At 46.4% G+C, this 529612-nt stretch overlaps 4 protein-coding genes, 1 long non-coding RNA gene and 1 other non-coding gene across 30 annotated transcripts; 3 read left to right on the top strand and 3 right to left on the bottom strand.

Annotated features, from left to right (window-relative positions):
• The first annotated feature begins 4730 nt into the window (after nt 1–4730).
• On the top strand, nt 4731–122758 carry ATXN2 (ataxin 2). 23 transcript variants are annotated; one of them, XR_008957022.1, is made up of 26 exons: nt 5327–5637; nt 35214–35247; nt 36384–36443; nt 36935–37006; nt 37807–37957; nt 64308–64432; nt 65880–65971; nt 66679–66876; nt 68331–68509; nt 70386–70595; nt 73131–73313; nt 75206–75403; nt 75767–75874; nt 76126–76196; nt 84391–84695; nt 86048–86111; nt 86677–86829; nt 87210–87276; nt 94067–94251; nt 94581–94713; nt 98326–98379; nt 103782–103927; nt 104600–104827; nt 108937–109059; nt 109805–109873; nt 114262–122758. XR_008957022.1 is itself a non-coding variant. In XM_044389869.3 (26 exons), the coding sequence occupies exons 1-26, from the start codon at nt 5423–5425 to the stop codon at nt 108184–108186; spliced, it is 3498 nt and encodes a 1165-aa protein (XP_044245804.1). In that variant the 5' UTR covers nt 5327–5422; the 3' UTR covers nt 108187–108797. The 23 variants fall into 23 exon arrangements, 15 of the variants coding, with proteins under 15 accessions (XP_057161956.1, XP_057161955.1, XP_026370664.2 ...); XM_044389869.3 differs by lacking the exons at nt 108937–109059; nt 109805–109873; nt 114262–122758 and adding exons at nt 105837–105911; nt 107132–107300; nt 108158–108797 and having other exon boundaries at nt 87210–87270; XR_008957023.1 differs by lacking the exon at nt 5327–5637 and adding an exon at nt 4742–4868 and having other exon boundaries at nt 107132–109059; nt 109805–117655.
• SH2B3 (SH2B adaptor protein 3) lies at nt 109351–147565 on the bottom strand. 2 transcript variants are annotated; one of them, XM_026514887.4, is made up of 8 exons: nt 147479–147565; nt 136565–137368; nt 113884–113985; nt 113713–113804; nt 113526–113620; nt 113209–113423; nt 112945–113116; nt 109351–112775 (listed from the first exon to the last, which is right to left on the bottom strand). In XM_026514887.4, the coding sequence occupies exons 2-8, from the start codon at nt 137339–137341 to the stop codon at nt 112480–112482; spliced, it is 1749 nt and encodes a 582-aa protein (XP_026370672.2). In that variant the 5' UTR covers nt 137342–137368; nt 147479–147565; the 3' UTR covers nt 109351–112479. The 2 variants fall into 2 exon arrangements, with proteins under 2 accessions (XP_026370672.2, XP_026370670.2); XM_026514885.4 differs by having other exon boundaries at nt 113526–113623.
• A 16364-nt stretch (nt 147566–163929) lies between these two features.
• On the top strand, nt 163930–167075 carry LOC130542455 (uncharacterized). Its single transcript, XR_008957025.1, has 4 exons — nt 163930–164073; nt 164724–164857; nt 165702–165851; nt 166891–167075. It is a non-coding gene; the product is annotated as an uncharacterized LOC130542455 (long non-coding RNA).
• Nucleotides 167076–167544: 469 nt separating this feature from the next.
• On the top strand, nt 167545–174995 carry PHETA1 (PH domain containing endocytic trafficking adaptor 1). Its single transcript, XM_057305728.1, has 5 exons — nt 167545–167711; nt 169187–169269; nt 170075–170211; nt 172037–172542; nt 172586–174995. The coding sequence occupies exons 4-5, from the start codon at nt 172054–172056 to the stop codon at nt 172766–172768; spliced, it is 672 nt and encodes a 223-aa protein (XP_057161711.1). The 5' UTR covers nt 167545–167711; nt 169187–169269; nt 170075–170211; nt 172037–172053; the 3' UTR covers nt 172769–174995.
• Nucleotides 174996–181036: 6041 nt separating this feature from the next.
• Nucleotides 181037–438697, bottom strand: CUX2 (cut like homeobox 2). Of its 2 annotated transcripts, none has more exons than XM_057305974.1 (22): nt 438539–438697; nt 280437–280547; nt 276702–276749; nt 239328–239406; nt 220875–221009; nt 217788–217911; nt 215939–216015; nt 215010–215076; nt 213431–213479; nt 209424–209528; nt 205904–206095; nt 205744–205802; nt 205199–205247; nt 205006–205105; nt 203203–203877; nt 202289–202390; nt 197578–198365; nt 196682–196841; nt 190241–190510; nt 188892–189080; nt 187537–187810; nt 181037–184066 (listed from the first exon to the last, which is right to left on the bottom strand). In XM_057305974.1, the coding sequence occupies exons 1-22, from the start codon at nt 438599–438601 to the stop codon at nt 183265–183267; spliced, it is 4518 nt and encodes a 1505-aa protein (XP_057161957.1). In that variant the 5' UTR covers nt 438602–438697; the 3' UTR covers nt 181037–183264. The 2 variants fall into 2 exon arrangements, with proteins under 2 accessions (XP_057161957.1, XP_048077243.2); XM_048221286.2 differs by lacking the exon at nt 438539–438697 and adding an exon at nt 405128–405305.
• On the bottom strand, nt 328904–329006 carry LOC113267130 (small nucleolar RNA U13). Its single transcript, XR_003320605.1, has one exon. It is a non-coding gene; the product is annotated as a small nucleolar RNA U13 (small nucleolar RNA).
• Nucleotides 438698–529612: the final 90915 nt, after the last annotated feature.

A 529612-nucleotide genomic window follows, 5' to 3' on the forward strand; every position in this document is an offset into this window, starting at 1 on the left:
CCTCCTGGAGGGGCTCCACACCATACACGTTTTCTTTTTTATTGCTTTTAGTCTTTTGGGATTCCTGGAGTGTCTACAAATAGATTAGCCTCTAAGAATTCTGAGTAACCATGGTTAGAAAAAAAACACTTGTTTAATTAGCCATGGTCCTATTTTTGAAATTACATCTGCTCTTTTTTTTTTTTTTTAAATGAGGATTGATCTATGCGAAAACTTGAAGAGGATGGATTTGGGGGGGTGCATGTTAGTTTTGATTTGAATTAATTTTCATGCTTTTGAAAGTGAAATCAAGAGTATTGAGTGAATAATGTATCGTCATACATTAAACATGATCAAATGAAGAGAGTTGAAAAGAAATGATTGGAGAAAAGTGAATTGGAAATACTGGATCATCTGATGTGTGCTCCGTAGCAGATCACCCTTTGCACTTCGGCTTTGCACGGCTACATCCGGTTTCCAGCCCCAAATCCTCAGGCTTGATTAATCATTGAAGTAATAAAAATTAAAGGGCCATGTGGCTTGCGGAAGGGTCATTGAAAATCAGAAAGCAAGTGTGGAATTCACAGGACTAGGTTCCCGAGTTTGAAAGTCTTTCTCTAGATGCTTCCTCATTTGACACTTTCCTCATTTCTGAAATCGTGTTTGAAATGGCCACAATGATTTTTGAAATTTAAATTTTAGCAATATTTCTCAATGTCAGAACTCTTTCAGAACAATGTTCATCATTGCCTTTGATGACAACTCGCCAGTGACACTGGTCGATTTGGTTTAAATGGCTGCCTGAAAATCATGTAGGAAGCATTCGAAAATTTGAATTCTTTTGGATATAATATTTCTGATTTCCGCATTTGTTGTTAAAGAATTCTTTTTTTATCTTAAAGATTTTATCTTTTTTAAAAGGAAGATTTTATTTATTTATTTGAGAGAGAGAGAGAACACATGTGGGGGGAGGGGCAGAGAAGTGGGAGAAGCAGACTCTGCACTGAGCAGGGAGCCAGCCGCAGGCCCCCCAGGATCATGACCTGAGCCGAAGTCAGACGCTTGATCCAACGAACCACCCAAGAGCCCCTTTAAGATTTTATCTTTAGGTAATCTCTACACCCAACTCGGGGGCTCGAACTCACAACCCCAAGATCAATAGTCACATGCTCCACCAATTGAGCCAGCCAGGAGCCCCTTTAAAGAATTCTGAATGCACATGGAAATCATAGGAAATGCACTTTTTGGTTCATCTGTATTGGTTGTCTTTTGCTGCATGACAGATTATTCCAGAATTTACTGACTGAAACAACAAAAGGGCTGGGAATCTGGTGTGGCTAAGCCGAGCATCTCTAGCTCAGGGTCTCTAACAAAGGCTATTAAGGTGCTTTGATCAGGGCTGTAGCCACTTCAAGCCTTACCTGGGGGATGTTTCCAAGCTCAAGCACGTGGCTTTGACAGCCATCAGGTCCTCACTGCTGTGCAGGTGGACAACAATTCCTTGTCATGGAGGCCTCTCCATAAGGTCACTGACCACATGGGGGCTAGCTTCCTTCAAACAAGTGAGAAAAGGCCGTCTAAAATAAAAGCCACAGTCTTTTTATAACCTAATTTTGGAAGTGGAAATCCATAATTTTTTCAAACTTTTTGTTGGAAGGAAGCCCCCTAGGTCCAGCTCATATTCAATTGGTGGGAATTTCACTGGGTTTGACCACCAGGAGAACAGGATCACATGGGTGGTCTTTTTTTTTTTTTAGATTTTATTTATTTTTTTGAGAGAGAGAGAGCATGAGAGCACAAGCAGGGGCGGGGAGGGGAAGGCAGAAGGAGAGGGAGAATCAGACTTCCCGCTGAGCAGGGAGTCTGACTCGGGCCTGGATCCCAGGACCCTGAGATCATGACCTGAGCCGAAACCGAGAGCCAGACACTCCACCTAACTGAGCCACCCAGGTGCCTGCACATGTGTGGTCTTACAGGCTGCCTACCACACCATTTAAAAAAAAAAAGATTATTTATTTTAAAGAGAGAGAGAGCTCGAAAACACGTGTGTGTGAGTGGGAGAGAGGGGCAGAGAGAATCGCAGGCTGACTTCCCTGATGCAGGGCTCGATCCCAGGATTCTCAGATCATGACTCGAGCTGAAATCAAGAGCTGGACGCTTAACCAACTGAGCCACCCAGGCGCCCCACACACCATTTTGTCTTAAGGTGCATTATCCTGACATTTACATTTAAAGCTAGAGCACTCTGATGTCACAGTTGCTATTAAATAGCCACATCTTTAGATGTCTAGAATGGCGGTGAAGGGTTTGCAATAAAACGTATTTCTAGGTTTTGGGTGGTGATCTTCCTTGGACAAAGAAAAAAGGGTGTGTGTACAGAACAGACTCCATCATAGAGGTTCTCTTTGTTTCCATTTTAATCTAAAAGCAGAAATTTTAATGATAAACCCTCAAACATTCCAGGTGTGGATGTAAAATGGCAGTCACTTTAGAAAAGAGTTTGATAGTATCTTTCTTTAAAGATTTTATTTATTAATTTGAGAGAGAGAGAGAGAGTGCACAAGCTGGGAGAGAGGCAGAGGGTGAGGGAGAGGAGAAGCAGACTCCCCGCTGAGCTGGGAGCCTGACATGGGGGACATGGGGCTCGATCCTGTGACCTGGAGATCATGACCTGGGCCGAAGGCAGACACTTAACCATCTGAGCCACCAAGGCGCCCTGATAGTATCTTTAAAAAGTTAAATATAAATTTACCACACCAGCCCAACATTCCATTACTAGGCATCTGCTCAAGAGAAATGAAAACATATATCCACATGAAGACATGTTTACAAAAATGTTCATAACAGCATTATTCATAATAGCTCCAAACTTGAAACAATCTAAAGGCCCACCAACTGGTGAGTAGATACACAAAATGTGATATAACCATACAATGGAATACTACTCAGTGATAGTAAGTAATGAAACATCGATACATGCTTTGCCATAGATAAACCTCCAAAACATTAACATATGCTAAGTGAAAGAAGGCAAACACCACATATTGTTAGATTCCATTTATATGAAATGTCTACAATAGATAAATCCATTGAAAGTAGATTAGTGGTTGCTGGGGCTGAGAATGGGAACCAGGAGTAACTACAGATGGGTATAAGGATCCTTTTGGGGTGATGGAAATGTTCTGAAATTAATGGTGATGGTTGCATAACTCTGTGAATTTACTGAGAATCATTGAATTGTATACAAAATGGGCAAATTTTATAATACATAAATTATATCTCAATAAATTATTAAATACATTTTAAATGATAGTGGGTAAAAGCTTTCTCAGCCTAAACAAAATCAAGTTCAGCTGTCAGCTTCAGGTTTTCTTATTCCACATCTCTTTTATCTCCCACCTGTCTGTAGTTTGTCCTAGGATTGAATTCTGGGATCACGGGTATGCTTAACTATCAAATCATTAAACCAGAGAAAGCTGACTGTATTTCTATTATGGTCCTTCTTTTTTTAAGATTTTATTTATTTATTTGAGAGAAAGGGAGAGAACAAGAAGGGGGAGGGATGGAGGGAGAGGGAAACGGTTCTCACTCCTGGCTGAACAGGAAGCCCCATGCAGAGCTGGATTCCCACCCTGAGATCATGACCTGAGCTAAAGGCAGAGGCTTAATTGAGCCACTCAGGCACCCCTCTCATCTGGTTTTTTAATTTCAATTTCCCTTGGGTTAATTTTTAAAGGATTTTGCAACTGTTGGTTTAAAATAATACTTTTCTTTTTCTTCTCAACCTTCTTTTTACCTCAGCTGGGAGATAAAGCTGACTTCCTACTTTTCACGTATTTGCAGAATATAATGATAATTTTTGCCTGGACTGTCTAGGAGATTAATTTCAATTTGGCTACTGGAGACTTGTGGTTTAATCATTCTCCAATTTTTTTAAATGTCTTTACCTTTTTCTGACAATTTTGGTTAGATTCCTTAAGTAATTTTACTTAATAAAAGAAAAAACAAAACCAAAAGAACAAAACTCGATTCTTCACTCAAAAAAAAAAAAATCTACTAGCTTCCAGTTTAATTGCAACACTTAAAAAACGAACTACTGTGCTGGCTAGCAATCTAAGTTAAAGTAAAACTTCTAAAGGGGCCAAGGTCTAAAGTTCACACATTCTTGTGAGGTCTGTTCTGTCTCCAGCAAGGGAGACCCCATTATCCATAGCTCTACCAATCACGTACATTTCCTTTTGAGTCTCATGAATGAGGAAAAAAGAAGTTCAAGTGAGGGAAAATGGGTTCAAATGAAGGTCAGATACCCAAAAGAGTTTTCTGGCTGTGTGTTGCTGGGGTGGAAAAAAGTGGGGAAAAGGTAACCAGATGTAGGTGGCCCCGGGAGGTTGCTCGACTCCAACCTTGTTAGTCTTGGCAGGGAAAAGACTGCCTTTATTTCAGACATCCACTGACGCGGTGAGAGCCTACTGTGTGCCAGGTGCTGGGGATACAAAGACAACTACGGGATGCTTGTGTTCTAGATGCTTCTTACGTAGCAAGACAGAGTCTCCGCCCTGAAGGGACTCGCAGTCCACGTTCGAGGTTGCATCAGGTGGGGGTAAACACGGACTCTCCCAGTAGTCTGAGGACGCCGAAGGATTTTTGGGGGGCGGGGAAGAAACGCTTCCCTCCCGTCCTCTAGACTAGGCCGGCCCTGAGGGCGAAGACAGACACGCCCTCCCGAAGGGCAGACCCGCCTCGAGGAGGGCGGATCCGGGCAGGGCCGCCGGCCGGGCCCTCAGCCGACCCCCGCGAACGCAGCCCAGCGCGGCGCCCGCTCCTCACGTGTCCCTCCCGGCCCCGGGGTCGTCTCACGTTCTGCTTCCGTCCGACCCTTCCGACTTCCGGTAAAGAGTCCCCGTTTCGCACCACCGCGCCCACCCGGCATCGCCACGCGGCGCCTCTGTGTGCCCGACCCCCGATGCGCTCGGCGGCCGCAGCTCCTCGGGGCCCCGCAGCAGCCATCGAGCCACGCCGCTTCGCGGCGGCCAGGTGGCCCGGGAGGCGCTCGCTCCCGCGGCCGGCGCGGCGGGGCGGGCGGGGCGGCGGCGGCGCGGCTCCGGGCCCGTATCCCTCCGCCGCCCCTCCCCCGCCCGGCCCCGGCCCCCCTCCCTCCGGGCAGCGCTCGCCTCCCTCCGCCTCAGACTGTTTTGGTAGCAACGGCAACGGCGGCGGCGCGTCCCTGCCCGGCTCCCGGCGGCTCCTCGGTTTCGGCGGGCCTCCCCGCCCCTTCGTCGTTCTCTTTCTCCCCCTCGCCGGTCCGGGCGCCCCCCCTGCCGCGCCATCCCGCGCTTCCCCTCTCGGCGCCCGTGCGTCCCCGCCGCGCTCCGGTGTCTCCTCGGCGCGCCCGGCTCCCGGCTGTCCCCGCCCGGCGTGCGGGCCGGTGTATGGGCCCTTCACCATGTCGCTGAAGCCCCAGCAACAACAACAGCAGCAGCAGCAGCAGCAGCAGCAGCCGCCCGCGGCCGCCAATGCCCGTAAGCCCGGCGGCAGCGGCGGCCTTCTCACGTCGCCCGCCGCTGCGCCGTCCTCAGTCTCGTCGTCCTCGGCCGTGGCTTCCTCCTCCTCCGCGGTGGCGGCGGCGAGCGCAGGAGGCGGGCGGCCCGGCCTGGGCAGGTGGGTGTCGCGCCCCAGCCCCCTCCGCTCCGGGCCTGGACGAGCTCAGGCCTCGCGTCCCCTCCCCCGCGGCCCACACCGTCGTCCCCGCCCCGTGACCGGCCTGGCTTGGTGGGGTGGGCTGGGGGCCCGCAGTGGGGGTGGGGCTCCCGCTCCCCTCTAGAGCCCGGGGGTTTGGGTGGGGGGCGCTGCGGGATCCCTCGGGGAATGTCAGATTGTGTCCAGCCTTCTGCAACATCCCTCCCCCCTCCCCCAAACGGTCAAGATGGAAGGACTGGGCAGCCTCCCCCTCTCCATTTAAGTGTTCGGGAGGGATTCATAGGTCTCACCATTTGTCAGCCCCTGTTCCTCTTTTAACCCCAACATGGAGGGGATGCTTGGGCAGCGTCCCCTCCCCCCCCCTTTTAAATGTGAACGTGGAATGGTCTTTAGGTTTTGGTTCAATCTCCCGAAACTTGCCAACTCCCCCTTTGGGGAATAACGAGGGAGGGGGAAAGTTAGGGCAGCGTACCCCCCTCCGTTAAAGGGGCAGCCACGGGGCTCATCTGGAATCCTTAGGGTTTGTCTAGTGTGCGTGACGACCCCATTCCCCTGCCTTGGGAAAGGTTGAAGAACCGGATTGGGGTAGGTGGGTAGTGGCCCCCCGCTTTCCTCCCCATTTTAATCTGAGGCGGCGGCGGGGGCTCCAGAACTCCTGGAATCGTCGGGCTCTGTGCAGAGTCTCCCGCAGCGTTCCGCCCTCCCCCACCTGAGGAAGGGGTGGGGAGTGCCCGGCCCCCTCCCGGCCTCCCTCCTTCCCCCGCAAGGCCTCTCTGCCGCGGGTGGTGGCCGATCCGCAATGCTGTTCTGAGGCCGCCGAGGAGAAGGCGCCTTTGAATAGTGGTGGGCGAGGGCCGGACCCAGGCGTGCGTCAGAAGTCCAGGCCAGATTGGGGATATAGGGGGATGGTGGTGGCAAGGAGCGGGCAGCTGCGCATTTTCCCCAACCCCCGCCCCAATTTTTAAAATTTCGAGGGGGGAGGGATTGCAGCAGGGGATATGGTGGGGTTCCTGAAGGCAGAAATGCGGGTGTTTACTTGCGTCGTCTCCTCCTCTTCCCCCATAAGCCTAGGTTTGTGCTAGGGACTGGGGGCCCTGTGTTGTGTCAGCTACCCGGGTCTGACTTTGGAGGGTGTGTTTGTGCGGGAAGGCCTGTTGGGGGTGTGTGTGTGTGGGGGGGGGTTGTCAGTTCGTATTTCACGAACTAAGAAAATGCTTAGTGTTCAAACGGGGCAGCAAATGTCAATAGACTCCATTCCATTGTGGCCAGTGTCCTTAACTTGGGGAGTGCCGCCAGAGCTCACCAAGGGCACGCAAGTCCCTTTCCCCTGTGCCCCGAGCCCATCCGTGTTCAGCACTGCCTTGCCTCCCTTAGGCCTAGGCGGGGTTGGCAGAGTCCATGACGAGGGTCCTCCTGAAATAGACATCCTGGGCTTTGGAAGGTGGGATACGGGGATTTTTCTTTTTTTTCATGCACTGAGTTTTCTTTTTGAAAACAGGTTTTCAGCAGTCCATTTCCAAAGAATTTTCATTTATGGCAGGAGAAGTTACCCGTCAAGACGAATCAGAGCTGATTTTTAAGGAATTCTGCTGCTTTCAAGGGGGGAAGGGCGAACATTGTTTTTTTTTTACTTCTACCCTACCTCTCCTCCACAGTTGCCCCTTCTCTGAGCCACCCACAAACGTTAACCTTACCCCAGCTAGTTCAGATAAAAGTGCTTATTTTCCCAGCTTTTTCCACTTAGGATTCTGTAACTTCATTTTCCCTTTTTCAGTGGCACCCACAGTGAAAAATGGAAAAATTTTGTACATGATTTTTATAGAAAAGGATCTTCGGTTTTTTTTTTCCCTTAAGTATCATAGGAATTTTGCAGATATATTCAACTTGTTCAAATAATTAGAAATTAAAACTCAGGCTTTTAAGTTGCCTCGGCTCTCCTTAGGCTTAAAAATTATAATAAAGAATTTGTTCCAGAGTGGCTTGAGTGATCAGAAATATTTGGAATGTTTTAGTACCAAACATCTTTTTCTGTTCTTTGAGGCTTTACAAACATTTAAGGTTAATTTAAATTCTTCCTTGCTTTAGGTTATTTCTTTTGAGACATAAATTCTGGCCTTTGTTCTTTTTGATACATGCGAAGTTCTGTTTATTGAATTCATATAATGTGTACCTTCTATTCTTATATAGATCTTTAATGTACTTGTAGAGTTCTTTGGATTTTGAACCACTGCTACTGGATTCTTTGTAAACTGGTTACAATTTCTAGAGTCTCCTCACATATGTTTGTGTGTATCAGCAGTTAAAATAAGTCTCTGAGGCCAAGGGTGAAGAAAGAAAATGCAGCATTGGGTTTGATGTGTTTAGTGATAGTAAAATATTCTTGAAAGTCTAGAAATTCACATGTCTTCTTTAAATAACATTTCATCATGTTTGACTTTTTTTAAAATAGTGGTTATTCATGGCTTTCAGAAATTTATCCTGCCTTAAATTATCATATATGTTTTAGAAGATGACTGTTTTCTCTTAGAACAACATACCCATAATATTAAAGTCTGTTAATCAAAATCTTTTTTTTGCCTTTTACCTTTTCATTTTATGTAACTTTAATGATTGTGTGTGTTATTTTGTGATTTTTTTTTTCCTCTTTAGCATTGTATTTTACATTTTTTTTTGGGTTTTTGGTTAACCATTCAACTATTGTTGGGATTTGGGTTTCCACATTTTTACTATTATAGATAGTGGTGCAGTAAACATCTTTATACTAATAGCTTTTGGCTTTAGTCTAATTATTGCCTTAGAGAAAGTTCCCAGGAGTGGTTTTACCGGGTCAAAGGGCTTTAAGATTTTTATGGCTCTTACTAGCTGTGCCATATTACTCTTCAGAAGACTTGTTTTAGTTTCCATTGCCAAGAAGGTGGCTCTTCTATAGAATGGTTTCTTTGTCAAACACTGTGGGGGATTTTCAAGGGAAAAGTTGCACTTACTGTCAAGTGAATGCATTATTAAGTGCTTTTGTTAGCTACCTGATTATTTATACTTGAGTTTGAATTTGGTTTCTCTGAGGACTTAATGAAATAATGTAAGGGAAGATGCTTTGAAAACAGTAACTGTTAACACTAATGAGGATACATGGTTTAACTATTGTGCTCATACTTCTACAAAGTAGAGGAATGAAAGTCCTGAGAAACTTGTTCTGAAGCTTTTGTTGTTGTTGTTAATCTCCCTCATTCATCTAAAAGTATTTTTTTATTAGCCGTTAGCTTGTGACCAAGTCATTTTTGTTAACTTTTATATAATTTCATGGCACTGTTGGGAATTATCACTAGCTCTTCCCCTCCCACATTCCCTTTTCTATCTAAAAAAATAATGGGTTTACCCATTCTGTTACCTATTCCTAATCCTAAATAATACAGCATTAGAATTTCTTTGGATACAGGATTAAATGTGAGTAAAAACTTCTTATTTTAGTCATTTTCAGCTTAGTACTTTTACTGCTTCTTAAGGAATTGCAACTTGGAAATTATGCTGCGGTTTAGTGTAAGTTTTCACTTAAATATCTGCGAGACATTTATCTCTCTAAATTAAATATCTTCTGGAAGAGCCTGAAACATCGACACCATTGAACATATAAATTTATTGAAAATCTATGTATAGGCAGTTACAAGGGCTTGGATGTACCAATGAATAAAACGAAGATAGCTGCTCTCCTGGTGTTTCCATTCTAAAATGATTAACCAGACAATAAATGAGACATTAAATTAGCAAACTATATATAATATTAAGTAAAAGCTATGGGATTAGAGGAGAGCAGATTAAGGGTATAATACGGGAATGTGGGGGAAGGGAGTGGGTTGCAGTTTTAAATGGATTGGGGAGGCTTCTTTGAGGTAACATTTGAGCAAAGTTTTGATGGTGAGGTAGTTAGCCATTTGCTTTTCTCTAGATTAATTAGTCATATGGCCTCATTTGTAATTTATAAGGTTTAAACTCTGTCATCCTTTGTTAATTTATTCTTTTATGTGGGTATTGATAATAACCACATTTGCAGTTGGACCAAAAAAGTTAATTGACATTGAGGTCATCAGAGGTAAGCTGTAGATGGCTATTAAAAGCTGTACATTTTTTTCTGTTGGACTTATATATTGTAACCTAATTGCCTTAATTTTCATTCTAAGTACCTAGAGAAAATAGGTTTTTTTGAATTGGGCAAAAACCTACATCAAATCTTTGTCAAAAAAGTAATCCTGTAGTTGCTTAAAGATTTTGCATTTTGAAAAGTCAAAACATTAATGGTGTCAGTCATGGAATTCCTTTTTTGGTTAAATGTAAGTTTGTATTTTCCATGTCTAATTAGATGGTTAAAATTTTACAAATTTAACACAGGGAATGTTAACTCATAGCTATTTAATAGCCATATGTTTCAACTTGAAGGAGAATCTTTTTTTTTTTTTTTTTTTTGGTCCTGTGTAGCTACAGCTGTGTTAGAATTTACTTTCACGTGGCAAAGTGTGTTTTTATACCTTGAAACAGATTCTGAGTTCTTAGAAGATTTTTTTCCTGGAATTGTAATTTTCTGTTTTGGATTGATAGTGATAGTGTTTTGATATATAAGGAGTTGAGCCTGAACAACACTCTGTTTTTGTAGCTATTTCAAATGATTGTGCTAACTTCAGCTGCAGTATAGTTCATTAACAGGCCTACCTGCTACTGTATCAAGTGAAAGTACTTGTTTTGTTTTTGAAGCACATCTGGGTCATTTATGACTGTTACCATACCGGGATTTTACGAGGTTAATACAGTGGTCTTTTTCATATTTTAGCAAGAGTGTTACTAAAATAAAAGGTGCTCTTTCCTCTTGAGGTCTTTTTGCCTGCTTAGATGTTAGACTTCAAAAACAGGGATGTTTTTATCAGAAAATTTACTCATCAGTGAATGTGAAGCTGGTATCATCTTTGAAAGGTTGTAGCATCTAATCCAGAATCTGTAACGTAGGCACTTTTGAACGTGTAACCTTTACTAGCGTTACTTATGATGCGTTGAGCTGTATCTTGATGTGTTTTTTGCTATCCTTAAAGTATGTTTTTCTACTGAAAAAGAATTTCTTCTGCTTTTGAAGATAAATGTTCTACATAGAATAGTAGTAGTCTCCCTTGAGGTGCTTGCCAAACAAAGCAGATTTGCAATTTTGTAGGCAGTGGTGTCATAAACCACTTTCCTGTTATTTAAAACACCAATTAATTCAAGAGATTTTTTTGTCTATTTTATATATAATATATGTAATATATATATAAGTTTTCAGGCTTTGTGACACGAAGATATGTATAGAACGTGGTTGTGGATTTTCACGGATCTTAAGCTGCTTGTGGTACAGTGGAGGTAAAAGATGTACTTGAGGGGCGCCTGGGTGGCTCAGTCGTTAAGCGTCTGCCTTCGGCTCAGGGCGTGATCCCGGCGTTATGGGATTGAGCCCCACATCAGGCTCCACCACTGGGAGCCTGCTTCTTCCTCTCCCACTCCCCCTGCTTGTGTTCCCTCTCTCGCTGGCTCTCTCTGTCGAATAAATAAATAAAATCTTAAAAAAAAAATGTACTTGAACCAGTGTCCAGAACAGATTTCTTCTTTTTTTTTTTTTTTTACCTTTGTTATTTTTTTGAGTATAGTTGACACATAATATTACATTAGTTTGAGGTGTACAACTTAGTGATTGGACAAGTTTATGCATTATGCTATGTTTACCACAAGTATAGCTATCATCTGTCCCAATACATCACTATTAAAATATCATTGATTATATTCCTTCTGCTCTACTTTTTATTCTCGTGACTGACTTTATCTCCCTCTCCCCTTAACCCAGTTTGCTCCCCCACCCTCCACAACCATCAGTTTGTTCTCTGTATTTATAGTTCTGATTCTGCTTTTTGTTTATTCTTTTTTTTTTTTTTAAGATTTCATGTAAGAGTAGAATCATGGTATTTGTCTTTCTCAGTCTGACTTACTTTCACTTAGCATAATACCCTGTAAGTCCATCCATGTTGACTCAACAGAACAGATTTATTCTTCAAATTAATAGAGGGGGTTCCTGGGTGGCTCAGTTGGTTAAATGTGTGCCTTCGTCTCAGGTCATGATTCCAGGGTCCTGGGATCGAGCCCTGAGTAGGGCTCCCTGCTCGGCGGGGAGTCTGCTTCTCGTTCTGCTCCTCCCCCTCGCTTGAGCGCATGCTCTCTCTTGTGCTCACTCGCTCTCGTACGCACGCAAAAATGAATAAATCTTTTTAAAAAATAAAATTTAATAGAGAAACTGTCTTTGTACAGGTACTGTGAAAGTTCTGTCTCATAATTTGAAAAACAGTTTTAAATACTCATTTAGAAAAGAGTACAGAGGACCAAAAAACAAAGCCAAAGCTCCTTTAAAATCATCCATAATCTTTCCTTTGATATAACGACTGTTGGAAGTTTGGAGCTTGTCTTTTCAGACTCTTTGTGAACATATATAGAATAAACAAAAAGGAATCATATGGTACATACTCTTTCGGCTTCAAGAGTATATATTTTAAAATATTTTCCTCCTTAAACTGTAGACTTTCAGAGCAGGAAGAAATAACAAAATCTTATCTTAAAATAGAAGGGAAAATACCCTAAGCTTTGAGAAGTTAGGGGACTTGCCCAAAGCAACTTATTTGTAGAATTTTATAATATTTCTCTCTTTATTTTTATTTATTTATTTTTTAAGATTTTATTTATTTGACAGCCAGTGAGAGAGGGAACACAAGCAGGGGGAATGGGAGAGGAAGAAGCGGGTTCCCAGCAGAGCAGGGAGCCTGATGCAGGGCTCGATCCCAGGACTCCAGGATCACACCCCAAGCCGAAGGCAGATGCTTAACGACTGAGCCACCCAGGCGCCCCAATATTTCTCTCTTTAAATAAATGCAAACGTAGACATAAAAAAGGTTATGCTGTGTATTTTAAAGAATATAACAACCACAGACAGTCCTTGACCTTCAGGGTATCTTTTTGTAACCTTGAGTTTGACTCAGTAAAATAGGTCTAGTTCTTTATCTTTTTGAAGATACAAGTAATTTTGTACATATGTGGCATGAAATATACTTAAATGTTAAGTCCTTGATTTTATTATTTTTAATAGTTTAGTATTGTTATGAATTTGGAGTTTCTTATGAAAATTTGCCACAACTATTAACCTTAGATTTTATTTGCTGAAAATTATTTGCAGTTGTTGTCATGTGAAAATCAGAAATTACTTTTAATTTAAAAATATTCTAATGTAGATTGCTTATATTATGAGCCTTGAAGTGGCCATAAAATAGCAATTTCATGCCATGATTAATAGCTAACTGCATTTTGGGAACTGGATAAAATGGCATTTTATAATGGCTTCTTTGTAAATCCCATCAGTTTGTGGTATGAAACTTGTCTGCAATGTACTTATAAATGAATGTGGCTGATTTTTATTAAGCGTATAAGAACTTCAGAATGTTGTACTTGAAAGTATCACTTCGAGCGGCTTTATCTAACAGTTATTTGGTCAGATATTTTTGCTTGCCACTTTATGTTCTTACTGTGTTTTATGAATCATTAAACATCTTAGTAATCTTGTGAATAGTCAGAATTAATCTTGATTATAGTTTTGTTTAAAAAGAAGGAAAAGGCTTGTTTTGAACCAAATTGTGCATTTTTCCTTTGGGGCTCAAAAATCATTTTTGTGGACATTGTGTAGTTAACCTATTTTCATTCCTGAAACACACTTGAAAATACCTGGTTTTACATTGAAGTTTGTGTAGATTACAGAAAGGGGGAGCTCTTCAGGGCCGCTTTCAGAGTTTATTGCTTTTACTTTACACGTGATTTTACATAATGCATTTTTGATTCACAGATTGCCAGCAGTAGGAAAGTAAAACTTTTACTTAATTGTTAAGGAGTTTATTTATTTATTTGAGAGAAAGAGACAGAGCATGAGAGAGAGGGAGGGAGAGGGACAAGCAGACTCTGAGTGCACCCTGAGATCGTGACCTGAGCTGAAATCAAGAGTCAGACCGCTTGGGGTGCCTGGGTGGCACAGCGGTTGGGCGTTTGCCTTTGGCTCAGGGCGTGATCCCGGCGTTGTGGGATCGAGCCCCACATCGGGCTCCTCTGCTATGAGCCTGCTTCTTCCTCTCCCACTCCCCCTGCTTGTGTTCCCTCTCTCGCTGGCTGTCTCTATCTCTGTCGAATAAATAAAATCTTTAAAAAAAAAAAAAAAAGACCGCTTATCAGACTGAGCCACCCAGGTGCCCCAGAAAGGTAAAACTTTTAGAGACAAACATATTGACGGCAATGAGAAATACTAATAGCATGACAGAAAGTTAAGAGATTGGAGAATTATAAAAAAACAGACTCAAGAACTCAAAGTATACCATTTGACTCTAAGGTGAGAGCTGCGTGCCTTGGTAGACCTGAGGCATTACTATTTTATAGCACAATATAGTTAGTTGATGTGCTCATGATAGTTACTCAACACAAAGGTAAATTGTTTTTCATATTTTTCAAAGAAGTATTTTTCAAACTGTAGGTCATGACCCCTTCATAAATTGTAAAAGTCATTTTAGTGGGTCATGACAAGCATTTTTAGAAAAATGAAAAAGAATAGAAGATACTAGAATGCATTGCATTGAGGTAAGAATTGTTTTAAAGACCTGTTTGAGTTAACATATATATACTGTGTTGTGATGTAAACTGTAATATTTTGTTGATGTAGTGAAGTCACTAATTTAGAGGCACTGAGATGCACTAAAAGGATTGAGGAAGGGTTTTACAGTTAAGTCTCTGATAGGGTTGCCAGAGTTAGCAAATAAAAATACAGGATGCCCAGCTGAACTTGAATTTCTGATCAATGGTGACTAATATTAAAGTATAAATATGTCCCAAATTGCATGGAACAAAATTATTCATGTATTTGAAATTCAAATTTAATGGGGCATCCTTTATTTTATCTGGTAACCCCAGTATAGGCTAGAATCAGGGTTCACTCTTCGTAACTAAAATTTAAGCTCCGTGAAGGCAGAAACTTGATTTTGTTCACTGCTGTGTCCCAATCTGTTGAAACAGTCGTTGGCACTTGGGAAGAGGTAAGCTGTTTGAATAATTGTGGCAGGTCACTCACTCTTAGGCTCAGTTTCTTTGTTAAAAGGAGAAGGGGCGCCTGGGTGCCTCAGTCAGTTGAGTGTGCAACTCTTGGTTTCAGCTCAGGTCATGATCTCAGGGTTCTGGGATTGAGTTGTCGTTGTTGTCGTCTACATAGGGTGCCTAGGTGGCTCAGTCAGTTAAGCATCTGCCTTTAGCTCAGGTCGTGATCCCAGGGTCCTGGGATTGAGTCCTGCATGGGGCTCTGTGCTCAGTGGGGAGCCTGCTTGAGATTCTCTTTCCCTCTGCCCCTCCCCAACTCAGGTTCACGTGTGCCCATGCACATGTTCTCTCTCACTTTCTCAAAAAATTAAATCTATTTAAATAAATTTTTTAAAAAGATTTTATTTATTTGACAGAAAGAGAAAGAAAACAAGTGGGGGGAGCAGCACACAGAGTTCGGAGAATCGGGCTCCCTGCTGAGTAGAGAGCCTGATGGAGGGCCTGGGATCATGACCTGTGGTGGAGGCAGCCGCTTAACCGACTGAGCCACCCAGGTGCCCCAGTTAAATCTTATTTAAAAAGGAGAATCTTTTTTTACCATCCTTAAAAAGTGAGATACTGAATTTTTTATTACATTCCATTCTTGGTACATAGTAAGCACTCAGTATTTTAGAGTCATACAGATTTGGAGTTGGAAAGTGGCCCTGGTGGATATTTAGTTCTCATTTTTCTTTACAGGTAAGGAAACCAAGGCCACAGCTTATTTACCAGAGTTCTCTCATCACTGGCTGGATAGCTGGCTTTAGAATCTTGTTCCCTTTTCTTTCTAGGATAACATCTTTAAAAATTTATTTAAAGTCCAGTTAGTTAATCTACAGTGTAATATTAGTTTCAGGTGTACAATATAGTGATACAAATAACATTTAAAAAAAAATTTTATTAGAGCACATGTGCATGGAGTGGTAGAGCAGAGGAAGAGGGAGAAACGGACTTCCTGATCTGTGGAGCCCTGGGATCACAGCCCAAACTGAAGACAGACACTTAACCGACTGGGCCACCCAGGCGCCCCTAATATAACATATTTCTTGAGACTTGTTTTCAAAATCTGGTGTTTTTTCAGTAGTCTAAGATTCACCTATCCAGAGAAAAAAATCACTTCTGCAGAGTTCCCAGATAGCAAAGGCTCTACTCTACTTTTGCTCTTTTTTGTTCTGTCACGTTTGAAGTGAAAGTGTGTCTTCAGTCCTCTTTTTTTTTTTTTTTAAAGATTTATTTATTTGAGAAAGAGAGAGCACATGAGGGGGAAGGAGCAGAGGGAGAGAGAGAATCTCAAGCATACTCTGTGCAGAGCCTGACCTGACTCGGGGCTTAATCCCACGACCCCAAAAGCATGACCTGAGCTGAAACCAGGAGTCGGACGCTTAACCGACTGAGCCACCCAGGTGCCCTCTTTAGTTTTAAAGTTCCTCTACTGTTTCTGCCAGAGATTCTTTTCCTTCTGTGACTATCCATTTCTGATGCTCATCCTACATGGCAAGTAAGTTTTACCTTATGTGCCAATTCTGATTGATTGAAGTGTTACGTAGAGGATTCTTTTTTTTAATGATTTATTTATTTGAGAGAACAAGTGGGAGAAGGGTGGAGGGAGAAGCAGACTCCCGGCTGAGCAGGGAGCCCGATGGGGGACTTGATCCCAGGACCCTGGGATCATGACCTGAGCTGAAGGCAGACACTTAACTGACTGAGCCACCCAGGCGCCCTATGTAGAGGATTCTGAGATTTCATTTGGCCTTAGGGAAGAAATGTGGATAGAGGAGGTGAGGTGAGTCTTTGTACCACGGGTACCAGAGGTAATCTGCTGACTGGAGCTTAGCAAGCTTCCCAGTTGGTCTCTCCATGTCCAGATACTTCTTCCATACTCCATGGCCATAAGAATCTCCCCCAAACATCTTTCATTTGCTCCCTTTCTACTGAGAAACTTTTAGCGGCTCTCATTACTAGCTGAATCAAATCCAGACTGTTTGGCCTGATAGCCAGGTCCCTCTGCAGACTGTGTACACTGTATTTATTCTCCAGCATAAATCAAATTACGCCAATGTAGTCCTCTCATCCTCTTAAACAGAGGTCTTTAATGGCTTAGCCCTGATCTTCTCTTGTAGTATCTTACCATATTTACCTTGGGAAAATGTGGTTTCTCCTGTGTTGCTGTAGCTTTTGGCAGGTACCCTTCCTGTGGTATTGAGTACGTAGTGCCTTGTGTTTAAGTGCGGCAGCTTCTTCTCTTACAAATTTTCTCTTTAGAATGATCTCAGATAGGAGCATAGCTACTCCCCAGAAGAAAAGTGGGTTAACTCTACCAACAGATGGGTGGGTGGGTTTTTTTTGTTGGTTGGTTGGTTGGTTGTTTATGGTCATTTCATAGTCAGCCATCCCTGTTGTTTTTAAATTCTGTGTGTTTAAGCTTAGTTTATTGTTCTTAAAGCTGTCATTTTCAACAAGTGCAGCAGCAGTATTGACAGTGCCAATCAGAAGAAAACCTTTAATTATGGGAGAAATAAGAGATTGAGGCACCTGGCTGGCTCAGTCAACAGAGCATGTGACTCTTGATGTCAGGGTCGTGAGTTCAAGCCCCACATTGGGTGTAGAGATTACTTAAATAAACTTAAGGAAACGAGAGATTTATTTATTTTTTAAAGATTTTATTTATTTATTTGACAGAGAACAAGAGAGGGAACACAAGCAGGGGGAGTGGGAGAGGGAGAAGCAGGCTTCCTGCTGAGCAGGGAGCCCTATGCGGGACTCGATCCCAGGACCCTGGGATCATGACCTGAGCTGAAGGCAGACGCTTAACAACTGAGCCACCCAGGAGCCCCGAAATGAGATTTAAAAAAGAGTAGTTGGAAAATGATGGCTGGGGACAGGACGAATTATTCTGAAGGACAGAGAACCAAAAATACCTGTTTAATCAGTGATAATCAGCTAAAGATAAAGATAATGAATGAAATGGAAAAACTTGAAAGTTTGCAGCTAACTGTGCTGATATGGGAGAAGGCTAAAGCAGTTAAAGTGCTGCTGCTGAAACTTGTGTCAGGACTTGCAGATAGTGCTTCAGGTTCACAGTCAGTGAGTACAGGGTCTCAGGGGTCTCCCATGACACTAGAGGTTTCTTAGAGAAGGTTGTCTTTTGGGAAAAGATGCCCAGTAGAATGTTGATATATTGGGTCTGTAAGCTTCAGAACCTCCTCATGGAGGTTACACATGGATGGATGATACACCAGAGACTTTAAAAAACGTATTGCTCAGTGTACTGTGATTTAGCTGAGATTGCTAGACTGTTATTCCTTATAGTGGTAGATTGCATTTTAATTAGATATTTTAGAATATGGTTTACATGAAGTTCACCCGTTTTAGTGTATAGCTCTTGAGTTTTCACATAGAGCCTTGAAGCCACCACCATAATTATAGTGTCACTCGAAAGTTTCCTTTGTGCCTCTTATCAGTCAGTCGGCTTCCTCTAACCCTGGCAATTACTGATCTTTTTCCTGTCATCGTAATTTTGTCTTTTCTGGAATGTCATATAAATGGACTCATACAGTTTACAACCTTTTGTGATTGGCCTCTCTCATGTAGAATAATGTTGAGATTCATTTGTGTTACTGCGTGTAATGGTAGTTTTTTTCCCCACGGTTTGCTCATCAAGTGTTGGACAGTTGTTTGCAGTTTTGGCTATTATGAATAAAGCTGCTGTGAATATTTGTGTACAGGTTTTGTGTGGTCATGACGATTTCATTTCTCTTGGCTAAGTATGTAGAAATACGATTGCTGAGTTGTATGACAAGTGTTTACTTAGTTTTAAAAGTAATTGCCAAACTATTTGTTAAAGTCCTGTCCTATTTTGTATTCCCCTCAGCAGTGTATGAGATTTTTTAATTGCTCTAATTCCTTGGCAACACTTGGTATGTTAATCTTTAATTTCAGCCAGTCTAGTGGTATTTCATTGTGGTTTGGATTCACATTTCCTTAATGCCTAATAATACTGAACTTCTTTTGACATGCTTGTTTGCCATTCATATATCATCTTTGGTGAAAAGGAACTATTTGGGCTTTAACTTGTTTGGAAGTAAAAGAGCTTCTGCATTTGCACTGCCTTCTAGGTTTAGAGCATCTTGAGGACAGGGACAAGTGCCTTGTACAACTGTAAATTCCTTATTGACTGTATGAGCCTGCGTTTCATTGTTAAGCAGACGAGTTTACTCTGTCAAGGAAAAGCTGTCGTTTCAAAAAGGAACATGGCATTTATTTTATAGGCATACCTTAGTTAAACTATTCTTTTGAATATCTCATTTGCCAGGCCCTGGGGATACCGTAGTAATCAAGCCAGATGAGGTCTTTTCTTCCTGGAGCTTACTTCCTAGTGGGGGAGACAAGGCAGAAAGTTCAAACCCCCTCCTCATGATATGTTTGAGTTGCTAATGCTTACCTCTTGTAAAATATTGGAAAGAAGTCTTAGATAAGGGGAAGAAAACATGCTGTTTTCATCAGAAGATAGGCCCTCTTATGAGTAGTCTAGTATTTTTTTTTAGTAGTCTAATATTTTTAAATTTAAATTTTCTTTTTTTAAAGATTTCATTTATTTGAGAGAGAGTGAGAGCACCAGTTGGGTGAGTGGCAGAGGCAGAAGGATAGGGAGAGAGAAGCAGACTGCCCCAGAGCAGGGAGCTTGATGAGGGGCTTGATCCCAGGACCCCGGGATCATGACCTGAGCCGAAGGCAGATGCTTAATGGACTGAGCCACCCAGGCGCCCCTAGTATTTTTTAAAATTAAGTAAGCTTTGTGTCCAATGTGGGGCTTGAACTCATAACCCTGAGATCAAGAGTCCAGGGTCTATGGACTGAGCCAGCCAGGGGCCCTGAGTAGTCTAGTATGTTGCTAATGGTTTACTCCTTCTCATGCTTTAGAGGCAGCCATTGGCTAGTCACAGAAATCAGTAGGTTTGAGAATCCTTGTGGTCTAAGTTTGTGAAAGCTGAGTAGGATTATAATTGAAAGGGAGGGGGAAAAGTTACTGAGTGGAACCCACCTTGAGCTTCCTTTTCTGCTTGGGTATATACATTTAATATAAATGTATACATGTATACATAAACATATATATATATATATTTTTTTTTTAATTTGGTTATCACGCAATGCTATTAGATAATCTGTTGCCCTGTCCCATTTTTACCTGTGAGGAGGCTAAGACCCAGAGAAGCTAAGTAGCTGTTTAAATTTACTCAGCTAGAAAGTGGCAAAAATGGGAGGACTTAATATTGTTGTATTAGGATCTCTGAAAAAGTATGCAAGTGAGAACAGAAGAAAACTGGTGATGGATTTTTTTTTTTAAGATTTTATTTATTTATTTGACAGAGAGAGACAGCCATCAAGAGAGGGAACACAAGCAAGGGGAGTGGAAGAGGGAGAAGCAGGCTCCCAGCAGAGGAGTCTGATGCGGGGCTGGATCCCAGAACGCCGGGATCACGCCTTGAGCCGGAGGCAGATGCTTAATGACTGAGCCACCCAGGTGCCCCGATGGATTTTTTTTTTTTTTAAGATTTTATTTATTTGACAGAGAACGAGCACAAGCAGGGGGAGCAGCAGGCGAGGCAGAGGGAGAAGCAGGCTCCCACTGAGCAGGGAGCCCGATGTGGGGCTCCATCCCAGGACCCTGGGATCATGGCCTGAAGTGGAGGGAGATGCTTAACCAACTGAGCCACCCAGGAGCCCCTGGTGATGGATTTAAGGAAAATTACAATTAGTTTCTTATTTCAGTTGACCAGTAATTTGAGTCACTAGCTTCACTGGATGAAGGAATGTACTTCGGAGGCTCCTTAGGATGAACAGGTGGAGAAGAAAATGAGGAATTTGCATTTGTGACAGATACAGAATTTAGTTATTTATAGTCTGTAAATGTTATAGGAAGTCTGCATATTTTTAACCCAATCTAAAAGGTTAGTGAATAAGAACCCCTATTGATAAACTGTTTTTGCTATATGAAACGTGTTAGGAAAAAACTAGCATTTCTGAGTAAGTGGTAGTAGTAACCATTTTTTTCTGAAAATAGTTTAGGTATCTGTGATGTAGGAAAACAGTTTATGGAGAACTTTCTGTGTATATAATGATAGCATTTATCGTGTGTTTCAGGAACTGTGCCAAGTGCCTTACTTATATATCCTTTAATCCTTACAACAGCCCAGCCTGTCAGGTTGGTAGTGGCATGTCCATTTTACAGATGAGGAAGTGGTGGTTCAGGGAAATTAAGGAGCTTGCCCAAGGTCAAAGAGCTAGGAAGTGATGAAGCTGAGATTCTAACCCTGTGAGACTTCAGAGCTTTCGCTTTTAATAACTGTGCTCCACGGCTTCTAGTATAGCTCTGTGACAAAACTGATAAAAATCAGTGAAGACAATTCAGTCATTATTGTAGCCATAAAATGGCTTCAGTTATCCATGCCTTAGTCGTGGCAGTTCTATTTATTTATAAATGAGTCTGCATCTAAAAGTTCATGATTTTTATTTTAAAACTTGGAAACAGTGTTATAAATGGTGGTTAGTTTTCGGCACCTGCCTATTTTACCAGATGTCAGTTGTAACCCTTAATTAGTTTGAACTAAGTATTATATATATATCATGGGTTGAGAAGGCATTTGTGGTTTGAATTAAGAACCCAAACACCACTTACGATGTTTCTGTAGGAAAATTAGTGCAGAACCCACTTTTCCACTCTCCCTGTCTTAGTCATGTTAGAGGCTGCATAGCCCTGGGGCTGGGACACACTGAATAAGACTTACCACACATTAGTCTAGCAGAGAGAAAGGATTAATAGTTGAGGAAATGATTGCTGCCCCATGTGACTTTAGGGAAATGAGTGCTGCAGTTATGTGTATGGACCAGTCATTTTAGGCAGTCATACATTTTATTCTTAATTACTGCAACACATTAATTTTGTCCACCAGGTTAACCTAGCCTACCTTTTGCTATTAGACTGAAACTCTATTTTTGTTCGGAAATCACCCTGTTCCCAAGTCCAAGGTTCTCTTCACCTTTAAGGCTTTCCATGATCTAACCTAGTGGTTGGCAAATTTTTTAGTAAAGAGGCACATGAGTTAGGCTTTGCATGCCACATACAGTCTTTTTTGCATATATATACACATGTGTGTGTGTATATATATTTTTTAACCCTGGGACATATAAAAACAGGACATTTGTTGACCTTTTATAAAACCCCATTTTATCTCTTTGGTCCTGTTTTCCATCAACTCTTCAAAACACGACCCATTTAAATCAGCATGGTCTCCTTTCTTACCAGCTCTGCAGGTACGGAGCTCAGCCTTCATTCCTTGCCTGCTCTTCCATCATTTTTCTGCTTTTCCACATCCTCGTATTTATCCTCATCCTTATCCTTAGATCCTTTAGATCTAGCCTAAGTCTTCCATTGAAACAAATTCTCATTTATTTTTCTTTTTATTAATACCGGTAGAACTTAGCTTGTCTCATATGTTAGTTTTCTTAATTGAGAACATTTTCCATGTTTTTCTGTAGTAGCTTGCTATGAAATACCAGAATAAAGATTGACATTTCCCCTCAAACTATTTTATGGAGAATGCCTAAAATTACTTTTTCTTTTCACAGATTAGTGTTCCTTCTATTTGGCATCCTATTCCCTTCCCACAAATCTGAATTTTAAAATTGGAAGCTTGTGTTTCAGATCATCATGACTCATCCTCTTTATTTTACACAGGAGGCACTTTAAGTGACTTGTCCAAAGTCATACAACAATTTATTTAGCACCCCAGCTCCTTTCTTATTTTGTAACGTAAGGCCGGCTATTTCATTTGTGCTTGAGTTTCTTCCTTTGTGAAATGGGGATGACGAGTATTAAATGAGTTGTGCGTGTAAAGTGCTTAAATCAATGCCTGGCATGTAGTAAGTGCTCAGTAACTTTTAGCTGTTATTAGCATTTTTGGAAATTGGTAGAAACTACACGAGCGAGTTAAGGCTGAAAAGTGCTTGTTGGCAGGTCTCGGGTAGTGCTGGATGAGTATGCAGTTCAGCATTTTGTTGAGCTTGTATGTATACTGTTCATTAATTCGGTACAAGTTTGAATCTGTGAGACTGGGACAGTTGAAAAGTGAAAGATTCTTGAATCACTATTTTGTACACCTGAAACTAACCGTATGTTAACTAACTGGAATCAAAATAAAAGATGAATGAAACATCTCTGCTTCCAGGTTACTCAGTGTAGTAGGGAAGGCAGGCATGCAGCTAGTGTAAACTGGTAGCACTGAGGAGGGAGTGAATGACTGCTGTGGGTGGGCGGTGAGGAAAAAAACTTTGAAAAAAAGCAGGAGGGTTGTAATGGATCTTGAGGAATGTTGAGGAATGATGAGCAGTTTTCAGTGAGGCCATGGAAGACAAGAGGAAGTTCCAGGCAAGGAAGTTTGTGCTAAAGCAGAAGATGCTATCAACGTGGTACGTGTAGAAAGATGTGGTTCACAGTGTGGCAGAAGAAATGGAGGGGAGGCACTTAATGAAAGCAGGGAGACAGATTTGAAAGCCCTTAGAGAAGGAATAAAGTGAGTTTGAAATAAATACTAAGAATTTTTTTTTAAAGATTTTATTTATTTATTCAACAGAGATAGAGACAGCCAGCGAGAGAGGGAACACAAGCAGGGGGAGTGGGAGAGGAAGAAGCAGGCTCATAGCGGAGGAGCCTGATGTGGGGCTCGATCCCAGAACGCCGGGATCACGCCCTGAGCCGAAGGCAGACGCTCAACCGCTGTGTCACCCAGGTGCCCCTAGAATTTTTTAAATAGAAAATTTCAATATATAAAAATAGAACAGTTTAAGTGAGCCCTATGTAGCTGTCACTCTGCTTTCACCTGTACTCCCCTCTTACTCATCATCACTTGTTGTCTTTTGAAGGGGATTAAAGTTGTTTTGAGGCCCCAGGAAAGATTAATGACCAGTGGGTAAAACCACTGGTACAGAGACTTGAGTTTACTATATGGAAGCACTTTTGGTGCATTAGTCAGAGGGGATCATGAATGCTTGGAAGGTTGACAGGGCCTATTGCTGAAGAAGCTCAAGGAGAAGACTGGAACTGTACTATTCAGTATGGTGGCTACTGTCCGCATATGGCTATTTAAATTTACAATTAAGTTAATTAAAATTAAAATTCAGTTCTCAGTCACAGTAGCCATATTGTGTGTTCAGCTATCACGTGTACCCCCCGGCTACCGTATGGGGCAACACAGATATAGAACTTTTTTCTTTTTTTAATCATTATAAAAAGTTCTGTTGGGTAGCACTGGAGTTGGACCCTGAAATTCCTTTTTATCTGAGTCCTCTGGAGCTTCTGGTGTGTCTAGGTTGTATCTAATTGTGCATGGCTTCATGTTATGGTCAAGCCCCTTATCCCTTCCTCTAAGTAAAACTTCATTTGAAGAGATTTTTTTTTTTAAAGATTTTATTTATTTGAGAGAGAGAGAATGGGCAACACAAGTGGCAGAGTGAGAGGGAGAAGCAGGCTCCCTGCTGAGCAGGGAGCCTGATGTGGGGCTCAGTCCCAGGACCCTGGGATCATGACCTGAGCTGAAGGCCCATGCTTAACCGGCTGAGCCACCCAGGTGCCCTAAAGAGATATGTTTTTACAGCTGTAGTTTGTGCTGTAGTATGAGGGAAATAATTGTATTAAGCCAACAATTATTAAGCATTTATTTAATGTGTCAGGCGTTGTTCTTAAGCCGGGCTGTCTATATGAATATAATTTAATTTTTTATAACCTTACGTGAAAATACTGGTTTTTGTTTTTGTTTCTTTTCTTTTTGAGAAGGTACTATTTTTATCACCATTTTATAAATTTGAGATTGAGACACAAAGAGCTGAAGTTACGAGGTTAAGGTCACAGAGCTAGAAGTGATAGGGTCAGAATTTGAATCCTAGCAGTTTGCGGAGAAGTTAAATTAGTTCTTATGGGGGTGGTAGTTGTTTTGAAACATTGATTCTAGATGATTCTATGACTGGATTAATCTGACAGTTGTTTTGTGTGAATTTAGAGTTGCCAGTCCACCTTAGTTTGCTAAAAAGAAAAAAAAAAACCTAGCTTTACTCGTCTTTTCAGTGAGGAAATAGTTATTCAGTAAGTACTAGTTATAGAATTTCCCTTTCTAATAAAAAAACTGAAATGGGAAGAACAAAATGACTCACCTAAGTGAGTTAACTGTAAGAACTGGAATTAGATTTCTAGGTTTTAGTTGTCCTTTCTCTTGACAACTGTAATTTTTCTGTACCATAAAAAGAAATTAAACTAGTCGATACTTGTCCTAATTCACATAAACTGTACTGTATACTTAATTTATTCAACAATTTAGAATATTTGCTGTGTGCCAGTCTCTGTTAAGCCATGGGCACACAGTGGTGAAGGAGGCTTCTAGAAGTGTTTGCCCTTATGGAATTTATATTCTGGGAGTGGGAAGTGGACAGAGACAGAAAGTAAATAGATGAACACATAATAGAATTTCAGATATTAAGGTCTATTATGCACTAAATATTAGTTACTAATAAGTACTAAAACAGGGTGTTATAATGTTGGGGAACTACTTTTTTTTTTTTTTTTTAAAGATTTTATTTATTTATTTGACAGAGATAGACAGCCAGCGAGAGAGGGAACACAAGCAGGGGGAGTGGGAGAGGAAGAAGCAGGCTCATAGCGGAGGAGCCTGATGTGGGGTTGATCCCATAACGCCGGGATCACGCCCTGAGCCGAAGGCAGACGCTTAACCGCTGTGCCACCCAGGCGCCCCGGGGAACTACTTTTGATAATACGGTCAGGCAGGCCTTTCTGAGGAGGGGACATTTAAATTGAGATCTAAATAACAAGCAGTGGCCATATGAATACCTGAGGAGAAGAGCATTATTACAACTTTGCTGGAAAGGGGTTGGAGGTATGTAGTATTCTTTCTTGCTGTGCCAAAGAATATTAGTTATATCTAGACAATAATTTCTGGTTCTGGAAATCTGGGTCAATGAAATATTATTTTGTTTTTTTTTTTTTTTTGTTTTGTTTTTTTAAGATTTTATTTATTTATTTGACAGAGATAGAGGCAGCCAGCGAGAGAGGGAACACAAGCAGGGGGAGTGGGAGAGGAAGAAGCAGGCTCATAGTGGAGGAGCCCGATGTGGGGCTCGATCCCACAACGCCAGGATCACGCCCTGAGCCAAAGGCAGACGCTTAACCGCTGTGCCACCCAGGCGCCCCACAATGAAATATTATTTTGATTGTATAAGTGTTATTCAGGCCTGTTGAAATAGTTGTAGAAACTAGTGAATGACATGTATAGATAACAGTGTTGAAAGATGGTAATGAATGAGCAGAATGGTAAAAGAAATGAAATAAAAAGTTCTATAATTATATTGTGGATGGCAATACCAAGAGAAATTGCATACTTTCCCCCTAGAATTTTGAACTGATAAAGGAAGGAGTTTTATTCTTAGCTAGATTTTTAAATGTGTTTCAGTTATCAGGAGTGTTCTGGGGGTTGCCTGGCTGGCTCAGTCAGTAGAGTGTACAACTCTTGATCTCAGGGTCGTGAGTTCAAGCCCACACTGGGCCTAGAGCTTACTTATTGGGGGAAAAAAAATCAGAAATTTTTTGTTGCAAAGGACATCAATAAACCAATAGCAAAAAACCCCCAAAAACAAAAACATGAAAAAAAACCCAGAAATATGAAGGGACTATGGATAAATTATAGAAGAGATCTCAGCTATTCCCTAACCCAGGAAACCAAAAGCACTATGAAAACAGAGTGCAGTGCTTAAAAACAGAGGGCATACCATACCAAAACCCAGAGGTCTACTCTACTGCCTTTTGACAGCTCAGTTTCAAATCCCAGGCCAGCCACTTACAGTGACCTCAGAATGGTTATTTAACCACTCCAGTCCCCAATTTTCTTATCTGTAAAGTGTTAATAAGAAAAGTCATAGGGTTAGGGGTGCTTGGGTGACTCAGTTGGTTGAGCTCAGCTTAAGACATGATCTCAGGGTGGGGAGATGGAGCCCTGCATCAGGTTCCATGCTCGGTGGGGAGCCTGCTTCTTCCTCTCCCTCTGCTGCTCCCCCTGCTTATGCTTGCTCTCTTTCTCTGTCAAATAAATAAATAAAATCGTTGAAAAAAATTCTCTATCCCTTTCCCTCTGCCCCTCCCCTCACTTACATGCTCTCGCTCTCACTCTCCAGATCTTTAAAAAAAAAGTCACAGGGTTGTGAGGATCACAGGGTAATGTACATATACATACATATACGCGCGCACACACACACACACACACACACACTCTAATTTAGACAAAAGTTACAGTGTACACTTACAAAGTGGGGCTTATTTTATGTCAAACTTCATTAAAGGTGTAAAAGTCTGGCACAGAGGAAGCAAACACTAGGTTTTTTTTTTTTTTAACTTTTTATTTCACAAATATTTATTGAATCAGCAAGATGAATACAGCCTTGCCTTCAGGCAGCTTACACTTGAGAGGTTATGTCTAGGACAGAAAGTTTAGAATGTATATTTTCATATGTACGTTTTATCTGTTCCCTTCATCACTTGAATAAGGAAAAACATATACAAACAACCCAAGAGCACTCCTTTTTTTTTTTTTTTTTTTTAAGTAGGCTCCGTGCCCAACGTGGGGCTCAATCATTTCCTGATTTTGATGAAGTTCCATTTATATTTTCATTCATTGTTTGTGGTTTTAGAGTCCTATCTAAGAATCCATTGCCAGGATGCCTGGGTGGCTCAGTTGGTTAAGCTACTGCCTTCCACTTAGGTCATGATGGAATCCAGCTCCATGTCACTCCCTGTTCAGCGGAGGAGTCTGCTTTTTCCCCTCCTCCTGTTCATGCACGTGCTCTCTCTCTCTGTCTGGGGCTCTCTCTTTCAAATTAATAAAATCTTTTTTAAAAAAAGCAAGCAAAAACAAAGAATCCCTTGTCAAATCCAAGGTCTTGAAGATTTACCCCTATTTTTTTTTCTTCTGAGAGTTTTTGTAGTTTAGCCTTTACATTTAGGTATTTGATCCATTTTGAATTTTTATATATGGTATAAGCTAGAGGTCCGACTACATTCTTTTGCATATGGATATCTAGTTGTGCCAGCGCTATTTGTTGAAAAGACTATTATTTCCCCAGTAAGTTGTCTTGGCTCTTCTTAAAAATCATTTGACCATAACTAAGAATTTATTTCTGGACTGTGAATGCTGTTTCTTTGTTCTTTTATCTGTCCTTATGTCGGCAGCATACTTTCTTGGTTACTGTAGGTTCCCATATTATTTTAAAGCAATTCCTGACATGTCATTTCTTCTGTAAATATTTCAGTATATCTCTAAGAGAATGGAAGTTTTAAGAACATTATCACGTGTAGCGACACCTTGGCTGGCTTAGTCAGTAGAGTGTGTGACTCTTAATCTCAGGGCCAGGAGTTCAAGCTCCACTTTGGGGGAAGAGATGACTTAAAAGAAAACATACATACATACATACATACATACATAAAAACATTATTACATGTAAAAAATTAAAATTCTCAAGGATTAATGTCCAGCCAATTCAAGTTTTCCCAGTTGTGTGTCTCTTAAATAATCAGCTTTACTCTGAAGTATAACTTACATACAGTAGAATTCACCTATTTTAAGTGTGCAATATAATGAATTTTTTAAAAAAAGATTTTATTCGTTTGAGGGAGGGAGGGAGAGAGACGTAGCACAAGCAGGGGGAGCCGCAGAGGGAGAGGGAGAAGCAGACACCCCGATGAGCAGGGAGCCCGACTGGGGGCTCCATCCCAGGACCCTGGCGTCATGACCGGAGCCAAAGGCAGACACTTAACCGTCTGAGCCATGCAGGTGCCCCAATATAAGAATTTTTAACATCAGATTACTTTTGTTAAAAAATTCAACCCTTTTTAGGTATATATGTTAGGGGTTTCTTTTTTCTTTGGATCTGCCTTTAGTTTGGAGAGTGGCAGGTTTTTGGAGGTATAGTTCATATGCAGTAAACTCATCCTATTCAGTGTAAAGTTGTTTGAGTTTTAACAAATGTGTATAGTCACTCAGTCACTATCACAATTAAGATACCACCCCGTAAAGTTCCCTCTGTACTTTTACAATAGCCTTTCTTCTCCCTTAGCCCATGGTAGACATTGATCTGATTCTTTATAGATTTGTCTTTCCAGAATGTCATATAAACGGGATCATTTGTATCTGGCTTCTTTCTTTTAGCACAGTGCTTTTGACATTCATCCATGTTGTGTGTAGCACGTATCAGTAATTCGTTACTTTATTACTGCGTAGTAGCCCTCTGTTAAGGGTGTACTACCAGTGTGTTTATTCATTATCGTAATAGACATTTGAACTATTTTCAGTATTTGGCTATGTGGATAAACCAGTTTTGAATGTTCACATTCATTGGTCTTGAATAATTACCTAGGAGTGGGATTGCTAGGTTTTATTAATATGTTTAACTTTGTTTATTTTTAAAATATTTTAATTTATTTTTGCAAGAGAACAAGAACGAAGAGGGGGGAGGGGCGGGGGGGGAGGGGCAGAGAGAGAAGCAGATGACTCGGCAGGGAGCCCAATGCGGAACTCAGTCCGGGGACCCTGGGATCATGACCTGGGCCAAAGGCAGACGCTTCACCAGCTGAGCCACCCAGGCACCCTAGTATGTTTATAAGAAAATGCCAAACTCTTCTTCGGGAAAAGAAATCTAGATTTTGTTTTCCACCATTGGTGTGTGTGAGTTTCAGTTGCTTAGCATCCTTCCTAGTGATTAGTATTATCAGGCTTTAATTTTACCCACTAAGTCTTAATTTGGTTAAATGACTGTGTAAGTCTTCTGCCCACTTATTGGGCTATTTATCTTCTTCTTAAGTTGTAGGAGTTCTTGTATATTCTGAGTATAAGTCTATTATCAGACATATATTTTGCAAATATTTCCTTGTCTGTGGGTTGACTTAATTTTCTTAAGTCTTTCAAAGGACAGAATACTTAAAACTTTGATGAAGCCTAATTTGTCAGTTTTTTGCTTTTATGATTTGCATTTTTGTCCTATTTGAAATCTTCTAACCAAAGGTTATAAAGATTTTCTCTCCTATTTTCTTTTAAAGGTTTCATTTAATCCGTTTGTCATTAGGTCATTGATCCATTTTGAGTTGGCTTTGCTAATTTAAGCTCTTATTTCTAGTAGCTTTTTTGCAGATTCTCTTAGGATTTTTTGCATAAATGATCATGTTGTCTTTATTATGAAAGATGGTTTTCCTTTTTTCTGTCTAATCATGGTGCCTTTTATTTTTTTCTTGCCTTGATATGGCCCAAGTAAGAACCTCCAACTCAAGTGTCTCATCGTTTTATTTTTTTATAATTCTAATCAAGATTCTTAAAAGAGTCACAAGGTGGTATGTCAAGTCTGTTTTATAATCTACCATTTACCCCTTCATTATTTTATGCTAGGTGCTTTTGTTTTTTTGTTTTTTTGTTTTTTTAAAGATTTATTTATTTATTTGACAGAGAGACAGCCAGCGAGAGAGGGAACACAAGCAGGGGGAGTGGGAGAGGAAGAAGCAGGCTCCCAGCCGAGGAGCCCGATGTGGGGCTCGATCCCGGAACGCCGGGATCACGCCCTGAGCCGAAGGCAGACGCTTAACGACTGCGCTACCCAGGCGCCCCTATGCTAGGTGCTTTTGATTCAACAATCAATACAAAGTTCCTGACTTTGTGAAACTTGCTTATATTGTCATCAGATTTACATTAGTAAAATCAGATTTACATTAGTCATCAGATTTACATTAGTAAAATACCTTGATTTTTCAAAATTTGGATCCATCTCAGTTCCATTGTAAAGCTTAAAAATAATTAAGAATGAGGACACTTTGATGACATTTTTCAATTTTGTGTACATTAAACTGCCATGAAAAAAGTAATAAGCTATCAAATTTGTTTTAGAAGTAATGGTTCATGGGGGCTATGGTTTCTCTGTGAGCTATGGTTTCTCTGTGCTGATTTTGGTAGATGGTGCAAAGTTGTATAAGATTCTGTCTACCAGTCTTTGTAGTCCAGGAGCTTTGGGCCAAGGACATGAATGGATGTTGAAATCCACGAGTTTCTTTGGCCACACCGTGGGCCTTTGGAGCTACCTCCATTTCTGGTACCTCTTCTGATTTTCACAAAAGCACTGGCTGCTGATCACACTGTTTTCTCTAGTGTGGGGTTTTTACTCTCTGGAGGAGGCATCATTTTCTGATTTGCACCATTTGGTCAGGTGATGGCCCTGAGTAGTGGGCATATGATAGGTCACCAATAACTATAATACAAATCTGGTTATGTCAAATTCCAGTCTGGAGAGTTGAAGAGAGCACTGTGTATTTGATTGGGATGGTGTAATCCAAGGAAGGCTTCTTGAAAAGGTGGCATTTGAATTTGAAGGCTGTGTAGGATTGAATTTTTTTATTTTAAGAAATTAAAGACATTTTGGACAACAAAGTAGAAGTTAATAAATCACAGTTTTTTTTTTTTTTTAAGATTTTATTTGAGAGAGCGAGTGAAGAAGAAAGCACAAACGGGGGGAGGGGCAGAGGGAGAAGGAGAAGCAGACTCCCCGCTGAGCAGAGCCCAATGCAGGACTTGATCCCAGGACTCCGGGATCATGACCTGAGCCGAAGTCAGACACTAAGCGGTCCAGTCGTCCCCAGATCCCTGCTTTCAGTGATAATTGCTGGATCATATGGTAATTCTGTTTAATTTTTTGAGGAACTGCCATACTATCTTCCACGGTAGCTACACCATTTTACATTCCCACAGGTAGTGCACAAGGGTTCCAGTTTTTCTAATTGGAAAAAAAGTTTCCAATTTTTTTTGCCAACACTTGTTATTTTTTTGTCTTTTTGGTAATAGCTGTTGTAGTGGGGGTGAAGTGGTAGCTCATTGTGGTTTTGATATTTTTCCTGATGGCTGGTGATGTTGACCATCTTTTCATGTGCTTATTGGCTAATTGTATGACTTCCTTGGAGGAATATTCTTCAAGTCTTTTGTCCATTTTGAATTGGGTTGTGTGTTCTTTGTTACTGAGTTATAGGTGTTTATTCTGAAATGAACCCCTTATCAGATATATGAAGTGCACATATCTTCTTTCATTCTAGAAGTGTTGTCTTTTCTCTGATAACTCTGATAATCTTTTATACAGAAGTTTTTAATTTTGATGAAGTCCTTTTTACTGTTTTTTTTTTAATGTTATCTATGCACTTTGGTGTCACAGTTAAGAAATCATTGCCAGATTCAAAGTCATGAAGACTTGTCCCCTATGTTTTAAGAGTTTCGTAGTTTTAGCTCCTAAATTTGCATTTTGACCCATTTTGAGTTAGTTTTTGTATATAAGGTGTAAGGGTTCAGCATATATGTGAGGGGTTAATTCTGGACTCTCTATTCCATTTGATTTTATGGCCTTATGCCAGTACCACACTATTTTGATTACTGTAACTTTGTAGTAAGTTTTGAAATTGAGAAGCCACACTTTGCTTTTGATTTATGTGTGTCTTTAAATTTATAATTTTCCCTCCCTCTGCACTTTTTTTCTTCTGCCATTTATTTGTTGAAGAAGCTGTCATTTGTTATGTCAAATTTACCACATTCTGGGTTTAACTGATTCGTAACCTCATGGTATCAGTTCTTCCACACAGTGTTTCCTGTAAACTAGTAGATCTTGATTAAATCTGGGCTCCAATTGCATCGTATCAGAAACTACTTTTTTTTTTTTTAACTTAAGGAAATTGTAAAAAGCAGGCAGAATGATATATTGAACCCCTACACACCTGTCATCTAATTTCAGGGGTTAGCAACTCATGCCAGTCTTATTCATACTCCAACTGTTTCCTCCCTCCTGTGTTACTCTGAAGCAATATAAGCTATTATTTTAAAATTTTCTTTATATTAATTTGGCATTTTGAATCACACCTTAACTTCCTATTCAGTAACAATTGAAAGCATAGAATCCTGGATATGGTTGTTTTGTTAAATCTGATCGATCTAATCAAGTATATTTAGGACTAGAGTATGATCTTGGCTTTTTTTTTTTTTTTTAGATTTTATTTATTTGACAGAGAGCCAGCACAAATGGGGAGTGGGAGAGGGAGAAACAGGCTGTCTGCTCAGCAGGGAGCCCAATGCAGGGCCTGATCCCAGGATCCTGGGATCATGACCTTAGGCGAAGGCAGACACTTAATTGACTGTGCCACCCAGGTGCCCCTGATCTTAGCTTCTTTGAAATTCAGTTGTTACTATAAGAAACATCAAGATGCTTTGTTCTGAAAAAATTAAAAGTAAAGCATAATCTAAGTGGAATCCAGAATTAAAAAAGAAATGGACTTGTAGCATAAGCTTCAGAAAACGCTACTATGATATGCTAACGTTCTCCTTGGTTATTCAACTCCCTGGTTTGGTCAGTGAAGTCTGTTGTTTCTACGCTCTGTACCACTTTATATCGCTGTGAGTCTTTTATTATTTTCTTTGTTGAATGATTTGTTCTAAGTAAACTGGATTGTCAAAACAATTGTTCTTTATTAGTCAATGATGTAATTGTATAATCAATAAAAAAAATAGTGTGACTTCTATAAAGGGTCTGTAAATTCTTTTAAATAGCTTTGTGGGGATGCCACATGAATTTAAAGGTACTTAATTGGTAGCAATGGTTTAAGTCTTAACTGTGGCATCTCAGCAACCACTAAGATAATTCTAAGCATGATTTTTAGCCATCTGGTAGCCTTTGGTTACGGACTACAAATAATTAGAAAAACCCAATAAATTCAAATGATGTTTGAAAAAAATGTTAAATTTTGGTTAGGTTTAATTGTGAAGTTAGTTTATTCCTTGTGATGCAATTTCAGAGAGGCAGAATATAACCTAGAAATGAAAAGCCTAGACTTTGGATCACCTGGTTAAAATACCAACTCTGCTGCTCATTAGCCAGATGATTTTGGTCAAGATATTTAAGGTTCAGTTTCTTCACCTGTAAAGTTAGGGATGAGAGATTTGACATAGTGCTTACCATGGTATCTGGTGTGTAGTATTATAAATGGTATTATTAGTCCTCTTCCGTGGACTTCAGGAATTTCTCTGTGCTGTGTGTGAGGCAAACAGTTACAGAATCAGAATGTTAGAAATGGAAGGACTTTTCAGAGGTGCTTTGGTCTAAGATGTTATTTTCTAGGTGAGAGTGAGTGACTTGAGTTGGAGGGCAAACCAGCCCTGTCCTTGAGGTTCTAAGATCAGTGCTATTTTACTGGGAATTGGCACCATTCATACTAGGAGACGTTTTGGACCTGAATTGTGCTTCTCTTTGAATTTGTGACTTGAGTATTTTGATTATTTTATTAAAATGAGATTTCAGGGGCGCCTGAGTGGCTCAGTCGATTAAGCGTTGACTCTTGATTTCTGCTCAGGTCATGATCCTCAGGGTCATGAGATCCAGCTCTGTGTCCGGCTCCATGCTGAGTGTGGAGCCCACTTAAGATTCTCTCCCTCTCCCTCTGCCCCTCCCCTGCTCACACTTTCTCTCTCTCTAAAAAAGAGAGAGATTCCAGTCCTGTTATTCTGGAGTAATTAATGTTTATGAGGAATATAGCATTTTATGTTATTAATGTTTCATCATTTCATAAGGGGCCTAATCTATTCCAGTGGAATAAGCCTTAGGTTGTATTATGCTCTATAACTAAATTCACTTGAGTCCGCCTTTCTGGAAATAACTTGATGGCTGACTTTGGTGTACTGCATTGTTTCAGAGGTAAGGGATTGGCAGGGAAAGGTACTTGCTATATAGATCCTGACAGAGGTACTTAGAAATGAAAGTGCTTTGAATGATTTAACTTATTTTCAAATGTTTTTCTGCAGTTGTAAACATAGTGCCTATTTTTAGAGGCAAGGGAAAAACATGGGAGGTGACTTTGATGTCAGTCAATAATATGACAGTTAAATCAGGAGTAGAATTTATGTTTTATTCCTAAGTAGCTTTCTGTAACAGAGCGATAGGTTACTTTAGGAGTAAAGATTATTATGTTTAGTATTGGTTATTTTTTCCAGTAAGCTATTTTTATTTTTACTTTGTTTATTTTACTTTGATCATGTTCACATTCTTTCCTCCTTCCTCCCTCCCATGATCCATACCTATTCTGGGCCTCCGAGCCAACAAAGCACAGAGAGAACCAATTCTTAGGTAGCCTTTATACTTCATATTAGATGAGCCCTCCCCACAGATTGCCTATGCTTTATTTGAATGGAATTATAAGATACTTCAAATTTGAAATTTTTTTTAGCTCATTTAGCCTGTTGAACTTAATAGACGTTTAATTTTTTCAGAGGTCGAAACAGCAAAGGACTGCCTCAATCCACGGTGAGTAATTTTAATGTCACTTGTTTGGAAGAATTGGTAACTAAAATGTTATTTCTGAACCATAGACCAAAACCAAGGTGAAAAGAAATCCTTTTTCTTGGGTTTTATATCTTATATAATTTTTATACCTCAGTACTGTTTGGTTTAAAATTATTAGCTATATGTGATGTTTTTTGAGATGATTCTACATATAAAATGTAAAATCATCTGTAAATAGTATTTTTCATGCAAAGTAATAAGTCTTTTGTTGTTTTGTAAATGGCTAAAGGCAAATCTAAATGAACAACACCCAAAAAAGAAAGTGGAACACCAGCACTGGAGCTTGCAGAGTTCTTTGGGGTTTTGATTTTGAATTAATGCCCTCTTTTAAGTCCTTCCATTTTTCTCCCTTGGAAAGGGCCTTCTTGTTTTAAATTTTAGAACTTTATCAATAAAATTAAACTGGGCATGAAGGACAGTTCCATGTGATGGAAAAAATAAATGAGAAAGTGTCATTGATCTTTCAGACTTTGCAATCACTGGACAGATATTCTTATTTCGAATCTGGAGGAGACATGCTTATGTAGTATGTAATAAGGAGTGGTATGGTTGATGAGACCTAAGAGCACTGTCATTGATTCGTATATGCTAAGAGAAGATAGTCAAGGGTCTTTGACAAAGGTGCACACTCCTCCACCCCATTTATTTATTTGTGTACTTAACCCTATTTAGTATACAGGTCTTTGAGTTCTGATGCATACAGTTGTGTAACCACCGCCACAGTCAAGATAATGGGACTGTTCTCTCACCTTGAAAAATCACTCATGCTACTTTGTAGTGATCCCTCCTCTTTCTGCTCCCCGACCTTTGGTCTGTTCTCTGTTTCTGTGGTTTTGTCATTCCTCATGTGTGGAAGTTCACTTTTGCTTTTTGTATCACATGTAGTCAAAACATTGTTAGATGGTCTGTTTTCACTGTTGAAAACTTAAGCTTCTATTCTCTAAGGAAACAAAAAATCGAAGTAAACCAAGTCTTTCTTTAATGCATGTAAGGTATTATAAACTTAACTAAACGTTTTGTAACAAAATAAATCTTAACCTAAATATGTAAGAGGATAAATACTGATTGCTAATAATGTTTTTTTCTTACTATTTCAGATTTCTTTTGATGGAATCTATGCAAATATGAGGATGGTTCATATACTTACATCAGTTGTTGTAAGTTACCGGATTATTGGGGAGAAACTGCCTTGGGAGTGCCGTAAAGTAATTTCACGATGTTAAAATGTAGATGAAAGATTCTCAAAGTAACAATTCTTAGGTCACATTTAATCAGGTTATTTAGAAAAAAATAGATTAGAACTCCATCCAAACTATTGCGACTCACTATAAAAGAATTCTTGTCAACCCTGCTATGTATAAGATAGTAGTAGTAGTTTATTGTCTTTAGTGCATTATTTTGTCACGTAATAAAACCAGAGTCAGAAATATTTAACTTCAGTATTTAAATTCATACTGCAAACTCTGAGCAGGGCTTCCTGAGAAATTTTGAGAATTCATTGTATTGTTAATGTTTTAGAATTTTTTATTGTTCTGTCAGTGAATGCTGAATGAAGCCTGGTGAGCTATGTAAAAAGTAAAATGAAAACAATTATCCCTCCTGACTGGGTAGCACACTGTTTCTTTGATAATTAATTGTATGTTTTTAGGGATCCAAATGTGAAGTACAAGTGAAAAACGGAGGTATATATGAAGGAGTTTTTAAAACATACAGTCCTAAGGTAATTTTTACTCTTTTCCTTTTTGTTAAATGTAAAACCCCATGAATCATCAACTACTATATATTTGTGTGGCTTCCTGACACTAATAGTGTCTGATTTAGCAATTTATAGTTGTGAGGTGGGCATGTTTGTCACATTTTTCATGTTCGTTAAAGCACTTTTTAAAACCACTTTGACTGATTTTGCTCTTCAGTTTCAAATACTGATTATTTTATAGACTGGTTTGTATCATTAAACTTGCTCTGTGTGCTTATTAAAATATCTTGATCTTTTCTTTTTTTTTTTTCTTTTTTTTTTTTTTTAAAAGATTTTATTTATTTATTTGACAGAGATAGAGACAGCCAGCGAGAGAGGGAACACAAGCAGGGGGAGTGGGAGAGGAAGAAGCAGGCTCATAGCGGAGGAGCCTGATGTGGGGCTCGATCCCAGAACGCCGGGATCACGCCCTGAGCCGAAGGCAGACGCTTAACCGCTGTGCCACCCAGGCGCCCCGAAATATCTTGATCTTTTCAAGCATTGGGGGATAGAAGAGGGATTGAGTGGTTTCATTATTTTCTTCTTTATCACCATTAATGTACTTAAAACAGACTATGGTAGCAAGGACCAGTTTAGATAAGAGGATTTTTGAATGATGAAATAGATAATAGGCTATATTTCTGAGAAAAAGGTATGATTATAAGGTTCTTTTGAGATAGGTTATTTTTGTCAAAGACATGTAAGAAATAGTACCTTGATGTGCTAAAGAGTCCCTGTCTTATTTTATAAATATTTTGAATATTTACTCATGCTTCTCGTTTTAGTGTGATTTGGTACTTGATGCGGCACATGAGAAAAGTATGGAATCCAGTTCGGGGCCAAAACGTGAAGAAATAATGGAGAGTATTTTGTTCAAGTGTTCAGATTTTGTTGTGGTACAGTTTAAAGATATGGACTCCAGTTACGCAAGAAGAGGTGAATTTTGATTTCCTAAATATGCTTCATGTTTTATAAGATTTATTTAAACAAAGACTCTCTACACCGATTATACACTTTTTTTTTTTTTTAAAGAAATGGGGTTTTTTTTTAGAACAACCTGATTAAGACAGATGGGCATTTTAATGCAGTTTTGTTGGAAAATATTTAAAACTTCAGAGGAGGAGTCCTTGGTACTTCTAGTAGGATAAATAATGAGAGTTTGTGTTCTATTAAAAAAGTTTATAAAGGATTTTCTACAGTTTCGTGGTCAAGAATGCTATAGATTATACTCAACTGAAATTTCTTGTCCTATTTGGCTTACAGTCCTTTAGTTTATAAATTTTTAGTTTTAAAATGCTTATAAATGATGCTTATCTGGTTTTATTATGCTTATAGTTCTATAAATGTTTTAGTTTTGTGACCTGAAAATAAAGCACAGGTCTAAGGGAGAAAGGCAGAGAGCTGTGGCTGGAAAAACGGTTGTCTAATGAAGATGAAAAAGGTAAAGAAGTAGAACATGCATATTTTTTTAAAAATTCAGAATATGGGCCTATGTTTTGAAAATATAAAAGGCGTGATATATTAAAATTTAGTCTGTTTCAGATGTCTACTGAGGAGGGAAATATGGGAATTGCTGTTACTTGTTTGGAGAGCATACTCTGCAGTGTTGAGTGTTCATAACATGTTGAAAGGCTCTTCTGGGCAATTTCGAACTTAAATTCTTAAATTGATTTTTTTCTGGTCAAATTCTACAGTCAAGTCTCTTGCGAATTTTAACTCACCAGTTTTTTATTTTCATTAGTCTATACCAACAGCTGTTTCTGTTGCTGTGTTCCTTTTTCTACATCATTATTTAGAAATACAAGTCACCGGAAAGTTAAAGCCTTTCTCTTGGACCCTTAACAAGGTTCTCACCTATAGTTAGCTTGTTTTCTTCAGAAGCTAGCTAGCAGTGTTAGGTACGTTTAACCGCTTTGCTGTAAAGAAGGCACTGTGTTCTGTTTTTGTACCATCTCAAATGTCTGTGTCTCTGATTCACAACTCTTTGTCTAAGAGTCCTTCAATGGCCCATACAAGGAAACAAGTCTTTTTTTAGGTGCTGCCTTTGGAGTTGATATTGTTTATGCTTAGGACCACAAAATTTATGCTTATACTGTTGAAGTATTTTACTGTTTTAAATTTTAAAATTGACCTCGGATAATAAGCTGAAAGGGAAAATACAATTTCAGTTGAATTTAGTACGTAGCACTCTAGAAAAAGTATTGGTTACAACACAACAGCAAAATGTTCCTTACTCTGTTGGATACCAGGCCGTTTAGCTAACAGCCATTCATAATAGACTTTGTTTTTCATTCTTAAAGTGAGTTGACATTTCCCAGATTTGTAAAGGTAAATATTACTTGGAAATATCTGTGGTATCCCATTCTTTGTAATCCTCTTCAGAAATATTGTCTTTAAATTTTTTATTCTGTTTATTATTTTACTATGTCTTTATTTCTCAGGTAATCTGTGTTCATTGTAGAAAGCCAAGAACATACAGATCAGAGTGACAGCTTTGACAGTGTTCAGTACACTCATAATGGGCTGGATGTATTTTGCTATATACATAAAAATATAGTTTTCTTGCTGAGGACATCCCATAGTGGAGTAATTTCAGGTATTTTATTTAAAGACTGTAGTGGTTTAGTGAATTATCCAATTGTGTCCAGTGCATAGTATTCTGAAAATAGTATTAAGTCATGTGTTTAGGATTTCAGGTCTCTCTTTTTTTATTTTTTTATTTTTAAATTTTTTTTAAAGATTTTATTTTTTTATTTGACAGAGACAGCCAGCGAGAGAGGGAGCACAAGCAGGGGGAGTGGGAGAGGGAGAAGCAGGCTCCCAGCGGAGAAGCCTGATGTGGGGCTGGATCCCAGAATGCTGGGATCACGCCCTGAGCTGAAGGCAGACGCTTAACAACTGCGCCACCCAGGTGCCCCTAGGATTTCAGGTCTCTTAAGCCAGGTTTTTAATACTGTCCTGGCAGAAGTTGCCCTCTATAAGTATTATTTTGGAGATAATATAGAGAGAACTTTTTTAGAGTAATTATAATTGTTATGGTTCATTAATTACAAAAATTAATACACAATTCAGTAGCTTGGTAAAGTGAGGACACAGCCCAGGGCCCTCTAACCCCCAAATCATGTTTGTTTGTTTGTTTGTTTTAGTTTTTATTTATTTTTTTGACAGAGACAGCAAGAGAGGGAACACTAGCAGGGGGAGTGGGAGAGGCAGGCTTCCAGATGAGCAGGGAGCCCGATGCAGGACTCCATCCCAAAACCGTGGGATCATGCATGACCTGAGTGAGCAAAAGGCAGAGTCTTAACAACTGAGCCACCCAGACACCCCCCCCCCAAATCATGTTCTTAAACATTGTACTATTGTGACATAAATTATGTGGTCTTATTTGTTTTTGCTGTGTCAGAATAAGTCTGCATTTACCTTAAAGGATTTCCCCACAAGTAAAGCCAAAAGTAAACAAAATTCCTGTACAATATAGATATGCAAATTATTATATTATTCAAGATTCTTTTTAATTATGTTCAGTTAGCCACTGTATAATACATCATTAGTTTTTGATGTAGTGTTCAAGGGATTCATTAGTTACGTATAACACCCAGTGCTCATCACAGCATGTGCCCTACCTGTACCCACTCCATGCTGAAACCCTCAGTTTGTTTCCCGGGGTCCATAGTCTCTCATCGTTCATCTCCCCCTATGATTTCTCCCCCTTCAGATTTCCCTCCCTTCGCGTATGGTCCTAACCATGCTATTGCTTATGTTCCACATAGGAACAAAACCATATAATTGTCTTTCGCTGCCTGACTTACTTCACTTAGCATAATCCCCTCTAGTTCCATCCATGTCGATGCATATGGTGGGCGTTCATCGTTCTGATGGCTGAATAATATTCCATTGTATATATGTATCACATCTTTATCCATTCATCTGTTGAAGAGCATCTCGGCTCCTTTCACAGTTTGGCTATTGTGGACATTGCTGCTATGAACTTTGGGGTGCATGTGCCCTTTCTTATCACTACATGTGTATCTTTAAGGTAAATACCTAGTAGTGCAATTGCTGGGTCATAGGATAGCTCTATTCCTAATATCTTGAAGAACCTCCATACTGTTTTCCAGAGTGGCTGTACCAGCTTGCATTCCCACCAACAGTGTAAGAGGGTTCCCCTTTCTCCACATCCTCGCTAACATTTGTTGTTTCCTGTTTTGTTAATTTTTCCCATACTAACTGGTGTAAGGTGGTATTTTGTGGTTTTGATTTGTATTTCCCTGATGGCTGGTGATGTGGAGCATTTTTTCATGTGTCTTTTAGCCATTTATATGTTTTCTTTGGAGAAATGCCTGTTCATGTCTTCTGCCCATTTTTTGATTGGGTTATTTGTTTTTTGAGTGTTGAGTTTGAGAACTTCTTTATAGATCTTGGATATCAGCTCTTTATCTATAATGTCATTTGCGAGTATCTTCTCCTACTCCGTGGATTGCCTCTTAGTTTTGTTGACTGTTTCCTTTGCTGTGCAGAAGCTTTTTATCTTGATGAAGTCCCAGAAGTTCATTTTTGCTCTTGTTTCCCTTGCCTTTGGAGACGTGTCTTGAAAGAAATTATGTGGCCGATGTTGAAGAGGTTACTGCCTATGTTCTCTTCTAGGATTTTGGTAGATTCCTGTTACACATTGAGGTCTTTCATCCATTTTGAGCTTATCTTTGTGTATGGTGTAGGGAAATGGTCCAGTTTCATTCTATATGTAGCTGCCCAGTTTTCCCAGCACCACTTACTGAAGAGATTATCTTTTTTCTATTGGATATTTTTTCCTGATTTGTCAAAGATTAGTTTACCATAGAGTTGAGGATCCATTTCTGGAGTCTCTTTTCTGTTCCATTGGTCTGTGTGTCTGTTTTTGTGCCAATACCATGCTGTCTTGGTGATCACAGCTTTGTAATATAGCTTGAAATCAGGCAACGGGATGCCTCCAGCTTTGTTTTTCTTTTTCGTCATTCCTCAAGATTCTTTTCTTTTTTAAATCTTTGGCTTTATTTTTGGGGAGACTTTTAAAAGTTAGGTTAGTGTGGCTTTTAACTTCTTATTGCTGACTTTATTGATTTAATAAGTTTTCCTTTTTTGTTTTAATATGTTTTAAAAGTTGTGATATTTATACGCACATGCAAGTGAATAAGAGGCCTAGAAATAATTGATCTCTTTTTATGATATGGTGAATAAGTTTCATTTGATCTCTTGAATGCTATATATGTTACCAGACTGATAATGTGGGCAAAATGGAAAGTAATTACATTTTGTAAGCTGTGGGTTCCTTTTGCACACCCATAATTAAACCATCAGATCATCACGGGAAAATTAGTGTGTGTTTTGTCCTTTATCTGAATTCCATTGCAGAAAGAGCTGGGATGCTCTCATTTTCCCAGCTTCATTTTGACACCTATTTTTTAGGGCATTCAGCTGCTTTTGTCTCTGCGTATATTATCTCTACTTACTTTTTACTTGGTTTCCTTTCTCTTTCCAGTGTTTGTCATCTGCTTTTCTCCTTCACTCTCTTTCTGCTTTTTCTGTTGCTCCTTTATTCATATTTTGCTCTTTGATTTAATACCCCAGCTCAACTACATTTTAGTTCTGTGGCTTTTCTTTCATTCCTTTTTCTTTTCCCTTTCCTCTTTTTCTTTTCTTTTCCCTTTCCTTATTCCTTTCTTTTCTCCTCCCTCCCCCTCTCTTTCTTTTTTCTCTTTTTTCTTTCTTTCTAGATTTTATTCATTTATTTGAGAGAGAGAGAGAGAGAGCACAAGCAGGGAGAGGGAGAAACTGGCTCCTAGCTGAGCAGGGGCTCTCTCCCAGGACCCCGGGATCATGACCCGAGCCGGGATCCTGACCCCAGCCAAAGGCAGACGCTTAACTGACCGAACCACCCAGGCACCCCCTGTGTCTGCTTTCTTATTTCATTCTCTCCTAATTTACTCTTCTTTCTACCACCTCATTTCCTTTCCAATGTTCTCAGTCTAGAGAACAGGGGTCAGCAAACTTAAGGCCTGTGGGCAGATCCACTCATTGGTAAGTAAAGTTTTATTGTAACACAATATGCCCGTTTATGTACTGTCTATGGCCACTTTGAAGCTACGGTGATAGAATTGAGTAGTTGTAATAGAGACTATATGGTTTGCAAAGCCAAACAATATTTTCTGGTTCTTTACAGAAAAACATTGCCAACTCTCGTCCTAGATCTTTTTTCCTACTGTGTTTGGGTTGTTAGGGCTGATCAGAAATACAAACTATACTGTCTTTGGTGAAATAACATAGAACGTACTTTGTCTCTAACCCATGTTTTGACTCTAATACTGTGTAATTTCATTTATTTCTTATTTGTAACCATTGAAATTGGATTTAGTTTGAAGAGTCACTTTGCTTTCCAGCTCTTTGCCATAATAACTGAAAAATCACAAATGAGAAAATTAGTTATTGGGAATGATCTCCATCATCAACTGTCTGCCCCCTCCCCTACCTACAACTTTATTTTCCCCTTGCCATCATTACGGTCTTTACTTCGGTTTTAGTAAATGGGATGTTTCACTTCCTGTTGAATCCCAACTTCTCCGGTCATGCCCTTGACTCTATTTTACCATTCCTGGGTTTTTGCTCTTTTATGTCACCTCTGTTTCCAGAGTCTTCAACCTCTTCCTCTCCAGTTACTCTTTCCCTTTAGCCAGAAAACCTGTTCAGGTCCCTCCCCTCTTGAAAAGGATTCCTTTTTATCCTGAACTCCTTCTACTTACTATCCTGTCTTCCTTTCTTATCCAAACATCTTTTTTTTTTTTTTTTAAGATTTTATTTATTTAAGAGAGAGAGCGGGGGGGGGGGGGCAGAGGGAGAAGCAGACCCGTAACTGACTGAGCCATCCAGGCGCCCCATTATCCAAACAACTTATTTTCTATTGACTCCTCATTGCAACATAATCTGACTTGTATGTTCGCTACTGGGGAGTTTCCAGGGCTACCAGTAACCTCTCATTGCTAGGTCCTTTGTAGTCTTTTTCAGACTTTACTGTTGCTTTTGACCCTGTTGGTTTCATCCTCCCTCAGAAGTTGCTCTTCTGTTTTTCATGTGTTTTATTCATCATTCCTTCCTTGTCCATTCTTGGGCTTCATTTCTGTTAAAGTGCTCTTAAATGTGTGTGTGTGTTCCCAGTGTTTGTTGCTTTGCCCACTGATCTTACTGCCTATCAATCATTTTATACTCTCCTAATTTCAGCAACCACATATGAGCCCACTCCCAGCATCTTTTGTATTGCCTTTTTACCATGTTGTATTATATAATTAGATGTTTCTGTCTCCCCTATTATACTTTGAGCTCCTTGTGTGTGGATACTATATATATATATATATAATTTTTATTATATATATTTTATTATATATAATTACATGATCTTTTATATATAAATGTATATTATATATGTAATATATGTGTGTAATTTTTTTAAATCCTTGGAGCCTAGTGTAGTGTTTTCCACATAGGACAGGCACAATGTAAATGTCTTTTGGATGAATGAAGTTAGGACCTTCACATATTTTTTAAAAACTAGTATTTCATGTAAAAAGAGTGAGAAAACTAAAAGTGGTCTTCTGTATACAGCCAGCCAACAAATACTTAACTGAACCCTGGAATGTGTTCATTGCTGTGCTTGTTGCTATAGACAGTACAGAGAAATTCAAGACTTAATCTATTTTAGGTCCCTTTTGAGAACTTAGTGAAACTGTATACCCTGACCCTAGAAAAAACATGCACACTGACTTACACTGAATTCTGTAGTGTTCACAGTTCCCTAGGGAGTTCACGTACACTTGGAAATACCAAAGCACATGAAGGAATTCAAGAAAAATGGAATGTTAAAATTCCAAATAGAGTTCAGAGACATGAAGACTTGTTGTAGTAGTTGGAGGAATTTGGGGTGTGAATGTGATTAGAGGGTAGAGAGAAAATCACACAGATTATTTTATTCTGGTATGATACTCTTTTGTTCTCATGTGGTTGTCCTGTAGCTCTGATAGGGCACAGTCCTGTGAGTAACAGAGAATGATCTCTTCTTCTTCTTTTTTTTTCTTAAGACTTTATTTATTTGAGAGAGTGAGTGAGAGAGCATGAGCAGGAAGAAGGGCAGAGTGAGAGGTAACAAGGGACCGATCTTAGGACCCCAAGGTGACAACCTGAGCCGAAGGCAGATGCTTAGCTGACTGAGCCAGCCAGGTTCTCTGAGAATGATCTCTTCTGAAGGGCATATCCAAGGAAGAGACAAATCTTCACAGGCTATGACTTGGAAAACCTTGAATTCTGAGGAGTGTAAATGTGTTCTAAACTCATTCATGGGTGGTCTCGTAGTAGGGTGATCAGGCCGCAAGCCTTGCAGCTGAAGAGGCACATTCTTGGAGCTAGGAGTGCAGGCTGCAGGCTCTATAGATGGGCAGGCAGTGCTAATGTTGGACAGGCAAGCAGCTGTAAAGCTGGACAAGTGCTCATGATTAACAGTCTCCTCTTTGGAGGAGGGAGGATAAGCCCTGTGGTGGGTAGGCAGATGGGGTGATGCTTAAGCAGGTGGTCTTGGCTGGGGGATATCTAGGGGGGTGGGGTGGTGCAGAAAGCCCTGTAAAGAGGTTGGCTTGGGCCAGTGGGCTTTGGACTAGTTTTTCTAGTGAGCCAGCTGAGTAATTCTGTGTTCTAACACTCTTCTGTTAAAACTTGAGCCATCAGAAAGTTGACTGCCCAAGCTTTGCTGTGGGCTAGTAAGAGAAGGTTGTGTGTCCATGGCCAAGTAGTTAAATGGAAACTAGCATTTACAGGGCCAGTGTGGAGGTGGCACAGAGATTATTGAGATTTAAAAAAATAAACAGGTATAGTAGAACAGGTGATGAAACATTAACAGAGTAGTTGGAGGTATGCAATAGGGAAGTATTGCATGTTTATTAAAATATCTCTGATTTGTTAATTTCGTTTCTTTATATGTTTTTAGAGCATATAAAAATTCTCTGCTGTATTCTTCATGTGTATGCCAAGCTCAAAACAATAATTCATTTATTAAAAACAAAATAAAAAACAAGCAAGTGAGGGGCGCCTGGGTGGCACAGCGGTTAAGCGTCTGCCTTCAGCTCAGGGTGTGATCCCGGCGTTATGGGATCAAGCCCCACATCAGGCTCCTCTGCTATGAGCCTACTTCTTTCTCTCCCACTCCCCCTGCTTGTGTTCCCTCTCTCACTGCTGTCTCTATCTCTGTCAAATAAATAAATAAAATCTTTAAAAAAAAAAAAAAAGCAAGTGAAAACCTCTAGAATAAAGTAGAATTTTATTTAGATAAACAAAATAAAAATATATAGTACTAATAGGAGTAAGGTGGTCTGACTTAAGATATATATGAAAACTGATAACTGTTGGACAGCATTAATCAGCTAGATGGTTTAAAAGGAAAACATCTTCACAAAGGAACGACTTAGAAGAGCATAGAAATAAGCATAGTTTATGTGAATAGGCTGAAGACTTTATAAAAACACTACTGAAGGGAATAAAAGTAGATTTGACTAAATGGAGAAACGTGCCATGCTTTGAATGGAACTACATAACACTAAAATTGTCCTTTTTCCTCAGAATAATCACTGAAGATAGTATCTCTATTTTTGTAGAAAATGACAAAGTGATTCTAAAATTTATAAGATAATACTTATTAACAGAAGAATTTTGGAAATTTTTTCTCCAAGAGTCATGAAGGAGGACTTGCCCTATGAAACATTAAAACGGATCAGAATTAAACCATAGTTCTCATAGTGGCAAAGAATAGAGAATCCAAAACAGATGAAATTCATATGGGTATTTTGTTAATAATATGATAAAGATAACACTTTAAATCTGCAGTAAAGGTGGATTATTTATTAAATGTTGTTGGTACAGCATTTGGGGGGAATTAGATGCCTACTTCATACCCATCACCAAAATAAACCCTAAATGGCTAAAAAGAGAAGTATTTAAAAAAAAAAACTTACATAGAAATTCCAGAGGAAATCTATGAATTTATATCATTTTGACATGGGGAGGGAGTTTATAAGCATGACCACCAAAGCCAAAATTCATAATGTAAAAGACTGAAATACTTGAGTATAAAAAATTAGACTTAGATGTGTCCAAAAGTACCATAAATTTTAGAAGACATGCCAGAAACTGGGAAAAATTGTATAAAAGTTTTTCAAATGGCCAGTGAACATATGGAAAGGTAGTCCACCTCACTAGTAATCAAAGAAATGTAGTTTCAAAGTAATGGAATAGGATTTTTACTCTGTCAGCTTGCTGAATGATAAAAGTGAGCAAGATTAATACTAGCTCATGATAAGGAATCAGAAAACAGCTTACACTTTGCTAGTCAGGACGGTTTAAGCAAAAACAAGTAGCATTTTTGAGCTCTTCTGGTAGGTAATTCAGATGCGTCCAGGAAGACAGTTTACTTGGCCCTAGTGTATAATGCTAGTTATACCCAGTTACTGTCTGGTTTTAGTTTTATTTTTTCTCTTGCTCTGCACAGACTCAGTGAAGTCTTATGAATAGCACATATATTAAAAGTAGTAATAAAGCAGGGCAGTGAAGGTATGTGGATAAAAATTGTCTGCATTTTAATTTCTTTTCCATTTGACTGCTTTTTTACCCAGATCAGTCCTGGCAGGAGTTTTAAGGGAGCATGTGCACTTGAACAGTTGTTCTTCTAATTTACATAAGAAAAGAACAGTCTGATTTGTAAAGTGTTTTATATATTTGCCAACGAAACAGAAAGGTGTTTGCACAGCTGTAAGAATTGGAATTAATTTTATTTACTAGCTTTTTCTTAACCTAGGTCTCAACACTTTGCTATAGAATTGAGAGTAAGTTGCAAAAAGAATACTGTAAAGCAAGCCTCACAAAGTGGGTTTCCATTTTTCTCTTGTTCTGTGTTACAGTCATCTGACTTTGCTGTAAGATTCGGTGTGCGTTTGATTTTGTGGAGTCTTGGCAGTGATCTTCATTTAGATCTTTTCACAGAAATCTAGTTTGTGGGTTTAAGGTGTTTTTGTTTTTTAAGATTTTATTTATTTGAGAGAGAAAGTGAGTTGGGGAAGAGCAGGTGAGAAGGACAAGTAGACTCCATGCTGAGCGCAGAGCCCAACGTGGGTCTTAATCCCATGACCCTGAGATCATGACCTGAGCTGCAATCAGGAGTCAGATGTTCAACTGACTGAGCCACCCAGGCGCTCCTGTCGGTTTAAGTTTTTACTCCCGATACTTAGTTGATTTTTAAGTCTTATACAGCGGTATATTAAATGGTAAAATTTCTTAAAAAAAAAAAAAGTAAAGTTTCTGAAAATTTTAGTTCAACTTTTAATTTTGCTAATTTAGATTTTAAGAAAATTGCTTCTCACATGTTATATTACTTCCAGTGTTTTCATGTTATATAGTGGGTTAGTAAAAATAAGATGAAATAGTTTATCTTAAAAATATTTTGCCTGAAGTTTAAATTAGAGAATCCAATATGTACATTTTTCAGAGTTTATTAGTAAGGAAAAATAAGAACTGCTTTTTCATATTTAAGTTGGATATATTTTTCTCTGAGGGATTTTAATAATACTCTATCATAGTACTGTAAAATATAATCATTTTATATAAGAAGAATATGAGGTTTATTCATCATTTAATGCATTTTGACACAATTCGGCGCTGTCTGAATAGAGCTACTGACTCCAAGCACTTCATTTAAACTTCTGGTCAAATATTGTAGCATAACAAGCATTTATAGGGCCACTTTTTGTGGAAGGCCTATATCCCGTGTACTTTATAAATGGTGCATTGATTCAGATTATCCTGTTTCCTACTTACATACTTGGTTTACCTATTGGGCTCCATAAGAGGGACAGAGACACAAATCGAATTGCAAGCTGTAATTTTAACAAGAACAGTATTTGGGGTTTGCTTTTCCACATCTGTTGATTCTTTCCAGACTTTGGTCAAAAGGGTACCTAGGCAAGAGGTCAGAAAAGAACAAAAAAAAAAATAATTTGGGTGGTTTGGTTTGATTCTAACTAGAAAACCACAGAGTCTGTTTTTTAATATTTCGTTAATTTATGTTTAACACAGCAGGTGATGTGTGGACTGAAACTGAAGACTCCAGACATGATATGCTGTCCTTTTCCTTGGAACAGCATTTTGCTCAGGAAAGAATTTTTTCACATAGCTTGCCCTGTTTCAGAAAGTGCCTTATTGCTGTTTTCCCTCCACTGTATTTGCTCTTTCGAAGCTGACGTCCTTTAGATCCTTGTCTACTGTAGCTGTTCTGATAGCCTCCATCTCCGTTTTCTTGCTAAGGTTCTGTCATTTCTTCCTTGAGTGGTGAATTTACTTTGAGTTCTAGGACTCCAAATTTTTTATGGAAATCACAGTTAAAACGTAAGCACTGTTCTAGGCTGTATTATTTTGTTGTCAGAGAACAGGGAATAATGACATTTTTTTCATGGTTGCATATAGCTATCAAGAGGAAAAAATCCCCGCCCATCTTTTTTTTTTTTTCTTTCTTAAAGGCTGCATTTTGAAATTGTGTAGGCTTCATAAAAAGTATGTTGCTGTGCTTTTAAATGGATGGCATCCCTTTTGAGTCTTTCCAAGGTAGCTCATAAGCAATATAGTCTTTATTTCCAAATGACTAAATGATGTCAGATCCCAAAAGTTACTTACATCCACAATAAAATGATTAAATATAATTTTTCTTTTAAAGGGATTTAGGAATTTGAGGCTTTGTAGTCTCAAAGTTTTTATGATTTTGCCATTTGGTTGTCATTTCAAAAGAGACTACAGCCTTAGGTTATCAGTGTGATTCAGTTTCTGAGATTGATAGCACTGTGTCTAAGAAAGTCCGTATTTTATTACTAGCTTAAACAAGGCAATGTACAAAGATATTATTTAGCTTTATTTCAGGTTAATATAAAGCAGATGATTTGGGTTATATGATCACTGGTTTGTAAATTATCAATCAAATATGCATTTATAGATTTGAATGCAGAGCAATATGCCTGACAGAAGAAGCAGTCGCCAGTATTGTGAACATTGTTACTTGAAAGTTGTCAAAATGAGTGCCAGTTCAACTAAGATTAGACAAAAAAGAATTTGTGTTTCCAACTTTAAACTTTCTTCCTCTTTTTTTTAAGATTTTATTTATTTATTTATTTATTTATTTATTTATTTATTTATTTGACAGAACACAAGCAGAGGGAACGACAGGGAGAGGGAAAAGCAGGCCCCCTGCAGAGTAGGGAGCCCGCTGCGGGGCTCAATCCCAGGACCCTAAGATCATGACCTGAGCCAAAGGCAGATGCTTAACTGACTCAGCCACCCAGGTGCCCCTAAACTTTCTTCCTGTTGATAGTTGTATTATTTTGAACTATCAGTATAATAGGCATCAAGCTCCAAATCCTGAAAAGTAGAATGCTGCTGCTTATATATGCCAATATCTTGAATTGCATGCCTCCAATAAGTTCAAGGCTAAGACAGTGTAGGGATTCTAGCTAGTCTGAAGTTTCCCAGAAAATATATCTTCTGCCCCCTTAGGCCATATAGTTTGCAAAGAAGTAAAGATTTTGTCTATTGTAATACTGGCATTTTTCTTCATTGGTGATTCATAAGACAGCATTGTAGAAATAAAAGATTTCAAGTCCTGAAATCCCTCCAGCTTTTGAATTGCCTTTCAGTAAGGTAATTTGGGGGGGATGGGGGGCAAGGGGATCACTGTCACATAGTCCTCATCTTTGGGACTGTTGAGAGCAACATTGGATTTTTCTTAAAAACAGTTTTATTGATATGTAATTCACATACATATAGAGTTCATTCATTTATATTATGCAATTCAGTTTTTAGTATATTCGTAGAATCTTTCACTACAGTTAATTTTAGAATATCTTCACCCTAAAAAGAAGCCCTGCAGTCATTCACTGCTTGCTTTCAACCTCCCCAGCCTTGGACAACTACTAATCTGTCTCTGTAGGTTTGCCTGTTGTGGATATCGTATATTGATAGAATCACACAATATGTGGCCTTTTGTGACAGGCTTGTTTCACTTAGCATATATATAATGTGTTCAAGGTTCATCCATCCATCCATCAGTGCTTCTTTCCTTTTCACTGCCAAGTAATATTCTGTTGTATGGATATACTACATTTTTGGAGACTAGCATATAGTGTTATATTGCAAGTGTACATGATATTGATTCAACAATTCTATGCATTACACAGTGTTCACCATGATAGGTATAGTGTAGTCACCGTCTGTCCCCCCATACATTATTACAATATTATTGACTATATGCCCTGTGCTGTACTTCTCATCTCTGTGACTTATTTATTTTATAACTTGAAGTTTGTGTCTCTTAATCCCCTTTATCTCTTATGCGCCCCCTTCACCTCCCCTCAGGCAACCACCAGTTTGTTGTGTGTGTAGCATTATTTTTTGTTTTGTTTGTTCATTTGTTTTTTTGTATTCCACGTATAAGTGAAATCATATATTTGTTTTTTTTCTGACTGACTTCACGTAGCTTAATGTCCTTTACATCCATTCTGGATATACTACATTTTATTTATCCATTTATCAGTTGATGGATATTTCAGTTGTTTGTACTTTTTAATTGTTAAGAGTAATGCTGCTAGGATCATTCATGTGCTGGTTTTTCTTTTCAAGTAGGCTCATGCCCAGCGTGGAGCCCAGTGTAGGGCTCAAACTCATAACCCTGAGATCAAGACCTGAGCTGAGATCAAGAGTCAGATGCTTAACCGACTGAGCTGCCCAGGCGCCCCCGTGTGCTCATTTTTGTGTGGACATTATGTTTTCATTTCTGTTGGGCATATATCTAGGAGTGCAATTGTTGGGTCATATATGGTGAATCAGAGTTTAACCTTTGAGAGAACTGCTGAAATGGTTTTTTGGAGTGGCTATATCATTTTACCATCCCATCAGCAGTGTGTGAGGCCTCCAGTTTTTATGTATCTTCATCAGCAGTTGTCGTCATTTTGATGATAGCTGTGCTAGTGGGTGGTTGTGAAATAGCATCTCGGGTGGTTTGGATTTGCATTTCTGTAGTGATTAATGATGTGAATCTTTTCATGTGCTTATGTCCTTTGCCCACATTTTAAATTAGTATGTCTTATTATTGAGTTGTAAGAATTCTTTAAATATTCTGGATATCAGTCGTCCCCTTATCAGACACGATTTGCAGATATTTTTTCCGCATTGTGTGGGTTATCTTTTCACTTTTTTGCTGGTGTTCTTTAAAGCACAAAAGATTTCAATTCAGATGAATTCCAGTTTATCTATGTTTTCTTTTTTGTTGTTTTTTTCTTTTTGTGTTGTATCTTAAAATGTTGCTTACTCTGAGATTATGAAGATTTGTTCCTCTGCTTTCTTTTAAGATTTTTATAGTTTCAGCTCTCATATTTAGGTGTGTGGTCCATTTTCAGTTAAATTTTGTATAAAGTGTGAGGAAGAGCTTCAACTTAATGCTGTTACATGGGGATATCTACTTGTCCAAGTATAGTCTGTTGAAAAGACTGTTCTTTTCCCATTGAAATGTCTTAGCACCTTTGTTGACGTTCAGTTGACCATAAATGTAAAGATATATTTTTGTACTCTTAACTCTGTCCTATAGTTTATATGTCCATCCTTATGTCGGTATTATTCTATTTTGATTGTGGTACCTTTTTTGTTTTTGTTTTAAAGATTTTATTTATTTTAGAGAGAGCGTGTGGGAGGAAGCGGCGGGGCGGGGGGGGGGGTGCGGGGAAGAAAAGGGAGAGGATCTCAAGCAGACTCTGGTGAGTGCAGAGCCTGATGCAGGGCTCCATCTCATGACCCATCATGACCTCAGCTGAAACCAAGAGTTGGATGCCTAACAGACTGAGCCTCCCAGGTGCCTCTTGATTATTGTACCTTTGTAGTAAGTTTTTAATTCAAGTGTTAGTGCTCCAAGTGTTCCCCACCCCCCAAGATTGTCTATTCTGGGTCCTTTGCATTTCCATGTGAATTTTAGGATCATCATGTCAGTTTCTGCAAAATGATAGCTGGGGTTTTGATAGGGATTGCATTGAATCTGGAGATCATTTTGGGGAGTGTTACCATCTTAATGATGTTAAATCTTCTAGTTCAAGCACATGGTATGTCTTTCCATTTATTTAGGTCATCTTTAATTTTCTTCAAAAATGTTTTGTAGTTATCCAGGGTATAAGTTTTACACTTCTGTTGGTAACTTTATTCCTCAGTATTCTTTTTTATTTTTTTGGTTAAAAATGTTACCCAAAATGGAATGTACTATTGTAAATGTATTTTATTTTATTTATTTTTTTAAGAGATTTCATTTATTTGAGAGAGAGAGTGAGAGAGCACGAGAGGGAGGAGGGTCAGAGGGAGAAGTAGACTCCCTGCTCAGTGGAGAGCCTGATGCGGGGCTCGATCCCAGGATCGTGACCAGAGCCGAAGGCAGACGCTTAACCAGCTGAGCCACCCAGGCACCCCTATTGTAAATGTATTTAAATTTTTTTTTTTCATTTTCAGATTAGAGCAGTATTGTTTTATATTCTTTGTATCTAATATAAATCTTTCTTTTGACTCTTACTAGTAGGATAGGCACTAAACTTTGAGCTTGAAGTGAGAATATGCTTTCAGCTTGTCTGCTCTGCTACCTGTTGCTGATTTATTAATTTTCCACTGATAATACCATTTATGCATGTCTGCTTTGTAAAATTCATTTTCTGTAATAATTAGAACAACTTTGTAATTAATATATTGGCAGGGTCAGATTTTTATCATGTTTCAAAGTGAAAGTATTGTATGAAACAACTTCTGGAGATGCAAGCAAAAACTTTCTTTCCTTTGAAGCGAAAGATAAATTAGAATGGTAATTCATTCTACTATAAGAGTGGACACATAAAATAGCTATTATATAGATTGAGTCTTAGAGGCTATGTAACCCGAGCTGGATTTATTTTTTTAGTTCATAATACACTTCCAAACAAGATTCACATCTTTTTCATCCATCCTTTTTCTTTAGCTGTTTGTAGGGAAATAACATAGACACAAGGATTATTGTGGCTTCTGTTTGGGAAGAAAGATGTTGTTTTCGTTGTTTTCTTCCCTTTACCTTGCTTTGTAAAGTTTTCCTTGGTGATGTCACATCCTCGTTCTTTTCTTCCTATTTCTGTTCCTGTGGATAGTTTGTCTCCAAACATTACTGTGATCTCCTAGTTAAGTTCCCTCCAGATCCCATCGCTTCTAGTCAGTCGTGGACATTAGCACAAAGAAAATCTTTTTTTAGAGAGAGGTGAGAGGGCAGAGGAGAGGGAGAGAGAGAATTTCAAGCAGACTCCCTGCCCAGGGCAGAGCCTGATGGGGGCTCAATCTTAAGCACCCTGAAATCATGACCTGAGCCAAAATCAAGGGTAGCACGCTTCACTGACTGAGCCACCCAGACACCCCAGCACAAAGAAATTCTTAAGCATTGCTTTTATTATATCATCTCATTTCTCATTCAAAAATCCACAGTAGCCTCTCTTGCTTACCAAATAAAGTTGGGATGCCATACCTTGGCATTCAGGGCCCTTCCCAGGGTATCTTCTCTTTTTCATCCTAATCCACTTCTTGACCCAGGGTGGTGTTTTCTGTATGCTAGACATTCCTGTTTCTACCTTTGAGCTTACTAATCTTACTGCTGGATTTACTCTCTACCTTAAATACCTTCCTTCCTTCCTAGAATTTTAAATACTTTTCTAAAACCAAGTCAAACCTCCTTTCCTCCTTAGAGTCTTCCTTGACCTTCCCTGCTCACTGTGGTCTGTCTTTATTGCCTACACCAATGGCTACTAAAATTTACTACATTTTATTTTTAGCCTAGAATGGTTTGTTTTCCCCTCCCCCCAGTGAAATCTCATGCTGAATTCCAGTTACAACAAGGTAGTGGTGAGGGAGGAAAGTTGGGAGGCAGGGTGTCCTAGAACCTTAACTTACTCAGCTTTCCATTTGTCTGCTGAGGTACCCCTAAGAAGTCATATTGTTACGTGGAATGTAGTCAGAGAGCCAGTTATCTACCTCATGTCCTGAATACTCAGCATTACAAAGCAGTGTGTGACATTTTTTTTCTCCTAATGCATTATTTTCTGCAGTGTAGAAACATGTTTATAGAACTAGGGATGTGTACTCCCTGTGGTGTCTAGCAATATGTCTCACAGATAGTAGGTACCCAACACATATTTATTTTTCAATTAATATTTAAAAAATTTTATGTTTTTACATTCACTACAGTCAAATCAGGAGAGACCTGTTTTTTTTTTCTTACATACATACTGCCATAGATGATTAGAAACTGTAATTACCACTCATTTTCAGGAAACTCAAGAAAGCAGTTATTCCTAGCCAAATCTAAAAACGGCTTTCCTACAACATGCCATATCCAGAGTTTATTTTTCTTATGGAAGATTGCTTCTAGTAGGCATTTTAATATCCTTCTAAAGTATAAAAAAACAAAATCCCAAGTGTTAACTTTAAAAATAAGGCCCCAATGATGTTTATACAGTGAGAGAAGTCAGAAGCACAAGTAAGGGAGTTAAGTATAAAAGCACACCTACATATAGGCTATTTGAAATTCTTTTAAAATAATTAATTTGCCTTAGGTATTGTGTATGTTGGTAATACATGCATTTTTGGATTTATATCTAGGTATACAATGTGTTCGTTTGTGAAGAGTAGTATCAAATCAGCTTTGCCTGAATTCAGTTTGAAACCGCAAGATTTAAAGATACCATACCTTTGAGATTAATTTATTTAATTTTTGTGCTAACCAGGGTAAAAACACCCCCCTTTTTGCTTGTGGGTCACAAAACTCATTTTCTTTGTTCAGAGCCCGAGGCAAAGATAGGATTAATTGGTTCTTCTGTGAAAAAATGACATCCTTTTCTATTAAGGTAGGAAATTTTTTTTAAAGATTTTTCATCATTTTCATTATTATTATTATTATTATTATTATTATTATTATATATATATTTTTTTGAGAAAGAGAACAGAAGTGGGAGAGGGAGAGAGAATCCCAAGCAGACTCCAGTGTGGAGCCCAAGGCATGCTCAGTGTGGGGCTTGATCCCATGACCCTGAGATCATAACCCGAGCTGAAACCAAGAGTTGGTCACCCAACCAACTTTGCCACTCCGGCGCCCCCAGGAAATTACTTTTAAATTACTTAAAATTCTGAATGAAATTTAGGAATGCAGGTGATTGACTTTTTGTTGTGTTGGTCTGTCCTATCTTATGGAATGTCGTTAGGTGTCACATGACCGCCACTCACCAGGGTGTTCGCCTTCGCGTTAACCTCTCCAAATGCTGGAAAGTCACAGTTCAGCCACTGTTGGCTTTTATTCTATTTACACAAAAGACTCTTTTCTTTTTTCTTTTCTTGTCTTTTTTTCTTTTCAGAGAGAGAACGGGAGATGGGTGAGGGTCAGAGGGAAAGGGAGAGAGAGAATCTCCAGTAGTCTGCGCTGACTGCAGAGCCCATTGTGGGACTCAGTCTTATGACCCTGAGATCATGACTTGAACTGAAACCAAGAGTTAGAGGCTTAACCAACTGAACCACCCAGGCACTCCCCTACACAAAAGTCTTTTAAAGGCAGGTGTTTGGTTGAGAATTTTAGCTTCTGGGACAAGAAGAGATTATAAGCAGGGATGATTCTGTCGCTTGTTTTGAGGGGTATAGGCACTGTAGAGATAGATCTGGTTTCTGATCCTACCTTACCATGTTTGAAGTCAGGAGGGGCTTTTTTTGTTGTTAATAATTTATGCTAGCTCTTCCCAGTTAATTCTCTCCCCAAAATTTTCCAGGTAAGGGAAAAACTTTGGGAGTGACTTTTATGGATCTAACCTCAAAAACTTGAATTTTGTGGTTATATAATGTCATCTCCATGGTGTATCAAATAACTGCTTGCAGCATTTTAAATATTAAATAGTTCTGCTTGATACGCCCAGAATTAAAATTAGAAAATAGTTATGGTCAGGGTGCCTGGGTGGCTCAGTCGGTTGAGCGTCTACCTTAGGCTTGGGTCATGCTTCTCCTTCTCCCTCTGCCCCTCCACCCTGCTTGTGTGCTCTCTCTCTCTCTTGCTCTATTTCAAAGAAATAATCTTAAAAAAAAAAAAAGAAAATAGGTCCAGTTATTCAAAATGGACAGAATCTGCTGCTGCATTGTTTTGTAGGCAATGCTGTTGTGTGGTGTATTTTATAACTGTGACTTCTTGGTATTTAGAACAGAAGGGTATTAACCTTTGGAATGCATTCGAGTTTCTGTAGCCAACTTAACCTTCACTCTTCTACTCACTTTCCTCTTGTCTCTTACAGGACTCCCTGACCTTTCCCTGGCCTTCTGTTTTTTAAAATGGAAAAATGGGGTCATTTATTTGATCCTCCTCTCGCCTTCCATTTTTAAACTGTCTACTGGATGTGGCTGGGGAAAATCCCATTGTGGTGCTGGTTAGTTAGGAATATAGGGTGGTCTCGTCTCTAGCTTTTGCTGGAGCTTCAGGAGAGTTCAGCAGACTTTCTTTACCTGTTGCTACAACCTTTGTGACCACCCTCTCTGGTCCCTTGCTCCCTCACCTGATTTCCTTCATCTACCATGGAATGCTCTTTTCTCCCTGCTTTTTAGAACATAAGGCAGAGTCCTTAACCTGGATCCATCAATTCCCAAATAGTTCATGGAGAGGACTCAGGGCATTGATAAACTTGGATGGGAAATAATTTTACATCTTCCATTAACCTTTGACTGAAATTTAGCATTTTGGGGCCCTTGACTAACTCAATCAGTGGAACATGTGACTCTGATCCTGGGTCCTAAGTTCAAGCCTCACTTTGGATGTAGAGATTACTTAAAAAAAAAAAAAAAAAAAAGAAATTTAGCATTTCTTCCCATTAACAAACCATTAGTATTAGTATCTGTGACTTTAGCACCCCTAGAACTTAGTTAATTTCATATCGCTTATATAGATACAGATATCTTAAGATACTACTTAAGAGGGGCGGTTGGACACTCATCTCTATGGGGCCGGTCACTGCTGCCGTTCTTACCATTTTGTTTTACAAATTAACTATGAACTAATGGAGTCATAGCTCTCCTACCATGCTCCTTTTCTTACCTATGATACAGGATACAGATCTGAATTGTTACCCTTATGTGAATGAAAAAGGATGATTTAAAATCTTATTTCCAAGAGAGATCATTGATTAAAAATTGACTTCGGACATTGAGGAGAACCCAGTACTTAAGAACCATAATCTATGTTAAGGGGTTTAGCCCAGGTGGGGTTGCAAGTTACACTATAGCTTTTATTTTTTCTAGTGGATCAATAAAATTGTTATTTAAAAAAAAAAACCTTTTTTAAAATTACAGTCATTATCAGGGACCTAGGTGGCTTAGTCAGTTAAGTGTCTGCCTTCGGCTCAGGTCATGATCCCAGGGTGCTGGGATCGAGCCCTGCATGGGACTCCCTGCTCTCAGGGAGCCTGCTTCTCTCTCTCCTCCCTCTCCTCCCTGCTTGTGCTCTCTTGCTATCTCTCTCTCTCTCTCTCAAATAAATAAAATCTTAAAAAAATAAAATAAAAATTAGTCATTAAATTTGCAGTTAGATCCTACAGAGTAATGTGTTTATAAAGAAGTACGTGTGTTACTGTTGCACTGATTTGGTTTTTGAGATTTTGATAAGTGCATTTCCTTATAATTGGTTTCCTTTGATTTCCTGTGTATTTTGTGCATTGAAATCCATAGGCTCCCCCTATGCTTAGGGGGTCCATGGATAAAAGAAGAAAGGTTAAGAATCCTTAATCTTGATAGAGGTTCCCTGTGCCCCATCTCCCTACATTTCTCTCTTTATTATTTTTATTCTTTTTTAAGTAAGCTCTGCACCCACTGTGGGGCTTGAACGAACTCACGACCCCGAGATCAAGAACTGCCTACACCACTGACTGAGCCAGCCAGGCGCCCCCCCACCCCCAGCATTTCTCTTTTACTCCTTTTTCTCCCTCTTGCCTGAGAATAACACCTCCACTTGTCCCCTTGTTTTTATTGTTCCTGTCCACGCACCTTGGCCCTTACAGTGTTCATTATCCCCATCTTATTTCTATTTTTTTCTTTACTAGCCTATTTTAATAGTTTGCAGAAATATATGTAGATAAAAACTTTATAAAAAACCTTTAAAAACCTTATCTTATAAAACATAACACCTTAACCTGTAGTATGTGTAATCTTTGTATATTATTATTTGAAGATTTAGCATTTTCAGGGAACACTTTGATTGATTGATTGATTGATTGATTGTTTTGTGTGTGTGTGTTTTTAATTTGAATTCCAGTATGGCTAACATACAGTGTTGTATTAGATTCAGATGTACAATATAGTGATTCAGTAGTTCCATACATTACTCAGTGCTCATCATGATAGGTGTACTCAGTCCCCTTCAACTTTTACTTATTCCCTCACCCGCCTCTGCTCTGGTAACCATCTGTTTGTTGTCTACAGGTAAGGGGTCTGTTTCTTGGTTTGTATGTGTCTGTCTTCCCCCCCCTTTGTTCATTTGTTTTTGTTTCTTAAATTCCATATTTGAGTGAAACTGTATGGTATTCGTCTTTCTCTGACTTGTTTCACTCAGCATTGTACTCTCTAGATCCATCCACATCATTGCAAATGGTAAGATTTCATTTTTTTATGGCTGAATAATATTCTGTTGTACATATATATCACATCTTTGTCCATTCATGAATCGATAGACATTTGGGCTGCTTCCGTAATATGGCTATTGTAAATAATGCTGCAATAAATATGAAAGTGCATATGTCTTTTTGAATTAGTGTTTTCATATTCTTTGGGTAAATACCCAGTAGTGGAATTACTGGATTGTATGGTAATTCTATCTTTAATTTTTTGGGGAGCCTCCATACTGTTTTCTGTGGCTGCACCAGTTTATGTTCCCACCAACAGTGCACGAGGGTAAACAAAGAAAAGAAAAGAAAAAATTTAAAAAATGCAGTGGGGTCCCTGATTGGCTCAGACAGAACATACGACTTTTGATTTTGGGTTGTGAGTTCGAGCCCCACGTTGGGTGTAGAGATTACTTAAAAAAAACAACAACAGAAAACAAAAACCGATGCACAAGTGTTTTTCTTTCTCCACATCCTTGCCAACACTTGTTGTTTCTTTTGGTTTTAGCCATTCTGACAGGTGTGAAATGGTATCTCATTATGATTCTGATTTGCATTTCCCTGATGATGAGTGACGTTGAGCATCTTTTCATGTGTCTGTTGGTCATCTGTATGTCTTCTTTGGAGAAATGTCAGTTCATGTGTTCTGCCCATTTTATAATTGGGTTTTTTTGGTATTGTGTATGTTCTTTATTATTTTGGATACTAACCCTTTGTCATATATGTCTTTTGCAAATATCTTCTCCCATTCAGTAGGTTGTCTTTTAGTTTTGTCAGTTGTTTCCTTTGCTGTACAGAAGCTTTATTTTGAGGTAGTCCCAATAGCTTATTTTTGCTTTTGTTTCTCTTGCTTCAGGAGACATATCTAGAAGAATGTTCCTGCAGCCAGTGTCAGAGGAATTACTGCTTGTGCTCTCTTCTAGGATTTTTAGGGTTTCGGGTCTCATATTTAGGTCTTTACTCCATTTTGTATTTTTGTGTATGGTGTAAGAAAGAAGTCCAGTTTGATTTCCCATTTTGTTTCTTTATGCTGTTCTTTAATATTTTAATAATAATGCTGTTCTTTTATTTATTTTTTTAAGATTTACTTATTTATTTTAGTGAAAGGCAGCATGAACAGGAGGGGCAGAGGGAGAGGGAGAGAGAATCTCAAGCAGACACCGTGCTGCTTGCAGAGCCCCACACGGGGCTTGATCTCACAACCCTGAGATCACGACCTGAGCCAAAACCAAGAGTCAGACACTCAAAAACTGCACCACCCAGGCACCTTGAGAAAATATTTTTAAAGTTTTTGAAAAAAAGTCAGTATTCTTAATTCATCAAAACAGAACAATAACAAGTAAGTTTTTAAAAATTGATCTAGAATTTCAGTGTTTGAGAAAAAGGAGATTTATGGGCACCTAGGTGGCTCAGTCAGTTAAACATCTGCCTTGGCTCAGGTCATGATCCCAGGGTTCTGGGATTGAGTCCTGCGTCAGGCTCCCTGCTGAGCAGGGAGTCTGCTTCTCCCTCTCCATTTGCCCCTTGTGCTTGCTCTCTCTCTCACTCTTCCTCAGATAAATAAATAAAATCTTTTTAAAAAGAAAGGAGATTTAATTGAGAGAGGAAATGGACAGCTGAGGATTCTGGTGAAGACTTGTGGAAGCACATTTGAGGGTTTCTGAAGTTAAGTCTGATAATTGATTTTTTTATTTTTTATTTTTTTTATTTTTATTTTTTTTTTAAAGATTTTATTTATTTATTCGACAGAGATAGAGACAGCCAGCGAGAGAGGGAACACAAGCAGGGGGAGTGGGAGAGGAAGAAGCAGGCTCATAGCAGAGGAGCCTGATGTGGGGCTCGATCCCATAACGCCGGGATCACGCCCTGAGCCGAAGGCAGACGCTTAACCGCTGTGCCACCCAGGCGCCCCTGATTTTTTTTATTTTTAAAAATAATTTTTTTGATGATTTTTAAATTTCATGTAGTTTTATGTCATTTTGTGGGTTTAATAAATTTAAATTTATATTTAATTTATAGTATGTCACTAGCATTTTATTTCACCACTATTCTGATCCTTTAAAAAGTTCTCAGACAACTTTGAGTGATTTTTCAGAGTCATAGATGAGCATAATTGGGAGGTAAAAGAGGAAAAGCTGAGGAGCAGAACATATATCCTGTTTCCTGGGTGTGGGGCATTGGGATATGAGAGAGGGAGGGAGAGAGGGAGGGAGCTAAACACTTCTTTTGTTTACCACCAGGTGGCGCCACTGACCCAGGGTGACTAGACCTCTGCCTAGAATCAGAAGGGAAGGTTTTGAGAGCCCATCTGCTGTAGGGGTAGCATAGAGGGGTTTGCAGATCTGTGGACAGGGGGATACTTGTGTATTCTTTTCCCCTCTAGTCTAGAGATTTTGGTAAACTGAATGTTTATAAGGCAGGGAATGAAGTATATGAAGAATTAAAATTTTTATTATTTGATAATTTTTATTGTTTTTTCTTTCTCTACCTGTTATTCCTTCAGAAACAGGTAGCATTTTTCTAACAGCCTTTTTATATTCTTGCAACTTGCTTTTATTATGCTTTTGTTTCTTGCCATAGAGGATAATGGAAAATTAATATACTCTCACATGGCATTAGAAAAATCCACATGCAAAATTCCCACAATTGCAATTAGATTACAGCCAGTTGATTTTCTGAACTTTGCAGAAATCCTGGCTACAAATTGTACTATTTAATACCAGCATTGTTTTTCAAAAATTGCAAACATGAAATTTTCAGAACTTATAGTATTAGATATTGGTAACAGTGTAGAATGAAATATCCAGGTTTTGCTTCCTTCTAGCTAATAGCAATAGTACAGTGTTGCCCTGAAATACAGTATTTACCGGTATTTATAACCAGGGTTTTCCCCAGCATCCTGACTATATAGCCTCATTTTTGTGCTCACTCTCTACTTCTGCTCTTTTTTTTTTTTTTTAACTTTCTCTAAACTCTTTACTCATCTTTAAAAAGAGACTTTCTTTGGAGGAGGTTTTAAAATCAAGGAATATCATTCTTGATTAAGAGAAACACACCTTTTGTGTCCCCCCCCCATTACTGACTCAGAAGAAAGCTTTCATGCTAGGTAACAGCATGTGAGTAGTTAATTCCTTTTACAATATTGGTATTGTAAACAGAAATTTATCATAAAAATGTAGTAATGAAAAAAATAGGTTACTTAATAATGTCCTGTTAGTATAGCCTAAATCGTGATCAGGAGGGTAAAACATGGTTCGGTGAAATGTTAGAAGCTTGCTTTTCCACATTGGCTTCCAGTCAGGGATCCTTTTTGATTTTATTTAGAATAATGCTGATAAAAATATATCAATTTGAGAATAGCTTGGTTCAGTCCCTGTCTTCCCTAAATACTTTGGCACACACATACACATGTACACACACACACATGCTATAGTGAGAAAAGTCCATTTATGTGGTTGTGTAAAAATATCTCTTGCTGCTTTGAGCTTTAATTTCTTGGATAAAGAGTATCGTCCTTAGTGCTGGGTTTCCATTTAAGTAAATACTTTATTCACTGAAGTAGTGCTTTTAAAAAAACTAATGTGATTACAACATGAATAGGATCAGCAGTATAAATTAATAATCATATTGCTTTTTGTAGAAGATGACATGACTGGTTTGGAGATTTCCTCTAGTCTAGTTTTCTGAGAAAATAGGGAATTTCAGCATCCTAATGTAAGTTATTATTGATGTTTTCTTGAAGGATTTCACATTCTTGAAAATAAAATGGCAAAACTAATTTTTACCAAGAATTTGTACAACTATAAGGTGATAGTATTGCTTGACTTAGGTGAATGTCACATAAAGCCAAAATTTAGGGCCATTAGTGGCTTCCAGCCGAATGTAGCATTATGAAGACAACAACGGTCTATTAGAACCTCTTAGGGAGCTTTTCTGAAGTGCAGTAAGCTTCCAATAGATGCTCCGTCCTACCTCCAGCTGAGCCTGCTGTTCTTGGGGATCCCCCTTGGTACACTCTTAGCTCTTAAAATTGGTAGCAATGTGAGCCGTGCTGCTCAGGTGCAGGTATGCTTTTATTTCGTGGTTTGCACGTACACATACCCATCCACCCCTAGTTTAGGATGAGAGGAGGTAAGAGCTAGTTAGTTTTGTAGGACCAAGCTGGCTTAAATTAAATTTGCTGGCTTGAATTTCTTATTTTGGTTATCACTTTGCCCACTAGGTGTTATAACACCTATCACTTCTGAAATACAAAATTATTTTTAATACAATTTAATGACCTGTGTGAATACATTAAAACAGTTCATGTGGCTTAAAATTATATGGGAAGAGCATACCTTACTGAAAGTTTTTTGAAGATTATTGTATTAGAAGCATTATATATCTGAAAGCATACCATTAGTGAATGTTATATTTTCTATATCATAATTATTTTTAGCATATCTCTGTTGATAATTTATGTGTGTATTAGTGTCGCCCATTGTCTGGCTATATGATCTTTCAGCTAAGTCCATCCTTTGCAGATGCTTTCACTGACTCTGCTATCAGTGCTAAAGTGAATGGTGAACACAAAGAGAAGGACCTGGAGCCCTGGGATGCAGGTGAACTCACTACCAATGAGGAACTAGAAGCTTTGGAAAATGACGTAGTAAGTAAAGTCTTTTTGCTTAGTATCAGACTGTGGTCATGTGATGTGGTGTGACATCTTACCATCTGGTTTTAATTTAAGTATGTTGTCATCATTGTAGTGGATATATTTAAAGCAGCAGTTTTATTGTCTAAATAGAGAGCCCCCCCCCCCGGGCAAAAAATACAGACAAATGTTTCTTTGGGATGCTTATGAATGATTTCCACATTTTAAAATAAATCAGAATAAGCAACTTAGAAATTTAAGTTGCAAAGCATGGTAAACTGGAAATACTGGCCTGTTTTGCTTCGAATGCTTTATAGAAAAAGGCAGCCTAAGGAAATTAGCATCTTATTTATCTCTTGACCTTATCTAGAGGTACGACTCTTGGGCTCCTTGTCTGAGGAAGAGGTACTCAATATTATTAACATGCATAGTTAAGTTACATTAGAAATAAAGCAGTAAGTAGATTTCTTGGTCTTAAAATTAGGATCATTCTCCACAAAAATCTGCTATTTCTAAAAGCTTTTTAGTGTATATTATTTTTACTTTTCCCTTAACACATCATCTATAAATCAAACACTTAGTAGTAAAGACTATCATTAGGATTCTATAAATTATGTTTCTAAGGTAGAGAGATAGAAAGCAAAGTCTCTTGCCAAAAATGAGTGTTTAGGTAGCAAAATTTGAATTGGATGAAGAATCTTTCATTGAATATTGTGAAGTCTTTATAACAAATTGTCTTTAATGTTTAAGTCCAGCTATAAAACTGAAAATACATAGGCAACACATCATTATTCATTTTCAGACTTTAAAGAATCCGATATAACCTAATGTGGAGGTTCTCAGGTCTCTGCACCACATCACCTATGTAGGATACGAAGCAGGTACTCCTTTTTTACTGATAGTGAGGTGGATAAACCCATAAGTTGCCAGAGAGCATTCTGGCAATATTAATAAAAGTTTAAAACACACCTACAGTTGGTCTCACCTCTGAGAATTTGTTTTTGTCCTGGTGTATCCATAAGACATGCAAATAATGATGTGTAAGGATGTTTTTTGCAGCATTATCTCTGATAGTAAAAAATTGGAAACATCCTGTCAATCAGTAGGGTATGGGTTAAATAGATTTATTGTACCTCCTTTCAGTTGAAACACTGTATTTCCACTAAAAAGAATGGTATTCTGATATGGAAAGTTATTCAAGACTTATTAAAAGACCAATCAAGTTACAGAACAAGAAGATCCTATTTGAATTAAAAAGGAGCTTGATCTTACTGATCATGTTCTTAATGAATCCATAGAGCGCATCTGGAATTATGCCAGAGAAGTTAATAGTGGTTAACTATTGTGGCTGGATTTTGCTATTACAGATGATAGATACTGTTAATGTAAGATATTGATTGTACTTGAATTAAAGAACACAAATACTTTGTCATTTTGAAAAATAAACTTTATTTTCTTCTAGTCTAATGGATGGGATCCCAATGATATGTTTCGATATAATGAAGAAAATTACGGTGTAGTGTCTACATATGATAGCAGTTTATCTTCATATACGTAAGTTTAAAAAATTCGCTTGTATTTAGTTCATTTGTCTTTGATTTTCATCGACTTACATTAGGATGTTGAATAAATTTTTCTGTTGGATTTTTTTTTTTTTTTTTTTACTTTAAGAGGGGGAGGGGGCGGGGCCAGAGTGACAGGGAGAGAGGGAATCCTAAGCGGGCTCCATGCCCAGTGTGGAGCACAACACGGTGCTTGATCTCACAACCCTGCGATCATGACCTGAACTGAAATCAAGAGTTGGATGCTTAACCACCTGAGCCATTCAGGTGCCCCTCTGTCAGATTTTAAGTCAAACAATTGTGTGAAAGAATTAATCCTGTTACTACTTAAGCTGATAAATTCTCATTAAAATGGGGGTAAATGTAGTTTAGTTTACCTATATTCTAATTTTATGCTCTAGATAAATTTTGTTTTTGGTTTTTTTTTTTTTTTTTTTACGTTGTAAAAACTTTCAGTTTGCAAGTGTAGGTGTTATGGGAGAATAGTCAATTTAACCAGTTTTGGAAATGTTGCATTCCTCTAGGGAAAAGTGAAACAAAAAAAATTTCTAATTTGGTTTATACATGAGTAGATCACTGTAATTCTTTTATATTTTTATCAGTCCTTCAAACTCTCTAAACTCTCTTAATAGTTGATTGGAACAGATATATAAACTGTGACTTTAAATTTCCTTTTTTTTTTTTCCCCTCGTGTTTCAGGGTACCCTTAGAAAGGGATAACTCAGAAGAATTCTTAAAACGAGAAGCAAGGGCAAACCAGTTAGCAGAAGAAATTGAATCAAGTGCCCAGTACAAAGCCCGGGTGGCCCTGGAAAATGATGATAGGAGTGAAGAAGAAAAATACACAGCCGTTCAGAGAAATTCCAGTGAACGTGAGGGCCACAGCATAAACACTAGGTATTTAAAGGAAATCATGATGCAGTATTTTGGATACACAACTCAAGGTCTGTGTGAGAAGGTGTATTATTATTATTATATTTCATCTTCCTTTAATGTAGCTTAGATAGAGAATGCAAGTGGAATTGGTTTTATTAGAGAAAAGATTATAGTAATTTTGGAAAGTATTTTTTGAGCATCAGCTCTATGAAGCCAAGCGTTGGAAGTACAGTGATGAGTAAGCCCAGGTTTGGAAGAGCTACTTAAAGAAGAGCGATCAGATGGGGGTATGGTGCACAGAACATAACAGCAGTTCACTAGGACTTGCTAGATTAGAAGTGTGCCCAGAGTGAGAAAGAACTAGCATGTAACCGGTGAGGTCAGAGAACACTTCACAGAGGAGGTGACATTTTGTGATAGGATAGTAGCCCTGTCTGCTGCCCAAAAGAGAAGTAAGAGGCATTCCTTGCATGATGAAAAGACATGTGAAAGAACCTGGCCAACCGAGAATAAGGCTGGTTGTTTCATACATCTGGAATACAGGGTGATGTTGAGGGTGCAGTGGTGGCAGCTGGTGATGGAAACTGAGGTAGTGAAGGGTTTGTGTCCTGTTAAAGAGCACCCTGTAGGCAGAGGATGGTGTGAACGAACTCTGGGACATTTGAGAATTGGCTGAAACAAGGAGACCAGTTAGTGTATTGAAATTGTTCAAGTATGAGAACTTGGTAACCATCTAGGCCAGGGCTGGTGAGAGAAAGGTTAGAAAAACCATGGGTGAGCCTGAGGTTTATTCGATAACTAAGTTGATTGATATTTGTATTGATAATGGAGTTAGAAAACATAGAGCAAATTTGAGGGGAGATAGAGTGAGCCCTTTGTTAAATTTATCGCATTTGAGGGGCTTGCAGGTCTTTGATTCATTTATTCGTAAATGTGTTGAGAAACATCTACTACATACCTGGTAGAGTAAGATATAAATTCTTTCTTGAAGACACAGCTTAGAGTCTGATGGTTTGAATTAAAGTGTTGTTCAGTGGGAGATGTTGAGTCTGTGGGACTGGCAGTGTGGATTTAGGATTTGTCAGCATTGCTGATATTGAATGAAAAAACCAACGAATAGCCACAAAGAGAAGAGATCCAAGAGAAAACAAAGTAGAGAAAGCCAAGGACAAAGAAAGTTTCAAGAAAACAGACCATATTTGATAGACTCAGCCATTTAGAGGCAAAGTAGGATGAGAATGAACACAAATCTGTTAAACTTTTGCTTAGGAGGAGAATCTGAGAGAAAGAAAAGGCAAGAGGCTAGACCTTAGGGTAACATGGAAGAATTATGGGTGTTTGGGAGTGAGGCATTTTGGTTTAGTGTTTAACCTTTTTATAACAAGCATTCACTTCTGCCTAAATTACTTTTAGATTTGTTTCATTGGCCTGGTATCTCTTAGGATAAAATGATTTAGAGGATCTCTTATTTTCAGGGAAAATAAATATATTCCTCCTGGACAAAGAAATAGAGAAGTCATATCCTGGGGAAGTGGGAGACAGAATTCACCGCGTATGGGCCAGCCTGGATCGGGCTCCATGCCACCAAGATCCACCTCTCACACTTCAGATTTCAACCCGAATTCTGGTTCAGACCAAAGAGTAGTTAATGGAGGCAAGTATTTTGACCAAATTTGTGAATGTCCTCGATCAAATAAATAGTTTTTTTGAATATTTAAGTTTAACATAATTGGTAAGAGCATGCACACCTTCAGTGATTTCTGTGGAGTAGTTTTTACTTCAAATCTATTTAAAATTTGCCTTTGTGGATATCAAATTAGTAAAATTAGTGTAAGTCATTGGCATATATGGTATTTAGTGTGGTGAAATACTCACGTATTAAGATAAAGTGCTACATTTAACCAAAGACAGTTCACTTGGCCAAAAAAACATTCCACATATAACGAAATTGGAAACTTTGGGTAGGTTCTCAATTTTAAAAATTCTGGATGATAAAATTACTTAAACATAGTTTATATGGAAAATCCTAGTCTGTGTGAAACACTCAATGGTTAATATAGATTAATTTTCATTAACCGTTTGCACATTTATATTCTTACTTCAAGAAAGGATTTTGAGGTAACTTGCTATACAAGACATGACCAAGAGTCATGTGAAGATGAGGAAAGAAATGTGCTTAAAAAACAATAAAAACAACTCTTAGTTGAAGGGTGGATATTGCAGTTTACCATAAGTACAGTGAAAGAGACTTGCATCTTTAATAGGAAGATACTTTTCTGCTCTACCTCTAAATCCAAGATCGAATATAGCTCATTGGTCATGGATCTTTCGTATGAGTCAGGGATACTGGACTGCAGTACTATAGACAATATGGAAATATCATAGCGATACTATGTTCCTAACCTATGGAACAAAGTAGACATTCGGTTCAAGATATTTAGGTTCAGAAAGTTAGAAAAGTAGAGAACACTAAGTTTCCAATTTCAGTTGTTTCTGTTGAGTCTTTCTCCAGAATTCCTCTCCAAATAAACACTCTTGAGTATTTTCTGTACTTAGTATTGGGGGTGAAATGTCTTTGCTCACTGAGTAAAGAATTTTAGTCATGAACAGAATTTTTCAAGTAAAAAACCTGAAGGGGGCTAGGAAATGTATGATACTCAAGTGTGTGGAACCCTATGGAGAGGAGACCTGGACTGTTTCTTTCCTAAGATTAAGGTAAGTGATATGTAATGTTACACATTAGCTGTATCTTGACCTGTGCATATCCATCAATGTCAGGTTATTTGGTGATGACTGCTCTATAGTTGCACTGTTTATTAAGCAGTCACTTAAATTAAGTGTTTAACTGCATAAATTATTTAGCAGGTCCCCCCTCTTTTTCTAATTTGATAAGATTAAACTGTTCTTTGCAAAGGCAGTGGATCTTAACCTTTGTCACTCCTGTGACTCTATAAAGAATAGAAGTAATGTTTTATTTCTACTGAGTGGACTTGCTTAATGAGATTTCAAACTAAATTTTACCTTCAAGTGCAAACTAGATGAAAATCACAGATGATTATATAAAAACCAGCATTTTTAATGGGATATAATAGCTGCTGCTTATTCTCATATTTCAAAAGCTAGAACTAGTATAGCAAGTAATCTTATTCCTGAGTTTCGTGATTTATTGTGTGAAATTATCTAGTTTATATTATACTCCTTTTAATAATTGGTTATTGAGAAACAGTTACAGAAGCAGGATTAATAGGAAAGTCTTAACTGTCTTCTTCAATAGTATGTGTAGATCCTAATTAACCCTTTGGGAACGTGTGTTCATTTAAACAGACTTAATTTTAAGGAGGTTAAAGTACAATGTGAATTTATGTCAGTTAAGTTATGCTAAAACTTAATCACAAATCAAATGACTGTCCTCAAAGGGTTAAAATGTACAAGAAATCATTTTTGTCATTTTACTTTTTTTTCTGTTTACTTTTTTCCCTCATTTTTTTCTTTAGTTTTTATACTTTCCTTCATATCATTTGTTCTGTCAGGTGTTCCCTGGCCATCGCCTTGCCCATCTCCTTCCTCTCGCCCACCTTCTCGCTACCAGTCAGGTCCCAACTCTCTTCCACCTCGGGCAGCCACCCCTACACGGCCGCCCTCCAGGCCCCCCTCGCGGCCATCCAGACCCCCGTCTCACCCCTCTGCTCATGGTTCTCCAGCTCCTGTCTCTACTATGCCTAAACGCATGTCTTCAGAAGGTACAATACCACAATTTGTTCATGTTTTTGTTTGTCTTTGTTTAACTCCTATGTGAGTTTATAATTACAAAATAGTTTCCTCTTCATTATTTAATAACCTATAATTTCCGTGTTTTAACTTTAGTTTATTAAAACTACTTCTATTAACCTTTTGTTCATTAGAAATTTGATAAATGCCGTGTAAAGCTATGAACTATCCTGGATTATAAGAATGGGGGTTTATCTCTGTCTGGTAATGATGATGCTCCTTTACACAGCCCCAGAAGGTCTGCCCCAGGTTTTCGTCCCTCTCAATATACAGTATAAACAGTAGTTAATGAAAAACAATGAACTTTATTCACCCAGTCTTGGACTTACTGTAGAACCTATCATTTTATAGCTCCTTGGCCAAGGTACTAGTGAACCTACCTGTTGGCCATAGGCAGTAATGGTGATTTAGGGGTCCTTTTTGTGAGGGACATTCCATATAGCTAACTTTGTGTGTCTACTCTTAGATTTTAATACAGAGATTGGTTTTAGGTTTGGGGTATTTAAGAAAATTAGCTTTGTAATATTTTCTAGTGAAAGTCTAATCTGGAAGAAATCCTTGATCTAAGCTAAAACGTTAGTAAAAACCATTTGCCCTTGTCAAAAAAAAAAAAAAAAAATCCTGTCATTCTCATGCAATGTTTGGTGCTAAGTCCACCATTGCTACATACCAAATACATGGAGGTATTGTAGAAAGGTCGCAGTTTAATATAAATGCAGTGCATATGTTAAAAACCTATTTTCTGAATGATAAGTACTTTCGATATTCTTTCAGGGTATTTGTGTTAACATTTTAATCTGATTTGTTCATTAAAACTGTAGTTGATAGAACTTATGCTGAGACTAATACAGTTTTCTGGCATAAAGTGCTTCCCTGGAGAAAACTATGTCGGCTGCTTTTTAGTAAATTATTGCCATACAGGCAGGAGGGAGGTCACGTGATCCTGACTAACATGGCTAACATTGAACAGCATGTTGCACTGATTTTCAAGGTGACTTCCTTGCTAGAAAGTGCTTGTAATGGTGGCCACTAAGTGAAAAGTTAAAATCTGTTGTGGTATTTATTATGGTACATTGTTTGAGTAAAACAGGACTCATTAGTGAGTATGAGCATCTTCACTACAGTTACATTGTAGACTGCTTACGGAGGGGCTGTTCACGTAGAAGTAGACCTTCCACATATTCAGAGCTGCTGCCTTTTTTTTTTTTTTAAACTAATCTGAATTAAAATGTTTTCCAGTCATGTAGTTAGGTGACACTGAAGCATTTTTCAAGTGTGAACTTCAAACATAGAACTATTGAATATAGTGGTTTTCTGTGTTTAATATGGGAGAGTACTTTGTATTTTATGTATTACCAAAAAGAATAAATTTTTTTTTCAAGTTAGAGTTTGATTTCATTGAGCTATACCAACCAGCTTTCTTGGTCTTTTTCTCTAAATGGATGTAAAAAGTTTATGTGTTGTGCATATACCTAATTCTTAAGTTATTTTTTTATATAAATCACCTACCTCTCCAGTTGAAAACTATAACACATAACGTTAGCATTTCTTTTTAAGATTATGTCCATGATTAAATTCCTACTGAGGGTACAAATTTATTTGACATTCTTAAGATTTTGACAGGAAGGTGAGGGTGAGGACCCTTGGCTTTGACATTAAGGATGAGTTTTGCTGAGTATTAGCACTGTCTGGCTTTTCTACTGAGAGCCATTCTGTCCACTAATTTCACCTGATTGTTTTGTTCAAATGCAGAGTAGAGTTCTTTAGAAATAGAAGTCACTAGTGGGGTGACAATTAATGATTGGGAATTTTTGACAGTTGATATAGTACAAATTTCTTCTACAAATGCCAGTTATTTTAGTCTTTCAGGTCATGCCTTAACAGTAGAATTTTCAGCTCATAGCCTGTTCAGTCTGAGAAACTGCTTACAGATGAAGACTGTTTTAAGGCATGGGTTGTAAAATTTATCGCCATGTGTCAATAGTATAAAAGTATATAGGGATTAATAGTCTTTTTTTTTTTTTCAAAATCTTTTTTTCTAATTTTGGAAATAATATAGGAAGTGTGAGGGGAAAAAGCTAAAAGTATATGGTAAAATAAGACTCATCCTATCATGTAACCGTAAGTTCTATTAACATTTTATTGTGTTTATTTTTATATTCCCACAAGTAATGGATATAGAGTAAACAAATGAATAAAAATCTTTGAAGAGTTACACATCTGTTTAATTTCTTAACACCAACTTCATCCCTCCCTTTCTTTAAAACACAGGGAAATAATATAAAATTTATTTACAGAACCTTGTGGCATTCCACAAAATAATTCTGAAAGAATATGCCCCAAAATACCGTTTTTTGTTTTTGTTCTTTTTTTATAACCAAGGAGAAATGCAAGAGAGAGAGCGCGAGCGAGCATGTGTATGTGTGAATAGGGTATATGTATTTAGCAGAAAAGTTGTACTGATGGACGTTGTAGCATTTATGTGATGTTCACTGTTCCTTTCTTAGGGCCTCCAAGGATGTCCCCAAAGGCCCAGCGACACCCTCGAAATCACAGAGTTTCTGCTGGGAGGGGTTCCATTTCCAGTGGCCTAGAATTTGTATCCCATACCCCACCAAGTGAAGCAGCTGCTCCTCCAGCAGCAAGAACTAGTCCTGCGGGGGGCACATGGTCATCAGTGGTCAGCGGGGGTAGGTAACACTTGGCTTGGAGCATAATGACAGTGTTCATTTTGTAACTCTGCTGCATGAAAAAGGGCTGAGCTCGAGCTCTGTGTGAGGAATTGTAAGTGTATATATTAAAATTAGTGGAGTAACCAGGGATTGGGAAACCTATATTTTTATTCTGGCTTCCACCACATATTCACCATATGTTAGAGCAAACCATGTGATTGTTCTGAATTTCAGTTTTCTCAATGGATTAGAGTAATTTTTGCCTGTTCTACTTTATGGACTTGTGATAAGATTCATATGAGATTTGTAAGTTAGGAATATACTTCATAGTTTTATAAAGTACCACTCAAATATAAAACAAATACAGTGTGTAACATCGTTTGAACAGACCATATTTCCTGTCTTCTTAGCAATTTTGTCCGTGGATTCATTCCACAAACATTTATTTTGGGCTTACAGTGCTGTGTATTTCTATAGCATCTGTATATGGCAATAATTCCTGATTGTATTTCCCTTAAAAGGAATATCAAACATACATGACGGGCCCAAGTTTTGTCTGTGATTAGCCTGAGGAATGTGCTGACAGCAGCTATAAAAGTATAAAGGATATATAAAAAGAGTAACTGTAAGCTTAGTCCAAACTGCTTTTGCTACTTAATGTTTTGCTTCCATGATAACTGTGGAGAGTTAGAACATACAGTGATTGTGGTTTTTTAGTCATAATCTGTCTTAATCAGCACATAGAATTTTTAAAAGAAAAAAGATCTTTAAGCTTAAACAAAAATATACCCAACTCTGTTAAATTTAGTCGATACACATTGCTCAGCATCACATATGTATAATTTTATGGTAAATTCCTTTGTATGTTCTGTTTTCTTCTTTGGTTTTCAAGGAAGACCAAAAGAAATTAGATATTAGATATTTTATTAACATAATCTAATTAGAAATTAGATATTATTGAAGGAAATAATTCACTTAACAAGAAAATAGAATTTCTAAAAATCTTTATTTCTTCAGTTGTACCATTCATCATTTGACATTACTCAGAGAATCTGGTAGTGAATTTTGAGAGTAACAACATAATTACAGAAGTGAAACAATAAAAACTGTTATTTGAAATACATGCAGGATAGTGTTATAGGTTTGTTTTTTATACTAATTAGAAAAATGACTGTTGTCAGATAGTTTCCTTCTGTGATCCTGTGACTTAAAGTAAAAAATGACTAAATTGAAGCAAATGGAACCATTTTCTCTAAACCTTTGAATCTGAGTTCTACAAATAGGTTTATAATGGAACAGGAGACCTATTAGTTTACTTGAGGTCAGGTGGAACAGGAACCCTAGTGGATTACCTTCTGCTTTTGGCTAAATTGGTTCCCCGATTTTCTTAGTTATTGTAAAGTGCCTGTTGAGGTGGCTAGAAAGAACATACAGGATTGGCTGCAACCTGCCAAAAGGTGTTTGAGTTTATTATTTGAGGGAGGAACAAATAAGCCTTTTTCTTTGGGATCTGCCACCCCACTATTAAAGAAACATCTCACTTCTTAGTGGAGAATGTTTCTGCATCTTAAAAAGTGGGGTTTATCCTCTCTTAAAATCCGGTTTCTAATTTCATTTAAAGTACTGCCTTTTAGAATTAATCTAATCAGTTTTTTTCCTAATGTTTAGTTACAAGGAAAAACTACAGTTGTACTTAGATATTAGTAATTGCTGTCGTTCTTCAGGTATTTGTGTTTACAGTCACCACCACTATTCCCTAAGACTTTTGAAAAGAAAACAGGATGATGTGATAAAGAGTAATTGGGATGGTGGTTGACTAGGACCATTTTATCTAGATTTTCTAAGAAGCCTCTCTGAGAAAGTGACATTTGGGCTGAGAATGTAATGGATAACTTTTCTCTTTCTTGTAGTTCCAAGATTATCCCCTAAAACTCACAGACCCAGGTCTCCCAGACAGAACAGTATTGGAAATACTGCTGGTGGGCCAGTTCTTGCTTCTCCGCAAGCTGGTGTTATTCCAGCCGAAGCGGTTGCTATGCCTGTTCCAGCCGCATCTCCTACGCCTGCCAGTCCTGCATCCAACAGAGCTGTTACCCCGTCTATTGAGGGTATGTAAGAAAGGGCTTCCAGCTCCATGTCATTCGTGAAGTCAAAGTTTAACACTAATTATATGAAAAATGCTATGTTTATTCATAGGTATGTTTTTGAGTATATATTTAAAATTTTATGTAAATTTAGTTAGTTGTTTAATACTACTAATTTCATCTGTGTTGTTATTGAATGTCTGTTTTTACAAGGGTTAACATTCCTAGGTAGTAAATATCAATATAAATAAAGTTGCTGTTTCATTTGTCTGTGAAGGAGAAAAGCTCTGATTAAATAGAAATTTTTTCCCCAAAAACTATACGAAATAAAAATTGTTGAATGTTTTCCCATCTTATTATTATTATTTTAAATATGGATTTTTTTAGCTAAGGATTCCAGGCTTCAAGATCAGCGGCAGAACTCTCCTGCAGGGAATAAAGAAAATATGAAGCCCAGTGAGACATCACCTAGCTTCTCAAAGACTGAAAATAAAGGTTAGAGCTTTAAAAGGTCTTTCAGTGTAATTGTGGAAATAGGAAAGAGATGTCTAAACTCATGCCCAGTATAGATTGTTTTGGGTCAACGCTTTTTCTTAGTATTGTGTATATTTAAATGCATAATTTGACAGAGGTCAAAATCTGTAATTAATATATTGAATTATTTTCATTTCCAGTATCTCATCCTAAAAGAATTTTAAGTTAAAGATTTACAATAGATTTATATTTAACAGTTCAAAATTTTACAGGTATATCACCAATTGTTTCTGAACATAGAAAACAGATTGATGACTTAAAGAAGTTTAAGAATGATTTTAGGGTAAGTGTTGTTATTGATTAATTAATTAGAATTTCCTTCATTTACAAAAATGGACTGTATGCATACCCAGAAACATTGAACCATGTATTTAGAAAGCTAAACATTAAGTTGTCTTTGCCTATGCTTTTAAATTATTTATTTATTTTATTTACTTATTTTTAGAGGGAGAGTGAACTTGGGGGTGGAGTGGAGGGATAAAGGGAGAGGGAAAGAGAGAATCTTGAGCAGACTCTGGGCTGAATGCAGAGCCTGACACAGGGCTCGATCTCATAACCCTGAGATCATGACGTGAGCTGAATCAAGAGTCAGTCGCTTAACCGACCGAGCCACCCAGGTTCCCCTGCCTGTGCTTTCAAGTAGGCAACGAAAGTCAGGAGCTTTGAGAACTATACAGATATCAAATGAAAGAGGATAAAATTTTGACATTTGAAGCCAGTCGTAACGTAAGTTATTATTTGATGCCATTTGATCATTCAGTGAAAAGTAGAGCAAAGCCAAGGCATTAGCCCCTGATGGGGCTAGTGGAAGATGTAATGGACCCTGGTGTTCCGAGGTAGTTGCAGATTTACACTTTGTACACAAATGTATCATGATAGAAATTGGTCTCTAATACCATTTCTCTGTCTTAAGACTTGCTGAACATACTCTAATCTCTTCTGGATGAACGTTGCATTCTTTTGCACAATGTTTACTATAATACACTTTGTATATCAAGTCATTTTGGGACCAACTCAGGAAGTCATCCTGAAACTTAGCTTCTTAAAGGAAAAGATCTGATTATCATCAGCCTTTGGAAAAAACATCTGACTTAACAGATCAATCAGTCGAAGGCAAAGACAGCCTTTTCCTAGTCTGTGTTAGCTTCCTAAAAATAATTTTTTGATGATAGCTTCATATTTATTGGCACCATTCAAAATATTACATATCATTTTAACACAGTTTATTCAGCTTTAATGCGGTTATTGGTTGTGAATTTAAATTTTAATTTTTTAAGCCATAGCTAATCCATGGACATGATACGGAGAATTATGGCTGAATGCCTAGATATCCAGCTTAATATGTCATGCACACCAACACAGTTAAAGCCCTCCTGTGTACTTACTTGGTCTCCTCAGCTGCACCCTCCTGCCAGAGGGAAGGGTTTCTTTCCTGTGCATTTCTTTACGCTGCATCTGAATAGATTCCTAAAGAATAGGTGATATTATTTTGCTTAATCTTCCATTTGATGTGAATGAGCTCATGCTATATTACGTATTTCCTTTTATTTTCTCAGCATTACTTTTTACAGTCAAGCGTTCAGTCCCTTCTTACTTACATTGAATTTATTATGTTATGAAGGAAAGAAAAATTTTTACTTTGAAGCATAGGAGTTAGTATCTTTCTTGTAACAGTCTTATTGAGATATAATTTACATGTCATACAATTTAGCTATACAAAGTGTACAGTTCAGTGGCTTTTAGTATATTCACAGAATTGTACAACCATTACCACAGTCAATTTTAGAACATTTTCTCCCCCCCCAAAAAAACCCCATACACCTTAGCACTTTTCTTTTGCTTTCCAACACCTCCCCCGCCCCCTTTCCCTAGGTCCTAAACAGTCTACTTTCCTTCTCTATACAGTTACCTGTTCCGGACATTTCACATAAATGGAATCCTATGATATGAGACCTTTTGTGTCTGGCTTCTTTCACTTAGCGTAATATTTTCAAAGTTCATCCATGTTGGAGCATCTATCATTGCTTTTTTTAAGATTTATTTGAGAGCGAGTGAGTGTGTATGAGCAGGGGGAGGGGCAGGGGGAGAGGGAGAGAACCTCAAGCAGACTACCTGCTGAGCAGGGAGCCCAATGGTGGGGCTTGATTCCACAACTCTGAGATCAGGACCTGAGTTGAAACCAAGAGTTGGTCACCTGACCAACTGCATCACCCAGGGGCCCCAGTACTTCATTGATTTTTGATAATACTCCATTTTATGAATAGACCACATTTTATTTATCCATCAGTTGATGTCTCTTTGAGTTATTCCCACTTTTTGACTATTATGAATAATGCCGCTGTGAACATTAGCGTAGTTTTTGTTGTGGACATATATGTTCATTTCTCTTGGGCGTATATACATAAGAGTAGAATTTCTGGGTCCTCTGGTAACTCTGTCTTTATCCTTTTGAGGAAAACTTCCAGACTGTTTGCCAAAGGAACTACAGTATTGTGTATTTCCACCACTAGCATATAAGGATTTCTGTTTCTCCACATTCATCCTCGCCAACATGGGTTATTGTCTTTTTTATTAGAGTCATCCTTGTGGTATCTCATTGTGGTTTTGATTTGCATTTCTCTATTGGCTAATGATGTTGAGCATCTTTTTCTGTCTTCATTGGCCATTTGTAAATCTTTTAGAGAAAGGTCTGTTCAGATCCTTTGCCCATTTTAAAATCTGAGTTGTCTTACTGAGTTCTTTATGTATGCTGTGTACAAGTCTCATATGAGATTCATGGTTTGCAATTTTTTTCTACCATTCAGTTGGTTGTCTCTTTACTTTCTGGATGTTGACCCTTAAAGGACAAAATTTTTTTATTTTATTGAAGTCACTTTTATCTCTTTTTTTCTTTTGTTGCTTGTGCTTTTGGTGTCATATCTCAGAAACCATTGCTTAATCCATAGTCATAAAGATTTAGTCTTATTTTCTTCTAAGAGTTTCATTTAGAGCTGTGATATTTTGAGTAATTGTTTTATATAGTGTGAGGTAGGCTTCCAGATTTATTCTTTTGTTTGTTGCTCTTACTTGTCCCAGCACCTTCTCTTTAAAAGATGCTGAATTGGGGGTGCCTGGGTGGCTCAGTTGGTGGTTGTCAGGTTCTTGGTTTCGGTTCGGGTGGTGATCTCAGGGCCATAGGATCAAGCCCTGTGTCGGGCTCCTCAGCGTGGAGTCTGCTTGGGATTCTCTCTCTGCCTTTTCCCAACCTGCTTGTGCTTGCTTGCTCTCTCTCTCTCTAAAATAAATAAATAAAATCTTTAAAAAAAAGATACTGAATTGAATAATCTTTGCACTCATGTGGAAATTCCATTACTGGACTCTAAATTTTCCTCCATACATCTGTATGTCTCTTCTTACGTCAGTAACACACTGTCTCAATTAGAATTAGTCTTTTTGTTTTGTTTTGCTTTGTTTTTTAAGGTGGGGAGAGAAGGAGCAGAGTCTGTAGAGGGGGAGAGAGTCTTAAAGCAGGTTCCATGCATAGTGCAGAGCCCAGCACAGGGCTCAATCTTAAAACCCTGAAATCATGACCTGAGCTGAAATTAAGAGTCAAGTGCTTAACCGACTGAGCCACCCAGGCGCCAATAGAGTTAGTGTATTTTTAACAAGCTTATAACTTAATTTGGTAGAAAACATTTTGGTTCTCATATTATCAGTTCACAACTTTCTATAAAACTTCTTTAACACTTGACTCTTAAAGTCCGGGTAGTTGTAGGATTAGAACTCTACCTCTTCAGGCATTCTAATCTTATTGGGAGCCTGAATAATTGATTGTATTATTAAGTCTCTTACAAGTAACTTTCTGGTCCATAAATGAGTACTGGAAAACAAGGAAATGGTATTAAAAAATGTTTGAGGGCGAGCTTTATACTTCTCTTAAGGTAAAATAGTGTTAGTAGTTTACACATATTGAATATTGCCTACATGACCTATACTGTCCTCAGTGCTTACGTGATAAGTCTTTTATTGTCTAACATCCCTTTGAAGCAGGCTCTATTATTATTTCTAGTGTGTATATTAGGAGACTGAGGTAAAGACAAATAATTTGCTCAGAATCACATGGCTAGTAAAAGATAGGCCTGGCCATCTGTGTGTTTAAGTTTCTAGTAGTGCTTTGGATGGTACCTAATGCATAGGCTGTACTGCCACTGTTCAGTGAATGAATCATCAGAGCATCTTCATGATATGCATATGGCCTTAAACTATGGTGATTCACAGAAATCTCTAGTCTTTCATTGAGACAGAGATAGGAGTACTCTGTGGTTTTGTTTTTTCTTTTCATTTTCCTTGACAGCCATCTGCAGGATCTAATACAGCTATGTGCACATTGCTGATAGCTTTATTTGTATAAGAATTCCTAGTAATTTTATCTGTTACAGATTAATGGTATGAGGTTTAGAGGTAAGTAGACTGTCTGATTTGACTCTTACCTTTACAAATACCATATGTGTAACAATGAAGCATGTTATCTACTTCTCCCAAGCTGAAATGGGATTATTGTAGAACCGATTTCAGGGTTCTTAGGAGAATTAAATAAGATATTACTGTAAAGTGTTTAATATAGTGCATAACACATATAGTATGTATTCAATAAATATTAATTCTTATTTAAAAAAAACCCATAACTCAGTGTTTTACTGGCAACCAATATTTTCTTGTTCTTTAAGTCTCATAAGAATTTTAGTTTTCCCATTAAATGTTCATACTACCGAAAGCAACCTAGAGCTTCAGTGTAGTCCCTATCAAAATTGCAATGGCATTTTTCACAGAAATAGAACCAGTCTGGCCATACCACCCTGAACGCGCCCGATCTCGTCTGATCTTAGAAGCTAAGCAGGGTCGGGCCTGGTTAGTACTTGGATGGGAGACAGAAATAGAACCAACAATTCTAAAAATTGTGTGCTACTACAGTAGATTTCAAATAGCCAAAGCAATCTTTAGAAAGAAGAGCAAAGCTGGAGTCATCATGCTCCCTGATTTCAAACTATGTATAAAGCTGCAGTAATAAATAAAAGTATGTTCTTGACATAAAAACAGACAAATAGGTCAGTTATACAAAAGAGAGAGCCCAGAAATAAACCCACGAATATATGGTCAATTAATTTCTGACAAAGGAGCCAAGAATGGGGAGCGGAGGGGCGCCTGGATGGCTCAGTTGATTAAGCATCCGACTCTTGATTTCAACTCAGGTCATGATCTCGGGGTCCTAGGATCGAGCCCCACGTTGGGCTCCATGCTCAGTGGGGAGTCTGCTTCTCCCTCTGCTCCTCTCCCGTTCGTGCACTTTCTGTCTCTCTCAAATAAAATCTTAAAAAAAAAAAAGGAATGGGGAAGGGACAGTCTCATCATTAAATGGTGTTGGGAAAACTGAACAACCACATTTAAAAGAATAAAACTGGGGCATCTGGGTGGCTCAGTTGGTTAAGCATCTGACTCTTGATTCCAGCTCAGGTCATGATCTCAGGGTCAGGAGATTGAGCCCTGCGTCAGCTCCAAGCTCAGTGCAGAGTCTGCTTGGGATTCTCTCTCTCCCTCTGCCCCTTCCCCCGCTCACGTGTGCGTGCTCTCTCCTCCTCTCTCTAAAATAACTAACTGACTGGGGAAAAAAAGAAATGAAACTGGACCATCTTACACTCTACATAGAAATTAACTCAAAATGGATTAAAGAACAAAAACTCCTAGAAGGAAACATAGGCATTAAGCTCCTTAACATTGGCAATGATTGGCAGTGATTTTTTTTTTTATTTGCCATCAAAAGCAAAAGTAAAAAGGCAAAAATAATGCACAGCAAAAGAAACCAACGGAATGAAAGGGAACCTACTGCATGGAGGAAATACTTGCAAATCACATAACTGGTAAGGAGTTAAATCCAACATACATAAAGAACTCCTACAGCTCAGTAGCAAAAAAAAAAAAGAAGAAGAAACTGATTTAAAAATGGCCAAAGATGTAAATAAACACTTTTCCAAGAAGATATACAGATGGCCAATAGGTGCATGAACAGGTGCTCACCACTGATCACCAGCGAAGTGTAAATCAAAACCACATTGAGATATCACCCACACCTTTAGAATGGCTATTAACAAAAAATTAAAATAACAAGTGCTGGCCAAGATATGTTCACTTTTGGTAGAAACATAAATTGGTGTAGCTGCTAAGGAAGACAGTATAGAGGTTCCTCAAAAATAAAAAAATTAAAAATAGAACTACCATATGATCTAACAGTTCCATTTCTGGGTACTTATACAAAGAAAAAAAAAATACTAACTCAGAAAGATAGCTGTACTCCCATGTTCATTGCAGCATTATTTACGGTAGCCAAGACATGGAAGCAACCCAGGTGTCCATTGATGGGTGAATGGATAAAGAAAATTTTGTGTGTATGTGTAAATGTATATACAAATGCACACACATATGTGTATATGTAATATAGATACAGATGTGCTTGTGCACATGCGTGCACACACACACACACATAAGGGGATATAGAGGCATAAAGAGGAAGGAGATCCTGTCATTTATGACAACATGGATGGGCTCTGTGGGCATCATGCTAAGTGGAATAAGTCAGACAGACAAATAATTGCATAATCTTGCTTATGTGTGAAATCTTAAAAAAAGAGAGAAAACCCTCAGATACAGATCGATGGTTACCACGGGCAGGGAGCAATGAAATGTGTGAATGGGGTCAAAAGATACAAACTTCTATTTATGAAATAGGTTATGGGGGTGAATGTTCAGCAATGTGACTATAATCAGTAATACTGTAATATTTGAAAGTTGCTAATAGAATTGATCTTAAAAGTTCTTGTCATAAGAAAATGTTAACGGTGCAGTTAATGGCTGTTAACTAGACATTGATTATTTTGCAGTGTATACATATATTGAATGATTGTGGTGTATACCTGAAACTAATACGCTTATACATTAATTATGTTTCAATAAAAAGTGGTTCAATTTTGGGGGGAAGAAATCTCCGTTTTCACTTAGGTTTACTTAGTATACTGCAGATCGCTGAATGGCATGAATTGTGCCTTAGTTTATCCGTTTGCAAGGTGGTGATAATAGCGTCTACATCACATAGGTCTGTTGTAGCAACTAAATGAATGAATTTGTAAATCATTTAGAACAGTGGCCAAACCATAGTGAGTACTTTAGGTATGTTTTCCATTATATGAATAACATTAAAAAAGTCTCATTTTTGCCTCAAAGACTTTTGTAAATACTCAAGAAGTCTTACGCAGTATACAGTTGGTCTGTTATGTAGGTAGCTTCTACTAAAGATTTATCTGAACAAATGCTGGCTTAAACATTAAATTCCTATATTGTGACTTAAGTTGCCACTGGGTCCAAATAAATGATCCTATCACCTTTTGCCATGAGCTACTTGTGGATTCTATAACTATATTGGTGATGCAGTGAAGCTTGAGATGCCCCCAAGATGCCAGCATGCCAAGGGCCTGAGTAGTGAGACTTTAACATTTGTCCTGAGGCTGGGGAGAGAGTTTGTTTTTGTCCAGCCCTTACAGTCCCTTCTTGCTGCCTGGGGCTGCTGCTGTATTCTCATTGCCACTTTGGCTGCTTCTACTTGGTGCCTCTTTCCTTCTCTTTTTCTTGTCATTTCCTTCAGCTGCTTCTCTTTTCTTTCTTTGGAGTGTGGCATCTTAAATCATCTTTGGATAGTAGTAACATTGATTTCTTCTAGCCTGTAAACTTAAAAACCCCAGCACCTACTTCACTAACATCTCTGTCTTCTACTCTTCTTCGTGGTACTTGCGTTTTGCACTTTCCTTCTTTAGTAAGGTTAGAAGGTCTAATTGACCAGCCTGTCTAGTCCAGCGTCCCTCTGAATCCACCTACTTCCGACTTGCCAGCCCACCACTTCTTGAGTCCAGGCCCAGGTCTTAGTCCACTAGTGCTTTTCTGTATCTCCCTTTCCCTTGGGTTTTTAAACATGTTTCTTTAGCTTAGACAATTCCGTTTTCCAAATTATCCCCACCCCCAATCTTTTATACCTTAGACTAGATGACACTTCCATTGAGAAACCTTCTTTTTCTATAAATTGCTTTTCCTTTAGCATCCCGTAGCATTTACCACATTTTGTTAGGTACCTGATCTCACCAGGTGGTAAGCTTTGTGAGGATACCTTTTCCCTATTTTCCATACCCAGCAGGTACAATTTCTAACACATGGTTAAGCAGTTCATAAATATTTAAGTTTTGAGGTTAGGACATTTGAGTGCCTAGATGACTATGGGTGTGTTGTATATATGTTCTGTTATTATTGCTTTATAATAAGTACATTACCCTGAAAGTATGTAAAAAGCCTTATTTGGTATATCTTATGCTTACAAATAATATTAGTTTGCTTATACTCATGGAGGAAATTGATTATAGAGTTATTTAAAATATTTAAGTATAATTATTTCCTTTATTTAGTTACAGCCAAGTTCTACTTCTGAATCTATGGATCAACTGCTAAACAAAAATAGAGAGGGAGAAAAATCAAGAGATTTGATCAAAGACAAAATTGAACCAAATGCTAAGGATTCTTTCATTGAAAATAGCAGCAGCAATTGCACCAGTGGCAGCAGCAAACCGAACAGTCCCAGCATTTCCCCTTCAATCCTCAGTAACACGGAGCACAAGAGGGGACCTGAGGTCACATCCCAAGGGGTTCAGACTTCCAGTCCAGGATGTAAACAAGAGAAAGATGATAAAGAGGAGAAGAAAGATGCAGCTGAGTGAGTAAACTTTGAATTGAGCACATCCTGTTATTTACTTTTTCCTAAGTGTACAGGGGCTTTCAGCTCAAGACACTATCTGGACTTTTGGATTGCTTTATAAGTAGCCCTCATGTTACAAACAACTAGTCTAAACAGATGACATCTTAAGTAAATTCGGTCTTTGCACTCTGTACTCCTTTTCCTTCCTTCCCCATTTTTGTTCCCCATGGCCAAAATCTAGACTAAATTAAGAAAGATTTTTTTCTGTAAATGTACAGGGAGTTTTGGGAAGTATATCCTCTGGATGCTAGTCATTGCCCACCTCCCAGCCTTGCTGCCAGAACCAAGAACTGCTACTGCCAAGAAAAGAAAGAAGTATCTGGTGCCCCTACTTGGAATTCAGCATGTTTTCCGTCAGAAACAATGTTAATTGTTAGATTTAAGCTAAACTTAATTCTCCACATTTGATAATATTATCAATTGAGTGGATCTTTGTGGGCTAGCCTCAGAACCTAACCACTGTTAATTGTTCTGTTCTGGGTTCCACACAGTCCATTTACAGCTGAACTTTTGGAATGCAGCTTGTTGATCTGTCAGAGTGCTTATTCTTAATATGAGGCAAAAATTTTTATTAGAGTCATGATTCTTCCCAAGGTGTGTCATGTAGGAAAACATTTTGTCATGTTAGAAAATACTGCATGCTAGGGGGGTCCCTGGCTGGTTCCGTCTGCAGAGTGTGTGACTCGATCTCAGCATTGTGGGTTCTACCCCATGTTGGGTGTAGAGAGTACTTTAAAATATTAGAAAAGAGGAAAGAGAGAGAAAGAACAAACGAATGAACTGCATTCTAGAGAATTGGTATGTTAGGGATTGCTTTGGGATATTTCGTCTTCTCAGTTTAAGTTGATTTGTTGATTGCCTGAGAGAAGAATTATATAGTAACACTTTTTTAGGATTATTTATTTGAGAGAGCATGCGCGCATGTGTGTGCATGGTTTGGGGAGGGGTAGGGGGAGAGGGAGAGAGAGAATCCTTAAGCAGATGCCGCACTGAGTGCGGAGTTCGAGGCAGGGCTTGATCCCAGGACCCCAAGATCATAACCTGAGCTGAAATCAAAGAGTCAGATGCTTAACCAGCTGAGCCACCCAGGTGCCCCCACTTTTTTAAAAAATTGCCCCTTTTGGCCTGTCTTTATCAGATTAAGGAGTGGGAAATACATGTATGCATTTTAATGAATAGGATTGATTAGTAATCTAGTAAGAATTGTTTAATGTACAATTAGCAGTTTTAAAAACAGGTATAGAATAATTGAGAGAAACACAAGTTCCATGCAGATTTTACTGGCCCTTTTTAATTTTCCCCTGGTTTAGACAAGTGAGAAAATCCACTTTGAATCCTAATGCAAAGGAGTTCAACCCTCGTTCCTTTTCTCAGGTAAGTTTGTTTCTGTCTTTGGTATAATCATAGTCTCTAAAAAAATAAAGTTATTATTGGTAGTAGTAGTATTTTCCCCATACCTGCCATCTGAACTCACAGGATGCTGAAACAACTTGTAATTTAAGTTCCTTTTCTTATATGGTCATTCGTGAATATTTTTGAGTCATTGAAAAGATTCTTGTTTTATTTTGTCATCAATTAGATGTGATCTGGGATAACTCTTTGGATCTTTCTGGCTGGCTGGCTAGGCTCTCAGATTTATACTAAACTATTTTTATTCTACTGGATTTGTAAGATATTTATTTTTTAATTTTTAAAAACACTTTCTTCAGTTCTTTAAAAATCACAACTATTTTTAAAGTGTTATTGATAAGTTGGCAAATTGACTTTCTACCTAAGTGTTTTTCCTTTTATTTGAAACATGGAAGTTTATTTTCTAAAACTGTTTTTCATTAAAGGGCACTAAGAGCAAGTAAAACTTTGAAAGATGGGAAAGATCAGTTCTCAGATTGCAATAATAGTTAGCTTTTCACCTTAAGGTAGTTGATTTTTATTTTTGTAGCCAAAGCCTTCTACCACCCCAACTTCACCTCGTCCTCAAGCACAACCTAGCCCGTCTATGGTGGGCCATCAGCAGCCAGCTCCAGTTTATACTCAGCCTGTTTGTTTTGCACCAAATATGATGTATCCAGTCCCAGTGAGCCCAGGCGTGCAAGTAAGTCCTAGATTTTGATGTTCATTTACCATCCTTAGTTATTTGTATTTGACACCAAGCACTCTGTCAGTGTGTGTTGACTTAAGGCAGCAATGACAAAACAAAAATATTTGAAAGGGGGAGGCATGCGACGGCGTGGTGTGTTGTAGTATAAAAACCCAAATCTGAGATTGTTTTCTGGTGAGAAAGACAGTTTAGATTTACTGCAGTTTGGGGTTTGTCCTTTTAGGTGTGGTTGTGATTTTATTTTTTAACGACTCCTGGAGAATCAGGAAACCTCAGAGCTAGCTCTCTAGCTATAAACAACTAAGAGAAAATAGTAAAATATGTTCTTATTATCTGAAAAGCCTAATCTTCATTTTTTTTTTAATTCCCTCAAGCCTTTATACCCTATACCTATGACGCCCATGCCAGTGAATCAAGCCAAGACATATAGAGCAGGTAAAGGTGAGAATAATCCTGCCTGTGTTTGCTTGTAGTCTGCATGCTGCATGAATTAAGTAACTAATTTATAAAGAATGAATATTTGTAGTTCAGCTTTCACTTTTGATGAGCCTATGCATCGACTTGTGATACCCAACATTACATAAGGCATTTGGATGCACTCCCCCCCCCCCCGGATTTATTTATTTGAGAGAGAAAGAGAGAGAGAAGAGGGAGGGAGCAGAGGGAGAGAAAAACTCAAGCAGACCCCTCACTGGGGCAGAACCGATCTCACAACCCTGAGATCATAACCTGAGCCAAAAACAAAAGTCAGACACTCAACAGACTGCGCCACCCAGGCGCCCCTCAGATGCATTTTTTGAACAAAACTAGGGGAGGAGAAGTGTTCATCAGTTGTGATTGTTCAAGATCCTCTTCAAAAAGAGTAATTGAATTTTGTAGTTCTCATTGTTAAATTTGAAAGGAGTGTTTGCTAAATTAATTTACCATGTTATTGACCTTTTTATTTCATACTGACATACACTCCCCCCTCCTCCAGTCCAGAATTGCTTTTTTTTTTTTTTAAGATTTTATTTATTCATTTGACAGAGACAGAGACAGCCAGTGAGAGAGGGAGCACAAGCAGGGGGAGTGGGAGAGGAAGAAGCAGGCTTCCAGTGGAGGAGCCTGATGTGGGGCTCGATCCCAGAACTCCAGGATCACGCCCTGAGCCGAAGGCAGACGCTTAACAACTGAGCCACCCAGGCGCCCCCAGAATTTCTTTTTGAGCTGAGGGCAGCTCATTTCAGAAACCATCAAAATCTTCATAGTAATGTTTCCTCATCTTTCAAAATGAAAATGCTGCGGGGCATCTGGGTGGCACAGTTGGTTAAGCATCCAACTCTCCGTCTTGGCTCAGGTCCTGATCTCAGGGTCGTGAGATCGAGCCCTGCGTCGGGCTCCGTGTAGAGTCTACTTGGGATTCTCTCTCCTTCTCCCTCTGCCGCTCCCCACCCTCAAATAAATAAATAAATCTTTAAAAAAATAATGAAAATGTTGTGTAATCTAATATTCTAGACTTGTGATTAAACAGCCTTCATGGAAAAAAACACATACTGATCTTAAAAGGAAATCTTTCAATGTGGGCAAATGCTAAAGGGTGTCCTTTTTCGCCATCCAGGTAGTTGAGAGCTCTTAATTGCTGTCATTTTATTAAGAAACTATAGAAAGCAGAATGATTTATTTTATTATCATTATTTTTTAAGATTTTATTTATTTATTTGAGAGAGCCAGAGAGAAAGCATGACCGGAGGGGAGGAGCAAAGGCAGGATAAAAGCAGACTCCGCACTAAACAGGGAGCCTGATGTGGGGCTTGATCCCAGAACCCCGGGAGCATGACCTAAGCTGAAGGCAGACGCTTAACCGACTGAGCCACCCAGGCACTAGAATGATTTATATTAAAAAGATACTTCTCAATGCCCAGTAATACTCTCTTGACCTAAAACTTCCACTTCTCAAATTAATGAGCTTTCCTCAATATTTGAGGTAATCATCATTTTGTGGATGTTAATTGAATTTAGTTTTTTGTTTTTGTTTTTTTTTTAAACAAGTATGGTATCCTTTTGCCTTTGAATACTGGAACATGCTGAAAGAACTGTAGCTTAGATAATTTAAAGTTATCTAGTTTTAGGATTAATTTTATTCTGTGGATCTAAAAAAATTTAGGTGGAGGAAAGGTTCGTTTAGTGCCATTTTGAATGAGGTTAATACTAAGGTGTTCCTTCCTCTTACACTGTTGGTGGGAATGCAAGCTGGTGCAGCCACTCTGGAAAACAGTATGGACCCTTCTCAAAAAGTTGAAAATAGAGCTGCCCTATGACCCAGCAATTGCATTACTGTGTATATACCGCAAAGATACAAATATAGTGATCTGAAGGGGCACCTCCACCCCAGTGTTTATAGCAGCAATGTCCACAATAGCCAAACTGTGGAAAGAGCCCAGATGTCCATCGACAGATGAATGGATAAAGAAGATGTGGTATATCAGTACAATGGAATACTGCTCAGCCATCAAAAGAAAAATGAAGGGGTGCCTGGATGGCTCAGTCAGTTGGGCATCTGCCTTTGGCTCAGGTCATGGTCCCGGGGTCCTGGAATCAAGCCCTGCATTGGGCTCCCCTCCGCCTGCTCGTGTTCTCCCCCTCTCCCTCTCTCAAATAAATAAAATCTTAAAAAAAAAAAAAATAAAAGGAAAAATGAAATCTTGCCGTTTGCAATTATGTGGATGGAACTAGAGGGTATTATGCTAAGCGAGATAATCAGAGAACAACAAATATAATGTCTCACTCGTATGTGGAATTTAAGAAACAAAACAGAAGATCATGGGGAAGAGAGGAAAAACAAGACAAATCAGAGAGGGAGACAAACCATAAGAGACTGTCAATCATAGGAAGCAAACTGGGGGTTGCTGGAGGGGCGGGGGGTAGGGGGATGGGATAACTGGGTGATGGATGAGTACTGGGTGTCATATAAGACTGATGAGTCACTCACCTCTACCTCTGAAACCAATAATATATTCTATGTTAATTAATTGAATTTAAATTAAAAACAAAAAAAGAAATGTTAAGGTGTTCCTGTATTACTATCTGGTTTCGGGATATTTTAACAATTGCTTAAAACACTACAATGGGAATGTTTTCATGTTAAAAAAGATAATTGCAATGAAAGCAAGCACTATAGTATGGCTCTGATGTGAGAGAGGCGCTTTAACTTTAGGCGGCAGTGTCATTTCCCATAGAGAAGTTCATGCGCTCTGAGGGACCCTCAGCCAGTGTTGTAGAGCCATTTCTGAGGAGGTGGAGCAGGCATACTGCAAACAGCAGCTGTAAACATGTGCTGTGCTAAGAAGGTGGAAAGTGACAAGGTAATTGCTTTGTCCGTAATTCAGATTTGGTGATTTTCAAGATTTTGCCATATTTATTTGAGGCGTGCTTTGTTTCTTTGCCGCAGTATTTATAATAAATCCCAGACATCATGCCATTTTATTTCTACATACTTAGTGTGTATCCTTTTGAATATGGACATTTTTCTTACATAGCCAGAGTGCTATTATCACACTTTATAAAATAGTAATTCCTTTTTATCTAATAATCACCATAATTACATTACCTTGGTTGAGTTAAGAATATATTTTTACAGTTGGCTTGTTTTGAATATGGATCAAAGTAATAAGATCCATACGTTGTTCCATTTATTACATGTCTTTGTAATTTCCCTGCTGTTTTTTCCCCCCTGCTCTTGCTTTGTGGCAGAAACCAGTTGTTATATAGGAATATCCCATATTCTAGATTGTTCACTTCTTGTGATGTCATTGATTACATTCAGGTTAATTTTTTTTTTGTGGGAGAGAGATAAGAATATTTAATTGATCATTATGAGTTCTTTATATTGAATCATTCAGGAGGTGCACAATAGATGGTCCTACTTTGATAATTGGTAAAATTAGGGGCTCAGTCCTAATTTGTTAGGGCTCTGGTTCTCAAATTTTAGTGTGTATCAGAATCACTTGGTGGATTTGTTAAAAACACAGATTGCTTGGCCCAGGCCCCAGAGTTTCCAGTTTAGTAGGTTTGGGGTATAGCCTGAGAATTTAAATTTCCAGTGCAGCTTATAAATAAAACTAGTTCCCTAGTCATGCTGATGGTCTGCGATCATACTTTGAAAATCATTGCAGTTAGGCATTTGGAAACAGTAATTTCTGAATTCCTAGCATTTCTTTTCTATTTATTAGCTAGAATCATCCTGTAAGGGACTGTTTAACTAGGGCTATATATGGTTATTGTCAAATAGTTGGTACAGGAAAGTTAGAATAAATGCTTAAATTTAAGGGCTTAAAATTGCCGTAAGTGACAGTTTTCAGTGAGGAGTTGGTGCCTTTGACACTTTTTAGTAGTGTCTAGTGAAATTGCTTTGTTTTGAAAGATATGACTTGCGGAAAGAATATTTATAAACCGTTTTCTGGTTTTTGGGTGTGCTGTTGAGTTATTGCGTCTTGGCCTTTTCAATGGACAAAATTAGGAAATTCATACTGATATATCTAATTCAAGTTAACATTCCAAGATTTTTACAGTGACTTTTTGCTTGCATCTCTTTCTTTTCCATTGAAAACCTTGTAAAAAGAGTAACTGTATTATCCTTTTTAAAAAAATGTATTTATTAGAAGGGGGAGGGGCAGAGGGAGAGAATATCAATATTCCCTGCTGAGTGTGGGGCCCCGTGCAGGGTTCAATCTGACAACCCTGAGATCATGACCTGAGCTGTTTGAAACCAGGAGTTGGACGCTTAACCGACTAAGCCACCCAGGCACCCCTGTATTGTCTATCTTTTAACAAATTACCACAGAGTTTAGCTGCCTAAAACGACAAATATAAATTATTTCACAGTGTCTCAGGATCAGAAATTCAGGAGTAGCTTAACTGGGTGGTTCTGCCTCAGTCTCTTATGAAGTTGCAGCCAAGATGTTGGTTAGAACTGTAGTATCTGAAGGGTTAAATGGGACTGGAGGATCTGCTTCCAGCTATTGACAGGATAGTGCTGGTTATAACATGGCAGCTGGCTTCTCCCAAAATGAGTATTCATAGAGAAATTGATCTAAATGGAATCTACAGCGTGTTTTACAACCTAACTTTGGAAATGACGTAACTTCTGCAATATGCTACATAGATCACACAAAGCAGACCTGGTACAGTGGGAGAGGACTGTACAAGGGTGTGAATACTGGGAGGCAGGATCATAGGGGCCCATCTTAGAGGCGGGCTTGTTTACATTTTGCTTTTAAAATATTTGTTGTCTAATTGTTATACTACAGAATAAAATTTGTATTCAAGCATTTTCTGTATGTATAACTAGAATTTTAATTTTTTTTTTAAGATTTTATTTATTTGACAGAGATTACATGCGCACAAGCAGGGGAAGCTGCACAGGGAGAGGGAGAAGCAGACTCCCCACTGAGCAGGGAGCCTAGTGTGGGGCTTAATCCCAGGATCCTGGGATCATGACCCAAGCTGAAGGCAGATGCTTAACTGACTGAGCACCCAGGCGTCCCTAGAATTTTAATTTTAAAAATGATTGTACACTTAACTGGCTTTTTTACTTAAATTAATTTTTTTCTAATGTATGAGGGTTATAATTAAGTATCAGAAGAAATAGTGAAAAGGGTTATAATTATCAAGAAATAGTGAGCTTTCATTTATTAAAAATGTTATATAGGAGTTTGGGGTGGCTTTTTTTTGCTAAAAGGAATTGTTTTTTCAATATATGGACTCTCAAGATCAAATTCAGAAAAATATTACCATATACACATTTCTTCCATTTTCAGATTAGCTTTTCTAAGTAGATAAAACACTATATAACCAGCTCTCCTAAATTTCAGCAAGTCATTAAACTTTTAGCAAGAAAATTCAAATATTTAAAATAAATTCTCTCTAAATTAGTAATTACTTGTATAATTAGTTCTGATGATTTTATTTTATTTATTTTTTTTAAGATTTTATTTTATTTATTCGACAGAGATAGAGACAGCCAGCGAGAGAGGGAACACAAGCAGGGGGAGTGGGAGAGGAAGAAGCAGGCTCATAGCGGAAGAGCCTGATGTGGGGCTCGATCCCATAACGCCAGGATCACGCCCTGAGCCGAAGGCAGATGCTTAACTGCTGTGCCACCCAGGCGCCCCTAGTTCTGATGATTTTATGAACATGCCAAGTTATACAGTCTTTGTGCCTCGTACCTTGCTGTAAGCAGTGGTTCATGATTCCTTCCCTCAAGTGGCTTTGTTAACATCACACCACAAACACATCACAGACAACAGTGCTCTAATAGACATGTGAGGAGAAGGTACACAGAGCATGCAGCTAGCTCTTTTGGGGGAATTGGGAAAGATATTACAGAGGAGATAACAGCTGAGCTGAATTTTTTTTTTTAAGATCTTATTTGAGAGAGGGAGAGACAGTGAGAGAGAGCACGAGCAGGAAGGAGAGGGAGAAGCAGATTCCCCACTGAGCAGGGAGCCCGATGCGGCTCAGGTCATGATCTCAGGGTCTTGGGATCAAGCCCCATGTGGGGCTCTCTGCTCAGCTGGGAGTCTGCTTCTCCCTCTCCCTCTTCCCCTCCTCCCTGCTCGTGAGCTCACTCACTCTCTCTCAAATAAAATCTTAAATAATAAAAGACATAAAGTAATTTTTAAAAAGAACTATTAGAAACCTGCTACATGGTAGTGTGTAACGCTGTGTTTTGGGAAAGAGCAAGAAATCGTGTAAGAATTCAGTGATGGGAAATTAAGATAGAGTTAAGCTTAGTGCTGGGTCTCTTTTAGCTTTTGTACTGTGGGTTTTCTTTGAATAACTCTAATAGCCTTTTTCAGCAAGTGGCATAATTTGGTGTATCAAACAGGGATTATCTGAGAAAGTAGTATGAAGGAGACTTTTCATAGTGCTGTAAGAGTCTGTTTACAGGGACTCGATCAAATCTGGGGGTCATTAGAGAGGGCCTCTGAGGAAGTTGCTTTCAGGGTGACACCAGAAGGATGAGTCAGAGTTGTCCAAGCTGGGGGTTGGGGATTGATGTTTGAGCCTGAGGACTAATAGCACGTGTAATAAGAAAATCTGCGAGAGTGGCTGAAGCGGTGGTGGGAGTGGTATAGCATGGCATTGGAGAGGCAGGCAGGAGGGTCACATCTTGCAGAGCCTCGTGGACCGTGTTCATGTGTTCGATGCTGAGGAGATGGTATTTTCTAATACTAAGTCATCTTTTCTGCAGTACCAAATATGCCCCAGCAGCGGCAAGACCAGCATCATCAGAGCACCATGATGCACCCAGCCTCAGCAGCAGGCCCACCGATTGTGGCCACCCCACCAGCTTATTCCACACAATACGTTGCCTATAGTCCTCAGCAGTTTCCAAATCAGCCTCTTGTTCAGCATGTGCCACATTATCAGTCTCAGGTAAGGCTGATATAACCTAACTCTTAATTTTTGTTCCATTTAAATAACTCAGTTTTAACCTTTAATATGGTAAAGGGGTTTTCCTTTATATTTTGTGCTCTGTGTTATGGTGAGGTAGGTAGCTAAGGATTTGGGGGCCTTTTTAGTATAAGAAGTTTGCTGATCAGATCAATGTAAATATTTCAAAGGAAATAGCCAAAAACAGTTTTAGGATTTTCAGAGTTGTTTCTGTAAACCTGGAAGGCGTGGAATTAAGACATCTAACTAAAATTTGCTTGACTTGTCTTCGATACTTTAATGTATTTTCTTTATATTTTGTTTGAACACAGCATCCTCATGTCTATAGTCCTGTGATACAGGGTAATGCTAGGATGATGGCACCGCCAGCACATGCCCAGCCTGGTTTAGTGTCTTCTTCAGCAACTCAGTACGGGGCTCATGAGCAGACGCATGCGATGTATGGTAGGAAGCATTTTGTTTGTCTCTTTCAGTGTGTGTGACTATTAATTTGTTTTAAAGCTCTGAAAAGAAATTTTAAAAATGATTTAGCCTTTTATACCATTGAGGGTCAATAATCTGAAGAAAAGATGAACCCATTTCTATAAGTCTTGGCAAATCACTTCAACTTCTTTTCCTGAAATTTATCTGTCTTTAAATGTCTCCCCTTATTTTAAGTGAAATAGAATGATTTGTATAAGAGAAAGTATCATTTGTGGAGAAAGGCATCTTCCTCCTCTTCCTCGTCAGTATTACAACCATTTGGTACGGCCTGCCTAAGGCATGCGAGAAAGTCTTGCCACAGTGAAAGCACTCTCTAGCAAGAAAACATTCTGCTTCACTCCTTCCTCTGGAAGTCATTGGCATTACATATTTTTATTGCGGTTTGTTAAAATGAATGCTACTGTGTTTCTGCCTCATGCTGATTTTAAGTGCTCGAAATAGTATAATGTTGTATCTGCTTTAGACATGAGTCACACTTTAATCATTATAAGCAATGGTAAAATGAAAATGAGAAGTATCCTTTGTAAAATAATTAAACAATATTTAAAAGAATAATAGGCAAAAATCTCCATCTTAGTTTTGTGGCTGGAGAACTTTGTGTAGGTCAATTTAATGTCTGTCTAAAGTACTAAAATAATATGGTTTTCAGTGTTGAGAATTTAAAATGGCATTTCCACTTGTATCTTGTAGTAATAGGAACAGTGAGTTGACCCATATTATATTTTTCAAAAAACTTGAATTAGTGCTAGTTTCATTAAGATGTAAGTTTTGTTTTGAACTTTCCTGAACACTGCTGTACTGTCATTTAGGTTTTCCCATTGGCATTTCAGTTTTTTGGAGTGGGAGGAGAGAAATTTTCAGTTTATTCATACAAATGAATAGTATACCACTATGAGTAAGAAATTATCATTACAAGTAATTATGTGGACATTTCATTTTTTAAACCTTTTAAAACTTTTTTAATGACTACAGTTATGATATTTTGTAGGTTCATAGGAATAGGACTCAGGCAGCACAGTAAAGTTTCTTGTCGCCCATAACCCACTGCTCGTGCTTTCTTCCCAGAGGCGTGCTCCCACTGCACAGGTTCACAGTGATAGGAATGTTAAAAGATTAAAGGCATTGTTGTAAAATACTTAAATCCGATCTTTATTTTACACATTATCACTTAAAACTTTCTATTGTGGATTGTGCCCTTTAAAATGATATAATTGCCATGTTTGGGGAAACTTTCTTACAGAAAACCCATTCATAATTTAATTTAAAAAAATACCAACGGACTGATTTGGCTTATGATTTTGGTTATGATTGCTTGTCACTGGCTTGTCTTGACCAGGACTAAGTATGTATGAAATTGCATAAAAGCGTATTCATCACATATGCTTCTATGTAATTTGTATACATTTCAACAATTTTCTGGTTTGCTAAAGGCTTAAGTGAAAAAGTTCGTTATGATTTTTTTTATATATTTCTGGTAAATACATTATGATTTAACAAATGGAAAAAGTATTTCTCCTCTCCCATTTTCTAGCATACTCCCCTTGGAATAAGATCTAAAACTTTTGAGCTAAAATTTCCATTACTTTTTAGAGAGTAGCTATTTGTGTACCCACGCTTATGAGACATTGTAGTAATACTGTGGTGTTGAGAAGAATCTTTCTCTTCAGTGTGTTCATTCACTGCCAGCATCTGGTTTTGTCTTTCGGATGGATGTTCATTGGTTTGAAATAGCCTGTATAGTAAATACTGTATGTGAGATGCTAATGGTTTTATAACTTTTATAACTTTCCCAAAACATTTCCATTTGAGAAGTAGTTGTCCTCAGACCCTGAAGTCAATTCAAATGTGGGTAAATCAGAAATACTGCAAACAAGACACTAGATCTAATGTCCAGTGAAATCTGGAATGATTTGTCATTAAGACTAGTTCTTTATTGCCAAGAGAAAATTGCTCAGCCAGATCTGAAACTACTCTCCTGCAATTTACACAGGTTGTATTTAATTGACATCTGTTGGTGAGGGCAGACTGGGATGAGGCTACGGACTTGATATGGTTGTTGCTGGTTACTCACGTTCTCGTTTGGATACTTCATACTCTAAAAAGAACACTAGAAATGAAGTGTTTTATTCTTTGCCATCATAAGCCATAATTTAATCAAGTAAAAGCAAGTTCATTAATTCTTCAGTAATTTATTTCAGTTATTTTAGATCTTCTAAGACTTAATTATGCCAGATAATACACTTTTAAAAGTAATTATTTTAAACTAAGACAAATCTGTTGCATAGAAATATGCTAATTTCACATTTTTCCCTTGAACAGTTTATATTTCATATTCCCAAAGGAACGAAGTATTTTGAGTATGAATTATGTCTATTTTTAAGCTTCATTCTATCTAAATATTTTTAACTTTTTATGCAAACAAAAGAATATGCACCCAGATGTTGGTGACAGTTCCATGTCACCCTTTTGTCGTCAGTTTGTTGTTAACAGCCATAGCAAAAGGCTTTGAGAATAGAAAGGACACTAATGACTACAAAATGAAAGACTGATTATTGTCTTTAAATGGTTGGTACATTTAATATAAATATGCTGACAGATTATTGAACAGCTAAATTAGATATTAGACATTCTAAGTAGTTGTTGACCTTGTTCTCTTTCTAGCTATCTTAGAAAGGAGTTTGATCACAAACTTCATCTTTTTGACCTTAATCTAACTTAAATCATTGCTTTTGCCCCTTCCCTCCTAAGAAATTACTTTTTGTTCCCTGGTCTTCTAATTCATCTAATTTTGTTTTATGGCAGCGGTATTTTTCTCTTTCAGAAGTAGTAGTAATAAAACTTTCTCTACTAACTAAAGCCATCAGGGAGAGTTAGATCCAGAATCCTCTTTGAGTTTGTTTTTGGAAGCTTAATGCAGATAAATGAGAAAATACAGGAGGTAAAAAGATTTAAAATGCACCTGTTATCCCTCCACCTGACAACTACCTGTTAACATTTTGGTGCATATCCTTCCAAATGTGCTTACACACACACACACACACACACACACACACACACACACACCCATTTTTCTAGACATTTTAATAAGAAATGATATTATACCCATGTTTAATATTCCTATTATGTTTCTAAATTTTGGGGTTCACTTCCAAATGCCTAATAAATATCTTACAGAATAATGATGTCTCTATTAATAATGATTTACAAAATTGTGTGAGTCTTTTGAATTAAACTTGGTAAATATTCTCTTATTTTGGTACATTATCTATATTCAGGTTGTTAATGGAATGCCATGTTGGTCTTTTGATTAGATAATGATTTTATTCCTTTCATTTAAGCAAGTCGGCATGTGGAACTCGACACATCAGTACAGAAGAAAAAGTGTCTTTTGGTTCAGTCCTATCTTGCTTAATTTTGTAGCAATGTTTAAAGTGCTTGTCATCTCTTGTAAAATAAGAAAAATGATTTATGCATGAATACAGAAAGAAATTAATAAATATGTCAACCTTTCCAGAAAATTAGGAAAATGCACACCTCAAAAGGCTAATTTACCTTTCTATTTCCCAAATTCAGCATGTCCCAAATTACCATACAACAAGGAGACAAGCCCTTCTTTCTACTTTGCCAGTGAGTTGGGTTTTTTATACTAATTTTAATTGAACAGTAAAACACTTTTTAAAGAATACATGTTAAGGGAATAGACTTGTTGAGCAATATTTTCCTCGTGCCAGACAAAATCGTTGAATATATGTATATTGTAAATAATTTAGAGTTTTAAAAAAGGAAATACAACCCAGCTTAAGAAAGCTGGAGTTAATTAAAAAATTGAGTTGCTTCAGAAATTAATTTTTGCATACCAAGCAAACATGTGACAACTGTTTTGGAAATGCCTAATATTTTCCTTATTCAGAGAAACTTCTGCTGAACTGCTTTTTTTTTTTTTTTTTAATCCAAGCCACAAATTTAGTACAAAAAACTTAAGATATTAGGCTTTTTCAGTATCCTGGTAAGAAGAAACTTATCCTTACAAGGATTTTTTAATTGAATAGGGTTGAAATTCTAGGGAAGAAACATTTCTGTCTTTTCAGTCTTCATATGACTGAAGAAGGTTTAAAATATTCAGGTGGTACGTGCCCCAGGATGTTTTGAGCTTCACCAGGAAAGCACAGCCTAGCTGCTTGATATGTTTGGCAGCACTGGCCTCTCTCACCACTGATGAAAAGGTAAATAAGCAATGGCTCCTAAATGGAGAAAGTCTGGGTGGGGCGCTCTTTTGGAAATGAACGTGTAAGGTGTGTCTTCTTTATTTTGTAGAGCAGTTTTTAAATAAGGCTAGTCATAGACTTTCGGTATTTGGATAGGAAAGGTACTAACTTGCAGAAGTCCTTCAGAAATGTATGCCAGTAATGAGCCACTTCATGTGCAATACTATATTCTAAGGGATATTAGGGATTAACATTTTAGATACTAAATTTTGGATTATCTTAGAAAGACTTAATGTCTGAATCTACTAAATGCCAGATTTTAAAAAGTTGAGAAAACATTTTGACTTAAGTTTTCATTAACTGTCATGACTTGGTATCCAAAAATAAGTGTATACATGTTATTCATTTGGTGCTAGGAATTGTTAACAAATTTAATCCTTTAATAGATGCTCTTTAAAAAGGAGTCTTGCTGTATATACTATTAAAGGGAAACTTTGTATGTGATATATATAGTATGTAAAAGACAGTGTCAGTCATTTCATTATGTACTCAATTTGAGGTCTCAAATGTAGTTATCCTCACCATCTTACTGTCTCTGATAGTAATTTTGGAGTCAGTTTCCTGGTAAGTAGCTAAAAGGCCCTTAATCATCAAATCTAAGTGTTAACTGCCTTAGTACAACTTTCCCTAAAAGGAATTATTAGTTTTTAAAAGAAACTAACAGTGGGGCTGCTATGTGTAATTTAATTTGCTGCTTTGTACCACCCCTTCCCACAAGCCGTTTTGTCATGGTTTGGTCTAGTTGCCTTTTACTCCGTTAAGAGTTCATTTTTCCTTCACTTCCTTTTTTCTGAATTTAGCATCAAATTGGAAGATTTTGTTTTCATTTTTAGTTTTGCAGTGCTGGTGATCTCTCATGACTTGTGCATCCAAGGTCAAAATGATAAAACCTAGTTAAAAATTAAACGCACAGCCTTATGGACTGAGTTGGCTTCAGTAAGATCATGGCTTAGGAAACAATTTTTATAATGTGGCTAATGTTATGGGGATTTGACAGGTCACACATTTAGAGTTTTAAACATTTGTATCAAGGAATGCAGTGAGTGGGGAAACTTCTGGACCAGGTAAAACCCAAAAAAGCAATGCTTCTTTCATTAGCCTGAATTCATCCAGGTTTCATGAAGGCAACTTAATTTTTATAAATAGAAGTTTAACCAATGAATAGCTGAAACAGAATTTTGAAGAAAATGTAGTTTATTTTTAACCTTTGGAATCTTTAGCTAAATTAATGAACTAATTATAATAATTATAATAAAAGCAGTTAATTTATAGACTCAGTAAAGCCCAGCATTTACTGTCTTTCACTCCCCCCTTTTCCCTTTCCCTGATTCTGGTAGATTTTTCCTCATTTATTCTCTCTTGGTTCCTTTCTGTTGGCTCTCTGTGCTCCCTTCCAACCTTTCTGCCCTTCAGCCCTTTGATGTCTCTCCTGTCCCACCTTTCTTTGTCTCATTCTTAACTGGCGTTTCAAGGAACCAGACTAGATTTTTGTTGTTCTATAAGTATTGAATTAAAGTGTCAGTTTCACATTTTTCCCAATTTAGCTACCCAGTTTTCATGTTTGGGGGGAAGAGTTCCTGGATGAGGTACTTGCTTAGCAGAAATCTTTTAAGCAAGAAGATAAACAAAGGAAATTATTTCTAACTAAACCTTTTAAAGTTTTATTTGCAGTTAATGATGCATATTTACATGTGCTTGATTTTTCTTGTAATGCATTGTAGTTCGCTGTTGTTTAGGTAGTTCCCTAGGATGGGTGGGGTTTTTTTTTTGTTTTTTGTTTTTTTTTTAAACAAAAGCCTGTGTAACTGCACACAGTTTGGGGTACTTGAAGTATTTGTGCTATGAATGCAAATGAGATATAAATTAGAATACTCTATTTTAAAGCCTTTCAGTGTTGGTAAACTACTGTCACAGAGATGCCTTTTAAAAATGCACAGTAAAACATGTTTCATCTTAAAAATTTTTCATCTTTAATTTTTTTCCAAATAATTGCAAGATTTAAACCTTTTTTAATCGATGAATTACTTCATTATGAGACTTTATGGGCATAATTATTCTTGTGAGAGGTAATGTTTTTATGTTGGAAAATTAATAACATAGCACCCAGCTAGAGTTTTAATTTATTTTTATTTCCTTAAAACTTTGCTTAGAAGGTTATTAAAAGTACAAACATTTCTTGAATAAATAAAGTTTAAAAAATAGAAACTCTGAGATTCTGTACTCTGTCTTTATGAAACCTCGTAAATTGAGTTTGGGATTCAGGAATTGCTTTCCCCTAGAGAGATTTAGTATTGTTACAAATGAAAACATTTAAGAAGCTTAGGGCTAGGGAGGATTTTAATGCTAACAGTGTGAAAATAAGGAGCATGAGGGGTGCCTGGCTGCCTTAGTAGGTGGAGCACGCACTCTTGATCTCAGGGTCGGGGTGGGGGGTCAGGGTCATAACTCCACATTGGGGGCGGAGTTGTCTTTTTTTTTTTTTATTCACTTGAGAGAAGGGGGGTGTAGGGAGCACAGCAGAGAGGAAGAGATAGAGGGAGAAGCAGACGACCAAACCAAGCAGGGAGCCCAAAGCAGGACTCGATCCCAGGACCCCAGGATCATGACTTGAGCCGAAGGCAGACGCCCAACCCACTGAGCCACTCAGGCTCCCTGGGGTTGTCTTACAAAAAAAAAAGCCCGTGGATGACTCTAGACAACATTTTCCAGAACTTTCTGTGATAATGAAAGTGTGTTGTAAATTGTGCTTTGTAATCAATAGTCACTAACTACATGTCGCTATTTTAGTTATTTAAAAATAAATTTGAAAAATGAGTATAACATTTTTATAAGAGCAGAGTCAGGTTCAAAATTTACATCAAGTCTTTTAGACTAAGTCAGTGCCTAGACAGTTTGGTGGGGGGGGGGTCGGGGGGTGGCATCTGAAAGTTAACCTAATGAATATGATGGTGAAGAATGGCCTCTTAATAAGCAAATGAATTAGAAGAAAGACACGGACTTTATAGACTCCGAGGACCATGGAGTTCAAGGGAAGCAATTAGCACATTCTTCCCAGCTCCCAGAGGGCAGACGTGGACTCTTCCTAAAAACACCCAGAGAATATCTTGCTGCAGTTTTCCTTGTTAATATGTTTCAGTGTGTAGTAACTCCTACAGTTAGGGAAACCTTTTTGATGTATAAACGAACGTGTTCTGTTCAATCTGGGTGTTAACCAATATTCATGCCTGCTGCGGCATTGGCAGTGGATGCACAGGTGGTCCTAGCACTGGCTCTTTGCCTCACCCTTGCCTCTTTTAGAAGATACACATATGGGGTGCCTGGCTAGCTCAGTTGGTAGAGTGTGCAGTTCTTGAAATCAGGGTTGTGAGTTGAAGCCCCATGCTGAACATAGAGTCTACTTTAAAAAAATACATACATACGTATACAGTTCGGGAGATAACCAGTTAGGCTGCACTATCGGTGGCCTTTGGCCCTACAATGTCAGGCATTACAGAATTGCTTCATGTGCCTAACCCTCTGCATAACATTTCTTTGGGACATGCCGGGTGTCACCAATGCTGGTGACTCTTGGCAGTCTTGCCTGTTAGACTGCCAGAGTTGGAGTGCCTGATCTCAAAGCAGTGCTTGTTTCTTCCTGTCAGTCCCCTGTATGTCTGTATTCGCTCACATGTCATAGGAGGAACATGAGGAGCTATTTTGGAATTGTTTCTGTGTATGGACTTAGCTTCTCTGGGATTTGAGGACAATTCTGAGAGCAGGCTGGAAGCCCTGTGTTGCTCGGGATGTGTCTTGAGAACACTGCTTAGCTCATTGCCACATCGTGGTTAGATTTGTATCCGTGTGCTGTCAGTAGTCACTGGAAGCAGTGAACTTATCTTACTGAATTTGATTCTCCAATTGCTGTTTTGGGAATACATGAGCAAATGAATTTATACCTAATCTCTTGTTTGGTATCAAGGTATGGTCCTTGCTGAGATCCATAAAGAATTGGCTTTAGGTTCTTATTTTAATGAACACATTTTTACTGAGAGTGGCCCATCATATTTCCTTTAAAGTTATTCTAGCTAGTAAAAATCTTTCTAAAGGCTGGGATGCTTTGAAGGGAGTTCATTTTTCTACATAGTGTAGGTAATTCCATTTACTGGATTTTTTAAAGCAAAGGTGAAAGAGATCCTTGAGTAGGGAGGGTTCAGGGAGTGAACTGAGTGGCAGAGTGACTTCTGTGATCAGCTGAGATCAATTATGGTCATTTGGCCGTGAAGATAGAGCCCTGACCTTGCCACGTACCTTACCTGGCCCTTTCCCCCAGCCCCATGCAGTCAGTGCCCGTGGGACACTGCATCTGCTCCAGGCAGTAGCATGGTGAGGTTAGCCAGATGATGGCCTTGAGCTGAAGTGTGTGTGTGCGTGTGTGTGTGTGTGTGTGTGTACGCGCACGAGTGAGAGCGAGCAAGCGAGAGCGAATTTTTTTGTTTATGCTTAAGTTGTTTTTTCAGGAAAATCTAGTGACTATTTTAAGAGTAAATTTAATTAGATTTTAATATAATGTATATAGCTGTGTTACATAAAATGCTAGTCTGATTGGTAAGTGATAACTTCACACTTAGATTTTCAAGAAAATGGATGGTTTAAATGGAGTCAACACAGATTGGTAAAAGCATGTTAGGCACTGAGTATCACGAAAGCTCAGCTCAGGAGGCATAGAGGAGCAATTGAGACTGTCCTACGTGTCGATTGTACACACGCCTTTTTCTTTCACTTCAGTTTCTACTGGCTCCCTTGCTCAGCAGTATGCGCACCCGAATGCTGCCCTGCACCCGCATACTCCACATCCGCAGCCTTCAGCTACCCCCACGGGACAGCAGCAGAGCCAGCACGGTGGAAGTCATCCTGCACCCAGTCCTGTTCAGGTAAAGAGAAACTCAGGTCTTGTAGAATTGCATCCTCTTTCTGTTTAATGAGCGTTTTCTTCAGTGCTAAGTATCGTGCTAGGTACCACGTGATCAAAACACCTCACACCCCTGCCTCGTGGAGCCAGCACACAGCTAACTCTGCCCGATGTGCCCCTGGGACTTGTTGTTGTTACTGTTTTTAAGTCCTATTAAGATACATATTGAGAATGAGGTGATATGGGTAAGTTCTAGAAATAATTGAAAAATCTGATTTAACATCATATAGGGGATTTGCTTGGGACTTTTCTTGTTTTCATTCCTGACAATTATACAATGAGGTTTTTTTCCTATTAGCTTCTGCAGTTATGTTTGTTAACAGGGCAGTTAAGGATCTCTTGGACATCTTTCAGTTCCCTGGGGCAGTGGTCTTGTTTTACCTCTGCTTGATGGAGGGCTTGCAATGGCCAGGCTGAGAATTGGGCTTGTGCCCAGAAAGGAGTGTCTCTGAACGAGAGGTGCCCCCCAGCCCTGCCCTTACCACCCTGTACATTCTCTGGTACTTGCCACTGGCCCTCGTCTTAGATGGGCCCAGTGGAGCCACTTTCATATGTGGAGTTCAGCTTTATGTATGACCTTAACTGCTTTTCATTCATGAAATGGTTTTCTCAGTTCTTCCTTGTCGCTTTGCAGCACCATCAGCACCAGGCCGCTCAGGCTCTCCATCTGGCCAGTCCACAGCAGCAGTCAGCCATTTACCACGCGGGGCTTGCACCAACCCCACCTTCCATGACCCCTGCCTCCAATACGCAGTCGCCACAGAATAGTTTCCCAACAGCACAACAGACCGTCTTTACAATCCATCCTTCTCATGTTCAGCCGGCATACACCAATCCTCCCCACATGGCCCACGTACCTCAGGTAAACCAGCTTTAGCCAACTTTCTGTGAAGACCAAGTAGAATATGAAAGTTATCAGATAAGCCGCAAAGAGCCAGACGCTCTGCAAGCTAGGAAACCGTGTGTGTGATGCCGTTTGCCTGTCTCCCTCTTCCCACTCAAATACATGTGATCTGGCCCTAAATGAATGTTGGTGTGGTTTTGTAATGGGGTCGGTGAAGTTGCTGATTGGTCAGTCCTTTAATGTTTCCCATCTGAGACCTTAAAAATACCTCTGATTTTGGAATGCAACCCAGTCCTTTCCTTCCTGTGTCTGCTTTGCTGTTTATATAGCTTCACTGCTGTATGTTGTACATAATCTATATATTCTGTCTCTTCCTCCCCTCCCTTCTTCCCTCTTTTTCTCTGTCTCTCCCTCCCTCTCCCCCCCCATCCCTCTCTCACACACACATACACACACCCACACCCACCCACAGAAGAAGTCTGGCAGGGAGGTTGGACCTTCACAAATTCTCAGCTCTCTGAGGTGACTGCCCTGAGGCTGTCAGCTTGAATGTTAGTCACAGGAGTTCCAGAGAAATCTCTCCCCTTGTTTTCCTTGCCTATCAGTACACCCACTTTGACCATATGTTGTACTTCTTGAAAGGGCTTGGCCTTGTACATTGGTGCAGTGTCACTAGAAGCTGGAAGCACTCAGGTGTTCCCATTTTTCTTAAAGAGCAGCCTGGGAGGCTCTTTGGAGCTCACCTCCAGCGTAAGCCTCTCATGCTTGAAAGGTGTGGTTGCCATTTCAGTGGTTGCTGGCTGCATCAGCTGCTGACAAAAGTCCAGTGCAATCCAGGGCCGAGTTAGATTATCTTCATAAGGAGCTGCACTGAAGTTGGGCTCTAACACTGTCCTCGAGGCCCTCGCTGGAGCTGTTAAGGGTGAATCGGCTGTATTTGATGGCTCTTTTCGCTGCTTTCATAACAGAACTCTCTTAGGCAGGTCTAAGCTAGACTGCTCACTGAACTCCATTTCATGTCGAATAGTGCGCCACTGAGGCTCTGGCATGCTGGGGGCTGGAGATGCGACTCAGTTGGAGCTCACTCTCAGAAGGCGACCTTGTAACTAGAGTTCCACAGCTCTGGGAAGTCTGGGCGTCCTCCTCTGCCCAAGTGAGGGTTCTGTAGTACGGCGCACTGCAGTGGATGATTTGCTTTGATAGTGGGGAGGGGAGCCGGTTTTCGTCAGGTGTGGGCCAGCGTGGTTTGGCTGAATCAGGAGCTTCATGAGAGCTGGGGTCCTGTAGGTGGTCAGCAGAGGCTGGTGGCTAAGTAGATACGTGAATTTACATGTAAGCTGGGGTTCCTAAAACCTCACTTTTGTGTTTTTGTGCTGAAAGAGAAAAAGGTTAACACTTCTAGGGAAGTCCAGATATGTATGCCATGGGCCCATTTGAATATGTAAGAGAGTAAAAACAGCATTTCATTCAAGGCTTATGGTGGTCTAGAACAGGGCACAGTATGGGAGGCAGGGAAGGAGGGCTGGGCTCTTCCTGGCCCTGCCATATCCCCTCAGAGCTGGGATCCAGTGGTTCGGGCTGGCTCAACCTTTTCCAACTTGACAGTGAGACCAGGTGGCACTCATGATCACTTGTTTTAGGGACACGGGGCTGGCCCAGATAATGTCCCATCACTCCTTCCCATTTCACTGGAGCCGTTTACTGCAGCTCCTCTTCCACTCAGCACATCTCTTAGAGTAAAGGGGCCCGACTGTCTTCTCTCGCTGCCCCGACTCATTCTTACAGAGATGTGCTGGTGAGCAGACAAGAAACAGAGGGGAGGGGCAAACGAGAGGGCTAAGGAATCCATAGATTACTGTCATCACCTGCTTTCCTAATTAAAAGGGAGGTTATCTTTAGAACTGTTTCAGGCCCCACTCAGAAGCCAGATTCTGAAGCATCATTGCATCTCACCTCCTATTACGTTGAGAAAGCTGCCCTCGGATCAGATATCTGAGCTTTGTGACGATCTTGCCCGACGTACATAGAATCCAGCAATCAGAAGTGTGGCAGGCCAGGATGTCGCAGCCCTTATTTCTCAGCCCTTATTTTTATCCAGGCTTGCTGGGCACCTGTTCCCTCAGCCTGGCAGGACCTGCTAAAGGGTGAAGCATGTCTGTAGGTCAATTGATGATCCACTAGGGAGTGTCCCCAGAGAAAAGAAAGGGCCCTAAGGGCCCCCCTTTGGCCTTTCCTGCCCCAGCCCAGTGAAAGGGAACACAGTTGACATGTTGTTTAAGCTGGAGATGTTGCCTGTATGCGTAAAAGAGCTCTCTGTTTCAGGCTCATGTACAGTCAGGAATGGTTCCTTCTCATCCAACTGCCCATGCGCCAATGATGCTAATGACGACACAGCCACCCGGCGGTCCCCAGGCCGCCCTCGCTCAAAGTGCACTACAGCCCATTCCAGTCTCGACAACAGCGCATTTCCCTTATATGACGCACCCTTCAGGTGAGGCGTGTGTGTGCAGGGGCCGCCGGGCACCCCAAAGCATTCTGCTCGCACAGGTCGAATGGCAGGCAGGGCCAGCGCTTCAAGCCCCGCATTTGAGAACTAGCAAGACCCGTCAGAGTGTGCACAGTAGGGCCTGTGATGATCAGTTCAGTGTCAGGGCCTGAGGCTTCCGGGAGCCGAGTCTGTGTGTGTTCCGATGGTGTAAGGGTTTGGCTTGATGAGAAGCAGCAGCAGCATTCTGTGTGGCTGGTGCATGCTTAGGACTCTGTTGGCCTTCCTTGTTACAATAGGCTGGACAGGGCAGCGTTTTCCTTCCTTAGTCCCCACCTCCCCCCCGCCCCCAGTCTGACGGGGGTAGTTACCACCATGGCCGAGTTTGCTCGTAGCTCTGGAGAAGACTACCGATGAGAAAGTGTGCTGCGTGTGGATTGGTTTTGAGTGTAGCCTTAGCTCCAGCCTATGCCCTGACAGGGAGAGAAGGCCCCGTGATCGTGCTCTAACACTCGATGGCTGCCATGGCAATATTTCACAGTCTAACCTGTTACTCTGAAAGCAATACTGGTGCTTGGCTAGTATTTGGGGAGGGGGTATGTTAAGGCCTTTTTTTCCTACCCCATGAGCAACAAATCTTCTAGGAGTTTTATCTGAAGTGGTTTTACATCTGACTGGTTTGTTTCTACCCACCCACCTACCCCTCCCCCTTTTGGTGCAGATGGGAGGGAGAAGAGTGAATTAAATTTTGAGTCTTGTTCAGCTAGCACAAGGATAGTTTACAGTCATGTGCTGCAGAGACACTAGGCTAATGTGTGGTGTTGCCAGTTTTCTGTTTAAATATCCACTTTTCTTTTTTACAGTACAAGCCCACCACCAACAGCAGTTGTAAGGCTGCCCTGGAGGAACCGAAAGGCCAAATTCCCTCCTCCCTTCTACTGCTTCTACCAACTGGAAGCACAGAAAACTAGAATTTCATTTATTTTGTTTTTAAAAAAAATATATGTTGATTTCTTGTAACATCCAATAGGAATGCTAACAGTTCACTTGCAGTGGAAGATAATTTGGACCGAGTAGAGGCATTTAGGAACTTGTGGGCTGTTCCATAATTCCATATGCTGTTTCAGAGTCCCGCAAGTACCCCAGCTCTGCTTGCTGAAACTGGAAGTTATTTATTTTTTAATGACCCTCGAAAGTCATGAACACATCAGCTAGCAAAAGAAGTAACAAGAGTGATTCTTGCTGCTATTACTGCTAAAAAAAAAAAAAAAAAAAAAAAAAAAAAAAATCAAGACTTGGAACGCCCTTTTACTAAACTTGACAAAGGTTCAGTAAATTCTTACCGTCAAAATGACGGGTTATTATTTATAAATCAAGTTTGATGGAGTGATCACTGTCTACAGTGGTTCAACTTTTAAGTTAAGGGAAAAACTTTTACTTTGTAGATAATATAAAATAAAAACTTAAAAAAAATTAAAAAATAAAAAAAGTTTTAAAAACTGATACCAAGTTAGTGTGTGTTTGTGTAAGCTTAAGATATTTCTATTTTAGGATACTTCGTATCAAGGCAGGAGGGCTGAGTGTGCTTTCTTAAATATCCTGGAAGGTTAGTTGTCAAATGACTTTTCTTCTTCACCTTCAGTTCTGGTTCAAGGTATCTCTAGACAAGACTGAGACATTCTCTTTGGTGGAAAGGTCCGCTCCAGAAGGAGGAAGGCTGGCCAGAGCTGGGCAGCACTGAGATCCCACATCCTCAGCTGGTTCTGTAAGCTTCCTTTTTAATATCTCCTGAACCCAGATGAGTGTTAGTCAGAAGTCGTCCTGAGTCACACACCTGTTTTACCAGTAGGGGGCAGGAGACACTTTTTAAAAAGAAACTCAGAGGGCTGAAAACAAGGCAGCGATGTACAAAGTAGCTTATTGCCGTAGACTCACAGCATTGCTCATGTTCCCCATTTGTGGGAGGACAGAGGGAAAAGCAGGTAATTGAGCAGAGCAAGGATTTTGCAGAGACCATAATGATAGAGCCTTTAAATATTGTGGCAACAAGTCAAGGTTCTGAAAACTTTTTTTTTAATTCATGTGTAGCAATTTGTACATTATAGCAAAATTTGCATTATTCAAGAATAAGTTACTTGTACAGTACATAAACAATACATAAAAATTTGCCAAATACCTTCTGCCTATAATGATGTAGAATGGATCCATTTACTCTGTTGTCATTACAGTGTGCTGCTTATTCCAGCCAAACACTGGGTATCAGATGTGTCCTTGTTAAGAGGCAGTGGATAATATACTATCAAGTTCCTCAAGCCTGTGGGAGATGTTAGAGCTCACATGACATTTGCGATAAGAGTTGTAGCCCTGAATTAAAAGCATGAAGGAATCTCAGGCAACACTTAGGGAAGAGTTCAAGGCCTTGATTTTAGGTTAAGAAACTGTTATGTAAAAATAGTGTTCTCTGGCCTAAGATTTTAATGATTGCTATTCCTTTTTCCTACACGGTCCAGAAATGATCAAAGGCAGAAGATTTATACCAGATAAAGCCATATGGATTGCTGGTCTAAAATTCAAGGCAGGTTAGTTGACTTAATTCTTTGGTGCTGGTGACTGTTAGTTTGTAAAAGTTCATTCAAGACAGAAGAAGGAAGTGATGGTGCTGGGAGCAGTCAAGCTATCCTTGTTGTCTGTCATTAGAGATAACTGGAGGGATCGTGGTGCTTACTATCCATCTGGCACTCAGAGCCCGGGCTCTCAGTGGAGGTTGTTGGCTTGGCTTCTTGCTGCCAGCAGCAGTCACACTGGGGCCAGGAGGGTGGTGGGGTATGCTGTGACTGTGCTGGGCTGGCTGTAGCCGGCAGGGCCATTGCCTCATTGCCTGTGAAGGCATGAAGCCCAGGGACCCACTGCTCCTTTTCCTCTATCTCAACCTGCTCTAGCAGAAAGAAAAGGCATTGGCTCAGTGTCACTTCTTCTCAGGCCATGAGGGGGCTTTTTTCCGGAATGTATTTGAGCTGTCCTGGGAACTTGGACATGTTTTAAAAAGTGTTTTTCTTGAGCATTTTACACTGAAGCAGTCTGGAGGTGGGTAACTTCCAATTTTCTGTCACAGAGTCTGAACTTGTCCTTGTAGCCAATGGGTCAGAGCTGCTAGTTCGCTGTGCCTGGCTTGCCTCTTGCTATTACCTGAGAATTGTATGGTGAGCAGCTATGAAGTGAGTGCCCCTGGCTTAAAGATGTCAAATCCCAGATGTTTAGGTCCCATCCCTTCTGGCTAGAGGGAGGGGACTCACTTGGGTTGTTGCCTACTTGGCCCCTTTCCTGTGCGGACAAGGGGACAATCTGTACCAGTGACTTCTCAGCACTGACTTTCTGTGCTGAGCTTTCTCTAAGAGAAATCCAGAACAGTGCTTACTTCTCTGGTTTACACTTCACTGAGCATTCATTACATAGAGAAACCTGCTTGGTGTGTAGAAAAATGAAGGAAAGAAGTGTCCTTAGAAAAGACCACAAATCTGGGTCGGATCTGCTTTACAATCTATGAAAACACCCAGGAGCGTTGGTTTTTAAAGTGGTGAAGAGGTGACTGCTTGCCCCCTCCACCACCACCCCAAAAACCCCAGAAAATTCTAGAAGCAAAAGTGACCTCTGGGAATACAAAGAATGGCTGGAGGGAGCAGACCAAACCCTCACCCCAGATGAGGCAGGCAGTAGTTAGTTTTAGACCAAGGGTTAAATTTAGCCTCTGATTGATAGATCTATAAATGTTAAGCTGTGCTAAACTCCCGGTTTCCTAGAGGCCACTTTGGTGAGCTTGATGGCTCTACTGAATGGCTCCACTCTTCACTGCCCCCCCCTTGTTTCTGAGCCTCTGCATGAAAGTTCTGGGAGGAGCCGGCTCCCCTGTGAATTGTATTACTGGTGAAAGGCAGGTACAGATAGAGCTCCGACTGCAGGACCCCCTGGCTGCTGGAGACGATGTGTCCCATGTGTACGTGCACACATATTCCTCGTCAAGTGAAGCCGTGAGCGGCTGGAACAGAACACTGATCCTGGGCTGTTACAGGAGTTTCTCATTAGCTGTGGCACCAGATTCCCAGCTCCTATTTTGGCTCAAGAATGAACCTAAAACCTTGTGGGATAGTTTATAAGCCATCAGATTCCTGGGGGGCTCTGAGCCGGCCCTGTTGGTGAAGGATTTACCAGAAGAAGGGGCCCAGCCTTTTTGTTTGTCCCTCCCTCACCCCTTAGTTAAACTAGTTTAACTCTCACCATAATTCTGCTATAAACCACAATCCAGTTTATTCATAAGGCACCAGGGTAGAATTACTCCTTGCCACCCTCCTATTTCAGTAATTGCCTGAATTTCCCTGAAAGGGTGACACACTTCAGTTCTCTACATTTAGGAAGGACAGTGGCTACTCAGCAGCAGGTGACTGTCCTGGGGATGAAAAAGACGGGGAAGCCAGGCGTGCTGGCTCAGACCAGGAACTAGTCAAGTAGGGTTTGCATAGCTGTGTCTGACTACAAAATCGCGTGGGTATTAAAGAGTGCAATGAAATAAGCAATAATTGAGTTTTGAAACCTGAATCCTTTGAAAAATTAATCTGAGGTAAAACGTTTAAAATAATTAACCTTGAACTTTGTCCTAAAGCTGCGAGTCAGAGCAGGAGTGGTGTTTTCGCCTATGGCACAGGTACCAGCAGACCTGCCCCGTGGACTGAGGCTACACCAGGCAAACCACATGAGAATCCAGGGCTTGTTAGTGTTTTGGGCTTCCTGACAACCCCCCACCCCCACCCCGAAAGTCTGCCATCAGCTGTGACAGTGTCAGTGAAAAAGAGAACCCAGGTTCCACCACCAGCTCTGGCCCTCACCCCACCACCTCCTGTAAGAGGGATGGGGACAGGTCCTGGGGACTCCAGGCGGGAGCCAGTGGCATCTGTGAACAGAACTACATCTGTAAACAATAAGGAGAAAGCCCAGTGACGGATGGATGAAACTTACAGATGGCCCTTTAACAGGCCTAATAGAAGGGTCACATCCAAACCGGAAGGAGCAGTTCACAGTGTCCCTTAAATCTCTCTCTGGAAGGAAGGAAAGAAAGTTACATTCACAAGTTCACATCTCTGCTTGCTTGTGCTCCTCGGGGGCATGCGTGAGGCCTGGGGTTCCTCACCGCCCGTCAGAGAGGTGTGTACTGATTGTCTATGGCCCGTAGATGGCTCCGGGAGGTGGAGTCCATTTCGTAGTCTGAGTCCCGGGCTCGACTGGCAGGTTCAGGCTCCAGGTGCCGCAGGCTGTTGGCCAGTTCCTCAGGCGAAGGCACCAGGTGGAATATCTGCTCTGGGGGAGAGGAGCGGCCTGGGAGACCCTCTGGGCCGAGTCCCCGCGGACAGCCAGAAGAGCTAAGGTGGGGAAGGCCCAGCTCCGAATCCCAGTGAGCGAGGGAGAAGGGGAACAGGACAGTGTTGGAGGAACCTGGGGGACAAGTGATCGAGAGAGAGACAAACACGGTCAGTCTTCATGTGACATGGGGCAGATGTCGGAAGAACAAAAAAAACCGATCTCTATGCCCCTGGGTGTGCAGCCAGCTTTTACCCACCACCTGGTTCCCTGTGCCACCCACCCCCTTTATCAAGGCTCACACCTGGTGGCTGGGAGACGACTACCACGTAGCTGGACAGGCGGACGTCACAGGCAGCTCCGCACTCGAGGGGGATGGGGGAGCGCTGGAAGTGGTGCAGCATGTCCACGACGGAGGGGAAGTGCAGGTGCTGCACTCGGCACTGGCCCCGCTCGGTCAGCGACAGGCGCAGGTGCTACGGGAGGAGCGGAGCATGGGCTCAGCCACTGGCCACGGAGGGTCTGGAACCTGGGGGTGGGGGTACAGCCCCCCCACCGTGCCCCATACCTTGGCTATGCCTTGGAAGTTGAATGTGAGCACATACTCTCCACGCCGTGTCTCACTCTGCCGTACCAGGAACACTCCGTGAGCGTCAGGACCCTGCAGCTGAACCAACTGAGCTGCCTTCACCCGGGAGATGGGGCCGTGGAACCATGGGTAGCAGGACAGGAAGTGATCGGTTTTCTGACAGGCTGGGTCCAGCAACCCCCCAGGAGAAGCACCTGGTAGACAAGATGGGTGATGGTAACGCCCTGTGGTATCTTACATCCGGGGCTCAAGCTGGTTCTGACTTACATGAAGGACCGAGGCCTAGACCCACTCACCTTGGTTCAGGGAATCAGTGCTTCCCCCCGGAGAGTTGGACGTGCCAGGCTCTAGGGCTGAGGGAATATGCATCTCCGGGTCTGTGCTCTCCAGCCTGCTGAAGAGGCTGAGGTTAGGATCTGGGGAGACCAGGGGAGTAGGAAAAGCTGTGCCAAAGGAGTGGGGCCCTACGGTCTGGGGCCTCACCCATGGCCTGTGCACTCCCGGAGCTCAGCCATCCAGGAATTCAGCTGCTGCTCGTCCCCCACCTCAAAGATGATATCTGTCCGGTCCTTCACCTGGCAAGGAAGAAGGGAGTGCTGTATGGGTGCCTCGGGTGTGCAGGTGTGACCCCGGGTGGGAAAAGCTGTCACTCACCTTCAGGACAAAGGTATAGAGGTTGTCTGGCATCTCGAGGCGTGTGCATCGCCGGACCTCCTGGATATTGGAGCAGGCTGCTTGTAGCTTGGGCTTTGAACTCTAGAAGACCAAGGTGGGGCATGAGGCTTGTTCCTGATGGCCCTTCACCCACCCAGGCCTCTGTTTTTCTGCAGTCTCCCCAAGGGCTTAGCTGGGTGAGTGTTCAGGGTTCTGCCAAGGGGGCACCCAGGCCTGGAACAAGGTCTACCACTCTAGCTTGCCAAGGTCCCTGCTGTAGCCTCTGAGCACTGTTCCCACACCCCACACACTGAGATCCTCCGAAATCTAGGTTAGCTGAGTGCCAACCCCCTCTTTACCCGAACCTCTCTCTCTCAGGTGTTTGCCTGCTGACATCCGTTTCTGCTTCCACTGGTACAGCAAAGAGCCCCACCGCCCCCAACCCAGCCAGGTCACAATGGCTGCTGACCCCCTCATCAAAAGAAGCCCAGAGAGTGGATGTGAGAGTACCCAACCGAAGTCACCTTTCCCTCTGTGGGGCTGTGCCAGGGGGCCCAGGCCTTTGTCCTGGCTTTAGCCCCCCCCCCCCCCCATCAGTTCCTCATGAGTGCAGGCCTCTCCTGACCTAACATCAGCTGTGGGAAACAAACAGACACTCTCACCACAGCTTAAAGAAACTCAAAATCTTGGAGGTGAAGTCCTGTGCCTGAGGGAGGGCAGATGAGGCTTTTACCTCTGTCCACAGCGTGCAGCCTGGAGCCTCACACTGCCGCACCTAACCAGCCTGCCTGTCTCCAAGTCTGAGGACGCGGAGCAGTGGGTGGGCTTCAGGGTGAGCGCCTGCAGACTAGCTCAGCCACAGGCTCTTGGGGCTTCTGCCAACATCCCTAAAGGGACAGAGCCTGGTATGGCTGGCCCCAGTTAGAACCAGCTGGAAACCTACACAAAACCTTGGACCCAGGAGTCTGCTGTGACATCCAACATACACAGGGTTCAGAGTACATGGGAAGTGGTCCCTTACCCCTTGGCCAGCAGGAGTTCCTCTCCTGGGTCCTGACTGCACCTGGCTAAAGCAGGGGCTGATCTTGCATAGGGTGCCCCTAAAACACAGGTGCTAGCATCTCTAGGGCAGCAGTTTCTCAGAAAGGAGGTCTCCCCGCTACTGCCCACCCCCATCTCCTCGTCCTCCTCTTGTGATAAAGGTGATAAGACTGTTTCTCCCGGGGTCATGAGATGATCAATGGCTGCTTCCAGCGGGGGCCAAAAGCAGATAAGAACGGTCAAAGGAGCCAGAGATGGTGGGGGGGATGGACAGAGAGGCTGAATGAACTCGGCCCCGTCTCTCCAGTACCTCTCTCTCCCCAAGGACCAGGAGACAGCCAGGCTCACCTGGGAAGGGCCAGCCCGGCCAAGCCAACACAGGGCAGGGGCAGAGGGATGGAAACAAGGCAGGCCCGAAGGCTAGTTCCTGGCGCTGTGGCTTTGGGGGAAATCTGACCTCCACATCTCGGGCAGCAGCTGCCTTTTCAAGAAGTGGTACAAGAGCCCATCCCCAAGGCCACGTGTGTAACTGCTCGGGACACGCAGGCACTAGGCATCCATGGTGACCCTAGAGCCAGGCCACCTGCTTCAGCTATACTCCACCTGCAGGAGGGCTGTTGAACAATGAGGGAAGGAGCAGCCTGGCGGGAGAGGGTTGGCCAAACTGGGGCTCTTCCCAGTCCAGACACCCCCCTGTCCCCACCAGTCTGGAGGGAATAACAGCTCTAGGAACCCCTGACATCTGCGGTGGTGGACTGCCTCGTCTCACTAGCGTGATAAAGGAGGGAGCAAGCTCAGAGAGGTGGCCAGTCAGTCCCAGCCCTAAGTGACCACCAGCCAGGCGGTTTTATCTTTCAAGTTTCTCTTATGTGTCCCCCATACCCCAGTTTTTCAGCCTGGGAGCCCGTGAGATGTGGGGAGCACAGGAGTCTCATGCAGAACTGACACGGGCCCTGGGCAGGCCGGAGTGCATATGGCTCAGCCTCTCAGAGCCTCTGTTTCCTTTCTGCAAAATGGGTAAAGTACAAGGGCTGTTTCCTTTCTTCTGCTTTTGCAGTTGGCTCTGCCTGCCTCCCAAGCCTCCCCACTCGCTCCAGGCCCTCAGGATCACTGGGAGGAAGTAGGCCAGGCCAAGAGGGAACAGAACTAGTCTCCCTTTCAGTTCCGCTCTGGGCCCTGGCCCCAGGGTGAATGCTGAGATTAACCAGCAAAGCCACTGGGGGTTTCACTCTGAAGGGGGGGCCTCCATGCCAGCTCTGTCCCCAGCGGCTGAGGAACTGCTGACGTGGCAGGCGGCAGCAAAGAGGATTTCCCCCTCTCCCCCCACAGCCACCCCTGGCTGCACAGATGCTGGCTTCCATCTGCCCACTGTCTAAGATGACACAGGTTCTTCCTGACTCCTCTCAGGCAGCCTGGGGGACCACTGCCCCAGCCAGCCCAGTCGTCTCACCCGGTGCCGTACAGCTAGGGGCACAGCCAGGATCTGAACCCCAGAGCTGGTGTGTGCAACTACTGTGCTGTCTCTGATGGTGGAGAGAGGCCAGAGGCTCTGCCCAGACTAGAGTGGTGAGTGAGTGCATGGGGCAGGATAAACCCTGCCTGTGGCCACAGCCCTAGCTGGATGGTCCAAAGCAGGACTCGAGAGCACTGGTCCCGTGTGGAAGGACCAATGGATGCCTTCCTGGTTTGAGCATTGCAGTGGGACAGAGCTGGGATGGAGAGCTGAGCCCAAACCCTGGGGCTGGATCAGCAGCTACAGGAACATTGCGGGGAGGGGGGTGCTCCAGGTTCCCCTCTCTAGCATGCCCTCTATCCCACCTGCTCTCTAGACCCACCTCAGAGTCACACTTGGGTGACTGAAATGGCCAAACCACTCCAGATAATGTAGTGTAAGCAGCAGCATGTCGCTCACTACATCCTCTCCTGGGAAGTAAGTTTCAGCTCCCAGCATCCACAAAGCTAGCTGCTTTCCTGTGGCTGCTGTGATTCCTGGGGGAATAACCATTTCTCTCTTTGCCCTGGCAGCTAGGAAGCTCAAAGGCAAAGATGCGGATTAGCTTTGACACTGTCCCCACAGCAGGGCTTGCATTTCTATACCTGACTTTAGGCTCTATACTTCTCTCATCCCTCTAGATGTTAGTGTTCAGTCTTGTCTCTGCTGCTACTTCTATAACCCTGGCCAAGTGGCTCAGCTCTCCATCAGTGTTGTCGTCTGTAAAGCAGAGCTATTTAATAGTCGCTGTCTCCTTGCACGGTTGCTATAGTGACTGGGTAAACTACTGCAAGTGGGGGGAAAAAATGGCCTGACAAACAGCTGTTGTTAAATTTCTAGGCTGGGGTGTGGGGCCAGCCAAGGTGGGTGAAGCCCGGGGTCCACTGTATCAGAGCTTCCCCTCCAGGTGGCCTGGGGACTGGACATACACGTGACACGCACATGCCCTCGTTGAGCCCATCTTGCAGTGAAATCCGCATGTCATCTAACCTACCTGCGTACGGGCCCTAGTGAAGGTGGGCGAAAACAACAGAATGTAGTTTATATTAAGATGTATTTCAGGGGCGCCTGGGGGGCTCAGTCAGTTAAGCATCTGCCTTTGGCTCAGGCCATGATCCTGGGGTCCTGGGATCGAGCCCTGTGTCAGGCTCCCCACTCAGTGGGGAGTCTGCTTCTCCCTCTCCTCCTCCCTGCCCTGCTTGTGCTCACTCTCTCAAATAAAAAATTTTTTTTTAAAAATGCATTTCAGCGTGACTATGCAGACAACACAATGACCCACTCAGGTTTGTTTCTGAGTTTGTTTTAAATGATTGAGAACATAAAGGAGCCAGGGAGCAGGGTAAGCCCTAAGAGAACAAGGAGTGTTCAGTGGACATTAAAACTGGGCAGAAAGTTGAGGTGCTTCTCTAAGACTATACTGTTCTGGCTCTAGGTTTGTCATCTCTTGTACTTCTAGATGGTGGCAGGGACATCTCTGCCTCAGCCTATGGGTTTACCTGACCCTCACTGACCCATGGGTCCCCTTGCCCCCACTGGTGGGGCTTTGGGCTTCAAATCAGCTTAGGGGGGTTGAGAGCAACAGATGGAACCAGACCTTTCCTATGTCTCTCCGCCTTGTTTTCCCTCATGCCGTCACCTGGAAACTGTCCCATGACCTGCTGCTGTTCCCCATGTGCTAAGTTAGGGCAGGGCCACAAGCATAGGCTGAGGGCAGGGATGGCCCTTCCAGAGTCTTCCAAGGTAACAGGCTATATCCCACTCCGCCATGCCCTCACAAGCACTTTGAATGGGGCCTGTCACCATTCATTCCTTCAAGACCCCAGCAGAGGGACTGGCCAAGCACTCACTGAACCCCAGAGGAAACAAAATACACAGTCCCTGCCTCACACAGTTTCCATGATAACAGGGGAGACAGATGCCCGACATGAAGGAGACAGGAAGGACCCAGGAAGGTGGGGGAAGCAGTGAAGGGCCACAGAAACAATGTGGGCTCACCTCCATTACGAGGAGAGCATAGCTGAGCTTCCCAGGCACCAGGATGGCCCTTGCAAAGGCCCTGAGGTGGGAAAGCACATGAGCACCTCGGGAGGCTGTAACCACAACGAGGTGGTTACAGTAGGGCCTCAGAAGTCCCCGTGCGGTCTCGAGGCTGTGGGGGTCAGTCAGGGCTTGTTCGAAGGCAGGGATGTGGAAATGGCAGCTGCATGTACAGTTCAGAAGCTCCAGGGAGCTCACACTAAATACCTCGACAGCAGCCTACCAGCTAGTTGGGCCAGAGCAGCTCTTACCTCCCTCTCCATGGGAAGCCGGAAGGGGAGACAGCACTAATTCACACCCAAGTAGCAAAGGGCCTGGCACAGAGGGCACCGTGGTGTGGGCAAGGCAAGCCCTCACAATGGCCTTATTCCGTCCACTGCACCCCACTGGCCACTGGAGGAGCCCTTATCCAATGAAAGGCTCGAGGAGAGGCGTCTCACCATCTGGAATTACCCAGACCACAGCAGCCCCCTGGCAGTCTTGTCTCTCCCAGGGCTTTGGGCCCTCACTCCTCTCCTACAAAGAGCAGCAGTGGAACAGGAAGTAGGATACAGTGTACAGCTGGAGGTCTAGGTTCCCTAGACCCCTGAGCCACATGCTTCTGCAGCAGCACCTGTGTCCTCTGGGCAGCATCCCAGAGGCCTGGAGCCCAGCTCGAGATGGTTAGACGAGTCCTAGCTCCACCACTTAGTACCTCTGGGATCCTGGGCATGGCACTAACCGCAGCCTCAGTTTCCTCTTTGGTGACATGGGGACAGGAAATAGATCCTGCTGACCTCCCAGGAATAGAGGGAGGATGGGAGATGGTCTTGGATGATGGCTGGAAAACTTAAAAGACTCAGAGGAAATTCCAGATCCCAGTCATAGATGGCTGAGTCCCCCCATTCCTGCCCAGAGCCTGGAATGGGTGCTGCCTGGAGGAAAATGAACGAAGGATGAAACATCACTGTGGAAAATGCCCAGTCAAGTCTTACGATGGGTATCAAAACACCAGCCTACGTACAAGAAAAAGAAAATACCCTGACTTGTTTCCCACACACCTCCAAAAACGATTTTAGTCAGGGATCTCTGAGTGGGAGGGAGACAGCTGCTAAAATATAGAGCAAAGTTCTACTTGCTACAAATCTGTCTCCGAGCTACCTGGCAGCCAGTGCAAAAAGGGACTCTCCCGGGGCGCCTGGGTGGCTCAGTCCTTAAGCATCTGCCTTTGGCTCAGGGCGTGATCCCGGAGTCCTGGGATCGAGCCCCGCATCAGGCTCCTCCGCTGGGAGCCTGCTTCTTCCTCTCCCACTCCCCCTGCTTGTGTTCCCTCTCTCGCTGGCTGTCTCTATCTCTGTCGGATAAATAAATAAAATCTTTTAAAAAAAAAAAGACTCTCCCAAGAGAGGGCAGCCCCTTGTGCATGGAGAATCCTACGCCCAGTCCACGGAAGGCTCTGGGAAAGTGCCAGAGCAGAGAAACCTGTTGAACGCACGTGTTCCCATGACTTCAGCCACCCAGCGTCCGTCTCAGAAACCTCTCTGGGGCCTGCATCATTGCCCCACAGCAACCTTCCCATTCTGGGGCTTGGGAGTTAGTCCTCACCGTGAGTCTTCACTCTGCCTCGTCCTCTATGGACAGATGACACCCGTCTGGCTTGTCTTCACTTTTATAAGATCTAACAATGCCACTAACCTCCCACGAGAATCTGGTGACAGTGTGTGCAGAGTGCTTCCAGTGGGTATGGAAAGGTCCTGGAGGATGAACGCAGGCCTTAGGAAGATCCAATCTGCTCAGAAGCAAAAGTCCCCCCCCCCCCCCCCCCGCCGCCGGTCCCACTGCAGTCGGCCCACACAGCCGTCTCCCCACTTTACACTGTAAGCTCAGGAAGGCCTCCCTTCTTCCTTTCACCTTTGCCTTCAGCAGGGCACAGAGTAAGTGGCTCTAAGTGTTTGCTGAACACCCCAAAGTGGAAAGGTGGGAGGAAAGGTGCTGGAACTTAAGAGCACGGCAAGAACCACTGCGCGGAGGCCAGAAATACGGCCAAATCCAGAAGATGGCGGGGGAGTTGGCTGGGGCTCGAAATGCTGGCAGACGCCCCTTCATGAGCACCTGCACGTGCCAGGCACTGGGGCCTGGGCTATCAGTGGCTTCTGGACTGTTGACTCCATAAGCTGTCACCATTTAAAAATTTTTTCCAATTTCACAGAAAAGAGCATCCTTTTGAAGAATAGAGGTACCAGGACCAAGAAAGCAGGAAGGTCACTGTCCCAGTGTAAGGGACAATCGTTAACGTTAAGTATGGTGATACTCTGGTGGGAAGACCCTCACCAGCCTGCTCTGGGCCACCTGTCTGCCGAAGGAACAGTGGTGGGGGCCTTCCATGCCCCTCCAACCAGCCGGGGCTGGTGCTTTCCCACTTCACAACGGCAGTGCCAAGACTAAGAAAAGCCCCAGGGGTACTGATCGCAACACAAGGAGTACATCACAGCCGTCTGGTTGGCCTGTGACCTCTGCAAGTGAGCCTCAGGTCCGTATTCCAGCCCAAGCCCCAGGCGGATCTGAACCCCACTGGTACCTGAGGGGAGTGCTGGGCAGGAAGGACACCCCCCTTCCCCAGGCACCGGGCTCTGTCCACCCCACAGAGGCAGAATGGTAGATGCTGGGGGAGTGGAATCCGGAGCCAGGCAGCTGCTGGGGGTAGACAGGGTGCTCCCAGGGAACCCCCACTACAGAGTGAGGGCCCAGAAAACAGGGTGACATCCTGAACCCCCAAGAGATGGGCAGCATTGAAACAGAGCTGCCATCCACCTGTCCTTCCTGGGCTACACCCAGATGGGTCCAGACTCCAGCTATTCCCCACCCTGTCCTCTGCTCAGCACTCTTTCTGTAGGCCTCATCTCGCTGCCAAGAGTAGCCCAAATCCTCACCGTGGCCCGCAGGACCCTGCAGCCCCTCATCCTCTCCTCGACCTCGTCCCCTCCCGCTCAGTGCAGCCCTGGCCTCCGCCCTCCCTTACGTGTACCAAGCACACTCCCACCTCGGGCCTCTGCACCTGCCATTCCCTCTGAAAGGCAGCCCCCCAAGTCTTCACAAATCTAGCTCTTCGCAGATTTGGGTCTCGACCCCCGTGCCACCTCATGAAGGCCCTCCCCGACCACAGTGTCTAAATACACAGTCACCATCACATAAACCCCCTTCCTTCCTTCCTTCCTTCCTTCCTTCCTTCCTTCCTTCCTTCCTTCCTTCCTTCCTTCCTTCCTTCCCTGCGCCTGCCAACCTGTGAAACAGGCTCCGCGGAGACTTGGTTTGTTCACGCGGCAGCCCCGGCACCGAGCACGGTGTATTCCGGCGAGCTGTGTGCTGGGTCTCCCCGAGTGCTGGGGACCGGTGGGGCACAGGGCATGGCCCCCAGTGCACAGCCCCACCCAAGTGAGGGCTCTGGAGGAGGGACAGGGTACTTCGAGGCACTGGCTGGTCGGGGGAGGAATGGAGGCCAGGCAGTCAGGGTGGGCTGGGCCTCGCAGGGCTCCAGCGGGCTGGGGGAGAGCACTGGCTGCAGGCGAGACTTCGGACCGGGTTCGGACAAGGGTTCACACAAGCTCCTCTCTGCAGCTGGGAGCAAGCTGGTTCTGCCTCTCGGGCCCTCCAGCTCTCCATCTGTCACCGGGGGTTCAGACCCTTGTCTGCCTAGCCCTGGAGCCCTCAACCCCAGGCCTCCATCCCTCCATCCAGATGGTTCTTCCCTGCCTGCCTCGTGCTCTCCCATGCCAGGCCTCTGTGTGCGGGACGCGGTGCCTGATCCAGACTGTGGCCTCAGCAGAGGAAGCCTTCCCCTCCTCCAGGGAGCCTTCTCTGGTCACTCATTCGTGGTTAGTGCGATTCCTGTGCCTCTCCCTCAGCATGGGTCTTATCAGGCCTGGCCATAATTTCCTGATGAGGCAGCTGCCCCCACCGTCCGACTGGGAGTTCCTCTGGGGGTGGGGACAGGGCACCAAACCTTGTTCTGAGGTGGGGCCCAGCAGTGGGTCCGGCCCAGAGGACATGCTTGGGGTGGGTGCCAGGGGCCCCAGCCCTCAGATGTGGGGGAGCAGAGGCAGATGTGAGGTGTGGTGAGTTTTCTCACCCCCTCCCTTGTTCCCCAGCTCCTTTGGGGGTAAACTGAAGGCAATGAGCCTGTTGTAGGGACTGAACAAATGTTGGAACTATAGACCACAGGTCACTTCCTTCCTTGGGCCCAAACCCCCGCTCCACAGGCCCTTCAGATGCCTGCTTCAGCCACTTCTCTCTGGGGTGACCCGGAATAAATCACTTCGCTTTCCTGTGCTTTTGTTTCCTCCTCTGTAAAAAGGGGATGATAGTGGAACCCACCCCCTAGGGCTTCTGAGGCAGACCTGCCTGTCGCCTGAGCACACAGGAGTCCCCCAGGCTCACCCAGTTCACTGTGAGCCAGATCTCTTCCTTGGTTTGGCCCCTTTGCCTTATGTCCCCTCTCAGGGGACCAGGAAAGGGATGGGAGATGCTTCTGGAAAAGCCACATGAATCCAGTCAGCTTCCCCCCTTCCCTGGCAAGCAAGAGTCCCCGAGAGCCCCAGAAAGGCAAGCACAGACACGGTGATACAGACCCCCAAACAAAACAGTCCTGCTTAGAGACGGAGTCCCCATCGTCTGCCTTCCCCTTCTACTCTTGGACCCTCAGAGGCCCCAAGGAGGCCCAGTGTAGGTGATTAGCCAGAGAGGCTGAGTCAGGGCCTGCGGGCCTGTCCAAAGCCCCACCTGTATGAGCTCCCCTTCATGCCCATAAGGGTCCCCCCACGTGTCAGACTCACAGTGACACCGTCACAAAGCCCCCTCTCAGAGAGATGGAGGTGACCACACACACACAGAATCACAACAACAGGGACACAGAGCTCCTCTCAGATGCTGGAACACCTCCCCCTGACAAACACCCAGAGGGAGCCAGTCCCCCAACAAACAGCACCGGCCTGGGATCTCCCCAACACTCACTCAACCCTGTCCTGAGATGCGGGTGCCCTGGTTCACGCAGAGTGAGGACAGGTGTGAACTTCCACTCCAAGGCCAGCCCATGGGGGGTCACACTCAAGTTTGGGGAGGGGGCGCATGGCTCAAGAGGGACCACCTTGGAAGTGCCACATGCTCCGCACCCGCTCGTGGGCATAACTGAACAAATGAACCAAAGAGCCAGTCAATCCATCGGCACCGTTACCGGCTGATCTTGACCCCCCAACAGGGTGACAGAGGTCCCCACATCTGGCACTGCCCAGGACAGAGCCTTATAGGGGCAGCAATAAGGGGCGCCAGTGCCCCCCACCCTTACTGGCCAGGCCACACGCTAACACCTCCCAGGCTTTCTCCCCTCCACACCTGTACTCGAGCTGTGCCCTCCATGCAGGGCACCGTTCCCGGCCAAAACCTTTGGCCCTCAGGGTGGCAGACTGGGCTCAACAACTGGACCCTGGAGCTCGGCCGCTGTGAAGAGTCAGCGGACATCACAGGCTGCTCAGCAACCACCTTCAATCCATTTAACCCATGTCCGCCTGGCTGGTCTGGAACATTCTTGTGGATGGAAATGGCACTCAGCAAGCCCAGAGATGGTCCTGAGCAGGGTCGGACCCAGCCAGAAACACCCCCCACCCCCGCCCTCCCCATTGCCCGCTGCAAGCCAGCTGCCACCAGCCCACCACCTTGAGCGACCACATCCTGTTCCCAGAGCCCCCGCCAGGAATCCTCCCTGCCCCCACATGGCCACAGAGCCCCAAGGTCAATGCACCCTGTCCCCATCCACACCTTGCCCCCAGCTCTGCTCTCCTTCCCAGTGCCACTGCTCCCGGCCACCTCCGTCCTGGGGACTCCCCCAAACCATGCGTGCCGGGCCGTGGTCAAGACCGAAGCCGTGGCTCCCAGAGGCCACACCAGTGTCCAGGTGCGCCCAAGCATCAAAGCTGCCACTGCCCTCCTGGGCCTTCCTGCCACGCTGGAGGGTGTGCTCTGCAAACTTGGGCACCCCCCCTCAACACTGATGGGCCCACCGGAGTCTGCAGGTGATTGCCATGGGTACCACTGGGCCAGGGGTCCCGGGCTTCAAGGGCTTGGATGAGGTGCCCACCGTGGGCCCGGCTGTGAAGCCAGAGCAGTTGGGGGAAGCCCCTCACCCAGCAATATGGGCTTCAGCTGTGGCCCCAGGGCCCAGCGGCTGCCGAGGCGGCTGAGGGTGGAAAAAGCTGTGGTTGAGAACTAACAGCTTCTGTCAGCGGCCTCGGGTGGGGGAGCGCAGCGGAGGAGAGGGGGCTCGTCACCACCCAGACCCACTGCCTGCCTTCGAAGAATGATGATTCAGAAGAGGTGGAAGCGACGGCCTCTGGGGTGCAGGGCGCTGCGGGGGCGCCAGGAAGGCTCCCACCCCAGAGCGGAGGGAACACGGGCGGCAGCAAGCTGGCCAGGTCGCCCCTGCAGCCACCACACGGCACCGGGGTCTCCCACCCTCCCGAGCTCAGTCAGGAGGACTTGCCATCCCTACCGTGAGCCCGCGTTCGGAGTGCTCACCGTGTGATGGGCCTTCGCACACAGCATCTCATGGACATCAAAAAACAACAGGAAATCACACCAGCCATAAAGAATAAAAACCGGATGGATTAAATAATTAGAAGTGAAAAATAAAACCAAGACAAAACTGGAATAGAACCTAAGTAATTATCTGATCCAGGGTGGGAGAGGCCTGAAGCAGAAAAAGCAAAGAATAAAACCACAAGGGAAAAGATCACTGTATTTTATTGCCCAGACTTAAAAACCTCCAGAAATGAAGAACCTCAGGATAGAAACTGAAAAAAATGGCGAGCTAGGGAAATACTAGCAACATGTGACAGAGAGCTAATAGGCATGTAAAGAGCTCTTGCAAATCAACAAGAAAAAAGGCAGACAGTGCTGTAAATGGCCTGTAGGTCACAAAATGTATATGCCCAAGAAATGGAAGAGAAACAGTCCAAATCCACAGGGACAGAAAGTAGACTAGTGGTTGCCAGGGGCCGGGGAAGGTGGGGCCTGGAATTGGGACTGACCGCTAGGGGGATGGAAATGTTCTGGAATTACTAGTGATGGTTGCACACACAGTGACTATACTAAAAACCAATGAACTGCACTTTCCCATGGTGAAGTGTTACGTCATGTGAATTATATGTACTCAATGGTGTTTAAAAAGAGAAACGGCCAGTCCCACTGCAGTCATAAAGGGCAAGATGGCCGCTTCATCTAGAAGTTGGCAGAGGTTTTCAAACAATTTTTTTAAGATTTTATTTATTTATTTGACAGGGAGAGAGACATTCAGCACGAGAGAGAACACAAGCAGGGGGAGTGGGAGAGGAAGAAGCAGGCTCCCAGCGGAGGAGCCTGATGTGGGGCTCGATCCCATAACGCCGGGATCACGCCCTGAGCCGAAGGCAGACGCTTAACGACTGAGCCACCCAGGCGCCCCATGGCAGAGGTTTTTAAAATAATACCCAGTGCTGGCACTTCTGGTGATGAGAAGATACGTGGGTCTAACCTTTCTGGAAGGCTGTTTGTAAAGGATCTATCAGAAGCATTAGAAATGGCCAGTAAGCACATGAAAAAAAATGCTCACCATCATTAGCCATCAGGGAAATGCAAATCAAAACCAGACGAGATAGCTCTTCACACCCACGAGGATGATTACAATCAAGAAGACAGAGAACAAGAGCTGGCGAGGATGTGGAGAAGTTGAGCCCTCGCATGCTGCCGGGGGGAACGTGAGACGGTGCAGCCGCTGCGGAACAGCCTGGCCGCGTAATGTTAAATCTAGAATTTCCATATAACCCAGCGGCTCCACTCCCAGATATACACCCGCGAGAAATGAAAACACGGTGTCCACACAGAAAGCTCTACACGAATGTTCACAGCAGCCCTGTATGCACGCTAGCCCGGCCGCGTGCCAGAAAGTGGGAGCGACGTCACGTCCGTTCCCTGATGAATGGATAGACAGAATGTCGTCTGTCCACACGATGGAACAGGACTCAGCCATGAAAAGGAGGGAGGCGCTGACACCTGCTACAACATGGATGAACCTTGAAGACATGATGCCAAGTGCAAGGTGCCGGTCACGAAAGCCTGGCAAAGTCTCTGATTCTCCTTCTGTGAAAAGAACCAACAGGCAAATGCACAGAGACCGAAAGCAAACCCGTGGCTGCCCAGGGCTGAGGGAGGAGAGAGGGGGGCATGACTGCTAACGGGTGCAAGGTGTCTTTCTGAGATGATGAAAGTGTCCTAAAGTCAGATCGTAGTGATCACTGCACAACTGCGTAAATACACCAAAAGCCGCTGCCGTGCGCTTTAAGTAACTTCATTTTACATACTTGTAAACTGTACCTCAGTAAAGCGCAGAGAGGGCGCCTGGGTGGCTCAGTCGGTTCAGGGTCTCCCTTTGGTTCAGGTCATGATCCCAGAGTTCTGGGATCGAGTCCCCCTTCGGGCTCCCTGCTCACCGGGGAGCCTGCTTCTCCCTCTGCCCCTCCCCTGCTTGCGCTCTCTCCCTCACTTGCTCTCAAATAAAGAAATAAATAAATCTTTAAAAAAACAAAGCTCAGAGAGCGGGAAAGCTGTAGAAGCATTCATAAAGCCTTCGACTCAGCACTTCCCTTTCTAGGAAGTTAGCCTAAGGCAATAACGAGAGTTGGGCACCAAGATTTATGTACGAGATGTTTGTCACGCAGTTATCTATTCGAGCAGGAAAGTGAGAAATGGCTGAATTAGGAGTCTGGGTAATATTAAATACATCACAGCCTCTGTGTAAATGAAATATTGCATGGCCAGTATAAAAAAGACATTCTTGGAAGATATTTCAGAAAAACATCGAAGCCCTGTGTAAGTGAAAAAAAGCAGGTCACAAAGCAGAATGAAGAATGTGCGTGTCACTAGGGCTGGGGTTTTTGTCCTAAGGTGTCTGCCTGTATTTCCCACGCACCAGGCACGCAGAAGGGGCTCCAGAAGTAAGTGCAGAATAAAGAATGAGTGAATGCTGAAGAAACTGCAACTTGGGGGAAAAGTTAGAGAGGAAATGCAAGAAGAAAGGGCAGAAAGCCGTCTACCAAAATGGAAATGCTTGTTCTCTCTGGGCAAGGGGCTCCGGGGTAGTTTTCAGTTACTGCTCCACAGTTTTTGCCACGGGCTTTATTAACGGAAAATGCAAAGCCAAAAACATGAGCTCAAACGTGGAGGCTCTCGGTACATTAGAGAGTTTCCTAGATTACGTGAAGAGTTCAGATGAGACAAAGCAGGGCCCCCTCGGAGCCACACAGTTCCTTGGAGACAGGTTTCTCTCTCTGCCGCTGCTACTGTGGACCCCGCAGCACCCCCGTCTCGGCCCGCGTCAGGGACTCAAGTCAGGCAGGTCGTGGGGGGACCCCCAGGCATCAGCCAGAGTGAGGGAGGCTCCAGAGGCCAAGTGGCAGGAGCTGCTTCAGTCGTCCCCACGGACGCTATCAACAGGGGCTGAGATGTCAGCGGAGTCCATGGCCTGAGGAAGACGGCGGCCTCCTCCCCAGCTCAGAGGGGAGATAGGAAAAAGGGGTGTGGGGCCCCAAAAAGGAAGCTGAGGCGGCCCCTCCTGCCTTGGGGGAGGAAGCTACCCCCCCCCCCAATCACCACTGAGGGCCAGCCGCTCAGAGAGCAGAGATCTCTTGTGCATTTTGGTTTCCTTTCCATCCACAGAGAAGTGGGCGGGGGATTTCCAGCAGCGGCCTGCCCAGCTTGCTGGGCTGTGAGCGCGTGCCCGGTACAGGCCGCCGGGCGGGCCAGCCCCGGGAGGGCACCCAGGGACCCACCTCCGGGCCGTGGCAGCTTCCTACCCAGGGAGCCCCTTCTTCCACCCTCTCGGGTGGGAACACATTGTGCCCTTGCCGAGCCTGCTTTTGACTCAAGCCCCCAAAAATGCCACCTACCGACATTCTGCTTTCAGAATGGGAAACTGAGGCTCAGAAAGGCCAAGCTCTCAGCCCAGAGTCACACAGCAAGGACATGAGAGCCAAGATCTGAACCTAAACCTGTCCACCTGCCCTTCTCCTCGGCTGCCAAGGTCACAGCCCAGACTGCGGTGATGGTCTGGTCCCAAAACCCCATCCCCCAAAACAAATGAAAACAGAAGGCGCACTTCCAAGAAGCTGGCAAAAGGCCCCGTGGGGCAGGAGGGGCAGGTGAAGCACCCCCAGAGGCGCGGGGGCCAGAGGGTGAGAATAAATGAACATGGTTCGCCACCCCCCCTGCTGGGTTCAGGAGCACTTTCTAGTGTGCAGAGTCATAGAATTTGAGCTGAAAGGAAACACGCTGATATGATCTGCCCACGGCGTCGGCATGGTCAGGGGTTCCTTCTGAGCGGCAAACTACTTTTCAAAAACCATCTTACACGGAACCCCAGTAAGGGGCAGATGGAGCAGCTGTGTGTGTGTCTTTGGGGCCCCCATGGGAGCCCTGCCCACCACCACCCCTTCCTTCCTTCCCCCACCAGTCCCGGAAGACCCAGATCAAGCCCCTTTGTTGCCCATTTCACAGCTCAGAGAGGGGTGGAGACCCGCCCAGGGCACAAAGCAGCCCAGGGCAGAGCAAGGACAGGAACCCCGTTCCCCCCTGCCTCTGGTTATCCTGGGAGAGGGTGGGACTGGGGCGCCACTGGCCTCTAGCGCACCCATCTGTCTCCCCACAGGGACACTGGGGTTCCGCCTGGCCCATGCAGATCTACGGGGCTGTCAGTGAAGGGCAGGTGGCTTCTCCACCTGTCTGGGGGTCGAGACGCAAACCCCGGGCCTTTGCAGGCCCGTAGCCAATGCTGTTCCTGGCTCGTCAGCCTCCCAGCTGTGTGGCCTCGGGCAAGTCTTTCTCCCTCTCTGTGCCTGGTTCCTCCTGCGTGAGACGGCTTCATCACCCCCCCAGGGTGTGTCAGGTCGACAACAACGAACAAAGTAACGAGGACAACCACAGCCACGGTGTGCGGGGTGCGCTCCCGTGCTTCAGCGACGGCAGCTCCCCACAGGTGGGCACCATGACGCGGCCGTTTCTAGGAAATATTTGAGGAAACTGAGGCACAGTGCGAGAGGGCCAAGTGCCTTTCCCAAGGTCACACCGCTGAGAGGAGGCAGAGGCAGGACTCAAATCCAGGTCTGTCCGAGTCAAAGGAGGCTGCCCCCTCCCGCCTGGCCGCTTCCTGCCCAGCCCTCCTCCTCTTCCTCCTCTTCCTCCTGCCTCCGAGAGGAAACCGCCAGGCCTCCGGCGGACATCCCTTTCTCTCTGCTTCCTCTTTCCCACACTCGGGGCACGAGCTCCAGGCTCAGGCCCCCGGGGTCCACCCTGTGGCTCCTTCTGCCTCTCCCGGCCTCAGTTTCCTCATCTGTCAAACAGGTGCAGTGCCAGCGCCGACCTGAAGACGGACAGTGCGCCAACCACAGCTCGGATGGGGGTGCTGTTGGGCATGGCAGCCACCAGGCTCCGAGAACCACCCAGCCTGCAGTTCTGCCTCCTCCTGGGCAGACGACGGGCGCAGCTTGGGGGCCGAGGGGGCCCGAGGCCTACTGGCCTCTTGTCACAAACTGGGTCCCCCACACTGTCTCCTGGCTGGACGAGGGGCTCTGTGACGGGGCCGGGGGCTTCCGGGCACCCCAGGAAGGTCTGCTGCCTGGACGCAGGGGCCTGAGGCTGTCCCTCGGCCACCCAGTCAGCACATACTGTATCCGTGGCCTCTGCCACATGACCAACCCCAGGGGCAGGCACTGTGACCATCCCCATGTTACAGATGAGGAAACTGAGGCCCAGAAGCCCTGAGTCGCTTGCCCCAGGCCACCCAGCTGAGAGGGAGCAGAGTGGGAAAGGCTCTGAACCACACTGTCCAACTGGCCCACCCCCCCAGCCACCCTGATGACCAGCAGCCCAGCTACTCCCAACCAGACCACTTCCTCCTGGGGCTAGCAGAGGCCTGTGGTGCATATGGGGGTGCTCAGGGCTATGGGCTGAGGTGTCCCCCACCTCCTTCCTCTACCTCTTCTCCAGGCCAGGCAGCAATTGGCAAGGGCAGAGCATGCTGGGTGAAGGAGACACTAGCGGGCCCCCTCTGGGCCTCAGTGTCCCCACCTGCAAAAAGGTGGCACTGGACAAGGTGGCCACAGGGAGACTTTCCTAGTCTGAGAACTCCAAACAGAGGCCCCCCACCCAGGCGGGGCCACTAGTGATACTACGTCCTTATGAAGGCTTACTAATTCCACTCCCAACCCAGCCACTCAAGAGCTGTGTGACCTCAGAGAAGCCATCGTTCTTCACCTCGTTTCCTCAACTGTGAAATGGGGGCAATCTCCGGAGCTCTCTCATAGGGCCAGGGTTCAGTGAAGCCAGGTCAGTAAAGTTCCTTGTATATAACAAGCGCCAAATAAATGTTGGCTAAAAGGTGACTCTTCGACCATAGCTACAACTCCACTATCACCTCCACTGTACAGATGAGGCTCCGCCCCCAGACCAGGCAGGACTGACAGGGCTTTGAGACCATTTCAGCCAACCGAGGCCTGGACACATGGGGAAACTGAGGCCCAAAAGAGCAAAGAGCTGGCCCAAACGCCATGGCCAGCCTGGCTGTGCTCCATTTGAAAATGGACCGCAAGCTCCAGGGGAAGGCCCTGCCCCAAGGCCAGCCACCCCAGCCCGGCCCAATGGCTGCTTCTGTTATCTCTCCCCTCCCTGGGACCCATACTGCCTCCTGCCAGGCTCTCCCTCGGTGCACACTGGCTGGGTCTACTCCCTGTGATGCCGCCCCAGCTCTGCCAGAGCCACTGACTGTTGTGTGTGTGTGTTTGTTTTTCTTTTAAGATTATTTATTTGGTGGGGGGCGGAGAGGGGCAGAGGGAGAGAGAGAACCTGAAGCAGACACCCTGCCAAGGAGGGAGCCCAATACGGGGCTTGATGACAACTGAGGCCAAAATCAAGAGTCAGACACTTAACCGACTGAGCCACCCAGGCACCCCCTTATCCACTGACTTTATAAGAGAAACCAGAAATCTGGATTCTTCTGTGAAATCTCTATATTTTATGTTTTTAAATACCAGTAACCAATCCAACTTTGTTTTTCTTTTAACTGCTGGGTATGATGGCATGTCTCAGGCCTGGCCTGGCTGGGGGGCTTGGGCTGGAGGGAGCCAGTTGAAGAGTGTGGCCGGGGGCTTGGAGGTGGGAACCCCTTGTGATCGGGGTTCCAATCTCCTCAGGTGTGTGACCCTGATTGAGTCCCTTTGCCTCTCCCAGCCTCAGTTTCTTCCCTGTCAAATGAGCCAGTGGCCTCGACCTCATGGGGAAGGACTTTAGGTCAAGTGTTTAGGGCAATGGCTGGCGCATAGTAGGTGTCCACCCAAGGTAGTAAATATGCTGCCCCCCATTCTAGCCCAACCCTGGGGCTCAGACATGTCTGAGGAGGAGGAGCGGCCACAGGACATGTGGAGATGGAGACCAGAGGGTCTTGTAGGAGAAGAATCATGCCACTGCTCATAGTGTGAGACCCCCAAGTCCTCCCTGTGGCCACATGGCCCCCACCCAGTCCAGCCCCAGCACCTTTCCAACCTTCTCTCTGCTTGTTGCCTCCATTCCAGCCCCTGGGCACTTGTTTATTCCTCAAAGTCTCCTGGTTCATGGCCACCCCAGGGCCTTTGCACTTGCCATTTCATTGACCTGGGACTCCTTCATCCAGATCTTTCAGGATTGACACCTTCTCTCATCTCAGACATCACCTCCTGCCAAGGGGCCTTCAAGGACCCCCAATCCCCAGCCTCCTCCTGAAGGCCAGTGCACAGAAGGGAGGCCCATCTCCTGCCCACCTGCAGGGATGCCACTGAAACCAGAGAAGGCTGTGACCACCCATCTCTGGACACTGGAAATAGCCACAGATGTCTCCTCAGACCACCAGGCCCCCAGCCAGCAGCCCGACTCTGGCCTCCACTTACACCCCCATTAGCAAGGAGCTCCCTCCCCTTGCAGCCCCCATCATGACCCCTGAGTGGCTGCTTTCACCCCTGCTTACAGATGAACAGAATGAGGCTGAGTGAGGAAGAGGCCAGCCAGGGTCACACAGCTGGTCAGAGGCAGAGGTGAGTCGTGGGGACCTGTGAGCCCCAGGCTACCTGGCTGCAGATTCTGGATGGCATTTGCTTGGCTAAGGCTGAAGGAACATGTCTCTGGGCAGCTGCCTGTCTCCGTTCTTGTCCTCCAAACCTGGCTGCTCTGGGCAGCAGGGCCTTCTCCAGGCTGGCACTGGGCACACTTCAGGTGCCACAGCATGGCTGTGAGCCCGGAGCTCAGGCCCCTAACCACCACCCACTGGTGTCAAACCCGCAACCTTCCTTCACCTTCTGTTTAAAGCTGCTCCTCTAAACAACCCCAGGGTCAGAGGTCAAGACTGCCCGCCTGGCAGGCACACTCAGTCAAGACTTACAGGCTGAGTATCCTCAGCCCAGAGACTGGACGCTCCAGGTCATTCCAGGAAACTCAGGAACGGCCCCTAGACTACTCCAAACACGATGGGGAGCTGTTGGAAGCTGGTGGAGCTGGGCTGCTCCGTCAAGCCAGATACTTGGTAGAGGGGCTGGGAGAGGCCCTACCAGGGCTGCTTACTTTGTGGGGGACACCCCAGGTCTTGGAGCAACCACCAAGCCTATGACAGAGGCCCCCAGGGCCCCAAGCTGCCCACCCCCAGGCCTCGACTTCACCAGGGCCAGAACACCACTTCTGAGTCTTCAGGGCCCCTGAAGAACAGGAGCCCTGACGGTGCTCCCCAGTTGGGCACTGAAGACCCAGACCAGCACTGGGAATAAATCTGTGTTCTCAGTCCCAAAGTCATTACCATGACCACCACCCTGACAACAAGGAGCAGTGACACGGAGGGCTCCCCTGGGCCAGGGGCGATCCCTGTTAACGCGACAGCACCGCAAGGTGGGAACCGTGAGTAGCCCCATTGTACCGAGGAGGACGCTGAGGCTCAGAGAGCTGATGTCACTTGCCTACGGCCCCAGAACTGGGGAAAAAAGCTAATTCATTATTTAAACTCAGGTCCACTTGACTCCTGACGCCTGCTTTTCCAAGATGGTTTATTTTAAAAGCAGCAGAAGTGTTTTTTTTTTTTAATTTATTTTTTATTTATATTTTTTAAGTATTTATTTAATAATCTCTACCCCCAACATGGGGCTCAAACTCACAACCCCGAGGATCAAGCATCACACACTCCTCCAACTGAGCCAGCCAGGCCCCAGAAGTTGTTTTTAAGGTGAAGTTTTATAGGGACCCCATGCTGTCACACAGATAAGACCATGTGTTTGGGATGTTATTTGCCTTTCATGGTGTCATAACCTCAAGACTTTAAAAATGATGAGAAAACAGTTTTTATCAGCACTTGCGTTTTCCAACAGCTTCCCGTTGTGTCTGGAATAAAACGCTAACTCTCCCCAGGATCCTCTAACCACACAAACTCCCCGTGCTCTGTCTTCCCTCTCTGTGCTCCACCACCCCAGCCTCTTCTGTTACAGTCTTCAAAACACACAGAATGCCGTCCCGTCTCAGGGCCTTTGCCTGTGCTGTTCCCTCCGCCTGAAACACTGAGAGATTCTTGTTTTGTTTTAAAGATTTAATTTTTAAGTCATCTGTGCACCCAAAGTGGGGTTCGAACTCACAACCCTGAGATCAAGAGACATGCTCTACCGACTGAGCCAGCCAGGTGCCCTGACACTGAGAGATTCTTCACTCAGGATTAAGACTGTGCTCCAAAAGTCACCAGCTCAAGGCTCACTGGGAAGCTTTGGCAATTAGGACAGTGTGGTGTTGGCCCAAAGGCAGACACATGGGCCAGTGGAACAGAACGGAGAGTCTTCCAGAAGCACACCGATGGACACTGGATTTGGGGTAAAAGCAGCACTGCAATCCAATAGAGAAAAGATGATCACATCAGCAAATCATGCTGGAACAACTGGAAGAATTATGACCTCTACCTCACACCATACATAAAAACTAACTCAAGATATATCTTGGTCCAAAATGTGAAGGCCCAAACAATAAAGTTTCCAGAAGAAAAGAAAGATCTTCATGACCCTGGGTAGGCAAAGTTTTCTTAAACAGGACACAAAAGTAATAACTATAAAGGAAAGCAACTGATAAACCAGACTTAAAATTAAGAACTTCTGTTCATGAAAAGATTCCATTAAAGAAGAAAAAAGGCAACCCACAGAGTCGGAGATAATATTTACAATATAAGGAAGTATACCCAGCATATATAAAAACTCCTATAAGAACAGACAACTCAATAAAAATAATAAGCACATCACAAAAGAGTTAATTCCAGTGACCAATAAACATTTGAAAAGGTGCTTAACCTCATGAGTCATCAGGGAAATGCAAATTCAAGCCGCAATGAGAAACCAGTACACATTCACCAGGAGGGGTGAAATGGAAAAAGACTCTCATAACTGCTGGCGGGGACATAAGATTGTGCAGCCACTTTGGAAAAAATATAGAAGTTTCTTATAAACATGCACTTACCATATGACCTAGCAAGGCCTCTAGGAATCTCCCTGAGAGAAACGGACGCACATGTCCACACAAAGAACTATACCCGAATTTCATAACAGCATTATTCATAAAAGTCCCAAAGTAGAAACCGTCTGAATACCCATCACCAGGCGGATGGATAAGCTACTTATCCATGGATAAGCGGTACACCCATACAAACGAGCTCCTGATGGACACGACAGCGTGAGCAAGTCTCTACAACATTCTGCTGAGCAGAAGACGTGAAAGGCAACATGCTGTGTGATTCCATTTGTATGAAGTTCAAGAACAGAGACATATAATCTGTGGAGTAGGAGTCAGTGGGAGGAGGGGGTGGTGGGGGTTACGGACACGGAGGTGGGAGGGAGCCCCCTGGGTGCTGGGTCACTTGGGTGTGTGCAAACACGGCAACACTCGTGGATCTTCCGATTCACTCACCTGCTGCAGTTTTATGCACGCGACACGGCACCCAAGTTTAAAGGTTACTTCACACGAGAGGATTCTTTGGCAACACCCTATCCCAACCACCCAGCTGGGGCCCCTCAGTGATACTGCCAGAGGCGCCATGCCTCTTCCTTTAGGGCAGCGTGTAGAATTTATAATTCCATGTTCAGCTGTAGGTTTATTCCTCAGTAGCTCCTACTAAGATGCCAGGTCCCCAGCATCAGCATCTGTCTGGTACATGGTAGGTGCTCAGTATCTGTTAAATGAATGAATGACTAAGCCTCCCGCATTCAGACCGTCACCCCCACCCCCACCCCCCTCGGGCTAGGATCACATGGGCTTTGCTCGCTCTCTAGCAGCATAACAGAAAGAGAAAGGAATTAAAGGAAAGCCACGTGGTCCCATCAACTTGATACACCTGAGTCAAAGAGCTTGTCAGGTGTTTGGAACATCCTGACCCTCCTACCTCATCTGCAGAACTGCATTAAGTCGTCGAAAAAGAAAACACACAGAATTTTTAACACTTGAAATAAGACATCCACAAATCATGAGACATGCAAAGGAATCAAACCGAAAGTTTTGAACCCCTTAGAAAAACCCTCCTATTTGTCATGGTCCGTCTGGGTCAGGGTTGTCAAGGACCCGTTCCAACCTATCACAGCCCACATGACGCCCATATACGGTGTCTCTGGACTTTCTACAAAATCCCTGACCCAGACTCCTCAAAACTGTCATCAGAAACAAGGAAAGCCTGAGAATCTATCAAAGCCATTAGGCCCCTAAAGAGACATGACAACCGAATCTAACATAGTATATGCTGGACCAGAAAAAGCTAGATTAGGGAAAACTAGCAAAATCCAAAGAAACCTCGGAGTGTCGTTAATAGTAGTGACCAACGCTGGTGCCTCAGTTACGCAAATGTACCCAGTAACGTAAGATGCTAACATTAGGCAAGGGGGCGTGTGGCGTATGAGGGAACCCTGGGCCATCTCTGCAACATCTCTGCAAATCTAAAATAGTCTAAAAGAAACTTCACTTTTGAAAAGGCACGCTCTCCCCTGGGTGCTGTGCGCCGCCTGCAGGGCTGGTGCGCGGGGAGCTTACCTTGGGCGGGTCGAAGAGCTCCAGCACGCGGTCCGCGCCACCGTCGGGGCCCCGGGCGCGCCGCAGCGCCAGCCGCCCCCGCTGCCAGCGCGCCCCGCTGTCCATGGACGCCTCGTCGGCCAGGCTGTAGCGCAGCGCCGTCTCCTTGAGGGCCTCGGGCGGCGGCTCGCGGGCCAGGCTCCAGGGCAGGAGCTTCCTGGCCAGGCCGGACCGGGCCGGGCCCTCGCCCGCCTCCCCCGCGGCCCCGGAGGCGGCGGGCAGCTCCCCGGCCGAGCCGCGGCGCAGGATGTGGCGGAGGCTGTGGCGCAGGTGCTGGAAGGTGCAGGCGGCGGACGGTCGCGGCGGGGCCAGCTCCTCCGAGCTGCGGGCCTTGGGCAGCGCGGGGGCGGCGGGACCCGGGCCGGACTCGGGCGGGGCCGCCTCGGCCTTGGCCGGGGGGCCACGGCCCGTGTCCCGGTAGTCGCGCGCGGGCGGCGCCGCCCGGGACCCCGGCGGCCCGGGCGCCCAGCCCTCGCGCACCTCGCGGCAGAAGTAGCGCTGGAAGAGGTCGGTGAACTGCAGCGACACGAGCTCGGCGCGCAGCGGCGCGTGGTGCGGGTGCTCGCGCGCGAAGAGCCAGTACTGCCGGGCCAGCTCCCGGGCCGCGGCCACCGCGTGCAGCTCGCAGAACTCGCTCCAGCCCCGTGACGACGACGACGACGACGACGACGCCGCAGCCGACGAGGAGGGGGAGGACGCGGAGGAGGTCGAGGGGGGCTGCAGGGTGGGCCCGTTCATGGCGGAGACCGGGGTGGGGCGGCCAGGCTGAAAGACACGGTGGGGTGGGTGACAGAGGAGTGAGCAGGCAGGTGAGCAAACGACTACTTTTTCTACTATTCTCGCCACCGCGAGACAGGTTATTGTCCAGGCACAACGTCAGAAATCGGAAATGACCGATAATACCCGGTGCGGGTGAAGGTGCCACAAAATGGTCACTCCCCTACAATGCTGCCGGTACTCTTAACCGATACAGCCTTTTTGGAGGGCAATTTGGCAGGGTACATTTCAGATCCAGGAATTCCACGTTCAAGTATTCAAGAGAATGCTTGCTTACATGTGCAGACAGGCAGGTACAACACAACCCCCTGCTAGATGTTTCTGGCTTCGATGTTTATACAACTTAAATGCCCATCAGAAACTGGTAAAGCAAACCGAGATACATCTGCAGGCTGGAATATTCTGCAGCAGGGGAAAAGGTGGAGGAAGGTCTGCACTACCACCCCAGGCGGATCCCCAAGGCAAACCATGGAACAATGCAGACTCTGTGATCCCATTTACGTGAACACACACGAAACCAATTTTTATGTGCACGTAAATGTGTTTAAGTGGTGGGCAAGAAAGGTGTGGCTGGAGCAAAGCCGCTAGAAACAGTGGTGACCCTCGGGAAGAACCAGAATTGGGATACAAGTAAAGTAACTAAGGAATACTGCTGCTACTTGTCCCTAGAAAATATGGTTGAGAACACGGGGACTGTGTTCAAATGCTAGCACTGCCACTTACTCATGGGCGAATTATTTGGGCGAATTATTGCCCTCTCTCTCCCTTAGTTTCCCCATCTGTAAAATGGGGAACACGATTGTACCTGCCTTATGGGAACTGACTTAATAAATGTAAAGGCGTTAGAACTTTGGAAAAGCCTACCAAAGGTTGGCTGTTACTATTTAATATTACAACGAGAGTGTATCATTGGTGTCAAAAATAAATAGAAAACAATGAATGAAAAGGAATCAATTAACAAGACTCACAAAGGAGTGCAAAGATATTTCCTGCTTCAACGTGGGGGGGATGTCAGGACAGGCAGGCCCTTGCCTACTCATCCCAACTGGGGCTCCCTTCTCCTCCCACCCCCATGGCTCCTTCTTTGGCACCACACAATCGAAATGGCAGTAGCCCCCCACCCTCTGCTGTCCGAGGTGCTGAACCCTGAACCTCTCTAGTTACAATTAATACAATCCTTCCTTCCAACTAAACCTGGCTGGGCCTGGGACCCTTTGGGGACCACATAATTGTGGCTGCTCATTCCACCACCACACACATACACCCCAAAAAAAACTATTACTGAGGGCCTACTCTGTGCCAGGCACCGTGCTAGGCCCTGGGGGATACAGCAGTGAACCAGACAGAAATCCCTGCTCTCCCGGGGCTACACTACACACCTATGCAGAGGCTGTGTGATCTCTGACACCTGGCTGGACCTCCCCAAAACCCAGTTTCCTCATCTGTCAAATGCGGAGCACCATGGTATCCACCTCATTAAACGGTCATAAGAAGTCCTGGAGAGGCGCCCAAGGTGGAGATCTGAACCTGCAAATTGAGGTTCTTTCTACCACACACCCCTGCACAGGCACCTTCTATTTGTGTGACCCTGTGCAGGGTCAGGGTGGGGCAGACCGGCGGGGCAGCTGCAAGGACAGTGCCCTCTCCAGGCCATGGTAGTGACCGTGCAGCTGACGGCCCCAGACAGTGCAGAGTAAGTATCTGCATCAGTGAGGAAGGGGATCTGCAGAGTCAACATTTTTGCACATCAGAGTCCTTGAAACCTATTCACAGTAAGCACTTTGCACACAGTTGTCAATGAAAGCCACCAGGCAGAGGGGAAGGGAGAGGAGCCACATGTGCCCTTGATCACCACACTCCGCCAAGAAAACCACCCTGCACCCGCGAAGGGGTGTGTGTGTGTGTGTGTGTGTGTGTGTGTGGCCACCCCACACCCCTGCCTCCACACAGGTGAGGCAAGCACTATTCTCACAGGTTAGGGGGCCCAGGAAGCTCTCGTATCCCAGACCCCAGCTCCTGCTCTTCTGTGAGACCCTGTGTGATCTGCCACCACTCGTGCTGGCTGCAGCCTCTGGCCTTGCCTTCCGTGTTCCCTCTGCCCTGTCTGCTCTCAGTAGGCTTAAGACTTCACACACGAGAAGCCTTCTAGGAGCCCACCACCCGAGTCAAGTCCTGAACTTGTCCTTCAGCACACCGGTCACATGTTAGCATTCAATAGCTATGATTACTTAGGGGCGCCTGGGTGGCTCCGTCAGTTAAGTGTCCGACTCTTGATTTTAACTCAGGTCATGGTGTCGGGGTTGTGAGATCTTTCCCCTCATTGGGCTCCGTGCTGGACAGGAAGTCTGCTTGAGATTCTCTCCCTCTGCCCCTTCCCCCAAGTGCACTTGCTCCCTCTCTCTAAAATAAATAAATCTTTTTTTAAAAATAGCTGTGATTTTTTAATTAGTGGGCTGTGAGCTTTACAATCTGCTCCTTGCTCCAGCCCCAGTTCCTAGCATGCAGCAGGAGCTCAATAAATGCCCAATGAATGAATGTATGAATCCAAGAGGTCAGCTGCATTTGCAACATCTGGCTCCTCTGGCAGACACATGGTGGCCAACACCCACTGACGGCCACCTCTCACTGGGCCAACCCACCTCCTGGGCACCCCGGAGTCCTGATGCCCAACTGCAAGGCCCAACCTCGGCAGGTGGCTTCTTGGAACAGTGCTTCCTCACCGCCCAGGTGATGGCTGGCAGCCATCCTGAGCACGCCTCCTACAGCAGTTTCCCCATCACAGGAGCAGCGCACAGCAAGCACTTGCTAGACATCAGGCATTCTTCTAACTGCTTTTGCAAAGCATTAACTCCCCTAGGCTTCATGACAACTCTACGAAGTTGGGCCCATAATTGCTCCCATTTTACAGACAGAGAAACTGAAGCGTGGGGAGTTCCCATTGTTGGCAATAGAAGCCCCCACAGAAGCCACCCCCAAAATGCCTGATCAGTGCCTGAATGCGCACCGTGAGGAAGACTCACTTTCCCAGTGAATATACACTGAACGAAGGAGATCCCGAGGAGGGACATAAACTTCTCATTCAGCTCCTGAGTCAGGAGGCAAAGCTCCTCTGTCCAGGTCCCAAACCCACCAGGTGGTCAGGAAAACAGCCACAGGGTACAAGTTTAAAAACAATGATTTGACATTTTTATGCATTGTGAAATGATCACAGGAAGTCTAGTTATTATGTTATATACCTGAAACTAATGTATGTCGGTCATATCTCAATTTTATTAAGATTTATTTGACAGAGAGAGAGAGAGAGCGAGCGTGCATGTGAGAGAGCACAAGCAGGAGGAGCAGCAGAGAGAGGAAGAGGGAGAAGCAAGCTTCCCGCTGAGCAGGAAGCCTGATGCAGGGCTCTATCCCAGGATCACAGCTTGTGACCTGAGCTAAAGGCAGGCGCTTAACCAACTGAGCCACCCAGGCACCCCAATCATATCTCAATTTTAGAAATACAAATTTAAGAACAAAAATAACAATAAATGACACTATTTCTTGCTTTCTATATGCCCAGCTCTGTGCTAAACAGTTTGCATATATATTCAGTAGTTTAATCTCCACTGGAGGGTAGAGGGGAGTCCTATAAATATGTCCATTTTATAGATAAAAAAGCCAGGGCATGGGAAGAATAGCTTGCCCAGAGCCCCACAGCCAGTGAGGCGTAGAGCTGGGATTAGAACTGCTCACTGTCCTGTGCCCTCAACCAGGGCTCTTAGCCCCTGGAAAGTGGAGAGGCCATCTCACTCCTGCTCACCCCCAAGGCCTGGTCGGTGTAGATGCTCCAAAAATATTACTTGTATGACTTAATGAACTCCTGGGATTGAGGGGGGCTTCGGTTTGATAGTCACGCTCTTGGAGTTATGCTCCTGACCAGCATGGACAAACAGAAGGGCTGTGGGGCTCTGAGAAACCCACCGAGATCCCCACCACCACCCACATGAGCTCTTGTGGTGGAGCCACCAACCAGACCTGGGTTCGCATCCTGCCTCTGCCACTTCTTCTCTGAGCCTGTGTCCCCATCTGTAAAATGGGCCAGTGTCCAGCTCTTGGCATTCACTAGGGGCATTCTGAGAACGGAGGTCAGTGGGGTGCTGGGCACTGGGCTCAACAAGTGGCTGTTGCTATTTTATTACTATTATTGTTAGCAGAGAGGAGCACAAGCTCCAGAGAATTCTAGGCCTTCAGTCACAGAAGCCACAGAGGGAGCCCGGCCTTGCGGGCTGGGCCGGCAGGGAGCATCAGGGGAGCCTGAACAAAAGGCCTTCTCAGGGGAGAGGCGGCTCCAGGCAGGAGCTCGGGGCAGGAAATCACCAGTCAGAGCACTGAACACTCAGCTGCGGCCCACGTCTGGGAGGGGGCGTGCCTCGGAGGTTTCCTGGCAGGGCAGGCAGCCAGGTGGCAGGAAGGTGGTCCCCTCTTGGGCCTCAGCCCAGGTGGTAGTCATTTATCGAACACTTACTATATGCTAAGCAATTGATCAGATCACACCAGCTGTGGGATTAGTACCTGAAAAGCTCTTAGCAGAAAGCATTTATTAATCACCTGAGGGTTCCCAGGAACCCCCAGGCTTAGGCTGGGGCATACAAGTAGGGGAGTCTTTGGGGCACTTCTATCGGCCCCCTCCTCCCCCCTCCCCACCTACCAGAGCACTGGAAGACTGGGAGGCCAAAGGGACAAACGAATCCACACAGAGGGGCCTGCAAACCCACAGAGTCCCTCCCACCTGATCAGCTTGGGCTTCTGGGGCAGGGAGTTCCCAGCTATGTGTGTGGAGGTGGGGCTCCAGCATTTCCCAAATCCCATTGTGGGGTGAGGGACAAGGATGATGTTATGTGGAGCAGGAAGGTCACATCCTGGCACCCTCTTCCCCCCAAGTCCCCACAGCAAACACAAGGAGATCCTGTCTCCGTACCCATTCTAAGGCCCCAGGGCAAGGAGGGGGTGGATCTGCCTCTCAGGTCCCCAAGTTCAAGACAACTGTGTCCACCAGAGTGCCCGCTGAGGGCAACCTGGTGAGTCCCTTAAAGCCTTAGCCTGAGCCTGGTGTCCCCCGTTCGAGCATATCCATCCTAAGAGACCCTCGAGCCTCTACCAAGTCGGGGAGAAATGAAGCACTGAACAGCTGGGAATCCTGGCTCTAAGTAGGGAATCTGAGCTGTGGGGCCCACTCTAACCCATGACCCCAGAGACTGGGCGTCCTCGGCCCCTCCTCTATCCTATCACCCTGGGTAACAGTGTAATCTGGGCAAGCTAACACTTCCCAGTTAATTATCAGGCCCAGGTGCAGAGAAGGCCTTTACCCACCTGTGGGAATTCCACCTGCCAAGGCTTGGGGAGGACAGTTTAAATTGAATAATGGTAATGGTAAACAAAGTTAAAATAAGCCAGTCCAGAGCTTCCATCCTCCCCCAGGTCCACAGCTTCCCCTGCTCCCAGCTCACAGATGTTTGGGCAGGAAGTCCCATGCCTTCAAACGGAGACACCTCCTCCAGGGAGGCTTCCAGGTTGACTATGGGCCACAGCAAGCTTTTCGACCTTTCCCACCTACAGCACCAACTTCTCCAGCAGCCCAGACCCTCTGCCCAAGGAAGCCCAGAGAGTTGGGGGGATTCCAACACACACAGCCTGGCAGTCAGCCCACTGTCCTTTCACACCATTCAGGCTGTCCAGACTGGGGAGAAGCCCCTGGGAAGTAGGGAATAAAGGTTCTGAGGTCCTAGGGAGGCTGAGATAGGTTCTGCCCTAGATCACTGGGCAGTCAGTGGAGCCCTGATATGCCCTCTCTGGGGTCACCTAGTGTCCAGGGACATTTATCAGGCTGGCACAGTCTGCCAGAACAGGAAATGTCCTCTGGCTTCCTCTGTCCCCAGGCCCAGCCTGACACCCCGACCATCTATCCAGGTAGGCTTCAGGAGAAAGCCAGGGACTATCCCCCCAAGAATGGGCAGTACTTGCCAGCCCCAGCCCCACCCCCTCCCATGCTAGTATATGACTTCTTTTCACTGTTCCTGAGTTGAAGAGAAGGGTGAGACTCCATGGAGGGGGAAAGCCCTCAGTGAGCCCTGCACCCTGCAATGTGCTGCTTCGCGGTATCAGGAGGGGTGAACCTCTCCCCACACTCCTCACCTTCTCTGACCTGTCCTCCTGTGAGAGGACACAGAGTGCCAGCTCTCATATTCATGCCAAAGGCCCTGTTTTGTGACCACCTCCCCCAATCACATTTCTAGTCCTCCAGCTCCCCAAGGCCGCACCTCCATCAGGCACCCTGTGAGTCAGCTCCCGGTGAGCAGGGCATAGACTTCCTCCCTCCCAGGCCTCCCTGGGGACACATGGGGCAGTGGCAGCCTCCCCCCCCTCCCCACCAACCGGGGTGGGGGCCCACATCCGGGCAGGCCCCCAGGGGCTCCTGGCCTGGCTCACGAGGAAGCCTGCAGCCTGGCCCCCCTCGCCGACCCCTGACAGGGTGGCGTGGGAGGAAAAATCTTCCAGCCATCTGCTCAGCTGCTGGGTTTCCGGTCGGGGCGGGGTTGGGGGGGACATCAGGAGGACTTGCTCTCCTGGGGAAGTGCCCCTTGCCCCTGCTGGGAAGAATACCAGGTTGAGAAGCCCAGTGGTGGTCACTGGGACTTCAGAGCCCTGGCTGAGGAATGGTGGTTGCCGAGGGGTCAGGGCCCAAGTGAGCGGGTGTCCAGCTGTGGCCTTTGGATCTGCCCAGTTTCCAAGGGACTGCAGGCCCCCGGAAGCCAGGGAGCTGGGGCGCAGGGCTCCTGGGTCCAATTAGGCCTGACTCAGCGAGTGACCCCAGCTGAGTCACTTCCCCTGGGCAGACTGCCCGCCTCAGTTTCCTCAGGGAGGGCGGGTAGCTGGGAACAGGGTCTGGCTGGGAATAAGAAACTTGTATTACACCTCTGGACTCCAAGGCAGGCTTCTCCCATCTGCCAGATGGAAGCAGCTTCCTGCCCCGCCCAGCCAAAGATGCTGAACACCCGGGGCGGGTGGGGGTGGGGGGTGGCTCTTGGGACCATTTTCCCAGGAAACCTGGCAATTAAGTGGTAGCCCCCTCTGGGGCACTAACAGCAGTAGCTCACACTTATTGAGCACTGACTGCATGCCAGGCATTACGCATGTCTTGTTTCAACACAATCCTATCGTGCAGTCATTAGTACTCCCATGTCATAGAGGAGGATATGGGAGCTCAGAGAGGTTAAGCGGCACAGAGCCATAGCAATTGCAGCCAACACAGTTCAAGTCCCTACACTGTGCCAGGCTCATACACTCCATATAGTAGCTTACACACAGGCTTATATACCCCGGTGAGGCTGGGACTCTTGGTCCCCGTTGGGCAGATGAGGTCCAGAGAAGTCAGATAATTTGCCCTGGGCCTCACATCTAGAACCTGGCAGATTCTGGATTTGGCTCCCAAACCCATGTTGCTACCAGGGAGAAGTGGGAACTTAACAGGAGAGGCAACTCATTTAATAATATTAATAATAATATCATCTATTATTGTCAGGTGAGGCCCAGCACTGAGTGCTTTATGCGCATCTCCACGCCATCCCCCCAAAAGTGGGCTGTGCAGGGACTGGGAGGTCTCTCCAAGTGCCTCCAGCCCTGCCCCCTCTGCCCTTGGGGAGGCTCCATCCAGGAGGTGGAGGGTGTCCTGGGTAACCCGGCTGGACCAAGATATCCAAGGGCCCCCAAAGGCTGAACTGCTGCAGGGCTACCCTGTGCCTGCTGGGCTCAGGCTACCTCCATATCTGGAGTCGTTCTACAGAATCTGATTTGTACTAGAAAGTTCTATCCATCAGGATCAAGCCCAGGGTTCACAGGAACGGCGGCTGGAAGAATCAGGGAGGAGAACAATCAGAGCTAACATCCACAACAAACAGTAACAGTCTCATCATTACTGCTACTACCACTCCTGATCAAAGGGTTCTAAATACTTTGCAGATTTGCTCATATGGTTCCAATGACCCTAAGAATTAGGTACTCTTATCATACCCATTTGACAGACGAGGAAACTGAGGCTGGGACAGTTAAACAAGGCCTCATAGCCAGGAAGCACCATCACCTCATCCTGCCTGCATCTTCACAATTCTTCTCCCAAAGACTCAAGACCCCCAGAGCTGCACACATGCTGGAGGTGCTCGAGGGATGCTGATGAACAAACATTCCACAGCCAGGAAAATCACGCTAATGGTGGTAATGAGAAGAAATCACCGCCACCTGTAACTGAACCCTTTCTCTGCCAGGCAGCAGGTGCTTTTCACACACTGGCTCATTAAATCCCTACCACAAACCTGTTATTATCCCATTTCACATGGGGGGAAACTGAGGTTCACAGGTGTCACTTGCCCATGCCCTCAGCTGGACAGAAGCAGTGGGAGAATGGAACCTATGCCTCCAAGACCCTCCTCTCTCACTGCTGAGCCCCTGAAGGGCCTCAGACCCCAGCAGCTGGTACTTCAGTCCAGCCCCTTCCCAGCTGGCTGTCTCTGTGGTCCACAGGGACTCGCACAAGTTCTAGGAATGTTCACCCTTTGGCTCAGAAGGATTTTCCCTCCCAGAGGAGGGTTGTGGGAAAAGGCTCAGAAAAAGTGTGTTAAAAACCCTTCCAACTTCCCAAGCAGGCCCTGGCCTCTCATCTGCTGACCCCAGCCCGCCCAGGCAGGCAGCCTCTGCCTGCTCTCCCCCCACTAGGGCTGGGTCTCCAGCCCCCGCAGCCCCAGGGAGCCTCCAGAGCCGTTTCCGCTCTGGCAGCCAGGTCAGTGATGGGAAAGCCAGACATGACTTGAGCCCACAGCCCTTGAGACCCATGTGCCCATCGCCTGGCAGGGGCCCTGCAGCTGGACTGTAAATGGGGAGGCAGGATGGGCTGGCTGCCCTAGCTGCGTCTGGCAGCTGGTGGGTGTCAAGGGATGCTCATCTCCCAAGCGAGGGGCATGTGGGTCAGATCTCAGCCCCTCCTGCCCCCAAAGCTGGACCTTGGCCCTGCAGACATCGCCTTGCCAGGCTTTCTGCTCCGAAGCCCCCACCCGCAGCCCAATTTCACTTCCTCCCACTCAGTCAGGCCTGGCCATGCCCCTCCCTGGAGGCCTCCAGCTGCAGGCAGTGACCTCCTCACCTACATCATCGTGTCAGGGAATGGGGAAGAGAAACAGGAGAATGAGGAAATTAAAGAAAAAAAAAAAAAAAGAAGCAGGACAGGCAGGCAGGCCCCCCTCCCCAGTTCCTCAAATGCAGTCCCCATCATCCCAAAAGCCCCCATGGTCAGAGGGAGGGAAGGGAGGGGATTTCTGCATCAAGCATTAAAGGCCTCTGAAATTACCCTCCCAGCCATGCTGACCTATAAGGCAATACCAGCCCCATCCCTTTTTTTTTTTTTTTTTTTTTTTTTTTTGATGGGAGGATTCACCTGAGCTCCAGGTCTGGGGTGAGAGGGCACCAGCTCAAAGAGAACTGAGCTCCGGGACCCTTGAACCCTTGTGAAACCCCAAACTCAGTGGCTTGGGGGCACCTGGCCTGGCCCACCTCTGAGGTGTGGGGACTGGAGAGGGGCTTCTAGAATCCAGAGATACCCTCATAGCCACATGGCCTGGACTGGGACAGTGGGGAGGGACAGGTGGCTCCACTCCCAGAGGGCTCGTCCATCCTCACAGCCTCCGTTTGATTACTTTCACTTTCAAGGTGCCAAGCGCTTGACCCTGGACCCCTCCCCTCACCACGCACAAGTTGTGGGGGACTGCCGCCCCTGACTGACTGGGCTACTTTAAGGGGCAGACTGGGGGTATTAACCATACCCTCTCAGCGCCTTCCCCACCGCCTCCCCTATTACATCCCCAACACGTGTGTGGGTGGGGGTGTCGGCTGGGAGGGTGTCGCAGGAGATGGAGAAGGGCCGCCCCTGAACACCCCATGCGGGTCAGGGGCAGGACAGTATTTCAGGCTGTTAGGGGAGTGCGCAGACACCGGGCAGAACCGGACAGGGGGCCTCCTCTTCCCCCATTAGAACCCTCCCAGCCCCGGAGGAGGCAGCGCCGGGTAAGGAGGGCTTACCTGAGAGAGAGGGGGTCCGGGCCCGGCCGGCCCATGGCGTCCCGCGCCCCCGGCCCCCCGAAATCCCGAGGGGGCGGGCGGGCCCCCGCCCCGGGCGCGTTCTCTCCCGCGCGCCGGCTCTTGGCTCGCGGCTCGCTCGAGCGGGGCTCAGGCAGGAAACCCGGGCTCGGAAAATGGCCAGCGCCTCATCATTTCCGCCGCCAGCGCTTGACAGTTGCGGGAGGATGCGCCCCCGGGCCGCCGCCGGGGAAAATTTGCTGCTGCCGCCGCCGTCGCCACCACGGGCCGCGACAGTCCGGGCGGGCGGCCGGGCGGAGGCGGTGGCCCGAGCCCATGCCGCCTCGCGCCGTTATGTAAAGAGGAACCGGCTGTGCTAGCGGAGCCCGGCGGGGGAGGGCGGCCACGACAGGGGCGGGGTCAGGGAGGGGCGGGGCTGCGAGAGACCACGCCCCGGCCCGCCCGCGAACCAGACTCGGCCGGAGGAGGGCAGCCCCTAGGGGCGGGGCTGGACCTGGCCCCACCTATCAATCCTGCTCCGCCGCGGCTGAGCGGGTCCTGGGGTCTCAAACGCGAGCCCGGAGAAAGGCGGGCCCTGCCAAGCCACGCCCACGCCTCGCCCACCCGCCGTCTCACCGCGCAGGCTAAAGAAGGGAATGAACGACCGAGGGGAGGGGCAACACTGGCCCCACCCACCTAGCGCCTGCAGACCCCCAGGTGCCTCAGCGCTGCGGGGGCGGGGCCAGATGGAGGAGAGGCGGGGCCTGGGGGCGGGGCTGGGCCGAGCCTCTTCGCCTCGAGGGGGCGCGCCCCTGCGACTCCCTCCTGCAAGGCCTTATCTGCACGCTCCGGGTGGGTCCGTGCAATAGCGACCACAGCTTTCATCACCCCCCGGGGAAGGATCCCAACCCCGCCCGGCCCCGACTATCCGCGATTCTGCTGAGCCGACCCGCCATGGCCTTAGCCCCGCCCCATTCGGGTTCTGGCCCACCCTCGGTTCTGCTCTTGACATTGCTGGTGCCTGGGTAGACGGACCTCTATTGAGCCACAACTATCGGGGCCCCACTCCAGGAGTGCATCTTTCTCCGGGAAGCCCTCCCGGACCGCTGGCACCCATGCCTTCTGGGCCTCCCTCTCTGCTCTCCCCTGTGCTTTCATTTTCTCTACAGGACTTATGTGGGGTGAGGTTGACAGTGAGGGGGCCCCCTAGTTTGAGGTGGAGCATACAGTCAGCCAGCACTTCCCCCCCCAACACAGGGGAGGGAGGGGAGAGAAGAATGTCTACTCTTCTCTCCCTCCCACAACAGGAAACTAGTCGATTAGGCCCCCACCTTGCAGGAACCTCATCACCCCTTCCCAGACAACATACTCCTCCAGTCTGCTGCCTCCCCCTCTTACTAACCTTGGGCGAATGACTTGACTTCTCCATACCTCAATTTCCTCATCTGTGAAATGGAAATAGTAAGAGTACCCACTCCACTGAGTTACTGTGAGGATTAAATGAGTCAATGCATTAAAGCACTTAGCACTAGGCTTTGCCCAAGGGAAAGCACTGCTACCTGCGTGTTTGTTAATCAGGCTTGAGTTCTGCCCTTGGAGATGCAGAAAGGGGTTCCCCAGAAGATGGGGATTTCCAGACTCCACCCAGATGGGGATCAGGGCTGGTCTGCTGAAGGATCCTTGAAATCCCATAACCTTGAAGGACCTCTAGCAATGAACATGTGCTTTCCACAAATACTTGTTAAATGCCTTCAGTGTGCCAGGCACTGTTCTAGGTGCTGGACACACAGCAGTGAACAAGACAGACAAATATGCCTGCTCTTGTGGAGCTGACAGTCTGGCGAGGGGATGCAGAGCATAAGTACATGAATAAATGGGATAATGGATTGGGAGGAAGATAAAACAGACAGTGGGAAGGGGCTGTCTTAGACTGGAGGCTTGGGGAGATCTCTCTGAGGGACTAACATTTGAGCCGAGACCACCCTTTTCCCCCATCCTGCAGCAAGAAGCATCTGGGCACGATATAAAGTCTGAGGGAAGGGCATTCCTGGCCAAAGGAACAGTGAGTGCAAAGGTCCTGAGGTGGGAATAAGCTTGGTGCATTTGAGGAAAGTCAAGAAGGCAGTGTGATACCCAGGCTTACAGATGGGAAGAGATGAAGTTGGGCAGGCAGGCTCTTCACATGGAGACTTGAAGGTCCTGGTGGCAAGTTTGGGAATTATCTTGAGAGCAATAGGGAGCCATGGAGGGTTTTTGAAGGACCTGCTGAGCTTTGGATTTGAGCTGCAAAGTCTAGAGTTGGCAACCCATCAGAAGCTGTGCCAATAACATTCACACAGCGTCTGAGGATGTGGGACAAGGGGGGGTGAGGTATCAGGGAAGCCTAAACAGACCACTCCATATTATTATATCTATATGGCATCTGGGGACACTGAGGCCTAGAGAGAGCAGTTACTTGCCTGCAGTCACATAGCTGCCATGTGGCGCCAACAGAGCAGCAGGTACACAGCAGTTGTTAAATGGTTGCTGAAATCTGCCAGCCACAAGCACTTTCCCTCTCACTGCCCAGACAGCAGTTCTGCTGACTTAAATGGAGACTTGTGGTTCTTCCCCTTTTTAATCACAGTGCAAGCCTTCTCTCGTGCCAGATTTCTCTGAGGCCCTAAGTGGTTTCCCTTCTCGCTTAATTTCTTCTTGCCAGGCGTCCCCTCCAGTCCAGTTGGTTGTTTCAATGCTCTTCGCGATCGAGACTTCTCACTCTGTTTCTGTTTTTCCTTAGAAAGGCGCAGGGTTTACAATGAACACCCCATCTGTCGCCTTGCCCTAGTTTTGAGAGCACCACCCCCCCAACTGCAATTTTCCTCTTCTTGGCGGGGAGGCTGGCGGGCTGCGGCTCCTCCCACTTCACAGGTCCCTGGGGCCCACAGTGAGAAGGCTCTTTATCCGAATTCCCCGAAATCCCCTGAAGAGAGCGAGATGGTCTCAGCCAGCAAGTCCCACCGCCCTTGCTGCCACACCGACCCGACCCACACCGACCCAAGCGGGAGAACGCCTACTGCCTGCCAAGTGGGGGCTGGAGAATCTCAGGATTAATAACAGTAACGAAACAGCTGCCAATGACAACATTAGTAAATGCTTATTAATACCATTAACATGATATTAACAATCGGTACTGATAACAACACAGAAGTTAACCAGTACGGAATTAATAATAAAAGTATCAACAATAGAATAACAATGTAACAATAGTAGAGCTAGTTAAAAATAATAGTTACTGGGGCGCCTGGGTGGCACAGCGGTTAAGCGTCTGCCTTCGGCTCAGGGCGTGATCCCAGCATTATGGGATCGAGCCCCGCATCAGGCTCCTCCGCTATGAGCCTGCTTCTTCCTCTCCCACTCCCCCTGCTTGTGTTCCCTCTCTCGCTGGCTGTCTCTATCTGTGTTAAATAAATAAATAAAATCTTAAAAAAAAATAATAGTTACTGTTAGCTATTACAGAATTAATAGTAAATATAAAATAACAATAGGATATTAGTAGCAACAATAAATATAATAACGGGTCTAGGATGCATAGTCACAACAGTAGCAAATGGTATCAGGATTAATAACAATAAATAACAACTAACAGTAGGATAGTAATACGATTAGCAATAAATGTAACATGGGGCATCTGGCTGGCTCAGTGGGAATAGTGTGTGACTCCTGAGCCCAGGGTTTTGAGTTCAAGCCCCACCCCATATGGGGTGTAGAGACGACTAAAAAAATAAACTTAAAAAATAATAATAACAAATGTAATATAATAATATAATCATAGTTAACAGTCCCAGGACTAATAATAGCACTTGGTTACAGGATTAAAAATAATAAATAGGGGCACCTGGGTGGCTCAGTCAGTTAAGCAGCTGCCTTCAGCTCAGGTCATGATCCTGGGGGCCGGGATCAAGCTCCATGTGGGGCTCCCTGCTCAGCAGGGGGGTCTGCTTCTCCTTCTCCCTCTGCCCCTCTCCCCTGCTCATGCTCTCGCACTCTCTCTCAAATGAATAAAAACTTTTTAAAAATAATAAAATAACAATAGGCTAGAAGAGGAGTAACAGTAATAGAATAATAGTATAATCATAGTAGCTAACGATCGAGGATTAGTCATAATATGATTACCAGTTGTGGAGGCTTGCTTCATGTTGGACACTGCTCTGTACCAGCACTGACAGGTGAAACTTTCTGTGATGATGGAGACGTGCTGTGTGCACTTGTCCAAAATGGTCACCACTCGCCACATGAGGCTATCGAGCAGTTGAAATCTGGCAAGTGTCCCTGAGGAACTAAATTTTAACTTCCTGTTATGTTAATGAATTAAAATTTAATAGCCTCAGGTGGCCAGTGACCTCTGTCCTGGACGGTGCAGCTCTGGACATTTTCTATCTGTTAACTCGTTGCTTTCTCGTGACAGCCCTGGGCTAGGTACTCTTATTGCTGTTATTATCCCCATTTTATTATGAGGAAACTGAGTCATTGAAACGTGAAGTCATTAGCCCTGATCAGAATCTCCCCACTTCGAAGACAGAACACCACTGTCTGAAGGGATCCCTAATTAAGAATGAAGGCTCTGGGGTCACCCCGACAGGTTTAGAATTCTGTGTTCTGCAACCTCTTAGCTGGGTGATCACTTGGAGTCTCTGGGCCTCAATGTCTTCATCTGTAAAATGGGGACAGCCACAGGGCTGGCTTAGTTGGGTTGTGGGGGAGAATTGGTTGAGGAAACTTGCAGTGAGGGCTTGGCAGTTTGGATAGCATTTCCGTATATACAGCACATGCCCAACAGAGTGTTGATTATAATGTAGAATTGGATGTGAGTTGTGTGTCCCTCAGGGAGTGGTTGTGAAGAATGGTGGCCACAGAGATCAGCTCTGTGGCCGCTAGATTTTTTTTTTTTTTTAAAGATTTTACGCCAGGATCATGCCCTGAGCCGAAGGCAGACACTTAACCGCTGTGCCACCCAGGCGCCCCTGTGGCCGCTAGATTCTTACACCCGTTTCTCAGATGAGGACACTGAGGCTGAGAGTAAAGACTGTTGCCTAAGCTTACCCAGCTAGTGAGTGGAGACCTTGGTGTCCACATCTGTAAAATGTGCTTCTGCAGACCCGTCCTCTCCCTAATGGAAACAAAGTCTGGGCCACAGGTGAGAATGAGGTCTGGGTCTCTGGTCTGCCTCCTGTGGACTGAATGTTTTTATCTTCCGAAAACTCATGTTGAAATCTTCACCTCCAAGGTGATGGTGTTAAGAGGTGGGGTCTTTGGGAGGCGATTCGGTCATGGGAGCAGAGCCTTCATGCATGGGATTATCAAAGAGACCCCAAAGAGATCCCTCTCTGCTTCTGCCAGGAGAGGTTACAGCCAGAAGCCACAATGTCTGAGCTAGAAAGGGGGCTTTCACCAGATGCTGACTCTGCCAGGGCCTCGATCTTGGGCTTCAAGAACTGTAAGGAATATATTTCTGTTGTTTAGAAGACACCCAGTCTATGCTATTATGTTATAGCGATCTGAATGGCCTAAGACAGGCAATTGGTACTGAGGAGTGGAAGTTGCTATAACAAATACCTAAAAATGTAGGCGCGGCTTTGGCACTGGGTGATGTGGGTAGAGGCTGGAAAGTTTCAGGGTGCCGTGAATAGACCATTAAGTGTGATTCTGGTGGAGACCCAGAAGAGGAGAGCTGCAGAGGGTACCTGTCCAAGACGTTAGAAGAATGACCCCAGAGGCCTTTTGGAGGTCATCAAGGGCCTGGGTGGCAGGAGGATTTCAAGGGAGGGGCCGCCACTCTGGGCTCCACCCCCCCATCTGCGGCCACAGCTGTGTCTCCAGCTGGTCTCCAGCGGTGGGTGCTGTGCCCTGCAAAGCTGTGGGGGTATGGCTGCCTCCACCCAGATTTCAGAGGAACAGCCCAGGCACGACCCAGGAAGAGGGCCACCCTGAGCATGGGGCCACCGCAAAGAGCCCCCCCACCAAGTCAATGCCCGGCAGGATGCTCCTATGACTCCAGGTGGTAGAGCCACCTGTGTCTGATTCCAGCACTTCCAGCCTTGGAGTGCCGTGGCAGCAAAGCCACGAGAACAGCGCAGAGCCTTGGGGGCCCAACGACAGCCCAGCAAATCTTTGAGGGCAGGAGCACCACCTCAGTGTGTCCAGAAGGCAGGACTATCCCCCCCCCCCACTGGTCCTGAAGGAAGGACCACAGCCCCAGTGTGCCTGGATGGCAGAGCATCTAGCCAAAGAGGATTATTCTGGAGCCTTAAGGTTTTAGACTTGCTCGGGACTCGTCTCTCTTTTCCTTCCTGTTTCTCCCTTTTGGAATGGGAATGTCGGTCCCACCATGGTATTTGGAAACACGTTTGCCTTCACAGCTAGAGAGGAATTTGAGTCTTACAGCTGATTTGGGTGAGACTTTGGATTTTAGAATTTTGAATTGATATTGGAATGAATTAAGACTTTGGGGGCTATGGGGATGGAATGAATGCATTTTGCATGTGTGAAGGACATGAATTTGGGGCGACCAGGAGCAAAATGCAATGGACTGAAGGTTTAAGTTCACCCGCCTCCCCCCGGCCCCCAACAAATGGACTAAGACAGCTGGTGCTGGAGTTTCCCAGGCCTGGGCTTTCATCCCAGCACTACTGTGTGAAGTAAGAGACTTCCATTTTCTGAGCCTCGGTGCCCCCAGTCTGTAAAATGGGCATAATAATAGTTGGGCAAATGAAAGTGAAATTGTCTAGGACATTGAATCCCTAGTAGGTGTGGTCAGGGCGTGTTCTTCATTACATGAGAACGGGAGCACACAGGGCTCCTCACTATTCCTCAAACTCACCTTCAAGCTCCTGCTTCAGAGCCTTTGCACTGGCTCTGATACCCTTCCGCCCAGAATACCCTTCCACCAGATGTTTCCATCCCTCCCTTCATTCGCTCCCTGGAGATCCCCGACCACCAAACTGAAAACAGACCCTCCCTCCTGCTGTCACTCTCCATTTCTGACTCTGCTTCTTTTTTTCCCCACTATGTTGTGAGGACGCTCAAGTAGCTCTATGAGAGGCCCACATGGCAAGGAACTGAGTGAGGCCTCCCGTCAGCACCCAGGCGAGTACGCCATCTTGGAAGGGGCTCCTCCAAGTCCCATTCAAGCCTTCCGATGAGGGGAACCCCAGCCCATGTTTTGACTACAACCTCCTTAAAGACCCTCAGCCAGAAACACCTAGCTCCTAAATTTCTGAAACTATGAAAGAATACATGTTTACCATTTCGAGCCACTAGGCTGCGGAGTAATTTATTACAGAACTCAAGGTGGCTTTGTGGGGCGTCCAACCAACCCTTTCCCCACCCATCAGGATCCAGCTGAAGCTAGGAGGTTCGGGAAAGGGTGTCCTTGGCCGGAAAAGGATTACGTAACTGGGCCCTTCTTCTTCCTGCGTGGGCAGTCAGAACTCTCCAGTGGGATTCCTGGGCTGAGGGCAGGTGCCTGATGCCACCAAGCCCCTGCTTCCTTCCAGCAGCTTGGGTTCCCTTTTCTGTCCTCCCAGTACCTTTGCCTCTCAAATTGCCCCAAGTCCTTGCCTAAGTAAAGGATGAACAGTTTTTATAATCTGGACTCCATTTCGGGAAGTGTGCACCAAGCTGACCATCACAGGCAATCCTCTCCACTGCGAGGGGTTTGCTGGGAATTTCCCCATTTTTCAGACGAGGAATCGGAGGCACAAGGTGGTGAAGGGCTTGCCCCACGTCACACAACCGGTTAGTGACTGAAGCAGCTCTGGTCTGCACTCAAGGCCCAGGCGATCGCGGAACCCCGGCTCATCCCGAGTAATGATAATAACGATAGTCCTAAGCAGAATTAGTCATTATTAGGGCATTACGTGCCAGCCACTATTTTGAAGACTTTCCATGGGTTCGCGGTATAATCTTCCCAACAACTATATAAAGGAAATAATGTTTTCCTCTATTTGACAGAGGAGGAAACTGAGGCACGACAGCAGTGAAGTGGCCTGTGCAAGTCAGGCGTTTGCACTCAGGCTCCAGAATTCTGACCTGGGCTAAAGTCCTCAGCGGCGGCCCCGCGCCCTGCGCCCACCCCAAGGGCCGCTAGCCGGGCCTGGGGAGCTACCGGCTGCCCCCTCTTACGCCCAGGGAATCTGGTCTCGGAGGGGAAGTGACTCAGTGGCCTGAGGCCCCGCAGATATTCACTTCCAATCCCGGTAATTAAAGGCCCTAATGGATCCGCAGAGGACGCACAACCTGTCACTTCCGCGGTCCCCACCGCTGCCCTGGTATCAGCGTGCGGCGCGCGAGCTTCCCGGGAGCGAGCCTGGCCGCGGTCCCAGGCTGCGGGTCAGCGGCGGCAGCCGAATTGCGCGCGGCTCTCGCCCTCTGGTGGCAGCCTTGGGGGTGGCGGGCTGGGGAGCGTCGTCCTGAGCAGCCCCACGTGCCCATCTAAGCCCGCCCAGCCCTGGGCCCCTCCTCCTGGGGTTGGGCCAAGCCTTCCTGGAAGCCTCCCAGGCTCCGGGTTTGATGCCTCCTATCAGCCGTTAAATGGACACAAGGGTCAAGAACACGGATTGGGGGCATGATTTAATGCCAGGCTTCTTCTTATAGTGCTGGGTTACCCTGGGCAAGCGACTGGGCCTCTCTGAGCCTCAGTTTCCTCATTTGTAAAATGAGGATGGGGGATGGACCTCCCTCATAAGATTGTAGTAGAAAATTAACTTAAAATAATTCCTGTAAAAGTCCCTGCTACACGCGGTAAGAGCTCAATAAATCTTGTTAATTTCCAAGGCACAAATTTGGTTACGTGCCATGTCTCTCCCCTGCTTTAAACCCTCCAAGGCTCCTATTTCCTTTTGAATAAAATGCAAAAGCCTCGGCCTGACATACCAGGGCCTTTCACAGTATCATCCTCAGCGACCTCCTCTCACGACAATATCCACAAAACGCCCAGCGCTCTGGGCATACCAGACTTCTTTCTGTCCCCTGCTTCCTGTTTCCAGACCTTTGCCCACACTATTCTTACTGCCTGACATTGTCTTTCCCTTTCTTCTGCTTGGCAAACTCCTACACATCCTTCAAAACCACCTGAAACATGATCTGTGCTTCAAGTCTACCCCAGTTCCCTGGGGACGTTGCCTCCTCTGGCCTCCTTTGGCTCCCTCTGCATCAAGCCTCTGAGGGACAGGGGGCTTGTCCCTTACAGTGCAATCACTCATTCCTCTGTCTGTCTACCCCTTCCCCCCCAGACTCTGAACTCTTGGAGGGTGAGGCTGATGCTTTGCTCACCTTTGAATCACTGGCAGGCAGCACAAATTGGGCACATACCAGGTGCTTCAATATCTGGTGTTGAGACCAAACGAAAAATAGGTGCTAAGTGATTACTGGTGGATGGTGATTCCAGAACCCACAGTTGTTGTGCAGGCCTTGATTCTGTCACCTTCGTGCTGGCTTGTTGTCTCTCAGTCTCAGTTTCCTCATCTGCAAAATGGGGATGAGAATACTACCTACCTCACAGAGTATTCATGAAGATTCAATGAAATTATCTGTATAGCACAGGACACTTGATTGATGGTGCTGATTCGGATAAGCTCACCTGTTCTCGGGTACTCCCTCTACACTAAGGGGTGGGGGACTGCGAACACCTTGATATGACCCTCCCCCATCTACACTACAAGAAGAATCAGAATGTTAGCTGAAGTACAGACCCGAAGGAATTGATGACAGGTACTCAAACGGACACTTGTATACGAATGTTCATCGTTGCAGCATTCACAGAGGCAAAAGGTAGGAACAACCCAAATGTCCATCAGTGGATGAATGGACAAACGGAATGTGATCTTAAAAAGGAAATACTGACATAGGATACAACGTGGATGACCCTCAAAATAACATGCTGAGGAAGGGGCACCTGGCTCGCTCGGTTGGAGGGGCATGAGACTTTTGATCTCAGGGTCGTGAGCTCGAACCCCAGGTTGGGTGTACAGATTACTTAAATAAATACACTTAAAAAAAAAGACAAATTCACATAGAATTAAAAAACAAAACCAAAACACACACACACACACACACACACACACACACACACACACACACACCACCAATGTGCTGAGTGAAGGGAGCCAGACACGGAGGGTCACATAGTGTATAATTCCATTTCCATGAAACACGCAGAAGGGGTAAACCCACGGAGACAGAACACAGACTGGTGTTTGTTCCGGTCAGAGGAGGCAGGATGGGGAGCGCCTGATTCTAAGTATGGGGTTTCCTCTGGTGGGGATGAAAATGTTTTGGAACTAGGTAGCTGTGGGGGTTGTACAACATTGTGAATGTGGTCAATGCCACGGAATTGTTTACTTTAAAAGGACTGGTTTTATGTTATGTGAATTTCACCTCAATTAAAAAAAAAAGTAACAAAAAAAGGGTTAGGTACAGGAATGAGGTTTGGAGGGGTTTGGAGATGTGTCTCCTCTATTCCTCCAGTCCCCCACAGGCTGGTCTTAACCCCAAAATGGGCTGCTGGAGCCTGGTCTCCTACCCCCGGCCTGGCAGAAGCTGGGGATGGTCCAACAGAGGATGTGACATGAGTGTGGGCCACTCCCCACCTGCAGACCAGCCAGGGTGGCTCTGAGACCCCAGCGACCATGCTCGTGGCCAAACGTGAGCCCCTGGCCAGCATCAGGTGACTGAGCCTGGCTTCCAGGTGAGCCAAAGGAGCCGTGGGAAGGTTGTCCAGCAGGGGCTCTATGCTCAAGGGTGCCATAAGGCAATCAGGTCCTTTCTGGGGAGTAAAACCTTGAGATGCACAGAGAGGGATAGAAATTGGCTCCTGGGGAGGGAAAATGGAGCCCCAGGGCAGGCGCATATTTGAGTGCAGAGGCAACCGGTGTAAGGAGGCTGCAGTGTCCTCTGTGGGCATCTGAGGCTGGGCTAGGGAAGCACCTTGACCTTGGCTTACTCCTGAGCCCAGGGCAGGACTCTGTGGTCAGCTGCCTGCAGACGCCTCTGGACTCACACAAATGCTGGCTGTGTGACCTTGGGCAAGTTATTTCACCTCTCTGAGGCCGCAGGAGCCACAGGACCAAGGAGAGCAGGAACAGAGAGGAGGAAAGGAGAGAGCGAAGTATTCAGCAATACTCTTGGAAACAGAAATAGGAAGCTGAGGGCGGAGGGGTGTGCAGAGAGCAGCTGAGCCCCACATTTCCATTTTCCCCAAGCTGGGCTCTCTTCAGTTTTGAGATGGTTGCCCATGACTGGTGGCCATCAGGGTGGCTGCCTGACTTCCCCTTGCTACAGCAGCAGCACCTGATTTTCCATGTAGTCTCAGTTCAAGATGTTCCCTGGGGCGGACCTTCCCATCCCTGCTCCAATGATTGGTTCAAGGATGGGCAGGTGAACCCAGGAGACCAGTGAGGATCAATTCCAGGCTCAGGCAGAACAGCAAGAAAATGCCTTATTCCACTCAAAAAATTTAGAGCTGGGAGGACATAAGCTTGGAGCTTCTGGAGAGCCAGCCTGTCTCAGAATGAATATACTCAGAGCAAAGCAAAACTCAGAGACGGAGGAACCGAGTCCTACTGATGTCTGCATCTAGATCCAGCCATACCTGAAAAGCGTTACTCTGAGACTTCTCAACCATGCGAATTAGTCCGTTCTCTCTTTGGCCGAAGCCTGTTTGTGTGCAGCTCTTAGTCACTCAGCAACTGAGACACTCTGGCCAAAGAACAACAGTGGCGCCTCCCAGGAACCATGTCCCACAAAACGTCCCTCATGGGTCCCTCATGCCTGAAGCAGGAGACAAAGACATGGTCCTGGGGCTGGAAGTGTGGAGTAGCAGGTGCTGGGCAGGCTGAGAGAAGCTGGGGTGCCATGGGGGCAGGAAAACACTCTGCTCATCAGGCTGAGGTCTGCTGAGCCCTACTGTGCGCCAGACACTGGGGAGCCAATGGTGGACACCGCGGACACCGGGGTCTGTTCTCATGCTGGAAAACAGATCATCAGTAAGTGACCTCTTAAATCAATGGACAGCGACAAGTTAGCAAGGGCCTCAAAGTTCACCGAATTCTTTCAACAATCCTTATCTCTGTTTTCCAGATGAGGAAACTGAGGCCCAGAAAGGTGAAGGTGACTTGTTTCAGGTCACAGAGCTACTCAGGTTCCAAGTCAGGATTCGAACCCAGGTCTGGCAGCACAACTTTTTAGTTTTTGTTAATTTTTTAATTTTAAAAAGATTTTATTTATTTCTTTGGGAGAGAGAGAGCACAAATGGAGGGAGCTGCAGGCAGAGGCAGAGGGAGAAGCAGGCTCCTTGCTGAGCAGGGAGCCTGATGTGAGACTCGATCCCAGGACCCTGGGATCATGACCTGAGCTGAAGGTCACACAGCTTCACCGACCGAGCCACCCAGGTTTCCCTGTTTTTAAATTTTTCTATTACTCGAAGATGTTGAACTGCCAACCAAAATTTGTGAGCAGGAGAAGGTAGTAACACCTCATAGTCATTGAGGAGCATTGTTCTGAGGGCTTTTTATTCTTAACCAGATGGGGCAGCAAGATTTAGACTCAAGCAGGACTGCCTGGATTGGAATTTACTTTGCTCCCTGCATGAGTCCAGGCAAGACATTTCATCTTGGTTTATTTACCTGGGGATGGTAAAGTCGTTCCTACTTCTTAGCATTGTCATGGGAAGCAAAGCACACAGCAAGGGCTCGGCAAACTCGAGCTATTACACCTGAAACCTCTCATAACATCTTATGCGATACTGGGGGAGGGGGGACAGGATGACATGACACTGTTATTTCTTCTGTTTTACAGATGAGGAAACCAAGGCACAGAGAGATTAAGTGACTTGCTGAAGGTCACACAGCTTGAAAATGGATGATTGGGGACTGGAACCCACTTATGCACCCAATGCCATTAATTTCATAGGCAAATGTAGTCTCTCCTGTCCCTTCTGCCATCTTGGGTGCGGCTCAGGGACCAGGCCTGCCAGCCCCATCTACTTTTGGGGCCCAATCCCTTCTAGCAAGAAGAAAAACAAATCCCACTTAATATACATACCATAAGGCAGGGGCGCCTGGGTGGCACAGCGGTTAAGCGTCTGCCTTCGGCTCAGGGCGTGATCCCGGCGTTATGGGATCGAGCCCCACATCAGGCTCCTCTGCTGTGAGCCTGCTTCTTCCTCTCCCACTCCCCCTGCTTGTGTTCCCTCTCTCGCTGGCTATCTCTGTTAAATAAATAAATAAAATCTTAAAAAAAAAATACATACCATAAGGCAGCCATTCTGCCCTTCTGGGAAGGGGCGTGGCTTCTGTCAAGGGACGGGATTATTCGTTTGCAGGTTTTGCGACGGCAGTACAGGAATGACGTTTCTTTGGACTTGGGGTGGAGCCAGCTACATGGTTAGGCTTTGATATCCAACAGGCTTGTGGGGGTAGTATGAGCTCTGCTCCTTACTATGCGACCATGGGCACATAACTCACCTTCTCCGAGCCTTGGTTTGAGGATTCCATGCGAGGGTCGGGGTAAAAAGATCTTGGCCCCGGGGCGATAAGCAATACATCTTGCAGGGGGCGCCTGGCTGGCTCAGTCGGTAGACCTCGAGACTTGATCTCCAGATCATGAGTTCCAGCCCACGCTGGGTGTGGCACCTATTTTAACTAACTAAGGAGCAGGTGAAACTGGGAGGAGGTTTAAATCCTTGGGAGAAAGGATTCAGGAATTCAGGGGTCAGTGGCAAGGAGAGGGTTTGAGGAGGGGGGAAGGAGGGGCCCCATAAGAGATGGAGGGAACAAGGAGAGGAGTTGGCAGTGCTACGGAATGAGCTGGCAAGACCTTCCAGCTTCCAGGTCTCTATGCTTTCAGCAAAATTTGCTCACCTCAGGCTGCTGGGTTGCACGGATACCAGAGGAGGGGCCCCTGAAGTCAGGGACTCTAGCCCTTCCGGTCACTCCCCTTCCCCCATGTGCCTCCCAGCTCTGTGTGCCAGACCAGCGTGTTGTGGTGGTGGACAATTTCAGTTCCTCCTTGGGGCTGGCGGGTCCTGCCCACTGTTGGGGTGGGGCGGCCGCTGTGGAAGGAAACTCTGCCTCAGACCCCAGCTTGGAACAGTGTCTTCCCCTGTTGGTGGCTGAGCCAAGGGGGGGTAGGCGAGATCTGGAAGCAAGATGGCAGGTCCTGTGGGCACCTTCCCAGGAAGAGACTGGCTCAGGCCCTGAATCACGTTCCAGTCACCCAGCATCGACTAGGTGCCCAGTGCTGTGCCAGGTGGGGGGATGCAGCTGCAAGAAAAGCAGACAAAACTCCCTGCCCTCATGGACCTACCATCTAACGGGGGTCAGGGTAGTGTCACAGGTTAGGCACAGAGTCGTCACACCCAAGCACGCTGCCTACAGTTGGTTTCTCCTGTGGTGTTTCTCCCCTGCCACCTCATGTGCCCTCTGGCTTCCTCGCGAGACCCTCCTCATCCAGCCTTCTGAAAAAAGCCCATGGGCCTCCTGATCTCATCTCTCCTCTCTTCTTGCTCTTTTCTCCAGCCACACTGGCCTCCTTCATAGGTTTCTAGCCTCTGAGGCTTTGCATTTGTTGTTCCCTCTGGGAATGCTTTTCCCTCTGGATATCTGCATGGTTTATGCCCTTACTTCCTTCAAGTCTTTCCTGAAAAGCACCTTCGAACTTACGACCCCAAGATCAAGGGTCATGTGCTCTACTGACGGAGCCAGCCAAGCACCCCAGAACTCCATTCCTTAATTATGGCTGAGTAATATTCCATTTTATGGATGTGCCATATTTTATGTATTCATTCATCCATTGATGGACACTTGGGCTGCTTCTACCTTTTGGTTATTGGGAATAGTGCTGCCATGAACATGCATATGTACTTATCTGTCTTTTTAACTTGAATCCCTCGTGCCTAGGACACAGTCATGCTCAATAAACGTTGGTGGAAGGAATGACTGGTTGGAGGAAACAAAGGCATTGGACTCAGCCTGGTGGGGTTGGGGGTCACATGCCTGGAAGAGGTGATGGCTGAGTGAGGACTTTAAGGAGGAGCCTGGAAGTGGGCCACACGTGCAAAGGCCCCAAACACGGTGCATTGTGGGAGCGGAGAGAAGCCAGGTGGCTGAAGCTGAGGGAGTGGGGATAGGGCACCATGCGTGAGGAGCTGGGGGGTGGGCAGAGTCCAGGACAAGTAGGACCTTGTCATTCACAGGGAGGAGGTGGACTTGCTTCTGAGGCAGTGGGGAGCCACGGAAAGGCTTTGAGCAAGAGAGTGCCATGACTTGGTTTGCCTTAAGTTTTACTAGGATTGCCCGAAGATGGATTTGCTGGGTGCAGGGGCTGGAGGGGCAGACAGGAGACCAGAGAGAAGGCCACTACAGCTGTCCTGTTGAGAGCTGAGAGCTGATAGTGGCCTGGCATGGGGAAGTGGTGGCAAAGATGGAGAAGTGACAGACTCAGACATGGTTTGGAGGTAAAATCGTCGAGATTGGTAACGGCAGCCACAACTCCGTTCTGGTTCTCAAATTCCCCTTTCCAGCACTTCTAAATCACGGCCCCTTCTCTGGCCCTCCCCAGTTCCCAGCCACAAAGATGCTCAGCTATTCACAGCGGCCAAAGGTGGTAACGACAGAATATCCATCAATGGATGAAAGGATAAACCAAATGTGTTGTGTCTGTACAGTGAAATATGAATCAGCCGTAAAGAAGGGAACTACTGATAAATGCGGTAAGGTGGATGGACATTGAAAACACTATGCCGAGTGCAAGAAGCCGGGCACAAAAGGCCCCATATTGTGATTCCACTTACATGAAATATCCAGAATGGATAAATCCATAGCAACAGAAAGTAGAGGCAACCTACTGATTGCAAGAAAATATTCCCAAATGATATATCAACAAGAGGTTAATATCCAAAATATATAAAGAACTCATGCAACCTAACACCCACAAAACCAAATAATCCAATTAAAATAGGCAGAAGACTTAAATAGACATTTTCCCAAAGAAGACCTACAGATGGCCAACAGACACATGAAAAGATGCTCAACATCACTCATCATCAGGGCAATGAAAATTAAAACCACAATGAGATATTACCTTACACCCATCGGAATAGCTAGAATTAAAAAAACAAAAAACAAAACCCAAAAAGCGCACACACACACACACACACACACACACACATACACAAACCAAGAAAGAACACGTGTTGGTGAGGATACGGAGAAAAAGGGACTCTCCTGATAATGGAAATGTAAATTGGTGCAACCACTGTGGAAAATAGTGTGGAGATGCCTCAAAAAATTAAAAATAGAAATACAGTATGATCCAGTAATCCCACTACTGGTTATTTACCCAAAGGAAAAAAAAATTGAAAAGATATATGCGATCCTGTGTTTACTGCAGCATTACTTACCAGAGCCACGGTATGGAAGCAATCCAAGTGTCCATCCATAGATGAATGGATAAAGATGGGATGTCTATATGTAATGGAATATTACTTGGCCATAAAAAAGACCAAAATCTTGCCATTTGCAACAACATGGATGGACCTAGAGGGCATAGTGCTAAGTGAGGTAAGTCAGACAGAGAAAGACGAACATCATACAATTTCACTTATATGTGGAATCTAAAAAACAAAACAAATGAACAAACAAATAAACAACAACAAAACCCAGAAACAGACCCATAAATAGAACAAACTGGTGGTTGCCCGTGGGGAGGGGGTGGAGATGGGCAGAACGGGTAAAGGGGAGTGGAAGGCACAGGCTTCTAGTTGTGGAAGAGTCGTCACAGGGATGAAAGGACAGCAGAGGGGGGTATAGTCGATAATGTGGTAATAGTGTTGCCTGGCGACAGACGGTGGCTACATTTGTGGTGAACGGAGCATAAGTATAGAGTTGTTGAATCACTATGTTGTGCAGCTGAAACTAACGTAGCATTGTGTGTCAACTATACTTCCATGAAAAAAGAAAAAAGACAGAAAATAGATGGGTGGTTGCTGGGGGCTGAGGGGAGGGGAGAAAGGGGAGTGACTGCTAATGGATGTGGGGTTTTACTTTGGAGTGACAGGAATGTTCTGAAACTAGATAGTGTTGGCGATTAAACATCATGAATGTACTAAATGTCACTGCATTGTTTCTTTTATTTTGTGCTGGTGACATTTTTTTTAAGATTTTATTTATTTATTTATTTATTTATTTATTTATTTATTTATTTATTTTAGAGAGAGAGATTGAGAGCGTGCACGTCAGGAGCAGAGGGAGGAAGGAATCTGAAGCCGACGCCGCGCTCAGCACAGAGCCTGATGTGGGGCTCGATCCCACGACCCTGAGATCATGACCTGAGCCAAAACTGAGAGTAGGACGCTTAACTGACTGAGCCAACCAGGTGCCCCTGTGTTGGTGACTTTTTAAAGTTGGGAGCTGTATCTTTTTCTTTTCTTTTTTCTTTTCTTGTCTTTTCTTTTCTTTTCTTTTCTTTCTTTTCTTCCTCCCTCCCTTCCTTCCTTCCTTTCCAGCTTTATTGAGGTATAGTTGACAAAATGTAGGACATTTAAAGCATACATCATGATGATTTGATATATATAAACATTGTGAGAAGATTCCTCTCCCCTAGTTAGCACATTCATCAATGTGTTTTAGTGTTTCTTTTTTTGTTTTTTTTCTTTTGGTGAGAATATTTAAGTTCTACTCTCTTAGCAAATTTAAATTATACAAACTGTGTTATCAACTAGTCACCATGCTGTATATGTATATATATATGCATATATATATATGCATATATATATTTTATTTATTTACTTGTCAGAGAGAGAGAGAGAGAGAGAAAGAGCACAAGCAGGGGGAGTGGCAGGCAGGGGGAGTGGCAGGCGGAGTAGCAGGCTCCCCACTGAGCAGGGAGCACAGTGTGGGACCTGAGCCCAAGGCAGACGGCTTAGCCGACTGAGCCACCAGGCATCCCTCACCATGCTATATAATACGTTTACTTTAAAATGGTTAATTTGGGCGGCGCCTGGCTGGCTGGCTCAGTTGGTGGAGCATGCAACTCTGGATCTTGGGGTTGTAAGTTCGAGCCCCATGTTGGGTGTAGAGATTACTCAAAAAATAAACATTTTTAAAAATAAATAAAATGATTAATTTTTTGTTATGTGAATTTCACCTCAATTAAAATTAAAATAAATAATAAGGAATTTTAAAAACAGGATGCCAGGGGGCTGCTTTCTGCTTCTTTCACCCATGCCAAACCACAACTGCCGCATGAGGGGCTCTGAGAACCAAGGGTCACAGACTTCTGGGAAATCTTCTCCACATCAAGATCCAGAAGCCTTTGTGCCTGGTGTTTTGCTTATCTGGTGAGTGTCTACATTTGCGGAAATTCCAGCTAGCCTTTCCTGGCTGAAGAATTATGGCAGTATCAGGTATGGGTGGATTCAGGGGCTCAGCCACTATCAGATACCATTAGGTACTTTCTCTCTCCATGTTGTGGGTCTTGGTCCTACTTTCCTCTGTGCTGGCTTCACTATCAGGTAAGCTCTAGAGTTCAACCACTCCTCTCCACCCCCACTGCTTCTGCTTTCTAGGTGACCACCGTTGCTTGCTTAGACTACTATAATAGCGTCCTCCCTGGTCTCCTGCCTCTACCCTTCTCCCAATAGTCCATCCACCTCATAGCGGCCAGGGACCATGTTGAACCTGAGATAGACCACGTTCCTCTCATGTTCTCAAAACCCTCCCATGGCTCCCCATTCTTCTCAGAGTAAAAGTAAAATCTTTCTTATGATCCACAAGGCTTTTAGCAACCTGGCTTTACCAATACTCATTTCCTACTATCCTTCCACTTGCCCACTTGACTGCAGCCTCACTGGGCCTGCTCCCTGTTCTTCAACATGCTTGGGATGGTCCCATCTCAGGGCCTTTGCACATGCTGTTTCCTCTGCCTGGGACAATCTTCTCCCAGACATCTACATGGCTCTCTCCCTCACTTCATTCAGGTCTCTGCTCCTCAGAGAGACTTTCTCTGACCACCTTGTCTAAAATCTCACTCCCATTCTTTCTGCCCCACTGCCACAGCTGATGGTCTTCCTGGCACACATCACTTCCAGAACTCAGTTGTTGACCCATTCAGAAACAGTGCCTGGCACACAGCAGGTGCTTAGTAAGAGGCTGTAGGATGAATACATGATCCTGGTCTGTGCTGTTCCTCTCTTGTCCTCAGGCCAGGACGGGACAAGGACTGAGTCCTGGAGGTTGGCAGCAAGAGCAGGAAGTAATATACCAGGAGGTAGAACTGTGTTATTTTGGGTGGAATAAAAAGAACAGCAGTGTCTGTTTGCTGAAAGCACCTACTGTGTGCCACGAACTTTACATTTGATGACTGTCTTTATTTCACAGATGAGGAAACAGACCTAGAGAAGTGAAGTGACTTCTCAAAGGCCCACAGCGATCAAAGGGCTCAGTGGGACTGGAACCCCACCCCACGCCCGCCCAGCTCCAGGACTTTCTCTCTTCACTGGGACAAGGGGGAGGGTTGCCAGGCACCCCGTGCATATAATTCAGTCCTCGACTGACTTTGTCAAAACGCCTGAAATGTACTGTATTCAGTTTTCTTTTTCAATAAGTTCCAAATTTTCAGCAGTGTTGTTTTTCAGATTTAGCGAGGAGCTAAATTTGGTAAATCTGGCAACGCTAGCCAGGGAGGAACTCCTACTCAAGGCCTAGGGCTGCAGCGATTGGTCCCGCCCACGATCCCAGAAGGTTTTTCCAGGCCGCTCTGCCGCCGGTTCTTACCCCTGGAAGTGCATTCGGTCTCAGGGCCGGCCCTAGGCCTCTTTCCTGGGATAGGGCACTGGGGATTGGGGTAATCAGGGGCGGCCCCTTTAAGAGGTTTCTGGAGGCGGACCAACGGGGGCTTGGCGAATCCAGGGGGCGTGTCGAGTCGGGGCTGGCCAATCCGAGGGCGGGATGAACGAGGGGGCGGGCCCGGCGCGGGTGGGTTGGGAAGGGTTAAAGGGGCGCGCCCGCGGGTCGTGGACCGTCCGGCTGCCCCCGCCTCCTTCCGTCCGAGTGGCCCTCTCCCGCGGCTGCGCCAGCCGGGCCGCCCCGGAGACAAAGCGCCGCCGCCACCGAGCGGATCCCGTGCCATGGCCGGGCCGGCCCCGGCCCCGCGCCTCCCGTCCCGCCGCCGCCGCCGCCTCCCTAGGCTGCACTGCGAGGTAAGGCCGGCCTGGCAAGGGGGGACCTGCGGGTGGCCCTGCGAGGGGACGCGAGACCGGGCTCGGGCCGTCGTGGGCCTTGGGGTCCCCGGCTGTCTGGGGAGACCTCTGATGGAGGGAGCTGCCCATCTGCGATAACACGCCACTGGTAATTTACCCATTAGGGACCCCAGCTGCCGGGGCCGAGCTTGGCCGACGACCCCCGCCCCATAAGGGGCCTCCGCTAGGTGGAACTCTGGCTCCCACGTTCTGCGGTAAACCACCTCTTCTGGGGCTCTGGCTGTCCTTTAAGGAACACACCAGACACAAAGAGAGGGGCCGAGGGCAGCCAGGAGCAGTGCCAGACCTGGAGAACCAGCCAAAGTAATTGGCAGCGGGGCTGCCTCGAGCCTGGGGCGGAGGTCCTGGCGTCCCTGTGGCCCGTGCTGGAGAGGCGCTCTTCTTCGGGGTTCTCAGCACGTTTTTCTGCCTGTACCTGTCACACCCTCTCCCCCATGCTCACTGTTGGGGACACTTGTGGCAGCTGGATTCAATCTCAGCACCTGCGGTCTGGCTTCTTGAATTGAATGGCAAAATGTCGTGCCTCAGTTTCTCCAGAGTTCTGGGTTCTGGGCCAGCTGTGTCCCTGGAGACCTTGAGCTAATTATTTGCCTTCCGGACAGCTTCTTGCCTGAGCGCTCAGTACCTGGTAAACATTTTGCAGAATGGCTCCTCAGGATTTATTCAATCCTTCCCAGAGGGATGGATATTAATATTCTCATTTTATAGATGAGGCTCACCCCGACTCTGAGCGGCTGTGCTTTTGGTGCCTTTCCCACAGTTTGTTAGTGGGTTTTCCTCATTCTAGCCCATCGAACCCACGCCACAGCCCGTTTGACAGATGAGGAAACAGGCTGGGAAAGGTGAAGTGACATTCTTTAGGTGGAGGGGAGAACTTGGCCCTGGGGCCAGAGAGAGGCCAGGCTCCCTCCAGCTTCCTGCCCCGCCAAAGGCTGTTGAATCAACAGCAGTACCCGTAGTGGACTCTGAACTTCTTGGAAAACAGCATGAGTGTGAGGAGATAAGTGGGTGACCAGGCCCTCCCAGAGGCTGGAGCCCGCACCCCTGCTGCTTCCTGCCCTCTCCTTTTTTTTGCTGGGCTGGAGGAGGCAAGGGCCATGGGCAGAGTGGGGTTCTGTGCTGGCCGGTGACCCTGGGCCAGGCTGGCCCCATTTGGGCAGTAGCGGGAGGATGGCTGAGCCATGAGGGAAATTGCTCTTCCTTGGGCCTTAATGGGGTGGGGACATCCCAGGATCAGCCCCTTTGTGCTGATGGCCTGGAGCGTGTGACTCTGGGCACAGCATTGTGCCTTTGGGCAAGTTACTTAACCTCTCTGTCTCCGTTTTCCACATCTATGAATGCGGGTGGATGAACACATCCCTTCTTACAGGGCCGTTGAGAGATTTCAGAAGATAACTGTCTGATTCATTCTACAGGTATTTGAGCACCAACTACATGCCGGGCACTGGAATTCAGGCAAAAAACCCCTGCCCTCCTAGAGTAGGCAAAGATGACCCAGGTAATTTCACATTGGGGCGTAGGAGAGTGACTGGGTGAAGGGTGTCTTGCATACAGGGTGGTCAGGACTGCTTCCCTAATGGTCAAGCTGAAACGGAAGGATGAGAAGTCAGCCATGTGAAGAAGAAAGGAGAAGGGCATTCCAGGTAGAGGAACAGCCAGGGCAAAGGCTGTGGTGTGTTTGAGGAATAGCAAGGAGGCCAGGCTGGCTGGAGCTGGATGAGCAAGGGGGAAAGAAGTAGGAGATGGGCACTTGGAAGCCATAGGGAGGACTGAATTTAATACTGGGATGAGTAGGGAGTCATGGGAGTGTTTAGACTAGAGGAGGGGTGTGGTTGGACTTATCTTAACAGGATCCCTCTATGGGGAATGGATTGTAGTGGGGCCAGGGGAGGGGCCAAAGAGGGAGTTTGGCTTTTACCCTGAAGAACTGGGACAGGGAAGGGGCAAGGGTGGAGGCAGACAATGAAGAGGCTACTGCAGTTGTCTAAGCGAGTGACAACAGGGACTGAGGATGGGGAGGTACTAGAGGGCAGAGATATTAGGCCCCTGATTTGGAAGAGGTTGGGATGGGGGGCGGGAATCAGCTGGGCTTGATGAGTGCAGAGTGGGGGTGGGGGGAGAAGGCGAAGCCATTTGCTGCGACAGAGAGTGCTGAGGGGAGCATTTGGCGAGGCCGAGAAGAATGTCAACACTAGCACTGCTGAGTGTGTACTGTGTGTCCAGTACCATGCTCAGCACCTCCTGCAGAGTCACTGTCACATCGCAACATCCTGATGTAGGGCTGTCATGATCCCATTTTACAGATGTGGAAACAGAGGCCCAGAGAAGCTTAAAGCTTGCCTGAGGTCCCACGACCTGGACACTACGGAGCTGACATTTGAGCCCAGAGAAGAGCAAGCCGACACCAGACTGGGCAGGGAGGCAAGCGGAGGCCTGCGAGGTAGGAGAGCGATGGGGCAAGTAGGGTAGGTGGTTCCTGTGCGAAATGGAGCCAGGATCCACATGGAGTTGTTGGGGTGTGAGGGAGAACGCATGAGTCCTGTTTTGCAGAGAGAGGAACTGAGGCTCAGAGCAGGGCAGCCTGTGTCTGAAGTCACTCAGCTCAGGTAGGCAGAGCAGGGATTAAACACCCTGAGGCTTCAGGGCCTCTCTCTGACCTTGGCCCCACTGCTAGGTCAAGACAGGCTGATCTCAGCTACTAAATCATAGCTCATGTTGCCTCTTCCAGGAAGCCTTCCTTGACTGCTCAGTCAGGCAAGTTAGATGAGGTGGATTCTGTTGGGAGCCGTTGTTTCCCTCTGCTCTGGGTCAGGTTGCCTGGCTTGGCAGATGCTCCCAGGAGAGTCACCAGCCATACCTCATTCCTCCAGGCCCTGAGTAAGGCACCACCCAGGCTGGGGAATGAACATTAATTGAGTACCTTCAGCAATCCAGGGACTTTACATGCTTTGCCCATTGAAAAATAGAGCTACTGTCCTGTGCAGAGTGGGGCTGTGAAACCCGAACAAAGTGACCACAAAAAACTCTAAGGGAGGGTACAGCTATGTTGGGGGCCCAGGTTCCACCTCCCAATTAGTCCTGTCTGGCCAGTGTTGCCCCCATCATGTACTCCTTGGGGGAAGGTGGATAAATATCACTGGGCCAAGTGTATAGAGTTAGAGTCCTCTGCTTTAGGTGGGTACCTGATGCTCTCCTCATCCCCTTCCTTTAAGTGTGGGCTAAGCCCTGGGCCTTTTTTCTGGGTCACTTCACTACAGTCTTTTCTGCCTCTCTACTTCCCCCTCTGCTTCGGCCTCACCAGCCTCCTGGCTATTCCTCAAACACAGCAGCAGGTTCCTACCTCAGGACCCTTGCACTTGCTGTTCCCTCTGCTTGGTATGTCCCTGGAGCTCCCTTGCTTACCTTCAGGTCTCTGCTCAGATGTTACCTTCTCAGTACAGCCTTTCCTGACTCCCATTAAAGTCAAACACTCCTTTTGTACCTAACACCCCTGACCCCTTCCCTGTATTATATTTTCTACAGCACTGAAGACGACCTGGCAGACGTATTTCACCTGTTTGTTAATGGTCTGCCCCCTTCCCCTGCCACTAGCATGTCAGTACCAGGAGGGCAGCGACCCTCTCTGTCTTGTTTATTGCTGGACTCCTAGTACCTGGAACAGTACTTGGCACATGGTGGGTGCTTAACAAATGTTTGATGAGTGAAGGCCCTACAGCCTTCCAAAGTAAGTTCTGTTCATATCCCCATTTCATGGATAGGCAAGTCACAGCTGGGGGACCTGGAAGGGACCACAAAAAGGCAGCCCGTCTGGTTTCTGGGGATGATGAAAACATCGGCGCCTAAAATGAGGCCTGGCTTTGAATTTCAGGTCCGCCCAACTTGCTTTGTGACTGTCTGCGAGTTACTAGCCTCTCTGTCCTTTGTTACCCCATCTGTCAAATAGCGGTGGAATGGGGCCCTGCCAACTGGGGTTTGCCGTGAGATGAAAGGAGTTAATACTATAAAATTCTTGGTCCGCCTTACTTTGGGGAGGCTTCTGGGGCCGGTCAGCCCTGAGTTTGGGCCCTGGCTCTGCTCCGGAAGAGCTGCGTGAGCTTGGGCAGGCCACTTCTCCAGGAGCCTCAGTTTACTCACCTCCGCGAGAGAAGGCATGGAGGGCCGTCGGTGGCCGAGAGTGGCGGCGAGGTCACGGGGAGGCGCGGTGGGGCGGCGGACCCGGTGGCGGGGGCCATATGAGTAACCGCTGTCCTGTTGGGGGGGATCAGGCCCCGGCGCGGCCGCCATGAAGCTGAACGAGCGCAGCCTGGCCTTCTACGCCACGTGCGACGCCCCGGTGGACAACGCGGGCTTCCTGTACAAGAAGGGCGGCCGGCACGCGGCCTACCACCGCCGCTGGTTCGTGCTGCGCGGCAACATGCTCTTCTACTTCGAGGACCCGGCCAGCCGCGAGCCGGTGGGCGTCATCATCCTGGAGGGCTGCACCGTGGAGCTGGTGGAGGCCGCCGAGGAGTTCGCCTTCGCCGTGCGCTTCGCGGGGGCCCGGGCGCGCACCTACGTGCTGGCCGCCGAGAGCCAGGCCGCCATGGAGGGCTGGGTGAAGGCGCTGTCGCGGGCCAGCTTCGACTACCTGCGGCTCGTGGTGCGCGAGCTGGAGCAGCAGCTGGCCGCCATGCGGGTCGGAGACTGCCCGGCGCCGCCACGCCGGCCGCGCGCGCTCCCACCCAAGGAGAACGGCTGCGCAGTGTGGAGCGCCGAGCCCCCCGCCGCCCCCGCCGCTCCCGCCCCCGCCCCCGCCCCCGCCCCCCGCCCGCGGCCCCGCCGGCGCCAACGCCGCAGCCTCGCAGCCCGGCCCCGCGCCGCCCCTGCCTCCCCGGCGGCGGGTTCCGCCGCCCAACGGGCCTGTCTGCGCCGGCTCCTTTGCCCGGCTGCACGAGTGGTATGGGCAGGAGGTGAGGGCGCTGAGGAGCCAGTGGCTCAGGAGCCGGGCCCAGCCCTGAAGAGATGAGCGGGACGGGCCAGCCCTGAGGTCGCCCGATACGCCGTGCCCTGGGAGACCAGGGGGGATCTGGGCCTGAGGGAAGTCGGGCTGGCCTGGTTCCCGGGGCCCGGCTCTGAGAAGATGCTGGGTTCTGAGGGGTGCTTTAGGACTTGTGGGACTCAGAGGGGGCCATGGGCCCGATTCTAAGGAGCATCCAGGGCCTCGGAGAGCCTCAAGAAGCCAGAGGCCTGGTATCCGGGGAACTCTGGCCCCCCGCCCTGCTGGAGTCACCCAGCTAAGGCCTGTTGCTGGTAACAGGCCCCGGGTGGGATGACTGGGCCACGTGAGGATCTGAGGCCTGGAAGGCGATCCTGGGTCAGCCCTGGCCCTGGCGGCTCGGACTGGACCTGGACATGGACAGAGACAGAGAGAAGCCTTGGCCGAGCTGCGCCACACCTGGGTTTGACCTCCTTTTGCTCCAGGGCCTGGCTCCAGGCCACCTGCCTGTCCCCAGAAGCGGGTGCAGAAGGCAGCGCAGGTGCGGGTTTCAAAGCGTGACCCGTGTTGTGAGGCTGCCTGGTCCCAAGGGCTCTTCTTGGCTTGGAGTGGGGCCGAGGCACGACTTTGCCCCGGGCCTCAGCCAGGCCTTGAGAAGGTACTCCTGGCACAGTAGCGGACCTCTGATCTGGGCCAGTCTGTGTCCCTGTGGTGGTTCTCACGTGCCCTCCCAACACTCCTTAACCACATACTTCAGTCTCCTTCTGGAGCGGGTCTTCTGCCGCAGCCTGGGCTGGGGCCTCTTAGGAGCTTGGCTGACCTTGTCCGGTCCTGAGCTGGGCAGCTGTGGCCTGAGCTGACTTTCTAGCTGGGTTCCCCAGGGATGGGTGGCCGTGAGCTGACTCACCACCCAGAAAGGCCCTGGGTGCTGATCTGGTACTGCAAAGAAACAGCTGTCAAGCTGCGTTTGGCTTCTGGAAGCCCTTCACTCCATCACAGTCCCAGCCCACCTCCACCCCCAGTATTCTGATGGGGAGACCAGGTCTTGCTTTGCTTCGAGGCCGACTGCTGTTTTACTGTACTCACTCACCACAGTGGCCATTCTTCATCCAGGGAGAATCTCAGGGGGCTGGGACACCCCCGGCCCTCGAGCTGGGTTATGTTTACAGTTCTCAGTGCCCCACACTGGGGACCACCTGAGGACACATATGCCCCAACCTCTGTTTCCCCAGAGGGTTGCTCTTGGTGACAGTGGGACTTGGTGTTAAGGCCCCTGCCTGCTGCCTTTGGAGACCCTGGGGCTCGGGGAAGAATGGGGGGTGTCTGTGTGTCTGCAATCACCACCAGCTCACTGCTGGCTCAGTTGACTGGGGCTTCAGTTTTAATTTAATTTTTAATACTTAGGGTGTTTTCCCCCCTAGCAACAGAGCTTGGTGTTTTCACTGCTTTTGTTTCTTGTTAGCTGGTGGGAGGGGATGAGGTGCCCCAGCTTTGGGCTTGGCTGAATGGGGGGGGGGGCAGTCAGGAGCCTTGGCTGGACACAAAGGCACCTCAAAAATCTCACCTGGTTCTCTACCTTCTTCCCAGCAAGTCCTGTTCTCCTGACAGGTGCCTCTGGGGTCTTCGAACACTTCCCATCCCCCTCCTTTCCAAGTCCTGATTGGAGGGGGAGGGAATAGCTGCTCTTGTCCATAGGCCCTGGGTCTCCAGGGATATTAGGATCTGCCCAGAGCCCATGTCCTGGCCAGACCCAGCTGGCGGGGCGAGGTGTCGGTCCCCATCCTGGTGCAGGTTTACAAGCTCTATAAAGGTACAGTGCCTACCACTGCCCCCCTTCTTCACCCCTGAAAAAGCACAAGATGGGGTCAGGCTGCCTCCAGAGTTGGGTGGGACAGAGATATCTGGCAGCCTGGGAGGGGGATGTAAAGGCTAAAATAAAAAATTTGTCAAGTGATGGCTGATTGTGTCAATTTTCCCCATCAGAATCCTTCATTGCAGAGCAGGCCCTACAGGAGAAGTGACTCATGTATGCTGAGTGCCCATGGCTGATGCTCTGCCAGGCACATTCTCAACCTCTTATGGCAGATAACTGCTCCATTTTACAGATGAGGGAACTGAGACTCAGATTAAGAAAGCTGCTAAATTTACACAGCTGAAAGTGTCAGAGCAGGGATGTAAACACCTAGAATCCTGTGGAAGAAGGGCAGAGTCTTCCAGAGGAGTATGAGGGGGATGGAGTTGCAAAGTTCCTTTTCAGAGGGGAGAGGAGGCAGGGGGGAAGATGAGGATTTAAAAGTTCTGTGGGCTGAAGGCCTCACAGTTGGGAGGGACGTTGGGGATGGCAGATGGAAGAGTCAAAACCTGCCTCGTCTCACAGATGGCTTCATAGTGGTTGCCTGGGGGCCTGGAGTGAGGAGAATTCTGGCATCAATGCTGGTTCAGAGGAAAAGATCCTGTGATTGATTAGTGATGTCTGCTATGAGCGCAGGGTGGATGGTGGTGGTGCTCATGCTGTGTGTCGTGGACTCATTGAGCCTGTTGGCTAGGCTCATGGGGGATTCACGGATGGGAAGGGGCTGGCCCAAGGTCACCCAACATGAGGGACTAGGCCCTAGGTCCTCCTAACGTGGATTCAGAACTTGAGTCACATGTCTCCCTTGCCAGCCTGGAAAAATCATGCACACTCAGGAAAATGTGGCTTAGGAGGAGCAACCTACTGTCCTCAGTTCACAGAACAAGTTCAAGAACAAGAAATGAAATCTATCAAGGTCAGGGAATCATGCCACTGTGAGCATCCAGTGTGTGCTGAGTAATTCCTCCCACCTCTCCTGGGACCACAGCTGACACAGGAGCTGGGGAAGTGGTTCCCCACACAGGCTGAGTCAAGGTGCTGCCTGTGGTATTTGTGACCACAACCTCTGCAGGGCCTGGGGAATAGGATGGGGGAAGTAGCAGGAGAGAGACAGCCCCAAGAGGGAAGGTCGCAACGGTCCCCTCCCCTGCCAGGTTTTCTAGGGCTGGAACATTTCCCTGCAACCCACTGAAAGGGGGAGGGGAGACAAGTCGGTCAATACCGGAGTGTTGTGCATCCACCTGCTAATATGTCATTGTTTCCGCCTGACTGAGGGGGGATGTTTGGGGCACATGTCTAAGGATGACTAAAACATCCCAAAAGCATGACAAAGTAGAGGAAATTGTCCTTACCCAAATAGTCTTGGGGGGATATTGTATATATTCAGAGGGATATTCTGAGAAACCACTTGGGGTAGGGGTGAGAACCTCAAGGAGGGCAACCAGGCTAGAAGCTATGGGCTGGTTGCCCACATCCGCCTACCCTAAATGGTTAGTTGTGCTGCTCCCACTTGACTTTCAGGGATCGGCTAAACTTTAGCTGATAAAGAATGGCTGTGTGACTGAATTTCAGCCAATGAGATGTGAGTAGAAGGGTCTTCTTGCTTTTAAAAAGAGACACAATGAAGAGCTCTTCATTGCTCTCTGAGGGTAAGTTATGTCTGATGCCTGGAGCTGTGGCAGCCATCTTGTGATCATGAAGCAGGCCACGCTAAGGAAAACATGCCCTGCTGGGCTCCGTACACACTTGAAGATATCCTTGAACTGACAAATCAATGGACCAGGAACCTGCCCTACCCTCTGGACATCTTGTTATTTGAGGTCATAAATGTCCTTGTTTAAAGCTTTGAGAGGGACTTTTTTGTTTTTTTTTTGTTTTTTTGCAGCCAGAGGCTTCCTAACAGGTAAGTTCGAGTGACTGTAGCTGTTCCCTCTAAGGAGCATGGCTGTAGGTGACCAAGTGTAGAGCTGTTGTCAGCTTAGTGGGGTGAAGGTTAGTGCTGGATGGTATTCCCCGGGACATCTTTCCTTGGAAGACTTCCATCTCCTCTTCTGAGCAAACAAATATTGAAAGAATAGCACGGCGCCTTCTATGTTCTAAGTGGGGCTTTTTTGTCCCAACTGTCCACTCCCCTCAACCCCTCCCCAGATACCTTACCTCACGTTACACAAACTTGGTTATGGAAGAGTTCCTACTACTTGTCCCAATTTCTAAAATCGTGGAATCTAAAATGAAACTCTTCAAGAACAGGAAAATGACAAACTGCTTAATTAAGCCCAACTCCAAATCTGCATTTTCTGATGAAGACCTTTTAAAAGGTGGGCCCATGAACCGTTTCTTCACTTAGGGTCTCAAAACGGCTGCCTGCTCCTGACAGAGGGGTCAGAGCTGCCTCGGCTTGGTCCGACTGCCCTTGGGGCTGCTGCTGTTCTTACGAGGAGCAGCTCTGGAAGCACTTGGGGGCTGGGGCCGCCACCGCACTGCCTTCATTGTCCAGGGGGATGTTCTCGTTGTTTCTCTGGTTGTGGGCCGAGAACCCAAGGCAGAGCAGCCAGGCCTTCCAGACTGCAACTCCTTGACAGCGGAGACCAGCTCTGTCATCGGTGCGCACCCCCCCAGGGCTTGGCACTGACGATTCCAATCACCGCCTCCCCGGGCCCCTGAGCTCACGTGATTCTTCCCTCCCTGACCATGGTTGCCGGGCAGGAGTTGGTCTCAGACGCAAGCTGAGCCAGGCAGGGTCCTAGGAACTTTGAATTGGGAGGAAGAGACTCAGGTGTGAGGCAGCCTGAGAGAGAGACTGGCAGGTGCCCCACAGCCCAGCTGAACCGCCTGCCTTTGGATTTCACAGGGTCTCCATTGGATCTTCCCAAAAAACTGTTTACACATCTCTAAGTGGATCAAAATTCCTCTCAACCCAGTCGTTCCAGACTACACCAAGACACCCAGGGACTGTTACACACGCCTGTGCTCTTTTGTTTCACCAGCGTCCTTCCAGGTGCCTGACACACTCAGTGGGGCCAACAAAATGAAATTAGAACTGCCTCACATGTACCGACAGCTGTGATGTCCTAGTCACCTCGGGGGTAGGGTGGGGTGGGTATGGTTTAAAAATGCAGATTCCTGGGCCCCAGCTCCTGGAAATCTGGGTGAGTAGGTTGGGGCAGAGCCCAGGAAGCTGCATTTTGAGTAGAAAACAGGGATTTTAGGGCCACAGTTTAGGGAATGCTCATTTAATCTTTGAAGAAACTTCTAAGGCGGTGTGGTAGCCAGCCCCCATGATGGGCCCCAACGAGCCTCGCCTCCTGGTGTCTGTGCCTTTGTGTTGTCTCCTCCCACACTGCATCCTGGCAGGCCTGTGTGGCCAAGGGAATACTGTGGGGGTGACAGTAGGGCTTGTAAATCTGTGTCCCAGAAGACACCATGGCCTCTGCCTTGCTCCCTCTTGGCTGCCATGTTGTGGGGACACTCAAGCAGTCCTGACAGAGGAACAGAAGCCCTTAGCCAATATGCCAGCACCAGCCTGCTAGTCATGGGAGGGCGCCATCTTGGAAGCAGATTTTCCAGCCCCAGAAGAGCCTTCAGGAGATTGCAGCCCCGGTGGTTGGCACCTTCATGGTACCCCCATGAGGGATCCAAGAGCCAGAACCAGCCAGTTACACCACTCCCAAATTCCTGACGCAAGAGATTGAGAGGTAAACATTCACTGTTTTAAGCCACTAAGTTTGGGCATTGTTACGTGGTGAGAGACAGCAAACACAGGTAGATACTATTAGGATCTGGTCCATTTTACAGATAAGGAAACTGAGTCTCACTGAAGGACCCTAGATTACCTGATAGTGGAAAGTCAAACCGAGGCCAGGCTAAGTCCAAAGCTAGTGCTTTTAACAACAGCACCCTGGGGGGCTGGAGAAAGTCACGAAACCAACGGTCTTATCCCTTCATTGTGGCAGATGGGGAAACTGACCTGGGGTGAGGAATCACCTTGGCTAAGGTCACTCAAGGTGCTGTTCCCTGCCCCATCCCTACTCTCTTGGGTTTATGGGGTGACTTCAGCCTCCAGAGTGCCTGCAAAGGCAGCCCAGATTCTAGAGCAACATATACCCCGTGCCTTTACCTATGGAGAGCCTGGCCTTTAGAATGATCTCTAGAATAGCCACCCTGGCAGTCATGGGCCCATCAGCCAGCTGAGGTCTGGTTTTTTCACTCACCAGTAGGTGATGGGAGGTGTGGCTGTTGGCCCAGTGCAGGAGCTTAACTAGGAGCCAAAGGAGGGCAGGGGTAGGAAGCAAGGAGCACAGAGGCCTGAGGGCTCGGGGTCTATGGTGGGGGTGGGCCCTGCTGCTCTTCTCTGGCTTGCCACCTCCCCAGGCAGATGGAGCCTCCTAACTTCCTAAGAGTGCAAGTCTGACCCCCTGTCCCCCGCCTCAGACCCTCCACGGGTCCCGGTACCCTCAGGAGAAAGGCATATTTCCCACCATGGCCCAAGGGGCTTCAGGATCTGACCCTCATCCTTCTTCCTCCCTCCATTTGCCGCCACCCCCCAAATTCCAACTCCTTTGGATCTGTTTCCCCATGTTCTTGTCCCTGTTTCTCCTCTAACTCCTATAGTATTTCAGGTGTTAGCTGAGATGGTCTCTCCTCCAGGAAGCCTTCCTGGACCCCACTACTCATACTCTCATGGTTCCCCACGTTTACGCCATTGGATCACTGAGCACATGTGGGCACTCAATAAATACTTATTAACCGGACAGTCACCAAATCTCCCCCAACTCAGCTCTCTGCTCTCCCCTGTCCCCTGATCAAAACCTACCACCACCCTCCTCCAAGGCCTTCCCTGCCTTCTCGTACCTTTCTCGTCTCTCCACTCCCCACTCGCCTGTGCTTCCTAGTTCAGCATTCCACGTTTCTGTGTTTTTTCCTGCATTTTCCACTCCAGATGGGCAGCGACTGCAGACAATGTCAACACCAAAGATGACGAGCCAGGATGGAGCTTTAGTTCCCAGAGGCTGGGACACCTGCTTCCTTAGGTGGCTTGTGAGTGTCAGATGTGGCCTCTTCTCTACTCCGGCCCCCACCTACACCATGGGGCCACATTCTGGGCATGTCTGCCTTCTGGTTTTCCAGAGCTGTGAACCGAGGGTCCAAAGGGTCAGTCCATGGCTTTGCTTCATTTGAATCCTTACAACTACCTTACAGGGAAGGTGCCATTACCCTCACTTCCACTGTACAGCTTGGGAAACTGAGGCACAGAGCAGGTTAGGAATTTACCAAGGTCCTATGTGGAGCCAGGGTTGAAACCAGGTGGTCTGGCCTCTCTCCCCGAGCTCTTGACTCTCATCCTTCTCTCCAACTCTGAGCGAAGGCCAGCCCCGCCTGAGATGTCACCCTTAAGGGCTAGCTCGGGACCTCCATGGATGCGGGCCTTGGCCTTACCTGATGCTGCCCTCCCTGCCTTGATGGGGTGCTCAGGCATCCCAGGGGGCCATCCTGCTGGGTTTGGAGTAATTAGTTATCCTAATGAAGTAATTGATCATTTAATTCCCACTTTACGGACGTGCGGAAGGTTTCTGGACAGAGAGGAAAGGTCTGTCTTGGGACACCATGTGGCCTTGGCTCATGGATGAGTAATGCCACCCCAGCACTGACATTACTGGTCAAGAAAGAAAAAAAACCCTGTAGCTTGAAGCAGAGACTCACCATCACGGGTTGAAAGAACCCGACCCCTGCTCCTTATAACAACAGGTAATGTTGAGCCCTGATGTGCCACACTCTGTCTAACCTGTTTTACCTCCATGATTATTCCTCACAATCACCTCCTGAGCTGGCTGCTGGGATACCCCTATTTCTCAGACACGAAAACCAAGGCCTGAGTTATACAGCATGGAAAGGGGCGATGCTCTGTTGGTTACTAGGAAACCCGTCTTGGCCTTTTCCTATTGGGAGGCTGGGGACACCTGCTCCTCATTCCACTGAGGTGGGCACAGCTTGTCAACTGGGCGGTCCTGGGGCTATGACCTGTGGCCCCTGGTCTGGGGGCAGGGCATGATCTCAGCCCCAGAGTCTAACTTGCTTCCACCCTCCTGCCCTGAGGAGAAAAATGGAATCCGATCCTTTCATTTTCCTTTGATGGAGCCCACAGCACAATTGCCAATAGAGATGTCCACAGGACTCAGGCAGGTGGCACAGGTGAGGACTGGGGCGAATCGCAAGCAAGTGTCCTGTCTAAAAGGGGCAGCTGCTGTCACATTGGAACTTGGGTCCAGTGTGGCCAGATCTTAATGGTGTCGAACTAATTTAAAAGCCAGGTTTTTTCTTTGTTTTTTTTTTTTTTGTTTTTTTTACAAAATGTCTTGTAAAACACCTCTGAGGGCCAGCCTGGACCCCCAATTTGCATCCCCAGCTCCAGAACAAAGCAAGCAGGACACCCAGACGTTATTATACAATTCTGTATTGAGCGACGCGTTTACAGAACGTGTTCTTTTTAAAATTTTAAACAAAGTTCATCAATCTCTCATAGAAACGGTTTTGTGGGTTTTTGTTTTGTTTTTACCGTTATAGGACGCGAACCTGACAAAGTTGTTCATGGGTCTGCTAGCTTTAAGTACAACAGGATTTCTGTGTTCAAAAGACTATATGCTAAGTGCTTAATCAAATCCCGTCACACAAAAGCCAGATTTAGTCCTCTAAGATCTGTAGTCTGCGGGTGAGCCTGGATTTCAATGTTGTGTGGGTTTCAATAGTAGAAAGTGGTGTGTTCCCTCACGGTTGTCTTAATTGCAACAGGGCGGTGGTGGCTAAAGGAGATGTTTCGTTTGTTCCAGATTTGATTACTCTGAAAATTGGTCACTGTTTCCTATTGTCAAAATATAAAAATACCTTCATCTGGATAAAAATGTATACAGTGGAAAACTCTTCAATGCATAGCCTGGGTGTATGGAAAAGGATGTTTTCCTGCAGGGTTTATGTTGTTCTTCTTTGATTGTGGAGACTGCAGCCTGGCCTGGGTGCATGAGAGTTGAGATTTCTGGAACAGCCCTCAACTGTCCCCTTCTGGTCACTGGATCTTGCTGGCCTGGTTTCAAAATGCTTGCTGCATCCGTGAAACCCCTCAGCCATCTTCCCTGGCACTGGACTGGCACCGATTATGGCCACCTTTTCATCGTCATTCTGGATTCAGCTGGGGAGTCACCAATTCAGCCTTCCCACAGAGAGTTTGAGAAAGGAAAAGAAATAAAAACGGGATAGAGAGAGTGTCAAAAACCAATACAGTGGCTGTTCCATCCATACTGAGAACTCTCCCGCCAGAAACCCTGACGGCAAAGATGCTAGACGAAGGGCTTCTCTGTTTTTTGGGGGGATTGAGTCTTTGCTCCCCAAAGGGTTGTGCGTTGGAAGGCAGGAGGGGAGACGTAGAGACTGGGATACGGTGGTCATGCTGTGGTGAACTCAACCTTCTCGTTTTGTTCTGCATGGACTTGGGAGTTGCAGATGCCTTCCAGAAACAGCACCTGCGTCACTTTGAGAGGGAAGATGGCAAGAAGGGGAAGTGGGGTCTCTGGTTGGAGGAATCTACTTTTTGGTGCTGGGTGCTCATGGGATGACCAACGCTGTTATTTTCTTGAAACACAGGGAGGGGAAGATGGCGGCCGCAGTCCTGCTCTGGAAAGCCATGGGGAAACTTCCTGGGCTGTGGCCACGATTCAGAATGGGGAATGGGGTCGTTCTGGCTCAGGTGCTGCCCTCCAATCATCTGACCCCTCGCCTGGCTTCCCAATGGATCCAAAAACACATCTTGTCTACAGATGGACAGGCTGGGTGTCCAACCTCGGCGGCCCACAGGTTTCTGACGAGAGAGAGTGGAAGCAGTTCTGTACCATGTCACGTCTTGGGGCCGATGGCTGGCCACAGCCCACACCTCTATAACATTTACGACGGCACGGGACGTTCTGTGTTATCAAGGTTGCAAAACAGACCACCAGAATGAAACACATCCTCAACGGCATGGAGGTTTTCATTTAGAGTCTTTTGGACTTTCTCTTTTCAGCACGGTTTCTGGAAGGGCAGTAGCAATGTGCTGTGTCTCACAGACAGATATGGAAAAAAAAATTGCAGTTCAAGGGTTATCTAAATTTTGGTCAGTCTTATAGTGTTTTGTGATGGCTTTGAACAATTGTCTTCCTTTAATCTCATCTAGTGGCAAAAACGACACAACTTCAGTTATACTTCGCAACAGTTGTGACAGCATCCTGATTTTATAACTCTCTGTAATATCAAAACAGCATTGGCTGGGAATAAATTCCAAAGGATCCTTTATTAAAATATCTAAAAGAGGTCTATAAATATTTATTTTTCTAAAAGAGTTTGGAGTTTCCAGGTGAAAACGTGGTGCCACATCGCTTCTGCCTCCCGCAGAGAGGCCAGGGTGGAGAAGAGGGTGCTCCATGGGGCAGGGGGTGCCAAAAAGAGGCGGCAGTGGCACTTGCCCCACCTGCTCCCTCACAACGTCATAGAACTAGGATTACAACAAAAAACGTAAACTGCATAACATTGCTGTCCACATTTGGATGGTTGAGTTCCTTCCTTCCTTCCCCCACCCCGTCTGAGAGTGAGTGAGAGGGGAGAGCTGGCCACCTGGTATGCCCCTCGCCCTCGTGCCCCTGCCTTCAGAACTCCCACTCCAGGGCCTCCTCTCGGTTGGCAGCCCTCTCTAGCCGGTAGATGATGCTGTTCAGGTTGGCCATCTTCTCGTGTCGCCGCTGCAGGTTGGGGTTCACCTTGGCGCTGGGGTGCAAAGCCCCAGCTGCGTCGGCGGTAGGGCTGGCACTCGGCACTTTGGCAGGAGGGGCGCCGGGTGGGGACGGGGAGATGGGGGCTGAGGAGGAGGGGACGGGTGACACAGACATCATGAGGCCCGGCGAGGAGGCAGCCGAGGGTGAGTTCAGTGACACCTCCAGGCTACAGCGCGAGGACTCTGAGACCGACTTAAAACTTAGAGGGTCCGGGTGGAGCCGCTCCCCGCCCTCGCTCTCCTGGGGGGGCTGTAGTGAAGGGCAGTCTGGAGTGGTCCCGCCTGGAAGGAGGAGCCCTGGGGCCACTTTAGGGAGTCTGTCGTTATCCGGATGGTCAGGATGCGCCTCTTTGGGGGAACCTTGGCCTTTGTCTTGCTCCCCTGAGTCCTGGAGCTGGTTGCCCGCCTCTTCCTCTGCATCCTCCTCAGTCTGTTCCTGCTTAATCCTCACCTGGGCCTTGTCCTGGGTGGTCGGGGGTGTGATGCTCTCCTCGGAGCCTTCCCGAAGCTCCAGTTCCTTCACGGTAGGCTTCTGGTCCTCAGCCTCAGAGTCAGGGCTCTGTAGGGTAGGGTCTGGGTGGGAGTGGCCTGGTGGTGGGACTCCAGAACCCCCACTGGGGTCGAGGTCTGGTTCGTCTTGGGTCCCCTCCACCAACATCTCCCGGCGCATCCGGGACCTGGGGCAGAGATGGTGGTGAGCAAGGGGCTGGATGGGGGATCTGGCTAACCTCAGACTCAATCCAGACAAGTGGCATTTTGACCCCCCCACTTCCCCAGGGGCCTCTTCACATGCAACATCAACAACCTTACTAGTGGGTGCTATTATCATTCTTACTTCACACAGGAGGAAACAAGCCTCACACAGCCAGTAAGTAGCGGAGTCAGGGCGTGAACTCAGGATTGCTGGATTCCAAAGTTCATGATCTAGACCTGAGCTGTCAAATAGAGTAGCCACTGGCCACACGTGGCTCTTGAGCACTTGAAATGTGGCTAGTCTGAACTGAGATGTGCTGTATGGGTTAAAATACACACTGCATTTTGAAGGCTTAGTACAAAAAAAAGTAAAAGGTCTCACTAAAGTTTTTATATTGATTACACACTGAAATGGTTACATTAGACTAAATACACTATTACAATTAATTTCATGTATTTCTGTTTTTGTTTTTTTTATGTGGCTACTAGAAAATTTTAAGTCCCACGTGGCTTGCCTTATGTTTCTTTGGGCAGCACCAGTCTAGAGCATTTCCTGAAGTCAGTCCCAGACGTAGTCTGTGGCAACAACTCTCTGCTTCTTTCCTGTGGGGACTCTCAGACATCAGCCCAGAAGGGGAAACTGAGGTGCGAAGAGTGACTTGTTCAGGTCACCACAGCACACATGGGCAGAGCTGGGACCAGAACCTGGGGAACCCGGATTCTAGTCCAGAACCCATTCACTCTCTCTTCACTTCAACTGCTTCCTTGCTGTCGGAGGGCAACTCAGTCCCACATACGCAGAGCAGGACAAGCCAGGATGGGGACGAACCCCAGTCATTATTTTCCTAACAGCAAATGAAGTCCAGAGAAGTCAGATGACTCGTCCAAGGTCATAGAACAAAAGGGCTTCCTCGGGTACCCGCTGTAGCCCTCTGCCCACTGATGTTAATAACAAAGTACACGCTGTTGACCTGTAACACTAACAATTATACGTTATAAACATCGCACTAACGGGGGCTTACTATGTATCGGGCACCGGGCCAAGCGCTTTTTGCAGATTATTTCATTTATTTTTCATCGTAACCTTAGGAAAAGGATTTTAGTCTCATTCCTACAGGTAACAGGAGACAAGGCTCAGAGAGGCACAAGGATTGCTATGATCACAGAGCAAGCAATTGGGCTGGGAACACAGTTATCTGGCTACACTTTCTTGCCTCCCCAGCTCCCTGTCCAGGTTGGGGATGGGATCCCATCCCCGTAGCCTAAGCCTAGAAGGACTCTGAGGGGTCATCGGGTTCAGTCCCCAGTCCCGCTACAAAGGTGGCCTCAGCCCACCTTCCACGGGACTCCACCTTCACCCTCAGTCTCCTCTAGAAGAGGGAAGAGCTGCTGGGACCAGGGAGACCTAGGGGTTCCACTGAGGTAGGATTGGAGGGGGGTTTAGGATGGCTCAATGTCTGAAGTTCCATCATCAGACTGTCCAAACTGTAGAACAGAAACATGAGGCTAATAGTTATTCACACCACTGTATAAATAAACAAACAGTAGTCGACTACTACTACTAGTAATTTTCAATTCCTGATTCCTGAATCTACAGCACAGTCTCCCTGGTAATCTATTTTTTTTTATTTTTTAGGATTTCATTTAGTTGTTTGAGAGAGAGAGAGCGAGCGAGCACGTACGAGCAGGGGGAGGAGCAGAGGGAGAGGGAGATAATCTCCAGCAGACTCCACTCTGTGTGCAGAGCCTGACTCAGGGCTCGATCCCACAACCCTGAGATCATGACCTGAGCTGAAACGAAGAGTTGGATGCTTAACTGACTGAGCCACCCAGGTGCCCCGTGATGATGGCTTTGAACCCCTGTATCTCCAGATCCTGGATCACTGTGCATACATTGTAACTATTGTTGAATGAATATGTCGGATAAAAATGGAGGGCTCAGTTCCTGTGGAGAACAAGAGGGGACAGGACATCCCCATATCCCCCAGGAAGGGAAGGAGGATGTGAGGATATAGGGACCTATGTCATTTACTGTTTGGAAGGCCCTGGGTCTGAGCCAGATCATAAGCAGCAATATTTAACAATATATTTATGCCTGAAGTGTTTTCATTTGGTCCTTGATTCAGCATTGTGGGGTAAGTATTAGATCCCTTATCCGCCTTATCTGTTTTGTTTGTTTGTTTAAAGATTATTTATTTATTTGAGACAGAGAGAGAGAGAGAGACAGGGAGAGAGCAGAGCGTGTAAGAACATGAGTGGGGGGGGTGGGCAGAGGGAGAGGGAGAAGCAGACTCCCCGCTGAGCAAGGAGCCCGATGAGGGACTCGATCCCAGAGCCATGGGATCATGACCTGAGCCAAAGGCAGAGGCTCAACCAACTGAAAAACCCAGCTGCCCCTTATCTGCCTTATCTGTAAGATAAGGATGAGACTCAGAGAAGTACAGTGACTTGCCCAAAAACACACAGCCAAGGTGCTGAACTCAGGTCTTTGGGGGTGCCCATGCCTGAGCTGTGGAGAGAGGAGATTTCAAATGTTACACCTTTCCAGGCTCCTCCTTCCTCTTCTCCCTTGGGGAGCAAGAGACCTTCTCTCTGCCCCTGGAACATGTGGAGGGACTCTCTCTCTGGCACCACAAGGACACCAGAGACCTTTCCTGCTCGGGAAGCTTGGCTGGGGGAAAGGGGGCTCAGAGATGGTCCCTGGAATCCCATCAAGCCTTCTCCACGGGGCTCTCAGCTGAACTCAGGGAGCCCCTCTGCAGTCTCCTCGGGCACTGCTGAACCCAGTCATCGCCCCCAGCCAGGCCCGGGACTGAACTCCTAGGAAGCCCAGCCACTATAGGCCAGTGACCCCCATGACTAGGGACTGGTGAGTGGGAGATAGCCACAGAGACAGGAATCACCTACTCCCCCAGGCAGGTGGAGACCAAGGGGCTGCCAGAGGGGTTTCCTTTGGCCTCGGGAGTGGGAGAGGTCAAGAACCCCAAATCAGGGCTCCCACATGAGGCTCAGTGGGTAGTTAGGGCCCCTCAAGCCTGTGCCCCAAATACCATTCCCTGTCCCTTCACAGAGGCAGACGCAAACTGGGTGGTAAGTAATAATTAAGACAGTGACAACAATATCATCATCTACCCCATACCATGTGGCCAGTATGTTATGTAAATATGGTAGCCCACTGAATCAATCCTCAGGACAACTCCAGGAAGCAGATCCCACTACGGTTCCCATTTTATAGGTCAGGAGACTACGACTCAGGGAGGTGAAGCGACTCACAGCTGGAAATGGTGGAACTGGGATTTATACCCAGGTTTGCCTAGACTCTGGATCTAAACACTTGGCAATGTGGTCTCCCCACCTCCCAGAGGCCAAGCTGGGCTCCCCCTGGCCCTGGGATGGGGCAGGGGACCGGCCACGACTCCACCACCCTCCCAGGGGGCACGCCCCCACACCGCACCTGTAGTTGTGGAACCAGTTGATGACGGTGTTGGTCTTGAGGTTGAGCTGGAAGGAGAGGAGCTCGATGGTCTGCTGGGAGGGGTAGGGTTCCAGCTGGTAGGCCTTCTTCAGCGCCTCCTTCTCCTCGGGCGCCAGCACTACTCGCGGCTTCTTGATTTGCAGGAGGCTCAAGTCCTGGGGCTGCAGGCAGGGGCTGGGGCACTCTGAGCGGGTGGCCGGGGACTCGCTGTCGGAGCCGGTGCTGATGAGGCCATACCTGCGCTTGAGGTAGGCTGGGGTGGGCAGGGGAGGAAGCACTGAGGGGGTGCCGACCACAGGCCCATCCCCTAGTGGTGGCTGGAGCTGGGGGTGGGGGCAGCTCCGGGCTGGTGCTCCAAACTCAGGGGCCCACTGCCAGTCTCATCCCATTCTCCCCCCTGGGCCCTCACACATAGGAAGTGCTCAACACCGGGTGCATTCTCTTGGTTAACAGAAGTGTCCCTGAATTTCATTACAGTCTTGGGGGCGAGGGCAGGACATTCATTTTTTAAATGAGCCCCATAATTGCATGATGCGTCTCAACCCCGGATCACCGAAATGTGGGGAAAAGAAACCTGCTTCAGAATGGAGGATGTAACTTTATCCTCACAGCAATGCCCTGAGACTTTTATCTTCAGAGGAAGGAGAATGAGACACAGAGAGAGGGAGTAACGTGCCCAAGGTTACAGAGCCAGGAAGTGGCGGGCCAAGTTCTCAATTGCAGTTTTCTGATGCCAACAGCTTGTGTGCCCTTCACAGGCTGGCTTGGCCCTCGGCCCTCACCGGGAACGGCCTTGGTGCCCAGGGCGACAGCTTTTCAGTTCCTTGTATCTCATCTCCCGACCTTGAGCTTTTTTAGACCGCCTTCAGCACAGCACAGGATTGGGTGGGCACACAGCAGGTGCTCAATGGCGGCTGTTTTTCAGGGATATAATAATGGATGATGGAAGAATCTGCAATCTCCTCGCCCACCCCCAGGAGGGGAAATTCCTGTCTGCTGGGCCACTTTTGTGCTTTGCTGTGTGGAGTCTGGGTATTAGGCAAAGGGGGTCAGAGAGAGAGAGCATTCTGGGGAATGTACAGTTGGGTTGACAAAAGACCATGAAGCAGCTATGGGTGTATGGAAGGATGCTGAAAGAGGTGGGGTATTCGGGTTTTATTGGGAAAAACAATAAATGGTTTAGTTGCTTTCAAATATACGCTGGGGGATTGCTCTGTTTTGCAGCCCCACACCAGGCTGAGATGATCCACGGGGCCCTTGCTTTCTTTGGGTTACAACTAGATACCGTTCCAATGGAAAAAACTGAAGTCACGCCCAGAATACCCAGTGCTCACCTTTCTTCTCCAGCTTCTTCATGTCCCTCAGCTTCTCCACATTCTGGGGGTCATTGAGCCACAGCTGCATGCGCACAAAGGGCTCCCGTCCCTTCAGGCTCAGCTTGTGCCAGGGTTTGGGGCGGGACAGCAAGTCAGACACGGAGCCCTGTGTCAGCCCCAGGATGCTCTCCCCGAACAGCCGCTGCCCTAGGGACAGGGGAGGGCAACCTGTTACCCCAGGCTGGGCTGAGTGCGCCCAGGAGAGACAAGAAAAGGAGGAGAACCGGGATGTCTCCACTAACTCAGAGGGAAGAACCCACACCCACTGGGAATCTGTTCTGCAAAATAGGAGGTTGGGGGTAGGGGACCCGACAGCTACCAACAATGGTTTCATAATTTAGATTTCCTTCACTCCTAGGAGATCCCCGACCAGGTCTGAAAAACTTCATGTGCACAAGTTAGTGTCATCTCGTTAAAAAGTAATTTGACAGATTGTATCAAAATTTCAATGGCATATTCTCTGATCCTGCAAGTCCCTCCAGTTACACTTGCTCAAAGGCACAAAGACGCATACTGATGTGGTTTCAGAGGCAGAAGGAAACTGGAAATAAGCAAAATGCCCTTCAAGTGGGTCATAAATGTGGGGCATCCCTGGCCTGCAACACTTGGCAACAGGGAAGAAGACCGCAGGTGTTTTGATCATTATAATGTGGAAGGGTGTCCATAAAGCAGGGTTCACTTTTAAAAAGCAAGTTATAGGACCGTATGTATGTAAATTCACCTACGTAGAAAACAATTAAAAAATCAGGTATACATATATTCTTGCATGTTTTCAGGAAGTATCAAAGATATATACAAAATCGTGGAGTATGACTGGGGGCTTGGGGAATTTTACTTTTTAGCTTTTCCCCCTGTACTGTTTGGTATTTTAAAATAAGGAACATGTCTTATTTTTATAACAGAAATTGCAGTGAAGAATTCGGGGTCTGTGTGCGTCCCTCTGGGAGAGGCGCATGACCTGCAGTGGAGAGGAGTTTGTGATCCATAGGGCCAACGAGTTCTAGAACAGGTTTCTCCTGTGTGTCCCCTGAGGCCAAGGGGCTCGGCACTGGGTCAGGATTGTGCTAGAGTCTCACTGTCACTGTGGGCTGAGGATTCACGTCACATCAGACCTGCACTCACCCCCCGTCTGTACTACTCTAGGGACCCAGGTCAGAGTCAGATGCCTTCTAGAGGGTCCTGGACGCCCCTGGGCTGGCCGGCCCCTGTAGGCTGGACCCCGGGATCTCACTCTGGGCACTCTGCTCAAGGCAAGTAAGAGCCAACCAGGGTCGGAGGCAGCATCCCTGATTCCCGCCACCCTGTACCTAGGTTGTTGTCCGTGAGGACCTCTTTGACTCTCTTGGTGATGGAGTATGTGTCCAGCTCGGGGGACATGGCCACAATCTCCTGGATGCCCCCTGTGGTCTGGCTGCCCGAGTACATCTTCCCCCCGAGCGAGGAGCTGGAGCGTCCCTCCGGCTGCTGGTTCTCCTTGCTGCCCTCCAGGGCCAGGATCAAGGGCTCCTGGGAGCTCCTCTCTGGCTCCGTGGGGCTAGGGGGTGGGGACGGCGAGGACCTCGGTTCCGTGGGACTGGCTGTGGGCCAGAGAGAGACAGAGAAGGCAGTTACTGCCATCTGGAACAGACACACACGGTTTGGGTGCTTGTTTGTTAGAGCCAAGTATGGGCAACAGCCCACTTTGCAACCGTCATAGTAGTATCTTAGGCAGGGACCATCCTGGATGCAAGAACTAGCAGATGAAAGTCTGATGAAGAGTAGGGTATTTACATGGTCTCAAAGTATCTCCCTGTAAGATACTTACTAATCACAAAGGGAAAAATAGTAACTCTACGATACGGCTACTTGGGCAGACAGCACTTAACCAAAGGACCAAAGGTAACACCACCAATCAAAGGACAAATCAACAACTGGTGCCTCCTGAGGCAATGGGCCGAGAAGGACACAGCATCGCATCTGAATGTGGTCTGTACCTAATCACATGGAGGCATCAGACAAAGCCGGATCGAGACAGTCTATGGAATAACTGGCTTCTGGGCTTTAAAAACGTCAAAATTGGAAAACAAAGAGAGACAGAAGACTGTTCAAAATGGGAGACTAAGGAGACGTGACCACAAAATACAAGGGTTCCTGAATCTGATCCTGGACAGGGATAAAGACACTTTTATAAAGGATGGTGGGGCACCTGACTGGCTCCGTCTGTGGAGCATGCGACTCTTGATCTCGGGGTCGTGAGTTCAAGCCCCATGTTGGGCACAGAGTTCACTTAAAAAAATTATATAAAGGACATTATTGGGACAAACAAACAAACTTGAAAATAGATAGTGGGTGGGGCGCCTGCATGGCTCAGTCATTAAGCGTCTGCCTTCGGCCCAGGGTGTGATCCCAGGGTCCTGGGATCGAGCCCCACATCAGGATCTTCCGCTGGGAGCCTGCTTCTTCCTTTCCCACTACCCCTGCTTGTGTTCCCTCTCTCGCTGGCTGTCTCTCTCTCTGTCAAATAAATAAATAAAATCTTAAAAAAAATAGATAGTGGGCTACATCAATGGTATTGTATCATCGTCAGGTTTCTCTTTCTTGAGAAACACTTGTTGAAGCACTTAGGGGTAAAAGGACATGATGTGAACTAATATCTCAAATGGTCAGGAGAGAAAGCACAAACATGGCGAAATCAGCAATTGGTGAGACCAAGTGTGGGGTACAGGGAGTCTGTTGTTCTGTTGTTTCAACTCTTCAATTAATCAGAAATTACTTCAAAAATGAAAAATTCCAAAAAGTAAGTTGGCAACCCTCTATAAACCCAACCACCAGAGATTAACTAAATAAAATATGGTGATTCCTTGAAGCAATTAAAAATAACATAATGAAAAGATGTCCACATGAGATGAGTCTGTTCTGGGGATCTAATGTACAGTGTGGTGACCACGGTGAACAATTTGGCATTACATACTTGACATTTGCCTATGAGAGTAGAACTTCACTATTCCCAACGGAACAACAAAATGGTAATTATGTGAGGTGAAGGATGTGTTAACTAGTCTTACTGTGGTAAACATTTTGCAATATATATGCATATCAAATCATCATGTTGTATACTTTAAACTTACACAATGTTACTATGTCAAATGTATCTCAATAAAGCTGAAAAAAGAAAAAGAAAAGATGTGCACGGTACACTGGCATATTTAAAAAGTGAGTTTATAAGCCACAGTTTTTAGTTGTCAAAAGCCATTTGGTTAACCGACTGAACCACCCAGGCGCCCCTCAAAAGCCGTTTGGAAGACATGTTGGGTGGGATCACCTTGTCAACCCCCAGTCCCTGAATCTGTCAAATACGTCACAGAGCACATAGCACTACGCCTACACCAGCCCTCCTCGGTGCCATCAAGAGGACTCCATGACTGACTCCTGAGGAGTCAGTCCCCCACTGGGTTTTCGGGCATGAGCTGAGCCTCCCGACTATCCCAGGAGGTGGGGGAGGTGCCCTTAAAGGGGTGGGGACCATGGTGGAGGATGGGGAATTCCAGTGCTGGTCCACATGGTATCTTCCAGCGAATTAGAAACAGGTACCTCTTTTTCAAGACATTTGGCTGCCGCCTGCCAGAAATTCGTTAAGTATAAAAATGTATGATGGCTAGGCAGTGAAAAGACCATCCTGTAGTGGCTTTGCTTCCACAAAGAACATCCTGAGCCTCTGCTCTGGAGGGGTTCTTCCTTCCCTGTAGAAAGCAAGCAGATTACTATGCTCCAGAACCTTAAATAGCTCCCTATTGACCCTTGCACAAGAAATGTGTCCTCCTTGTCCTAATGTTTAAGGCTCTGGACTCTCTTGTAGGAACCCACCACACAGACCTGGAGCTACTCTCACAGCCCCAATCACCCCCTCAAACCTCCTAGGCTCTTCTAAGTCACTATGCCTTTGCCATCCTGAAGGCCCTCTCCCTAGCCTCGAACTCCTATGCATCCTTCAAGACCCAGCCCAAAATGTCCCTTCCCTGAGGTGCACAGCTTTAAGGTTTAATAGCACCTTGACTACATTGTTACGCTTCACTATAATTTCCTTCTTGTGCCAGATCTCACCCTTACCAGACGACAACAATGATGATGGTAATAAAAATAAGCTTCCTTTTATTGGGTACTTATTACATGCCCAGCATAATGCTATGTGATCTCAAGTGACCTTCATAACATCTCTAGGAGGCAGTTACCATGTCATTCCATTTTATAGAGGAGGAAACTGAGGCTCAGAGCTGTTAGGCAATGTGTCCAAGATCACACAGGGACTAGTAGTGGCAAGCTGAGGTCTGCTTATATCTGACACTGTCCTCTCATTCACTATAAGCCCCTGGCAGGCTGGGACCACACGTTAGTCATGGGTGAGTTCTAGAGCTTGGGGAGGAAGGAGGTGCTGGGCAGAAGTCTGTTGAGTGAATAAATTTTGGCCAGGACCCTTGTGTACCCTTGCAAGGTGCAAAGTGAAGCCTCAAAGTTCTGAGCAGTGGCATCACAGCTCTGTGGAGGTGGCAGCTGGCATCACGAAGAGAGTATCATTCCCTGCCACCCCCAAATCGGGCTGATCCTGGTCATCCAGGTGGCATCTGTGTGATGCTGGAGCTCACACATCCCCGTCACTCTCACCAGCACAGACACAGAGCTGGTGGGAAAGGGCCAGCCTGGGAAAGAGGCTGTTTCGATAGTCCATCTATCACTGGCATGGGAGAGGAGCTGGGCTCAGCTGGAGGAGAATTGAGGGTCTTCAAAGGCATCTGCCTCTTGGAGCACCTGCATCCCCTCCTAGAGGGCCAGATTTCCAACTAGAGAGGGAGCGGGATGAGGAGATGGAGGGAGACCCAGATGATGAGCCTGAAATCAGCCAGCCTCCAGGCAGAACACAGTTCTTTTCCAACTACTCAGACTTCAAGGACCACTTCTGACAAAATTATTGAAAGATTGAGAAATCAGCTCTATCAGGAGGAACACATTAATTATAAAGGGCCGGGACGTTGGACACAAATAGTCAGGTTGGCTGGGGCTTGAGCAAGGGCGTTGGACAGGGATGTTGGCGGGGCAGAGGGGGGAGAGCAGGGTGACAAACTGGTCTGTTTGCCCAGGACTTTGCTGGTTGTAGTACAGAATGTCCCGTGTCCTGGGCAAACAGGGCAGCTAATTATGATGGAGAGAGACAGTGAGGGAGAGATGGAAGGAGAGAGATGGAGTGACAGGGGGACACAGGGTAGGGATAGGCACAGAGTAGGAAAGAGGGACAGGGAAAAGAAGGGGATGGGGGAGAGAGACTGGGACACAGACACAGTGAGAAAGGCAGCAAGAAAGACAAGGGAGGGAGAGAGAAAGGATGGTGGGAAAGATTCGGGTAGGCGGGGAGTGGGGTGGGGGTGGGAGGGGTCAGAGACCACTTTGGGGGAGCTAGAGAATTCTGAGAAGCAAGCCTCAGACACAAGTGGTTGCTGACCACTGTGGGCAGTGCTGAAGGGTCGGTTATTTGAACCACACTGTGTTGGCAGGTAGCTGGTGTGGGGGAGGCCATGCTTTGGAAGCCTCCCCTGGCATCCGGCTCACCCCCAACTCCCTGGGCAAAGTGTCCACGCTTGCCGGACCTCACTCCCTTCCTAATCTGTGAAGGATCCTTCCTCCTAGCCTTTGCTTCTGTGGCTTCTTCCACCAGGAACACCATTCTTGACCGTCTTTGCCTAACCCTATCCTTACACAACAAAGACATTTTAAAAAATCAAAACAGTTTGACACTGGGGAAATGCATATCAGAACTGCAACGAGATGTCAATTCACACACACGGGGATGGCTTCAAACATGGAGAATCGGAAAATCGCAGGCGTTGGTGAGGATGTAAAGAAATAGGGCCCCCTCCCCCCACATTGCTGCCCGGGGTGTAAGATGGTGCGGTCACTATGGAAAACAGTTTGGAAGCTCCTCAGTAAGTTACAGAATTATCACCTGACCCAGCAATTCCATCCTGAGGTATATATCCAAAGGAATCCAAAACACGTACATGAATATTCACAGCAGCACTACTCAAAATAGCCCAAAGTGGTCTATCCACACATGGAAATATTATTCGGCCATAAAAAGAATGAAGTACTGAGACAGGCTACAACACGGATGAGCCTTGAAAACAAGATGCTCAGTGAAAGAAACCAGACATGAAAGGGCACATTCTGTACGATTCCGTTTGGATGTCCAGAAGCGGGGAATCCATACAGACAGGAAGCAGACTGGTGATTACAGGGCCTGGGGGAGGCGTGAGTGGGCACGACTGATTAATGTGCCCGGCGTTCCTTTTGTGGTGATGAGAATGCCCTGGGGTGAGAGAGAGTTGGGGGTGGCACAAAGTTTTGAATGTACTAAATGCCACTGAATTGTACACTTTAAAAGTGCTTCAAATGGTAAATTTTACGTGATGTGAGTTTTACCACAATAAAAAGATTAATTACAACACAACACAACACGATACGATGAGAACTCTTTCACAGGTACGGGCTCTGGGGTAGGCACTCGTAGGGACCTTAATTGCTAAAAGCTCTGCGTTCTAATCCTGACTCCGCCACTGACTGGCCAGTGACCTTGGGCACATCACTGCACTACTCAGACCCTCCATTTCTTCTTCGGTAAAGTGGGAATGACAAACAGTCCTCTGGTCAAGACCAACATGAGGATTAAGGATGAAGGCACGGCAAGGGCTCAGCCTTGTGTGACAAGCGGCAGCTGTCATTAGAACGGTTGCATTAGTCCTTACAACTGCCTGAAGCAGCAGAGCTTTTCAATGAAAATTTTTAATTATAAAATATTTCAAAGTATAGAAATAACCTGAAAAGAAAACGTAAATCTTCTTTCCCTTCCCTGGATCCATGCCCTGAATAGATGTTAACACTCTCTTATCTGCTTCAAATCTCCCTGTTTGTTTTAAAGACAAAAAGCAACAGAGACAGCCAGAGCCCTCCTCTCCCCGCCCCGCAGAACCCCTCTTCCCAGGCTGGTGAGTGGTGGCTCTTTTTGACTTTTTTTTTTTTTTAAAGTAAGCTCTATGCCCAACATGGGGCTTGAACTCACGAGTCACATGCTCTACCGACTGAGCCAGCCAGGCACTCCTCTTTTTGACATTTTAATGCACAGGCGTGTAGCCAATGCTGCAACAATGTGCTGTCTTGTTTTGTGGGCATGAACTTCTAAAATAAACACCATCACCTGGGATGCCTTTGTGGCCTGACATTATGTTTCTGGCAGTATTCTTGTTATGCCTGCACTTCACCGGGACTCCGACTCACTTGCCCACTGGTCGTCATGGGGAAGGGAGCGTGGGCTTGCTAGAGTCCCTCCCCGGACTCCATCCTTCCTTCTCTGCTCTGTGACTTTGGGCAACTCTCTGAGCCTCAGTTTCCTCACCCTGCCTGTACATCACTAATGGATGGATAACAGCCCAAATCTCTGTGCTAAGGCTTCTGAGGCTGTGTGTTCATAGCTGGGGAAAGAGCTCAATCAGCGATTCTGGTCAGGGGATGGGAGGGTGCCGCTCCGCTCCGCACGCAAAGTATTTTCTCCACTTGCTCTAGGCACCCTGGCGCCACCTAGAGTCTAAAACCACCAACAGAGGGCATCCCTCTGGCTGAAGGAAGGATAACACTGCAGTCAGTCTTCCAGAGAGAAGTAATGGCAGCTGGGAATGGCAGTTCTGGGCGTTGGCAGCATCCTACCAGAGGGCCCCGACCACACTCACCCTGGGAGGCGCTGGGCTGCTGGCTGATGGCCTGGCCGAGCTGGTCTGAGAGCCACAGCTGCATGCGGATGAAGGGCTCTCGCCCCTTCTGCGTCAGCTTGCTCCATGGCTTCGGCCGGGACAGCATGTCGCTCACACTGCCCTGGGACAGGCCCAGCACCTGGGGATGGGTGGAGCAGGAAGGGTAGGGAGGCAGGCTCCTGGGACACTGGCCATCCCTTCCCTCCCTCTCTGCGAGACCCTTAGGGACCACTGTTCACTCTGATTCCCTGGGACACCAGGGCTGCCTTGATTTGTTCTTCATTTCCTAGGTGCCGCTGTGTGTTTAGACCATGCCCCCCATCGGCAGTGCCATTCCAGATATCCCAACATGTAAGAATCCTTCCTGACTTTAAGACCCCTCAAATGCCCCCTCCTGCAGGAAGTCTTCCTATGCCTTCCACTTAGGTCACTTCTCTCAGCTCACCTGACCCTTTGCCTGCTCCCCCGCTATGGGCAGAGGTGCTGTCAAAAACTACTTAACCACTGCAGGGTACCCCTGGCTGGGCTGAGACTTAACCCTTTAGTGGCTGGACCATTGGGAGGGATGGAGGGTTCTGGAGGATGGGAGGTAAATAGCTATTCCTAACCAGACAGAAGCATTTCACTGCTTGAACAACCATAGGACTCAACGTCAGCCCTGCCCATGGCCCCCTTCCCACAGGACCCAGGGATAGATGGATGCAGGAGAAAGGGTTTGGGGTCATCCTGCTTTTGCCTTGTTCCTGCCATACGCACAACCTCTCTTTCCAGACCATACACACTGGGGGCTGGGTCCTTAGGTGGTTCTCCCTCCCCAGGTCCCATGGGCCCTATGGCCCCCTAAGCTTCTTGGGGGTGGGCCCCACTATCTTCACCTTCTCCCCAAAGATCCTCTGGCAGATTCCATTCTTGGCTAGTTTCTCCTTGACCTGGCGTGTCAGCTCCAGGGTGTCCACCTCCCGGTACATGTAAAGCTCATACTGCTCGGGTGTCAGGGGCGGCACGGTGGGCTTCAGCGTGCGGGGCACGTAAGCTGGGTAGTAGGCCAGCCGCCCACCGCTGCCTGCCTCGGGGACGCCCCCTTCAGACTTCAGCTCGCCCACCCTGGGGGGCTCCTCCTCGCCCCCCGCCGCCTCGTCCTCAGGGGCTGCGGGGGCCTCATCCCCACGGGGCCAGGCCCTCCCATTGGGCTGTCCAGAGTAGCTGGAGGAGGAGGAGGAGAGGGAGGGCGAGACGGAGGCATAGGGGCGGCTGAGCAGGCCACGATCCGAGGCCCAGTGGTGGTCAAAGTAGCCAGCGTCTCCGATCTCTGACTTGACCTTCCGGATGATGCTCTGCACGAAGGCTGCCGGGGACAGGACCGTGAGGGACGTCTGTGTGGCGCTGCTGCTGGTTCCCCCGCCACCGCCGCCACTGCTGTCCTCCTGCTTGACATAGGTCGGGGCCCCATTCTGGCTCACGGCAGCCAGCGAGGGCCGCTCTGGGGGCGAGGGAGGCACCGAGCGGCCCCGGGGGCCTGCCTCCATCTCCAGCAGCGCCTGCTGTTGCGCCTGCATCTCGCGGCGTGCTTGTTCCAGAATGTTCTTGATGGCGTCTTCTGAGGTGCTGGCTGGGGCTGTGCCATTAGTGATGCTGAGTGGGGCTGTCGTGTTCTTGGACTCGCCTGTTGGGAGGATGACAGGGTGGCCAGAGGCCCACGGTCAGGGCATGGTTTGAAGGGCAAAGATGTTCCCAGCAGCAGTATAAGCATGCTTTGGAGATACTGTGAAGATACCGCAATAAAGCCGTTAAATGAATTTAATCTCTCTGCCAAAGGCAACCACATGAAATACCCTCATGTATTTCCTTCTGGTCTGCTTTCTAACCTTTGTCACTGTTGTGAACAATGATAAAGACTTATATACAGGCTCTTCCTTTATCTGCTTTCTAACCTCAGGCGCGGGGCAATCATACTTGATGTGGGAGTGTAGCCTGGTTTGTCCCCACTTACTATCAACATGATCACTTTTTCTCATGATTAAAAGTTCTATCTTTCATGGCTGCTTATGCCACTTGAAGTGATATTCGCTGCTTTATCTCCCTGATCCCCCGCTAGAGGACACTTAGGTTGTTTCTAGTTTGGCACTGTTGTGAACAATGATAAAGGAACCGCTTGTATATAAATATTTCCTTCAATTCCGAGAGTAGAACTCTCAAGCTAGCAGTCAGCCATATTCATCTCCTCCCTGGGGGACTACTAGTTGCTCTCTGCGTAGCATTCACTCTTGTCAGGGGCATGGGACAATAACCCAGGCATTTTTTTCTCTTGCTACCTCTTCACAGACCCTGAACGGAAACCCCCCTGGCTGGCCTACTCTGCTGTGATGTTGCCTTTTTATTTTTATTATTAGTATGTTTTTAGAGACAGAGAGTGTGCATGCGGGGAGAGAGGCAGAGAGAGAGGGAGAGAGAATCTTAAGCAGGCTCCAGGCGCAGCTCACAGCTGACTCGGGGCTGGATCTCACTACCCTGAGATCATGACTGAGCCCAAAATTAAGTCAGATGCTTAACCAACGGAGCCACCCAGGCACCCCGATGCTGCTTTTTAAATTTCTCTGCTATCTTGTTTCTGAACCGCCCCCCCCCCCCCCCGCCCCGCCTGTGGGAGCGCACTGTATAGGGAGTCAGGAGACTCCCGGGTTCTCCCTCGGTCTCTGTGTAACTGTGAGCAGGTCTCCCCGTCTCTGCTCTCAGCTGTCCTGTTTATTTAGTGGGAGAGTTTGATTAGTCTGTTTCTCATGGTTCTTTACACTCCAATATTGTGTCTCGTTCACAGCCGTACCTTGTGTCCAGCACACAGTAGATGCTTAACCAATGTTTACTGAATGATTGCCTCTCTTGCCACAGGAGCTCAAGAAGAAAGAAATTAAACTGTGTGCAGCAGGTCCTCAGTGGATTATTTGGGTGGGACAGCGTAGGCACCTAGCAGGGTGAGCCTCCTCTGCCCCTCCCAGGGACCGGGCAGGAGGAAGCGTCCTTGGGAAACACTTGGTCCCCAGCAGCAGACTCTTGGGAATTGGGACACTTGTTCTGAGTTGCCACCGGGGGGCAGCAGACACCACAAAGTGGGAGTGCGCAAGCCAGCATCACGTTCAAAGTCAGCTACAGTGCAGGTGTCGTGATGCACTGTGCTGGGTGCGGGGATGCAACTCCGTTCCTGACTGCAAAAAGCCCTCAGACTTGTAGGAGGGACAGACATATCAGCAGAGATATTTGTAACGTGAACAAATGTAACGACAGAGACAAAAATAATGACGATGTTAACTGTAATGATAGCTACATTTTCAGGGGCACCCTCTACATGCCAGGCCCCCAGGCTGAGTGCTCATCAGGACTGATTTCATTTGATCTTCACACAACCTTAAGAAAGGAGTACTAATATTGTGCCTATTTTAAATATGAGAAAATGGAGGCACAGAGAAGCTGAGTAACTTGCCCAAGGTCACACAGCTAATAAAGAGCAGAGCCAAAATTTGCATCCAGGCCACTCCGGCTCCATTGCATCAAGCAGTGCAGGTGATTACAAGGAGGGTCAGTATCCAATCCATCTGGATGGGGGTGGGGCGTTTCCTAGACAAGGTGACTTCTGAGTTGAATTGTTGAGAATGAGCAGGAGTTGGCCAGGGGTGAGGATGGCTTTAGGGGCACAGGGAACAGCATGAGAATGGACATGGCTATAAGCAGTTCATTCGAGAGGCATAGGGGGTCAGGAGGAGTCAAGACCACAGGGCCTGGGGCCTTGCTGAAGAGTTGGCATTTTTATCTCGAGGGCAATGGGGAGCTGTGGGAGGATTCTGAGTAGTGACATGACCATATATGTGTTCTAGAAAGATCACTTTGGCCTCTGGGTGGAGATGGGCTGCAGTGGGGCCTAGAATATCATTGGCAAGGCCAGTGAAGAGGCTAATGCAAGAGTCCCAGCAAGTGATGATGGTGGCAGTCAAGGATAACCTCTCACCCACCTGGGTGTCTGGCACCATCTGTGACAGGTTCCCAGCCTTGAGCTGGTGGGTTTGTGGGGTGAGTGAGGGGTAGGGGAAGACAGTGAGTTCCATCTCAGAGTCTGAGATGCCAGTGGGGAACCCTGGTGGACATGTCCAGCCAGCAGTTGGCTTAGGGCTCTGGAACTCTCGAGAGAGGTGTGGCCTGGAGAGGGGGTGTTTTGGGTATTGATGGAACTTTCAGGAATGGACTAACTCATCTAAGAAGGGTAGGAAAGTCAGAGGGCCTGGGGGGGGGGTCCCCTGGGGAGCCCTGTGTTTGAGGGGCTGATGGAGACAGTACACTCTGGTCGGCTAAATAATGGTCTCCCAATGGTATCCACGTCTCTGGGCCCAGACTGTGTTACTTCACATGGCAAAGGGGACTCTGCAGATGTGACTAAGTTAAGGATCTTGAGATGGAAGACGATCCTGGGTTATGTGGGTGGGCCCCACATCCTCACAAGGGTGCTTGTGAGAGGGAAGCAGGAGGATCGGAGGCAGAGAGGAAGCGGCTATGATGCTGGCCCTGAGGACGCAGGAGGGGCCACGAGGCAAGGAATGTGGGAGCCTCTAGAAGCTGGCAAAGGTGAGGAAATGGATTCTCCTCTGGAGCCTCCAGAAAGAGCGCGGCCCCGCTGACACCTTGCCTCTAGTCCGGTGAGACGGACTGCGGGCCTGCGACTTTCGGAACTCCAAGACGATCAATTTGTGTTGTTTTTAGCCAGAGTTTGTGGCTGAACAGCAGCACTACGAGGCTAACGCAGGGCTCCTGGGAAAGTGTAGAAGGTATAGTCTGGGAGGCAGGAGGAAGCCAGGAGAACAGGGTCTCCTCGAGAACTAGAAAGTAGAGGTGCAGGAAGGAGGGTGAGGCTTTGGCCTCCACGCTTCACAGAGTTCTGGTGTCATTACAGATCACTGTGTCTCTTCAAAGTCGAAGACACTGGATAATCCAGACCAGGTAGCGGCAGTAGCTGGGCCGTCCCATACGGCTGCCACTTGTCACCATGCAAAAAACTGAAGCTGTAATTTTATTTAATTTCAAGGAATTTGAGTAGAGTCACGCAGGGCTAGTGGCTCCCACATTAACAGGGATCTGGCTGTCCAGGCCTCCCTTGGCTGTAGGTTGCTTGGCAAAGAGGTTCTAACCTGCCTGGAGTCCCCGCTATAGTAGACGAAGCCGGCCAAGGGCTCACCTCCTGCTCAGGGCAGGCCCTGGAGGCTCAGGCCTCACCTGCGGCAGTGACACTCACCCCCCTTCTGGGACTCGATCTCCTTGACGAAGGCGGCCAAGGGCTCACCTCCTGCTCAGGGCAGGCCCTGGAGGCTCAGGCCTCGCCTGCGGCAGTGACACTCACCCCCCTTCTGGGACTCGATCTCCTTGACGAAGGCGGCCAAGGGCTCACCTCCTGCTCAGGGCAGGCCCTGGAGGCTCAGGCCTCACCTGCGGCAGTGACACTCACCCCCCTTCTGGGACTCGATCTCCTTGACGAAGCGGCCAAGGGCTCACCTCCTGCTCAGGGCAGGCCCTGGAGGCTCAGGCCTCACCTGCGGCAGTGACACTCACCCCCCTTCTGGGACTCGATCTCCTTCTTGGCCTGTTCCAGGATGCTCTTGATGGCATCATCCGAGCCTGTCTCTGGTGTGCGGATTCTTGGGGTGATACTGCCTGGGGGAGACAAGGGGGCATCTGTCATGGGGACCTGCATGCTGAGGGTCAGTCCCTAGAGCTGGGCAGCATGAAGGGCAGGTCCCCTTCTTTCTCAGGGGCTCCAGGGCCAGGGTTGGGATAGGGAGGGCCAGACCTCGAGTGTGTGTGGCAAGACCACACTTAGCCAGTCTGTGTGACAAACTGGGTCTACAAATGATTCTGGCTTGAACTAATAATAATACAATGGTAACAACAACGATGGCCGCCACCACAGCTAGCAGTTCTCAAGCAGTTACTATGTTCCAGGCACGCCGCTGAATGATTTATACTCACTGAACCCTCAGGGGAGGCTGACAGATGGGGAGGGATGGGGAAACTGAGACACAGAAACTAGTCAGTTGCCCCAGGTCACTTCGTGCCCCAGGTCACCTAGTGCTGGAACTCACACTCAGGTATGTTTGTGAGGTCAAAGCTTGGGCCATTCACATGGGATACCCTAAAAATCAAGTCTGGCAAGGCTGGCAGGAACCCAGGCCATTTCACGGATGGGTGAACTGAAGTTTGGAGGTCCTCAGGAAGTACCTACCTGCCCGGGCAGCCCCTGGGCCCAGCCTTTTCCCACAGTGATCAGCCTGAGCTGTCCCATTAAGGCCAGGTGGGGGAGCAAGGGGTAGCCACAGGCCCCAGAAATCCTTGTGTTACAGAAGGGGAAACCGAGGCACAGAGAGGTAAAGTCACTTGCCCCAGGTGGCACAGCTGGGAGGTGGCAGAGTTTGGGTCAGAGACCAGAGCCTGCGCCTGCAGCCCCTGCACTTGGGACGGGCCCTCACCTCGCTGCCGCACCTGGATGGTCCTCAGAGCCAGCACGTTCTGCTCATCCGACAGGAACTGCTTCATCTTGATGAAGGGCTCCTTGCCCTTCACCGTGAGCTTGCGCCAGGGCTTGGGCCGGGCCAGGATCTCGCTGACCGAGCCCTGTGACAGCCCCAGCACATAGTGGCCGAACACCCGCTGCCCGATGTTGTGTTTGAGCAGCTGCTCCTTCACCTGGAATGCAATCTCCGCCGTGTCCAGCTGCTCCTCCTCGGTTCCGGCCCCTGCCCCGGCTGTGCTGCCCCCAGCCCCGTCCACCGGCTCAGGGGCCCCAGGCGGCTCAGGGCCAGGAGCTGGGGTGGCAGGGGCTGTGGGGGGCTTGGCGCCATAGAAGGCCGGGGGGAACACCAGCAGGCCGCCTGCCTCCCCCTTGAAGGTGGCTGGGGGCATGATGTGCTTGGACAGCAGTGCATCCCCTGCCAGTCTGTCCCCAGAAGCCAAGCTGGGGAAGGGGGACAATGAGAAAGTCCTTGGGCCATCGGGGCCCAGGCCAGGGCCCAGCAGGGGCTGCCCAGGGCTGGGGGACAGGGGGTCTTCGGGCCCTGGTGGTGGTGGGAGCTGAGGAGGGGATGGGTAGGACTGCTCCGTGCCCAGAGAGTCCTTGATGGAATCGTCCTCCGAAGGGTCCTCCTCTATAATGTCAGAGAGACAGACAGATGGAGGAAGAGAGGAGAGACAGAGAGAAAGACAGAAGCAGACAGTGATGGGGGGAGAGAGAGAGGGAGAGAGAGAGAGGGAGAGAAATATTGAGAGCGACAGAGAGAGTAAGAGAGACACCAGAGAAACAGAGATAGGGAAATAGAGAGGCAGAGAGAAACAAGAAAGTAACCAGGCATACACAGGGGAGACACGGACAGAATGAAAGAGACAGAGACAGAACGAAAGGCAGAAAGAGACAGAGAGACAAAGAAACAGAAAGTGGGAGGCAGAGAGACACATCCATGAGAGAGCAATTCATGGAGAGAAGGGGGAAGGGGGGAGGAGAGGGCAGGTGGGGAGGGGGAGAGAAGTGCTATGGGCATCCAGCAGTACTAAGAGCTCCCCTTCTGATTCTCAAATCCCCATCTGTGCAGGCCTGGCCCACATGCCAGCTCTGGGGCCCTCCCTCCTACATTAAGAACATGCACTGAGCACCTGGCCCCAGGGTGGGGCGTTTGGACCAATGCCCACTGCAGCAGGATGTCCACTCCTGGCCCCCGTCCACCTTACAGCCCTCCTCTTCCTACGCGTCCTATGTATTTGCATTCTCCATGTGAATAGCACCCATGGAACAGATCTGTTATTGTCCCCATTTTACAGATGAGGAAACAAAGGCAGCATAGAGAGTCTTGGCCGGGGCCACACAGCTATAAGGTCATGGAGCCACTGTGTGCAGAGAAGGGCTGAGCAGCTGAGAAGGTGATTTGGGAAGAGAGCAATGTCTGCGGGTCATTATCAGGAGTCCTGCTGCAGGGGGTATAATGTGAACGCCCTCCTTGTGCCCTGTGACCTCTTCCTGCTGCTTGGGGCTTGGGGATGAGTGGAGCCTTTTGTCGGGGGAGAGCCCGAGTGAGCTGTGGACAGAGCCAGCTGGCTTCGCCACGGAGAGCCCCCAGCTCAGCACCACCACACAGCAGCTGCTCATTCAATGTGTATCCCTTTTCTCCATCCCTCTCCTGCTCACATGGGAGGCAGTGGTCTGTGGGCATGGAGAAGGCCAGAGGCCCACGGGCAGTCCCTATCACAGCCCCTTGGCCCCAAGAGCATCCCGTCTCCCCTACCAGGACTGGCCAGAAGACCGGGCTTTTCCAGAAGGAATTTCTGCGTGGGGAAGAAGGCCTCCTTTGCCATGAGCAATGAGTCTTCGGGCTTGGCCATGCCCTGAGGAGACAAGAAGCCGGGCTGAGAGGGCACGATGGGCAGAAGGCTCTCAAGGGCAGCCTGCACTGTGGGGACAGTGGCGGGAACACTCACCTGGGGGAGGCTGCAGGTGCTGGAGGCCAGCTTCATGGCTTTCAGGATGCTGCCAGAGAAAGTGGAGAGAGTCCGAGGCCAGCCAAGTTCCTGGGGCTCAGGCAGAGGTCTTGAGAGGTACTTCCTCTAGCTCACCTTCCCTGATTGAGAACAACTGCCCCACCCTGTGGACCCTACATAACACTGGACTCAGGACAACAACAGGCCTTAAGTAGCAGGCTATGAACTGGTTCCAATGATACCTGGAGGGGTGTTGCGTTAACCCACTCCCACACTGGCCGGCCTGAGCTAGTCTGATGCAAGCACCATCCCCCGCCAGTTCCCGCACGGACCACAAGCCACCTTGCATGTTCTCCTTAAAGGTGGCTCTGGAGGGCAAAGAACCAAGCATGGTTAAGTTCTGAGACTAAGGCTGCCATGGAGGAGAGACAAGGGTATCACCAAGCGGGGTGCGGTGGGAGGGAGGAAAATCATGAACTTTGTCCAGGGCCCCTCCTCACTAAGGAAGAGGGCTGGGGGTGGTGGAGCCCCAGTCCCCTCAGTACCTCAGCTCTGTTTTAATTTCTTCATAGTCAGATTGCGCCTGGAGCTTCTCTTCCAGCTTCTAGAGGAGAAAACAAAGACGGTTTCAGGCTGGCCCACGTCCTTCTGCTTGAGGACGCCCCGCCTGTCCCCCGTCTGCACACCTCCTCTCCCAAGACCTACTTCTATGGCCTCAGACTTAGCCGCGAGCTGCCGCTCCAGGTCCGCGATCTGGTTGGCAGAGGTCTCCTCCAGCTCCTGCAGAGAGTTCTGGAGGTGCTGTACATCCTTCAGCAGCCGCAGGATCTCCCGATCCTTGGAGGCCAGCGCGGCTTCGAGCCGGGGGCCCGAGCACAGCGCGAAGTTCACCTTATCCTGAGGACAAAGTGGGGCTTTGAGGGGCTAAGCGGTGCAGGGCAGGGGGCTGGAGGGCTGGAGGGCTGGCTCCTTCACCCCTGAATCCCAGACAAAATGGGAAATCCATCTGTGGCACGCACCCCTACCTCCCTACCCTGTGCTGTGCTCCCCAGAGTGACTCAGCCCCTCCTTACAGGCTCTGGCTTTCCTCCTTCTACCTCTGAGCCTTTGCTCAGGCCAGTCCTACCAGCCTGCATGCCTTCCCTCTAGTATTCAAACTGGCAGGGAGTGGGCAGGGAAGGTTTTCTGGAGGAAGATGTGTCTAAACCGTGAGGAAGTTCAAGAACAAGTACGTGATTTGGAAAACTGCTTGGCAGCGTCCACTAAGGGTGCACACATGCACTTCTGCTTGGTACACAGGTGGGGGAAGCAGGCACCTGCGCACAGACACACATGCATGGGAACACCAAGACGAACGTTCTATGCAGCCCTCTCTGTAACAGCCCCAAGCTGGAAACCCTCCACTGGTCTCCAAATGCCCTCCAAAGAGAGAATGGATGAGCAGGTCGTGGCACATCCACACAATGGAACACACTACGGCACTGAAAATGGATAATCCCCAACTACTAACACAGCATGGACCACACTCTCGGATAGAACATGAAGTGAAGGGCGCCACACAGCAAAGTGTGTGCGTGCCATCGAGTTAAGATCAGACACAAGAGCAGGCAAAACCCAGCTGTGCCGTTACAAGTCAGGAGAGTGGCTCCCCTTGGGGAGTAGCACCTGGATGGGGACACAGGGGGACATTCTGGGGGCTGGGAACATTCTACCTATTGATCCGGATGCTGGTTATGGCATCTCTGAAAAATTCAACATGCTGTACACTTATGATATGCACATTTGTCCTTATATGTATTGTACTTCAATAAAACATTTGTTATAAAAGGACAAAAAGGAGATATAGTCTGGTGAGGAAGGGGTGGGGACTGGGTGTTCCCAGCAGAGGGAACATCATAGATAAAGGTTTAGGTTTCTAAATTGGGCACAGGTCCTACCCCCGCGAGATGTTTTCACTCCATTCCAGGCAGACCCTCAGGATTAGACCCGAGACCCCACAGCCACAGGCCACATGAACGGTGGGTCCTTTCTCTTCCCAATTTGCCCCCAGCCCCAAGCCCCACGGCTTCTCCAGGTTTTAGGAAATGGTCCCTTTGTTCTGGATGAAGAAGAAATTGATGTCTGAGAGGGCTTGAAGTCGTGCTGGTCCTGAGCAGTTACAAATGAATCTAAGAAGCGTTACAAAAAACAAAACAGAGCAGAAAACACAGCCTACCACTACCAATACCGGCTATTCTTCCAGGGAGATAAATGCCAATTAAAACAGGAAGCGGATGGCATTAACACATTAAATTAATTAGCATCGAGCGCCACTGTGGTGCTCTAAAAAACTCGCCCCCCAAACCAGCGAAACTCCCCATGGCTGATTAGCACGGGCATTTGCCGGGTTCCATGGGGGTTAATTAAGAACCATGGGCAAATTCCTTCTGAGGCGAACCCATGAGCTCTCTTGCTCTCAGTCTCTCATGCTCACTCTCCATGTTGTGCAGATATCCAGGCGCACTGACATACACACACTGCCTCCTGGGACACAGACAGAGCTCACGCTGATACATGGACTTGCGGGGCACTCATGCTGACACACAGACACACAGAAATACCCAGGCATCAAAGAGATATACGCATTTGGACATGTCACCGTGACACAAGAGTCACGTATGTGCTCAGAGATCACAAGCGACAAGGGCAAAAACACCTCGGACACGCCCCAAACACACCACTACTACTAAGGTGGCATCAAACATTCACTGAGCATGGACTATAAGCCAAGCACCGTTTTAGGTACTTTACATGTAATCCTCTCAACAGCCCTGTAAGGTAGGTCTTACTTGTACAGGTGAGGAAACTGAGGCACAGTTAGATTAAGGATACAGTTATTTGCCCAAAGGCCACAGACAGACATACACATTCACAGTAATACACGTTCGCAGAGACACAGTCCAACACTGAAACAGAAAGCAGATACAGGCACAGTGGCCAGTCTTCAGGGTGGCAGGTGAAGGGAAAGCTATGCTGGCCACTTCCGGTGCATGGATGGAGGCTGCAAATCACCCTGGAGCAGACCTGTCGTCATGTAAGGAATCGGGAACCTAATCCCTTCGTATGCAGAGATCTGGAAAGAAGGTGGACCAGCTTATACAAGGAACCCAAGGCTTTCCGGGAGAGGAGCAATGGAGACTTTTTTTTTTTTTTTTTAAAGTAGGGCTTGAACTCATGACCATGAGATGGAGTTGCATGCTCTACTGACTGAGCCAGTCAGGTGCCCCGCAATGAAGACTCTTAACATATGACAGAAGGGTCAGTTGGGGTGGCTCTGAGAGAAATCCCTCTGACCCCAGGACCCCAGAGGGACACCAACCAGGAGGAAAGAGAAAGATGCACTAAGCAGGCTTAACACAGGAACCTCAGGATTGAAGACTAAAGGCTGGTGCTTTGTAGCATGTGGCTGTTTGAGAAAACCCACTGGAATCAGGTTGGCATGTTTTGGGAACCAATGGCTGATAGCAGTGTCAATCTTGGATCTTGGTTAAGTGGTCCTACTGCGGTTTGGTAGGAATTGAGAACGAGTGGTCAATGGCGACACCTGGTGGCAGCCGCCAAAACTGCACTGCTGCTCTAGAGCTCAAACTTACCCTCCCACCCAGTCTTGCCAGGCATCTGGCCATGGAAATGGTCCTCTCTGGCCTGAGTAAGTTGCTGGCATTCTTGGACAATTTGGGGTAAAGGAGGACCTCCAAAGGAAGATGCTGGACTTCCTATTTTTTTTTTAAAGATTTTATTTATTTATGTGACAGAGAGACAGCCAGCGAGAGAGGGAACACAATCAGGGGGAGTGGGAGAGGAAGAAGCAGGCTCCCAGTGGAGGAGCCCGATGCGGGACTCCATCTCAGAACGCCGGGATCACGCCCTGAGCCGAAGGCAGATGCTTAACGACTGCGCTACCCAGGCACCCCTGGACTTCCTATCAATCACATATGGAAGCTTGAGCTCGCAAAGAGCTGTGGCTGTATTTTGACCTTCAGCCGGAGAAGCAAGTGATAGTAATTATAGTTAACTATACACTGACCTTGGCAGTTAAGATGCTATGCCCACTGTATCCATACACATTCATGTGCCTAATTTCACACAGGGGCACATGACTGATCCACAAAATGTCATCTGCATATTCATACTCACCACCATGGCTTTTCCCAACCTTTCCCTCTGGCTTCCCCACCATCCTTACCCCACTGGGTCCCTGGGGGGAGCAGCAGGCCAAGCGGATAGAGCTGTTGACCGAGGCAAGTTGTTCCCGAAGACTTTCTACTTCCCGCTGGGCAGCCTCCGCTCGCTGGGGAGGAGAGTGGAGGCAAGTGAGGTTAAGAGGTGAGCAGGGCCACGCTGGATCCCACCCTGGCCTTCTGCCATCGCCCTGCACGCCTCAGGCAGGGCTGGGTGTCTGTCCCCAGCTCCCGTGCCACCCAGTGCTACCCGGATGGAGTGCCTGCAGAGGAGCTTTCCCAGTCCATGAGGTGCTGAAGCCCCCTGGGCAAGTCACTTCCTCTCCCTGGGTCTCAGTTTTCCTCTTGTGAAATGGGGCCAATGAAATAACATTTCTAAATCAGAATGCCAGTTTTCTGAACTGGGTCTATGGTGGATCTTAACTCCTCAAAAATTTCTAAGAAAAAAGCTTGGAAGGAAGCCTCCAAATGTTAACAGCGTAGCCTTGTGGCTTTTGAGAGAAATCTGTACTTTGTTACTCCCTGGTTGTGTGACCCTGGGAAAGAGAAATCATCTGCCAATCCTCGGTTCCCCAATTTATAAAATGGGGAGGATAAAAGTAACTACCTGATAGAGTTGTTTTGCCAAGTAAGTGATCTGGTAAACCACAGCTCATTAGGTATCTTAGCTCAGGTATCAAAAATTGGGTAACTTTATTAAAAGAGCTGGGACTGTATTTTTACCCTCAGCTGGTGACACAGGTCATAATAATTACAGTTAACTTCCACGCTGACCCTGGCAATCAAGAAGCTATACCTATTATATGCACATGGAGACCCACACACATCCATGTTCCATTGTGTTAATTTGCTTTTTTAACTGATGTTTACTTACTAGTATCCTGCCTTGTTCCAGAAATGGCTCAAGTCAGTTTTGATTTGGGAAAGGTTTTGGGTGTGCGGGTGTAGAGAAATACTTTTATGTCTCTGCACAGTTGGGGCTTCCCGAGCAAATCTGACTGAATCAGGACTGGGCTAAATGACAAGCCCAGAAGTCCATTTCTGACATCAGCTGGTGAGAACGGCAGATGTTCCTCTCTGAAGGTATGTGTCTACATTTCAATGTGGGCTGAGACCCCAACCACGGACACATACCCTGGGTTGGAAAGCAGGGTTTAAAGCTACTAGAAAGTTACTAGTCTTGTCTTCCCCATGGAGAGAAGTATTGCATTCCACATGCTAAAACCCAGGATCCTCACCCTTCTGCTCATCATGGCACTAGCGAGCTAGTTTCCTCCCTCTCTCAGAAAGTCCCTCTACTATATAGCCACCCAGATTCACATGGGGGGCTCCTTGCCCACAGTAAGAAATCTGGTGCACGCAGCATGATGTCTGATTGTCACCCCCGGGGGAAGAACTGGGGCAAATTGGCAGGGTTATTACTATGTAAGTAATCTGCTCTGCTCCAGAATCCTGTTCACATTCTGGATAATCTTTTTTTTTTTTTTTTTTTAAAGATTTTATTTATTTATGTGACAGAGAGACAGCCAGCGAGAGAGGGAACACAGCAGGGGGAGTGGGAGAGGAAGAAGCAGGCTCACAGCGGAGGAGCCTGATGTGGGACTCGATCCTGGAACTCCAGGATCACGCCCTGAGCCGAAGGCAGACGCTTTAACGACTGCGCTACCCAGGCGCCCCAACATTCTGGATAATCTTAATACAGATTAAAAAAACCCTAATATGATGACATTTATTTTCTTCTCCATATTTTTTCTTTTTTTTTTTTTTTAAAGATTTTTTATTTATTTATTTGACAGAGATAGAGACAGCCAGTGAGAGAGGGAACACAAGCAGGGGGAGTGGGAGAGGAAGAAGCAGGCTCATAGCGGAGGAGCCTGATGTGGGGCTCGAACCCGGAACGCCGGGATCACGCCCTGAGCCGAAGGCAGACGCTTTAACCGCTGTGCCACCCAGGCGCCCCTCTTCTCCATATTTTCTAAAATGAGGTTTTACTTTTATGCTCAGAAAAGATAAACATTAAAAAAATAGTTTCCTATTCAAACTGCTCTAAGATCTCTTTTCTCAAGCCTATTTGACTGGCAAAGATCCAGAAGTTTGGGGACACGCGGTACTAGCGAGGCTGTAGGGAAACAGGCCCTCTCTTAACGGTCTGCAGGGAGTGTAAACTGGGCAGCGTGGCCACATGTGTCAAATAAAGATGCACAGATCCTCAGCCCAGTAATTGCACTTCTCAGAATTTACCCTATTTATTGGCTCATGCATGTCTGAAATAGTATCTGTGCATGGGTGTCCCCCGCGGGATTGACGACGATGGTAAACGATTGGAAATATCATCGTCTTCGTCAGTCGAGGACTGGTTATACCAAGGGCGGGCAAACTACAGCCGGATCTCTGTTTTGTGTATCAAGTTTTTCTGGAACACAGCCACACCCTTTCGCTCGCATTATACTGTCTATACTTTCACATACGGCAAAGTGGAATAGCTGTGACAGAGACCCACAAAGCTGGGCATATTTACTCTTTGCCCCTTCACAGAAAGCTTGCCACCCTCGGCTTAGATGATGGTGCGACCATGTAGGGCCATAAATAAATGGACCACTTTCATACAGACAGAGAATGAGTTCTAAGATACACACGTGGAACAAATAAGATTAAAATAACAAATATTATAATGTTTGTTTTTAAAGGGGGTAAAAATAGATATATTCCTGAGCTTGTGAATGGATCTCTAGAAGGAGACCCTAGAAACAGGTAAGAGGAGGGGAACTAGGAACTCCCCAAAGGGAGAGGAACTAGGAAGCTGAGTTGGGGCAGGAGATCGGAGTTTCCCAAGTATGAACCTTTTTGAGTTTTGAACTATGTAAATGGATTACGTATTCAAAAAATCACCCTAAAAATGCTACTCTTTTCCACTTTTCCTCTGCAGGTGGGAGGGCCCTGTCCTTATGCCGGCACAGCCATGCCTCCAGGCCTTTGCTCCTGTGGTGCCTTCTGCCTGGAATGCCCTTCCTCCAGAGAAGGCCTCCTGCCTGGGCTTTAGAACCCAGCCGCAAAGCATGCTTCTCCAGGGAAATGACCACTCGCTGTCACACTGCTGGCCCCTCTTGGCCATGTCTCTGGCCACTGGCATTGCAGGGAGCCGGGGGTGGGTGGAGATGTGTTGGGCCTTGAGACTCCAGACCAGACCCCATGGCCACACTTCACCTCCTTTCAGACTCTTGCCAGCTTTGCCCACCAGATGGCAACATGTCTGAAGCCAGAAGAAGACACGGTGCGGGACCCCATCTACATGTGTAAAACAGACTCGCAGAGGCTCATGGACTTTCGAGGACCTGGGCTGGAACTAGAAGATGGGGGCCCCAAGGAAGTTTGGGGTCCATCCAGTGCTTGGCTGGTGTGGCTGGGATCAAGGGAGGAAGCTGCAGGAGACCTGGTGATGTGAGGAGGGAGGGAAAGAAGCAGCTGGGGCTTATCCCTTGTCACCACCTCAGGCTCTGTGGAACACGGTTCCTTACTCAGTCTGCTTGGGAGAGACCCACGTCCCAGCTTGGCCTGTGGGCTGGGCTCACCAGGCACTGCTCTGCCACCTTCCTCCTGGTGGAGAGGCCTCCTGCACGGGAGCCATCAGGGAAGGGCACCGCTGTTCTCTGTAGGAGGTCTCCTGGCCTTCACCCAGGCCGTTTCCTGGCCTGGAATGCCAACCTGCTACATTTTCAATTTATTCGTCAGATCTCAGCAACATGGCCCTTCCTCTATGATGTCTTCCCTGATCCTCGACTCTGGGTCAGGTGTCCCCTCCCCGACTGTTGCTGCCTGGGTCAACCTATTTCTGAGTGTTCTGTCAGCATCACTTCCTCCTTCCTCTGGGAGCTCAGGGTCCCAGACATCTCCCGGCCCTAGCACTCAGCATGGCACATGGCAATGATATCAGTAAATATCAATTGGGTTCAGTCCCTCCCCCAGCCTGAACCCCCAACCTGGGCAGAATGAGTGTTAGCATACATCTTCTCACCTGATTAGCTTTCTCCAAGTTGGTCATGATCAGGCCGACTTCATCTGCCCTGAGACAGAAAGATAAGACCCTGAGAAGGGCTTCTGGCAGCCACCAGGCCCCTGACTATCCTGATAACCCCAGCCCCTGACTGAACCTAAGGGTCCCACAATGGGAGGCTAAGGAGGCTGCCCTCTATCCTTCCTACCGGAGAGAAACCAGGCTGGGTACAAAAGAACCCAGGCTGTGGGGAAATGGGAGGGGGGACCTTGCACGACGCCTTCCAGGCAGCCTGGCCTGCTGCCCCTGCCAGTGGTCTATTCTCTTTAGCTGCCCACAGACTACACCTCCCAGCCTTTGCCCCCACTGTGCCTTCTACCCGAATGCCCTTCCTCAAGAGGACAGGACCCTGAGCTTTAAAACCCAGCTGGAAAGTGTCCTCCTAGGAGGCCTGCCTCAGCTACCCCCGTGGTAGTCATTTGTTTACTTTGCTGCCCCCCAACCCCCAGGCTGCCAGCACCGGGGGGGCCAGGACAGGCTGTATCCACCTCGGTCGCCTCTCTGCTGAGTGTGGGGTGGGGGACACAGGAGCCCTGCAGGGAGCATTTGGTGACTATAAGCTGTGCATGTGCTTTAGGCACGTTCAGGGCCTTCTTTCATGCAAGCTGTTCCCCAAGAGCCTCTCTCCCAGCATTCTCCACATGGCCATCTCTTTCTCATTCTGAAGATCATCTCCTCAGGGAAATCCTCCGTGACTACCCTGGATAACAGGACCCACCCTCCCTGTTATTCTCTCTTGCTGCTCCTGGTTCTTCCTTTCTTAGCATTCACCAGGCGCCCAGAACAGTGCCAAGCATACAGTAAGTGCTCAAAAGTATCTGTGAAGGAATGAATTTATCACTTTACATAATCAGTTATTTCTGTCTCTTCTCCTCGGCTGAGGACAGGGCCATGTTCTAACGTTTCTTCCAGGGACCCAACACAGCACTGGGTAAACAGTAGGTGCTAAATAAGTGTTTGTGGCATAAATGATGTCTTAAAGGCATGTTGAGTCCAGAGTAATTTAAGTGAATGACTTCAGCCCCTGAGGGTTGGCCTGTGGAGTTGTGGTGGAGACAGTTCTAGGAAGTTGGGGTAAGGTGGAGGCCCCAGCCCAGCAGACCCTACTCAGCCACGACCCAGAATGTCATTTATAGTTTGTGGCGCATGAATGGCACAGCAAATGACCAGTGAACAGCTGTGTGCCTACGGGGGGTGGGGAGCACTGGGTGCTTAATGAAATAGGTGCTTCAGGCAGTGAGTTGGAGGGAGAAGAGTCAGAAGGCGTATCTGAGAGGGTCAGAGGGTGGAGGCATGTCTGGGAGGGTCAGAGGGAGGAGGCATATTTGGGAAGATCAGAGGGAAGAGACATATCTGGTAGGATCAGAGGGAGGACATGTCTGGGAGGGTCAGAGGGAGGAGGCATATTTGGGAAGATCAGAGGGAAGAGACATATCTGGTAGGATAAGAGGGAGGAGGCATGTCTGGGAGGGTCAGAGGGAGGAGGCATGTCTGGGAGGGTCAGAGTGAGAAAGCATACCCCAGCAGGGTTTTCACTTACTTGGATGCCGCCTCCTCATCATATTTCCGCCGCAGTTCCAGCAGCTCTGTCTGTGTGGCCTTTAACGCTGAGAAAAAGTAAAGAGCCAGGGTGAAGCGCCCCCCATGTCCCCCAGGAACCCACTCCTTCTGCAGGGCTCAGAAGGCAGGATGAGGTTCAAGGTAGTAAGGGAAGACCTTTCTTTTGTTAGAACCAGTGACAGGTAGAGTTTCCTGCCCATGCAGGGGCTTCAAGCTGGCTGGAGGGAAGACAGGATGACCCTTGAGAAGTCTACGAAGCTCAGAGGACCGAGGAAAGTGGTAGGGGTCTGTCTGTCCCATGGCCTTGGGTATGAGCTGCCGCACACCCTTAGGTCACTCCAGGACTGGGGTGGGGTCATCCATCCATGAGCTCATCCACCCCAAGGTGGTGGCAAGTGAGGGTGACAGGGAGGAGCAATGAAGTCAATAGATATATTACAATAAATGAGAAATTTCTTATAAAACTCCAGATTTGTGATTTCTCCAAGAAAACTGAAGGCCTGGTGTCACTGGGTCATATGGCAGTGACTGGCTGATGCTCAACAGTGGCCATCTCTTTAGTCAAGGCCCAGGTCGTCCAGTTTGCCCCAGACCCCACCCTACCCTACTGCCTTCCCTAACCTGGCCGGCTTGGACGTGTCTGGCCCCTGCAGGCACTGTGTTTGCCACTCCTGCTTTAATTCTATTTCTCAAACCCTCTCTCCACAGCAATATGGCCTCTGGGGATGGGGCGCAGACCACCACTGGGTAATGTTGATCTATCCTCTTCCTCCTCAAACTCTCTCCTTGCCTTCCTGATTCTAGAATACCTGAGCCTGTGTTCAGAGTGTTACTGTCCCCTCCCACTCCTCCTGGTCTGACAGGGCTGGGGAGCTACACGGGGCTGGGAAACGTGTGCCACATACATACCTGAATGTAGGACTTTGATCTTTTCCTCTGCCTCCCCCAGTCTGGCTGCCAAAGTGATTTGTACTTCTTGAAGGCCCCTGCGGAGAGACCGGACCTGCTCACACTGGCTCTGTGCACGCCCGTGTGCATGGGCCTTGCCTGGGTCCCCAGGTTGGCCCTCCTGGCTTCCTACTCTTCTCACCTGCTCCCTGTAATCTGTACGTCTGCTTTTTTAACTGGTCCTTAAACATGACATTCAGGCATTTGGCTACCTTGCTCTTTTGCTGACTGTGTGCACCTATAACAGCCAGTGACCTTGCCTCTCTGGAAGTCAGTTTCCTCACCTGTAAAATAAGGTTCCTCCTGGGGTTTGCCTCCGTGGGTGTTGTGAAACATCTTCAGCATGATGCCTGGTACCCAGTGCTCCCAGGGTACCAGTACTTACTATTCCTGTCCCCGGGGAGGCATTTTTTCCCGTCTCTTTGTCAGTTGTTTGGGATGGTCATCCAGCCCACTGCAGCCTAGAGCTTCGGTGTGATGCAAGTGTCTCAGCAGAGAAAGAGGGGCTCTGGCTGGACTGGGGGAGGGTTTACACAAAGCCTGGGCCTTATGTCGTCTGGCTCAGAGACTCTAGGGAAGGAGCCCTTTACCTTTGGTCCTACACCCTGTCCCTTCTCCTCTCTCACACCGCTCTAGCCACACTCACCTCCTTGCTGGTCAAATGCACCAGGCATGTTTCTACCTCAGGGCCTTTGCACTGGCTGTCTCCCCCCTGCTTATAATACCCTCCCCCTATATATCTGCAAGTTTCATTCTCCCACCTCCTTAGGGCTTTGCTCACCTCCTCAGTGAGGCCTCCCCTTATACCCTATTTAAAACTTCAGCTTCAATCTCATCCGCCCCTCCCCTGCTTTATTTTCCTTCACAACCCTTATCATCACGTAGCAGACCATTTACTTTATCTATCTTGTTTATTTGTGTCTTCCTCATGAGAAAGTCAACTCCAGGAGGGCAGGGACGTTTGTCCATTTGTGCACTGCTGTGTCCCTAGAACAGTGCTTGGCACACAGCAGGTGGCTCCATAAATACATGGAACAAACGAATAAAGAAATAAGTGAATGAAAAGGATAAATGTAATGACCACCATGAAGCTGTCCTAGAAATGCCCCAAGGATTCAGATTTATAGTAATCCAGGTATTATTACTCCCACATCAACTGTAAGGGCAACCATTTACTGACGTACACCCCTCCAAGTGAGTACAGAGCTAAGCACGTACATTCATTTTCATGGTGGGCTACGAGCTGATATCACCTGTCCACTTGATCAGGCTACAGTAGCCAGTTATTCAACTACACACTAATATTGGGGTAGCTGTGAAGGTATTCTGTAGATAGGGTTAACATCCAAGGTCAATTGACATTAAATAAAGGAGAATAATCTCAATAATGTGGGTGAGCCTTATCTAATCAGTTGCAGATCTTAAGACTAAAACCCAGGAAGAAGAAATCCTGCCTCAAGACTGCAGCACTGACTCCTGCCTGACAGTTTCCAGCCTGCTGGCTGGCTCTACCGATTCAGACTTGTCAGCCCCAACTGCGTGAACTAAGTCCTTGAAATACATGTCTCAATTAAAATAGAAAATCCTTCTGGTTTTATTTCTCTGGGGAACCCTGACTAATACACCACCATTAACCCCATTTTCCAGCTGGGACAGGTGATGTGAGCTGCTGGGGCTGGCCACTGAGCTGCTGAGGTGGGGCTGGAAAACCAGGCCTGCATCTCTGTCTCCAATCTGCATCAGGATTCCCTGAAGGTCCACCTCCCAGCCAGGTGGGGCAGCAGGGGCCCACCTGTTCCTCCCCACTCACTTTTGTTTCTCTGCCTCATTTCTCTGCAGCAAAGTTTCTGTCAGGAGGGCTTTGCTGGGAATGCCTGGGAGGCGGCTCCCCTCGGTCAGCGTGGGTCCTGCTGGAGACGTCCCCTCTCTCTGCTCTGGAGGGAAAAAAAAGGGTGAAAACCACCCGTCGCTGGAAGTGGCATGGCAGCCAGAGCTGTCTTCTGCAAACCAGAGGGATTGGGAGTGTTGGATTAAGACTTAATTTCCCAAACTCGGGTGTTGGAGAGAGTGCAGCTGGAGAGACCTGCCATCACCATGGCCAGCTGGGTTGTTGGCGTGGGGGGCATGTGTGCAGAATGTCAAGTTCTCATGGTGCCAGCCTCAGCCGGCACGCCCAGAGGCTTCCTTTACCCTCTTGGACCTGTTTCTGCCTCCTCGGCCTTCTTACTTTTTTAAGAGGTAAAATATACATAAAAGTATACAATTCAGTGACATTTAGTACACTAAATGTGTTGGCACTAATTCCAGAACGCTGTCACCACCCGAAAAGGAAGCCTGCCCCACTAAGCAGTCACTCCTTTTTCCCCTCCCCCAGCCTTTGGCAACCACCAATCTGCTTTCGGTCTCTGGGGGTTTGCATATCTTGGCTATTTCCTATCACTGGAATCATACATAACATATGTCCTTTTGTGTCTGGCTTCTTACACTCAGCAAAATGTTTTCAAGGTTCATCCAGCTTGAAGCATGGATCAGACCGTCACTCGTTTTTATGGTTAAATAATATTCCATTTCATGGAAAGGCCACATTTTGTTTTTCCATTCATCTGCTGATAGACATCTGGTTTGTTTCCACCTTTGGCCGCTGTGAACAGTGCTACTGTGAACATCTGCGTACATGTGTTTGTTTGAGCACCTGTTCTCAGTTCTTTGGTGTAGATACCTAGGAGTGAGATTGCTGGGTCATGGGGTAACTGTAGGTTTAACTTCCCCTCCCCACAGGTGATGGCACACACTCGGATGCTCAGTCATAGCCCACCGCACCTGCGGGTGCCCCTGGGCAGGGCCCACATCGGGTCCAGCTTTGCAGGCCTGTGGTGGCTCCTTCAGGGGATCAATGTTTGTGCCTTTGGCACTCAATTTGTCATGGGAAGAGAGGGTGCTCGGGGCTGGCCATTGTGGGTGAATGTCTCAAGAATTCCAAAATCTGGGCTCCTGACCTTGGGTCCGACTGACTCTGTTAAGTTCTGTCCTGGCTGCTAGGCTCTTACGGTGAATGCAGAGGTGGGCAGTTTGCAGTGTGGTCCCTTGAGGGCCTGACAGAGTGTTCAGAGCCTGGCTTATTCATACACACACACGCACGCACACACATGCACACGGAATGTTCCAGGGGCTGAGGTCACGGCAGTGAACAAACAAACAAGGTTTGACCATCATCATGCACAGCAACAAGTGTCCTCACGGAGAGACACAGCCAAGGTCAAGAGCCTTGGTTTGAATCCCCACTTGGCAGCCTGCTGCCTCTGAGATTCAGTTTCCCCGTTTGTCAAATGGGGCCAGTGACACCTCGGAAGGTTGATATGAGGAGACAGTGGGAAACTTTGTGAAAGGCACATGGCACAGAGCAAACGCTCTGAAGAGGTGGTTCCCACAGCTACTATTATTCTGATGGAGGGAAGTTCAAACCCTAGAGGGACCTCGGAGGCTGCGCACAGCCGTCTATATATGAGCTGGCTTGTCAGGGAGCTGGAAGGGCATTCTGGGTATAGGAACATAGCTGGCAAAGTACTGTATTTTAGTCCCCATAAATCTTCCCCAGAGGACTCTGCCAAGGACCAGGCATACAGTAGGTGCTCACTAGGCACTGGGAGGAAGGGAGGAAGCTGTGAAATGGGGAGTGTGACAGAGCAGTCAAACTTTGATTTGGCAGGCCTCAGCTCATCATCTCCACGACCACCTCCCATTATCTCTAGGAGATAGATCAGGGGTCTGCAATGGCAGCCCTTGGGCCAAATCTGGCCCACCACCTGTTTTGTCTATAAAGTTTTATTGGAACACGGCCACACCCACTCATTTACCTATGTTCTATGGCTTTTTTTCCACACAGGGTTGAGTACTTGTGACAGAAAATGTGTGGCCTGCAAAGTCTGAAGTATTTACTCTCTGGCCCTTTACAAAAAAAAAAGAAGGTAATCTTCCTGACCTTTGAGGTAAATTCTCCTCATTTATTCCTTAGCCGAGTATCCCTACACCTGACTCTTCCCCTCTTCTCTGCTTCATTTTTCCCCCAAAGCCTTCCTCACCATCTGAAATACTGTATATTTTACATTTATCAGTTGACAGTCAGCCTTACACTCTAGAAGGTCAGCCCCACGAGGGCAGGGATTTTTGTCTGTTTTGTTCCCGGCTATGTCACTGGTGCCTATGACAGTGCCTGGCTTGAAGCTCAATGAACACCAAGACTCAGATGGTTACCAACGGCTTTCACGTGTGCATTTGCTCCTCCCCCCGTAGACCTCCTACCTCACCTGCCAGACATAACCATCATGCTGAATTTTGTTCATCATTCTCTTGCTTTTAAACATTTATAATATATGTATATCTGAACTCCATTTTTAGCTCTCCCAGTTTCTTGTCTCATTTGATGCTGAGACAGTGCTGTGTTTACCACATCCTGTTTCCCTCCCCTGTTGGGCACATCGTCAGACTACACTTCCCAGGCTCCTTTGCAGTTGGTTTAGGTCAATGGAATGTGGTTGGAAGTGTTGTGCGCCACTTCTGAGCCTGGACCCATAAACCTCGGTATGATCCTCCACATTTTTTCTCTGCCTGTCACTGGTTGTAACAGTCACTGTGACTTTGGATGTCACGTGTTGAAGATGGCAGGATCACAGCAGGGGACATGGAGCATCCCCTCCAACTTCCCACCCTTCAAATACATTAAGCTTCTGGCATTTGGGGGGTTTGTTTCAGCAGTGGTATACCATCCTACATCTAAAATGATAAAGTCCAACTCCTTGCCGCCCTGATCCCCATCCCTCCAAAGATGGCCAAGATTGGCTGCTGAAGATCCACAGCCCATTTGTTTATTATGGATGTCCCATGAAGACCTTATCAGTACCTTTGGGGCCTAGGAGATCGGGGTGCCTCTTCCACGAAGTGTGGAGTTCTCGCCGCGGCTGCCCACTGGGGTCGAAGCTGGGGGGCTGCAGTCTGTCCTCTAGGCTGCGCGTCGCTTCAAACACCGGCACGGGGTCTGCACACACAGAGAGAGGAGCCCAGGAGTGGTGGGGGCCCTGAGGGCTGAGGGCTGCTGGGCCTGGTGGGTCCCTCTACAGGGGGTGGAGGGACCATTCACAAGAGCCTTCTGGAGTTGCTCTGATGGCTTAGGAGAGCAATGTGGAATTTCTGCTTTATGAGGGAGCAGCCTTCTCCAGGTGCCTGCTCAGGGGAGCGTGTGCCATCCCTTTGGGTATGGGTGTCTTGCCCACCTGGGAATAATAATAACAATAATAACTGTCACAATAACTGCATTTTCTAGATTCTATGGTGCCGTCTGAGGTGGCCGTGAGACTGTATTGTATGCCTCCAAACAAGGACCCCACTCTGAAAACCATCAGTCTGAGGCCAGCCCTCCCCCTGGCCTTCCCACACAGGTCTGCAGGCAGCTGGGGATGGGGCAGACTCCTGAGGGACACAGGACTGCTCTGAGGACCAAGGACTCCTGCAAGGCCTGCCCAGCACTGTACAGACGGCCCAGACTAAACCGTCTGGATGTTTCCACCCAGTTCCCTGCCTCTCCTTCCTCTGACACTTCTCCCACCTCCCTCCCTATTTTCCTTCCCCTGCGTGTCTGTCTTTCTTTCTTTCTTTCTTTCTTTCTTTCTTTCTTTCTTTCTTTCTTCTACCTACCTACCTACCTACCTACCTACCTACCTAATCCTTGGGGTGCTTCTCAATGGATCTGGATCAACACACCATCATTTGTTACATGCATGGTTGATTTAAAAAATATTTTATTTATTTATTTGAGAGATAGAGTGCCTTATAAGGGGGGGGGAAGGGCCATTGGGGGAAGGAGAGGGAGAAGCAGACTTCCCACTGAGCAGGGGCTCGCTCCCAGGACTCTGGGATCATGACCTGAGCTGAAGGCAGACACCCAATAGACTGAGCCACCCAGGTGCCCCCATGCGTGGTCGATTAAATAATGGCTTTTCTGGGGGTAAAATATATACCTGGATGTAAGATAACCTCCCAATATCTCAATAGCTAAAAGATGAGGAATCTGTAGGTTCTTCTGCCTGGAATTCTGTCCCCCCCCCGCCCCCCCCCCCATCTAGTAAGCACTTCCTCTTTCTTCAGATCTAGATTCCAGCAGATCTTCCAGGTGACTTTCCCCAACCCCCCACTCTGGGCAGGTACTAAGAACACCTGGATAACGCCAGAGGTTGGTGTGACCTCTTCTAGGTTACAAAGTTGTTCATGGGAATGGGTTCCCATGATACTCCCAGCATCCCCTGGAGGCTGGCTTGGATTCAACTCATTTTCACAGATGAGGAAACCAGCTCAGAGAAGCCAGGTGACTTGCTGAAGGGTGGAGGTTAGGTTCAAGTCTGGATTTCTTTCTCAGATGCCACAAAGCCTTCCTGTCCCAGAGGTGTGGACATTTTCACCCGAGCAGCCCAGGTAAGTGTTCGTGGGGGGCCCAGGAAAGCCAGAGCCTCCTTGCTCCAGACCACGGGGCCTGGGTCTGGCCCACAGTCCTTTCAAATGAACTGGAGCCCTCTGTCTTGCTGGTCCCTCTCCTGGAGTCTCCTGCCACCATCCACTTGGCAACTGCTCTCTGCTGGGGGGCAGAGGGATTAGTGCATGGATCCTGGGTCCTGGCCTAATCTATACTTGCTTTTCAGGACTGTTGTGTGACTCTGGCGAACAATTCTAACTCTCTGTGCCTCACCATAAAAGTACCGACCTCAGAGGGCTGAGATGAGGATCCACACACATAAAGTGCTCAACACAGTGCCTGGCATTTGGTCACCTTGGAACAAATGGAAGCCCTGGCTATTCCTTTCTGAGCTCCAGTCACACTGGCTTTCTCTTGATTCCTCAAATGCACCTTCCTACCCTGGAACCTTTGTCTGGGCAAGAGCCACTGCCAGGAACACCCTGTTCTCTCCTTTAACCTCTTTAAGCTAGTTAATGCTTAATCACCTTTCACATTGCAACTCAAATGCCACTTCTTCCAGGAAGCCTGCCTTGACTAGTCCGTCATTCCTCCCATACGAGCTCTCCTAGCTGCCCGCACCTTTCCTTTACAGCACTCACTGTACTTACAATTTTCACTGATTGGCAAGTCTACCTAATTAACACCCACTGGACTGCAAACTCCACAAGGCAGGGCTGGGACTGCATCTGTTTTCGCTCCCCACTGGACCCCTTGTGGGTGAAGGAAGTCCAACACACAATCTTACCCAATAAACATCTGCTGATGGAAGAAACAGGACAGCGCCTACATGCAGGGGCCTTCAGGTCCGGCTGGAACAAGGTCGCCTCTGCGTTTTTTTGCCTCTCCTCCTGTCTGTTTGTTTAGGTGGCGGGAGGCTCTGACAATGGGCGTTTGTGCCGAGGTAAGCAGGTGCGCGGGAACGCTGCCGTCTTTCCTCTGTCAGCACTCCCCCCACGCCCCGTCATTAGGCAGGGCCTGCTCAGCGGGGTATGCCATTATGTCTCCCCGGGCTGATGTAATTATACATTGACATAATTAACCCAGCAAGCGCATTAGGCAGGCCAGCTAAAAATTCATCTATAATTATTTGTTGTGTGCATGCTAATGAGTCCATCTGCACTGCCTTTGTACAACACGGACAAATTAATTTACAAGTCTGGATTTTTTAATAAGTTCAAGGAAATGCTTCCTATTGTGTCCTGGTTTACAGAAAGGAAGAGAAAGGCCACGAGCACTTGCCGGGGTCAGAGAAGTTAGATAAACACGGGAGGGTGCAGCTCTGCGCGGGCCATGGAGGGCTCACTCTGGTTCCAAGGAGGTGGACAAGATCCAGCTCGTGGCTTGGAAGCTGGATGGCCACAAGACCATCTAAGCCAAATGATTACATTTGGGTGATAAAGGGTATCACCCACCCCATTTCCAGGGATCAGGGATTGACGGTTCATTCCTTCACTCTGCTTGGAGGCCCTGTGGGCCACTCCTTGCTGCCTTGTGCAGTCTGCCCAGGGGGAGCTGCCCTCAGGTGGGCCCCTGGAAAGGCTGGAGGAGCAGGATTGGCTGGATCCCTGCTTAACAGAGGTTCAGTGATTCCAAGGCTCCCGTTTTTTGTTTTCGTTTGCTGGTACAGGGTAGAACATAGTGGTTAAGCTCACAGAAGCTGAAGCCCAGCTCTGGATCCAAATCCCAAGGAGCCATGAGCCTTGTTTCCCCCCTAATACAGTGGGAGAACTACAACAGTTCCTAGTTCCCAGGAATTTTTATTGGGAAGATTAAAAAAGATACCGACAGAGGCAACATGATTCAAGGGCTGCTAGTGCCAGCTCTGGCTCCAAATTGGCCAATAACTTTGGACAGTTAGTTAACTTCTCAGAGCCTTCATTTTCTCATCTGTAAAATGGGGCCATGTGTGCAGGGTGTGGTTATGACATCTGGCTGAGAACATAGAGATCTGCACGGTGCAAGGTACACAGCTGGGCTTGGTAAGTGTGATAACGCTGCTATTACGTGAGGGGAGGCAGCATGCCTGGTCTTGCGGTGATCTGGAGGCAAGCTGTCTGCTTGGTGATGCTCTGAGTCTCGGGACCGGGTATGGCCTCGTATATTCTCATCGGTCCCCAGGAGATCCAGAATCCAATAATCCTGCTTTGAACTCCACTCTGGGGCCCAAAAATTCCAGCGTGGAAAGTCATACTGGGGAGGGAACTGAAGGGTCCCCAGTGCACAGAGCGGGTTAAGTGGGGTCCCTATGACTTCCCTGAAGTCTGCCAGCGAGTTGGTGGAAGGACAGGCTCTTGGGGCTCTTCTACCCACACTTCCTTCCTGGTTCCCCTATTTGAGGGAGGAAGGGGCAGGGGTATTCAGATGATTCAGCCAAAGTCAGACTGTGACTGAATCTAACAACCAAAGCATTTTACACGAATTAGAATTCCTACAATCTTCACCACAGCACTATGAGGTAGGTACAGTTGTGTTCCCATTTTACAGATGGGGAAACTGAAGTCATTTCCCCAAGGTGAGGCCCAGTAAGGTAGCTGTTGATATTCTCCATTTTCCAGACAAGAAAATGAAGGCCCAGACAAGAGATGCCATGTACCCAAGGTCACCTAGCTCAGAAGTGGCAGAGGTGGGATTTGAACTCGGGGTGCCAGGTGATTATTTGCAGTAGGCCAAGCTGCCTTGAGTCAGGGCATGGGGATTTTTTACTATTAGGCTAGGAGCATGAGACTAACGGCTCTGTTCTTAGCCTTGCTGTCAGCTTACTGTGTGGTCTTGGACAGAGCTCCAGACTTCTCTGGGCTCTCTGCTCAAATTCCTATTACAAGTATATCAACACTGGATGTCAATCAGATAGGGGTGGGGTCCTGTCAAGGTGAGTGCTTTTGGCCCTGGGCCTATCCCTTAGAGCTGGGATGCTTGGCAGAAAGATTGCATTAGACACATTCACAGGTTAGCTCGACACAAGAGGTGTGAATGTTGTGAATTCTCAAACCACCCTCAGACAAAGGGGGAGGGGGCCAGGCTGGGAGACTGAGGGTCAATTCCCTGCTGTGACATCTCCAGAGAAAGTCGCTTAGGCTCTGTGTGTCTCAGTTTCCCCATTGGTAAAATGGGGACAGCAGACCTACTGCATATGGGCTGTGCAGGGATCCCATGAGACGCCGAGCCCTGTAATGGGGCCTGGCACCTGGCAGACTCTGCGTGAGTGTTGACCTTACACTATATTTATGACTTGTGGCAGCCGTGGAAACCTCCTGCAAGGAGTCGGTGACACAGCGGGTACTGTACTTCCGATCCTCTGTAGTGTTAGCTCGGAGGCCACACCCGGTGATGCTGGAACTGGCAACCCTTGTATCATGGACTGAACTGTGTCTCTCCAAATCTATGTATTAAAGCCCTAACCCCCTGATGCGGCCGTATTTGGAGACGGCCTCTGAGGAGGTAATTCAGGTTAAGTGAGGACATAAGGTTGGGGTTCTAATTCCATAGGACCAGTGTCCTTAACATGAAGAGGAAGATACCAGAACTCTCTCTCTGCAGAGAAAGGCCCTGTGAAGACAGCAAAGGCAGCCATCTGCAAGCCGGGAGGAGAGCTCTCACCAGAAACCAGCTCTGCTGGCACCTTGATCTTGGACTTCCAACCTCCAGAAGTGTGAGAAATGAATTTCTGTTGTTTAGGCCACCTGGTCTGCACCGTCAGAGCAGCCTGAGCAGACTAGTACACCTCGTGTTGGGGCGGCCTGTCAGCCTGGCTCAGACTTTCTCGGAGCTGCACTGCCATCTGAGGGTCTTCCCACCAAGCTTCCTTCCTCCCCTCACCCCCAGGTCAGACCAGCATTGCCATCTGAAGGCTCTCCCTGCCTCCTCCTCTCCCTCTCCTTCATTCTTCACAGGCATCTCCCCCAATAAACCTCTTGCCTATCTAATGCTGTCTTGGCATCTGTCTGCTTCCACAGGACCAAAACCAACATGTGACTATTTTTTCTCCTCTTGGACCCTCAGTTTTCCCATCTGTAAAATGGGGACCGCCATGCTGGCTCCCTTGTGGAGCTGCTGCTAGAATCCAGAGTCTAGGGAGGTGAAACTCATGGTGTGGTGCTGGCACTTTCCACTGATGAGTCTGGAGGGGGCAGAGCTCACAGGGGGACCTAGGAGTCCATGTATAGGCTTCGCTCAGCACGACTTTGTCGAGCATCTGTGGGGGGAACGGTGGTGCCGTCTGTGTAGCTGACATCCCAGTCAGGTGATATGGGGGGAGGATGGGATTTATCCTAAGCGCACTGGGAAGTGACTGTGACATGTTCTGTTTCGCTTTTTTCAAAGGCTCATCCAAGCTGCTGCGTGAAAAATGAGCTGTAGAGGGAGCCAGAGGGGAGGCTACTGGGACTGTCCTAGCAGTGATGTTGGCAGCAAGGAGGTGGCAGAAGGGGAGAGTGCCCAGATTCAAGAGGTAGACAGGAAGAACTGATGGGGTGTGGTGTCCTAGGTTGACTAGTGTTCCCCAAGATTCATGTCCATCCAGAACTTCAGAACTGGACCTTATTTAGAAACAGGGTCTTTGCAGAAGGAATCAAGTTAAGATGAGGTCAACTGGATTGGGGTTGACTAATCTAAGGACTGGTGTCCTTTTTAAAAAAAATTTTTTTTAAAGATTTTATTTATTTATTTGACAGAGAGAGAGAGAGGGAGAGAGAGAGCACAAGCAGGGGGAGCAACAGAAGGAGAGCGAGAAGCAAGCTCCTTGCTGAGCAGGGAGCCTGATGCGGGACTCGATCCCAGGACCCTGAAATCATGATCTGAGCCGAAGGTAGACGCTTAACCAACTGAGCCACCCCAGTGCCCCTGACTGGTGTCTTTTTAAGAAGAGGAGATGGCACAGAGAGACACAGAGAGAAGTCCCTCCAAAGACGGAGGCAGAGATTCAGGTGATGCGTCTGTGAGCACAGATGGCCGGCCTCCACCAGAGGTAGGACAGGGGACTGGAACAGGTTCTCCCTTGGAGTCTCCAGAAGGAACCGACCCTGCCAACACTTTGATTTTGAACTTCTGGCCTCCAGAACGGAGAGAATAAATTTCCATGGCTTCAAACTACCTCGTTTGCAGTAATTTGGTACGGCAGCCCCAGAAAATGGATACACCATGCTCTGGAGCACGGAAGGCCAGAGTCTGCTGACAGAGCTGTGCTCTCCCCATCTGCTCCACGCCTTCCTCTCCACTTCTGGTGTTACTGGCAATCCTTGGCAGTCCTTGGCTATCACATGACCTTCTCCTCTGTGTGTCTCTCTCCTCTTCTTATGAGGTCACCAGCATACTAAATTAGGGTCCACCTGATGACCTCTTCCTAACTTGCATCTGCAAAGACTCTCCTTCTAAATAAGGGTACCAGAGGTTAGGACATTCATGGGTACGGACCCCCACATATCTTTCTGGGGCACACAATTCCAACCATAACACATGCTAACTGACTGCATAGCAACTGTGAGAGAGGCAGGACTGAGGAGCTGCCAAGACTCCAAGTTCCATAGGAGAGAAGTCCTCGCTCAAGTCTAACCAACTTCTCTCCTGCTGCACCCATCTCACCTGGCATCCAGGGAACAAGCCCGTTGTGTAAGAGAAAGTAGCAGGTCCTTGCATTTTTATCCTCTGCAACTACTGAGGCATTGGGCTGTGGGTCGAGTAGGGTCCTTGCTCTGAAAAGTACACAGCAATGATGGTCTCTTACTTCCCCGGGTATTTTCTACCCTTTATTTCCTCTCTGCTGGTGCTCAGTGGGAATTTAGATTTTACAGTGTGTGGGAAACTCATTTCTTCCCACCTCCCCTATCTGGGAGAAATCCACGGAGCCCTGAGCTATATTGCTGGGGGCTGAGTTAGGGAGGAAAAAAATGACTAGCATCCAGACGACTGGAAGATTTGCCAAATCACACATAGGTAGAGTGCTCAGCCGTAGTGGCTGGCAAACCCAAGGGTTTCCCGCTTACTTTGTCCAACAGCATTATTCGATCCATCAGCTAAATGTCACTGGCTGCTCTTACAAACACAAATTGAAAGAGAGAGAAGTGACAACAGATCTTTAAAATGTTTGGAAGAGGTTTCTCAGAGAACCTGACAGTCACGGGGAACTGGGGGGGCTCTTGCTTTCATTCGTCAGTCTTCCCTTTCCCCTTGGGGCCCTGCTCTGGCCTTTCACATAGTAGGTGCTCAGTAAATGTGCTGAGCTTCTAAGTCTGTGGTCATTGGTTACAGCAGCAATAAGAAGCGAATACAGTCCCTGATGCAGTCATTTATTCACCAGTACATTTTTACTGAGCACCTACTATGTGCCACACACCACTACTTCAGTTGCGAATATTTTTTGAGCACCTGCTGTGTGCCAGGGAGGTTTTTGGGCCCTGGAGATAGAGCAGTGACTAAGAGGGAATTTCTGTCTTCCTGGGGTTGACACGCTAGGGAGAGAGATGAATAAAGGACAAATAAACCAATGACAGTAAGGGGATAGAGAAGAAAAAGAAGGCAGGGTCAGGGCAGAGAGTGGCCTGACATGCGTGGTGAGGGAAATGATGCTAATGGAGGCAGGCTGGTCAGGGAAGGCTTCCTGAAGGAGGTGACATCTGAACAGAGCCTTGAAGGAGATGAGGGACCCAGAAGGGGGAGAGAGAGAATAATCTAGACACAGAAAGCACCAGGACAAACAGCCCCCACCAGACCAAGAAAGGGTGGTGGATCCTTGTGACCAGCCATGCACCCCCTGTCCCAGTTACTGTCTCAGAAATACAACTTAGCTCAACCTTCACAACAACTGACCCATTTTACAGATGGGAATGGGGGCTGAGAGAGGCTGGCCATGTCCGGGCACTTCTGGTGCCAGCTTCACCTCCCTTCCGTGCAGGCTGGTCTGCGTGCTGCTGCCAAGGGTGGAAGTTGGGTTCAGAGCCGGCTCTGGCCCTTAACCACTAGTTTCTGGTCTTCATTCCCAAAACTCCAGCTACCATCAATCCTGGAGCAGGTGGGGCACCCACATCTGGGAAGCTGAAGTATGGGGTTAGATAAGACCTCCATCCAATGTCTTGAGCCAAAAGCTCAGGGAACTGACATTTCTTCATATTCCCCCCACTCACATATGCCAAATACTTTGCATATATTTACATCTCATGTAATCATCAAAACAATCAAATCTTGTGAAAGATGGTTATATCCCCATCTTCCAGATGAGAAAACTGAGGCCTAGCAAAGGGAAGCCATTTGTTCAAGGTCACCAACCTAGAACAAGGCAGAGCTGAATTTGAACCCAGTACAGCCCATATGCCAGACACTGACATACTCACTTTACAACTTATGCTGTATCCACCTGCCTCTAAAAGATTACAAAAGTGACATTTGTCCTTATGTGACTCAGTATTTTTTAACCTAAAAATATATTTTAAAGGAATATTTTGTTACATGATTGTAAATAGATAATTGGGATCCTGTATCATAAATAGAAGGTGCTTTAAACCATAAAAATAAACACAAAGGGGGGGCACCTGGCTGGCTCAGCTGGGAGAGCGTGCAGCTCTGGATCTCAGGGTGGTGAGTTCAAGCTGCATGTTGGGTGAAAACTGATGCTATTAAATTCTAGTTAGACTCTCTTGCTACCTGAGACTGGGAGCCTGGCTAAAAGGGGAGACTCACAGGTATTCACAGGTGTTTAAGATGCTCTAGCACCAGCCTGAATCTTTATCTAGAAGAAGAAAGGACGCCCAGCACCTAATGTGTTCCAAGTTTCACTGCTGTGCCAGGTACAGTGAGACTGTTCCCTGTATCAGGTGACCCCATCGGGGGAAGTGCTGGGTCCCACAAGCCCCCAACCTCCAAAGTGACCCGTGCCCCCACTCTGGTGTCTGGCAAGCCTCCTCTCCTGGTGTCAGGAGAAGTGACAAAACATCTCCTCATCTGGAGCCAGGGAGCCCAGAGTTCTGCCGGGCTCAGCACTTCCAGCGGAAGCCTTTCAGCCAAGACACGCGGCTGCCCAGAGCCGTGAGCGGGCCTCCCCCACTTCACCCCTGCGACAGACGCACAGTCGATGTATAGGTGAGGGCAGTGGCAGTGGGAATCAAAGGGTCTTGGATCCAGCCCGAATGAAAAAGCCCCGAACAGGGGCCCCAAATCAGAAATGTTTGACTACAACAAATCTTTTGGATTAATTGAGCACGCTGGCAGACACGGACGATCAAACATGAACCATCCGAGGTGGCAGGTCCTGATGGGAGTGCAGGGAGGGGGGACATTGTCAGGAAGCGGAGTGCCTTTGTCTTACAGCCATCAACCTGCTCTTTATGCATAAACTGCTTAATAAAATGACTAATTCATTTTGGTTACATTGGATCTAACCCCTTAGAGAATACTGCCAACGGATTTGTAATATTTTAATACCACACCAGGCTTTACAAAGGCCCGGTCGGAGATGGGTAAAACATCGTCTATCCCATCTTCCACCACTAGCTGATGCTGTTGGTGTTTTTTCTTCAGAAAGTGTCTGTGGGGTTGGGGTAGAGGGAGCCGGGGAGCTAGGAAAAGCTGTCTCATTCCTCCCACTGTGTCCATCTGAAGGAAAGTGGCATTCAGAGCTTTTTTAGGAAAGCTGGAGCCGCGAAGGCTGTCCGAGAGGCTGTTTAGAAACACATATATGCAGAAGTATGCGTGCGCCCCTCCAAAATATCTTCGAGACAGAAGCCTTCTCCCATCTGGGCCCAGGCTCCGGGCGCCTGCATGGGTGGGAGGCTTAGGCTATTGACGGCGGCAGTGAGACTAACTCTGATCCTTTAATCTTAACTTTTTGAGAGCAGATGGGGTGTGGGGCCCTTACACACAGCCGTGAGCCATGTGTCCGCCCACCCGCTCTTCCCTCCACTGCCAGGACCGGCTGCTCCGGGCGGTCTTCTGGCTGAAGCACGGACAGAGGGGCTGGGGAAGGTCTTCCTTCTTGGCACGGGTGGTGTTGGTAATGCAACAACACCAACATAGCTGCAGGGACTGTTTACTGAGCACTTACTAGGTGCCAGACACTCAGAAGGACGTCTATACTCTGCACCATGATGACTCCTCTCCGAGGTACCAGGAGATCAGTGTGCTTTTCCAGACCGGGAAACAGGCTGAGAGGCAGAACCAGTTACTCAGGGTCACCCAGCCAGGGAGCAGCAGAAACTGGATTCAAAGCCATGTCCATTATAATACAAATCGAGTTCCCATATGTGGAGTTTCACAGAAAGTTCCAGGCAGGCAGCGACAGTGTGCTTTGCTTCACATTGTGCTCCTAGTGGTGAGGGGAGTGTCCGGTGAACAGCAGGCGCTCAATATTTAATGAATTGCATGAAGCTGCCACTCTATAGCAGGCGCCCTGCTCCATGTTCTCCACTCTCACCGAATCCACCCAAATGGCCCATAATTAGGTAAGATTATGATCCATATTTTATAAATGGGGAAACTGAGGAGCAGAAAAGTGAAGTATGATACGGGAAGCACAAGGGCAGGATGGGGACTGGCTCTGCTCTGTCGGAGGGCCCTCTAGCCTGGGGTCCTGCCAGTGCTCCTCCGTCACCACTCTGCTCCCTGAATTTGGAGCTCTGTAACTGTTTCCCGTCAACAGAAGTGCCAGGCTGTGGAGCCCTGAGCCGGGAGAACGAGGAGTTCTTGGCTGGGGGGGGGGGGCGGGGTTCACTTGTTCCTCTTCTGGGTAACACACCTGCATTTCAGCAAAGGGCTCATCCTCTAAGCCTAGAACCTCTCAACCTACTGGCAACAAAGACCCTTAGCTGTTTGTCACTCTTTTTGGAGGCCAAACGCCCAATGGTTTTGTTCCAGTCCTTTCAATTTTTAAATTGAACTTGCACGTAGGTTAGGAGCCAGGCATCAAGATTCAGGCTCTACTGCCTCTCTGCTGTGTGACCTCAGGCAAGTGACTTGATCTCTCTGAGCCTATATTTTCTCAGCTGCACAGTAGGACAGCTTATTTATCATCAAGGGGGCTGCGGGGATCATGAACTCATTTCTATAAGGGGCTGTATACATTGCCCCACACATAGGAAGCACCCCTCAAACAACCCTGCGAGGACGGCAGCTTATGCTTTAGAACCACATTCAGAACTTGCCTTCTCTGAGGCACCTCCTCTGGCTGTCTAGCCTCGGAGCCCTTTTCCTGCTGGGTGTTCTGACCGTCTGACTTTGGGTCATGTTGTCCCTGCCAGACTTCGAGTCTCTGAGGGCAGAGGAAGGCTCAGGCTTGAGTTCCCACAGGGCTCAACTCCAGCAGGTGCTCAGAATGAACTGACGAAAAGCCACAGTTGACGTGCCTGGCTTTTCTTCTGGAAGGGAACAGCCGTGCATTGAGCACCTACTGGGTACTAGCATCATGCCAGATGCTTTCATTTAATCTTCCTCCAGCCCTTGGTTACCAGGAGTAGTGAAAGATAGGCAGGTGGCCACGGCGAGGGAGTACTTCTGGCAGGGGAGAGGTGGTGTAATGCCTTCTAAAGTTAACTACCGTCTTCAGGAAAATCTGGCCTTGTTCCCTACAGGATCAAGTGAGCGAGGAATATTTGGGGAGAAAGGGAAGGAAGTGAGAGCAAACAGAAACAAGAGTTTCTCTTATACTAAAATCCTTATTTCCTGTTATTTGTGAAGGTGGCTTATCCGCTAGATGGCAGTAGAATTAGTCATTTGGGACAAAAGCAAAGCTAAATTCTTAACCTCCCTACTTCCATCAACATATTATTTCAGATGGTTCAAAGATTCATATTTTTAAAAACTAAGATCACAAAAGTACTAAAAAAAAACCCTATAACTTTCAAGCAAGAAGGGGTTTTAAAAAATATGACATGAAATCCAGAAGCCGTAAGAGCAAAGGTTTGGTAAGAATTCTTACTTTCTGCAAATATCTTTTGAATGCCTGCTATGTACGATAAACAAGAGACATTATAAACAAAAAGCAAACTAGGGGAGAAGATATGTGACATGTTTATCAGGACAAAGTTTATTATCTTTAATATACAAAGAGTGTCTACAAATCAATAAGAAAGTGATCTCTTTGATAGAAAAATGGGCTAAGATACATGAGCCAGTGATTCACAAAAGAATATGAGTGGTTCATAACATATGAAAAGATATTCAGTGTAACAAATGAATGAGTACAAAATAAATCAACAAGGAGAAAAAAAATTCTTATTCTTTCTGACCACTGATCCTGGGTTTGGGGCCAATGTGTGGCTATAGTCTATTTTCCTTCCCAAGTTTTCTTCCTTGTCCTCAGAACTACAGCATAGTACCAATAAGCTGCTCATTCCTGAGCACCCTAAATGCCCAATGCTGGAGAGGGTGTCCAGCAAATTATAGCACAGCCACACAAGAGACCATTGTGCACGATGAACCAAAGTTACTCAGGATTTTTAATTACACAGGGAAATATATATACTCATGTTGGGTAAAAGGAAGGATGATTCAAAATGGTACAAGCAGAATGAACCACTGTTTTGAAGCACATAAGGAAAAGATCAGAAAGAAAAACAGTGTTCCCACTGCTTCTCTAGTAGGGAGTTCCCTCTCCTTCTTTCTACTTTTCTGTATTTTCTGAAGTTGACGGCATGCATATGTGACTTTTACAATTGGGGAGAAAAAAAAATTAAAACACGAAACACCGTAAAGCATTTTCCTATTCCAGACTCAATAACTCTGTTGCCTAAACTGCTCACCCCATGTCCTTGAGAATTGACAGAACCTTGTGAGATCAGCAGCAAATGCTTGTGTTCCATGTAACTTACACTCTAATGTCAGCTTTGCAATGGGCTGCTGGTTATTAGACCCTGCCAAATGCTTTCACGCCTAGGAGAGTGGATCTTCATGTCAAATAGTGAGTAGCTTCTATTATTATCCCTCTGCTAAAGACAGAGAAATCAGAGCTCAGAGAAGTTCGGGCCCCTGCCTAAGGTCACACAGCTCAAACCACCAAACTCAGAGTCCTACCCCGCTGTGTCTGACTCTGCAGCTCAAGCACCTAAGCTGACCAGCCTTGCCTCCTGAAAAAAGAAGCAGGGAGAGAAATGCCTGTCAGGAGTCGCCGTCTCCTGCACTGGATTTTTAAAAACCAAAGTAAAGCAGAAAAAAACATTTTGGGGGCACTTACCTCTCTCTTCTTATCTCTTCAGCAGTCCTCCTCTGCCTGCTCTCTTACTTGCTCTCTCCTTGTTTCCTTTTTTTTCATTTTTTCTTTCCTTTCTTTCTTTCTTTCTTTCTTTCTTTCTTTCTTTCTTTCTTTCTTTCTTTCTTTCTTTCTTTCTTTCTCCCCCCCTTTTACTTTTAACTAATCACTCAGTTAACAAGTTAGCTTTGTGAAGCGCGGGTCGGTACCTAGTGACTGCGAGCGCGATAAAGAAATCAGCCTCCACCGATACAGAAGTCAGAAAGGTTTAAATCAAATCATCCTCCACAACAATGACATTAATTATGCTTTTAACACGTTTTACTGCTTTTTTTCTCACTTCACGCCACATCTGTGTGAACAATATCCAAAAGATTTACGGTTTTCTTTCGTAATTACAGACATACAGGCTGCACACTTATCAAAATACTTGCTGAGCAATCACGCCATATCGCATTCTCTGCCAAAGATTTGTGTTGGCAGCAGTCATTCAAAACAAAAATGTTGAATCAGGACTTGTGTGGCTTTGGAGGGGGGTGGAAAGTATTTCGACAAATAATTTGCCTGTCAAGAAATATAAAAACAGGAGAGTGTGCATCCTGGCAAATTTTCCAGGAGTGTTATTTTTCTGGAGGGGGTTGGAGCAGTGTGTGGGGGGGGACAGTGCGCAGGGAAGCTCCGAGCACCAAAAACACATCTGACATTTGGTTCTTGTGTCTGAGGATAAAATTTAATGAGAACAAAAATATGTCTTCCTAATTCCCCTAAGAAATCATTAAAACATTTTGTTATTCTTAAATGTCTCGAAAATGAATTAGAGCCCCTAAAGGGGCCGTTCGAACGGTATGTCTCCATCAGTTAAGGCTCCTTGTTCTCCAACTCAGTGACAGCTAGGGACGTACGTCTCCCCCGCCTCTCCATTTCTGGGGAGCAGAGCTGGGAAATCAGACTCGTGGAGTCAGCACCAGACTTGGAACGATCCCTTTGGGGGGAGGGGCAGGAGGGCATGAGGACCTTCTGGAAAGCTCTGCACCAGTCTTGGGAACTCTCACAGTCCCTGGCTGGCACTCTGGCCCTGTGATTGTGTTAACGGCCCTATCTCCAGAAAGATGAGGTTTCACAGTGAACCCCAGAATTAATGACTCTTCTCCAAGCAGGGGCTGTTGCCTCTCCTTACCCTCAAGCACTAGACTTGCTGGTGCTCCCCTAGGTTTGCCACAAGCAATGATTATTCGAGTGATGATCTGGTCACCTCTGCCGCCAGAATGCAAGGTCCCTGAGGGCTGGGCCCAAGTCTGCATTTGCAGGCTCATGGCTAGGTTCTCAGTGTCTAGCACGTGCCAGACACACGGCAGGCACTTAATACATACTATCTGAGGAAATAAACACGTGACAGGCAGAGGACTCTAGTTGTAAGAGCACCTTTTCATTCAAATAACACTTCCCTCCATTTCTGCATCTGAGTCTTATTTCTCACTCATTTAACAGTTATTAGGTGCTCACTGTGTACCAGGTTCTGGGTCTATAAATCCAGTATGACTCAGTCCTAGGTTTAGAGAATTTCACTTCTGGGGAAGCCAGACACATACATGATGACGAGAGTAGCTTAGTCTCCAACTTATACAAGAGGAGGTTAGGGCTCAGAAAGTCAATTAATTCATCTGCAGTCACCCGGCGAGTAAGTGGTCCAGGTAGGAGTCCAACCTGAGCCTGGAATCACAAGCCTGTCTCAGTGCTGCCCCCTGGTGCTAGAGGGGAGATATATGGGGTCCACAGGAGGAGCCTTGTGTGGGGACTCCTAGGAGACATTTTTGGGGTCTACTGTGGGTCACTCTCCAATGTCATTTGTCGCTGAGCCTGTGGGACCTTAAGGATTGAAAAATGATGGTAAATAACAGGGTTTATTTTCCCAATTATTTTTTTCCAGATACCTCTGATGAGAGTAGAGACATAAGCAAAGCACCTGCCAGGAATGGGGCTTCTCAGCCACGTGCCTGGTGTGGTCCTCAGTGAGGGTGACAATGGCCGGGGCTGTAGTCATGGCTGTCTCAGCCTCATGCCCCAGGCCCATGTCCTCGTGGTGGGCATAGAGCCCCAAGGGCTGTACTGTCCAACCCCAGCCATTCTCACTGCCCAAACACCCTCCTTGAGAAGACCCACACAGCATACTGCCCTCCTGGGAGTGGGGGACCACAGGGTAGGACAAGGGCAAAGAGGATGGAGTCTGCACACGCCTCCGCAGTGGGCTGATTGGTGGCCCCCAAAGACACATCCATGTCCTAAAGCCTGGAGCCAATGAATGTGACCTTATTTGGGAAAAGGGTCTTTGGCAGATGTAATTCAGTTAAGGATCTCTGGAGAAGATCACTCTCGATTATCTGGGTGGGCCCTAAATTCAATGACTTCTCTCTATAAGAGAAAAGAGCTGGAGATCTGGGACCCAGACATAGGGAGGAGGGGGCCCTGTGAAGACAGAGGCAAAGACTGGAGTGATGTGGCCACAAGCCAAGGGACACCTGCAACCACAAGAAGCTGGAAGAGGTAAGGAAGAACCCTCCCCTAGAGTCTTCAGAGGGAGCACGGCCCTGCAGACACCTTAATTTCGGATTTCTGGCCTCCGGAACTACGAGACAATAAATATCTGTTGCTCGCAGTCCCCACTCTGTGGTAACTTGTTCCAGGAGCCCCAGGAAGTGAACACAGCCTCCCCTGTGTAGCTAAGTTGTGACACGGAGCAGCCACTCTGGACGTATTTGTTGAGGGTGCAGAGACCTGAGCCCCAAGGCTCCTGACTGTGAGACCTCAGGCATCAGACTCAACCTCTGGGCACCCCGTGAAGGGGGCTGGTCTGCCTGTTCCCTCGGGGCTGTAACATGCAGCGGGTAGAACAACGTCTATACCAGGAGAGAGCTTTTTAAACTTTGACGCACTCCCGGAGCTGGGGCAGCTTGCCTCTTCCCGTTCCTGGCCACCTCAGGTGTTCCTTGGCTTGTGGCCGCATCACTCCAGCCTGTGCCTGTCTTCACATGGCCTTCTTCCTTGTGTCTCCTGTGTCCTCTCCTCCTCTTCCAAGGACACTAGTCATTGGATTTAGGGTCCACTCTATATCCAGATGGTCTCATCTCGAGATCCTTAACTAATTACATCTGCAAAGACCCTGCTTCCAAAGAAGATCATATGCCAAGTTTCAGGGTGGACATGAATTTCGGGAGGACACTATTCAAGCCACTCTAGTTGCCCAAGACAGATGGGATGAGGGACTTTCTCACCACAAACACAAAGATCCCACAAATGACCTTGACATTGAGTAGAAATCATTTTGCCTTCTCCATGACTTGGCTTAGTTGGGATTTCATTTTCTTCTTCATAACCCCCCAGCCCCAGTTACCTGATAGCATTGATTCCTGCAGCTGTGTGGAAGGGCCTGGAAAGGATTGGGAGGCTGTCTGGGTTGTGGGAGTTGGCACAGAGGGTCCCCTCCCAGCCTCACCATTGTTAAGCAAATCACTTACACCTCTCTGGGCTCCCTTTTCTGAGTCAAGAAATGAGAAGGTGGCAGAGGATGGGCCACTTTGGAAAAGGGAAACATTTTTACAGAAGTGCATCTACATATCTTAGGCATACAGCTGAATATTCTCATACTGCTCACAGCTCTGTAATCCACACCAAAATTAAGAAACAGCATCTCTGGACCCCAGAGGCCCCTCCTGGGAACTATCGCCCCTCTAACAGAAACCACTCTCTTCACTTCTAACAGCACAGGTCAATTTTTTTTAGTTGAGGTGAAATTCTCAGAACATATAATTTACCATTTTAAAGCGAGCAGTTTGGTGGCATCTGGCACATTCATGAAGCTGCGCAATCACCACCCCCATCTAGTTCCAGAGCATTTTTATTCCCCCCCAACAGGAGACCCCACACCCATTAGAAGTCACCGCCCCCAGCACCAATCTGATATCTGTCTCTTTAGATAAGCCTATTTTGGACATTCCATGTAAGTGGAATCTTAGATTACGTGACCTTCATGTCTGGCTTCTTTCACTCAGCATCATGCTTGTGAAGGTCATCCATGCTGTAGCACGTGTCAGCACGTCACTCCTTTTTACGGCTGAATCATAATTCCATTTATCTATTCATCCATTGATGGACATTTGGGTTGTTTCCCCTTTTGGGCATTGTGAATACTGCCAACAGATTAATTTTTGCCTGTCTTCATATTTTATGTAAAGGGAGTCATATAAGTATGTGTTCTTTTGGGTTGAGGTTGGTGGTGCCATGTCAGGGAAACATCTGAGGTCTTTCCTCCAGTGCCCTCAGCTGGCAGAGAACACTGGGCACCATCTGTCCTTCGAAGCAATGGGATGGGTGTTCTGACAGGAAAGACACTTGGCTCCCCAAGAAGGTCCAGGTGGGAGATCTTGCCAGGAGCCCCCTAAAGCTCCCTGGCTAACACTGGAAGGTGATGGGGGAGGATGGAGGAACTATGTGGGGACATGCCACACGAGACTGGCTGTGGACCCTCTCACCCCTCACCAACAAACCCCACCTGTGGAGGGCTAGCCTTGACCAGGAGCCTTGGCTTGTCCCTAGATCCCACTGTGGGGAGGCCCCTGTGTAACGACCTAACGGCTGGCTCTTCCTTGTCATTAATTATTCAATTATGGAACCCAAATGTATCTTACCTGGTGCTTCAATTAATTGCTTGTAAACACTCAGGAAAGCTGCCTCGGCCTCCTGACTTCTCTTACTAAGGGCCACCACCTTTGGAAACAAGAGAGAGAGTCATGTGTAACCATGGCATCTGAGTCTCCAGGAAATATGATCACTTTCTACATGTGCAAACATGGGATGGGGGAGGAGGAGGGGACATGAAGGTCAAAAGTATGGAGCTAGAAAAGTCCAGGTTCAAATCCTGGCTCCACCTCATTCCAGCTGTGAGACTTTGCGCACATCATTGGCCCTCTCTGATCTAACTAAGGTTTCATCATCTGGAAAATGGGGGAAAAAGAGAACCCACCCCTGGGCCTCTTCTGGGGACTGAATGAAGCTGCACCTAAGTGCTTAGCACAGGGCCCGGCAGCACGCACTCAGCTATTATTACTGTTGTGGTTATGAAAGGGTCATGCTGGAGATCCAGATATGACACATGTTCTGGGGGAAAGTGGGACACATTTGGGGACTATTTCTTGCCACTGAAAATCACAGAGAAATTGTGAAAGCTCTCGTGAGACGTCAAATGGCTCAACAAATGGTTCCTGACTGATGAAAACACAAATGGCTGGATAATCCCACGGTGAAGCGCTACCTTCATGCATTTGTTCTCTCGCTCACAGACTTTTTCATTCTGCCAGTGACGTAAGATGACTTTGGGCAAGACATTTCTGGGGCTCAGCACCATCTTATTCCTCTCTGCTCCTAGGTATGAATTCTGAGCTCTGGCTTCACAGCTGCCTTGGTGCTGGCTCTTGGTAGTCAGTTCCCCTGGCATCGTCCTGGGCCTCCACAGCACATGGCTGGTGCGAGCTCCTGGTACCCGTGGGCCACCATCCCTCCATCCTCAAGAACACTCTGGGCAGAATATCTCCCTTTGCACTGGAACATCTTTATTTTCCCGGACACTGATATACCTCCCCTCTGGTGCCAACTTCTTCAATGATGAATCTACGGGGAGTATCTACTTGTCAGTCGCCCTCTTTCAGAGTTGGGCTTGTCTTACCAATCCCGGTGATGCCACTTGGGGGAGTGTCTGTTATCGAATTCCTTCTCTTGATGTGAACTCTGTGAGTGTATTGTCTGGTGCACAGAAGGTGCTCAACAAAATCTGTTGAATGAACAAATCTAAGAGGGTTGCCCCAACTCTAGGTCCTGTTTGTGACACCATTTTGGAGAAATGACAGGGGCCAATTCTGAGACGGTCCATTCATAGAAGTGGCCAACTAAGGTACAAGCCTTGGAGCCAGGCCACCTGGGTTCAAATCCCAGTTCCACAACTTACTATCTTTTGTGTCCTTGAGCAGACAGGTCACGTAAATCCCTGTGCCTCTACTTCCCCCTGTGCAAAATGGGAATAATAACATCACACCCTCCCTTGCTGGAGGATCAGATGATTTAACGCATGTAAAGCTCTTTGCAAAACTCACGGGATACATTAAGCCCCATATATGTCACCTCTTGGTCACCTCTTGGTATGACTGACCCCTTCCTTCTCACCTGTTATGGGGACAGGTTCTGTCCGGTGCTGGGTGATAAACCCCAGCTGTGCTTATCTGGTGTCCTACAAAGACCACCCGAGAAAGGCCCTGCCTCCACACATAGTAGCGGACACTGGGAAGAAGAATTTGAAAACCACAGTGGTTGCTGTAAGTCCTCCAATATGGCAGCCGCAAATCACAGGTGGCTACTGAGCACTTGAAACATGGCAAGCACAAATTGAGATGGGCTGTGAGTGCAAAATACACACAAGGTTTCAAAGACTTAGTACAAGAAAAAGAATGGACAATAGCTCATCAGCATTTTTTATATTGATTACATGTTGAAGTGATAACATCTTGAATATGCTGGGTCAAATAAAATCTTCTATTAAAATTCACTTCACCTGTTTCCTTTTACTTGTTTTTCAATGTAGGTACTACAGCCTCTAAAAGTACATCCATGGATCACATTATATTTCCGTTGGACAGCACAGCCTGAAGGTTTTACAAGGTCCACAGAGAATCTGTTTTAAATGGAGGTGGAGGGAAATGTATGGTGGACATTGAGCAAATCGTTTTAAAAAGGTCAGTTACAAAAATTCCTTAAGCTCTCTTGTTATTCTGAGAACAGTCTCTGGTCTTTTAAATTCCAGAGGGAGTGATAGTCTCTCATTCATTCAACAAACATTTCCTGAGCACCTGCTATGTGCTACGGACTTGAGCCCTGGCCTCATGGGACTCACAGTCCAGTGGGGAGACCAACATCAAAGCATATTCTCCAGGTTACTCATTAATTACAAGTGCTAAATGCTTCGAAGGAAAAATACAAGGGGGCCCTGAGAGCGTGTAAGTGGGGAGAGGCTGACCCAGTTTGGTGGGTAAAACATTAGGAATTGTCTCCTGGAGAAGGCAAAGGCAATAGCAAATATAAAGAATGTTCCAGAATCTAGGAAAGGGAAAAATCATCAAGTGCAGGTAGATTTTCGATCTTGCTGAGATGGACAAGACACAGTTCCTGTTCTGGGGACTCAGAGCTGAGTGGGAGACATAGCTACGTCCAAGAGGAACCACAACATGGGAAGAGGTGATGCAAACACTACAGTCTTTAGAGTAATGTGAGGAGGGAGCAATTAATTCAGAGTTTGGAGGGCATCCCTGATGGGCTAATAATAATAATAAATTATAATTATATATTATAATATAATAAATACTATTATTATTCAGCATTTACCACGTCCCAGATGCTCTACTATCCTTGATCATCTCTCTCCACGGACACACCAATCACTAAAGGTAGCCGTTGTAATTATCCCCATTACATAGATGAGGAAACCAAGGCTCAATGACACTGAACAACTTGCCGAAGGTCACCCAGTAAGTAAATGGCAGAGTGGGATTCATACTAGGTCTGGGGGTTCAAATTCCTGCTCTGATCCAGATGCTGGCCCCTTTCTCCTGGATTGAAATACCATCCCGGTCAGTGGGGATAGTCGCTTGGACCCCCTGTGCTGCCATCATCTATGGCTATACCGGGTCATAGGCTGCTGTGTTGCTGATCTGGAGCCCGAGAAAAGCCATGAGAAATGAAAGCAATTCATCTCCTGAGCCCTAGATGGAAAATTATCAAAGATTAGCCAGCAAAGTCTGAATGTTTCATTTTACGGTTGACTATGCTGAGCACGTGTGGTGGGTGGAATTTGGGAAAAGGCATAAGAATGTTCCATTGACTTGGGGCACCTCGGTGATTCAGTTGGTTAAGTGGCCGACTCTTGGTTTCAGTTCAGGTCATGATCTTAATGTCATGGGACTGAGCCCGTGTCCAGCTCTGCGCTCTGTGCGGAGTCTGCTTCGGATTCCCTCTCCCTCCCCCTCTCCCTCCAGCTCATGCACGCGCTCTCACTCTCTCTCTCAAATAAAGAAATAAAATCTTAAAAAAAAAAAAAAGAATGTTCCATTGACTTCTAAAAAGGAACTCTGGGCAGAGGTGCAAATACCAGAAGATTCCTTTAATGTTTCCCTGTCCCTGCCTATAGAACCTTCTGCTTTCTACTCATGGGGCTTATCAATTTGTAAGGGCGTGTTGTTTACCTGTGTGACTGTCTCCTTATGATATTGGTCTGCCCATTAGAGCTACACTGTCCAATACAGTAGCCATTATCGCATGTGGCCACTGAACACTTGAAATGTGACTACTCCAAATTCAGATGGGCTGTAAGTGTAAAATATGGGATTTTTAAGTCTCAGGATGAAAAAGGGTGGTAAAATATCTCAGTAATTTTTTAAAAAAGATTTTATTTCTTTGAGAGAGAGAGAGCACAAGAGGGGGCGGGGGGAGGAGGGACAGGGCGGGGGGAGGAGGGACGGGGTAGGGGAAGCAGACTCCCCGCTGAGCAGGGAGCCCTGACACAGTGCTCGATCCTAGGACCCTGAGATCATGACCTGAGCCTAAGGCAGACGCTTAATGACTGAGCCACCCAGGCACCCCATCTCAGTAACTTTTTATATTGATTTTATGTTAAAATGATAACACTATGGACATACTGGGTTCGGTAAAATATATTATTAAAATTAAGTTCACCTGTTTCTTTTTACTTTTTTTTTATAATTTTTATTTTGTTATATTAGTCACCATACAGTACATCCCCAGTTTTTGATGCGATGTTCCATGATTCATTATTTGCGTATAACACCCAGTGCACCATGCAATATGTGCCCTCCTTACTACCCATCACCAGCCTATCCCAATCCCCCACCCCCCTCCCCTCTGAAGCCCTCAGTTTGTTTCCCAGAGTCCACGTCTCTCATGGTTCATTCCCCCTTCTGTTTACCCTCCCCTTCATTCTTCCTTTTTAATGTAGCTATTAGAAAAGATAAAATTACATATGTGGCTTGCATTGTATTTCTACTGGATAATGTTGGTCTAAATCAAGGGTTGGCTAACTATGGTCCTTAGGCCAAATCTGGACCTTCATCTGTATAAATAAACTTTTACTGGAATACAGTTGCAGCCATTCCTTTATTTATTGTCTATGGCTGCTTTCATGCTATAATGGCCTAGATGCATAGTTGTGACAAAGACTCTGGCTATAAAATAAAAAATATCTGGGGTGCCTGACTGGCTCAGTCAGTAAAGTGTGCGACTCTTGGTCTCAGGGTCACTGAGTTTGGGCTCCATGTTGGGGGTAGTGATTACTTAAAATAAAATAAAATAAGGGCGCCTGGGTGGCTCAGTCAGTTAAGCATCTGATCCTTGGTTTTGGCTTGGTCACGATCTCAGGGTCATGGGATGGGGCTCCCTGTTGGGCTCTATGCTCAGCGGGGAGTCTGCTTGGGGGTTCTTCCCCTCTGCCCCTCCCCCCTGCTCACATGCTCTCTCTCTCTCACTCTCTGAAATAAATACGTAAATAAATATTTTAAAAAATAAAATAAATATTTACTATCTGGCCCTTCACAGAAAAAGTTTGCTGATCCCTGCTTGAGAGACTCATCTAATGGCTGAACAATATTTTCAAAAGCAGAGATCAAAAAACAGCCTGGAATGGCTCTCAGTTTTAATCAGTTTAAGTTTAGGGCTTCCCATAGTAAAGACAGGGAGCTATGTGGATGCCCTGCCTTGTTCAATCTTGTTTTAGAGCAATGACCCTCTCTGTTTCTAGAAGGCCAGGTCAAAATTCCTAATGGCATTAGAGCCCGACCTGGTGCTGGGCCTAATGTCATTAAGCATCTCTTGGTCTTAGTTTGTTCAACCATCAAGTGGGAAGAATACCGTCCATCTGCCTAAGAAGCTTCTGGGGAGGAATGGGCTAACATGTGGCAAAGAGTCCCATGGAAGTTGGCAAAAAGCTTTCTAATAAAGCAGTTAATTAATTTTTCTTCCAACCACACAGGATGTCTTTTCCAAAGTCCGCAACTTTAGTGCATTTCACCCACGTGCCCAGACAGGTGAGCTTGGCACAAATAAAAGGCCATGTGTCTCTGCCTCATGGCTGGGCCCGACCACACAGAAGGGCGGGAGAAAGTGTCCAGAATGACAGATTTGGCTTGTGACAGGCAGATCTTTGAAGGCCATCTGGGGAAGGAGGAGGAGGAGGAGGTGGCGGCCAGCTACAGACACCAAGAAGGTCACCATCAGAAATAGCTCAGCGTCTGATGGAACACGTGGCATTTACACCACCCGCTATAATACAAGGGGTGAAAATGTGTTTGGTCCCCCAAGTATGAAAATAACAGGTGCAGAACCAGTTAAGTCAGGGGAGAGGCAAAAGCCTGTTCTAGTCACTTAGCTCTCATCTTTCAAGTGGTTAAAAGTGACAAATTTGGGGGCCTCCTGAGGCTGAGCTTCCATGAACTGTCCAAGCTAGTGGTGACAATATCCACTGGCTATCGAGAACTTCTCTGTCCAAGCTCTTTACAAAGAATGGTCAGAGCTTCTGGAAACTGAACCTTATTCTGTGCTCAGTGCCTTATCTTTGGATTCTCCCCCAGTTCTCAGATGTGAGCACCATTACAGCCCCCATTCTACAGAGGAAGAAGCTGAGAGAACCAGTCGGTGGCAGAGGTGGCCCAGAGTGTTCTCACTCCAGGGGCTCAGGTTACAACCAGACACTAGTGCTTCCCAAGCATGCTGCATGGTCCTCTGGGCATGGAAAGGCTGACCTGTGATCAAGTCTGCACACACTTTCTGCGTGGATATGTACAGAATATATCAACATAATGGACGCTTGGACAAGAGCTGCAGGAGAAAGTCCCCTTCAACTCAGTTTAGCCCAATGTTTTCCCAAATGCATTTAGGCCACAGAACTTTTTGCTTCAGAGAATAAATCTGGGAACTAGGGTTCTGTGGAATACACTCTGAGAACAGCTTTCCTTTACCACTGGGTCCCGGGCTCTGGGAAGGGTGGGTGTGGTGGTTCTGAGAGACAAGGCTGGGTGTGTCTGATGTGGCAGGATTCTGGAAAGACTGAAGACTTAAGGGCAATAGAGAGGAGGCGGGTGCTCTGAAGATCTCAGGATCAGGACCTCTGAGGAAGATGCAGAAGAAATAAGATCTGGGGAGAGAAGGAATCAGCTCAGGATGGCAAGGGGTGTGTGGGGCATGCCCTTTTGAGGCCTGGTTCTCCCTCTGGAGGCCTGGGGTGCAGATCTAAAGGGGTGCTGGGGAGCAAGGGGGTGTGGAGAGCTGCACTGTTTGTGGTCACTGAGGGGAGCACAGAGAAGGGGATGATGGAGAGTCAGGGAGGCACCGACATGGGAGGCAGCATGGAATAAGGGGGTCAGAATGAAGGGGGAGCATGGAGTGGGGGCACAGACCCCAACGGGAGCGGTAACAGTTGGGGGGTACATGGAGAATGAGGGGGACAGGGGCATGTGGAGAATGAAGGGCAGGAAGAAACCCAGACACTGTGAATGGGGGAGCAAGTTGCTCACTGTGGGGGCTGCTCGGGGGCTGGGGAGGTTTGGTGCCCAGGTCCAGGGGGGCGCTGGAGAGGGGGACTAAATATGATTAGGAGATTAGAAATATGATTAGGAGATAAATTCCTGATTCAGGACAAGGTGGAGGCTAAAGGTGGGGAGGGCTGTGGAGTACATTTAGCCAAGAGAGGAGAAGACTCAGGGACACACCCAAGGATAGTCTGTAATCAGCTAAAGATCTTTCTGGCCATTGTGTTGAGAGCTATATAGAGAGGTAGGGGTGGACCGGGGGTGAGAATGTTGGGAATTTCAAGGAGGCTCAGTCATAGAAAGCTCTAAGGTCTCAAAATGAGCTACCTTATGAAATACTGAGCTCCCTGTCAGGAGAGGCATCAAAGTACGTGAGTATCTATGTGTGAGGCTGTAAAGTTACTCAGGGAGACCTGCATATGGTGGTTTGACTAGACCAGCCAGAAGACTTACATGTGATTCTAAGATGAGTCTGTGATAGGTCCCTTTTCTTTATAGTAATATTCAGATTTTCTACCAGCTGTAAAATGAATTGACATTTATCCTGTTGGGCTGGTATAAGAACTGTTATCATTAATAATAATAGTGACTACAGAGCAAGAACTCTGTGTCAGGCACTGTGTTAAGTGTTGGACATGTATTATCTCATTTAATCCTCATAACTCTGAGGAGGTGGTGTTACTGCCCATTTAATGGACGAAGATATCGAGGCATGGATTGGAGAAGGCCAAACCATGTGGGAGTTGGGACACAGATTCAGCTTAGCTGGACTCCAAAGCCCATGCTTCTAATCTCTGCTTGGGATTGACTCCGGTGGGAGTTTTGTGGAAGCAGCTGGAATGTCTGAAAGAGGGGGAGGAGCTAGGTGGTCAGGGGACTGGGAGGCCAGGAGGAGCCAAGCACCCTGGTCTTCCATAGAACCTGACTCCTCCTGCCTTACACAGTGTGTTTGCTGGGAGCTCCATTCCTGGGTTGAGTGCTAACACTCTCTCTGCTATAAATCACTGATGTGGCTGAGCAAATGAAAATTACAATTTCATGTTGAGGCTTAAATAAGAAATAAGAGCTGGACTCTTATTTTTATTGGCTATTGTTGATCTGGACTCTCTCCGCTCCTACAAGGATGGGGCAGAAGGCTGAGACCCTCTCTGGCCTGAGGTCTTGGGGGCATTCCCTGGAGGGCCATGGGGGTCCCAGAAAGACCTCATCTTAGCAGCTCAGAAGCCAGCACTAGACACTTCTAGATCCCAATAGGATGGAACAGAATTAATGCATCTGGTCACTTGTTGCTATTTTGAATCCTCAGGTGTAAATTGCTAATTCAAAGTCCATGCTTGAGCTCTGAGACCTTCCCCCCCCCCCCTTCTAGGGCTGCAGGTCCAGCTTCTAGATTCTCCCCATAATGCCTCAACTTGCAATGGTGATGGGACATGGGCAGGGGCTCCGTAACTACAACAATAACAGGTAGTGTTTACTGAGCACCTACTATGTGCATGCCCAAGGAGAATCATCCTGCCCCCTCCCCAAGTCCCTCAAACACATACTGAGTGCTTAAATGCATTAACTCACTTGACCCTTGCAAAACTCCCATGAGGTGGTGTTATAGATCGAACTGTGTTCCCCTGAATCCATATGTTGAAGCCCCAACCTCTAATGTGACTGTATTTAGTGACAGGGCCTTTAAAGAGGTATTTAAAATTAAATGATGTCAAAATGGCAGGTCCCTAATCCTATAGGACTGATGTCCTTTTTTTTTTTTTTTTTAAGATTTTGTTTTTTTAATGTAATTTCTACTCCCAATGTGGGGCTGGAACTCACGACCCCAAGGTCAACAGTCACATGCTCTATCAACTAAGCCAACCGGATGCCCCAGGACTAAGGCCCTTATAAGAGGAAGAGACCCCAGGGATGTAGGAGCACAGAGGAAAATAGTGAGAAGGCAGCTGTCTATACGCCAAGGAGAGAGCTCTTACCAGAAACCAACTGTGCCAGCACCATGATCTTGGACTTTCTGCCTTCAGAACTGTGAGGAAATAAAATTCTATTGTTTCAGACACCCAGTCTATGGTATTCCGTTAGCCTGAACTAAGACAGGTGGGCTCTATGGTTATTACCATTTTAAAGATGAGAAAACTGGGACACAAAGAGTTTAAAAAGCAACCAAAGATGCAGCAGCTATTCAGGGAGGCATAGGGTTTGGGCAATTTGCCTTCCTGGGGACTAAAATATTACTTTGATAGGAGGCAGAAAGAAGCCAGCAGGCTGGGGCCCTTTTACCAAGAGGATGGACAAATGGTTGTTAATGGGGACCATGTGACAGATATCAAAAGGGGAAAGCACCTGTTTGATAGCAGAGGTTTGAGATTTTAGAAACCAGTCCTCTTCCAGCAGGGTACACTTTTAGCCCTAGCTGGTTTCCATTGAATACACTGGTGGGGTGAGTCCTGCAGGCATCCCTTCCCTGGGGAGTCATTCCCAGACTTGTCCAGCTCCAGAAGCCACCTTCTCAACCCAGGGTTTGTCAGTTCTTAGGTCTGAGCCCCACCATGGGATACTGGTTCTGTCTGTTCATTGCTGTGTCCCTTTCATGCAACCCTACACACAGTAGGTACTCAACAAATGACTGCTGAATAATGAGCCTCAGTGTTTATGTGTCATCCTTGGGGGTGATTCTAAGGCTGGAAAGAAACTGGTAGAAGTGGGGGTCCTTCCTTATTAAGCATCTCTTAAAGATGGGGGCTGTTCTAGGCACTGGGCATTCAGCACCAAATAGGACAAAATCAAACCTGTACCCTTGTGGATCTGACACTCTAAAGGCAGAGATAGACAATAAAATAAATCATAGTATAGAATGTGTGAATGTGACCAAGTACAGGGGAGGAAAATAAAGCGGGGAGAGGGACAGGAATCTGGAGCAGGTGTGTGCTGCCTAGCAGGGCCAGGGAAGGCCTTGGGACTAAGTTGTGCAGCGATCTGGGGGAAGAGTATTCCAGTCAGCGAGAACAACAGGTGCAAAGGTCCTGGGGCAAAAGTGTGTTTGGCTTGTCTGAGTAACAATGAAGAGGCCAGTGTAGTGGGAGAAGGTGAGTGAAGGGGAAGAGAAGGAGAAGGGCAGGGGTGGAACCTTGCAGGCCATTGTGAAGACTTGGGACTTTTTCCTCTAAGGGGAATGAGAAGTCATGCAGGGGTCTTGAGTAGAGAAAGAGACATGATCTGACATTCATTTTAACAGGATCCCTCTGGTTGTTGTGTGGAAAATGGACTGAGGCTGGCTGGGGTAGAAGTAGGGAGACCAGCGAGGTGGCTACTCTAACAGTCTGGGTAAGCAAGGACGGCAGCTCAGAGCAGGGTAGTGGCCGCAGTGGAAGTGGGAGAAATGTTCAGGTCTGGATGGATTTGAATTCAAGCCAGAGGCTTTGTTCCTCAGGAACACAGAGGCAATGGGGGGTGGGTGGTGAGAGGTAGAGGGGAATCAGGGAGACCCCGCAGCTGGGGGTATGAACAACTGGATGATCTTAAATGGTCACTGCTATGATTTTTCTCCCTCCTTCGCAGCACAGCACCGGACAGGTCAGGAGTGGGCACTAAACCAACACTGACTGAACGAACAAACGAATGAATGAGATAAGGAGGGAATTTAAGAGGTTCTCTGAGCTAATCTTTACAAACTACAAACTTAAATAAAACCCCTCATCAAGAAGGATGATGGAGAATGATGCCCTCCGAGTAGCCCAAACTAAGCTGTGGTCTTGGAGGCTCTGCAGAGGTCTCTTGCAGGCTCTCTGATGGAGTAACCAAGGAGCCCCAGGTGGGGGGGGGGGGGTCAGAGGCCCAGGATGTGCCCCAGAGGACCCCAGCGCTTGTCTTAGGGAAGCCAACAGCAGGGTAGGAAACAGGAGAAGCTAGACCCGGGAGTGAGCAGATGTGGGTTCTGGTTTTGGCTGGGGCCTTGAATCCCTGCTCATCTTTGAGCAAGGCACACCCCCTTTCTGAGCCTCAGTTTCCCCATCTGTAAAGCGAAGGTGCTGGCCATAAGTTCCCTTCCTACTTTCTTGTGCAATGGTCTAACTCACCTAGGCAGACAGAAAGACAGATACTCTCCTCCCCACACACTGATCCCCACCCCACTGGTATTTTAATCAAAGGCAGTGCAAGGCCTAGGAGCCCACCCAGGCTCTGACTGAGGGGTGGGTCTGCTGGGAGAGGATGAGGCAGGGGAGAAAAACACTGTGGAATTTTATTCTACTATTTGTAATTATTCCCAGGCTAAAAATAAGGCACAGAGAAAAGTGTTTTCAAATGTCGGCATTAATGAACACTTTTTATCCAACATAATACAGGCCCCCAAATGCATTTGATGTCAGGCTCCCTGAGATCTCGTGAGCGGCGCCCCACGGCAGGCTGGCTTTCATGGCTTGGAAGCGGTGCAAAAATGAAATGTCCCACAAGTGCAGGCTGGCAGGCTTGCTATTAGCAAGAGTATAATCATCAATTACGGCCAATCACAAACTACTGATTTTATAATTATCAAATGAAGTTCTAACTTCTCACCTCTGCTCAGTGGCAACTAATATAATCTCTCAGTTCAAAAAGGAAGTGTTTTTCTTTTTCCTTTTCCTCTCGTGCTCTCTCTCTCTCTTCTGGGGAAAAGAATTTCCAGGCCTCCACGTAAGACTGCATTTAAATTGCTTGTCACTCAAAACAAAGGCGAACCACTCATTTGTAATTCACCAGCCACCTGAACAGACTGCCTGTTTTCCTTTAAGCATCCATGCACTGAAGCACAAAGATCATTTTTCTATTGTTAAAATTGTATAAGCCAGGGCTTTTTTTAGCTGCAAATACACAATTTCACTTCTCTTCCGAGGGCTCCTGGCATAAAAGGGACAGGAGGCTTTCTTTAGTGCCTTACAAATAAATTTCGCTTTGGGGTATTAAAAAAATCAACTATCTGCTCATATAATAAGCCACAAAGCTTATTATCAAGGCCGTGTATATATATGAGGGCAGGACAGAAATTACGTTTCTTGTCCTGCCTGGGGTGTGGCCAGTGGATGAAGCTGGATGATTGAGATTCATTCTCATGGGTGCTGGAAGCATCTGTGTCCAATTTCCTCTTTTTGGGAGCTGCCGATCCCGCAAACGTGGCTCTGTGCTGATTGGCATTTGGCCGGCAGGCTATGAAAGCAGACCCAGGGGTGGGTGCCCCCAGCTCAGCCTTGCTGTTCTAGCCAAAGGCAGGCTCCAGCTGTGTGTCTGACTTCCTGGCTACCTCACCCCAGAGAGACAAGCCATGGACGACTGTCACGCAGCCACTGCATGCAACTGACTTCTTGTGGCTCAGCCTTTGAGGGCCAGACTTGCTTTGCTAACAGCTCAGTTTTTCTGCCTAACTGATTATAATCATAATACTTCCAATTTTAATCTAGAGCTTTTTATAATGTACAGAGACCTTTCCACACAAATTAGTGCATCTGAGCCTCCACACACTCCAGGGGTGGCCCTGGACAGGGAGGATGATTGTTTGAGAGGCCCAGAGAGGCTGATACAGTGGCTCCAAATCACACCGGAAGGGCTGAACTAGGGTGCGAATGGGGTCTTTGGACTCAGAGCCAGCTGTGTGGCAGGGAATTTGGGGCTGGAATCTGTGTGATTCCCAACCTTAAGTGGGAAAGTAGCTTCCATTTTGGGTAAATTAGAACAGACTCAGGTTCACCTCTAAAATGTCCCCTTCTTGTGCCTGAATGTGCTACACTTGCTGAGTGGGAGAGCAAAAAATGGGGTTCCTGCCAGCCCACCAGAAGTTACTCATAAGCTACAGCCGGTCTTTCTCTGCAGTAGCCCTGGGGACGAACAAAGATTCTTGATTTAAAATAACTGAAACTATTCTGTATGATGGTGGATACACGTTATGCCATTTGTCAAAACCCACAGAATGTACAACACAAAGAGTGACCCCTAATGTAAATGATAGACTTCAGTTAATAACAATGTATCAATATTGGTTCGGCAATTGTAACAAATGTACCTCACTAATGGAAGATGTTAGGGGAAACAGGGTGGGGAGGGAGTGAAGGGGGACCATATGAGAGCTCTATACTTTCTGCTCAAATTCTCTCTAAACCTAACTAAAACTGCTCTAAAAAAGTCTATTAACTTAAAAAAAAAAAAACAGTAGTGAATGTGTATAAAGCAGTCACTGTGCCAGGCACTGCTGAGTGTTTCCCACATTAACTCATTTAATCTATACAATAGCTCTATGAGGTCAGTATTATTATCTTTCTGATTTTATTGGTGGGGAAAACAAGACATCAGAGAGGTGAAGTAACTTGTCCAAAGTCACACAGCAAGTGGCAAAACTAGGATTCACACCTTGGACTCCAGAGCCGACGCCTTAGCTGTGAGAGTAATGGGGTTATCACTGGGTCCTCACCCAAAGCCTGTCTCCTTCCCCAGGGGATACGGCTGTGTGTGAGCATCCCACCATGCTCATGGGGGTCATAAAGTGCATTAGACTAGAGGTGGGGTCCAGGGCCAGATGCACCCCAAGGACATATTTTCTTGGACCCTCCAGTGTTTTAAAAATATTTGAGGCATCAAAATTCATCAAGTTACACACTTCAGATTTGTGCATTTTACCGTATGTAAATTACACCTCCATAAAGTACTGTGAGCATGAAAATATGTGCATATATATGGAGCCAGCATTTAAAAACCAGAAGAGATCCAAATTGCTGGCTTCTCTCGGAAAATCAGAGGATCTGGCTACCCTAGGCCCACGTTTCCACTGACAACCATCGCCTAGAGCCAACTAGCTGTCTCCTGTTGAGACAGGCTGGGGGTCTGCAATTCACCCCAGCTTCCTGTGGTCCTGCAGTACAGGTGTGGGCCTATCCGGACCCCCCAAAAGCATCAGCATTTTCTCTCTGTCCTAGAGAGACACCCACTTCCCCCTTGCTTTGTCTTCATCACATTCTTCTTGAGTTCTGTCACCTTCCTACCTCCTCCCTGCCCCCTTCAAATAGTGATTTTGTAGTCCCAATGAAAACCAGGAGCGATGAGTGGAGTGTCCCATACTGGTCCTACTTCTCGCTTCCAGGCAGCCCCATGTGGCTGACGAACTGCCTTTCTAAACTGCAACAAGATCTTTGTGTGAGCCCTCACACAATGGTTAGGTCCTCCCACTCAAGTCCACCCGGGCTCAGAGAAAAGGGGCCATTTAGAGCATCGGGATGATTCTACTTTCCTGGTGATGAGTAACTCCTAGGCAAAGCTGAGAAAGACCTAGCAGGGCTTGGCATTCTGTGTGTTCTTGTGGGAGTGGTGAAGCCAAGAGGGGCCTGGAGAGAAAGGGGTGAGTTCACGAGTGAGGGGGAGAGAACAAGGGGGCGCATGTGGCAGAGGCTTAATAAAGGCCTGTGGCTTCAAGGAAGGGCCGGAGAGCAAGAGGGCTTTGGAGGCGAGGCTGAGTGACCTGGGTCTGAAGCCTGCATCCCTGGCTGTGTGACTCTGAGCAAGTCCCTGAGCTCTCAGAGTCTCAGCCTTCCTAACTGTAAAATGGGTACACTGATATGAAAAACTGCTGGGGCATTCAATCAATCACAGCAGTAAAGCAGCTGGCACGGCGCTTGCCTAGCTAGCACTTAATGAATGTGCATGGGATGGATAAATGAACATGGCACAGGATGACCTCGCTGTGCCTCCTTTCTTCACCTAGAGACCAGCTTGGGTGTGGAGGCACCAGCAGCCAAAAGATACGCTTTGTCTGCTCTTGATACAGAACGAGTGGCCAAGTCATAGATGGTTCTGGGGATTTCTGGGCCAAGGGTTCCAACGGTGTTAGAAGTTAGTGCTTTCCACAGCGAATGTGGGAGGTGGAAGCTGCTGGAACATGAAGGCTGGAGCCAAATCGCTAGTGTGGGCAGAGGGTCAGGGATGCCAAGAACCACCCCAGCCTGCCCCTCTGAAACAACCACCAGTGCCCCCAGAAATGCAGAGTAGTCCAGGGTCAGTCCACTGAACTCAAATGACAGCTGCTGCCTTCCGAGCTGGCTTGATGACCCTGACCTGGCCCCTGAGTTCCTGCTGCCCCGTGCTCAGTCATCCGTGTGCCGTGGCATCCTTGCCCCTGGAGGAAGAACTGCAGGGGTCCCAGGTGGCCGCGAGAGGGGAGACTGTGGAAGTTCTCCAAAATGCCAGCTCAGAAGAGCAGAGTTAAAAGAGCATGCATGCCCTTTATGGAGAGGCGGCCACCCAAATGTCACGAAGCGCCACCCTGCCCAGGCTTTTAAATATAGCAGTGTCCTTTCTGGATGTCTCTGAGGAGTGTGACTCGAGACAGGCCCATGAGAGCCTCAGCTGGACACTCAGGGCACCACTCAGCCGGAGCCACACTGCCTGTAACTTCTGGCCGTGGTTCTCAGATGCCGCTCAGCTTCCTGAAGGAGGCTGATTCCATTCCCAGTCCCTCTCACTTCTTTGTGGCCCTCGGCAGCTGCTGGCCTTTTCTGAGCCTTTGTTTCCATATCTCAGGGTTACGGTAAGGATTAAAGGTGATACGCATGAAAATTGCTTAGCTCACAGACTGGCAAATAGACAATGCTTAATAGATGTTGATTCTACTGTTATTTACTATGATCTTCAGTGTGCCAAGCACTATGTGGGGATGATGAGCCCCAGACCCACCCAAAGAGTCCTACAGTAAGAGAGATAGACCATGGAGAAAAGGGCAGAAAGCAAGCAGCACTTTGAAGAGAGAGTCAAGGAGTGAGTGGTTTATCCTGCAGGGGCACTGCCTAGAAGAGGGCTTCAAGGAGGCACTGGCTCACAAAGGACAAGCAGATCTTTAAGGTGTGGAGGAGGGAGAAGGTGGTGTGTGCCAAGGTGGGAGGTGAGAAAGAGCCTGGTGTAATCAGACGATACTCATTGCCCATTCCTCCAAGTCTGAACTTGCAAACAGGGGGTCCCTGGTCCAAATCCCCTCACTGCACTTGGTTTTGTTCAGGTTTAAAAAATGTTCATTTTTAGCCAACATTTAAAAATCAGGAGATCTTTACATAAAAATTGAGATTTCCAGCTTGTCTGGAAAAATTAGAAAACGCGGCCACAGCAGGCTCACATTCCTGCATAACAAGACCATCAAAAAAAAACCCCAGAAAGAATAGCGAATACTTACAGAGTACTTAAAGTGTGCAGGGCACTGTTCTTAGTGCTTTACACACACACACACACACACACACACACACACACACACACAGTCTAAAAATCCTCATAAAAGCCCTATGGGCAGGTGCAGTGATGAGCGGTGCTAGTAAAGGTTTAACAACTGGTTATCTGGTGGGGGGCGGGAGGGGGGAGGCCCTGCTTTGTAGTGTTTGCCAATTTCTGTGGCATAAATATTCCCACTATGGCAGATTTCAAGCTACCTCACTGACCAAAGGAGTGCACTGTATGAGCCTCTCCAGCACATCAGTGGTAGGTGAAGTTATCATTTCTAGTCCCCAGGTGAGGAAACAAAGTCATAGATGGTTCTGAGAGAGGTCAAGAGACTTGCTCAAGGTCACACAGCTAGGAGAATGGGCAGAGCAGGGATTTGGAGACAAGCAGCCTGGCGTCCGAATCTGTGCTCTCAGCCTCCATTATGTGCTAGCTAGGCAGAGGCCACTCCTTAGGTGGCACACAGAGCCCAGGCTTGCCTCAGTCTCCACTCCTGTCATCTTACCTGTGCCTGCATTGCTCATTCAGCTTACGTGCAGGGCCCCTGGATCCCTGCTTATATCCCTGCTTCGAGGTATAAAATGGCACCCTGCCCCCAACTTTCCCCCCTACTCTACTGGGAACCTCAGCAGGTACCTGGACGCAAAGAGAAGGCACCCAGGGTGGGGGACGACCAGCTTCTTTTCCTCTATCCCAACCCCATTCCCTAGCACCTGGCACAAAATGCCAGTGCAAACCTTCTACTTCAAATGCTCTCCCCACTGTTTCTCTCATTCTCTCTTTGCCAGGAGCACTAACAGCATCAATTTAACGGAAGCAATTTTTCTGTTCCCCTCTTCGCCTCCCACCACCCCATATGACAAAACTTGGAAACAACATGATTTATAGGGGGAAAAATATAAAAATGCAGGTTAGAAATGGAAAAGTTGCTGCATCCCCTGTACTCTGTTGGGAGAAAGCACTTCCATTTATCAGGGGAAGGGGGCTCAGATGGGGAACCCCATCTTCTTTGCTGTTTTCTCCAAGACAGGCAGCCCTTGCAAAGCCCCCAACTCTCATCCTCCCAGCTGAGAGCCCAGGATGGCAGCAAACGAGGGAAAGGCATCTGTTTTGTGGGAAACGTGGAAATAATCAAGTGAGAGTAGATTCATGTAAATAATTTAATTACCTCGCACAGCTATGAAATCTCTTGGTTTCCGCTTCCATTATTAATGATGAATGTTAACTATCAGAGGACATTGGTTGAGGTTTCCTGACATACTGGGGGAGGGGGTTTAGGTGTCCCCAGGCAGCCATACCCGGCTCGTCACTGATCAAACTGGTCCCTGCCTCCAGCTGACCCCCACCCCTATCCTGGGATTGACTGGGAGGTGCATTATGTATTCGTGATGGAAGCACCTAGCACCACCTATGAGTAGACTTATCAAAAACATAGAACCTGCATGTGATCAAGTCTCTAGTCCAGCTGCCCTTGCACAGCAAACGCAGGGGACAGAAGAGCAAATTAGACCACACCATGGGGACACAATCAGAAAAATCGGAGCTAGAGCTGAGAGGACTTGCCCAAGGTCCCACAGCTAGTGGTGGAGCTGGGGTTTGAAAACAAGCCCAGGAACACAGCATTCTCCTGAGATCACATGAAAGGCAAGAAAAAGCATAGCTGGGCTTCCCAGAGGGTGGAACATGGAACCAGAAGGGCCCAAAAGTGAGGCGGGTGCTTCTGCTACAAGGGGCAAGGTCTGTCATCCTGTTCTGTCTCTAGGCCAGTCTCAAATTCAAACTCTCAGATAATGAGTATCGTTGGCCTTGCTTGAGACCAGAGTTGGACACTGGTGCAATCAGCTGTGATCAGGGGGAAGTCTCCAGGAAAAATGGTCCAGTTACTTCCACATGTAAATTGCCAAAAAAAAAAAAAAAAAAAAAAAAGCTGGGGATGGAAAGGGAGTTTACAGATGAGCGGAAGTAGTGGCCAACCTGTCCCAGTGTGCCTGGGGCCTCCCCGGTTTTAGCCCAAAGAGTTTTGTACCTCAAGATCTTCCCAGCTTTACAACCGGAAGTTCTGCATCCCAGTCCAACCAGGACAGCTGGATTGCCATACTAAGGAGGCACATCAACCAATCCCAATGTGTGGGCCCTGTACCAGTCCTGATATGGACCAAGAAAAGATTTAAAACACAGAGGAGCCAATCAGAGGCACTGAAGCATCTCCTGGATGTTAGGGGATAGAGAGAAGCTACTGTTAGGAAACAAGCAAGTAACCATGTGTGGCAGGCATGTTAACTAGACCTAATTGTGGTGCTCACTTAGCAAGAGAGAGAGACACATAGCACACCTGAAACTAATATAATACTATATGTCAATTACATCTCAATTAAAAAAAAAGAAAGAAAGCTGTTAACAAATTTTAAGTAAGTTTCTGCAGGAACCGAGTAGTGACTCCAGTACGGTGAAGGGGTAAGATGAGACGGAAAGGTGGGCAGTGGGGAGCATAAATGGACCAAACCGGTAAGAGGCTGGAAGAGGCCCGACAGCCAGCTTGCTAGTCTATGATCTTTCTTCTTCCCCTGAGATGAGCCACGGCGGCTCAAGTTTGTACTGAGGCATCTTCCCGTCCACAGCTGACTGCATCTCGGGCTGACACTGGTCTCAAGCTAGGCTAATGATCTTCATTATCCCAGGAGTTTGAACTTGAGACGGGTTGATTTTGATTTGTCTGGGCTGTTAGCGTCAGTGACTGTGGGGTAAACCCAGAGACTAAGATGGCCGTTATGGGGGCCGCCTTCTATCTATCATGTGTGAGAAAGCCAGCCCAGGGAGGCAGGATGAGGGACCTTGCCCTTGGAGCAGAAGTGCCCTCCTCGTTTCTGGGCCCTTCTGGTTCCCTGTTCCACTCTCTGGGAAGTGCAGCTGCGCTTCCTCTGGCCCTTCCTGTGGTCTCAGGACAGTGCTGTGTTCATGAGCTTGGGTTCAAACCCCAGCTCCACCACTAGGCAAGTCACCTCAACTTCATAAGCTTCAGTTTCCTCTGTAAAATGGGGAGAATACCAATCCTTCCCCCACGGGACTGCTATGAGGATTAAATGGCACAAATGTGTGTCTGGCGTATAACAGATGCCCCATAAATATCATGACAGCTAACACAGTAATAAATTCTCTTTGTGAAGGCTAGCTTCAGTGGATGTTTGCTTTTTGCAATCCAAGGTTTTCTCTTAAAATGGGCCTCGCAGCTGCCCTCGACATGGACACCTCCCACTCCAAGGCTTGGGGTCTTCTCCCCACCATCCCCCCAGGCCTGGGACAGAACCCAGACTGAGACAGAACACAGACGGGATTGCTCCTGATGGCCCAGGAAGCCCCGATGTGCTGTTCTCCCACCCTACTCATTACAAAAAGCAACAGGCAAGGCAAACAGATGGCTGAGAGATGGCTTTTTTCCTCTCCTCCTAAATAACAAGGTGAAAAAAAAGGGAAAGGAGATGAACAGATTTCTACCGTCTAGGAGATCAAAGAGAAATGGCCATTTTCACTGATAAACTTCACTTAGACGCTGTCCCTGAGCCCAGGCATGTGATCTCCTGGGGTGGGACTGGGAAGGGTCTGGCTTGCTATTGCCTATCGATGTATCATTAATTTCTTTTTGTTTCCTGCTATGGCGTACACCCGACTCAAGGTGAGAGAACGCAACTGGGCTGCGACTTCTCAGATTGATAGATTGCGTTTCTGTGCTGGGTCCGTTTCATGCTTGGTGACTTTGCAGCAAAGCAATTATCACTGTGGAATGCATAATGGCCTAATTAATAACTAATGTCAGGTTGGCCTCTGAGCCATGATTATACCTTGGCAAGCCAACTTTTTTTTTGTTTAAACATTCCAAGAGAAAAATATTATTATAATTGACTGGTTAAATTGTCAAAGTGTCCCTGCCCCATGGACGTGGGGTGTAGTAGGAAGCACATAAAGCCTGGAATAAAGATAGGTGTTCTGCTGCCAACTGGCTGTGTGACCTTGCTCAGCATCTCAGCATCTCTGCGCTTGAGTGTCTGCACCTATAAACAGAGCCATCTTTCTGGAATTGAGTGGGATACCTGTGTGTATATATATTTTCTCTCTCTCTCTCTCTCCTGGGCTATGTATCTCTTATTTATGGCTGTATCCTCACGGCATGGCACATAGTAGATGCTTAATAAATAATGGTTAAAGTAAAGGACTCTGGAGCCAGACTGCCTGGGTGCAAATCTTGTTTCTGCTCCTCATGAGCTGTGTGACTTTGGGGAACTTACCTAACCTCTCTGTGCATCATTCATCTAATTTGTAGAATTTTGTTAATAACATCTGCCATAGGGTAGTCATAAGGAATAATGAATTGGTATCTGTAAAGTGCTTAGAATGCTGCCTGGAACATGGAAACCACCATAGTCACGTTTGCCAATCTTACTATATGTCAACATTCATGTAATAAACATTCATGCGGCACCCATTATGTGTCAGGCTCAGTGTGGGACCTGGGAATGTAATAGTCTACAAAGTGCTCCCTCTTTCCTTTGGTTAAGTGGGAGGGACAAGCATTATTTGAATAATTAGACAAAACAAATATATAATTATAAACCATGCTAAATACCGTGAAGGATGCCATGAGTGGAAGTCACAGGGAAGTGTGATCAAATTTGGGAGGTCGCAGAGCCCCTCCTGAGAAGTGACATTTGAACAGCAATCTGAAGGACATGTAGGCATTAGGTTGGTGGCTCTCAGCAACTGTGCCCTTCCAGGGATACTGTCTGGAGACATTTTTGGCTGTCCAGCTGAGGACAGAGGCTCTCCTGGCATCTAGTGAGTGCAGGCCAGGGATGCTACTCAGCATCCTGCAAGGCACAGGCTGGCCCTCACGACACCTGGTCCCAAATGTCCAATGTGCTGAGGCTGAGAGCCCCTGCATTAAGTGGACAAAATGGGTGGAGAGAGAGCATCAAACAGAAGGAAGAACAGGTGCAAAGGTTCTGAGGCGGGGAGAGCATGTGTTCAAGAAAATGCATCAAGGATGCGAAGAGGGAAGGGGAACAGGGTGAGAGATAAGGCAGAGAGAGGCTGGGGGCGCTGAGGGCCACATTGGTCAGAGGTCTGGATTTCATTCCAGGCTCCGGTGGAAGTTACCGGAGGGTTATAAGCAGAGAGGCATGCTATGTGTTGTCCGCCTTCTTAAGAGTTCACCTGGGCTGCTGGCAGAGAGCACTGTTTAAATTAATTTGGAAAACAATGGGGCTGGATTCTGTGATACCTAATTTTCAGAAAAGGCAGAGATGTCAAAACCCTATCCCTGCCCATTCAAAGAGCCTCGTCCAGAGGGGATGGCAGAAAGGCCCAGGGGACACAGGTGAAGACAAGGACCTGGAGGACCAGGACGTCTCACAGTCAAGGTCACATTTGGGTGGAGCCTTGAAGGACAAGCAGGGATTTGCTGGGAGCTTATGGAGGAAAAGCATTCTGGGAGAAGGGAACAGAATGTGCAAAGGCTCAGAAGCCCTGCACAACAGCTCTCTGTCCAGGATAACTTGGGAATCAAGCTGTCTGGAGATGGGAATGAACACAATGACCTTCCTTTGTCTTGGATGCTGGAAAGTTTTTGCTGCTTTTAGAAGGCAATGTGTTTTTGGCAATTATTTGTTATTTATCTTCGTAATTATTATAGTAAAGAAAGTTAAAGTAGAGAGAGTTAAAAAATCTTTTTATGACTCAAAGATGCTAGGCAAGTGGCAGATCAGAATTAGAACCCAGGTCTCACACAAGTACATAGAACGCAAAATAAATAAAATCTTCTGGGCATTTCTCTTGAACCAATGTCAATCAGGCTGTAGCCTCTAATCCTTTGGCTTCTTTGAGACTCTCTCTCTCCCTGTCTCACCTCAGGGCATGGGGTTAAGAGCTGGGCCTGGCACCCCCCGGGGCCCAGAGTAGACTTATTGACCTCCCAGACAGATCTGATCTCCAAAATGGAAGCTCCTGAGCGGTTCACCCAATCTCCTAGCTTTGGCCTTCATCCCTCAGTTTGCTCATCTCTACAACAGGCACAACACCAACCCCTATCCCAGACGGTTGCAGAATGTTAAAGGCCAGTACTTGTGGAGGGTCTGGAAGAATGCCTCGCATATATGGAGCATACAGGAGGGTTTGGCTGCTGCTCTGGTTACTGATGTTGTTATTAGTAATAGTATCCTCACAGCCTACAGAGTGTCTGAGGAACCTGCTGGTTCAGCATCTGCCCTTTCTTCACCTAGTTTTTGGTCTGACTCAATAGGAAAAGTGATGGTGATAACAAGGACCGTTTCTTGAGCACCTACTATGTGCTAGGCATAATCTTATGGAATCCTCCAACAATAACCCTATTAGGGAGGGACAATGTTATCCTTGTTTTCCAGATGAAGGAGATGAGGCTCAGGGAAGACAGGTGACTTGTTCAAGGTCACACAGCTGGTGAGAGGCAGGGCCAGGTTGAGTCCAGGAGTCCCTAGCTCCTAGAGGCTGGGTGTCCAAACCAATCGGGTTTGTTTTCCTGAAGCCAGCTCTGCCTCTGCCTCTTCTGCTACTGGTGTCATGCCCTGTTGCCCTCTAGAGCCTGAGACCCAGGCCCTGTATCTCCATCTGCCATGTCAAGTCTGGGCCCCAGTTCCAAGCTCTCTGTCTTTGCCACCAGCGTTGTCTTTGCCACTCTTCTGCCCCTGCCTCAGGCCAGGAAACCACTATTGCTGTACGTCTCAAATGCTCCAGATTTTGACTCTTGAGTCAACCCTCTCCACCCCACATACATCCAGAGGGGTCTTTCTGGAGAAAGCTTCTGGTGCTGTTGTCCTCATACACCAAAAGAGACTCTGTGGCACCTCCTCTGCCCATGAGACAAAGCAGACTGAGCCTGGCGCTCAGGGCCCCTCTGTCACACCTGAATGTTTCTCCTAGTCTTGCTCTCTCCGCCAATTCCCACAGATCATAGCTCCAGAGAGGTTTAGTGGTACTGCCCACTGAACAGCCAGAAGAATAGTCTTCATTTTAAGCTTTCTGTGTGCTATGCACTTAGCTGAGCACTCCACGCCCATGACTATCTCATTTCATCCTCATGACAAACCTGTACAGCAGGCACCAATTTACTGATGAGGAAACTAAAGCTTGAAACGAGGGGAAGTGACTTGCCTGAGATCACCTCTCCAGTGATCCAACTGGGGCTCGAACCCAGGTCTGCCTGATGCCAAGGCCTATGCTCTTTACCGCCACACCGCATTCTCCTCTCCATGTTCCATCCTATCCGTCTTCCTCACCTAAGCGCAACTTTACCTCCTCCGGAAAGTCTTCCCTATTGCCTACCAATGAACTAATCGTTCTCCATGGTACACACAGGGCGTTTTCCTCCTGCTTCGCTTCTGCTTCTTTTCCTAGTGGACTGTGAATGTGGGCTCCTCAGGGGTGGCTTGGCCTTGTTGGACAGAGCTCATTTCTTCCCTTAGCCAGTCTAGCACAGAGCAGCGCACACAGTAGGGGCTTTATAACATCTGCCAAATTGTTAAAATCCTTCCTTGTTCTTGCTTTGCCACCCCCTGGAAATGGCAGACCCTTGAATTCCATTTCCTATTCATCTTTCCAAAATGTACTGATCCTACTGTGTACAAAGCTCTGCATTCTGGGCTCCGTCCTGCTCCCCAACAGCTAGTGAGGGAGGTGCTTCATCAAGCAGGGAGTCCACAGGGCAGCAGGCAGGGTTATGCACTCACATAACCCTGAGTTTTTCTCGCCTTCTTGGGCATACAATGTTAGACTATCTTCTTAGCCTCCCTTGAAACTGAACATGGCTTTGTAATTGAGATCTGGCCAAGGGAACGTGGGCAAAAATGATGTGGCCACTTCCAGGTCTGGACCTTGAGAACCTCCCAAGACATCCACCACGTTTTCCTTTTTCCCCCTGTATCAACTGAGTGAAGGGGACTTTGGGACACAGTGGAAGGCAGAGCCAGAAGATAAGACACGCCTGGGTCCCTGAATGACGGAGGTGAATGGTCCCCTTCCCCCAGTCAACCAGCACTAGATTGTGATGTGAGAAATACACTCCAACTGTGTTTGACGTTGCTACAGGAATGAGCCTACTAGAACTCATGCTGACACACATGGGTTCAGATCCCAGCTCTTCTCCTCAGTGGCTAGGTGATCTGATCTCTCAACCTCTCTGAGTCTCAGTTTCCTCCTTATAAAAGAAACACAATCATCTCTATTTTAGAATTTCCTAGAATATTCCATAACATCCCAGATGTCAGGCAACGAGGCTTGAACGTGGCACCCAGGAGGAGCTCAAGAAATGGAAATACCCCCGTGCTCCTTGACCCCACCTCCATGTCTCAGGGCAAGGTCTCTGCTTGGTTCTGGGACATAGCATTTGGCTAATCTTAATCTTTGCTGGTTCCCACTAATATTTGGTTTTATGTATTTTAATTAAGTGTTATTATTTTGTGCTTGTGCTGGGAATAATTTTATTACAGGGCAGGAGTTTATAAACCTCAGGGAGGAAATAAATATGAGACCTTTGTCTGCTGCAGTGTGGGCTCCAGGACCAGGAGGGAGGAGAGTGGAAAGACTTTAGGAAATGGCCTTTGAGGGTGGAGAGGCAATGGGTACCAACATGCCAGGGTGAGCCTGGTTTAAGGTGATGCTGTGCTTGGCAGGGTGGATCTGGGGGTGGACAGAGGCCAGGGCATAGGTGAGGGCGTGGGGACTCAGGATACCTCTCCCTGGCTTTTAGCCCCTGCAAGTCTCACTTCCCTCCTACCTCAGGGCATTTGTACATACTGTTCCTCTTACCTGGAATGCCATTCTGCCCTTCCTTGGGTTTTAGCCACATTCTAGTGTTCCTACTCTTGCTTTAGATCATAGGTCATTTTCTCCTGGAAGCCCTCCCTGACATTCCAGGATGCTCTCATAGCCCCATGAAGCTCCCTGTCACAGCCCCTGCTGCAGGTGGTAATTATACTATATTTACTTGCTATGTGAATGTCTGAATTATGTCTGTCTTCCCCCAGAAGGTCACCTCTGGGAGGGAATGGACTTTGTCTTATTTGCGCCTGTGCCTAGAACAGTGCCTGGCACACAGAAGTGTTCTGCAAATATTTGCTGAGTTAACAAATGAATGAATAAGTCGATTCAATCTCTTCCACTCCCTATACACCTAAAAGCAGGGGTAAGCAAACTTCTCCAGTAAAGGGTCAGATAATAAATATCTTTGGCTTTGCAGGCCATACAGATTCTGTTGCAACTACTGAACTCTGCTGTTGTGATACGAAAGCAGCTATAGACAACACGTAAATGAATGTGAATGGTTGTGTTCCTATAAGACTTTATTTATATAAACAGGCTTTGGCCCAAGGGCCATCATTTGCTGACCTCTGTCCTAAAGACTGCCCTGTTCTTACTTAGTACAGGAGTACTTCTGGTAGTGTGCTGGGGGCTGGCCTGTAGCAGCTTGCAAGCCGATTGTTAAATTTTTAGGAATTTTGCAAGCTGGTTGTTAAACACAGCCATTATTAAAAATTAAATCAAATGAACCTATAATTATAATAAATAATGTATATTAAAAATAACGATACTACAAATGGATGAATCTTGAGGACATTATGCTGAACGAAATTAGCCAGACTCATAAAGACAACAACTGTATGATTCCACTCATGTGAATTACTAGAGTAGGCTAAGTGAGACTCAGAAACGAGAATGGTGGTTGCCAGGGGTGGGGAATGGGATATTCTTATTTAATGGGTACAGAGTTTTAGTTTGGGAAGATGAAAAAAGTTCTGGAGACGGATGGTGATGATGGTTGCACAACAGTGTGAATGTGGTTAATGTCACTAAACTGCACACTTAAAGCGGTTAAGATGGTAAATATTAATTTATGTGTATTTTACCATAAAAATTTGGGAAAAAAAGGAAATACATATTCACTACTCATTACCTCCTAATTATTTGATTGCATTTCACTCCTCTCTGTGCTTTGAGGTTACTCACATCTATTATGTCTGCATGGTGAACTGTGCATCTCTTCCTAAGCCCATGCTGGCAGCTTGAAATCGGCCATGCCGGGAGGATTTACACTGTGGGAAGTGGCAGATGACACAAATCAGGCCCCACATCCCCGTTGTTTAGCGCTGACCAGCACGCTGCTGATTGCTTCCCTGTGTCTGCGTCCTCCACTGGATGGTGGCTTCTAAGGCAGAGCTCCTCATACATTATAATCACCAGCAGAAGCTTTTAAAATCCCGATGCCCAAGCCTTGTACCAGACCAAGAATGCCAGCCACTCTGGGGTGAGACCCAGATCGCGGTGTTTTTTATGTTTGTCTGTTTGTTTTTTAAGTCCTCAGGAGAGTCCTCTGGGCATCCAGGGTTGAAAGCCAGTGGGATGGTCTATGGTTGAACATCTCAAACTCCAATGTGCCTACGAATCATCAGAGGACTTTGTTCAACTGTAGATTCTGATTCAGGAGATCTGGGGGAGGGTGGGAGGCTGAGACTGCTTTTCTACTGAACTCCAGGTGATGTGGATGCTGCTGGCCCATGGACCACACTAAAAGCCTTAGAAGGAAAGATGCTGCTGGTCAGTTAGAGGGAAAGGTTTCCTTTCTGCTTGGTGACCACGTGGCAATCTGTCTGTCCTCCCTCCCACCCCTAATAAACACAGTGGGAGTTGTAAAAACCCATTTTACAGAGCAGGAGACTGAAGCCAGTGAAGTGACCTGCCCAAGGCCACACAGCCAAGAAGCAGTAGTGGGACTTGGACCTGGTTTTTTGAGACCCCAAATCCAGTGCCTCTGCCTTCATCAGCTGCCTGACTGAGGCCACTGTGGGTATGGGGATTAAGTGGACTTGAAGCTGCATCCAGGCCTTTCCTTGCCCTGGCTGTGTGACTCTAGGTGGGTTTCTTAACCTCTCTGGGCTTCATTCATGATACAGAGGGCACAGGGAGGGGCTGATCGTGATACTGGATGCTTGAGGGCCTCTTGCAGGGCTTGCCTCATGGAGGATACCCACATCCAGGAAGGTTCCTTCTCCAGTACCTAAACTTGGGGATGACACTTCAGGGGCCCCACCCTCACAACAACCCTAGGGGTCATGCAGTCCGGCCCTCAGCTAGATCAAAGGGAAGGCAGGAGTGGGGCCAATCTGGGTGCAACTGCATTTTGCCTTGACAGCATTCAGCTTGTCTGTCATTAGTCAATACACTGCTGGAGGATTTCAGAATCAGAATCATTGTCATAGTCACAGTCAGTGCTTAGCCTCTGACACAGCTCTCAGCTTTCTTTGCACCAGTCATTGCTTTAAGCCTTTCCATCTACAACCTCATTTGATCCTCACACTTAAGTTATAAGGTAGGGGCTATTACGTGTCCCATTTACAGATGAAGAAATGAAGGCACACAGAAAAATAACTTGCCCCAGGTCACCCAATGAGCAAGTAGCACAGCAGGAATTTGAACCCAGGCTGTCTGGCTCCAGAACTGCTCCTAACCACTGCACTATACTGCCTTTCAAATAATTTATGTGCGAGATGCAAATATGCCATGTCTCCCGATGTCCTCTGAGCTCCCCAGGGACAGAGGCCCTGTCTCTCTTGTTCCCTGCTGTGTCCCTAGGTCCCTGAACAAGGTCTGCACACAGCAGAGGCTCAAGAAATTGTTCTGGAATGAGGGAATGAGTGGGCTGGCTTAATCTCTCCCATTCCACATCCTGGCCACGTGAAACTCAATCAGCCATGACTGTCAGTGGCACTGAGGGGTGTGTGTCCATCTGTCTCTCCCACTAGGCTGTGAGTGCCATGAAGACAGGAATAGAATCTGGGGTTCTCAATGCCATATCCCTAGAGCCCGGCACTCACCCTGGTAAACAGCAGGTGCCAAATAAATGTCTGTCATAGAGTGAAGGTCTCAGTGGAACTGAAAAGGGAAGCAGGGGTGTGCATACGTGTTCTAGGGGAGCTGGCTGGAGAGCACGGTACTAAATAATCATGATTCTACGGTTCCGCCTCTGGGAGGTTTAACCACATCAAGCTCTTTATCAGCATGGATCCCTGGGAGGATCCCTATATTGTATTTGTATTTATTACCACCCCTATTTTATAGCCAGGGAAACTGAGGTTCACTGAAAACCCTGCCAAAGGACAGAGATGGGATTTGAACCCAGGTCTATACAATTCTCGGCTTATGTCATTTCTACTCCACCAAGGGCGCCTGATGACTAAGTAATTTGTGTTCACCCTCTCACTGTCAGCATTTGGCCCAGTTCCTGGCACACAGCAGGTGGTCAACTATTTTTGGAACATGAGTGAATACTAATGCTCACCACCTCGTGCTGGGGCACATAGTAGGTGCCTGGCACATAGTAGGTGCTCAGCAAACATCTACTGGATGGACCCATGAGTGACTGTGTGAATGGCCACATGTCCCATGCGGGCGTTGTGGACTGGCTGTTGCAGTAGCTTCTGCTTTTCTCCCTGCCACCCACCGGCAGACCTGAGCGCTAAGAGACACTTGGCTGACAGTGCCACAAGATGGATGCACGCCCGGCGGCCTCATCTCCCCACCGACTGGCCCCGCATGGCCTTCCATAATGCAGTCCATTAAAAGGCTTGTAAATTTTCATACACGAAAGCCTACCATGGCGTCAGCATAGACTAATTGTTGTTAAATGTGTGGGAATGTTACCGCCACGCCGCTGGAGTGATCACTCTTCCCAGCCCGGCCCAGACGCCGACCCATTCCTCTGCAGGCGGAAAGCTTACAACGTTCGCACAAGGCCAAAAAGCAATTCGTGTCAAAAAGATCAATAATATAAAAATAAAGCATGAGAATTCTAGTTAAAGGGAATGTCATATAAATATGTGGTTCACGTCCATGATTCCAAGATTAAAAAAAATCAATCAATATCGTTCTTTAGATGATGTTATTTCTAATGAGAAATACCCGGAACAACTGCAAATAACTGCTTAACTGGGGGAAAAAAGCATTAATAATTTACTTTATAAGGCATATGATACCGAATGAAAGAGGATCACTGCTGGTTCTTAATTTGGTTGTAATGCAGCGTGACACGTTCAATGACGCTTTGGTGGGTTCTTAATATTAAATTCAGAAAGATGTTCAGCTCATTCTAAGTTTTACCCCAAGCTGGGCAGGGTAAAGCCAAAGGGGCAAGACTCGTTATGAGAGCCAAGGAGACTTGCATCATCAAGGTTATTAAGTCATCAAAGAGGAGATGGTAGGGAGTGTGTGTGCACGTGTGCAAGCTAGGAGCAGTGGGAGGGACAAAAGTCCTCACTGCATCTTGCAAATGACACCTTGTTTACTGAGCAATTACTATACGTCAAGTTCTGGGCTGGGTGTGCAGACCTGGGTTTGAATCCCAGTTCCCATTATGGGTCGGGCTTCCCTGGTAGATTCTATCTGAAAAAGCTCAGTGAAGTCACATCTGAAAGGCATGCGTCTGGCTGAGCGATGAGGTCCTCCCCAGCCCTAACCAACTGCAAGTGTCCAATTTTAGCCCTCAATCTAGAATCTATATCCTCAGTGCTTCCTGCACCCCAGGCCTCTCTTCAGCCCTTCAAACTGAGGTTTGCATCTTCCACCCTCTGCCCTGTTGGTAAAGAGCTGTGTGAGCTTAGGCAAGCAGTCAATCTCTCTGAGTCCCAATTTCTCACCTGTAAGAGGGGACGATACCAGAAGCACCTCTCTCACCATGTTGCTAAGAGGTAGTGATGTGGGAGAGGCTTTGCTAAAGGCTCAATAAACTTTGCTGGCTGCTGAGCCTCAGTGACCTCACCTGAGAAATGGGAGAGACCAGAAGCCTACTCATGTTCAAGGAGTGCATATGCTATGTGCTGGGCTTTGTTCCTGGAGCTTTTCAAGTATCAACTCAACCCTCACATCAATCCTGTGAGGTGGGTACTATTATTATCTCCATTTAAAAACAAGAAAACTGAGGCCCAGAGAGGTTAAGTGACTTGCCCAGGGTCACACAGCCAGGAAGTAGAGAGCCAAGATGCAAGTCAGTGCCAACCTGTCTCCAGAGCCCTTGCTTGCCCCCAGTGCTTGTCTTTCCCAGTGGGTTCTGCTGGTCAGTGAGGCCATTTCCTCCTGTCTTGCTGGCTGGTCAGGACTACATGCATCTAATGTCAGTTGTGGCCCTAACAAGCCTCACTTACAAAGGATGGTCATGCCAGTGCTAGGAGCCTCTAAAAAAGGGTAGTTTGGGGAGCAAGGGAATTATGACATCAAAGATAGCTGGAAGAGCAAATAATGTAAAAAGGCAGAAAAAGCGGGGGGGGGGGCTGTAATTAAATTTCAGCTCAAAGGGAAGGGCAGGAATCTTGCAGGTACATGCAGAACAAGAGGGGAGCACAGGGACCAAATTACAACATGGCATGCAGGGCTGGCTGGGGGACTGTGGCCCGGGCAGGCAGAGACATGTCTGCCTCAGGTGATCTGAGCCGTGAGAAACCCCTCCATGCCCTTCTCAGGCAGCTCGGCGGCAGGAACACGGATTGACCTCAGAATCCTGTACTGGGTTAGGACCTCCTTCCCTGCCCATGACTGCCTGGGAGGGAAAAAGGGATACTCAGCGTTTGGGGCTGGAACAGATGGCATAGAAGCCACTGATGACTTCAGGCTTTGGGCATTGGATGGAGGTGGTGGGCAGGGGCTCAGGTAGAGGGTACAAGGGGTACAGTCTCCTCCTCTCAGTCATCTCTGAAAGGCCAGGCACACCCTCCCCCATGTCATCTGGTAAGCAGTTGGAGGGATCCTATTGAAACCTGAGTCTGGTCAGCTCTAAAGTCTCCTATGGCTCCCACCTAATTCTGAGTCACAACCAAAGCCCTGGAAGTAGCCCCAAGGCCTGAATGATCTGGCGCCTGTAAAGATGACTTATGCTAAGTGTCACTCTGGGTAAGTGTAATGGCTGTGCTGTGAAAGGTGGAGGGGGTGGGGAAGTTGGTTAGGGAGGGTTTCCTTATTCCCTGAGGATCTGACACTTGAAAGGAGTGAATCAGGCAAAGAGAACAGCAAATACAAACACTCTGAGGCAGGAACAAGTTAGGCTGTCTGCTGGCTGAGGGGAGAGGCAGGCAGGGGCCAGATAGTAGTAGGGCCCGCTGGCCTTGGATTTCTGCCCTAAGGACTTTCATCATCCACACCACCCTCCTGGGCCTGAATCCATGCCCCCTCACTTCCTTTCCGCCGCAGGTACAGACCTGGGCACTGGATGGGTGCTGGCCACTTCCTCTGTGAACCCTGGTTTCCTCACATGTAAAAGGGGGTACTCACAGAACCTCTCCCTGATAGATATTATGGAAAACACATGACATAACCATTAGAAAGTATGCAACATATAGTAGATGTGCAAGAAAAGTCACTTGGGGAGACTTCTCTAACAAAGGCAAGGCCCGCCTTTAGTGCCAAGGCTGGCTGCTTACTGACTGAGAACGGTGGGCAATGAGGCTTTAGTGTCACCCAGATCAGGAGGCAGCGCTGTGGGCAAAAGAAGGATGTTCCAGCTGTTTGCCCATCTGAAAGTGAGAGGGACTCAGGGTAGGCAGTGTTGGGTACCTTTGGCTGGGTGAGGCCTGCAGGGAAGGCTCTGGAAGGCTTTGAACTATAGCAGATCATAATACCTTACATCTCTGACCACCGTGGCATCCCTAAACCCATGTGAATCAGGGGGGACAAGTGTCCCCATCCCACTTTACAGATGGCACAGTAGAGGATATCTGACTGGATATCTGATTGGCTGAATCATCAACTCACCCAACATTCACGGCAGAGCTGTCAAGTTGGAGGGCACAGTGCTCTGCTTTGCCACCTAGATGACCTGCAGGGGTAGCAGGGAGACTCCCATCTCTTGCTTTCTTGCAAATCTCTATTTCAGCGCTACCTCTCTGCTCCTCCATAAACAGACCTTCCACGGGGTCTGCTCTAGACAACCTTGAGCCATTGGGGTTTTTCTCAGAGTTGTGCCTCAATCCCATCAGAAAAAACACAAAGGAGAAGAGACAAAATCTTCTGAACTGTTGACACTCCCCACCTGGGCATCTGCAGGGCAACACCAGGCACTTTGCTCCAGAGCACCCGGCACTCTCCCTCTGGAACTGGGGGCGGCTGGCGGGGGGGGGGGGGGGGGAGGGCTGCACTCTCCAGAGATGGATGCCTAAGAACTTGGTGCTGGGGGGAAATGTTTTGGGAAGGCTGAAATCTGCTAAAAGGCTGACGGATGGGAGAAGAAAAGGGAGGAGAAGGTGGAAGAGAGGAGGGGAGAGGAGAGAGGCAGAAGAGAGCTGAGAATCAGGGGAAAGAGGGGAAAGAATTGGCACTCTGCAAATCTTGGCTATTCTGGTGATCTGCTGCTGTGTAACCAGCAGCCCCAAAATGGAGTGGCCCAAAACAATTACTTCTTATTATCTCTCATGCTTTTGTGGGTTGATGGGGCTCAGCTGGGCAGTTCTCTTGTCATTTCTCAGGCGGCCACAGCCAGGTGGCAGCTACAGCAGCAGTTGCCTGATGGCTCGACTGGGCTGGATGGCCAACATGGCTCCTTGACTTGTGCCTGGGGCCTTGGTGCTCCCAGCCCCTCTCCTCCAAATGAAGTCTCATCCCACAGGGCCTGTCCATACAGGTTGGGCTGGAAGAGGCAGGAGGCAGAACTGCCAATCCACTGAAGGCCTCCACCTGGTACTGGCAGAGGGTCACTTCCATTACATTCTATTGGTTGAAGTGGACACAGGCCCAGATTCAAAGAATGGAGACACAAGCTCCATTTCTTATGGGGGAATGCCAGACACAATGGAGTTATGCAGGGGATGGGAGGTATTGTGTGAAGCTCGACAAAGAAGCAGAAGCTCTGGGAGGAAATCAAGAGGCCTCCCATGAGCTCTTGACATGACTGGCCTTTTTTTGATCACAGGGACTGAACCCCTAGTGACATTCCTTAAGGGCAGCGATAGTATCACACCATCTTTGGACCGTCCGCAGCTTTCACCTGGAGCCTGGCACATAGTAGGTGCTCCATGAGTATTTGCTAAGTGGACCTGTGAGGCACCCAGTAGAAAGGAGGTCCTTCTGGGGCTGACACAAATACTTGCCCTCCCCCACATCAAGAGGCATCTAGTTGACTGGCAGGTCATGACCTTCACTATGTCCAGCATTTAGAACAACACTTGATATGCAGTAGGGCTTCCGTAAAGGTTTGTTGAGTGAATAAATGATTGCAGGGATTCAATAGATGATGCATATGTCTCTTAGAAGTGGCACCTCAGTCTCATCTCTAAGCTCCTAGAGGGTGGTCATGCTGCACAAACTCCCTTGGACCCTGAGAGGACAGAGAGAGAATATCTTGGCCCCATGCCACCAAACACACCCACCATGATGAGAACAAATGACTTGCCAGCCACTTGACAGAGGATCTCACTGAACCTCACGCAATCCTACGAACCGTCATGAGGAAACAGTGGCTCAGAGACATGAAGTCACCTGCCAAAGTCACATAAGTTTGTCAGTATTCGGGTGGGACTCAGACTCTGGGTGTCAGACCCTGGGTGGTTAGAGGAGGCATCAGCCCCCTTGGTTCCCAGACTGCAGTGTTTCCATCAGGCCCAGGTTAATGTGTCTGTGGGGGTTTTCAGCCAAAGGGTTTTCTATCATGCAGGCCACATGCCCTTCCTGGTGGAAGAAGAAGGAAGCAGAGAGAAAAAAATCTTGCAGTGGCCCTGCCGTCTTCCTGGCTGGGCCAGTACACACCCTCCTTAGAAAAGTTTCACCTCTGGTTTAGCATAACAAAACTTTTAATTTAGATGTTTTCATCTCTCTCTCCAAGTAAAAATAAGTTTAAAATAATGACTGTAATAAATGAAGGTAATTAATTGTAGTTTGTTCCTTTACTGTCTAGTCAGCTTAATTTTACCTTTTCAACTAATAATGAGAAAATAATTTTTGTGCTCGGAGGGTTAATGATATGTAACTGCGAGAGCTGCTAATTGCATGTTGCAATCCATCCATCAACAACCCCATCTGTGCGACTTGATTATGTTTGCTAAATTATTGCTTTGAATTATCTTTCATAAAGCAACTTTTGTAATTAGCGGGGCTTTCGTCTTGCTCTTTTCTCTGTGCGCAAGGATATTCAAACTTTGGCCATTTCAAGCTGTCTCCATTAAGCCACCTTCTCTGGCTGTCTTTGTTTGCCTGAGCAGGGGGAATCAAGACTGTCCTTTAAGCAATCAAGGCGGAGAGAAAAACCTTCCTTGATTCACAGCAGGGCAAATTCACTTCCTCTCCCTACCCCTCCCACCAGCGCGCGCGCGCGCGCGCACACACACACACACACACACACACACACGAAAGAAAAAGAAAAAAAAGGCCCACACCTATATGGAATGAAAAGATAAAAAGGATGCCCAGATTCTTTATATACCAGGGCTGGTGGAGCGAAATTAAGGAATGAACTTGAACACGTTATATTTCAACAAGAGGCCCACACTGGGGAAGAAGGAATGACGGGTACGATATTCAGCCCTGGCGTTTTATGGGCTACTTTATGTGACTCGAGACGGTGTTTGCCTCAGGGAATATTCCTGGGAGGTGATTAATGCCCACTTGGGAATCCTCAGCTCTGAGCCCGGAGCCTGGTGGATCGCGAGAGGGAAGCGGCATAAAGGATGAACCCTCATTAAAAAAATTAAAATGAAAATCAAATTTGGATTATAAACGGCTTGTGCGTGAGCAGTTTGTTCTGGACGAAGAAGATGCTTTTTATTAACACCTTTCTTTGGCGGCGTTTCTCCCCGGAGGCGCGGGGAGGGACATGGCGGCAGCGATGGATTAGTCAATAGATCATGAGGAAAGCAGGGGTTTCAGGAATAAAACTCCAGACAAATGTAGTCTTTTTGGTACATTAAAGGGACGATGGAAAGCCCTCTTCAGAAAATTAACGAAGTTCTTTGGAGATCCTCAACTATTAAAACAGTGTGAATTCAACATGCCACATAGATTTGGAAATGAGAATTCAGCTTCGTCTTCCCTTCTAGACCCACTAAAACTTTCTGTCCCTCAGTGAGTTACTGAATACCAACTGTGTGCCAGATACTGTGTCAACTGCCTCCAGCCTTAGTTCTTTGAATCCCTACTATTTACTGCATTTGCCAGAGGAGGAAAGCTGCAGCTCAGAGAGGTTAAGGAACCTCTTCCCAGCCACACAGCTGGGTAAGCAGCACGGCTGAGATTCAGGCCAGGCCTGTCTCAGTCTGATTTGCACGTGCTTTCTGCCACGCTGCACCGGCGTTTTCTCTGGATCATCACCTAAACATAACATTGAACTCTTTCTTCTACTGAAAAGATGACGTAAGTCACACCTGTTTCCTTCAGGGATAGAAAGCCCCCTTCTTTTGGAGAAAAGCCTTGAACAGAAGCGGTGGATTCCCGCCCAAGCAGAGCAGAGGCACTGGAGGTGACTGATCACTGGAATAATAAAATAACCAGGACTACTAATATAAAGCAGTGTTCTAAGCAGTCCACGGTTATAAACTTTGTTCTTCCCCAGTCATGACCCTATGAAGGAGGTATAATTATTACCCAGTTTTACAGATAAGGAGACAAAGGCACAGAGAGGCTAAGGCACAGACTTGCCTAAGTCAAACAGTGAGGACCTGGCAGAGGCAGGGTTCAAACCCAGGCTGGCTCCGGAGTCTGCTCTTTATTGCCCGGCAGCTCTCTATGTGCCGGGCATTACATTACACCCTTTCCCTGCATAATTTCTCAGTCCTTAAAACAACACAAAAAGATTGGGAATGTCTTTATTACCATGAACAGATAGGGAAACTGAGGCTCTAAGTGGCTTAGAGAAGCTCCGTCCGTACCAGCCCAAGCAAGGGAACAGCTGAGAAAGGGACGCTCAGTGCCTGTCTCTAGGCTGGGCAGAGAGATCAGCTGCCTGAGAGGGCTTGTGTACTGAGAAGCCCTCATGGGACCAGGGCCTGGCAGATGGGAACCTCTTTTTTAAAAACACAAAGCCATGACAACAAATTCCCAACATTATCGGTCTTTCTGGTTTGTTCCCCCCACCACCCACCCTGCCCTGCTGCCGGCCCCTTTCAGCTCAGGCACCTCACAACCAAATGAATCAATACCGGATGGCCCTATAAATAAATAAGCACATCAGTCAACTCAGTAATAAAATGAAGGGATGAAAAATATGGAAATCAGCGACATTTGTGTAAACCCAGTTATTGTTTACTTTAATATTGCCTTATGTGCTTACGCGGTTCCAAAGAGACAGATTTAAAGTAATGTGGTGCTTGGCGGACAACAGACTTAAAATGCATCTCCACTGGAGAGCTCGGAGAAGGGCCTATCCTTCCAAGGTCCTGCCTGAATCCAGGGGAGACTGAGAAGAGCCCCCCCCGAAGATGGAACATTTGACAAACGGTTTCCCCTTCCACTACCCTGCTTCAGTACAACTCCATTCTCTTCCTAGCCTGTCTCCCTTGCCAGCTGGACAAGTGGACAGTCTCAGAATCCTGGTCACAAAGTCAAGCCAAGAGGAGAAATGGGGGAGGTTCAGCCCCATGACAGGGCTCCAGGAAGGCAAGAGAAACAACTAGCTGAAGACAGCTCAGCTGCCGCCAAAGGAAATAGGGCCCAGTGGGTTGTCAGGAGAGAAGGTCAACAGTATTGTTTCTATACTCAGATAGTGGGTCAGTAGAGGGGATTTCAGGGTGGAATGGTAACTATTTGGACTTATTTGCAAGACTGCCTTAGAGAATCAAAGCTGAGCAGAATGCCAGGGGACAGCAAGTCACTGAGTTCAAACCTCTTGATTTTAAAAATGGGAAACCAAGCCTGGAAGGTGAGGCGGTTTGTTCAAGGTCACAGATACTGTATATAGCAGAGCTGGTGTAAGGCTGGACAAAGTCTAGGGAGAGGGAGATTTCTTGGGATCAGACACTGAAATCCCATCAAACAGAACAGAGAACCCATTCTCATCATGTCACCACTGGCTGATCTGGAAAGAATGGGGTGGAGTTTGCGATGGGGATGGGCAGGTTTCTCCCAAGCTTCCAGAGGCAGCTGGCCTCCTTTGGCAACTCCAGGTGGGATAGGAGAGGGAAGCAGGGAATGTTTTTGTGACATGCCATGGGCCTTGGGTCTTACCTCAGCTTGGAAGCTTTTTAATACAGGAGCCACCATCTCTCTGATTTCCTGAAAAAGAGATCAGCGAAGAGTTCACCACAGTGCCAGGTGGGACACCCCCATGTCCCTTGCTTGCAGTGCACTGCTGTCCCCCAGGCCAGCATTTCCCAAATGTGTCCCGTGGAATGTGCACTCCATGGGATTTCATCAGGGTTTCTCATATATACACCTACACACAGACACACACACATGTATACACACATAGGGTGCCAAGCCAAATCAGCCTAGGAAATAAAGTCCAACATCAAGTTTCTTCCCTGCAGGACTTTTTGGAGACTTTAGTGTAATGCACATTGGGAATTTCTGGAAGAGGGAGGGAGGAAGGAAGGAATGTTTCCCAAATAGATCTGATTATGGAATTTTTTAAATATGAAGTGCTCATGGGACTTGTGGTGTATCATGCAACTGACTCTTGCTGAACGGGTGGCCTCGAGTCTCCACACCCAGCACCATGTCACCAAAGTCCCTTCATAAAAACCTTCTGTCCTTCAAGCATTTGCTTAGGGCTGTCTCCTTCAGGTGGCCATCTCTCTCTGCTTCCCCACCCAACTGCCCTTCTCTGGCAAACACTCCATTTTGCATTTTAGCAACATTACTTCTATACTTGTCTCTCTGTCCTCTCCAGAATGTACAGTTTCTGGCACCCCCATGGTGCCCAGCTCAGAGGAGAGGCTCTGTAAATGTCTGATAAACTCTATGGTAGTGGGGTGTCTTCAGAAGGGGGCCTCCTATTTCTGGACTCTGATTTTCTGCCTTTCACAAGTGATCTTGAGGTTCTCAGCTCCAAGGGCTCCCCTGGTTGGCTCCTGTGAGTTCTTCCCTGTGTGCAAGAGGGAGGCCTTTTAGAACCTAGTGTTCTAACCCTAAATGCTTCAGTTTCCTCTGAGACCCACTGGTGACTCCATGACTGCTGTCAGTCAGGTCCCACAAGAAAGCCCTGTGAAAGGAGGAGTTGAGGGGGGCTCGAGACTAGGGGGAGAGAGGGGACAGTAGAGAGAAGCAGGAAAGGAAGATGTGCACACAAGAATACATACATTCAGGTAAAGAATAAATCCCTTAATTAAGAAATAAGGTTGTGCTTCTGTCTCTGAAAATGATCCCTCTTCTGGGTCCTGGGTACCCCTCCTCACTGCCTCACTGATTGGTGTCCTCCAGGTCTCCTTGGAGCTGGTGACATACTGATGGTATGTTTGGCATCTTCAGGAGGGACATAGGGAGTGCATGCGAATCTAGTGGATTTGATCGTAAGGAACTCAGGTGCATGGGCTGAGCCATGGAAAAGGAAATGCATAAAAACCCAGGTCCCAGGTTGTGAACTCAAATGCCCACAGAGGCCAGGGCAGAGGGAGTGGACATGAGGGAGGCAGGCTGGGAGGCAAATATCGGGAGAACCCAAGCACCATGTAATGGAGGTAGCAGCTGCTCAGCTCTAGCTGGTGACTGCCACGTGGGCATGGAGCCTCCATGTGACCAGATCCACCAAAGAGTCTCAAAAGATACTGGAAATCTGGGGTTTTGGGTGAAATCTTCTGTGATGGCAAATGTTGGTAACTTAGTGTAAAACTTGAATGACTTTACAGACCAAATACAACATATCAGCAGGTTAAACCTCTGGTCCATGTTCAGGAAATGTTAGTGATGGAAGGGGCCTCAGAAATCATCTCTCCAGTCCCCTGATTTTTCAGAAGGGGAGACCAAGGTCCTGAGAGAGGCTGGCTTGCTCAAGTCCGGCAATGAGTGAGTGGCTCAGCTGGAATTTGAATACAGGTCAACAGACAACCCAAATAAGCTGTCTGCACAATGCCACACTCAAGGGGATTCAAATCTGAGGGCCAAGGTGGGGGTTGGTGGGCTTTGGGCTAATTCCTACCATTTCTAGAAGCCCCCTGTCCTGTACGCTTCACCCCTGGGGGAGAGGCTGAGCATAGGAACCAGCGGGAGGTGAGTTGGGCACCAGCCAGATGATGTTCTTAAATAAAGCCTTGGCATGACTCTCCCAATCAGGAGAGACTAGTTCCAAAAATGAGAATTTTCAGAGGCGCGACTATAATAGGAATGGAAACTTATTCCTCCTAATTACATAATTGCATAATTATGCAGTATTAAAATTATGTAAGCCGAACTCAGAGGCTTAAAACCTGGCCTGGATTTCCCTCATCACCTGAGGGCTCCCATGAGGCCTGGGGGAGGAGGACGAGATGGAGGGTCTGTGCTGACCAGGGAGAGGGCACGTAGGGCTGGGAAGATCTAGGGCCACTTCATTTCTGCTTCCCACAGAATGGAGAGTCAGAGGCAAAGCTTCTGGTACCCTCTTCCTGGGCAGAAAATCAGTTTAAATACCAAGCTGTTCTCTGTTCTAAGAAGGAAGCAAAGAATGCTCAGCATCACCCATGCCTTCTTAGCTCCGGGAGTCAAGTCCAGGACTTGACTTGGCCTTTTTGAAGCCGCAACACGGGAGACACTTGATTCTGAGATTCTCACTCCTTCTCCAGGCACACCCTCCCTCAGCTCTCAAACCTGAGATTCCTTCCAAACTTGCTCCATGGGCAAGTTCTAGCTATAGTCCACTTCCCCCTCTTGCCTGGAAGAACTGAAGATACTTATGACTTGTGATGAGGATTTCACAGCTCGAAGACTTGACCCCTCTGTGCTCATGTAGCCCAATTCCTGGGTAGGTCTACCTCTTCTCCATCTTTCCATGGCCTCCTCCTCCATCAGCAAGATGGCAATAGGACCCCTGGGTGATTCTAACAGGCACAGTGGAATTAACATCTCCAGAGTAGAATCAACATCTGATACTTCCAGAATGCCAGATCCTGCCTCACCCTCCTCCAAGATCCAAGCCACCTGAGCAGGTTAGGACAGAGAGGTCAACTATTAACCTCTGCTGACCACAGAGAAGCACAGTTGGCTTTGGGGGCAGTCAGGGTCTCTGTTTCCCAGTGGCTCTGATGTGTCACATCCTTGATAACATTATGTGGAATCAGAAGGCTTTATTTTTCCTATTTATATTTATTCCATCTTTTTTTTTTTTTTAATCTGAGCAGCAACAGGGGGCCTAATAGAGAAAGTAAAGGAATTAACACATTCGACCCTGTAAAGAACAAAAACATGTCCATTCTAGTCTTTTCCCCTGGTGGGCCCTTCTGTTGTGGGGGTGGGGGGACAGGACTGGTCATTATCTGGACCAGGCTCATGGCATCTGGGAAAGACAGAGCTGGTGTCTGGAGCTGCGAGGCAAAAGGTAAAGGGGAAGAATGGGGCCTGTTTATGGCAGGGGGAGGCAGTTTCAGAGGAGACTGAGGGAAATCCCAGGGAGGGTGGGGGAGCCTATAGCTGCCCTCTCCCAGATACCAATGGAAAAGCAAAATAAAATCAAGAACCCTAGACAAACTGTCTTTGCTGTCAAGGCCAAGTGTTTGACTAGAGATGAATATGGGGGGAAATGGATGTTTTAGGGAGCCCCTCAGAAACAATGATTTCAATGGAGAAGCATCCTGCCCTCACTTTAGATAGCACCGCTGAGCACCACTATACCAAGAAACACCCAAAGGTTGGGGGCTGTAATTTCGCTTTGTGGCTAATTAGCTTCTTTTCTTGTTAGTCACTTATGTCTACAGTTTCCAAAATATAGTTTGAACAGAGAAAAATCTGCATTCCTACTGAGTTAATTCTATAACAGCAAATATACTGTACCTCAGGTACATTTTTCTTAAATTCCCGGCGGAGTTCAATTAAATGTTTATGAGAATGTTCACTCTCCTCCTGCCGTGCAGACAGCTCGGAAGCGACGGAATTAAGCTCCTTCTGAAACAATAATAAAAAAAAAAAAAAAAGAGAGAGAGAGAGAGAGAGAAAAGAAAAAGATTTTTTTCCCCTCCTTTTCCTTTTTAATCATTGTACAAAACAGCATTCTGAACAAGTTTTCTTAACTTACAAAGCTGAGAAAAGACAGGATATTGACTCCTGGCACAAATGAATAATTTACAAAACGGGATGCAACCGAAAAAAAATCCAGGACAGCTTTTTTTGCTCATCGGAAGATCAATAATCTCCCATAAAGTTGGGTGGAGTTTTTTTTTTTTTAATCTCTCCCCCACCCCCCTGCCCCACCTCTTAAATTTCCAAAGGAGTGATGGCATAAGCTTGTCAGTAACTGTAGAAAACATCTCCAAACCGTGTCAAAATAGTAAAGTGCGGCATATTGTATGGGCATATTATAGTGTAAGAAAGTGCTGTCGACAGCTTTCATATATCAGAGGTGGGAACTGTTCCAACTATGACTTACTTACACTTAAGGGTTCATAAATACGCCTTTTAAGATATAGATGGCTTTTTAATTTCAGTAGATTTTGGAAAAATGAAGGTGCCAATAAGAAGCAAGCTGACCTTTTGTGTATCCTGCAGTAAATCATTTAAGGTTCACTTCAAGTATAAGAAATATTTCACTGAAGACTCCTGGATTCAGAAGAAATGGATTGGAAGGCGCCTTGCCTGCTTATGTGCAATGACGGCGCCAGACCAGGTTTTTACAGGATGTACCGTCGAAGGGGAAAAAAGAGAGTGAGGGATGGAAGGGGGGCACTGCTCCAGCTTACACACATCACAGTGTCTGGTGGTCGTACATGTATATTTGATCACTCCACTCTTGGCTTTCTTCGCTTTAATGGTGGCAGTCTCGCAAGGGGAGTACAATTCACCATGAGTTGTCATGGGTTTCATTTGCATAATTCAAGAAATGCTCTGTTTATGTGGTCTGCTGCTTTCTTGCACCATCCTGAGATGGGCTTTTTTTCTGGACCATAACTCGAGGAGCATTTCTGTATATATCACCCGATTATATTTGCAGCAATCAAGCCCCATAATTTCCTAAATCCGGTGATGCAATAAATTTCTGCAATCAGATTTATTAAAAACACACACGCAGATGCAAGAGTGTATTTCTAGGGTGAACTCTTTAATCTAACATATGTATGATGAGGCCCGGCACCGTGTTGAAAGACCCCATTTGTCATCGCTAATATGCATTCATCTTGCACACACAATGAAACACTTTTACCATTAGATAATGAAATAAAAGTACTATTAACCCGCTGCAAATCCTTTTCCCTGTAAGAGACGAAATGCATGGTAATTGTCTTATATCATGTCTGAGTCGGTAAATCTGCTCTATAGCAGTTCACCATAGCACCATAAACCTTATACCCATCAGAGGCTGGAGAGCCTACCCCAAGCCCAGCATAAGTGTCTCTGCCTATGGTGCCTTAGGGAAAAATTGGCAGGGGAATTCTATTTCTGGAAAATGTCTAACCTCTTTGGAGAACCATGGAACTAGAAGACAGAAGGTCAAGGCATAAAAGTAGCAATTAAAATAGAAGGGCAAGGGAATCAGAAATGTGGTGCTCTCCAAGGTGCTGAAGTCAATTCTATGCCAGAGCAGTAGATACACCAACTTGAAGGTGCAGGCTTTTCTGGAACAAATGCTCCATGGAATTTTATGCCAGGTGAAGAAGAAGGTATCATTAGAGAGGAGAGCCAGAAACAGTTTCTGACAGTCCACCAAAGTGACAAAAGAAAAAAGGGAGACTTCTGATTTATCATCATTTAAAAATAATTATAGTTTCCAATAAAGAAACTACAATCAACCACAACCAAAATATTGAGTGATGAGGGAGAGATCTGCAGCAAAAGGACTGATCAAAGGTAGATAAAATTCAACCAGGTGGTGCAGCCAGGTGGACAGAACCTCACTTGGCAGCAGAGAAGGAACTGGAGTGCCATGGTCAATGTGAGTTGTGATAAAATGCTCACAGTTTTCCTTAGTTTTTCTCATCTCTCTTGGAGACAAAGATGTGATTGGTCTGCAGACCAAGCAGAACTGGGACTTGGGTTGACATCGCTTGGTTTTGGATTAGCATGTATCTGACATGTTCTAATCTCTGGGACACTGCCCCTCCCCACACCACAGCAACCAATATACCTGGTTGGTGTTAGACTTGGACCCCTCAGTTAAAACATCAAACCCAGGCTCTGAGAGGAAATTTCAGAGCAGGATAAGACCAATGATTTGATGTTTGTACCAGACAATTATGCTGTGTGACTACACTGAGTCCCTTCACCAGAACCTCCCAGGCTGCTGGTGGGTATAAATCTGTCTGCTGCATCCACACTGCAGACACGGCAGAGGTAACATCAGGCCAGGAATGTTGGCAGACCCCCAGCCCCAAGCCTACTGTAAGCCCAGCCTATGGTGTCTTACCCGTTGAGCCGCTGAAGAGCAAACAATGTCCGTGTTCTTCTCAACTTTGCCTACTTCTAATGCTCATCCTTCAACCCTGAATTCTTGCCACATTTCTATGGTCAGCTCACTAACAACAACATCATCAATAACAATAATAGTAAATAATAGTCATAATTACCATTCATTGGGTGCTTACATGTATCAGGCACCATTCTAAGCTCCTTACATACCTCATCTCATGTAATAAGTACATGAATGTGTCTGTTAGGTGATTCACAAAGGGACTAAGAAATAAATTACAGTCAATTCTAATAATTCAGGTGTGGATTATCCCCTTGGTGGATAATAAAGGCAAAATTTAATGCCCGGCTCTTCATAGGACTTCTGCTCCACTTTCCCACTAGCGGGGGGATGTTCAGGGAGCTTATTTTAAATGCTATAATTGTATAAACCATCAAGCACAGTACCAAGGGCTCAATAAATGTTGGCTGATATTATTCTGTTATTTAGATAAACTGAGAGCTCAGAAAACATCTCAGGTCTCACCAGTAGATCAGTGATTCTAAGAGTTCTGGGTTTCACAGGTCCATAAAAATATCACCAAAGAAAGAAAAAGGAAGACCAACAGAGTATGGCCAAGTTTTACTGCATCAAAGAAAAACATTAAAAACAACTCCCTCTCACCCTAAAAGATAGGATATTTGAACGTTAACAAAGCAGGAGGGCCAATAACAGAATCAACAAGAGTCTTTTAAAATAAATATACTTGGGGCGCCTGGGTGGCTCAGTTAGTTGGGCGTCTGACTCTTGACCTCAGCTCAGGTCTTGATCTCAGGGTTGTGAGTTCAGGCTTAGCGCTGGGCTCCATGCTGGGCATGGAGCCTACTTAAGAAAATAAAAAATAAAAAAATAAATACTTACAATAAAAAAGCTCACAGCTTTATACTTATTTTGAAGGAATGGAAAAAAACTCTCATAAACATAAACCAGTACTGGTCTGAAGCTGAGTTTTAGAAGCGGAGTTTTAGAAATGAGTGTCTGAGCCACTACTCACATACACAGCTAGCAGGGCCCTCCTTTGATGATCAAGCAGAACTCGGTTCCTCTCCCACCCTGGCCCTCAGCCCCCAGCCCTAGGGGAGCCATGATTAACACAGCCCCAGACTTTGGACCAGGCCCAGGCCGGGAGGAGACTCATCTGATTAACCTGCCATCAGCAGCAGACAGACAGCCCGGAGCCCGGCGCAGACCATTCAAATAATGATCATCATAAACAGCCCATTTGCAACTAAAAAGAAATAATTTTAATGAGCTTGAAGCAGATGATGGATGCAGCTGAGGCTCGGGCCAATGCACAGAGAAAAAGGAAGCTGGGATTGAGCTGCACCCTGGACCAGGAGCAGCAGGAAGAAACTGGGGTGGGATGGAAAGGCTCTTCTTGGGAAGATGGGATCTACAGCTCTGCTGCTTCCCCACCATAAGTGCCCACTGCCCAGCAAGTACCCCTAGCTTTGAGAGGTTCTGCCACCAGTGTGCTGGGCAACCTTGAGACTTAGACCTCCAAAGCACTGAAGATCTTGGAATGTATGAACCAGAAGGAAACTTTGGGGTTGTCCAGTCCATCATTGCCCAAACTTCAACCATACACACCCCTCTGGCAAGCATTTTGCCTACTGATATTCCACATGAATTACTATTTAATATTTATCTTCAAGTTGACTCCTATTTCTCTCTTTTTGATTGAGACATGTATAGCTTTAAGTTCAATCTTAAGACTGAATTTTAACACCCTGGCAACCATGGCCCAGATCAATAATAGAATGTTCATGTTCCTAGAACCTTAAAAGGCTACCTTGTGTCTCCTTGTGAGTACATCCCAAAGGTAGCCATTATTCTGACCCTAGCATCATACATTAAGTTTGCCTGTTCTCGACCTTCATAATAACCGCCCCCCCCTTTTAAGCTAAATAAGTACATTTGAAAAGGACACTTTTTTTTCCCCACTAGAGAATCCTAGGTCATAAACAGATGGCAGCCATTGAAATAAACTACAATGAAAACAAAGCACTGCTATTTGTCTTTGTTATAAAAGGAGGTTAGTTACCAAATGCTAGAGAGACGTTAAAGGTAGTGTAGCACCAGACATACTTTCTTCTTGTTAGGAGAAGGAATGGAAGAGCACTGAGAAGGAATAAGTAATCCTGTTGACATGAGTCGATCCCTCTAAAGCCAGGTTTACTAACTGCTTACAGTATTCTCATGTCCAGGAGTCAGTGTATGTCCCACACTTCAAAATTAACTGAATCTGATTCTGCTGTCTTAAAGATGAGGAAACTGAAAACACAGACAGCCTAGACTAGACTTAAGTCACACAGCTGCTTAAGAGGTTGGATTTTCTCAGGGAGAAAGGTGGGTCTTAGGTGGGGAAGGAAAACTGTTGGTTATCTCCAGGGAGGCAGGTTGAACATTCTCAGTTAAACTCTGTCTCCCAAGCAGGAGGGAAGAGGAATCTTACAAGAACACTTGCTTTTTTGGGGGCCCCTGGGTGGCTCAGTCGTTAAGCATCTGCCTTCGGCTCAGGGCGTGATCCCAGGGTCCTGGGATCAAGCCCTGCATCAGGCTCCCTGCTCCGCTGGGAGCCTGCTTCTTCCTCTCCTACTCCCCCTGCTTGTGTTCCCTCTCTCGCTGGCTGTCTGTCTCTGTCAAATAAATAAATAAAATCTTAAAAAAAAAAAAAAAAAAGAACACTTGCTTTTGAAATTTAACACCTGATCCTAAAGTGTCAACCACGTACAAAACTTCGGGCTAGATGTTATGTTCTCACAGGAGAAACACATAAGACATGATCTGAGTTGTGTATATGTATGTCAGTTCCCCCATCATATGCACACACAGTTCCCAGCTCCAAAGACAACCCCACTTTTGGGGGACTTAGACATGTCTCCCAAAAACCAACTCCAAGAAGACATCTTCTAAAAATAATGCAGTTACTGTTGGGGATCAGGGCTTAAGGAAGTGAGGACCTCAGGTGTCACTGGGTCCCTGTCAGCCCCTCCCATCTTATCCTCTCCTCCTTTCCTTCCCAGCCAGACTGAATTTCTTGCAGGAATCCAAATGCACCAGGGTCTCCCAACCTTATGGCTCCACAGACTTAATTCCCTTAGCCGGGATGATTTCATTCTTTCCTTGTGACTGATCTTATTCATCCTTTTGTCTCAGCTTAAATGTCCCCTATTCCAGGAAGGCTTCGGAGACCCTCCCTTCCAAGTCCACGCATCTCTTTTGTGCTTCTGCTAATCCTTTCAGATATTTGTTTGCCCTTTCAGGAAATATATGATAAAACATTACTGGAGTTTATTTTTTAAAGCCCTAGAACCTTGTTTTCGAATGAAATCTTACACAGAAAGAAGTTCCCTATAGAAAACAAGAGCTCATAGCTAACATTTCTGAGTTCCTATTAGTATATTTATGGTAATATTTATGGAGTGTACTGAGTACTGTATATACATTACCTCCTATAAGAATATGTGGCTGAAGTGATGGTTGAGACTCTAGTCCAGGCCTGGAAAACCAGGATGAGCAGTCACCAACTCCCCCAAACACACATATGGAACTCTGTTTTCTCTTTACTGTAGGGAGATCCAACCAGAGATGTTGGACCCTCATCCATCCATTCACCTGTCTGTCCATCCATCCGTGATCTCCAGTGTGCTAGGCATTAGATAAGGGGGAGGGCAACAATGAACCAGATATAGCCTGTATCCTCCAAGGGCTCAGAAACCAAGGTAGACAAGCTAGGGCATAAATAATTCTGGTAAAAGGGGACAAAGGCCAACATGTTGAGACATTATCTCCAGTGTATGCTTAGAGGAGTGAAACCTTAATAAATCTCCTGTCTTGCCTCTGAGGGGTTATGGAAACTGATGGGGCAAGGGAGAGGTAGAGTTTTACCTACCTCTTCTAATGAAATCACTGTGTGGTTCCCAACTTGGGCAAGGGCTGCCGGTACCCAGTAAGGTGTTACCTAGGATGGAAGCCCTTTATCCCACATCGATCCAATCACCCATCCATTTATCCACTCATCCATCCACTATCCATCTAATTAAACATCCATCCATCTATCCACCCCCATCCAATCATCCCTCCAACTAATTACTGAGCCACAATTCTGTGCCGGGTACAGGTATACAGAAACGAGCCAACACAGTGCCTGTCCTTGAAGAGTTCACAGTGCAGTGGAGAAGACAGGTCGATTCCAACACTGTGTGCCTAAATACAGTATGAGAAGTATGAAGAAAGTACATTTGGAACACAGAGAGCAAGGTGACTTCCTGTGACTGGGGGAAAGGGTCACCAAGATGGGAATATTTGACCTGGGTCCAGAAGGATGTGTGTGTCAGGCAGAAGCTAAGAATCCCAGGCAGAGGGAATGGGATTATTGCAATAACCCCTAACGGGTCTCCCTGTTCCTGTCTTTGGTTTTATTGTCCTTAACATGTATCACTATCAAACACACTATGTATTTCACTTACTTATTTTAATCTGTGACAATGAAAACCCCATGAGAACAAGACAGATTTTGGTCCTTTCTTCCTTATTATACAGTCACTGCCTAGAACAGTTGCTGATACATAGTATGCACTCCATAGGTTTATTATAAAGATCCCTTGAGAACCAGATTGCAAGTAGGTAAAGTGATGGGCACAATGTCTAGGATCTTCAGTGTTCACACTCTCCAATGGAATGTCAGTCCCTTAGGGTGGGGACTGTGCCTGTCTCATTCACAGCTGTAGCCAGGGGTTCTAGCTCAGTGCCAAGTGCATAGTAGGCACTCAATAAACATTTGTGAATGAATGACTGTTAGCAGATATAAGCATGAGAGGTCCTTTGTGGCAGAAGCAAGGTGGGACCCTCTCTGTGCACACCAAATGTCTCATTCTGCATCTCTGGTCCATAGAGGCAGTCAGGGCTTGACCATCAGAGTCTCAGGCAAACAATGAGTAGAAGGGTTTCAGGTGATGCTGTGGGGCATGGTGGGAATGACACCTGCAGAAGGGCCTCAGAGACCAGCTCTAGGAGGAGGCTGCAGGGTGACCTGGGATGGAGGGCACATGCCGGCCTGCCATGAACAAGGAGACAAGACGGATGGCTCTGCAGCCTGCCGAGATGGATAACTGAGCCGCAGCTGAGAGACAGCCCGGTTACCAGAGCCATCCATCACTCCCTGCACCGTATGTAAATTTCAGATGCCAAGATGCATCAGGCCAATTATCCGAGGCTGGGGCAAGGGGTGGTGCCTAAGAGAAACAGTTCCCTGCCAAGCTAGCTTTACTGCATTCCATCAGCTGGGCTGGGGGTGATAGACAGTTCACATTCGGGTCAAAGAGCCCATTATGGGGAACGTGGCCAAACCTCGAGGCCTGGGTGTGTGGGTGAGGCTGCCAACACTCTTTAGCAAACTCCCGGTGCAGTGATAACAATAATATAATAACTGCCCCATAGAGGGCTTACTACACATATACTAGGTCCATTCTAACTGACACACAAAAGTTCATTTAATTCTCCCAATAGTGCTTGGCACATAGTGGATTCTCTAGAAACATCTGTTGGGGGAGCAAATGAATGGTCTGTGATTCAGGTGCCATTTTACACATAGTACCTGCACAGAGACAAAGCCACTCATCCAAAGTCACATGGCCGGGAAGTGGCATCATGGGGACTTGAACTTATGTCTTTCTGGGTTCTCTCCTCCAGATACTGACAGGGCAAACTTTCCTTGACCTGTCTGTCCTTGACAAGGACTCATGTGGCCTAAAGATCAGGAGCATGGCTGGGCCTCTGTCCGTTCCATCTGTTTGTCCATCCACTTATCCATCCATCCATCCATCCATCCATCCATCCATCCATCCATCCACTTATACTCCTTTACTCAACTATTATTTAAGCACCTACAGTGTTGCCTAGAACAAGCCAGACCCAGATCCTGCCCTCATGGAGCAACGGGTCACAAAGGGAACACAGACAATTACAACTGTAGACCATCAGGCTGTCCTAGCAGCCCTCACAGCTCTGGCTTCCAGAAAATCCAGGTGGCAATTTGCTTCTCATTGGAGGCAGCCCAAGAACTGGCATTTGGCAGGCAGAGTAGGCTCAAGTTTGGACATTCTTGCTTACTGACTCTGTGAGCTTGGGCAGACCCCTGGCCTCTCTGCCTCTAGGGTTCACCGCTATTAAATGGACTCATGGCATCCACTCCCTCTTGGTGGTACAGGCAGGATGAGAGGGTTGTGGCTGGCAGGGTGTCCAGGTTGCAGGAAGTGCCCGGACAGGCTGGGGTGCTCAGGGGCCTCGGGTGTTGCTTGGGCTGGAGCCAATGCCAACCCTAAGGCCCCAAGGGAGTGGCAACCTTCTATGCCCTGGTGTTAGGCTGAGGCTGAGGGCTGTGGTGGGGACACTGTTCTCACCAGCAAATCCTATCAGCCTGATAGAACCATTTCTTATCCTGTCTACTGCTGCCACCTGGGCCAGGCCACTATCATTGCCTACCTGGGTGACCAGAGGAGCCTCCTCACTGGGATCCCGGCTGCCACCCTCAGTCCCTTCCACACCCAGCAGCCACAGGGATGCTGTTAAACCTAAGTCACATCCTGTCCCTCCCCTGCTCAAAACTCTTCCATGGCTCCCATTGACTGGGAGCCAAGACCAAAGTACTCACCAAAACATCACGGCTTCATGTGATTCATCTCTAGCCCCACTTCCTGCTACTTCTGCTTTGCTCACGCTCCTCTAGCCACATGGGGTCCTTGCTGGCTCTTGAACACATCAAGCATATTCCTGCCATAGGGTCTTTGCACTGGCTGTTCCTTCTGCCCCAAATGCTGTTTTTCAGAATTCCACATGGATCTTTCCTTTGCCTCCTCTGGTCTGAGCTCTTATATCATCTTCTCACGGAGGCCTGTCTCATGATCCTATTCAAAATAGCAAGCACCTCCTTCCTACTTTACCTGTCCCTCTCTGCTTACTTTTCTCCATGGCACTTGTTATAGACACATTATGTAGTTACTTCTCTTATTTGTTTATCGTCTCTTTCCACTACCTACCCCCCTCCAATGTCAGCTCCAGAAGGACACGAACTTTGTTTGGATCACTGAGGTATCCCCAATGCTAAGCTCATAGTTGGTGCTCAATACTCGTTGAATAAATGAATGTATAAATAAATGAACAAATGAAAGACAGGCTGGCCAACTCTGGGCCCCAACACACTTCCCCCTGTAGTTGGCCCCCACTCAGTGTCTTGCCCCACCCTTAGGGCCCTACCACATCCCTAAACATAAGGCAGGAAAACAAGCCAGCTCTTGCAGCAGGCAGGACCTGGAGGTGGCTGTCCTTAAGAGAGGATGCCAATCAAACACCTAATTATCTCGCCACGAACCGGGAGCCACATCCGATCACTTCCTCCTGCCCTTGATTGCTGCTTTATATTCTGGAATTCTCAGAATGTAAAACCTCACAGCACCAGGAAAATAAAGTAGCCCTCATTCTGGCGGGTGTCAGGTGAGGAGCCAGGGACCCCTACTGCCCCTCTCTCAGGGCTAACACATCTGGTCCAGCTGGGCCAGTTGGTCAGGCAGGTGCTCTGTTATAAAAGGGGAATCGCATCAAATCATTCATTCACTCCCTCATTCATTTAATCAAGTGTTTACTGAGCACCTACGATGTGCCAGGCACTTGCCAGGGGCCACAGTGGTGGTGACTCATCACATCATAGGAACTAAGCGCTTACTACGTGGTGTCACTTTTCACGTCTTGGTTCATCTCATCTCCTACAGCTGGGGAAAACAAGTCTTAAAGAGGTGATATCACTCATCACAGTCAGGCAAAAGCAAAGCTGGGCCTTGAACCTGAAACTTTCTTCTCCAAACCAGGGGATCACCTCTAAAGTTGGTGCCATTTTCAACATCTTTTCTCAAATTCATTTTTCTGAGTGGCCTCTCTTTTGAAGTAGGGGTGTACTGGGTATAAGAAGGTCTGTGGGAGCCTCAGAAAGCTCTGGAAAAATTTCACTGATGTACAGGGATAAGAGGATGACAGGTGTACAATCCAAGTGGAGAAGGAAGCATTTACGGAGAGCCTACCCTGTGCTGGGTGCGGTTTTCAGAGCCCTGAGTAGCTCAGTGGTGGAAGACGATAGGCACACAAAAGCACGGGCATCCTAAGAGATGTGCGCAGGGAGAAGGCTGTAGCTAACAGAACATGGGTGTTGGCATGTGGGGGAAGGCACCTGAGGAGGAAGACGCATGGGCCAGCGTGTGGAGGGCGGAAAACCCAGGCTGTGCTGGGGAGTGGCTGACCCCCTGGAAGCATGTTAAAGACTCATGGGGGTTAGGGTCAGAGAGCCATGAGATTAAGGCAAAAGCAAATGGGAGCCAGAGAAAACTGTTCAAGCAGAGGAGGGCACTTGCTTCAGGCAACTCTGGAAACCATGATGGCAGGAGAATGAGCCTGGAGACCGGGAGAGCAGACACACCAACTCTTGCCACGGGCCCAGTAGCTGAGGGTGAGTGGGGGCAGCAGGTAGGAGGAAGAGGGGATGAATTTTCAGGACCTACTGGAAAGGAATTAATGCCACTCAGCAACAGGGAGGTTGAAGGCAAGATAGAGGGAGAGGGCCCCCAAATGGGGGCAGCTAGGCATGGTCACGTGTGATTCACACCAGGAATCCTCGGGCCCTACACTAGCTTGTCCCTTAATTTGCTGTTGACTTTGGCAAGTGCCAGACCTCCCACTGCCCCATTGTTTCATTGGTTAAATAAAGGCAACATATCTCGAGGGCTTACTGGGAGGATCTGAAGAAATTTATAGATGCAATTTCTTCCTAAACAAATGGGAGGAATTAGTGTTAATAAATGTCCGGTGGAGTCTAGGTTCGTAAGTGAGAAGATGGAAACATTTTCAAAGAAAAATATCTTGTAGGGGCGGTAAGGGGGAAGAGGGAGCCAGAGTTCAAAGCAAATGCCGCCCCCCCCTCCATTCTGCGGGTGTACCTGACTCCCAGGATCATCCCTGAAGGCCAGCCCTAACTTGGCTGCATTCCATATCCTGTGGCTATTCTTTTTAAGATCTCAAGGTATTTATTTACTTGAGATGCCACCTCCAGAAAGGAGGTCCTGATTGAAGAGGGGCTGCCTGGGCACGGTCACCTGAGGGTCCCTGAAAGCCTCCTACTATTCAGATGACCCCACAACTAAATCTGTCTGAGACTGCCCTGGTACCTCAATAAACAACCTAACTGGCTGTTTCCTGTTCAGGGTTCCAGTCTTATGTCAACACCAAGCCCTGCTGGGTACTAATATACAATTCTTCCGTTTCCAGAATGAAAAGAACAAAATGGAAGAGGAAGAGGAAAAACAACTTTTTTTGGGGAATCAACATCTCTTTTTATCTACCCATATTTTATGAAAATGTTTATTATCAACATTAATGTGAAATTCCCACCAACTGACTTTAATTACCTGAAACTGACTGGGGGCCCCCCGGACAGCCTTCCTGGTGCTCTAAGTAAAGTGACGGACAGGGATGCCCACACGAGGCAGGCACTGATCTGTTGTGGAAAGTTCCAAGATGAAACTCAGACCCTCACTGCAAGATGGGGTGTCCTGCTCTCTCCCCAAACCACAAAAGCCATTTTCTAAAATGACGACACTGCTCAAACCCTTCTCTCAAATGTTCCCTCCCCATACCAGAGAAGACTTTTATCTCCGTACTTTGAGGCATAACAGAATTTCCCCCTACCAACAGACAGAGAGTCTGTACAGAATTGGGTTTTTACTGTATTCACTGACTAAGAGGAAATTCAAGAATCACAGAACGGCCTGACCTAGACTAGGGACTGTGGACATCTTTTCCCTTCTTCCTGCTCATCTTGTCTAATTTCTTTTTCTAGAGCCTAAAGCGGCCCAGGACACAGGACACACATTTTCTGAGCATTGGGCCTAGATGAAGACTTAGGAGTGGGCTGGGTTCGAATCCTGATTGCACTGTCTCTAGCTGGGAAAGCCTAATGCCTGAGCCTCAACTTCCTGATCTGTAAAATGCGGACGCTGCTGCTGCTTTGTGAGCATCGTTGGAGCTGGAGGGATGGGGTGGACATCAAGCCGAGTAAGAGTACCAAGGAGCAGTGTAGAGCACTAGGATTGCAGCAGCCATGCAGCTCTGGGTTTGAAACTTGTCTGCTGCACTTGCTAGCTCTGACTGGGCAAGTCACTGCCCCTCTCTGAGTCTCAGTTTCCCCACCTGTAGCATGAGGATAATAAAAATACTGAATGAATCCTAGCCAAGTATCTTAAATATCTCTAACTTGTCCAGAAATAATAACCGCCCCCCACTGCCGCCTTCGTCCAAGCTGCCACCATCCCTCGCCTGGACTATTTCTGGGGCCTCCTTCCTTCTCTCCCTGCTCTCACCCTTACCTGCTACAGTCCCATTTCCATGTAGCAGCTGCAGTGAGCTGTTCAAAACGTGAATCAGTTCTTGTCTCTCCCTGGCTTGAAACTCTTCCATAATTTATTTGCGATGGGCTTAGATTAGAATCCAGACTCTCCTCACTGGGGCCTACAGGATCCAGCCAATGCTCAAGGCCCTAGCTTTACATGTGTGTGTGGTGGGGGGGCATTGCTCCCCAACTGTAGGCACTTTGAGTTTTCCAATGCACCAGCCTCTCCCCCACCTCAAGAATTTGCAAAAGTCTGTTCCCTTTATCTGCGCTTCCCTTCCCCCAACCCCTGTACCTTGTCAGTGGAATCCTCCCTCTCCCTACTCCCCCCAATTTTAAAGTAGATCCACCCCTTCTTTGCTCCTTTTTCACACAGTATTCATCATCTTTTGCAATGATAAGCTTATCTGCATATTTTACCATGTCAGCCTCTTCTCTAAGACTAAAAGCTCCAGGAGGGCAGGGACTTGGTCTGTTTTGTTCTCTGTATTCTCAGCACCTAGGCCTGTGCCTGGCATACAGCAAAGCTTAATGGACATTTTCTTTCTTTTTTTTTAAAGATTTTATTTTTAAGTAATCTCTATACCCAATGTGGTGCTCGAAACCACAACCCCAAGACCAAGAGTCGCATGCATGCTCCACCAACTGAACCAGCCAGGTGCCCCTAGACATTTCTTCCTTCCTTTTTTTTTTTTTTTTAAAGATTTTATTTATTTATTTTATTTTAGAGAGAGAGAGCGCACACCAGCATGAGCGAGAGGGAGGGAGAAGAAGAGGGAAAGAATCCCAAACAGACTCCGCTGTGAGCACAGAGCCCGATTGCTGGGCTTGATCTCACCACCCCATGACCTGAGCTGAAACCAAGAGTCTGGACGTTTAACCAAGTGAGCCACCCAGGGGTCCTGCCCCTAGATATTTCTTGAATGAGCATTTGCCTCACTGAGTTTCCTTGTGCTTCAAATGAATATAACACATATGAAAGGGCTCTGATAACTACAACATGTTTCACACAAATAAAACAAAGATAACAGTTCCGTAAGAATGAAAAGAACTTACTTTGGGGCCTAGAGGCAGGAAAGGAAGAGCAAGAAGAATTAGGAGGAAGAGGCAAAGAAAAGCAACGGTGGGAGAAAATTCAGGATTAATGAGATGGAACTAGTGGGTTCCCCCAGACAAACCTGTGGGGCTAGTGGTAGGAGGGGGGTCTGGCCTGGCTGACCGGCAAGCTCTCTCAGGTGATTCCAGACCAGCCTGCACTGCAGTGGCGTTCCTGCTGAGTTGAAGTGCTTGTTCCAGAATGGGAAAGCCATCTCTGCCCTCTCACAAAACAGGACACTGCGGGCACCAAACCTGGTATTGTTGTCAAGCAAACTTTCTGAAGGGGAGCGTTGTTCTTTCGGGTGTAGGGGAGCAGATTTTGCCACCACAAGATATGCCTCTTTGGCTTACTGACTATTTTAGGCTGATTATTTTTAAGAAACTGAAGACACAAGAGAAACTCTGAAAACCAAGTAGAAGTTACCCTTTTGTAAGAGACATTTACACTTTTTAAGGTAAATCTCCATATATAAGGGTATCTTCTTTTCAGTAACAGGAAGAGGGGGGAAGACTCTCAATCTCTAGCAACTTTATCAGTAGAAAAGGCAGGAACGTAAATCTGCATAACAAGCTCACTCTCGGGACCCCTGAGTGGCTCAGTTAGTTGGGAATCTGCCTTCGGCTCAGATCATGATCCCAGAGTCCTGGGATCCAGTCCTGCATCGGGCTAAAAACAAGCTCACTCTCCTTTACCAAGTCACCTCCCATAACTGACCCCCTACGCCCACCCCGGACATCTTTTGCCTTTAGCTGAAGATGGTTTTGAAGGTGATGGCTTTGGCCATGCATGGAGTTACTCAGTATTCCAGGGTCTTTCCCATGTATACAGGACATGCACAAGTTATTAAACTTTTGCTTTTTTCCTGTTAATCTCTCATGTCAATTTGATTCTTACACCAGCCAGAAGAATCTTGAAGTGTAGAGAAAAATTTTTTTCTCCTCAACACAAGGAGCCCTCATGCTGCTTCCATTCTGCTCACTTACAAGCCAATGGCATTCATTCATTCTTTCATCAAACATGCATTTGAGCACCTACTCTGTGCCAGGTACAAGGTCACTCACTGCCTGTGTGGTACTAACAGTCTAGCACCTTAGCTTTCATGGATGAGGATGTGAAGTCAGGACTTACACGACATTTATATAGACCTGGGGATCAGGTTGAGTAACAAAACAAAGACAACAATAGAAGCTGATATTTTTCTGCATGTACTCAGTGACAGACACTGTGCTAGGGGATTTATAGTCATTCTTCTTTGAGTCTTACAAGAGTCCTTCAAAAGTGATGTTAATACTCCATTTTTCAGATGAGGGAACCGAAGCTCAGAGAGGACAGGTCACCTGTCCCAGGTCACAGACTTGGTTTAAAGTGACAGGGCTGGGATTTGGACCTGGGTCCTTCTGGCTCCAGGGAACATCCATGCTCTTTTCCTGACCCCATAGTATATCTTGACCTAAATCCCCAGAGGAACTTCTGGTACTTTCCTCTCCATCCCAAGGCACTGTGTACTATCTAGACATGATATTTCAGGATACATGCAGACCTATAACCCTGAGCCCCATGCTTATCCCAACTATCTGTGATTAAAAGAGCTGAACTCTGACATTCCTCAGAAAGATTCATCAAGGACCTAAAACCTACTGAGCAATGATCTTGAACTTCCAGAACTGCACTAACATGGAGGTCATTTGCTTCTTGTGATTATTTAAACTCAGCACATCTAAAGTAATTTAGCTGAAATACAACTACAAATTCAATTCCTCGGTTCCACAAACCATATTTCAAGTGTTCGATAACCACCAGTGCTAGTGGTTACCATATTGGACAGTTCAGATATACATCATTTACATTATCATAGAGAGTTCTACCATACAGTGCTGTTTTAGAACATCTAAGACGTGTGGTTTAGTCCCATGCATCCCATGCCCCCTGCCTGCCATTCATCTCTTCAAACCCCAACAGTTCTCAGAATTCCGACATCAAAACCTGACTGAAACCAGGGACCAAAAATACATACTCAAATCTCAAGAAGATACAACTAAATGCTGGTGAGGATGTGGAGCAACTGGAACGCCCAAATACTTGCTGGTGGGAATGCGTAGTCCAGCCACTTTGGAAAACAATTTGGTAGTTTCTTAAAGAGTTAAACATAAATTTGTCTTATGACCCAGTAATTCCACTCCTCTACCCAAGAGAATTGAAAATATATGTTTACACAAAGACTAGTACATGCAAATTCATAGCACTGCTACTCACAATAGCTAAAAAGTGGAAACAACACAGCTATGCATCACTGGATGATGAATGGATAAACAAAATGTGGTCTATCTACACAACAGAATATTATTTAGCAATAAAAAAGAACAAATACTGATACCTGTAATAACATGAACAGTGGAAACATAATATTAAGTGAAAGAAGCTGACACAAAAGACCACATAGTGTGTGATCCTATTTATATGAAATGGCCAGAAAAGGCAAATCTATAGACCCAGAAAGTAGATTCATGGTGTCCTGGGGCTAGGAGTGGAATCAAAAAGTAATTGCAAGGGCACAAAAGACCTTTTGGGGCAATGGAAATGTTCTAAAACTGGATTGTGGTGATGGTTGCACAGCTCTATAAATATTAAAAACCATTGAAATGCACATGTACAATAGGTGAATTTTATTGTATGTATAATATACCTCAATAAAGCTGGCTTTAAAAACTCAAAAGAAAACAGAAATATGTAGGGAAAGCTATGTTTAGCTGCCATTTATAATCATACAGCTCATGGGAGCTTTCTTTTTGGAGCCCTCTTCATCTTTGTACTGGACCATCATGACACTTATGGGACCACCATGACAGACATTTATGGACAAGTTACTGGGTGTCAGGCTCCATGGTTAGCATTTTACCTGAAGTGGTTACTAATCTCCCTATATCACAGACAGCAAAACTGAGGGCTCAGAGAAGGTACTACCCTGGCTTAAGGACACAGAGTGTGGCACAACCAGGGTTCAAAATTGTGTCTGTCCTGCCTCTCACAGTCCACAGGATGCAGTAACCAGTTCTCCCAGCAATGCTGGTGGGAGCTCAGAAGAACAAATTCTATTCCATGCCCTTGAAACCTTGAGCAGGTGGCTGGTTTCTCTCCCTTGTGTCACCTGACACTCTGCCAGCCAGGACCCATGGGGTCAGTTTCAGATTATTTCCATTCTAAAGCAATGTTTTGTGCATTTCTTTCTTCCTTCCTTCCTTCCTTCCTTCCTTCCTTCCTTCCTTCCTTCCTTCCTTCCTTCCCTCTCTCTCTCTCTCTTTTCTTTTCTTTTCTTTTCTTTCTTTTTTCCCCCATAGGGGTTTATAAACTCTGTCTTTTCTGTATCAGGTTGAAACTTAGAATACAGGTTGTAAGCCAACATGCCAGGCATTTTTCTAAAAATAACCCAAATTGGTTAAGCCATTTTTAAGCGACGGAACAGTCAGGAGAGGGTAAAAAAAAGTTGTTGGGCAGGAGGAGGAGGGAGGAATTTTAAAGGTGATTTCAGAGGCTTTTTTTGAATAGCTTCAAACTAAATTTAAAAAAAAGGTCTTGTCTGAACGAGAGGAACGTGGACCAGTGGCTGCAGTTGCCAGCCATAGAATGGTACATGGATTTCTCTGGTGTTTGGGCCTCAGCCTGGTTCCTCAGAGTGGGCATTTCAATACCCCTGTGTATGGGTCTCCAGAACATCCCATGTAGAAGGGTGGGGAGGAGAAGTGGGGGTAGGGGTGGGGAGGGGAATGGGGCAGAGAAGAGGACCTTCTGCAGGAGTTGGCAGGGCATGGGAAGGGAGGATATCCCAAAGGGCAAACATAATCAAGGCTGGAGTTTGCTGCTTTCTCTTAGGCAAGACAACCTAGGTGCTGAGGGTCTTGCCCCATTAAGTCAAATTCTCATTTGAATGCACATTCATCCAAATGTGCTGAGCAGTTCCCAGCAGAACTCATGGAAGGCAGGGTCCTGGCAGGTGGTATTAAGGAGTGGGGAGGGCATGGCAAATGGGACAAGTGTCCCTATGAACGTGGGCAGAAATACTCAGCTCTAGTTGGTGCCACATGGGATTGTGGGCCCAGTAGGGTGAGAGAGTCTCATTCGACAGAAGAGCCCGAATCCAGATTTTTAATTTGAAAATCTCCCGATTTTTAATTGTTGGCAACAAATTCAGAAAAAATTTTAACAATGCAGTCTGTGCCAAACAAAACAGATTTACTGGGGGATTTGGACCTTGGCCTGCCAGTTTGCAAACTCTGGTCTAGCCTGTTAATTACATGGGCTGGAGAGAATAATAACAATGATGACTTACGTCTATAGTGTGCTTGGGATATTCCTGGTCCCGTGCTAAAATAACCCTGTGAGATAGGCTCCATTATTTCCTTTTTAAAGAGGAGCACATGGAGGCATAGAAGGGTTGAGTCATTCACCCAAGGTCACTCAACGAGGTGTCAGGGTTCAAGCCAGGAGTCTGGCTCTAGAGCCTCGCTTTAACCACGAGGCGATTGCAAGCTACGTGGCCATTGGTGTGACATGTCCATGCCAGATCAGAGACCCCTGGAGACGAGGCGGTCCTTAACACTGTCCAGATTCATCACTCTCATTTTTTATCAGCCCAAAAGGTTGGGGAGGAGCCCAAGGCTCCTACATGCAGGATGTAGGTTTATTTCACTGTCCACTCCATCCTGGCTGCCCCAGGCCCAGGTGACCCTAGCAGATCTTCAGGAGGATCTATGCAGCTTTTCAGATGGGCATCCCCAGTTTCTGCGTGCTGCCCGTGGGAGCCAGCTTCCCTCCCATCCCAACATTCTACGGGGGTAGGGGGCTGAGGCTAAGCCACAGGGTAGGGCTGACCACTAACTCTGCCCTCCAGCCAGCATGAGGCCCCCAGGCCCAGCTGGCTCACCACCCCCACACCTCCAGTTCCTTCCTCCCAGGATCCCAAACAAGGAGCGAGTTCACAGCAAAATGCTCATTACCATTTCCATCCCGCCTTTTTCTAGCAGATGTGCGGCCATTACAATAGCAGGGAGAAAATAGAAAGAAATTTCAGAATTTGTTCTCCAAAGATATTCAAATTAGTTAATCAAGGGGCTTATTATTGCTTTGCCTCTCCCCCCACCCAGCTATCCATGAGGATAATTGATCAGCTGCTAATAACTGATTATACTTCACAAGTGTTTTCTTATACCCATTACCAGCATGTTTAAAGACATTTTGTAAAGTTCTAATTATTTCAAATTGTTCCACTGTAGAAAACACCTTTGGAACAGTCAGTTGTTGGCTGTGCCAGGGATGCCTGTGCAGGGTCAAAGCGTGTTTGGAGGCAATGATGCACAGCCTGGAGAATCCCATACCCTTCCTCCTCTGCTGGACTTCTGCATCCCTCCTCCCTCCCTCCAATCCATTCTCTATGAGGCCACCAGGATGCTGGCCCTCGGCCATCATCCCTAAAAGACAGGCCAGCTCCAAACTCCTTCGCACACACTTCATTCATTCATTCATTCATTCACTCACTCACTGATTCATTCACTCACACTTGTCTTCACTCACTCATTCACTTTTTCATTTAACACAGTAGTTCTCAAACCTCTGTTGTCTCAGGACCTGCCCCAGTGCAGGGAGTTTACAGGGGTGTCCCAAAGGAAGAGGTGGTGCTGGCCCTGGAGTGTGAAGAGGGGGGCGCCCCAGGTGGAGAACAGGGGAAGCACATTACAGGCAGAAGGAACAGCAAGTCCAAAGGCCCAGAGGTGAGGAAAGGCACAGCAGATTTCAGCAGGTGAGAAGAGAGAGATGGCAGTGAGCGTGCCTGAGCATCCTAACAATACAGTAATAACACTGACATTAAGAACAGCAGGTAGCTACACATGTCCACTATGGACCGGACACCTTCTTAGCATCCATGTAGCCTCCCCAATAGACCCACTAGCGAAGCACTACCGTTACCCCTGCTATATGGCTGGGGAAACTAGAGCTCAGGCAAGTCAGCACTTGCCCAAGGCTGGCGACGTTCAAACCTGCACAGGCTGGCTTCAGAGGCTGGTGTCCCGGCTTCTCTGCTGTTTGTTCGCGAGGGGTGCTACTGGGCAGGAGAAACAAGGCCCTTGATTTCCAGAAGCAGGATTCCTTATGAGTCTGTGACACCAGACTCTCCCTCACAGCACTGCAGGGGCAGGGAGTGAAGGCAGTGAGTGGTCCGCAAGAGGAGGTGGTAGGGGTGAGCGTAAGGAGTGTGGCAGTAGTAGTGTGGGGAGAGACCCCAGAGGGTATTGGGTCCAACCACAGGATTCATGTACATGCCAGACAAAAAGCCAGGCACTAGGCTGTGGGGGGCAGAGCAAGGGTGAAGTCTCTCAAGTAGATCGAGTCAAATCAGGCTCATGAGGACATGCACATGGAGACACACACAGCCTGCCTGCCTCTCTTTTACCTTGATTCCTCCAGGCTGTGGGGCTGGGATCTACCACCTTCAGAGGTGCATCTTTGTGAAGACACAAAGGGTCAGAAGATTGGCTTACAATGCCAGGCAACTCTCTGGATGATAAAAAAATAATAATAATAAAATAAAATAAAAATTTGAACTAATCTAGTGGCCAAAAAACATCAGAGGTAGAAAGACATCAGATGTCAAAGGAATATCAGGGTTAAGTGGACCTTGGTTTGAGCAGCTTCGGTGAGGTGGGGGAAGCAGAGGAATGTCTACCATGAATGTGGGAAGAGGCTCTCCCTTTGGAAGGTCAGTGACAGGAGTGTGAGTGTGTAAATACCAAGAAGCTGGAAGGATGATCCTTCAGGTAGCAGACCCTAACTTGGTTATGTTGGACAAAGTGGGAATCTGTGCCCATTCCCTGCAAGTCCTAAGCGACAACTATTGAATTAAAAAGAACAGGTGAAATAAGACTGCAAAAGAAAGGCCACAGAGTGGGAGAAGGTATGTTCAGTTTACCTAATAAAGGACTGTGTCCAGAATTAAAACCTCCTAAAACCTCATTAAAAGAAAGAGATGATGTAATAGAAAAATGGGCAAGACACTTGAATTAGCACCTCCCAAAAGACGAGATTCTAACAGCAATGAGCCTATGAGAAGATGCTCTGCCTCGCTAGTCATCAGGGAAATGCAAATTTAGACCACAACAAGATACCTCTGCATATACACCAGAACGGCTAAAATGAAAGACAGATAATACCAAGTGTCGACGAGAATGTGGGGTAAATGGAACTCTCAAACATGGTGGAGATAATCAACTGATATCTGGAAAAACAACTTGGCAGTGTCTACTAAAGCTAAACATGTCACCCTATGACCCAGCAGTTCCACTCCTGGGTACATACTTCAGAGAAATATGTTCACCAAAATAGAGCCTTGCTATTTGAAGTATGGCCATGGGCCAGAAACATGGCTTTAATGAGAACTTGTGACCAATGCAAAAACTCAGGACCCAATCCGGACCTACTGCCTTGGGGTCTTTATCTCTGCAAGATCACTGGTTGATTCATGAGTACATTAAACTTTGAGAAGTGCTGGTCTGGAACATTCATAGAAGCACTATTCATAATAGCCCCAAACTGGAAACAATCCAAATGCCTATTAACAATAGAATGTATAAATAAATTTGAAATATATATTTACCCAGTGGAATATAGCCATAAGCATCAATGAACTATAAACAACAGTATTGATAAATCTTACAAATGTAAAGCAAAATAAGCCAGATGCAGAAGATCGCATACTGATTCCATTTTTATAGGGTATGAGAACAGGCAAAATGAATTTGTGTAGTTAGAAGTCAGGAGAGTGGTTATAGCTGGGGGGGGGGCAATGACTGGAAGGGGTACAAGGATGCTTTTTGGTGGCTGGGAATGTTCTGTTTCTTGATCTCAGTGCTGGTTCCATGGATGTGTTCAGTTGTGGCAATTTGTCTAGCTGTATGCTAAGGATTTGTACACTTCTCTGAATGATTGTTCTGGGGGATAAGGGAGGAGTAGGGGGCGAGTCAAGGGGAGAGAGGACCGGTTCTTTTTTTTCCTGTCCAAAATACTCTGGAATCTGCCCACTCTTGACATCTCTGCTGCCACCAAGCCCTAATCATCATTTGCATAGACTGGTGCACTAGCTAGTCAGGGACTTCCCGTTGCCTCTCCCTCCCTCCCAACAATCAGTTCTGCCACAGCACCCAAGGGTGCTTTCACAAACATGAATCAGATCCCACCACTCCCGGCTGAAAACTCTGCAGTGATTTCCCGCTGCTTCTGAGGCTGATGTCCCAGATTCTGCCCAGGGCCAGCAAGCATAGTGTGGTTGGACCCTGCTACCTCTCTGTCCTCATGCCTCTTGCTCTCTATGATCCAGCCACTCTGACTTTCCTTGGCCAAACATTGGAGTACCTCAGGGCCTTTGCACCTGCTGTTCCCATTGCTTGGCTCTCTCTTCCCCTAGATGTTCTGACAACTGCTCCTTCAGGCCTTCCCTGACCATCAGGACTAAATGAGACTCTATTCTTATTCTCTCTTGGCCCCTGGTGGGTTCCTTCACAGCACTCCTGATACGTCTGTTTCTCCTGCTCAATGTTGATGGCAGGGTCCGTGTCTGTCTGATTCAATGTTATGTTCAGGCCTGTAATGGCAGCTGGCACACACAATGCTTGCCTCCTTGGGCAGAAGGCAAAGAGCTGGCCCTCCCCCTGGTTCACCCCTCATACTCCATACTCCTCCTTCTCTACCATTTCTTTTTCTTTTTTCTTTTTTTTTTTTTTTAAGATTTTTATTTATTTATTTGACAGAGATAGAGACAGCCAGTGAGAGAGGGAACACAAGCAGGGGGAGTGGGAGAGGAAGAAGCAGGCTCCCAGCGGAGGAGCCTGACGTGGGGCTCGATCCCGTAACGCCGGGATCACGCCCTGAGCTGAAGGCAGACGCTTTAACCGCTGTGCCACCCAGGCACCCCTCTACCATTTCTTACCTGCTCTTTGTTTCTGATATTGTGGATAATTTGTGTTAGTAACTTATTTACTATGTTCTGAGGCAGAACATCCCTTCAGAAAAGTGCATGCAGCAGGTGCTCAATAAAGACTTGCCAAAGGAACAAGGCAAGAGGGGCTCAAGCACCAAAAGACATATTTACAAAGCATTCCCAAACACCTCCTGACATGCAGTTGTCATTGATTTTAATGGCTGTGCCACAGTTTGGTTGGCCTACCATAAGGTTTTGAAAATATATCCTTGAGGGACGTAAGAAAATGAGACAGAAAGGCCAAGTTTAAAAAACAGAGTGACTCAGTGAAAATATCTGATCGATGGCTTTTAGGTTGTGGGGTGACTGGCAGCTGTGCCTGCCCAGGGCTCTGTGGGACCTGGTGCCCTGAGCTGACCTGAGCTAGGGGCAGCTTTGCTGTGGGAAGAGGGGGAAATAAGGCCAAGGGGGGATTTCAGTAAAGGTCCTTGGGAGTCACCTGGGCCTCCAGAGAAGGACTAGAAATGGCATTCAGGGGCCCCAGCCCCCCTGAGGGCTCAGCCCTGGGAGTGATAAGCTGTCTTAGAGGGTATGACAATAACTTCTATAAATAATTTGTTCTCTTTCTCTGGTTTGCAAGTTTCATTAGAAAGTGTGATATGGGTAAGATCTTTTAATATGTCCTTTGAGAAATCCTGCCCCAACTCTGAGGGTGAGGAGGGTCCAGAAACCCCTGGAAACCCTCCATCAAAAATGTAGAAAGGAATACTTCTTTCCTGAGCTCTCCCAGCAAACAAGGCACTGTGCAAGGTTTTTCCACGGTTGTCTTATACATATTCACCACTTACTGTGTGCAAAGCCCTATGGTAAAGGCTTAACATACATGATGCCATTCACTGTTATTAACCCCATTTCATAGATGCATAAACTGAGGCTTAGAAAGGCTCATGGTAGTGCCAGAAATGGGCAGAATCGGAGGTTGAATCCAGACCTGAGTATGCACGGCTCCACATTGCCAATGCCTGTCCTGCCTACCTGCCTCATGGGATATTGTGAAAATAGGCTGTGATTCCCTAATGGCAGGCCACTGTCAAGACCACTGAGACTAATCTAAAGGGGCTCCCATGGGCGAGAGGTAGGATGATTTCAGCATTAAGAAGGAAAGTAATTGCAATGGATCAAATCTATCAAAGAGGTTTAAATTTAGGAGTTGATAATAATAAAAAATAAAAACCTTCCCTGGTCACTTTGGAGGATGCTGCGGAACCAACTCCTTGCTTTGAATCTAGTAAATAAAAGGAAAGACTCAAGCTTACATCTTGCCTTTACTGTGCAAACTGCACCCCAGGGTGACCAAACAGCAGAGAAAGAGAAGGCTCTCTCATTATATACATTCCAGCCAAATAACAGTAAGGAATAATAGAATTAGACCATCACCACCTGGCAGCTCCTGAGGAGCCCTGAGTTACCCCGTTGAGTTCTGACAACACTCTCATTCCACCAAACATATAGTGGTAGCCTATTCAGTGCCAGACACTGTTCTAGGCACTTTCCACATTAGCTCATTTAATCCTCACAACTCTATGAGGTGTACTATTCTCCCTGTTTCACACACAAGGAATAAATAAAGCAAGAGGTCAACTTGCTCGCCCAAGAGCACATAGCAAGTGAGAGCCAGTACTGGGATTTGAAATCCAGGTAGCCTGTCTCCAGCACCCAAGCATTTAGCAACAACCCTCTATCCCCTCTGAACAGACACAAAGATCAGTGGCATTGTGGTCAGAAGCTTGGGTACCAGGAACTATGTGGCCAAAGCCCTCAGCCAGGCCTGTGGTGGTTGCCAGCAGGAAGGCAGGGCCCATGAACACCTGCTGGTGGGTGGGACTCCACCCATTTTATAGTTGCAGCCAAAGAAGGCTCAGAGAGGGGTGTGACTTACATAAGGTCTTACCCCTCTTGCCACTGCTACCCCCAGCTCCAGGATGTATGTTTGCAGCTGAGCCCAGTGGTGAAGAAGCAGGATAATCTTCAGTCACTTGAAGAGGGGGCTGTGGAAGACATTCCCAGCCAGAGCCCACTGTTGACACTGTATAGACGACTTGCTGACTAATGCCTCAGACAACCCACCCAGCCAGTCTTGCACAGACAAAGCCAACTCTGGGCACCACTGACTTGGGGGGTAGTCTCCTCTAAGGGCTGTGGGGGGGGCCCAAGGCACCCCACTCCCTACCTAAATTTCTACCCTCAAGAGCAATGGGAGCAACTGACATACCTTTTCTTTCTTTTTTTTTTTTTTTTAAGATTTACTTATTTATTTAAGAGAGAGAGAGCACGAGTGGAAGGGGCAGAGGGAGAGGAAGACAGAATCTCAAGCAGACTCCAGGCTGAGCATGGGGCTCGATCTCATGACCCCAAGATCACGACCTGAGCTGAAACCAAGAGTTGGATGCTTAACTGACTGTGCCCATCAAGGTGCCCCCACTGAAATGCTTTTTAAGTGTGGAGATGCAGAGAGAAAATAAAGCAGGGAAGGAGGTGAAGAAGGGTGAGGGTCGGGTGAACTGCAATTTCACAAAGAAGAGCCAGGGGAAGCCTCATGGAAAAGGTGACTTTTTGGCAAAGACTTAAAGAGGGTGGAGAATCCAACCATGTGGCTGTCTGGGGAAAGAGCCTTTCACTGAGAGGGAACAGCATGTGCAAAGGCCCTGGTCCTGATGCAGGTTTCAGAGGATCCTGCTGGCTGCTGCATCATATAGATTCCTGGCCATGGGCACCATGGAGCAGGAAGCATAGATAATGTTACCAAAAGTATAACATGTATGAATACCTGGATAGCCCGGGCTCTGTGCCTGGTGTGTTCCTAGCATTCATGCATATTCATGCATGTATAGTTCTCAGTGACCCTCTCAGGTATACATAAGCACCATCTCCACTTTTTGGAGGAGGAAACAGGCCCAGAGAGGGCAAGGTTGCCCAAGGTCACACGGCTGGCAGAAGCTGGAGCTGGGAGACAAATCCAGGGACTTCGGTCAAAATTCCATTCTCCCACCTCTATTCTGCACAGCCGTGGGGCTCACTCCATGGAGTCGCCCTCCTCTCTCTGAGTGACCAAGTGTGGGTGTGGCTAGAACATCCTCAGTTCACTTTGCACAGGCCCTTCCTTCTGCCTGGAATGCTTCCTTCCCCACTCTCTGACTCACTGATTCATGCTTGGGGTCTCAGCTTAAGTGTCACTGCTTCTAGGAAGCCCTGTCACTGCTCAGGCTTGCGAAGCCTCTCTGAGACAACAGCATCTTGTCCTCCCCATCAGGGCCCTCGTGATGCTTTTGTTGCATCTGGGTCCCCAACTGGAATGTCCACCCACTGAAGGTAGGGCCTGTGTCTGCCACCTTCCTTCCTTTTATTCCCAGCACCTGGCCAGTGAACATAGTTGGTCCCTGAAACTGTCACCTGCCTTGGCCTTTCGTGGTGACAACCACAGCAACCCTCAGACAGCTGATGCAGCTGGGGAAAGAAGAGAGGATGAGAGAGAAGAGACAGAGAGAGACTGAGAAAGGAAAGGAGGAGAGGGGAAACACCCACACCGGGCCAGAGGGAGTGAAAAAGAAATTCAGAGAGGGAGAGAGAAGGGACACAAGAGAGACAAGGGGGGAGGGGAGGGAGACAGGAAAGAGAGGTTGAGAAAGAGGGGGAGAGAAGAGATACAGAGAGAGCACAAGAGAGGGCAACAGTGGGAGAGAGAGACAGACACAGAGGGAGGGAGGGGGAGAGAGAAACCGCAGCCTAACTGGCCCTTCATGGCAGGCAGCAGCCAGGCGGGCAGCAACCGGTCAAGCCCCTGCCCTGTCCCTCCTGTCTGGGCTGAGCTGCAGACCAGGCCCCATTACAGGAGCTGTGAGCGTCAGGAGCTGGGCTTCTGGAGAGGGATCCACGACCGAGCCTTCCAGACAAATGGGTTAAAGGGCCTCACTCAGTATTGTGTGTGTGTGGTGGTGGTGGTGGTGGGGGTCCCCTGAGGGGCTCAGGGGGCCGCCTCCATCCTCAGCGCCCTGCCCATGAGGCCAGGGCTGGTTCTGCCACAGAGGGCTCTGGGCTCAGCACCGCCATAAACAGCACTTCCTTTCAGCGTCGAGGCTGGTAACAGTACCACTGATAACCGCGGATGGCACAGACCAGGTTATCGGTTTACACACACAATCTCACACCTGTCACCACCACCCCATCACGTCGCCATTTTACAGACGAGAAAACTGAGGTGTAGAGAGTTGCTACTGCCTATGTCTGGACAGCAGCCAGTAAGTAACGGGGCCAATATTTCCTAAGTCTGATTCCAAGAATCCAGGTTCTTCCATTATACTAGTTTCTTTAAATGGTTAAATTTTAACCCTGCTAAAGTCATACACGCATATGATACAAATTGCAACAGGATAGCCAGGCTTAACACTCAACAGTCTTCTGTCTCCAGAGGGGCCCACCATTATTCTATGTCCTTTCAAAGATATTCCATTCATATTCAAGCACATAAGTAAGCAATGTCTTTCTCTTCCTTTGTTTGGCTCAGACACAAACATGCTACATAGATGTTCCGCAACTGCCATTTTCACAGAACTTATCTTGCCTGCTCCTTTCATCAGTACAATGTTTTCACTTTTACAGCCACAGAGTACTCTTCCGTGTGGAGGTACCTTATTTTATGTAGCTGGGCCCTCTCTCATGGACACTTAGGTTATTTCTGGGCTCTGCCGTTACTACCACTGTCGTACCACAACAATGTATTGAGTCATCTGGGTGCCCCTGTGTGGGTGTGTCACATGCTAAGTAAGTTCTTAGATAGACAAGGGCCAGGTCACAGGGCAGGCACATTTGTAAATGTGATCAAGGCTGCCAGCTTGCCCTCCAAAGGGACTGAATTAATTGTCGCATCTCACCAACCACACAAGGGATTGCCTCTCCCCACAGCTATGCTGAGATGACCGGCCACACTTTATCAGAGGGTCAGGTCAGGACAGCAGGGATGTGACAGTGAAAAAGAGGAGGGGCATGTACAATGGGAATATGTCCAGAAGAGGGTGACAATGGGTGACAAGGAAGATGTCGAATGTGCCAGGGACTTGCTCTGGGATTTCAGAGAAGTTACTTGACACCTCTATCCATTGTCTGGATTCTTCCCGAGCCAAACGAGCTTGTTAGTCACATATGTCCACGGCGGGAGCTGGGTGTTCCTGAATGCCCTAGGCCAGTAGTCATCGCCACCAAACTGCATGTGCCAGGCACAGTGTCTGGGCTGACATGGATCACCTCACTTCAACCTCATGGAGGATTGACAGGGAGGTCGTATTATCAGCCTTATTTGCATATTGGGAAAGTGAAGCTCAGAGAGGTTCAACTGCTTGCCCAAGGTCACACAGAGCTGAGAATGTGATGACCCTGGGCTTTGAACCAAGATCTACCTGACTTCAGGGTCAAGCTCTTAACCACTGTGTTATCCCGGTCAGAGGCTGTATGGCTCCCAGCCAGGTAACCAATGAGCTCTCCTTGCCTCCTGACACTCCATTAGTGTTCCTTCCTACTGCTGGACCTCTCAACCCTGAGATTTCTTCACATGGAAGCTTCCTGGCGACCTCAAACTTGCTCCTCTAACTGAAGGGCCTGGAGCTCGGGCACACCTCTGTGCCCGTGAAGAGGAAGCACAAACTGTTCCCAGCAGTCCTGGAAGCCCAAATACCAGGCCTGCCCATGGAGGTCACTGAAATTTCTATATTTCTGGTTCCTTCTTTTCCCCCGGAAAGACAGCCTGCCATCCTTGGCTATGCAGGAGCCCAACTGAGTCCCCTCTGGAGGTACATGCACCATTCATTCATTTGTTCTTTCATTCATCAACTCATTCAACAGATATTTATTGAGTATTCTCCATTGGTGTTGAGAGCCCAGACTCCAGAAACCAACCTGAACTTGACTTTCAGCCTCACCACTTCTTAGCTGTGTAATCTTGGGCAAGCCACTCAATGCCTATGAGCATCAGTTTCTGCATCTATCAACAAGTATAATTACTACCAACTTCCTAAGGGAACTGGGTAGCTTGAAGGAGGAAGGTGCATCTGGAAGTCCTTGGCACAGGATCTGGGGCAGTTGGTGGCAAACAAAGGGCACGTGTTATTCTGGTTATTACTGAACAAGACTGACCCCTTCCCTGCCCTTAAGGAGCTTAGAGTCACCTTCACCAGCTCCCCTGGGCATTCTCAAAGGGGCACTGGAACATCTGCCTCTGGGCAGGCTCAGGGCCTCATCCCTTGCTCACTCTTGCCATGCAGATCAATGCCAGCCTTCTAATTCCTACAGGAACACCTCGGCTGACCCTAGAGCCCAAACTGCCACCTCCTTCTTCTCCATCCACCACTATGGACTTTCTAAAATTAGCTGGCACTTGCCGATTCCAAGCAGAGCTGGCTTCTGGGAACTGGGAGGCCTTGGCATTGTCACTTGAGCCTTTTCCCCCATCCCATCATAAAATGAATCGCCAGTCTTGGCTACCCCATGGCGGTCTCAAGTTTACAGCTGTTCCACCATCAAGGATGCTGGGGCTAATGGCTCTGAGGCGAGAGATCAACTGAAGAGCGCCAAGATGATGGATGCACATGCCCAACACCAGGATGCCGGCCGCCAGGCCGCATGTAAAAGGGAATGCCTAATTTGTTCATACCCACAATTACCTGGAGCCTGCTCTTCAGGTATGATTGAGTGCGGAACAGGTCCCAAGTGCGGTCTCTGCTTGGAGGAATTAATTATTTCAAGTGGCGCCAACCTTTGAGCTCGGGTGCTTGGATAACCTTCCCTCCCTCCCCGTTCATCAGTGGGGATGCATCCCTGCTTAGAGCCTGCCTGATATGGACGGGACAAGAACTAAAAACATGGGCATTCCGGAGGGCTTTGGAAATTGCTTTTTATACCTCACTCTGCCCTGAAACATTTTTTGCATCAAGCCTTCACCCTGCACACTTTTAAACAGATGTAAGCCCCCCTCAGTTAACTCCCCTCCCCCGGAGATTATGTGCGCCCCATCAGAGATAATCCAATGAGCCAGCGGGCCATTGCACCCCCACTGAATTACAAGGATTTCTCCTGTCAACCAAATATTTCATCCAGCTGTAGATATCATGAGGAAACGGCAAACAAAGAGAGAGATTTAATAACTGGAAATAAGACTAAGGATACAGATAGTTTAATTTTTTTTTGTATTGCATCTAATTGCAATCAACAGTAGACATCTGACACAGTGACAGCCTCAGCAAAATTGCTGCTGAGAGAACAGAATCTTTGTCTAAAAATAATCAGACATTCTGTGCACCACTGTTTGTTATAACGGTAATCGATGCTGGAGGCTTTGAATTCCATCAATTTATAGATCTGCGCCAGCCTGCCTGGCGATGGGGCGCGGTGCACTGGGGCCCTCGCCGGCGCGGGCAGTGCTGGGGCCCAGTGTGTGATTAAGATAAGCCCCGATTCCTTTCATACATTCCTTATCAGGGTCTAATTCTCCAGCAGGTAGAGATGTTCACAACAGTTAAAGATTAGTGCAGCTTCTCAGACGCCAAATTTGAGGGTATTGATCAATAAATCAAATCAGGCCAATCAATGGCCCAATCAGGAGAGTCTAGCCAGTGCATTATTACCGGCGCCTCCAAGCCAAGGCTTTTCATGGGTTTCATCAAAACAGCCTCACCTTGGCTTCCCGCCAGCTGCTGGCTTGCCTAATAGACTCCACAGCCGAGAGGGGCTCCTGCCCAGCGGAAGAGCAATAAATTTCTCATCAAACAGCCGATGGAGAAACAAGATGAACATCTGTTTTGCTGCAATGAAACTCCTGTGTTCTTCAGAATGCGCAAACCGCCTCTGACAGACCACCCCAAAGGCGGCTTCCCTGGCACGCGGCGGCCCCACGGAATATTCCGCCGGTTATTTCAATCAGGTAATTTAAGGAGACTTTTGCAGTCTTCTCTCTGCAGCTACCGGAGCTCTGCAAAGGCTGTTCCGGCACAGTCGATAATAAATGCCATCCTGGGACCCTGCAGTATGAAGGCAATTTTATGATGCCCATTATGTGGCAATGTAACTTCATTAAAAGCTGTTTATTCCCCCTAAGCATTTTAAGCACTTTGCCTCACCCATAAAGGAGGAGCCGGGAGGTTACTTTTACAGAAAGGGTTCTAGGCCATATTTCTTCCCTCAATAACATGGAGGAGCCTCGCCCACTGGCCTTCTCCTTCAAGGAGAAGAGGATGCCCCAGGGTCTAGGAAGGCTGGGTGAAGACTCAGTTTTTCCCCAGGACCCAGGCATGCAGGGGCTGAGCCGTCAGGAGAGGAGAGGCACGGGAGGCCTCAATCCTCAGACCTTTGTTCTGGGTGCTGCAAAAGATGAAGAAAGTTCTGGAATATGCCAGCCAAAAGCAGGATTTTCCAAACTGGGGGTCCCCTGGACCATTCCTTTCACTCTTCCACGTTGACACTAATCCAAAGAAATTATTACTTGGCCTGTTGTGACGGCCCAAATTCTCTTTTGCAGAGATAGCTGGCAGCTGAAAGATCATTTCATAGCCCAAGATTTGAATGTCACCATGTCAAGGTTTCTTTGGCAGAGGTCTGCAGACTCCGGGGATGAGAGAATCAATTCTCAAAGGTCCGCAAGATTTGTTTCTCTCCCTTTAAAAGATCTGTTCTTGTCATGAGCTGGAGAAGCGATGTAGTGGAAGACTACATTTTGGCCTCCGTGAAAGCGGAGGAGGGGAAAGAGGAGAGTGCCTGTTTCTGCAATCCTGAGCATCCTGCAGGTACCAGAAAGATCGAGGGCACGGTGGTTCCGTTCTGTGGCTCAGTTTCCCCATCTGCCAAGTGGGGCTGATGATACCCACCTCTGGGGTCTGCTGTGGTGCAGAAAAAGCTCTGGCTCGGTGAAAGATCATGAGGCTCCCTTAGGATCCCCCTCGTTTGGATGAGCTCAATGTCCAAGGGGAGGGAGAACACTGACTCAGAGGGTCATGGCCAGTGGGTGGCAGGCTTTGGGGCTGAGATTCTGTGTGGGATGCAGTGGGGCGCATGACAGGGTCTGGAAGCTGGAGCACACATGGGGGAGGGGAATAGCTGGGGAGGCATGTCTAATGTGGTGGGATTCAGAACCAGGATAAAAACCATGGGCTCCCTGAAGATCAACCACATGATATGTGAAGCTACAAGAAACAAAGTAGTAACAAAAACAACAATAATAGTAACAGTGGTAACAGCTAATGCTATGAGCCCAAACTCTGCGACAGCCACTGTTATAACTCATTTATTCCAGTCATATATTATCCTCATTTTGCAGATTAGGAAACTGAGGCCCAAAGAGATAAACTTAGTCTTCCCAAGTCACAAGGCTAGTAAGCAGAATTAATCATGAACATTTCTTGGGTATCTACTGAGTGCCAGAAGCCATTCCCTGATTTGTGCGCCTTATACGCATTTTCTTGATTTATCTTTGTAACACCCCTCCTGGGGAGAGGGGGAGGTTATTGCTATTACCACCATTTTACAGGTGAGGAAACTGAGGCTGAGAGAGAGAAAGTGATTTAACAGGTCAGTAGGGATGGAGCTAGGACTGGAACACATTCCATAGTTCTTGAAGCCTTTTGTGGGGCTGTTTCCTGGCCTCCCAGTGGCCTTGCGAGGCAGGGAGGGGACAAGGGGAGTTCACAGACCTGCATGAGACTCGAGGTTCCATTATTAAGAGGTAGCCGTCTCAGTCTCCCTTGGCCCTGGGCTGTCCACTGACCTCCTTATGTCCTTCCCTGCCTCAGAGCCTGGGTTCTTCCCGGAGCCTGGTAAATGCCTACCATTTTCCAGTGAGCTCCAAAATCCTTATTCTTCAGGAATGTTCCCCTGGGGGCTCCACAGCCCCTGCATTTTCCAGTCAGAACCCTCAGCACAGGCATAAATAATTCAACTTTGTTACAAGTGACCGTATCATAAATGTCTGTCTCTCCCACCGAACCTGACGCTGTTCACCTCTGTATAACCTACCTCATAGTAGATGCTTAAGAAATATTTGTTGAATAATCAAAGTGGGGACCCCTGCCCTTTCAGTGTCTCCCAAGGCAATGTGGTCCACATGTGGCAGAACCACAGGGCGCCCCAATTCCCCATGAAAAGAACCCAGGTATACGCTGAGTTTCCAGTGGCCTTCCCCCTCCCCAGATGTGTACTCCTCAAATTCAGACCTGGTTCTACGCCATGTTCCCTGTTTTAAATGTGGGGGGGGGGGGCTAAATCTGCGGTTTTGTAGAAAAGAAAGAGAGAGAAAGATGAAGGAAGGAAGGAAGGAAGGAAGGAAGGAAGGAAGGAAGGAAGGATAGGAGAGAGGGAGGGAAGAAGGAAAAGAAAAGGAAAGGTTAAGGAGAGGGGACAGGGTCCTGTGTCCACCCTGGAGCCAGGGAAGTTGTGGCTCCACGACTTGGAAACAATGATGACCCAGTCAGACAGAGGGCTGGACTTGTCAAACGAAGAGCAAATTATAATCCTGCCAGACCGTGGGGCTGTCCGCCAAAAATACAGATCTGTGAAGGGGTATCTCAAACAGAGAGGCCACAGTATATTAGATTTATCATACACTCCAGCCAAGATGTGCTGCTGAGATTTCGGGGCAAGATTTATTACAGTGGCTGGTTTTTTAAATGAAAGTGAAAAGAGGATATTCTGGCAAAACTGCGGGCTGTTAATGGGGTGAGAATCACATAAAATGGATCATTTTCAAATCTCCTCGTATGCATAGACAGACCTTTGCAAAAAACCCTGGAGTTTTCAGAAAAAAAGATGCTCAAACCAATGTTTTCACACTTACTTCCTGGTTGACCTTAAGTGAATTATTCTCATTCCTTGGATGTGTGTTTCTTATTTACAAACAACAGTGTAATAACACAAAATAGAAGCTCTAATTTATTGTCTGATTACTATATGCTGGACACTTTACGTGGGTCACTTCTTTGAACTGGCAACAATGCTTTGAGACAGCGCTATTTTTATCCCTATTACACAGATAAGAAACTGAGGTTCAGAGGGGTATAGTCAATCAGTCAGTGGCAAAGTCAGAAGGCTAACCCAGACCTGGAGCCGGCTACACTCAGAAACCATCACTGACCTCCTGTTCTAAAAAGTTAGCTCTGCCTGTTCAGATGAAAGCTATGGGATAAACTCAGACCTCATCATTCCTGTTCTCAAAATGGAGATTCCAACAAAGAAGGCCCAGACACTTTCCAGTCCTGGTGGTGTCTGCCTTTTGCAGAGACAGCTGCAAGAAAGAAAAAAAATGGGCGATTTTATTCTGGTTTCTCCTGACCTTTGGTTTCTCCTGATCTCTCTGAACCCTGGCAGGTTCAGCTTGTGCCAGGTAAAAGTGGGCTCTCCTCCCAGCAGGGACCAAAGACATTTCAGAGGCATAAGCCACAGGAATGCTGACACGCCAGAAGGGACAGAAACATAGATGTGAAAGCCTCCCAGGTGAGGTGTCTTGTCTGGCTAAAGAGGTCCAGGATGGGGAGAACCAGAAACTCTAGAACAATGGTTCTCAACCTGGGGGGGGGGGGGCCTTTGTTCTCTAGGCACATTTGGCAAGGTCTAGAGATACTTTTGAACTGTCAAAACTGGGGGGTACTGCTGGCATCTAGTGGGTAGAGGCCAGAGATGTTGACAATGAACAGAACAGCCCCCATAACAAAGAATGATACGGTCTAAAATGTCAGTAGTGTGTGAGGTTGAGAAACCCAGATCTACAAAGAGCTGAGGGCACATTTACCCTGGAGTACAGAAGCCTCAGAGAAGGGGTGCATCTTTACATATTTGATAAAAAGGAAAGGAGCTCAGATCTGTGTGGGCAGAGGAAGTTACACATAAACAGGTTCCAGGTCACCATAAGGAAGACCAGGTCACCATAAGGAAGACAGCCTTGATAAAGTGAGTTCCCGGTCCTCAAAGGTTTCCCAGTGTAAAGTGGTCAACTCCTGGGCCCTGTGGAAGGGAGATCAAGCCTGGAACAGGGAGCTGGATACAGTTCCCAGAAGAGCAATGAGGTTTGAGGTTCCTTCTGGAACCTTCCATGGGTGCTCTCATTTAACCCTGACTGAGGCCCAAAGAGGTAAATCACCTGTCTGAGTTTTGTGAGCTCAGTAAAACGGGGAGTTAAGGTTCAAAACCTGTGTCTGTCTGGTTTTAAACCTCATTAGGAAGATACTCTTCAAATGCAAAAATTGTCCTTACACTCTGAAAGCACAGCCAATACCCCAGGGCCACGTACCCACTGGACCTGTCACTTCCTTGATTTAGCATCAGTCAAAAAATCTGGACCCAACATCTGAGACCTAAGCTCAACAGTTCAGCCCTCTCCCATGTTAAGGACACAAAAACAAGTTCCCTAAATGGCCCAGCCCCCTGCTTATTTTTTTAAACAAAAACACTGCAAAAGGCAGTGAAAAGACATTGTCCCAAACGCACACTTTAATTGATGTCCTCGACCATTCAGGAACATGGATGAAAGAAAACTCGCTTTATTAATAGGCCCTCATGCTAATTAGCACAATTTATTGTCAGGGAGGCTGCCCCTGCCTTCTGCAAACGTTACAAGTGTGGACAAAAAAACTTTTGTCGCGAACTCAACACGGTATTGCCGCGTGACCAAGACTACCAAGCCGGCCACAAAGAGAGGGGAAAAGCACGGGGCTTAAAGACGCTGCTCCAAGGCAACTGGATTTCACCCTATACATTTATGACATAACTTGATCATTTCCTGCTAATAAGAATGACCCGCATTTAAATGTCGACCGCTTCTGCACGAAAATACTTATTTCTTGCCACTTGGAGGAAGTCTCTCTAATGACTGGGAAGCTTTGTGGAAAAGTGGAAAAAGGTGTGGGTGAGGGGGGTAGGGGAGCTGGGGGGAAAAAAACCTTAAATGTTTAATATTCAATAAATGTGTCAATTTTACATACAGAGGCAAATGGGTCTTTATTGAGGAATTGGTAAATTTCCTCCGAGAAAAGTAAGTGCATTTTAGCCTTCAAGGAGTCCCAGCTGAATAGAAATGGAATGTGATTTGTGATAAAACTCAGCTGCTCTATAAAAGACGTTAAATAAATGTTGCTGTTTCACCAGGGATATACAAAATTGATTGCATTATAGACTGATTCTAAGATGCTGCATCCCTGTACGGCCCCCTCATCAGCTTCCGTGTGTGTGGGAAGCTGCTTTCAGAGACAATTTAGACTACGTTGCAACTCCTATTCCTCATGCTGCAGCAGAATTTTCTAGAAATGCAACATTTCCCCTGCATGCTTTGTTTTAGGTTGAACCATAGGAAACTGCTGATATTTGACCATTTTTTTATTTTTAAAAAATGACAGTTTCTTCTATATCTACTTAATATTTCTGGTGGATTGGCTCTGTCATCTTGGGTAAGACCCTTGATACTACTAAGGGAAATCTGGTCACCATCTAAGGTTCTAGGTGGAGGCATCACAGCTCCTTTTGCCTGCTCACCAGAGGGCATTCTGGGCCCGGGTGAGAGTTGGGTGAGCCTGGGAGCATCTCCTGCCCTTTCTGAACCTCAATTTGCCCCATTTACAAAATGGGTTCAATTCCACCTTTTGCTCAGGGTACCTGGAAAGTCAAATGAGGTAATAGATAGGACCCTACCTGGTAAACTGTCAAACATTCACAACCTGCTAATTATTTTATTTTAAGATTTATTTATTTATTTGAGAGAGAGAGTGTGTGAGTGTGGGGGGGTGGGTAGAGGGAGGGGAGATAGAGAACCTCAAGCATTAAGCACAGAGTCTGACATGGGGCTTGATCTCACGACCCTGAGATCATGACCTGACCAAAATTAACAACTGACTGAGCCACCTAGGTGCCCCAACAACTTGCTAATTATTATAAAGTATTTGTTGTATATCCAACCAGACGGGCTTCAGATGGGCTATATGAGGCAGATATGATACACACAGCCCTGCCCTCAAGGAACTGGTAAGGTCAGTGTTAACATATGACTCCTAAAAAACAAAACAAAACAAAAAACATATGACTCCTTCAGGTAAGAAATTAGACTTCAGGGATTGATGGGTGGGTCCAAACTGATCAGGATGGCTTTCCAGAAAGGGGTGCCTGGACTCAAACACTCTCAGAAGTGTCCATGCTTTCCATGGTTGCTGACCCCAGAGGGTCTAGCCACCTCCAATTCCTGGCTGGATGCCTGCATAGCTTCCTTGTGAGGTTCCCTGGATTAATGTCAGCCACTCTTCCACCATCCCATTCCTGCCTGGGCAGCCAGGGAGAGTATTTCAAGATACAAACCGGATGCTGACACTTTTCCTGCTTAAAACCTCTCCAGGTTTCCCATCCAATTTCAGATAAAATCCAAACTTTAATACAGGTCAGCCTGCATGGCCTTTGAGGCCAGGACCCTGTGCTCCCTGTGCAGTGCATCTACCCCACAGTCTTCTTCACTTTGCTTCTACCATTCTGCCCCTTTTCTGTGACTGGAAACAGCCAAGCCAGCCACAGGGCCTTTGCATCCACAATTCCCACTACCTGGATGCCCTCTCTTTCTAGTCTTTTGCCTAGTTTGGTGGTTCCCAAAGTGTGGTCCTTAGACCAGCAGCAGCAGTGTTACCTGGGAACTTATTAGAAATGTAAATTCTTAGACTAGTTCCAGACCTGATGAATCAGAAACTCTGGGGTTGATGCCCAGCAATCCTTTTAAGTCTTCCAGGTGATTCTGATGCCTACTCAAGTCTGAGTACCACTGGTCTAGCTCAGTCCTACCCTGTGTCACATTTCAGCTTAGACATGACTTTTGTAAGAACTGCACCCCAAGATAAGGTCAGGTTCTTATGGTCATGGGCCCTTACACCCTGCTCCCCATTTCTATGAAGGACTATTGCAATTGTAATGTAATAGTCAACTGTTTCATGTCTGTGTTTCCTCATAGCTAGACTAGGAGCTCCTATGAGGGCAGGTACCAGGTGCCCCAGCACCTAATTGTGTCTGGCATGGAGAAGGTGCCCAGTAAGTACGTGTTGGATGAGCAGATAAATGAATGCATGAAGGAACAAATGAAGGAATCCCGGAAAAATGACAGATGTTCATAAAGAAAACAAGCCTAGGAATCCTACTGTCCATCCACCAATCCACAGAAAACCCCCATCCCCATCTGATTTTTTTTTTTTAAGATTTTATTTATTTATTCGACAGAGATAGAGACAGCCAGTGAGAGAGGGAACACAAGCAGGGGGAGTGGGAGAGGAAGAAGCAGGCTCATAGCGGAAGAGCCTGATGTGGGGGGGGCTCAATCCCATAACGCCGGGATCACGCCCTGAGCTGAAAGCAGACGCTTAAGCGCTGTGCCACCCAGGCCCCCCCCCCATCTGATTTTCTAAATATCACCCCTGTCAAACCAGGAGCCAATTACAGCAGTGCCTGGAAGTGACCATCAAATTAGAAAGAAGAAAAAAAAAGGCAAACCAGCCGAGAGGAGATTCCCATCCAGTGGATGAACAGCACAGTGGCCAAGGTGGAACCCCCTCCCCCAAGAACAGAGAACCGCAAACCTCTCTTTCCTTCCCCAACAGTGACTGGCTGTGTAGAAAGCTTCCAAATAAAAACCTGGAGACTGACAAAATTGCAAGCAGGAAATCCGCCTGTCAGTTTGGAAGATTCCAGTCCCACAGTACTCCGAACCTGCAGGCTGAGACGGAGTCCGTACTAAGCCCCGAGTTTACTGGAAGCTTCTTGATGCTCCGTGGCAGTTTGTTCTGCTCTCTTGGAGCTAAAGCTAGAGGGGAAATCACTTCCTTTCCTATAACTCAGAGCAATTATATTCTCTTAACGTGGACATCTGGCTCGCTGCTGCTCTCCTTACTTATGTTTTCCAAATGCTATCAGTTCTGGGAAGATCAATTATTACTGAAAAGTTGAGAAACGTTCACCAGTTATTTGCATTGATTTGGTTGACAAGACACAGGTTCCTTATGAACCAGGGATGTCTATGGAGGGGACAGGGAGGAGAAAAATACAAAAATCCGGGACAGCTCAGGCTTCAGAGCCTCCACCGACTGCAGGGACCAGACGAGGAAGAATGCTTTGCCCAGGATGAGGACACTGAACCACCCTCCCTGAGCCCCCCAAACAAAGCCGTTTCCATAAAGACAAATGGGTAGCTGGCGTCGGCCAGCGCTGCAAGCAGCCACGATGATATAATTGGCCTGTTACCGCATCATCTTTAATCAATAGGATCCGGAGTTTCCACAGCTCGTACAGCCCAAATCTCCCTGGCAGCCAAGAACCAGCGGGTTGTTAAAAGGCCCGATAGTTCTGCCTCGCTAATGGGTGGCTTGTTCCCTCAACCCTGCTGATTTTTTAAATAAACCTAAATTCCAATAATTGTTTAATGTTTATTTTTATTTAGTTCTGGTTCAGATGCTCTGCGTCTCTCTGACAGAAATTGATATCTGGCTCATGGTGAGCTTTATTAAAACACACACACAGACACAAACATACATACACTCACGCAGATGCCACACACCCACTGGGAAGTGGTTTACTTATTTGGTTATTTATCTAGCTGTGGTGTAGACCCATGTATCTAGAGAAGAAGATGGACAAGAAGACAAATTTGCCAAGCTCCGCTTTCTCTCTGGCTCCTTCCCTGCTAATCTTTCACCAGGGAGCCCCGTTCTCCACTCAGGCAATCCACAGAGGTGATTTTCTGGCCTCTAATTGTGGCCTGCATTGCTGGGGACCATCTCTGACTTCTTCTCAGTGTCACTGTGGCCACATGCTGGAATGACTCACCAGAGAGGGCACCCTGCACCGTTCTTCTATGTGTTCAATATAAATAGGACCCACAACCTCTGCCCCCACCCCCGGCCACTTGTGTACAAAAGGGACATGGGGATGGAGGCTTTCCTGCACCCTGAGGAAACCAGGAGGCAAAAGGTCTCAAACTGCCTGCACTGGGCTGGAGACAGCCCTCCCAACCCTTATACAAGCCCCTCTCGTCTTTACATCTGGCGTGTCTCAGAAAAGCCTAGGTGAGTCTGAGTTTAAAGAAAGGTTTTTCAGTGCTTTCTCAGTCCTTTTTTTGGTGCTTGTATTACAAGCCTATGCCATGCGTTTCATCCTAAGAGGTTCATGCATTCGTTCACCGAATCACTGCAAACCTATGACCTGAAAATCAGGCTTATCAAACTACAGGCTTTCCTTCCCCGCACCCTGTATTCTGCCCATCAAACTGGGGGCTGTCCTGACTTTGTTATCTTCTTCACCCCCAAGTCAAACCAGCCATTGAGACCTGTGATGCCCACTATGGATGGAGGTATCCCCAGCATCTGGTCCCCCCTCCTGATGCCAACGCCATCTGCTGGTTCAGACCCATGAGACTTCACCAGAGGTATTGTGAAACCTCTCACTGGCCTCTCCCTGCATCTTCCCCTCCTCCACTGTGATTCCCAGACCTCCACTGGAGTCGCTGATCCAATATATAGGCCTGATCTCATCACTCCTGATCCCTCCCAGGGCTTCCTCCTGCTTTCTGGGAGAGGCTCAAAGTACTCCCATGGCATTTGCACTCCCTTTCATTCTCGTCCCCTCCACCTGAGCCTTTCTAGCACGTCTAGCTGTAGGTCAAGGACCCACACACTAAAGAGGGACAATCTGCTGCGATTTGTGGCTTTCCAACAAAAAAAACCCATAATAGGACATAGTATTAAAGTGCCTCTTACCATTGGGAAAAGGGAAGAGTAGAATTACCAGGAAGTTTCTGCAGTGAATGTTGAATGCTGAAAAGAATGCAGGTCCAGTGATCAGAAGAGGTGGGTTTGCCACAGCTGAAGCCACTTACCAGCTGTGTGTCCTGGGCAAGTCACCCCACCCCTGTGACCTTGGTGGTGGCTGTCATGTGACTAATTAATAATCTCATCTTGGGAGGCTTGGGCCCGAAGCTCGGGTTCAATCCGTCATCACTATGGGGAGTGTTATTGTTGGTACCCTAATTCTTGGAGGTGGTTACCCTCCCCCCCAGTACATCCCTTCCATTGAGGCACTCAAGTGTCCCCATCCATACCTGGAGTTCACTTCCATGCACAGCAAGCCACCACAGACAATCTCTAGCAGGCCCTTTGTTTTCCTTGGAGGGCCCATGGGTCATTTTGTGCCCCCGCCAGCCTTGCCCTCTGGATGATGCTATCCTGCCACCGGCCACAGCAGCAGAATGACGCTTCTGTGCAGACCCACATTCTAATAATTGTCCCAATACATACGGCATGTGCTCAGGATCTATTATCAGCTAATGAGTAAATAATATTCTGTTCTAAATCCAAAAGCACTATTAGATACCAGAGGGGGACTAATGGGTGTTTTAAGACCCCTTTAATCACATATTAACGTGCCGCGAAGCAGGCTGCAGAGCCCATATGCCAACCGCCCTGTGACTGAGCAGGCTTCTTCCCTTTAAGCAAAGAACAAAGTGGGGGAAGAGAGCAAGTCCTCGTCCTTGAGTCTGGTCAAGCAGCCAGGCCAGCCCTGGGGCTGGAGGAAACCCCTCAAAGCTGCTTTGCTGTCTCTGAGTTAGAGGGATGCTGCCAAACCTGAGTTTCCCTTTTGGCGGTGTGATGGGGAAAGGGGAAAGGGCCAGTGTCCTCAGGCTGTCGTAACAAAGTACCATCGACTGGGGGGCTTAAAACAACAGAAATGTATTCTCTCACAGTTCCGGAGGCTGGAAGTCTGCAGTCAAGGTGTTGGCAGGGTGTTCCCTCTGAAGGCTCTAGGAGAGGAGGTCTCCTTGCTTCTTCCAGCCTCTGCCGGCTGATTGCTCTCCTTGGCTTTGCTTGGCCTGTGGCTGTATCCCTCCCATCTCTGCCCGCATCATCACAAGGTCTTCTCCCTCTGTGTCCTCTCCTCACACATGGGTCTTTGGATTCAGGGCCCCCTCAAAAGCGGTATGATCTCATCTTAATTACACCTGCAGAGTCTTCCCAAATAAGGTCATATTCTCAGGTTCTGGGTGGATGAGAACTTTTGGGGGACACTATTCAACACAGTAAAGGGGTGAGAGACTGGGTGTTGGAAGGGGGAGGAAGAGGTCAGATACAGAACCTTAACTCTGAGTGACTGTAACACAGAGTTCCTGCCATTTTGCCCTCCCTGGTCCCTGCCCACCACCGAACATTCCAGAAAAGTTCAAGCACCCGACCCAAATTCCTCCCACCGACCCATCGTGTCATATTAGCAACTTAGTTTCTTATTAGCCACTTCCCATCGAATCACATTAATATTTGTTTTCCCTAATACAATGCAGGAGTCTTCTCAGATTAGCAACTTTCTCATCACATTAGTGGAAACAACTACTAATACAATACAATCCGAATATGACACAGTCTGATGGAGAATTGCTAACACAATCCGACTTCCCTCTGCCTTGGTACAGGAATGTTGTCCTCTTGTTGAACAATGTGGGGACATGCTGAGACAATCAGTCCCTGGTGAGCAGAGCCATGCAGGCCACCCTGGACAGATGGAATGAGATCTGGGTGTAGAAGGAGGTCTCCCTTGGAAGGATGAATTTAGGGGTCTTTCCTGTTTCCAAACACCCCTCTACTCCCACAAGTAACATTATGGCTCTTCTCCTAAACATCCAAGCAACCTTGGAACCTGCAGGGAAAAAGAGACAGATGGCGAGAGGGGTCCATTATACCTTCCACAACCTAGTTCTCTGCAGCACTAACTTTATTGGTGTGACAAGGCAAGGCCCGCATTGCCAAGGTTAATTCATCAAGGATGTGCGGCCACAGCAGAGTTAGGGGGAAGTGAGGAGCCAGCAAACTGGACTGTTGTGCTGACAAGGCTGCTGGGGGTGGCGGTGATGACACAGACTGGTGACAGGCTCTCACAAAGTGGTTTAAGGAAAGCCCCACTCAAGCCTGCTCAAGCTCTGGACTGGCTGGGGTTCTTATCTATCACTGTCATGTCCTAGCTGGATGATCTTGGGCATGTAATTTAATAGCTTGGTGCCTCAGTTTCCCCCTTTGTAAAATGGGGGAAAACAAGGCCTACCAATCAAGTTGTTAGGAGTCAATGAGGTAGGAATAGAAAATACTTAGAAGCACTTGGCATATGATAAATCAGCCTTAAGACACAGAAATGGTGATGACTGCAAATCCCAAAGTAAGTCAAGTTCAACCACAAGTTCTGAGTGAGCTCTGGGCTAGTCACTGTGGAAAAACAAAAAGTTGAGTCTGTCCTGCAGAGACAAGACGCAGAACCAGGAGACAAGGGTCACAGCCTAAGTCCTCAAGCCAAACCAAGGAGTCTGAACTTCATCTTCAGGGAAATTGGGAGCTGTGGAAGCAAAAGGCCCCAAGTTTTAGTAGAGTTGAGGGAATGCAGGCCTGTGGGGACAGGAGACGTTGCTTCTCTTGCTGCCAAACCACCTGTCATCTTACTGGCTCCTTAAGTCCTGGCAGAGAGAGAGGCTGAGGGATGGCAAGAGACGGAGATAGACAGAGGCAGGGAGAACAGCAAAGAAGCTGAGTGCGGACTTCTCTGTGGAAGCACTCGATTTCTTGCTCTCTCTGCCAGCCTGTCTGAGAGACTGGCAGAACCCCCAGCCCACTTTAAACTACCCCAGGCGAGGTTGCCGAATAATTCTCACTGCCTCCAAACGGCGCTCCACGTGGTAGCCAAGAGCCTGCTGCCAAGAGGCAAGTGGCCAAGATTCCCTTCCAACAGAGACATCCCCTTGCCAATCAGAACCCGGCCTGCACACATCTAGTAAAATCAGACTGTTTGCCGTCAGCCAAGCGGATGACATGGTCAGGACTTCTCGACCCTGCCCACTGCCTGTCCCAAACCCCAAAGCCTTCCAACAAGGAGGAAGGTCTACACCCCAAAGACCCAAGCATCTGCCCCCTCCACATTTAACCTCCAGGATCCACCTGCTGCAATCACAGCCTCTGGAGTCAAAATGCACAGGTTCAAAGCCTGGCCCCTCCAACTGAGCAGCTGTGCAACCTGGGGCAAGTCACCTAACCTCTCTGAGCCCCATCTGTGTCCACATAATGGGGTTCATGACAATTTCTGCCTCATTGAGTTGTTAGAGGGATTAAATGAGATCATATATGAAAAGTACTTTTCCAACACCTGGCATTTAGTCCATGCTCAATAAATGTTCATTTAGGGTATCTATAAGATACTTCACCTATCTGGAACTCAGCTAAACTAACAATATCAGCTACGCAGAATAGGGCTAGGGACCAGACGATTTGCAGAAAAAGCCTCCAAGCAGTTAAAATAAATGGCAGAGCCAACACATGGAATGTCCAATCATGAAAACCACTTTATATAATACTCGTAATATTAATATAATAGTAATATAGTACTCTGTAACCACTACTACCAAGCTTTGGGCATGGCAATTTAAATACATCTTGTCATTTAACCAGTGGTGTGCTGGTAAATGCTTAACAACCAGTTCTCTGGAAGAAAAGGAGGAGTTCTGATGTATACCATTTCTGTGGTGTAAACTCTCCCACTATGGTCAACTTCTAGCTCCCACTGTGCTGTCACTACACTTGGGGATGGGAAGGGAGGTTAACAGCTGGTTCTTGTCAGCCAGCTCTGGTTACCACTGCATTAACCGACCCTATGTCCCTATGAGGTCGGTGTTATGTTAGCCCCATTTTCTAGTCAAGGATAGCAAGGCTCAGGAACACAAATTTCCTTGCCTGAGATTATATGGCGAGCAAGCTGCAGCAGCACTAGGATTCAAATACAGGTTGCTATGGATTTCAAAGCTCCTGCTCTCGACACTTGGCCCAGCCCCCACCCTCGGTGGCACAACAGTACCGATTTTTTGGAAAAGACGGGTGATAGTGAGTGTGTGTCCTCCCTCCTAAACCCATGCCCACCTCTGTTCAATCCGGAGGCCACTTTCTGGTAAGGTCTCTCTGGTTTGGTTCTGCAGACCTTCCCGCTGTCCCACCTGCCATGCCACAACCTCCCTCCCCAGCTATGACCTCCCCACCCCAGATAGTCAGACACCTTTATAAGATCTTTAAAAAGTCATCTACATTTCATCAGGATTTCAGTTGATAAGAGAGGATCGGGAAAAAGAAATCATATCATATATGATATTGCAAGCTAGATACCACTGATTTGCTCTCAAAGCTTGCACAGCAAGCATTATGAAGCAAGCCTATGAAGAAGGGACTGAGTGAGGGAGGGACAAGGAAACACAAAATATTGCTTTATTTCATTTTACTTTTAATAAGTGAAGCTGGGCACCTTTCTCCTGGTGGCAGTTTTCTCAAACCATTGCGTGGCAATGTCAGATTCCACTTACTGGACCGGTGGTGTGTCTGGGGATGTGTGACCACCCAGTGTGCCAAAGGGTAGAGGCCAGCATGTTTCCTAATGAAACAGCTGATAGGCCCACATCCCCCACATCCTTACCTCCACAAACAGTCCCTCAAGACACAGGGGCCGTGTCTGCAGCATCTGCCTGTCCTCTCCACTTCCCAGATTTTAATGCGCACAAGAATCACCCAGGATCTTGAGGAAGTGTAGATTCTGACTCCAGAGGTCTAGTGTGGGGCTGAGTCCCTGAATTTCTAAACAGGCATTTGGGTGATGCCAATGTCACCAGTCCATGGTGGACCACACTTCAAGTAGCTAAGGTTTAAATTCCAAGCACTCAAATCCCTAAATTGCTTGTGGGCCCCCAACATTCCTCTGTGTTTCAAGGTTTTATAAATCCCTGAAGCAATTATAGCTTGACTTCTAATCATAAACACCTCAGAGTTTGCCCCAATCTATGTGGGTCTCTCACGGTCACTTTAAAAAAATTTTTATTTATTTATTTATTTGAGAGAGAGAGAGAGAGAGAGAGAGGGAATGAACAGGGAGAGCGACAGAGTGAGAGGGAGAAGCAGACTCCCCACTGAGCAGGGAACCGATGTGGGGGCTCAATCCCAGGACCCTGAGATCAATAACCTGAGCCGAAGGCAGATGCTTAACAACTGAGCCACCCAGACGTCCCTCACGGTCACTTTCTGTGACTGCCTTGTCTTGGACCAACTCCTATTCAACAAACACCGAGTACCCACTCAACACAAGGCTGGCACTGGTGCTGGGAATATGGAAAGATCCAATCCCTGCTTGATAGTCTCCTTCATGTGTCAGGAAAATGCCTGAAGTCTGTGAGCTCTGTTTCCAGGTAATAATAACAGCAGACACTTAGGTTGTACTTAGCATGTGCAAGGCACTGTTCCAAGCACTTTATACACATTAACCCTTTTAACCCACTCTAGGCAATAGGTTCAGTGATTAACTTCATTCTGCAGGAGTGGAACAAGGGTCATGGAAATGAAGTCACCTACCTGAAAATGAAACTATTTAAACCCCCCACCCCAGGAAAAGAAAGTTATATATTTGGGATTAAAGGATGCTCTTGGGTAGTATCATGAACTTGACCGTGGTAGGCCAGTGGGTAAGTAGTTATACCTGACTGGGGCAGAGGCATGAAGAGGGAGAAGGTTTATATAATTCAGGACTCTTGGTTGTAAGCAGCAGAATCCCAACTCAAAGTAGCTTAAGCATAAAGGGAAAACTGTTGCTCACATATCTGAACAGCATAGGACTAGCTTCAGGGATGGCTAGATCCAACAGCTCAAACAAGACTGGCAGGGTTTGATTTCTTTCTCTTGGCTCTGCTTCCCTCTGAAAAGAAGCTGTCCTCTGTTTCTCTCACCATGGCTGGCTTCCCCAGTAATTTGGGGCACATAGCGGCTGGCAGCCCCAGGGTCACATGCTCCCAGAGGAAAAAGGACTTTTCTCCTTGTCATGTTCATCTGTAAGTCACAGGGAAGTTTTGTTGGAATGCACCCACATCCAAGCATGTACATACTGTCCATGGTTGCTTTCCTGTTACACTGGCAGAGATGAGGAGCTGGGACAGAAACCATGTGGCCCATAAAGCATACACGCTTACTATCCGCCCATTTCCAGAAAAACCTATTTTAGACTGCAACAATAACAACAATAACACTGAGCTAACATACACTAAGTACACAGTATATACCCGATACAGTTCTAGGCGCTCGTTTGTCTCTTAAAAAATGCAGTGAGGTGGGAAAACTAAAACCTGAAGAGGTTAAGAGCAGTCAAGCTCAACGTCGGGCAGCCAGCAAGCACGAGAGCTGGGTTTTGAAATCAGCAGCATGACCCCAAATCCCATACCCTTAACAGCTCTGCTAATCAAACAAGGGTCTTCTGGAAGCTTCAGTAGGTTGGTTTTTCTAAATCAGGGTGTGATTTTCCAACTACTGGTTCAAGAAACACACATGTATTTTCTGAAGTATAAATGCTAAAGCAAATGGTGAATCCCACACAGAGCTCCCACTGCTCGTGAGCTGTTTAGCGCTGCCCCATCCATGCTCTGATGGACAGAACTGTCCCAATGAACCACTGGGGTCTCTTAGTGGACAGACTGGCCCGAACCCGCATGAGCTTGCTGAGACTTCGTGTCCCAGAAGTAGGGGCTTTAATGCCACTTGAGTCCAACATGGGTGCCAGCCCTTGTCCACTGAGGGCCCCACGCAGGAACTCCGGAGATAAACCCACCTCCCTTGAGATGGGATCTCACCAGGTCCCACCACAGAATTCTGAGGAGCCCATGAACCTCTGATGTTTCTCATTAATTTGTAAAGCCCTGCCTAGTTAGTTGTTGGGGCAGCCCCAAAGATGGAGTCTTGTCTCCTGCCCTCAGTGGGTCATTGGGACACTTCGGGCTGTGGGGATAGAGACCTTTACTGCCAGTAGAGGGAGGCAGGAGCTGATGGTCAGAAGCATGTGCCATGTTCAAAAGAAAGTCCACGGCTTCTTAATCTTGGATTCAAATTCTGATGTTGCCACTTAGCAGCTCTGTGATCGTGAGCTAGGTGTTTCCTCTCTCTGAGCCTCAGTTTCCCCCTCTATAAAATGGGTGCCAATGTAACACCCTCCCCCCCTTGAAGGGTACCTGTGACTTTAAGAGATAACTTATAGCAAGCATCTGGCACAGCATGTGAAAGCTGAGAGAATGGGCTTTGCAGCCATACTGGCTTAGTTTCAAATCCTGTCTATACTACACTGCTGTGCAATCACTACTTTGCTGAGCCTCAGTTTCCTTATCTGTATAATGGGAATCAGTGTAGAACTTGCCTCTTGGGGTTGTTGTGAGGATTAACTCAGCTTATGGGTGGTTAGGACTGACACAGTAAAATGCTCAGCAGCTTTAGTTTTTTGTTTTTCTTTTTTTAACCATCAGATGGGTAATTGCTGAGGTTGTAACAAGGTTTGAGGGGGGCACATGTCACACAACAGAGGAAACACCCAATCATCACACTTACGAACTACAAAAGGATCAGCTTTAGCTTTTAAAGATTACCTTCAACCAAGGCAAGCAAGAGATGATCATCTTAGCAATCCAGTGTACCTTTACTTTCTGAGCTAAGGGTAACAGAACTGGCCTCTAGGAAGATTGTCCCAGCCCCTGGGGAAGTGATCCAGTGTTCCAGGGCCCTGGTGCTGGGGGAGCCAGCCCTTCAAATACCCCAGCTCCACAGAGCTCCCTGCTACTGAGGTTTGGGGCCAGGTCCCCAGCGCAGACATCCTTCTAATGGGTTTCCTGCATCAGTGCCCCCAGGGCTGTGCAGATATAACTGAAGGGATGCTCTGCACGGGGCCTCAGAGCCAGGGAAAGGTGGTCTGCCTGGTCCCTGGACATGGCAAGGTCCTCTAAGGGCCTGGCCTAGGTTTCTCACCTCCAGCCGACAGGACTCTTGAGTTCCAATGGCATACCTACCCCCTGCATCCCTCGGGGAGGCCATCTCAGATCTCCCATGGCCAAGAGGGAACCCTGGGCTCCTGCCTGCTCCCCATTCTTTCTTCCAGTGTCTTCCCCATCTCAGGAAAAGGTGGCACATCCATCCAGATGTTCATGCCAGGAGCCCGAGAAGCATTTCCATTCACTCCATCCTGCCACATTAAATCATCTACCAGTGAGCCCCATCAGCTCCACTTTTCGTGAAGCCCAAACCATTCTCCAACCCTACCCAGCCTCCTCCTGGCCATCTGCTTGCCCCCATAATGCTGTTTCAGAGGGATTCCCAATAATGCTGTCAAATGGCATTACTTCTCTTTGTACCCCTCTGTCAGCTCTGTGGGCACTAAGTGTGGCTAAGGAGGCCTGTACAGCCAGGTGTAGCCTTGCTCTCCCCCTGCACCTCCAATCCCCAACAGCTGTGGTCACACGAGCTCTCAGTCCTGCAAGAACCCTCCCTGATACAAGCCACACACACGTACACATGCACATGCACACACACACACACACACACACACACCACACACACCACACACACACCCAGACATGCAGATATTCACAGAGGTCAAGCACACACCCAGACACAGAGATAAAAACACATGCACCCAGACACATCCCACACTACCCAGACACATACACCTCTTCCCATGGCAGACTTATATTTCATGATCCATCTAATAACCCCCTTGCCCTGCTGCTCTACCATGGCATGTTGTTGATTTGTTTTGCAAGATCACAATTTGTGATTCTTTTATCCTATTTGTTTACATGCTTCTTATTGGTCCCCCCAGCCCCCTTCTAGACTGTTCATGCCATGAGAGACCATTTTTCTTTTGTTCATTGCTATGTTCTCGGTACCCAGCATACAGTAGGCACTTCATAAGCATTGAAGGAAGGAAGGAATAATCCCCTAATCTCTTTTCTGTTTTAATAAGGGGGCTGCACTTGCATGCTGGTCTATGGGTTCAAGTGTCCCGGAAAAAACAAATAAATGTGGAACAGCCAAAAGGGGGTTAGAAGTTCAGGAGACTTACCATTCACTCTATGCTTACTTTTAATGTCTCAGTTTAAAAGATTACATGTATACTGCTTATAGAATAATGCATCTTTGAAAATTAATCTTTTAAAATAGGATACTCCAGCGGTTCTCCAAGCTGGCCCAGCATCCTGGCTGGAAAGGCCAGGCTGGGTTCCCGGGTGGGTGCTGTCAACATCTTTCTGGGTAGGAGTGAGGGGTCTAAACAGCAGCTGGGTTTGAAAGCTGGGGGTCTGCATAGTTCTCCTCAGGCCTGAGGGGACGGGGCTGGGGTGGAGGCCTCATGTGGGTCCCATTTCCTGTGCTCTCTGTCTTCCTGGCAGCCTGTGTTCCAATGAAGGAAATTAAGTTTGTCTACGGCTGGATGTTCCTGAAGCCACATGGCCAGCTGTGGGAATCGAGGGCACAAGGAGAGGGATTGTGGTTTGACAGTTTTTCCTAGACTCTTTGCAGGAATGGATGCTGAAGAGACTGGCTTATAATCACAAGGTCTGCCCTCATATCATTTCTTTTAAATAGAAAGATATATGTTACACATAGAGCCCTGTTCAATATCATTATCTCAAAAATTTCCCTTATCCTGAATGATTTAAAAATATTTTGCAATGAGATTCCCCGGTCCCGCAGACCTCAGTTTTGCCACATCCTCATGTGGGTGCTCCAGGCTTTTAAAATGGCTCTTTCCTCCTAAAGTCCAGTTTTCTGCCCAATACCAAGCTGACTTTTCACCCTACCCAATTACACGATGACTGACTTCCTCCAAGTGTCTGATCTTCTTAGAGAAGACCGAGGTTTAAGAAGAAGAAGGAGGAGGAGGAAGAGGAGGAGGAGAGGAAGAGGAAGAGGAAGAGGAGGAGGAGGAGGAGGAGGAGGAGGAGGAAGAGGAGGAGGAGGAAGAGGAGGAAGAGGAGGAAGAGGAGGAAGAGGAGGAAGAGGAGGAGGAGGAAGAAGAAGAAGAAGAAGAAGAAGAAGAAGAAGAAGAAGAAGAAGAAGAAGAAGAAGAAGAAGAAGGAGAGGAGGAAGAAAACAATCAAAGGGGCTTCCAGTTGGTCATTTGCTACTAATCTCCCTGCCCCCGACCACACTGCTGAGTCCTTCCTATCTGTAGGGTGGAGAGAAGAGGCGATTGCCTCTGATCATCTGTTTTTACCTGAGATAATTAAAAACTGTTTTCCTATTAACCTGTTTCACTGATGTCTGTCTGCCTAGCCTCTTTTCTTTGAACCTCCTTGATTGTGTCTCTATGAAATCATGTTGATCCTTCGCACATCTCTACAGGGATCTGGTCTAATATCTGTCTTCTGAAGTTCCCATTTGCTTACTGCTCCCTGGACAATCTCAGGTTGAGATAATGTGCCAGTCCCCCACCATGCCTGCATGGACAGCCAGTGAATATTCCCCTTCAAATGCACCTCCTGGAATATCTGTTAGTTGTTAGCTGTTAATAAAGCCACAAATTACTATCCCTGAGTGACACTTTCATCCTCTCCAGCTCCCTTCACTATCTAAAAATGACTTATAGGGTAGATATGGCAAATGTATAGCATTCAAGTGGCCACTGCCACCTCACATGCCAGTGGCAGACATTACTAATGGATTGCCCACTTCTACCCTGCAATCCAACCACTGATGAATCCGGTCAGCTGGATCTCTACGGTAGAGCTCAAATCAAATCAATTGTTGCCCATCCTCCATCCTCCACCATTCCTTGTTCAGACACCTAAAAAAACCTTGAACCTGACCTTCTAGCTTCTCCCTCTTTTTCCTTTCCCAGAGTGACTTTTTAAAAAAAGCTTTGATTTTTTAAACATAAACCAGATACTGGCACTTTCCTACTGAAAATCCTCCAATGGCTTCCCACTGCAATTAGAATAGGATGCCAACTCTCTCCTATGCTCAAGCCCTGCATGACCTGGCCTTCCTGGTATCTACTGTCAGCTTCTCCCAACTGGAATGTGAATTCCTTTAGGGGAAGGATTTTATCTGTTCAGTTTGAGACAGTGGCCCTAGTGCCTTCAGCAGTGCCGGGCACATCAAATGTTTATAGACTGAATGAGACTCTTTTTCGCTGATCCAGAATGTGGTCTAAGAATCCTTCTCAATGTGACATTCCAGGAAGCTACTGCTGAATCGTCAGAGTTCGCATGCAAGATGCAACCCACATTTAAAGCTTATCTGGGCAAGTCTATGCACCTCCAGTTATTTGGGAATGAGGCAATGTATAAATAAATCATTTTAGCCCTCCTGACCAGCTTACTTTCTTTCATTATATGTACAGAAACATTTAATCCTTTATTCTTGGTAGTGGAAAATGGTTTGGTGAGGCTAAGGTTTGGGCCCAAGAGGGCTGCTGATGGGATCCCTCAGCTTGGGTATCTGATGACAGCCACCTTGCTGAGTCTGTGAGGAGCTTCATCTGTGTTGGGACCAATGCATCAATGAGGCTGCACCGCAGAGAAAGATGCTCAGGAAAGTCAGGCCATGTGCTGCTACCTCCTTAGGACATCACCCTTCACAACAGGTTGAGTCACCATGATGGCTGGAAATAGGTTCTAGAAAATCTAAACTTCTGGAAGGCCCAGGAGTCCCAGAACTAGAGGAACCATTGGGAGGCAGAGGAAAAATAATCTAAAAGAAGGAGCCATGATTGGGGTGAGCTCTGGTTTCCCTGTCCAGGGACATCTTGGAGCAAGAGGTGAACATTTCTGGTGTTTCTGCCAGGTTTCTTGGGAAACGGGGATGCTGGCAGGAGGAAAAGTGGATGGAGGGAGAGAAGAGTAATTAGTGCTATTAATTACATCTCAACCACAGCCTGCGTTTCTGCCCCGGGATTAAAGAAACATTCATTTGGAACGACTATTAAGGTCTTAAATTCAATGCTTCACAAATCAGGGCGGTGGAATGAAATTTCTTTCTCTGTAGGGACCAGGAGGCAGAGAGCAGAGAATTTTCTATCCAGGTTACTGCAGCCCAGCTGGAAAAGCCCAGGTTTGTGAGGCAGGGTGGAAGAAGGTTTGCTGGTTATTGTTGTTGGCGGTGCTTTTTTTTTCTTTTTTTCCTAAAGCTGCTTCAGGCGGGGACGTGTTCCAAATGTATAATCTAATATGCTATAAAAGTCACTAATGTGATTATACTTTTATATCATATTAGAGGAAATGAATACTAATTCAATACCAAACACTAATTCGGTAGAACCCCAAATTGCTGAGAGGCTGCAAAACATTTACTAAGCTGAACTTCCCACGGCTGATACTGAGAGTCGTGGTGCTTTTAGGATTTGCTACAACCAGTTTTTGAGTTGGGCAGTCAGAGATTCCAGGGTCTGCTGGGGTCTGCCATCTCCCCTGTGGTGGACAGATGCTGGGGTGGCTGCCCCGGGGAACATACGTTCTGCCCCCTTATGGGGCACTTCTCAATGCTCCGAAGAATTTTTCAAATCATAAGGAATGCAAATCCATTTGGATTTTTAAATTAAGCATGTTGTTCGACAGGACAGCATTGGCAGATGGGAGACAGGCTGCCTCTAAATCCGAGTCAAGGTTGGGAACAGCTTCGCAGAAGGAAGACTGCCAAGAACTGTGTCCTAGGAACTTATATTAATGGCCAACACTTACTGAGCATTTACTGTGAGACAGGCACTGTTAAACGCTTTCCTTCCATTCATTCATTCATTCATTCAATGCTCAAGAGGACCCTACGAAATTGTAAACTTTTTTATGCCCATTTGACAGATGAGAAAAATGGAGATTCAGAGAGATGAAGTGACTGGTCTAAGGGCTAAGAGCTGAGATGCCAGGCCAGGCTATCTGGCTCCAGAAATGCATTCTGAGTCACTCAACTTAATTGCTTCTATGTAAGGAGTCGGGCCCACTGAACCGACAATTACCCTTTACCTGCATTATCTCATGCTACTCTCGAGGCAACTCTTAGGTTGGTTTATTATTAATCCTATTGTACAGATGAGCAAACTGAGGTTCAGAAAAGTGATCTAACTTGCTCAATGTCACAAACTACAAAGGAAGCTTCAGAGCCAGGATTCAAACTCAAGGCTGGCCAGCTCCAAAGCTAGGGCTCATGAGCACTTTACTATAAACCTCCTAAGTTCCCAAAACCAAGGCCACAATCCTCAGAAGATTCCCGTACCTTTCCCTGCCCAAAGTGCTGTTCAATAACCCCTCTCACACCAGCTTCTTCATGTCCTGGAAACTTTTCTCCTCCCACTTCTGACCTGGGAGTCCAGGGAAGGGCAGTTTGGGTCAGCTTCTGGAACAATTCTCATTCCCTGAAGTCTCTCTTGTGGGATGCTGGACTCCTTGTTCTTCCCACACCTCCATCTCATGGGTACACTGTCCCATTTTATTATCAAACATCACCCACATCTCCCCATCCTGGCCAGCCACATCCAGAAACGCAGGGCCAGAATTACGATGTGTCGGCTCACCTTCATAAATAATATTTTGCAATTTCCTCGTCCGGGGGCATGGATAAATTATTCTTCTGCGTCAAGGTTACAATGATCAAAAAGGTGGCCTGGCTGGCCTTCCTTGAGAGTAGGGATAAAAAGGAGGCTCTGATTACATCGAGGCGCCAGGCTGAGGGGGGAGCCCCAGGCCCTGGGCTTCTGCTTTGTGGCTGCACAACAATCAGATATCTGAAAATGCATGAACTCTGATTTTAAGGTCCTGCTGGAGAAGGAATTGACGTGACAAGCAAGTCTGACTTTCACATCATTCATAGGGGTTGACAGAAAGAGCCTTCTGATTAGAGCGCAGTTAGCACTGTTTCCTTGTTCCCTTCACTGAGAGCCCCCATCCACCCTGCCACAGTCACACACACACACACACACACACACACACACACACGAGTGCTCTCTCTACACAGGGTGTTATGGACTGAATTGTGTCTTCTAAAATTCCTATGTTGGAGTTTTAACCCTCATTACCTCAGAATGTGACCTTATTTGGGTATTTGGAGATAGGGTCTTTATAGAGGTGAGCAAGTTAAAATGAGGCTCCTGGTCCAATATGACCAGTGTCCTTATAAAAAGGGGAAATCTGGACATAGACATGCATAGAAGGAGGACTTCCTGGTGAACATGAAGATGCCCATCTGCAAGCCAAGGAGAGAGCCCTCAGAAGAAACCAATGCTGCTGACACCTTGATCTCAAACTCCAGAACCGCGAGAACGTAAATTTCTGTTGAAGCCACCCAGTCTGGGGTACTTTGTTATGTCCACCTGAGCAAATGAATGCACTGGGACATACTTTAAAAAAATTCCAGAACCAAGGTATCAAGTGGATCCCACTGGAAGACAGTTATCAATAGTATCTGAGGCTAATTTGTGTTCTTAATCATATACCTGCTTGTGGTCTCTGTCCCTACTAGAATAGAAGCTTCATGAGGGCAGGCATATCTGTCCACCACTATATTCCCAGAAGCTAGAACAGCACCTGGCTGAATGAATTCACTGAATGAATGAGTCTGTGAATGAATGAACAAAGGCCAGGAAGAATGAATTTTGCTTTCACACACTGCAATTTGAAGAATGCATCCTTCTACCTGGAAGGATGGCAGGCAGAGATGCCTCTTAAAACAGAATTCAGCGGCCTACCCCAGCAAGAATATCCCTATAACTTGGGCTGCTTCGTGGGCTGCAGAGTATAAAAAGCAAAAGAGGGTTTTGCCCCCAGCTCTAACAGCCCCCTACCGCCCACTCCTCCACTGCCATTTCTTTAGGTGCTCAATGAATATTCAATGAAAAACTAAACAAATGGCAACAGAAAGCCCAATTCTTGATAACCACTTAGAAATGGCTGAGGAGATGGCCAGGTGAAATCCATGAGCATTTGATGGTGGGAGCCAGCCTGGCCAGCCTTCTGTGACTTCTCAGCCAGCCAAGAGATCTCCCTGCCCTCCCAGGGAAGGCCTACAGCACCAGACCCTTCTCTGGCTGGCCGTCAGCACTAAGGGCTGGTGACAGCACAGCCTATCCCTCCCCACACACACTTATGACAGCCCCCCACCCAATCTTAGCAAGATGGCAGCAGGCTACAGCCTCCCCCTCTGCCGCCTGCTCTTCATGCATCCAGTAGGCGCCCAATTCTCACTGCCCTCCCAAATCCGGACGAAACTGCGAATTCTCCCTGTCAGTGCTGTATATCACTTTGAGATATATACCATATTAGCAGAAAGAACTGAATTATATTGCATTCATGATGCAATTAAACACTTCACTAGGAATCAATGTAAAACTGATGAGGCCTGAAAGTAGTGCATATGGCTTAGAACATTATAAAACATTACCTTCACTCAAATCCTTTTCAGTAGCAATTTAAATCTTCTTACAGTTACTGCTGCCAATGGTAAACCATCTACTGATTCATAACAGTGCATGGTAACGAATGAATTTTTTTAAAAATTTATTCAACTACTAAATTACCCATGAAACCGGAATAGCTGACAGGAGTAATCTGAATTATTATTAGCTCTGCAAGTATTCTGCATTAGCCAATTTAAAACCACGGTTCTCAGGCAGGAACCAGTTAGTACAGCCAGAGTGTTAAATGACTGCAATAGTTCTTCATTTTACTGCTGCTTACATTTAAAGGTCAAGAGATAAAAATTACATATGACTCCAAACATAGGAAGGGTGTTTATCTTTTTCTACGAATCGGGTCAGTTGTAAACTTTAAGAAACATCTGAGATGCAATTGTATAAACGCAAAGGCCTACGGAATATTCAGAGATCACAAGGCTGGGGGTGGGGGTTGTTTCTTCTCCCTCTTCCATCACTGCAAAAAAAGATGGCATGCCCCTCCTCTTTGTGGTCCTGAAACTTGCTCCCCTCCAAAATCTAGTCCGTTTTTCCTCTCTGACCTCCACATGCCCCCAAGCTTCTCCCACTGCTTGGGTGGCTCTGGAAGGATCTCAAAGCCACAGAGAGAGGAAGTCACAGGAGTAGAAGCTCCCTCTCCACCAAGAGGTCACTTGGTCCAGCCCTCTACCTCCCGCCTGCAGTAGCAGCAAGACAGAATCTTCCAGGGCCTAACCCCTTCTCTAACTGCCTTACTGTCCACACCCACCGCCTGTTGGTCCCCCCTCCCCCTTCAAAAGCCCAGAGGAAAAACCAAAGTGAGAGAAATAAATAAAGAAGCAGCTTTCTTCGGGAGTCCAATGTTATCAATGCATGACTGAACAAGGACCATAAAGCACAAGCCTTGCTTCTTTCCATGGCTCAGGCAAGATGGGCACGTGGGTTTTGAGCTCTGTAGAAGGAAGAGAAGAGCGAAGCAAATTCAAGGCAGCTTTTTTTTTTTTTTTTAATTTCCTCTCTTCAGGGGTTTGGGGGAAGTTTTTTTTTCCCTTTAGCCACCAAGTTAATATATGCTCATTATAAAAAATTCAAATGACAGAGAAGCACACAAAGAAGAAAGTTTGACAGCCCAGTTTTTCCACTCCGAATCAGCTATCAATAATGATTTAGCACCTACTATGTGCCAGGGCACTGGGGATACAGATGTGAACAAAACCACTGGAACACTCTGGGGTCCACTCTTCAGGCTTTTTTCTACGCACAAACTAACATGTACATTCATAGGTAGAATTTTTTTTTTTTTTAAGATTTTCTTTATTTATTTGACAGGGAGAGAGACAGCCAGTGAGAGAGGGAACACAGGCAGGGGGAGTGGGAGAGGAAGAAGCAGGCTCCCAGTGGAGGAGCCCGATGTGGGGCTCGATCCCAGGACCCTGGGATCACACCCTGAGCTGAAGGCAGACGCTTAACGACTGAGCCACCCAGGCGCCCCCAAAGATAGAATTTTCCCCCCAAATAGCATCCTATTCCACCACATTCTTTATTCATCCAATAAAGTGTCCTGACATCTTTAATGGAAAGACTACAATTCCACTATGTGTGTGGACCACGTACCTACACAGACCTGCACGGACATGCTTTTACTAATATGAACAACCTTACAATTGGGCACTGTTCAAGCTACAAGTAAGGGTGGGCTCAGCCTTATGCCAAAAGGGATGTTCAAGCTGTCTGGGCATTTTAAGGGTGAGGGGGTCCGGGCAGTGGGGACTCTCCTGTGAAAAAATCTTTCAACAGGCAAAGGAAGCATGTGTGCCCCCTACCCGCCCCAATGACCTTTTTTGCACAAGCTGATTTCCATCCATTGATGTGGCTTTAAAATGGTGTTATACGCAAGTAATGAATCATGGAACTTTACACCAAAAACCAGGGATGCACTGTATGGTGACTAACATAACATAATAAAAAATTATTATAAAAAATAAAAAATAAAATAAAATATGGGCTCTCACATGTTTGTGAGCAGCAGCAACTTGCAGGCTGGCGCGTCTACCTTGGTGAGAGCGACAGCAACTGTCTGATATCCTCTGGGCTGCCAGGAGGCCCCGTTAAACCAGTGGGTCTAACTGGGGGTGAGTTTGCCCCCTGGGGGTCATTTGGTAATGTCTGGAGACATTTTTGGCCATCTCACTTTGAGGGGGTGGGAAGTGTGCACTATTGGCATCTAGTAGAGGGAGCCCAGGGATGCTGTTACATAATCAACAATGCTTAGGATGGCCCCCCAAAACAAAGGATTAGCCAACCCAAAATGTCAATAGTGTCAAGTTCAACCTTGCTGCTGGGGCAGACTAGGGTGGTATGGTTGAAAGACTGGATTTTGGACAGACAGAGGTGTGTTCAAGGCCCAGTTCAGCCATCTGCTAGCTGTGTGACCTTGGACAAATGTATCAACCTCTCTGAACCTCAGTACTGTTCGTGTCCTTGACTACTTATTAACAGTATCTACTAAGAGTTATTGGGAGGAATCCATGAGATAATCGGTGTCAAGTATGCAGTGCAGCATCATTTATTATCACTGGTATTATCAGTAGTAGCAGCAGTAATGAAAGCAGTAGTATTTTTATTGTGGTAAAATATACGTAACATAAAATTTACTATTTTTAAGTGTACAGTTGAATGGCATTAGTTGTGCACCCATCACCAGCATCTACCTCCAGGACTTTTCATCTTGCAACACTGAAACTCGGTATGCATAAAACACTAATTCCCCAGCCCTTGGCAGCCACCGCTCTACTTTCTGTCTCTATGAACTTGAGTCCTCTGGGTGTCAATCATACAGTATGATACAGCAGAATTATACAGTATCTGTCCTTTTCTGACTGGCTTACTTCACTCAGCTTAATGTCCTAAAGGTTCATCCATATTACAGCATGGGTCACACTGCCTTCCTTTTCTAAAATATTTATTTATTTTTCAGAGAGACAGAGAGAGAGAACACGAACAGGAGGCAGGGGCAGAGGGAGAGACAGACTCCCTGCTAAGCAGGGAGCCCAATGCAGGACTCAACCCCAGAACCCTGGGATCATGACCTGAGCTGAACAACTGCCTTCTTTTTGAAGGCTGAATAATATTCCATCGTATGAACAGACCACAGTTGTTTATCCACTCATCTGTCGATGGGCACTTGGGTTGCTTCTACCTTTTGGCTATTGTAATTAATGCTGCTGTGAACATGGGTGTAGAAATATCTGTTCATGTTCCTGCTTTCAATTCTTTTGGGTATATACCCAGAAGGGGAACTGCTGGGCTATATGGTAATTCTATTTTTAATGTTTTGAGGAGCTGCCATACTATTTTCCACCACAGTTGCACCATTGTACTGGAAGAAATATTTTTAGGGACAGGCCAAGGACCAGGTCCTGGGTAGAGAATCTCCCTTGACCAGTCTATCCATGTGTCCGAGGATCTGGACCACCCAAAAGTCTCACTTCCCAAGCCCAGCTGGATATATCAGCTTCCTGGACATGTCTCCCTGGGTCTTTTCCACCTTTGGCTGTTATATCTCAGGGATCTGCTCCAGGCCAGTGGCTGTGCCTTCCTCCTCTGCCAGGTGATCCCACGACAGCCTTGCAGGTGCTCAGCTCCAAGGGGGCACCATCATCCATTTTCATACTGTCTCCTCTCAAATACAGAGTCTGTTATCAAACCTGGCTCCATGTAATCTAGCAGTTGGGGCCCCCAGCCTCCAAGAGCTGGATCCTGGAGCTGGGAGAGTAGGAGGGCCTCAGGTTTTTGCTCAGCCCCTCACTCCACATGTGGCTGTGCCAGGGAAAAGGGGGCTTCCCTGGGCAGAGAGTACACAGTGGATGCCCTTTGGGCTGTGGGGACAGAGACAGTGAGAATGGATCATGGGGACAAAAATCTCAGCCGTTTCTGTGCTGCTCTGATCTGGCCACCTTCCCAGGGGAGCAGAACGCCAGGCCTGGGAATCAGATAAATCTGGGTTCCAATTCCAGCTTGATGAGCACCTACTAAACGGTGTTACACTCTGGGCACTCTGTAGATAATATCCCACGGTTCATTTCATTTGTAACTGTCATATCAGCCCTGGGAGATCAGAGCTAATGTCACCTCCATTTTACAGAAGAGGAAACTGAGGCTCGGACGACTGAAGCAATTCTATCACAGCTGCACAGAACTGTTAGTGGTGGAGCTGGGATTCAAACCCAGGGGGGTCTCAGTCAAAACCCAGACCATTATACTAGACTGCCATGTAGCACCAGGCTTGTTACTGACCCTGACTCTGTTTACTCTTCTGTAAAATAGGATAATGAGAAAACCCACCTGTGGCAAGCACTACACATTGGGCTCCCCCAAAGCTATTCCAACCCCCTTTTCCTTTATCATCTGTATTTGTTTGCTAGGGCCGCACAACAAAGTACCACAGACTGGGTAGCTTTAAATAACAGAAAATTCTTTTCTGACAATTCTGGAGGACAGAGTTTTAGATCGAGGTGTTGGCAGGGCTGGCTTCTTCTGAGGCCTCTCTCCTTGGCTTGTAGAGGGCTATCTTTCCTGTGTCTTCACATGGTCTTTCTTCTGTATGTATACGTCTTGTCCTAATCACCCCTTCTTATAAGGACACCAGTCGTACTGGATTAGGGCTCATCCCAACGATCTTATTTTAACTTAACTACCTTTCAAGGTCAAGGTAATTACTGATCTCTAAATATAGCCACATTCTGAGGTACCGGGGATTAGGACTCCAAACCGCAAATTTTGAGGGGACATAATTCAGCCACTACATCACCTTTTACCAGAGGATAGAAAGTTACAAGGTCAGTTTCCCAGCCTCTCATGCAGCTTCAAGTGGCCAGTAAGAGTCCCAGACAATGAGATGAAGAGTAGATGTCCCTGAAGAGGGCTTCGCTTCCTGACCTAAAAGGTAAAATCCTCACTGGAAGAAAACCTTTGCCTTCTGTCCTTTTGGCCTTCCCTTCTTTTCCTTCCTGGCCTGCAAACATGAGACCGGGAGGAGAAGCAGCCATCTTGCAGCTATGAAGATGGAGGCCAATACGGCAGAATGGAAAGACAGAGGGTCACCTACCTGTGAACTTTGTCATTTGAGAAAAATAAACCCTCAAGCTGTCCTTTGGTAAGTAGATAAACTGTGGTGTACCCAGACAATGGAGCATTATTCAGTGCTAAAAAGAAATGAGCTATTGAGCCATGTAAAGACATGGAGGAACCTTAATGGCATATTATTAAGTGAAAGAAGCCAATCTGAAAAGGCTACATACCGTATGGTGCCAACTCTAGGACATTCTGGAAAAGGCAAAACCATGGAGACAGTAAAAAGATCAGGGGTTGCTGGGGGTTAGCTGGAGGGAAGGATGAGCAGGCAGAACACACAAGATTTTTAGGGCAGTGAAAATACTCTATATGATATTCTAATGGTAGACACATGCCCTTATACATTTCTCCAAATACACAGAATATACAACACCAAGAGTGAATCCTGATGGAAACTGGACTTTGGGTGACGATGTGCCAGTGTAGGCTCATCAACTGTAACAAACATACCCCTCTGGTGAGGAATGCTGATGTGGGGGATGATACATACATGGGGGCAAAGGGTATATGGGAAATCTCTGTACTTCCTGTTCAATTTTTCTATGAACCTAAAACTGCTCCAAAAATAAAGGTTCTTTAAAAAAAAACAACACCCATAAACTTAAGGCATCACTGACTGAGTTTCCAGTTACTAGCAGCTGAGTATATTACTAATAGGAATAGTCCTTCCAGGACCTCATGATCTAACAAGAGGGATCATAAGGCAGTACAGGTACCAGGCGGTGGCAGGGTCACTGTGAGTCACACGGGCCTGAGAGGCGTGAGCTCAGTGAAGACCTCTCGGAAGTAGCAGCTGTGCCAGAGCAGAGCCTTGAATGCCAAGTCAATTCGGACTGAGAGCCTCCATCAGGGATGCCAGGCAGGCACCAAGGAAACTCAAAAAGGTTTTGAGCAATAACTAGTTAGTCAGTCCCCAGCCGCACTGGATGAAACCCCTGAGAACAGGAGTCGTGGGAGATGCTGACAGAGAGGGAAACTAAGAGAGTATGTACACACACCCCACACCACACATGCTGGGATAGCGGGTGCTGGACAGCTGCTTAGCACACGTGTGCACATCGGTGGAGAAGGCATCAGGCACTGAGGCTTCTGGAAGAAGAAGTGGGCTCCAACTTGGAAAGGAGGCATTGTCTCTTTAAGTGAGCATAACACTGTATCATCCTTTCTCTTCCTATTTTGGGTTTTATTAGCAAAGCAGTACAATGTTTATACTAGTGGGTATTACATTTGCCAGAACAATTACAGTATGACAAATGGTACATCAATGTAATCCATCAACCTCGCCAAGACAGGAATCCTTTACTCGGGACTGCCATTAATTCTGCGCTCCCGTCTCTGGGGTCCTGGGCCCGTGTAGCCATGACAACGCGGATGACGCCTGGTGTGAATGCTAGGCCTCTGAGAAGGATGGGCACCTTCCTGGTGCCCTGGAATTCAACCTCCGACACCCGCATATTAGTCTACTCGGAGCAAGAAATTAGAGTTTGGGGCTGGAACAACGCACGGCACTTGGGGGGAGGGGTATTTTTTTCTCCTTCATCACGGCGCACTGCCCCAGAAGTGGAGAGGAATACACACCTATGGGTAGTGTGGCCCACTTGTCACTGGTTGCTGGACACCAGCTCCAAAGCCAGGAGCAAATTCAGGCAGGGATGCGTCAAGTCTCAATAGCAATGGCAGCTTTTAAGGAAAGGGAACAGGGACTCACAGTATAAAGATATTGATCATCTGGAGAGGGGGAGAAAGGAAAGTCATTTTTTTGATTTATACAGAAAGCCTCTGAGATTCTGAAAAAGCAAACACCTATCTAGGCACACAGAGGAAAGATGATTTGATGCACAAAAGGCCCAGATCTCCTCTGTCTGGTCAACTCTAGTTCCAAATGGTTGATATATAATTTCTTGACCCTGGGCTCCCTCTACCTCCTCCAGCTGTGGCTTCTAGGAGCAGTTAAATCCCAGTGGTTACACAAGCCCTCAGACAAGACTGCAGCCATCAGCTGCAAATTCACCAGGAGTTTCAGAGTTCCCCGATTCATCCCAACCGGCAAATTACAAGCCGGGAGCGGCTTTATAAAATATGAAACGGCTGCTGTCAGTTTTTCCATCACTTCTACATATTTTGCTGTTAACAAAAGGAACCGATAACCACTTCTCATAAGGAAAAACAAGAATAAAATCAAAGGCCCCTAATGGAGACAATCTCCAAAGTGCAACAACACAAGCCCATTTCTTTTCTTTCTTTTTTTTTTCTTCCTTCCCTGACAAATCAATCTGGCCATGGTCCAAGGATACAGGCAGACAGACGGAGCTACCTCACCTGTTTTATTAAGCCATTACCAGAATCATTTTATTCCCATTTATAATGTTCAATACATGGTCTGAAGACTTTTCTAATATAGTAATTAGATGGAACACTAGATAGATGGATTAAATTGGGACAATATTTTATGCCATTGTACTTTGCTTTACAATATTCTGCCTGGCTTCTGAGATACCGAAGTGTGAGCATGTATATATAAATATATCCCTTTTATTCTAGATGGGAAGGCTGTACTTTGCATGTGGCTCATCTCAGCATGAGACTTCCCATTTGGAAATCTGATGGAAATTTATGAATCCATGATAGAACTCGCCAGGAAATCCATCCTACATTCTGTCCCCCTGCCCCCAAGCAAAGGTTGCCCAAGCATCAACACCGTTGTCATGGTCACTGCAGCCGACATTTACTGGGTGCTTACTAAGGACCAGGCATAGAGCTGAGACCTTGACATTTATCAGGAGGTCACATAACTTGGGGGCTCAGGAGCCCAGGCTTTGAAATTGCCCACAGCTGGGACTTAAATTCTGCTACTTACTTGCTGTGTGACCTGGGGAAAGTTACTTTACCTCTATGAATCTCAGTTTTCCCCACCTGAAATATGGGGATAATATAGGTACCCATCTCACGGGACTATTCTTAGATGCTTAGATACTTAGATGATGCTTAGCACAGGACTAGACAGAGAGCAAGACCTCAATAAATATCATTTTTATTATCATCTCACTTAGCCCAAGGAGATGGCATCACGCCTCTTTTACAGATGGGGAAATTGAGGCCTGGAGAGGAGAACACTTAACCCGAGTTAGCAAACAAGTGGCAGGCACAGGTATCTGTGTCCAGAGCCTGCTCACTTAATAATCACAAAACACTGTCCCCGTTGGGGGGCGCCCGGCTGGCTCAACCTGTAGCACATGAGACTCTTGATCTCGGGGTCATGAGTTCAAGCCCCATGTTGGGCGTGGAGTCTATTTAAAAAAAAAAAAAAAAGATTGCCTCCTTCAAAGAGAGAAGGAGGGACACTTCTATCAAGAACTGTGTGTCTGGGGCGCCTGGGTGGCACAGCGCTTAAGCGTCTGCCTTCGGCTCAGGGCGTGATCCCGGCGTTATGGGATCGAGCCCCACATCAGGCTTCTCAGCTCGGAGCCTGCTTCTTTCTCTCCCACTCCCCCTGCTTGTGTTCCCTCTCTCGCTGGCTGTCTCTGTCTCTGTCAAATAAATAAATAAAATCTTAAAAAAAAAAAAAAAAGAACTGTGTGTCTGTGTGTGTTGGGGGGGGTGTTAAACTAAGTCCCTGAGCCCCTAATTTGTGCCTAAGATACAGGTTTAAATTATAATTTTAATTTTAAGGGTCTGAGAAATCAAGGTTTGGTGACCAACAAAGAAGATCTCCCTTCATATGCCACCTTCACTCATCTCTTGAGGTGATGAAAAAAATAAAACGAGAGAAATGTGTCCCACAGGTGTCACCTGATCTCATTCACTTCTCAGGCACTGTACCTAGGTAGGAAAACTAAGCCATGGAAAGGTCCAACCTGGAACATCAGAAAAGATACGATGCCACTTTATAGAGAAGAACACTGAAGCTCAGAGAGGTGGTGTAACCTACCCAAGGTCACACAGCTTTTGAGGTCACATCAGAGATCTCTGCAGCCCTGGAGCCGCAGCCAAGGTATGACAAGGGGTGCAGATCCTTGTGATTCCTATTATGCAAACAATAACAACAACAACAACAAAAAAAAAAACCCACCCCAAACCTGCCCCCCTTGTTTACTTAACTTCAGACCACCTCAGCCTGCCTATGCAGGGGCCACATTTAGCTGCGGTGTTTTTTCTGGTTTTGTGGGTAAATAGAGAACATCAAATAGATGAAATCTATTAACATGAAAGACAAGGACACACCCAGCCACAAAGCTGGTAGCTGACTACTTCCGAAGACCTGCCTTCACCATGGCCAGGAGAATAAAATTGCCCTCTATACATTTTTCTGTAATCAAGAGGGCGTTCTCAATTTGACAGGTTGTATTGTAACTCATTGTTTAAAAAAAGAAAAACCTCAATAAAACTCTAAAAATCTCTTTGCTGCCAGCTCAATCTACAGTATTGATGGAAAAGTGAAACTTGCCTCCGTAACAATTGTCCCCCATCAATAGAATCCTGGACTTGCTGTTCTCACTCCTCTGCTCAGGAAATCTGGCCCCCAAAGCCCTACGTGGGTGCTCGGGAAGTTGTTAAGTGGATTTCCAGCTCACCCCAACTCTTCTGCTGCTTTTGCAGCATAGTTGGCAAAGAACATCTCAACACTAGAAAATTTTCTATAAGGAGCAAGGTGAAGGAGGGGGAGCTGAACCAGAATAGGATGAAAAGAACAGAGAAGTTACTGGAAATACCAAATGCTGACATTTACTCTGGACTTGGCCTTATAACCACCTCACTTCTCCCAACCGCTCTGTTCATATCTCCATTTTACATATAAGAAGATGGAGGCTCAGAGAGGTCAAGTGACAACTAAGGTCACACAGCTCATTCAAGGCAGAGTCAGGGTTTGAACACAAGCCTGTCTGATTTTAACATCTAGGACCTGTAACTATAAACAACCCTTCGGCAGAGTGAAGGTGGACCCACACATTTGACACAATAGGCAGTTTCTTAGAGGAAACCTTTCTTTTGAAATCTTACCCTATTTGAAATGACCTTGGGAAGCTGAGCACTGTGGAGGGAATGGATGAGCCTGTGCAATGCATATACAGTCATCCCTTTGTTCACCCCCTTTGTATAACAGATTTTCTTTTATCAGGTTTTCTTTGCCACAATACAAAAGCCTCCCAAGGAAGGAGAAGCAATTGGCTGGTTTGAGGTGGGAAACAGATCAGATAAAGCCAGGAACTCCCACTGCCATAAGAAAAGCACCCTCTGAGGATCCAGGAGGCTTTGCCCCAATGCAGAGCTTGAAAAGCAACAATTTCATTAACCATGACCTCAAAAGCCAGTATTTCTGAACATAAGCCTGTTCCTGAACCAGCTGTCCAGGATCATTGGGTCTGCCATGGAGGGGAATTTAACAACTGCCCAGAGACCCACTATACAGACTGTTCCTTCTGAAGTCTGACCTTGGTGCTTCTTGCTACCTCACTTCCTTAGAGAAATATCTGTGGTGATGACGATACTACTTTACTGAGCCCATCATATAGACCCTTTGACTGTCAGTGATGGGAGATGTTACAATTGTTCAGATGAGCAAACTAAGGACCAGAGATGAAGAGTAACTTGCCCAGAATCACACAGCAAGTGAAGGCTATACTTTCCCAACATGAGCATTGACCTCTTCACCTGGAGGGTTCCCAGGGGCATGAGGAGATTCCTGCATCTCAGGAGGGACTCTATCCCCTACTAGCCCTCCAACCCTAGGAGTCGTCCTTGACCATCCCTCTCTCCTCTCTATACCACTAAAACCCCAACATTCTGCTTCCTAGACATTTCTTAAATCTACCCCTCTGTCCCCAGCATACACCTCTCTCTTTTCTGCTTCCCAAACCCTCTCCACTCGCCTCCTACCAAGCATACTCAGACCACTCAGACCAACAGGATCCTTCTCATCTCTGAAGAGAGCCTCTAGTTGACAAGAAGGAATGTCACATCCACAATTTTCCCTGATTCTAGCAAACAACCCAAAGAAGTGGGGCCTATCTTATCCTCCTGTGCCCCGTGCAGCTCAGGGAAGCTGACAATCTGCTGGAGATCACACAGTACTGAAGATGGGACTTGAGTCTGGATTGGGTTCTGTCCTGGGTTGGATGCTCTACAAGCAGAACCTGAGGTGGGGATTCTTATGCAGGTGACTCAGGGAGGGAAGGCACTCAGAAGGAACCTGGAGGGAGTAAGGGAAGCAGGTGGGGGCAGGGGCAGAAGTTGGGCAGAGAGGTGGGTTCAGCAGGACTCTAAACTCAACCTGATCTCAGGGGGAGCTCTGGAGGGTGAATGGTACCAAAGGGCCGTCCTGCTTTAAAGGAAGGATCCAGGCTGTTAAGTCCCCTGAACCAGTCAGCCCCCAGAGTGGGGTGGGATGGGACGGGACATCTCTGGGAAGGCAGCTCCTGGAGGTTGAGAATTCCCTGGAAAGGGGAATAGCGGGGAGCAGCTATTAGCCAACTCACAATAGCTGGCAGCACGAGCTGGCAAAGGGAGCTGGGGGTGGGGCACGGGCGGGCACCACCAACATCCCCCACAGATCCATGGCCCTCCTGCTTCTAGCCGAGAAGGGTGGCAGGGTTGGGGATTCCTTGCCTAACCCAAAGCCAAACAGTAGCGGTCCATCTCCTTGGAAGGAGCCCCTGGGGGCTGCTGTGGGGAACTGAGGTTCAGAAAGGTTAAGTAGTCTGATGAAGGCCACACAGTGTTTCATCCCATTTACCACTGAGCCATGACCCTCTGTAATAATGAAGCTGACAAGCAGCCTCTCTGCTGTTCTCCCCATTCCCCTGTCCCTACCCATCACTCCCTCCCTATCCCCACGTAGCTGCACCTCCCCTTGCCCACTCCCCAGGCTCCTCAGCGCCTGCCCGGGTGCTGGATGGGAACAGTGACACCTTGTCAAACAGGCTTTTGATAAATGCAAATCTCTCTTAATTTGAATTTAATTATCAATGAAGTGAGCGACTCCCAGATCACTTCTCCCCATCAGAAACTGGCAGATACATCTGTGCGCAGAGCGAGACTGGCATCTGCTGGTCCTCATGCCAAGCCCCTCCCGCCGGCCGGCCTGCCTGGCTGTGGCCGCTGTTAGGGGGACTGGGGGGGGGGCGGGGAGAGAAGGGTAGGGGGGCAGGAGTCCCGACAGCTGGACTCTGCCACTTTCTACAGCCCAGGCTAGAGCTTTTCATATGGGTGCCCAGGGAGGTTAAGACACTTGTCTAAAACCTCCTAGCAGGGCAGGACCTGGGTGCTCTGACTGTATTGCATGGTGGCCAAAGCTTGTTCCACTGACTGGTGGTTCCACACCTCATTCCTGTCCCATTTCCCTGCTCGTCCCCAAACAAAGACTGGAGAGAGGGTGCCACTCAACAATTACTGTATGCCAAGCACTGTACTGTACCTGAATTCACACTAGTTCATTCCACTATGCAAGGCAGGCCTGTGGGGAAGACCTATGGGTGCTGTGACAATCTCAACATACAGATGTGGAAACAGAGAAGCTGGGTGCCAGCACAGGGTCTCCCAGCCAGTGGGGGAACCTAGGCTCTCACCATGTCATGTGTATGTACCTGCCACGTGGGGCAGGCCAAGAGGGCAAGGGGATGGTGGTTCTGAGCAGACAGCTCAGGTTCTGATCAAGAGCCCGAAAGCAGAATCTACGCCTTAAAAATTATACCTTATTCAAAATAATAATACAAACAGCAGCACCTATGATGTGGCATTGTCAGCATGTTACAGAGATGAGCTCACTGACTCCTGTTAGCAGCCCCATTTTACAGATGAGGAAACAGAGGTGCCCAAAAGTTCAGCAATTTTTAAAGCCAGACAAAAAATACAAATATCTGTACACAAACTAAGAAATCCAGATGAATCAAAAATAATGATCACCCAAAATCCCACCACCACCATCTATGAGTGCAACAACCTCTCTGAGGTTTTCAGAATATTCTAGGAAAAAAAAGTGGAGGGGGTCAGTTGGATAAATGAGACCAGAACAGCAGAATGCTGACAACAGTTGGTGTTGGGTGATCAGGACAAGGGGGTTCAGCATATTTTCCTATTTCTGTGGATGTCTACAATTTTCCATAATAAAAACTTTTGAAAAATCTCATCACCTAGGAAAAACCTCTAGTAAACTTTCAGTGATTTCTCTTCCAGAACCTTCCCTTCCCCAAAGTGATCACTTTAATTCAATTTGATAATAGCAATAATTATAGTCAGCAGAATAAGAAGAAGGGCAATAAGACTGCCTTGGACCAAAGTCTCTTACCTCTGGCCCTGAGCTGCCCCCACTGCCCTTTCTGCAGAGTATTCCTAGACCAAATCCTGACCCCTCCCCATCCACGTGGGACTTTTGACAGCAAGAACCTGCAAATTCCTGCATTGCCTTCAAAGGCACTGGCTCTTGCCCTGAGAGACAAACACCCCCTGAAAAACAAGTGATGGGTTCTGGAGCCAGGTTCCTGGAGATTAAATACTGGTCAGCCACTTACTTGCTGGGTGGCCTCAGGCAAGTCTCTTAATTCTCTGAGCCTTCCACACCCACCCGTAAAATGGGTTAACAACTGTTGCAACCTCAAGGGGGGTGGGAAGGGGTCAGGATTTGGTCTAGGAATACTTAAAAGAAATGATGTAGGCAAAGAGCTCAGCACCCGACTCCCGGCGAGGGCTTGACAAAGTTCCCATCACTTTATTTTTGGACACAAAACTCCCTGACCCCACTGCCCTTGCAGCTTTTCCTGAGGCTGTTCAATTGCAGGCCTGATCTCCTCCCCACCAGACCTTGCCCACCGTCAGCTCTGGTGGGGTCAGTGCAGCTGCGCTGCTTGCGCATAAGTCCACGGCCCCAAAGCAGAGCTGCTGCTCTCCTCCATACACCTACTCCTCTCCCAGGTGCTCCCATCTCAGGAAACGGTAGCTCCATCCTTCCTTCAGCTCAGGCTAAAACCTCAGTTATCCTGGACTCCTCTCTTATGTGCGTACATCCTACATGCAACACATCAGCAAGTCCTACTGGCTTGTCTTTTAAATTATAGCTAGAAATTGCATCCCTTCTCACCCCCTCCCCTGCCTTCTCATACCCCTCAACACCCATGGCTACAGTAGCCTCTCCATGGGTCTCCTGGCTCCTGCACACAGTCCTGAGTCTGTCCTCCAATGGCAGCCAGAGCCAGCACCCAAGTCCATGCCCTCGCTATTCTGCTGCAGACCTTCCATGGCTCCTACCTATTGGCAGTAAAGGCCACAGTCTCCACTCAGGCCCTATGCACACCAGCTTCCTCGCTCTCCCTTCAATCAATAGGCACTAATTGTGGTAGAGTATACATAACACAAAATTTAACATTTGAACCATTTTATGTATGTATATATGTACGTATGTATGTATTAGAAAGACAGTGGGAGAGCACAAGAGCAAGGGGGAGGGGCAGAGAGGGTGGGAGAGGGACAAGCAGACTCTGGGATGAGTGCAATGCGCGGAGTGCAACATGGGGCTCAATCTCACCACCGAGATCACGATCTGAGCTGAAATCAAGAGTCAGAGACTTAACTGACTGAGCCACCCAGGTGCCCTGCATTTGAACCATTTTAAAGTATTTGGTTTCATGTCATTTAGGGCATTCATAGTGTTGTACAACAATCACCTCTATCTAGTTCCAGATCATTTTCATCACCCCCAAAACCAGTAAACACTCATTTCCCATTTCCTTTTCTCCCCAGGCTCTGGCAACCCTGCGTTCTGTCCCAGTGGATTTGCCTATTCTGGACATTTTGTGGAAATGAAATCAGATACTTTGTGGCCTTTTGTGACCAGCTTCTTTCATCTGGCACACTCTTTTCAAGGTTGATTCATGTAGCACATATCAGTGCTTTATTCACTTTTATGACTGAATCATATATTCCATCATATGGGTAGACCATGTTTTGTTTATTTGTTTGTCTGTTAATGGACACTGGGTTGTTTCCACCTTTTGGCTATTGTGAATAATATTGCTATGAACATTCATGTGCATGTTTTTGTTTGAACAGCTGTTTCAGTTCTTTTGGGTACATTCCTGGGAGTGGAATTGCTCGGTTATATGGTAATTCTATGTTTAACTTATTGAGAAACCACCAAACTGTCTCCCATAGTGGCTGTGCCATTTTGCACAGCGCCTTGGTGGCTCTCTCTGCTAGGAATGCTCTCTGTCCAAGATATCCTCATGGCTGCCATATTCAAATCCTTCAAGGGCCCAAAAATCACCTTTCTCAGTGAGCCCCTATTTAAAACCACTTACGCTCTACCCTGACTCTGCTCCCCCAACACACACACCTGGCACCCCTGTCCTCCTTCTCCTATCACTTATTACCAAAGAATGACCACACATTTCAGTTTTCTATCATTTATCTTACTCTTCCTCTAGAATGTCAGCTCCAGGAGGGTAGAGACCTCCTCTGTTCTTGCCACTGAAACTCCAGGGCCTGGCACACAGTAGGTGCTCAGTAAACAACTCCCAGAACAGTTCATAGTATACACTGCCACTCCCCTGCTCGAAGCCCTGAATAGCTCCTGTGGCCCTCAGGGTGGCCTGTCTCCCTCACTCCCCGCATGTGTCCCTGTCATGTCCCCACACTTATCTTGGTTTAGGTCACACTGAACTACCTGTAGGAACCCAAACACTCATGGTCTTTATGCCAGGAGTTCCGATTCCCACCCAGTTTTCCTGGCAAACCCTTCCTCATCCTTCACAACACAGTTCAAGCATCACTTCCTCCAGGGAGCCCTTCCTGACCTCTCTAAGCAGATTTCAGTTGATGTCCCCGGACATTTCCTTCACATCTCTATCAGAGCCTGCATTACTCTGAACATACTTGGTTCAACTGCACCATCAGCTCTCCTGGGTCTCCAGCTTGTGGGACCTCTCAGCCTCTATAATTGCATGAGCCAATTCCTCATAATAAATCTCTTTGTCTGCGCGCGCGCACACACACACACACACACACACACACACACACACACACACTTCCTGTTGGATGGATCTATTCTCTGGAGAACCCTAATGCAGATTTTGGTACTGAGAGCAGTTCTAAAGGAACACAATTTTAAGGATGAGTTTTCTGAGTTGATACTGGGCTTCTTGGAACTGGCTCACTAATCCGATTACATTTAAGGGCTCTAATGAGTCTATTTCCAGAAGTTAAGAGAGCACTGATAGTCCACGGTGCAATATGGCAATAGAGAGATGCAAAATATCACCACTGGGTGTTCCTAATCAACCATGTATAAGGAGCAGGGATCTGAGTGACTGTGTATATACTTTCGATATTTTTGGCAAAATAATGAATTATAATGAGATTAGCTGGTTGCTCTAATGTTGCTGGACAAAGTGAGGAAAGAAAAGGATGAGCTCAGAGATTCAAATTCCCAGCTTGAGTGCCACACAAATGATCTGAAAGCTTCTCTGTGCCCCCAGAAGGAGACCCTTACAGCCTGTGGCTGCAGGGCTGAGATTGCTGAAAATCAACCCCCAAATTTCATCCTGCAACTTGCTGAATTACAATGCAAGATGAACTCTCAGCCTTGTAGCGTGGCTACTATTTTCTTTTTGTTTTTAGGAGAAAGGGAACTTAGTAAAAGAATATTTAGGTGAAAATCCCAAGAGGATTAGAGAACTTTGTTTATAGGGTATCTACTGTTGAAGTGAGGACATTGATGGGGAAAGAATGAGATCCTGAAAGTTGGAATGGGGACATACAAGAAGACCCTGATGAAATCTGGGACACTGAACTCCTAAATTCTGATGAGGCTTCTTCGTTAGTGAAAGAAGGTCTCCTCACCCACAATGGGAATGGCTTCTCTATCCCCTACCTGAGAGGACCAACCCTGCATTGCCTAAGGAATCTATGATGGCCTCCCCTGAGGGAGTTGCCTTTTGAGGCAAAGCTAATTCTCCTCAGGACCCACCTCCACCATCCCTCTTTGGCCCTAGACCTATAACTAGGCTCAAGTCCCAGCAGGCCCATAAAGGTGAGGTACAAAGTGTGACCCATGAAGAGATGTGCTACACTACAAAGGAACTACTTGACTTTTCTAATTTATGCAGACAGAAATCCTAGAATGTATGTGGGAATGGATATTAAGAATGTGGTATAATGGTAGAAGGAACATAAAGTTGGATTATTGAAAGGAGCTCACTAAGCAGAGATTCTAGATTGCACGTTGCAGCCTGGGGAGTCAGAAAGGTCTCTAACTGGTTGGCTGGCTGAAAAGTGGACCCAAAAGTGGCCCACAGTGAGTGAACTGGAAATGCCAGACTTGCCTTAGTTTAATGTAGGGGAAGAGATACAAAGAGATTGGAATGTTAGAGTGGATTTATCATTTAAAACCTATACAGCCCGCCCCGGGAAGGTTCAGAAGACACACTTTTCACCACAGCTGTGAGAAATAAATTTGCAAGGGGAGCCCTGGCAATCTGGAAGAGCTCTGTTATCAGTGTTCTCTGTAGGCCAGACCTCACAGTGGTAACTGCAGTCACTGAACTGGGAATCATAAATGCAAGAGGAATAACTGGATCCCGGTGCAGCAAGGGCCAAGTGATGGCACTCAGCCGCTAAAGGAAAGATGAGTGTGGTTACTGTAATAGACAGCAGAGTCAAAGCCACAGTCAGAATAGTGTGGCTCACCCAGACCTAAGGTGTTGGCCAGTCAATCAAGGTGTTCCTAGAAGTGGAACAGATACGAAACTTAACTAAATTCTAACTTGATTTGTGTAAGCAGAAAGTTCTAGGTCAAGTGAACATAAGTCTAATCCGAATCATAAAAACAGAGAAAGTTACAGGCTCTCAATAAATTCCCAGACTCAAGCCAGTTTATAGACCCAGAATCCCCTGAATGAAAGGGAGGTCGAGTCCCCTCGATAGACTCTGGTATACTATGGAAAATGTGTACTGTGAAATCTTTCTCACAGCTTTCTCTGAAGGGACCCTTTGGCCTTTTTATCAGGGTGACTATACGCTGGGGAAAAGAAAATAATCAGACCTTTTGGGGACTACCGGTTACTGGCTCTGAACTGACACCAATTCCAGGGGACCCAAAATGTGACTATGGTTCACCAAGAGTAGGGGCTTATGGAGGTCTGGTGATCAATGGAATTTTAGCTCAGGCCTGTCTCATGGTGAGCCCGGTGGGTTCCTGAACCCATCTTGTGGTTATTTCCCCAGTCCTGCAACACAGAGTTGGAACAGATGTACTCAGCAGCTGGCAGAATCCCCACATGGGCTCCCTGACCTATGGAGTGAGGGCAATGATGGTGGGAAAGGCCAAGTGGAAGCCACTAGAATTGCCTCTACCTAGGAAAATCACAAATCCAAAGCAATACAGCTTTCCTGGCAGGATTGCCAAGATTAGTGCCATCATCAAGGACTTCAAAGATGCAGGGTGGTGATTCCAACCACATTCCCATTCCATTTGCCTATATGGCCTGTGCAGAAGGCAGACAGATCTTGGAGAAGGAGAGTGGATTATTGTAAGCTTAATCAAGCAGTGACTCCGAATTGCAGCTGCTATACCAGATGTGGTTTCATTGTTTGAGCAAATTAACACATCCCTGCTACCTGGTATGCAACTATTGATCTGGGAAATGCTTTTTTTTCTCCATACCTATTAATAAGGTCCACCAGAAGCAGTTAGCTTTCAGCTGGAAAGGCAAGCAATACACTTTCACCCTCCTATCTCATACCTATACCCTGGGCATATCAACTCTCCAGGCCTATGTCATAATTTAGTTTGCAGGAATCTTGTACAAGATGTCACACTGGTCCATTACATTGATGACATTATGCTGACTGGATCTAGCGAGCAAGAAGTAGCAATACTCTAGATTTATCGGTAAGACTTCTGTGTCAGAGTATGGAAAATAAATCTGACAAAAATCCAGGGGTCTTCTTATTCAGTGAAATTTCTAGGAGTCCAGTAGTGTGGGGCATGTTGACATATCTTGTCTAAGATGAAGGATAATTGTTGCATTTGGCCTTTTTCTTACAGCCAAATAAAAGGACACAATGTCTAGTGGACCTCTTTAGATTCTGGAAGCAACGTACTCCTCATTTGGGCATGTTACTCGGGCCAATTTACCAAGTGACCTGAAAAGCTGCTGGTTATGAGTGGGGCCCAGAATAAGAGAGGAGTAAACCTCATCTAGGACGTTATCTCCTCTTCTGGGGAAGGGATCGGTGCATTTTTGGTTGTACGTTGGATAGCTGCGTCATGTTATATGGAGTTAGGACCTTGTTATTTCTCTACATGGAGATTAAATATGGTTTAAGGAGATGTATATGGTGCCAGTTTGACAAGGGTAGACTTACGATGGTTACGTTTATGTGTCAGCTTGAACCAGATGTACTCAGTCAAACACTATTGTGGGTATGTCTGTGAGGGTGTTTTGGATAAGACTAACATTTGAATTGGTAGATTGAGTGAAGCATACTGCCCTCCCCAGGATGGGTAGGCCTTGCCAATCAGTTGAAAGGCTCCACAGAACAAAAGATTGACCCTCTGTCTAGTAATGGGGAATTCCCCCTGCCAGACTGTTGAACTAGGACACTGGCTTTTTTCCTGCCTTCAGATTCAGCGTGAGTGAAACACTGGCTCTTCTTGGGTTTTGAGCCTGTTGGCTTACAGACTAGAACTTAAACCATTGGCTCTTCTGGTTCTCAGGCCTTTGGATTTGGATTGGAATTACATCAATGGATCCCCCAGGTCTCCTGCTTGCCATCTGCAGATCTTGGGACTTCTCGGCCTTCACCATGGTGTGAGCCAATTCCTTATAATAAATGTCTTCATACACACACACACACACACACACACACACACACTCTGTTTCTCTGGAGAACCCTGACATACAGTTTATAACCTGGTGGCCCATTTGGCCTTTGTAAATGTGTATTGTTTAGTTTCTGCTGTATCTTAAATGTCAAGGATTTTATACAAAGCTCCACATTTTCAGTTTCTTTTAAAAAATAGGGAGATCTGACTACACTGTGCTTGCATTCCTGCCTGGCATTCATTAGTCAGAGCCATTAGCCTGGGTATCTACTCTGTAATTAATTAGCTACAGTCTCTACCACTCCCTATAGTCTTGCACCTGCTCCTCCTCCTTCATTAATCCTACTTACTGGACACTGGCAGGAATCTGAATTTGCAGTTTCTGCCTCACATGTCCCCTTCATCTCTAGATTGGGGCTTAAAATGCAGGGACCATGAGTGTGTTCACCAATGTGCCCCCAGTGTCTGGCACAGCATTTGCCATAGAGCTAGTGCTCAAAACATATTTGCTGAATGAATGAATTCGTTGAATGAATGAATTTGTTGAATGAATGGATGGATGGATGGATGTTTCCTGCATCCAGGACTGAAAGCTAGAAATGCCCCAACACACAGCAACATAGCTCCCTTCCAAAACAACTGGAAGGAGGGGCAAATGGATCGTGACCGCTGATGGCTACGGCGTTTCCTTTTGTGGGTGATAAAAATTAGGTTTCGGGGGGCACCTGGGTGTCGCAGTCATTAAGCGTCTGCCTTCGGCTCAGGGCGTGATCCCGGCATTATGGGATCGAGCCCCACATCAGGCTCCTCCACTGGGAGCCTGTTTCTTCCTCTCCCACTCACCCTGCTTGTGTTCCCTCTCTCGCTGGCTATCTCTATCTCTGTCAAATAAATAAATAAAATTTTTTAAAAATTAGGTTTTGGAACTAGATAGAAGTGGTGGTTGTACAACATTGTGAATGTACTAAATACCACTGAATTGTTCACTTTAAAATTGTTAATTTTATGTTATGTGAATTTCGCCTCAATTAAGAAGTGTCAACAGGAGCCAGATTGCCAAGGTTCAAACCCCAGTTCTGAATTTGCTAGCTGTGAGCATCACTCCTCTGAGCCTCAATTTCCTTATGCGTAAAATGGGACCAAAAACAGAGCCAACCACCCTCCATGGGTTTTATGAGGATTAATGGAGCTAATGTATACATAGTGCACATTCTATGTGGCGAGCGAACATCAGTTATTCCTGTTATTTCTCTGGGGTTGTTTCCCTCAGTTCCTCCAGACTGGGTCAGTCAGAGGCACAGAAGGCTCCTGGGGGCCCAGCAGGGCTGGTCAGGACTCCCAGACCCCGTGGCTGCATCTGACATCTAAGGAAGGGATCAAACATTTCCTGCCCATTAAATTAAAGCAAAGGCCATCCATCTAGGAAGAAATAAAAACTGTAAATATCAAAGCCAATGCATAACTTTCCTGGGCTTCTGTTGCAACTTCCTTTCTTTAATAATTATTGTTTAAAAGAAGAAGCCTGGGACCGAACGGGGTGGGGGTGGGTAGATGGGTCCTCTATTCCATTTAAAGTTTACTGCTTGCACCGACTTGCGTCCCCCTATCAAATATCTGCAGTCACGAGGAACTAGCCAGTGGCTGTTTGCTCTTCGGACATTATTTATTGCTGGTGTAAATTGGCAAGATCTCCCCCGGTACATAATTTTTTCCCTGACTTGTTTCTTTCCAGAAGATCCCAGACTGGGGGGCCAGCCTCGCAGACGCCAACAGAACAATCTTCTTTCAACAGCATTAATTATCTGTATGGCTTTCCATAACAACAAAAGAAAAAATCTTGACCCCACTGCCTGCCAATATTTAAGGCACTTGGAGAGGGAAATCCTTTTATCTTTGCATCTCCCAGAGCAGTTCAGTTTGATGAAACATCCTTCCTACCACCCCCTCCCTTTTTTATATTCTGAACTTTCTGGCCTGATTAATTCTCCCCATCTCTGTAAAGGGCTGTGTATACTCTTGAGTGTTGACTTGATTTTCTTCTATAAAAACATCCTCGCAAGAAATTAAAACAGCTTAGCCCACCCTTGCTCCAGAAGCTACTATACTCATAGAGTCTTATTCCTCACTAACGGAAGGGAGAAAGAAATTAACAGATTTGTAGAGGAGGACAAGGGTGGGGGCGGCCAGAGAATGTGGAAAATGGAATATGAGTTGAGATTTCTTTAAATTAAAGTTAAGGATTAAAGGCATCAGGCTTTCAAGAGTTATCGTGAAAGGCTTTTTAGCAGTCCCAAGTGGACGGGCCATAATCTTCTTTTTAAATGGTTATATTTAGAGCACAGAGCACTCAGGCAGTCCAACCAAAAACTTCCAGCAGGGGACTGCAAGCAGGATGGAGGATGGTGTTTGATATTAGCTGCAGAAATGTGATTTACTCACCCAGGAGTGATTTGTTTTCGAGGAACATATAGCACCTGGAAAGAGCACATATATTTTAAATATCAATGGAAGGGGTTCACTTCCAGAGTCATGTAAAGAGTAAACCTAAGAATTTGGGAAGGCAAGACCTCACCCCAAATTCTCTACCATTCAAGGGGTGTCTGATTCATACCCATAACGACACCTCTCATTAAAGCAACCATGGATTATAACTTACATAGATGTTTTTCAACTGGAAAAATTTTACTAACCATGCCTCTCTTAACAGACCCATTAGTGGATAAGGAAAGTAAGAAGGAATTGTTTATAGGAAGTATATTTATTTCATTCTCTGCCTTCCATTTTAAGCTCCATGATCATAGTTACTAAATCTGAAATCTGACCGAGTTCATTGCTACCCTGGTTGAGAACTACTGGGTGATTTACAATGGCTACTTGAGCACAGGCTACAGTCCACATTAAATCAATATGGTAAAGAACAATTCACCCCAAAATATAAGGTACTAAGTTAGGGTGTGTTTTTAAAACAATTTTATTATTTATTTATTTATTTTGAAAGATTTTACTTATCCATTTGAGAGACAGAGAGCACAAATGGGGTGAGGGGCAGAGGGAGAAGGAGACTCCCCGCTGAGCAGAAAGCCCACTGCAGGGCTTGATCCTGGGACTCTGGGATCATGACCTGAGCCAAAGGCAGACGTTTAACCAACTGAGCCATCCAGGCGCCCCTTTTTTAACAATTTTAACAAGATTTATTTACGTCTAAAATAAACCACAGTGTTGATGCAACCCAAGAGTAGAGCCCTTAAAAGTCTGGTGGGCGACAGGAGGGAATCCAGACATAGGAGTTCAGTGGAACCAAGAATACTTTGGGTTTCTGAGACAGCAGGACCTCCTGGGCTGGTCTCAGTGTGGTTTGGTTTTTGCTCATTACTGGAAGCACGAGCAAGTGTTCTAAAATCAAAAGTGACAAAGAACCAACTTGCAAAGCAACATAATCCTCTCCTAGGAAGCAAAAACACGTTTCTTACATTTATCTCAAATTGCAAATCAAAGCAGACCCTCAACATATTTTCTCTAAGCTAATCTCCAGCAGCCTGGTAACTTTTAAAGGGGTTTAAATTAGACCGGATTTTTTGTGGTCACTCCCTTCCTCACAAGAACATTAGAGATAAAGTGTCAAAGGAGCACTGGGCAGTGCTGGGATGCAAGGAAGCTAGATTCTTCTTCACATGCTAGATTCCACCAGGCTTCCCCATATGCCAGTCTTGTCAACAACCCAACACCTAGCAGTGTGGCCAGGGAACCAACAGGGTTAAGAAGATCTCCAAGGATTTTGATATCCCCTGCAGATGCTGAACCATGACAACGTGTGGTTTTAAGTGGAAAGAATCATGATTTAACCCCCAATATCACCAAGTCTATGCAATTGCTAGTGAACCTGCTAGAAGTCTAAAAATCACATCTAAATGCACCAGCTTGTCATTCATTCATTCTTTTTCTTTTAAATTTTCTTTTAAAATTTTTATTATGTTATGTTAGTCACCATACAGTGGTGTGTTTTTGATGTAAAGTTCCATGATTCATTGTTTGCGTATAACACCCAGTGCTCCATGCAATACGTGCCCTCCTTAATACCCATCACTGGCCTATGCCAATCCCCCACCCCCCTCCCCTCTGAAGTCCTCAGTTTGTTTCCCAGAGTCCATAGTCTCTCGTGGTTCATTCCCCCTTCCGTTTACCCCCCCCTTCATTCTTCCCTTCCTTCTCCTACCGATCTCCCTGCTATTTCTTATGTTCCATAAATGAGTGAAACCATATAATAATTATCTTTCTCTGCTTGACTTAGGGATTATGCTAAGTGAAATAAGTCATTCATTCATTCTTTCATTTATCCAACAATGCTCATTGAGCGTACCTACTACATGCCCGACCCTGTTCAAGCACCAGGGCATATAGCAATGTACAGGCTAATGGAAATGGTCCCAGTCCTTATGGAATTTAGAGAAGCACAACCAAGCAAGCAACTTCAATGCAGTGTTGGACTTGCGAGATGGGTGTGTGATTTCCCACACTATTTTCTCTTTTTGCAGACATTCAAAATTTTCTACAAGGTTTTTGCAAAAAAATGTATATGTTATTTATTTATTTGATCAATGTGTTCATCCAACAAGTATTTGTTAATAGGGGCCCAAGGGTCAAGCACTAGGCCGGAAGAACAAGACAGAAGGGCTCCTCACCTTAAAGAACTGTCTGGCTATGGTAGATTTTTGCCTATCAGACAAGTGAAAACAGCTAAAACTGTTTAAAAATTTTTAGGGGATTGGAGGAGTACTCAACCTATCAACTTAGTGGGATGAACATTCAACGTGATTGTATGCATAGATTTTAAGAACTCTTTGCACGGGCATGGCCACCATTCAAAGTAACACCACAGATAGTAGCTGGAAAACTACGGCCCATGGGCCAAATCTCCTTACCTCATTTTGTAAATAAAGTTTTATTAGCACACAGGCATGTTCATTCTTTAACATCTTATCTATGGCTGCTTTCACATTATTGCAGGGTTGAATTCTGTGACACAGACCATATATCCACAAAGTGAAAAATATTTACTATCTGGCTTTCTAAAGACAAAGCATCTCTTGCCCTGTAGTGTTCTTTACAGAATATTGTTGGGAAAATCACGAAAGCTTTCTAGAATTAAATCATCAGTCCCCCAGGTTTTCTTCAGTGGCCCAGGTTTTTCACACATTGGGTTTGCTTAGAGCTATAAATCTCTGGCTATAACTGGAAAGCTTTAAGAAATCCTCATGCCCAGGCCACACACCAGCCCAATTAAATCAGATACCCTGGTGGTGGGTCTTGTAGAAAATCTATGTTTTCTGCTATTTTTTTAAAGATTTTATTTATTTATTTATTTATTTATTTATTTATTTGAGAGAGAGAGAGAAAGAGAGAGAATGTGAGCTGGGGGAGGGAGAGGGACAAGCATACCCTGCACCAAGCACAGAGCCTGATGTGGGGCCCGACCCCAGGACCCTGAGATCATGACCTGAGCTGAAACCAAAAGTTGGATGCTTAACCGACTGAGCATCCAGGTGCCCCCCAAATCTGTATTTTTTGAAGCTCTCTTAGGTAATTCCAATGGATAGCCAAGGTTGACAACCAGTAGCTTGAACAGAGGGGCATCAGCCTTGCATTAACTTTTCAAGGGTGAATGCAGACTGTTAGTCCAATGTAGTGACCCCATGGAAGCTGGCCTGCCCCTGGACCCAGGGCCACTGGGAAGGCCAGCAGATCCTGGACTGACACTGACGTTATTGCCCAATGGTGAAAGCAGGCAGGCTGCAGGCAGTGGTGTGCTAGTAAATGTTTAACAACTGGAGAAAAAAAAAAAAAGCCCTGATTGCTAGTGCTTGCTCATTTCTGTGGTATAAATACTCCCACTATGGCCAACATCAGTCTACCAACTAGACATCACTGACTGCAGAGCTAGGACGAGATGTACAGTAGCACATCACTATATAGTATTTTCTCTATACAGATGTGATAGATGTAAGTAAACTTATTAGCATATAATAGTAAAGTAATTAGGCAGTGAGGAGTTTTGAATATTTATTACCTTGGTTTGAAATAAATATAATTTATTTAACCATAGTAAGTTCGTGTAACTTTACTTTTTTTTTTTTTAAAGATTTTATTTATTTATTCGACAGAGATAGAGACAGCCAGCGAGAGAGGGAACACAAGCAGGGGGAGTGGGAGAGGAAGAAGCAGGCTCACAGCGGAGGAGCCTGATGTGGGGCTCGATCCCATAACGCCAGGATCACGCCCTGAGCCGAAGGCAGACGCTTAACCGCTCTGCCACCCAGGCGCCCCACGTGTAACTTTACTTTTAATAATGTCTTGCAAAAGTCCTGGAAATTTAACATTTGGCTCTCATGGGCTAGTACAATAGTCACTTCAGGGACTCACAAGGCCAAAAGAGAGTTTAGAGTTGTCCATACAAGAAAGCAACGAGGGGAGAGATAGCTGGTAGTTACTAACAGAATTCACATGGCAAACATAGTAAGGTAAAGGAACTGCGGTTGCTTCCTGGCAGGATGACCTTGACATGTTGGTTCATTTCCTGAGCCTCAGATTTCTCACCTTTTAAATGGGGTTATGATAATATGGGCTCTGCAGCCAAGACAGTTGGGTTCAAATACTGGCTCTACCACTTCCTACTTTGTGACCTTGAACAAGTAACTTACCTCTCTGAACTTCTTTTTTTTTTTTTTTTAAAGATTTTATTTATTTATTCGACAGAGATAGAGACAGCCAGCGAGAGAGAACACAAGCAGGGGGAGTGGGAGAGGAAGAAGCAGGCTCCCAGCGGAGGAGCCTGATGTGGGGCTCGATCCCATAACACCGGGATCACGCCCTCAGCCGAAGGCAGACGCTTAACCGCTGTGCCACCCAGGCGCCCCTAAACTTCTGTTTCCTCATCTGTAAAATGGAGATAGAGTGTCTACCTGATGTAGGGGCTAAATGTTCTTTTCTAGATAAACAGTATACGGCACATGGTAAATAATCAATAAACTTTAGCTCTCATGATTACCTTACATGTTTGTGTAGGATTAAATGAACTACTTCTTCACCGGGCGCTATGGCAGTCGTTAATGCTATCTGCCAAACACTTCTGTGCACAGGGGTAGTACTGCACTTCTTGACTACTTGTGACTGAGTGTGGTCATGTGACTATTTTTGGCCAATGAGCTAAAACCAGAGGTGACGTGTCACTCCCAGGATGGTGCATTTTATTGTTGCCACAAGAAGATCTATAGCAGTCCATTAGCCTGAGTCCTTGAATAACTGTGATGATCAGAGCCCACTGCCCAACCATAATGGATATAAAACCATTGGACATGTCAGATAAGCAAGAAATATGCCTTTGCTGTGTTAAGCCATTGAAATTTGTGAGTCTTTTGTTACTGCAATATAATATAGCCTATACTGACTGACACATGGCTAAATAAATGGCATTCATTATTAGGAACATCTCCAGAGTCTCCAAAACCACAAATGTCCCCCCAAAACTCTCACCCTATCCTCAACCTGGATCAAACGCCTTTAACAGGAAAGTTTAACTAGTACTGGCTCACTGGCAAGATACAGGGAATAAGGTCTGGTATTAACTGTCCAAAACCTATATTTGAATCTGCCACTTGCTAGATCTATAATCTCAAGCCAATCACATCAGTTCTCTGGTCCTCAGTTTGCTGATCTGTGATATGGGAATAATAACAATGATCATATTAACCGTTAGGTTTCCAAGCTGTTGTGCAACTAAAATGAGAGAGTGTATTATCTAAACCACAAGCTACTACCCTGGAGGAAATTACAATCTCTGATTATGATAAAGTTGGATTATTCCCACTGCGCCTCATCATCAAGCTCCCAAAAAATTTCAATCAAGTTTTTGCTTTGTTTGAATTAATTACCTCTAGATCTAATTCAGAGTAAACTGTATCTCTGATCTCTTCCTGCAGAGAAGTCTACATTCTTGCATGTCTCTCTCTCTCATCTTGCTCTGAATCACTGACATTCTACAATATGCCTTAGCCACTTGTCTGAACAATTTCCCTCCTTCTCAGAAAGTTCTTCTTAAAGTCTTCCTTAGAAATGCTAACCCCGGGGATTTAATTAACACCAGGGCCTATATATTGACTTACAATCAAAATGCAGAATGAAATCTATATATACAAGTGATGTCCATAAACCAATTAGTTAACAACATAATGCCCCTCAACTGCCAACTTCTTAAACATTACAAAAAAAGAAAAAAGAAAGAAGGAAAAGAGGTTCTTAATTTCATCACTTTGTTCTCACCACTTCTCAACTTTGTGCAGGCCTTGGCATTTCCTAATTATGAGCACAGCCTAATTCAATCAAGATTCTGCCACTCGTTTTTCAAATGCTCCAACTAATGCAGTGAAAGCAACACCTTTTTTCCCCCAAACAAATTAATCCTCTGTATAATAATCATTACCTGAAATTTTCATTTTTAAAAAATCATAATTACACACATCTACCTGTCAAGTAAACAGAAGTTCTGAACATATACTGCATGTCATCTGGAACTAAGAGTTAGGCAGAAGGCCTAGAAAGGGTTTGGAGGGTTAGGCCTTGGTTTCTCCATTAGCAAGCAGAGACCAAGGTGTGCATCAAATTGGGAATGACAATAGTCAGTGACCTGTAGATGTATCATAAGAGCAGGAAGGCATTTGTTCATTTGTAATCTTTATTGAAAACTTACTGTGTACCAGTCTGTGAACAAGACAGACCTGATTCCTGCCGTAATGGAGCTTATCATCTAGAGGGAGACAGACATAAAATAGATAATCATGCAAATAATTATTACCATTGTGATCAGTGCCAAGGAGAAAGAGAGGGGGCACCAGAGTGTACAACGGGAGCTATATCATCTAATCAGGGGGCAACAAAGACCTCCTTCAGGAGATAGCACCTGAAAAAGGAATAAAAGTAAGCCAGAGGAAGAGCTGGAGAAAGAAAATGAAGACATACCATGTTCATGGATTGGAAGAGTCAACAGTGTTCAGAAATCTTATTCTCTCTAAATTGATCTACAGATTCAATGCAGTCCCAATCAAAATTCTAAGAGATTTTTGTTTCTGTTTTTGTAAAAACGGACAAGCCAATTCTAAAGTTTATATGAAAACTCAAAGGACACAGAATATCCAAAGAAATCTTGAAACAGAAAAACAAGGTTGGAGGACAAGCTATCTGACTTCAAAACTTACTGTGGAGATATAATCAATAAAGCATAGTATTGCTGTAAGGATAGACATATTGATCAATTCAACAGAATAAAGAACCCAGAAACAGACCCACACATAGATGCTCATTTGATTTTTTTAAAAAGGCACGAAAACTATCTATAGGGAGAAGGAAATTCTTTTAAACAAGTGGTACTGGAACAACAGGATATCCACATGGGGGAAAATGACCCTCAAATCTCTACCTTACACCATACAAAAAAATTAATTTGAGATGAATCAGAGATCTAAACATGGATACTAAAACAACAAAACTTCTAAAAGAAAAAAATACAAGAATAGATTCATGATTTCATAGGACACAGGGAAAAGAATATTCCAGAGAGAGCACATAGCAGGGGAAAAGACCCTGGAGAAGGAAAGAGTTTGATTTTCTTGGGGGTTAGGCGGGCCAAAAGAAAGCCAGCAAGGCTGGCATGTGGTGATGGAGGAAGAGAGTGGCAGAGTTAGAAACACCACCTGCTACAGTGATCTTCATAAAAAATCTGCACTTTTAGAGATGAAAAGACAAGCTGCAGGCTGGGAGAAAATATCTGCAAATCATGTATCTGACAAAGGACTTACCTCCAGAAAATATAGAGAACTCTCAAAACTCAACAATAAGAAAACAACCCAATTAAGAAATGGGCAAAATATGTGACTAGACACATGACCAAAACAGATATACACATAGCAAATAAGACGTGAAAAGATGCTCAACATCATTAGCCATCAGAGAAATGCAAATTAAAACCACAATGAGATACCACGACACACCTATTGGAATGGGTAAAATTGAAAAAGAAAAACAACAACAACAACAACACCCTGATATACCAACTGTTGATGAGCATGTGGAACAACTGGAACTCTTATACATTACTGGTAGGAATGCGAAATGGTACAGCCACTTTAGAAAAAAATTTTGGCAGCTTCTTAAAAAGTTAAATATAGATTTATCAAATCAACCAGCAATCCCACCCCTACGTATTTACCCTATTTTTACTCACGCAAAAAGCTGTATGCAAATGTTTATAGCAGCTTTACTCATAACTGCCAGAAACTGCAAACAATTCAAACATCCTCCAACAGGTGAATGAATAAAAACTGATAGAACCATACGATGGAGTACGACTCAGCAATGGAAAGGAACAAAGTTCTGAGGCACACAATGACATGGAGAAATCTCAAACACAATGCACTAAACAAAAGAATGTAGATTTAAAAAAATGTATGTAGTTTTATGTCTATATCTGTATCTATATCTATGTATCCTGCATCACTCCATTTATATGACATTCTGAAAAGGGTAAAGCTATAGAGACAGAGAACAGAGCAGTGCTGACAAGTGGGGGGGGGGGAAAGAGTTTGAATATAAGGCAGCAGAATAAAGGAATTTTGGGGGGTGACTAAATGGTTCCATGTTCTGATTATGGTCAGAGCTCAGAAGACTGTATACTAAAACAAAACAAAAAATTACTGTATATAAATTAGAAAATAAAACTTCACTGGTCATCTCTTCTCCTACTTAAGCATTTCGCTATGTTCCCCACTACTACTAGAGGGAATTAAAAGTTCTTAGCCAGATGTTCAAGGCCTCAAAATACATTCCCAGGCTCCTTCCCAGCCCTTCTCTATTCATCCATGCTCCCTGGCTTCTTCCTCCTCTCCAGCTAACAGGAGCTTTAAGGCTCTAGTCCAGAACCTCTCTGCCTCAGGGCCTTTGTTCATGCTGTTCCCTCTGCCTGGACTGTTCTTACATCTGAACCCCCCTCCCTGGCAAGCTACTATTTGTTCCTTCCAAACATGGCTCAAATGCCACCTCCTTGGGTAGTCTGCCCAAAGCAGGGCCCAAACTACATCTTGGGTCAAGATGTGTACATTCCAAAAGGGTTAATGTGTGGGGAAAGCAAGAGAGGCAAGGGACATCTGTCCAGTTGAAAAACACAGACTTTCTTAATAAGCCTTATTTAACCTAAAGAAAATGACAAGCTGGAAACTCTCGGGAGATGGAATTCTGGACAGTGTCCAGCTACTCAAGAGGGAACCGATCCTTAAGTTCTGCCCCTTTGGAGCCTCCAAAGCACACAGCTTGTCCTAAGTTTCCCATGTACCCATGTCTCCCTGCATTACAATCCATAGTGAAGAAGCAGTTCCTTCCCCATGCCCAGATGGATAAAGGCAACAGCGAAGCCCCAGAACACCACTTAAGAGAGATTTCTTAGGCCGTGGCTCTGCGAGTCAGAAATAAAAAGTAGGGTTTCAGCATCGTGCAATTAATGCAGCAAACATTGATTTCTGCACTGTAAGAGGCTGGTTCATTAATTCCAGATGCTCCCACCAGTCAAACCGAGGCTCGGCTTCTTTGCAAGATGAGGCAAATGAGAATACTGAATTTTAAAATTCCTTTCTGCAGCAACCTTTATTACCAAACAGAGCATAAAACCCACCCACCCAGACTGCTTAATTCTTCCTAAATAATTAACAGCACCTGCTCACCTCCCCGTTTACATGGGCAAAAACTCATCACACTGCTCGATGCCCAAGTGGACGCTTTCCTATGAGAGGAGAGATCAATTGGCCACCGACCTCGGCTACCCCCACCCAATCCTGAACAATCACTGTATTTGCTTAGTGAAATATTCTTCCACGCCTCCCAGGATCAGGACCTCTTTGCTGGATTAGATTTTTCTCTGAGTCACCTTTGGAAGGTAAAGACACAATAGGGACTTCCTAGAAAAGATGTCTGAGGGTACTTCAAGGGGAAAAAGAAAAAAGGAAGCCCCTTGGGAGAGCCATTTCCCTTTGGAAGAAGATTCAGCAAGTTGAAAACTTTTTTTTTTAAAGGTAAATTCTCTTTTAAAATCCTTGGCAGGGGCACCTGGGTGACTCAGTCGGTTGGGCATCTGACTCTTGGTTTCATTCACCTGGGGTCATGATCTTCTTAGGGTCATGGGATCGAGCCCCATATGGGACTAGGCACTCTGTACTCGTTGCTCAGCCAGGAGTCTACTTGTCCCTCCCCCCTGCCTGTGTGCCCCCCACATGTGCTCTCTTTCTCTCAAATAAATAAAAATCTTTAATAAAAATAAATAAATAAAAATTAAAATCCTTGGCAGATTTAGCAAAGTTCAGTCACTGTAATTCAAGTCCAGGAAGGCACAGGAATTGGCCAACCATATCACTGGGTTTTCCTCAATGGAGCCTCGATATTCAAAGTGTGGTCCATGAAGGTAGCTCAGCATCAGCTGGAAGTCTGCTAGGAATGCAGACTCTCAGACCCCACCCAAGTCCTAGTGAATCAGAATTTGTATTTAAACAAGATCTGGAGGTCATCCATGTTCATATTAAAGTTTGAGAAGCACTGGCTCAAGTTGTCTGTTTCAGAGAAGTAACAATCAGGCAAGACCACTGTCATCTCTGTTGGGAGAGTAAGAATGTCTTTTGCTTGCCTCCCATAAGCTAAGACATCCAGCCCTGCCATTCCAAGAATCGCCATTGCCCTCAAACAAAAACTTCCTATAAGGCCACCAGCTAAGGTCATCAGGTCACTGACCCAGTGATGATATCCTGGCATGGTTCAGAAAACCCCAAAAGATGAAGCCCTCAGTGCTATTCAAAGGGTGGTCCCCGGACCAATGGCATGAGCATCACCAGGGAACTTTGTAGACATGCTAAATCCTAGGGCACTCCAGGCCTATGATTCCCCAGGAATCAGAGAAGCTCTCCAGGACAGTCTCGTGTACACCAGAGTTTGAGGACCCCTGATTGAGATCTCTTGCCAAAAGGATTCCAGTGAAGTGGAAATCTGAAGCCCATACTGTTGGCCCAATACTGACGCCCAAATCTGATGGCCACTATATTGTTTCAATGGACTCCCTCAACTGGACTCCAAATCAATGTGTGCCTTGGAGTCGGGGGAGACCCACCCTTGTTTTCTTTCAAATGAGGAAGAAGTTGGGAGAATGGAGAAAGTGAATAAACAGTTTCCACTCGGTCACTAATCTGGGACAGGGCTGGGAAAGTGATGCGGTGTCTGGGATCCAAGTTCAAAGCCACTGCCCTGAACTAACGATGAGTTCTTTGGTAAGAGGCATCAACAGACCCAAACCCTCCCCTCACCTGTAGCCCATCCTCTACCCCACTCTCCCAATTCACATGAAGTGTTTCTTTATCCAAGAGGAACTCACGGATGAAACACTCGGTCTTTTGAATGTGTGGGTTCCCCCCTTTGCACCTCCCCATCCTTCTCAGTTATCCTGGGGAACGCAACAAAGATTTCATGCACCAAATACCATCCGGCTCCAATTGTCATTTCAGGATTCGCACCGTTTTAATGAATGCCAAAACTGTTTTTTCACTTGATAGAGCCTGACAAGACCAACAATCACAGATTAGAGAGAAACTTCTTGCTTTTCAACAAAGGTTAATAAATAGTGACAGCATTAAGTCTATTCTGATTAACTATGCTGAAAGATATTATTGCTGTTTGTAACATGAAATCATTATTGGATTAAGCACAGCATATAAAAATGAAATGTGAGTTTTAATCTCAAACACAGACATTCAGGCTGCTCAGATAAAGGCGAGGATAACACTCAGAGACCCATATTAATTTTTAAGTTGCTCTGGTGAAGGGATATATCTGTCATTTGTCTGGTCTGTATTTGATGGTCCTTCAGTGAACTCTTCTTGCCCCCTCCCCACCTCCCACAGATGCAAAGAGGCAAAGAGCCGTAACAACCCTCCTTTGCTAAGTCATATCACACTGAGTGTTAAACAAAGCATGGTAGGATGCAAAACAGGGATCCAGGGACAACAAGTGGCCTCAGCCTTCTAGGGGTTCCTCTGACTTCAAAGACCTTCCCCAAGAAAGTGCCAATCCCAAGGAAGGGATGCCTTGGAGGTTGGCGAGACCCACACACATTTTCTAAATGAAGATGGGGGAAAGGAGTAAAAGTGAGTAAGAGGCTCCTAGTGAGTCATTAACCTGGGACAGGGCTGGGAAAGAGATGAGACCCAAGTTTAAAGCCACTGCCTTGCCCCTTCCCTACCATTCCATGCACTGTGGACACTGAAGAGGTCCGTAGTTTAAGATATTTTGTGTATTCATTCATTCAGCACCCAGAATGTGATCTCTAAATACCATTTCCCAGTAAAAGGATCCAGGGCTCCTATAGCTGAGTCTACAGCTGAAGTGGGAAATATACAAGGAAATGTTTCCTTCCTGGAAAGCAAGGAGGATGTCCAAGACCACTAGAGGAGTCCAAAGGATTTGGAAGCTGACTTGCAGAGGCCCCATGCACCCGTGTCCCATCAGAGAGCATGAATAAGGATAAGAACTTAGATGGATGAAGACACTTCAATTACACTTGCACCCGTGGGTTTGTAATATTTTAAAAACAAACAAATGAAAAAAAAAAACCTCTCATTGGCCCTTTTTGGAGGATGCCAGGGAAAAACTGTTTATTTTTGAAAACTGGAAAATAAAGGGAAAGAATGAAACACTTATTTTCCCTTTTCTGGGCACACTTTCATTCAGCGAATAATTGATGAGGGGTGGTTTCTCTGTAGAGACATCTTCCAGCTAAGAAAGAGAGGGACAGAGTGAGTGTATGAACACTTTGCAACCTTTAATGAATTAATGGACCTAGGCAATGATTATCAGTGGGCATGAAACCCAGTAGATGAAGAGCTGATAGGGAACTTGACAATGGATGGATTAGGCTGACAGCTCCTGAATCCACTGATCAATCTCAATGTCAAAGAAAGGGAGACAGCCAGACCTCGTGTGCCTCCTGACGATAGGGCATACTGCCACCTGTGATGTGGTCTTGCCAAAAATATTGAACTGGTATCTGATCAAGCCTCGGGGCTACTGCCAGTTCACAGGAGACCCAGGCGATGGAGGAGAGTGTTAAATGTCTACACGTTTAACAGGTACACGTTCAGCCAGAGCCGGAGGAGGGAAACTCTGTAGGACAAATAGCCTGGCTTCTTTAGCAAGGAAAAAAGAGAGGAAAATAAAGAGGAAGAGCAGGAGGCTGAGATAGAAAGACAGGGGAGAGATGCAGGGAGGAGAAAGGGGACAGAGAGGAAGGAGGACACAGAATAAAATATGAATCCATGAGTCTCTAGTGATATAAATAAATAATTGGATAAACAAAGGAGTGAGAAGGTAAAGCTCTTCAATTAATAAATGCAGAAGTAATGATGGAAAGAGAAAATCACAATTTGGCAAACACCACAGCAATAATTGTTTCAGGCAAGAAGCATCAACATATGCTAAAATTAGTGGGCAAAAGAATGATTAGTAACCGAGTATTTACATTGTCTCAAAGTGTTTCCCCACAAGATACTTATTAATAATAAAGGGAAAAATAATAACTTCACAGTGGCGATTCCCAGCAGACCTCACCTTAAGCAAATGACCAAGTTAACATCACTGGTAATGGGACAAATGGACATCATGTGCCTCCTGATATGATGCACTGAGAAGGACACAATATCACTCTGGTGGCATTTCTGCCAAAAATGCATAATCTGAGGCAAATGTGAGCAAACATCCTACATTCACAAATCGAAGGACATTCTACAAATACAATAAATGGCCAGTTCTCATCAAAAAGTGTCAAGGTTGTGCAACCTCAAGAGTGCTGCCCATTAGAGAGTGGCCCCAGATTCTCCGTCACTGTGACACAGTCCCTGAAAAGTCTATTCGAGATTCACATATCAAACAGTTCTCCTTTTCACTTGGCCCCACAAGGCATCTCCCTACATTCCAGCACTGAGTGCAGAGATAGTCATTGAATAAATAATCCAATGACTAATAACAGCTTAAAAAAAAAAACAAACAGCAACAACAACAAAAAAAGGATTTTTACTGGCTCACATGACCTGAAAGTTCCAGGTCAACTGGCTTCAGGCATGGCTGTAACCAGCTGCCCAAATGACGTTATCTCACCCTGCTCATCTCCAGGCTCAGCTTTCCTATGTGTGGGTGCCTTTGTTCTCAGCCAGAGTTTTCCTCTGGCCGCTCTATTTCACCAGCTTGGCAACTCCCAGGGAAAGAAAGTCCCTCTTTTCCAGTAGTTTTACCAAAAGTCCCAGGATTCACTCTGATTGGATCAACTTAGGTACAGCACTTTAATCTGTTCCAGATTAAAGGAGACTAAAGGGACATGACAGCTAATGCAATGCATGATCCAGAACTAGACCCTGGATCACAAGACAGTGGGCAACTGACAAAATTGGGTAAAATCAGTACACAAGATTATAGTGTTGTATCAATGTTAATTTCCGGATTTTATAATTGTTCTGTGGTTGAATGTTAACATTTAGGGAATCTGGGTAAAGGGAATATGGGGAATTCTTTGTACTATTTTTGCAGCTTTTTGTAAATACTGTTGAAACTATTTCAAAATGCAAAGTTAAAAAACAAAATGTTTAAATAAATTAAGTGTGAGGCCTTCCCTAACTGCCTTACCTCAAGAGGTTCCCTCAAGACAGCATTTCACAACACTCTTATTTCACAACACTCAGAATTATAAATTCACTCTAGCTTCTTCGCTGAATGCAGTCTCTCTCCCTGGCCTGTGGGCCCCCTCCACCCAGGGAACTTTGTTATCAGAGGGGATCACTATTTTCCCTTCACCATCCCCTCTTCCCATGCAGTTTTTATTACTCTTTTAATCACATGTTCTTCTGCATTTGGCTCATTCATTCATTTGTCCAGTCAATAAATATCTGAGGGCACAGGTGTGCTAGATAAAGAATAGCTGTTGAGGACCCAGTGGTGATCCGAACACACACTTTTGTTCTGTGTCCATCAGACTGAAATCTCCACGGGGCACAGCCCACATCTGCTTTGTTTCCTACTCTGTCTCCAGCGCTTGTCACACAGTTGGCTTTCAAAAAGTGCTCACTGAATGAATAAATGCATGCATGGCATTCACACCACCACTACACCTCCAGCACCCACAGCAAGCATGCTAAATGACCCAGAACTCTTTCCCTTTGAGCCTGGCCAAACAGGCATGCAATGCATTTGCCTAAATGCACAGAAGAAGCCTCAGTCATCATCTGTTTTAGAGAAGGAATGAGGGTTAAAAGGCAGGAGGAAGTCACTGGCCTTCGAGCACTGATAGAACCCAGTTCCCTGATATCCAGGCCTGTGTAGGTCCCACTGTCCCATGAGGTAGGAGACATTTCTACAGGGGCGCCTGGGTGGCACAGCGGTTAGGTGTCTGCCTTCGGCTCAGGGCGTGATCCCGGCGTTGCGGGATCGAGCCCCACGTCGGGCTCCTCCACTATGAGCCTGCTTCTTCCTCTCCCACTCCCCCTGCTTGTGTTCCCTCTCTCGCTGGCTGTCTCTCTCTCTGTCAAATAAATAAATAAAATCTTTAAAAAAAAAAAAAAGGAGACATTTCTACAATAGCTGCCAAGTTTTAGATAACTGCTGGGCCTCCTTAGACCTCACACCAACCTCCTTCCTGGCCCCTCGAGTACATCCCGTCCCCTGGTTTACTCCAGCTCAGGGGGGAGGCATGGAAACATTCCCCCGCAAAGAGGGTTACTGTGTTCATGTTTCAAAGAGCAAAGAAACTGTCATGAATATGGCCTCATAAGCTGAGGACTGCCTGTTTCTGATACTCGAGCATGTCTTGAAACAAGGACAGCTTGCCCATGGGCTATGCCACTGCATTTGGCACTTAATCATACTTTATTTTCTATTTGCCTCTATCTGTTTCCTGGGTTTACAACCAACCGAACCCTCTCCCTCACCAAGCCATGAGGTAATCAATGGTTGCAGGTATGGATTAAGTTCTACCTCTGAAAAGCAAGCAAGTCCCCATCCTTTTCTGGGCCTCAGCTTCCCCATTTGTCAACGAAAGAGGGTGGTTTGAAGTTAGAGAGCTCTGGGTTCAGATCCCAGCTTGGCCACTTCCTCAGAGACTATGTGGGCAAGTACAGAACTGCTCCCTGCCTCAGTTTCCCCATATGTGAAATGGGAGAATGCTGTGAGGCTGGAAAGTGTCAAGCTCATAGAGCAGGTATCTGACAGATAGTAGATGCTCCTTTCATCTAAATTCTCTTCATTTCCCGCCTTGTGGGCCCTTCTAGAATCACTGGCTTCTGCATTACACTGAATGCATCTGGTAGAAGGGGGTTGTCTGACAAAGATCCTTGGAGTTGAATTTAGCCTTGAAGTGGGTGGACCCTGTGCTACCCAGATGACCTCCCCGAGGACGGGGACATCCCTTCACTATCACTGCCTGGGGCACTGCTTGGCACAAAGGGATTTTGTGTATAACACCATTTATTTGCTTTCCATCTTTGTGTATTTTTAATTTCAGGCATTACAGGCTCTATCCCAGACCTTTCTGTTCCCTGCACCTTCTGGCTCCCACCTAGACAGTGAACATTCTGCGTGCCAGAGGAGACGCCCCTAGCCTCCCAACTCCCCTGAGCCAGGACAAATCTAGTAAGTATGGTGGCAGCTGCAACATCAGGCTCTGCCCAGGTGAAGCGCGAGGCTCCCCAGAACTCCCGGAGGCAACAAAAGAACTCAGAGTGGGGAACACGGAGAAAAGAATGGTAAGTGACGTCTACATGACATCTTTGCCTGACTAAATTAGGCAGGGAATCTTGAAGAAGGATGTATGTGTTCCAGTCAAATATCAAAAAAAGTTCCCAAAGAGAAGAAACTTAGGTGGCCCAAGGACTCAACAACCCATATCTGGTGGGTGGGCTGTGTGAGGGGTCTGCAGGCTGACCAAGAGCTGAAAGACTGCCTGGTCACACCAAGCCTTGATTCAAGGGACAGGGCAACTGTTACCAGAAGCTATACGTTTGAGTGCATCAGTATATGTTACAAAGGGCCTCAGTTTCCTGCTCTGTAAAAAGAAGATAAGGTGCAGATTCAATGAGATGGTGTAAGTCAACACTTAGCACAATGCCTGGCACATAATTAGTGCTCAACCAAAGGAGCGAGTGTTACATGTTATCACTGCTTCCGAATTTCAAAAGGAACAAATGTGATACACTGAGCTCATCCATTACCCACTTCATCTGACTTGCTGGAATAACTCTTCTACCATATCCCTGCCCTTCCCTGTCCCCCTCCTCTCTTTGAGCCACATTGGACAACAGCTGGTCCCCCATCTCACCAGATGCTTCCATACCTGCCCGTCTCTGGGCCTATCAATTCCTGATACAGAAGTGTTGTTCACCTCCTCCCCTTCCTGTCACGTCAGAAGTGTTGTCATTCAAGGCCCTTCTCTTGGAAGGCTTCCAGGATTTGTTCCATCAAAATCCATCACCCCCTCCCTGGTGCCCCCGAGGCACCTTGCTTCTGTATCACCAAGTGATACAAATTATTAGTTGCTAGTATCGTCACTGTAAGAGAAGCTGCCATTAATTACCACCAAGAGACATTCTCAGTCTTCTGAGCAACTCTCCACAGCAGGCATCATTGTTCTCTCCACTTTACAGACAAGAAAACTGAGTCAACAAAGAGGAGAAGCCATTTGTGCAAGGTCATCTAGCCAGGGGGCAACAGAGGCAGACTTCAGCCTTGGGTTTACGTGACTCCAAAGCCCTTCCGCTCTTCCATGCAGATGGGAGGTTGCTACCCTGTTTTCTGGAGGTCCTGAGTAACAGGCCGTGGAGGGAGAAATAGGGCCGTACACAAGCGAGCATACACACACAGGCACACAGCTTTCTGGCTTCCCACAGCAGCCCTCTCCTGAATTTCAAAACATCTCTCCTTCGCTGAGTCACCTTCCTGGGAAGAGGGGGAGAGAAATCAATACTTGTTGCCTATCAACTCGGTTATCAAATCAACCAGCATCGGCCCCCGAGGCCACAGCCGATTATTCCAAAACCCCCAAACCCCATTTCATTATAGTTAAAAGAACATTTCCTTTTAATCACCCCCAAATATTTCTGAGGCAATGGAAAGAAATAAGACTGCCCGGGGAGAAGAGCAGATGATGAATCTTCCTTCACACAGAAGGGCACAGAGCAGTGCGTGGGGGCAGCAGGCCCTTCCCGGTGCAGGGACCGCTCAGCCCTCAGTGTGGCTTCCGGGTCTGTTTTGGGGGCAGTGGTGAGCTGCTCACAGGACTGACTGGCCGAAGGCGGCTAATTAGAGGAGAGTCGGACACAAGACATGGCAGTGGAAACCTGGCCAGGAGAAACACAACGCTTCAAGAGAAGCCACCAAGGCTGAGGTCCCATTCATCCTTTGTATGAGCCACATGGCCACTCCCGTCCTTCCTTGTGAAGATAACATAACATTAAAAAAAAAAAAAAAAAAAAAAAAAAAGAAGCATTGACATTCTCTGAGGGCCACAGCTGGCTGCAGAAAGGGCAGTCCAGGTGAAGAGCAAGGGCTGAAGTAGGTAAGTGGGACAGGGGCCCCTCTGACACTTGGTGCTCTGTAATTTTGGGGTGTCTCTGAAACTCGCTGGGCTGCTGTTTACTCCTGTTAAATAGCTATTGAGTTTATAATCCCCCTTTCTATGGTGACTCTGAAAATAGCACAGCAGTAACAGTACCTAACAGTACTGGTAACTGTTGAATCGATGAGCACTCACTGTGGGCTGGGTCCTTTCCTTAAATGCATTGTGTGAATTACCTTATTTTACAGATGAGGAACTGGTAGCACAGAGAGGTGAAGCAACTTGCCCCACGACACACAGCCAGAGGGCACAGAGCTGGGATTTGAACCTGGGAGAGCCTGGCCTCTGAATCGGGCTCCTTCCTCCTTTCCCACTTCCCCAGCTGGCCTGGGTGAGGTCCAGGCTTCGGGACCCAACCACAAATGGATGGGCTCAGCAAGACAATTTTTGGGGTTCCCTTTGGACCCAGTTGACCCACGACCACTATGAGCCATTCTGGGATTTGGCTTCTAAATTAAATACTTCTTAATACCCCAAACCCATCCCCTAATAAGCACTTATTAGGCACCTATCATATCTTTTATATTGGGTATGGCTGGGAGGGAAAAGAAAGGCAAGAAATGAAACTCTGGTCGGCTAGGGACCCTGGCCTGATATGAACACAGTGCAGGTAGGACATAGCTGAATTAGATACAAAACAAGAAAAAAGATGCTCTAAAAAAAAGAAAAAGACAATAAAGACAAAAAGAAAAGGTGGCAGCTATGGAGCTCAAGCAGGATTTCAAGGGCAGGCAGGTTTGAGACAGGTGAAAGAGAGGAGGAGGACACTCCGGTGGTCAGAACAGCTTGGGCAAGTGCATGGACCTAAGGTGGTCCAAGTACAATGGATCCTGGGGCTTTTGCTAGAGCTAGTGGGAAAGAGGTGCTTTCTTTCCTGCGAGTTGCCACGCTGGTGAAACACAGCTGCCAGGAGAAAGCCCTGGCTGAGAACAAACTGCACCCACACAGAGGAAAGCTGAACCAGGAGATGAGCAGGATGAGAGAACACAGTTTGAGCAGCTGGATACAGCCATCCCTGAAGCTAGTGACTTGAAACTTTCAGGTCATGTGAATAAATAAAAATCCTTTTTTGTTTAAGCTCTTTCCAGGTGAGTTTCTCTCACACACGACCACAAGAATCCTATCCATGATAGTAGAGAGTGCCCCTAATTCTCCCTCACTGTGATACCACCCCTGAAGTCTAATCGAGATTCATGCATCAGTTCTCCCCCTTTTACTTGGTCCCACAAGGTGTCTCCAGGCATCCTGGCACTGAACACAGAAATATCCATTGAATGAATGAATGACGTCCCCCCACAGTTAGTGCACCACCTGTCTGTCGAGGCCACATTCACCTCCTCAAACCCACCCTGGTCTTGGAGTTATGTGATAATGTCTCAATTTTCTGCCAGCTCCTCTACCTCTGGCCATAACAATCACAGTTAGGTGATTAACTCTAGGAGATGTTCCAGGCACCCACAGCTCTGCAAAGTGTTCATTGCTGGAGGAGACATGTCCAGATCAGGCCCCCTCCTTCCGTAGGAAGCTACCAGATTGTGCCTGAATCCAATCTCCCCCTCCGCTGCAGTAAGCTCAGGAGCACAATCGACCTGCACAATCATCCAACAAGCATGTGTTGAACAACTACTACACAGCAGACCTTTTGCTCCAAGTGTCTGAATGAGTCTGGTTATAGGACTGGGCACAGGGGCAAACACCCACCAGAGTTTATTTTCCATGAGACAGAAGAGGCTCTGCCCCCACAAGCCAATCAAACCCTTAAGAGTGGTATCTCCTCTAAGCAGGAAACTCACAAACTTATCTATTGAAATAATAAAACGTTTTAAACTAAAACTAAAAATAATCCCCCCATCCTGTCCCATAGACATCGAGGCACCAAAGTTGAATCTTGTCAATATTTCTATTATACTGGCAAGGAATGCCTTGCAAAAAGGTAAAATAGTAATAATTACAACAGTCTTTTAAAAGAAATCATTTACCATGCCAGATGCCAGGCGAAGTGTTTTAGCTACACTGTTTCATTGAATCCTTGCTATAACCCTAAGCAATGGGGAACTGGAGGCTCAGAGAGGTTAAGTAAGTGACCCAAAGTCACCCAGAAACTGGAGGAAGCAGGATTTCTACCCAGATCTGGAAGATTCCAAAACATTTCCAAACCTTAGCTTTCTCCTTTATTAATGTAGAGATAAGGAGGACCGACTTCAAGAGGTTTCTACACAGGCTAGATGAGATAACGCACACAAAGTGTTTTAGCACATGGCCTTGCCGGTGTGAAGGGCTCCGCCCAGCTAGATCGGGTATTTCATCCTCAGCGTGTCTGACATGGTTTAAGGCAGGTGGGCTCAGGGCACCATGTGGGGCCAGGCTCAGTGGAAATTCCCTTCCATACGCAGCTCTCCCTCTGCTGTCTGCCACGGATGCTCAAATGCCAGTCGCCTCTTGACAAGTGCACAAAACAGTTTTGGGTGCCTACAGCCTGCTGGATCCACCCTGGCAGGGAGAACTGCCAGGTGGCTCTCTTGCCGGCTGGCTCCTGCCCCTGGCTACTGCCCAGAGTGACTTAACCCAAGTCTATACCTGCTTGCCAAATCGTTGGAGGAAAGATGAGCATAGCATGTGGCCCAGCCCACCCACGCAGGACACGCACCCTAGAACCCATGCCACGTTCCCCCTGGCACTCCCAGTTGGGTGCCTGGCACACAGCAGCTGCCTGACAACACACAGTGGGCAAGACTGCAGAAAGAGTAGGTTACAAGTTGTGTTAAAAAAAAAAAAAAAAAGATGATGATATTGTATGCTGACGGGATGTTTTAATCTGGATTCAGGCATTCCAGAATTAACAATAGCTCACGCTCTATAGCACTCACTCTAACCTTTTATGTAAGGTAAGGAATTTAACCCTCACAACATCCCATGCAGTAGGCACTATTATTAGCCCAATTTTACAGAAAAGCAAACTGTCTACGATCATACACAGGTAAGCTACACCGAGGCTGTTCAGCCCACACAAATCTCCCTCTGCTCTCCCGTGTTCAAAGACCTAAGGTAACAATGAGAGACAGCCTTGAGGCTGCCACTATTATGCTCCCCATTTCGCGGACAAGAAGACTGAAGCTCAGAGCAGCTGAGCAACATGCTCAAGGCCACACAGCATTTGAAGCCAGGCTTCGGATCTGCATTCGGAACTGGTTCCTGATCGCATTAAATTTTGCACAGCACCTGGTTTCTACTCTGTAAGATCTGACACCTCCACACCAGCCACCTCATCTTGCAGAGGGTGATACCACAAAAGACAAATCTCAATGATGGGGAGGTGAGCGAGACGGGGACAGGGATTGGAAAAGAGGTTCCCCTGGCCCCATGGAAAAGCCCAACAGTCACCAGGTTCCCTGCAGGGCATGGGTTTTCTGCCCTAGAGAAATAACTATGGCTGGTTGCGCCATGTGGGTGGGAGGGTTCAGGGTTGCTGCAGTGTGGCCATCTTGGGGAGCCCTGACCATCTACAGGGCTGTGGCCAGAGCCCCCACCACCCAGCTCAGGGAAATCAAGCCCAGGGTACCAGCCTGCCCCAGGCCAGATCAGCAACTGTCTAGTAGGGGCTCCCATTGTTGGGTGCAGGTGTACCTTGAAAAGGCACATTCTGTACCATAAAATAACTTTATATTTAGAAAGCAGCATCCCTTCCACAAATAAAACACCCATTGCTGTACGGCCCAAGCTGCAGAGGTAAAGCTTGTCAAAATCTCTGCTGGAGACGGGTGGGTTAAAAATGCCACAAACCCCAGAGGCATCTGGAGGTTTCCTGAGTCTCTGACCCAAGTTGGAGCCAGCGGGGAGCCTGGTTGCCTGTCGCCAGTGCTGCAATGCTGTGTTCTCAAAAACCACGGAGGTTCCCGACCTGCTCTGACCCAAGGACGGCTCTGCTGGGGGCTCCATATGCGAGAGGACAGGAGAGCACCAGACATGCTCTCACGTGCAACGTGCTCACGACACACACTATCATACATTCTCTCACATGTGCGCACTCATACACAGCAGCACAGTATGCACACTCACACACAGTGTGTGCTCAGACATGACACGCTCTCACATGCAACATGCTCCTGACACAATGCTCTCATACATTCTCTCACATGTGTATACCCACACATAGCCTGGCTCACACTCTCACATGCAGTGTGTGCTCACACATGACATGCTCTCACATGCAATGTGCACATGCACACAACATGCTCCCCCATGTGATACAGTCTCCTACACATGCCTACATGTTCAAATACATTCTCACATACTCACACGCACGCTCATGTGCACACCCACACACACATGGGCATATGGACCCATGGTCATACACGCATGTGCCTCCCCAAGATGCTCGCACACATCCACACACAGAAAAAGACATGCAGAGTCCCAGAGAAACATGCCCAGACCCGCACCCGGCCACACCCAGCCACACCCATGGCCACCTCCGGAATACACTTGGACACACACAACTCAAGAACATACGCACACAAAGATCCACACTTGGTCTTGCATGTGGACAACCCTCCAGAACCACGATGCACACAGAGAAAAACGCCCAGGGAGCCATGCATGTACACACACCGGGTTGGACACACACACAGACACATGGACACACACACACACATAAAAGTCACAGCCTCCTGCTCTCACACCCCCAAGATCTCCCAACCGAAGGCAGGCCCTGGCACTCACCCTGGGCAGGACCGTCCAGACACAGGCGGCGGTGCTGTCTTTCCAGCCCTGGCCTGGCAGCCGAGCCCACTCTAAGGGCCTGTCAAGCAGCACCACCAGCAAATAAAAAGCGAATGTGCAAAAATAAAACCGAAAGGCTGCGATAAAGCAGTCCCCTTCCCACAGGACTCCGCGCTGACGCAGGTTCTGCTCTCTGCAATAAACATTTTCATTCTAATTTTAAAAGACATTAGCATTACCTCTTTGGCTCTCCATCCAGCCAGACGGTACCTCGCCTGCTGGGCCACCCGCAGGCCACCCTGGAGGGTGAGGGGATGCAGGGTCCCAGGCCTCACACTACAGCCGCTCACCCTGCATGATGGGTGATGACCTAGGGACCTGCCGGCCAGCTGGGTTTTACTTACGTCATGCTCGTGGGATCCCAGGGATGACACACGATAAAGCAAAGAGATACCCCCAAACTTCCCCTGAAGAATGCTCTCTTGCTCCAGTCAGGACCTCTGCGGATCCATTCCTGCCCTCCAATATGAGCAACACACACAAGAAAGGCAGCTTTCAAATGGCGGGTCTACCCCACAACAAACAAGGGGCTGGGTGTGAACCGGGGTGCTGTTCTCCCCCACCATTCCACAAGTGGCCCTGCCTGAAAACTCACCTGCAAACTCGCGTCTCAGCTCACACCCCCTGGTAGTGACCCAATGTGATTTCTAGGCTTGGTGAGGACTTAAGGGAGAAGGGAGAAAACACATGCTAGTCTGGGCGAGGGGGGGAGGCAAATGAGCTATTTTTATGAGCTTGGAGGCCCAGACCCCAAAATGTACCATCTAGTCTCCGGCCTCAGCTCTTCCCCCACCATGCTCACCCCTGAGGCCCCAGGCACTCTGAACAGGTGGCTCCTGCAAAGCCTACCTCCGAGCCTTTGCCCCTGCTGTTCCCTCCTCCTGGAATACACGGTTCTGTCTCTTCCCCAGAGCTGTGCCTGGTTCTCCTTCAGGTCTTAGCTTCCAGTCATTTCATCCCATATTTTGGGGTCTGGGGATCCCATACTGAAGGGGGAAGCCCAGTTCCTGCTTTCATTGAGCTATAATGCAGGAAGCCTCCTCCCAGATTTTGTTGAGCTCCACTCCTCAGTGCCCACAGGCCCTCAGACTCCCCGTTTAGGGGACAGCTCTTCAGAGGCTGGTCCACCTGCCTGTCCGCAGTCTGTCTCTGGTAGCTATGACTAGGGGCTCCCCAAGGGCAGGAGCAATATGCCGTGCTCACCAGGTCTCCCTGCACTGGGCACAGCGTAAGCCCGAGAGGTGGCTGCTGAGTACATAAGTGAATGAACAGCTTGTGCTGGTGAAGGCACGGCTCACCGTCGTCCTCCTCTGGAGTCGCATGGAGAAACTGGGAAAGGAACCTAAGTCCTTGCTAGAGAGAGGACATGACATGACTCCCAGCTCTTGTATACTCTGCCCTGGGGCTGGGGCTGCAGCCCCCTCCAGCCATTTCCAACTGTTTACACATCACTCTATTATCAACCAAGGCTCCATAGATCCCAAGCGTAAAACTGTGGGGTGGGAAAGCGAACTGTCAGCAGATGGCTCACAACAGCCTCCCTTCAGGGCTTCCTGAACCTCCCTTTGAAATGCCCCTACATTGGCCTTCTCCTGGACAGCCCCAATGCCACCACCAGGCCCAGGCCCCCTTGACACAGGCCTAGATGGTGGCAGAAGCCCCTTCCCAACTCCCTGCCGGTTCTTACCAGATGATCCCTCCTCCCCACAGCAGCCTGAAGGCTCTTTGCAAAAGGTAATGGATCCTGTCACTGAAATTCCAGGCTCAAATCCCTCCATGGCTTCCTGTAGCTCTGACTCCCCCAAATTCTCACCCTGAGCCTTTGGGAAAAGCCCAAACCCGACCCAGTGACCTGGAAGGCCTGATCTGAAACCCACCACCTGCTCCAAGCTTACCTTGATCCCCAATTAAATGAACCACCAGTCCTCAATGCCCCTGGTTCTCAACCTCCATGCCATTTTTCCAGCCCTGCTGCAAACAGTTCTGTTGCCACTCCTTCCCAGCTCCTGGCTCTCCATGAACCCATACAGTGTGTAACTTATGCCACAGAAAACCTCCATCTTATGCTGTCATGGGGGGGGGTGTCTTCTCTCCCTGGTGACCCTCTTGAGAGTAGGAGTCCCATCTTATTTAACTAGGGGCTCTGCAGATCTGGCCCAGAGTAGACACATTAATATGTATTAGTGATTACTGCTGTGATGAATATAATTTTTAAGCTCCCCTTGCGGCCTGGTACCTTGCTGTAAGCTCTCATATTAGTTTGTTTCTCATAAATCAAGCCAAAAGGAAAGATCCAGATGCCTCTGCTTCATCCCCAATTCCTTGTGCTCCAGTCTGGAGGTAGAGGGCTTGGAGATCAGCATGTGAGCAGTGGGGGGAAGGGTCCCTCAGAGAGGACACAGAGAGCAGGGGGGAGATGATGGGGCTCATCCCCCCAAGACAAGCATGTGAGTATCTGAGATGCTCACACTCAGCCCAGAACAACATGGTCTGATGTCCATGTTGCATCCCCATCATCCCCCATTACTATCCTGGAGCTCTGTCAACAGTAGTCAGGACAGGGTTAGCATGAGGCAGCCTGTGTAGGCTTTTAAAGACAGGTGGGACCCTGAGAAAGGCACAGGAAAGATCCTGAGTACAAGATCCCCAGTGGTACTATGCTCTGCTCAATGGGTTGGCAAGACCCTATTTTCAGGACTTGATACTTTATCATCTTGAGGAAAGAACTTTGCTGCCCCCCCTCCCTGCCCCTGGCTGGGTCTCCTGGACAATTCCAGCTCCACTCACAAAGCAGAGTGTCTTCCAAAGGGAAGAAGAAAGTTGGAGATACAGCTGGGCTGAGAAGAGGAGACTAAAGACATTAGAGAAGAGGGACAGATGATAACGTCATGGGGCCTGGGGCAAGGGACTTCACCCCTCTGAGCTTCAGTTTCCTCACCTGGAAAATGGGTGTAAGTAATAAAAACCCCCACGATCCCACACAGGGAACATCCAGTATGGGGCCTGGCTGCCTACTCTGCTCCATGTGTGGGGAGCGTTATGACAATAATTCGGGTAAACCTAACTCACTCTGGAGAGCAGGAAGAAAGTCCAGAGGGGAAGACAGCAGTTCGGGGTGGACAAAGAGATTTGGCCTGGGCAGTTAGGGAACTTGAGACCATGGTCCCACCCCCCATACCTACCCAGAAAGGCTCTGCTTTGTACCCTCTGGGCAGCCACGGGAGTGCTCTGGTGACGATAATGTTCAGAGTGCCAGGCAGCTCCTGGCTGGGGAGTTAGGGTGTGGGGGTGGAGTGTGGGGGGGGCACACTATGGGAAGCTATGTTCAGTGGGTAATCCAGGAGCTGTCACTCATCCATGAGCCGCTCTCATCGTGCCTCCTGCCCCTGGATTTGCTACTAGCTCTACCTTGTTCTGGGGGACATGAAACTTCCTAGCCCCTGAGCCATTCCTGGAGGAAAGGGTGGGGGTGGCGTCTCAGGGCCTGAGCTCTGGAGGCAGATCACAGCTCCAGTAAAGAGCTCTCTGTGGAGCAGAGAGCTGCCACAGTTTAGGGGGGGGGGGGCGGGGACGACTCGTTCCAGGCCACTTCCAGTGCCAATCACTTCAGGCCGGCATTTCCTGACTCTGCACAGGTCTCAGCATGCCCCCCATTATGGCTTTGAGACCTTGAAAGAGGGCAACAGTGCTCAAAGCAGACAAAATGGACAGAGACTGTGAGTTCCCTCGGGTCATGAAGAGCAAAAGTAGTGACAATTATAACAATAGTAGTATTAATCAAACATTCACAATAGTGACAGCCATAAATACTGAACAACACCAGCTTTATGCTGGACCTTATGCTGGCTCCTCCACCAACACTCTCTCATTGACTCCTCAGTAGACCCTTCAGGAAGGCAGCATTATTATGCTTATTTTACAAACAGGAAACTGAGATTTGAAATGGTAAAGTCATCTTCCCCCGCCCCTGTCCCTCCATCCCTTCTTACAGACCAGGAAACAAAGACCCAGAGACAGCAAGCCACTTGTCTGAAGACACACAGCAGGTAACAAACCAGAATTTGATCCCAAGGTTATCTGACCTTCATGCTCTTAACCACAATTCTTTCCTCCCCAGCAAAACTCAAGCCAATCATTCAACAAACAGTGGCCAAACCTGGAAGAAACTCCAGATACTGTTCAGGGCTGGGGATGCTGTGGTGAACATGAGGAGTCCCTGTGCTCTTGCGGCTGACCAGCTAATGGGTAAAAGACAGACACTGAAGGCTCCATCACTCCTGAAGGTGATGAGGGCCAGGTAGGGGACTAAGAGAGGACTTTATAATAAAGAGGGTTCACCACCTCCCAGAGATCAAGAAAGCCCTCCTGGTTAAACAAGATGCATTCCAGGCCACACAAATTTTCTGTACAGAGGAGCAAAACAGACATTCATTGGACAATCACTTAAATCCTTTCTATTGCTTAAAATGGTGGGTGCCACCAAACAGCTGGGCACTGTTGTAACCGGGGCCCAGTGGGAAGACACACATTCCTGTTCCCTGTCCCTACAGACCCTCCAACCTGGAGGCAACAGAAGGTACTTACCTGGCAGGAAAGCCAGGTTCCTGGCATGACCCTTGCCTCCCCTTGCCACCTCCAGGCCCCTGTAAACTTCTCCTGACCTTTCAGCCACAAGGAGGTGGCCGGAGCTGCTCACCCGGGGCCCAGCCGCAGCCTCTGCTTCCCCTCCTTCATGCGGCTCTTGGAATTATCGATTCTGCCACTGGAACGGCCAGGATAATTTTGCTTAGCTTCAAATACCTGGTTCTCATGAATTCCTTGGCCAGAAGGTTATAAAGCTTCTTCTAAAACATGGGGGAAAGATTAAGCCTGCTTATGGTTAATAATACACTGTACCCTGTCCATCAAGCTGCCTGTCTGCTATTGAAAGTTCACTATTAGATACTTATTTAAACAGCCTCGCAAGACCTCCGAGGAAAGTGCAGTTATGCATTTTTCCCCTCCTTGCTGGCGCGAACGACTATAGATAAACATCAATTCGCTCCTGCGGATCACAGTCACAGTAAATAAATTTTTCAGGAAGCTCGAGATCCGCACAAAGGCTCCACCACGCTCCCATTTCACACAACATCAATGTTTGGCCTCCAAGAAATAAAAGCTCTAAGGTGCCCGTCACTCGGGCAAAATTATCAACTGTCAAGTCACTTCTAAAAGAGAAAGAAGACACGGCATCTCAGGGAGGCATTTCCCTAATGCTTGGGGGGAGAAAAGGTGGATGGAAAGTTATTTCACCTGCAAACTAACCACTGGGACTTTCCCCCTAAAATCCCAGGTGGCCATCCCCAAATTTCTGGCCCTGACCTATTCCCCCTCAGCATACCCAAGCAGCCACACCCAGAGCAGCCAGTTCCGGCCGAGTTCAATGACTTGAGTGACTCAGGCTCCGGGTTATTTTTACTTTCTCAAAGTGTTTTTTTTTTCTTCACTACTTTTAGAAGTGGCAGACGAGGCTTGTCTATTATAAAATATTTGTTGCAAACACACACACACACACACACACACACACACACGCTTGCTCCCCACACACAGTTCCCGTCTGTGTAAAAAATCTCAAGTCGCTGTGGTGTGAGGGACAGGAGATGGGGAAGTTGAGACACCTGCCTGGGCAAATGAGGGTTTATGTAATCCTTTGGGCCTCAGATTCAGCACAGTTCTGCCAGAGCTGGGGTCCTCTCAGCTGGGAACCTAGAGGAGACACCATTTTAGAGATGGGGAAACTGAGGCATGGTGTGCTTAAGACAGGGAAAGGGAATCAGCGAAGTGGACTTGAATGTACCTATATTTGAATCTCAGCTCCACCCCTTCCAGATGTGTAGCCTTGGACAGGTAACTTAAATTTGCCCAAGCCTCAGTTTCCTTATCTGTAAAAGGGGACTTGCAGCAGTCTCTGCCTCACACGGTCACTGAGAAGATTCACTTCTAGATGCATACTCGTTAATTCTACTGTTAAAGGGCTCAGACGCTCCTCACCAAGTTCTGGCAGAGTCTACAGCTGGATCTGATAGGAGGGAGCACTGTTCTTAGAGCAGAGCAGCCAGCCCCGATTCTAGGCCCACCACTTCAGGTCACAGCCATTTTCCCAGTCCCAGATTCTCTATCCAAACAGTAAGACCTGGGACTCGGCAATCTCTAGCATTAAAATCGTATGTGATGTCTTCACAACCACCTAGTAGGGAAGGTGCTGTTGTTATCCCCAGTTTTCAGAGTGGAAAATTGAGGCACAGGTCAGAACAAGTTGTCAAAGATCAAGGAAGGACGAACGGCGCCAGGCCTCAGCAAAGCCCCACTCAGAAGCCTCTGCTCCTCTTCCTGACTGACCAGGCCAACTGCAGCAAAGACTTCAGGTCTCAGCTTTGCTGTCAGCTTCACACTTAGGACGCACACTGCTTGGCCAGGGGCGGGCAGGGGTGCTCACCCTCATAACTCTATCTCACTTCCGCACAGAACTCCATACAAAGCTCAGAGCAAAAAGGATCCTCTCAACATTTTCTAAAGAAGTTCGTACTGGGAAGAATAGCATCCCCTCAGAATTCATGTCTACCTGGAACCTCACACTGTGACCTTATTGGGGAAAAGGGTCTTTGCAGATATAACGAGTAAAGATGAGGTCATACTGGGTTAGGGTGAGCCCTAAATCCAATGGAAAAGAGGACAGACGCACAGAGAAGACAGCCACGTGACAACAGAGGCAGAAATTGGAGCGATGCAGCCACAGTCAAGGAACACCGAGGATGGCCGCTGGCCACCAGGAGCTGGAAGGGGCAAGGAAGGATCCTCCCCTCCAGCCTTGAGAGGGAGTACGGTCCTGCTGAAACCTTGATTCCAGACTTCTGGCCTCCAGAACTATGACAGAATACATTCCTGTTGTTTTAAGCCCCCCAGTTGATGGTACTTTGTCATGGCAGCCCTAGGAAACGAATACAGCGCTATTCTATAAAATGCGCACAGAACCATGGGTGACAGTTGTCTGGCCTTTTGGAAGGTTCCAGACTGGCTGGGGTGCAAATAAAAATGGGCCCTCCTGGCTGGGCAACCAGGATGAGGTGGCCAAATCCACGCCCTTCAATGGCTCCATCCAGTTTCTCAGGGGGCTACACAGGGAGGAACATAGGCCATCCAGTCACATTTGACCTTGCCAGCAGTGATCCCGCTGTGTCTCCTCCAGGCCTTTCTGGAAAGGGAACAGCTGAGTCAGGATATCCACTATGGCAGCTTTGGGGCTATAAACCTCACTTCCCTCCCCTGAGCAGGAACAACAAGGCGAGCCTCACAGGTTATTAACTGCCAGCTGCCTCTGACGGAGGCCATTCTCTATATCAGGCACTGTGCCCAGTCACCTGGTTCCTGTCAGGAGGGGATCGCTACCTTCTTCAGCCACCTTTTGAGGTGAGTCTAGAGTGACCCCTTACACAGACAGGCAAACTGAGGCTGGGAGTAGCTGGAGTTAGCTAGGACATGGCACAGACAGACATAAATCCCAGTCTATTGGACTCCATCACTTCTTTTTTTTTTTTTTTTTTTTAAAGATTTTATTTATTTATTCGACAGAGATAGAGACAGCCAGCGAGAGAGGGAACACAAGCAGGGGGAGTGGGAGAGGAAGAAGCAGGCTCATAGTGGAAGAGCCTGATGTGGGGCTGGATCCCACAACACCGGGATCACGCCCCGAGCCGAAGGCAGACGCTCAACCGCTGTGCCACCCAGGTGCCCCTGGACTCCATCACTTCTTAATCCAGAAGAAAGAGAAGCAGGTACCACACAGGAAGGCCTTGTCACACAGTAGGTGCTTCATAAATGCTGATTTGTGCTTGTTGTGGAACCTGCTGTTTGGTGATAGTACTGTTTCTCAGCACATCTCCTGAGATAAGCAGGAAAAGGGAGGAGAGCCCAAAGCCAGTCTTTACCATTAAAAGAAAGAAAAGAAAAGCAATAGTTGGTATATCTGTGTTAAGCTGATCAGGTTATAGCACATTTGGAAAACCACTGGAAAAATAAGGGAGTTGTGTCTTAAACATCAAGGACCTCGTTCCCATGGGGACGGTCATGGCCTCTGGGTGGGGTGTGGGATTTGGGGCTTTTGTTGCTTACTGTGAGGCAACAGCCCTAGGAGCATTTCATTTGACCCTCATTTCATTTGACAGAGACCAAAGATGCCAAGAGATGGGGAGGTGCAAATTACCCCCATTTTACAGATGAGACCGTGGAATAGAAAGGTAAAAGGGGCCTCCTCTAAGTGGCCTAGCCCAGAATGCAAGTCAGAAATCCAGTTCACCCAAGATGCTCCCTCTTCTGGCCCCTTGCTGAGCTCTATCAATTCCACACAGACAAATGTCCTGAATTCATGCACTTCAATCCAAGTCCACTCCCACATCACTGCTTTAGTCCCCCATGACTGCTCAGCAAGATGTTGCAGCAGCCTCCCCGCTGGCCTCCTGGCCTCCACTTGCGGCTTGCCTCTGCTCCTCTCCTCTCCATTCCACATGGCAGCCAGAGCCACTTTTCTCAAGTGTAGGTCTAGCTGTATCACTCCTCTGTTCAAACGCTCCATGGCTCCTCTTAGCCCTCAAGATGAAATCTGAATTCCTTACCTGGCCACAAGACCCCTGGGATCCCTCCAGAAAAGACTGAGGGCCAGGGTGACTGAGTTCTGCTTTGGGCCTATTTAATGTTCAAGTATTAATGCCCTGGTGTTAGTTCCCCAAAGCACCTGAACCTTCTGACCTCCGAGCCTTGGCATCTGCTGTCCCCTTTTCCTGGAATGGCTTTCCCTCTCCTTCCTCTCACTCACCTGGCAACACCCAGTCACGTTTCAGCTCACAGTTTAAATGTTGCTTCCCACAGGAAGCCTCCCAGACCCTCTCTGGGTGGCCCCTGTGACAGCGTGTGCCATCCTGCTCATGAAAACAACAGCTAAGCAGAACTCAGGTGAGGAGAACACAGGCCCCAAGGAGCCATGTCAGGGAAGATGACCTGGGGAGGGAGATATGCTCCTCTCAGCATACTCTGTTCAGAGCTCTGCGCCCCAGGGCAGACAGATCAGAGTTCCCAATTAGACCACAGACACTGCCAGTGACTGTTGTTCCCTACAAAGTGTTCTCTGATTTCTTATTTAATCTTCATTATTATCCCCATTCTCAGGTGATAAAAGGGAGCCTTGGAGAAAAGAAAACACTTGTCCTAGGCTTTGCAAAGTCTGGTGATCTGCAGGGCAAACACTCGATCTCAGCACCACCAGACTTTGCCTACAGAACCTGTGGCCGTGGCTACCACATCAGGGGCAGAAGATGTGCTGGGAACAGCAACGGTGCAAGACAGAGCAAAGGAACAATGATCAGCACCCTCGAGTGCTAGAGCTGGAGAGGACCGCCCTTGTTCCACTTGAAACAGTCCCCAGTTCCTTCCCTGTTCTGTGCCTTCATCTCCCCAGCTGTAAAATGGGCACAAAACACCAGCACTGCACACTCGACATCCTCGCATAAGACAGAGAAGGAGGGTTGGGAGCGGATTATGACTCCTGAGGTCAGCAGGCCATTCAGGAGCAGTCAGGCAGGAAACCCAGGCAGACTCTCGGCTATCTCCTCCCTACAGAGTTGTCAGTCACTTAAGAGATCAGCCATGGTGCCCAGCTACGTGGTCAGACATCATGTGATGAGGCATGAGGGAGCTGAGCTTCTTGGCTCTACTCAGCATCCAAACCACAGAGACTCAGAGCTGTAGACCTAGAGAAAAGAACTCAGGGTTTTGGGCCAGACACTCCCAGGTCCGAGTCCCATCTCCACCAATTGCCAGCTGTGTATCTTCAGACAAATCCCTTAACCTCTCTGAGCCTGTTTCCTTCCCTGTAAAATGGTGACCTCACATCCACCTACTTCGTGCAGCTGTTGAAAGATTTGAGTTAAGGTATCACATAGCAAGGGTTAAGTCCACTGCATTTCTAGTATTTAATGAAATGCTTTTACTCCTTTACTTTTTACACTTTATTGTGAGATCATTGTAGACTCACATGCTGTCATAACAAAGAACGCGGAGCTCTCCTGTACCCTTCATCCACTTTCCCCCATGGTCATAATTTACAAAACAGTGGTACACAGTCAGTTACAACCAGGATACTGACATTGATACAGTCGATATACAGAACATTTCCATCACCACGAGGGTCCCTCACGTTGCCCTTTTATAACCATACCTACTTCCCTCCCTGTTCCCATCCTTAATCTGTTCTCCATTTCCATAACCACTAATCTGTTCTCCATTTCTCTGGGTCTTCTCAAGAATGCTATATAAATGGAATCATCCAGTATGTCATCTTTTTGGAGACTGGCTTTTTTCACTCCACAGAATTCCTTCAAGATTCATCCAAGTCGTTAGCTTATCAATAGTTCATTCCTTTTAATTGATGAGTATGTTTCATGGTATGGTTGTACCACAGTTTGCTCAACCACTGACCTGCCAAAGAACGACTGGGTTGCTGTTTTAGGACAATTATGAACAATGCTGCTGCGAACACTCATGTTCGGGTTTCGGGTGAGTTTAGGTTTCCATTTCTCTGGAATATAGTCTTTCAGTTTTAAACCCATACAGGCATATAATTTCATTCCTTTGACAAATATTTATTGAGCACTTAACTATGTGCAGGTGCTGTTCTAGACACCAAGGACAGAGCAGCAAATGAGGCAAAGACCCCTGCCCTCTCCAGTAATACAAAACTGAATAACCGAGCAGATGACTTCTAGCAAAGTCCACTCTACAGCAATACACACAGAAATGGATAAAGTTCACTGATTACTGATAAAATTAGTAACTGCTCCCACAAGCTTCTCGTTAAACCTTCTCGTTAAACCTGCACTGCCTCAAGGTGAAGAGCCAGAAAATTCCGTAGCAACTTTTCATTCAGGGTGTCTTCTTTAGGAAGGTCCTTGTTATACTAGAACAAGCTACAATGTTCCCATTTCACAGGCTTTGGAAGCGCCAACACCATCACCTGATAGCTCAAATAACAGTAATGTTCCTTGAGTGTTGACCAGGTTCTGAATTGTTCTGAGATTTGTCACATACATCATCACTTTAAATCTTCCTAAGGATTTAACTTTAACTGTAAACTACTCCCTGAGACAACTACACTATTAGCCCATTTTACAGAAGGGGAAACTGAGTTACAAGAGGCTAAGGCACCTTGCCAAAGAGCATACAGCTGGGAAGGGCAGGGACAGGATTTGAACCCTCAAGGACAGAGGGAGGTGATTTGATGGCCTAAACAAGGAGCCATCTTCCTCTTTGGTCCACACCCACTTCTGCAATGTTAACAGCCTTCCTGTTACCACACACCTCATTAAGGGCCCCGGGCAGTGACTGTTTCTAATATAAATTGGACAGTTGCTCATTAACTATGAAAGACCTAAGTGCTGATAACCTCAATCAATGTTCTAAGCTCTCATCATTATAAAACGAAATAATCAGGTCAGCCAAGCCTATTGCTTGTGATCAAAATGTTTCTCTCCTCAATGCACCTTTGGCTGCATGGTCCCAGATGCCAGTAGGCTGGGTCCTTTCTCCATCATGAAATAAACTTCATCTTAAGTCTGAACTCCTGCACCCATTGCTCTTGTGACAATAAAAATGCCAGCCATGATATAACAGGAATATTTAACCTCCAATGTTTCCAAAGTCTTCAAAAGGAGCAGAGAGCTGTTCTTTCTCACTGACGGGCTGGCAGCTGGGGGACGATTACTGTGCCCATTACTAGAGAGGCCTCAACTTGCCTCTGTGCTGCTTCCAGGTTAAGTACAAGGGACCTAGGAATTATGCAGCTAGAATCAGGCTGGACCCTTACTGGAAGGTGGGAAGACAGCAGGGAGCAAGACGACTTCTCAGGGCTTACACTTCAATGGGGGAGACAGACTCTAATTCACTAAACAACCCAATATCCAATTACAAATTGAAAGAAATACTGGGAGCGCTGATAAATGAATAAAGGGGAAAATGTGCTTTAGCAAAAATGGTCAGAGAAGGCCTCTCTGGGAGGAGATGGGAACTGAATTAACTAGCCATGGGAAGAGCATCGGGGGCAGAGGAATAGCATGTGCAAAGGTCCTGGGGCACAAACAAGCTTTTCAAAAACCAAAAACACTTAGGAACTCTCTGGCTTTGTCTTCTTTCACATTTCCTTTTACTCACCCAGTCCCATTCATGATTTTCCTCAAGTCTTCCAAACACACTCCCCCACAGGGAATGCCTGGAACACCCCCCAGGCTTTTCTGCATGACCTGCTCCACATGTGTGCTGGTAAATGCTTCACAAGCAGCTCTCTGGGAAAAAAATCCTAATTTGTAGCATCTGCCATTTCCACAGTGTAAATACTCCTACCATGGCAGAAGCCAAGCAACCAGCCAGATGTCACTGAACAAAGATCTGGGAAGAGATGGGGGCAATTGATTCTCATGATCCTACACAAGCCAACTCTAGCACATCACTGGCTTGCTCTCTCATTTCAATTTAAGCCTTTAAATGTCACCTCTTAATCCTGTCCTAACCGCCCCCATCAAAACCAGCACCCCTCCCCACCCTCTCACACTTGGTATTCACCTGTTTCTTTGCCACCTCTCTCCCTTGACCAGCACGCAGCTCCACGAGGGCAGGGAATGCTGCTGGCCTGTTCACTGCTACATCACCAGTGTCCAGAACAATGCTTGGCACATAGCAGAGGATCCATAACATTCAGAGCATAAAAGGACGATGAGAAGGCCTACGCGGCTGGGTTGTGCTGACATGAAGGACAGCAGGAGAAGATGGGGCTAGGTCAGCAGGGCCGACTGCCCATGGTCTGGAGCCTCTGATGTGAGCCTTGACTTTCCTCTGAAAGCTTCTGAGCAACTGAGTGACGAGACTGATTTGTGTTTTAAGAAGCCTCCTTTGGATTCTGGGTGGGGAACAGTCGCCCCAAGTGCCAGAGAGAGAGGGAGAGACCGAGGGACACCCTTGAGATTTTGGGGGCAGAGAATCAATCCTCAGGCCTTTGGAGACCTACACTGGACCCTGAGGCTTCCACAAATCCCTTGCACCCAGCAGGAGCCTCTCCAGAAGGGGGTCGCCAGGAAGCCTGGGTGACGGCGGGCCGTCTGCCAACCCCCATCACGTGTTTCCTCATTATACAGTGTAGCTGCTGCTGCCAAGCCTCCACAGCCACTTGCATATCGTTTTGCTTTTAAAATAGAAGTTTCCTGTGAAATTGCAAATAATTCATCGCCAAGAGTCCTTAAAACGTTCACAGGCATTTAAAATGCTATATAATCAAGTTCGCAAAAATATAAAGTGTAAGCGTTAAAATACTTTAATGTTCTAATTAAAACCGACCACTTATGCCCTGGCGCTGACTCCTGTTTACTATTTCTGAAATAGCCAGTGGCCTGCTCGGGGGAAAAAAAAACTTTTTTTAAATTGGTCTTATAAAAAAAAAAAAAAAGGAAAAAGTTAAGTTTGCTCTCTTCAGCAGTACATGGAAGGAACTAAAAACCACACTTTCAAAATATCTACAGGTTGCCAACCGCTAAGGTGTAAGGGGACAGAGGGCATCTGTGGGCCGCTCCACCTGCTCTCTTGAAAACACGGACAGGGTAGAAACGGGAGAAAAGGGGAGGAGAAAATCAGGGTTCTGAGAACATCCACCACCCCAGACACCACCAACCACACCAACTCACCAATCAGGTCCTCACTGCTGGAAGCCAGGAGGGAAATCATACTTATTTATAAGGTTTAAGGAGATGGGTCAAGGCTCTATCTCCCCATAAACCTTGGTCTCTGTCAAGCACAGGTATGATGCCTTTTCATATGCTGTTCCCTCACACTTGCCCCCGCAAACTTCTCAGCTTTCTGCTCTCAGCTCCTCAAAGCTTTCCCTGGTTATTCCCAGTACTCAAGGAAATCATCCTGTTGTCTGGTCTGCTCTCACTGTTCTCCTGTGCCATGGGTGGCTTGTCACTCTGTTCCTACCAAAGCAACCTTGAATGAGCAGCGTCTTGGGCTAAATGTGGGCCACCCCACTAACGGCAGCCCCTGACCAGTTGCTGGGCCTCTCCTCCCAGCCTCGGCTCCTGACACACAAACTCCTTCATGCTTCCGATCCTTGGCACTGAGTGCCATCCGTAACCATGTATTTATTATAATCTGTGCATTTGCTTGTTCAGCGACCCCTCCTCATCCGGGCTATAATTTCCATGAGATCAGAGGCCACACAGGTGCCCATCTGTGTGCACCCAGTAGGTACTCACTAAATGGCATAGAAAAGTCTTTTAGCTCCTTACTTAATTTCAGTCCTTTTAATAAAATACGTCCTTCCTTCCTTCTTTCCTTCCTTCCTTCAACAATATCACCCTCCCCCCTTACCAAGAACCCACTTTGTATCAAGGCCCAGAGACATTCCAAGATGCATGGGCTCTGGGTTCCCCTAGCCCTCACCACCCTGAAGGTTCTTCTTCCTTTTCCATTTGTCCCTAGCTCCATTGACCCATCGGGCCCTGGACCTTGGAGCCTGGCCCCTGGAAGACCAGGCTCCAACATTTCTCTCCTCCGTGGTCTCCTTGACCTTCTAATCCCTGGCATTCTAGTCCTGTTCTCAAAGGCCTTGAGAACCTGTGTCCTCCTTCTCCATCCCTGCCCTACTTCTGGGCTGCAGCACTCTTCACCAGCATGGTGGCTGCTCCCTGGCTGGACTCCTTGCTCTCACTCAATCTGACATAGTGGTTCTCAGCTGCGGGTACTGTGGCCCCGAAGGGACATTTGGCAATATCTGGAGATATTTTTCATTGTCACATTTAGGAGGGAGGCAGTGGGTAGAAGCCAGGGATGCTGCTAAACACCCTACAATGCACAAGACAACCCCCACAACCAAATGGTCCAAACATCAATAGTGTGGAGGATGAGAAACCTTACAATAAAAAGAATCTTTTAAGCAAAGCTCCAAACATCACACTCTCCTGCTCAAACACCTTCTATGACTACCTATGGCCCAAGAAACTACCCAGCATCCCCTCTTGACATTCAGGACCCTGCATTCTCCCAGCCTAAATCCCCATCTCCCTTCCATACATGAGCCAAGCTATCCTGTCCGGCAGTTCCCAGGCTTGGCCCTGACCTTCCTACCTCTGGGCCCTTGTCCATGCTATACACTCCTCCCTCTGTCAGCCTGTCAAGCCTTCCAGCTTTCAAGGCTTGTATCAGTTCCCTGTTCTTTCTCCCAGGCTCCCGGCTGATCTAATCTCTGTCTTTCCTCCGCTTCCATGCCCTGGGCTTCAATTTCTCCTAGGCTACCTGCCACCCCTGTCCACTCTGCTCAGTGCTCCTTATGGGTTCTCTCAGACAGTGGAAAACTTGGTCTCACTCATCTCTCCCTGAAAAGTACCCAGCACGATACTTGTCACATAGTAGATGTTCAAGAAATAATTAACTAATTCAAACACCTTTTTCCATTGAAGTTTCAAATCCAGAAAACACCCTAAATGCCAACCCAAGTCAGGCCATCAGCCTTTTATTGGACTGATTCCAATCCCTTTAGTTTTGCCTTAAATGGTGCATTGTGATTTCCACTTTTCCCTTTCTCCTGAACTCAATACAGAAGCCTGAGCTGCTCTAACCACAGTGTGAGCAAAAACAGAGATGCTACTGAGCTCCACGCTATCCCCACCCACACCCCCCTCCAACCTTTCCAGGGATACTGCCGTTCTCTGCAGCAGGCCAGTTTCAAAGTACAAAATAATACATTCCCAATGCTGAAAACCTAAAAACCTCCTTAAGAAAGCCAAACACAAAAATGGTCTATAATCTCCGCCACCTAAAAAAAAAAGTGCAGAAGAGACTTAGGAACTATTCCACTCATGGGTGAGGGAGCTGGGGTATTTATTCACCAACTCCTGGGATTGAGGACTACTCCCAGGGGTTATATCCCAGGACTTCTGGCCAGCGCCATCTCAGGCAAAGTAGTCTTGTGGTTTTAAACAAAAACCCCCAGGGCACAGAGATGAATCATCAGCAGGTAGAAGCTTGACAGAGGACACTGAAAAGCCCCCGGGGACTGGTGACAGCATCTGCTAATCTGCTTTTACCTCTGCCTCAGGCCACATAGTGCATGACCAATGCCCCAGCACCAATTCTCAGTACATCTAGCAACCACCCCTTACTTTCAGCTGGGGATCCCCGCCCCATCCCATCCTACTCCCTTCCAACTGTTAGGAACATCTGTCATGCTTTTCTGGCTAGCCAGCCTCAGAAGCTCCTTCCTGTGGGTGGAGAAGTCCCTCCTTACATGAGTCTTGGTGCAAGGCTGAATCCATTTCTGCTGCTTGCAATTAAGAGTCCTAGATGCTAGTTCCTCCTCCATTCTTGGGGTAAAGCACAGGACCTGAGACTAGGCCAATGAATAAATCTTGTTCCCCTGGCCGGGGTAGGCCTTGTTTTTTTTGGATTTATAAAAATTACATATTACGTGCTGCTCAGGGCTGGTTTTTATCCACATAGCAATACGCAGAATACGTTTCCTTGGAACATTAAATATTAATTGGTCTTTCCCTTCTTAAAAAACAATTTCCAGGGGCGACTGGGTGGCACAGCGGTTAAGCGTCTGCCTTCGGCTCAGGGCGTGATCCCGGCGTTATGGGATCAAGCCCCACATCAGGCTCCTCCGCTATGAGCCTGCTTCTTCCTCTCCCACTCCCCCTGGTTGTGTTCCCTCTCTCGCTGGCTGTCTCTATCTCTGTCAAATAAATAAATAAAATCTTAAAAAAAAACAAAAAACAAAAAAAACCAATTTCCACACTTTTTAAAAAATGAAAACAAAATCAAATGAATTTTGCTTGGAACAATACCCCTTGAGAAAGTTGGAATCAGGGGATGTTTGTAACCCTTAAGTGGACACTGAGTAGATAGCAGCTAAAGGCAAACCAGAGTAGTGCCCCCCCTCAACACAGTAGGAGCTATTCAGGCCGGTGGTGGGCTGGTGAGGGCTGATCTCCGGGTCCCAGTCACTGACTCCACTTCTCGGAAATGCTGCCATAACCAGGGGGCCTTCGTTATTCATTTTGTACTTAGGACTATCATAGCTTCTATTTATTGAAGGATTACTATGTTGGGAGCTCATGTTGAGCTCAAACTCAACAACCACATCACCGCAAGTTCACAACAACTCGACGACAGCTGTCATCAACAGCACCTCCGTTGTATGGGTAGGAAACTGAGGCCCAGGAAAGCTTAGCAGTAATATTAGTAATAATAACTCACATTTATTGAGTCTTACTATGTATCAGGCACTGTTCTAAGTGCCTTCTACTGATTTACTTCATTCATTCTTTCAACAGTTATTTTCTGAGCACCTACTGTGTGCCAAGCCCCATTTTAGATGGATGGTAGCAGTAAGCAAGGAAACGAAAATCTCTGCCCTGCTGGAGCTAATGTTTTAATGAGAGAAATCAGTAAACAAGATAAATGGTTAAAAGATACACAATGATCAAATCATGTTAAGTGCTAAGGAAGAAAAAACTAGCAGGGAAAAGAAGAGAGAGAAGGAATGGTATGTGCTTAAGTGTGTGTGTGTGTGTATTGTGAAATTCTGGTTAAGGTGGCCAGGGAAGGCATCCTTGAGAAGGTAACTTTTGAGTAATGATGAAACAAGTGAAGGAGCAAGCTATGCTGACACGTAAGAAAAGAGGGAACAGCAAGTGCAAAGGTCCTGGGGTGGAGTGTGCACCACCTGTTCAAAGCAACAAAGAGATGATTTTAACATTACTCCCAGGAACTAAAGTCCTAAGAACTTGACTTGTTCAAGGTCACACAGCAAGCAAATAGATGTGCTAGAACTAGACCCCAGGACTTCTGGCACTAGATCAGATGGCTCTCTCTACTGAGATTCCCTAGCAAGCAATTACTCTGTGCAATGCCTGGATTAAGATGTTTGTGAAAGACTGCTTGTCACAAAGGCAGCTGGGAAGTGAGGCGTCCTCCCCCAAGTCCCAAAGCCACATGGACACTCCCAATCCTGTAGCCACACACATAGATGTAGATGCGGGCCCTTCCGCCCCACCCCGAAAGACAGACTGCAGGTACAAGAACAGCGGCACTGAGGGATGTACAAAGATTAAACTAATAAATAAAGCCACCTAATCGATGGTTCTTGGAGCAGAGCACTGGGGAATGAGAAATCGCTATTCATGCCGGGAAAGTCCAGCTCCTCCATGTCCTACCAAATCCACAACCTCAACCAGCAGCAACAAGAAAGACAAGCTGAGCTGGGAAGAGAGAGGGGTCAGGGCCCACCAGGTACGACTGTGTGATTATAGGTAAGTGACTGCCCCTCTCTGAGCCTCATCTGTAAATCAAGGGTACCAACACCAGTCCTTGCTCTAAAGGCCACTGCAGGCCCAGCCGGTGAATGTCACAGTGTATCTACCACAAATGCTATGGACGATTTTGACCAGATAATACTTGCCAGTGGTGAAAGTTCAGAAGCTACAAGAGGGTATAGAGGAGAAAGTCGATCTTCCACCTGCACCAAGTCCCCTTGCCAAGGGCAATCACTGTTGGCAGTTTCTTATGAGTTCTTCTGGAAAGTTCTGTATCAAGAATTATTCTCACTTGCTTATACGTGCAAAGAGCAGCCTGTCTGAAGTCACAAGCTTATAAAAGGCAGTGCTGAGACTGTAAGCCCTCACATCCACTTGACTCCACAGCCCAAGCCTCCAACCTCTGTACCACACTGTTCCTAGCTCTTCCAGTTTGATGAAAAGTCCGGAGGACCAGTCCACAGATGGGTCGTGTTCTGCCACAAAGAATCCTTCCACTCTCATGGGACGAGGCCACCACAGGCTTAGAGCTACAGACCTTGTCAGGCCGGGCCAGGGCCCCAGCCGGCCCAGGCACCACCCCCTCTTCCTGAACCACCTGGCCACGGACCAGAATTGGAGAATCTGTCCCCTTCACCCCACTCCATGCTGTGTCCCTAGTCCCCATCCCCATCACTGCTCACGGCATGGCTGCAGTAGACCCCACAGCAGTCTGCCATTCCTACAGCCCCCTCTCCTCAGAGTGACATTTTCAAAGGCAAAACTTGAACAAGCCATTCCTTTGCTCAAAACCTTCCCAGGGCTCTCCATGGCAGTGCAGATAAAACCCAAAGTCCTTCCTCTACCTCACCCAATCCCTGTTTACCTTTCCAGCCTCCCTTCCATCTCTCTCTCTCTCCCTTTGTCATCCACTCGCCTGCCCACCTGGCCTTACTTGGCTCCCCCAGCACGCCGGCCTCAAGGCCTTCACCCCTGATCTCCTGCCTGCCTGGTGCTCGCTTTCCATTTCTCTTCACTCAGAGACCTTCCTTGACCACCATCGAAACCAGGTATTCTTGTTATTTTTCCTCAGAGCTTCCTCACAGCACTTTGTACACTTTGTAGTTATACACCTTGTTTCTTCTACACTGCCTGCCTCAGGCCCTCTCCAGAATGTAGGCTCCATGTGGGCAGCAATCGTGTCTCTCTCAATGATGGCTTCAGCCCTGATGCCGAACACACAGCCCAGTACACACTGTGTGCTCAACTATTTGTTGAATGGATAAATAAAATGATCAGAAGAACTCCCTTCCACCATGAACCTGTATGCGTCCAGTTTACTCATTTGCCCGCTTCCATACATTGTTCTGAAAATCTGAGAACAGGGCTGGAAACCCAGCTACCTCCAGAGCTAGAACACCTTTGCCACCCTTGGCTACTGCCCAGACTCCCTTTGTCTCCTCCCTTCTTCCTTGCTGTTACATTAAGCAAAACTTCTCCATTGGCAAATAAATGCTTTTTCCATCAATAACCACAGATGACTAAATCAAACCTTTAGCTGCTGTTCTTATCTCTTAAACAGACCCATGGATTTCCCAACTAATCAGAAGGTGAATCAAATGCTGCCATTTGAGGTGGGAGATAATCCGGTCAATTTCTTCCAGGAGGAGGGATCTGGGTGGGAATTTGCGTATGGCCCCCAAAAAACAAACACTCTTGTAAATAAAGCCGGCCTCCATCCTGTCTCCACAATGCAACTCTTATTGAGTGAGTCAGGTGTTTGGCTGATTAAAAATTGATCCATTTCAAAATCTAATCAACAGAATAGGATTCTTTCATACGTTATCAAGAGAGCTGCTGACATCGAAAACCAAACCTGTTATTAACCCATGAACTCCAGTGACCCGCTCCTCGCTGCTCCGCGGGACCGTAAATTATTCAGTGGTCCAAGACTGGGGCTAGCAAGCCTGATGGATTTAGACAGGGGCGCAGTCCAGGGAGTTCAGGTCGATGGCGTGGCCCTGCTGGTCCCCAGAGGCTAGGGTTCCAGACACTTGGGGTCTTCGTATCATGACTGTGAATACATTAGCCCCATCCGGCTGGGTCTTGCCGTGGCTGTACCTTTGACAGAGAAGCCTCTCTCAACTCTCCGAGCAGAACAGGCAGGCTGGCCCGGGCCTCGGGTGGATGTGGGGCTGGGGAACAATATTACTCCTAATTCCCAAGTTAATAAATTATTTTCCTTGAACTACAGAAAAGGAAAAAATAAACAAAGATGAAGGGGGCTGGCTGCATTTGCAAACAGTTAGGAACAGGCAATACAGTCAGTTCAAATATTTTACCTCCTCGTGCAAGGAAGAGCTCTGTTGCAATGGGACTGTTTAAAAGAGGAGATGAAAAAAGCCAGCCATTGGCTGTTTATGTGTCTGGCAGGGCCCAAAGGGGCGATGGGCTTTCTTGCCAACTTCTAGACTCTTTGACCTTGAATTAAAGCCTCGTTAAGTGTCGTATCTTATAAAAACAAGAGCAGAGTAAATAAAGGGTTTTTTAAAGGACACATACATACCCACGCCAAAGTTTCCATCCTGCTAAGCAAGCAGGAAATCCAGTGGCTGCACTGGCATTATTATTTTGGGGCCCGTATTCCACAGCTGACCTGATTAGAGAGGATGATTTAAGAGGGAAAAATGTAAGTCTCAGGCAGGGCTGGAAGGAGACTGGAAACTAGAAGGGACTGGACCACTGCTGAGTGATGAAGGGGACTGAGGTGAGCCATTTCCTTGTTCTGAGCTTCTAGGAGACCCCGGAGGAGTAGAGACACCAGCATGGGCTCTACGGAGCAGCCTCTGGCAGAGCCAGCCAGCTGTGCAGGCAAATCGTATTTGAATCCCAGCTCTGCCACTTTGTGGCTGAGATCACGGGCACGTGACTCAGTCCCTCTCGGCCTCAGCTTTCTCACCTGTCAAATGGGAATAATAAAGCTGCTATGTATTTTAAGTGTTCCAGGTCTTCCCTGTATGAGAGGCACACTGGAATTACTCAAATGCTCCACAGATGGTATCTATTGTTATTATTAATATTATTGCTACCAGGATGCCAGGTGTTTTGCACTCCTCAGAGGAATGTATGATAAAGTCAGTAGTGGATTAACATCCTCCTCAACTGCATACCTCCCACCCAAATGCTCGACCTTTATAAAAGTGAGGATTCCAACCTGCCTCTTTAGTGCATGAGGCGTTAGTAGGAACCCCAGAAAGGACCTATACAATATGTGCTTGAGCCTGAAAGCCAAAGTCCTGGGTTCATATCCTAGTCCTACCAATTGATAGCCGTGTGATTTTGGGAAAGTGAAATCACTTTTCTGAACCTTAGCTTTCACAACTTTAAAAAAATGGGGTGATCATACCAATTACCTGGAACTCACTTAGCATGGTGCCTGGCACATAGTAAGCTTCAATTAATGCTGGCTGTTATCACCATCATCATTATTCAGACTCAGTTTCCCATTTGGTCAAGTGGAGACTATTTTTTTTTCACTTGCCAGCCAGAGCCGAACCTGGCCGGAGCCTCTTGCTGAGTGACCCTGGGCAAGTTACTCCGCCTCTCTGAATCCTGGGTTCCTTTCCAACAGGAGTAAATAATGAAGACTACAAACTCTGAAGGGCAAGGCCCACATCGGCCTTAGCCATGACACTACTCCCTCAGTTGACAACCATGCCCAGCCTACAACGAACATTTAAAGAAAGAAAAAAAGAAAGATAGCACTATAATTAAAATATTTGCTTGACAAGTTCTTCCCCCAAAAACGTCTATGCCTAGCACAAGCTGTCAGCAGCAAATAAATGTAGAAAGAAGGTTAATATTTCCCTCCTCAGACCCAAACCCCAAGGAGCTCTCATTGCAGGGGCGGAAAGCACCTAATCCACTCCAGCCTAACTGCCTAGACATGTTGGCTCTGCCCCAAGAAAGCATCCAGGAGGCCAGAGAGAGGCTGCCTCCCCAGCTAACAAACTCTTATAGATCACCAGGAATCCTCTCTTAAATAATAATATATTTATAAGTCTGAGGCCCCTGTGACCTCTCCTCAAAGCAAAATCATCCTCTGAAGGCCCCTCGACCTGATCATATTGATCCCGTCTGAGCTGTAATTTTGTGGCTTTGAGTTGAGGAGACAAGGACAGCCTGCCCAGCTGGCTGTGGCCTGGTGGCTCTGGGGGTGCCTGGCAGTGGCTGTGATGAAAAAGAAATCAGACCTGTCCTCCAGAGTCAGAGGAGCGGCTGCTCCTGCAGGCAGGACTCAGGAAGGGGGTAGAAGCTGGCAGGGGGCAGTGCCTCTGTCCATCACTGTCCTCAGGCCCAGCCTGGCCCAATTCAGACCAGAGAAGACCCAGGGGGACTGAATGAATGGACCATAAGTTCCTGAGGCTTTGGCCAGGCAGAGACAGGGTAAGGGCAGTGAATCTGGGAGCCCAGGCCCTGCCCCATGGCCGGGCCCACCCTTACCTGGCCAGATGGTGGGATCACCACAGACCTCAGGTTTGGGCCCAATGGGCTCCATGGCCCCCACAGTGGCGGCCAGAACGTGGTGAGCACCTTAAGATGAGACGGGCTCCCAGGGCAGCCAAGTCCTCCCTGCTGCTGATGCCGCCTCTACTGTTTATCCACTGTCTGTTTTCCTCATGACAGGCCTTCCAAGAACTGCAGACAGAAATCAATGCAGCTGGTCCTAGTGCCCACGCTCCCGCCCCCATCTATCCCTCCTGCTGCCAAAGTTCAGTGTCGCTTCCTGTAAAGCTGGGGCAGGCTCTGAGCTGAGCTTGCGAGAGGTAGCCTGAGGTAGGGACACCCCTCAACCCCTGACCCAGACTGGAGGCCTTAGGCAGAGGAGTCCCAGGAAAGGCTAGGCAAGGCCAGGCCCTTTATTTTCACCCAGTGGGAAGAGCTAACCAGGCAGGGAGCAACAAGGAAGAGTTTTTCCTGCCCAACCTTCCACTTAGTACATCACAAACATGGGCAACAGGAGTTTACCCTAAAGTTTTGGTTCTGAGTCACCTGGGGCTTTGGTGAAAAATTCAGACTCTCAGTCCAGCCTTAGAGATTCAATTTCAAGAGATCTGAGGTAGGGCTGGGATTCTGTACTTTAACAAGCCCCCTAGGTGATTCAAATGGGAAGGTAAGTTTGGGAAACACAATTTGTGTGCAGCTTCCAGGATGCTAATCACTGCAATGCTCAGCAGAGAAAGAAACTGTAATTAAGAGGATAACTAGATAATGGGGCGCCTGGGTGGCTCAGTTGGTTAAGTATCGGATTCTTGATTTCAGCTCAGGTCATGATCTCAGGTTTGTGAGATAGAGCCCTGAGTCAGGCTCCGCGATGGGCACCTGCTTGACATTCTCTCTCTCCCTCTCCCCCTGCCCCTCCCCTCCACGCTCATGTGTGTGTGTGCATGCTCTCTCTCTCTCTCTCTCAAATTTAAAAAAAAAAAAAAAAAGGATAGCTAGATAAAATAAAGGACTCCTGGATAAATGTGAATTCAGATAAACAACGTATATTATTTAGTATAAATACATCCCAAATATTGTATGGGCTATACCCAGATTAAATATTAATTTGTTGTTTATCTGAAATTCAAATTTAACTAGGCATCCAATATTATTTTTATTTTTTGTGAAATCTGACAAGCTGAAAAACACTTACCATCCCACACCAAAAGCTTACTGACATAAACTGAGAGAATATTATATAGCCTCTAAAATGGATAGAAACAGTCAACACAGCATTTGCCATGCCAGGCCCTGTTCCACACGCCTCACATCTATGACTTAACTCGTGTAAATATCCAAATATTTATCATCCAACTATTACCCTCCAAATACCAGAGGCAGGCATTATTGTTCTTATTAACAGAAGAGGAAACTGAGGCACAGAGCAATGACGCCCCTTGGCGAAAGCCACACAGCTGGAAAGGCAGAGCTGGGTAATCAACTAAAGGAAGTCAGATTCCAGAGTTAAGGACAGACAATCACTTTACTACTCTCTAATGGGAGAATAAATGATAAAAGACATGAAAGACAAGATCACGTAATCTAGCATGAGGTGGAGCAATACTCACAGCATGGTCTCAATCCATAAAATGTATATAGGAGTTACACATAAAGGCATTAGAGAAATGATCAGAAGGTCAAACACAGCTGGCAGAAGTGTAAACTGATACAAGCACTTCAGAAAACCACTACACCAAAGCTATGCACATGCCTTCTGTAACCCAGCTGTTCCACTCCTGGACATACAGCCTTGAGTCTCAACCACAGGTGATGTTTGCCCACCTCCTCTGGGACACTGGCAATCCTTGGAGACACTTTTCATTGTTGCAAGTTGGGAGATGCTACTGTCATCTAGTGGGTAGAGGCCAGGGATGCCGCTAACCATCCTACAATACCCAGGGCAGTCCCCATGACAAAGAATCATCCAGCCCCAAATGTCAACAGTGGCAAGATGGAGAAACCCTGATATGTTCCCAAGAAAAATGTGTGTGCCTGTACGCCAACAGACAATCGTGCACCCACATTCCTAACAGTGCTCTCGTAGGAGCCCCAAACTGGAAGACACCCAAATGCCCATCAACGGGAGAACAGATGAATAAATTGTGGTCTACTCACACAAAAGAATGCTAATGGCAATGAGAATGAGTGAACCACAACTGCACACAATAACGTGCGTGAATCTTTTTTCTTTTTTTAAAGGTTTTATTTATTTATTTGACAGAGAGAGACAGCCAGCGAGAGAGGGAACACGAGCAGGGGGAGTGGGAGAGGAGGAAGCAGGCTCTCAGCAGAGGAGCCTGATGTGGGGCTCGATCCCAGAATGCCAGGATCACACCCTGAGCCAAAGGCAGACACTTAACGACTGAACCACCCAGGCGCCCCACAACGTGGGTGAATCTTGAGAACACAATGTTGGTGAAAGAAGTCAGACACAAAAGAGCATGTGCTGGCTGATTCCCTTTACATAAAATTCACAAACAGGCAAAATTGATGTGTGCTGTTAGAAGTCAGAAGGGGTCACATTTGGGGGGCAGGCTGGCAGTGACGGGAGGGGGCATGATGCAGTTTCTTCTGCTGATGCATGGGCCATAAGGGAGGGTCAGCCAGGGTGCATGTGGGGAAGTGAGCATCAGCTCAAATTTATTAAGCACTATGTGGCAGGCACCATGTTAAGGAAGTGCTTTGTCTGTATACTCTTCACTAAACCAAATGACCCTATTCTACAGATGGGAAAACGGAGGCTCAGAGAAGTGACAGGACTGGCTCAGTGAGGATGGCAGAGCTGGGATCTGAACCCGAATGAGCCACATTTTTAACCCTGAGATCTTCCCCCTCCCCTCGCTTAGGAGAGCCATGGTGGCACTGTCAGCACCCCTTCTTCTCTCCTCTCGGGGGTCTGCCTGGAGCTACTAGACCCCCTGAGGCGGCACACAAGTCAGCAAAGAAGGGAACAGAGTCGAACCAGGAAAGGCAGAGCAGGTGAGCTACAAAGCACTGCTGCAGGGCCCTGCTGGGAACATAGTAGAAAATACCAGCTGCTCCAACCAGCATCGCCTTTAATCTCTTCAGAAAATGGATGCTGCTCCTAGGTCCCTGGAGAGCCTAAAGTTTGGGCTGAAGGCTTTCTGGAAAAAAGCTCACTGTTGCCGGCGTCTCCACAGTCACCCCGGGTGACGTCTGACACTCCAGCACCGACTCGCTGACAAGCGTCTTCAAAGGACAGAAATCGGCCAGCTTTGCCATCTTTTCATACAGATGTCATTCACCCACAGGAAGCGCCATGCATTGTGAGAGTTATTTTGGTTGGAGGAAGCCAACCCCAGAGCAAATCCAAGAAAGAAATAAAAGGAAGAGGAGGGGGGAGAGCAACTCAGGCAAAATGTGAAAAAGTGGCGTTTGGCTAAACTGCACACAAAACAATCTTTTTTCAAGATGATCTTTTTTGAGATCAAAGATGAGTGGGGAGAACTGTGCTGAACGTCAGCAGGTGCAGCGGGCTCAGGAAGACATTGTGGGACTTTGCAGGTGTCTAGGGCCGCATTTAAATGGGCAAAATCCAGGCCCAATGAGCCACCTGCTTGGCTCAAGCGTGACTGGGGAGGAGCTAGATGACCCCTGCTAGGGGGTCCCAACAGGCTCCTCTGAAGTGAATTGGAGACCCAGAGGATGGGAACAGCCCACATCTGCTGACACTCTTTTGGACCTTATTTCTCTGGGAGATTTACTGACATGACTATGGTGAAGTCACTGCCCAGTCCCTCTCTGAAAATTCTTGTGGAGAAAGAGTGTTCAAAATCCCATAGACTGTGGAGTGCTGCCCAGGGCTGTGTCCTGGCACACCGTGTAGCCTCCCTCTGTCCCCTTGTCCTCCACATGATGTTCTTCAAACAACAGGGCACATCCTGCACCACCCAGCAGGTCAGCACCAGGCCAGTGGCAGACATGACGTGTGTCTGCTTCACCTTTGTAGAAATTTGGTCATGTGTAATGGAGTGGTCAAAAGTTTCCAGAACCTTCCATAAGTAGATGTTTTGGGGGGGCTTCTCATTGTAGGTGGTGGGAAGTTAATCTAAGTGAGCTTAAACAAAACAACAAAAAACAACAGGATGGGCATCCATGAGCAAAGTGTAAAGAGAGAGAGAAGAAGGCAGCTTCCACGATGATTCTACCATGGTTCTGTCTTTCTTCTTATCTTGACTCAGCGTCTCTCTGCAGGCTGGTTGCACTCTGTCCCCAGGTGGCTGTCTGCAACCCCAGCTGCAGGCAACTCTAGGTTTCCATCCTTCCAGCATCTCAGCTAGAGAGAAAACAGACTCCCCTCTTTGTTCTAATTGAAAAATCCCAGAGAAGCTCTCTGATTGGCCCAGACTGAGCCATGTGACTTCCCTCTGGACTAATCACCATAGACGGGGGGAGGGAGTACTATGAGTGGCAGCACCCCCTCTGCCTGGGTTGGGTGAGGTGATTTAGGGGAAGAGGTACAAAGCATGGAGAAGGCCACTACGGGATTGGTAAGGTATAGAACACTACAATACAGTGAGCAATGCTCTCTGTCCCACTGCCTGATTTTGCTATCCCATGAGCGCTTGAGGGCTTTGCCACCTCCCCAGCCTGATTTCTCCAAGTCCATTAACACGAGAAGCAGACTCATAATGACCATCTGGGTCACAGAAAGGAATATTCATTGAGCATTCCCCAGGTACCAGGCACTTTGCCAAGTGCCTTCCATGAATGATCTCATTGGATCCTTTTGGCAACCCTTTGTCATCCCATCTTACAGGTGGAAAAGTTGATATTCAGAAAAGTTCAGGGGCTCACCCAAGATTACACAGCTTGTAAGAGGCAAAGCTGGCAGTTGAGCTTGATTCTAGTGGACTCAAAGCCAGTGCTCTTAATCGTGACCCCATTCTGACTCCTAGAGTAAAACACTTTAAGGAGTTAAGCTCCCCTAGAGTGGCACAAGGGGATTTACATGCTGGGACAGAGGAAGGTCCCCATGTATAATGACCATGGGGTGGCATTCCGTAGCACAGATGCTTGTCACTTGTACACAGCTGAAACCCCTTCATCCCACACCCAGGGCCTAGCACCAGTAGCTGCAACAAATGTTGGCCGAATTGGATTCAAGCCCTGGGCAAAGGCTAAGATGGAGAGATTCTCCAGGAGATATTTAGCCTCTGGTCGCCAGGAGTGACAAAGTGGGCCTTGACCCCAAGGGCAAGTGACAAGTGTCAGTTCACCTGAAAAGCATGGTGCTGCTAGACATTCTAAAGAATTCTAATGAAGAAGCTCAATCTTTCATTACATTGAAAGAATTTCTCTGTCTAATAATATGGGAGACAAGATAACCTGAAATGTTCCCCACGACAAAGCACCCAGAAATGCTGGATAAAACATACCAGCATCCCTTTAAATATACACATCAGTTCAGTAAAAAAGTGAGAAAAATTCCGAAGGGCCATAACTGAAAAGGAAACTCAAAATCAAACTGCTAAGTCTGTGAACTGATACTTCAGTGCCCTTGGCAATGAAGGGGTGGGGACAGGTGACCATGTTGGTAGTCCAGAGGCCTTCACCTTTAGTCAGAGTGGGTCAGAACACTTCTGTCCACTAATACAGGAAGAAGAGGAGACAATTTGATCGGTCTTAGCCTTGCCTCTAGATTGGAAAACCAAAAAGTAGCCTCCCCTGAGAATTTGTAACCATGGGTCTGCCCTCACATGGGTTTCAAGTTCAATTTTATGCTACCCGTGGAGTTCTCAGACTTGTGTGCATCAGAATCACCTGGATGGCCCGTTTAAACACAGATTGATGGGTTCCACTGCCCACCCCCCAGGATTCCTGATTCAAAAGATCTGGGATGAGGCCCAAGAATTTTCATGTCTAAGTTCCCAGATGCTATTGGTCCAGTGAGCACACTTGGAGAACTACTACTCTCAGCCAAGCAATTAATATTAAAAAAACAAAAATCATTCTCCTCTGGTAATATACCTGGACATTATACAAAAGCAAACACAAAATCTCTCTAGAGCAGGAGTGAGTGAACTATCACCTGTGGGCCAAATCCAGCCATAACTATTAGTCGATGTATTTATGGGTGTTTTTGTTCCATAACAGCAGAGCTGAGCAGATGTATCAGGGACTACAGACTGCCAAGCCAAGAATACTTATTATCTGGCCTTTCACAGAAAAAGTTGGCCATCTTCTACTCTTCAAGTAACTCAGGGCCCCCAAATCCCCAAAGATTCAATCCTACCGAAGATGAGCTCTCAACCCAAAATTACAAAATACACGGGGAAACCGTCTACTGTGCGTGAGAATTAACAGACACTCAACTAGCAGGATCAGATCGAAGAACTTCAGATAAAGTGGAATTATTATATATGGATCTATAAACATAATAGAAGGACAGAACCTACATCTAGCAACTCTCAGGTCCTCAATCAAGAGGAACAAAGATACTGAAGATGATGATATTTACTGAGGGTCTACTGTGTGCCAGGCTTTGGATCAAGTGCTTCATATGATCCAAATCCTTTTCATGTGAAGAACTCCTCATTAAGTATGAGAGCAAAGCTCAGAGATGTCTCTTCACTTGCCTAACTTTACATAGCAAATATGAAGCAGAGCCAGGATGAAACCCAGGTCTTAGCTAAAACTGAGTTCTAGAAGGTTCTGGAGCCTATGACTCACTTCCACTTGACAAGGTGATACACAACAGAGATCAAGAGCTCTTAGAGTAAATGGCTCCAAGTTTGGAGGACTCAACACCCCCTGAAACTATATGCAAAATGCTATGTGTCTCAGGGCGCCTGGGTGGCTCAGTCATTAAGTGTCTGCCTTCAGCTCAGGTCATGATCCCAGCATTCTGGGATTGAGCCCCACATCGGGCTCCCTGCTCAGCGGGATGCCTGCTTCTCCCTCTCCCACTCCTCCTGCTTATGTTCCCTCTCTCGCTGCCTCTCTCTCTGTCAAATAAAGAAATAAAATCTTTTTTTAAAAAATGCCATGTGTCTCTATCATGTTCTGGAAGAGAAGATCCATAGCCTTCACCAGATTCTCAAAGACAAAGAACCCCTGAGATAGCCAGATCCAAGTGGGTATCTTTTCTAGATACCAAACCAGAATCATGTTAGTAGCAAACATTTCTTATACACAATGCCAGATACCATTTGAGCCTTGTAAGTATATGCTTATTTAAATCCCACACAACACTACAGGAAGTACTTTTATCACCCCCATTTTACAGATAAAGCCTTAAGTTTAACCCACAGATGAGCAAACTGAGGCAACAGAGGAGTCAAGTAACTTGCCTGGGGTCCCATAATTAGCAAGCGGCAGAACAGGGACCCCAGAGTAGAACACACTCACCTGTACACTTAACCTCTGCCAAAATGCCTCCTGATGCCCGCGGTAGCCAGCTCTCCGGTTATGAATTCAATCACTTGTCTATACAAGCGTGGAGGGCCCAGGGTCTTTCCTGTCTACCATTGCCACATGCACAAGGAACATGAGGGTCCTTCTACCTGCATTTCTGGGCAAAGCCCCATGCCTAATCCCAATCTCTATGTCCAGAGGAGTGTTTCCAAGGCCAGCCAGACATGAACTGGAAATTTCTTGGGAGTGTGAACATGCCCCTGTCCCCCACCACCTCGCCTGGCACCAGCCCAGACACCAACTACCTACTTGGCTGGTGCCTTGCTCATCGCCAGCATAAACACACATTTACCCAATTTTTCAGAATGAGCAATATTTACTCAACAGCCCAGAATGGCTCATACGGAACTATTAAACCCCATTGCCTCAGTCTGCAGCTCAGAGCGTGATAATGAATCAGTATTTTGGAGCGATTACGATGCTAATAAGAATGTGTGAGGCACAGAATATCACTATGTAGGGGCAGCCGCCAAATCCCCTGGACTCCCTGCGTCATTCGGGAATTCCACCATTCCAGGAACCAACCAGCCTGAGAAACTCCGGCCCCCGAGGCAGGCCACACTTGAGTTACTGGAACACAAAGCAGATGAGAAATAGAGCCCACCATTTTGCAGAGGGCAGGCCCTGCTATGCTAGCCCTCGGTGGAGATGTGAGAGGGATGGTGCCCCCTCTTGACAGCTCTGAAGGCCCCGGAGTCCCCTAGCTGGTGGGGCTGAAGAGTTTTAACATGGCATTTCACACACTCAGACACGCACAAACATTGGAGAAAAAAATACTTTTTCCCTCAGGCTGCGTGCCTGGAGCAATGTTAGATTTGGTGGGAGTTTTTTAGTGTTTTTGTTTTTGTTTTTTTTTTGGATCTTTCTCTTTTCACAAGCCCCTAGGTAAATAATAAATGGCGGAAAGGAAGCATATATTTGAGGCCTCCCCATTTGCCCAGGGAAATTGTCCCTTCCTTGACCTGCTCCATACTGTACAGTGGTGAAGTTTATGAATGCCTGGAGAGGCCATGCACACAGTCTTCGGTTAGGAGATAGTGATGGGAGCAGCTGAGCCTCCTTATGTAGCCACTTCTCCCACACCAGGCCCTACGCCCTAAGACCCCTTCAATTCTCCTCCTCTTTCATCCCTCCAATCCCCCCTCCCCAGCCACTGTTCTCCTCTGCTCAGGATAAAAGCCTCACCAGGACTTATAAGCCTTAAGTTTAAGCCAACCCTTTCTATCCTCCCCAGCCACACTCCACTTCTCTGTCCCTCACCTCCTGCTCCAGCAGCACTGGCCAGCTTTCACTTCCTGGAACCAAAAGTGTGTCCTTCCACCCCAGGACCTTTGCCTGTGCTGCTCCTGTCCTCTACCTGGACAACCACAGTCCCTCTTCTCTTGGTCAACTCAGGAGTCCTTCCCTAACTTCCAGACTAAATCTGTTATACAATCTTATCATTCCCAACTCATTTCCTCCACAGCCCTCAGCAAGGTTTGTAATTCCAAATATGTGTAATTATTTGATTAATGTCAGTCTCTTAAGGGATTTTACTTCTAAACACCATGGAGACCAACAGTGCCATGAAGGCAGAGAACACATTTGTGTTGATCACCAGGGCATCACCAGGGCATCCCCAGCACATGGTCCAGGACCTGGCACATAGCAGGTGCCAGAGAAATATGGATGACTGACTGACTGACTGTATGAATGAATGAATCCCTGAGCCCCAGCCCCCTTCCCACTCTGCTTTCTCAACTGGGTGCCTCTTCACTGAGTTGAGCCCCACGGCTTTTCAGGCCTTTGCTTCATGGCCCTGTTTAATCTACTGCAAGTGCTAAGTTCACATTACAAGCACCCGATATATATTTAATCGCAATAAAATGCTCGTGGACCCCCCAATCAGAATAGTCCTGTGCCCTCCCCCTGGTTTAGCTCTGTGTGTGTTTGTGTGTTGTCCGTGTGTATGTGCACACATCTGTATTTAAACACAAGACTCCCCAGCGGACATATATACGGGCAGAAAAGCACCTATGTGTGAATGTGCCTGTCACAGTCATTCAACAAGGATTAACTGAGCACCCACTCCATGCCAAGCACAATTGCCGGGAAAGAAGAGCAAATAGGACAGACCCCCTGCTGGCTACACAAGAAGTGCTAACACTTACTGGGTGTTACTATATGCCAGTCCCCAGTTAAACGCTTCAGGTAAATTTACTCACCTAATACCAACAATATTCTCATGAGACAGGGTACCCATGTCACAGATGTGGAAGCTGAGGCACAGACGGAACAGCACGGGCCTGAAGTCTCACTGACAGGGCAAAATTTGAACCCTATCTCCACAACTTTGGAGACAGGTTCTTGGCCACAAGGCCCTCCATCCCTCGTTGCCAACCAAGAATAAGGCCAAGAACATAAAACCAGAACACACTTTTTTTCATCACTGCTGTCTTTTAGAAGCAAAAAACAAAAACAAAAGACAAAGGCCAACCTGGAGATGCCCAGGGACAAGGTCTGGCTGAGGCTGGAGAGTGATCCATTTGCTTCATAATATATTAGGCTGATAAAACGCTTGTTCTAAAGACAGCAAAATGCTGTGGAAAAGGCTACTGCCAATGTTAAATGAAGAGACCAGGAAACAGACTGGACATACTGGGGCGCCTGGGTGGCGCAGTCGTTAAGCGTCTGCCTTTGGCTCAGGGCGTGATCCTGGCGTTATGGGATCGAGCCCCACATCAGGCTCCTCCGCTATGAGCCTGCTTCTTCCTCTCCCACTCCCTCTGCTTGTGTTCCCTCTCTCGCTGGCTGTCTATCTCTGTCAAATAAATAAAATCTTAAAAAAAAAAAAGAAAAAAAAAAAGAAAAGAACTGGACATACTAATGACGGCAAACCGGGGAGACAGAGGAGATGGAAACACACCTTAGTGTTAAAGAGGGGATGCATTCTTGGCATCTTCCTTCCCTCGCCTTTTCTGTATTTTCGAAGCCCTCCAATAACATGGCAACATGGCTTTCATAAGACAAAATTAATTTTTTAAATCCCTTCTTTCCCTTCTGGCCACGGGATTCTGTGCCTGTGCCTCCCTGCCCACGTTGCAACCCAAAAAGCCTTCCTCGGTTCCTCCTGGTCCCCTAACAACTCTGGAATGAAAACAGACAAGAAAGCAGAATAAAGGCAGCCATGGTGCCGTTGTCTGTTGGGATCCTGGGGATGCAGGACCCAGAAAACGTGCCTCTCCTCCCTCCTCCGTGTGTGTGTGTGTGTGTGCACACGAGGATGTGTGAGTGAATGTGTGCACGTGGCTGAGGATGCCCAGGGCCTGTGGCTCACCAAGCAAAGTCTCCCCAAACACAGCCTGGCGTCCACATGGCCACAGCAGAGAAACTTCCCGGGTCCTCTCTGGGGAGGGGGCAGCAGGGCAGGCCGAAGGCCCTGACATCCCGGGGCCAAGAAGTTGCAGGTGTCACCATTTGCTTACTTTTAAAACGTCGAGCCCTTCTTGGAGGAAGATAACTGTGTCATTCCCCTTCATCTTTATCACTGGCACCTGGCCACCCAGAGGATTAAGCTGATAATAGGGAGGAAGAGGGGAGGAGGCAGCAAGCCTTCCTTCTCTCTGATTCTGAGCACCTCACTCTTTCTTTGGCTCTCAGAGAAGCAGCCTTGTCTTGTCCTCACTTCATGGAGGTCACTGGCTCCCACAGACCTTCCCAGAGCTGCAGGCTGGGCTGGGCCTGGGGGGAGTATAATTTGCTCCTCTTAGCATCTTCAAACCAAATTAAACTGATGCTTCCTGTTGGGGTCCAGAATGTTTAGGAGTGAGACCCATGCTCCCAAAACTTTCTGGAAGCAGCAGAACTGTGGTGTCAACAACATATTTATTGAGATACTATTATGTACCAAGATCTGTGCTTGTGATAAGAGTCAACAGCACAGACAAAAATACTGCCCTCAGGGGTCTTAAAATTAAAAAGACAAGGCCAGCAATCCCAATGAACTATGATGTATTTATGGGGGAGCCCCCTAATCCTGCCAGGAGGTTCAGAAAAGCCTCCCAGATTAGAGATGTGAGAGCGGTTTGCCTGGCAGAGTGATGACGAATGAGTTCCAGGAAGGGGGAACAGCATATGCAAAGGTCTGAGGTAAGAAAACATAAGGCACCTGTGGGTCAAATAACAGTTTAAGTCTGCCTGAGGGAGTTGGGGATAAGGAAATCTAGTAAGAGACAAGATGGTGGAGGCAGACCAAGGTGGGAGAAGGTGATCACAACAGGCCTTGTAAAGCCAAGGTAATAGGGTAATTACCTTGTAAAGCGAAGGTAATTGCTTCATCCCACAAGCAATAGGAAGCCATTCAAAGTTTTTACTGGAGGAGTGAGCGTGGTGACCTGATTTTGTTTTTTATAAAGATCACTCAAAGTGGAGCTCAGGGTTTATGACCCTTGATTTTAATCTCAGAATCAAGTAAGCCATGTAACCTAAGTCACCGCTACCTCCCTGCCACGATTTCCTGGGGATCTTTCTACATAGAGTCCTATGACCTGCCAAAAAGACCACATGAATTGGGAATCAAGGCCTGTGGTTCACATCCCAGGCATCACTCTCTGACCCTCGGTCTTGCTCCTCTGAGAAATGGAGATAAGACTCCACCTGCCTCCTCAAGTTGTGAGGATTAAATGAGTTCATACCCGTCAGAGGCTCAGCATGGTGGTCGGCACTAGGAAAGCAGTTGATAAATAATCAATATTGAGATAATTCTTTTCACCAATTTAGAGCCCCCTTAAGCACTGGGACAGATGTGGAGACCCAAGGACCACAGGTCCTGTCTGGCATTTATGAATAAGTTTGATCCGTGTGTTCAGCATTTAATTATTTTCCATTTCTCTCTTACATTTACATCTTGAAAGAATGTTCATAAAACCCAGGTTTCTGGCTTCTCTTAAAACCCCAACCATCTGCTGTGCTGCCCCGTGAGCACCCCTGAAGGCGTGAGCCATGTCTTCTCCCCCAGCTCCAACTGTCAGACCAGCTGGGGGTTGACCCCAAAGTAGGGAGCTTCCTAGAGCTCAGGGCTGAAGATACTAAATCAGGGGACGAGGGAGAGGGGGGAAGGGAGGGGCTGCTTGGCAGAGCCCACCCTCTGGCACCTCCTTCTTGTCCCCAGCAGCACCCCCAACCACCTTCTCTTCGGTAACATCCCTTCCAAGTCATCCCTCCTACTCCAATATCTAAGGAGCTTTTGCCCTTAAAAAAAATCCCAGCTCCATGCTGTGGCCCTCAAGGCCCTGTGTGATCTGCCCTTGCCACCCTCTCCTATCTTTATCTCCCACCTCCCCACCTCTAGATACAGTAAGCTAAGACTGGGGGGACCAGGAAAGTAAGAAGAGGTTGGAAGTAAGTTGCCCCATTTTGCAGATGGGGAAACATGAGGCATAAACGAAGCCCTTCCCTGGAAACAAAAAGGTCCAGGAATCAGCCAAAGGTTCTACTTCCCTCACTGGGAGGGGCCAGCGATCTCTAACTAGAACCCCCTTGACAGGGATCTCTGTCCTTATCAGGACTTTTGAGGGGCACGGTCCTCTCCACCACCACCCAATATGCTCAGTGAGGCTCTGCACATTTTTTCAGAGACCAAGCCCAATTCCAGAAGTGGAAAAGTAACCCTCCTGACCCAGAAACCCTGCAAAGAGGGGCCTCCTCAGTTTATGAGCCACCTCTCCAGCTGGCCAGCACGGCAGGTGCCATTATCTGCAAGGATGCAGTAAAAAATGCCCTTGGGCCTCATCTTCTCAGGAGCCCTCCACCTTCTCTTGTACCTGCTGTTTGAGAATTGCTCTGTCTCCGTTTCTCTGTTCCTCTCCTATGTTCTCCCTTCCTCCCCAGCCAGGGAAATGGGGGGGGGGGGGGGAACCTCCCAAGATCCCCAATTTAAAATAAAGTCAGATCTTTTTCTCTCCCCTTCCTCACTACCTAATAACCACACTTGTGTGAAGTTGATGCTCTACATAACGAAAAGAGAGGCCTCCTTGGAGAGGGTACAATCAGACAATTTTTAAGATCATGGAGCATTAGACCATTCCCAACTGGGTTTACTAATCAAACAGCCAAATCCTTCATAACCAGCCAATCCCTACAGGGCAATTAAATCCTTCCCCTTTAAAACACTTGCCACACTGTCTGGGGACAGAAAGAAAAATTTGCAAAATTCATTTGATAAATTAGCCAGGGAAAAGAAAAGAGTGAATCAAGCTTTGTTCTTTTCATTTTTTTTAATTATGGAATTCACAATGCCTGAATAATGTTTAATAAGAACTATGAAAATTCCTAACAGTATTACAACACAACACAAAAGAATTAACCTGGTTACCGTGAAAAATTGCATATTTAATTAAGAACAGAGAGTTCAAAACTATCCAGAGATTTCAAAAGTGCTGTTGCCTGAGGGGCCAAATTACATGCTTCCAGGGCTGCTAACGGAGTTAGCGCGTTCAGTCATTACCCAGGCGTTCCCATTAAGTGACTCTGGGCAGATGACATCAAATTCATTTCAAAAGCACCAGGAACTGAAGCATTCACTTGGGTAGTTTAAGGGAAAGCAACTATCCTGCTGGTACAAATCAGACCCCTTGTTGATAAAGGCAATAATTAAAGAATAATGTTAATTAGCTGCTTTTATTTGAAGAAAAGTACGGTAGTTGGAGCGCTTCCAGGCTGCTGAGGTGGGAGTCGCTCTTTCTGGAAGAATGGGAGGCTGCTGGTTGCAGTGGGGAGCCTGGGGGTCTACAGGAAGAGAGGGTGATGGTGGAGGCTGAGGCAGGGAGTAAGACGGAGCCAGTTAAAGAGGACACTGGCCTGGCCTGCCTGAAACCTGAGTCCCCATGTTAGAATCAGCCTGGTCAATCCAAGGTCTTCAAGGGGACAACCTGGAAAGCGAGAAAAGATGGTGCAGTCACCATCAGGCCCACTTCCATCATGGTAGACTCTGGCCAAACCAGATCTCCCTGTTCAGCTCTTCCTATCACGCCCAGTCCCCTCACATGGACATTTTTGTCACACCTATCCCCCTTACACAACCTCCTGTCACACCAACTCCCTATTTGGCCATTTCCTGTCACACCCACTCTCCTCATACAATCCCCTATCTCTTCACCGTCTGTCACACTTGGCACTGAATCACGATTATCACTCTTCCTGTAGCAGACAGTTTTCCCCAACGATGGCCACCACAATCTCTCATCACACATACTCTTCTTGCACTGTGACCTTGACATTGCTTCCACTGAGTGCCGGGGTCAACAGCTTCTTCCTTTGGACCCAGGTGGTCCTTTGTAACTGCCTTGGCCAGCAGAAAAAATGGAAGTCATGCTATGTGATCTCCACAGCTAGATCCTGAAACACCTTTCCTTCTTCCTAGCTCCCTTGGGACACACACCCTTAGAGCTTGACCATCATATTATGAGGAAATTCAAAGTATCCTACACAGAGAGACCATATGGAGAGACCACATGCTGGTGTTCTGCCTGGTAGCTGAAGGCCCCAGCTGACAGCCAGCATCAACCATTAGATGTGTGACTTGTCAAGTTACCCCCAAACTCTGAGTCTTCCCAGCTGAAGACCCAGATGTCACAGAGTACAGATAAGCTAATGCAGTTGGGCCCCATCTTCATTCCTGACCCGTAGATTCTGTGAGTAGAAATAGTTGTTTACCCCACTAAGTTTTGGAGTGGTTTGTTACACAGCAATAAATGACTGATACGTTACCATAGACCCAAACAGTCACACATTTTAAGAACTATCTTCAGCCTCAACATCTCTCTCTCCTCGCAGACTCATCGAAGAGGCCTATCATAAGAAACAGGTCGATAGACATGACGACCAGTGACAAAAACTTCAAAAGGAAACCATAATTAGCTTCTGCCTTCTGCCTTTTTATAGTCAGCTCTCCATAGCCCCTGGGTTCTTTAAGTGCATGCTGTGTGGGGCAGGAAGGACACAGCAAGCAGCAGGGTCTAGTGTGGAGGAGAGAGAACAGAGAAAGCCCCACACTGTGGAAGACAAACTGAGACCCCCATGCAGCTGAAAGGTCTGCCCAGGACCCATGGCTGGTTCACTGCAGAGCCAAGCTCAAGCTCAGATCCACCTAACTCCCAGTGAAGTGGTTTGATTCTCATTAGCAAGGTGCTTAATTAGGGCAGCTCATCAATACATCCCAGAGAAACAAATTACATTCTGGCCCAAGCCAACTCACTGTTGGCTGACAGACTAGCCCCAACCCACTAAAGGGGCCATCCCAGGCAGGGCACAAGGTAATGTGCACCAAAGGGGCAGCCAAGGCATCTAGGCAGCTCTGGGGGTTAGGGGGCCAGAGAAGCTGCCTTCCTCAGAGCACCCCACAGTGGCAGCCAAGTGGGAAGCAGGAGCTGGGCCTGGGTTTCTCTCCTCCCACTCTGGGGATGCAGAAGGACTCAGAAGACCTCATCTACCACAAGATGCCAAGATGCTCTGCTCTCCTCAGAAATAATTTCTTCCAGAGATGAATTACACAAAGTAGGCCATGGGCCGTGGGACCAAACCCCTCGTTCACAGAGGCTGAGGAGGATGCCCTCTGAGGGATGGCACTGTCTCTGAGAGGCTTCCGGGCTGCTGGCCTGAAAGGCCCTGGGTCCAGCTACCCTTGGAAGTGAAGGCAGGAAATAGGCCCAGCTCCTCCCAGAGTCCCTGGCATGGTCACCAGATCTGACCTTGGCCCTTGGGACCCTGCCATCCCAGCTGCTTGTCAGTGACCACTCCCAGAAATTCTGGCCCAGGCTCCCACTCCCGCCAGCCAGCACTACCCACCACGAGCAAAACACTATCACATAAGGAGGCAAACCTGCACATACCCAACTATGTGTAGTATCTGCTCTGGGTCTTTACAGAAATAACAAAAGAGGCCTATGAACTCAGGCTCTGGAGTCAGAATGTGTGACTCTGCTGAGTGACTGTGGGCAAGTCACTTAATCTTTCTATGCCTTAGCTTCCTCCTCTGCAAAATGGGGACATTAATAGTATCTACATCATAGGGTTGTTATGGGAATTAGGTCATTTAAATGAGAAAGCACTAAGAGTTGTGCTTGGCACATAGCCACACTTGATGTCTATTAAATTAAAAATAAATAAAATAAAAATTAGTAATAATTTTAAAAATCTCACAGCTCCTCTCATCCCTGAATGGTCACGTAAACTCTGCCCATTCTCTGGAATGACTACACTAAGGCCAGAAAAGGCAGAATCACCTCCACACCATTCACAAAGATGGCATGGCTGGTCCCTACATGCCTATGGGGGCCACACATGGAGCATCAATGGAACAACTGGGCTCAACCCACCCTCACCCCCACCCCATTATCCAGTTCAACTAATTGCTGCCCTGCATGAAATGCAGGCCCTGGGATGCCAGCTCTTCTGCTGAACAGAGGCCAGGAACCTAAGGTTTTAAAATGCAACCTCTAGGCAGTCAGTGTTTACCAAGTGATACACCAGTTACTGCAGCTATGATGTAGAGAAATGAGCTCACCATCTGATGGGGGAGTCCAACAAGGAACCAGAGAAGCACCTGGCAGCCTGGAAAGCAGCCAGGGATGTCCTGGCAGGAAATAGAGGATGGTGCCCCACCTAGCAGGAGTCAGGGAACAGCAAAGGGAAACGATGTTCCAGGCAGAGGAAATAGCAAATGCAGAGGCTGAGAAATGTGAAGAACACATCAGTTTGGGGATAGGAAGGATGAAAAGGTATGGGGACCAAGACAGAGAGCTGAGGTTGGAGACTATGAAAGAAGCTGGGAGATTTCTAGAAGCCAGAAACTCCTGGGGCAAAATCCCATTTCCACTGGGGAAATGCAAATGTCTAGGGGAAGCCTCTGAACTCTGAGCACCTGTGGTTTTAGCATGTTGTTCTCACTGGAGAAGGTATGCAGCCCTTGGATAGCCCCAGAGAAGTCACTTGGAAGGGGACCGGACCCTGGAAGAGAGTTCCTTCATCATTTGCCTCTATGCCATGGCCTGAAATCATCTCTCCCAATGCCAACCAAGAGGTAACAGGGAGCAAGCAGGACATCAGATGACAGAACATTTATGGAGGGCCTGAAACATACCAGACTCCATGCCGGGCCCTTCCTGTGGATTATCTCATTTCCTCCACACTATGACTCCATGAGGGGTCATACTGCTATTGCTGCCTCCATTTCACAGATAAGGAAACTGAGGCATGAAAAGGGGCGATCCTCTGGCTGCATCACACAGTGCTGAGAGGTGAGCCAATCTGTCTGGTGGGGGCCCCACTCTGTCCCTGCACCAACCTGCCAACCTGGGGTTTTTCCCCTTAAAGGATCAAGTTGGGGCTGGGAGAGACATGGCAGGTGCAGCAGCCAATTCTGAGGAGGCAGCACCCACCAGCTGGCCCTACATTACCCCGCCACTGCAGCAGGATCAATACTTGGGGGGCCATGCTTAGCTTTGGGGAAATCATTAAATGCTACATCAAACTAGTCAAAAAATAACTGCATGGCATGGAGATGCTGAAAGGAGCTTTTGCCTGAGAGCATGAGTGCACAACTGTATGCACATACACAATAAGGTGCATTTGTGGACACAGACACACCGAAGCATTCATGATCACACGCACAGACACCGAATGCGGATGCAGACACACCGGCACACACATTCAAAGACACACACTCACATACAGAAACATGCTAAGATACACACACAAGGACACAGACACATATAAATGTGCAAAAACCCACACACATACTCAAAAATATGCACACATAAAGATGCAGTTGTACACATGTCAATGCATAAATATCATTGCACTACACTCACATCCATCTCTGTCCATCTGACTGATACTTTTTGAGAGCCTACTATTTGCTCACCCCTCTGCTGACAGGTTCTGGAGACAAGCTCCTCTGTACCTTCATGGAGCCTAGAGTTCACACAAGGAGGAAGGCATAACTAATAATCCACAGAGATATGTCTGATTCCTGCCATGGTTAAGTACAATAGAGATTTCGTCTACCATCTCAGGGGGTGGGGTGTGGGGGGAGGAAATTTGCCCCAGGGAAATGACATTGAGCAGGTTCCCAGGGTAGAGGAGGAGTTCATAGGGAAAGGGGAAGAAGGGGAAGACAGATGTGTGGGAAGAGTGTCCCAAGCAGAGGGGAGCAGGTCATGTACAAGGGGGTCTGGTGCAGAGAAAAATGAAGGAAGACATGTCTGGAACATGGAAAGCACTGGGAATCTGGCTCAAGATCAAGGTCAAGAACAGAGGACATACTAAATAAAAATTAAAACTTAAAAAAAAAGAACATACTAGAATTAAGCTAGTATAAATCTGAAGATGATTCTGATAAGATGTATATGGTAAGCCCTAGAGCAACTGCTAAAAAAAAAAAAAATCTGAAAAGAATAGTTAAAAAATAGTTTAAAAATCATTAATGAAATTAAAGGTGCTACACGAGAAAATATTCACTCAATGCAAGAAAAGGTAGAAAGGAGGAATAGAGGAACAAAGAAGACATAAGACATAAAAAACAAAAAGCAAAATGGTAGACATAAGTCTAACTCTATCAATAATAATATTAAATGTGAGTGGATTAAAAATCCAATCAAAAAAGATTATTTAGACTGGATTAAAAAAAAAAACAACAACCCAAGAGCCAACTATATGCTGCCTATAGGAGACACTTTAAATTCGGAGACACAAAAAGACTGAAAATTAAAGGATGAAAAAAGATATATCATGCAAACAGCAATCATTAGAAAGTAGGAGCGGCTATATAGATATTAGACAAAGAAGACTTTAAAACAACAACAACAAATGTTACTAGAGATAAAGAGAGACTTATAATGACAAAAGGGGTCAATTTATCAGGAAGATATAATAATTTAAAACATACATAACTAATTAAAGTACCAAAACACATGAAGAAAAGTTGATGGAAATGAAGGGAAAAATAGAGAATTTAACAATAATAGAAACTTCAGTATCTCCCTTTCAACAGTAGTTAGAACAACTAGACAGAAGATTAACAAGGAAAGAGAAGACTTGTAATACTATAAACCAAGAATGGTGGGCAGGGTCAGCAGTGCTGAGCCTGGAAGGTTACATTGGGGCCTTTGCCCCAAAGGCAATGGGGAGCCACCGTACATGATTCTTAACAGGTTTTTAATAATTTCACTAGCTGCCAAAAAAGAGTGGGAGAGGCCGGAGTGGGTACAGGGAAGCAAACTGGAGACCAAAGTCCAGAGAAGTGATTGGGGCATAATGCGTTGCTGGGTGGCTAAGTGGATGAATGAATAGATGGTTGGGTGGGTGGGTTGATGTGGACAAATGGATGGATGGATGGATGGATGGATGGATGGATGGATGGAGTCAGTAGGAAGAGAAAGTAGATAGGTGGATGAACTGCCAAGTGGATGGATAAAAATGGGTGAGTGGGCTTATGAATGAAGAGATGAAAGAATGTTGGATGGATGGTAGGCAGGTGATCACCAGTTCCTGCTAGACTTCCAGTACATGGGGGCTCACAGGCTGGACAAAACTAGAGTGAGAAAAGTCCTCTTTATTCTGTACTCCAGACCGCATTGTCTAAAATCCCCCATGAAGACATCCAACCCCTCTTCTGCCCAACAGCATCTCCACATACGAAGCCTAAGACATGGCTGGATGCAGTACCCTCATAGGGTCTGGGTCGCCTCACCTGTTCATGGTCCTTCCCCATGAGCAACACTTGGGAAGCACCAGAAACCAGATCCACAAGGCCAGGGTGCAAAGAGCCCTTCTCAGACCATAACTCAAGCCCTGGCCCCCTTGCACCAACTCTATTTCTGAGGAGGGGGACACAACACCCCTCGCCCACTGTATACCTGCCATTCACGGGCCTCCAAAACCCACACCAGCTGGCTACTTGCACAGGGGAAGGAGCAGCTGCCACCTTGTTGGGAGGCATCAGGCACGACCCGCGCAACCCTCTCCCATCTGCCACCACTGAATGGTGCTAATCTTCAAAACACTTGTGTGCCCAAAGCCTTCCCATTATTAAGACCCTTTCTGGGCAGAGATAACACATCAGTTTGTCGCAGACACTCTTTTACCTGTTTTCCAAACACCCCCTCCCTTCCCTCAATAATCCCTATCAGGCTAAACCCAGTAGGAACCAAACACACACTGGATCCTGATTCTTCACTGCTTCAAATCTTCAATGTTTTCCAGACTTCCTGAGAACAGAATCCAACTGAATCCAACCCCCTACCATGGTTCACAAGGGCCTCCTTCCTGCTCTGACCTCATCCCCTCCCAGACCGTCCCTTCCTTGCCCACCCTGTCCCAGGTACACTGGCCTTCCTTCAGTTCCTAGATGTGCCAGGCAGATGCCCACCTCAGGGCCTTTGATAAGTTTCTTGTGCCTCACATTTGTCTGACTGCCTCCTCATCATTCAGGTCTCAGCCTAAATGTCACCTACTCTGTGTGACCCTCCGTGATCACCTGAAATAAACAGGTGCCTCCTTCATCTTGATTTCAGCATCTGGTCAGTTCTTTGCTCTGCTCTATCTCTGGAATCACACATTTATTTGTTTAGTTTGCCCCTCTACACCCAGCACCTGGCACCATCTTGGGCCCACAGCATGGGCTCGATAAAAATTTGCTGTTTGCTGACTACATGTCGGGTTCACTACAAAGACTGGCCAGATTGGACTCAAGTCCTGTGTGATCTTAGACAAGTGACTGGACCTCCCTGGGCCTTGGTTTCCTCATCTGCAGCAAGGGTAACACTAGCGGAAACTCCAGGAGGTGGTTGTGAGAACGAAATGACAGAGTGGAGAACTGACCAGCCAGGGAGTGGACTCTTAGCCTGCACTAGGGGGCAGACAGAAAAGTGAGGGCACTTCTGTCTCCCGGGGGACATTCCAGACCCAGCCATGGTCTTGAGTCTTGGCTTCCAGAAACCAGAGTGACAGGTGAAAGCTCCACCAGGAAAGGAAAGAGATTATGGAGCCAAATACAAAATGTAGAGTGTGGCTGATATGGCTACAGGAATGCAGGCTGGCCTTAGCTGCTAAAAGAAAAAAAATCTAAAAAACTTTTTTAATAAAGCCTACAAGTCTATACCCTTCCTTCTTTATCAACGACACAATTTATTGACCGGGGAGGCCATATTGACTAAATAAATCTTGATAATGACCAAGGCAGCAATCAATACCTGCTTATTATCAGTTGAGGCCGAGAATTCCATCTTGCGGAACGCAGGCCCGACGACAGGGCGCGCCACGCGGCTCTGCACTCCAGCGGGCGGGCTGGGGATGGATGGTCGAGTGGCCCTCATTTCCCAGGCCAGGAGAAGGGAATCTTTCTTGTGTTATTAATAAATCCCCACCCCCCAACCCCACCCATGCCTCTCAGGCCTGTGGACATGGATTCATCTCCATGAGTTGACAGTGGTAAGGTGTTTTAAGAGTTTAAAAAAAAATAAAGGAAAAAATACAAGCTTAGTGACTATAGATGAGGAACCCCAGGGTTGGGGGCGGGCAGGAATGAGCGGATGGGCTCTGGAAGAGGTACCTCTGGTCAGTAGCAGGTCAAGAGCTGAGACATTGGTGGCCAAAAGACCTGGGTCCTGGGTTTGAGTCCAGACTCTGCTGCTTCCTGGCAATGTGGCCTTGAACTTAACCTTCTGTGCCTCAGTCTGCTCAGCTGTAAAATGGGACAGTAGTAGTTTTCCCTTCCGGGGTTGTTGTGAAAATTAAACGAGATACTGTTTGTTAAAGGCTCTGAATACTGTCCAGCATGCAATAAAGGTTCAACAGATACTTGTTAAAGAACTGCCAGGCCTCCCTTCTGACGCTCCAAAGCCTGCAAAAGCCAAGCCTGGCCTTGCTAAGGCCAGCCAGGCAGCATTTGGGGGTGCCTGACCTTCTTTCCAATGCTTCTCTATAAGTTGCTATTCCACCCAGCTGCTGGCCAGTGAGGCCCAGGAGGTGAATAACAAGCAACAATGGTGACAATAATAAAGATCATAATAGCAGTTTCCTGGGAATGACCATGTTCCAGGCCCTGAGCTAAGGGCTTTCATGTGTCACTTCATCAAACTCTCACAATGTCTCTATGAGGCGGAAGCTATATTTAATTCCCATTTTACACATGAGCAAACTGAGGTTATGAAAAGTCTAGTGAGTTGCCCAGGGCCTCCCAGTTAGGGAACAGTAAGGCCAGAGTCCAAAGTGAGGTCTGACTGCCCCACACCCATGCTCAAATCCTTTCAGGGGCTGCTCTCAGGGTACTTGAAATTCACACTATAATTATTGTTGTTGTTAATAAAGATAATGATTAATAACAGTCATTGTTTCAGAAAGGCTTACAGTGTACAGGCCCTAGGCTAAGTGTCTGTACTGGGTTGTCCCTCTCTACTTCACAGACCCTTAAAGAAAAGTACTTCTATCTCCAAACAGTTATAAAAGTAGGGGCTTTATGAGGACAGGGACTTGGCTTGTTTTGTCCACCGCCACGCCCCCAACACCTCATGGTGCTGCATAATGTGTGTGAAGTGAATGAACAAATGACCGGTCTCAACAACCCAGGGAAGCTCCATTTTAGACGGAGAAACTGAGGCCCAGACAGGGTCCTTTGGCCACAGAAGGAAAGCAGAGACTTCAATCCTGGCCTCCCACCTGATTATAAAGTAGGGGTCTTGGGAGACGCTGAGAAGGAACCCCCCCAACTCTGGGGCTGCCGTCCAGAGACCTTGGTCCCTTTTGGATGCCTGCTGAGCTGATCAGGTAGGCTTTATGAACCAGGCACCGGGAGAGCTATGGGTTTAAATGTTAACTGGCTGTTTTGTGTCCCCCATAACAGTTGTCCCACAAGCTGCAGGGACCTGCTTTGAGCAGTCTGTGACTGAGGCCACCAAACCACTGCTAATGGTCCACAGCCTGCCAGCAATTAATTAATGGATTTATTAATTAGGATGGGAGCCGCCTCCCAGGCTGGAATTGGGGTCACCAGTTTCTAAAGCGAGACTGACGGAGCTAAAGATAAACCCTCATTCACTGCGGGCCTGAGGCCTGTGCTCAATTCCCAGGCGAGGAGTGGGCGACTTTCAAGAGCCAGTGATGGGTGAAGCAGCTGGGGTTCTAGAAGGGGTTGGGTCCCCCAGGGCCACTCCCCAGGGTGGAGTCAAGGCAGCTGCCCCACCTCACCCTTCCTGTGGAATTCATCCACTCAATCATTCAAACACTGACTGAGAACTTATTATGTCCCTGCCCTCCCCAGGGAGGGAGGCAGATAGTAAACGGATAACAAATAAATATACATTATCACATCAGATAAAGCAGATGGGGTTAAGGAGATGGGGGAAGGCTATTTTGGAAACAGAGTTTAGGGAGGACCTCTCTGAAGAGGTGATATTTAAGCAGAGGGCTCAAGGGAAGAGACAGAACTACAGAGATGTCTGGGAAAGTGTTTCCCACACAGAGGGAACAAGTGCAAAGGCTCTGAGGCTGGAATGTGCTTGACATGTTCACAGAACAGTGAAGAGGTCAGAGGGGTCTGAATAAAGAGTGGGAGAGTAGCAGGAGATAAGAGGGAGAGATAATGGCAGGACGACAACGGGAAGAGGGGACCAAATCATGCAGGTTCTGTGCACCAAGTTAGAACAAGCAACCAGGAAGAGGCAATGCTCAGAGTGACAGCTCCCCAGGCTCCCAAGACACAGCAGGTACCTCGAATGAGCACCTCCTATGCACTGGGCGCCTGAGGTAGACATCCAAATCTCACTTCATCTTTCCTGCTGGGACTGTGGTCCTCCAAGAAGCAGAGGTAAAGGCAGGACTAATAGGTAAAGAGATTTATCAGGTTAATGCCTATACCTGTGGGAAGGAGCCAGAGGGAAGAAGAGAGGAAAGGAAGGAAAGCAGGAAGGTTGGTTGGTGGAAGTGTCCTAGATTGCTGAGGAGTTTGGAGCCAGCAGAGTCCTGTGTGTCCCAGGAACAGGTCTGCTTTGGATCTGCACTCAGTCCCCGGCTGGGGCTGGATCTCCAAGAACAGCATCCGGGGCACGGGCCGATCATACTTCCTACAGTCAGGGATCTGCAAGGTGCACTCTCATGGCGCCACTGGAAAGAACCGTTACCATACACATCTTACAGAGGGGAAGCAAGTCTCAGGGGAAATAACTTGCTCCAGGACACACAGCTAGGAAGGAACAGAGCTGGGATTTGAATCCTGGCTGCCCTGTGAATAATCACAAGATAAAACAAGAGATGGGGGTTGGGAGGAGGCATTTTGCAAAAGATTGAAGAATTGGGCTGAATATCTAGTTTAAAAAATAAAAGCAATACCCAAAGCCTTTACAGTGTTTGAATATTTACGTAGTGTCCATTGACAGAGCATTCACTGTGAGCCACACATGTGTTCAGCAACATCTTATTTTATTCTCCATTCTTAGCCTCCAGTTGACACATGACAAGAGTAAGGATGGGGGTGGGTCCCCCAGCCCACTCAGAATCTGTGTGCAGCCTAGCCTCGAGGCCTTCCCACAGTTACTCAAACACACTAGTCTTCCACCTACCTCAGGATCTTAGCACATGTTATTCCCTCTACTGGGATGCTTTTCTCTGACCTCGTCCTTGAAATCTCAGCTGAAGGGTCACTTCTTCCAGGAAGAATCTCAGAATCTCAGAATTTAATCCCAGCACATGACTACACACCCGTCAATCCCATGCACCCACCTTCCCCACTGTCTATGGGCTCAGTGAGAGCTGTCACTTTGCCTTTTTTGTTCACCATGACATCTCCAGTATATAATTATTGGTTATCATATTTATGCTATTTATTGTTAATTATTATTATTTATATAATCATTAGTTATAATTCTTAATTATACCATGAATGGATAAATACACACTTGTAGGGTGGAGGACGACAGCAATTATTAACATTATATGGAGCTTCTACATGCTGGGCACAGATATCTTAGCATTTCACATGCATTAACTCACTTAATCCTCATAACAATCCTTAAGGAAGTGATACTACTACTATCCCCATTTTACATATAAGAAAACCAAGGCTCAGAGACGTTAAGTGACTTACCCAAGGTTACACAGCTGGTAAGTGGCAGAGCTGAGACTTGAGCCACCTGGTTCCAGAGCCCACACTAAATGTTTTTGGGAGTAGGAAGGTGCAAGATTGGATTCTGCAGCCCATGCCACACTCCCTCAGATACCTGGACCCATGGGCCTCATGACAGACAACAGGTACCCCAAATATGTGCTCCCAGCAGAGTGGCCTCTGAGAGACTGCCCTGCCCAGGGAAATCTGCTCCCAACCAGGCCACCCTGGTGACCCCTGTGGTCTCCCCGCCCGCAGCACCCACGCTCCAAACAGCTGGCTGAACAAGTCAATCGACCCTAATGGTTCCTGGGGAACCATTCACCCCATCCAGTTTGAGCAACGGCGGCTCGGAGAGTCTTAAGCACTGCTCGGCTCTGGGCGTCTCGGGCAGACGACCAGCTCGGGCCAAAGAGGCCAAAGGATTGATTTTCTTTTTCTTTCTTTCTTTCTCTTTAATGACACACGCGTATCCTGGAATCGCTGTTTCATTTGGCTGAACTGGAGGATGGCAGAGGTGGGGAGGGGGAGGAACAGTAGTAGTAAAGGAACTGGAAAGGAAGGAGGGGCAGCCACAGGCCTGCTTTGGGAGTGCCTGAGCTACTGAGAAGCAGAGACAGCAGGCTCTGTGCCTTCCTAATCCTGGATATTCATGGAGCTGGTCAAGGGCCTTTCATTTTTTCTGGAGGTAGAGCCTCTTCTGACACTAGGCTCTTAGAGAAAGGCAGCCAGTGGCCTTTACATCCACCTTCCTCGTGACCTGCCTCATGACCCCTACAGCTGGCCTGACCTACTGGAGACCTTCAACCCAGGCCCTGTGCATTGGCTGTTCCCTCTGTTTGGCATGCCCTCCATAGGTCTTTACTCCCTGCCCAATGTGGCCAGGGCTCTTCATTCGTAAGGGACACTGGACATCTGGATTTCACAGGTAACATCTCCTGTGTTTTAAATGCTGCCAACTTACATGAAAGTGTTTTTAAATATTGCACTAATTTAAACAGACACATCAGTGGGCCAGACACAGCTCCTCGTCTGCAAACTCTGTGGTCACAGCTCCCAAAATATAAGACATTACATACAATATTAGTAATATATTAATATAGTGAGTCCCCAGTGGAGAAGGAAAGAAGAGAAAACTTGCCCAGAAAGCTCTGAAACAGCTTGCAAGTCCAGCAAGTTCTAGGAACTGCTGTTTATTAGGTTTTTCACCCCTGTCTTATAAGCTAAAAATATCACCAACAATAAGCAGCAAGGCACTTGCAGAACAGTGACTGTGTGCCCAGTACTATGTTAAGCACCATCATGTTCAAAGTGCTTTAATCCTCAACAACCTAAAAGGTGGAGACTATTATTAATCCCATTTAAAAACAAGAATAGCAAGGCTCAGAGAGGTTAGTGACCCATCCAATGTCACACAGCTAGTAGGTGATAATGTGAGGATTAGAAGCCAGGCAAGGGCCCCTCACTGTCCTCCTGGCTCCTTGTACTTCCCTCTTGACGTACAGAGTAAAGAACAAGTTTCTGGAATTAACTTTGATCCACCTTAATAGTCAACTGAAAAAGTGAAAAACTTTAGCCATGCCACAGCCTGTATGATAGCCATCACATAAAACCACAGGACCACGGTCAGCAAACTCTGGCCCTCAGGCCAAATCTAGGCCTCTGCGTGTTTTTTGTGAAGTCTGATGGGAAGACAGCCATGCCTGTTCATTCTGTCTATGGCTATTTTCAAGCTACAGGGGCAGAATGGAGGACTTACAGAGACCATATGGCCCACAAAGCCTAAAGTATATCATTATCTGACTTTTCACAGAACATTGATACCTCTGATGGCAGATCTAAATGGCTTCCTGGAGTGTCTAGACATGCCACACCTGGAGAAGGTTCTGAGGTCAAAACCTTTGGGGAAACACTTTCCTTAGAGACACAGAAGCACATTTGCATATTAAAGAATATAAGCGGTTGTAGAAGCTTCTTTAGCTCTCTTTAGACTGAGTGGTCTCAATTTTTGGGCTGAGACTGAATGAAATGAAGGAGCCAGCCTGCGGAGGATCTGGAGGAAAAGTGTCTCACTCAGATAGAAGGAACTGTAAGTGCAAAGGCCCTGAGGTAGGAATGTGCTCAATGTAGTTGAGGGACAAAAAGAAGGCCAATGTGACTGGAGCAGAGTGAGCGTGGGGAGAGAGGCTGGAGATGAGGCCAGAGAGATAATAGGGGGGCAGACTTAGGATTTTAATCTACATATAATGGGAATATTGCCCAGGTCCTGCAAAACACTATAAGCCATTTCTGTGAACGGTTCATCAAGGCTTAGAAACTAAGAACTCCATTCTGGACATAATTTCTTGTCTCAAAAACTGCTTAAAAGGTCAAAAGCCCTCCCATCACCACCACAGTGGGCCCCAAGGTCATTAGAAGACAATACATTCAACAGTCACACAAAGTATGTCAGCTTCCTTCACCTTTACAACAACCCGATCTGGCAGACCAGACAGGCACAACTGGCCTCTCTGATGGATTAAGAAACAGGAGACTTGGGATGTTGGATGATTCATCCAGGAGTGCCAGAGGCTACACAGGCAAGAGCTCTTGGGGCCTTTCCCCTCTGCCAACTACCTCCACCTTCCCTGACACCTGCAATATAAACCACTGTCACAAGTAAAGAGCACACCCCAGTGAGAAAAATCAAACAGGAGAGTGTACCCTGAATTCCAAAACCAGGAACAAAGGCAAGCCACCATCTAAGTCCCCTTCCCACACTCAACCTCTGCAAGGCTTGGCCTCTGAATTAGATAACTGGAAGTCACCAGAAATTCAGCCCTTTCAGGAACCAGCAGAGAAAACCAGGTTCTGGACAGCCATGTCCACCAACATCCAGGACCAAATTTAGCACCAGCCAAGGTGCTCATGTTTACTATACCATCTACCAAAAGAAAGGTAGTCCAAAGACAGAATCCTCTTTTTAACAGGAGAAAGGAGAAGGAGAAGAGGGAGGGAGGAAAAGGAAGAGGGAGGGAGGAAAGGAGGGAAGGAGGGAAGTAGGAGGGAGGAAGGAAGAATAATAGAAAAACCACCACCACCACTAGAAAAGCTATTCCCTCTGGTCAAAAGAGCACCATGCTCATCTGAAATAACCTGCTGAGATGCTTATTTACTTCTCCAGGCTTGTCTGTGGTTTCTCAATTTTCTACAGTGAACCCAGGTGTTTATAAAAGAAACTTCAAGATCTCCAACAGCAAAGGTGGTCAGAGATGAGACAGTGCTTGTTTTTCTTCTAGCAAAGAGAGAGCCCATCTTGGGGAAGCAATTTCTGTCGAGTTGAGAAATCAGAATTTTGGGATGCCCAGAAAAGACTGCTGGGTTCTTTAAATAAATTCTCTAACACCTGTTTCTAGCTCCTTCTGCAAAAAAAGGCCCACAGGGTGTGGATTCCAACGAATGGGAGAGGAAGATGGAATGGGCTCACCCACTGGTTGGATTTGAAAGGGTCCAGGGGGGCATCCAATTATTTGGTCTTATTCACAGAGCTGCTGTTAGAAATCTCCCCTCACCCCCTGTGCCCCCCACCTCTCCTTGTCCTCCACCCTCGGACCCATCCACAGCCCTTGCCTAATGCCAACCTGTCTCACGGCACCCCGCTATGGCAAGCCTGGTCTGCTCATGCTCCCCACCCCAGCAGCAATTCTATTACTGCGAAGTTTCCAAAGTTAGGATTCCGCCAACAGAGCTGATAGCTTATTTACTGCTGTCATCTATAGAAAGAGGAATTTTGACACATTGTTAAATGATAGCACATTTAGATAAGTCAAGCTGTCAGAGGCTCTAATGGATGTCTAAACTCTCTGTGGCTGATATGTAAAATTTATGCACTTCAGAATATCATAAGGTTATAATATTTTAATCACATCCACGCTCTTTCTAAACTTTGAGCAGGCAAAAACATTCCATCAAGCACCATCTCCCATGTGCATCTTCCCAAAAGTTTCTCCAAACTCTTTTTAAAAGTCCAGCGTCTCTTCCTTGCCCTGTTGATCTTCCTCCCTGAATACTCGAACCCTAAGCAGAATTTGCCTCTTCGTTCAAAACTTGTATTATGTATTATGTATTATGTCCCTCTAGCCAACTTTTTTCCTCCCAAGAAACACAGATGTGAATTTGGACTAGGCACCCTCATTTCAACTGGACACCCTTAACTCTTGTTAACTTGATTAGCTCTCTTAAAGGAAAAAAAAAATTAAAAAGATAGCACAGGAGACTGGACCTGGAGCATCATAAAAAAGTGGCAAAATAAAGCAGAAAAAGAAAATCATAAAGGTATGAATCCAGTTACAATGATTATACACAGAAAAGCCATAAAAAAATACTGCATTAGTAATGTTCACCATAAAGCAATCTTATAACCAAATGAAATATGCCCAGCATTATCTTTGGGATGAAATTTTATTTCTCGTTTCCTGGACTGCTAGCAGGAGAGAAAAAAAAGGAGAAACGAAAAAGGGAAGCAGTTCCGGGGTTCCTGGAATAGGGTACCACATGTCAAAGCACCTTTACCATCAGCCACAAGTCATTAAGACTGACTTCCATCCTAGGAAAACGGCCCTGCTGTGTTCAGAGACGGCGCTGGGAGGAATAACTGAACTGTTGCCATATTTGAAAAAATATATACTTCCGGAGGGCTGTATGCTGGGCTGGTACAAGGTCACCTTTCTTGCCAGGATTGGGGTGGCGTCAGCACAAGGTCTGGCCTGGGGACACAGGCTGCCTTTGCCGCCTCGGCCACTTTAACATTCAGCAACCAGGCTTCAAGAAACCACTCAACCTGAACAACCAAGAATTGAAGCCACACACCTCCTCACACTCACAGGCAGCTGGGCCGCATGACGAGTGGGCTCAAAGCTCTCGGCCTGCACAGGGCCTGGGGTGGGGGCCCGCCACTCCTACCGGGATCCCAGAACAAGCCAGCAGAAGTTTTCCTTTCTGGTTATCTCCCCTATAAGAGGAAAGTGGGAAGGGAAAAAAATGAAAATAAAAGTGTGGCGTAGGAGTCATTAGCATTATGCACAAGAGATGATCCCGGGCGAAAGTGCTTAGGCTCATAATCCGTTTCCAACAAAAATGCCATCAGTGAGAATGCGGGGCAAAGCTGCGGGCCTTTCGGGCAGAGAAGCCAACGGAACATTTCAGGATGAGGGTGGGGACCATGGCAGATATGAGGGTTTCAATGTTTGCATGCGGCTACGGCTGCCACGTTTATTTCTGTGCTCTCTAGAAGTGTGCAGCCTTTCAAACTCCCTCAGGGACACCCCCCCACACTTAATATCCATGTAAATGAGCTTACCCCCTTCCCTGAGAGCCTTCTCCTTTTGTGCCAGACACACCAGCCATTTTCTTAATAAACACCACTACCCTCACCCTGTGGGGGTGGGAGTGTTGGCCCCATTTCCCCTTCACCTGAACAAGACTCTCCACCCCCACCTTCATCGTTTCCAGTTCAAATTTGCTTTTCCACCACAGCCACCTCATCATCTTCTAAAACCCTAACAAAGGGTTCCTAGATCAATGGGCGTCCAAATGGAATCAAGATTTGGGTGACCTCAACAGCTCCACAAAAGGCCCCAGAGCTGGAGAAGGCAGCGAGTGAGGTTCAAACCCCCTCCCCCAGCTCAGAAATCGGCCCCCTAGGAGCCGCACCCACCCCTCAGCACCCAGTCCCAGCTCTACCCACCCCTCCCCGCAGCAGCCGGAGCTCCCTAGATTGAAAACGAGTTATCTAATGAAAATTGTGTTAACTGACATTCTGGCCAACCGGGAGCAAATACCAGCGCTGTAAATCTCGACGCGGAAATTTTCTCCAGCCCAGAATAACAATAGGACCCTGCAAAGGGCTTTCGCCAGCCCTTCTGGTTCCTCTCCTCTTGTCTGCCACGTTCTTGTCATTCCTTATGTTACAGAACATCAATCATAAATAAAGACGCTGTCCCCCAGCCGTGCCCCGGTCTCATTTACAAACATTAGCAGGGAATACGATTACCATTGGCCTTCGTGCCAAGCCCAATGTGGCTGCCCAACTCCCTCTCTCCCCCTCTCCCTCCGTTTCTCTTTCTCTCTCTCCCCCCTTCCTCCCTCCCACACACACCCCCCACTCTTCCAGAAAGGCCACTTTAGCATCATTTAAACGGGCAAGCACAGCTCACAGCCTGGCCTGCCTCAGCTGGCCACCAAACTGTAGCCCCAACTCGAGTGAGGACCTGGAATTGCAAGGCACTCGCAGTTATTAACTGCATGCCTGAGTGCCCCGATTTTCTCTCCAGCTCAATGGCTGGGGGAGGGGAAGATTGGGGAGTGGGGGGTTAGGAAGATGGGGGCTGGGAAGTGGCCAGGAGGAGGAAGGTACAGGAACCACTTATCAGAAAAACTTAAGGAGATCTGCAGGCGGATTTTCAAAAAAGAAATAAGTGTGTCCCTTTTTATCTCCAGACTGATGCTCTCACTTCTTCCGCAAATGTCAAGGCCAAGGCAGGATGTTCTAATCACCAGGTTCTCAGCAACACTTCCCCGCCCCTTGTTCCCACTGCTTGCCGAGACTTTGCAAGACTCCAGGGTTTGGGGCGGACTTGTTAGGAGTGCCCTGGGGCACCCCAGAAAGTACAGAGCCTAGAGCTGTACCTCCAGCGGGTGTTCGCTGAGATTCGATCCCCAGTCCCACCTCCTAGGGGATTAGCAGAGAACACCCTCAAATGTAGAAGAGACATACAGACTCCCAGAGAAAGGTGGAGTGGGGATAAAGTGCTGGTGTTTGGGAGGGAGTAGCCCTAAGGAAAGAGAGGGAAAGAGAAGAGAAAAAGAAGAAAAGAGGGGAGTGGCGGGAGGGAAAGCAGGAGGCAGAAGACAGCAAGGGAATCTCCCATTTAAAAGTTCCCATGGGCCCGAGAGCCCGGAGTCACCTGCTCTGCGCAGCTCCAGGCTCTCCACGGCCCCCGAGGTTGCAGCGCAAACTTGCGCGCGCCCCGGGCCCATCTCCACCGCCCGTCCCCATTTAGACTTGGAAAGAGGGTGGAAGGGGAGAAAAGGCAAGAAGCAAAGACGAACCCCGAGAACCCGGCCCGAGGAGAGGTCTGCCGGCGCAGGCGGCCAGTCTGGCGATGGTGGCTGCGGCGGCTGGGGCGGCAGCAGCGGCGGCCCCTGGGTGGCGGCGCGTCCCGGCTGCGCAGCCAGGCAGGCGGCGGCGGCGGAGGTGCCGGCGGCCGGCGGGGCGCGGAGCCGCCTCCACGCCAACCCCAGCAGCCTCCTCCTCCCTTCTCCTTCTCCTCCTCCTCCTCCTCCACCTCCCTACCCACCAGCTCCCTCCCTCCCTCGCCCAAGCCCCAGCCGGGCGCGGACAGGCACGCAGCGCGCTCCGCGGCCTCCCCGGGCGCCGCGAAGTTGGGAGGCGCGCAAAGTGCAGCGCAAGGGGGGCTGCCGGGGGTCCCGCCGGCAGCCCCCTGCCCGGGACCGCAGCCCCTGCCTTCCCCGCGCCTCGCTTGGCCGTTCTCCCGCCGGCTCGCTCCCCGGCCGAGGGCTCACTAGCGCTTCTCCATGGTCGCGGCGGCTAATCGATGATTGAACCGAACAAAGAGCAGCGGCGAGATCAATTCCTAATACCTATCGATGGGCAGCGGGCAGCCGAGCCCCAGCGAGCCCCAGCAGCCGCCGCCCGCCGCCCCGGGGCGCCCGCCCACCCTCCCGGGGACCTCCCCAATGCGCCCAGGGCGCGCCCCAGGGCTCCCCATGGCCGCGCGGCCGGCGCTGCCCGCACTAACCTGGAGTCGCCGTAGATCAAATCGCTTCCAATATTGAAACATCGATCCCACATTGGCGGCCATCTTGGGGGCTATTCGAGACGCACACACACAAGAGTTTGGCTTTTCTCAATGGCTGCACTCAATATCCGGGCTGGACTCCCCCCAGCCCCGGGGCCGCCGCCGGCCGCCCGGGCCCTGAGCGCCGCCGCCCGGGGCCCCTTGGGCGTCCCCCGGCCTCCTGCCACCCGCTGCCCCTCGGCGCCGCCGCGCCGCCGCCGCCGCCGCCGGGCCCGGGAGCCGTGCGCCCCCCCGACCCCCGGAGGGCGCGGGCGGAGCGCGCCGGGCGGGGAGCTCGGCGCCCGCCCGGGGGAGGCGGCCGGGGATGGGGCGGGAGGGGAGGGTGGGGGGGAGGCAGCCTCTTGGAAAGGCGACGGCGCCGCCGCTGCCCTGCCTTCAGCCGGCTCCCGGGCCCGCGGAGCGCTCGCTGCATCTCCCCCCCAAGTCCGGGGTCGGTGTGCCGCGCGATTGCACTTGACTTTGGCTTTTTGCAAACTTATCAATACTGACGTAACGTGCTGATCAATGCAAAGGGAAGTTTGGGAGGGGGGGCTGCGGGAGGCCGGCGAGCGGAGCGCCAACACCCCCCACTTCGCACCTGTCTACCCCCCCACCCCCTGCATTGCATACTTAAAAAAAGTTAATAGTTTGCGATGCATTTTTTTTTTCTTTTGCAATCAGAGGACACACAACACGTGCCTCGGGCTGCCAACCGCTCCTCCGCCAGCTAAGCTTCGGATCGGAGGGTAGCAGCTCGCAGGTAGGGTCGCGTAGAGTCGCGGGCCGGCTGGCGTGTGGGAGCCTGCTAGCGGGCGGGTGGGAGCCGCCCGGGGGCGCCACTGAGTCCTGGGAAATATCACCACTGCCGCGCGCCGTTTCCAAGCCATTATATTGTTATGATTATTGGGGAGCGGCGCCTTGGCCAGAGATCAGGGTTCTTTGCGGGGCAGGGGGTGGGGGCGCTTCAGATCCTTCGCAATAGGAATTCTTATTACGGTTATTGAGGGTCTAATGATAAGGGCTCCTCATAACTTTAGAATGGGAAGCCCTTTTACTGTTATGATTATTGGAAGGGATCCTTAGCCAAATCTCTGGAGCACTTTAACCCCCGCAGTGAGTTGGCTTTTATTATGTGCGTAGAATGGGTTAGCTTTTACTGTTAGGATCTGTTGAGGAGGCCGTAGCCCTGCTGTGGGGACTTTGGATTCTCAACAACTACAGAGATTTCTGCTATTGTTATCATCATTATTATTCGAGGGCCCTTCTAGCTGGGGACCCCAGGTCCTTTGCAGTATGAGTCTCCTTTATCACGATTGTCTTTTGGGAGAGGGTCTTTTGCCCAGCTAGAGGGAAGTTACGATCTTTTGCAATTTTTGACCTTGGACAATAGGAATGACTAAGTTTCTTCCTTTACATTTTACCCTCTTTTTGCTTCTGTGCAAGCTAGAGGTCCTCAGTCACCTCCCAACATCCCACCCCCAGGAGGATCTCAGACCCCCTAAAAACCTCCATCACTAATCCACTTATCCCACCCCCACTCCTGACCCTGGGGTCACTCTCCCTCTCTGGCATGTCCCCTGCCAAATCCCACCCCACTCTCCTCCCCACTCCCCCCCAAAAAGGACATTTCCTCCCTTTTTCTCTGGTCAAAGATTTGCTTTTATAGACAGCAAATGGAAATTATATTCTCTTTTTATGACCCAGCTTGGACTTCTGACATCACTCTTGGTCTGGGACAATAGATCAATACAGAAGGTTGTAAAAAAGATAAAGTTTAGAAGAGTTGTAAAGGAGAGAGAATCGTGATGGATATTTTTGATGATTTTCCAATATTTGTGTCTCGGAGCACGTGCTTCAAGGCAATTAAAGTTTTTAATGTAATGTAAATAATTGTTTCATAAATGCTTCAGAAGAAGGTGTGATCTTTCTGAGCAATCACTTGAGCTGTTTAAAAAATGTAATGTGATTTAAACAAGGATACAGTATTTCTGTTACCATCCCCATACATTTTCCATGAGGCCTGGGTAAATATATTAATGCACAATTTGAAAGACTCGTAAGACCAAAAGTACAGCTATTCACCAAGACGTAATGAATTAGGCCTAGTTAGCAATTCCGAGTGGCCTGTTTCCTTGCCAGATTAAATTGCACGTGATGTGTGGTTTATCTCAGCTCTCGATAACTTCACGTTTAAATTACAGCTCTCATTCTGCAAAATGAATTTAGGGAAATTTCATAACTATCACATTGCAATTTTTTTTAAATGGCTACATTTTCTCCTGAGCATCTGTAAAGCTTGCAGCTTCCTTGTCTTTGAGTCTGTTTTTTAAAGACCTGTAATAGAAAATCTGGAGTGAGCATGAAACCCTTCAAAGCAATTTTTAACAAACCAAGGTTTTGATGAAAGATTATTTTAAATTTATGTCTGAGTTTGCAGTCATGGAATAAATTGACATTGTGTACCTCCTGATATGATGTACTGAGAAGGACACAACATCACTTCTGTGATATTCCTGCCAAAAGTACATAACCTGAATCTAATTGTGAAGAAATACTAGACAAATCCAAGTGGAGGGAGAATTCTACAAAATAGAGAGCCTGTTCTCTTTAAAAATGTCGATGTCACATGAAACACACAGAAAGACTAAGGAACTATTTCAAATTAAAGAAGCAAAGGAGACTTGACAACCGATTAAAACATATGACCCAGGATTTTCTTTTACTATATAGTGCATCAATTAGAGCCAATGACAAATTTAGAATAAAGTCAGTAGTTTAGATAATGGCATTGTATCAATGTTAATTTCCTTGTTTTGATTATTGTACTGTGGCTATAAAACAAAATAGCCTCGTTTTTAGAGAACACAGTGAAGTATTTAGGGGTAAAGGAACAGACATCATGTCTGCAACTAACTCTCAAACAGTTCAGGCAAAAATAATATGCATGTGTTTGTTTCTATCTATCTATCTATCTATCTAGAATGACATAGCAAATGTTGCAAAATGTTACACTTGAGGACTCTAGATGAAGTGTACACAGAAATTTGTACTTTCCTTGAAAAATTTCTGGGAATTTGAAATTATGTCAAAAGAAAAAGTTAAAAGAAAAAAAATAAATTTATGTCTGACTTTGTTTCAGCTGTTAGGACTACTGGGCTTTGGAATAAAAATTATGCATGGAACTTTTCTACTTTCCTGACTGACATAGGCTGCACCTTTGACCGAGCAGGAAATTGCCACAGCAAACATGCTTACCGAAGAGCAGCGAGAAAATCCAATAATTCAGATTGTTTTAAGTCTGTGATATTTTTAAATGACTTAATGCAGTGGGTCTCTGAAGAATTCCGACAATTTTAATGGTAGAAACTTGCAGTCCCACTGAGGAACGGGTTGCTACATAAATACTGAATGATCGTGTCTTTCTGCCTGGGCCGAAACATATTAGCTTTGCTTAGTGGCTTATTGCTTTATTCACAAAATAAATTTCAGCCGTCTCTCCCCACCACATTCCAAGCGCATCGTGAGCCTGTGCCTTATTAGATGTGAGGACTTATATTCCAAAGGCATCTGTTACCGTCTCAAGCTCAGCAATAATGAATTAAGCAGTTAAGTGTTTACCCCCTAAACAGAGTTAGCTGGGGAAATGATATTATTATAGGTGGTCCTTAATGAAAGATGGTAAACCAGGAAACACTCTTTTAGCAATCAGCCTTGGATTTGAAAACTAACGTACTAAAATATTAAATATTTTTGTGAAAAGCTGTTTTTCATGTTCTTCGTGCACACTCCCTGCCCCAAAAAACACACACATACACACACACACACACACACACACACAGATATAAAAACACTTAAGCAGATTCCTGGTTGATTCCTTATTCTCAAAGATCCACTTATCAAGATAAATATTTTAAAAATTACAATGGAAAAGACGACACCCTCTCCTCACCCCAGAGGAAGCAGAGTGTGGTTTGGAATAGCCTATCCCGAAAGCAGAAGTAGACAGAGAGCCGGATCCTTTAGGAAATTCATAAAATGTGTAAGAATCCCAGGGAAGATAATGGCAGATCTTTAGCCATGAACATAATGATATGCGGAATCCCCAGCATCAAAGCTGAAACAAAAGAAAATGTCCTTCCGTAGCTCTGCACTGCCCACCGCAGCTGCCAGGCAGGGAGAAAGGCAACTAGAAACTCCAAATTTATCTGGAAGCATTAGACAGCCCTCAGAGTGGAGTAAGGGATATGGCAGTGTCTGGCTGACACCTGCAGGGGTGTACTCCTGGAGGTGGGCCCAGGGTTAAGTCCCAGATCCAGAGGTTGGAGTGACTGACTATAAGGACCAAACCACCAATTCCTCATGTGCAAAACTCCTGACACAATGCTGTCAACCTCTACTATTATTAAGCACCTACTGGTTGTTGGATGCTTATAAATAAATCTTTAGCATAATATATTGTTAGAAGCAAGACTCTGGAGTCAGACTGTCTAGATATGAATTCCAGCTCTGCCAGTTAACAAGCTCTGTGATCTCGAGCAAGTGATTTTACCTCTTTGTGCCTCATTTTGCTCAGGTGTACAGTGGTGTTAATAATTGTACAAAATGATAAGGATTAAAGGAGTTAATTTATGTGAAGCACTATGTAAATGTGTCATTATCTAGTACCTATCATTGTTCTTGGTCTCACAATGGATGAGAGAGTGAGATCGGCATTCCCAAATTGCAGGTGAAAAGACTAAGGTCCTGAGAGAGAAATGGTCAAATGATTGTGAAGGAGCAGAAGCAGGCCTGATACTAGGTTCACTCACATCCGGCCTGGGGCTCTTGAGCTTGCCCTGCCTCTTATGGGGAGGAAAAATGGGTGGAAAAGCAGATGCCCAGAAAGCAAGAGCTGCAGTCTTAACCATGTGCCAACTCTCACTGACCACACTGGAGAGGAACAACACAAGAGGGACAGGCTCCCTCTGCCTGACTCCTCTCAGAGATTAAACAACATAATGTGCTGATTATTCTCCTTTTTGCTCCCCTTCCCCATTCACTCTCCCCCTGCTCAGTGTCCCAGGAAGCTGGCCTCTGTAGACTCTACCTCCCAGGCTCCCCTTTTCTCTGGAATCCAGTTGGATTTGGCCAAAGGGGGCCTGCTTGGTGGCAAGAAGGTGGGAGGAGAGACAGGTTGGGGTATTTATTTCCCAGCTCCTTCCCTACTTCACTGCAGTTCTGACAGTGATTGGGTCCTTTTACAGACACAGTCCTGGTCAAGTTGTCCTTCTGCTCTCCCAGGCTTTCTCCCTCCCCACACTCCTTCAGATCTGGGGTGGAAATGGCTTTCTCCTCTTGTAAGCATCTGGGTGCCTCAACATTTTCCTGCCCACAGTTCTGTAAATAGTCTCATCTACAAATCTTGGCTGAGTGTACCTTCTGGGACCCTGACCTACCACAGAACACTATTCATTATTAAGAAATGTAAATTTTGGGGCGCCTGGGTGGCTCAGTCGTTAAGCATTTGCCTTCGGCTCAGGGCGTGATCCCAGAGTCCTGGGATCGAGCCCCACATCAGACTCATCCACTGGGAGCCTGCTTCTTCCTCCCCCCCTCCCCCCCTGCCTGTGTTCCTTCTCTTGCTGGCTGTCTCTCTGTCAAATAAATAAATAAAATCTTAAAAAAAAAAAAAGAAATGTAAATGTTATTTATATGTGTTGAAGTGATATCTAGGATATAAGGCAAAGTGAACATAAACAGGCTATAGAATATTACGAAATATTCCCATCTCTGCTTAAAATGTGGTACTTAGGAAAAAGTTAAAGAAAACTCAATATCATATAGTTAACAGAATTAGTTCTGGAAAATGGGTTTAGAGGCCACTTAGAATTTCCACATCATTATCTTAAGTTTTTTATGATCACCAATTACTTGTCATCAGGAATCTTCATTCTTTTGGGGTGGGAGGGAATTTATTTTCTCCTGGGACCCTGACTGATACATGTACCACAGAATGCCACACCCACCTGAGATGTCCATGAAAGAAGATTTGACTAAAGAGAGAGACAGCCCATGTTCTTGGGCTAGAAGATTTAATATGGTGAAGATGTCATTTCTGTCCAAATTAATCAATAAATTTAAGACCATTCCAATCAAAATCCCAACAAAGTTTTCTGCAGAGCAGGACAAGCCCATTTTAAAATTCTCATGGAGATGCAAGGGCTAAGAATAGTCAGGACTTTAAAGAATAATAAGGTGTGGGAACTTTTCCTATCAGTCATTAAGGCTAATTATAAAGTTAAATAATAAGGACAGTGAGGCAGAAAGGACATATAGACTCAGGGAACAAAATTAAAAGCCTAGAAATAGAGTCACACAAATATAGAATGGACTTACACAAATATGGGGCAGAGCTGGCATTATAAACTAGTGGGTAAAAGACAGACTTCATTTTCAATATGGTGCTGAGCCAACTGACTACCCATATGGGAAAAAAAGTAGAATTAGATCCCTACCTCACACCATACACAAAAATCAAACCCCAGGTAGAAATGCCTGCATGCTATGGATTTAAAGGAAAAAAAAAGTTCCTTTTTTACCAACAGCACAAAACATTTTAACTGAATACTATATCCTTATTAAGTTGATTTGACTATGCCATGTCTGGTTGTTTGTTTGTTTAAGCATCCTAATAGCTCTGCTCATGTAATAGCCCAGGGTCCCTTTCAGAGCTGTAGCTATAGCCAGACCCAAGACTGAATTTTCTTTGAGCATCCCCGGAAAGAAACACCACTTGGCACTTGGCAGCTTCCAGGAGATTTAGAAACATTAGCTAATTAGCGTTTCTAGGACTCTGCTCTGCACTGGCACAGGCTCTTCACGCACACAGTTTTGCTGAGCCCCTGAGAAGCTGGTCCCTGGGCAGGAACCTGCCTTCCAATTCTGCATCCCATTTTAGCAGTGGAGTGTGCAAACGAGACAGTGACCTAAGACCTCCAAAACCACCACCACGGAACTGAGGGAACCCATTTGGCTCTCCATCTCTCCCAGGTCCCACCTCTCTGGCATGAGTGTCCCCATTTGGCTTCATGCCCACTAGGGCACTGATGGAGGCATCGGCTCCCAAGACTGTGAGCTCCCAAGGACAGCCATAGGTCTTTCCTTCGCCCTGAGAAGAATTGAGCACTCCCGCCCACCCACCTAAATAAAACTCCACAAACTGTACCCCTAAAGCCTGAGAAAGAGTATAGATTGTTACTACAGGTTTTCTAAAGGGGAAGCACTTTAGAAATGAAGCACTTAACATCTTAACAATCCTTTTTGCTTCTTTCTTTCCCTGAAGTTCCCTTCATTAAAGCAGCCGCTCTAGTCTCTATTTTTAATTTCTCTCCCCTCAAACTGCTCGTCCATCTTCTCTCACTCATCGCTCACTCTTATTTGTTTTCTGTCTTCCCTGGTGCCTTCTCCCTCTTCCTCCATTTCCGCCCCCTCCCTTTCTCATTTCTCCGTCTTCAAATCTGAAGTTCTCAAGTTTCATCTAGTCAGCAAAATAGGTAGCCAAACCAAAAAAAAAAAAAAAAAAAACAGAGAGAGAGAGAGAAAGAGAAAAGAAAATAAAGAAAGAATTCTTTTGCTCCTTTGGTGAGATAGGGAGATGTGAATCGTTACAATTTTCATTTTGTCCCTGTCCTATTGCTGCACTGTCATCATCACTGTCATAGTCGTGCCTACTATGCACCAAGGACCTTTCTAACATTCTCCCTAAATCTCACATCTATCATCACTGTATCCATTCTGCCAATGAGAAAACTGAAGGTCAGAAAAACAGAATAGCTTGTCCAAGTTCACTCAACAGGACAATGGCTGGGCACAGTATAGAAGTGGAGTGAGAAACTGTGCACCCTTTGTAGTCCTGATACAGAAGCCCTGACCCCAGCTTTAGTTTTTCCTCCTGCCCCTCCTCAGGGCAGGAGGGAAAGGAAGGTAGGCATTTCTAGAAGATGCCATTCTGACAGAGCATAGCCATCAAGGGCTGTTCCTGTCACCCCAGGAATCAGTCCCTAAATTACCACTCTCTCAGTCTCCTTAGACCTTCTGACTTCTCAGTTCTTGGGTTCCACGAAACAAAAGATGATCCACTTGTCCCCAAAGGACAGGAAAATAACGATAATGGTGCCATTTATGGCCTGCTTTCCCCAAGCTGGGCTCACTCTGCCCATTATCTAATTTCCTCCTGGTAACAGCACTTGGAGGTCAGTATTGCCATTTCCTCCCCTTAATAGCTGAGGAAATAGGGGCTCAGAGATGGTTAAGTGACTTGCCCAAGGTCATCCAGCCTGGGGGTCAAATCCTGTTCTGTTTGATGTCAAGGTGGAAGTTCTTAACCCTGAATACCACCCCCCTTCCCTTTCTCAGTTGCCTCTAAATCTCTGTGGGGCTTTGAATTCATTTTGAATTTTTGAATTCACTGCCCAGCTGGTGAGGGGCTCAGTCCAGGTTGAAATCCAGAGCCCTCTCTTCCTTGCACTCACAGTCTCCAACCTCTCTCCAGAGCTCAGGCGGCCCAGAATGAAGACTCTGGAAGCTCTCATTTGAAGGTTGGGTCCCCAACCCTTCAATCCCAGAAACCTCTGTGAACCCCTCAGTGCCTGAGGGAGCAAAGCCTCCCCCACACTTCAAATGCTCCATGACCCAGAAAGCAAATCTAACCCTCCTGCATGAACCCTCCTGCTCCAAATCCTTGGGGTCCATCAGGGTCTTTGGCAAATGTGCCAGGCATTGGGGGCCCTGTCCCAGCCTCTGCCTGTGAAAACAGAACAGGAAAGAGACTCTGAAATGATCTCAGCATGTCAGCCCAAGGTCTAACCTGCCACCCATGTACCACACCCCCTTTTGTGAACATGCGTATATACATATTTACACATATGTGCACACATATATACATACCTGTTCTCACAGACATTGTTTGCATACACCCCTGTGCACACTCTCTGTGTACACATTTACACACACACGCACATACACCTGCATGCACACCACACATTCATTTGTGCACATTTGAACGCAAGCCAGAAACAAAGTGTCTGGGACACACCTGTGTGCTCACACACAGACTTACACAGCCTTTGTGTGCATGTGAGTGAGCATACCACGTAGATACATATGATTGTGTGTGCCCGGTGGTACCTTCCAGGGTGGGGCAGCAAGGCCTCTGCTGGGCCTCCTGGAGCCCGGCCTTTGGCAAAAGCCCCACCTGGTGGACATTTGGTATATACGCCAACCCCACCTCCAAACCCAGGTGCCCCTGGGACCAGTGAGGCTCTGGTCAGTGCCCAGGCTGCCGACAGTAAGAGAGTGAACCCAAAGCTAGACTTCGGGGCACCCCTATCCCTTTAGATTTGCCTTCTCTCCTCCTACTCCCCTCCCTGGGCAACAATTTCCCTGGCCAAAGGCAGGGAAAAGAGCATTGGGTCCAGGACAAGGAGTTTAAATCACTGCTCAGCCACCTGCTGGCTTCTCTCCCAAGCTTCAGTATGCTCAATTCTAAAACGAGGGTCCTCAAACAGGTATTTGGAAGAAATAAATGACATCACGGACACAGAATCAACTACTGTGTATCTCAGGGTTGAACAGCCTAGAATGAGTCTGAAGTCAGACCTGGGTTGTTGTTGTTGTTGTTTTTAAGATTTTATTTATTTGAGAGAAAGAGAGAGTGAGCGAGAGACAGCGCGTGCACAAGCAGAGAAAGGGGCAAAGGGAGAGGAAGAAGCAGATTCCCCACTGAGCAGGGAGTCCCCCCTGGGGCTCGATCCCAGCACCCCAGGATCATGACTCAAATGAAGGCAGACACTTGACTGAGCCACCCAGGCGCCCCAGACCTGGGTTTATATGGAGATGCAACTCCTGGCTCTCCCCTTCCTGTGTGTGCCCTTGGGCAAGTCACTCCACCCCTTGAGCGGATTTCATTAACTGTAAAGTGGGGGAAAGCCCCCAACGAGGAGGTTGGAAGAAGGAAACGTCGTGTAAGTGAAATCCGTTACTCTCTCCATTTATCTCAGATTAAAGACAGGAATAGTTCAGGCGTGATAGAAGCAGGGGTGGAATCAGAGCAACCCTGGTTCAAATTCTGATTCAAATCCTGGTTCTGCCATTTTTGAGTGACCTTGAGCAAGTCACTTCCCTGTCCAACCTGTTTCCCCATCTGTACAGTGGGGACCTCTTAGTGTTGTGGTGAGAATTAATGAGATAATGCATGCAAAGTGCCTGACATCAGTAAATGCTCCATAAATGCAGACTGCCACTGTCAGCAGTGGGGTTTGGGGGAAACAAGTGATATCTGGAGGAGTGGATGACAGATGACCCTCAGGAGCTCCATATAATAGGTATATAATTATAATTAACTATAATTTAATCACCATGTGCCAGGTGCTGTTCTAAGCCTTCTCTAGGAATTAAATGATTTAATGTCACAACAACCCAGTGAAGTAGGCATTATTATTCTTCCCATTTTACAGATGAAGACAGTGAGGCACAGTGATGATGTAACTTGCCCAGGGTCACAGAGCCAGAGAGTGGATTATGATCCAGGCAGAGTCCTCTGGATTTCTCCCATTCCCTAATTCTACAGAGATGTCCTATCAGCTCTGACCTCCCAGGCTCTTCTAAGAGAGGGAAACTTCCCCAGGGGCTGAAATCTGACTTTAGAGGGCAAGTGCTCCCCATAAAGTCCCCCACAGTCCCACTCTTCCTCCCAGTCCCCAGGGACACAAATGGCCATGTGTATCCTGGAGGGCTATGGAATTAAGATAATCTTAGGGAGGCAATAAGTGCAATGGAAATAAAGCTAATTAAAGAGCATCTGCTAATCATGGGAGCCTGTGTCAGAAAACTTGCATCTGCTGGAGGTTGCTAAGTAGCATGAAGGTGGAGGGAACCTGGCTGGCGAGGCCTCGCCCCACTGCTGAAGCATCACCACAGAGTGGAGGGACAGATGGTGGCTCAGACAAGAGACGAATGTAAAAGAGAGATTAGGCACAGGAAATCGTGTGCTCCACATTTTATTTAAAAGTCAGTCGCTGGGAAATGGCTGCCTGATGATGCCAGTTCAAGGGAGTCACTTTTTGATGTGGCACAGCATTAGGCTGAAGCCTTGACTCAAGGCTCTTGTGTCTGAATCCTGAATCCGTGCCTCCCTGGCTGCATGGCTTAGATCCAGGAGCTTAACCTCTCTGGAGCTTGAGTTTGGCCAAGCTTTGGCTAACAGAATGAGGTGGAATTGTTGGTGTGCCAGTTCGAGCCTCCCTCTCAAGATATGCTATATGTTCCCACTTGCCCTCTTGCATGGTTGCCTTTTACCATGAAAAGAACGTGCCTGGGCTAGCCCACTGGTCCCAGGAGGAAGATGCAAGACTCAATGGTAGGGAGGAGCCTGGCTTCCTGGATGACACATGGAGGATAGCACCCCTCACCCAGGAATACCTGCCAAGGATTATCCCGTGCCTACAAAACACACCTCTCATGCTGGGCCTCTGGGGCCTAATTATCACTGCAGCAAGTGGACCTAGTGCTAGCCCACTAATAGGCCAGACCCTGCACCCCTTCCTGAGCCAGTTCTGTGATTTCACCCAACCTGGATGCCATGTGGCTTTGTGCTCTCAGCCTGACCTAAGACTGTGAGCTCCCTAAAATCTGATGAGTTCCCCCATTAGGCCAACCAACTGACCTGACAGGATCCACCTCAGCCCACAAGTGAGGTTCCCTGGTGCTCTCCTCAGTGTTCTTGGTGGTCTCCACCACTGGTTCTGGGTTCTGGGATCCCTGCAGGTTTTGCACCTCAGCCAGTCAGTCCCAATGCCATATGGCCTTGGGCAACCCACCTAGCACCTCCAAAACCTCATTTTTCACATATGAGAAAGGGGAGTGCTTCTCCCTTCCTGACTCAAGAGTGGTGGCAAGAAGATCCAAACTGAAAAGTGTGAGTCCCATAGAAATAGCTGGAATGAGGTACATCATTCAATGCTGACACTTAAGGGGCATCACTGAGAGAAACAGAGAAAAATCCTACTTCTTTTGCCTCAGCCTCCCCTTAGCCCTCACCCTATTTCTCTTCTTTGTTAAGGCTTTAAATGTCAACTGCTTTGGCAAGTTGGTGCTTCAAAAGAAACAAAGACTTAAATCCCAAGATGGCCTTGCCTAAAGAGATTTCTTTCTAGAGCTCCATGTGATGCCCCAGACAAGTATTTCACAGAAGAGGATGCTCAAACTGCCAATAAATACCCGGAAAGCTCAGACTCACTAGTTGTTAGGAAAAATTCAAATTAATACCAAAATGTGATACCATTTTGCACTCATGAGATCAACCAAAATTTTAAAGACAGATAATACTGTTAGCAAAAATGTAGAGCAACTGGAACCCTCATGTACTGCTGGTGGGGGTGTAATTGGTACAACTACCTTAGAAAATAATCAGGCATAATCTAGCAAAGTAGAAGCCATGCATGCCGCATGCCACATGCCCCAGCAATCTATTTCTAGGGATAAATTCACCAGGAACTCTTGTCCAAGTGCATCCAACAGGATATAAATTATTTGTATCTTTCCATAAGATTGTTTACAAAAGATTGCTCATAATAGTAAAAGAACAAAACAAATAAACAAAAACAAAGGAAAAAAGTAACAACCCAAATGCCCATCAATAGTAGACTGGATAAAATAAATTGTACTGTATTCACACAATGGAAATCTATAAATGGAGGGAATAATGATTTAGAACCACACTATTCAACGTGGACAATTCTCACAAAAAGTAATGCTTAGTGAAGAACACAAGTTGCAAAATATAAACAGTACAATACTATTTATGTAAAATTTAAAAGCAGGCAACCCTATACTGAATATTGTTTTAAGGATGTATTGTTTGGCCTCATGACAAAAGCCAGGGCTAAACCTGCTATGTGCCACTTAGCATGTGGCCCTGGGAACATTTCATTTTTCTGAACTTCAGTTTCCTTGCAGGGCCACTGTGAGGGTCTGAAATCATGTAGTGAATATACCTGGTGCACAGTGAGTACCCAGTAATTGTTGAAGATGACGGTTTGATTATTTGGGTAAGTTCCAATTTCCAAGTGTTAGTTTTCTTAAAGCAAGGTGCTTTGGGGTCCCCAAAAATAAGAGCGTTGAGAAGGGCAAGAAAGAAGCGGCTATTGTCCTGATGAGTGCTCAATTTTGTAGTCAGCCCACCTGCAAACGGTAGGACCTGTGCTGAAAAGAGATGCAGTCCCTGACCACAGCATGCTCTGGACTAAGGCCTTTGATACCCTCTACAATCTTCTCTTCTCCCTTCTTCTTCCACAATAGACTGGGATGATCAAATCCCAGTAGTTCTTCCTTGAGGGCAGGAAGGGCTTAACTATTAAACCCTTCTAGTGTAGCAAAGAATGAAAGAAACATAAAACAGTTACATTTACTTATTAAAATGGCCTAAACACGCATATTCTTCCACATAAGAATGTGTTTGCTACTGTATCAGGCAGGACTCTCCAGAGACTGAATGAGGAAATACACACAGTAAGAAATTTATTGCAAGGAATTGGTTTATGCAGTTGTGGGGCTGAATAGACAAGTCTGAAATCCTTAGGATTTCCATCAGGAAGAACAGACTGAAAGTCTAGGGCGAAGCTGCTGTCCACGGGAAGACGTTTCTTTTCTTCAGGGAAGTCTCAGTTCTGCTCTTAGGGCCTTTCAACTGATTGAATTGGACCTATCCAGATGATAGAGAATAATCTCCCTTAAAGTCAACTGATTATAAACTTCAATCACATCTACAAAACACCCTTACAGCAACACCCAGATTAGGGTGTGAATAATTGGGCACTCTCACTTAGCCAGGCTGACACGTCAAACTAACCGTCCAGCACCTTCCCTGTAAGCTTTTCGTGGCACCCTCAAGTTTGGTGCAGCTTGTTGATCAACACATGTTGTCAATGTGTCAAGGCTTTTTCAGTTAAGGTGCCTCCCGTCTGCTTTTGTCTAGCTGTCAGCTTGATTTTGCTCTTTCTACTCTGTCCACGAGTCTGACACCAAGGCCTCTAGCAGCTCTGCATGCACATCCTTACAGGGTCATGGCAAAACGAAAGGGAAGGGGCTGATCAGCCAAGCCTGGGTCATGGACGATAGGGTCTGTCATGCAAGGACAGCAGGTGGATAGCAAATGCATGGACACCATGGGGTGGTAGTGAGCTGGCAGCTGCTCAAGTGTGCATAGCTCTGTGTTTCCCAAAGCGTGGTCTACGACCTTCAGATATTTCTAGAGCATTCATAACCTCAAATCCCATGGGGAAGAAGATGGCTATCTCTCAAGTGTCTCTCAGCTTTTCTTTTTTTTTTTTTAAGATTTTATTTATTTATGTGACAGAGAGACAGCCAGCGAGAGAGGGAACACAGCAGGGCAGTGGGAGAGGAAGAAGCAGGCTCCCAGCGGAGGAGCCCGATGCGGGACTCAATCCCAGATCACGCCAAGCCGAAGGCAGACACTTAACGACTGCGCTACCCAGGTGCCCCTCTCTCAGCTTTTCTGATCACCACAAAGCCCAAGGCTCAGTGAGGTGCTAGCACGTCTATTACACCTCTGTCTCTGGGGGAAAAAAAATCTCCCTTTTAAACAGAGAACAGGTCTCAGGCCCAGCTCTTTCGGCAGGCAAGAATTTAATTCATTACTTCACTCTCAATGTAGCTATTTTCTATTTATGGCAAGAGATACCAGATTTCCATTTAGAATGGTGATAGGAAGTTTCCTTTTACAAAGACATTTAAGTAAAAAGTGAGCTAGGTTAGAGAATAATAATAATATATGGCACATAGATACAGGAAAAATTGTGCATGTGGATGTGAAAGATTAAAGGGTTGTGTTGGGTGATGGCCTTGGCTTTGACATTAGACATCCCAAGTTTAAATCTAGACCACATTTGACTATGTAAACTTAGGCAAGATACTGAGCTAAGGTGAGTTTCAGTTCCTCATCTGTAAAATGGGAATGATGACATTCATCGTCAAACTTCATAATCCACTTTATCCAAACCCCTTGGGACCAGACGTATTTTGGAATTCAGAATCCCTTAGATTTTCAGAATACTATATACTTTATATCACTTGCGGGGGCTGGGCAGCACTATGTGGCCCAGCACATTAATATTTCTGCAGCAAAATGTATGACTGTTCACATTAAGTGGGTGGTTGGTTGTTGTTGTTTTAAGTCTACACATTGTACCAGTCCTGGGCAGATTTTTGTGGCCAAATGTTAGCCACAAACTTGAAAATAAAAACTTTGCATATTTCAGAGTTTTGGGGACTTAGGGATTGCACATAAGGACTATGAGCGTGGACCAGCTTCATATGAAGTGCGCAGGGAGTGGCAAAACTATAGAAATTTCAAGTGCCCTAGTCAAGCCCATGCAGTGAGCTGGCAGAAAGATTCAGGAGCAGCCAGGGGCCAGAAGGGAGCATTTAGGAAGAGAGGCAATCAGCAAAATGTGCACCAATCTCAGGAGAGATTATAAAGAGAAGATTACACAAGCTCTCCAAGATTTCTTTGATTTCTCCTTCCCCATGACCCACCTCCCTCCATTCCTTCTCCGCTTCCTCCTCCTTCTCTTCCTGGTGCTGCTCCACCCATTTCCCTTGCTGGCGTCTGGCCTCAGAGTGGGTGGGTATGTGACTAGGTTATAGTCAATGAGATGTGAGAGGAGATCAGCAGATCTCCTGGAAGTGCCTCCAGGAAAGGTTTCTGTGGACATTTCTGTCCCTAGACGTGATATCTGGCACAGGGGTAGCCATACTGGGGCTGTGATGGGAAGACGCTGAGGGTAAAGGCCACACAGAGGATGGCAGGGTAAAGAATTGACGTCATGTAGCCACTGATCACACCAAAATCAAACTCAGATGCCTCTGTACTTCTTGTATAAGATAAAGAATACCTATTATAATTTTAGCCAGTTAGAGTTGGAATTATCTGTTACTTACAGTGGAAGCGTATTTTTTCGGTTATTAAGAGAAAATATAAATCTGGAAGATGAGAAAATGTGGGGAGTGTCAAGTTGTAAGATTGTATATAAGCAAGATCAGAATTTTAAAGACTTTAATACCAAATAGGTAGCATTATAGGCAGGCAGGCAGGCAGGGGGCAGTGAGAAAGCTGGTGTGGGCTGGACTGGTAAGGAGATGGTTTCATTAAGGAGGTTGGCAAACTTCTTCAAACTTCACTAAAAACTTCCTGGTTTCATTTCTGTATTCTCAGTGGAGGGCAAATGATTCAGTTCAAGCCTAAGAGCCCTTAAATTCCTTCCCAGGATCATAGATGTTCCTCTACCAGGAAAGAAAGCTGGGCTGTGCGGTTTGGGAAGATTCTGGGTAGACGCACAGCCTTAGCAGTGTTCTGGGCTTGTCTGGCCTTCAACGTGTGATTTTGAGAGTTGGAAACGAGAAGATTATAACTCAGAATGGCACGCGGGTGTGAAGCTGACTGCCTTGCCAGCTATTTGCCTGTATTTAAAACACATATGGGTGATATTTTTAAATATCTTTGCTGTGTGATTGAAAAACATTGCAGTTGCTACTTCGTGGACGTGGGTTTTTATGCAAACCCAGGGATGGAATGATGAGTGTATGTTGTACCTACGTGGGCTTTGCTGGAGAGAATGTAAGGACAGAATGGCACAGCCTGCATAAATGTCGGGCCGAGAATTGGGGCTGGGCCATTCAACATTTAACTTGGGTGTAGGGGCTGCTGGCAAAGCTCTTTGGTTTTCTTTGAGATCCATCCATCCCCACGCTCTCTCCAAGAGGTCCCAGTGGGAGTATTCACCCCAGTTCTGGGGATAGACATATAACCCAGGGTTGGCCAATGGATCACTCCAGCCCCAGTGGTTGGTTGAGGGGCAAGCTCACGTCCCAAGGCAAGCCAGTGAGACTCAACCATGAAACTTTTAGGAACTACTGGGAAACAAGCACTTCCCTCCTGTTCATGTTGCTAAGCTGAGAGGAAGTATACCGGGAACTTCCCAAGGCCATCTCTGTCACCACCTGAGGAGAGCCTGCTGGAAATCAAGGTAGTGGAAAAGAGAGCCTGAGAGATAGAGAGAATCCTGGATCCAGCCATGCCTGCAATCTATCCCTGGGCCCTCTTTATTTTCACTTTTAAAAAAATTCTAGTGATTGTCAGAGGGGGAGGGAAGAGGGCATAGGAGAAAAAGGTGAAGAGGATTAAGAGAAACAAACTTTCAGTTATAAAATAAGTAAGTCAGGGGGATGTAGAGTACAGCATAAGCAATATAGTCAATAACAACTCTTTGTGGTGAGAGATGGTAACTACACTCGCCATGGTGAGCATTTTGTAATGTATATAATTGTCAAATCACTTTTTGCACACCTGAAACTAATATAATTTTAAGTCAACTATACAGAAAAAAATTGTGGGGGCGCCTGGGTGGCTCAGTCGTTGAGCGTCTGCCTTCGGCTCAGGGCGTGATCCTGGCGTTATGGGATCGAGCCCCACGTCAGGCTCCTCTGCTGGAAGCCTGCTTCTTCCTCTCCCACTCCCCCTGCTTGTGTTCCCTCTCTCACTGGCTGTCTCTCTCTCTGTCAAATGAATAAATAAAATCTTTTTTTTAAAAAAAGAAAAAAAAATTGTGGTAAAATATATTTAACATAAAATGCCATTTTAGGGGCACCTGGGTGGCTCAGTCGGTTAAGTGTCTGCCTTCAGCTCAGGTCATGATCCCAGGGTCCTGCGATAGAGTCCCGCATAGGGCTCCCTGCTTAGCAGGGGAGTCTGCTTTTCCCGCTCCCTTCCCCTGCTTGTGTGTGATCTCTCTCTCTCTCTCTCTCTCTCTCTTTTAAATAAATAAATAATCTTAAAAAAAAAAAAAGAATAACCACAAACCATAAAAAAATGCCATTTTAACCATTTGTCAGCATACAATCCAGTGGCATTAATTACATTCACAATGTTAAGCAACCATCATCACTATCTATTCCCAAAAACTGTCACCATCCCAAATAGAAACTCTGTACCCACTAAGTAGTAACTCCCCATCCTACCCCAGGACTCTTAATTTAATGTTTTTAGGGTATAATATGCATACAGGAAAATTCTCCCTTTTCACTGTGCTTCTGTGAGTACTGACAAACACATACATTTAACCAGCACCACGATCGAGATGTAGAACATTTCTAACCTCAACTCCCAAATCCTACTTTCTCCTGGTAGTCTGCTCCCTGCTCTCCTCCCACCTCAACCACCTGGCAACCACCGACCTGTTTTCTGTGCATAAAGTTTTGTCTTTTCCAGAATGGCATATAAATGAAATCGCACAGAATGAGGCCTTGTGAGTCTGACTTCCTTCACTTAGCATAATGCATTTGAAGTTCATCCACGTCGTTGGTATATCAGTAATCTGTTCCTTTATATTGCTAAGTAATAATAAAACATTGCGCGACTGTACCTCAGTTTACCCTTTCTCCGGCTGCGGGACATTGGTCTACTCCTGTACTCTGAATTTACCTGAGTCTATACGTTCCTCTCTCTTAAGCTGTTGGAGCTGGGTGTCTGTCACCTGCAACTAAAATGATCTTGACAATATAACGGGAGAAAGCCACTTCCCCTCTCAGAAATTACCTCTCTCATCTACAAAATGGGAGTGCATTACTCACAATGGTTGAGTGTAACGGAAATCTTGACTCCAAGTTGGTTTAAAGAGACGACTATTATCTCACATCCTGGGGAATCTCGACATGGAGCCTATCACAAGGTGGCTGACTTGGCGGCTCAACTCTGGAGGCTGGAGCTTTCCACCCCTTTGCTCCGCTGCGCCTCAGGGTTTCCTCCTCAGGGAGAAGCAAGACAGTGGCGGTTCCACCACGTTCCCGGAAGTTTTTTTCGAGGGCTCTGGAGGCAACCCTCAGAAGCCCCGCCCAGCAGGTTTCTCCTCACATCTCATTGGTCAGAATTGGGTCACGTGCCCACCCCGATTCAGTAGCTAAGGAGGGGTGCGGGACCACCTGACTTGCAGGTGGGGGCGGGGCACCCACAGTGCCTACGCCCCCGGGAACAGCTGCTTCGCTACCTCACAGGGGCGTCGTGAGGGTCAAGGGATCAGTTCCTGACATCTGAGATTCTGGGCACGTTGCAATTCTCTTCGACACTGCAAGATGTGGCGCACATCTTCCCAAACCTGAGACAATCTGGTGACATGGCCACAGGTGAGAAACACTGAGAATTTATTAGCTTATTTAACTGGAAAGTTGAACAGTGCAATGGCCTCCTGGCACAGCTGGGAGCTTCAATTTCAGACACTGTCATTCTCCTTCTCTGGGCTCTGATTTCTTCTCTGTTGGCTTCATCCTCAGACAGGCTTATTCCCTCAGGTGGCAAAGATAGCTGCCATTAGCCCAGGTTTCCATCCTCCCAGGTTCTTGTCCCCAGGGAAAAGAGAAAGCCTCTTCCCAAAGGTTCCATCACAAATCCTGGGGAAGATTCTCATTAGTCTAGGTCCGATCACACGCCTATGCCTGAGCCAATCACCCTGGCTCTGCTAGACTGAGCCCAGATGACACACCCAATTCCCAAGCTGGGGCAGGGTGGTGGTGGAGGGTAAAGCCATAAGGGCATAAGCTGGCCAAAGAAAAACCAAGAGGCTGCTTTCACAAGTAAGGGAAATGGCATGTGGGCATAAGCTGCACTATTTTCTACAGTCCTAATTTTACCGATAGAGGAACTTACACCCAGAGAGGGTAAGACACTAGGTGTCACAGCCGTGGATCCAGGCCATGAACTCCAGCTCCTGAAGGTCTAGCCATTACACCAACAGTCAGGGCATGCCAGGAGGGGGGGTGGGCCCGCGGTTTCCTAATAATGCCCACTTCAAACTCTCTTTCACTCCCCATCCTCCTTCTCCAATGAGTCTCGCCCACTTTTCTCACTTTGAGGTTTGGTCTACTTTGCAGCTGAACTACAAAATGTTAGGGAATTGCTACAGACTGAATTGTGCCCTCCCCCATTCAATGTTGAAGCCTTAACTCCTAGTATCATGGTATTTGAGGTGGTGCCTTTGGGAGATAATTAGGTTTAAATGAAGTCATGAGGGTAGGGCCCCCATGATTAATGCCCTCATAAGAAGAGACACGAGAGTTCTCTTTCTTTCTCTCTTACCCTCTCTGCCATGTGAGGACACAGCAAGAAGGCAGCTATCTTTAAGCCAGGAAGAGGGCTTTCACCAGATCCCGACCATGCTGGCACCCTGATCTTGGACATCCAGCCTATGGAACTGTGAGAAAATAAATGCCTGGTTTTAAAGATATGGTATTTTATTATGGCAGCCCAAGTTGATTAATACAGGGATGGATTTAGAGCAACAAGCATTGATTGGGTACCTGCTGAGTGCCAGGTCCTGTGCAGGATACTAAGGTCATTAGCTGGGTCTTCACCCACAAAGAGTTTGGAATCTAAAAACAATGTTAAAATATTAATAATGGATCCCTTCTATCTTTTCTGTAAACTTTGAGATCACTTTTATTTAAGAAAAGAAATTTCCAACTCAACCAATAACCTCCTTGCACTTTCTTCCTCTCCATCTGTCTGTAGAGACAGAATAGCACGTAGACCACAGAACTTTGCATCCATCTCTCCATACTTATTTCCGTGCATGCCAAGAGGGAAAAAAAATGACAGCTATAAAGAGATGGCAGATGCTCTTAAGTGCCCTGTGTTCTGAGTTTTCCACGTATAACCTCATTTAATCTTCAAGCTAGTTCGTGAGGCGCCATTATTTTCCAAATGAGAAAGCCGAGAGGCTCAGAGAGGCAAAGTGACTTGCCCAAGATCACATAGCTGGGAAGCAGAGGCAGGATTTGAACCTAGATCTCTCTGATTTTAATGTCCAAATTCTTAACTCCCATTGAATCTCCTTGGCTAATCAGTGCTATGGATGGATTCACAAAAGAGATACTCATCCAAATTTGAGAGATTATGATGACCTAAATTTCTCCATGATAAGGACAGCCACTACTGAGGGAGCTGGCTGTGATATGAATGGATGCATTAAGACTTTTTATTGACTCTCAAAGAGTTAGTAATGATATCGCTTTTGCTATTCATATGAGCTTACAGTTATTGAGCTTCACTCTGTGCCAGTCATTCCACATGTTTTAACTTTCTCCCCTTCACAGTCCTGTGAGCTAAGTCCTAGCATCACCCCCTGCCTTTTCCAGATGAGAAAACTGAGGCTCTGTGGGGCTAAAGCAATGGGTGAGTGAATGAAATTAGGGACTCTCAATAACCATAAATCTTTGAGGAATTAGTAAATTTTCCAAAGCCAAAGTTTTTTTTCCCCCCAAACCCTTTAGGTACTAGAGTATTCTGAGTCTGTATTCAAAGAGAAAGGGGCAAGATGGAAATTTAGAACAAAATTCTCTCACAGAAGAAAGATGCTGATTGTCAACTGAGAGTTCTCAGGAAATGTTATGCCCCCGCATACCCCCACGGACTGTACTGGATCTGAAAATCCTGGAAGTTTCCCTGAACTGAGAGCTGATGGAGGTGGGACAGAGCCAGCTTTTAAGGGACTCTCACAGAAAATGGAACAATAGTAGTGCTATGCCCTGTGAGAGTTACAAATGGGGTCCTCAGCAAGAGGGAATACAGAAATGCATATGCTTGAGCTGTTCTGCCATCTAAATGTGCATAATGAAAAAAAACTTGTATAAAATGTAATAAAATAGGTCTGTGAATTCAGCCTTAAAAAATCATGTGCATCTGGGTTTTGTCCTGAAGAAGACCAAAAAAAAAAAAAAAAAAAAAAAATTCCACGACCAGTCTGGAGAAGCTGGATGAGGGGAGTAATTAAACAGTTATTATTTGGTTTTGTGTTTTTCACAAAGATAATACATATTCATTATTAAAAATTCAAGTAATGTATAAGTAATGGTGTATCCGTTAAGAATGCTTCTAGGACAAGTAACAGTAAATTCAGTAAACTTGGCTTAAAAGACAAGAGTGTATTGTTGGGGGCGCCTGGGTGGCACAGCGGTTAAGCGTCTGCCTTCGGCTCAGGGCGTGATCCCGGCGATCTGGGATCGAGCCCCACATCAGGCTCTTCTGCTACGAGCCTGCTTCTTCCTCTCCCATTCCCCCTGCTTGTGTTCCCTCTCTCGCTGGCTGTCTCTATCTCTGTCGAGTAAATAAATAAAATCTTTAAAAAAAAAAAAAAAGAGTGTATTGTTAATTAGCAGGAAGCCTGAAGGTAGGTGGTTGTGGGCTTCATTTAGGGACTCAACAATATTAACAAGAACCCAGATTCCTTTGTTCTTTTTGCCCTGCTGTATTCAATGTGTTGGTGATGTCTCCCTTCATGGTCACAAGATGGCTGCCACAGCTCCAGACATCAGGTTCTCATGTCACAGTCTCAAGCAGTAAGGAGAGGGGTATGATGGGGCTAAAAAGAACCTTGTCTTCTTTTATTAAATTTTATTTTCTTTCCCAGAAACTGTTCCCTTCATCCACAAAGTTGGGTGGACTTCTGTTCAAACCCTAGCTCTCCCACTCAATCTCTCTGAGCTTCAATTTCTCCATCCCCGAAATGGGAATAATAATACTTTCCACATAGAGTGTTGTGAGAATCAAATGAGAAAGCATGTCATGTATAATAAACGCTCAGTAGGTATATGGGTATCTTCTTTTTGTCTGTTCAGATTCACCCTCCTTTACCTTTCTCCTTCTTATTCTTTGCTGCCACAGGACTGCAACAACAGTTTCCTTTATCCTCTGCCTTCTGGTTGATTTGGTCAGTGGAAAGTATCAACAGGAGATGAGGAGGGAGTAGAGAGAGGTCAGCTATTTGTTTTTATAGCTTCCTCTCTGTGGGATTCCAAAGGAGTCGGAGTTTCTCTTCTGAAAACTACAGCTTCTCTCTTTCTGCCAGCTGCTCCCTCAAAGTCCCAGTAATGCCCAAATGGTAACAGCTCCCCAGGTTACTAGCCCCAGGGGGTTGCACCATTGTTTTTCCTAAACGTGCTCTCACCTTAATAGTCTCTTTATTAAACTCTTCTCAAAATACCAGTTTGAGTGTATCATCTTTTCCTGCCAGGACCCAGACTGATTCAATACATTAGCTTTTCTTCCAAAGTAAATTGTTTGCAACCTTCAGAATTTTATTAGTAGTGACAAGTGACTTATGTCACACCTCATGATTAAGAATCACCAGTCCACTTGGTCAAAAAGTCGGTCAAGTGCGATGTTCAATTGAGTTGGCGGTTAAAATCCTGAATTAATTTTAAATCTGTGGGCCTCTGGCCATATCCTGAGGCACAATATCTTTTAAGTGATAATGATTTTGAAAAAAAAGAAAAGAAAAGACGTAATTTCACATTCACATGCCCTGAACTCATGGCTGCGTATTCTTGACATCCTTCAGTTAAATGGAAAACACCGGGTTTTGAAACTGTATTGATTTCAGTAGGCATATATTATTTTACTGTAAGTACCAATGTCTGTTGTACTTAATATACAATGGATTAATTTAAAATGCATTAGTTTAATAAAAATGCATAAAATAGAATAGAATTGCATTAGCTTCAATAAAAAATTCAATTTCATAAATATTATCTCGTGTTAAAATGCATTGATTTCCAGGAAAATATATTGGTCAAAGGTAATTTACATTGGTTTGAATGGAAATGCACCAGTCTCCATACATATGTATTAGTTTAGTCAAACGTATCCAATTGTGTAAAATATCGGTTAGGCTGAAATGGATTCTGACCCTGTTGTTGTCGTTGTTGTTGTTGTTGTTGTTTTATTCTCTTTTGCTGAATAAATATCTCCCACGCTGGCTCTATTGTGGCCTAGTTCACTTGAAGGAATGCAGGTGGCTGAGCCTGAGGAACATTCTAGTAACTCATAGATTTGCGAATAGATGTGCTGACTTCAGCAGCAGTTAAAACTCCCTTGGTGGCAGGTAAGGTGCACTCATCATCCCCACTGAGGCTGGGTGTGGGATATGAGTTGGATACCCAAACAAAGGGTCCAGAAGTAATATGTCCTGTCTTCATAAGGACTGACTGGAGCCACTGTAGACCAGGAAAATGGTTGCTGGCCTTGACTAGAGCAGGAGGAGCTACAAAGGAGCCTGTGATCTGGGAGCAAATGGAGCCCAGAACCAGAAGGTGAGCCAGCTCAGGGTCAGCAGGACACAGGATCACAGTTAGGGTTCTGGGGTCTACCAGGCCTGGTTTCAAACCCTGAGCCTGATACTTCTTCTGTGTCCTTGGCCAAGTGACTTAACCTCTCTGAGTCTCCATTGCTCTGAGGCATTGTGTCAGACACTGCTCTATGTGCCGTCCAGGTACTGATTCATTTAATCATCACCACAACCCTGTGGTGCAGGTAAGTAACTTGTTCCAGATTACACAACTAGCAAGTAGCAGAGACTTGAATCCAGAGTCCCTGTTCTCAGCCACTAGATTGCCTCCAGTGACTATTTTGTGCCTCCCAGAGCAGGAGTATCACGGCAGTTAAGGAAGGTATCCCAATCCCTGCTCTGTGGCTTCCTAGGAACCTTTGGGTAAGTGACTTTGCCTCTTTGAGCCTCAGTTCCTTCATCTGTAAAATGGGCAGAACGAATGAATAGTGTGAATCTCCTAGGGCTGTCAGCATGCCAGGGACATGGTAATGGCTCAACAAACAGTAGCCGGTTACCCCAACAAAGCATTCCACACATTTTTGTGGCTCCAGGACTCTTCAGAGCCTTTGATATGCTAACGTGGGCCCTAAATCTCCCCTGAGGGGAATGAAGAGGCAGAACCTACTCTAGAGGAAGCTGAGCTTTGAAGTAAAGAGGTACAACATGGAAAAGAGAATTAGAGATGGAGAAATTGCACCAACTGATTAATGTTTGCCAAAGTGTGCCCCCCCCCTTGTGATGTGTGAGCTGCTTTTGCTTTCCTCAAGCAGACATTTTTCACAACTTTTTATTTGGAAAAAAAAATGTAACAGAAGAGTTGCAAGAAGAGTGCAAAGAACTCTTTGAACTTTTCCAGATTTGCCAAAAACTGACATTTTGCCACATTTGCTTTATTTCTGTGTGTGTGTGTGTGTGTGTGTGTGTGTGTACACTTCCCCCCTGAACCATTTGTGAGTTAACGCAGTCACTATCCAGTCCTTTACACACACAGTCCAGTATGTATCTCCTAAGAACAAGGTCATGCTCTTAAGCAATTACTGTACAATTACCACATTCAGGGAACTTAACAATAATATGGTTCTAGAATCTGAATTTTAGGTTCCATGTTCAAATTTCACGAGTTGACCTAAAATTGAACTGTGTTTTGTAGCAATTATTTTTCTAGTCTAGGATCTAATTCAGGATCACACACTGAAATGATTTGTCATGTTTCTTTAATCTCCTTTAATCTAGAACAGTATCTCAGCCTTCCTTTGTCTTTCTTGACCTTGACATTTTTGAAGAGTCCATTTTGGAAGCTGCCCCTCAGTTTGAGTTTGCCTGATGTCTCCTTGTGATTAGATTCAAGTTATGCACTTTTGGCAAGACAGGCATCAAAGTGACGCCATGTTCCTCTGGGTGCATTGTTTCAGGAGGTACCTGATGGCAATTTGTCCCATTTCTGGTCCTGCAAATCTAACCTCTTGGAATGGGGGAGCTGTCTGCCAGGTTTTCCCACTATAATTTTTTCCCTTTGTAATTAGTATGAAATCTGTGGGGGAGATACTACAGATAAGACCATGCCAAGTTGAACATTAAAACATTTTACAATTTAATATTTATATATTTTCATGTTACCTTCTGTTCCTGCAAAGGAAAATTACTACTTCATTTACAGTAGCAATATAGTTTCCTTCTCCAAAACACATACGGAAAGTGGGGGGGAGGGGGAAGGAAAGTGAGTCAATTTGAAGAAAAGTATAAAATAAGTGACAATAGAGGTGGTTCATGGATATGGCAAAATATGGTGAAGTGTGGTACCCAAATGGCTGTTGTAGGGACACAAGAAAAGCGTGGAGATTGCCATTGTAGGGAGCTGAAGCTGAGCTGCAGGGGTGGAGAGGGCTCTTTCCTGGGGTCTTCAGAGCCTCAGGGTATTTTCTGTGGTGTGTAGTGTTGCCCCAGGGCCACGAACCCTTTGCCTGGCCTCTGTTTGGCCCTGCAGGCCTGGGGAGGTAGCCTTGAGCACGGTTACTTCAGTTCCCCAGCTGACACTGCCAGGGAAGCCACCAGCAGGTCTGGAAGGTTCCAGAAACTCAGTCTGTATCCTGGCTCATGGAAACCCACCCAGCAGTCCATATAGACTAGGGCCCTGCAGAAGGAGCCCCTCCCAACCCCTCTTAGAATCAGATGCGTGGGCAACACGAAAGCAGCCCAGGTGGGGTGTTGCTCTTCTGCACACAGACTGGATGGTGGAGTCTGGCAGAGAAGGATGAATGCCCGAAGAGGCAGGGCCACCAAGGAGGTGGCTGGTGGCTGGTGCGAGGGGCTGAGGAAGTGGCCTCTTGAACTCAACAAAGACTGTACTTTCAGGGACGACGGCTGGAGACTGGTGCCAAAAGTTGCCCACTGGATGGCCCTGTCACGCTGAAATCGACAGCTAGAATCCAGGTGGGTCTGTGCTAAGCCCAAACTTGAGTTAATCCCAAGATTTGGGAAAAAATCAAGAGTAAGCAGATCCACCCTTCGATTCCAGAGAGGGCAGGTGGTAAGTCACCGGCCTCACCTTCAAACCCTGGCTCCATGCTAGCCACGAGGCTCAGGCACACTCACCCCCTCCAGAGGCTCAGTCTTCTCATCTGTAAAAGGGGATGATAATCTTGCCTACACCCGGGGTTGTTGTGAGGAGCACATCAGGGGAATGAATAAAGAAACTGGCACAATGCTAGACATGTTATAAGCAGGCATTAGGTTTGTAGTTATTATTATCATCATCGTTGTTGTTTTTGTTCATCAAACCAGTTACTTGGAATAGCCCGAAGAGAAGTCATTCGGGTGAACAGGAGCTCTTTGGAAGGAATAATTTTGTATTCATCTTGGTTCCCCCAGTGCCTACCAGAACCTGGCCTAGAGGAAGTGCATAGTAATGACTGTTCACAAGAATAATCATAATTGCTCCTATTTTTGGAGCACTGAAACCTCAGAGCCACCCTAGGCCTTCATACACAGCTGGAGGGAAATTTAAAATGATGCAACCACTGTGGAAAACAGTTTGACGGTTCTCAAGGTTAAACATAAAGTTACCCATGTGACCAGCAACTCCATTCCTAGTTATCTACCCCAGAGAACTGGAAAACAGGTATTCAAACAAATACACGTATATGAACGTTCACAGCAGCACTATTCACAGTAGCCAAAAGGTGGGAACAGCCCAAATGTCCATCAATTGATGAATGGGTAAACAAAATGTGGTCCAGCCAAACAATGGACTAGTATTCAGCCATAAAAAAGAGTGAAGCTCTGATTCATGCTACAACATGGATCAACCTTGAAAACATGATGCTAAGTCAAAGAAGCCAGACACAAAAGATCACATGTTGTGATTCTATCTATATGAACAGTCCAGAACAGGCAAATCCATAGACAGAAAGTACATTAGTGGTTGTCAGGGCTGGAGGGAGGGGGAAGGGAGAGTAACTGCTTAATGGGTATAGAATTTCTTTTTGGGGTGATGGAAATGATGAAAATGTGTTAAAATGGTAAATTTTATATATATTTTACCACAGTAAAAACAAAATTTTCCTAAGTTGAGAGTTTTGCACACACGCACGCACACACTCAATTAACCATTTAAAAATGAACATCAGTCTCATTTAGTAGATTCACAATGTTATGTGACCACTTCTGTCCAGTTCCAGAACATTTTTACCACCTCAGATGGAAACCCCACACCCATTAGTCACTCCCCATTTCCTCCTCTCCCCAAGTCTCTTGCACCCCCCAATCTGATTTCTGTCTGTGAATTTATCTATTCCGGATATCTCATACACAGGGAATCATATATGTGGCCTTCCGTGTCTGGCTTCTGTCACTCAACATAATGTCCAGGTTCATCCACGGTGTAGCCTCTCTTGTTCCTTCTTACGGCTGAATCATATTCTATTGTGTGGACAGACTACAACTGGTTTCTCCAGTCCTGTGTTGATGGGCATTTGGGTTGTTTCCACCTTTTGGCTAGTGTTCACAATGTGCAAATGCTTGTTTGAGTCCCTGTTTTTCAATTCTCTTGGGTCTATGTGGCACCACTGGGTTTTAAGCAGAACTCAGGGGTGGCTGCCAGAGGAGAAGGGATTCTGTGTAGAGGGGGTGGGGGAAGGAGGCATTACAGCAGGACGTCTGAGAGGTGCCATCCAGGACTGTGACAGTGTCAGCAAAATGAAAAGCAGAGGATGGACAGTGACGTTGTCTTGGAAGAGGAGGGTGGATAAGGTCAAAGAGCCTTCTTCTCCCAGGCCTGCCAGCTGTGACCACCACATGTGGAGCCCTGAAACTGACTGGAGCCCCAGAGGCTTTGCTGACAGCCGCAGCCACTCCTTGCCTGCATGGAGATGTATTCAGTGCGGGCCGTGCACCGGGGAATCAGCTTCATATGAACAGACACTGGGCTTGAGACCAAAGGGGTGGGCACCAGCAAACAGATGATTTGCAGTGGCTGTAGGGATGGAAGTGCATTCGGGGTTGGAGAACACAGACAGTCCATGGCTGGTGGGGCCAGGGGGAGGCGAGAGGAGAGGAGGGACAGAGAGGCTCTGGACCTAGCTGAGTCCAGTGAAGCTAGACCTGGGGGCTGGGGTCCATGGTTTGCCGAGGTCTGGAGGCTGCTGGTCTGACAAACTGCAACTGAGGTTTGCTGGAATGAGGGCACTGCAGCCAACCAGCTGTGTGGCCTTAGGCAAACTAATTAGCCTCTCAGCCTCAGTTTCCTTGTCTTTAAAATGAGACTGACAACCCACCAGCTATTTCATAGGCTGTGGTGAGAACAGAACGAGAGTGTGTGCGAGCCAGCTGTGCATTCCAGCACAATCATTTATCAACTTCATGGCTTGTGTGTGCCCGGATCATGAATTGGCCACACAGAGCTGGAGTCAAATCCCAGCGTGGCCACTTGCTAGTTATGCAGCTCAGGCAACTCTCATAGTCACTCTGACCCTCAGTTTCTTCATCTGTAAAATGAAGAAAGTATTCTGATCTGCCCCATGGGGTTGCGTGAGGGCTAAGGAAAGGCAGGTAATCGCTCCATCAGTCCACTTGAGCCTCAAGGGTTATGAATTTCCTTGCTGTTTGATTTTACTAAACCCTGAGTTGGCAGTAAAGAAGAGAGGCTCAGAATCCAGAGTCAGACCTGGTTTCAAATTCTGACCTTGGTTTTAATCTCTGTGTGGCCTTAGAAAGTTATACTTGGGGCACCTGGGTGGCTCAGTTGGTTAAGCGTGGACTCTTGGTTTCGGTTCGGGTCATGATCTCAGGGTCGTGGGACTGAGTCCCATGTTGGTATTGGGCTCTGTCCTCAGTGGGGAGTCTGCTTGTCCCTCTCCCCACTTGCCCTCACCTCAAATAAATAAATAAAATCTTTAAAAAAAAGAAAGTTGTTATACTTCTCTGAGTCCTAATTTCATTTCTTCATGTCTCCATTTATTCAACACTTACTGAACAATGACTAGATGCTGCACAGTGTTTTAAGCCCTTTGCTTGTAACAATTGATATGACTTCCACAACAACCGTAAACGGGGTAGGTGTTGTTATTATCTCTCCATTGTGTATATGGGGAACCCCAGGCCCAGGGAGAAGTTGCTGCCCCAAGTGATGCAGCTGGTAAGTGTCAATGTCAGGATTCAGATCTGGGCCACCTGGCTCCAGAGTCCATGCCCTTAACGCTTTAGGACCAGGTTTCCTCTCAGTAAGTTGGAGATCATAACATCTCTTTTCTCTTATGGTTGCGTGAAGGATTAAATGAGGTCTGGCCTTTATATACCTACCACAGTGTCTGGCCCTTGGGGAAGGCACAAGAAAAGGGAGCTGTTATTTTAATTTGTTATTTCTTTTAGCTTTTTTCTTCTTTTTTTAAAGTAAGCTCTATGCCCAATGTGGGGCTTGAACTCATGACTCTGAGATTAAGAGTCGCACACTCTATCAACTGAGCCAGACAGGTGCCCCTAATTTGTTATTTTTTAGTTTATTTTTCCTTTTGATACACCTTTATGCCTTTGCACTTGACTCCATTCTCTGCCTGGCTCACTTCAGATTGTTTTTCAAGCCTCTAATTCAAGCGTCACCTCCCCCAGGAAGCCTTCCCTGACCTTGCAAGTGGGCTAAGTGGCCCTCTGTGGAGTTCCCACAGCCCTTGGGGCTACCGAACTGCAATAGTCTTGACCATACCACTCTATAGTTTCTCACTTCCATCTCTAAGAGGGCAGAGGCTGTGTTGTCTCCTTTGTATTCCTGGCTTCTAGCATGGTCCTGGACCAGCATGGATGCTCCTTTAGGGAATGGGTGCTCATTCATTCAGCATAATGTTTTGAGCACTGATGCTATGTCAGGCTCCGGGACAACAGCACATGAGTTTGTTGAATGACTAAAGGGCCCCTCCCCGTGTTTTGTGCTCACTTGGCCATCTTGTTGTTACTCCCTGTGTATATCTTTTAAGGTGGCACTTTCTGGAAGACTTTCATACCCTCCTGGGAGTGCACCAGGGAAAGTTCCAGGCCCAGACCCTTTGAGTGTGACCCTTCTCCCCAGTTCCAGATGCCCCCCAGCCTGGCTTCTCTCCTTGTGTCTCCCTGAAGCCGCCAGGCCTCCCCTGAAATAGAGTTTCTTGTGGCTTCACATGTTATCTCCCCAGAGCACAGTCTTGTTTCTCCAATCTGCCACTGGACTTACCAATTCTCCAGGCTAAAAATACCCCTGACATTTTTGAAGGCCTGTTAGGGCTGGAGCTCCTCTCCTGAAGGGAATGAGTTTCTCTAAAAATCAAAGCAGGTGTTGCAGCAGTCACAAGCTGGGGGCAGCCACCACAGTCACACTTGGTCACATCCAGTAGGCCAGGCTGCTGGCTTTCCTGATGCCCCTCCTGGACCCTGAGCTCCTGGAGACTAGGGATCAGGGCTGAATCATCTCTATGCCCTACACAGCCTGGCACATAGTAGGTGTGCAATATATGTTTGTGAAGTGTTGCATAGTAGTTATGAACACAGACTTGGAGCCAGATTACCTGGGTTCAAATTCTGGTTCTACCACTTACTGAGTGACCTCACCTGTGAAATGGAAGTAATAGAAGTGCCTTTCTCCTAGAGTTGTTAGGAGGACCAAATGAATCACTATAGGTGCAGTTTCCAGAGAAGAGTTCCACAATGGTAAGCACAGTACTAGAGTTAGCCATTATTTGTATTAGGTTTATTGTCATCATATTTATCATCACTAGGAATCTTACTTCCCACCATTCCATTCTGTTTTCCTCTCTGGTCTTTATTCTCAGGCAGGTTCTCCCACATGGTAGCAAAATGGCTGCCAGGCACTCAAGGCTATATCCAACCCCTCAAATGTCCCAGCCTAAGGAGAGTTTGTCTTTTTCTTCCCTAAAGCTCCAGCAGAAATTCTGGAGTGGCTTTGTTCAACCTGGCTTTAAGCTCTGCCCTTTCCTGTACCAATCTCTGGGGCCAGGTATCTGAGCTGTTCTTACTAGCCAGTCCTGGGTCATGTATCTCTCCTGGAGGCAACTGCTATAGCCAGAAGGAGAGCAAGTTCTGACGGCCTGGTCTAAGTCGTGTGCCCATCCTCAGCACCAAGGGTTGAGGTGGACTTCAACCAAGTGCTGGGATTGTGATGAGGGAGGGGTGAGGGGTGCTGTTCTCAGATGCAGGAATGTATGGAGGACAGGCAGAAACAGCTGCAGCAGACTACAACAACCCCTAAGTGGAACAAAGCCCTTTCCCCCAAAATATCACCCACTGGAGATTGTCCTGGATGGTGGTTTTTACTAGACATGACAGCTGCAATGGTGTGTGTGTGTGTGCATTGTGCTGCATAGACAATTAAAAATTAAATATTAGATATCTAATCTTATAAATGCTTGAGTCTTTCCTAGCATTAGAGAATGGTCCCCGTTCCTCTCTTTCTCTGGTTTGTCCAAAGTACTAGTATTCTTAGGGGCAGGTGGTTTGCATTTTCTCTGTCTGGATCCATACCCACACTTGCCTGCATGTGATGCACACAAGATGGATTTACTGGACAAACTTGCTACCATTTTATCCCACTTCGGGTCTCCTCTCTCTCTCTCTGGTCTCTCCTTCTGTGCATTCATCAACTATTCACTGGCAGGATTTATAAGTCAAGACTCTTTCTCTATGAGGGGCTCCCCAGCATGAAAAAGTCACATCACATCTTGGCAGGGGGTGGGGGGGGGGAGTGAGATTTGGAATAAGAAAGTTCCAAGAGAAATACTCTCATAGACCCTGGGCATGGCCTCTCAGCTTCTCAAATCAGGCAAGCGGTTGTCTTATTTGATTAGGATTAACAGATTTTCCAAAGATAACCTATTTTGGTTTTATGATTTTATCTCTCCAGGCAGTGTTTACAATATGTATTTGCAGAAACAGAGAATGTATGCCAGGAACGAGGCAAGGGCCCTTGCCGGAGCTCACACAGTCTGTCATAAATATAATATTAGGATGACGCCTGAAATTAATGTGAATCATTTCCCAATAAATATAGTCAGTTAGTGAGGTGTTCCAGGACCGCTGATGGGAGATATATTTTGGTAAAATATGGTTTTTTTATCGGTTGGGAACTGGGGGGTGGGGGTGCGTGGAGGGCATAAATCTCCATGGAAGAAGTATCTTTTATGATTATTCAATTCCACAGTAGCTCTAAAAGCCTAAAGTAGATTCATATTTACAGTTCCTGGAAGCACCTGGTTTTATATATTGGGGGAAGAATTAGCATCAGGGCCTCCTCGTGGAAATCACTGACTTACGTCCCTGGACACAGAAAGGGGAGAGCACCTCCAGCTGGGCTACTCCGTGGGACTGAATTAATTTCATCTGCATTCGGGTGTGGAGCAAAGGAAACTTCCAGCAGCAGTCACACAAAAGAAGGGGCTGCTGGGAAGGTGGTCTCTGCTGGGCTGGGCCCAGGAGGCAGACATGAGGGATACGGGACGCATGGTGGGCTTAGGGCTCCTGGGCTGGAAAAGGTAAAAGTGTGCAAGGGAGAAGACAGAAGCTAGCTTGGTAAAGGTGCCAGTGACAGGGACGTAGGTGCTCCTGTCCCTAAGAGCTCAGGCTAAGTGTAAACATCTGCGTCTCATCCCACCTGCCCAGATCCTCTCAAAGCCTGCAGATGGAAGAAGAAATCCTGATTGTGTCCCTTGCCATTAATTTCCTTGCATGAGCCTTTATTTATTTAATTTAAAAGTAATCTTTACTATTTTTTTCCTGCAAAAAAAAAAAAGTGATAGAAACAGGTCCACAATCTGTTAGCCAAAATTCTAAAGTCCAAAAAACTCTGAAAACTGTGAGTTTTTATTGCTAACACATTTGGCGGCAAAACCTGAATTGAAAGGATGTGAGGCTATTTATATTCCTTTTTCATCCCACTTTGTGGGCATGTTTATACTTTTCACTGCAGAAATATTAATGTGTTTGAGTATAAGGGGGCTGCCCCAGACTTCCTGGGAGTGTTAGATAAGCCACATGGACCCCGATGCCTTTCCAAGAGCCAAACAGATTCTGAATTCTGAAATACATCTTCCCAAGGGTTTTAGATAAGGGAGTGTAGACTTGAACTTGCTAGTTGTAATAAAAAATCAAATGACAACACATAGAAAGGGAAAGGCTTAAGGAAAGAGAAAAGCCTCCCCCTTAAACAAAAAGTATGCAAAACATAGAAATATTCACAGAAGAAAAACAACTGGCCAATAAGCTTAAAAAGAATTCAACTGCACTCATGATTGAAGATGGCAGACTGAAACCATAATAAGCTTCATCTTTATTAAGTTAAAAAGTGGGAGATTATCTGGTGTTGGTTGGGAATGAGTGGAAAGCTATTTCCCATGCACACTGATGATGGGGGTAAATCAGAACAAACTCTTTTGGAAGATAACTGGGCAATACCTATCCACATTTTGAAAGTGTATGCCCTTTGGAGCAACGATTCTGCTTTTGGGCACTTGTCTTGCAACAGTTGTACTCCCCTGTGCAAAGATAACTGTTCAAGGATATTCATGACAACATAGTTTATAACAGCAAAGAACTGGAAACAACCTAAATGCTAAGTTTACACAATAAAGGACTGGTTAAATATACTTGGAGCATGTAAGTAATGGAATATTAAGAAGCAGTTGAACAGAACAAAGTAAATCTACGTGAACTGACTTGGAAAGATGCCCACAATACGATGTCCACGGACAGAGGAAGCTGAGTAACTCTACAGTTCGTTTTTCACTTTCTGAAAGTATCTATATGCATATTATATGTTCACATGTGCAAAGAAAACCATGTGAAAGAATATACCCCAAACTGTGACTATACTTCTGTAAGATGTATCTGTGGGTCAGGGCTTTCTCTAGATTTTAGATATTTTTGTGCATTTGGTAATTAAATTATTTGCAGTGAGGGAAGGGAAGTAAAATTTCCCCATAATTCTATCCTCCTAACCAAAGATTAGTTTTGTTAAAAATGTGGTTTTCTTCTGTTTCTAGCAGCATTAATCACAATAGCTAAAATGCTGAAGCAATGTGGATGCCATTAGTGGCTGGAGGGATAAGAAAAATGTAGCATGTCCATATAATGGAACATTATTCAGCCTTAAAAAAGGAAGAAAGAAAACATGATATAACATGGATGAGCCTTGCTGACATTATACTGAATTAAATAATCTAGACACAAAAAGATATACTGTATGATTCTACTTAGACGAGGTACTCAAGAGTAGTTACAATCATAGAGACAGAAAATAGAACGGTGGGTGGTAGGTGGTAGGGGAGGAAATGAGGAGTTAGTGTGTAATGGGGACAGAGTTTCAGTTTTACAGATGGAAAGAGTTTTGAGGATGGATGGTAGAGATGGTTGCACAACATCGTGAAGGTATTTAATACTACCGAGCTGCACACTTAAAAATGATCAAGATGGCAAATTTTATGTGTATTCTACCACAATTAAAACATGGTGTTCTTGGGGAACCTAGGTGGCTCAGCTGGTTGAGCACCCTACTCTTGGTTTCGGCTCAGATTGTGATCTTGAGGTCATGAGACTGAGCCCCACATGGGGCTCTGTGCTTGGCGGGGAGTCTGCTTGAGATTCTCTCCCCCCTGCTGCCCCTCCTTCCACTCTCACACACGTGCTCTCTGTCTCAAATAAATGAATAAATCTTTTTAAAAAATGGTGTTCTCCTATAATTGTTTCCATGAATACACCTATATCTACATTCTCACACATGTGTATTTCTCTTCTATGAGAATGAGTTTGTGCTGCCCAGATTCTTCTGCAATTTTCTTTTCCCTTCTAACACCACATCCTGGCCGTGCTTCCACGTCCCTGCCCGTAGCTCTCCCTCCTGGCATGCCACCATGCCGTCACCTACTTCACCAGCCACTCGCTGACGGACATCTGGGCTGGCTCCAACTTGGGGGCCTTATGTTTTGAAAGATTTTTGTCAACCAAACTGAATTTATTAAGTAATAATTAACTCGTGTCTCCATTTTTTATTCATCAAAGACACACCAACTGCAGACCAGGGCTTCCGATTAGCAGGAGGCTCCTGAAGCTGAGAGAATCTCAGCCAAAAGCAGAGGAGCTGGGGGTCCGAAGGAGCCTGGGTGGCTTTATGGAAGACGAATGCATGAATTTCCTTTGTGTGTTGGGTTTCTCCTTTTTTAACAAAGGAGCAAACCCAGACCCCAAACAAGCAGGGGAGAGATGGCAAGAGCATTAGGAGCAGAAAATTCTGGTAGAAGGGTTTTCAAGGCAAGGGGAACAACAGTTACAAGGACACAGAAGAAAGATAAAAAATAGTTTTAACTTTCTGAGCCTCTATTTCCTCATCTGTATGATAGCGGTAATCTTTCCTGTGTCCTCATAGAGGTATTCTGAGGATTCACTCAGTGGCACATAATAGGGCCTCGATAAATTCAATAGATGGCAAAGAACAACTGGAAACGAGCTGAGACTCCAGCTTGTGTTACCTCAACAAGCATTGTGCTCAGGGCTGATCACTTGGGACACAGAAGTAAGCAAGACCCAGTCACTGTCCTGCAGGAGCCCAAGTCCTGGCTGTTTTGTGTGTGAGGAAAGAATGATTTCCCCACAGGAAAACAAGGCATTGTTCCAGAAAGGGGTACTGGATGCTCGAAGGGACAGGCAAAATAACTAGGAGAATGCAGGTGGGTGGGTGCCAGGGGCAGGGGGAGGGGGGAGTAACTGCTTAATGGGTACAGGGTTCCTTTTGGAGTGCTGAGAATGTCCTGGAACTAGACAGAGGTGGTGGTTGCACGACACTGTGAATGTGTTCAATGCCACCGAATCACGCACTTCATAATGGTTGATTTTATATTGTGTGCATTTCACCTCAGTAAAAACAAAAATCAACTGGGAATGCTTAGGGACAAATGCAGGGAATCTGGACCCCGACTTCTTGGGTTCAAATCCCAGCCCCACCCCTACCTAGCTGTGTGAAGAGGGACATGTTACGTAGCCTCTTGATGCCTCAGTTTCCCCAGCTTCCAATTGGGGATCCTAAACTTCCATTAAATCAGGTCATAGTTGTAAAGTTCTTAGCAGAGCCTGGCCCATAGTAGGTGATAAACGTATGGTGGTAGTTGTTATTACTGGTGAGGAGAAAGGTGTTCAAGGCAAGGGGAACAGTGATGCCAAAAGCAGAGAATTAGATGGAGATAAAGCACAGGCTGTGAACTGAAAAGTGACTGGTTGGGCTGGAGATGCCTGTGGGTGTGGGGAGGGGGAGGAGGGAGAGATAAGCCTCTCTATCCAACTTAACATGCTGGGGGACCTCTGGGAGTCCTCAGATCTCATTTGACCATAACATTTTTTCCTAAAATTTTATTTATTTATTTGAAAGAGAGAGAGAGAGAGAGAGAGAGAGAGAGAGAACCAGCAGGGGGAAGGGCAGAGGGAGAGGGAGAAGTAGGCTCCCCGCTGAGCAGGGAGTCGGATTCAAGGCTTGATCCCAGGGCCCTGGGGTCAGGACCTGAGTTGAAGGCAGACGCTTAACCGACTGAGCCACCCAGGCACTCCTTGACCATAACATATATTGCAAAGAATAAATATGTAGTTTCCATGTCATATTTCTTACCAGACAAGGAAAACAGCCATTCTGCCAGGAACTCAAACGTGTGTGATGTTTTGAAAGGGACTGTGACAAGAGCAAGGTTTCAGGTCACTTGCAAATGTCCCATTGTTCCAAGTAACCTCTTGTAAGTCCCCATGAACTATCTCCATTCTGTCTTTATAGAAAACCAATTATGCCTCGTGGTCTGTACAATAGGTGGAGAATTTTTTTTAAAATACATATTGACGACTACTCTGTTGTTAAAATAGAAGTCACAGTGCCTCTGGTTTTTCCATTGGTTCCTGGTCTCATGAGAGATGTTGGCAGAGCTTTCTGTAGCAGTGCCCCATGGAAGATATAACGAATGTGCACTTAGCCCCTATCAAATATTCCTAAAGGCAATCAGATTGGTGGTATATTCCTCCAGGGTGGTAGCTACAGGATGGGACTCAGGAATGGTGTGTATCAGGGGCTTGGTTGATAACAGATGTTTCATGAGAAAAGAGTTTCTGGGTTAATTAAGTTTGGGCAACAGGAGGAACGACAAAGTTCCACAGGTTTCTTTCCTGCAGGAATTGTCAGAGCCTTTAAAATCCTAAGGTTCATTTGACTTTTCCTGAAAGAGATAGAGGGGTCAGTGTTTCCCAAATTGATTTGTACAAGGAACTGTTTTCCCCCAGAGCAATCTACAGAACTGGAGCTTCAGGGATCTCACTTTGGGAACTGCTAGGTTACAACTTCCTTTTCAAGTTTACTTTCTTACAATTGAGAGTGCAGTCTGATCACCTTGATTGGCCTTAAATATGTCCATTAAAACCCTGAGTGAACTATTTATCAATGACTTACTTTATTGGTGCTGGGGAGGCAGCCTAGAAAAGACGTAGTCCCTGCCCTCCAGGAGAACATAGTTTAACAGGCAGAACACTTGCGATAATAACAATACCAATAATAGCAGGTAACATTTACTGAGCCCTTACTGTATGCCAGATACTGTGCTAAATGGCTTAAACAAGCTCATTTAGGGGCGCCTGGGTGGCACAGCGGTTAAGCGTCTGCCTTCGGCTCAGCGCGTGATCCCGGCGTTCTGGGATCAAGCCCCACATCAGGCTCCTCTGCTATGAGCCTGCTTCTTCCTCTCCCACTCCCCCTGCTTGTGTTCCCTCTCTCGCTGGCTGTCTCTATCCTGTCGAATAAATAAATAAAATCTTTAAAAAAAAAAAAAACAAGCTCATTTAAACATCTCAGTAGGGACACTAGTGTTATTATTTGCATTTTACAAGCGAAGATGGGAGGTTCAGAGACAGTAAACAACCTGGCTAAGGGCACACAGCAAAGAAGTGGCGAGCAGTGCTTTGAGTCAGATTCTCTGGATCAAAAGCCACAGACTTCACTCTGTGCTCTCTAAGGACTCTCTGGTCAAAGCAGAAAAGCAAAGAAGTTGCTTTTTGAGAGGGAATAGCAGAGATTTATGGACACCTTCTCTAATTTGTAGAACAGGATGTTTATGGCCTGGAAGGTGCTCTAGGGTGATAAAGACCAGGGACTGAGTGACAGCTGGGGAGAGCATAGAGCTCCACATCTAAATATCTGTGAGGAAGGGAGAAATGGCTATGGGTTATCCTGGCAGTGGGAAAACTGGGGGGGGAAAAGTTGGGAAAAGAGAGCCTGGGAGGCACAGTGGCAGGAATGTGGACTGGAGAACCAGGACAACCAGCCTCTTCTCTGGATCTTGCTCTGATTTACCGTGCAGCCTGGCATAGGTCACCAAACCTCTCTGGTTTATACAGGTCTCAGCATCACACACCACTCTGGGACTAACGCTGTAATTATGAATCTGCTTCCTCCAAAAGACAGTCCCTTTCAAGAGCAAGGTGAAGCTTCAATTCACCTTCTATTCCCAGGACATGGCATAGTACCCAGTACATTTTAGGCGCTCTATGAACGTTTGTTGATTGAATGAGTGAATGAGTGAAAAAGTAAGTGAAACTGTAAAAGGAAGAGGTTGGGTGTCGTTGATTTAAGCTGGCACCACAGTAGCAGCCCCTGAGACATATTTTCCCAGCTTTCTACTAAAATACCTAAGAAGACAGCAAGAATTGAAAGCTCACAGTGCTGACACCCAAGACTGACAGGCGCCTGTTGCCAGAATCTGGGAGGAATTTCCATAAATATAAGGCAGATGGAGCTGGGTCGAGATAAACAATCGGGAACCTATTCAAGTTTTATCTTCTGAAACAGGGCACCCCTCCAGGACACAAGGAGGGAGGAAAATACTCAAATCCTTCCCCACTTGCAACCCCAGACTCTGAGAGCCAGAGTCTGTGCCAACCAGAAAATCAGGGTAGTGAGGCGGGGAGGGAGTTTTCTCCACTGTATGGGGGACGAGTCTGTAGGCAAAGTACTCTTCTTTCTTGCTGGCCCATGCTGCCACCATTTAGAGACTGAAGTTTTCAGAAAGCAAAAATTCAGGGGGTGTGGGCAGGAATGGAGGGAAGAATGTCAAAAGCATTTTGTATCCTGAGAGGAATAGCTTCCAGGAGCATTACAGGTGAGGGAGGCATGGAGACAGAGTGCGTCTGGGGGTTGCCATTTTTAATGTTCCCCCGTAGTTCATCATGGCAAAGAACGGATTCGATCCGTTACTAGACTTCTCACATGGTGGTTGGCTTCTTCCAGAGGGAACATTCTAAAAGGCTCCGAACTAAGCTTCGAGACTTCTTATGACCTAACTTTAGATGTCAAAAGTCTTTTCCACTTTGCTCTATTGGCCATATCAAGGGAGTGGGAAGGAAGATTCCACTTCTCAATCCGGGAAAGACGTGTGTACAAGGAAGGAAGGAAGGAGGCAATTGATAGTGCCCATCTTAAAAACAAGCTCCATACACGCTGACATACTCTTGACAATAACTGAAGGAAAAACCTACAAGGATCCAGGATGCAAAATACAGGTTACCTGAGAAAAATAAAAATCAGATTCCTCATATGCAACCCTAAACGCTAAAACAACATTCTCAGAATTATGGAGGAAATAATATGTGTGTGACCCAGTAATTTTATACTCAAATTATCACTTGTGTGAAAAGGCAACAAAAAGACATTCTAAGAGAATTAAAGGCCCAAAGAATGTAACGCTCATGTGATCTTTTTGAGAACGCTACTTGAAGATATACTCCAGTCAACCACGAAGTGAATCCCAATCAAAGGACACCTGAATTGGAATTGTTCTCTGTTTTGGGGCAATATTTCCAAATAACAAGTAACAAAGCTGCTTGATATTTGCTGATGATCTAATATAAGAATAAATGGGGGCTAAGAAACTTCTATAGAATCTGTAGGACTGCTCCTACTATTTGCATGTGTGTTAAGATATCGTCTGGATTGTCAGCAATCAGATGCATATCTCTATGGGACTCAGAAATAACACCTGGACACTCAGGAGAGAACAAAAGCATGACAAAGTCTCTGGATCAGTGGTCCCAGGCCAGAATGCCTTTAGGGGCAAGCAGAATTGTTAGTGGATAAAGTGAGTCAAGTGTAAGACAGGGAGTTGAGGAGAACTGGGGGACTGGGCCCCTCAATGTCCATTTTACAGAGGAGGAAACAAAGGCTCAGAGAGGGGACTAACCTGTCCCAGGTCTCAAAGTAGTTTGGATCAGGGCAGCTTCTTCATTCTGGAAGCTTCCTCAAAGGAAACTGACAGAGCTGTCAGTCCTATGAGGAAGCAGGAGAGGTCTGTGCTTCTGAGGAGTGGAGGTGGGAGCAGCCATTGGCCTGGGGCTCACGGCACTGTCCCTGGGCTCACTGGTCTGCTGTCACTCACCCCAGGCAAAGAGACCCCCATCCCTCTGTGGGACCCAGCAGCCTTCTCTGCCTCACTCCTTCCTCGTGTCTGTTGTTCTATATTCTCTCCCTCTCTCATTTCATGTCTCTCTCTCTCCCATCCATGCTCTCTCCTCCAATCAAGAAGCTTGCAGTGAGTGCCTACTGTGTGCACATCACCAGGCTCGGCCCTGAGTGTGACAATTCACTCATCTGGATGCTGGATCATCCATCTCCCATTGCAGCTTCCAGATCTGCAGAGGGTTTTACAGTAAAGAAACACAGTGAGTTTCTGCAAGCCTAATGATAATTACCCTCCAGACACAATCCCACAAAATTAGCTGGAAAACAAACCGAGTCTTTGAACTTTGTCCCTCCTCAGTAATTTTGACTCTGAAATACTGTCATTTACACTTGAGAAAGAGCTGGTGAGCAAGAGACATGGCCTTCCGATGAGCCTGAAAGTCGGTGAGCTCAGGGGAGGTAAGGCTGGCTGTCACTTTGCAAGGCCTGCTCATCTTGGCCCCGGTGTTCATCCCATATCATAGCTCCAAAGGCAGCTTCTCTCCTCCACCAAGGCTCATGAGCTGGGGGCTCATGTAAAGGAAGTACTCCATTCCAGGACCTTGAGTCAGGCTCGAATTTATGCCTTACATAAGACTACGAACTCCTCTGTGATGGTTAATTTTATGTGTCAACCTGACTGGGCTGAGGGCCACTCCAAAAGCTGGGAAAGCATGATTTCGGGGTAAATCTGTAAGGATGTTTCTTGATGAGATTATCACCTGACTCGGTGAGCTCAGTAAAAGCAGATGGCCCTCCCCCATGTGGGTGAGCACCATCCCATCCTTTGAGGGCCTGAACAGAGCAAAAGGCAGAGGGAGGAGGAATTCGCCCTTTTTTGCTTCCTACCTGGCTCTAAGAGTTGGGACATCTCGTCCATCTTCTCAGGCGTTCCAACTGGGATTTAAATCATCAGCTCCCTGGGTTCTCAGGCCTTGGGACTTGGGCCGAATGATACCACCAGTTTTCCTGGGGTTTGCAGATGGCAGATGGTGGGACTTCTCAGCCTCCATTATTTTGTGAGCCAATGTGTCATGACAAACCTCCTGTTATGTATCTACCGGTTCTGTTGCTCAGCAGAACCCTGACTAATCCACCTCTCTTCCTCTATCTCCTTTCTTCCCTCTACCCTGTTCCTACCCTTAGCCTCCTTTGGGAAAGTCTTGATGTGTTATGGCTCTGGGGTTAAATTAGGCCCACACTTCTGGTTCCTTCCATTACTGCATCTGAATCATGCACTATGGAGAAGGCACTAAGTGCCCCAGCTTGTTTCAGTCATTACTTGGGGATTACAGGCTTTCCTTTCGAGTCCATGCCTCCTGTCCACCTTCTTCACTGGGCCCGGCTGGGGCTGCCACTCCTGCAAATCACCAGTTCAATGTATGCCTCAAAGAGTAGCCACTGTCTGTTACTGAGCATTAACTGCATGCCAGGACCTTGGCTAAATGCTTTATAAGCAGGTTTTCATGTGACCCTCAAGGCAACCATGTGAGGCAGGTGCTGGTGTGTTCCCATTTTCCTGACAGAGCCGACACTGTCAGGTCTCCACCTGTATACCTTCACAGCCCTTCTCCATTTTTATGCATAAAGTCTCACCATGTGCTTTCTCTCCTGTCAGCCTGCATCTGTTCTCTTGGTCCAAGGACTGCCCTCAGGCTTCCAGAAATCTCTCAGCTTGAGTATATGAAGAGCCTAAAGTGCTTGGAAATTTATTATACGGCCTCTCCTCTCTCCTCCACACCCCATCCTGAATCCAACTCTTAATCAACAACTGATGACATGGGAGTATAAATACTCTGGCTCTGCTCTCTGGGGCCATGTGCTGGGGAGGGTGCCGCAAAGGTGGGGGAGAATTTCCACATCCCCAGGAAGCTTGTCAGCATCTTCTCCTGCTCACCTCCCCAAGTTGTCCAGAATGATGGCAGTGGTCAGGAGACCAATCGTAGATCCCACAAACACCTGGGCAACTTGGTGATTTATACAAGTACTGACCCACCTGGAGCCAGGGAGAAAACCCAGGTCTGTAGTGTTTAAAAGACCCCAAACATGCATGCCTTACACAAAACTACAAACCCCTCCTTCTTCTGTCCCCTTTCTTTCCTCTACCCAGTTCCCACCCTTAATCTCTGGGGGAAAGATTTAATGTAGGAATATGCTCTTTGCCCCGGAATTAAATTAGGGCCAAACTTCTGGTTCCTTCCATCATTGCATCATTTTACTACAGGGGTGGGATTCATTGTCCTAAACCTGTTTAGGTTCTCCATGTCCTTTCTTGGTGAAAACCCTCATTTCAATGTTAACTTTTTCTCTTAAGTTTGTGCAAATCATTTTATGCTTTATGCAGTAATCAAAACTATGAGAGACAGAAATTATGTTGAGTGAAAGAAGCCAGACACTGTATGAATTCATTTATGCAAAGGATAAGAACAGGCAAAATGAATCAAGGTTAAAATAATGATTCCCTCTGGTGAGGGAGGGATGGGTATTAATGGGCGAGTGAAGTGAGGGAACCTTCGGGGATGCTGGGCACGTTCTGTACATTGAGTTGAGCGGCGGTTATAGAGGGTATACATTTGCCAACATTCATTAAACTGGACACTCAAGATATGTGCTCTTTACATGAGTATACCTTAACTCAAAAAAATACGTGATGGCTAGTCTCTTTCTAATGCGAGTTAGTGTAAAACTTCTCTATTTTCTGCTGTTTTTTGTCCTATTGGCTTTGCTTTATTGTCAGAGAAGTGTTTTTCTTTACTTCTGTCTGCTTATTTTTATGGAACATTGTTAAGTTATAGCTTGCCCTCCGCCATCATGATATGCTTCCCCATTAGGGTTCAAGATCCAGAAGGGAAGCTGAGATTCATACTCAAGTAATAGTAATGGAAAATTCCAATGGGAATTAGGGAGTGATGGTGGTGAGAGTCTCTAAGAATGACTGTAAGAGTGCAAATAATGTTCTCAGCACAATTAATCCAATCTAGTTGGAACAGAAGAACAAACTGGGATTCCACAGGCTGAAGTCGGACATGGAGGGCTTGGATGCCCAGCTATAGCTTGTTTTAGCAGACAGTGGGGAGCCACTAGGGTCTTTGAGCAGAAGAGGAGCATGATCAAACCCACGCTTCCCTAAGAAAAACATGGCAGTGTGACCAAGATGAGGCAAAGCCTTCAGACTGAGAAAGCAGGCAAGAGGATACTGCAACAGTCCAGGCAACAAGTACTAGGGCTTGCGACAATAGAGAAATCAGGTGATAGGGGCTGTAAGTAATATGACCAATGGGTATAGAGGTCAAGGAGGAGAGAGGAGTTGATGAAAAGGAGGAAGCAAAGGCATGGCAGCTGGAAACAGGGGCTCTGGAGTGAGACTGCCTGGGCTTGAACCCAAATTCTCCCCACATACTAGCTGTTGATTTTATTTTGTTTTTTTATTTTATTTTTTTATCTGAGAGGGAGAGAGCATGAGTGGGGGGAGGGGCAGAGGGAGAGGGAGAAGCAGACTCCCTGCTGAGCGCAGAGCCCGCCAGTAGAGCTCAATCCCAGGACCCTGAAATCATGACCTGAACCAAAATCAAGAGTCGGCTGCTTAACCAACTGAGGTTTCATGTGCTCCACTAGCTGCTGATTTCAGGCAAGTCTCTTAACTTCACAAAGCTTTCCGTCTTCTTTGAATTGCTGATAATAAGAGCACCTGTTGCAAAGGATTAAATGAGATGAGGCCCGAAAGGCACTATCATAATGTCTGGGACTCATTAGGTCTTCAGTAAATGAGACTTAATCTAATTATTTTCATTATCATTATAATTATTCAGGATAATATTAACAATGGCTTAAAGACAGCCAATGGAAGGAAAGTGAAAGGATGGGGAGATGATGAGTTCACATTTCTTTTCAGCAGAAGCTTTAAGAGTAAACTTGGTTCACCATATTTTTTTCCTCTTCTGCCCCAAACCTGGTGATGTTCTAGGTTGAGGCCACTCCATCAGCCTGGATCCCAAAAAAGAGACATGGAACAGAGACACAACTTGCCCATGATCAATACATAACACAAGCTAGAAATAAACCTGTGTTGTTGTAAGCTGTGAAGACAGGAGATGTTTGTTACCACAGCATATCCAGTCTCTCCTGTTACAGGGGGCCAATGAATGGCCAATGACCCCGTGCTGTGATATCAACAAAGTTACACCAGGAAACTCCCACAAGTTCCTCCAGAAAGGCTTACAAATAAGACAGGGCTCCAATCTTTTCCATCATAACAACTATCATAGCATCAGACTGTTAGCATACGCCAAGGGGGATAATTTGGGTGGAGTGGGAAGATGCTCTGTACCCAGTATTTTACTGTTAAGGGCAAATTTGCAGAGATTTGGAAAATTGGGTGGTGTGTGGAGTAAACATACTGAACAAGTTTTCAGCTACAACACAGCTGAGCTCAAGGGAATGGGGTTTGATAGTTAGTGTCAGCATAATGAATTAAAAAAAAAAAGAACACTCCAGAATGTCTATGAAACACTGTCAAGTTAAAAATTGTGCCTGCGGGGTTGTTTTTTTTTTTTTTAAGCAATTTCTCTAACCACTACGGCTAATAATATCTCATTTTGTTAACTTTGAAAGAAGATTTTTTTAAAAGCACTGTGCCATGTCATTTCCCCGCTTAAACTCAGTGACTTCCCATGGCCTTGAAAATCAAGTTGAAACTCTTCAAATGACCTGCAAGGAACCTTCATGCCTGGGCCCTATTTTCCTGTCCATTTTCACACCTGGCTGCTCTCCCTTCCCATGCTATGATCCATCCCACCACTCGAGGACTGAAAATTCCCAGGAAAAGCCCTGCCCACTCTGCCTCTGAGCCTTTGCACTTACTCTCCCCTCTGTCTGGAATATTTTTCTGATCGTTGTGAAAAGATTCAGTTCATGCACAGGGCACCAGCAAAGCAGATGCTCCAGTGTTTGAAATAACTTAAATGTTTATCTTTCTCTGAAAAAGCATTGAACACAGAGGAAATAACATTTTTTAGAGTTCCCTTGTACCTATTTTGCCGTTTAGTATTATTTTTCTTTTGAGCCCTACATAAGGCCCCCCTCATAATCTCTTCCATGTTTAGGTCTGAGGTAAAGGTCTTAACCTGACCTGGTTTCTGGCTCTGTCTACGGTTAGTTTTCTTTATTCTTCCGGTTTTAGAGTAAATGCAACTTCCCCCAGGAAAACTCCTGGGACTACGCCCTGCATCCATCAAGGTTAGTAACTTTCTTCTAGGTTACCAGAGCTCTTGATACTTCCTCTAAGGCCGAAGTGATTATACAGTGGGTTGTTTTTGTTCGTTTGTTTGTTTGTTTGTTTGTTTGTTTTTAAGATTTTATTTATTTATTTGAGAGAGAGAGAGAGCACAAGCAGGGGGAGGGGCAGAGAGAGAGGGAGAAGCAGGCTCTCTAGTGAATAGGGAGCCTGATGCGGGGTTCGATCCCAGGACTCCAGGATCATGACCTGAGCTGAAGGCAGACACTTAACTGACTGAGCCACCCAGGCACCCCTATGCAGTAGTTTTTACCTAGTACATAAATTCTAGGAGGACAGAAGGGGTGTGAGTCACCACATTTCCACCAATTGGCTCAGTGCTTGGCACACAGTAGATGTTCAACAAGCATTTCACTGAATAGACTGAAACATGCATTTCTATCCCATTCCAGTCCCAGGCAGGGCCCTAGGGCCTGATCTGGGAATAAATTAATGTGGCTGATTGCATTTGGGAACCTATGTTGATTTGGTCACCAAATGGGATGTTGAATTCAAAGAGAAGATGTGAGTTGACTGAAGCAGGCATCTAGCAATCAGAACTCACCCTCACCCCACGTTTTTTGATAAATATTTTATTTTGAGGGTGCCTGCGTGGCTCAGTAGGTTGAGTGTCAGACTCTTGATTTCGGTCCAAGTAGTGATCTCAGGGTTGTGAGATCGAGCCCCACATGGGGCTCCCTGCTCACTGGGAGTCTGCTGGAGATTCTTTCCTGTTCCTTCTGCATGCCCCCCACTCACACTCCCTATTTATTAAAATAAATAAATAAATCTTAAAAAAAGAAAAAGAAAGGAATATATTTTATTGTGGTAAAATATATATAACATGAAATTTGCCATTTTAGTCATTTTTAAGGATATAAGCTTCAGTGACAGTAAGTATATTTACAATGTGATACAACTATCACCACCTTCAATTTCTAAAATTTTTCATCACCCTAAATAAAAACTCTGTACCTATGAAGCCATAATTCCTCCCTCCCCCCAACCCCTGATCACCTCTAACCTACTTTCTGTCTCTATAGGTTTGCCTATTTTGGACATCTCACACGAGTGGAATCATACAGTATGTGGCCTTTTGTGTCTGGCTTCTTTCACGGAGCATGATGTTTTCAGGGTTTAGCCAGGTTGTAGCAGGTGTTAGTGCTTCCAGTCCTTTTTATGACTCAAGATTATTCCGTTGTATGGCTATGCCACATGTTGTTTATCTGCTCATCAGTTTATGGACATCTGACTTGTTTCAGCCCTTTGGCTACAGTGAATAATGCTGCAGTGAACACACTTGCTGGCATTCAAGTATCTATTTGAGTGTCCGTTTTCAATTCTTTCGGGTATATTTCTAGGAATTACAGATCATCCAGGAATTCTAGTTTCTCATCTCCCGATTTTCAAGTGACAGGAGTATTGCTTGTGGAGCCCTGGCTCTGGGCTGGAACCTTTATCGGCATCACCTCATCAGAGCCTTTGGCAACTTTCTGCTATGTATATGTATATGCATTACCCCCATTTTCCAGGTGGGGAAACTGGGGTCTAGGTAGGTTTTGCAACTTGCCCCAAATTACATACCCACTAAAGAGTGGAGCAAGGGTTTGAACTCCAGAGTCTCTGCTCTTGACCACCACAGGCAGCCTTCCTCCCAAATCAGACGTTGTGGTGGTGGTGGGAAGGGGAGATGGGAGGCAGCTGGGTGAGACCCCCTTTCTGAGAGTGCTGTTCACCCACTGATTATCAAGATTAAGTACAGATCTGTGGTTGGTAGTCTCAGGACTTAAATTCATTTGAAGGTTTAATACTGTTTTGAGAGAAACATCACCATTTGACTATTTTATATAAGAGAGAAGGCTGGTATCGTGCAATAAGCGCAATACTCATTATCAAAAATCAAAATGAAAATGAAGCAAACAAGCAAGAATACATTAGAAAGAACAACGACAACAAAAACTACAGTTGCACCTACTCAGAAGCTATTACTATTCACACCTTGGTGCTAATGATTCTTCCAAACCCTCTTCTATGCATATGCAAACATATGGTGATTTTCTTTTTTAATGAGATCATACAGAGTATATGTATCACTTCTTAACATTTTTTCATTTACTATATCACAACTATATTCCATGTTAAGCGGTCCCTCTCTCCAACTGAAATTTATGGTTACCTAGTATTTCATTCATTCCATCAGCAAGTATTTATTGAGTTCCTAAAATAGTGTCTCAGAAAGCATTTAGCTGAGCCTCTCTTATTGTAAATAGGTTGTTCCCAGCTTCTTGCTAGGATAAAGAGCACTGCCCTAAATATCCTCACAGCTAAATCTTTGGACATACACTTTGGCTCCTTCTGGAAATAAATTCCTAGAAGTGGAATCGCTCGGTCCAAATACAACACCTTTCAAGTTTTTCATATGCTTTTAACCAGGCATATTTGGTTGTTGGGAAGCCTGCTTTAACTCGCTCAAGTTCAAGGTGGATTATGAAAAGGACACATCCCTCAGGCACAGCGGAGAACAGTTCCCAAAGGCTTCCAGCAGCCAAAGGGTGAAGTATGTGGCCATCCAGTCTGTACTCCCATTGACATGGCCCCACCACCAACTCAGTCAGTCTTCATTTCAACTTTATCCAAATTCTTTTTTTTAAAGATTTTTATTTATTTATTTGACAGAGAGACAGCCAGCGAGAGGGAACACAAGCAGGGGGAGTGGAGGAAGAAGCAGGCTCCCAGTAGAGGAGCCTGATGTGGGGCTCGATCCCAGAACCCTGGGATCACGCCCTGAGCTGAAGGCAGACGCTTAACGACTGAGCCACCCACGTGCCCCTCAACTTTATCCAAATTCTTAACAAAGAGGGAATTTGGTTGGTGTCGCCTCAGCCTAAGGAACTGGCTCCCCTGGGTCAGGGAGCTTCATGATGGAGCTAGGGCCCACCTGAAACCAGGTAGGTGCAAGGAGACTCATCTGGAACAAATACACTCCTCTCACATGATCTTAATAATAGCTTGAGACTAGAAATGTGTCAGTAGAGAAAAAGATAGCCTCCTTTTCCTTTGTAAGTGAATCGCATTCTCTGAGCATAGATTAGCCAGAATTCCTTTGGTTGTGAGTGACAGAAATCCAGTTAAAACAGGCCGAAGCACAAGGATGTGGAAGAGGGTTTGGAAGGATCAGTAGCACCAAGGTATGAATAGTGATAGCTTCATGTGACTGGGGAGTTCATGGCTAGATCTGTTACCAAATACAGCTGGACCCAAAAGGTCTACAGGTGTCACCAAGACACTCTCTTTCCCTTTCTCTGCTGTCTTCTTCTGCAGGGGAGTCACTTGTGGGCTGACTCTCCAGGATAAGGTTTGACGGCCACCTGCAATCCCTGGCTTATATCCCACCACCTTGGCAACCCCAACAGGAAGAGAGCATCCCTTCCCACTGATTCCAGCCAAAGTCCCAGAGTTTACTTACTCCTAACAGGCCAATATGATTAAACCGATCACCAAGGACAAGGGAAAGGAATATTCCAATTGTTCAGGCTTATGTCCTGGGCCTTCCTGAAGCTAGGCAGGGAGGTCAGCCCCACCTGAACCACACAAGAGCAGGTGAGTAGCAGGTAGGAGAGGGGTGTCTCCCAGAAGAAAAAATCAGGGTGCTTTTGCCAAGAGAAGAGAAATAGTGCTGGGCAGGAAGAACCAACAAGTGTCACTACAGAAATATAGAAGGGTCTTGTCTTTTTCCAGGAGAGGAGACGGCTCATATTGAGCCATCCTGACATTCTTTTCTTATTGCTCCCAAATGACGAATATGAGGTTTTGTGAGCTCATTGAAAGAAGTGGTGCTGTCTGATGAGCTTTCTGTAATGTTAGGGATATTCTCTATCTGTCCAGTATAGGCGCCACTAGCCACAACATTGCTATTGAGCACTTGAAATGAGAGCAGATTTTAAATTTTAATTAATTTTAATTTAAAAAGCCACATGAGGCTAGTGGTTACCATAAAAGCCTGCTACATTTTTCTGTGAGCACTGTATAGAAATGTGAGGTCTTCAATACTTCCTGACTTCAGGAAAAGAAACTCTTGCCCTTGTCTGCTGTCAGGGAAACTTTCTGAGTCTCAGGGAGTGTTTCCAGGAGAGCCATGGAGGCCTGCACTGTGTCCATGGGGCTGGTGGTGAATGAGGCGTCTTGTAATGAAATAACTAAAACGTCATTGTGACTGTAGAATCAAGGGTCTTCCCTCCTTATCTCCAAAGTGCCCGTGTTTTACATGAAAAAGCGTTTCTAATTAATAGGCCAGCCCCTCTTGAGTTTGATAAAAACAGAGGAGAAAAGGATTTGATTAACCCACAATCTTTTCAATTTGGCGTGTTCTGCATGAGTGAAGTGTGTTTTCTGCAACGGAGCCAAGCCGGGCCTGTCCTGGTTTACCGTGATAACATTCTTCCCTTTGTGCAGCCCTGATTTACCCCCAGCCTGCCAGGAGAGGTTGGCATGAAGAGATTCTCAGAGGTAATCGCCAGCGCAGCCTGCAAGGGTAATCTGGATTCTCATACAGATGGTGGGCCACCCGAGGAAGGGAAGGATGACGAAGGCTTCCATTGTTCCCAAGTAAGAGAGTTTGTGCAGACTGGAGACTGAGGGGCGAGAGTTTTGCATGGAGCAGGGAGGGGAGGAACCGTATGGAAGGGTGGGTAGTGCCCTCAAAGTCAAAAGGTCAGGGACTGAGATGGGGCAGAAGGGGGAAAAATCAGCAGTCGCAAACGTCCAGCGCTGCGACCTGGTGTCTGCTGGCTTTCCCAGCTGCGGTTTGGCCAAAGGAAGCCCTCACCGCCTGAGTAAAAGCAAGTCACAGAGCAATGTGTTTACTGAGTAACGGCCCAATTTCATTTTTTACTTTGCAGAGAAGGGAAACTTCTTTCTCCTCTCTCCTCCTGAGAGAAACAGGCTAGGTGGCAGATAATGTCTCTCTAGATGGGTGGTGGTTTTAAAACGTAACCTCGAATTTTTAGACGGTTCTCCCATTGAGATGTGGTGTCCCTCTGTCCCCTCCCCCGGAAATCTGGAGGGGCTTGTGACTGCTTTGCCTAATGGAGTCTGGAGGAAGTGACACATTCTGTGACTTCTGAGGCTGGGTCATAAAAGGTCATCACCTTATTCCCTGGAATCCTCATGCTTGGAAGCCTGAGCTACCTCGTAAGAACGCCCCCAGTCTGGGGTACCTTGTTAGGGCAGCCCTAACAAACTAATACAGCACCCTTCCTCAATTTTACTTTGGTGTTGTGAGGGGTTTTTTTTGGCCTTTTTCCCCCAATATTTTATTTTGAAAAACTCCAAACATACAGAAAAGTAGAAGGACTTATGAACACCCAGGAACCTACCTCCCACTTTCTACAATTAACATTACGTTATGTTAGTCTCATTATAGGGCTGTCAACTTCTCCATCCTTCCATCCATCCAACCATCCATCCTTTTTTCTCCCTCTCTTCAAAGTAAGTTGCAGGCATCATACACTTCATTCTTCAACACTTCAACTTGTGTATCATTAACTAGAGCTTAATATTTGTTTTCCCTAGGTGGAACTGAAATGCAGTGAAATGTAGAAATCTTTTGTATGTCATTTTATGAGTTTTGGTAAATGTCTAAACCATATAACCCTAACCCCTATAAGGTACAGATCATCACCAAGCCAGAAAGTTCCCTCCTGTTCTTACCAGTCAAAACCTACACCTGCTTACCCAAGAGGACACTGCTGTTCTGATTTTTCTCAATATAAGTTAGTTTAACCTGTTCTAGAACTTCAGATATACAGAATCATACGGTATATACTCTTTTGTATAAGGCTTCTTAAGTCGATGTAATATTTTTTATTGATTTTTAAGAAAGCCCTAAGACTTGGTTCAAAGTGTTTCAGCACCCTGCTGAGAACAACGGAATAATAAATAACAAATACGTGAAACAATGACTAGGAATATGTGCTCCCCCTCCTCCACGCCAGGCAATGTGCTGGGTGCTTGGGATACAATGATGAATAAAACCCAAACCTGACTTCAAGAAGTCCACAAGTACCAGAGCCGGAAGGAGAGGAAAGAGCCTAAACAAAGTATAATTCTGAGTAATAAAGATAAGTACAGATGAATGGAGCAAAGGGAGTGGATGTTTCTCAAACTTGGTTCCAGCAGTATTACTGTCTATTTAATATTTGTCTTTAAACCTACTCCTTTTATTTTACTAAGGTATTTCTGAAGTCTTACCAATTTTGCCAGGAAAGCAATATGCCTGGTTAAAAATGCCTTCAGACTCCCTTGTAGCTAGGAATGGTCAGAGAACTTAACTCTAGCCAATAAAATGTAGGCAGAAGTCCACTGGGTGGAGTTCTTAGAAAACTCTTTGCTTTCCTAATTAAAAAACTGATGATGAGGGGCGCCTGGGTGGCACAGCGGTTAAGCGTCTGCCTTTGGCTCAGGGCGTGAACCCGGCGTTACGGGATCGAGCCCCACATCAGGCTCCTCCGCTAGGAGCCTGCTTCTTCCTCTCCCACTCCCCCTGCTTGTGTTCCCTCTCTCGCTTACTGTCTCTATCTCTGTCGAATAAATAAATAAAATCTTTAAAAAAAAAAAAAAACTGATGATGAGGGGCGCCTGAGTGGCACAGCGGTTAAGCATCTGCCTTTGGCTCAGATCATGATCCCAGGGTCCTGGGACATAGCTCAACATTGGGGTCCCTGCTCAGCAGGGAGCCTGCTTCTCCCTCTCCCTTCTGCTCATGCTCTCTATCTCTCTCTCTCTCAAATAAATAAATAAATAAATAAAATCTTTTAAAAAAAAACTGATGATGATAATGATGGTGGTGGTGGTGGTAGACAGACTCAGCTGGTACAGTCTTTTCCCCTCCCCCTTTCTCTTCTTCCTGCCTGGAATGAGGCTGCAATGCCTGGAGGGGAGCAACCATCTTGAGGCTATGAGGGTAAAATCCTCATGCCGAGGATGAAAGCAGGAAATTAGAAGGAGCCTGGATCTTTCACAACAACCTTGGATAGCTGTACCAGTCTTGGACAGTTGATGTCCAAAAATTCTAGTAATTGAAAAAAATTTAGCTCTTTACTTGTTTAAGCCACTGTTGGTTTTCAGTTATTTGAAGCCAAATGCATCCCCAATTAATACATTTAAGTTTGATGGGCTCCATGTCTTTTCCTAATTTAACTCAAGTAAATATGCAATTATTCAAATAAAACTGCTTTTGAGTACCATCTGAAACTGACCCATATAAACCAGGTACACTTTTAGAAATTGAGACCTGGTAGGATCATTACTTTGATTGAGCATTTCAGAATTTACTGCGATTCCTCCATGATCCTTTAATCTTCACTACAACTCCACAAAGCAGATGAGACAGATATTATTGTCCACTTGTTACAAATGAGGGACTGGATGGGGCCGAGAGGTGTTAAGTGATTTGCTAAAGATCTCATAGCTGGTGAGTAGGGAGGCCAGGAGCATTTCACAGTGTTAATGTCACAGAGGTTTATTAAGCACCTACTAGGTTCCAGGTGCTGTGAATACAGTGGAGAATAAGATACAGAAACAGTCCCTGCTCCTCTAGAGTAGGAGGGAGGACAGACATTTAACCAGGTGTTGGCAACCAAATATGAACAATAGGATGATAGAGGAAATCTAGAAGTCTGAGGAAACATGAAGAGGGTCTCTGTCTTAATTTTGGTTCCCCCAAAGCTAGACCCGGAGGCGAGAATTTGAGAGCAAATAGATTTGAAGGAGGTGATTCCAGGAAGCGCAGGTAGAGAAGTGAAGTTAAAGCAGGAACAGGATATGTGCTAACAAAGGCATGGTAATAAGTTTTACACAGTGGGCAACCGGGACTCACCTTCCCCCTCCACTGGGGCCCGGGGGTCTCTGGAGGACCGTGCAGAACACAGCTCAGGGTTGCCTCACCAGGCTGAGAAGCTGGAATATTTATTCACCACCTCTCCTCCGTTGTGGGCTGTGAGCAGCTCCTGTGGGGCTTTACCTCCCCCCACACTCGGGCCTGTCCTACTCATTGGCCAAGCATCGGGCATCTAAAACAAAGTCCCCAGACAAGAAACCCTTGTTCTGCACCAAATCTGGGTGCAGATGACCCCAGCGTGGGGTGGAGGAGTTACGCACCAGCAGAGACGGCCACAAGGACCTCATCTAGTGAAGGAGGGTTTAAGAGGCTTCCGAAGGAAGTGATGCAAAATCAATCCTCCTTTTACCACATAATGCTGCAATCTGACAACACGAGGCAGTGTGTAAGAAAGGCTGACTTGATGTAATAAAAAGCCTCCGTATCCTGACATTTGACCTGCTGGCTCATCCACAAGGCCAATCCAGGTTGAACCAAAATCCCACAGTGACGCCCCAGGAGAGAGACAAGATCAAAAACATACCTCCTTCCAGAAATCTCCTCAGGAACCTGGCCTCCTGTGAGGGACCAGGGAACCAGCAGCCGGTTTCCAACTTCGCCTGGGCTTCCTGCGGTGCGTGCTTCTGTCCTCGCTGACACGCCGAATGTTCTCCCCCAAATTATTTCTGAGTTCTCCTGGCAGCGGCTCTGCCTCCCCCGCCTCCCCTCCCCACTCCCTTTGGCAGATCTGTGTTATAAAATAAGAGGCTCGAGATTATGTCTGTCTGACAACTGAAGAATGAGCAACGGAGCAGATGCAGAGTCTTACAAATCCCGTGAATTATACATGGCCATCTGCAGCCTCGAGCCGTCCAGGATTTCCACCCCACACCACGGCGTTCCATATGGAGTCATATGTTTTTAGTATCGGAGCCATGCTGTCAACGTCCAGCAATCCGTCATGTGGCACATGTGTGATGCAAGCGCCCAAATAAATGTTATCTCAGGCCCAGGAGTGCTGCGCAGAGGAGCGCGGTGGCTCCCGCAGCCTTGTCTTCGCAGAAGGGTGGTTGCTGGTAGCGGGTTTTTTTTGAAATTTTGACAATGTTCTTAAATCTCTTATCTGTCACCAGCAAGGCAAACCTCACACCCTCCACCTCACGAATACCCTAAGAAAGGCTTGCTTTTAAAATAAAACGTAAAAAGTCACTAGATTTAAGTCTCAGGCTGGTGGATTTTCATGGATTCTTTGGAGACGGCTTCCTGGTTGCCACCGCCTTGTTTAAGAGCCCGGGCCTTCTCTCCCGCGCTCATGCGCGTGCCGCAGGGCCTGAGATCACATGACCTGACCCCGTCGGAGCTGATTGGCTCAGGCTGGGGCTTCCTGGCCGCGGCTGGGCCAATCAGATTCTCTCGTCCAAATGTCAGAATTAGGGAGCTGCTCATGCTATGCTAAGACTTTTAAAAGAGGAAGCTTAGGGTAGTGGGGAACCCGTGTACGGCCATGTACATGGAGAGAGAAAGAATCGGGGTGCAGAGAGATTGAGATGGAGAAGAGCAAAGAAGAGGAGGGGAGAGAAGAGGGGAAGGAATATCTGAGTCTTGCTGCTGTTTTGCAAATACCAACTTCATGTCCAGAGGGGATATCCGTTGTCTAGCCTCCCGGACATTTCCTTGCCCTCCTCTGGTAAAAGCACCGTGATTTTCCTCTGGAGACCACCCCTGCCCACTCTTAGTGCATGTGGTTTAGTTAGATTGGTGATCTTTTCGTCTTGACTCAGGCCCAGCCAATTAGAGTTACAAGAATGATTTCAGGGAGGGGCCTTTGATCTAATGGGCCACTGAGATTTGGCCTGGGACTTTTCCTGGAGCTATTAGGAAAAAAAGTGCTCTCTTTCTACACAAGTCATTAAGCTGATAAATTGTAGGTGTGGAGCTGCTGATGGCAATATAGAAGAAAGGAAGGAGGAGAACTGGGAAGCCGGTGGAGAGAGGGGTGAATGACAGCAGGAGAGAGAGTCCAGCTGGCATAGTGTAAAGCCTGGATCCAGCTATGCCTGAAGTCCTTCACACAGGGACCTCTCAGTTACAGGAGTCAATAAATCCTCTTATGTATGTAAGCCATTGAATGTTAGGGTTCTGTCACTTGCGAACAAAGGAGTCATGGATGACGCAACATTCTATACACCCCAAACCAGTACCACCTCCTTGAAGCTAAAGAAGAGGAGGCTTTTGGAATAATCACAGGATAGAGGATTCTCTGGAGAGACCAGTGCAATTGGTGGTTGGGGGGAATCGGTGGAGAACCAGGCTGGGTCATGTGACATAAGAGTGAATCTTTAGGGCTCTCTCACATCATCAGGAAGCGCTCTCAGTGACCTCTGCCTCTTCCATGTAAGCATAAATGCCTGAAGGGTGTAAAAGTAGATTTCATGGCTCTGAGGAAGTTTGGTTTCTACAACAGGGACAGCCAAGAAAACAGAAACAGACTCGTGTAGGCAAAAAAAGAACTGGAACTGGGCCTTGGACCCCACCAAGCTTTATGGTTGAGACCTGGATTTGAATTTCAGCCCTACCACTTCCCAGCCCTCCTTCCTAGACAAGTCCGTCACCTCTGTGAGCCTCAATTCCACCTCTGTAGAACAGTGATGATGATGAAACCCACTCTATGGGGCATGGTGAGGTATAAAGGAGATAAAATCCTACCCTGGCTATATACATGATTGGCAGGTATTAGAGGTACTTGTAAGTTGGACAGACATTGACAGTTCTTATTTTATGTTTTAAAAATTTTATTTATTTCTATTTTAGAGAGAGAGTGAGCATGAGTGGGAGGGGCAGAGGGGGAGAGAATCTCAAGCAGACTCTGCGCTGAGCATGGAGCCTGACATGAGGCTCAATCTCAGGACCCCGAGATTGTGACCCAAGCTGAAACCAAGGGTCAGACGCTCAACCAATGGTACCACCCAGGCACCCTGGCAGTTTTTATTTGAATAGTTGTTTTTATTTTTAAGGTTACCATCTGCTTTTAACAACTGATAATTGTTTTTCAGTGATGGCAATGATCAAAAGTTCCTTTTCAAATAAAATTTGTTGAAATAAAAAAGGGGGCCAATTTAAAGAAAAATACCAAGTTGAAAATAGTACAGATAGAACTTTGAAAAATTTTAAGGGGAATTTCAATGACTGTAGTTGGAGAAACACGAAGATAATGCCTGTTGTAGCACATAGGAGGTGCTCACTAAAGGTGTATAGATTGAGATGAGATGGCATTTGGTCCTGGCCGAAGGAGCAGGGCCTTAACTGGATGGAAACACATGAGAGGGAAGATGCCAGAGGCACATGACCTTGTGGGGTAGATACTTTGATGCCTGACAAAGTGCCAGATGCATGGTTGGTGACCCAAGTGGTTCTTAAAGGGAAGCATGAATCTCAAAGTAAATGATTACAAGAGAAGTCAGCCCCAAGCAAGCCCTGAACTTCCAACCACCAAGTACTAATCCCCTCTTTGGGTCTGGAAAACTTCCCACTTCGAATGCCTGACCCCTCTTGACAGCTGTCATCACACCCAGCATGCAGGAGGGAAAAGGAGCTGAGTGCAGAGTCCCACAAAATGAGTGACTGCTTTCACTGCTGCAGGAGGCCACAGAGATTGAGGCCAGGTCACCTCTCCCTTGGAATATGGAGACAGAGTCTTACCTAGAATGGGGAGTCTATGGGGTCCCAAATTTAGATGGCTTTTAGGAGGCCAGACAGGGAAGTAAATCAATAAAGTTAGCAAATGTGAAACAAGAATCCTGGAGGTAGTGTCTCACTGGAGAGGGCATGTGTCCCACCCAAGGTAACAAATTCACTGACTTGCTTTACAGATCACATTAGATCCTGTATGTAAATGCTTGGCACAGTGCCTGGTATCCAGACTGTGATCAACAAATGGTAGCTATGATTATTGTTGTTGTTCCTCGGTCTAAAGGGGAGTTCTGGGAGCACTTGGCTGGTTCAGTCCATACAGCATGTGACTCTTAATCTCGGGGTTATGAGTTCAAGCCTCATGATGGGTGTAGAGATTACTTAAAAAAAAATAAAAATTTTTAAAAATAAAATAGAAAATAAAGGGGAGTCCTGAACGAAAGACTGCCAAGTCCCAAGGAAGTCCAATGCCCTATCAATTTCCTGACTTCGGCCACAAAGGAACCTACAGAGAAGAGCCAAATGTTGGAAAGAAAGGACTGCCCAGTAGTTAGAGGTGAGTCCAATTTCTTTTCCTTCTCTATGAGTCATTGTTCAGCAGCAAAATAGAGCTTAAAAAATAAAAAACCCTGCTATGCTACCTTCTGAGTGAGGGAGGATTAAAAAGACAATCGAGTACTGCTTGGAGCTGAAAAATAACTGATGAATTACTTGAAGTGCTTGATTGTATTGAGAGATTTACAGTAATAGTAGAGTCTGTGGTAAGTTATTGATAAGAACACAAAAAGACCCCTCCCCCAAAAAAAAGATTAAAAAAAAAGAGAGAGAGGTAATTACTAACTCTAGGGAAAACAAAATGTTGTAGTCTTAGTACTTAAGGACTAGTTGTGAACAATATAAGCAATCATCATAATATAAACACTGAATTTTAATTCAATATTATTTTAATAGACTTCTTTTTAGAAAAGTCTTAGATTCACAGGAAAATTGATAGTATAGAGAGTTTAAAGAGTTCCTATATACCCCATACCCATTTGCCACTATCACCAGCACCTTATATTGGTCTGGTAAATTTGTTACAATTAACAGATTATTAATCTTTTTTTTTTTTTTTTAAAGATTTTATTTATTTATTTAACAGAGACAGCCAGCGAGAGAGGGAACACAAGCAGGGGGAGTGGGAGAGGAAGAAGCAGGCTCCTAGCGGAGGAGCCTGATGTGGGGCTCAATCCCAGAACGCTGGGATCACGCCCTGAGCCGAAGGCAGACGCTTAACGACTGCGCCACCCAGGCGCCCCTAACAGATTATTAATCTATTGTCAATCTGTTACCAATAATAGATTATTATTAACTAAAATCTATATTTAGATTTCCTTAGTTTTACCTATTGCCATTTTCTGTTCTAGGAAATCAACATTGTGTTAGGTTGTTGTATCTCCTTAGGCTCCTCCTGACTGTGATAATTTCTCAGACAGTCCTTGTCCTTGATGACTTTAACTGTTTTGAGCAGTATAATCAAGTATATTGTAGAATGTCCATCAGCTGGGGTTTGTCTGATACTTCCGTCATTAATACACTGGGTTATAGGTGTTGGAAGGAAGACCATGGGGGTAAGGTGCTATTTTCATATCATGTCAAGGGTACATACTACCATCATGATTTATCACTGTTCATATTGACCTTGATCATATGATAAAAATAATGTCTGTTGATTGTTTTAAAAATATTAAATAAAAAATAAAAATAAAATAAAATTTCAAAAATAAAGTATACCATAACTATACTTAGAATATGAAGCAGGGAAGTCTCTATGTGTGGCATGTGGAGTAGGTGGGGGTAGGGCCGAAGAAAAATAAATCTTTACCTTCTATAGCTGAGAGTCAATAAGTGTCTGATTGGAAAAAAAAATCAAGAAATAACAGAGTAACTATTGTATTTAGGAAAATACAGATAAAATATGGAGGAAGACGAGACCATTAGGAGAGTTGAAATTAATTGCTTCAGGGAGATGAGAGTTCAGGGTGAGGAGGCGTGGGACAGGGACTATTGCAGAAGACACTGAGGGTTGACTCACCCAACACCCATCCCAACCTCCTTTTCCTTGTCTTTCTTCTGTAGAGGCTAAAAAACTAAAAAAGAAAAACTCTTATCTCCCAGACTCCTCTGCAGCGGAAGGATCAAAATACACAGTATTGGCCAATGACATAATCAGAAACCTGCTGGGGATTTCTGGGAAAGGCTTCGCCACCTTCCTCCTGCCTGGAACACAGATGTGATTGATGACTTCAGGAGCTGCCACAGCCATCTTAGGGTCATGAAGAAAGACCAAGAATTGAAAGAAAATCTGACCTAATGCTGTTGAGCGCCTTAACCAACTGCTCACCTCCGGACCTCTATCTGTGAACAACTAAAACATTTAAATCAACTCTTCCAGTTTATGTTACCAGAATTTGGCTTTTCTGTTATTTGCAGTCCTGTGCAATCCATAGCAGATATAAGGCCTATTCAGCAACATATCTGCAGTATTTTGATAAACATTAAAGTTAAATTTAAAAATAGGTAGAGTGTTTGGAACTGGCTGTGGGGATTGCCTGGCACACACATGGTTCCTATCACTCTTCCATCCCCTTCTAGTTCCCCACAGGTCCTGGGCCAAGTCCTCCCAGAGTCTTTAGTCAAGCACCTCTCTGATGGATAGTGGGGAATACTGCAAATGTAGTAGCCTCTCTTTGACAATCCCCACTACATTCCTGTGCTGCACAACTTGACATTTATAGATTTTACCTAATGTTGTAAATTAAGATAACTTGCTGATGTCCAATTAATTCAGTTAACTTGCCAGGACAAACGCAAGCCAAAGCTTGATTATAGAGCAGAATCCTGAGCTCCTTTCCATTGTTTGCTTCTTTCTTTCTCTTTTTCTTTCTTTCTTTCTTTTTTTTCTTTCTTTTCTTTTCTTTTCTTTTTTCTTTTTTCTTTCTTCCTGATAAAGCCATTGCATAAAGGTCTCAAAAACACTTTTCTGAATTCCCCTCTGCCCTATCACTACTTCCTTAGAGGTGAAACCAAATAGTCGAGAATCAAAGCCCTGCCTGTCATCTTTGATGCCTCCCTCATCTATTCTCTCAAGTCCCACCTTCTCCTCAGATCTCTCAAGGCCATCTCCTTTCCAGCTTCCCTGCTACCTCCCTGATTTAAGCTGCCATCAATGAGTTGATGTCCTTCTGTATTCAAAAGCCTCCAGGAGCTCCATTGCACTCAGTATTGAAGCCAGTAGCCTGCAGGCCCATGTGATCTGGCCCCACATGACCTCTCTAGGCTCTTCTCTTCCACTCTTTCCTTTACTCTCCCCATTCCAGCCATGTGTGTGCCAGGTCTCCTCTACCCTAGGACTTTTGCCTGGAATGTTCTTCTACCTACTCAACCCCACATGCTCTCTTTGCCTTTCACCTTTTCAACTCCTACTCATCCTTTGGAGCTAATTTAGCACTTCCTCCAGGAAGCCTTTCTGGATTTCCTTTGTTATATAATGAGAGCTCCCTAAGGGCAGGATCCAACATTCCCTATTGTAGCCCTAGCATTTGAAGTTTCTGATACATAGCAAGTGCTTAACAGATGTTTGTGGAAGGAAGGAAGGAAGGAAGGAAGGAAGGAAGGAAGGAAGGAAGGAAGGAAGGAATATTGGTAGAAGAAAATTAACTGATATACTAATGAGTTTATTAGAAACTTGGAAGTACTAATGGCAATGAGGGCCTCTGAACACAGCTGCATTTGCAGGTGAGAGACTGCCCTCCAAGGCAGCCCATATATTAGAAATGCTTTGGGTTCAAGGAACAGTAAATTCAGGAAACATGGCCAAAAATAAGGGTTGGCTTCACAGGGCAAATTTGTGGCCCCCGTGAAATTTTGAAAATAAAGTTTTATTGGAATACAATCACATCCCTTTGTTAACATATTGTCTATGGCTGATTTCATGATTCAACAGACTTGAATCATTGCAATAGAGTCCATATGGCCCACAAATTCATATTTAAAATATCTACTATGTTTGGGGTGCCTGGGTGGCTTAGTAGACTAAGTGTCTGACTCTTGATCTCAGCTCAGGTTTTGATCTCACGGTTAATGAGTTTTAGCCCTGTGTTGGGCTCCACACTGGGCATGGAGCCTACTTAAAAAAAAAAAAAAACTACTACTATGTGGTCCTTTATAGAAAACATTTGCCAAACCTTGGCCTAATGAATGGGGTGATTTTTCTCATATAACAAGAAATCAGGAGGAGAAGGCTCCCAGGGTTGGTTTGAAGAATGACAAACACTCGGGGCCCTGGGCTAGTGTCTGTGTTATTTTCTTGGTCTTCCTCTCATGGTCACAAAATAGCTGCCATAGCTCCAGGCATCACATCCTCACACGACTGCATTCAGAGGAGGAAATAACCAAAGCCTTAGAGCAGAGAGATTCTTCTATAACATACTTTCCTCTTATTAGGGAAGATAAACTTCCCAGAACCCCCCGAGGTTGCCTCTTGCAAGGAAGAAAAGAGGGGTGTGCTGCCAGTGGGCAACCACAGTATCTGCCATAACTCTCCTTCCCACTACATTTCTCTTATTAGTGGCATCTGATAACTACTACCACCACCACCACCACCACTACCACCCATTGGCATTTGGGTCAAATGTGGAATCCGTGGTAAACTGAGGCATCTTTCTTCTCCTTCTCAGCACCAAGACCCCCATCCTTTATTAATACATAATAACTATCAGTTGTTGAATGCTTACTATGCATCTGGCATCATTTAAAGCACTTAATCCTTATTGCAACCTATGAGGAAGGTACTATTATTACCATTTCACAGGGGAAGCTATTGAGGCACAGAGAGGTCAACTCACTCACTTGAGGTCACACAGCAGGTACTAGCACAGTCAAGATTGGAACCAGCAGTGTGGCTCCAGGACAGCCCCCCATGACCACTCCACATGGCCAAGGCTGGTCCCTGGAATCCGGGGAGGGAGTTCTTTCGATTACAAGCCAGGACGGGGCACATCCCACTTTGCCTTGGAGGCCGCTTTTGCTTGTCAGGAGGCGATGGACCGAGGTACTATTCTCTTCGGGGCAACCTGAACTGCCACCAGAAAAGTGACCCATAAATTCAAGACGGAGCACTGGCTTCCTCTGTGGATTCCGTCCTACTTTACATCCCTCCCTTAATTAATTAATAAAGCCCCGCGCCTCTCTCTGCCTCGCTGCTTCCAGACCTCCCCACCTCCGCTGAGATTCGCCTTTCCTCCCTGTGGCCCAGCCCTGCTGTTTTCTCTCTGCTTCCGTAGTTGCTCCTTGCACAGGGCACTTGGAGACAGAGACAGTGGACAGAATGGCCCAGCTGGATTTGTGCAGCCCTTAAAATGAGGGCTCTGTGTCGCTGAATCTCAGTCTGTGAAGTCCTGTGCCAAGCCTGGCCTCTGCTCCAGATTAACCGCGACAGGCAGGCGTTCCAGAAAGTGCAGTCCCAGAATGGAATCGAGGTTGAAATGGGGTTCTGAGCTCTCTCTGAGGATCCGTTTCCTCCAGCTTCCCTTTTGGGGGTGTATCATTTTCGGACAGCCTGAGTCCTGGCTAAGAATGTGGTAAAGAGCTCAGGCCCTAAATTCAGACAGACCCAGGGTTCCAGTCCCAGCCCACCAGTTCCTGGTCGAGTGACCTTAATCTCTGTGTCTCAGTGTCCTCCCTTATAAAAGGGGGATGACAGCAGAAATCGGGTGATGCTTGGGAATTACATGCCAAGACATGGAAATCACTTAGCACAGAGCCTGGCACAAAGTAAGTATTTGATTTTGTAAAAGTCAACTGTTGTTATTGTCATTGAATCATTACAATTATTTGACGACTCTCCAGGACACTTAGCACTCTGCCCCTGGAGAAGCAGCAAAGAGCTGGAACTAAGAACGTAAGTTCTGGATCCAGTCTCCATGGCTTTATGCCCTGGCTCTGTCATTTCTCAGCTGTGTGACCTTGGGCAAGTCACTCTACCTCTCTCTGCCTTAGTTGTTTGATCTTGAAAATGGTACGCACCTGACAGGGGGGTTGTGAGGAAGAAATGAAAGAAGACATGTGAAGGACTTAGAACAGCCCCTGGCATGGAGCTAGCACTCAACGAACATTAGCTATTACAATTTCTGACACCCACTAACTCCACCGTTACTGCAAGTTAGCCTTTCAGTGTTAGGATTTGATCAGTGGTGGATGGTAACAACAGGCTCTCCTAAAAAAAAAATGTATGCCCGCATGTATGTACATGCATTTTTTTTAAAAGATTTTATTTATTTGGGGCGCCTGGGTGGCTCAGCACCTGGCTGTCTGTCAAATAAATAAATAAAATCTTAAAAAAAAAGATTTTATTTATTTATTTGACAGAGAGAGAGAGACAGCCAGCGAGAGAGGGAACACAAGCAGGGGGAGTGGGAGAGGAAGAAGCAGGCTCCCAGCGGAGGAGCCTGATGCGGGGCTCGATCCCAGAACACTGGGATCACGCCCTGAGCCAAAGGCAGACGCTTAACGACTGCGCCACCAGGCGCCCCTGTACATGCATTTTTTAATCATAAATTTTAGGAATATAAAGGATGTATAGCACCAAAGTTACTGATAATATTTGTAATACATACTAAATTTTGTCATAATGATAACGTTTCATTGATTGTTGCTAAACTCCATACCCATTGTCCACCTGAGGCTACAAGTCCATCATGATATAACAAATAGAGTGGGATTACTCCAGCCATGAGAGTAGTTCTGAGATGAACATTCCTTGATTTTCCATTTACACTAATGAAGAAGATGACAGTGGAACGAGGAACACAAATATTGGAACTTCACTCATCCATCGATGACCTGACCAACTACATTAGGTAATAGTTTTTGAATACCGGGAGAATATTCCCCCAGTATTTGGTGCGTATAACACAACACGCTCTAAAGCTTCATCTGCATTATTAACATGTTCTCTGTCTCTTTCTTAGGGCTAGGCAAGCAGCCGTACAAAGCCCTGATTTGTAGCAACTGCAAATTTCCATGGTGGAAATGCTCCCACTGTGGCCAGAGGCAAGCTACCAGTGCAGAGCCACCAAACGTGGGCTCGGGAAGGGGCGCGCGGTGGCATACCATTGAACAGTGCTTCTGCCACACAGACACAACAGACTACTTCACCTCAGGAGCATAGGTAATAGCAAAATTTATAAAATAATTAGAAAGTAATGAGTGTTGCATATTTTTTACCTGTTTTTAATTTAATCTATTCCAGTGTGAGATTATATAATGTAATTTAAAATAATTGCTGTATTTAACAACCAACATGCAGAATTCCTGAAAATTTTACAGTCAGCTTTCAGGAGCCAGTGTGAGCTACTTCCAACATCCCACTGGTTTTGATACCTAAATCCCCAGAGGAGGTCTCAAGAAAGACAAAATGAGGAGATGCATTAAATAATTATCCAATACGGGAGGTTTTTTTTTTTTTTTAACTTGGCATACAGAAATTTTCATAAATGAGGGGTTTCCTTTTTTTTTTTTTTTAAAGATTTTATTTATTTATTCAACAGAGAGAGAGACAGCCAGCGAGAGAGAGAACACAAGCAGGGGGAGTGGGAGAGGAAGAAGCAGGCTCATAGCAGAGGAGCCTGATGTGGGGCTCGATCCCAGAACACCAGGATCACGCCCTGAGCCGAAGGCAGACGCTTAACCGCTGTGCCACCCAGGCGCCCCCATAAATGAGGGGTTTCCTTACTATGTCAGATTGTATTTTGCAAAGATGGACACAAAAATCTAATTGCCAAATGCTCGTCTAGAAGCTTGCCACTGCCCCATCAAGAGGTGGAGTCAATGTCCTCTCCCCTTGAACTTGGGTGAGCTTGGATTGTTTGGATCCATATAGCATGGGGGAAGTGGCTTCTATCTGCGTCTCATTTCTAAGGTCATAAAAGATGGTGCAGCTCCTTCCTTGTGAGCTAAAACACTCCGCTTAAGTGTTCAACTTCCAGCCAGGCAGTCCGGCTGCTCTGAGACAGCCAAGCTGTGAGGAAGTCCCACCTAGTCTACGTGGAGAGCCCACATGGAGGGGCCCTGTGACTCCGTGATGAGGGAGAGAGATGTCCCCTGCCGGTCTAGCTCCAGCTCTGTTTGACTTCAACCGCACGAGAGACCCAGAGCCCAAACACACATCTGAGATCTTCCCAGGGCCTTGGAGATACTAAAAGCCTAGAAAGCTTTGCAGAGGATGTCAGCGAAGACTTAAGGAAAATGTTGTTTGAAACTGAAAGAAAGGGAAACCTTGCAGTTGGCAGATTGTCACCTGCAGTAATGTGGAAAAGAGAAAACGTACGTAATGAACTCCATGATACAGCAGAATATTGAAAGTGTCATCTGGCTTTTTCTTGCTACCTATGGTAAATGTAAAAGAAGAAAGATGTCCAAAGAACAATCTATTAAATATAAAGGAGCCAGGGCCTGCTGGGCCCCCAAACAAAAGCCTTTCTCATTCCCAGCCTCTCCAGAAGGCAAAAAAAAAAAAAAAAAAAAAAAAAAAAAAAAAAAAAAATCTCCAACTGAGAAAAGACCTCAGGCTTTTATTACCTGATTTCAAGACTTACTATAAAGCTATAGTAATCAAGACAGTGTGGTACTGGTGAAAGGACAGACATATAGATCAATGGAGCAGAATAGAGAGCCCAGAAATAGACCCACTCATATGCGGTCAATTGATTTCAACCAATGTGCAAAGGCAATTCAATAGAGAAAGGACAGTCTTTTCAACAAATAGTGCTAGAACAACTGGACATCCATACGCAAAGGAGAAAAAGCACATCTCTGTACAAAAATTAACTTGAAACAGATCATAGACCTAAATGTAAAACCTTATGGTATAAAACTTCGAGGAGAGGGCATCAGAGAAAATCTTTGTGACTTAAGATTTCTTGTATAGGACACAAATCGTAAAGAGAAAACTGGTAAACTAGACTTCATCAAAATTTAAAACTTCCTGCTCTTTCAAGGGCACTGTTAGGAAAATGAAAAGCCAAGGAGCTACACACAGGGAGAAAGTATTCGCAGAACCCATATCTTAAGAAGGACTGGTAACCAGGATAAGTAGATTAAAAAAATTCTCAAAACTCAATCTAAAAAAAAAATTCAATTTTATTATAAAACAAACAACCCGATTTAGAATAGGCGAAAGACTATCGGTTCTCTACTGAATCGCTTTTGCACCTTTGTTAAAAATCATTTGTCCATTTATATGTGGGTCTATTTCTGACTCTATTCTGTTTCATTGATCTATGTGTCTATCTTCGTACCAATACCACACTGCCTTCAATACCGTAGTTTTATAAGTCTTGAAATCAGGTAATGTTAGTTCTCCAACTTTGTTATTACTTTTCAACCTGAGTTTGACTATACTAGGTCCTTTGCATTTCCATATGAACTTTAGAATCAGCTTGTCGGTTTCTACAAAAAGCCTGCTAGGATTTTTGATCAGGATTGTATTAAATTTATAGCTCAATTTGAGGAGAATTGACATCTCAACAATATTGAGTCTTCTGACCCATGAACAAGCTGTATCTCTCTGTTTATTTTCTTGGAAGTATTTTGCAGCTTTCAGTCTGAGTCTTGTGCATCTTTTGTCAGACTTAGCCATAAATATTTCTTACTTTTGATGTTATTGTAAATGCATTGTTTTTTTAGATTCCAATTTCCAACTGTTCATTGCTTGTGTAAAGAAATGCAATTGATTTTTGTATAATGATCTTGTATCCTGCAACCTTGCTAAACTCACTATTTCTAGTAGCTTTTTTGGTAGCTTCCATCAGATTTTTCTATGTTGGTGATCATGTCGTCTGAAGATTTTACTTCATCTCCAGTATTATGTCTTTTATTTCTCATCTTTGCCTTATCAAAGGCAAAGCACAAAGTTGGATAGAAATGGTGAGGTGATAGAAGACATTCTACATCATATATATATATATATATATATATATATATATATATATATGGTGACCTTTGTGACCTTGGATTAAGGAAAGATTACTTAAATATAACACCAAAAGCGTGAACCATTAAAAACTTGGTAAATTAGACTTCATGAAAATTTTAAATTTCTTCTCTTTGAGTAACACTATTCAAAGAATGAAAACACAAGTCATAGACTAGGAGAAAAATATTTGGAAGTCACATATCTGAAAAAGAACTTGTATACACAATATATAAAGAACTTTCAAAATTAAATAGTAAGAAAATAAGCCACGCAATTTTTTAACCGGGCAAAAGATTTGAACAGACATTTCACCAAAGAAATGTACAGATGGCAAGTAAGCACATGAACAGATGCTCAGCGCCACTAGTTATTAGGGAAACGCAGATTAAAAACACAGTGAGACACAGCTACACCCCTATTAGAATGGCTGCATTCGAAAGACTGACTGCAGTGCGTTGGATAATGTCCCTCAAAAATGCATGTCCACTGAAACCTCAGAATGTGACCTTACTTGGGAATAGGGTCTTTGCAGATATTATCAGTTATAGCAAGGTCATACTGAATTAGGGTAGTCCCGAAATCCCATGACTGGTGTCTTTAAGAAGGCCACGTGAAGACACCTTGATTCCAGACTTCTAGCTTCCAGGTCTGTAAGAGAATACATTTCCATTGTTTTAAGCTACCCAGTTTGTGGCAATTTGTTACAGCGGCCCTTGGAATCTAATCTATTGACCATTCCAAATGGTGGCAAGGATGTGGAGGGAACCGGAGCTCTCACACAGTGCTGATGGGAATTGAAGTAGTACAACCACTTTGGAAAACAGTTGGACAGTTTCTTAAAAAGTTAAATATACACCTGCCATATGATCCAGCCATTCTGCTCCTAGGTATTTACCCAAGAGGAAGAAAAAAAAAAAAAAAGAGCTGTGGGAGGCAGAATAATGCCCCTCCCAAAGATGTCCATGCCCAAATCCCCAGAACCTATAACCATGTTACATTACACATTGAAAGGGACTTTGCAGGTATGGTTAAGTGAAGGATCTTGAGACAGGGAGATGGGTGCGGATTATCCAGGTGGGCCCAATGTCATCACAAGGGTCACTGTAAGTGAAAGAGCAAGGCAGAAGAGTAAGTGTCAAAGTGACGCCAGGTGAGAAAACTTGACTGACTGTTACTGCCTCCGAAGATGGAAGAAGGAGCCAATGAGCTTAAAGAAAAAAAAAATTCAGGTGGCTTCTAGAAGCTGGAAAAAAGGAAGGGAAGATCCTCCCCTACAGCCTCCAGAAGGAATGCAGACTGGCTGACATCATGATTTTAACCTAGTGAAACCCATTTTGGACTTCTGACCCCCAGAACTATAAAATAATAAATGTGTGTTGTTTTAGGCCACTACGTTTGTGGTAATTTGTTATTGCAACAATAGGAAACCAACCTGAAAACACGTACCCATGCAAAACCTTGTATAGCAATGCTGTAGCAGCTTTATTTGTAATAGCCAACTATCCATCAGCAGGTGGATGAATCAAGGAATCATGGAATATCCATGCAGTGGAATCCTGCTCACCCACATACCATACGATTCTCTTCATATGGCATTCTGGAAAAGGCAGAACTACAGGGACAGAAAACAAAAGAGGATGGGGTGTCTGGCTGGCTCGGTTGGTGGAGCATGTGATTCCTGAGCTCAAGGTCATAAGTTTGAGCCCCACGTTGGGTGTAGAGATTACCTAAAAATAAAAATCTGTAACAACAACAACAACAAAAAAACCAATGAAAAGAAAAGAGGGACTTCAGGGCTGGGGTGGGTAATGGAAGTGACTCCAGGGGTATAACAGAACTTTTTAGGGTGATAGAAATGCCCTACACTTAAACTGTAATGGTAGTTACACACTTTTATGCATTTATTAGAACTTATAGAACTGTACCCCTAAAAAAGGGTGGATTTTACTATATTACATATAGTATGCCTCGATAAATTTGACTTAGTAAAAGGAGAGGGAAGAGATATAATAAAGAAAAAAAAGAAATAAAAGGAAGGAAGGAGGGAAAATGGAAAGAAGAAGTACCTCAGACCAAATATCAAATCCTTGTAAGTTCCTTGGTTAAGACACCAGAAACCTACAAAGCAGTGCCTTATAGAACCTTTCAAGTAGACAAAAGCCCCTTCGAGGATAAAGGCCATGCCTCACAGATACTTTCCTCTGTACAATCAGGCTTCTAAGAATCTTAAAGGCAGTGGCCTCAATGGAAGCCCGAGGTAGAGAAGGGTTTATCTTGAGGTGATTTGTTATTTTGACTTTTCTTTAATGGTGTGAGCCTCAATAAGATTTGCAGAAACCCCACAAAACAATAATATTGTTCTGGTGGAAGCAGTGCTAGCTAAAAGGGACAGAAACAGTGCAAAATGAAATGAGGTCTTTGGATTCCAAACCTTCTATGAGTAGGAAGCAAGTTTAGAAAACCACTCAGCAGCAAACACGGGCTATGTTTTATGAGGAAAAAAAAGGATGGCTCAGAATCATATCCAGGAAGCAATAATGGGTCCTAATCAAGGAATTGGTAACATCTGCCCAGCTGGATTCAGAATTGCTATGACCGTGACTGCTGTATACCTCCCATTTCCTCCCTCTTTGAACAGCTATGTCCACATCAATCATCCTGTGCAAGTCTCCCCATTGTATGTTGGGTGTGGGAGGCAGATGACTTGCTCTTTAGTTCACAGGTCTTCAGGTCAAAAGGAAAGGTACTCAAAGAGCTATACCCAAGGCATTCTATTTGGGAGTTTTCATCTGTACATGGTCCTTTGATTAAGATAACAAGATCCTGTGTCTTGGTACTGAGCCTAATCCTGTAATGGGATAAAAGTTTTGGGAAATCTTGGAGGGGTGTATTTTGCATATGAGAGGGATGTGAATTATTGTGGCCAGAGAGCAAACTTGGAAGACTCGGTCTGCAACAATATTTCTCATTCCATGTGCTCTTGTAGCATGTTGCAACTCCTCCAACAACAGGTGGAATCTATGTCCTATCCCCTTGAAACTGGGTTGGCCTTTATGACTGCCTGGACAAATGAAGTACAGCAAAAGTGACACTGTGGGACTTCTGAAGCTAAGTCCCAAAAATACCATACACTTCCACCTTGATCTCTTGGGGTGTTCCCTCTTGAAACTCATCCGCCATAATGTGAGGAAGTCCAAGTGGCCCTTGAAGAGGTTCACATGGAGAGGAACTGCCATCCTCAGTCTAGTGCCCTGGCTGAGGGCCTAGCTAATGGCACCAAGATGCCAGCCATATAAGTGAGCTGTCTTAGAAGTGGCTCTCCCCCCCCCACCCCCCACTGAGCTGCCTCTGCTGAAGCCCCTTGGAGTAAACTTAAGCTAACCCCACTGGGTCCTGTCCAAATTGCTGACTCATAAGCAATAGAAATGATGATTGTTTTTTTCAAGTGCCTCAATTATGGGGTAGTTTTTTACACAGGAATGAATAAAGAGAGTCCTTACCTACAGGTATTTAAAAATAGTATAGAGCCAAAGCAATAAGAGAAGATTAATAGATGAATACTTCAAAACTTCTGCATATGAAAAAAAAAGTCATTAGGTTAAGAGGCAAAGTTACAAGTTAAGGACATTCACTTCCAGGCATATACCCAAAAGAACTGAAAGCAGGGATTCAGACAGATGTTTCTAGATTATGTTCATATGAGCATTACTGACAACAGTCAAAGTTCACGGATGCCTGAATGGATAAACAAAACGTGGTCTGTCCATACAGGGGAATATTATCCAGCCATAAAGAAGAAGGGCATTCTAACCCATGCTACAGCATGGATAAGCCCTGAAGACATTATGCTAAGTGAAATAATCCAGTCACAAAAGGACAAATATTGTATGATTCCACTTATATGAGGTTTCTACAGTACTCAAAGTCAGAGAGACAGAAAGAAGAATAGAAGTTACCAGGGGCTGAAGGATGGGAGGAATGGGGAGTTTGTGTGTAATGGGTACCAAGTTTCAATTTGGGAGGATGAAAAAGTTCTGGAGATGGATGGCGGTGGTGGCTGCACAGCCCTCTGCATGCACATAACGACCCTGAACCATCCTCTTAGAAATGGTTACCATGATACATTTTATACGTGAATATTTTACAATAAAAGTGAAATAAAATAAAGACACAGAAAACTGGAAAAATATTTGCAATGTATTTGCAAAAAAAAAATAATAACTGTAATATATTGCTTTTTTTTTTTAATGTGGGAAAGTGACAGAAACCTGCAATGCAATACAAGAAGAATGAGGATGAAGAGGAGGAGGGGAAATCAAAATGGCTAAAAAGCACTTCGGAAATATATTCAAGCTCTCAAGTAAGCGGTTTTAGTGAGGGTGTGGGATAATGTACAGCTGGTGAGTGTGTAAATTAGCATCTTTCTGGAAGGCAGTTTGGTTCCATGCATCAAATCTCTTTAGAAAGTGCCATTACCCCCACAATTGCACTACTAGGAATTAATTCCAAAGAAGTAGTCAGATAAGATACAAGGATAGTGATAGAGAATGGCTTATAATCAAGCAAAAATTTGAATCAACCTAGAGGTCCACGCAGAGGGGGTTTGCAAAGAAATGCCGGCACATCTGTGGACCACAGTGCAACCTTTAAAAAGGATACATTCTGCTATATTTATTGACATGCAGAGGTGTTCATGACATATTTTAAGTGTAAAAAAATGCAGAATAAGAAGCAATATGTACAGTACGGGGGCGGGGGAGTGCACGCGTCTGAATACATTAGAAGTCTAGAAGAAATGTTACCCATGCTCATTTCTGGTTGGGGGAGCTTGAGACCATTTTTTTTTTCTTCTTCTTCTTCTTTAGACTCATCTGCTTTTTCTAACCTTTATTTGGCTACGAGCATATAACAGAAAATTTTAGGCAGACCTTTTTTCTTTTTCTTTCTTTCTTTTTTTTTTTTTTACAACTACAGAAAGGCACAGATGTGGTTCTGGCTGGAAACTGAAAACACTCCTATGAATCCCACGGCTGTTCTCATCTGTGGATCTCAAAACACATCATGAAACATCTGCTGAAGTCTTGGCAGACCCTAAAGTTGTCTTGGGCAAAGTCGTCTTGCCTGAGAGTGTCCTTGGAGGAGAGCCTCGGATCGCAGGTCTGTCCCCGCAGCTCACTTACTGACCCTCCTCAAGTCTTCCAGCATCTGGGGCCAGTGGAGTCAGGTTCCTGAAGACCCCCAGTCTCATTCGCTGCCCCTTCCCTTGCCTGTCCAAGACACTGGGCTCCTGCTGGAGCACGTGCGTCACTGCTTTCCGTGCCTCTGCCTGCCTCAAGCTGGTGGCACACAACTGCCCTAAGTAGAGATGGCCACACCATGCCTCCAGATGCCAGCCTTCTCTGAGCAGCCTGATTCTTTGTTCTCTGGATACCGGATGTTGGCTCCCTAGGAAAGCTGGGAGTTCCCATCCTGGACATCTGGGGCAGCTCATCAAGGCGAGGAAGGATGCCGTGGGAGAAGCGGAGGGAGGCCAGGAACGTGGTGCATCCCTGAACGAGTTCTTTGCCACGTGTGCGTTATGGACTATGTGACCCGGCTGGTGGCCTTTTCTTTCAACTTCCTTACCTGTAAAACGGGCACACTGGCCTTCTCTCGAGCCACTCATCGAGGAAGTAAAATAGCAACGATGCTAGAAATAACACCAACACGGATATTAGCCACTACTTCCTGAAAACCTAGCACGTGCGCAGCCCTGTACCACACACTTGCAGAAATTGCTCACTGAATCCTCACAATGCCATGAGGTGGGGACTGTGATTGTACCTGTTTGACAGATGGGGACACGGAGGCTCCAAGAGGCTAGGTATGCTGCCCATGGCCTCACAAGCAGGAGGCAGTACCGAGTGGGCTCAAGCCCAGGCAGCCTGTCTCCCACGCCCACGCTGGGACCACGTTCTCTGTCCTTCCTCCCCACCCCCCCATCTCCCATCTCACGTCTTCCTCTGTCTTGTTTCTTCCTTTTGTCCCGCCTTCCTGAACAAGCTCTAAAGCGAAGCCCTGCGCTAGGCACGCAGAGAGCGGGTGCTGCTGAAGTCTGTCTCCCCTCCCAGCCCTGCTCAGTCTGATCCTGCCCTCGAGGAAATGCTCCGTGCATCATTGTTTATAATGGCCAAACACCGGCTGTCCATCCACAAGGGATCAAATAAATAACTCAAGACTTCTGCACAATGGAAATCTCTGCAGCCATTACAAAGACCAAAGTAGCCCCTCAGAGAACAATATCTAAGATATATTAAGTGAAGAAAGTGAGAACAGAAGACATGTTTTAAACGAGCCCATGTGATTTTTTTAATGTGTAACATGATCTTAATTTGATTGATTATTGTTATGACAGTATTCTTCTTTTTAGTGAGGTAAAATTCACAAAACGTAAAATTAACTGCTTTAAAGTGAAAAACTCAGTAGCATTCAGTACATTCACGATGATGTGTAACCATTGCTTCTAATTCCAAAACATTTTCATCATCCCAACCCATCCCATACCCAGTAAAGAGTCCCCTCCCCCAGCCCCTGGCAACTACCAATCTGCCTTCTGTCCCTGTGGCTTTTCCTATTCTGGACACTTCATATAAAGAGAATCGTACAGTATGTGACCTTTTGTGTCTGGCTTCTCTCACGGGGCATCGTGTTTTCAAGGCTCACCCATGTTGTAGCAGCTGTCAGCACTCTCTTCTTCTTTAAAGCCGAACAATATTCCTTGTCTGGGTATAGCACGTTTTGTCCATTTCTCAGTTGCTGGACATTTCGGTTGTTTCCACCTTTTGGCCATCGCGAATAGTACTCCTACGAATGCTTGTGTACGAGATTTGGTTCGAGTACCTGTTTTCAGTTCTTTTGGGTCTACATCTAGGAATGGGACTGCTGAGTCATATAATAATTCTGTTTAACTTTTTGAGGACATGCCAAACTGTTTTCCGCAGCAATTGTACCATTTTACATCCCGACTAGCAATTTGTAAGGGTTTCAAGTTCTCCACATCCTTGTCAACACTTTTTCTTTTCTGGGTTCTTTTTTTTTTTTTAAATAGCCATCCTAATGGGTGTAAAGTGGTATTTCATTATGGTTTTGATTGCATTTCCCTAATGACTAATGATGTTGAGTATCTTTTCATGTGCTTCTTGGCCATGTGTATTCAAGTCTTCGGCCCATTTTTAAATTGGGTTATTTATCATTTTGTTGTTGAGTTGTAAGAGTTCTCCATTTAGTTTTCAAGCATAAGCATGTTTATGTATGCCCATTCATGCAACAGCATTCATAAATGTTTAATGAGAACCTTCTACATGCCAGCCACTGGACAGTGGTAGACAAGACAGACAAAAATCCTTGCCTATAGGGAACTTCAAGTCTAACAGGGGAGACAGAAAATAAGGAAGCAAATAAATAAAACAAGATCCGTTCAGATTGCCCTATGTGCTAAAAAGGAAGTAAGCAAGACAATGTGGTGAGTCAGAGGAGGACTTCTTTACTCTGGGGGCTGCGGGGGGGACCCTTTCTCTCAGAAGGGGTCATTTGGGCTCAGACACATAGAGGACAAAAAGCCAACCATGTGAAGATCTGAGAGAAGGACTCCAGGCAGCAAGAACAGCTGGTGCAAAGGCCCTGAGGCCAAATGAGCTTGGTGTGCTTGAGGATGAGCAAGAAGGCCAGTGCGGCTAGAGCAGAGTGAGCACAGGGGAGAGAGATGTGTCAGTAAAAGCAGAAATGTGGACAGGGACTGGACCCTGTCTAAAAGCTGGACACACACAATCAATTGTGGCAACTTCTGCGGAGATAGGACCCTTCCCTTTCTACTTACCACACTTCCCTTGTGTTTGGTTTTTATAAGAAGCAAATATTGCTTTTGTGAGAAAAATTAATATAAAAAGCAATCCATGCCCAATATAGAAAAAATTAATATAGAAATGTGTAAAGATGAAAATTAAAATAAAAATTACCCATATGGCCAGCCCCTGGAGACAAACCCTCCTGCAGGATATTTATGTTTCTTCAGAAAAGGCAATTTCATACCAAGGAGCATGTCTTCAGGCCACCATAAGGTCCCCCTGAAGCCCTCCCAAATGCCCTCTCGACAAACATATAGATCTCACATATAAAAGCTTTCAAAGGGTGCACAAACTTCAGGCCAGCAGTTCATGAAAGTGCTTCCTAAAGAAATAATTAGATACTTGGACAATGTAAAAATGTTACAAGAATGGTGGCTGCATCACCATTTTTAAAGGAAGACTGAAAAGAGTCTAAATGCCCATTACAGGGGGAAATGAATGAATAAAATATGGGGCATCCATACAATGGGATATTCTACAGCTGATATGTGGATCAATATTTATTGACATGGAATGATCTTCTGGTTACCTTATTAAGCAAACAAGTGACTATGAAACAAACTGTATGAATGGAATGTCCCCCATTTTGTTAAAAAAAAAAAAAGAAGATATATGTGTATTTGTATGTGCGTGTGCTTAAAAACAGACCACAAAAATATACACCAACAAGTTATTTCTGAGTAAAGGGATAATTTTCTTTTTCAACATCTAATTTTCCCACAGTAGGTAGATATCACTTTGCACTTTTTAAAACTATAAACTAACACCAGCATGACCTTGGCCCCAGCAGTTCCCTCTGCCTGGAATATTCTCCGTCAGCTATCCTCCACTTCCTCCAAGTCTTTGCTCAAATGTCATTTTCTCCAGGACCCTTCCTGACCACTTGATTTAAAATCACACACACACACCTCTCTCTCACTTCCCTCTTACTACATGGTATTTCCTTCTTTTATTCCACAGAAGAACATAACAATTTCTAGCCTAATATGTAATTTTCTTATTTATTATGTTCATCACCTATGATCTCTTCCCCCCCTCTTCTTCCTATCCAGGTCAGGTCCAGGACCGTAGGTATTTTTGTCTATTTTGTTCCCTGTTGATTCTGAAAGCCTAAAACAGGGCTTGGAGCATAGTAGGAATTCAATAAATACTGGAGGAACAAACGAATGAATGCACAAATGAATGAAATACAAACAACCAAATGGTTTTCCTTTAGGAAAACTTTCATCCTCGCCCTTCTGATTTTCAGAAGTGGTGTGGATGAGATGGATCTGGGAAGCCAGCGAGGGACAGGTGGGAGAAAAGATGTCGCTCTCACCTTTCCAGATTCCTTCTCCCTGAATTTGCCTGTGAGCAGACCCAGCTGGGCTGGAGCCCTAAAGTCGCACCGCCCCCTGCTGGGAAACATGAAGAACTGCAGGGCTCAGCGATGGTCTAGATGCATTTCTAATAATTAAACCTGGGAATCTGGAGAGGAACCAGGTGGAGGAGGCCCCTGGGTTCTCCTCTGGGCCACCAGATAAGACTGTGGGGGCCTTTCCAGGCTGGAAGAGGGGTTGAGAAGGAATTGGGGCCCACTCCCTCGGCTCTGAGTCCTAATTCAGGTCTAGTTCATCTCTCACAGTGGATGGATTTCTCCTGTTGAAAAATTTGGCCTGGCCTGACCTTGACGGAAATCAGCTGTAATTCTAAGCCACCCCTCCAGTGATCTTTTTTTAAATTTCTGGTTTCTCTAGAGTCAGTTCAAGTCCAGAGTTTTTCTCTGGTTTTGTGTTTAGCATGTATTCTTTTATCCAAACCACCCCACAAAACGAGAATTTCAAACCCGGTTTTTACCCGGACTTATAAATGAATGTGCAAGTTCAGTTATGGAAGAGGAAATGGATTGGCCAGATTTGTTCACTGACTTGGCATTTTTACGGGGCAGTCACTGTGGGCCTGACATGGTGCCAGGTGCTGGGACTACAGCAGAGAAAAAGACAAAAATCTCAGCCTCCATGGCGTTGATATTCTAGGGGGAAACAGATGCTTAGCCCATAAATAAATCACAGTATCTAATTTAACACTGTAGTAAGGGGTCTGCAAGGGAAGAACAGGATGTTGTGAAAAAGAGAAGCAGAGGTAGACTGATTTGGGGAGGTCCACATGAGAACAGGATATTTAAATCTGAATTCTTCTCCTAGTAGCCAGAGGCAGTCTTGGTGGAGAAAATTTCCAGGCTTTCAGCCTTGGCAAAGCATCCTCCATGCCTGTTTTAGTAAATGTTTGCCCTGCGGGATATAGTTTAGCATTTACAATCAGAATCCTGGGTTCGGGTGCTGGCTCCGCCCTCTTCTTTAGTTTCCACATCCTGTGTCCTATAGACTTATTATTAAGGATTTAATAAGATAATAGAAATAAGGCAACTAATACAGTGCCTGACAAGTAGTCAACTAGACTCTTTGGCTAGAGAAACTTCTGGTTACAAAACATCTTATATTCCACTATATATTTCTGGGAAAAATTACTTCAGCTATTTTGTAGGCATTAGGGTGAGCGGTGCCTACCCCAAATCTATCTGTTACCTTTTTTGCTAACAGAACTCCATCTATGTTTAGGATTTGACCAAAGAGACTTTGATCTCAAAGAAAGCAGGCCAGGCTTGGTGTAGACATGGGCACCTCACCTTGTTTTGGCCAATGAAATATATGGAGAGTCTCCTGGGAGCTTCTGGAAAAGATATTTCCCTCCTTGAAATAGACAGGCTACTTGGATCTGTGGCCGCTATCTTGGTAGTGTGAAGGGAAAGCCAATAGAATCACAGAAACACCACCAGGATCTCTGACGGTGTCCAGCTACCACAACCATGGAACTCCTATTCCCAAACTCCTTTTTATAAGAGAAAAATAACTCCCTGTTGCTTTAAGCTGCTGCTAATAGTCTTCTGTCACCTGCAGCCCAAAGTATTCCTCACTGATCCAGGGGTCCCAGCTCTACGTTCAGAATTAAGATCAGAGCTGTTTCTCCCCATTTGGATTAATACTCACTTGTTCACCCTGAGGACAGTCTCTGGGCATTCTACCAGGCAGAAATTTTCCCTTCGCTGGGGCCTGTTCCCCTTGTAAGACCATGACTCACCTCAGAGGCCCTAGTTGGCCTCACACCTTCATTCCACAGCAGATTCTGTGATCTGTCCCTCTTTGTCTTTCTCGTCTCTCCTGTCTATTTTTGTCCTTTGTAAAATGCACTGGACCCTGGCTAGGATACAGAAATATTAGCATGTACTCCCCCTTAATCCCTCAGGCTCCTGTTCCCTTGTCCAAAGTCACCTAGAAGAACAGGGCAAACCTAGCTTTTCTGTCTGGCTTTTCCTGGGGAAATACAATGGCTCCATTACGTGTCCTAACCCCAAATTCTCTCCTGTTCTCCTCAACACACATAGCCCTAGAATTTTCTTTTTCTGTCTCAGGTCTCAGAGGATACCTACAAAAGAGGAATAGCAAACACATGGCACGTGGCATGCGCCACCACTCTCTCATCCAGCACCCATGGCAGACATTGCTAATCAACCACAGCACTCTCTCTTACTGAGCCAGGATGGCCATGCTAAATTGGAGTTGGCGGGGGAGATGAGCTGACATCTTTGATGGTCTAGTTAATTTATTCATTCTCACCCAGTTCCCCAGATAAAAGTCTCTAGCACCAGGCGCCTTTCTCCCTCACCTAGCACAGCTGCATTTCACATTTATTTGTCTTATTATTTGATGAGCGTCTGACTCTCTGCTTGGACTGTGACTCCACAGGGCAGAGACTGCACCTATCTGGCTCACCATTTTCCCCCAGCACCCAACACAGTGCCTGGCACCATGTCAGTAGTCATTCATTGCAGCATTCACAGCATGCTGCCTTATCGTTTTGCTAGTCTGTCTCTTTCTCTAGAACCTTCCAGAACAGAGGCCAGGATTCATTCATCTTCCCAGGGCCCTTCATCCTGGCACATCATAGGTGATTGTTACACACTTGTTCCATGAAACCTAATTCAAAAGGGACTGAGGATGGTTCCAGAGTGAGTCCAGAACTTGCATGGGAAAGGCCTGAGCACTCTCTTACCTAAGAGCGAGCAGAAAAGCCACGAGAAGACCTATGGTTCTCTAATGGGGGCAATTTTGCCCCCCAGGGGACAGGTGGCAATGTCTGAAGACATCTTGGACTGTCATAACTGGGTGGCATCTAGTGGGGAAAGGCCAGAGATGCTACTCAACATCTTCCAATGCACAAGTCAGCTCCCTACAACAAAGAATTATCTGGCCCCAAATGTCAATAGTGCTGAGGACCTCACTCTTTATCCCCCGCCTCCGACCATGTTGGAGAGGTCAAAGATGTCAGCTCATCTCGCCTGCCAACTCCAATTTAGCATGACCATCCTGGCTCAATCAGAGAGAGTGCTGTGATTGGCTAGCAATGTCTGCCATGGACACTGAATAAGGCAGTGGTGGTGCATTTGCTATTCCTCCTTTGTAGGCACTCTCAGAGACCTGAAAGAAAGTTCTAGGGCCATGCATGGTGACATTGAGAAACCGTGATCTAGATAAAGAGAGGAGGGAAGAAGGGTCCAGATAGATGGAAGAGTCTTTATCTTAAGAGCGTGGGTGGTCACTTGAAAGTATGGGTGGTGACAACCAGCTTTGAATAGGTCCCTCTGGCTGCCATGCGGAAACAGTCTGCAGAGGGTCAAAAGCTGAAAACAGGGAGATACTTGGGGAAGGTTTTGGAGTCATCCAGATGGGTGGTTGCAGAGATTTGATCAGGACAGCTGTGCACTCTCTGCAGGCCTGAGCTGAGGGAGGACAGGAGGCTGGACATGAAATCAAGGGAGAAGTTTTGAGCTGGACTCCCATTTGGGGCTAAACCTTCTAAATACTGAAGTAAGACTGTGTTAGGGATTAAATGACCATAGGGCAGTCCTTTACCTAAGAGTGAACAGAAAAGCCATGAGCAGAAAAGTCTTGCCTTTTCACCTAAGGGCAGGCTAGATTACTCTGGGAAATAGGAAGGCAAAAACAAAGTTGCATTTTGTTCAACATGATCTCAATGCAGCCTCACAGCACCCCCACGGGGTCAGTATTCTTACCCAACCCATTTCACAGATGAGAAAAGAGAGGTTCTACGAGGAAAAGCCACTTGTCCTCCCTCACCCAGCTAACAAGTGGCAGAGGGAGCATTCTATCCCAGACCTGACTCCAAATTTCCCTTCTCCCTATGGTTAAACCAGGAGACACCAGGAGGAAAGGCAAAGGGTGGTCAGTGGACATCAGCGCCCCTAAACCACCCTCAAACTCTCTACTGGCAGGGAACCCCTCTCTATCATCCTAGTAATAATTCTCTAGGTCAGTGGTTCTCGACCCAGGATAATTTCCCCTCTAAGGCAACAGTGGGCAGTGTCTGGAGACACTTGGTTGTCCCAAGGTGGGGGTGTGTGTTGCTCCCGGTGCACTAGCCTCTACTGGGTGAAGGTCAGGGATGCTGTTTCATGTCCTACAATGCCCAGGACAGCCTCCTTGCCTGTAATAAAGAATGATCTGGCCCCAAATGTCACTAGAGCTGAGGCTGAGAATCCTTCTCCAGAACCAAAGCCCTGTGAACACCCTTGTCTGTGCTGGGAAGGGACAGGGGCTCCGGCCCTGCAAAGCTGTGTGTTAGCTGAAGGCATGCTGAAAGGTCCTTCACCTGAGCACCTCAGGTCGGATGACTAATGAGCCAGGAGCACGACCTTTATATAGCTCCAGAGTAGGGCAACGGTGACAGGTTTGGCTGTCACGATGCCACGGCCTCAGCAAAGGGGCTCTGACAGGCGGGCAAAGGAGGGTGTGGAAAAGCTGGTGGGGGGAGGCTGGGGCAGCAGCTGCTGCTGGAATCTGGGCCTCACCAAGAGGAACAATGGCCCTGGAATGCCAGGCACGCCACTAAGACAGCTGAGCCCGCGGGGCGGGTGGGTGTGGGCAGGCGGGCATCTGAAGGGCACCAGTAAAAATGGAATTGTCTGGGTGCCTCTGTCCCCCACACAGGCAATGCAGATGACCAAGAGCTAAAAATACCAGGAGAGAAAAAGCCACCAAGGGGTTGTCTGGCTGTCTGGGGCGGGATCCAACCTCTGGGCTCCCTGCGAGCAGTGAGAGCTGGGGCCTGGATTCCCAAGCCCTAAAATCGGAACATCAGGGTGGGAAGAGGCTCAGGGGTAGAGTCTGATGTTCTGGGTTAACATCCGGCAGGCACTGGCAGTGGGGCCCTCCAGACTCACGGCTCCTCTCTGTGCCTGTTTCCTCATCTGGAAAATGGGTCTGATATTAGTAGCTCACAGTGTTGTTTGAAGATGAACTAAGACGACGGGTAGAGCACCGAGCATGATGCCTGTCACACAGGAAGCTCGAGATAAGTGAGAGTCCGGTTTCATTGGGGACCTCAGATTGGCAAGCTCAAGGGGCAATGGCTGGGTGGCAGCTATGGTGGGGGCAGGCCTACTATCCCCAGTCTTTACTGCCTACCCCTAAGGATCCACCACCAGACTTAATATCCCCTCCAGGAGCCAACACACGCCTGCCGTACTCAGCCAGCTCAGGTGTGTCCTTTCTCCACCACGAAGCTGTCAAGAAAGGAGGAACAACTCAAAAACGAGCATATTCTCCAGGTGCCTGGAGCATCTTCCCACAAGAGCTCTGCATTTGGGGCCTAGCGGGGGGGGGGGGGGGGGGCTGGAGTAGGAAGTGAGCCTGGAAAGGTGAACCATAATAACCACATACACACACGCACATGTGTATGTGCACACATGATGCATGTTCTCTGTGCCCAGCATTATGCAAAGCCGCTCACACACACGGCAGGAGCTGTCATGTGGACGGCACTTGGAACAGAGCCCGGCACAGAGTAAGCACATAATAAATGCTAGCTGCTATCATTAGTATCACAATTTTCTAGTTTTACTTTAAAAACAATCTTCTGAGGTCAGCACCACTGTTTCCCCTGTTTATCAAGGGAATCTGAGGTTTAGGGTGGTTAAGTCATTTGTTCAGGGCCCCCAGAGTTAAGGAAGTGGAGGAGCTGAACTGGAATCCAGCTTTTGATCATTGCACCATTCTCGTAGGTCAGGGTCAAGTGGTAAAAGAGCTTAACTATTGAGCCAAGGAGGGGAGATTTCTTCCCGACATAGTGGGGAACCATTGAGGGTTCTGGAACATGTGTGGGTCAGCATCAGAGTGATGCATGAAGGAAAGTATTTAGAGTGGGGGGTATGTGAAAGATAGGGGTAGAAAGTCATAAGAGGACAGGCCCCAAACCAATTGAGATCTGTTACCGTAGGCCAGACCTGGGACAGGACTGGGGGAAGTGGATTTGCAAGACATTCTAGAGGTGGGGTACCTGGATGGCTCAGTGGGAGTCTGCGTCTCTCTCTCTCCCTCTGCCCCTCCCCCTGCTCATGCGCACAAGCTCTAAAATAAATAAATCTCAAAAAAAAAAAAAAAAGACATTCTAGAGGCAAAATAGATGGATTTTGTCACCAACAGGGAAGAATCAAGATGGCTGAGGATTTTGGTCTGGGTGCCTAAAACAGCGGTAAAGTCGTAATAGAAAAAGGGTTTTGGAGATGAAAAGGAGAAAAAATGAATTCGTATTTGACCATGTTATTTCTTTGACTCCCATCTCCCTGGACCCAGGTAACAGGCAAGAATAAGAGCTGACAGTTCCTGAACACTCCCTGTGCCCAGCAGTGTCCCAGCACTTTCCAAGTATCAGCAAACTACACTCATACTCATTCAAACCTCCTAAGATTGTTAATGTAAGGAGCATTATTACCCCCATTTCACAGATGAGGAAACCGAGGCAGGCAGAGCTGATGATGCTTGCCCAAACTGCACTCTGCACACAGCGAGGGTCCCACTGATGTGGCTGACCTGTCTCTACTAGGCACAAGGCCTGGTCCACCCATGTCTGACTTGCAGGAGAAGCTGCCTTCCCCACTTGGTGGCTCCCGCTGACGCCTGGGGGCCCTGACATAGAGAGATAGGCGCTATCACTTGATGACAGAGTCTATCAGCCACCAGGCTTTGGGCTGGCAGGGCCTGGTATGCCTTTGTTCTGTCGGGAGATGGCTGACTTCACCACCCCCCTTAAAGGGGCATGACGTCCCAAGGCAAGTTGACCTGCTAAGCCAGTTACTTCCAGTGGTATCATAGCAAGCATGTATCTGGCACTTTTCTGTGCCAGGCTCTGTCCTAATTTTAATGTGTTACTAGATTAACTCTTTAAGTCACTGATATTAATATATGAACTCATTTGATTCGCCAAAGAATTTTATAAAACAACCATATGGAGAAGGCTTTCCTGTTTACCTTACAAGGTGGGGCATAATGGCTTGGATCTGAAATCCAGGAGCTAGAGAGGAAAAAGCACCCTACAAAAGAAATTAATTTTAAAATGCCCCCAGCTGGGGCTGGATTAAAACTTCTAAAATACCTAAAAGCAGAAAAGACGCTGACTCCCACAGCCTCATATAAAATGAAAGATAAAAACAGTGCGTAATGGTCAAACTAGCATAAGAACATCCCACAATGTTCTGATTTCCCCCCACGATGACTATTTTAATCCTTTTTAAAAATATATCTAATCCCTTCCAAAAAAAGTTTGCAGAGTTTTTCTTTGTTTTGTTCTTGGCACCCCTGCTCAGCTGGTGTTCTAAGAGCATGTATTAAGTGTGCCGGGTGCACGGCCCGGCTCTGCCACCAGCCTCTCGATGGGCCACAGAGGGGAAGATATGCATCCCATCTCCTTAGTGTGGGCCGGGACTCCTCTCAAGGCCTCCAAGGCGTGTCCTGGAATGGAAAGGCCCAGGTGGCGTGTGTGTGTGTGTGTGTGTGTGTGTGTGTGTGTGTGTTACCATTTGTGTGAAAAAGTGTATTTGTATGTTATGTATATGTGTGGTATGATATCAATGTAAAAAAATGTATATTTGTAGGTGCAAATGAGAGAGAGAAAGAGTTGGGAAATGCAATATGGTATCCTGGGACGGAAACAAGGACAGCAGCGGAAAGATCGGAGAAATCCGGATAAACTCTGAAGTCCGGTTAATAGTAATGTACCAGTAGGGGCGCCTGGGTGGCACCGCGGTTAAGCGTCTGCCTTCGGCTCAGGGCGTGATCCCAGCGTTATGGGATCGAGCCCCACATCAGGCTCCTCCGCTAGGAGCCTACTTCTTCCTCTCCCACTCCCCCTGCTTGTGTTCCCTCTCTCGCTGGCTATCTCTATCTCTGTCGAATAAAATAAAATCTTTTAAAAAAAAATAGTAATGTACCAGTGTCCCAGGGTAACGTAAGATATTAACATTAGGAAAAACTGAGTGAGGGGTATATGGGAATGTGGCAACTTTTCTGTGAATTCTAAAATGAAAATTTTATTTCAAGCAAGTCTAGAAGGAATTTTATGAAGTTCTACAATGGCAAAACGAATCTATGGTGCTAGAGGTTAACAACAACAAAAAAAAGGTTACTTTGGGGGGCTTGTTGATGGGCCCTGGGGAAAGTTTTGGGAGCTGGAATGTTCTGTCTTGACTTGGGTGGTAACACAGCGTGGACACAGGCAAAAACTCATTGCCCTGGGCACTTAAGAGACATGCACTTTCTCACAGGTGCTGCTCAAGTTAAAAAAGCAAACAATTAAAAATATAGTCTGGAAAACGTAAGAAGTGTTGGTGAGGATGTGGAAAAAAAGGAACCCTCGTGCAGTGTGGGTGGGAATGCAAACCGGTGCAGCCGCTGTGGAGGACAGTATGGAGGTGCCTTAAAAAATTAAAAATAGACCTGCCCTGTGATCTAGTAATCAACTGCACTACTGGGTATTTACCCAAAGAATACAAAAACGCTAATTTGAAGGGATACACACACCCTTGAGTTTTATTGCAGCATTATTAACAAGAGCCAAATTATGGAAGCAACCTAAGTGTGCACTGCTAAATGAATGGATAAGGAAGATGTGGTACACATATGTGTGTATATACATATATGCACTGGAATATTATGCAGCTGTAAAAAAGAATGACATCTTGCCATTTGTAGCAACACAGATGGATCTAGAGAGTATTATGCTAAGCGAACTAAACCAGTCAGAGAAAGGCAAATCCCACATGATTTCACTCATATGTGGAATTTAAGAAACAAAACAAATGAACAAAGGGGGAAAAAAGAGACAAACCAAAAACAGACTCTTAACTATGTATAGAGAGCAAACTGGTGGTTACCAGAGGGGAGGTGCACTACCATGATGAACAGTGAGTAATACACGGAAGTGTTAAATCACCATATTCTACTCCTGAAACTAATAGAACACTGTATGTTAACTACACTGGAATTAAAATAAAATAAAAACTTATAAAACCACAAAATGAAAACAAAAACATATAGTCTGCAGGACTTTACACCAAACACACAAAGACATTCCCTCCTGGGAGGATTTGCCTGCAACTATAGAAAGGAAGCTTTTTAGTCAATATATTGCTGTAGTATTTCAAACTGTTTTATATTAAGAATGCACTCATTCACATAACATTGATTTACCTTTTGATAGACATGTAACACGGACACAGAGAAGGGCACTGATACAGAAGTCCAGCTCCACAAATCTTCCCAAACTTAGTACATCTGTAGAACCAGCACCCAGGTCAAGATACAGAACATCCCCAGCACCCCTCGAGCCCCCAGTTACTTGTTGTTTATCCCAAATTCTGATTTAACAGGGCATTCTATATTTTTTTGCTAAACCCAGGAACTCCGCAGATGCATTTTGCCTATTTGACCGTGCATCGTTTCGAAATTTAAAATGTTAATGTTTACTTTAGAAGACCATCAGGAGAGCCCCGCTTCAGCTCCCTGCTCAGCAGGGGTCTGCTTGCTTCTCCTTCTGCCCCTCTGCGTCTCCCTCTGTCCCTCCCCCTGCTCATGCTCTCTCTCTCTCTGAAATAAATAAAAAAATAAAACCCTAAAAAAAAAAAAAAAGAAGTAGAAGATCAGGAGCAGTGATTAGCAAAGTGGGAATCAAAGCCTTATAGGAATTCAAGTGTTCCTTACCTGTTTCCCTCATTCCAAGCCTCCCTTCTACCCACTGAAAACACAGTCAACCAGGCAAAGGCATTAAATCCAAGTTCAAATGGAGACATTGACCCTGAGACCCTCCATGGTGCGCCATGGCGAGGCTTCAAATGGTCAATGGAAAAAAAGACTGTCTCCCTTTCAAAGATTCCTGTCCGCTAGGCCTGGGAAAAGGTTGGAAACTAACTTCCTGGCCCCAAGTGGGGGGTCTAACAGTCAAGCACCCCAAAACAATCACAGCAGCTAACATTTATGGAGTGTTCACAATGCGCTATCTGATTTAAGCCTCATGAAAACCCTATGAGGTCAGTGTTATAATTATTCCCATTTTACAGATGGGGAAACTGAGACTCAGAAGAAACTTCAGAAGATCAAACAGGCAAGCTGGCCTGGTTTATCAAACCTTGGTTTATCCAATTCCAAAACCCAGAGCCATCACACCAGGCCACCTTGAGGAAAATCAAAAGCAAACATTCTTCCTGTCCTCAATCGGTTTGATGACCAGGACCCTGTGGGACCTGGGGTCCACGGGCTCTCTGCTCTCTGATGTCCTGCTTCCAGCATAGCCAAGGAAAAGTCTGATGCCAGTCAGACTTAGCCAGATTTTCTCTTAATCTTGAGAGTTCATGTATTTCACCAGGATACACCTTGGTGTCTGTTTTTTTCCACATCCATTCACCACAGATCCTGGGGGTCTTTTCAAGCTACTGATCTGGCTCTCTCCGCAGCGGGAGAAAATTTTCTTGTCTCAGTTACGTACTTTCGGCCTCTCCTCCTGGAATGCTGATTATTTGTACCTCTTCGTTATTTTGCCCCAAGACGCTCCCTGCACATCATTTCTAGGCCAGTATTTGGATCGCAGTAGGGACCATCCATTTTTTGCAATTCATCGACTTAATGTTTAGCTTAGAAATCAGATCTTAAAGCTTCAGGAAGTCACCTTAGAGTTTCACCTGAATTTCCCTAGGTGTTTTGTTTTGTCTTGGTTTTATGGAGTAAACCACATACTTGGTTTTTTAAGAAATAATCAAATTAATCCACTGCTCCATTTTTAAAAGAGAATATTGTGCCATATTACAGTTGAACATAACTACCCACTCTTCTCAGATTTATTACGTATGTGTCTCCGCTTACCCGGCACACAGTAAGGCTTCAATAAATATTTATGTAATCGATATTGAATTCGGGATCAAAATCATTCTTGCTTAAAAACAGAGTACATCTATAAGCACTACGTACATTTTCCCCCCTCTCCTCACCTCTTCTTTTAAAATTGTCAATGGGTAATTTTTTTTTAAATTACCATTCAATAAAATTGACCATTTTCTGGTGTACAGTTCCATGAATTTTAACTTAAGTTTTATTGTTGTAATTAATATTACTCAGTGGCTGATCTGTTTTCTCCAGCTGCTCTGTTTCTCTAGATGTGGGACGTAGGCAGCCTTCAAGTTCCCCAAAGATGTCCACGTCCCAATCTTTGGAACCCTCGAATACGTTAGCTTACATGGCTTTTGCAGATGTGGTTATGGATCTGGCAATCAGGGAACTATCTTGGATTATCCAGGTGGACCCAGTATAGTCATGGGGGATCCTTAGAATACGGGAGATAGGCAGGAGGATCAGAGACTGGAGTGATGAGGCCACCGAATGAGCCACGCAATGTGGACCGGCTCCAAAAAAGGCAAGGAAAGGATTTTCCACTGGAACCTCCAGAAGGATGCAGCCCAAAACTGCCAATCCGGTTTCCATGTCTGACCTTCAGAACAGTGAGACAGTAAACTGGTGCTATTTCAAGCCACCAAATTTATGATAATATTTTTTATAGCAGCGATAGGAAACTAACACACTGGGTTTGTTTTCCGATTGTTTTAGAAGTTGCAGTTATTTTTCTCTTTGGCTCCAAGGGATTTGTGTGGTCGGGGGACACTTCTCAGCCGTAGGAATCCATAGGCAGTAGAAAGGTGGAGGGTCTCGAGGAGGGTCTTGGGCCGTGTAAGCCTACGGCTCGTAGGTAAGATACAGCCACCCCAGCCTCGAGGACAGAGAGGCTCCAGCCCACCCACTCTCTCCAATGCACTCTTGAGGTTGATGCTGAAACCCCTGAAAGTCTACATGGACCCAAACCCCAAGTCTTCCTGGATTCTCCACTCCTAGGACCTTGTCCCAGGGCTCTAGGGGGCTCCTCAGTGCTGACCCAACCCACTGGCAAAGGGAGTGCCTCAGAGTCTCCAGTTCTCTCAACAGAGCCCAAGGCCTGACACACATCCTATGGGCCCTAAGTCCCAGCAGCCATGGGGCTCCATGCTATTCAGGCTGCCATGTTCCCAGAATCCGCCTGACACACATAATCTCACTCACTCCCCCCCAGTAGCCTTATGGGGTTATGCACTATTATGGTCTCCATTTTCCAGATGAGGAAACTGAGGCCCCAGAAGGTTTAGTGCCCTGTTTGAGACCCTGCACCTCTAGCTACTGAGCCAGAACTCTCCCCCAGTAACCCGTCCCAAAGATTCAGTCGAATAAAATAGTCCTCAGGGGGACTAGCTGTATGGGTGCTCTTCAGGGGCACACTTATACACCCACCTGCCTCTGGAGGGCCTGAGCCCATCCGAACACCTGAACCAGGGGCTCCCCATCCCCCACCATGCATTCTGCACATCCACTGTGGCTGCAACAACCATGTTGCTTGGCCATTTATAGCTACTGACTGCTCACACAAGTGTTTTAACGAAAATCCATGGTGTGCCTATTAGCTAGGGAAACATTTATTGTGGTGTTGTCAGAGAACCTTGGACAGAAAAGCTCTTCTTGACTGATCTGTGTGCACATGCATGGGCGTGTGAGCGTGCATGGGTGCGTGCACTACTGTGCGTGTGAGTGTGCGTGCATATTATGTGCTTCGTGTATGCGCACAAATACGTGGATATGTCTTTGTGCATGTGTGTGTCTGTGCATGTGTATGTGTGTGTGCATGTGTGTGTGTGTGCCCCCACACCTGTGCACACACAGAAAAACAAACCTTTTGTTACTAAAGATTCTGTCAGAAGATGCTCCTGGATAACTCTGACCCACGTGTGACTGGAAAGAGGAGAAAAATTTACATCTTTTTTTGTCACGGCAATAAATGGTTCCTGGGTTTGTGCCCTCAAAATTGAATTTTGTCTTCGCCTGAGAGGGGAGGTGAGTGATGCCTGCCTGGGCCTCATCTCCTTTCACCCTGCCAAAAGCCTCATAAGGAAGGTCTTTTTATCATTCCCACTTTATGTGCTGAGAGAGGTGAAGCCACTTGGCCAAGGTCACACAGAGCTCAGGTTCAAGTGCAATTTTATCTGACTTCCCAGCGTGAGGGCTAAATCACTCCACTCTCCTGCCTCAAACCTTCTCAGGTCGAATGGAGACATTCGAACAACCCCCTCTCAGGCCAGGAGGGCAAAGTCTGCCTTACTCCTTTATTAACTAGTTTGTTCATTCCTGGGAGCCAGGGATCTTGTTGGTTTCTCCCGGTAACGTCCATGGAAGGTTCCAGAACATCAGAGCAACTGAGAACATATTTGTGGATTGATTTGCTTGATAGGATCTCCTTCCACCATGGTACTTGATGGTCTTGCTCCCAAATCAGTATGTTCCGGGGCATTGGCAGCCCCCGGGACTGGTTAGAAAAAGGGTCTCCTGTTCTGAACTCCCCTATGACTCCCCTTGTGTCTGGAATGAAATCCCAAGACTGTGATCTGCCCCACCTGCCTTGCTGGCTTCAACTTGTACCCGGGACTCCCTCCTTCACTCAGCTCCAGCCACACAGGTCCTTCTGCCCCTCAAAGAAGCCAATTCACCCTCTGAGGCTTTTGTTGTCCCTGATGCTAGGAGCGTTCTCTCCCAGTCTCTGCTCAGAGAGGACCCCCGAGCTCACAGGAGGCAGCTCCCGCCCGTGACTTCCACAACTCTCTCATTCCTGTGTAAGATGTGTTACTACCTGAAATTATCTGGGTTATGCATTTCTT

Source organism: Ursus arctos, unplaced genomic scaffold (genome assembly GCF_023065955.2).
Source record: "Ursus arctos isolate Adak ecotype North America unplaced genomic scaffold, UrsArc2.0 scaffold_34, whole genome shotgun sequence".
Lineage (NCBI taxonomy): Eukaryota > Metazoa > Chordata > Mammalia > Carnivora > Ursidae > Ursus > Ursus arctos.

Bases quoted from the DNA above. Each gene is read 5' to 3' on its own strand.
- PHETA1 (XM_057305728.1), top strand. From the start codon at position 172,054: ATGAAGCTGAACGAGCGCAGCCTGGCCTTCTACGCCACGTGCGACGCC. The intron at 172,543-172,585 runs GCCGCTCCCGCC...CCCGCCCGCGGC, and splicing joins CCGAGCCCCCCGCCGCCCCC to CCCGCCGGCGCCAACGCCGC.
- CUX2 (XM_057305974.1), bottom strand. From the start codon at position 438,601: ATGGCCGCCAATGTGGGATCGATGTTTCAATATTGGAAGCGATTTGAT. The intron at 205,803-205,903 runs GTAGGTCTTGGG...TTTCTCCTCTAG, and splicing joins CTAAGTCTGAGGCCATAGAA to AAGCTGGAAGAGAAGCTCCA. The intron at 203,878-205,005 runs GTAGGGGAGACG...CTGACATTATAG, and splicing joins CGGTCTTCTGGCCAGTCCTG to AGGAGGACCCTTCGGAGGAC.
- ATXN2 (XM_044389869.3), top strand. From the start codon at position 5,423: ATGTCGCTGAAGCCCCAGCAACAACAACAGCAGCAGCAGCAGCAGCAG. The intron at 73,314-75,205 runs GTAGGTAACACT...TCTTTCTTGTAG, and splicing joins GTCATCAGTGGTCAGCGGGG to TTCCAAGATTATCCCCTAAA. The intron at 87,271-94,066 runs GTAAAGGTGAGA...TCTTTTCTGCAG, and splicing joins AGCCAAGACATATAGAGCAG to TACCAAATATGCCCCAGCAG.
- SH2B3 (XM_026514885.4), bottom strand. From the start codon at position 137,341: ATGAACGGGCCCACCCTGCAGCCCCCCTCGACCTCCTCCGCGTCCTCC. The intron at 113,805-113,883 runs GTGAGTGACAGC...CTTCCTTGCCAG, and splicing joins TCTATACCTTTGTCCTGAAG to GTGAAGGACCGGACAGATAT. The intron at 113,424-113,525 runs GTGAGTGGGTCT...CTTGTCTACCAG, and splicing joins CACTGATTCCCTGAACCAAG to GTGCTTCTCCTGGGGGGTTG.